Source organism: Harpia harpyja, chromosome 3, assembly GCF_026419915.1.
Source record: "Harpia harpyja isolate bHarHar1 chromosome 3, bHarHar1 primary haplotype, whole genome shotgun sequence".
NCBI classification, from domain to species: Eukaryota; Metazoa; Chordata; class Aves; order Accipitriformes; family Accipitridae; genus Harpia; species Harpia harpyja.
The window spans coordinates 9119239-9695954 of NC_068942.1; the positions used below are offsets into that span (position 1 = coordinate 9119239).

At 40.1% G+C, this 576716-nt stretch overlaps 15 protein-coding genes and 1 long non-coding RNA gene across 26 annotated transcripts; 8 read left to right on the top strand and 8 right to left on the bottom strand.

Annotated features, from left to right (window-relative positions):
• Positions 1 to 49973: 49973 nt before the first annotated feature.
• FRK (fyn related Src family tyrosine kinase) lies at positions 49974 to 104759 on the bottom strand. Its single transcript, XM_052781320.1, has 8 exons — positions 103681 to 104759; positions 81105 to 81226; positions 73244 to 73407; positions 72434 to 72602; positions 61002 to 61160; positions 55775 to 55956; positions 53345 to 53510; positions 49974 to 51501 (listed from the first exon to the last, which is right to left on the bottom strand). The coding sequence occupies exons 1-8, from the start codon at positions 104109 to 104111 to the stop codon at positions 51287 to 51289; spliced, it is 1608 nt and encodes a 535-aa protein (XP_052637280.1). The 5' UTR covers positions 104112 to 104759; the 3' UTR covers positions 49974 to 51286.
• Positions 104760 to 119614: 14855 nt separating this feature from the next.
• On the top strand, positions 119615 to 270899 carry NT5DC1 (5'-nucleotidase domain containing 1). Its single transcript, XM_052781323.1, has 12 exons — positions 119615 to 119752; positions 121894 to 121985; positions 123677 to 123748; positions 125272 to 125378; positions 126776 to 126855; positions 130524 to 130605; positions 219485 to 219659; positions 224703 to 224800; positions 250445 to 250563; positions 251418 to 251576; positions 257466 to 257634; positions 270650 to 270899. The coding sequence occupies exons 1-12, from the start codon at positions 119660 to 119662 to the stop codon at positions 270766 to 270768; spliced, it is 1365 nt and encodes a 454-aa protein (XP_052637283.1). The 5' UTR covers positions 119615 to 119659; the 3' UTR covers positions 270769 to 270899.
• Positions 136978 to 179075, bottom strand: COL10A1 (collagen type X alpha 1 chain). 2 transcript variants are annotated; one of them, XM_052781321.1, is made up of 3 exons: positions 178193 to 179075; positions 144541 to 144694; positions 136978 to 139100 (listed from the first exon to the last, which is right to left on the bottom strand). In XM_052781321.1, exons 2-3 carry the CDS (start codon positions 144677 to 144679, stop codon positions 137206 to 137208), a joined length of 2034 nt encoding a protein of 677 aa, XP_052637281.1. In that variant the 5' UTR covers positions 144680 to 144694; positions 178193 to 179075; the 3' UTR covers positions 136978 to 137205. The 2 variants fall into 2 exon arrangements, with proteins under 2 accessions (XP_052637281.1, XP_052637282.1); XM_052781322.1 differs by lacking the exon at positions 178193 to 179075 and adding an exon at positions 145361 to 145438.
• A 14666-nt stretch (positions 270900 to 285565) lies between the features above and the next one.
• Positions 285566 to 323958, top strand: DSE (dermatan sulfate epimerase). 6 transcript variants are annotated; one of them, XM_052781325.1, is made up of 7 exons: positions 285566 to 285655; positions 286273 to 286342; positions 299109 to 299577; positions 310926 to 311179; positions 314949 to 315188; positions 316701 to 316908; positions 320919 to 323958. In XM_052781325.1, exons 3-7 carry the CDS (start codon positions 299162 to 299164, stop codon positions 322678 to 322680), a joined length of 2880 nt encoding a protein of 959 aa, XP_052637285.1. In that variant the 5' UTR covers positions 285566 to 285655; positions 286273 to 286342; positions 299109 to 299161; the 3' UTR covers positions 322681 to 323958. The 6 variants fall into 6 exon arrangements, with proteins under 6 accessions (XP_052637285.1, XP_052637287.1, XP_052637286.1 ...); XM_052781327.1 differs by lacking the exon at positions 286273 to 286342 and having other exon boundaries at positions 285577 to 285655; XM_052781326.1 differs by lacking the exon at positions 286273 to 286342 and having other exon boundaries at positions 285624 to 285670.
• Positions 323959 to 334889: 10931 nt separating this feature from the next.
• LOC128140202 (calcium homeostasis modulator protein 6-like) lies at positions 334890 to 338957 on the top strand. The gene is given in 4 exon segments (XM_052783737.1): positions 334890 to 336236; positions 336239 to 336519; positions 338354 to 338666; positions 338669 to 338957. Coding segments are annotated over 4 exon segments (948 nt in total). The 5' UTR covers positions 334890 to 335980; the 3' UTR covers positions 338767 to 338957.
• Positions 338958 to 342187: 3230 nt separating this feature from the next.
• On the bottom strand, positions 342188 to 363707 carry TRAPPC3L (trafficking protein particle complex subunit 3L). Of its 2 annotated transcripts, none has more exons than XM_052781335.1 (5): positions 363377 to 363707; positions 360098 to 360190; positions 357038 to 357137; positions 344202 to 344387; positions 342188 to 343149 (listed from the first exon to the last, which is right to left on the bottom strand). In XM_052781335.1, coding segments are annotated over exons 2-5 (408 nt in total). In that variant the 5' UTR covers positions 360100 to 360190; positions 363377 to 363707; the 3' UTR covers positions 342188 to 343029. The 2 variants fall into 2 exon arrangements, with proteins under 2 accessions (XP_052637295.1, XP_052637294.1); XM_052781334.1 differs by having other exon boundaries at positions 360098 to 360195; positions 363377 to 363701.
• CALHM5 (calcium homeostasis modulator family member 5) lies at positions 344740 to 351713 on the top strand. Of its 2 annotated transcripts, XM_052781333.1 has the most exons (3): positions 344742 to 345124; positions 345257 to 345677; positions 348574 to 351713. In XM_052781333.1, exons 2-3 carry the CDS (start codon positions 345474 to 345476, stop codon positions 348961 to 348963), a joined length of 594 nt encoding a protein of 197 aa, XP_052637293.1. In that variant the 5' UTR covers positions 344742 to 345124; positions 345257 to 345473; the 3' UTR covers positions 348964 to 351713. The 2 variants fall into 2 exon arrangements, with proteins under 2 accessions (XP_052637292.1, XP_052637293.1); XM_052781332.1 differs by having other exon boundaries at positions 344740 to 345677.
• A 1329-nt stretch (positions 363708 to 365036) lies between the features above and the next one.
• LOC128139228 (uncharacterized) lies at positions 365037 to 376136 on the bottom strand. The gene is made up of 2 exons (XR_008234282.1): positions 375853 to 376136; positions 365037 to 365423 (listed from the first exon to the last, which is right to left on the bottom strand). It is a non-coding gene; the product is annotated as an uncharacterized LOC128139228 (long non-coding RNA).
• CALHM4 (calcium homeostasis modulator family member 4) lies at positions 370279 to 372677 on the top strand. The gene is made up of 2 exons (XM_052781331.1): positions 370279 to 370836; positions 371581 to 372677. Exons 1-2 carry the CDS (start codon positions 370279 to 370281, stop codon positions 371983 to 371985), a joined length of 963 nt encoding a protein of 320 aa, XP_052637291.1. The 3' UTR covers positions 371986 to 372677.
• Positions 376137 to 376242: 106 nt separating the features above from the next.
• Positions 376243 to 387980, top strand: RWDD1 (RWD domain containing 1). The gene is made up of 7 exons (XM_052781336.1): positions 376243 to 376406; positions 378252 to 378317; positions 379554 to 379684; positions 380685 to 380828; positions 381852 to 381984; positions 383760 to 383822; positions 385481 to 387980. The coding sequence occupies exons 1-7, from the start codon at positions 376334 to 376336 to the stop codon at positions 385591 to 385593; spliced, it is 723 nt and encodes a 240-aa protein (XP_052637296.1). The 5' UTR covers positions 376243 to 376333; the 3' UTR covers positions 385594 to 387980.
• A 2183-nt stretch (positions 387981 to 390163) lies between these two features.
• Positions 390164 to 400966, bottom strand: LOC128139230 (amine sulfotransferase-like). 2 transcript variants are annotated; one of them, XM_052781338.1, is made up of 8 exons: positions 400851 to 400923; positions 399952 to 400040; positions 397850 to 398022; positions 395172 to 395380; positions 393338 to 393464; positions 392666 to 392760; positions 391569 to 391749; positions 390164 to 390773 (listed from the first exon to the last, which is right to left on the bottom strand). In XM_052781338.1, exons 2-8 carry the CDS (start codon positions 399975 to 399977, stop codon positions 390649 to 390651), a joined length of 936 nt encoding a protein of 311 aa, XP_052637298.1. In that variant the 5' UTR covers positions 399978 to 400040; positions 400851 to 400923; the 3' UTR covers positions 390164 to 390648. The 2 variants fall into 2 exon arrangements, with proteins under 2 accessions (XP_052637298.1, XP_052637299.1); XM_052781339.1 differs by lacking the exon at positions 399952 to 400040 and having other exon boundaries at positions 400851 to 400966.
• Positions 400967 to 414263: 13297 nt separating this feature from the next.
• ZUP1 (zinc finger containing ubiquitin peptidase 1) lies at positions 414264 to 425541 on the bottom strand. Its single transcript, XM_052781343.1, has 9 exons — positions 425191 to 425541; positions 422362 to 422478; positions 421294 to 421403; positions 420410 to 420578; positions 418183 to 418371; positions 417693 to 417861; positions 416842 to 416993; positions 416284 to 416504; positions 414264 to 415041 (listed from the first exon to the last, which is right to left on the bottom strand). The coding sequence occupies exons 1-9, from the start codon at positions 425507 to 425509 to the stop codon at positions 414994 to 414996; spliced, it is 1494 nt and encodes a 497-aa protein (XP_052637303.1). The 5' UTR covers positions 425510 to 425541; the 3' UTR covers positions 414264 to 414993.
• A 116-nt stretch (positions 425542 to 425657) lies between these two features.
• KPNA5 (karyopherin subunit alpha 5) lies at positions 425658 to 448563 on the top strand. Of its 2 annotated transcripts, none has more exons than XM_052781340.1 (14): positions 425658 to 425809; positions 428068 to 428201; positions 430539 to 430640; positions 430723 to 430822; positions 431628 to 431722; positions 432543 to 432674; positions 433569 to 433657; positions 434848 to 434947; positions 436592 to 436755; positions 437870 to 437948; positions 438864 to 438989; positions 440077 to 440204; positions 443021 to 443199; positions 444915 to 448563. In XM_052781340.1, the coding sequence occupies exons 1-14, from the start codon at positions 425806 to 425808 to the stop codon at positions 445100 to 445102; spliced, it is 1620 nt and encodes a 539-aa protein (XP_052637300.1). In that variant the 5' UTR covers positions 425658 to 425805; the 3' UTR covers positions 445103 to 448563. The 2 variants fall into 2 exon arrangements, with proteins under 2 accessions (XP_052637300.1, XP_052637301.1); XM_052781341.1 differs by lacking the exon at positions 425658 to 425809 and adding an exon at positions 428854 to 428967 and having other exon boundaries at positions 428067 to 428201.
• A 220-nt stretch (positions 448564 to 448783) lies between these two features.
• On the bottom strand, positions 448784 to 453930 carry FAM162B (family with sequence similarity 162 member B). The gene is made up of 4 exons (XM_052781344.1): positions 453727 to 453930; positions 453210 to 453321; positions 449358 to 449466; positions 448784 to 449128 (listed from the first exon to the last, which is right to left on the bottom strand). Exons 1-4 carry the CDS (start codon positions 453845 to 453847, stop codon positions 449030 to 449032), a joined length of 441 nt encoding a protein of 146 aa, XP_052637304.1. The 5' UTR covers positions 453848 to 453930; the 3' UTR covers positions 448784 to 449029.
• A 4062-nt stretch (positions 453931 to 457992) lies between these two features.
• GPRC6A (G protein-coupled receptor class C group 6 member A) lies at positions 457993 to 469997 on the bottom strand. The gene is made up of 6 exons (XM_052783743.1): positions 469804 to 469997; positions 467877 to 468180; positions 465147 to 465974; positions 462071 to 462283; positions 460480 to 460603; positions 457993 to 459113 (listed from the first exon to the last, which is right to left on the bottom strand). Exons 1-6 carry the CDS (start codon positions 469995 to 469997, stop codon positions 457993 to 457995), a joined length of 2784 nt encoding a protein of 927 aa, XP_052639703.1.
• Positions 469998 to 491677: 21680 nt separating this feature from the next.
• On the top strand, positions 491678 to 530707 carry RFX6 (regulatory factor X6). The gene is made up of 19 exons (XM_052781345.1): positions 491678 to 492641; positions 492960 to 493116; positions 494747 to 494870; positions 496421 to 496482; positions 504271 to 504348; positions 507496 to 507523; positions 511966 to 512073; positions 514452 to 514529; positions 514624 to 514737; positions 516793 to 516842; positions 517629 to 517788; positions 519284 to 519428; positions 520707 to 520816; positions 522855 to 522972; positions 524068 to 524190; positions 525561 to 525770; positions 526307 to 526816; positions 527819 to 528037; positions 529214 to 530707. The coding sequence occupies exons 1-19, from the start codon at positions 492443 to 492445 to the stop codon at positions 529378 to 529380; spliced, it is 2760 nt and encodes a 919-aa protein (XP_052637305.1). The 5' UTR covers positions 491678 to 492442; the 3' UTR covers positions 529381 to 530707.
• Positions 530708 to 576716: the final 46009 nt, after the last annotated feature.

Here is a 576716-nt window from a genome sequence, read left to right on the forward strand (position 1 = left end):
CTGAACTCAAAACATAGCACTGTACCAGCTACTAGGAAGACAGTTAACTCTATCCCAGCTGAAACCAGGACAATCAGTCTACAGATTAGGCAAATAGGAACAGTGAATAGTTGTCCTGACCCACAGTGATTTTGACAGATTTTTTCAACAACAACAAAAAAATAATCAATTTTAGCAAAGAGATTCAATGAGCCTATGAATTTTTAATTTGACGCACACCTGCTCTCCCACACACTGATGTAAAAATACAATCCAGTAACTAATACTGGCAGTACTAAGCACAGAACAAGACCCAGTCTGTATACACAGGCTACATCTATGCTAGTGAATTGAAAACACAAAGATGAGTTCCATCCTGTAGTTTTCCACACTGTTAAATGATTAGTGCAGTTTTGGCCTGAGTCAATCAGTACTCTCCCTAGCAATGCCCAGGGTATTTCTAGAGTTGATCAGACTGGGAACCATTGCTAACAAACCTGTCCACTGTGGAAAGGGGCAGGAGAGTTTAGCCATGTGAATGCAAACTCTGCCATGGCAGGCAGCCTCTGGGCCAGAGAACAATCTCTGGCTCATTTGATTTTTTTTCTGAATGTAAATGTTACTACAGAATTGCACCAGTAGTACACACCTCTTAATAAATAGAATTTTTCAGGAATTTCCAGTAAAATAATTCATTTTTTTCTTTAGAAAGCTCTGGTTCATTAAAACTGAGACCTTTTGCAGGAATGATCATATCAGTTTCAGCAAAGACAGAATAGCTAATCAAAGTTAGAGACAAGAATGACATTAGCAACCAGAAAGGTCAACAGATGATAGGATATTTACCTGGCATGTGAGATAATGAAGTTCAAGTCCCTGTTTTGAATCAGCTAGAACAAAGACTTGTGTTGTCTTCTGATTCAACCTACACAACTATTTTGAACTAATAGCTACTCTGAGACGAAGTACAGTTATTTTTTCATTCTCTATTTTTTACCTGGTAAAGTTTAGGTTTCAATCCATGGGGAAAGAATTTTTTAACTATTTCCCACAAGGTTCTAGCCACAAATTATATCTCCATCTTTGCCCATTCTTTTATTTGACATCAACTCAAACCATCTGTATGTTCTTTTATAAATACTTGAGGGTTAAGCACATAATTTTGATCTTTTATCTGATCCTGCAGTGGGATCTGAGTATAGCTCATAATCAGAAGTGATTGACAAGAATGGTATGTTAAAAAAAGGAAAAAAAACCACCTAAAGCAAACGTAAACTATATCCAGTTTCTTAAGGACATCAATCAATTTATTTTAACTTAGAAAAGATGCACAAAAAAGGGTGTGATTCTGATCACAGGAGTTACACAAGGACTTTATGGGAGGTCATTGGTAAAAATCTTTGAGGTATGGACATGGATACTCTGCTTCAAAAACACACTGTTTCAGTTGTCTTGGGAGCCAGGGAACAGGATGACTTCAGCATTTCAGGTGTAGCCAATATTATATCACTGAGCAGACACAAAAATAGATAGCACAGTTGAAATGATGCATATGATTCAGTAAGGTTGTACAATGATTTGTACTACAACATAGCTAACTTTCCTATACTTATGATATAGTAAACAGTGCTGAAAAAATGGTAAAATGCACAAGACAGGTTATATTACAGAGTGTTATTATTAAAGTGTTAGCTTGCTTATTATATGCTATTAGACTCTGTTTACTACCAGAATTTATAGTAACCTAATTTTTCCTTGATTAGATGTAGGCTTTTATATTTATGCCGGCTCAGTTGAACTGCATTGGCAGCAGAGATCATGCTATAGCTTTGTCCCAAAAAACTAATGTCTTCGAACTCATTCTGGACTGATGATATCTGTTGATAATCACAACACCTCTTAGTCATACCTGTACAATTGCCTCATCCTTCTGCTGTACAGCAGATTTAAGCAGTTTCTTCACAGTAGGTCACAGTTTCACAACACCTCAACCCTCTCCAGTTTTCCTTGACAAAATGTCAGAAGGTTCCTGCTCCACTTGCCAGCGTATGAGGCCATGAGATGTGAATGAAGGCAGCCCTCTTTATTCCTTTGCATGTGCATGTGTCTTTCTTCTCTGTGCAGTTTTTTCCTTTCTTATTTTTTTTCTTCTTTTTACTTTTTTCCTTTTTTAGGCACAAAAGAAGAAGCTTACATCTGTTCTTTTTGTTCTCATGGTTTCATGCTCTCAACAAAAAAAAAAGAAAAAGACTGAATTTAATGCTTCTGTAATAGAAGATTTAGCATGCTTTTCAGCTTGTCACTGAACTGATGAAAGGCAGCACAACTACACACTTTTCCCAACTGAGCTCAGATAGGTTTGTTCACTAGAGTTCAAGTCTCCTGCCAACAACTCACTGCAGTTTCAAATTATTCTCCTTCCATATTCAATCTCTACGAGTGGATCAGCCCATGCCCCTTCTTCCAGGCTGTAAATTTGCCAGTTTTAAAGATTTAATAGTGGGGTTGCAGCAGTGACAGCTCTATTTGTGGCACACCTCCTTTCCCACAGTTGATAGAGGTCTGCTGCTCAGCCGTGAAGTTCAACTCTCCAACACCTTATCAATCAGCTTCCCTGTGTGACCCACTTCAGGAAAGATTTAAATGAGGTAGTGCAGATTCTTCACAGTGAATATAATAATTGGAGGGAAGAGCAAGCTTTACATTGTTCCTCTAATACATCAACTCTTTCAATGGATTGTTTGGCTTTGATATTAACTCACAAATGGTACAGAAGTTGGAATCTGCAGAAAGGTGCAAAAAAAGTCTTAAAGAAAATAAAACAAGTTCTTTTTTGAGAATCCTAATGGCTTCTCCCAGCCTTAAAAATGTCATCTTCATGCCAAGAAGCAAATATCAATCTCTGTCCCTTTCACTTCAAACCAGGCCATCATGGTTCCCACCATGAAATTCAAAAACATTGGACTTCTCTCCCAGTCTTGGCTTATGTCTGCTATTCCAGAAAATAGGGGTGGGAAGGGATAGAGAAAGACTACAGACTTGCTGAGAACTGGATTTCTTTCTCAAGAGCAAAGGAATTTATCTGGCTTAACCATTTATCATATAGATTTCCTTTCTGTCCACATTGGTGCAGACATGGCATGTTTAATGTAACTTACTAGCCAGGGCTGCCTGGGATCTGTTCTGAAATAACTTGTTGAATAAATGAAATTCTAGAGTCAGAGAGTGGTAAAAAAGAGGACACTCAGTCTCCAAAAACGGAGGCAAGGGACAGGGGAAGCACAAGCTGCAAATCTCTCCTCTCCTATGCCTTCATAATAAAGAGAAGACTGAACTGAACTGTTTGGAAAAGGAAGCAAGGTTGCCTTCCATAGTAGCTACTTTTGGACCTACCAACTACTGAGCAGTTACTACTGCTAAAGAATACATGACCATCTATTGTAATAAAGGATATGACAAAGCTGTTAGTGTTAGGAAGCAGCACTCATAAACCAAGTTGTAGTCAGAAGAAACACACAGAATTTCAATCAAAACTTATTGCTTTACTGACTGTTCTACCTATTTTTGTGTCTTTCACAATCATTTTTGTGAAAATCCTTATAATCAAGAGTACGTCGCTCCTGGTTTAAGGGTAGTAAAACAATCTATTTTGCAAATAAAACTACTGAGAGGAAACAAAAAGTCAGGGAAGAAAACTAGAAAATAAAGCAAACCAGAGCATAAACCAAAAGATTCTTACATAACACACTAAACTCATCTATTTTACCTCCACCTCTTGCCTATTTCACATTCTTGCCTAACCTACTCCATTACAGTTACAACTTTTGGTCAAGTCCCTGTACAGTGTCATGCACTCTTCTCCAAATCAGTCAACATGTTAAATCTTTTTTTTTTTTTTTTCTTTTTTAGATACAGTTGCTTTAATACCATTAATCAAACAACATCTTTTGGAAAAGTCTAAATTTCTTTTCTTGTGAATAAGTGTCCACTTTGCAAACAGACAGGGGCACAAAGTCAGGTCCCAAAGCCAGGTCCAGGTACAAGGGTATAATTTCAAAAGAAGAATCTAGACAATCTAGATGGAGACATGAAACAGAATTTGAGGGCAGCTAAGTTATGTATTGACCATTTGTCTGAATAGCCACAATAATTTGAGACCTCACAGATTCAGCCCCTGCTTCAAAGCAGGGCACTCGTTTCCCAGGTTTTTGAACCAACTATTGTGCTCCTGCAGTAAGGTTTCTCCAGTTTCCAGTGAGAAACAGAGAACTGATCTTGAATAATTAACTTTAGAATGTGAAAGACTAAAGATCCCAGACACAGTGACACCCCAAGGAGAAATCCTTGGCACATCTTGTTCAGTAAATTGGGCAAGTTGATGAATGCCTTTTTCTGGGAATATCAGCCCAACAAATCTCATAAGTTTGAGTTCACCGGCGGTTATTTTATGTGTATGTTTTCAATTTTTCTTATACAATAAAAGACAGGTGACTTGTGTCTTGTGTACATGTCTGTGTAGACATTCCCAGCACTGTGGAGCTGTGGTGCAGAAAGATATATGACCCGTTAGTAATCTTAGTTGCATCTTCCTTGTTGACCTGTTCCTTATGGGGAATTAACACTTCTCCGTTCCATTCTGATTGTCTCAGTTGCAAGTCTAACCCATGCATCTGAAACTTCAAATCTGGATTTTTTTTTTTATATGTGTGAGAGAAAAACATGTAAGTTAGTGTAAGAATGATGGAACAGCAAGTTTTTATATAGTGAGAAACATACAATGAAGTTTTACATAACACTTAGTGTCAATTCATTAATTTCTACATTAAAATTGGTTATGCTTGTATCTATCTGCTTTATTTTCTGTGGGTTTAGTGTTCTTCCTGCTCCGCGTTGATAAAGTCATCCTCCCTACCATTCCCTACCTGCTACTGGCAGAAGAAAGGTTCATAAACAGAAAGCACAGCTTATTTGCAGACTCATGCTTGGAGCTGGCAGAGACACTGCCCAAACCACAACAGATGTTTTGCTTTTCCTTTTAACACCACCCCAAGCGAGACCTCACATCAACAACTCAGGCAAAAGGAAGACAAAGTCTGAGCTCTGGCTGGTGCTGATGCTGAGAACTGGCTCTTTTGAATAGAGGGTCACTAAAAATGAGCAATTAACCAGTGTTCTGCTCATTGTCATGCACTTTGTGTTAATGAACTGTTAAGTCCTACGTCAACTCAGAGATACTGATTGTATTAATAATCAATCATCGGAAGTCCCTCATCTCTGTTTGTAGTTCTCCTTGAATACACCCTGACACCATCACCTTGTTTCCCTGCCTCCATGAATCAATTCTGGCAGCAGTCTTCAGATCTCACCCAAGTGACACAGCTGCTTGAGGTGCTGAGCAGAATGGAAAAGAAATGTTTAGAAAAAGAAGCAAATTAAGAATGACCACGCTGAAAGGTCTGGGTTTTATTAAAAGGAATGAAAAGTCCAAAAAAAGCAGAGTTGTTCCAGCTGCTTTCCAAACAGAATAATTCTGCACAGGAGACCCAGTTCTTCCTGGTAGGACCACAGAGGAGAAACAAGCTTCTGGAAGAAAAATGCATTCCATGAAGCTCAAAGCATCTTTTCATCTTTTCTTCACTTGAACCCAGCAGCAATAGTTCTTCCTAGCTACTTATTTATGTTTCTTTTACACAATGACCCTCATTTCTTCTCTTTTATTGTCATACTTTGCTCTATTTTGAATCAAACACATGTTCAATGTGTTAATGTTGGAAAATCTCTTTTCATGTATTTCACTTTCCTTTAGTTTCTCTGGCTAGCTTTGTTATAGAATAGAAACACACAATAGAAAGCTCCCTTGAGCAGGAGCCTTTGACTTGGTTTTCAGAGATGCTAAATACTCACACTTCACCATCTCTGAATATCATGGCATTTATTATATTTCAGGTCCTGCCACAGTTCTGCAAGATGCTCATTCTCCCTGTTTCTCTACATCACATCTATTCCTTCCTATTCGTTTTTTTGTTTTGCTTTTTTTTCCTTATTCCTTGCTGTTTACTCTGTTTACATATACTCTATCCATTTAACACAGCCTTTTCTTTTGGTGTATTCAATAAAGAAATACTGATGTTTTTATCATTCTTTCAACACCTCTCACCATAGTCCTTTCTATTCCCTTCAGGCTGAACATAACCACTTTTGATCTGCTGTCATTCATCCACATTAGGACGAAGTCACCTGCTGCAAGTATGATGTGCTCTGTAGTATGTGCTACAGCTCCAAGTTTGCGCTGCAGTGTGGAGGGTATGATTTGCTGCTCCTGCTACAAAGCCTTAGGGATTAGTTAACAGCTTGTATTTTTAGTTCAGAAGGCCATTCTGTAGACCCAAATGAAAGATAGCACCATACTCCAGAGCAGCCAATGGTCTCTTGCCCAAGGCATGAATTCAACAGTTATCAACCTGAGTTGCAAAGCAAGAGTATCACTATAGCATATATGGTTCAGTACTCTTCCAAAGAGGTTTATATCTTCTTGTAGTATTCTCTTACTTTCTCCAGAAAATTTCTGTAACATTTTGACTGCATGTTCCATTCTGAACCTGAGGAACTTTTCCAGGAGGATGCCCACAAATGGGTAAAACTAATGCAAAAGTGTAAGTCACTATAACTGGCATATTCTTAGAGCATATTCTGGTTCAGTCCCATGCCATCAGCCAAGAAGGCAACTATCACACACACCTTTTCACAAGTCCTGTAAACAGTAGCAGGCAAAACAGTCTCAACTCAGAGAATTTTTACTTAATTTAATTTATTCCCAATAAACACAGACTTGTAATCACTGATTCAGTATTAAGAAAAAGAAAGCATAAAAAAAATAAACACTTAGGCAAACACCTTCTCAAGGCTTAATTTAAGCCAATCACCTCTTCTTGCACCTTCCTAGTCTCAACAGCCATTGTTTTGGCCACAATTTACAGTCAGTCCTCCCCAATTGCTTCAGTAAGGCGACAGGCAGCACAGGAGATTGGAGTGGAGTGTAATGGTTTCTTTCTGCTGCCTTTCATTTTCTAGTGGATTTCCTCTGCTTCTCCATGCTTCTTCCTGGGTTTCCGCCACTCCTCTGTGCTTTTTAGTATCACTCCATGGGCAACAGTCCTTTGGGGGTGTACCTGTCCTGGTTTGGGTGCACCAGTCATCCACCAGCAGGCCAAAGCCCCTTCAGGCTGGAGTGCTGTCATGTTTTAATCCCAGCCAGCAACTAAGCACCATGCAGCTGCTCACTCACTTCCCCCCCTACCCCAAAGTGGGATGGGGGAGAGAATCAGGAAAGAAAAAAAGTAAAACTCCTGGGTTGAAATAAGAACAGTTTAATAAGACAGAAAGGGGGGAAATAATAATGATAATAATAACAATAATAAAAAGGCAATAATAATAATAAAAGGATTGGAATATACAAAACAAGTGATGTACAATGCAATTGCTCACTACTCGCCGACCAATGCCCAGTTAGTTCCTGAGCAGCAATCCGCCCCCAGGCCAACTCCCCCCAATTTATGTACTGGGCATGACATCACATGGTATGGAATATCCCTTTGGCCAGTTTGGGTCAGCTGCCCTGGCTGTGTCCCCTCCCAACTTCTTGTGCCCCTCCAGCCTTCTTGCTGGCTGGGCATGAGAAGCTGAAAAATCCTTGACTTGGTCTAAACACTACTGAGCAACAACTGAAAACATCAGTGTGTTCTCAACATTATTCTGTTACTGAATCCAAAACATAACACTATACCAGCTACAAGAAAGAAAATTGACTCTATCTCAACTGAAACCAGGACATGTGCCTCCTTCCAAGAGTGCACCCCTGGCTGCATGTTTCCTCAGCAGTCCCCCCTCTCTGTGTGTGTCCAAGAGTGTCTCTTCACATTTCTCCCAATGTATCTCTTCATCTACCTCCTCATATGCTTCCTCCCTTTGTGGCTGCTGCCCATTCTTAAGTATGCTTGAGCAGATGCCCCATGTGCTCTCCTGGTTGGCTGAGTTTCTGGCACATGATGGGTTGGGCATGTGATTGTTTTATTTCTAAAATAAATAATATCATAGACATGCTTCACATCCCTTTTCTAAAATTTGCTGAGATAAAAAATGCAGAAAGTCTCCAGTGATATTAAAATTATCCTATGAGTTACCCATCAGAGTTTGCTCAAAGAATGATGCTGAACATATCCTTTTGTTTCCAAATTACAGGCCATAACATTAATTTCAGGGATGTCTTATCTCCCTGCCTGCCTATGAAGTCTACATTTAGATCACTCCTATGAATCAACCTTTTCTGTGAAGATAACAATGTTTTGGTGTGAATAAGTGTTTCCTTAGTTCTTTGTACATTTAAGCTTTCATTATTTAAACTTCTCACATGCAAAAATATTACAGCAAAAAAACCCTGAAATAAATGCCCTAATTAAAATCGAATAAAATATGCAAGGAAAAAAATGAGGTAAAGATGAAGCTTCTCTTCTAAATTCTGTCTCTAATAGTCACTGTCAGCTCTTTCCATAAAGACTTCTCAGAATGAAGCCCAAATCACATTGCATGGCATTGGCTCTTACAGCAGCAGGTCTGCTATCCATCACTACAGCACCCAGAGTTGTAAACTCAGGAATGGGCATCAGCTTGTCAAATTCTCACAAAATATATCCTGCATCTCTCATCAGTCACAGACTTTGAAGGACAAATGCAACAGCAACTGCCTGGTTAAAGCAGTTGAGATGCAGAGGCAATAAAATTAGTTCAGTTTCCTCCTTTTCACCTTCTCAACTAGGAGAGATTTGCATGTTTGCAAGATAAGCTCTCTGTATGTTGTATTGACTTTCAGAAGTAAGGATCAAAGGGATCTCCATATTCAAATATCCTTTACTCTTTTGCTAATAATGTCTTAAAGGGAAAGGAGGGAGGCAGCAAATCAGCTCTTTCTCCTAATGTCTCTGAGTAACTAGGTGGAAATCTATACTGAGAAAACCCTCAGACAATTGCTACTGTACATTAGTAAAAATACTATTAATCTGTAATCCTTTATCATACTTGGATGATCATTAAGCCAAGCAGGCAAGCTGTCAATGTTTACAATATCTGATATTCCCCAACAATATACACAGACTAATAAGAGGAAAACAACTCTAATCCTGCCCTATTGCCAATTGGGATTAATTTCATTCAAATAGACATGTTTATGAAAATAAAGAAAAATTCCTCCTGCAAACAGCTGGTTAAATTTGACTTTTTTTTTTCAGTTCATCCAAAAAGACCGATTAGACTGGGTGCAGTAATTTTCTTCTCCCACTGCTGATGCTTTACTAATTGCTGATGTTGGTGTGTGTAAATACCAATTAAATCTGTTCCGATTTACTCTTTTTAACTGGTGTTTAGATTTTAAGGGGGAAAATGGCTTTTTAAATTTATATAGACAGTGTGTGTCCTTTGTGATTTTCACAGCCTGTTGCAGTTAACAACAAATGAAGATAAATACCGAGCACAATCTGTTTGGGCCTTCTATAGAACAAACAGCCCTAGTAACAAGGTGTTACCAAATACCTGGTATTTTATTATCCTTTATTTATTTATTTATTGGCCATTAAATTCTAATCACCTAGCCCATTTGGTCACTCACTTGTGATTTCCTATGTATCAACCACAGAATAACGACAATGACATGGTAAATATTATCTCACCATTTTACCTCGGTGTTAATTGCCAGTGATTTGTCGGTGAAGGGTGACAGTAATGACAAAGGAGGTGACAAAGAGCAATGTAATTCAAGTGGAGCTGAAGAAAATATGAAAATACCTCCTTGGGTTTTATGTGTTTTACTTGACCCAAGTAAGCATCCTTCTTTTAAATCATCATTTCAGATTGCTTTCTTCTGACATTTGGAGCATAATTTAGCAAGCTGGTTTGGTAAGGAAGATTGACTACAGATGCAATAGTGGGTAGACCAAACCAGAGGTGAAATGAAAGGAATAAACAGTAGAAAAAAAACATTATTACATTAAATTCACGGAGATTAAATGCTAGATTACAAATAAAAACTGCATATGACACATTTAGACTTAACTACAATTAAATGGTGAAAGCTAGAAGGAATCTGAAAACGAAGTTTCCTCTGTGGTGATTGTTTTATTAGGTTTAAAGCAGTGAAGCTCCATCACAGAGTTTTTTGTGTTCAGCAGTCCCATCAGTGCACCTCACTCCTGACCTGTGGAGCTCAGCCTACAGCAAAGCATGCCAGAAGCCCTGCAGTGATTGCAGATTCAGCCAGCTCGGAGGTAACCTGCTGCTGAGGGCAACACCGGGAATTGGTGGGCAGCAGCAGAGTGCAGTGAGGAAATCAAAGGAGCTTGTTTCACAGTGGATCCCTCACGGCTATCTGACTGAAGTCTTGTCTTTTTTTTGGCATCTTAGGTCAGGGTTTTTTTCAACCTCTGGTCATTCATTGGGATTGCAACTGTGCAAGCTGGGTCTATGCGTTAGAGCTGTGCTCACTGCACCTGTTTAAACCAGAACAGAAGATGGAGACAGCAAAAAGATGCATTAAATTCTTCTGCTCACAGAAGGAAGAGCAGAACTCTCTGGTTTCAGTCAGGGACTAAGACGAAAAAGTCTCATTTAACAACTATATGGCTGGTTATATTGTTGTGACTGGTTTCTGGTAAGCAGAGCATTTGCTCCAACTCGTAGTTTTAGTGCACTTCTAATGCAGCCCTCTTGATTTGCCTTTTCCTAACATTATAATAAATCAAGAATAACCCCACTGAAGTCATCATTTTCAGATTGGTTAGCCCTGTAAAATATTTCTAGTGGAAGTGGAGATCTTCTACAGTGTCCCTACAGCTACTGATAGCAGGCTTGCTTTTTTTTTGTTATCTTCAATGAATCCTTTAAGAAGGATTTAGAGGATACCTTTTAAAGCAGAACCTGAGATCCCTTCTTCACGGATTGGATGTCAAAATAAAAAGGTTGTTAATATCCAAACCAGGATGCCCATATATAATAATACCTCTATACTGCCACTAGTTATGTAGTAATTCCCAGCCTAGGTCAAAATGAATGCTGGTTTCTGTGGTGGGAGTTTGTAAGGCTCTTCCTCAGGGGTTGGGCTATATCATACTGAAGCTTTTCCCAGTATTTGGTCAAATCCTAGGTTAGCAGCACAAAAGATACAGCATCTTGAGACTGTTCCCATTTACAGTCTGGTCCGAACTAGATAGTAATCAGTATCTGAATGAGGAAACCCTAGTTAGAATAAACATCCCACACCACTTCTCATGTCATATAAGCAGAGACAAAGTTGTAGCAATGGTGAGGTACAAGGGATGTGTCAAATGAACAAAGCGGGAACCTTCTGAAGACTTCAGAGTGTGATTGTTACTTACTGTCTTCAGTGCCCTAAAACTGACTTCAGCTTGGAGTGAGACTGCTCACCAGTGGAAATAAGGGGTAAAAGCATGGTCCAAACTGATATACTGCCCTAGGACATCAAAATACCTTAGAGAACAGCCTAGAAAAATCTCCTCATCAAGGTCTGTATTTTCTTCTTTTCAGGCTTTTCATGTTTCTTCATGCTAGCAATGTGTGTCTGTATTCCATTTCTTCGGGCTTTTAAATAAGAAAGGAAAGATAATTTAGCCAATCCTAAACCAAGGACTTCAATGCTCCCTCAAAATCATATTCATAAAGGTATAAATACTGCTATGTATATTTATTAGATTGTAGTCTTTCTGCCTGTATTTGTGTGTCTGTCTCTCTCCTGTCTTGCTTTCTCCAGCTGGGCTTCCATTTGCAGGACGTGAGGGATATAACACAAATCCTCAGGATTATTTTTTCTTCTTTGTGCCTTGCACCATCACAAACAATTCTGTACTGAATAAAGCTATGTGTTTTCTGCCACTGTGTAGCTGCTTCTTCTCCTCACATAATTTTATATCTTTCTTAGTATAATGCTTTCTTAAGCTGTATAGTGTATTTCCAGGATAACCCTATGTCTTAGAGGACTTGACTCTGTTACAACCTCATTTTATATTTCACCTTCACAAACGCAACAGAGGACATTCTGTGGACATCACAGCCCAGAATTGTCTTGGTTCAAACGTGATGTGTAGCACACAGCAAAACATGCAATAACAAATAAATGCATTGGTGGTTTAGAGGAACAGCATGTGTGGTAATGGGAACTATGTCACTTGTTAACCTTGATCCTTTGTTTATGAATTTAATCCCAATCTGTACAAAAGGTTCCATTTATTTCTCAGTCATCCCTCCAGCAAGCCTGCAGCCCATGTCTACTAGATAATAACTTGCAGAAGCTGTATATGAAATAAATTTTTAAATAAGGGAAATCAACATCATATCATATCCCTGTTTTCTTCCTTCCATTTTCACAATCTTCTTCACTCACAGATGAGGAAGGTTAATATTAAACATTATGTTAATGGTTGTCAAATCAATCATGGTTTTCACTGAGTTATGCTAGAAAGAAGCAACACACTTTATAAGAAATCAGAGAAGGGCTGAATGAGATAATGTAAAATCACTTATACAGGCACTCTGGAGATGGAACCCCGTTTAATACTTAATGTAGTCATTAACCTGAGAGTGGAAGGAAGAGGGTAATGGATGGCCTATTGCTTTTACCTACAGGACAAGTTTCTGAAGCGAACTGTCTCCCCTGGGGCAAGTATCACACACGCTGAAAATCTATAAGGAGGGTCATGGATGAAAGGAGTTTGAGCAGCCTCAAAATTCCCATGTGAGCATCATGAAAACTGCAGGCAGACCAGGTGGTGAAACTTGCCACACTATGCACAGCCGTGGGCCATTGCCATCCAAATGCTCAATTATGGCAACAGACTCACCATGCTGGTCAAATAACCAACACATCTGCAGAAACTACAGAAAATAATCAATTATTGAAGAAAACTATCTGCAAGTAACATTACTCTCACCCTTTCTTGTTCTTCTCTTTTTTTTTTTCATTCTGCCTAGATGCCCAGCTGTTAGAGATTACCCCTGAGAGCCAGAAATCCATGAACTAAATTTAACGACGAGAAACATGGCCGTGGGGGTGGGGGGTGTAGTGTTTGTTTTGGTTGATTGGCTAGTTGTGTTTTGGGTTAGGTTTTGCGGGTTTTTTAATAAAAACACTCAAAAGCACATTAAACATTTCCAGGTGACCTTCTAACTACCATAAATAATTCCTGTGTGGCAACAGCACAGCATAAAGTCTGTTTTTATGCAGTGTAGCCAAGTTACCTAGTAACCATTGCAGTAACAGTCAGGGCACGTGCCCCACTGTCACAAGGACATTGTGCACAGCTATGAATTTACCCCAAAGGCTCAATGGGTTGTAGTGCAATGGTTTCCTCACCAGCACCACTTAGCATGGCACCCATCCTCCCAATCATATGGATCACTCAACCCCTTTGCCCAGTAAGAACTGGTCAGCATCCAGCCTTGAATTGCATTTCCCTGCCTCCGTACTAACTAGAGAAGTTATCAGGTTCTCCCACCTCCCTTGAAGCATACTGATGAAGCAGGGAACTGCTGTCATGCTGGTCCATCTATTTTCACAGGTACAGAGAGCCACCATTGCATGTTCTCCTACAAAGAGAGGGTGTGGAGGCAGACATGCTCCTATACATGAATGGTCTTCCTCAGCAAAGGGGATATGGTGGATGTTGTTCTTCACTGCTGCTCTGACTAATAGTCGTGCCGTTGGTAAATCTGTAGGTCAGTATAGACAAAACATACATCTGACCTAGAGGAGAGTGGAAAGATTGACATTTCTCAGCAACAGGAGTGACAAATCTTTAAAAAATGCAAAAATACAGGTTTGGGGTTTTTTTTCTGTCTGATCCCTAACTTATAGTATAGCACAGTCCAGGGCATACATTGGGCTACAAGGTAAATATCATGTGATATCAAAGACAGAGAAATTACTAAGTGCTAGCATTTTATTAACTTTTGCCACAATACCTTTTACTGAGCTAAACTCCATGTAGTAGAGCCAGTTCCTTCCCTGAGGAACTTACTGCTATAGAGAACAAACACACAAAAGTGAAGATCATCCTTTGTCGCATCCTATTCACTATTTTTTGATGAATGGGTTAGTTTGGTAAATAATTAAAAAACCAACGATAATTAATGTTGCAAGAGAAAGAGTAGTTTTCTGAAGAATGGTCTCTTCCTAAAGAAGTTTCTCTTCCACAGAATCAAAGACCAAGGTCTTGTATTTTGAAATTTCATTTTTTAAAAAGTCTAGTTTAAAGAGGATTTTTTTTTTATATTTTATTTCCAGAAATGAGCAGAATCTTACTGCATCATTAAGCTTTCAGGATAAGTGGTAAATCAATTTCTGATATGCCTGAGAATCTACACAAAGGAAAATGCTAAGGTTGGCTCTACCCATGCTTTCACATCTGAAATCTAGCCTGTAGGTAACTCTGAGATGTTCCTATGACTTTGCTTCACAAAGATTCTGGTACAACTGGTCATCCACAAATCACATTGGATTCATGTGAAGAAAGAGAAAAGAAAAATCACACTAGTAAGAGCACAGTGATGTAGGATCATAAATAAAGCACCTTTGTCTTGTTATGAAAGGAGCTGCATCATCTTATCCTTAGTGTTGCATCATTATTTATCACATGTGTAGTATCATTGCTACAACACTTTCCAGGTAAACAAAAAGGCAAGATACTTGCTACAGGGAAATTACAGTCTAAATTAGACCCATGAATGACAATCAGCTGTGAAGTGCAGAGACAGAAAGAAGTAAAAGACAAGCAGCAATATTACTCTCCAGGGACAGTGCATTATTAATAATGAGTAAATCAGTACTGCATGCTTACTCTTAGCTCAATTAATTTATGATTATTAATATAACAACAATATTATGGGTACTGTAGCAAGTTAGGTGACAGAGCACAAATACACATAGACAAGAGAAAACAGCTGAAAGTAGACACATGCTTTTAGTTCTTGATTTTGTTTAGCAATTACCCTAGTACCTATGAAATTCTGTCTTTGCTGGTATGGTGATTCGAATGGGTTGTTATCCTGTGCCTCTGACTGTAAGCATTGTTTTCATGGCTGAGCCTTTGTGAAGGCACTGACTGTATACTGAAGCACCCACCCATTCAAGTGTACAATGCTTATGGACAATTTAAGGCAGGGATCCACAGGGTCTACCCTGCTTGAGCTGGGGGTTTGGACAAGGTGACCTGCAGAGGTCCCTTCCAACTTCAACCATTCTGTGATTCTGTCTAGAGCTATAGCCTTAACAGTGAGTGCCTCAGACAATTTGGTCATGCATTTGTGCATGAGTGTAGAGTCCTTTGGAAGCTGTGGCTACTGGACTGATTAGCATCGAGAGTATGTTTCTGGTGGCTCTACCTCCATTGGACCCAAATGTCTGCAGGAGAGCGAGCTGATGAGTTCACAGCCAATATTCATCCATCTCACTGTTTGAGGACAGGGATCTAAGTGAGTTCATCACACAGCTGCTTTGCTCTCCTGATGTTACGCAAGGGAGTCACCTATTAGACCTGATGATTCTGTCTTTTTAATAATTGACATTTTTCTCTCTGATCTTTCAGCTTTTGTGATTGCCAGACTACACTGTTTACTGTATTGGGTAATAAGAACGGCGTGTTGAGCCACAGCAATAGAAAAACTATAAATCATTTGATAACATTAAGAGATTGTGGTTGAACTCAGACATTTTTATAATGGTATAGTGAATCTAAAGTGGAAAATAGCTATATTTCTGTACCTGTAATTTTTGCCCACATATGAAAAATGCTAAAAGAGGCAGAGTTCAGAGCTAGAGGGAAAGTGGCCTTTACCATGAAAGATTTTTGTATAGTAATAATTAAAAATATATTTAATCACTAAAACAGGCTGATGAATCACAACATTACCTTCTTGTAAGGTCAACTGCATTATCCATACTTATGGTAAGCAATGGGGACATTAAGATGAAATACTAAACTCTTAGTAGATGGGGGAAGGGTAAGGAGGATATTTTAAAGCATGACAACCAAAGCAGACTGCTTTATATGTCTTTTTTTGAAGTTGCACTTGAAATTGGTAGTAGCTTCTAATGCTGATAAAGCAGCAGAACTTTATAGTTTACACTGCTCTCACTATGTTTCTCAACTCATGGTGAGCTTTGGTGTGTGTGAACATACAATGTAGTGCCAGGAAGCTTTTATGGTTTTGGGATAGAGACAATAACATAGGTGTTCAAAATAAAACAGTGATACAAGACGGTTAATTTTACATTTCATTTTAAAACTAAAAGGAGATGATAGACAGACAGATAGGTAAATAATATTTGTAGCTTATTTTAAGATCCCTGAATGCTATGCAATACCATGGGCCCTGATAGGATGCACCAATGAGTGCTGAGGCAGCTGTCTGATGTCACTGTGACACCACTCTCAATAATCTTTGATCAAATCGATCGTGGCAATTGGGAGAGGTGCCTGAGGACTGGACGAAAGAAAATGTCACTCCTATCTTCAAGAAGGGCAAGAAAGAGGACCCAGGGAAGTACAGGCTGGTCAGCCTCACCTCCAATTGGAGGCCAGCAACAAGCCGTGCACCCCAGCTGCCAATACTGGGTTCAGTACCATTCAACATCTTTATTCATGATCTGGATGATGGCAGAGTGTATGCTCAGCAAGTCTGCTGATGTTACAAAACTGGGAAGAGTGGCTGATGTGCCAGAGTGTCTTGCTGCCATCCAGAAGAAGCTCAATTGTTTGAAGAAATGGGCTGATAGGAACCTCATACAGTTCAACAAGGAGAAGCACAAAGTCCTGCAGCTGGGGACAAAGAGCCCCAGGCACCAGTATATGCTGGGCATCACCCTGCTGGAAAGCAGCTTGGCAGAAAACGACCTGGGGATCCTGGCAGACACCAAGCTGACCATGAGCCATCAAATTGTCCTTGCTGCAAAAAGAGATAATGATATCCTGGCTTGCATTAGACAAAGTATTACCAACAGTTTGAGGGACGTGACCCTTCCCCTCTATTCAGTGCTGGTGAGGCCACACCCAGAGTGCTGGGTCCAGTTCTGGGCTGCCCAGCACAAAAGAGATATGGAGCTACTGGAGAGAGTCCAGCAAAGGGCCATGAAGATGTTGAAAGGTCTGGAGCATCTCACATATGAGGACAGGCTGAAAGAGCTGGAACCGTTCAGCCTGGAGAAGAGGAGGCTCGGACAGGACCTTATCAATGTATACAAATACCTGAAGGGAGGGTGCAAATTGGACAGAGCCAGGCTCTTTTCAGTGGTGCCCAGTGACAGGACCAGAGGCAATGGGCACAAACTGAAACACAAGAGGTTCCGTCTGAACATCAGGAAACACTTTTTTATTATGAGGATGACTGAGCACTGGCACAAGTTGCCCACAGAGTTTGTGGCCTTCCTTGGAGATATTCAAAAGCTGGACGTAGTCCTGGGCAACCAGCTCTAAGTGGCCATACTTGAGCAGGTGGGTTGGACCAGATAAACTCCAGAGGTCCCTCCCAACCTCAACCTTTCTGTGATTCTGTGAACAACCACTTTTGGTCTCTATCAGAAAAGGATGCAGGACTTTTGCTCTGACGTCTCTAAAATCATGCTTATGTTCTTTGAATGGGTAACATCTTACCCAACTATATAAAACATACGCTGGATTTGGTTCTTTATCAGGAATGCAAAGAAAAAGAACTGTAGGAGGTGAGTATTCTCATTCACTTGGGATACTATCAGCAAGGAATGAAACACCCACTGGGATTGACCATCCATAAACAATGGACCCCAGTCACTTCAGGGAGGACAGCTGTATGTACAAATGCTGAAAGTCGTGTGTGCAGTGAGTCATCTATGTCAGTGGACACAAAAGCAGAGGTTACTTCAGCAGTTGGTCACCAGTGGCTAGGCTGAGAATGTATTCCACCCAGGCTTGAAGTAGCCTTTATCATTTTTCCAGCCCAAGGACAGCTGAGTATAGCTGCCTTTAAAAAGCTGTCCTGGTTTCAGCTGGGATAGAGTTAACTGTCTTCCTAGTAGCTGGTACAGTGCTATGTTTTGAGTTCAGAGCGAAGAATGTTGATAACACTGATGTTTTCAGTTGTTGCTCAGTAGTGTTTAGACTAATGTCAAGGATTTTTCAGCTTCTCATGCCCAGCCAGTGAGAAAGCTGGAGGGGCACAAGAAGTTGGCACAGGACACAGCCAGGGCACCTGACCCAAACTGGCCAACGGTGTATTCCATACCATGTGACGTCCCATCCAGTACAGAAACGGGGAAGTGGGGGGCAGGGATTCGCCGCTCGGGGGACTGGCTGGGTGTCGGTCGGCGGGTGGTGAGCAATTGCACTGCGTATCATTTGTACATTCCAATCCTTTCATTATTGCTGTTGTCATTTTATTAGTGTTATCATTATCATTATTAGTTTCTTCTTTTCTGTTCTATTAAACCGTTCTTATCTCAACCCACGGGTTTTGCTTCTTCTCCCGATTTTCTCCCCCATCCCACTGGGTGGGGGGGAGTGAGTGAGCGGCTGCGTGGTGTTTAGTTGCTGGCTGGGGTTAAACCACGACAAAAGCTTAAGTATAATCAGTAGCTTTACCAAGAAAGGGATCTAGTTTTCTTACCATACTTTTCAAGGCTAGCAGTCCTGGTGCTTAAAATCCAACACTGCAAATGGATTTCCTTTTTCATTACAACAAAGTTTATTAGATGGTATTGATGAAGCTTTCATTAAAGGCATTTATTTACATTTTCAGAGATGCGTAAGAAACTGGAATGTCTCAGTGTCATGAATTGCAGCTCATATTGCATATCCCAAAGACAAAAGCAGCCACAGTAATTAAAAATATCAAGTTTAAGTAAGGATTATGTTAATAGCAACTCTTTTCTTCTGTTTATAATTAAGAGAATATAATACTACCAATATTTTCTCCAGAGGAAAAAGCAAATAGTTTAAATAAAATCAATCTTTATTTTATCATCAACCAACAAGTGAATAAAAATTGATCATTTTTAATAACAGCATAGGTTCACTCGTATTGGTTTTATCGACAGCAACATATGTCATTATCACTCTTACATACAAGCAAAGAATGACTCTGATGATCTCATGTTAGGATATGAATATTAACCATTTTAATTGCTTGCATTGCTACAACAATAGGTTTTCCACAGATAATTCAAGTAAATAACAACACATTCTCCTTCCCAAGTAAAACCTGATATTTAGATAAAAAATACTGCATCCTTCTTTTGGCCAGTACCAGTATTAAATTAGGATGTGATGCATTCAATATAGGAAATGAAGGTATTGGTAGAGGGGATGTTAAGTGATCCATATGTGCAAAAATAAAAATTATGAAAAAAAGCACATAAGCCTTATACTATTATCTGATCTTTATTTTTCCAAGGGAATAGTTTAGCAATATTTCCAATAAATTATATTAACTCTATAATGTAAATATGTATGATATACATAAAAGCATGTCAAAACTAGAGTAAGTACTTACTTTTTATTTTTAATAAAACACCTTTAAACAGGTTCTGACAACCTAAATAAATTGTGATTAAGCACAAGAAAGGCATAATTGAAATGTCCTCACTGATGCTTAAAAAAAAGAAATCCAATGGTGCAATGAAAAGAGATGAGAAGGAAGGATATTAAACACTGAGCTAAGGGTAATCTTGGTAAATTCACTTTTGAATTTACGTTTTATGAGCTGTAAGAAAGAGCTTAAGGTTCTGATTATACTAAGTGCTTAAGCACCTGTCTAATTCCTTTGACGCCAATGGGAGTTGAACATGTGCTTCTCTAAGGTGAAACAGGCACACACATGCACTTTTAACAAGTTAGAGCCTGTATGGACATATTCCTGTTGATCTTTTAGAGCACTCCTGAGATAGCAGTGTGATGGAGACTTAGTTTGGAGCAGTTGTCTGCATTCACAGTGTAGCTCTAGGATACTCCATGCATAACCCCATTGTGGGATTTGCATACACAGATGAGAGATTTCAGGTATAACACTAGTCTCCCAAGCTCAGGTACATGACAGACATCTAACATTTAAGCCCTTCCAATAATTACGTACATCTGGCCTCATCTATGTCATGCTGTACTTTGCAACATCCTTCATTGTCTAAGGAGCCCACTGCACCCCGTCGTCCACCCTGACACGGATGCATCAGCCCGTCTAGCCTAGCAATATTAGCAACACAGGGGAAAGATACGAGATGGAGTAGGAGAAATAAGAAAGAAGCTAGTTCCCACACAACCACATGGCACTGTGCAGATAACCGTGTAGTTATATCTGATCACTTCATTTCTTAAGTGCAAGCACCAGCCTTGCACCATGTCCTAGGCACACTAATCTGTATTCCTGCACAACAGCACCCTTGTAGGAAATCACAACATCTAGGGATATTGTATCTTGACAAATCCAGACTCACAGCTGCAGCAGGCTACAAATGTCCAGAGACAAAAAGCCACTTTCACTGTCTTCTGAAACAAAGGGGGATTTATCACAGCAGTCCTATTTCTAGATATAAACTCAGTCCAGAAATGATCAGGCACTAGCTTTTGGAAGATAGCTATACCAGATATGAACAGAACCTGTGGAGCAACAGTTGTATCAGCAAGTCCATTGCTGTGGAGTGTACAAAACCATTTGCTGCTTGGTCTACTTCTGTTTGTCATCTGTGACATCCTAAACACCAGCACAGCTCTCAAGCAGGAAAGTAAATTGCACCAGAGTACTGCTAAGCTATTCTGATCCAGTATCTGCTGGGGAGGTTTGAAAGTATTCTTCAATTGTATTCTGACCCTAAAAAAATCACATTACAAGTCCTTTATGCATGGTTAGACCAGCTTTAGAGGCCAGGGGCAAGGGCAGAACACCCTCATATTTCAGAGTTCTGGTATATCTTTCCCTGCACTACACTTGCATTACACTGCATGGATACTGATAATGTGAGGAAGACCACATGCTTCATCTTGTTGACTAGAGGAAAGGCTTGCTTGACCCTGGAAGATAATTGCTTTCTCCTGGCACCCACACAGAGAAAACTTGTTACCACAACACACAGAGCACTCTAATGTGTCCAAAAGACGTGAGGATCTAACAACTGTACCAGAAAAAGGTATTTTCTCTTCACATTCTACCTCCACCTTCCAGCAATTTCTACCCAAGACACAGTTCTGCCTCACCCTGATGGAAGCTGACTCTCTTCATAATGGGAATGGGGAAGGACCTCTCCAAGGTCTTAATAATACTTCTTCTGCCATCTGTTTGCCACTCTGCTATCACCTCATAGTACACAAAATAATTGTGCCATGACCAATGCCTGCCTAGCGATTTTCATGTATCACTTCCCTTCCTGCTCCCCTGCTGAGTCAAGCGTTACTGCCCTGTCCTACCTCCTTCTTCCATTCTCTTCCAGCATGTGAACCCTACCTTCTACTCCCACAAGAAGCTGCAGCTGGGTCCATCTAATGGTGCTGTTGGGAGAATGTAATTTCTGCAGGTTTTCACAGGTATCGATTTAAGCTAATAGATACATATTATCCACTGTAAAAGAAAATTATTATTTTCATTACTAAGAAAACACTTTCCTGTTGTCAAGAGAAAGCAGAAATGGTGTCCTCACATTAAAAGGCTTTTAGGAAGGAATAGGCATTGAAGTCCTGTCTGCAGCCTATTTCTTATAAGACTTTTTTTTCTCTTGAGAATGAAAAAGGCCATATTTCCTTCATGCCTACTGAGATTAATTGGAGCCTACATCTGGAGAATACATTCATGTAATAAGGCCACCTTACTTTAATAGGGCAAACTCAATTTAGCCACAGTCCTTTCAAAGGCACGAGATGGGCCTCCATTCCCATGACCATCTAAAATCATATACATACAGGCTTTCTTGTGGCTTCTCTGGAAGAGGAAGGCAAGAAACATAAAAACAGGGATTACCCTCCCTTAGCCCTCAAAATAGCAGAGAGTTGCAATTATACCAGTATTGCAAAGAAGAATCTGCCATCATTAGAATCTCTTTTTTATGTTGGCGAACCACTTCTGCCATCTTCATGTTCAAGGTATGTTAAGTCACCTATGCCTTGTCCCTGAAATGTGTTCTTAAATTCAAGTCCCAGGGAAGATAGAGAGGATATTAATATGGATTTGAGGATGAGGCACGGCCCTAGGACTGTGTCACATTTCTGCCTCCCCTCATCTGGGCAGTGCTCAAGAGCTGCGGTGCGTTGTGGGCCCTTCCAGGCTTTCTTTTCACCATCTGCAGGATAAGACAGCCGTGCTTCTCAGGAGGTACTGAACTGTCTCCAGCAATGATATATAGTGTTGTCTTGCAGGCTGAGCGGTGGCAAATATTCCGCCAGTTCCACTCTTTTAGGAGATGGGCCTGTAAGTCAATACAGGCTACTTCAGAAAGTATCTCAGTGGGAGCTCGCTGGCTCACGAGAGGGACTGGCAGCCTGCAAGGGGCCACCATGAGGGAAGGAAACCTGGCTGCTCTATGACATGTGGGTGGGGACAGAGGCTTACCTGTAGGTGATGGCTGACTATAATGTAGGTGCACTTAGTGGTAGGTGGTCTGGGGTGTCCTTTCTGATTATCCTGGCTAGACTAGCAAACTGTTTATAACTGATATAGAGTCCAGGGAACTGGAGATCTCAGTGAATGAAAGGCCTACTGATACGCAGAGGTTTCACTTTGCCATTTACATACTTCCCAAGTGGAAGTTTCTGCCATTGAGTAGCTGAAAGTGTTTTTCAGTCTTTTTCACCTTCTTTCAACTTTGCTCCTAGATCCAAAGGTAATCTTGCTGATCTTCCAGTGCAGCCCTATAGATGCAAGGTGTGCCTATGTTAAGAAAAAAGAAAGAAAAAAGAAACAACCAAAAAGCAAAATACATTAAAAACCCAAAACTGTATCCATAGCAATAATAATATGGAAGAAAAGCTTTGTGTTCTCCAGTACCAGATTATTTTGTACAGCTGAAGCACAGTTGCAAGTTCCCTCTTAAACATTGTACTATGGGAGGTGGGGATGGTGACATCCAGCTAAAGTTATCTATTAGTATCCTGACCCCTAGATTTATCCCATTCAACTTTAGGTAACTTCACATTACAAGCCAAACCTAGCTTAGGTGTCCAGGCTGCCTCAGTAATCAGCGTTCAGCGAAATAACCCCTTCCTCCAGGCTATTAATCTCTGGCACCTAACTTGGAATAGTCTCTAACTTTTAGGTACCAAAAGTTAAAGATGAAGGAAGCCCTCAGTGCTCTGTTCAGAATTTTCTGACAAAAGCCTTACTAGCTGAAACATAGGTCTAGAGAATTGTACTACTTTAATATTACACAGAGTACTCTGGAGCATTGCATTGGTGTACCAAAACTAGAATAAAACCTGCAGTCAAATGAAAGGACAAGGGATCCTTCAAACCCACCTCAATTTGAACTGAACTATTAACTTTCATTCCTTCTGGGGCCTGATCTGAATTGCCCCAGTTCTTCCATTTACACCAACCTCTGCTGGGATTTTATCACTCATTGACAGTGCTGTATCTGCCGAGACGTATGGTTTAAGGATACCACAAATTATATAGTAATCTTCCTTACATCCTTGCAAAACAGTGATGTGATAGCAGCCTCAAAGAACCAATTCTAATATAAATCTCCAGACAAATGTTCCTCAACAATGTAAATTACGGAATGCAGCCCACATTCAAAAGCATTACGGAAAACAACAGAGCTATAGTGTGTGTCAAAAAAGCACACTTTGGAGATTAAAAATTCTGCAATTTTAACAACATTTTTGTCATTACACCAAAAGGGTTAATCTGGTTATTAAGAGCTTGAAAAAAAAATCCATTCTTTTTAATATAATCTTTTGTTAGAGAAGTTAATTAAGGTAAAGAAATGCAAACCAGCAATTATGTTCTTCCCTTCTTAAACAGTATAACAGAAAAACTGCTGAACTTACATAAATCAAATTCATTTTAGCAGACACACATACACACAAAGACTAAAGTTAAGCCTAGTCTGACAAATCCTACATCATGTTGAAGTACAACGAAAATAAGTAGGAAGGAGATTGCAAGCACACCACTGATGCTCTTCAGAATGGATATGCAGACCATGCTATATAGCAAATCAATCTAACATGTTAGAACAGTAGGATAATTAACTACAAATTAATGGCCAGTAAAGAATTAGGCACACAATAAGCCAGCTTCTCAGTTATGCAAATTGGCACGAATGTAGGACCTGGTCTGCTCTATGCCTCATAAATCATTGCAATTGTAGACAGCAAGACTAGAAAGCAACATCCAAAGGTTGTTTCATTTACCCCCTGCCCAAAGGTGGGATCAGCTGTACAGATGTCATTCCTCACAAAAGCTTGTCCTGTCTGTTTTCAAAAACATCCAGGAATGTGAACTCCTCAATTTCTCAGCAGCCTGCTCCCATTCTTAACCGTTAGAATTTTTTTTTCTCAATGGTTAATCTAAGTCTTCCCTGCTGTAATGAAACCCTCCTTGTCCTACAAGCATGAGTCAAGGAAGAAACTATTGCCTTCTATGTCATAGCCATCTTTTACATATCCTTCTGGTTTTTCATCCATCCCAGATATTCCTGTCTTTCTGCATCAGCCATGGTTTATCTACTCTTTTTGCTCTGACCTCCAATCTCTCTCACTGAATTCTTAATCACAGAGAAGAATTACAACTACAGAATACACAGAAACCTCTGCAGAGCTAAGTCTGAGCTCTATAAAGGTATAGGTCTTTGATTTGCTAGATCAACCTCTTTGACTCAGAAGGTTCTCATACATTTTGATCAGAAATTAGTGAATAAATTAATATGAGTATCTGGACTTCAGCATCTTCTGATAGCAAGTATCATTGGATCTAATCCTGCCGTGTTTGAAGATTGAAAGTCATCCAAGAATGCCAACTCAGTCTCACTATGAGTGGGAGTTTAAACACAGGAATGTGCATAAAAGGACATCATTCTATTTTTTCCCCAAATAGGATAGAAGTGCTATTATGTTCATACTATATTCTGATCTGCTTTGATACTCTGCTTCTTCTGGAAGGGTTAGTTTCCTTATTATAGACTTTAAAATTCTTTCAGATAACACGTCATCGCCTGCTGACCCTGATGATTAATTTCACCAGGGTGAATTTCATCTTGGAAAAACACACATTTGAATTCTGACCCTTGCTATGCGATAGGAATGTATATTGTCTCATAATCTCAGTCTGTCATAGTGCAGGAACAAGGAAATTAACAGAACTTGTTAATTATACTTATTAATAGGGCAGTGCTAAACCTTTGCCTTTGCAGTATTACTGCAGTATCACCTCAATCACTCCTTTCCCTCAAAACCTGAATTTATTAATTGAGCAACTGAATTCTCATGTTGCTAGATGTAACTAATTTTTCTCTGTCTGTTTTTGGTTTTAATTTTGCTGCACTTCCAACTGATGAAGTAATTCCTTGCTGCTTTAAACAAAGTGATCAAGAGGACTGCTCTGTTCACATCATTGATCTCAGAAATATACCTTGATAGTAAAGTCCTGCTTTGATAACCAGGCCCCTGTGGAGTATTCGGGGGGGGGGGGGGGGGGGTTGAATGGTTTTTGTGGCTTAACCCCAGCCGGCAACTCAGCCCCACGCAGCCTCTCACTCACTCCCCTCCAGCGGGATGGGGAAGAGAATCAGAAGAGTAAAAATGAGAAAACTTGTGGGTTGAGCTAAAGACAGTTTAATAGGTAAAGCAAAAGCTGCGCACACAAGCAAAGCAAAACAAGGAATTCCTTCAGCACTTCCCATGGGCAGGCAGGCGTTCAGCCACCTCCAGGAAAGCAGGGCTCCATCACGCCTAATGGTGACTTGGGAAGACAAACGCCATCACTCTGAACATCCCCCCTTTCTCCTTCTTCTCCCAGCTTTATACGCTAAGCCTGACGTCATATGGTCTGGAATATCCCTTGGGTCAGTTGGGGTCAGCTGTCCCGGCTGTGTCCCCTCCCAACTCCTTGTGCTCCCCCCCAGGCTCCTCCCTGGTGGGGTGGGGTGAGAAGCAGCAAAGCCCTTGGCTCTGTGTAAGCACTGCTCAGCAGGAATGAAAACATCCCTGGCATTCAGCACAAATCCAAAACACAGCCCCATACCAGCTACTGTGGAAAAAATTAACTCTGTCCCAGCCAAAACCAGCACACTGGTCTAGCAGTGGCTCCCCTGAAATCTCTTCTTCACAAACGCTATTTTTTGGCAAAGTTTGTTAGGCCTGATCATTTTGTTCTAACTTCTTGCTATTGTTCATTTTATTGCTAACTTTCCACCTCAGTTATCACACAGCTGTACATATCTTCAGATACCTTTAATAACTCCCATCAATCTCCCTGTATTGACTCAAGTAACTTACAACATCATCCTAACCTCCAGCAGCTAAAGCCAGGGTGAATACTTCAAAAGCAACATTTTTCTCCTGGTCCCTCAGCTAGCTCTGACTGTGTTGATCTTTCAACAGAGCACGGCAGAGTGCCATGCTCACAGCAATATTAGCTCAGATCCTGAAAACGGTGAACATTTACTCAGGTTCAGCGCTGTGCTTATTCAATTCACAGTTCAGAGTGAGCCTGTGCAGTACCAGCTCTGCATCAAGCATTATGAAGAGATGCAGATACACTCTGGTTTATTTCTCTTTAGCCAGAGGAGTATCCCCCAGCTCCAGATTCTGTTAATGTACCACTACACATCTAAATTGTCTTTTTGCAGCTCACAGATTCTGATGGAACAGGGTCCCAACACAATCCTTTCTATGTTCATGCCCTGATTCCCTTGGGAAAGAAAACTGGGAGGGGTTCCTGCTGGGAAAGAAAGTGCACAGGTTAGAAGTCAACCAGTACATGCTTTTAGGTTTTCCAGGCTGAACAGCGAAGTACTAGGACTGCGGGAGAAATTATCTCATAAGCATAATTTATTCCTATGCTCTTTTGGATACTTGCACATTCCACATGACTCTTAATTAAGAATGTCCCTCACTGCAAACACCTCAGCACTATCTGCATATGCCAGTGCATTCTTTTGCTATCTTTGCTTGAAACACTCTTTGTATATTCATCTTATCAAGAATAGCTGTTGCAGACACACACACACCCCCCCCCAAAAAAAAAAAGAAAAAGAAAAAAACCTCCTATTGCCCAGGCTCCTAGCCTTCTGCTTTTGTCTTTTTTTTTTTCTGCTTTTTCCCTTCTTTTCACAGCTTTTGAGGAAGAAGGAACCGTAGCAATAGGGTTGTCTGACCTGCTGCCCGTACAGGGTTCCACTGGTTGGATAACCTTGGCATGCAACACATAGCTTTATTTAAGCTTTAGTGTTTTGTTCCAAATATATGTTCTTAACTTGAAGATTACAAATGAGAGCAAGCCATTATCTTCTTAAATCATTCAAAAGGGTTTTGAACCTTCCAAGGGTTTAGATCATCCACTGCAGGTGAGGGCTGCAGGACTGGAACTATCTTACTGGTTAGAGTTGAATCTGCCCCTGTGAAACAATTTGGCTAACGGGGCAATAGAAATAAAAGGAACCAGTTCACTTTCTCTGAAAATCTTGCACCTGCAAAGACCTTCTGGGGAAAAAAAATGAAGATTTTTTTTTTTTAGTGTGGAAGTTCAGAACTGACTCTGAATATACCCAGACAGACCTTGAACACAGGCAGGTATTTCAGGAGCCACTTTTAAGATGCAGTGATATTTAACTTGTCAGATCAAGATTCAAGTTAAAAACTGAAACCTCCTCAGAAGGATCACGCAATTCCAAAAATTATAGGTGAAAAAAAGTGTGTTAAGACAACTTGTTACAATTTCTACCAACTCAGACGTGTTCTCTGCAAAGCATTGCTGGCTGCAGTGTCCCATCTACTTTCCAGACCAGTTGCTTGAATTTCCACACTTTGTGGATTGGAGGTGAAGAAGAAAGGGAGAGTGGAAGTTTTATTCTATAGCTCAAGGGGCATTTTTTGTGTAAACATATTTCAAACTTTTTTTGGTCATTTCATGGCAAATACAGAATGCTATTATAGATTCACTGCAGTGTAAACTTGAAAGGGAAAGTTACACCCAAGTTTGTGAAAAAGTGAGAACTGACCCGGGCAAACGCAGCAGTGCTTAACCACTTGTACTGATTGTGTAAGTCAGTAGCTTGAGGGGAGTAGAGGCAAGGGTTAAAGATCTGTTTTGCAGATTTGCTGCTTTGCTTCTGCATCTGCCATACAAGTTGCTGTAAGCATGAAGAAGCCCAAGGGCTGAGAAGGAGAGAAGAAAAGTTTCTTAACTTCTCCAGGACATTCTTACTATTACAGACTCATAGAGAAACAATCCCAGTTTTTGTCTCCTCCCTTGACAACCCTGAATTTACCCAGCATCGTTACATCTTCAAATTTTCCCCATGAAAACCTCATGAAGAAGGTATTTCAAAGCTTCAAAACATATATCTAACAGAAGCCTATGCTTTGAGGACATAGGGTCAAATCCACCTTCGTTGAAGCTGGGTCTCCCCAAAGTGAGAATAATGGAGGAACCAGGGAAAGGCTATGATCTTGCAAGTGTAGGTACTTCTGCCAAAGATATGCACTGAAACATTAGACTCCGTCTGATACTCTTCAGGTGCGAGTTGCTTGTGTTTGCTGTGTGAGCTTGTGGAGATTCATTAATGGCCACTGGTGACAAAGCACTTTGACACCTCTGTCCCTGGACACACTTCAGAGAAGCCAGCATCCGTTATCTGGTTTCACTGCAGATCCTCTGCAGAAAGAAACTAATATTTGTGAACTTGCTGGCTCCATCATGTGTCCTCCCGAGAACACTGCAAGGGGGAAAACGCTCCTCAGATTTTTCACGTTTCTAAGCTTAGAAATGAAAACACGTCTGTTTTAAAACAAACACTCTGAGTTACAAAAGACTGTGTAATGCCTCTAATGAATACACCTGCACTCCCTGGCTGTGAATGAAAAGGCACACCTGTTCTTTATGATAAGAAAATCAACCAGAGTAAACAGACTATCTTTTGTTTTGTTTTATGTTGTCAAATCTGAACTAGAATTTTTTTAACTTGCCAGTGTTTTAGAATAATGATTATTGTAGTTAACAAATTGAAACGTGGCTGCTAGATTCAGCATCAAGCCTGACTCTGGTTCTTTTTCATTAGCTTGCTATGGTTTTGTGCATCACATAATTTTCTGCCTTGGTTTATCTGCTGTTAGCACTTTGTTACATGAAAATCAAGTCTGAAGGTATATTCATGCAGGTCGTGATAGAGATTCGGAAGCTTTGGAAGGAAATCGCTACATGTCTTGTCACAATGCTCCCCAATAAAACCTCTGAATAATGTCAATAATAAATAGAGAGTATCATTAAAATATCATGTACTCAATTAAACATTAATTAATATTTCTTGCAGGTTTTTATGCAAGAGAAGTAGAATCACGGATTCTTTTTGTGAGACATCCTTCAGCACTATGTACTTTGATGAAAGTACAGGAGGCAATTATGGTACTTGGAAAATGTTGTTCAGAAGGTATATTAGCTGTCATTTCTGCTTGGCATAACATGGTTAACGTAGCATCCTACAGGCAGCACATTTAGTAATTAATGTGCGGATGCAATTAATTAAGTGTGGGATTCATCTGAATAAATGCAGATGTCAACAAATGTAGGTGTATACATCCAGGTTAGTCCTCCAAGGCTCTGTCTGTAGTCATAGGGAAGAAAGCCTCTTTAGGGAGCGGTCCATCCTATTTTGAGACAACCAACCAAACTGTATCACACAAAGTACAGTCTAAAACTTCTTTCCCATTTCTCTCCAATAACTACAAAAGGAGCTGCAATGACTAGTCAAAGTGCAGACATTGAGACTGTAGTTATCTAAAGACAGGTGAACTGCAACCTCCATACATTGGAGTATATACACATAGAAACTTAATTCACAGTTTTACTGGAAAAGTATCAGGTGAACTTTAATAATTCACTCTGTTGTGCTCCCATTTCTACATTTGCATGAAGGTGATCATGAGATTTATTCATTATGAAGGCCTTTGCAGTACTCAAGTGAGGGGAAATATTTAATCTCAAGTAATAATGTTATTATTATTATTGCAGGTGACTCACCAAGGGGAGTGCCATTTTCATTTCTCCTCTGAAAATGTCTGGTTTGGTCTCAGCCAGTTGCCAAAGACGAAATACTCACTGCACTCACTTCTTACCAGGTTAACTTTCGTCACTGAACATTTCCAGTCCAATCATACCAAATACACTTCCTTTGAAAATATTAAAAATCATTACCCACATAATGTGGTATTAATCATCAAAATTACTTATTTTGGTTTGGCATCACTACATTTCTGTACCAGGTAGGTATTGCTTTTCCATAGCATGCCTCCTTTCAGTGTAACACAGGCATAATGAATAAAAGGCTGGATCTGAAGGCAGTCTATAAATGTTAATGGAGGTTTTTATCCATTTTCATCCCCTTCCATCAAAACCTCCTAATTATATATTCACTGAGTAACACAATGAAGTACAGCAAGAATGGGAGAAAGGGAGGTAGAGCTTCCTACCTGGCCTTGAGCCAGGCCTACAGGTATCCTGTGATCTGAGTGTGGAAATCAAAGCATGAACTTTAGAATACGTAGTAATCGGAGCACTATGTGATTTGAATGTCAGTAATTAGTTTGTCATTGCTTAACATAAGTACAAGAGAATACTTAAATAGGTATAATAGATTTTTTACTTCATAGAGATTTTTTTATAACTCTATTATAATCCATTATGATCCCAGTAACATGTATTCCTGCTTCTGACAATACAGTTTCTATGGCTGCTCACAGTAAACAGCATTACTCATTTCAGATGGTATAAGCTACCACCAAAAATCTAGGACTGGCTGTATCTAAAAGGTGGCAGACTCTAGAATATTCTCTGTTTTGGCAACAGGACTGTCTCAGAAGACACATTATACAAACATTGCACTGAAGAGCAACAGCATCATTCTTAAGACAACACAAAGGTTTGGTTGCTAATAAATTACATAACCCGGGAGCAGCCAGTTATCACTCCCAAACTTCAAGAGAAGATTATCTGGGTTTCATCTAATCAATGAGCCTGTGGAAGGAACATCAGGGGAGGAAAGAAGAAAAAAAAAGTTGCAATGGCTTGAGGAGATGGATTAGTGTGCAAGGAAGAAAAAAAATCATACTGAGCTGAGAGCTGATCCAGATTGAACCTACACTGAGTAGAAAAGTCCAGACTGCAGTGGATAGGAAATTTCCAATTTTGTTTTTTTAATTGGAAAACATCTACTTTGTAAATAAAAACTTCCAATAGAAATATATCACTTTTACTTTAGTTCTTGATAGGACAGGTTTTTGCATGATGTAATTCTGGTCAAAAGCAGAGGGAGGGAAGGAAGAAGAGAATCTAGCAGAAAGATAGTTACTGGTGAACTAAGGCATTTCCTTTAAATATGCAAGACTCAAATCTCCCATACTACTCTTTTTGAAGAAAAATGAATTTTCTTCAATACAGTTAGATGACCTGACCGCTTGAGTTTTATGGGTTTTTTGACTGAGGGGAAGGTAGCTGTGAAAAATAGGGACAGTCTCAGTAATCTGTAGGAAAAGCATTTCTGACTCTTTTTTCACCAAGCAACAATAATTCTACCATGACAAGACAGCAAGATCAAGTCTTCACTGAGTCCACTGCATGCACAAACTTTCATAAATAAGTCAAAACCTCTGCTCTTTCCCATGTCAGGACTACCAGCACACTCACTTATTTGGGCTAAAAAATATTAATCCTGATAGATCCTGGGACATGGAGGCATTGCATTGAGGTGGGGAACGTGTATGTGTGTCTCTTTCAGAATCGGATCATCCCATTAGTATTATTTTCTATCATAGATTGTTTAGTCCTAGGGTAATTTCCACCCTTTCCCCAGACGTAAGGAACAGTTAAAGAACTGCCACCTTTTTGCATCCTATGGGATCCCCAACCTCACAAGTTCTCAACTTTTATATGGACACTTTCACCTCCTCATCTTGTAATTAATATAATTTGGAAGGATATTAATTAAATTGTGTTGCATCTTGACAAAAAATTGTGTTTAATCCTCTTAATTCAGTTTGATTGTTAACAGACCTCACTGTGATTTATTTCTTGCCTTTAGTAATTGGGTGCAATTCTCCCTTTTTGCATAGAACTAAAATTACATATCGAGCAATTAGTGAAACTTTTTAAGAAAAAAAACCTGTCTGACAAGTGTAACAGATGAAAACCAGCCTTCATTCTTTATGTGTCCTAATGGGCAAATCTTTTTTGGGGTGTATCAGCCTCACTTCATTAGAGTAAACGGTAAGTCTGTCCCAAGTTCCTTTGTTTCCACAGTTACCTTTTTAAACGTGTTTTGAAGAGTGGCTAAATAATAGGGAGACTTATGCAAATCTGTGGTTTATTATCATTATTATTATTATTGCTGAATAGATTTTCTCTGCACTCACAATAGAAATAAAATTAGAACTCCCCCACCAAGGGAAAAATACAGAAGAATGAAGCAGGAAAACAGCCACATTTTATCCAGGCATGCAAACAGTAAACCACATTCCATTTTCACAATACACTCCTCTGAGAGCCCTTCATCATGTCTGTGCTTACATAGACTGGTTTCTATTAGATGTTTCAGGAGATGCGCAGCACTTAACATCCATACATAAAAGGCCATTAAAGCATTAAGAGCAATAAGAGGCTAACCAGGCAGTTGCAGAACACAAATATCACAGCTTGTGTATCACAGAAATGAAATGGTGAGCATGGCCTAAGTACATGCATTGGGACCTCAGCATTTATTTTTCTGCCTCTCATGAATTTTGTGACTTTTATATAGTAAGTCCAGGCCAAATTATTTCACCTGGTAATGAGAGCTGGGCAGTGACTATAGAACAATCTGCAGGAATTCACATTTCTTCCATAAAGAGCAGCTCTGTACCTCATTGTTAAAGATGTATTAAGGGATGAGCCAGTCCCCAAAGAAGGCAATGACATTCTTCCTGCAGTTTTTAAGGCAAATTGGACAGTTTTCAATATACAGACAGTAGAAAGATTGCCACTGACTTCAGCCTGGACAGCCTGGTCCTTTGGAAAGGGAATGGGGGAGACAAGCCTTTTCATCGCTTGCCTCTTCACCACCTTCTTTTGCATACCTTTTCCTTGGTAAGAAAACTTGAATTGGCAAAACTACGCACACACTGTGTGTTCAGCCAGGATCTGAACTCCATGCTTTGGCCTGGTGGATTGCAAGCATAGTTAGGCACTGTCGTGGTTTAACCAGGACAGGCACGGAGCCCAGCTGGGGAAGGGTGGCTCAGCTGCCCAGCTGTGGTTTGGAGCTGACAGAAGGGTTCATCTCCGCTCCAGGCTCTGGGGCCAACTGATTAGCAATAGCTGGCCAAACCTGAGCTCCTTTCTACTCATCCAAAAGGGACCAAGAGATGCGAAAGCCTAGGATAGGTTTGAAACAAGTAAGTGAGAAGTTATCTAATGTTTAAACCCAGGGTTTAAGTCTGGAGGTGACATGCAATGTAAATGCGGCTATAATGTTGTGTATCACAAGATTTGGGGTTGTTTAGTGCTAGTCCAGCTGTGGTGGGTTTCAACCACTTTGGAACAAACAGTGTTTAGACATACACAAATAAAGGTTTATCGATGGAGTAATTAGAATTACTACAGCTGTAGAAAAATAAACCAAACAAACACAGAAGCCCTTTCTCAAGCCATTACAAGGTCTCTAAATCCAAACTCTGTCTAACTTTTCACAGTATTTTAGCTGGCATAATAAAAAGCATTGTCTGCATCCACAGATTTTTATCCCACTCTGCATATGCACTTTGATCTACATCTAATAACAAAACCCTAAACCAAACTGTAGGTGCATCTTTATATCCTTGTAAAACTGCTTGAAAAGGTTCCCACAGTATTTCAAAGCCAAACAGTTAAGGAGGTACCAAATTCACTACTTTGGGTACATTGTTGCCAAAACACCCACAGAGGCTGGACAAAATAATTTTAGTTTCCAACATGATACATTGAAAGTATGACTACAAACAACTTATAAACAGTGAATTCTCCTTCCAAACTAGATGACTAACTAACGATGTGGTTAAATCCAAGTGATATCTTGACTTGTTCATAAGTATTCCTGGCTGAGAAGTAAGGAGCGAATTATAAATACGTGTTCAGCAACATATTTTCTAAATGTGTGCCCATTTCAGTTAATTGCTTGATTTGGGTTTTTTTTTTCAAATAGAAAACAAATTATGGTAAAAAGTCAATACATTTCACACTTTCTGTCAAAAATCATATTTTTCTTTTTTATGTTGCACAACACTTCATTTCAACATTGATTTCAGTATATTTCTTTTACAGTCTTTAAAAGTTGACAAATAAGACATATCTTGTTTGGGGATAAGTGAGACACAACACTCAGTTTCTTTTTTGTTTTACTTAAATGAAAGCTTCAACAGGTTTTCACTGCAAGTTAATGTGGAATTTATCTGTTATTGTTGCTGTATTTTCATGTTAACTATCCAGTTTCGTTGAGCAATTTCTAAATCTTTACTTGTAGTTCTAATGGCATTACTTTTTAAAAAGATAATTAATTGGAATGCCATCTTAGGTTCCATAAACCCAGAGATTATTCATGGATCTAAAATAATATAATATTTGGTCATTCAGGGTTTGTATAGGTTAGAGTTAATTCATTTGACTGCAATATCAAACAGTGTTGGGATCCAACTAATACAAAAATGTAATTTTTAGGTGTCTAAACATGCTCTTCACTGTTCTAGTTTCTTTAGGGGAGTCAGAAAATCTCTTAGAGACCAGCTGTGTGAATCAAGTTGTTTAAAGGAAAATGGTATTCTCTTTCTATAGAGATTTTAAGATTTTCTAGTTGGCTTATAATTAAAATGAAAAGCAGAAGTGCTCTCTTTGCTCAGAGCAAATTCCAAAATCGTTAGCATAAAAAGAAGTGAAAGATGTTTCTATTTCTAGTGAAAAAAAGCTTTATAACATCTGAAGAGAATTTAGACTCAGTATTTCACTATATAGTTAACAAATCATATTGACATTTTAAGACAAAATCTTTTATTTGGATGCACATTTTTAAAATTCCTCTGATTAATAAAAAATTGGAAAAATATCAGAACTGACATTTTCTTGTGTCTTTTTTCACAGTAACATATATTTCAAATTTGTGTGTGTGTGTGAACAAATTTTGACTAGCTCTGTTACCTAAGTATTAGGTACAAAGAGCATCTAACATCATCTTTTTACACTGGACAAGGGCAAACACTGCTTTGCATAGATAGTCTTTTCAGTGGTGATAGCTTTTCTACCTTAACCATTTGGAGCAGAAGGATGTTTAGAATTCCTCTTTACCCTAATATATCTGTTAAAAAATTGCACAGCTCTCTTCTTCAGATTGTACAGAAAATGTCTTCAAAGTTTAACACAGGGTAATTAAAATATTTAAAATCCTATTGGTGTTACAGGTTTGCCAGCCCAGTAGCTGCAACTGGAGGAAGGAAGAAGCCACTTGAAAGATTCTCAACTTGAGAAGCCTACCAAACTCTTCAGGTTTATCTACAACCTGCTCAGCAAACTGGTGCCTACCAGAGATGAGAAAATGTCATTTATGCTTATTCAAGGGCACCATGAAGGACAGAATACTGCACAGCCAGTTGAGGAATTCCAACAACATTAAAGAGACGAGAAATGAGCAGCAATCATTTCCCTCAGCATGTTTCTTCTCTGTATGCTAGGCACTTAGCTTTGAATGCAGAAGAGCTTAGAGGTGGGACTTCTGGATAGATACCAAAGGTTATAAACCTTTCAATTAGAGGAGATTTCAGTTAAGCACTTCCGTTGCCTCCAATATGTGGCCTTCCCTTTATTTTTATTTTTAAGGGCCATTCTATTCTATGAAATGAAAATTAGTTACAGTGCAAGTGTTTTTTCAGGAAGATATCTTTTCTTCACAAAAAGGTAACAACTCATACAAAATGTTACAAAGAAAATTAGATACACAAAGGGTGAACTTGCATGTTATTTTTCTGGTCTGAATGACTACATACAATTACATATTTAAACCATATTCTAAATTATAGGTAAAAAAAAAAGAAAAAAATCATAGGCAGTAAAATGAGAGTTTTAAATTAAAGATTGAGTAAAAAAGAAGAAATAATTAAAGGTTTATAGAAAGTTTAAAAAGGTACCTATTGAACCCATTGAACAGTAAAAGCAATCATTACAGAAAGCGAAATTTCTTTAGCACATAGAAAACCTTGTGAAAATTGTTATTCTTTCAGCCATTTGTTTGTAGGTTACGAAGTAAAAAAAAAACTAAACACACCCCCCCCAATCAAAACAAACCCCCACAAACAAACCAACAAACCCCACCTTTGGCTAAAATAACCAAAACCAGGCATTGAATTATTTTTCTCTTTTAGTATTATATGGATGAATAATTTGCTCAGAACTGAAGCAACTGAACAGCTATCATCGTCTGACCTCGCATCCCCAGCGGTCTGCCTGTGGGGATATGTCTCTGTGAATAGAGTTAAAAGATTATTTTTCTCCATTTTTCTACCCAGGACTGCAGTAGAAATTCTGTACATAGACCAGTTTCAGTATATTTTAAGCATAAAGGTGCCATGCTCTGGGCAACTCTCCTAGTATTTTCTTCAATATTATGATTCGGAAACACCTTTTTTCTCACTATAGTTAGAAAGCCATAGAAACTGAATGGTGTTTTCCAAATACTTTGCAACATGCGTATTTGCCCCAGATATCACCCCTCAGTTGTGATTCTTGGCATGTGATATCCCTTTTTATTGTACCATATAGCACGATTTATGTCTATACTTTCTTTTCTCCTGAATTCTCTTGTGAGCTTTATGTTTTTCCTGAGCTACAAAAAATGAAGCAAGTTATTAATATTACACCTGCTGCAGATAAAGAAACACGACTTTATACCCATTAACAAATGCTGTTTAAAGAATTTCATGTTTAGATAGCAGCACATCTCCATTTGTCTTACACGTTCTGTTGCAGTGACCCATTTGGTTCAGAACATTAGTCAGGCACAGGACACGGCTCAAGTAAAGGCAAGATAGTCTCTGGCTGTAATTTAAAGTCTGGCAGCTGGCCCCCCCTTACATGCTAAATTAAAGCACTTTACAGTGATGCATCAAGCAGCAGATCCAAGGGCAGAATATGGCCCTGAGGAAGCAACAGTTTTGAGAGATGGAAGACGCCATCTGCAATTGTTTCCTTGTCTTAAAGACAGAGAGACACTCTGTTTTCCCTTTACTCTCCACAATTTCCCAGCACTTTGTGTTTTTATGAAAGCTATCAGCATTCGATACATCAAACTCCATTCACTCCAAGCACCCCTGGATTACTTGCTTATTTCCCCAGCCTCCAGTCTCACTTGCCGGAGAAGGTCTGCCAGCCCAGCCTGTTCCATAGCCATCTCCGTGAGTCATAACACAGCAGCTCCAGATGGAAGACAGGGCAAACATCTCCCTCCAGAGTTATCACCAATTCAGTTCCCATCAATCAACCAGCAGCTGGGAGTGAAGAATCATTCGCTGCTATGCCTGGCTCGCTCGTGCCAAAGACTCAGCACATTAGGGCTGCACTTGCCTTCTCATCCAGTCCTTGGGGAAGGAAAAGCCTGAAGCCTCTCACGGATTTCCCACATGGCTACTCAGCCTGCCACCTCCCAGCGTCATGCCAAACTTAGTGTACGAAGGGGATTTTGTCTTAGCACTTTGACTTGGTGTTTTTAATTCAGGGAACGAAGCTTTCTGGCTTGTCAAGCCAAGCATGTGGTTTACAGGTGAGATGTAGTCAGTCTCGCCTCCATCCAAAAGACAGAGGAGCGTTACATGTATTATTCTAATGGCACAGGAGCAAGTGATTGGCAAGCCAAAGGCACGTCTGGGTTAACATGTGGGAAGCAAGGACACTGAATAAATGTGATTGCTCATGCCCGTTCTGCAGTTGGTAGAAGTAGTAGGAGTTGGCTGGTGAACTGTGATAATGGTGAGAATCCAGTTTCTGCTCTGTAGTAGCTCTGTAGTAGCAGACGTGGCAGGAGGTGGCTGTTCCTTGAGCCAAGACAAAAATGGAGAGTGAACAGTTGGAGCACTCTGGCAGCAGAGTTTTGGCATGAAGCTGCACAGCAAATGCTACATCGTGCCAGTGTGACCTGCTGAGCGGTGCTCTCAGCCGTCACCTGCATGTGTGGATGGCTGCAGAAGCCGATACCTTCGGAGGATATGAACGAAACAAAACTGCGTGGAAAACAAACACATAGCCTGAGTAGCATCTTCTAATCTGTTACAAACACAAGCAGTAAACACCAGAGAATACTCCTCTGCTCAGAATTACGTAGGCTGGCAGATATAGCCCTTGGTTTCCTTTGAACTAATGACCCCCCCACCCCCGAACAAGGATGTTGGCTTTTACAGCAGATCACGGCCCTGCCTAAGTGGGCACGGGGACCTGTCTGCAGGGGAACGCCTGACTGCCGCTCTCAGGAATGACATTCAGTGCCCCAGATTTGCCCCTTCATACTGTGAGCAGGCCTGGAAGTCAAAAGTCTCCTTTTGGGGGATTTATTTAAAGCATTAACCCAGGCCTTTCTGCCACGCATTCAATAACAAGAGGGAGATGAAACAGATTACACCACACACGGTATTTCCATTTTAGGGGCCTCTATTTGATGAAAACTCAATCAAAGACATAGTTCTGATTCTTACCTTTGGCTAACTATGCAGTGGTGTCCTGTGCCGCCTGGGCAAAAGTCACAGGATCAGTTTGCGTAATTTCAAATGTATTTATCTGTTAAAAATTTGACTCAAATATTATTGGCATTGTATATCTGGGGAAAAAGGAACAGTGAGCAGACAAAAAGAAAATCATACACTGCAGGACAGAGAGGAGCAAAAAAATCATCCCAGGGGGGAAAAAAAACAGTAAAGAAAGAAATTCAGCTGGGAAATGAAATAGTACCATATACAAATTATATATAGAAAGAAAAAGAGAAGAAGGAAATCTACTTCTGTAGGCTAGGCTTTTGTAAGCATCACTTTTATCCCTAGTTTCTATACAGGTAGCAGGCCTTGCTTTTGCAGAGAACTGTGCATTAGGAAAAGAATACTTGAATCACCTATGGGGAAAAAGAAAAAGGCCATAGGGCTAAATCATAAGAGTCAAAGATTTGAAACATTGAACTAAAGGTACAAAACCAAAAAATACAGTGACAAATTCATAAATTCTACATAGTTGTTCCATTCAACATAAGATATTGTTCACCATCTCTAGTCCCAGGAGCTATTTTATTCACCTAGAAACTTGTCTTCGGTCTGTCCAAAATAGTATTTTTGTTCTAAGATACAGGGATGTCATTAAATAGAGGGCATCTGACATTGCCGTAGGGTTTCCCAATTGAAAAAATGCTCTATCACATGAGGGAATTTGGCATCCTTCTATTGTTACTATCTACTGAAGTCAAATAAAAAATTATACCTTCATTGCACCTTTTGTACTTCGGAGTCTCCAGGGAAATCAGGCAGATCACAACTGAGTTAAGATTCCAAACTGTCAATCGGAAGGAAAAAGGGTTTTCAACATTTTAAGTAGGGCAAGTGGATCGCTCCCCAGTTTTAACCAAAGGAGTGGAATAGCAAGGAAACCCAGCTGGACTCTTCTGATTTCCAATAGCAGCACTGAACAGATCTTTTGCAACCTATTGACAAGACTCTCTAAGATTTTAATATCCCCTCCTCCACCCCATCTCCCTTTTTCCCAAACTCATAGGAAAGCCCGCATGCAACTTGGTGATAAAGCAGGCTTGTCTGTAGTTTAAAAAAATGTCTCTCTTTCCTTAGAACAGTGTTCTGCTCATTTTTAAGCTTTCTTCTCCCAACCCTCCCATCACAATTCAAAAATGTCATGTTAATGTTTTATAGGCAGAATCCTCCTGGCTTCTTCTTAGAAACAGCTGCATCCTTGAATAATTTATACCAGTGTGTTTCTGCTCTACTTTTTTCCTGGACTTCAGTAAGCTTCCATGAAGGAGAGGGAGGAGGAATCAAATAAGCAAATGCTAGGAAGTATCTGCCTCTACATTCAGCATTTGTCCTCCATCATCCCCCTCAGATGGGAAGGGAAATTCTTCCCTCAGAAATGTTAAAGGTTGAATTCAAGTTCAAGACTAGCAGGACTCTCCATAACAGCTACAAGGATCACAGTAGGTAAAATCAGGTTGAGCAAACACCTGCTTGTCAATGATGTGATATGTGAATGATGTGATAGTGAAATATGGGGTAAAGAGGGAGTTTGACCATGCAGGGGTCTCCCCCCGGGGTCTTACATTGCCTCCCAAGCTGTTCTGTAGCTTAAACCATTTATGCCTTTGCTGAAGCAAATTTAAAAACAAAACAAAATAAAGCAAAGCAAAACCATACATACAAAAACCACACGCCTCCCCCCGCCCCACCCCAAAAAGAAGAAAAAAAGATTGATATAACCTGCAAAGGCTGCAGGACTGCTGGAGTATCCCTTCTTTAAGCTGAACGACAGAGCATGAGGAAGGGGCGGGAGAAGCCCGGGGGTGGGGGTCAGGCTGGAAACCCCCTCGTAGCAGCCACTGATGGGGCAACCGTGTCCTCCTCCAGCTACCAGCCCTCCCTAGAAAGCAAATGCCCCCCTCGGCCAGGAGGGAGAGATGGGTGACGCTTGAGAGCAGCCCAGACCTGCCAGGCAGGGCTGTACCACCGCCAGCCCGCTGCCTGCCTGATGCAAAGCCGGCATCCAGGGCGCTCTCCCGGCCAGGGCTAGTGTTTGCCCGCTGCCTCTTCCCTTAAGCCCCGGTGTGTGACCCTCAGTGCAAAGGCCACAGTTCGCTGTAACTGTCCTGCTTCTGCCAGGCGTTTCTGCAAGGCTGTCGTCTGGGTGTGCAGAGGACAAGCCGTCCGATCTTGGCATTTGGGGATTTACGATCAACTACTCCGACGAAATGAGCTTCTCAGTCCCATCTAAATATAGGTATGAAACCTTGAACCGTATGAATTTGTAGCTTCCTATTTGTTACGGTAGAAACCAAGTGGTTAATGTAAGCTGTTGGGTGCCTAGAGATGGGGGTCTGCCCCCCCACTCTGCCCTGCGCCAAAGAGCCCGGTTGTTCAAAACAGGGGGAGAGAGGTGGCTGTTTCTAATGCCACACAGGGCACACCACTGCGTTCGCTACAGACACTGGTGTGTCTAAGCCTTACTGACCTCATGCACCATGTAAAGTTTGAAATAGCCTTTTGTAAAGTTTATACCAGCACTACTACCTCCTGTGCCACACAAGGAAAAGTAGTCAAATGGCCAAAGAATTTGTGTCTTTGAAAAAAGCTTGATGGGGTTTTTTGAATAATTTTTTTCTAGCCAAAATCAACCAACGACATCTAAATCCTACTGGACTCATGTGGTGTCACAAGGAGACCCAGGCTTTTAGCCTCATTACCTTGGAAACATCCAGAGGAGGACTCCAGGTATTTAGCTGTCATACATTCGTGACTGCAGTGCTGCTCTGTAGACCAAAACACTTTATCCCCATAGGCATTCTCCCTCTCTGCCTTTTTTCATCTCACCTTCATCCACTTAAGGCAGATATAAATTATTTTCAGTGGTTTACACTGCAAATCAAAAGTAAGTTGGCAGTTTGTACAGGCCATTCCTAATCTATTAACTGAACCCGGTAACAGCACATCTGCAGTAAGACAAGGTAAAAGCTTTCAGCTGAACATTTGCCATGTACTGAACTCTGAGTTACCTATGATGGGTAAGAAACAATGGCATTTTAAAAGCTAGCCCAAAATGCTGCTCAGGAGACTATTTATTAAACTGTCACTTTTGAAACCAAAATACTGAATTTGGATGACTGGGTGGTTTAGCCTTCTCCTTATCAATTTCTCAAAAGTACCAGGAATATATATATATCTTCATTGCAGTTGTTGAATCTTATGCTAGCCTACCCGATATATCTTTACGAGCTAGTGCAGGGGTTGCTAACAGTGAGGCCGAAACATCACAAAACTGCAGAGACTAACTCCGTGATACATTTCTCCAGCTCGCTCTGTGAGGCTGGTAATAGATTCTAGTTTCCTACAACTATTTGGTAGTAGTACCCGAGTCATCTTGTACTGTAAAGCTTTCTCTGTTACATCCACACAGAATGAAGTCACACCTTTGCCTGAAGCATGGAAATACTGTAAAGAAAATTGCTATTTTCTAATTTCAAAAGCCTATTTGAAGCACCAGAAGGTTTCTTAACTGCCTTCATAGCCACAGAAATGTATTCATGTTGAGAGTATGCAACTGTAAATTTTAATTTTAGAAGGACGGAAGTTTAATTTTGCTCATAAAATATAAAAGATAATAAAGTAAGGGGTCAGATGGTTTTAGCCTTAAGAAACAGAACCATTATGATTTAGATATCAGTCATAAGTTAACTCCAAATCAATATTTGACACTTGCACTATATTTAAATTATATTGCTGTAAAGTACATTAAGAATTCACTGTTGAGAATACAGTTATTCCACAGATGAGGCTAAAGAAGGGCCAATGTAATAAACAATTTATAACTGTAAGTATGTTTCCCTCAATAAAGTTCCAAAATTCATCCTAAATAAATCTTGTATAGTATCTCATTATAGCTCATAATTTAGTTATATGAAGAATTAAAGAAATAAATTATGGTTATTCTCTAATACTCTGGATGTTTTATCTCTGCCCTTAAGAATCATTTCACATGATAATTGATTGCTGGAGCCACATCTCTTATCACAAGGGTGAATAAGAAAAACTTCGCAAAATTATTTTAGAGCTTTGGGACCTATAAGAGGATGTGATATGCACTTATCAGACCTCCAGAAACCACAAGTATAGTGAAATCTCTTATCACTGTATGAGGCAGGGATTAGCAAATACACTTCCTTTATTAGTGTGACAATTGATTAGAGGAAAATCATAGCTACACTGCATGCTCCTGAAGTGGAGCGGGTAAGTGTTTTCAGGAGTCAGACATGCAGTAATACGACCATGTACCACCATGGTGCCAGGATGGGGAGAGCTGTCGGGTCACTCTGAAGCTGTTTCATCCTACCGCTGACCCTATTTAGCCATTTGTGGCATTACTGGGCTATACAGGGCTAAAGCTACGAGCACGATGGGAAATGAGCTTGGCATAGGAATGCTTCCAACTTTCAGCTAATTCAGTCAGTTCGACACTAAAAGTTACCCTTGCCAAGCTAAATTAAAATTAGCTAGAATGTTTCAGACATTAGTAATGGCTTTGGTTAGGACTAGGTTTTCCCGTGAGGCCAAAAAAAGCTTAATAAACTTCAAAGTGGAAAGGGTAAAATGAAACATCCATACAAACTTAAAGATGTAAGTGGATAACTGATCCAAAACCAAATTCATTTATTGCTCTGAATTCTCTGCTTCCTTCCTCATCTCTTTTAGTTATACTCTCCTGGGAAATTGTGTTAACTTATCCAAGTCCTTCATCTACTGCTAATACAGAAATTCAATGGCACTAGAAATGGGCCTTCTGCTCCTGCAACCTGGAGTCTTGTAAAATCTCTCAAAGATCATGGGAAAGGAGCTGAGCAGGGTATAAACACTTGCCAAAACAAAGCCTTTCCCTGCAGAATTTCCACGCGAGAACATTGTCTCGGTTGTGTGTGAGCGCCAATGCGCACCAGTGCCATTTCAGAAATCAGAGGTCTCATCCACATCAAAAGCCAGACCAATGCCAATCAGGAACTGGTGTTTTCAAATGGCCATTGCCAGATGACAGCAGCTGCCCCAGCTGGACAGCCTGAAGCTGGCTGGAGTATTCCTACACACATCCACAGCGTACAAACAAATACTTAAATTTCATCACCACTGTTTGCTTTATGGGATTGTAAGCAAAGGCAGACGCTTTCTTAAAGGCAACTGACAGTGATGAAATTTCCTCGCAGTTTTGGTCTCTGATGTGTGTTTGCTTTTTGAGGCAGACTGCCCGGGAGCCAGACCCTCATGTAGTCACAGTACGGGTAGAAAAAGAGCATACCAGCCTGCCATGGTTGCAGATTTATTCTTTGCTAACACCTTAGACTATAGTCATGCCCTATATCACTGATTTTTTCTCTACTAAAAGTCTAGTCCATTTTCTATTTCTAGTCTCACAGGAAAATGCCAGATCAATATTAAAGACCCTGATGTCAGGAATTTAGGGAACCATCACAATCTCTTGTGCCCTACCACCAATGAATTTCTCTCGCCACCACCCCTTCCTGCAGAAACAGGCCTGTGTTTCTCTTTCAGGGCAGGCTGTTGTAAAGTTTGTGATGTAGCAGCTCTCATACCTCATTTCTTCCAAATTCCAGTACCTTATTAGTCTGACTATAGTAATATTATTCATTCATAGTTGAGGGGTCCCAAAGATTTGTATTGAGTCATTTCTCATTTACCCTAAAGGCAGTCTGTCAACTGCGATAGGAGCCTATCTTATTATCTTAATTCAATGTATATGTGTGTGGCAGAGCAACAATTAAATAAATCAGAGAAGACCTGTGGGCTTCTAACTTGTTACTGTATGTCTCTCTTTCCATAACTGATCTGGTATCTGTCAGGGATGAGAGTATGGATGAGAGCCACTTGTCAAGGAGACAGGCAATGCTGATGGTGAAACAACTGGAAGAGGAGAGACAGTTATTATCAAAGTGTTGTGATAAGAGTGTAGCTTCAGGTGACATTGCTGACTTTGGAGAACTGGTGCCTACATTTAGAAGATGAGGTAAAGGGAACAGTGATATATACATTTTTGAAACTTGATTTTGGTGCAAAGTAACCCAAAACCAAGGAGTTCTAGAAGGGCATGCAAGATAAGTTTTCATTCTTCTGGCTTCTGAGAAGGATGTGGAACTGAGATGCTGGTGATGGCACAGAGTGGACAGGTATTTGTTTATAAGAAGCTGCCTCATAGAAAAAAAACACTGAATGCATTGTGTTCTATTTTTGGTCATTTTAGATATTTGGCAGAGTAATGGAGCACCTTGGAATATGAAGAGGTTTTGCTGTTTGCAAATGTAAATAAACTAATCATAGTATAAAAACATCTGAGTAAATTTTTTAAAATATCAAGAACAGAAAAAAATTAGTGAGAGAAGAAACAATGCTGAAAACCATACATGACCAACAACAAAAACTTTAGCATGTTTAGGTATTCTTCTAAGCAGAGAGATGTAACTATCCAGCTAGAGAGAGAGACAGGAAATAAAAATAAAACTATTTTGATATTGCTATATATATTTGAATTCTTTAGTATATTAAACTACAGAAGTCAAATCAGTATACTCAAATATTTATATCAAAGTAATTAGAGAAAAGAATGCAGTGCAATATGCTTTTCTTTTCTGTAATAGTGTAAATAGCACAACCAGCTTATCCAAAGACTGGTTTTTACAAATTCAGCAGCAACTTTCTGTTTGCTCTGAAATGTTTTACCATTGTCCTTTCTAAAGACAGGAACAATTATAAAAGTATGATAAACACTTCCTACATTTCTTCTTTTTTTTTTTTTTTTCTTTTTGAAAGGTAGTTTGGGGAATAATCTTCAAGGCATAGCTTTTTTTTTTTTTTACTTCAGAAAAAGAACAGAAAAAACTATTATCTCTCAGCATAACTAAAAAGTCTTTTTACTCTGTGGGAGTTCTAATCCTCCTGTAATAATACTGGTAAAGAACTGGGGGGAGGGGGAAGAAATAAAGAGGTTGTTGTATACCTGTCTTCTCATGTATCTACCTAATTTTAGCAGAATTTATTTTGTTGAAAATAGTGGTGGGAACCAAGGTACAATTTCTATCACATTTTTCAATTCTAGTGATACTTAGATCCAGGAATTGGCTAAAATTCATTTCTAAGATACTGAATGCTTCAAATGTACATTTTAATTTTCTCTATACCAAAATAGGGAAGGACTGAATTCTTCAACACAATGTAGCTGTGAAGATTAAAATGCCAAAGTACTTTTCAGTGATTTCCCCAGCTTGCTTATACATGTCATTTATTTTTTTCTTTTGTATTAGTCATTCCTGAGAAGACTGAAAAAATAAATTACATGGACCTGCTAATAGTAAGCGTGGATAGAATGAAGGCTTTTTCATAGACCCCAGTTCAGTATGTTGTCCGAGCATATGCAGAGTTCTTCCAGGCAAACTTTTGCAGCAGGTGACTGAGGCAGGGGTCTGTCACGCACTGGAGAGCACATCTGGCCCAGATGTTGTTGGAACAGAATGGAAGCCACACAGCCTTCCATAAAAATATACCACACAGTGGCACAACTCTTACTTGCAGCATTTTTACTGCTCCAAGATCCATACACTACAAGTAGCGGACCAAGTGAGTCACAGTGACCATGGGCGCACTGAGTGAACGTGATACTACAGTACTTTTCAAAGGAGTGAAACAGAAGCACGTGGGAGAGCACAAGGAGCGATCACTTGAATGAGTCATGTGCTCCAGTTCTATGCACTGATAGTTTGAGTCTGAACCACAATAAACTAATGCACTCTGCTGGTTCAGTTCCTTGCATGCTATAAGTTACAAATCCACACAAAGAAAATTGCTGCTCATAGTCAAGTCATTCAGAGAGCAAGTATGAGATACAATGGACAAAAAAAAGAAAGCAGTACAAGTGATAGAAGGTTCCCTGTTGCCCTATCACATTTTGTATCCCTGCATATGTTCCTGAACGCAGATTAGGTGAGCAAAAGTTCTCCAATAGGAATCAAAAATAAACGCTAGGGACTCCCTAATACTTAAGAGTTCAAGACAATTGCATTGCTCCATAACTTCCTGAAGAATGGAGAGTTTAAGAAAAATAGAGGTTCTTTCTTTCTGCTTAGATATTTTTACATTATCTTTTGTAAGACCACATAAAATGATTTAGTTCTCAAAGAATAACTGAATTACATAAATAAAACATCACATAAAAGATGTCTCTACAATTTATGTGAAGTCAGTTTCACAAGGACTGGTCTATTGTAGAAAATTCCACTTATGTCTTCCTGATCCTTTTATTCTATCTAAACATAGAAATTTATGTCAGTTCAAAAATATCTATTACAGTTTCTCATAACTGAATCCATTAGTTTCCCTCCATGATCCATCAGGTAAAAACAAGTGCAATAGATAGCTCTAGCAGAACCTTGAACATAAAAGGCCTCAAGAACAGAGTGAGTTAAGTTAAACCCATCTCACTGTGCACTGTAACTGGAAATGATAACCTTGATGTTTAATTTAAATCAAGTCATAGCAAAGACTTCCGACTATAATTGTTATCTGTCATATAAATAAAATTATTATAAAACGGAATTGGACTTGGAAAGGTATAGTTTTGCATGTTGCATTGCCTGCAAGCAAATTGAACTCTGTGAAGGTTTATCACCCTTTGCTGCGTTCTTCCTCCAGTCTTTCTCGGTAATGGATCCATTTGACTGCAAAAATATGGAGAGAAAGAGCTGAGAACGAATGATTAATTTTCCACATTACTCTCTATTTCCAGAGCTTTGCTGATTCCATTGCATTGCTGATTTTTCTCTCCTTTGTTCCCCTGCCAGCCCAGGGAAAAAGAGACCCCAAAGTTAGAGCTCAAATGAGCGTGGCAGCGTTTCACTGGTATAACAGCAGTTTAGGGACAGGCAAAATAAGGAATTGCAAGGAATTCCAGAAAGAGGAACAACTGGATCTCATAGCAGCATCTGTGGTTTCCAAGCTTGGCCTCAGCTGGATTGTTGATAGTGGCAAAGGGGCTCTACCAGGCACCAGACTTTCTCGGAGCATCTCGGTGCAAGAGAAGGATGAATGTCCTGGCCCCATCACCTACCTGTCTTTCTGCCTTTCCTTGCTTTCCACTTCTAGTAAGAAAAGAGGGTGCACTGGTGGCAGGACACACACCAATGGGGTGGAGGTGGTGTTCAGGCATGGAAGACAAAGCCTGACTGCGCATCTTCACCTACAGTATGTCGCCTTGGGGAGGCCATATATGCACATGCTGCCTCAAAGATGAAGACAAATAAACTTATTTATTTAATGCAGTGCCTAAATGAGACACACCAAAGTGAACCTACCTCCTGCTTTCAGCCAGTGCTGCTGCTTGTCTCCCGCTCTGGGCCAGCACTTGCTAGAGGCAGCTGGCAGATCCAAACTCCATTAACTAGCTGCGGCTGTGCAAGCATGCAAAGAGAAAGCACAAAAGATAAAATGGCAGGATGCAGCAGCAGGGGAACATGCTTGCCGGCAGCAGCACGGTGTGCCAGGCCGTGTCACCTGGAGGCCATCACATGTGGGTGCCCGTTCCTCACGCACGTCTGCAGGGTGCAGCTCACTTGCAGCTTCTGCTCCTTTCAGCTAAAGGTGGTTCATGAGGCCAAACTTGGTAAAGGGAGCTTGAAACAGCTAATTTCAGTTTGCAACATGTGGGTTAGTACATCCACCCCTCAGCAGAGTCTCATCTCTACTGGATACCTTTATAGCAGCAAACAGAAAGAAGGCCACCAGGGGTTCTTCAGAGGAGAAATGCAATTTTAATGCACTGATTCACCATCTCAGGAAGCCTCTCTCTCTGACTGTGGGAGAAATTAAGGAGACAAAGTATTCAACTTAGCTGGACGAACAGACTTTCTATTCCCTACGTGCTAGTTTAGGAAGATACTTACTGTACAGGTGTGCTTTCTTCAGAATTACTGGTGTCACTTCAGTGGAGTCCTGCAAGATCCTGCTGACTTCCATCCGAGGGCAGAGGCCAGCACAGAACAGCTTGGACCAGTTGGTATAATCTGGAATTCTGAGAACTTTGCTATTTCCCTGCTGTCAATTTTTTTTTTTTTTTTTTCCTGGCAACTCATCTCCTGTCAACTGCACACGTCTGTACTTTTTAAGATTATATTTCTTTTATCAACAGTTTTTTTGAGTTGGGCAAACTCAACTTTTATTTGCAACTTTCTTAATGTTTTAAGTCTGAAAAATCATGCTAGAAATAGTGCTTGAACATCAAGACTGCAAGTTTGACACAGAGATCTTTCCAAATAACAGCATACCTATTCTGATTACATAAACCTACTCTGTGGGATTTGCTAACCTCATACTGTAACAGTGTTAAACACAGCTCCCAGCCAGATGAGAGACACATGGATTGATGGAGGTTTGATAATCATAAATAAGATCTTGTTGGGGCCATGAGCTGGTAGCTAGTCTCAAAACAAACATGGACGGAGGACAGCAGGAGACTTTGCCTGGGAGTCTCCCAGTTCCTTCCACGCCAATTCTTATTAGGATGGGTTTGGCAAAGCCATTTAACCTCTTCTTTCAGAGTGGATGATTACTTTCCAAAATTGCATGGATACTATGACAGCTAATTAATTATCACTGTATTGTGCTTTACAAACGTAATTAGTATAAAGAGGGTTAGTAGGGAGAAACACTGTACAGAAAATGAAGGTGAACAGAGACAGAATGCTAGAAAGACTCTAGAAGTAGTAAGATAGAAAGAGGAGAAAAACAATAAATAATGAAAGGAGTTTTGAATAGCAAGTACATAAGAGATGTGTATGAAAGAAAAAAATGGTGTGCTGCCTTCCAAAAGTAGAGGAGGGGAAAAGGAAATTAAAAATTAGAACCAAGGCACTGAGATGAATGGATTTGAAGTATAAAGAGAAGAAAAGAAAATGAAAAATACGTAATAAAAGCTGCTCAGCCTTTAAGGTAATGAATCTTTTCATTTATTTATACCCTTTTTTGATATGAGAGGAAAATGGTAGCACACTTATAGTGAGCTCACACTATGTTGACACAGTACAGCTCTTAATTCCTGGATTATGTTGTTAAATAATTAACTGATGAATCATAAGTAAATAATTAAAACTTGGTTCTCTAAGCCTCACAACTGAGAACATAAAACTGTCACTGATATCAGATTTTAGCAGAACTGATACTGTAGTTAATTAGAAAAACTGCAAAAAAATTCTAAAATCTGTAGCTGTAAAGACTGCTAGCAGAAGCACCTGGGTTCCATTTCCCCATGGAACAAAATAAAATGGATCATCTCTTATTTAAATCTCCCGTATTAAAGTTACATCTGGTGAAGATGGAAGCATGGATTGCTAGTTCCTCTGCAAAATACCTAGACCTGCCTTGGGCCTTGTCCCCTGTTGGAGAGGCTCCATGATTTGGGCAGCAGGATAGGAAAGGGTGTCACTCTAAAAGGCTAAGGCAGTCTTGAGCTCTTGTTAAGATATCTTTTCCGCCAATATCCCTAAAATGAAGAACTATTAAAACAAATCCTTACACTTCAATGCACAATAACTCATCGGTTCCGTGGCACTATTTAACAACATTAAGAAGAAACAGCTTCAAGAAACTAATAATAATTGTGTTTATTCTTGTAAAAGAGGAAGAGTAGACAAACTAAAAAAGATCACTCTTTGCATCCACAAAGCAAAACAATTCCTTTTCTCCCATGAACATCTGTGTTATTTTCTGATATAGCAAAAGCACATGTACTTCAAGTCTAAGCAAGGCAATTAATCTGGATTCTGCCATCATCACAGTCACGGGATTATTTTATTTTTTTTTTACAATGAGAGGACTCTGGAAGCACAGATCCTGCTGTGCAGAGCCATCACATTCCTTCATGAGAGCAACCCGGTAGGAACAAAAAATCTAAGGAACAGCAAATAATTATTCCGATAAAGAAATGACAAAACGCTACAATGGTTATTGAGCAACACTCATTTCATTTGTTCATTCTTGCAATCTCTCATTTAAAAATAAATAGAAGACATTTTATTTTTGAGAAGCCCCCGCCCCTCCAGCTTCCTGACGCTTAGTCTTGCCGAACGCTTGCCAGCAGCAAAAACGTTAAGTGCCTCCGAGTAGCGGTGCGGGGATGAAAACGTACCAGATTTCCTCCGCACCCCCTAATAACCTCCACGCCTGAGGTCAGGCTGATTTCGCAGCCCCTCCTTCGGCCACGTCGGCTAGCGTCTGTCCCTCGGCCCCCGCCCGGGGGTTCATTTCACCACGGCCTGGGCGCGGGCGTAGGAAGAGCAGTCGGTCTCGAAGTAGCTCTCCAGCTGCCCGCAGAGGGCCTCGAAGGTGGGCCGCCCGCCCGCCTCCGCGCTCCAGCACTGCAGCATCAGCTGGTAGAGCGGCGCCGGGCAGGTCGCCGGCTGAGGAAGCCTGTACCCCTTGTCCAGCATCTGGATCACCTGGTGTCCCGGCATACCTGCAAGCCGAAAGGAGCTCGTCAGACCACTCGCGGTCTTACTTAGTGACGCCGCCTGTCCCTGTCCCTTCCCGAGACGAGGCAACGGGATGCCCGCCCCGTGAGGTACAGGCGCACGCTGAGGGCAGGGCTAGCCTCCGCAGCCCCCTTCAACGGCGACAGCAGTCACTGGAGGGTCCCAAACCAGCAGTTAAAAACCACCTCCGGCAGTTCCCAGCCCCCTCACCCCCACTGCGCCACCCGAGAGGCACAGCAGATGGGTTCGTCTGGGTGTGAGGCTTTCCTCCGCCACCCGGGTTTGCCGAAATTTTTCTGACATCTGTTTCGCTTAAATTGTTCCTAAATCCCTCTAGTCTCAGTGACTCCAAAATCTCCCGAGAAAATACGTCCTGCTGCTGAATCTTCCTCACACTTCGAAAGTTTTCCCTGACGTCAGCCCTAAGTTTTCTCTGGTGCAGTTATGCGATGGCATCCTGCTGCTCTGTCACCGCGAGTCACGGAGAAGAACCCATTCCCCTACTTTTGCTATACCTTTATATATTAAGGCTATTGTCCTGTTCCCTTTCAATTTTGTACTCTTTAAATTAAATCTTGACTTGCATAATCTTTACTTCTTTTCCCTAGATCTCTGAATGGTGTTCCCTCTGTACATTACCCACTGCCACCATGGATCGACATAACCTCTTCTCCTAACTGATTACTGAGGACAAACTCCTGAAAGTAGTATCAAGGAAGCAAATAGCCATGGCAAAAGGACGTTTTCTACTGTAAAATTACAGGTAAACTATGCCTTTGCAAAGGGATAACGCTGAACAAATTTTCAGACAATACCGAGAATCACGGTGTTACATGTCATTTATACTTGAATAGTTTATTTATGTGCATGTGTGCATATGCACACACCTATCGTTTATAGAAGAAAGAGTTGAGGGGTTTTGGCTTTGGTTTTCTTCTTTTTTTTTTTTTTTCAGAATGGTTTCAGAGGAGGTGAGGGTGGGAATCAAAAAGCAAAATCAATTTTTCCTTTTACAGGAAATACCAGTTTGTGACCCTGTGAAATGTAGTTTATGGTGAACGCACCACCCCTCAGGCCTGTGCAGATGCAGCATAACTTTTTTTTGGTTTAGTCCTTCCCTTGTGTTCTCCTCACCAGCACAAAATGAGTCACAGTCAATCATCTCACTGATATCTTCTGTTATTGGAGCCACAGTTCCTTGACCATTTCTCAAGGTGCTAGGAATAATAGCTGCTCTCATACCATTAAATCTACTTTTGAGGTTAGTGTCATTTTATTCCTAATTCTTGTGATCCTTCTCTCTATGAAGACTTTCCACTGCAATAGTCAAATACGAGGGAAGGGGGTAAAAACACCCTGATTCATTTTGCAGACACCTTCTTCCTGAAGTGCCTGCACTTCACACATAATAATCTGTTCTGCCATGAGATATCCTCCAAAAAATAAATTAAAACAAAACAAAACAAAACCAAAACCAAGGGCAGGATGGGGGACAGAAAAACCTTCCCTTTTTGCACATTCCAAGAATTCGCATCTTTGAGCTGATGCTAGAGGGAAATAGCCAGTTGGCTTAGGTGCCTGTGCAATGCAGGTTGACTCCAGTGAGAGAAAGCTTGAATGGCTGCTAATCACAGCCTTTGGAAAGCTTCCAGGGAGCCTGGGGCAGCCAGAAGGTCTGACCCACTAAAGGGGCCTCAGCTGAACAGCCTTCTTTCTGTATTTACAGTTTTAACCCTTTAACATGCCCGCAGTACAGGCATTCAACATTTTTGTGTGTTGTTCTTAAAGCAAGAAATCATTAGACATTCTTTAGGTAAAAGCACTTACCAGCGTAAGGCATCTTCCCGTAGGTGATTATTTCAAACAGAAGTATTCCAAATGACCAGACATCTGACTTAACACTGAATTTGTTGTAGCGGATTGCTTCCGGGGCTGTCCATTTCACTGGGAGTTTTGTTTCAGGCCTAGCTTCATATACGTTTTCATTTTCTACCTGTCATGGGTAAAACGAAGCAAGCCTGATGTCATATCTGCTTCAGCAAAGCACTTAAGCACCTGACTAAGCTAAGCATGTGCTTAATCTTACCCTCTTTTAGCCAAGCACTTGCCTTTCACAGTATTAAAGCATGCACTTTCTGAAGTCTATTGTTGAATTGGGCTTCACAGTTGAGAAATGCTACCATTCATTGGAGGCTTTTCTAAAGCATTTTTCATTTCAAGTGAGCACACAGCGCTGGAGTGGCTCGTGATTAATTATGACCTGCTACTGTGAATTCTGGACCTGGCATGCAAGATTTCAGAAGTCTGTCAGGAGTGGCAGTGTAAGCAGACTGCTGACAGTAGAGACCAAATGGCTCTATGTCTGTTCTTCAGTAAACAGAGAAGGCAAAAGAGCAAGAGCTAATGAATTTCGGAAACTTTCTTCTGTGATTTATTGCAGTGTTGAAGGGCCATTGACTTTGATAACAATCGCTTAAGCAGGTTTAAGAGACCAAAGAACAAACTCCAAGTGATTCAAATTAACATATTAGCTTACAGCAGGTCCAATTAATTCATGTAAAGTGAAGATGAAAGACACATAGAAAAAGAAAAATTATTTACTTGCAATTTTGTAGAATCATGTCCTTAAAGTTTTATAGCATAGACATCTAAACTTTGTAAGCATTTATTCTCTCTTTAATTCCTAAGCATAATTTAGTGCACATCAGTCACATCCAAGCCTTGGTCAGGCTTTTCACATGCAAATCCAGGCAAATGTGTACAAGAATTTGTTTGTTTGATTGTTTTAATACAGAACGTACTTTTCCCAGCTGTACTGCCCTATAGTTTTGAAAAGACTGGTTGTTACTGTTTTGTATCTACATACTGATGCAGGTTCTATCTTGACCATAATACTCATTTCTAGAAACGATTTTGTTATGCTAATTAACACATATAGAAATAGAGATTTCATTTCTCACACCTACTCCTTTGGGATCTTTGCATGTGACCATGTTAGTGATTTGGCTTAGGAAAGAATATTCCTAAGAAAGTCTACCAAGATGACTCTATGACAGAGTATTTTAGTAAAGTTCAGTTTTAACAAGAAGTGTCAACAGCTGTAAATTATTACCCTCTCTAGTGAGGACTGAGGAGAAATATCCATTTGAAGAATTGTTCATTTAAAAATATATATTTTTCATGTTAAAAAATGTGCAATCTGAACTTATGCATAACTAGAAGAATCAAAATTAAGCAAAAAGCACTTTCAAAGTCCCTTGATGCCATTGTCAAGCCATTATTCTATACTTCAGTATGTAATAAATCCAACTGTTATGAACTTCAATTTCTGCTGCTTGAATGGAAAAAAAACAAACGAGAAGCAGAGGGCTTTTTTCTCTGTTTTTCCTTCTCAGTGCAAGAACATAAATCAATAAAAACAATAATAAGACCTCAGTAATTATGGATTACATATTGAAATCCATAAAATATGTCAAATCAAATCTTTCCAACTCTGATCAAATCATTTTCAGAGGTAGGAAATCTCATTTCTAAACCACAGCTCTTTCCTAGGGTGATCTTGGTCAGCGTTACTTGGCATTCCACGTCCTCAAGGGCTAGAGAAAAAAAACAGTGCAATGGCAAAGAACTTGAAACTGCATCAGATTTAAAGCTCTGAGAGCTCACTTTATGAACTCTGCTGTTAGTCGTGGAGAGGAATAAGGTCCTTTTATGATTACTACCTGCACTCGCAAGCATCATGGAGGCAGCGGGGAAGTGAACAAGGAGAGAATAGCTGTCAATACATTTTTATATGCCTTCCCTTACAGGCTCAGGAATATAATTTGGCCATCATTCCTGTGATCTCTCTCCATGGGGCAGACACTAGTGATGTGGATAAAGATTGTGCAGGAAAGGGTATTGCTTGCCAGGCTCCTTCCTTGCTGGCTGAGTGGGAAGCAATCACCAGGATGCCATCTTCAGACTGACATAAAGGCACAGGCCAGCTTCTAACCTTGCATGGGATAACACAAGGTAGAGGATACAAATGAACACGTTAGGCGTCCTCTTCTCCCCGGGCATGCCTTTTCCGCTTCTAACCTTGCATGGGATAACGCAGGTAGAGGATACAAGTGAACACATTAGGGTCCTTTTCTCCCTGGGCATGCGTTTTGCCTGAACCCAGCAATTCAGAGGCTACAGTTTGTCCTTTAGTTGACCTCTTCCACCTTGTTCCCCAGTGTTAAAGTAGAGCCAATTCACCTTCTCACAACCCACCTTAAAAACTCTTGCAAGTCCAAAGTCTGCTACTTTGTAAACACTGTGTTCACCAACAAGAACATTCCTGGCTGCCAGATCCCGATGGATATAATTCTGAGATTCAAGGTAAGCCATCCCGGAAGCCACCTGAGCAGCCATGTCTACTTGATGTGGCAGGAATATTTGGGAGCCTGCATCTTCTGTTTAAAAAGAAGATTACAAGGATAACATAATATTTACCGTATTCAGATATAAATAACATAACAGCTGACTGGTTCCAATAGCCAACGCAAATCAACAAAACCATGCAATACAGTAACATAACAGCCTGACCAAATGACAGAGGTTAGTGAATGACACTACTTAGTCATGCAGCTAGTTGCACGATAACTGCATAACAATGCCTGTCCCATCTTCTTTAAAAGAGTACATACTAAATGCAGCAGTTCATCTAGGCCTGGAAGGACCTTTGGACACAGTCCAAAGAAAATGGCGTTTATCTACCGATAGTAATGCAGATGTTTGCCTTTCTGACAAGTGCATAACCCGCTTCAAACTGTGAGTAAGAGTTAATGTCAGTACGCACTGGGTGTAGCCAAAGCTGATTAAAGATGGAAAAGCACAGAATTATGCTGGTTCCCTGTTCTCCAATGATTCTTACTAGGAAATATACCATCTGCTGTCAAGTGTAACTCTCATTTTCACTTTCCAGTCCACTTGACTGCTTCACGCTGTTATATCTGTTGCTGCTACTCAACAGTAGGACTCCTTGAGCTGCTTTCAAGCTGCCTGCTTCTCTTGTAGAACTTTCTGAAGCAATGTGCATGCCATTCCCACCACTGTAAGATCAGCATGTCCCAGAAATAGAGATGTGGCAAAGATCAGCTGTTCAAACCAAGTAGTAAAAGAACTTTGAGCAGAGCAACTTCCCTCCACAAATGAAGTAAAAAGCCTTAGGCCATGAAAAACTGCAGACAAAAATAGTAAGAAAGACAGGTACTCAAAAAAAAAAGTAATTGGAGTATAACACATTAGAATTCAAATTCAGGTCCTTTGTGGCATTTTGGGGACAGCTGACTTCCTCACAGCAAAGAATTCATACCCCAGGGTAACCTAGGTAAGCCAAATCAGTGTTGTATTCAAGCATCACTGCCACCCAAACCCAAACACTGCAGTGCCGAAGCATAAGTGTCTACCTCTGTAGCCTCTAATACTCAAAACAGTTCCAACTTTCTGTTTCAGAATCTTAACAATATCAAAAAGCTAAGTATTTGCTGCTACGTTTATTGGTAGTTCTTTCTCATTGAGGATGGTGACTTTTCCTTACTGCCTCTGTGTAAAAAAAATAAAACATTTGTAGCTGGCAGTTTTCTGTGGCTTATTTTGAATTGATTCCTAGTGAAAGTATGTCTTAGCATTGTTTTGCATAGCCTGCCCCAGTTCTGGCATTTTATCTGACCTAACCTTGCAATCACTCCTTATGAGGAGTGTGAAATTCCATTGTTTACTAATCTATTCTGCAATCTCCAGGCCTTGAATTTCCTGCTCATCTGGATGTTCTGAGATGAATAGGTAAAAGAAATGAATTTTAAATGATTGAATTTTCCCTGTATATCTATTGTCCTACTTCCTTTTTGAGGCTAAAGTCATTGTCATGATAATCCAGCTCTAAGATTATTTACTTCTATTGTTGACTCAGAAAGTCTTTTCCTCTCCCACACATGTGTTTAATAGCTGCCTTGACCTTTAAAAGAGAGAGGGATAAAAATCAGGCTATGTGAAAATCTATGGCTTAACCAACAAGAAAATCCATCATCGGGCCACAGAATAATATAACACTGAAGTTTTGCGGTTCTGATGACTGGCAAGCATCAACATTTATTATTCAGCTTGCTGGACAAAGACATAAATCTGGAAATGATGCTTAAGTTGTACTTAATCAGAAATTAACTAAATATTTACAAGTACCTTGCATGAGTACCTGGGTTTTGGAAACTAGCTTATGTGACTCAGTTTAAAATCCCTCTCTCCATGTTCCCTTTCATGCTGCTCCTTCATTTGCACAGGCTGCGAACTACCTCCTGGTGAAAGCAGACTAGGATGCAGACAGACTTGAGCACAGGTTTGTCATTGCTCTGCTGACACTCCAGGCTGGCCTGACACAAGCTTGCTCCAAGAGGCAGAACACAAGGATGTCACGGAAAAAAGGATGACTCATAAGCCTCGTGTTTAATGACCTGCTTCAGGGCAGAAAAGGAGTTAGAGCTGCTAAACCCTCCCTGTCTTATTCCCTGCAGGACACACAGGTGCACCTTGTTAAAGGACAAGGACCAGATCCATGTCTAATGGTGGAGTTGTAGCTGAAAGACTATTTCTTCCACTGGAGCCTGTTTGGGATCCCAGACCAGGCTGACCTACTGCCTTTAGCAGGTGGGCTGAGGGAAGGGAAGAAGCCACCGTGGCCCTGGCTGCTGCAGTATTTCTTGGAGGGTCTTTCTCTGTGAGCTGGTTCTGCACTGCTCCTGTTCTGGAGCTAAAGAAGGGAAAGCTGTAAGGAGGAGCCTCAGCTGATCAGGAGCTGCAAACTGCGCACATAGAGGATGAAAGCATGGGTCTCTTTGGGATCTGAAGTGCAAATCACGTACAGTCATCTCATAAAGATTTCTGACTATACCTCCAAAATCCCTGGTTGGGCCAGCCAAAGCACACAAGTTCAAGCACAGCACTGCATTAGTACAACTATGGAGGTTTCCAGACCAGAGCCAGATCCCACCTGGCTGGTTCAGAGCAGGTTGGAAGAGTTTACAGCTGTATTCATATGGGTATACACGTGCTCTAGTTTGTTTTAAAGTGTTTTATAGCAGGAAAAACTACAACAAAAACCCAAGGTTAATATAACTTCCACACTCAAAACCAGGCACTACCGGTGAATTTATAAAACCTTCCCATAGTTTATTCTTTATCCTATAAAGAAAATGTAATGCCTCCATGTCCTTTTTTACTAATATTTTTTGACAAAACTATTGCCCTTATATGAAAAATTTATTAGAGAAAAATATTAAAGAAGGCTTAGGATCTGCACCCTGTTCTAAGGAATCAATCACAATATCTCATATAGGAAAGACAGGAAAACATTCTCATTGACAGATGCCCGACAATAAAAAAATAAGTAAATAAGCAGCACTTTCTCCAGTTGAGAGCATTGCCTCCATAATAATTCACCGAGCCTCAAGACTGCGTCCCTGCCAGAACAAGCCCCAGGTCTATCAGAATTGATAAAAACACTCATACATTTATGACACTTGCATTCACATCCAATAACAAAGAAAAGTTTTCAGTTGCATTTTTCTCGTACTGGTGGCAGCTCAATAACTCTGCATAGCAGTGTTCATCAAGAGGTATCTCGAAGTACGTTCACGGGGTGCACAGGGAATTCACATGCCCATCGTTATTAAGTAGCTGTCGTTATGGTGGAATGCGACAGTCACTATGCATGAAATATTAGGGATTTTTAAAGCTGGAAAGACATACCATGCATTTCTAGGAGGGGAAACTTAACCAAAGAATGATCTCTGGACTTTCCCTTCTATTTTAATTTGCCATATTTACCCATAGTGCACACAGAGACAGCAGCCTTCTGGAAATGTTTTCCTGGTTCCTGCAGTGGCTGAGTCTCAAGAAAGCTTATCAGGAGCTGTGCACTGACCGCCAGCCGATATAGATCACTTCCAGTCACAGAGCTCTACGCAAGCTTCAAATCTTTTTATTTATTACTCTCACTGACGGTGACGACTTTTCTCTGACCAATACTATCAAAGGACCTGGATCTCTGTCTCCACCTCTTAGTTCTGTTTATCCCCGTGTGCACAGGCTATCAGACAAGGAGAGGTACTGCTAGGCTGGGTTTCAATTGGCCATTTTTATGGTTATCTTCATGGCTGCCTGGAAAGCAACTGGCTTTTCACAGTCTCTCTGATGCAGGACTACAGGAATGAGTGCTCAGGCAAAGATCAGGCTGCATACATGCGCTGCCCAGAGTAAGGGCAGCTGCTGTGCATATGCTGGCAACTGATCCACACACAGGCTGCAGCGCTGATGTGTCCTGGACAGGTTGTTCTCCATGCACAAACAGGCCAATTTTCACCTCTGCAATAGCTGTGACTCATGCTGGCTTTCTCAGAGCTGTTTCTAAGGTGCAATACGTGTTTTAATGCACAGCAATCATTTCCTGATGTGCCAAGCTCTTTCAATCAGATAAGCAGCGATCTGCACACAAAGGCACCAAAGATGAGAATTTAAAGAAAATTTGTGCCTTGCTACCTCTGGCTGCTAAATGCCTCCAAAACTGTGGATGATCTGGCCCAAGCTCGTCGCAGCCCCTCTCTGTGAAGTTCCTGGTGGGACAGTCCCTCTACCAGAGATTTCTTTAGATGTAATTGGCCCTGGACTAAGCCTCGCTTTAAAAATGGTTCCACAGAGAAGATGGGGGAAGGCATGTGTCATGGTAAATACTGTCTGTGGCATTTCACAGGGCTTTGCCTTATGTGCAGGAGACAGAGAAGAAATTTAGCACGACAATCGCAGCGAACATTTTGTCTTCAGGAGATCATTACAGCTTTAGAGACATTTAGCATCTCATAGACATCTGCTAAACTGAAAATGAGTAACAACACTAGAATCAAGCATTTCTCAATAGCAGGGGTGAACCTAAAGTGCAATAATTATGCTAGTCTGTTCCAGGCTGTACAACTCTATTTTTAATTATTATTTGCCTTCAAAAGAGCACTTTGAAGTGCTGCTGAGATAAAAGCCCTAATGCGATAGGCAAGGGACAAATTCACAGTGAAAGGCTATCCCTGCTTAGTAATAGATTTCAAAGCTGTTAAGTACATTTTGTGGAAGTGCCTCTATTTCATGTCAAATATGATGACCTATCCTTCTGGATGCTTACATTTTTATTCTGTTGGTGTATGTTCCCATGTACTCATAGAACTGGGTGGAAAAATGTGTGTCATTATAAGGCAAGAATCAAACTGTGAATGTGATTCTCTCCTACTTCTCAAATACTTTGGCACTTCAGAAATTCATAAACCTCTTTCTTTCCTCTTTTCTCAACCCCACACACGACAAATAATGTAGCTTTTATATTAAACCAGAGTGTTGTACTTCTATCTTTTCTGTTAGTGTGTTTACTAAACTGACAGCTGTGGCACCCTTTGAAATGAGTTTATAGTCATTTGCTTACTTTGAAGGTATTCTAGAAGACTTCCATATCTCATCAGCTCAGTAATAATATAAATTGGGTCCTCCAAAGTACAGACAGCATAAAGCTGTATAAGCTTTGGATGTCTCAAGTTCTTCATTATTTGTGCTTCCCTCAGAAAGTCCTTTGGATCCATTGAACCTGAAACAACAGCATATAACAAAACATAAGCTGAGGTTATTAAAGGCCTTCCTACCAGCCTGGCAGTCTTAAGGGAATAACAGAGATTGTTTTCTGTCTTTCAAAGAACATTAGCATCTCAAATCTTCACAGTTCCCACAGAAAACAGACAGTGCAGCTGAAATAAACAGTTAATGAGTGAAACATGCCAGTTGTGCAAGGACAGAGAACATATGTGTTCCAGCCACCAGAAATATAAAGGCTAAAATTAACTGTCCCCCAGGCCTCCCTCAAACAGAAAAAAGTGAGGCTAGAATGTTAACTGATATAATTTAAGCAAACAATTATATTACAACTGGTTAACGAAATTACCAGAAACTGAGGTAAGAGTGCCTAGGTAATGAACATAAAATTTCTGACAGAAAAAGAGTGCTGCAATAATAATTTGTTAAACTATTTTTTCACCTTCAGCAATCAAAGTCTGAAAGCATTGAAATCACTTTAGCTTACAAGGAGTAGATGTATGCACTTTATATACATAAATACAAATAACTATTTATAATGTTCACATAACAGCAACCTTATTAGAAATACCAATGTATGCACAGATGTAACAGTAATTTTACACCCCCTTAAATGCAGAAGTATCTTAAAAGCTAATGATCCCAACTTTTTAAGTGTTATATAACATCATAGTATCTCTAGTTCTATTCATATACACAGCGAGCCAATGCATAAACTATGTCAAAGAAACAATTCAGAAATGGCACAGGGAGCTAAAGTCAGTGGCAAATTTAGGATTAAAGCTCATACGTCCTGAACTGGGGATTGATTAGAAAAAACATGCACAAATAAAGAAGCAAAGCTTTCTCTATGAATGATCCAGTAGTGATCAAATATTCTCAGTTGTTTGAGGAAGATGGTAAATAACACCTACTTCACAATACTTGTACAAAAAAATATGACATTATCCAACTACTCAAATGTTTCTTTCCTCCCAAATCAAAATAGTTTCATTAAGAAAAGATTACAGTGAAGGTTGAGGGAAAAAAAAAATCTACCCAAGTCTAGTCTGCTTTATGCCGTGTTTAAAAACAAACTCTTTTCTTAGTGTAAGCAGACTGAGTCATTTGAGAAGCCAAGGAGTCTTTATTTTATGGGGTTTTAATATTAGGTAACCAACAAGGTTTATTTGGGAGTTTGGCTCTGTTCCGAACATGGATGTTTAAATGAAATGAAATGCTGGGAGGATGCTAAATGGCTCAGCAATAAAACTCCACCAGAAAATCTGTTCTACAGAACGAACTGGCAAATCAGCCTGGGCCACCTTCACCCAACACCTACCTTGAATGCCACCTCCTGAAAAGTGCTCCGACCTATTTCCCAAAACATAACAATGATGTGTGATTTCATATTCTTGGATCAATGCAAGAGGAATGACTCAGAAACGCTTCTGACATAGACTTTATGAAAAAAGAGCCATTTGACATTGCAACTTGTGAGAGCAAAGATTATTGCAGGAGACAGGTGCTCCTCTTCCCTGTGTCCTCATACTTTCCTTGGCAATCCCACGGGGTCCAATTTGACAATAGTTTATAGGATGTCATTAGGAGGGATGGTGAAAGTTAATGGATTTCCATGCCATCAATAAATGGATAGCAGCCAATAATACATCTCCTCAACAGGTACAGGCTATACCCATTTCCTTTTGTCACTGTCAGAGGAAAGTGGGGGCCTGCATGAAAAGTAAATGACTCATACTTGGTCTGGATAAAGCAGAGATTGTGACAGTCAGGTGGAAAAAAACGCAAATATCTGTAATGCTAACGGCATGTCCTTTTCCTGTTTAGAGCTTTATTTGAACTTTCCACCAATCCTAGATTTAAAAAAAAAAAGCCTAGGGTTGTCGTTATAGGGTTTGGACTCACTTTGATACTGATTTAATATTGTGGTCCATTTGCTTACTCTTTCTAAGATATACGCATTTGTCATGGAAATCATCCTAAAGTCTGCAGAGAAGCTGCAAGGTGTGAAGTATTCTGCCTCCAAAGGTAAATGCATAAGCACGACTAGTGATTTAGCATCAGTGCCAAAATTTGACAAGTTGATCCTAAAAAGGATAAAGTATTTGCTAACTTGGGGTCTACCAAATCACCTGCCCTCTATGGATCATTATACAGGATTTCTTCACACCATAGAAAATGACACTCTGATTTGTTCCCATCATCAAAGTTTGCCTACAAGGAATCTCTCAGTTTAATCAAGCTATAAACTTCTTCCAACAAACTGAAATCAAGCAACATGTTTTTCACATATGACAACTTCCAATAAATTGATCAGGAGGAAGTAATCTATTAGCTGAATAGCAGCAAATCCTTCTTTATGCTGTAAAAGTAATTAATAACGATAACAAACCGGTCACGAAAATCAATAAGTATTTCCTGCATATTTTAAACAGCATCTGTAACCTTTGTTTTTACTTAGTTTATATCTTTAAATAGCACAAGTAGCAGATAGTGCACAAAACCCCCAAGAGCCCTGTAGCTCTTATACTGTAGTTAATAAGTAGATTGGATGCTAACTGAAAAAATTAAGAAGTGCCTTTATTAGTGTCTTGTCTAAGATTAGGTTTTAGCAACTAGATAAGCAAAGCCAAAACTGCCTCTAAAAGCAAGCAAACATGCTTGTTACAAATTCGTTAGATAAAGCCTGTCACAATAGCGGCAAAGAAGTTACAATACATTTCTTTGAGGAAGTTTATATAAATGAAATATATAAAATACATGCCACATTGAGTTTCAAATAACTGGGAGTTTTAGTTTGTAGTTGAATTACATGTGTTTTTAATGAAGTATATGTTTTCAGCTGTAAGTTGTAAACAGCATGAAGAGCAGATTAATAAGTAGAAACCACTTGATCAAAAACCAACTAGTTAACAGAAGCCTTTACTGAAACAACAAGCATCCCTTGTGTAAGACACCAGTTTTAGAGTAGACTGATCAGTACCTGAAGAAAACACGGTTTTGATAATTTGGGTTTTGAATGAAAAATGTTTTTATAAATGACAAAGTCCTTCTTAAGAACAAAATGTTGGAATATGTTTCTTTGATGTGTTCTATGATGTGCTGCTTTGCCAGAAATCACCTCTAATTTAAGCCTACTTAAAGCAGGTATATCAGTTCTGATTACTTTCTGTAAATATTTTGTTCTAGAATTGAGGAAGCTTCACATTATAAGATAAACACTGATAATTTGGAAATGAGTTAGAGAAGTCAGTTATTTTCCAGTTTCCACTGGCATAGATGTAAGTGGTCCTTAAATATTTGATAAGCCCCTCCAGAGACTCTGTGTTTGCAACTTTCAATAAACCTTCCCAAATGACTTCAAAGTAACCTTGTACTACATAGCAACCTTGTCTTCTGAATAAATTTATACAAAATGAACTTACATACAGAGTACTTAGAGCACATGCTGTGATCTTCTGAATAAGTTTATGCACAATAAAGAAATAATATTAAAAAGACAAAGTTTTTGGTAACACAAGAGACTGAGTGTAAACCATTCACATTGACAGGACAATGAGATAGGTGTCTGACAATTCCTCAAGCAGCTTTGTCACTATACAGAAGTGAACTTACAAGTTAGTGTAAGGTTATGTACTGATCTAAATGGAATAAAAGAATTTCTTTGTTCAGGGAAATTGGGAGACTTTCCTGAGTGCAAAGCTTTTTACACTGCATATGCACTGAAGAGATGACATGTTGAAGAACTGAAAATATTATTAAAACCTCCACTGACAGTACCAACCCAGAGACCATTTTGAGAAAGCCTCCTGAAAAAAAAAAATCATGCTTGGGCAGCTTCCATGCAAAGAGAGAAGCTTGGGAGATGCTTTACAACATGATAATGACAAATGCATCTGTCAACTTGAACAGGCATAAGGAACTTTCTCAGATACGATTAAGTGGTGATGATAGATGCCTGCTTTACACCCTGACAGTTGGAGAAGCAAGCTAGCCCAGACAATAGGTTCTAGAGAATCCATCACACTCAGCATAGGACAAAGTGCAAATCCCTGCTGCAATGATTTCCACTTAAATAGAAAAAACAATGTCTCAATGAAGAAATAAAACCAGAAATGTGAAATGACATGTTCAGGGACCTACAGCAAGACAGTGCTGTGCAAAGCCAAGAACAAAAATAGCAATTGCTGGTTTCTAGACCATTTTCCTATCTGCTGATCCCTACCTCTTTGATGATTGTGAGTCAATAACTCAAAACTCAGAGATGTTCCTTAAGGCAAAGATGTTCTTGTGTTTTGTTTTTTCATTCACACATCCATCACTATTTTTTTGGCTGGTAAAATGTCACAGATGTCTCCAGAGCAGAGTGAAACACCAGTGAACAAATAAGAGAATTATCTGAATGAAGGCATCACATTACTACTGCTTTTTTTGTTTATAGTCACAGTGATCAACAGATTGTAATAAGGATAAGGAGAGGTAATGGGCAAAACATGGACTGAACAATGATAGAGAGTGAAAAGCGGAATTATCATGGGGAATTTCAGTTGTAATTCTGGTGAAGGGACGAGGGGTGGATTGTGTGTAAATTGTCTGCTTTTGTTAGGTGTTGTAATGATGCTATTTCGATTTTGGAGTGGGGAATCCTTTTGTTGATGCGAGTGAATCTTGTGTGATGAAAGTGGATTTTAATGATAATTCTTAAATGTGATTTGCAGAGTGGTGGAATATAGTGGGTAAGGTTTTGGTAGCGGGGGGGGCTGCAGGGGTGGCTTCTGTGAGAAGCCGCTAGAAGCTTCCCCCATGTCCGACAGAGCCAATGCCAGCCGGCTCCAAGACGGACCCGCCGCTGGCCAAGGCCGCGCCCATCAGCGATGGTGGTAGTGCCTCTGGGAGAACAGATTTAAGAAGGGGGAAAAAGTTGCTGCACAACAGAAACTGCAGCCAGAAAGAGGAGTGAGAATATGTAAGAGAAACAACTCTGCAGACCTCAAGGTCAGTGAAGAAGGAGGTGGAGGAGGTGCTCCAGTTGCCGGAGCAGAGATTCCCCTGCAGCCCGTGGGGAAGACCATGGTGAGGCAGGCTGTTCCCCTGCAGCCCAGGGAGGTCCGCGGTGGAGCAGATCTCCACCTGCAGCCTGGGGAGGACCCCACGCCGGAGCAGGTGGGTGCCTGAAGGAGGCTGTGACCCCGTGGGAAGCCCACACTGGAGCAAGCTCCTGGCAGGACCTGCAGATTTGTGGAGAGAGAAGCCCACGCTGGAGCAGGTTTGCTGGCAGGACTAGTGACCCCGCAGGGGACCCACGCTGGAGCAGTCTGTGCCTGAAGGACTGCAGCCTGTGGAAGGGATCCACGTTGGAGCAGTCTGTGAAGAACTGCAGTCCATGGGAACGACTCATGTTGGAGAAGTTCATGAAGGACTGTCTCCTGTGGGAGGGACCCCACGCTGGAGCAGGGGAAGAGTGTGAGGTGTCCTGCCCCTGAAGAGGATGAAGCAGCAGAGACAACGTGTGATGAACTGACACCAACCTCCATTCCCCGTCCCCCTGCGCCACTGAAGGGGGAGGAGGTAGAGAAAATCTGGAGTAAAGTTGAGCCTGGGAAGAAGGGAGGGGTGGGGGGAAGGTATTTCAAGATTTGGTTTTATTTCTCATTATCCTACTCTGATTTGATTGGTAAGAAATTAATTAAATCCCCAACTCGAGTCTGTTTTGCCTGTGATGGTAATTGGTGAATGATCTCTCCCTGTCCTTATCTCGACCCAGGAACCTTTCATTATATTTTCTCTCCCCTGTCCAGCTGAGGGGGGGACTAATAGAGTGGCTTTGGTGGGCACCCGGCATCCAGCCAGGGTCAACCCACCACACCAAAAGACTCTAGTTTAATTATGAGTCTTGTGACTTTCCTGCAAGTTAATAGAAATCTTGTATAAATATAAGGATCACAGACTAATCATTCTGACATTTTGAAGGCCTTCATAATCCACAACTGGCTCTGAAAAAAGTCTCCAAAGAGTCTGGGAAAAAAAAAAATGGTTCTGGATCAACAGATTTCATCTTATGATGTCTTTGATAGTGAAGTATTGAACATTCTGTTTAGCGATGGACAACAAACTGCTAGCAGAAACAGGAATTCATTGAAAAAGGATGGTTCATTAAATGTGAAAACATCTCTGGTTGAGTTCTTTTTCCTGCAAAATCTCCCTTACAGTCCATAAGGGCTGTGTCTGGAGCCCTGTTGTCCATAGAGAGTGGACTGCAAACCCCAGACTCTGAAGCTGGTTAAACTAGATACTCCATAATCATAAAAGCAGAGGGTGACACCCCACCAGCTTCATCAGAAGATGGACATTTCCTATGGTCTCCTTAAGAACCCCAATCCTTCTGAATTTCTTGGTCAGAGGGCTCCCAGGCGGACCAATTCAAGATCTCATAGGCTGCACCAGCTTGACATTTTCCTCAGTTTTGTTACTGTTGTAAATTCTGTGGAATTACAGAACACTGCTGGTAGCTGAATTCACCTCCTCCAACTGTAGGCAATTATTCAGGCACTTAGATCTGAGTTAGTTGTCCAGACTTTACAATCAATGGAAAGAAACATGCTTTAGTAGCATGTTATTCTCTCATTGTAATGTACATTTCTAGTCTGTAGTATGATTTATCTGACATGTAAGTGCTTATTTCTTCCCACTAATTATTAAAAAAGTCTGGTATATTGAAGATGTTAGATGCTTAAAAATAGGAAAAATGTAGCTAGTATGCTACGCATCAATGTTTCTAAAAGAAACACTTGTGAAATTTCCAGTTTGTGTGCAATATCTGAAAATTTGGCTCTTGCTTGAAATCAGAGTGGAAACAGATTTCCAAATACCCTAATTACTCACAAGTCAGGAATCACACATTTGCATCAAGTGAGAACTGGCTCTGGGAAAAATCCATCACTGCCATCTCACCAGAACTCTGGGAGTTTAATTTTTCCTACAGGTTAGAAGGTCATGTACCTAGACACGATCATTTTAAGCCTTTTAGCAGCAATAGCTAGAAATTAGTGTAAGTCTAGAAAAACTATTTGAGAAATGAGGAGAGTACCATGTAACAAGAAACTATATTCAGCCTTTCTAAAGACAATTGAAAATTGGTTTAACTTGCTCTGTATGTACCTCCAGAATGGAAAGAAAAAATAATGCATATGAGGAGACTTTTATTTTATTACAAGAAGACATAACAAGAGTTAAAGAGAAGACATCAGATAAATCCAGATAAGAAATCAGGCCCACATTCTTACAGGCATAGTGATACTCCATTGATACAAACTGTCAAAGATAGCAGAGGCAACTTCTCTCTGTGACTCCATCTCAGGACTAGAAGACTTCTAGTTATTATCTAGTCAATAACAAGCTGTATTTTGATTAAATGTAAATACTCTGTCTCAGCAGAGGGTTGAAATGTAATGGCATATAACAGCAAAGTATTCAGACTATAGATGATCTAGGACAGATGTACACTGCAAAATAACACTCAACAGAAAAACTCAAACTGGCAGAAAACCCTTCTGGCCTTCAGGCCTATAGATCTACGACATACTGATTGTATTTTGATCTTCTATATTGTTTGCTGTGTGATCACCTTACTTGATTATCCTGCCCCTGCTTGGAAATGAGAGCATGGTTCCATGTCACAATTTCTCTGGTGGTAAAGCCATTTTAACAGAACCCTCTCCATCTCAATCTCCTATATTTGCCAGATCACTTCCAGTTTATCATACTCTGCTGTTCTGATGACTTTCTTCTCCCATGGGTCTACACTGTAAAGCAGCTTAGCTGGTTTAAAATACGCTCCCTCCTCCCCCAGTGTAAAGAAAACTGATTTAGATCTTTGAGCCAAGCAATAGGAGAAGATCGTTTTAGAGTGTTATACTTGAAGTCTGAAATACCGCCTATGTGAATATTGGAAGCTTCAATCATCAACATATAATATGCTGTTTTTCTTGATTACTCATGGACTACTATGTTTTCCATTCATTTATCATCTTTATATTATGATGAATTAAACTAGCAGACCTAGCCTTTGCTGTAATTTTATTAATACCAAGCTAAGCATTTATTACTCAGATTAGGGTGAGGGTATTGGGGTTTTTCTTTAATTATTGAAATGTTATTCCTCATGAATAATGATGAGAGCAAACTATGGAAAACCAGTGTGCTAACTGATTACAGTATGGCACTCCAAATGGTGAAAAACATTGTGTAGAAGAGGATAATTCCCTAGAGAAGTATACTACGAGGTTAAATGCTTCCATTTGAGACTGAACTGTTTTTGTAGAATGAGATAGTTCACAAAGTACACTGATAAGAGATTAAGTTTTACCTATATAATCTATCAAGATAGCTTTGAGAATCAAAGTCTTCCTTCTGAGCATCACTAAGTGCAATGCACAACTTCCTTATCACAGTATTAGACCAGAAACTCTCTGCTATCCAAGCATCGCATCCCGGTGGGGCTTGTGCCTGCCCTAACTCAATATAACCCACTGTGAAATCAATGAGACTACTACTGTTGACCTTAACAGGAGTCAGACAAGAGTGAAAAAAACAGAGATGGAAAAAGTATTGATTAATCAAGCCTCTTTTCCCAGCCAAACTATGATACTACAAAAAGTATCACAGTTGAAGGGGTTTCTTCCACTATACTGTGATAGTCTGTAAATAACAGCAAGTTTGCAGTGAATATTATGTTTATTCCAGTGTAAAATTTAATTTTTAGCTAACAAACCTATTGAAGAAGTTTATGCGATCATTTTTTATTGTTTTATAGTCTTCTGTAAGTGTGTTCCTAGGATAGCCTATTATTACAAAACTCCCAAAAAACTTCTTTTCCTGTTCACAGTGCTCTAGAAGTATTGTGTTCTCTGTGTGCTTTATCAGCAAGACATTGAAAGGATACTGAATTGAACAACAGTCAAAGAATGGATCTCCACAGATCAGTCTTAAAGACATCAAAATCTGTTTCAGATATAAAATTAACTCACTCCTCCTTTTCTTCAGGTGGAGTATTAGTAGCAGTCATTCAGCTGATCAGCATCAAAAAGAAAAAAAAGAAAAGAAAAAAAAAGAAGGCAAATTGCAGCTCGAACTTGCCACTAGTATTTCACATATTTCTGGGTAGTCTTGTCATTCTAATTCAATCCATTATTAAAATAATAGAATTTTGTTTCACAGAGAACTGATAATATGTATTGTCCCCATTATATGGAAGGAAAAGCTGAATTAGAGTTTTGAAATGAGTTATTAAGAGAAGGAGTTGAAATATGATTAAGATAGCTTCCCATTTTTGCATATGCAATACCAGATAAATGTCAGCTCCACTTTTCCGCTAAAGAAAATAAGTAGAAATGTATGCATTGCAATTTGTTCAAAATCTAATTATTTTGTTTGATGAGAAACAAGTCTTTTCCTAGAGTGCTAATTGCCACATATTTTCTTGAAGGGGAAAGAAAAAGACAATTTCTAAAAGAAAATATCACAAAAATTTAGGATAGCTTAGTCTTGTTCATCATTCCAGCTTCATTTATTTCCTTCTTTAAATATCATTTAAGAGATGTAACACTTTAGTAAGGACCCTTCAGTCTTCTGCAATAAAACAGACTTGTCCAGATGTCGCATTAAATCATTAAAGGAAAGTAAACTCAGATGGACAAATTAGGTTCTTGTCTTATGGAGAAGAAAGGCAAGCATCATATTGGACTGTTTAAACAGAGGTCTAACATGTCAGGAATGTGAAGCAAATCCCTCTCTTTACACATCTAGACTTGTTCTTCCTTTTAGCATCTTATGTGGAAAAAATATGTTTACCACCTCGAAACAGCCTAGTAAAGATCTTCTGAAAACAATGGGATATCTAAAACATCTGAGCTGCATGAAGAATCTGGTTGAGCTGTTTAACCTAAAGCAGAGAAGACCAAAGAGGAACTTGATAATAGTTTTCCAGTACGTGCAACACTGCTGTAAAGAGGAAGAAAACAACAGGTACTCTTTAGTCATGGTGTATAAGACAAGAGGTATCGGGCTTGTACTGCAGAATGAAAAATTCAGGTCAGACACAAGGAGAAAAACACTGGTTTCAGATTTGCGGTTTCAGAATTCAATAAAAATAGGCATACGGATCCCTGTCACAAATGATATAGGCTTAGTGGATACCGTCTTAGGAAAGGGAAACGGACAAAGAGATTTCAAGATGGTTTACTGAGTCACTAGGGAGATGCACCAGTTCACTGAAAAAAGTATGCTGTCTTTCACATGACTTATAGAAGGCCTTCAGTCTGAGCAGTTTTTCTAATTTCAGTTAAGCAGAGAAAAAAAGGTGCTTATTTGCTTTCAATTTGCAAGTCCCAAAACACAAACAATATCCTGATAGAAGATAGCTGTAAAACACACACTTAAATTCCTCCCTGTTCAGGACACCATTGAAGCAGGCCTCAAGCATATTGTTGTTATTCTGAATCAAAGATCTGAATCTCTTCTGCTTCCTGAAACATGATCATTAATGCCCAACACAAGCTTTTTCAATTAAACACAACTCATTATATTGCTATCTCTTTTTAAAAAACACATATATCGTCCAGGCTACCTTTCTTATCTATGTGGTTCTTGCCATCTGCTGGCAGATATTTCGTCAATTTAAAATGCACAAATTACTTCAAGTTAATGAAAAATAATTAAGAAAAATGTTAAAATCTGTATTAGTAACAAGCCTATATTATACGCAAATATTGGGTATTAATGTTGTGTATCAAATCTTTGAGAAATTTTATTCAATCAATATTAAGATTAAAGCACTTCTTAAATACAAACTTAACATTGTACATTTTCTATATTACCAAAGAAATCATTATAATATAGCATCTAATCACTAGAAGAAATTCTACAGATGACAAACCAGTAGTAAACAGATTTCCTCACTTACAGATGAAATTTAGTCATTCAACTCCATACAAGCTGTATTGTACAAAAGAGATGGCTTTGCTGGGGTTGCCTTTTCATGTAATAAAGATGTTGAATGAGTTCAGCTCACATCGAAACAGAAGACTGTATAAAATTCTAATTCAAAATGCCAAATATCTGGACCTTGAGCTTTACTAACCTTTGTGTTTAAGTGCATGGATTTTAAGAATGGTTATACATATGGATAGGCTCTCTTTTCAGTAGCATTTAAAAAATAAAGGAGCACCCTTGCTAACATTTCACATTACTAGCATTTAAGAGTAATTCACATACCTGGTTTTAATGTTTTGATTGCCACCGGAGTGGTATTATTCCACAGTCCTTCCCATACCTCACCAAACTGACCAGATCCTAATTTTTTCAAAAATTTCAGAGATTGTCGGTCTATCTCCCACTGATCGACAGTTTTATAGGACAAATCAAATGTAGTTGGAATTTGTACCTGGTAAAAGAAAAGAAATAATACAGTAATTGAGAATTCTAATGTTTTTTCAACAGCATATACAAGTCATTGTTAACTATGCTATGTAAAGTTGCAACTGAGGTAAATAATGTTTCCTTAGAGTACATATACATGAGAAAGTGAGCTGAGAACATAAAATACAGCCCACATCCTGGGTACTTTTTGTTAGAAATAAGAAATACTCTAAAGAAAATATCCTGCCATTAAAAGTAAAAATTAGAAATCATCCCTCTAGCAACACTAGCATCCCCTTTTTGAACACTAACATATTGCTTGCCTTAACCTTGTGGTTTTGTCTCAGTAATTACTTATGGACAGCTAGAGTTATGAAGCTGGAGATTTCATCTCCATATACATTTATAAAAAGCTATTCATAAATCATGATTTGGCATCTTTTCTCCTCCAGCCACATGCTGATTTGTTCAAAATGGCATGGTATTTTATTACTAACATGTCAGCTTCAAGAACGAAACTGTAGTGCTACCCAGAACTTCCTGAAAATAAGCAGATCATCAACATTTTGAAATGGTAGAAGCAGATATGGGGTTAACACCTTCTGACTGATATCTGATGAGTTAGCTTACAAAAAATACGTTGCACAGTGTAGCATCCACTCTTACCTTCAGGCATGGCTTTCTGAGCACCACGCAGAGGCCATGACTGTTCTTACTGTAATAGTCAACAAACTCATTCAGAGTTTTGAAAGTTTTGCCTCTGCTTAGGAAAAAGCCTCCTTCATCCAGCTTTCTGATCCTGTAGTGCTTCACAGATACACCATCAAAAACTAAGAAAGTTTAAACATATTAAGTTTCCAGGAATTATAGCAGTGGTACAGTGTAGCTTATGGTCAAACCATCATAAGGTTCCTAAATGCATTTATGAGGACCTTAAAATAAATTATTTTAGTTTCAAAGATGACAACTATAAAAAATCTCTTTCAAACCAAAGCCCACTGTTTAGAGAGCTTAACATATCTAGTCTACCAGTCTTCAACCATTCAGGTCCAGAGATTCTTGCTTGCACCATAAGAACTGATGCAAAATACATAAATACTTCTTCTGTGAGGCAGCTCATATTTTCCACCCTTTAGAACACCAAAACCAGCAAGGAGCATCTAATTCACAGTAATTATTTAATCAGTTTTTAATATTTCATTTATCAATGTTAACATTCCAAATAGCAGCTGCTGGGCTGGCAAACATTTTAGAGCAAGCAGATACACCATCAACATGGCCATGATTCTCTGAAAAGCACTCACATCTTCCATGGGTTTTATTGAGTTTTGTGCATGTTTGGAATATGTAAAAATCAGGCCAATAATGCTCTGTTTTGAGTAGCTGATGACTCCCTTTCCATTGAAATGCATTTTATTTTAATCTGTTGTTTCCTAATCAACAAGACTTTTCTCTCCTCACTCCTGCAGGTTATTTACCCATATGTCATGACACCCATAGTGTCCTTCCCTGTGACCACCAGAGCACTCTCTAGAGGTGTGAGAAAGAAGGCTGGGCCACTGCATGCCAGGGCTAGACCTGGACCAGCAGTAGTCCAGAGATGGACAAAAAATGCACTGTCACTCACCTAGTGCATTATTTAAAGGAATATTAGGCTTGTAGTTGCCTTTTCTGATGTCTCTGTCATACCTGGCTTAGTGCGGTGGTCTCCAAAGCAGAGTGCATGCAACCCAGAGAGTGTGCGAGACAATCCACTGGGGTGTGGGGAAAAATTATTTTTTGTACCATTAATAAATAAAATAAAATAAATATTTTAAAAATACAGTTTATTTAATCTTTATCTCATCCTTTTTTAATTTCTTTTTTTGGGGGTGTATGTTCTATAATGTACATAATCTATCAGTACAGTAGCACAAGGATATAATCTACAAATAAATAAATAAATAAACATATCAGGGGTTAATGCTCAAAAACTTTTAACGATAGGGGTACACAATCAAAAAAGTTTGGAGACCACTAGCTTAGAGATCTCCTTTATAAAGGAATATCAGTAGTAGCAAGGTAGGCTGAACGTCAGCAGAGGGGGTAGTTCTGAAGAGCTGGAAAGGGATTTAGTAGCTTATGTAGGGTGTCATTTAGCAGGACACTCCATGACTGAGATATCACTGTCTCTTTCCAATGGGCAATGGGACGTTTATGTTACATGGTGAAGGGTAACTGAGCTCCTATCAATGCCACAGCTGTTTGCTCTAATATTAACAGTGCTCCACAATGAACCTAGCTGGTAATAAGGAATCCTGACCATATAAAGCATAACTTAAGAGGGAAGATGTTTAAGTAGTAGGATAAATTTTCTGCACCTCAAACAGAAGATACATGCACCAGTGGAAGGAGGTTTTCTGATCCTAGGAATTTCAGGTGGAAAAATGATTAGAGCTCAAGGAATGGTACCAAGCTGTAATGAGATTAAGTGAGAGACAAGTATTTTAAAGTGTGGACGGGGGCGGGGGGGGGGGTTGCCACCTGTTAGAACTGGTGTGGAAGCAAGGTGAAGAGACACAGACTGCCCAGTTAGGGTGGGGGCCAGTGAGATTGAGAATTGAGCCAAGAAGGAGAATGGGAATTATCTAGTGAGTCTGGGGAATGTCCAGAAGGAGAAACACTGGAGCAGGACTAAATGTGAAGCACCACATTTTGGAAAAAGACAAGTAGCAATAAGCAAAAAAAGGGGGGAAAAATCAGAAGGGTATCCCACCCTGCATTTAATGACACAACACAGTGCTTTGTGATGATGAGTGGAGAAAGAGCTCTCAAGGGGAGGAGGATGCACCAGTTGCCATCCTGGTCCTCATCACCCAACATCACACCTTCCCAATGGGCCAGGTGGCTCCTTCCACACCCATCAATGTGGGAGATTACCATTGTCCCCTTCTCAGGCCCCACATGCATGACAAAATTCTGAAAAGCAAAAGGGAGGCATAGGGAAAAGGCTTTCTGCTGTTTGACTCCACAGTGCACCTTTTAGTAGCCAAAATTCCAGCAAACATATTCAATTTGGTCATGTGGACTAGTGGGTAGTCTTACTTAAATAATTTAATGGAAATATTTTTCAATCTCAGAAACAGTCTCAGTCTGGTACATTTGGAAATCTAATTATCGAAAAAATCGTTATTGCTCTCCTCTGGAGATATTATAGCTGATAGAATCTTGACACTGTAACACTGCACGAATTTTGGCAATCCCTTTGGTTATAACAGAAGAATACACAGTTACACATTGTATGTAGAAAAAATTATAGCAAATTATTGGTTGCATGCAATTAACAAAGATGATATAAAGTATAATTTCTCTCACCATTTAAGTGATTAAGTTAAAAAGGAAAACTTCTCCTTCCTTAAGTACTAGCATGTAGGATCAAATATTTTTCTACTGTATTGTGCGATTGTCATCCTAGGCCACCAGAGGGCATAGAGGAGCTGTTGAAAATAAGAGGGGCTTTTATATCTGCCACAGGTACTATTTTTAGAGACCTGAGAACTTATAATTCTGCATGAGGACCAGAAATGAGAATATTTGTAAATATAACTCCAGAGTATAAAAGATAATTACATCACACTTTTCAGATGCCATTTCTTTTTAATTTAACACCTGTAATTAGTATTTTTCAATTATAAAATGCATGTATATTTTTGTGATGTGTCATTTGGAAATGGGGTTGAAGCAAAACAAAGGAAAGACTAATTCAATAACAACAGACTGAAAATGCAATGGCTTTTCCAATGGTCACAGGAAAGTGCATCTGGCCAAATGAATTGCTATTTATGATGCATTGAATAAAAGGCCAGCAGGATGACTATGTTAACCCAGTCTTGGTTGTATATCACAAGTGATAGTAGTTTGACTACCTTCTTTATTTATTAGCAGTATTATAATTATTACTTGTGAAGCAGCTAATGTTAATGCAAGAGTCGGTTTGAAGGATGTGCTCTAATTTCTTAAATGAGCCTTGTATGAAGCCTTACGACTGGCAGTATCCAGGTCAGGCAGTGATGTGTGTGGAGAAGCTGGAGAAATTTCTGCACTGATACCATCTCTTCTCATGATAAGCAGCTGAGATTAGTGCAGTATTTGATGGGGGGCTGTTTACTTGTATCCCAGGGCTGAGTCTGGCTGTACAAGTCCTGCACCACACACTGACGGCGCTGCGGCATGTTGCGGCTCCTCTGCCCAACACGACACGGAGCACATGTCACTCAGGGAAGAGCTAGCCGTAACCCCCTCGGTGCTTCCAGTCATCCCTGCGTCCATGCCAGACTGCTAAACAGGACAGGATCACAACTTCAGCTTCATGCAGCTTGACAGCAGCTGGCTTTGAAGACTGCAGTGGTTTTCTCCTCAACTTGCCCCTCCCAAAAGAATCATAGCTCCCCATCAGATCTCGTCATGGTTTCAGTTTAACGGAAGCATTCTCCTCTCCCTGCTTCCCACCTTCATAAGGCTGGGCCATGCAGAAGTAGATTTTGCCACCCCAAGGACGAGAACAAAATAATTTACTGCTCCTTCCAGCAAAATTTATGGTGGCGTCCACAGAGTCAAGACCTTCACCAGATGAATCACGGAGACACCAAGGCACCATTATCGCCAGCGTCCCAGCATCTCTCCTGTCAGCAGTCCTCCCCCAGCGCCGGCAGTGCAGCGCTGCCGGCAGGAGCTGTGCTTGGTCTCCATGCCCAGGGTGCATGTGGGAGGAGAGTGGCTTATGAGATCACCCTCACCAGCACAGAATGGGTGCAGGGGCTGATCCAAAATCGTTCTCCTGCTATGGCCATGATTCTGCCACTCCTATCAGTCTGCTGCCTTAAACAATTACCTATTTTTCCCTATGCTGAAAGTCAAACTGGCCTAGAGGAAACCACACAATCTTTTTTAGGAGCATGGAAAAAAATGGAGGAAAACACAAACCATTTACATTGTCATTTAATGCAATCAGTCTTTCAGATACCGTTATTCAGTGAGGGGGGAAGTAGAGCGCCTCCTGCTATCATTGGCAATGACACTCAATTAAGCTGAGCACATCTAAATTATGGCTTTTAATTAAAAAGAGGCAATGTCTAAGATGGCACCAACATGTTTAAAATTTAATACGTTTCACACCAGATGCTGGAGTCATCAACATAAAAATCTGTCGACAACATGTGCATTTTTAAAATGGGAAAACCTATTTTTAAAATGTCAAACACTTTAAAATGATAACAACACATCTCAGTGGCCTATCTGGTTTGATGAGCTTTCCATTTAACCATTCACAGCTGAAAAAAACCTTCCCAAACATGACTTTTTGGTTTTAATTTAAATAGTCATTTATCATCTAAATCTTACAAATTGTGAGTTTTCCCATCAAGGCAAGTTAGAAGTGAAAAGTGTCATTTAAATGAAAGGTAGGGTTTATTTCTTTTTCTTTTTTTTTTCTAAGGAGATCCATTTGTCTCCCTCATTAACATTAAGTCTCTTATACATTGCCCATTTGAGTATGAAATCAAGCACGAAATTCATAAAATCAGTTTATGGGTGCTTGGGTAAAAATCTCTCCTTCTTTTCTAGTTCTTTTCCTTTTCAGCTTTATTACGCTTAAATGTTAAGCTGGACAGAGAATTACAATATTTTCTTAAAGACCTTAATTTTGAAAGCCAGGTTGTCACTTTTCTAGTCATTATCATCTACTCTGGAATGAAACCAGAACAGCAATAGAAGGCAGAGCAAACCTAACCAGTCCTACAGAAATTAGGGACATATTCCAAAATATCAGGTTGTGACTTCTCCCCTGTCAGTGTATCAGCTACCACGAAGATAGAAGCTATTCCAAACCTTTTAAAAGAAATAGTTCTGAACTACTATTCCTCGAGAAAACACTGCTTTTCTGCCTCAGCTTTGGCTGTCTCATAACTTCTTCTGACGGCACAAAGAGGAGAGAGTCAGAAAAACTAGCTTCTCCCTAGCATCTGGTGGACTAAACAACCTTCCCTCCAGTTAATACTCCCCACAGTAAAATCCACTTCATCCTTTGCTTTAGAATACACTAGCTCTCCCAAAAGTAGGCATAAGTAATGAGATTATGGACATACAATATCTAGACCATTATGTATACTATTAGGTTGGAAGCAAAAAAGCTTGGACAACAGAAATAGTCGCCATTCAGTCAAGCCTATTCAGTAAGCAGCAAATAACATTTAGCTCTTCAGGATGAAGTAGCATGTCGAGGCTAAATTACGTTCAAGTCTGGGAAGCTGCTAAAAGATCTAGCAGCACTGGTAAATCATGTCATTAATACCCACTCTCTACAGACTGCTGGAGAGTTTATTCTCTTTCTTTGCCTAAAAGAGCACAAATGTTTAATAAATCTGAGATGACACGTATATACACGCATATATGCTCAGAGGACAACCCGTGTTTGTGCAAGAAGGAGTGCTGGCTCCTGTAGCTGGAGCCTTGCCTCTGCGTATATTATGTCCTTCAGCACCACTCTTCCTTCATCAAACCAACCAGCATGGAAGAAATTCACACTGATGGTTTCATATCTTGCTGTTATCAGCTGTCATCAAATCTCCTGTTCCCAAATAAGCTTATACAGAAACCTGAAAAATATCTACCACAAGCTTTTATAATTGAATCAAATACACTAAATCAGATATAGTTTCCATCCGTGATTTGTAAGGAAAAAATTAAAAAGCAGCATCAAAGGATGATCTCATCCTACCACAAATGCTGGCCTAATACTTATTTTCATTCTCTTGCATTTTTCTCTGCAGTACTTCATAGCTTAAATAAGGTACTGCTCCCGTCCTGTTAGAGAAGTAGTCAGAATGCAGGGTAAAGAATTAAGATTTCCAATCTCTCCTAGAAGGTTACAGTTGGAGAATAATAAAAAGAAATTGCATTTCCACTCCTAGGTGCACAAGCACAAGATTTTTCATTGATTTTTAGTAAGGTGTCATGTATTCAAGTGCCAGCATTAAGCAGATAATACAGGCCTATCTATCTTTCCCTGCATAACACCATGCTGTTATCGGTCTAGCCCAGTCCTTGGATGAAATCAGTTTACTGATGAAGAACACCTGAAGGAAGCTGAAACCATGTAAGACAGGGATAAGTTGGCATATAGAGGGAAGGCATTTTGAAAGGTCTGCGGCTATAATACAGTCTTTGAATAAAAGGGTGCATGCACGGGTCGGTTCTGCCACAGTTCAGGAGCAGTCTGATTTCTTGCTGATGTTAGCTTTCTTATCAGCGCTTCTTGGCAAGAACAAACTTCCTTGAGGGCAAACTGAAGACTACTGAATGAACTCTCCCAGAACTGTAAATACCATATTTATTTCATAAACTTTCCTGTATTTCACTCCATGGGCAACATATATTTCTTTGTCTTGGCAATAAAAAGCAACCCTCCCATCACCACAAGAGTTGCAGGTATATACCTCTTCCTTATGATTTGGAAAGAGAAACCAAGAATATGTCAGAAGTTCCTTAAGCAGCTTAATGTGTTTCTGTGTAATGCTCAGAAGGTGACTGACACATAAACATCCAGGCAGAAGAGGAGTCAGTATGAAAGAATCTGGTTATGCACAAAGTGCGTCTCATTTTACTGACATAATTCTGCACGTGACAACTTACAGTTTATTCACAAACATCACGAGTCTTTACGGGCATATGGAATTATATAGGTAGAAGACATTAGGAAGTTTGAGCATATAGCCCTGTTGTCTCAGGGACAACAATATATTCTTGACTCACACTTGTATGACAAGTTTGATAGAAAATGTTCATGGAAAACAACCAATGAACCACCATATTTACTATCTAATATGGCAAATATCTATGACATGAAAAAGATGACACATACATATATGTAAATAAGTAAAATTATTATCAAATAAGTGTCCTATTTGATGGTCTTTCGGATTCAAACAAAAGACTTCAAATAAATTTCAAAACCCATCATCATCATAAATCTAACTTTTTATTGATGTTTACAACTACCTTTTCAATGAAATATGACTGATTCTAAACTACAGCTTTGAAGATCTTCCTATCATTTTGCCCCTGAAAACAAATAAATACAAACCTAAGGGTGTGCTCTAGCAGAAATCTCATTTTCTTAAACTCCAGATATCTGCCAACATGGTTTAATTTTTATTTTGTGTACTAATCAGAACAGTAGTGTACAACTGTAATGTATTTTTTGGCATTTTAATCATGAAAATAGTTTCTATTCTAAGGCAGCTGGCCCACTGGAAGTACTAAGCATAACTTCTGTTCTGACCATACTAGTAAACAAAGCCTATAAAATAAATGTTAGTAAAAACTCAAATGACTCTTGCCAAGTTTTCTTTATATATCTCCTGGGAATGAAATATTATTATGAACTTAATTTCATTTTCATGCCTAGAGTTTACCGTTTGCAAAAATGAAAAAGTCCAGATCACCTGAGAAATTTTTAAAACATTGCTTAAGATGGAAAACTAGAATATACCTGAAAGTGAGTATTCGCCTTTTAGACTTTCGCTTTCTCGGATTAGGAAGGCTCCTGCCTCGTTTCCAGGGTATGACAGTTGTCTCTCGGCATCTGCTCGTTTGATTGGGCCAAAAAACCATCTGAACAAATAAAATACATTAATTTTACCAATCAGTGAAACATACCAGGAAGACAATTTAGCTTTTATAAACATGCTGCATATTTGCTAAAAGATAATCTGTGCTATGCTAATTAAATTCCAATAGCACGGGGGAAAAAAAGCCAACAAGAACTACGCAACAAATATATTGCTGGAAAACATTGCTTACACATTTCAGTGAAATCTGGATTTTACTGCTGATGGAGAGTCCTACTGATTTCAAGGGAATGAGAATTCAGAAGTGACAGACTGGTCTTGTCCCAGGAAAAATTCACCAAGAAATTCTGCCAGGGCTACTGTGGCAGAAATTGATGGCAAGTCCATTGATGCCACTTGAACTATGTAGAGGTGCAGGTATGTGCTAACATCCTGACACCTTCAAAGTCAAAAGATCCCCGAAACTGCAGAAGGGCTCTCAGGTTCCAAGATGTAAACCACCCCACAGCCTTCCCCATTCCACTGCCACATCAATATCTCAGATGAGTTACTGGCAATTTTCTCAGCTCTGCTGCTGTTAGACAAACAAAACCAATATGTCCCTCAAGTCACTGCAAACATCTCAATGTTCTGTGAAAATCTACTATTTATGGCTTTTAAAACATATTTTTCCTCTGTCACTAAACCCTGTAGTTTACAAGGACTTGTTCAAGCAATAGTTTTAGTTTGCTCCTCTGAAGGTGCTAGTTAGCATTTTTGCTGCTTTGTGCCAACTGTAAATTAAATGGAAATAAGACTGAGATGAGTCAGCATTTTCAGCTGGGTGGCATTCAGCTTCCATCCAACAAACACAGAAAGCTCTCTCCAAGATTAGCTCCACCCCTTATTTGAAGCAAATGGTGATAAATAGTTATCAGAAATAGGCCATATACTCGTAGGAGAATTCCTTTTAAATTAATCATAGCTAAACCTATCATGCAAACTTTTAAGATAAATTAATGTATCGCACCACACATAAGTTGTCTATTCGGTTAACTACCTGATTTGTCAATTACTAGTGAAAAGTACAGACGGAGTCATCAACAAACTACTCTAGTATCTATAAGGCTTGTAATCATCAAGAAGAATGGAGGAAATAAATGAGAACATTGGGTGACACCTTGGCTGAGTAAGCATGAGGAATGAAAAATGGTTTTGTATGAATAAAGAGGAAATAAAAAGAGGCAAATACAGACGGCGCTAACCCACACTGAATCTGCTTTGTTAACAAAAGAAAATGAAATCCAGATATTCCAGACTGCATTCCTGTCCTCTGATTTGAAGATGATTTGGATAAAATAGGCCTTGATACATATTTGGCAAGGAAAGGAATCTCATTAGAAAGCCGGGATGTGTTAGTAATAATTTTAATTAGTTAAATGTGTTCATTAATTCAACTAATTAATTAAATTAATTCATTAATTAGACTTAGGTAAAAAACTAAGTAATGAATAAATGTTCAAAGCTGTGACTGAGGTTCTTGTCAAAGGAATCAGAGGACTGAGTACAAGTTCAACTCTATTCAAGTCCCAAAGAAAATTTGTTTGCCCTAAAAACTGAATTAGAAGCTTTCTGAAATGTCTAAATACACCTGCTCTGAGAATAACATCTGAAAACTAACAAACTATATGATCTGAAAAAAATCTGTTTTTTTTCTCCTTGAACTATAAGATATCACTTAGTAATGTCCAAAGTGACTGATTCTCATAAGAGTGTATAAGAAGAGGTGTTTAATTTTCTGCCTCCTTTATTCATGGGTTAAGAGGATAGCATCCTTTCAAAAGGATTTTATTTTGTATCAAAGCCAAAAGAGCTTCCAATGCAGTGTTAGCAGGGTTGAATTTTATGATCAGAATAGTAAAAAATATAGTCTTTACATATCCCAGTATTCATACATACACTGCTAGTAACTCAAACTGCTAAAGCTGAAAACATGAGCAGTAATACAAAGTATGCAACAAGAGGAAATTGTTGGTTTATTTGGGAAATACAATTTAAAATAGTATTACACTTGTGTATGTAAAATCATGTCTACAATATAGACCACAATTTTGGAAAAAAATACATAAGTGGATATTGTATTTAGGCATATGTATCTGTTCCTTTGACTTCAAAATATTTCAAATGATATGTTTATTTTTATTAGGTTGGAAAAACTTCATTTAAATCAATATGAATTTACCATTAAAGGCTATATGGAGGATATATAATATGTAGGTTCTGACTCCCAATAAACTTAGCAGTTAAAAAGATCCTGACTTGCAAAATAAGATAATTAGAGCAACAGTATTTGAGAAGGTAACTGTAACTGAAGCAATTATTATGGAGAGTGAAAAGTGGACACATATTGTATATTACCTTATTTGCCTGACTTACACGATCTGATTAAAATGTTTCAGAAAAATATAATGAAAATTACTTTTAATAGCATTTGAATATGGGATTCTTAGTTCAAAGTCATTGGGTTTGCAATAATAATCACATAGTACCAAAAGCAATGCTGGTTGTGAAAAAATAACCCCTTAACCTCAAAGCAAGTAATTTAATTTGTTATTCACTTTTTTTAACAAAAGCACATCTGAATTTAAAGTACTATTTCCATTATAAATGGAAGTTTAAATTCCTTTTATAAAGCATGAAGGGCTTATTTCAATTTCTAGTGATTGAACTTATGCTTCAAAAGGCTTCATATTTTACTTCATCCAAAAGTGTGTATCCTAGAGGAAAAAGTACTCTAAAGAGTAATAATGAATCAAAGTAATTGCTCACCATGAGATATTGTTCTGCGGGATAGGAAGGTCAGACCAAAACAACACCCAATCCTTAGTAAATCTATTTGTGTTTTATAGCTCAAAGATAGATGAAGGTGTTGAAACAGAACGCTTGGAAAAACAGAACTAAAACATCAAGGACTATCCATTGCACAAGTTACTTAACCAGCACTTTCTCTGACTTCAGTGTGCTATATTGGCACTAGGCAGTTCAGGAGAAGGTGGTGGAACATACACAGTTTCACTCTGAGCTTCAGCTAGCAGCCAGATCACTTTGGGTCACAACTGTAAATGTGGGATCAGTAGATTAGGTGTGGCACAAATAAGCACAGTCAGACCTGGGGATAAGTTTCCATTTCTAGCAGGAGCTGTCTGGTCAGCACAGCAATAGTGCTCTTCTGTCAGTGACACCCAGGGACGTGCTTTCTTGGCCAGCACTGCGTCCAACACCCTAACTGATGGATGCCAGATCTGCTTTTGGGGGATTGTTTCTAGCAGCTTCCTCAAAATCCCTTGTTTCCACCATCATTCATAGCTCTCAGGAACCATTTCATTAAAAACTCCAGGCTACTTCCAGGTCACTTCTGGCCACCATATATAGGAGGACTTTGGGGACAGAAAAGATGACCTTGATGTAGGTCCATAACAAATACAGTCCTTACTTGGTCCAGATGCCCAATACTAGAATACCAGTGAGATTTGTTGTGGTTATTCAAAGCATATTAATCCGATCTCTATTGGCCATCAATTCCACTGGCAGGTTTTAGATCACAGAATCATCATTATAGATCATAGCAGGCTTTGTCATGGGATGTTCCCTGACTGTGACAGTATCACTGCTGAGACCCATACTCCTATCCTATGATCCTTTTCTTCCAGCAAAGGACAGGATGAATCTTCATCAAGCTGAATGTTGGTGGTTATACCTGAAGGGCAAATTCTTTAAGAAACAGAGATCATGTCACCTACGCTCACTCCTGCCCCCCCATTCAGTCCAGCCTGAATTAAAATGGAGTCATGAGTTCAACAGAAGTTGATGGTGTTAACTGGCTCCATCACCACCTTTGCTCAGAAGCCCTCTGTCCTCCAGGGTGCAATGCACTGCTGATCTCTGTCTAAATGTCAAAGCTCCATTTACCTGGCTCTGCTTTGTGTCTACCTGTGCTTTGCTACATAGAAATCCACTAAAATAAAAATAGTTACTTCTACTTCTCCACTTTTTTTGTTATAACAGGAAGATATGGCAGGAACTTTTAAGCTGGAAAATGGAAGAGAGGAAGAGTAACATGGGCCAAGGGTTACCAAATGCTGCATAGCTGCTGACAGAACCACTAAAGCAAAGAAAGATAGGGAAGCAAAGTTCTGCAATGCTATACCACTGGTAAAGTTTCCAGTGCCTGGCAACATGCCTAGAAGATGACAAAACCCCAGTGGAAAAACAAAAACCACAAATATCCCCATTGAAAAAAGAGTACGCAAAATTAGTTTTCTTCCCTCTGTTCCCTCCCACTAATGCAATATCCCCTTCTGATCATATCAGTGCAATGCACTCATCCAAGGTAGAGACTGAAGATTTAACAGAAGATCTCAACTAATCTGGGAACTATAGGCTCTTTTTCTCTCCTGAAATTAACTCTATCCAACACTCAAAGTTAAACTCAAACAAAAGGATTCCCAGACATGGTCCAGATGAAAAAGCTCTCAGGGGAAACTTTTTTGGCAGCCTACCATTCCTTGGACAGCCCTTTTACACCACACCCACACCCCCACACCCACACCGCCCTGCCCGTTACACTGGAGCTCCATGCTTGGTCTCCGCTAAATCCCTAACATGCTAACTCTGGACTTTAATGCAAGATGTGTGCTGACCCTTAGCCAAAGCCCCCCAGTCATGGGCCAGACAAAACACTTCTTGGCAGACAAGTTTTTTCCTGGGCAGACCCTTGCAGCTTTATTCAAACTGGAACTCTAGGATTTGTCACTCTCCTAACCCTAAAACTAATCCAAGCCCTAACACTAATTCTAGACCTAGTTTGAGCCTTAGCCTAAAAGCTGCTTTCTGCAGCTTTGATCTGCCTTGGGCAGTCCCTTAGCAGCCATAGTCACACTGGAACTCTGGTATTCATCTCTCTCCCAGTCCTAACCCTAGGCATGGGCTGACCTCTGCCAAAGATCGATCCTCAGTCATGCCAAATGAACAAGCAACAAGGCATGGACCAAGTGCCATGGAAGAGGACCCCTTGGCACGGGCCAGACACAAAAGTTCTAAGGGGACAAACCTTTCTGCAGCCTCAACCTTCCTTGCACAGCCACTGTGCCACCCCCCTCCAGCAGAAGCTCTAATATTTTCCTTTCTCCTAACCCAGCCTCTTGCTTTTGCATTGGAAAAACCACAGCCAAAGAGCCCCAACCATGGTCCAGGTGAAAAATTTGTTACTGAAGAAACTTTTTGACAGCATACCCTTTCCTTGGGCAGCCCCTTTGCAGCCGTACTCCCAACAGAAACTCTAAACTCATGATTAAGGACTCTGTATGCATCCCCCTTTGGGATGTGGGTAAGATCTTCATCACCAAGCCAAACACCACCTCTGAATTAACAGCTACAATCTTTGGCTTTCTTGGAAATTTCAGCAGATCCCTCACTGCTCTTTTGTTATCCACACTGAAGGCCAGCAGAGAAAATGATGTGAAGTTCTGACTATATGTCATCCATTTCCAATAGGGCTTACCAGAGCACAGCTTCACACTTTTATCTTCTACCTTTACTTACATTTAATATGTACAGGGGCAAAGTCAGAATCAGCTCCACAATGTCATATGTGAAGTTACTGAATCTGCTTTAATAACTAGTTGTAGCTGGGATAAGGGCAGATTTTCAGTTTCTCATTCAAGTTGCAGGACACTGGAGGTAAGATAAGGCTAAAGGCAGAGGTCTGTGACATAGTCTGAATTTCGTGAATGTCCAACTAAAAGGGAAAATCCTGAGATCTGAGTCACCATTAAGGTACAGCCACATATAGAAATCATGATCATTACAATAGGAATGAGAGGGGAGGAAGGGAGAGAAAAATTGCTGAGAAGGACTACATGGCAAGGTCATTCAAAGAGCATGGGGGCATAACAGAAGAAATAGCAGGAAATCAGTCACATGAAATTTATTTTCAAAAATACCTCAAGACATTAAAATGGACAGCATGATCCTATCCTGGATCAGCACTTTGTGGCATGAGGGCATCTCAATTATCATTTTTTGTAAGTGCTTGCAACTGGGATTTACCTTCTCATGTTAGGGTAAATCTCATAAGACCGCTAAATTTCAGCAGCTGGAAGAGTTTGTTGTGATACCTGTGGTTCCCAACCAGAAGTCTCCATTACAGAAGAAATGATGACAAACAGGTTAGCTGGCCCTACAGAAGATTAACTGGAGTGTGTTAACTGTGTCTGTTACTAGGGTATGAGAAGAAAAGGTTTCTTAGACTGAGAAGAGCAAAGAATTACTGCAATTAGAGCAAAAGTGTTGGGTTAGGACAATGAAAAATAGATACTATATATATTGAGACCAAATATATCCCAGTTTCTTCTGGAATGCAGAAAGCTCGTGCAATAGCTAAAACAAATAAAGAAAAGCTTTCAACAGTACATAAAGTTTACATTTTAAATGCCTCAAAATCTACAGTCATAGAAAGCTGTAACTGCAAAGTCAAGAACTCCAAAGTTAAGAGATGGCAATAGTAATATGCTTTCATGGCATCAACTCAGCTATTTTCAGGAAAATCCAGTATGATATCATCTTTAATTACATGGCCACATCCAGTGCTTCCTACAATGTTAATATGAATGCTGCTCACTGAATTGTTACCCTCTATTTTGTTTTGTCATTGCATAGATAGAGTTTATTTACTGTACATTGTTTACTCTCTGCTCTCAATACAAGTTATAAAATTACATGAATGGCTAATTTCCTAGCAGCCTCTATTATAGTGTTCATGACTATAACATCCAAACGTTTTATGAACATTCATTAATTCCTTTTTGTGGCACTTCTGCTTGTAAAATATTTTTTACACTGGAGAAACATCACAGACGGGAACTAAGGCAATAAGACATTATTATAAGCATTTTCTACTAATTTTGGATGTCCAATTTGAAATGCCTAGGGCCTACCTTTCACAGAATTTATCATTGTGTAGTATGTAGTAGTTTATTGGGAGAGCAATAGCTGCTAACTTCTGTGTCACAGAAGACAAGGAGAGATGCATAGAAAGCTAAAGAGACCGAGAGACAGAGAGATCCTCCAGGGTCTTATTCAATTACTTACATCATATGACCATCCTGTGATCACTGCCCTTACTCAGCACATGGAAACCTGAACATGCTTGCATGCACCACTCTTCACTGCTGTCATCCATGCAGGACAAAGAGGGCTGCTGAGCCAGCTTTTAATCCATGCCAGGTTTGCAGTCTGCTGTGGGTAAACAGTAGTGCAGAAGCAGGGACAGAAGTTGACCAAGGGCACCACCAGCACGTCCTCTCTGCGCTGAGAGGAAGGCTCCAAGCACTTGCTGGGTTTTCCCAAAATATCAGGAATAGAGAAAGCAGCTGTCAAATTCTAATGAATATGTTCAGTTACCACACATGAAGTGCAATTTTATTTTCAAAGGCTTGGTTAGTTTGAAGCAAAGTTTTCTTAGATAGCAAAAAAGCACATACTTTTCATATAGCAATCTCCCCTACCAAATATCAAGCCCTTCCTCCAAAGTACATGCACAAAGGATTTCTCGTATTGTTCTGAGCCACTTTTTTTGCTTTCAGGGAGAGAAAGAGGCAGCCCGTGCCTGGTATCAACCCTGAAAAATTCACATCCAATCAGATAAAGCCTGGAAAAATTATAAGCAACTGAACAAGCTCTTCTGATAGAAAATATTAGGCTGCCTTAATTATAAGACTAATGAAGTAATACCATTTCTCCAAGAGCTGACATTTCAAGAAATTAGGAAATATCACTGCAAAAATGAAAGCCTTCGAGATACAACATAGTTAAGAAACAGATGTGCTTTACAAATGGTGAACTGCGTGCGTGAAGGAGAGTGTGGGAGATGAGCGCTGGCTGCTTTAATTTTCCCTTTATAGTCTACAGTGAACCCGATGATGGTGTTGGAAAAAAAAACCAAACCAACAGAAAAATCTGTAGTCAGGCTAAACCATGAAGATAAAAACTTGCAAAAGATTCCTTTCATGAGCATTTTCAAAAGCACAAGCCTTCCCAGATATGGTACAAGTATCTACATAGTGAAAGGTCTAGGATTACTCTAGGGCTTGCAGACTTTCACTGTGCAGAGGCTGGAAAAACTAAGATTGGGTTTCAGGTCCTCTGGAAACAGAGCCCTTCCTCCTTACTTTCTTCTACAGGCTTGCCTGGGATTGTTTTTAATGCTGTCTAGCTCACATTGTCATTTATTATGAAATACTGAAGGATGCATGGGACAAGTACAAAATTTAAGAGGAAGGAATTTAAAGCTTATGATAAAGGAATGCATAGGACACTGCAGGAGGGAGGGAGAAAACAGGACAGTAAAAATTCAAAGCAGAGAGGACAGTAGAATTATCAAGCGGATGGAGGGAGAGATGGGAGAAAGTCAGAGCTAACAGGCAATGATGAAGAGAAAATAAAGACAAGACAAAACTGAGGACAGCATTTATTGCCCAAGGGCTATAACCTCTTGTTGCCTGAGCTGCTGCACCTGCTCAGCAAATCCTGGTTTCTAGCTTATCCTGCTCCCGCAGGGCATGTGTCTGGCAGTGATTTCAGTCCTACTTGAGGAAACAATTTCACAGACTAACTCTCACTGTAAGGATTGCTCTCTGCAGATCTTTTCCCTTTCCCTTTCTTAGTTCATCACACCACTCATGTTTGTACTTGCCAAGAGAATACTTTAACATTCATTTTCATCATTTATTGACTAGAGGTCACTGCTAAATGTACTGGTTTAAACCTTACTCACCAAAGCACCATCAGCAACAAGTGAGTCAGACAAGTGTTAGGTAACAACAGCCTTCTGTATCTACATAGGTAATTCCGGTAAAATCTTAACACACTGCAGAAAGTACCTGACTTGAACAATACTTGAAATAAAAAATCTTTTAAAATGTACGTGTATAGTGACACAGCTCAGTTCTGATTACTTATTTACCATAATCAGAAACTAGTTTCCTCCAAGTGAAACTAGAAATTCAGGTTTTCAGGGATAGTTATGTAGGGCAGCACACTTAACCTTTTGTAACCACAATGAATTTGCTTCATACATAAAGATCTGAGTCATGCATATTGCTCAGATCCTTGTTGAATAACTTATCACAAACTAAAATGAAGACTATCTGCATGCAGCATTGTGTGGGCGACCTGAAGTTTCTGAGTCTTTTCACAATGACAGTGGATGGAATATGTGTTTTTCTTTCCACGGGGGAAAACATAGAACATGTGAATAGTTGTGAAAAACTAAAGGCTCATTTCTACACTATGTAAGTGGCAGAGATCTATCAAAATGAGAGCGCAGCACTAGTTTATGTTATGTATGTATGTAGAAGTCTGCCTGTATGTTTGAAAGTGACAGTCTGTCTGTAGCAACACACTGTAAGTTCCACTGTATTTTCCATATTTTGAGATAAACAGTGTGATTTTTCTTTAAATAACCATTACAATGCGAAATACACAGTTTTGGAAAATAACAGATCCCATTTTGCTCTTGGCTTTTGGATAACATTTTGCTAACGTTCTTGTCAACAGATTATAGCTGACTGGTTGGTGTTTTTCCATAAATACTAAATTTATGTTAGACTTGAGATAGTTTTATTGGTGAGATGGCAGAATATAAGACGTGATAATGGAAGAGACATAGAAGAAAAAAAAAGGGAAAGAAAATTAAGTTATACCTTTTCATTTATTTTCTAAACAAAATATTACAGCTTAACTTGTGAAGGTACTCAATTTGAAAAATTTTAAAATTTGAAGGTTTTTTTATTTCTGTTTTCAAATGGAGTTTCCTTCAAAATAGAAGCATGTTTTCTTTTAATTTTGTTGAGAAAGGATTAAGTTATCTGAAAACAAGATACAATCAAGCAATACCCTTCATTTTGTTTCAGGCCATGTTAAATATTTTTATTTGATACAAAACTAAAAAGAAGGACTCGAAAGAAACATCACTGCTTTCTTCCAGGAGAAGGGAGCCATTTTTCCTTTCTCTCTTCCCATACTTATTTGATCATGAACGTAAGCACTAGGACACAAGTGATACATTCATCCACGAAACAGGGGTTCTTTAGTTAAAATGAGGCAATTTAAACGTATGTCTCTAACTGTCATAGTCACTATTTTGCTGGAATATACAATGTGCATAGATGCTTACATACAGTAATTTGGAGAACGTACCACTGTAACAACAGAGGTAATCCTTTGGGGACTGAACATACATGAGCTACCACCAAAATTAGGCAGAACCTTTGCCACCATTCCTTTTTATCAAGATGGGAAATTGCAGGTTATTGCCAGAAAAAAAGCTTTATAGCTTTATAAATCTAGACTCAAGGACCAGATTCACCACACTTATATTGCATAGTGCCTTGAAAAAAAAAAATTGTTTTAATTTTACTCCTCACCAAAAACTTGACTCTAACGCTGAACAGTAGCTTACTCCACACAATCCCAATGACTGCAATATAACCGTAGCAAACGTGTGAAACACTACCCTGGCAGACTGACCTTGTGTATACCTGAGACCCGAAAGGAGCCCCAGGTTGCACTAGCAAATCACTGGGGGAGCCCAGCTGAAGAAACTGGAAGAGATCATTAGCTTGTGAGAAGAGGGCAGCAGATGTGTCAAAAAGGACTCTGAGCCTCTGAAGTCTGTTTTGGTCTAAGAAATGTCTTTGTTTTGTGTTAGTCCATTGTTTTTGTTAGAAATAATAAGCTGTGTCCTAAAGAAAGGGCCTGCCAGGGCTTTAGGGACTTTTACAGTAAGTAACTGCGTGGGATTGTTTGGATAAGGTAACGTTCAACAGTGAGTAAGTGTGGTAAAACCCACCACAGAGGTAGGCACTTCCTCTTACAGTATAGAACAAATTTACTGTCTTGTAAACATAAACATAAAGATTACTTGGGCATTAGTCTAAAAAATCCATGACACGTTGTGTAGAAACCTTTTAGTAAGTACTTCAGTAGGCCATAACAGTACTGTCGTGTGATTCTGTTGTAAGGGATTATGCATAATACTACATTAATTTTTCAATAGTTGATAATAGCAGTTGACTGTGCTGCAAACGTGGAGATTGATTTGCTCTGAGTCTGCTTCAGGATGACAAACCATTGCACCTTTGGCTACTTTTGCACTCCGTAATGACTGGGAAATGACTATTGCTCCTGTAGAGATAGTATTAAAAGGCCAAATGCATGAGCTCTGTAAATTAGCATAGCTCACCCAATACTAGTTTCACTGCAAAATAGGAACAAAAGATAATAAACCAGGAATCAAATCACAATCTGATAGAGTTAATTTGCGGAAATGCCCATAAATAAATCTCATCCTGCGAGTCCCCACTTTGCTATTGTGTAATTAATTTCAACATTTGCATTCATTCTCCACAATATTGGTCATCTGCATGCTGTATTATTTAATCTACTCTGAAGTTCTTCTATATGAGAAAATAAACAGTAGATGAAAGTGGTATCATACTACTTTTTCTGTGGTGTTTTAGTTATATAAGTCCCTGGTATTTCTCCAATTTAAGAGACTAAGGTCAATCATCAAAGTTTGTTTCCAGTAGTGGTTTTGTACCTGTATAAGGACTTCATTGCATTAACAACTTGTCTTTGGAATCAATGAAAGGCTACCATTGACTTCAATGGGCATTGCTTTGGGACACTGGGCATGAAATACAGCCATATAATCACCTCTTCTAAAAAAAACCTTAAAATGTGTTACTCAGACCCTATTTCTGCTGCACAGTCTTCCAAATAGCATTGTAAAATCTTGCATCGGTGCTAGTAGTACCTGTATGCATTTGCTAACGCATACATGAACAGAAGTACTGATATACTGCCATAATATACTCTAAAAGTAGCAATAACTCTGCTATTCATAACAACTGAGGAACAAAGTTGAAACCTTCAGGTAGCCTTAATGTTAACATGGTACAGAGAACACTAATAACATCAATTGATTTAACATTAAGGGAAACTCAAAAGGACAAGAAAATGTTCAATCATACATTCACTTAAACCATTACAGCTTCCAAAAGCACTCAATTGATTTTCTTGAGAAAATCATTCCTGAGAAATTATTTTCTTTTCTCACAGGGAAACTCACCTCAATACAGAAGTAATACAGAAACCCTCGGTAACAAAAAGCCCCTCTTGCCTGCACAGGACACTAGTGGCAGAGCAGATTTCTCCATCCATTCTGTGCAGAGCTCTCTCTTGGACATTCACTTGGGCACATACCTCTTCAGCTTATTGCCAGCAGTCTGAGCAGCCTCGTGCCCCCTCTCAGGTCAACTTTCAGTGGAGAACAACCAGGTCACTGTCCCCAGAGGGACTCGGAAAGGAACTGTGCAGTCTGGCACCCCCAGGTGACCCTGAGCCAAAGGACAGAACAGTTCTTTCACATGGGGACAAATTTCTTAACCAAACGGTCTCCCAGTTTTCAGGGTAACCTTTTCAGGTTGACAGATGGGAAGGGTGACACACTACAGACACCTTTGACTTCCAGAAGTAAAGCTGGAGCACATCAGACTCCATATCAGTGGGTATATTATCATCCCAAGACCCACACACACGGTTTCTTTTGTAGGAGATCACAACACCATGTCAGAAAGGTATGTCAGCATCAAAGGAAGTTTCTGGGTGATTTTTGAAACATTTTAGCTCTGTAGTAAGAACAGGATCTCATTTTCTCTTTTCTTTCCTTGCAGGTATTCAGAAAACCAATAATTATCTTTCCAAGCTAATTGGGTCATCATTCTAGAACAGCAAAAAACGTCACGTGACTTTCTATGGATAAAAATGATACTGATTCACCCATGTCAGCAGCTGAGAATATATACACACTTCTAAACATTCATAAATCTGCAGGAGTTTGGGAAAAGCATACAATAAAAGGAACAGAAAGCCAAGATTCTCTTTTTTGAAGTAGAGGTAAAGGACACTACTAAGGCGATTTAGGAGCAGCCGCCTCCTCCAGCCGCTGTAGGCCAGGGACCTCCTGCTCGGCTGCTGGAGCCCAGCCCAGAGACACAGGGTCTCTGCCCATGCTGAGGGATGTGTCTGCCGCTTTCCCGTTTGCAGGTTCAACCAGCGGTGAAGCTGAGCACGTGTCTCAGAGACACACAGAAACACAGAGAGGACACTGACATGGCGGGTCACACAGACTGCCACAGATGAGGCACTGCCTTCAACAGCACCCATGTACAGGACTCACGTAAAACACGGCACAGTCCCCTCCTTCTCCTCTTCGGCTGGCAGAGCCAGAAGGTCACACTAGTGACAGCGTGGACACACACACACAGAGTCTAGATTCACAAGCACACACGCATTTGCGAATCCCCCCCTCAAATACCAGCACAGCCCATCTCTCCATCCAAGCACCCTGACCTGATCCCAGCCCCTTTCACCCACACTCGCCTCATGCATGCCAGTCCCCCCAGCAGCTGGTTTTGAGACATAGCCCAGTGGCTGGTGGCCAAGACCCCCACCCACTCCAGTATCTGGCACTGAGACCCCACTTACTCCAGCAGCGGACACCACAGGCCAGGGGCACCTACATCCCGGCTCGGACTCCAGCTGCTGGCCCAGTACCCAGTCACACCAGTCCCCCCAGGGAGCTGGCACTTAGTCCTTGCACCAGTCACAGATGGGACAGAGGGTAAGCTTACACATAAAGACAGTCAAGAAAGGATTTAATGAGAAGACAGGACAGTGTGTGGTGACCGGGTACAGGGCTCAGCCAGACAAGTGTACCGACTGGCCCCGTTTTACATGTGAACGGCACCTTTTATACCCCTTTCCGTCTACCCCCTCTTTGTTCCTCCCTGATCCCTTTTCCCTAAACCTTGCTTCATCATTTGACATAGCCCCACAGACCCCCCTCCAACATCCTGGACCCCCAGGTTTGCATCCTTATCAGTTGCAAAGTCCAAGTTTGCCTGCCATTTCTTGATAGCCCATCAATTAGTGCGACTGACCAGGTTTATTTCTAATTATTGCCGTTGTTAACATTAAACGGTCAGGTTTGGTGTCTGTGTGTTTGCCTGCCTCCCTTTCCTTATTGGCAAGGTCCTCAGATAACCTTCCTGAAAAAGAAACATTCCTACACTTCGCATACCCTTATCGGTGAGTGCGACTGAGCAGGCTTGTCCTCGTCACCACCTCCCTTCTCGTGGTTTGTCCCTCAGGTTTGTCCCTCAGGTTTGTCTCTCCATGTTCTTGTGTACGGCTCCTTTCACCACACCCTCAGAGGAGCAGAGACTCCTTCCATACACCCTTACAGAGACTTCCACTAACTGAAAAGATCAGTAGTTTTGAAAGGAAGACTGAGGTTTGTGAGTTCTCATCATTTCTGAAATTCATGGTATATATTCATTCCCACATGTGATTCTCAGATTTCTTTTTTTCTCTTTTGCAGTGAGGTTTGAAAAGGTGTGCTGCAAAATCCTTTGTGCTATGACTACAGAAAAATATTATTAAACTAGCAATATATCTGCTTGAGTGAGAGAAAGCGAAGGGAAAATGTTTACCAATGTTACTGCAGGTAAATTTATATTGTAAAATATTATAGAGTAGTCTGCATAGAAGTAATGAAAATGTCAATTAGTGCAAACCTTTATGGAACCATCACTTACTATTTAATTCACTGCTTTGTTTTTCCAGTTCTCATTGATTAAGATTAGTGTACCAGCATGGAAAAACTGTATGTATTTCTCTTTGTCTTAAGTGATAAAGCAAAGGAATGCATTCATGATCAATATTTTGTTTGATCTTCTGAAAAGCTATTTCCAGATGAATTCTAGGCATGACTGGAGAATTGAAAACTGCAAAGATGTAGATTTCCATTCTAGTTTCTTGTAACACTTATGGGGTTTTTCTACACAGTTTTGAGATGCAAACCTGAATTTCAACATTTAAGGAAACTCCGATGCACAAGCTTTATAACTAAAGAAGTTTAATCTCTTATTTTTAAAGTTCTAACACAAGAAGGATCTTCAAATATGTCCCATATAGTACTATTTAAAAATCACTGAAAATCGTTTTTTCCTCTTACATGTAGTAGTAAATATATAATGATAATTTGTCTTTTTTTAAATATCACCTAATAAATTATATTCTTTCTTTGCTATGCATACTTTTCTTGCTTAACTTGAAAAGGAACAAAACATTTTATTACAGAAAAACATCTGAATCCTGACTAATCATATTTTCTCTACTAATCTGTTTTAAAATTAAAGTGCAGGCAAATATTGTGTTGTCTAAACTAGGCTACTAGAAGGCTGCATCATTATTACAATGTTTGCACAAGGCATCTCTTCCATAGCCTCACATCAGAAGATAGTATCTGTAAGATAATAACAGGACACATCCTGGGTTTAGTTCTGCACCTTTAGTAGGAAGTAAAATGAATTGATGGGTAAATATGTGAGGGTAAAGTCGCTGCCTGGGCTGACTCGGGTGCATTAGGGTAGATGGGGCAGATAGGTGCGGTCTGTAAAGCACTGGTCCCTGAATTTCACAGGGACCTGTGCAGCGCTACCATTTCCTTTTGTGCCTATTTATTTTGACCATGGGTTTTTTGAGTCACTCCTGACTAAGCAATCACCAACCCAGAAAAAAAAGCCAAACACTTGTTTAGGAATACAAAACTTTCTGCAGAGATGAGAGGGGGTTTTGTGGGTTTTGGTTTTTGTTTTTTTTCCTAATAGCTTGGTCTTTGCCCACAGACAGAAATAAAGAATTGTGCAGTGTCAACACCTATGCTTTTGCTAAACAGATTTGACAAAAGGTCCATAATTAGACATGGCAGTGGTGTACCCTCTGACATTGCTTATACAACAGTTCCAGCCTCTGGTGAAGTACAAAGGGAACAGATCAAAGAAAGTGGATGGGCCTGTGCACTTTTTATAAAATCCCCTCTGAAACAGAATAACGAGGCTAGAGGGGCCATTGGTTTGACCTCGTAGGGTCTCTCTTATGTTTTTATGACTTAATCTCTTCAGTACAGATATGATCCTACACAAAGAAAGCCCCAAAATCTTCTATAACCAACAGTGCTTTTTACATGTTACAGAATAATTCTTCACAGAGATACCTGACCTAGTTTGTTTAAAATCAGTCCAGCTTTAGGACTTCTTAGCCTGGCTGAACAGTTGGTTACTATTTTTCAGTTCTAAACCAGCTCAGTGATCACTCAGCTCTGCACAGCTGTGCACAGTGCTGCGCCAAGAGCCATCAAAGATAACTATTGAGGAAACAGTAACCATTGAACAGTACCTGGCGAATGTTTTTGCCAACAACATTGCTCAAAACCAACTAATCTACGCTAGCATGCACAACGCTTATTCCTACTGAGTCTGAAGAAAAAACATCAAACAGAACTATTGAGTTATTCTGACCAATATATGGTCTTTGTTTTTCTAAAAGGCACCGTAAAGGCCACCTGGGTTTCACAGTGCTGTAAGAAAAGTTAACTGGCTACACTTGCAGGTTTTAAGGATATTGTTTCTGGCCTTGACATGATTCATTGTCAAATCTTTCACAACAGGGTAATGGAAACTAGTATATAATGATTATAATGTATAACAGACACCTTAATTTCAAATAAAGACAAGGTAGGAAGAAATTTCTTCATTTCTCAGAACTTGAATAGGCAATGTTGTATATTTAGAAAACCACATTGACAGAAAATAGGTGACCTAAATTAGACAGGTTTGCATGAACTGCTCATCTACAATGTCATAATTCCTTCCACCTTTCTGAGCAGACACACACATTTTCTGGACATGGGTATACACGTGGATGTGTAAATACTGCTGGCACTTGACAAAATCTGACCTTTCAGAGTTCTGTAAACCATCTCCTTTTGTGTTCAGTGTATTTTTGCTTATTTAAGAAATGAGCAGAAATGAAGACAAAGTTTGAGATATGCTTGAAGACAGCACTGGAATGCTCAACCACAACTAAAAAAGTGATTAAATTCATGGTCTTTTTGTAGTATTCAAACATTTAAATTCAAGAGAGGCACTCCAAAACATGGCTCTCCAAAACATTCCAAACTTTGGGTTCTTCCAATGCTATGAACACAAGGTCAAAAAAGGTCAAAAGCATGATTTTCTAGCTTTGCAATACACGCCTTGTCTCACAGGGCTGTTTTGCATGGTCTTAAAAGTATCAGTCTTATGATCTTTCTCTATGTTGTGTGTGTGTACATGTGCACGCACACACGAAAGCATGTACATAAACTACATCAGTTGAATTTCAAATGAGTTCACATACAGCCATTTTGATGATTTATAATAAATACATATTTTGGTGACAAAGAAACCTTTTCTACCAAAAACTGTATGAGAATAGCTTTTGTACTTAATGTAACAGGATCCAATAATGCGAGAACAACCTACTACTACTTTGTGTAGTCGTGTTAGCAGTGAACAGTTTTTACAAGTTCATTTCAGTACAAGGGTTACTGCTGATTCTGGTGGTGTCCTCGGGAGTTTGTACTGTAATAGAGAGAGGAATTATGAGAGCGAGAGAGAGGGAGCACACAGAAGCCACAATGGATTACATTCAGTTTTGCGAGGTGTTCAGCGGAACCTAAGGTTTCACTTTAAAAAGAGCCTCTAGACATTTTGGCTCTAAACACTACTTTGAAAAATGACCCACATGAACCAAAGAAACCCCGTAAGCCTGACTTTGCAGAAAGTCTGAAACAGGTCAGCCCGGGGAACGCTTTATTGTTCATGTATAGTAACTCAGATTCAGTCAATGCAGGAAATAGTTAAAGCTGAGTCAGGTCACAGAAGGTGAAGGAATTATGGAGATTGACAAAAATAACCTACAAGTCACTTCTTCTTTCAAAGGGTTGTTTAAAAAGCTCATTGTGGAATTGACTGGTGAGGTTTCATTGATTAGGTCTGGGGCTCAGTTTCCACCAGCTGGGAAATACATACATAAGAAATCTGTCTGAAATAAGGAATGTTTCGGAAACTGGCGAAAGTTAAAAGTAACTGCTGTGATCTTCTTTGACCTAATCTACTAGGAATTTGTGTAGATTTACTTCCTTCAGCACAGCAGTCTTGTGTCGATAACGCTGGCATGAAGGTATGGAATGAAGTTGACTTTCAATAAACAGCCAACAGGTCTGTCAGGATGGCAGGTGAGAGCCCCCTCTAAGGACACTCTACCTTTCTTCTAGAAAAAAAGAATTCATGTCACTCCAACAGTGAGGGAGTTTTTTAATTTTTTTTTCATTAAAATTAACTGTACAGCTGGGCTATATTTGTTGTCCATAACAATTTGCACTATGTCATTTTCTTGTTTAGTTAAAACAACTGGCAGTAATAAAATAAGGGCAGGTGAATGTGTTACTATGGTTCCTGTTTATAGTGCAGAATAACAGGCACAGAAAGAGCAGAGACAGGAAGGTCATGCTCCTTGCAAAGGAAATTTATATCTTTTAATTCAGATTTTGGTGTCAGTCAAATTGCTTTTCTGATCATCCTTTGCTGGACATGCAAGTTAAATTATGTGACTGTATCTCTAATTGCATCTTTTGCGTTTCTTTTTCTAAATATTACATGTCTAAACACAGAAAGAAGTGCATTCTGAAGTCATGGGATGCAGCAGATACAACCTCACTCAAAATTCCTTAGAAATGAAAAATCTGTCTGGCTCGTGGTTTTGACTGCTACCTGTGATGCAGAGAGAAGAAGAGCACCAAGTGTTCTTACAGTTGCTAATTTATCTTTATCATTAGCATAGTCTGAGTCTGCTTTTAGTCAGACACTAAGTAAAAGAACATTTTTGTCGTAAGAGATTTATTTCCACGTGAAGTGAAAGTTCACTGTGTGACTACAGTTTGCTAGATGAATGCTTCCACTCCTCGGCTGCCTTGTCCCACCTATCCCAGGTAGGGCCAGGAGAACAGCCCTGTCTCCAGAGACACTATGCACAATCCCTTCACATCCCTCCACCTGACAGGTTGTTGTTAGTATAAGGAGTACTGCAGGTGCTAGAAAAGATCAACAATAAGAAGATGCTTTACTGGTAAATATAAAAATGAAGGGCCTTGTTTCCTCAGTCTGTCCAAAACAGCCTTCATGGTAGCAGGTGTGCATTTCTTGGATGTATTTAATCTTATGCAGCACACATTTGGACAGCAATGCTGCAGCAGGCAGAACCCAAGCCACGGATTTACCTTTTTTTCCCCTTCCCCTATTCACACAGGTTGTTAATGACTTCATCTGAGTCATTCACACTGGAAGAGATCACTCAATCCAAAGGAAGGAGGCAAGAGAAACTTATTTTTAACAAGATACCATGCACAAATAGGAAGTGTTTGACTTTTGGCATAAGTTAGTTATATAACATAAATATAAATATATCAGCAAAATATAAATAAAGTCTCCCTTCAGCTTTAGCATACAATTTCTACCAATAAACTTTGGTCTGAGGAAAGCAACACAGTAAAAAAATCTTGTTCCTTCTCAGTTCTGCTTGAACATTCTGATAGCCAAGGATACACAAAAATTCCCTTTCTTTTAAATAGTATTTCATTTTTGTTTTCCCCAGGCTGGAGATATTGCACACCCTTTCTGCCCTTTCATCCAGTTATTGATCTACCTTATCAGTACCACCTCAGTCATATTGTACGGAGTCAAAGAGAATTCCAGGAAGAAAAACTGTTATCTAAATAAGGACAAGGAAGAAAAGTTTCTTACTTTCCTTCATTCTTTTTTTTACCAAGGGAAATTCAAAAAGGCCTTTCTTGCTGCAAAAAATCATGTTTTCTTCCCAAGCTTCCTACAAGTCACACCATGAATTAAGTCTCGTTCCCAGAACAGTTTAGCCAGTTTGTCTTAATCTAGTAAGATGGAGATATAGCCCAGAAATAAGCTAAAATTCCCATCGTCTCTGCAGATACACAGAAGCTAGTTGGAGCTAGGAAATGTGCATTAAACTAGCTCAGAGACTGTTGATCAGCTGTGCCTGGCAAATACTGCAAAGCCTAAACAAGACACTGCAAATATATGGTATATATGCATTTTGGCAGGTGACCATGTGATCTAAGTCTTCCATTCTTTGTCAGTTCTGTGCTGGGACCATAAAGGACTGGTATAAAGGATGCAAGGATGCAATAAAAACTTCTCCTGTTTCCACAAATGTCTATATCAGGGCCATGAGCAACTGGCCAACACCAAAGGGGAGAGATAATTAAAATCAAAATGGAAAGGTGAAAGAAGTTTAAATTTAAAGTTTGGGCAGAGAATATGATTAAAACATTGAATTTTAATTAAAGAGATATTAGAACAACTTTTTTCACCCTCATTCTTTTACTTTAGGGAAAACAAGGGTTAGTTCTTTAAAACATCATTACTGTTGCTCTTATTGTTTCACTAGGATAACAGAGGTGTGAAATGCAGAGGGTGTATGAAAGAGAATTCTTGGAGGAAATTGTAGCAAGGAATATTCCAGTTGGATACAAGGCAAAAAAGTCTTCACCATGAGGGTGAAAAGCTCAACTGGAAATGCTCAACTAAGCAAATGGGTCTAACTTTATTTTGGCCATGACTGAGTTGGGACAACTGCTTCAAATGTCCTTCAGAGGTCCTTTCCAACCTGACTTGGTCTATGGTTATATGTGTGTGGCCCGACAGCAGACAGTCTTGTATACATATGAAGATCACTAAAGCCAAGTGTCTTAGAAGAAAATCTGAGAAAAGACAACATGTTTAGCCAGATTAGTTTTGGTACGAAACTAAAAACTCATTTTGGAGGAATGACTTCATCTGAGAGCTGTAAAAGCTCTCTATTTCCTCCTCTCCAGTGTTCTAACAATCTATAAAGAAAAATCTTTTGCCAAAACTCAGCCTTTATTAATAAAGGGAGAAAGGTATATAAAGAGAGTAAAATAAAATAAAATCGATTCTGTAACAAGAGAAAACCAGAGGTTATGCAACAATGCACTTTGGCAAACTTAACTTTGTATTTGATGATTTGGTATAGAAAGGTAAGAGGGACCTTAAGAGCTAAGACTTTGTTGTATAACTGCAAAATTACTTTCAAAGTATTAACAGCAAGCAGAAATCTTAGACGACTTGTAATAAAACTAGTTCTTGAAAGAGAGCAAAGGCCAAGCTGAGTTGAATTAGAGCCTACCACCATTTCTCAAGTGGTTCAGAAAATGCCTTCCCTGCAGATTAATTTCTGCAATTGGAAGAATTCTTTTGAACATGACCATTGAAAGGGTTGTCTGCCTGAATACAGAAATAGAAACAGCTGGTCAGACTCTGGAAATTAAGGTCTTCAGGTTAGAGAGGAATCTTACAGTTGCCCCAAAATGCCTCTAGCACAAATCCTACAGTTGATAAAAGACTGGCATAATCATATCTGAGCCAATTCTCCTAGCCCTTGGCGGTACAGTGGGCAGATCAGATCGGAGACGATGTTTCAGGTCCAAATGAGATTTAACTGTAAAGCTGCAACATCATCCCTCTAAAGTCAACATTAATTCTGAGACTAATAATGAACGCCATTTCTGCTGTCTCATTCCACACCAGTAATTTTTGCCAAAACATACCTCTGGAACTGCAGTCAGACCTATTTCGGCAAACGCTGCCTCTCACTGCAACACACGTAAGTAACTCTGCATCCCAGGCTGCATCAGACCTTACTCATCCTCACTAGGGAGCCAAGTAACTGATTCTGTGTGATTTCTGCTCTAGTTCAGAATATTAAATAAGACAGGACATGTTTTGAAGGGGCAGAAAAACATGGGCTGCATAATTAAACTCTGTGAAAGTTTAACAAATTCAATTCGTACTCCCTTGCTATATCCACTCTTTTGCCCTTTGCAATACTTACTCCAGTTAAGTTTGTCCTGAGGGTAGAGATTTGCCTCCAAAGAAGAAACAAATAATGTAGAGGAAACCATAAAAAACTTATCTGTTAGAGACTTACGCATCATTTGTAAGAAGACGTAAAGGTGTGAAGGTAGCTTCCTGAAACTCTGATTAATTGATAACTTTGCAGCTGGTTAGGCTGAACACTGTTTGGGGCAGGGGTCATATCTTTTCACTCTCTGGGAAGCATCTGACACACATGTACTGTTATACAAATAAAAATAATAAACAATCACAGTGGTAACCAACCTAATATTCCCAGATGCTTCTTTAACAGGTGATTAGGGTACATCAGAGAGTGAAATGATTTAAACCAAAACCTTCAACACCCTGCCTTTTGTAATTGATTTTCTTGTGACCACAGTGTGTTTTCCTTGCACACACCAGCTAGCACTATCACCAGTAGGACCACTGGAGGCTGAGCATGGCAGGGTACTACTCGGCAAGAGAAGAGTCTATAACCGCCTGTCCCAAACCCATTTAACCTAACAGAAAAGAGACTGCGGTGTGCATTACGTGTGTTACTCACGGTTCAGCTTCGATGCTCTGGTCAGCAGCTATGTAGTTGGCGGGGATGTAGCCCTGGAGCTTGCGGCCAGGACAGACTGACCCTGTAGGCAGGAAGAGCCTAGCGTACCACCAGCCCTCATGGGATGCATCCAGCACTTCAAGCCTGTCCCCGGCTCGGAAGCTCAAGTCCTCCTCAGTACGAGCCTCATAGTCGAAGAGTGCCACAAATCTGCAAATATTCACCAGATGCTGGCCAGGCAGTGGAGGTAAAGGCTTTTCTTTTACCTTACTGTCTCCATCTTTCTGTCCTGCTTGGAAGTCATGCCTTACCACGGCAAGGTTGGCGAAGACTTGGCTGACTTTCTCATCCTGCTCACCATCTCTCCCCGAGAATAAGCATGGGATGTAGGGCTCCAAACAGGCGCAGTGCTTCTGACAAAAGTTTCCCATCCTGTTTCCTTGTGCCTTCCTCTGCTTCTGCTTTTCTTTCTCTTTTCCCAGTCGCGTACCCTTAGACCAATTTTTGCACCATTAACATATTAGCTTTTTGTAGGATTTCTTCTCCCCCTCCTCCTTTGGCACAGAATGAAACAACTCTTGGCACAGCTGGAAACTCCTCTCCGAGCCCCACTGAGAGCTCATTACAGGCAGCTCCTGGATCGGGACTGAAACCTGAGTATTCAAGTGCCGGAGCACATGTGGAAGGAATTTCTCACTTCCTCTTCAGAACAGGAAAGCAACACAACTGCTGTGCTGGGCTGAGCTCTGGGAACAACAGGGAGTGTGGAGCCTCTTCTCCCACAGCAAAACAATAAAGTCAGAACATCTAAGCAAGGGAGGCTTCTCAATTCTTCCTGCTTGGGATGGGTGTTTTCTTATCTCAGAAGAGGTCCTGTCATATGATCAGTGGTGAAGGTCTGTGAAGTCTGCCTTGGTAATGATTAACCAAGCTGACCTGCCTATTTCCTCAGCAGTCTCTGACGTGGACAGCTTGAATATTTCTTTTTGTTTCCTGGTTTGCGCTGGTTTCAGTTCCCAGTGGGAAGCCTTTGCTCGCTGGAGGCCAGCGGACGCCCTCACCTGGAGTGCACCTGCGGCTTCTGCTCTCGCGCACACCCGGGGGCTTTCCCCAGCCAAGCGCCCGCCCTTCAAACCAGTCCTCTGGCTTTTTTTTTTTTATTGAGCTGCGTTTGGCACTTCTTACAAGGAAAATTAAATATATGGGGCTTACAGAAATACAGCAAGAGATTTTAATTCATTCCTTATTCTGCATTTTAAGGAAACAAAGGCATTAGCCAAAAAAATTGCTCTAGGTGGTTGACTAATTATATCAACCACATATAAAAATAATGGCTGTCTTCCAGTCACCACGTAAGCCGATGAAACTACATTGGCCAGTATATTCCCACTTCTAAAGCACCTACAACCTGTCATACAGACCAAGCACGGGTGTCTGGGTACTCCTGTGGCAAAGCAGCCTGGAGAGCCGACTGCCACATCCCAGCAGTGCAGCCCAAGCTTTCTAACAGCTGGAAATCACCACAGCCTGGGGGACACGCAATGCTTGGAGCAGGAGCAGGAAGCACAGGAGATAGCCTGTCTGCACCATGCGGTGGCATTTCAGTAAGAGGCAAACTCTTACAGATAAGAGGTCAATCAAAACCCACACATGGACCTATAGCTTCCTGGTGGTAAAGAAAACTGGCTCCTTTAACTGCTGTTTTCCTAAACCATTCACACATGAGTCACAGCCGGGGCTGGACAGACCAGGGAGGGGTCCTGGTGGGTGCAGAATTCCCTCAGGCTAAATTAAAGTGAAGCGACACCAAATCATCAGTTGAACGTTTTATTTATGGCAGAAGCAGCTTGAACTTGGAAGGTGTAACAGTAGGTGTTGTGGTTTCTCACAAGAATTGGCATGAAACTACGTCAGTAAACTGTATAACACGTGGTAACGACATATATATCAATTCAGGGAATAAGGAGATCCCTCCTGTTGAGTCACGAGGTTCAGAGCGGGCCCCCTTGCTTTCTAGACTCCTTCTCAGAGAAGGGCCCAGGGGTGGCTGGATGCACTGCTAGTCCCAGGCTTGGTCAACGGGTTTGTGTCTAAAGGCATGAAGTGTAGGAGTTGGGGGGTGGGGGAAGAGAAAGAGAGAGAAAAGATAGGAAAAAGAGAAAGATTTCACCAGTCCTGGGTCCAGCGTTGGTCCAGTCAGCCAAGGGGTCCAGTTCTGGAGGGCACGCGCCCATGGGTCTTCAGTTCGTGTCCTTTTATAATCTCCTTGACCCTCCTTCGGGCGGGCACTGGAACTCCTTGGGCTAATTAGGTGTCGTGCGTCGTTTGTGCTTTCAGAAGCTTCAGGAAATGGGTCGGTGGGCTTGGGGGTCGTCTGGGGAGTAACTTCTCCCTCCCTGCAGGCATGACTGTTGTTGGATCTTTGGCCATGCATGGTGAGCTGCCCCGCTCAGCAGTGTCAGAACAGGGAATTGTGCATCCTCCGGCACAGCACGGCACGGCACTGCATGCCCTCCGTGTCCTGTTCCTGATGTCCTGGGCTGATCTGTACTGATCAACTTCTTCAACTGCTGGTTCGTTGTTAGGCAGAACTTGCCCCACCACAATGTTGGAGACATTAACTCTTTCAGTCCCTCACATGTGGTGCTGCTATGCAGCCTTGCAAGCAAGTTCCATTCCTTCCCTCAACCACAAAAGCCAGGCCCCGGTGGTCTCTGCAGGCCCCGGTCTCTCTGTGTCCACCACGATGGGTGTTTGAGGCATTAACTCTGTCCAGTCTCTCACAACATGTCTCTCAGCTCCAAGATGCTGACTTCTGTTGCTTTACTTTACTAGAAAGAAAACCCAACCAAATAACTTAGAAACCAAAGCCACTTGTTTTCGTCATGTCTCAGTCAGCCCTTTGAATGAGGAGACCAGTGGCACAGGCAGAAGCCTACTGATGGACTAGGGACTGTGGGATGACTGAAGGAAGTCTCCACTCAAAATTTATCACTATCAGGTGCACGTCCACTGAAGACGGATGGGGGACTGCTTACTTGCTCCTCTTCTGCAATGCTGCAAAAGAAACTGAATAAAGGAGAAAATACCATGCACATTATGTGATCACTAAACCTCATAATCTGTAGTGAACCCTTTGGGTCCAATCAAATATGGCATACTAATTTTGGAGATTATGAAAATAGTATTTAGTTTCTGAAGCACCCCTGGACATGATTTTTCCCCACAGCAATTATTAATCACTATCCGGATCAATAAGAACACAGATATCTAAGAGATATTTACTTTTCTTAGGTCTGATGGACAATATCCAAAGTCAGGAATAGCCTGTGTTGAAAAAGAAACTATCTTCATCAGTCTTGTTTAAAGAATTATCTACATGTACTAAAACCAGAGAGTATTAGAAAAGTTGTATTAAATAATCTGGGTTTTTTCAGTTTGCATATTTGATTGGCTTTTCCTGTAACGTTTTGTGGTTCTGGCAACTTGGGCTTTAATCCAGCAAAGATTTGCATACACATTTACTGCACAGAAGGGCTTCACCATGACAATGGAGCCACTTGCATCTTACAGAACCAATCTCACGCACAGCTCTTTTCAGGATCAAGACCTATCTTTATACTCAGGTACCAATATACATATACATTAGAAATCACACTGCATTCACTGAGACCACTCAGATAAATATTTATAACTGTAGCTAGAACAGGGTTTAAGCCTGCAAACATTTGTGTATATGCATATCTTATCTCAAATAAACCCAGGCTTTAAATTCATCTTCTTTCCCAATTTATGCCCCTGCTTGGCTTTACAAGACCAGAAAGACTTTTGCTGGAAGTGATCGATAACTAAAAATCAGTTTACTTTCCTCCCAATCAACTCTTCAGGATCAGTTCTATCCATGAAACAAGTACACTTTAACAAATAGCCATGAATTTCATCAGATTTAAAACTCTCTTCTAAAAGAGAGAGGAATGGGGTTGCTGAGAACTGCTGAGCCAGATTCCTGAGCCCATGTGGGGCAGGACTGTGGCTAAGCTGCGGTGGCCACACTGCAGCAGTGCCTCTGCAAGGGTCTTTGTTCCCATCGTGGTGACTTTATTGTGGATTCTCTGCATTTCTGAAAATAAAGCAGTACTCTTTATGTTTTAGAGACTATATAATTTTATTACAGGCAAGAAAAAAATGAACATGTAATAAAAATGTTCTTGCCAGTTTTACTGAAAAAAATAAAATCTGATAAATCCCATAATCCTAATTTCCATGCTCACAGTTTGGAACAAATGAGGATAATCATGTATATAAAGGGGCTTTTCAATATAAACTATTGTCTGAGTCCTCTGCACTTGTATTATGTATAGTTTAATAGGATAATCTCTGCATCGCCTATTTCTGGGCTTAATTTAGTTCTTTTGCCTTACATCCTACTATATTTTCTTTTTGCAAAAGGAGGCCAAGCAGATCTGTATTGCTTACTGGCCTTCTGTATCTTCACTTAATTTGTTTTGGAGGCTGAGTGTCAAACCAGAAAAGTGTCCAAACAAATAAGCTACTGGATGTAATGTGACTGCAAAAGACTTAATCAGATATATTGATGAATTTTATTAGCAAAAATGCTTTGAGAAGGACACAAGAGTCTCACCTCATTCTTACAGCCAGCAATAGCTAGCAAGAAAGATTAATTTATTATGACCAGAATGGCACATTTACAGTACAGATACTGAAATTTAGTATTCTGGTCTCTATATTATTTAAGAAATCATTAATACTGCAAATAGTTTCTTGAAATATGCAATACCTTAAAACAAAGATGGATCATTTACAATCTGTGTCTGACAGGATCATATAAACTTAGATTTTAGAAAAGGAAACAAATCTATTCAATCAAGTAGTACTTTCCTCCTTCAAACTAGGTAATTCCCCATTGCTTTTAAAGTATATTTCCTGGTTCCATGAAGAAAAAACTCCACGCTGATGCTATAGGTTTGAGGATGACAGATATCTGAAGTTACTTTTTATATTCTATATGTTGCTTACAAAGTCCTATACAAGTAAGACTCTTGCAAGGAGCCTTACCCCTGCTTAAAGGATTAATTTGCAGTCCTCTAAATCCATTAAATCAAATTCTAATTAACTTAAAGTCAATATTCTTTAGGCCTTGTTTATTCTACAAAACAATCATGTTTAAACCTGGTGGTGAAACATATTTCTTAGTCTCCTGAATGGACAGAAAAATAATGTTAATATGATATGTTTTAGTAAGCCTAGTACAAACCTAATCTGCAACACTGATATTAACTGAAGTGCTCTTGGAATGAGGTACTGCTCTGCATGAATTAAGGTATCAGACTGAGTCGTATTAAATAAGTACAGATAAGATTTGAATCCATAATATTGCAAAAGTCTTGTTTTGATAGAATTTTTATTTGTGTTTCATGCTTTCAAAAACAATTTTGTATGAGTTTTCATTACAGATATTTCCTATCTTTATTGATTTGTATGTGCTCTGCATGAAACTATTGGTATAATTACATAAAATCTTAGAGTTTTAGAAAAAATGAAACCTCCTCCACCTCATAAATACGCTTCTTTGTATTTCAGAGACAAGGAGTGAATATCACTGAGCATCGGGGTTTGGTAGTGATGATACATGATGTTTGAAACAATTCCCCTATGCCATGCAGAGAAGAATTACAGTCAGAATGGTACTCTGCTGGGGAAAAAAGAATATTCCAAGGCAATATCCACCAACGGTCTTGTTAAGAAATATGAATCATTCCAAAATGGAAATTGATAGAGAGAGTGGTTTTTCTTAATAAGAAGATGAGATCACAATAGAAACAAACATTTTCCTCCACAATTGTTCCAAATTTTGTAAACAGGAAAAAACTCCATGTGGGAACACAAGAAATTAAGGTATAAAATACAAGAATTGTAATTAAATGATGTATGAAACTGCTGCCTGTACAATCACTTTCTATATTGTATAATTTTTTCAAGTCAGTAGTTATACTGCTGTGTTAATATATGCTAATTTAAATATTTGACATAAAATACCTCGCTTCGAAAAACTTCTTAATGCATTATGATACAGCAAGTCGAATGTTCCAGCAAAGTAAAATATTCAAATAATATGATCTTTAAAGAAATTAGAAAAAAAGCAAATGCATACTGCTCTGCATCTGTGCTTGGGAAACAATTTAAATTATTAAATATTCTAAAGTTGTGTTGTTTTTTTAAGGTAACAAATTGAAATGAAGCACAGTGATTTTTTTTATTATAGCTGTCTTTTCAGCTATATTTCTTTCCATTTGCACATTGGAATGGAACACATTACCACCACTTTGTAGCTTTTTTATAATCCTTTTAATCAGCACTTCCATTTTGTTTCTGTAATTTGCAAATTGCCATTCTTTTCAATGAAAATAAATTATGTGCGTAATTTTACTCTTGACAAAATTGTTTATTCTTATTGATTAATCACTTTCCTGGTTTTGTATATTATCTTAAACCATAAATTCACAAAGACATAGAGTTATATTTGATTTGGCATTTTCCAACCTTAAATCTTTTGCATTTGTAATGAGAAAACTCTGGCTATTTATTTTCATAAGGCTGATCCAGTAATCCATCTCTACTCTAGAAAGCATTAAAAGTACATTTTCAAGTGCTTCAGTGATGAGGGTTGCTTATTTATTAGCTGAATTTGGGCCTAAACCAGGCTATGTCTGACAATAAATGAACCCAGAGGAATAAGGCTCTGTCAAGCATTGACAGAATAGAGACTTTCTCTATTTGTTCAAACAATCAGATCTCACTCTGCTTAAATTTAATGTGAGTTTTGCCATTATCTGCAATGGGACCAGACCTTAGCCATTATTTTTCATTTTATTGTACATTATTCTAAATGATATACAGCACACACTGTTAAAAATTGTAAGTTAATTTGCTTTCTATGAAGCAGCCCTTCTGAATAAAACCACGCTGTAGCTCTCTAAGGCATGAAAAATACTTCTAATCAAATCTATCTCTGGGTGGGAAAAAATATGGTAAGTGGATGACAAAGAATTATCCGCGAACATGACTTCACCATCCTTTTAAGAAAATGCCTTCCAAAACTGACCCTGTTATGGATAGTTTTTAAATTTAGGAAGTGTATATATTTATGAAGATTTTATGATGGGTCAAGACCATTTCTCACATAACTCTATCAAAGTCTGCATGCTATGCCATGCATGACTTATGAACATGATTTACCAGCTTTATCTTCAGTAGTTGGAACTGCACCAAGAGAAGCAGAGAAGTCCAGAGGGATGGATGGAAAGCAACAGTGTATCAAAGTACTGTATCACCTGTGAATGCAAGTGGGTTTTTTTTTCCCAAAAATAAAATCAACATTCTCTCCTGACCTGTGCATGTGGGAAAGACAGCATCTGACAAGGATCTAAAACTTACAATTAGAATACATTGATATACCATATAAAGGAACACATTTTTTTAATTACTTTAAATTACTGAAATATTACCTGTAAAAACAGTAGAAAAACACTAGCTATTAATTTTAAATTAGAATTAGAATAGAATAGGACATTTTAGTTGGAAGGGACTTACAACGATCATCTAGTCCAACTGCCTGACCAATTCAGGGCTGACGAAAAGTTAAAGCATGTTATTAAGGGCATTATCCAAATGCCTCTTAAATGCTCACAGGCTTGGGGCATCGACTGCCTCTCTAGGAAGCCCGTTCCAGTGTTTGACCACCCTCTCAGTAAAGAAATGCTTCCTAATGTCCAGTCTGAACCTCCCCTGGCGCAGCTTTGAACCATTCCCACACATCCTATCACTGGATACCAGGGAGAAGACATCAGCACCTCCCGCTCCACTCCATTTTACTTTTAGTCTTCCTGCTAGATAAACCGTATTTATACAAATCACTCCACATTACTGTAAATTGTGCACACACTAGGATTTTATACAGCTAAAATCTCTCGGTAGGAAAAGAGCCGGGTCTATGATCAGTTCCTGTGATTATATGAACCCTGTGTACTGTCCATCCATCTTCCAGACTAGGTCTCCCTCTCTCCTTGTATATTTTCTATATAGTTTCCTACCTCCTGTTTTGTTTCTGCTGTACCTGTCTTTCACAGGTATGCAGTGAGATTCTGTACAAAGAACATTACCCAACATTCAAGACAAGGTCTTTATAAACATAAGGAAAGGGATAGGAAGCAAGCACCTTTAGTGATACTCACTTTCAGTGAGCAATTGTGATACAGATTTTTGTTGTTGTAGACAAAATAATTTACTCTCCTTCTCTGACAAAATTTTCCCAAATTCATATTCCTCTGTCTTTGTTTCTACAGTTTTAAACCTTATAGGAATTCGCCCTCTCCCTGACAAGAGCATGAAGCTCAACACAACAACGTAAGTAAAGACAAACATATCGTTTTCCTAAAAATAGAAGAGGTGGCTCTGACCTTCTTCACAGACTTACACAGAAACAGAGTACAGATCTTTAAAAAGTTAATCACCATGATGGAATCTTCTTGAGGCTTAGTATATACTTAAGAGTTTTAGAATATATTCTTCTAGATCACTTCCTTCTTATCAAAATCCAGCATACATTTTTTTATCCTTTCATCAGATCATTACTAGACACCCTCTAGAGGCCGAAGCAGAACAGTAAATATTAAATGCAATTTATATTCAAAATAAGCTCTTATATTTGAGATTTATAAGCATTACTATTAGCATTTTATTATTGCAGGTCCAAGGAACATCACTCTCAGTGTCCAGTATACTCAGCAATGAACACATACAGAAGAACATATTTCTTAAATAGAAGATCAAGCACTCCTTAAGAAAGATGACTTATTGTTAAAAGAAGAAAAAAAAATTGATATCTCTACTCATCATAGTGATAGGATAGAATTTGATCTTGAAAATCCTAATATGGTGATGATTGTAACGAATTAAGTAACTTGTATGTTACTTTGAAAGCACAATTTGCTGTGTTACATTACTGTGGGTTCACTATTTCTGTACTCAGCCCTAGTAAGGCCAAAACTGTAGCCATGTGTACAGTTTTTGATCCTGTATTCCAGAAAAAAAAAAAAAAAGATATTGACCAATTTGATTATGAATGAGTGATGAATGAATGTCATCCAGATAGAGAATGAAAGATAAGCGGACTCAAAACCCCTCAGCCTTTAAGGAAAGATCTTAAATAATTAAACAAAAAGAGTGTGTGGGAAAATAACACAGTAGCAGCTTTCAAATAGATAGAAGACTGGTGTGCAATGACGTTGTTCTCAAATCTGCTAGGAATAGGACACGACATAAGAAAAAAAGATGCATTAGAGCAACAGAGACTTTGTTTTGACATGGCGGGGCAGGGGGAGAAAACTCAGCACATTCTGTGTGTAAGGGCTGTTAAACACTGGAAGATATTGCCTCAGTGGCTCTTTGGTCCTTTTTAAGAAGCAGTTAGACAACTGACTGCTAGGGATGTTTGTAGTCAGATTGATCCTGCCCCAGGGCAAGAAGATGACTGTCTTTAGGTCTTTCCTAGTTCTGTTATCTTCAAGTCTGTAGTTTTATAGTTGTGGCATTTCCCACCGGCTGTTCGATAGCTCTGTTCTTTCGTGCAGACTGTGTATTGAAATACCTCAGATTTGTCTTTTAGGCAATCATTAGCAAGTGTCAGGCTTGAAATGCCAGCCTGTAACCTACTTGAACAACTCAGAAATCCTCAGAATGTCTGAATTAGACATATTCCAATTTTACTCATGAAGAAATTGAAGCCATAAGCCATTAAGTTACCTGCCCATGAATATACCATGAATGAACGGGAAATGAGCAATGAGAACTTAGGGGTCCTACTCTGGATTTTACACTTAAAATTGTAAAAATAAAATAATGGTATGTTAAAAAAAAAAAAAACATATAAGAAATAAGGCAGAGTCCCATAGATCACAGAAACTGCACAGTTCTCTCGCCATAAAATACATACAGGTCTACTTTGGAAGTATAGCTTCCCAAAAAGTCCATATTTCCAGTACAATTTCTTTTGACTAAATGTAGCATCAATCCAGCTCAAAAAGAAAAATCTTTCAAAGTACCTTTAGACAACTATTCCGAGTTTTAAAATATATACTCACTAAGGGTCCAGCAATCAGTCTTGGCTATTTATCACTCTGACAAAATCATTGATTTTCATTTCCTTCTTTCATGTTGCGTGGGAACAGCCTGAGTTAGATTACAAGATCTGAGAGAGGCGATAAGGACAATAAGCAGGCTTTTGAGAGATTCTGAGCACCTAGTGGATTACTGTCTGTTTAACCTTTTAATGAACTCTTGGGTTTAGTTTTGGGAATCTTGTCTCTTTAGCAGCATTAGTCTCATTTCTATGCTGGTGAGACAGAGAATGTAACCAATATAGTACTGAGGTGCCAGATGTAATCAGATCTCCTACTCCTAGCAGGATGCTATAAATTGTGTGTACGTGATTCTACTGAAAAAGTTAACGTGTCCATATTTTGTGCCATATAAAAAGGCTACTAAACAACCCAATAAACAGTAAAACTTCTGAAATCACTAGATTTTAATCAAATCTTAAATCCTGATCAATAGTCAAGCATGTTCACCGGGCTTCTCGACCTAGTAACAATCACCCTGTGTGTCACAGAGGGATGCCTTGAAGATTACATAATATTTTGCTAAACTTTTAAAGGTCTACTAAAGAAACAGTAAGTGCAAGTGACTTTTTCAAAGCAAATATATTCCTGACAGCTTTCATTCTCTCACACAGAACCAGGTTATCCTTGAAATGAATTAATGTTGTTAGAGCTATGTCTACTAAAGCATCACTTTGTAGTAAGTCAGAGGCCTGCTTCTGTATATTCTTAGCTTATTCCTCTGATGGTTCCTAAATGAAAGTAGTTCCTTCTAAGTGTCTAAACTTAGAAACATAGAACCAAGTCCTGCAATCCTGTTTATCTTTAAACACGTGAAGAATCCCATTGAAAGTACAATTTCACGCAAAATCCCAGAAACACGTGTTGCACCTGTGTGACTACCATCGACTACTAGTGAGTTTTTCTTTCAAGCTGTGATTGAGGGGTCAGCGACAAAGCTAGCTTTACGCTCCCTAGGCACTATGACTTAAATACGTACAGCATCGTTATGCCAAAACAACCGCACTGTATTTGAATCTGATTATTGATCCACGCATAAGAGAGGAAGCAGAAGGGTAGTGATGCATTGTCAGGAACTGACTGTAGGATGGGAGATGTGTGGTGGCTTTTCAGGAATTGTTAAGGGTGGTTGTGTGCTGTGGCAGCACCAAAAGGGCTAATACATGGGGTCTACCTGAGATAGGAAAGAAGTTAGAGCAACCGCAGTGTTTGTCTGGGGGCTACCCCAGACTGTGGGGAGGATAAGGGGAGCTCTCAGGAGACATGTATGCAGAGCCCCCTGAGCTGGGCCAGCTGGGTGAGCCTGAGATGTGGGCTCCATCCTCCTGTCAGTCTGGGATGGAAGAAAGGGTTCTCAGATGGGGAGTGTGCGCTGTGAAGAGCAGGGAGTTATCTCAGCGGGGAATGCAGGCATCATGCTTCAGGAGGGATGAAGGTACTCTGTCCGTGCAGGATGGGGATGCTGTGCTGTGAGGCACTCTTCCACCTGTGCATTGAACAGCTTCATGGGCTAAAAGCTAAATCAACTGCAAACGTGAGGTTCTAGCTCTTAGCAGTGTGCTAAAGTAAAATATTTTAAAAAACCCCAACACTTTTTTGTTTGACTTATTCTACTCCAAAATTATTTTCCTTTGTTTTTAAAAACAAACAGGGAAAAATCTAGAATGTTCTGAGCTAACTTTTGTGTAAGAAGGTGTTACTTGTCTAAAATGAAAATGCTTCATGTTTGTTCAAATTCTTGTTCTGCTTCCAGATATCACTATTGCATAGTCTTCTGTAGCAATACGAGGGGCCTTTTCCTTTTTTTAACTAAACCCTTATAACCTTTGCCTAAATAGGCAAATGGCTGCAACTGCATGGCTGGGACAAAACACAACTGACAAAGTCAACTTACACAGCCTTAGGAAAATAAAACGAAGTTTAAGGAAAGTAAAATAGACTAAGGCGCTGATGATTCAAAGTTAACTCTGAGGGATGCTCCAATGTATCGTAATGCTGCCCTCTTAAGGACAAAGAAAGCGAGGAGCTGGAGCACCTGCCTTGCTCAGAGGCCTACAACTTCTGTGTGACAGCTAAGATTTATTTGAGGTATTTTGACATGGTTCTCCTGCCTTTATGTATGTTACCGCACTCCGTTACGTTCCTTTCGCCCTCCGGGGCATGTTAGTACACCCTCGAGCTCTAAAGCTACACGGTGCTAGGAGCCTCTTCTGTGAGGAAAGCAGGCACGAGGCACGATGAAGACCAAAACGCCCCTGCGCGCGTCTACAAAAGGCTTCGTCGCATCACACCTCGCACGGCGCACGTTTCCTGCGGGTTGCTAAACGCGAGGGCGCAGAGTGCGGGCAGCACCCGCTGCCCGTCCTGCCCGCTCCACGGGGGTCTGCGCGCCCGCGGGCAGCCCCACCACCACGCAGCGCCGGCCGGGGGGGCTGCGGGCTGGGGGCTGCAGGGGGGAGCTCCCTCCGGGCAGCCTTTCGGCCCCGACCTGAGGGGTGCTGCTGCTGCAGGAGGGGAGCCACACCACAAGCAGTTCTATCTCCTTCAGCGTCACCAGTTAGAGATTTCCCCTGCTAGGACGGGATTTACAGTTTTTCCCAATGGATTGTTACCACGTATTTACAACACAAAAGTAATTACCGTGACGCATAAATTAAACATGGGGAAACCTAAAATATTATCAGCTAGGACCTGGTAGCCCAAAAGGTCAACCTCGGTTATGCGGACATCTCTGCGTGGCTCGTGGTGCCATCAAACTCGAAAGACAGAGCTGAAAAAGTAATCCGAAACGATACTGTTAACACATTAAGGCAGTTCAGCTGTTACAGAGGATTTTGATTAAAGGCAGCTCCTTTCTGAGAAAGGCCCTAGAGTGGGATGTCAGTATGTCTAAAGGATTCATCTGGAAGGAAGAAACTGAGAGTCAAAGCAACACTTTTAAGACAAAAGTAAAAGAAATAAAATTTGGGGGTTGTGTGCTGAAAGTAAACTCCCGAGACTTTCCTGTTACCAGGTTTGTGCTGCGAATACTGAAAATGAAGGTGATATTCTGTCGTTTATCTTCTCTTTTCCCAGAACTGAAAACCGATTCTCTTCATCAACATTTTCTATATTTCTTGTTGTCATACTTCCAATTTAATCTTCAGCTTCGTGTACCTGAAATTTAACTTGCTGAATCTCTCCATTGGTGAGTATTGTTCCTCACACAAAGTGGTTTAAGATTAAATATGATTAGTACTTTTGTGTTGTAAATTCTAAGATAGCTTGTCATTACTGCCAATATAATTGTGCAGCATTCACAAAATCTGGATGTTCAAGATTACATTCAGTTGACAGTGAATACAGTGACCAGAGGGTTGTACTAGACGATCTTTAAAGGTCCCTTCCAACACAAACCATCCTATAATTCTATCAATGAATATATACATGATTTTTTTATATCTGTCCAGATGTTTCAATACTAAAGTTGTGTTTGTGGTGAGTTTTTGTATAAAACATTTCACAGGCATAGCAAGCAAAGTTACAAATTTAAAATACACAATTTTGGAACCTACATGAGTCCTTTTGGGAAAAAAAAAAAAAAAAGTCATTCTGGAATAAGAGAGCTGTGCTGATATAATCTGCAAGTCAGATGAACCTTAAGTATGTGAGGATAGTGTGAAACAGCACCTGTGGGTGAAATCTTGGACCTACTTAAGTCAACCAAAATTGTGGCCATTGACTTCAGTGGGGCAGGAGTTTGCTGCATGTTTCCTAAAGTGAGCAGGTTAAGGAAGGTAACTTGTCTTGTGCTCTGAGTTTCCAGGCCACTGCCTCACCTTGATAGTTAAAAACCCTGTTGTGTGTGAGATCCTGGATGTATCTGTCTGTATGCTAAGGTTTCACACCTGTGAATTTGGATATATTTAAGCATATATGCATATATTTATTTATTTACCATATATCTAAACTGTATGTATGTATCATTATGTATATGTAATTTATGGTGTGTGTATATCTAATGTATGGTGTGTATATAATATACAATGTATATATAATGTATGGTGTGCATATATATACATACACAACAGCATTAGAAAGTATGTTAATGTCTGTGCGAGATAGTGAGAACCTTTGAAAGAAGCTGCTATGCAATGGTCTGAGGTAAAACCGTGCAATCCATTTCTTGTTCTGACACCTTAAGTGCTCATCCTGTCCTACTATTAGCATTAGTGAATTTTATTCCTAATTTCCATGTATTTTCTTGTCTAGCCCACTTTCTAATCTGATACTGAACTTCCCTGTGGAATTTTTAAACGTGTGTGATAGGTCATGTTTTTTAAATTTCTCTCATCTGTGTCTACCTGAGCAAAGCAAACTGAATTTTAATAGATAAGTAGATTGTATCTCATTCAACTATTTGAGTGTATTTCCAAAAGCCTTTCACTCTGGAATACCAAATCATCATTGAGCCATCCTGCAAAAATCAAATCATAATTTGATATAATCAAACCACAATTATTTTCATATAATCAAAACTGCTGCTGTGCACTGCTGCTACGGTTATACACCCCAACTTTGCCACCTGCAAAGCACAACACTTACAGCTGTGCACAGGAAGGCAACGCTGGAAAAGATGACTTGCATTAAAAGTTTCATAACAATTGCTCTCAGTTCAAATACTTTTTATATTATTCTATTTATAGCCATATAAGAATTTTAAAAGAAGAGATTTATTTGCAGAGTAATTGAACTAGACTTTTTCATCTTTCATGAATCAAAACGAAGTTTTGATGGTGTCATTGGCCTACAGAAAGAAAAGAATTGCACAGGAATGAGGAGGACCTGCAAACAAGGCTGTCAAGCCCAGCCATTTAAGCATCCTGAATCTGGCCTTAACTAGACACTATATTCAACCACAGAGAACAGAATTAAGTCAATGCAGCTCTCATCTGTTTAGTTTTCTCCAAACACAGTACTTCCTTTCAGACCACACTTTCTTTCTAATCGCACTATGGCGATACTCGATGGGCAGGTACCTATCAAAGTACCCATTTGATTTCGTTATCTGGAGGCAGACTGTACTGTTCTTAACGCTATTCTTTTTTTTGATTACCAAAGCTGTCAAGAAATTAAAAGGTAGTTAGTTACCTCCGGGGTTCGGGGTTTTTAACAGCTATGCACGGACAGCGCTGCTTACTTCCCAGTGTCGCTTATACCCTATGGGGACTTGGATAACGAAGCAGTGGCAGTGTTTGCCTGCCCACAGAAGACGACTCTCCCCAGGAGGGCCCCCTCGGTGGGCACGGACTGGCTGCCCTCACCCGAACCAAGGCCAACTCCTTTCTTTCCCTCCCACCCGCGCCCCGCTCACCGGGTCTCGGCAAAGCACCCTCCGCACGACTTGCACGCCCGATGACCTCCAGCTAGGGCTGGACCCTCCGTTTCCACGCCTGCTCCCAAGCACACAACGCCTCGGCGGGAAACGTATGTTTTAAATCCGAGCGCTTAAGCACGCCGGTTGTACTGCCGGGGGCTCGCCCGCCCGCCCAGCTTCCCTGGAAGCGACGGCCCCTTCGGAGGGGGGGGACACGACACGCACACCCACGAAGTGCTCGCCCCGATCTCCGGGCCCGGGCTCGGGGGCGTTCCCACACCCCGCGCAGGTGAGGGCGGCCCCGCCGGGGCGGGGCGGGCCGGGGGGGCGGCTCCGGTCGCGCCGCAGGAAGCACCGCCCGCGCCCCTTCCTCCTCCTCCTCCTCCTCCTCCTCCTCCGCCCGCCTCCCCGCGGCGGCGGCTTGGCGATGCAGCAGCACTTCTCCCTGGCTGACTGCGACGTGATGGGCTTCGACCTGGACCACACGCTCTGCCGCTACCACCTCCCGCAGAGCGCACGGGTGAGTGCGGGCCGGGGTGGCACGGCACGGCACGGTACGGTACGGTACGGCACGGCACGGTACGGCACGGCACGGCACGGCACGGCACGGCACGGCCTGGGAGTCGCGGGCCGGGGCCCCCCCCGCTCCCCTCCGCTCCGCCCCGCCCCGCTCGCCGCCGGCTGCCCAAGCGAACGGGAAAGTGCCGGGGAGCGGGGCGGCCGGTCCCGGGGGGTACGGGGGCCGGGACCCCCGAGCCTGCCGGCTCAGGTACTCGTGGAGAAACCTAAAAAGCGAAGAGAAACGCAAGTGCCTGTCTCGCCGGCCGCTTCCCCAGCAGGCCTCTGCCCGAGCCAAGGGGACAGCCATGTCTTCGTCTTCCTTGCAAGTGGTGCTTCTTGAGAGCTTTCCGAACTGTAGCGGCGCTGAGAAAAAGGTAGAGCCTTCCTTCCCCCCCTCCCCGCCCCCAGCCAAATCTAGAGATGCCGCGGACAGAGTTAGAAGTCCGCAGCACTTTCGACAGGCGACCTTTGCAAACTTACTGGTGCTTAAAATAAAACGCCGAGCTTAAAGGCGCTCCGCATCTCTGCCCTAGCCCTCCTGTCCCTTACGGCGGGGGACTACTGTCATGTGCTGTGCCTTCCCGCCCTTGGCACTTCTTTTTTATTTTCCGACTGGCGCATTTGAAGCTCCCTGATAATCTTTCATTGACTCGTCCTTCTTTGTCAGGGCTTTGCCGCGGAGCTGTCTTGTGTCACAGATGCTCATGGTGTCCCCCTCTCCCCTTTTATTTGCCTCTGTCCACCTACAGTACGTTTTGCGCTGCGTGGAACTCCTACACTAATTGCAAGATACTTCTGAATTTGGGATAGAAATGAATGTTTATGAGGTGTTCCGTTTATAAATAGGCACGGCTCAGTGCGTCCTGCGTTGAAAAATTACATTGCTTCCTTTAGCTGTGAGTGATTTTCTGTAGAGAGGCATCTTTCTCACAAAAGAGGGTTCCATAGTAGCAAGTTATAAACTGTATGTGCTCTTAAGTTCCTGCTGGAAACTATAGGCTTACCTTCCATGTTCTTTCTGTTATGCCACACACGTTACATCTTACACAGGCACATTCTTCCTGACAAGAATTTTGTCCAATGAAGGCAAACATTAGACAATTGATAACTAGAAGAGTTTAAAAAAAACCCAAAAAACAAACAACAAACCAAAAAATACCCAGTTAAAAAAATGGAGAAAAAAATGAAAACTTTCACTAAACTTAGTTCACTCTTCATCTTCTCACAGCACATAGTCTGACTGACGCACGCCCATTGCATGCCTTCTTGTCTGTAGGAAATAAAAAATACTTTAAAAGGCTGACAGGCACAGCTGAAGAGGCAGTTAGTTCTCGCTCTTTCAGTGTTGGCCTTCATATTAGTCTTTCTCAGACGTTCATATTCATTCCAATAGCAGCTTTTGTAATTAAAAAAAAAAGGCCAGGGAACAGCTTTAATGAAAGAACCATGACAAAAAGGGAGTGATTACTATTTTTGGATGGGCCTTAAGGACCTGGCAGCATCTACGTGGATCTTCTTGTACAACTTTACCAGCACATTACATTAATAATCATTGACTGTTGTACCCGGCTTTAACAGTGCTCTTTCTGAACTTAGAAGTAGTAAAAATTTACTTAGTAGTTGCCTGTTTCCTTCAAAACATGTTCCTTTGAATACTTTTTAAATGGCCCCTGAGGGTGGTTGTTTATTGGTTTGGAAGCTGTTTATTGAGCCTTGGTAACTGTGACATTTAAAAATAAAAAACAAAACAAAAAAAGATTGGGGAGGGGGAAGTAGTGACTAGTCTTAAGTACTTACCACCTTGGTTTCCCAACAGTCATGAAGCACACGGGCAATGAGGTAGAATGCTGTAAACTTGGTTATGCTGGGCACACTGTATCAGAACTGTTGTGTGAGCATCTTGAGCTGTTTTCCAGCCATGACAGAAATAACCTCGGGCACTATTTCCCAGTAGTGGAGACAGTGGGACGGGGCCCTTAGCTCCCTGGTTTCATTTTGCTTAGGAGGTGCTAACAATTGCATCTTGCCACTTGCCAGGGAAGCAGTATCTTTCGTCTCACTTAATCAATATAGTTAACGCATGTATTTTTTCATTTGTAGCTAATATATGATAGTTTTGCCCAGTATCTGGTAACGGAGAAGGGTTATGACAAAGACTTGCTGACTCTAGCTCCAGACAGCTTAGACTTCTGGTGAGTACGTTGAAAATAACAGAAACTTTCTTCATAACTTCCTTTACGCTCTAACTTTTACAAAGCTTGGAAAACAGCTGCTCTTATTAGGCGATTGTTGTTATGATTGTCAAGCCCAATAGTTAAATCCAAAATTGCAGTTTTAAATACTGTTTAAAAACTTGTTCGAACAAGTATTTGTCATGAGATACTTCTAACGTGGTATTTTGAAGAGAGAACTGAGCATCCAAGCTTGCTTCATCTGTGCTTCTAACTGTCTAGATACAAGCCTTTTAGTCTGTACTCTCTTTTTTTACGTATCTCCTTTGTCTTCTACCTTCAATGCAACTGGTAAATCCAGTAACCATCGGAATTTAGTCATTTTTATCTTGACAGATGTGGGTTTGTTTGTGTAAGGCAGAATAATCCCAACAGCCTTCTGAGGAAAGGTGACATGCCAGGAGGTAGCCCTTGGGTGGCAGGTCAGCCACAAACCTGTGATGCAAAAGACTGAAATGCAAGTTCCTGCTCTGAGCTCAGTGGCCTCTGAGCAGGAGCTTGAATGTGAATCTCCGATCTTCCAACTTTAATAGGTTGGCCCTATCTAGGCCACAGGGGTGGGGGCTCAAAGGCCTGGTAATCACTAAATTTTTTAGGAGTAACACAGGGGCTTTTTTTAAGTAATGTATGCATTATTGTGTAATGGTTTTGATCAGTTGTTTTTACAATTCAGTATTTGATTGGACGATTTCCAAAGGGATCAATTTTAACTTTCATGAGATAAGCAATGTATCTGTATTTCTCATATTTTGAGGCCTCTGGTGCATGAAATCCTTTTAAGAACTAGATATCTCTGCCTCGGTCCCTTATTGGAGCCAGAGGTTCATTAACATGGACCTACAAGCCCACAGGGCTGGTAGCTGTGTGTCGGTGCTACTCACCCAGGAGTCATTTGTGAAAGGCTGGGGTCTGCTTGCAGCCTTCACGGCATATCTTCTTTCCTTTGGGTACCTTGTAACAGAGGATGAAGGTGCCATTACTTTTTCAGTCTCGTTTATTCATTATTATTCTAGCCACTGAACTCTGAATTAGTTGAATTTACGTTTGCTTAGGTTGTTTGAAAAATTATCTGAAAGGTACAGATTTACTAGGAGAGTTAGGAACTCTTGTTGGGTGTCTGTCCTACGCTGTCAACTCTTCACCTTTGTAGTGCTGGCTAGCATGGCAATGCTTCTGCTTCACGTGTTGCTTGCATATTGAGTTGCCTCATTTAGAACGATGTTCTACCCCTCTCTCCCTTAATAATTGGTGTTATCAGTCTAGTAACAATAAGTAGGGGAGTTGCCACTAAGAAAAAAATACATTTCTTTAATAAAAGTGGCTTAAATATCACATTTCTTAGTTGTATATGTTTGGACCTTAATCCTCCAACCTTATCTATATGAACAGTGACTGAACTCACTGAACAATGGAACTGGATTTATTTAGTAGGAATTTGCTACGTAAGTGAAATCCGGTCCTCATTGTAGTAATATGTATTTGCATATATAGAGCATTGTTCAAACATGGAAGTATTTGAAGGGTTGCGACTTCGTTGTTTTTGTGTAGCATCATTGTATAGCTTCTGTAACTGCATTTTACTGATATATAACAAGGCATTCCTCTGAAAGCATTAATTGTTTGTTTCTTCCTTAAAATAAAATTATTCTTAGTTGCAAAGGCTTGGTGTTGGACATTGAAGAAGGAGACTTCCTGAAACTTGCAGAAGATGGAACAGTTTTAAGGTAATATTGACAATAAGTTTATATTGTTAAATGAACACCAAAATTTTGACCTCTTTCTGAAAGCCATCTCTCAGTTTTATTAAATATTTAAAATACTAATTTCAGCATACATTCATTAACTGGATGTAAAAGTTTAAATACTCTTTGGTAGTGTGACGCTCAGTTTCTCTTACTGTTACATATGCAGTCTTTTCGTAATATTTCCATGTTAGCTGCTAGTAAAGAACGTATCATTTTTAGTAAACATCTGAGACTCTGAGGGCATACTGATCCTGAAAGTAAATTCACATTTTCAGTAGCTACCAATGCACTCTTTGTCCAGTTCTGCTAGGATCCGGGGTAAGGTTTTTCTTTGGATTATGAGTAACCTGACTCAGAGTCAGTGCTAATGACTAATGCTAATGATGGGAGCACTATTATCTTTGTACCGTACATGTTCAAAATTCTGCAGGCTTACAATGTGTAATTTAAATAGCCTGAGGTAAATTTAACACAGAAACTGACACGTTCTCTTTCAAATTTCTGGGTTTTTTTTCCTCTTAAAAGCTATATTTTGCCTGCAGTCATCATTTCAGTACATTCTTAGTTCCTCTTTCCCTCCTTTTTTTTTTAGACATAGAAGACTGCTATTTTGAATCGCAAATCTGAAAAGTAAATATACCTAAAGTATATCAATCCCAGTCCCATTTCCCATTTATTTTTGTCCAAAATGAAAATCTGTTTGACTTAGTACACAAGATAGACTCTACTGTTTTTTTCTGATAGCATGTGGGAGAAGGAGCTTGAAGATGCTGGGGAAAATCAGATCTCATTGAAAGAAGGGAAGAAATACCTGTGAGTCTCTGCTGTGTATCCCGAAATTCGTTTAGTACCATGAATTTCGGACTACAAAATGCAGAATTCAAGACTAGAGGGTATACCGTATTAAGGGGAGGAGTAGTACAGGATTACTTCTAGCATTACCTGCATTTGCTTCAAAACTGGAGTCTGCGTTCTTTTGGGGCCCAGTTTGGTGATCAAACTAGTTGATTTTTAATTCCTAAAAAGGCTTGTGCATACTTCTGTATTACGCAGCTGCTTGCAGGGCTCAAACTAGCACTTTTCCATAGTTCTGCCCTGCATTCTGTGAATGTTACCAGGTTTCAGAATGATGTATAGGCTTTCTGCACTGTGTTTTATTGTGCAGTGTATATTGATAGTTCAAGTATAGCGAGTGTCCTCACACAATTGAGAACATTCAAGCGATAGAGTGATTGTGTTAGCAGGTGAGGCACAGCAGCTGTGCTCCCAGCCAACCAAACTGTAGTGTAGTAAGGCTTTTATTGAGGACTGTAATGTATATGATAAAAGCTTAGGCCCTGGGAAACTTCTAAGTTATAAAAAGAGTTACTTTTGATCAACTTGCATGCACCTCAGTATTCAGTTGCAATGCATTACTTTGCACAAGGAGTGGTTTGGCTGTCTTCAACCTTTTTTTTTATTTATTTTTTTTTATTTTTTAAAATAACTTAATGCACAAATAGGGCAAGCCATGGTACAAAGAGCATGACATCCGAAGAGATCCTGGAGACATATGGAAGGAGGGAGTGGAAGCATTTTAATACAGTCAGTGGAATGGTTTCCCGCTCAGGTAGCTATAACTTAGCATGTCCTCTTCTTTGAAATTGCTCTGATCCCTTCAGTGCCTCGTACTGTTAGTTCTTACCACAAATATTTAAAAATACTTGAGCTGAGAATTACTGGAATAGGTAAATGTTTTGGGGAAGAGTTGGGTTTTGGTTTTTTTTTTTTTTTTTCAACTTCTAATACTGGAGTTCAACTTAAATTTAGGTCACCAATGAGACAAATGAGCTGACATTATAGGAGTGTTTTGGTTATAGAGATGGGCACATTGTGCCTTGATGAAGTAGACTGAGATTACTAGCCTATCTCATTTAGGATGTATTTGGCAAATCTGAAATTTTTCTTAATTGTTGACTCATTGCCGTCAGTGCTGTTACTAGAGGCCTAGGTGCAGGTGCAAAGAACAGAGTGGGTCTGGAAACAAAACTTCTCCTGCAATTGAAGTTTCTTGCATTTAAAATGGGAGTCGCTTTGAAGGCACTGTGGCTAGGTTTGTGTTCTTGCTCTGTGCTTCCTCTCCATTTGATCTTGGCGATTGTGAGTAATACTCATAAAGTGCTCAGTTAAGTTGCATCATCCTGTGTAATGGAGATATTTTCCTTGAGTTTTGCTGACATAGACTTGTTTGTGATGCTTATTCTAAACTGCAGGTAATCTTTTGCAACAGGGTAGAAGAGAAAGGTTTCCTTTGGTCATACAGCAAATGTGCCTTTCTTATTATTGAAAAATGCACTTGGTCTCTCTTGTGAATGTTGGTCCCTGTTTTGCTGACTTGTTCTTTAATATACCTAAGAGACGGCACAGACAAGATCATGAATACAAAAAAAAAATCACTGGTTAAGTAATTTCACTCGTAGGAAAGAGTTGTTGAACGTGACCTCAGTCTGGGGGGACACTTGCACCCTCCTGACTTAGTTCTGTTTTGTGGGTTCATGTAATAATGTGGGCATGCTTCCCCTTGGGCTAAGGTACTGTCTGCAGCATGTGTGTGCAAAGGACAAGACTATGTGTAAGACCTGTCCAAATATTTCTGAAACAACTTCTCAAACCCTTTCTTTGTGTTTCCACTGCTAGGGAAATAGATATTTTGGAAGAGTTGAATGATACTGTCCCGACTCTTAAAACTCATGGTTCTTCCCCATCTCTTCCACCTTAACTTTTAGAACCTTAAAATGTATTTTCAAAATATTACTGCCTTGATACCGGTGAACAACTTTCAGTTGCCAATTATGTGAATCAGAAGTGGGAATGAAGGCTGACAAAGATTGGGAAGCAGATAATGCTTATTACCAGTAAAATCCAAATAGGAGCTTATATTATTATTTAAATGTATTTTTTATTTGTGATTAAAGCATACAATATGAATTAAAAAAAAGTAGAATTTTTTTTATTATTTTTTTCCAGCTAAATACTATTTGTATGATAATTATTTTGACCTGCCAGGAGCTCTCTTGTGTGCAAGGGTTGTGGACAGCTTAGATCAGGTAAGAACTGGTTTGAAACTAAGTATTGCATTATCTTTCTCTTCCCCCACTACACTTCTTGCATGCATTATTAAAAACATACAAATAGCATATTGAACAACATCAACGTCTTTAGCTTTTTTCTTGTTTGGAATTTTTCATGTTGGACTTTGTGTATTAAAGCTGTCTCTGAAGATAATTGTGAGCTACATGGCATGTTCAAAATAAATGTACTTCCACCAGAGGGCACAAATAACTAGGATACGAATAGAAATGCACTGTTTTCTCAAGTTTACGCCGTGATATGTAGAATATAGCTCTTAAAATCTCCGTTAATTATACTTGATGATACTTGAATTAAATCTAATGCAAGTCTTCTGAGTAACATGGTTTGCTAATTTGCTAGGTGTTAATGAGTTGAAAGCTTCATTCCATCCTTTTTAAAATTTGTTTTTTGTCTTGAATATATTGATCTATGTACACAGATGTAAATACATCTCTAGAATAGTATCCTTTTTTTTTTCTCTGCTAAACAGTAAGTTAAATTCTCAAAGTGGAAAATACAATTGCTTGAACCTTTTTCAGTGATTTTTAGATAGACAGAATGTCCTAAATCCAACCTTTGAAGTTTGATGCTAGTTGATTTGGTTGTGTTAAAGAAGGCTTGAATCTTAACTTGTGTGCAGCTGGGGGAGGGAGAGGGTTCTTCTCATACAGTAAGTATATTGGTGTCAAAAGAGTACTGATGTAATCTTAAAGGTACCAAAGCGCTGCAGCACTGAAAATTGCCAATACTAAACTTTGCAGAGTGAAATTCAGAGCTGTGAGATGGGTATCAGCTGAATTGATGCTTTAGCCTCCACTCCAAAATAGCATGCTGAGTAGATTGCTGGCTAAGTCCAAGTGCTGCATGAAGAGTTAGCTAAAGCTAGCTTATCGGGAGGCACTGAGGACAGGTGCACCATAACACTCTGAATTTCGTGATTAATCTCCTTCCTCTAAGCTGTTCAGGGCTTACAACCCTGTCTCAGATGTAACACCTGTATTGTATTACTTTATTTTATATTTAATTTAGACTTGGCACAAATCACCTGCTTATTGAGAGAGAAAGCATGTCATAGCATGTGTGTAATAAGCTTTCACATTCAGTTACTAGTTCACGAGCTGAAGCACTGACCCTGGATCAGTGCTGTCTTCAGCCAGAGAGAATTAAACCTGTGCCATTTCTCTAGAGAGCTACCAGAAGTGGGTCATGCACCCTCTTTATCAGCTAGCAGTTCTTGAATATTTTACTGGATGTTGGCCCAGTTTCAACAAGAGGGCTACAGTTATTCCCTGGAAGGTCAGCATCAGACAGGTGAGACAGATGCAAGGCAGGAGGTGGTAGGCCTCTCCAGCACTCATGTCTGCAAAATGCTGCATCCTGACGGTTAAAAACAATCACAATTTCTTCTTCCACATTTCTAAAAGGAGGTGGAGGCTTCTTTTTCCTGTTCTGGGAGCCTGTTTAGTAAGGGCTATTTTCTTATCATTTCCAGACAACATTCTAGGATCAGGAAAGTTGCTACTGGAAACAGATGGGAGAACTGCTAGGCTTGGATTCAGAATGGGTTTAGACATGAGTTGAATGCTGGACTGCTCTACACCGTTAAAAATGAATCTGCTTTTGCTGTGTCCAGAGCCAGAACTCTTACGTGTTTTCAGAGAAAGCAGAGGAGCTTCTCAGTGTTTTGGATCTTCACATTGAAAAGCTACACAAAATACTGCTTTGTCTGATAGTTCAGATAACGAAATCACATTTGATAATCACACCAAAATCATGGTGGACTGCATGGGCATGCACACAGTTTTCGCTTTCTGGGAATTGGTCTGTTTTCTTTTAAGTCTCATATGCAACAGCTGTGGATTTGCAAGGAATTAGTTTGACTGAGTTTAGTCTTTCCTGAGGTCAAATGTTGTGAAGGAAATGTACCCATTTTTAAACGAGTACCCATCTGTCCTCAGAACAGCACTCTGAAGAACTGTTAGCTCATTGCACTGATTTTTGAAAAGAAACAAAGGAAAAAAAAAAAAACAAAACAAAACACCAAACTAAGGAGCAAGTCAGCCACGTGGAGTATGAGGGGAGCAGACAGTTGAATCTGTCTGTCTCAAGGTTAAAGCTAGTGTAGGCTAGTGCCATGGCCACTAGACACATAGGTGCTCCCCAGCATCTCCTGAACGTGGCTTTGAATAATGACCTTGCTTAGCAGCTAACTGAAGTTTGACATATATGAAACCTTTTGTCTTTATTAGTTCTTTTATGTAGTTCTGTGGCAGTTTGCTATAGGAATGGATTAAAAAAAAAACTTGAAAGCCACAGCATTGTATCTTTCCTGCTTTTAACCTGCAGAGCTGGTGGGTGATAAGCAGACTGCCGTAGTGCTCGTCAGTCATGCACAAAAGGCCTTGCTTGTGCGACTTGCTAGTTGTGAAATTAAGGGCGGACCATTCCTCTGGAAGCCTCCATGGCAGATTAGGCCTGATGTAACAGTTTACTTCAGTACATATAAACTACATATTTTTGGCTGGCGATGTTAAAGGGTTTTTTGGTTGTTTTGTTTTGGGGTTTGTTTTTTTAGTTTCTGAATGTTTCCCTCTCCATAAAATGCTTTGTGCTTACAAAATGGGTCATCATTCAGGTATCAGTGCAGTGGTCAGGACACACAGGGCAGCAATGCTGTGAAATCTGTTAAACAGTTGCCTTGAAATTTATCCTAAAGTAGGTGTGGAAGGCCTGTAACAACACTACAAAGATACTTTCCAAGGCATACAAACTCAAAGAGACTGTACCACCTGCTTTACTGCAGCTGGGTAACTCTGAGCACCTCTTACAGGCTCCATAGCTGATCCTCTGCTCTGGAATTGCATCTGTTGAATTCAGCATTCCTAAAATTTGTGAAGTTTGAGAGCGCTGTGGGGCTCAGCTGGTTGAGAAGCTTTTCCTCTCCCTTGGCGAGATGCTGAAAGGGCGGTTGAGGTCAGCTGGAGCAGTTCTGTGCCTGGGCAGCTTTCTAGGAACGGCGAGAGACTGTTCACAAGCACAGATCGCCTTCCCCTGTCCTTCTGCCAGAGCTGGGGTTTGGCAGTCTCCAGAGTACAATGCAATGCCGTGCCGCTCAGCCTGGCTTCTGGATGAACGTTTTATACGGTGTTTGGGTGGAGTTGTTGGCAGAAGGGCATTACCTCTAAATTATAGTGAAGGGGTTTGCCAGTTCTGAGGGTGGAAGGTGATATTAGTGCCAGGCTGCAGATAATGTCAACCTGCTAATTAAGGACAGTATCTGTAGCTCTAGGCACTTCTTTTTCCCAAATGCCAGTGGGATGGCTCATTCATTAAGTTGCTGTTCTGTCTAATGCCCTGCTTTGCTGTAACGTTTTGGAGTTCCTCACAAATATGAATTCTTTCTCCTTTCCCTTTCCTCCCCCCACCTCCACCATAACCTCCTGGAGTAGGGAGATAATGTGTTTGCGGTTACCCAAAGTTAAGCTGGGTACTACTGAGTCCTGATGTCCCAAATCCTACTGCCTAGGACCGTTTTACTCCAAATGCTTTTGTTTATTAATGGCATTGCTGTCACTGTTTCAATACAAAAGCTCAAAATAGCTGATACTTGATATAATGACTAGGTTCCTTTTGACACTTACAGCATGATGGTCAGAAAAAATATGACTTCTGGAAGGACATGGTGGCTGCTATCCAGCATAATTATAAAATATCAGCTTTTAAAGGTAAGTGGGTTCACTGAAAACTTACTATAATAGCTGGAAATATTACATGTGCTTCCCAGAGCAAATACATTTCCAAGTACACTGTAGGGTACTCAACACAGCTTTTACTTTTCAAGCTTACAAATAGTTGTATAATAGACACATGCTTATCCTGGAATAGAACATCTTTATCACTACTGTTGCTATTTCATTTAGCTAAAACTGTTTTGCTATCTTCAAAAGCATTTGTGATGTGCTACTTCACTGAATTTAGAAGAAAAATGGTTTCTTACCATGATTGGTATGGTAATGTGGACATTCTTGAACTGTATTTTGATTCTATTCCTTATGTTCTTGTAATCATAAATAAAATCAGAAGTGCACTGGGGGAAAAAAAAAATTACTAACTAATATTTGATAATTTTCTTTAGCTCTCTAGTTTTGATAAAAATTCCTCATGTAGTATTGACAATAGTGAGGTGATTGTTATTTTGTAATAAACTTACTAAAAATTGCAGAGGAATTTTTTTTTTTTAATAATAGCCTTCCTCCACCCAAAGCCAACATTATAATACTGTAACATAAATTAGGGTTGGAAAATATCTTGGATACCCTTCAGCTAGAAATTATTTTCATTCTTTCACAGACTTGACTTCTGAGTTTCTATTAGGCATATAAAATAATTAGTTGATAATAAAAGCTAACCATCTTGTGTGTGCACACAGTTAATTGAATTTATTTTTAACCATGTTTTTTTGTAAGAAGATTATATGCAGCTCAGTTCAGAATTCTGTATCATTTTGCTGACAGTATTTTCCAATAGTTACTTCTGTTAGTGCAACATCCATGAGGCACGGGTGTAGTTTGGACACTCTTAAAACTTACCTTTTGTTCACCAGAGCTGTACTGCTTGCTGTATTCCTTTCAAATATAATTGACAAAATTGTTTCAGAGAAGTTTCAAACAAAAATAGAAGTTGATGTCAGGTTGCATGTTGTAAAAGGCAGCAAGGTAACTCCTAAAATGTTTTGTTTGTTGTTACTGTGTTTCCATTGGAGCTTAGAGTGTGATTGGTAGTTAAGAATTCCTTTACAAACTCATTCAGACATGAAATAAATGTATCCTTTGTTTTCTGCTAATATTAAACCAATCATAATCAGCTGTAACTTTTTTTAGCATTTTTAATTCATTTTTCAAATCATGAAAGCGCTTTGTTTTAAAAGGTGTTGATCATGCAGCATTTGGCAAAAAGAATAATTTTTAAGTGTTCTTTGGAAATTAGATCAAACAAACTCTGATCTTTGAACTCATATAAATAATTGCTTGGGTTTATTTGTATACGAGTGCCTGCTTGTGTGCACATGTGTATGTTTATGCATATACCTTCCTATCAGGTACCTATTTGTATATGTAAGCATGGAATCTGCATACAAACAGATGTGGAATATGCTTTAATCCTTTCTAACTCCTATTGGAATTGGTACCTAATTTAATGCACCTCATTCTCTCTTATAAAAGTCATGAGGTATATGTATAACAATGTCGAAAACATAGTAACTGATAGGCATGAGTTATTTTGGATAAAGCTCTGTAAAATCAGAAGTGAAACAATGCAGATTGTATACACTACTTAAATATGTTAATACATGAAAGTGCTACTCTCTGTCATGCATCACTTTGAAGGGCTTCATAGTGGTCTTATTTTCCTTTTAATAACATGGTCCAGTAGATAAAGCACTGAACAGGGAGTCAGAAGAAGCAGAGATAATTTCCTCCTGTATCACTTACCTGTGATAGTCCCATGGACTATCTCTTTTTGCTTCAGGTCCCTCTCTGAAATGAGGATAATGGTACTAATCTTCTTTCACAAGTTTGCGCCAAAGAGATTTATATTTTTCTCAGTAGCAAGTTTAACATAACTTCCTGAGGAAACTCCTAAACCTGGCTCCAGCCCAATGTCTACATACCAGGAAGCCCCACTGTCTGTCTTAGCCCAGAGCCTGGCCTGAAAACCACAGCCTCTTGACTTAACTCCATTCCCTCAATGTCTTGTAGAGGGTTTAACCCTTTAGACAAAAGCAGTGCTCATTAACAGCTAGTCAAGGTAAAATTTCAAAAGCAAACTTATTAAGTGGTCAGTTGAGGAGACGCAAAGTTCCCAAGTTGAAATGCCATCTTTGTAGTGCCATTGTCAGTGACGGAGCAGAACGACTGTTTTATTTTTTTTAAATCCATTAAGTGTTTGCAGTTCACTTTGGTTTGTTGTCAGTATGCCCTTGTTTCTCTATGTCCCTTCTCTTTTTTGCATGATTTCTTTGATCATAATCAAGTGTCTGGTGGATTTTGCTTTTCATTGTCTTAGCTATGGTAATTGCCTTAGATAATTGCCCTATGATATTTTTTTTGGATGGCTCTTTCAGCTAGGCATGATTGTCCTGACTCAGCCTAATGAAGGGTATTAACCCCCTCTCCTACTTGTAAAGAAGTAAAGAACTGAGGCTTGCAGAGGGAAACTAACAGGGTTCCAAAATAGTCTTGTGTTATTCAGACCTTCCTTTGTGAAGAATAACTCAAAAAAAAAAAAAAAAAAAAAAAAAAAAAAAAAAGGGAGAATCTATTAAACAATACTATCAGAAAAGCATGATGTCAGATGGCAAGGAACACAGATATTCATATTTGTCAAATGGTCATTTCTTACCTAATCATATGTGCAAGAATGCCCTCTGCAACTGATATCCAAGTTGAGCATTAAATCTACTTGAGAATCCTTTTTGTAAATCTTTAACTTATTACTGGAATATTTTGCAATTTTAAGGTGATTAACATTACTTTGTATGTGTTTCATTTAGTGTATGTTCTATAGGCATTAGTAAAGAGCAATTTTAAAGGAAACGTCATGTGGCAATGTATTTTACACTGTATAAATCCGTGGACAGAGGTCCACAACACATTATGGAAACGAGTTTGGTCTTCAGAGGAGTAATGAGGACTTGAAGTACTGTATAATTATCTCCATGTGAAAAATTTCAGATTAGGTGATTTTTTTTGATGGAAAAATCAATAGTTTTTGTAGGAGGAAGTTGCCTAATATAATTTCGTAGAGCAGAATTTTGTAAAATTTCTTCTCTTAAAGGCAGTTTGCTTTCTCTTGCACGATTGTCTTTCCCCATAATTTCCCTGACACTTCTGAAAACCATAGCATCTGTGGTTATATAGGGAAAATTATATACTTGTAATATTTTCAATAAGTTTATAAGTTTATATTTCATTTTGGAAGTAAAGTTCATGGCTAATATGGCAGCAGAGACTTCATAAATTGCCCATGAAAAGGCTTGATGGAATCTGCTCTCAGCTTTCAAGGTTGCAGCTGAGAAATTTGCCACTGACCATCTTTTACAAAAAGGAAAATTATCAGAGAAAGTAAGTGCTAGACTTAAACCCTGGTTTTTAATAACTTCCAGTTTGGTTTTGGTTTTTTGAATGTGATTTGATCAGCATTCTGAAGTGGCATGCTGATATACGGGAAGTGTTACTTTGGGGAGGAAAACTTTGGATCTTTCTAAACTACTCCATCTTTTCCCCCAAAACATGCACACATACACACACAGAGAGGTTTTCGGTCACAAGTTTATGGTATTACCCTGTTTTGGCAAAAGATAATGAATCTAGATGTCTGTGATATGTGTGTGATATCTTTTATATGCGACTTCAAGTACAACAAACAAAAAGCAACGATGCTTTTCTGGCTAATAAGAAAGAATCCTCAAAAAATTCTGCAAAACATCAGAAATTCCTAATGTTGATGTAGTCCCGTGATGAGAGATCTTTATTTGTCTTAATTGTGAAAACTGCAACAAAGATAGAAGCAAGTAAATTTGTTACACTTCTCTGCTGCCCTTTCCGGCTAAATACAGAAGGGATTATTTGGGTGCTTCATGTGTTTGACTACTTAAGGCTCCAAAAATTTTAGTAGTTCTTTGGAAGTGAGTTTTGTACTATTACAGGCTCTTCTGTTTTCATTTTAATCTCATATTGGGTTTTCTTTCCTCTAATGCCCATGATCCAGAAGAGATGGGGTTTCTGGAAGAGCTTTATCTTTAGGCTGCTGATCTTCATGTGGAGAAAATATTAGAAAACAAACTTAAAAATCTTACAGACCTTCTCAAGGTCCCCTCTAAATTGAGAATCCGAAACTAAAATCAAAGTATAAGTTGTGCTCGTGCCACAATTTGGTGTGTAATCTCTAGCTTTTCAATGTTAAGAGTTGCTTATGTAATGTCTGAACAATTATGAAAAGCTTTCAAAAAGATGGGCATGAGGTACTAAGCTGTAGACTTATTTGAAGTCCTATGTGCTCATTCGAGGAACAAAGACATTAAAGGACAAAACCTGGTTTAAAGTGGATGAACGGTGAGGATTAGTGAACTATGCTTTTAAGAATACTGTCTGTGCCCAGTTTCTTGTGCAGAGACTAGTTAATTGAAATCACAGGACAGTAATGTACTGCTGAGCACCAAGCATCTCCAACAATTTTAAACATGTGCTTTGGCATATGTTTCATATGTAAAGCAATTAACCAGAAACTTTACAACTACTGAGCAGTATTTTCCAGCTCCAGTACCCAGTCCCTCTATTTGTTTCCGAAACGAAAGTGCCAGATTGGTTGAATATATGGGCAGCAGCACATGCTATGTTTAAATACTGGAAAGTGCTGCTGAACTAATGCCAGTGACTGCCCAGGAAAACATTTTTAGTGCAAAAAAGATATAATTCTTAGGAGATCTGTAGTTAATACTTGACCTAAAACAGGAAGGTAGAAAAGTGGGGATAAACAATGCAGACTCAAGTGTCTTGAGTTTTATTTTGGCTTGGAAAAAAAAAGTATCGCAAGATTGCTACTTATAAATTGTGGTACTGTCCATATTATTTCCATACAAATATTTGTGTGCAGTGTTTATAATAGTAGTACCAATTTGCTTGCCTAGGTCTACTTGGCTGCTAAAATAAGCAGATCTCACATTACACTCTCTACTTAAGCATTCATTATTTTACTGAAGTATAGCCTAAACCACAGGCTTCCTTATCCAGCAGCACTTAATATGGGGAGAAAAAAACCAATTCTGCAAAGCTACTTTCTTGGTAGCTCTTTACAGTTTCCAAAACATTATATAGTTTTGCTAATGATGGATCAACCTAAAGGTGTCCTCACTTTTTTATTAATCCCAATGTATTATCAAGTACTTGGGGAAACTGCTGATTTCAAACGTATACAATGCAACAAGCCTCAGGTTCTGCTTTCACGAAGAAATGGTAATACCACAAAACTTTTAGACATAGGCCTACATACTTTTAGTGCAAATGATTAAAAATTTCTGTTTTAAAAATCAAAGCTAAAAATAATATTTTGAGTTCATAAGGTTTTGATGTATATGATACTTCTAAAGCACACGAATGGTAACTGTCATTGGAAGACATGTGATCAAACTACTACGGTTTCATAATTTATAAGCGCTAATTTTACTAAGCTAGCTTACTTTATACCATTAACTTTTCATAGTGCCACAACAGATTAATGCAATGTCTAATGTTTGTGAGACATGAGTGTATGTAGGTATGGTAAATATGATTATGTCTACTGACTAATTACTGTCATCGTTTGATAAATTTACCGTAAGAAGTAAATATATTCCCCAGACTATTGGGTGTTAAAGGAATGAACTTATTCAGGGAAAATCGGTGCAAAGATTGTCTCCAATTTTGGGGTGGTAAAGCTGTTCTGATTTTGTGAGTGTCTGCATGCTTCTGAAGATACATTCTTAATGTCTGGACTTGGTGATAGTTGTTTTACAGTACTCTGAATATTGTAGTTTTACAAAATGTTAGGAGCTTAAAAAATATTGAAGTAGTTTGTTGCAGATTACAAAATGTGCGTCAGACAAAGCTAAGTGGATTTCTAGGCTTCAAATCTGGTTGCTTTTTCATATTGTGAAAGTCTTAGATCTTCAGTAACAGGTAAATCTACCTTTCTCCAAGGTAGTTATGCATTAATAAGAAAAGTAGAAGTAAATTAAAACTGTGACCTGGTATGCACTGTATTAGAGTTGTTTTCTTGACTCCTGTTCTGTAGTTTAAAGATGAAGCTGACAGATAGCAGAATGTTCCTCAAGTATATTGTCCAGCTGTTGTGATGACTGTGGTGTATCTGAGACTGTGTACTTTGAATAATACCTTCAGTTAATTCAAGTATAGTGAAGTATGATATAGAGTCCTGGAATGGCTACTTTATGTGTTATAACAAGTGATATTTAGAAATTCTGGTTTTCCTTTTCTTCTGGGGAAAAAAAAAAAAAGACGCTGGTGCATTATATTAACTCATAAAATTTTAATGTTGCATTCAGTCAGACAATTGATCATCATTTGAAAAAAATTTCTTGCGACAATTCTCTAAAAACATACAATGTTATTCTACTAGGTTTGAACCAATCTCTTCCACTTTCTCACTCCCTCCTCCATTTCTGTTGCAAAATTGAAGTTGCATGACCTGCTAATGACGAATCAGATCAGCGCCCAATTAAAACGGTCTGAAGGAGAGAGTGTCAGGAGAGTGTAAGTGGGATGATGTTAGTTATGAGCAAATAGGAAACCTGAGAAAGAAGAGTGAACGTAGTCAGAGGAATAGAGACCATTAGATTCTGAATTGGGCAGTTGGAGCCACACTTGATCGTTCTCCATGAGATCGATGACAGCACTGCCAGAAGCCTGGTCAAGGTATCCTTTCTTGTACTCATCATAGGTGTACATGAGCGGGGAACCATTTTTGTAGAGCGCAACCCAAACATTTGTTCCTTTTGCATGTACGTGGTAGGAGAAATAGTACAGTCCAGGGATCCTGCAGGTGAAGATTCCTGTTCTGGGGTCATAGTGTTGCTGCCTGTTGTACAAGATTTTATCAAATTTGATGGGGACTGTTGCCCCAGGGTAGGCTTTTGAGAGGATGACACTGAAAGCAGACACTGGCATCCCTGTAAGAGCTTGGTTTACTCCTCCTTTCACAAAGGACATTCCTGATAGCTCCCGAGACTCTCCTGCTTTAACATAGCTTTCAGGCATCTGTGGGATTACGGCTTGGCCAGGGGGACCAGGAGGACCTGGCGGGCCTGGCAAGCCAGGCTCTCCATTGTTGCCTTTAGGGCCGGGGGGTCCAGGTGGTCCCATGGGTCCGGTTAAGCCTTTTGTAGAAATACCTGCAGGGCCCGGCAGTCCTGGTGCTCCGGGCTCACCTTTCACTCCAGGGGCTCCTGGCAGGCCAGGGGGGCCAATGGGGCCTCTGATCCCGGGTATTCCCGAAGGCCCTCTGGGGCCCGGCTCGCCATTGATCCCTGGCACTCCCTTAACTCCCTGGGGACCCATTGGACCGGGCAAGCCAGGTAGCCCAGCGTGGCCAGCGTCGCCTTTTGGACCTGGGAAACCTGGGTGTCCCTTAGGACCAGCAAGACCCTGCTCACCTGGGTATCCTCGTTTTCCCTCTAGCCCTGGTAGACCCCGTTCGCCCTTGGCCCCTGGGAAGCCCGGGGGGCCCACAGGGCCCGTGTCGCCTTTGGGCCCGGGCAGGCCGTTCTCACCAGGCAAGCCTTTGAGTCCTTGAGGGCCCATGTTCCCTGGTGGTCCGGCAGGCCCTGGTTCTCCTGGCACACCAGCCGGGCCTTGGTCTCCTTTAGGTCCTGGAAGGCCAGGAGGACCTTCAGGGCCTCTGTGTCCCTTCATCCCCGGCAATCCTGGCTTTCCAAATCCTGGAAGACCCGGGGATCCGGGCAAGCCTGCCGGTCCGGGGTGTCCCTTGGCTCCAGGGATGCCTGCTGCTCCTGGTGGTCCCATTGGCCCAGGCTTGCCAATGCCAGCTTCTCCAGGTTCTCCTGGGGGACCTTGGGGACCGGGGATACCGGCCGCTCCGGGTGCACCTGGTAAGCCTCTGTCACCTTTCATACCTGGCTGACCTGGAAGACCGTTTTCACCAGGCTTCCCTACCCCAGCAGGACCCGGGAGGCCCCGGGGTCCCTGTGGGCCTGGAAGACCCCTGTTACCCGGGCGACCTGGAACGCCGAATCCATTTTCTCCCTTTTGTCCATTTATTCCAGGGATACCTGGCTCTCCCTTCTCGCCGGGGAGGCCCCTCGGCCCTTGAGCTCCCGGAGGGCCTTGTGGTCCTTGCTTGCCAGGAACAGACAGTCCCGCAGGGCCAGGAGTGCCGGGGGGTCCTTGTGGCCCTCTTGCTCCTGGGAGCCCAACAGGTCCAGCTTCTCCTTTCTCACCATTTAGTCCTCTGTCTCCTGGCTTTCCTGGTAGACCTGGCATGCCTGGCTTTCCAACTGCAGAGAATCCAGGTGGTCCTGGGGGACCAGGGGGTCCTTGGGGACCAGGACTTCCAAACCCTGGCTTTCCCACAGGACCTGGTTGTCCTCTTGGTCCAATAGGGCCTGGGGGACCAGGGGGTCCTTGTTCACCCCTTATCTGCATACCTGTGAGAGAGAGGAAACAGGTCAACCAGGGCAGCTGTAACAGATTTGCAGACTTGTAGCATGATGGTGAAATGTGTGAAGGGTTAACTTAACTTGAACCTCATAGAAGTCAAGTTTCTAATACTGTGTTTGGTCACTGAGAACCTGATGTTCAGAGCAAAAGTGTCTCAGAGCTCTTACAAGTAACAAGTGCAAATTTGTTGGAGTTGTGTTGTGAGCTACAAGGCTTCTAGAATTTTTTCTTGGCTTCAATACATTTAGAGTCATCAGAGAGCTTAAAAGGTGCTGTGAAAGTATTAAGAAGGAAAAAGAAAAAACAAAACCAACAGGTAACTGATTTAGCAAGTCATCAGACTTGCGTCTTGATGGTGAACAAAACCAGAGAAAGCTTCCTGTGCAGGTGTAGCTGCTTTTCTGAAACTAGTGCGTGCTACATTTTAGTGAGATATTTGTCCTTTCCCCCCCACGCTTCCAAAAGTGGGCCAAGGCTCTGTTTTTTCGGTAAACATATGAATGTTATATTTTCAAATACTGTCTTAATGATTTTTGTTTGTCATAAAAATTTCACTCGGTGGTGAGGTCACAACTGAGAATTCATCTTACTGCAGTCAGAATTCTGGCATTGTTTTGGTTTTTTAATAATATATTATTTTCCCAGTTATCAAAACAGCAGGTGGAGCCACTTAACCAAATGTCACACAGAGGAATAAACAAACAAGCTCACTGCTTAGTTTTCTGTGCACTTTGGGGGAGCTTGCAGCTTTGTGTTGGAATTAGGTTGCTGATTTGTGGGACATTACAGACAAGATTAACATGGAGGTTGTGAGACTGCTTCAGTAGTTTGCAGCAACTGGCAGCATTATAGAACAAAATACCATACCTATGATGAATGTTAATTAAAGAAGTCATTTTAAAAAAACAAAACTGACGGATATAGGGAGAGCCTGGATTCTGGTTTTTATAATGGCAACATATTCTGTTTGTTGCTTATTTAGAAAAGATTGATAATTGATCAACAATTGGATCAGCTAAAATTTGCATTTCAGCCTCTTACAGAAAGGGCAATGTGTGCGAAAGTTTATGGAATGATGATTCTGCTGTCTCTTAGATAATTAATTCCTTTTTCCAATCGGTGGCTAGTCTTGATGAACCGAAAATGAGTTGAAGGAGGAAGAAAACTATTCTTGTACATATTGTATTTTAAAAAATAATAGAGATGTGTATATGAAATACGTTTGATTTTGGTTTGATATGGGATCTGCAAGGCTGCTTTCTTCCTATATTGCCAGGGAAATTGTTCTTATATACCAAGTGTAGAGAGTGCATTTTCTTTTTTGCTGATGCATAAAATCGGCACAAATGCATGTCACCTTATTTTGCACACCTTCCTATCTCATCCTCCTTAAGGCAGTGAAAAGGAAGATAGTTGTTAAAAACCTACATATAGAAAGAAAGCAATCTGTGTGATTTACTGACAAACTAAAAATGCAAATATGCATCCTCAGCTGCAAAGGAGATTGTGGAATCTGTGAGTACCAGTGACAAGTCTTTGGTTTCTTACTGATACTGTTGGATTTCTTACTACTGATATCCCAGATTCAGCAGGGTGCAATTGCAAGTTGGTTTTCTTGTTATATAGGTGGCATAAGATATGGCAAATTTTAAGAACTACATCATATGAAAAAATAATTTGGAAAAGGCTTAAGCCTGTCAGAATTAGCATGTACCCTGCAGCAGAAGTGGCATGTAAATGTTCTTTACATGTTACGTATTTTTCTCTTCACCACAGATAAGAGAGCTGCCATCAGACAAAACAGCTTACTCAACTGGAGGACTCAGAATTTATTCCATAGGTTCTGTCTATGGATAGAACTTCAAAAACTACCTGTTCACATCAGACAACACAGGCAGGTCAGATCGAAGCCTCAATACAAATACCTAAATGAGTTCCTGAGCTAATGTTGTTTCAGTTGTAAGGCATTAGGGGAAAAATACAAATAGGTTTTTACATCAACTGCATCGAATCCAAACCCAAGCATTTATGTGGGTACTTTGGCAGAAGACAACAGTGACCCCAGCCAGGTCTGCTCTTTCATAACAATAACTCGAGGAACTATGTCCAGGCTTATCAAATGTATTTTTTGTTCTTTAGCAGTCAGAATTTAATTTCTGCAGCCTGGGCAACATTCATTTTATTCAGCTGCATTTAAGTAACATGCAGCTATTGCACTTGATCAAATTATCATTTTGGGGGCAGTGGCAAATTGCATCAGACTTTAGCTTCAGAGTGCTTCTCTTGCTTTTTACCATGTTTTGGATGCAACTTCATATCGGTCCTAGGTTCACAAAGTGGTGGGTACTGCCTTTTTGCATAAGATGCTGAAGGCTTTGTCAGTGTTCATGATGTTATAGAGATTTTCTGTGAGGAGCTATATTGTTTCAAAGTTGTGCTGCTTTTAGATCAAAATGTCTGGTAACTGTGTTCTCTAGAGACAATGGTAAGTCCTCTGAGGAAAGGACAGCTGAACGCATTAATGAAGTAGGATTTTTACCAGGAAAATTGAAGTAGTGGTTGGCTACTCTTTTATATGTCTTGGCACATATCTTGATGCAAAATTGGTTTACGTTCTCTGAGTGCAGTCAAACCCTATTTATGTATTGAATTAAGTATGAAGACTTTAACAAAACCTGTAGTAATGGCTTATTTGAGCATTGCTGAACAGTCAGACTTAATTTAATGATTATTCTCAGCTAGGACTTTTCGAAGATTTCAAGCCAAAGAGCTACTGGTTTAAAAATTGTCCTGCTACATTTAAAAAATGATAACACTAAATACCTACAGAAAAGGAAAGTGTATTCTGACTGGAGAGCTGTCAAGAACAAGATACTTAAAACTGTTAAAACAATTTCACCAAATTAAATGAAGCTTTAATAGGTTTTGATTGCCAACAGAAATTGTATGATCTATTACATGTTGCCCTGAGTCACCAGTCTGGGTCTAGACTGAAATTTTAGTTCCAGGCTGCTTTTTCACAAAGTTATACAAAACAAAAAGATAATTTATTGGTAACTAAATCTCTAGAAGCCAATGTTTGGTGACCAAATAGGAAAAGTAAGCTATAATGAAAAACTTGCCATATGCTACTTGAGCTACTTGCATACGGAAGAACTCGCTAGGCAATAGTTAGATGAATTTGGTTCTGTAGACTCCTGTTTTATTCTTCCATGATCATCTCAGGCTAGAAATCATGATCTCTAACAGTCTGCCCTCTTTAAACTTTTCTAAAAACCCCTCTATAGGATGCTTGTTTTCCAGACTGAAGAATAGCAGTGGTTTTCCAGTCCTCAATTTTGATGCTTGTTCCCTAAATGAAGACTTGCAAGCAATTTTGAATGACTGGACTCCCACATCTGTAAAACTGTAGGCTGTTCCTGCTTTTGAGGTCTAGTATATAGTCTTTATTACCTTTCCTAAATAAACAGCATTTTACACTTCTCATGTTGATATAATCATTCGTATACTAAATATGAAATTTCATGTACATTAGATTCTGTGTTAGCATATAAAATGAAAACTTGGTTCAGGACAATTCATTTCCCTCTTTCACTCTGTTTCCTGTCTACTCTGCTCCTTCCTTAATTTGCTGCTGGTTTCTCCCTTTTCAAATGTTTTCTGGGGGGGGGGGGGGAACCACTATGAGGAGGACAGAAGTGAAATATAGTAGAGCGAGTAAATATTGTATTTCACTTAAAAATCTCAATATGTAAATGATTGTGTATGAAGTCATGGAAAAACAATATGAAAAGTTAATGAGGGGAGAGGGAGGAAATGCAACTTTAACTCAGTGGGAATTCCAATTAGTAAGTCCTCAGAGTGGCTGTTCATGTACATGTTACCTAAATTCAATCTGAGAGTGCTGGTAGGATTCCAGAAAGTCCTCGTGCTGAAAGCAAGGGATGAAACTGTGACAGTATTTTGGTACAGCCCAGAAGAACATTTTGGGGGGTAAGTTTCCCAGTCATGCTGCTTTCACTGGGTTCTTACTACAGAGTGTTCTTGGAGCCTGTGGGCTGGAGCTGGTTGGGGTGAGACCAGGGCTGTGTCTTTGGACTCAATGTGTGCTGCTCATGAGCATCTGTCCATAGGATCAGACTAGAGCTATTCTGAATCAAAACCTCCTAAATGAAGGTAATGTGGATGCAATGTCCTGAGCAGCAACTGTTCTGCTCTCCAGATCTGCTTCTGTTTTGCTACCCTATTTTCTAATGCAGATATAGCCTAAAATGTCCTTTTTCTGGTGAAGAGAAGCTTATTTGCAAATGCTATTTTCTGAGTCCCTCATTCAGTTTCCTCATTTTTGCCCAAGTATGATTGATTATTACAACTAAAAGTAGATGGGATACAGCAAAAGTGAAAGCTATTCTGAATAGCCTGTTGATGTCTGAAAGAAAATGATGTTGTTCTGGGGCGGGGCAGAGAGCAGGATGTTTACAAGGAAGATTCAGTTCTCTTAATTTTAGTGATGATAATTTTGAATATAGTCTACTGATCATACTTTGGGGGACAATTCATGAAATAAATGCGGTACCTAGGAAGTCAGAACTTTTGATTTCAAGTTTTTAAAAAAGGCTTTGGCCTAAGCATGGAAAAATAAAACAGAACTCAAATAGTTTCAAACACTAAGTATAGCCACCCATTTGTCTTATAAGGACAGAGAGGATACCCAGAAATAAGATGTCACAATGTGTAGCATTGCAATTATATATTGCCTTTACAGTCTGTCACAACTGATTTATGAAATGAAGATAACTTTTTATAATAAAGCTAGAATTGTTGTATTACTATGAGATTAGTCTGGTAAAGTATAAGCTTAAATCACTCATGAAAAAACTATGTAGAGGTTTATGTCACATTTTTACAACTATATATCAATTTATTTTGCCTTTCTAGTTGTTAAACAGGTCTTCATTTGGCCATGTATATCAGATATATATTTAAATTCACACCTAAGTTCTGTGACAGAATATGTAAAAGTTCTTTCTGAACATTGTAGATGACAGGTCTATTGTTAGAAACCCCAGTGTTCAATCAAGAAATTTGAGGATAATTAGCATGTTGCACATAATTATGTACACAGTCATGTTGTATTATTCCCACTACTGAAGATCAAATCTGTAGCTGTGATTTTGTTTCTGCTCTATATGCCTTTAGTGATTATTGTGTAAAAAAACTTGTCTGTGGCAAGTGTGCATCTTTGTCAATAAGAGGCAACTGCTAGAGCCACTGCCAGTTCTTTCTGCAGTGATGACATCATTTTAATGAACCTAAACTGTTAGTGAAAGTTGAATACCAATAGTATAAACAAAGAGCTTTTGTTCATGTATTGACCCACTAGGAATGATTGCATTTAGTTTTATTATCAGAAAATAGTAAACTTACCTTGACTCTTTACATTGAATGGTAGAAAATGTGGGCCCTTGATGCTGGATTGTTTCTGATATCGCTCAGAAAAATATCCATCACTACCATGGACAATGTTCAGACAAAACAGCAGCAGTAAGGATATTTGTAAATGCATGTTTCCAAATCTGTTCTGTGTTAGAAAGGGGAGAAAAAGTTTGTTATAAAGAAAAGCTGTTCAAATCTGGTTCTTGTGCATGAATAAGTGAGTTTTCTTTAAGTATTGGTATTGAAAGTAACATTATTTTGTGCTTACTTCCTGCTTTCACTAGTTGTGAAAAATCCTCTAAGAAAAAGGGAATCAGTATTGCTATCACTTTGAATGATACAGCTCTTGTATAGGCAGCTTAGAAGCAATACTCTCACTCTTAGGAAAAGAATGATTTTAAATGGATGCCAGCCTATTTAAAACCACTATCCTCAGGAACAGTGATTATTTTCCTAGTTACACTAGGGCTCCAAAAGTAAGTTCAGGAGTTGCATATATCAAAACTCCTGAAATGAAGAAAAGTTTTCAGTGGAAATGCATAGACACTCCACCATGACCTTACTACCTCTGTCTAATGCTATAGCAAATGAAGCATGAACTCCTGGCTCCCTCAGCATCAATGGCAAAAATCTCACATTGCCTTGCTTGAAATCAGACTTTTATCTGCAGCCTTTCAAATAGCCCCAGTGGCAGTAAGGATGCTGTCACTGGCCCTTAAATATCAGCCCCCTTCCCTTTGAGCCAGAAAACGTGTATCCTGTAAAAGTTACCTTCAAAACCAAATAGAATGAAGTGAAATCATTAACATACCAAGATGTTGTGGAGTTCCAGTGCAGAGTGGTAGAGCAGTGAATCCTCCTCTATTGAGGAGTTCTTCTGCCACTGGTGAGTGAGCAGAAGCTGATGATTTCAAGTGTCACCCTTGAGTATTTATACAATTTTCCCCCAGTTGGGTGACTGCTGGGCATAAGCTCCTCCCCAAAAATCAGTAAGCAGTAATTATCTGTGTGTATATGTGTGTTTTTTAGGGGTGGGCAAATCTATTTTGGGCAGTCATCCTAGATCCTGTTAAGGTTTTTTTGTTGTTGTGGGTTTTTTTTTCCTGCCCCTTGGATTTCTTACTGTTGATGAAATTGTATTGCTCATACCTTGTATTTTCTAAAATTTTACAGCCCCTCTGTTTTTAGAACTGGGAAAGAATTACCAACCTTACTTAAAAGTTCATGATTTTTTCCAATGTTACCCAAGTGCTTCATTTGGATTTCTCTGTAAATGCTTTCAGGAAAGAACTATACATTTTGAATTTTGGTGAGCTGTTACTTTCAGGAGTAACCCCACTAAAGTCTATAGAGACTACTCATGTGAGTAATTGTTCATTGGGATACGAGTGAAGAACTTAAAATCAGTTAAGACGTTAATAAGGGAGTTGTGTGATAACCTGAAGATTACTTTTATTATTTTAGGAGATTGGTATCTTCACATTATATTTCTAGACTTCTGTTTTGATGCCGGAGGTACAGTACTATGTATATGATGTATTCTGCAAGTAATGTTTCTGTATTATGAATTCTTGAAATGCAAGCTTACCTTACACAATGAGAACTTCATTGTGTGTAGTTGTAACAAATGCTTTGAAATCCATACTGCTTAAATTTGCAAGTGTTATACAGGCTGATGTTTGGGGCTGATGGAGCTTTTTTGAGCTTTTCTGCAGTCAGCAATTAACTTTTTTTAAGATTTGTTCAATCAAAGGCAGTTATTGCTGTACTTTTACTAGATGCATGTTTTTCCTATTAAATGGTTTCAGTTTAGTAAATTTAAACTATTGCTGTTTTACTGTTGGTGGATCAAACTTGATTTCAGCTTATTTCTTTTTTTCTTTCTTTTTTCCCTTCAGGTTATAAACTGGTTTTAGCCATTAAGAAAGTTTGTTAAACCAGTCTTGCTTAATAGACTGTATCCACACGTTGTGACTTTTTTTTTTTTAATAAATAATGGAATCTTACAGTGTTTCAGCATCACTTTGATTAGTGTTCAGTACTAAATAGGCAGTAACTTTCAGTCCTTGAATTGTTTGGGACTCTGAAACGTCATTTAAGATCGAAGGCCAAAACAAGAGAGAAGAAACAAACATTTCTCATTTAGAATGAAACTAATAGAACTAAATATATAGTACACTTTGCTTTTATCAAACATTCTTAGCAAAAATACCTACATATAAATTATCTGTGTATTAAAACTCCTTTGCCAATTACAGACTTCTTTGATGTTATTATATGGTATTCAGTCTTGTAGGAGATTTTTGGATGAGTTTGAAATACTTTGTTTCCCTTGTACCGAAAATCAGTGGAAAATCAAAGATAAGTTATATGTGTTGTTACTAAAGGAAGCTGAGCATGTGCTACAAGTTACTGTCCTGATGAAGTAAGCATGTATTTATTTTTCAAGTTAATTTATGCCATTTGTGGAAGCTGTCTGGGGAGCCTTTTGGTGAGGTACAGGCAATATCTATGCAGAAGCACATGCATGCACCCATATCCTACTACCAATAGTAGAAATACTGTAATCAGGCAAGGGTACTAGCATGTTATCTTATAGGAATACTAATAAATAGTATGCGTTACTGTGAGTTCTCATGCATGGTAGGTATAGAAGGGACACCTGTTACTGTGCCAACCAAAGAACTGAGCTGGTGGCCCTGAGCTGTGCAGCTATCGTATGGAATGACAGGTTAACGTGGGCTGAATTTTACCTGCTTTGTGTCTTTGTTTAATTCCACGCTCTTCAGGTGACAACTTTTTTGGCTTTTGTGTATTATGGCAAATATCCTGGAACACAAGTTACTGTACTGAAAGAGACCAATGGACCATCAAGTCTATTCTGCTTACAGTTGTGCTAATACCTTTGCTTACTAGAGGGCTGTATTAATGTTGTGACTTAGACTGCTGCAATAATTTATTTAATGTATTGTTGAACAGTTCTTTTCTTCTATTCTTCTTCCTAAGCCGTCCTCTAAACAACACTATGTTCCATTTTTGTAAATAAGCCCTTTCCGCTGCAGGGGTCTTCAGATTGAAGCCTGCTTTCTCCATTAAGCTTGTGTGCCCAATCTGGTCAGTGGTTTTCAGAGAATGTTTGCCCGACTGAGGTGGCATTTCTACTCCCCATATATGCATTCTGTTCCTTTTAATCTTTTGGAGAAGGAAGCTTTGTCCTCAAGTTGTTTGTGTAACTTCTCAAGGTGCTTCCTTTAAAAATTAGTCTCTACAAATTCAAATGAGAATCCAGTCATCCACTTTTGACAGAGGCAGCAAATATATGGGCATAGACTTTATTTCCTCCTTGAAGAAATGCAACTCCAGCCCCTTTTTTTTGGTTCACATAAACCCAAAAATAGCTTTTGATTTTAAAACATTTAAATATACAGCCCTCAGTGGGAAGTGTGGTTGTTGCTAATTTGACAATATTTGGTTAAGAAAGTTAAGAACAGCAGGCAACAGTTTTATGCACACACAGTTTCATGCTAATTTCTATCCTAATTCATAAATACCCCCAAAGCAGGCGCACTTATGTTAGAGAATCACCAATAATGTACACTGATATTTGCCCAGCAGCCTCACTTCCTGCCGTGGCTCCTTCTGGGCAGGAAGGTGAATAATCTCTGTGTGTGTCTGCGTAAATAGAGATGATTGTGGGGTCAAAAGGTATATACAGGCAAACCTGTTGTCCTTATGTTTAACTTTAGCTCCACCCTATTGTGCTATCTTATGCTACTTCTTTGGTTTGAGGTTTTGTTTTTTGTGGGTGTGGGAAATTGAGGTAGAATTGGAGTTCACTGCTTTTGTATGTTTTCCCTGTTGCTGTGGTTATTTCCTATTGGCAGAGCACTAACACACATCTAGCTCTAAGCATGCATATGAAAGGTAGGCTTTGGTATATATTTGCACGTGCAAAAATACATGCAGTAGACATACTTGTGTATATGCATTTACAGTAACAGCACATTTTAAACAAGAAAGGTTATTTGCATACCTGTTTTCAAAGTATAAACATTTAGATGCTTTTATTTTATAATTATACATTTAGAAAGTTGTCTTTGCTTACAAATGAAGGTGTCTTTGCTCCCTCCTGCTCCCCCGTCCTACTACCATAATAGTCAGGAGTAACGTTTGATCCATTGCACTACTGCAGAACTTGCTTTTTAGTTATGTATTGGCTGCTTCTTCCCATGTAAAGGTAGCCATGGTAGATGTTACAGCGATGTAATAGCTTAAGTCCTAAGCTTGACTGCAATAAAAAGACTCAAAATAGAGTTTCTCTGGACCATAGGAAGTAGGTACTGGAATTGCAGAGTCTTTAATGCTGTTCGCAGCAGTCTGCAGTGTTTCATCAAAATTGCTGACTGAATGTTCAATTTGTTGTTGGAAAGCATGCAGTTGCACAGGCTTTCCAAAACCCCCTGTTGCTTCAGTGTCTTACTCCCACAGAATCAGTGAAAACACATGCATAAGTAACATGGAAGTGACACCATTATTTGGGAACTGGGAACTGACTTTCACCACAATCCTGCAAGTTTCTTGCAAAGTGACTTGAATGAGTCCCACGATAAGCAACTGCTTACGAGGAAGAAGTGTAGAACATCTTAATTAAGCATAAATTGTAATAAACCAAGCAACCACTCCCTGTCACACACCCCATCCCCACCCTAATCCCCCCCCCCCCCCCCCCCAAAAAAAGGAAAGAGGAGAAGCAAAACTCAGAGAAAGGTTGGGTTGGGTCCTTATCGTAGTTGGGAACTGGATAAATATGTTCCTGATGCTGAGGATTTTCAGTGTGAATATGCTTAGATTTATTGTTTTGACCTAGAGTATGTGATCTTGATTTTTGCACCAAGCAGAAACCATGTGCTTAGTTTCAAGGAACTGAGTTCTTTGAAGGTAATAATTCACAACTTTAACTTGGAATTTGTCTTATTTTTAATAATTGCCTTTTAGTCTTAATCCTGCATTTTTTTGTAGTTTATAATTACTATTTATGTTAAAATGTGGTACCCAAGGAACAGGGGGGGGTTTACTCCTTAAGTTTGAGATTACCTAAGGTAATCTCAGCTGTGAAGAAAGAGGCAAGAATGTGTTGGTGGGAGATTTTTCCTGTGGTTTAAAAAGTAGCCTGAAAAATTTGGAGTAACTTTTTATTGATGACATAAAATCTCAACACTGTTAAGTGGACACAATTATTTTGCTGCTTCTGGTGCAGTATGTATGACTAGTGCTTTCTGATGATGCCAGTTCCAATTTTGTTACCTGCCTGAAGTAAACTTCGAAGACTCTACCCTAGTCTGTGACAAGTTTTCCTCTGTTAAAAGTGCTTATACCCAAAACTCATGGTAGCTACCATTTTGCAAAGAACTCTAATACCTTGTAGCACCATCTCTGGTGAAGAAATTCTCCAGTCTCCAATTTTAAGTTCTCAAGGAAAGGTGCTTAGGAATTTTGAAGGAGTTTGAAAGCCTGCCATGGAATTAAAGGAGTAATTGGGTTTCCTAGTTTGTGGTGCACTTTATGACACTCTGGAAACTCCTAAATCATCTCAGCAACATGGTTTAAAATTGTCCTCTCTCCCATTCCGTCACGCAATGCTGAAGAGTGTTTGCACGCTCCCATGATAGCAGCCAGGTAAGCCCGCAATGGCAGTGCAGAGGAACAAAGTGTTCCACTGTACCTTAATGGGGAAAATTAATACGGAGGGTTTTCAGCTTCTTCCTGCTCACAGTCAAATGAACCCAAAGAAATAGGAAGCGGGAAAACTTGTGAGTTCAATAGCTGTGGGAAATCTGGGGTGGGGTGTTCTGGTTTTGTTGTTGTTGTTTGGTTTGGTTTGTAATTATTGTTACTTTGTATTTACATGGAGGGTATTTTCTGTTTCAACTCTAGCCACTTGGACTGCACAGGACTAGAAAACATCTTGGTGAAGAAAGTATTTACCTTGCTAACTGCAAAATAAATAAGATTTCTTTTGAGTTTCGGAATGCATGTTATCTTTTGTAATTAAAGGAGGCTTGTTGAGGTAATTTGCAGGGCTGCGCTGTCCTATCTATATTAGTATTTTGAGATACAGTAAAGAATTCTCTCTTTAAACAAACAAAAGAAACTGTGTTACTCCTGTAGTCCTCTACTAGTCTTTTTATAGATTTAAAGTTCTTATACTTTTAACACTTACACTTGTGGCTGAATAAATGTCCTACTTTCAAGTAGTAATGGAAAGATGTTCTGTATTTATTCTGGCACTGCAAAACTGACTGCTGACCAGTTTGTTCTGTTCAGCTCAGGTAACTTGATCGCAAGAGCTCTATTTAGTATAGCAGTATATTTGAATAGATGACACCCATTTATATATTTACAGTTGTATTCTGATTGAGTTAACTTGCAGAGACACTGACCATTCTGAAACCTCAGGAAAAGACATTTTCCACATAGGCTGTAGAGAAAGCTTTGAGACTGACTTGAATTTCTGATTATATATTCCTCAGAGTCAGACAGTATTATTGATGAATGCTTTCTAACAACTCTACATTGTTTATGGCCCCATTTCATTGTGCTTGTATAAAGATAAGATAATCTTCACCTATCTTAGAGAATTTGCAATACGAGAGTAAAAGATGTCAAACAGAAGTACTGGTGTTAGGAAAGATGTTTTCCAGTACCTTGGGTATGCTGCTGGCCTGACCTTATTCCTCCTTCCCTTGTCTCTGAAAGCAAAAGCAACAAATATTGTTCAAATGAATGCATTAATTTGAAACATATCAGATGTGTGGCTTTAAGTGAAAACTGATCAGTTTTCAAGATACTGAAAACACAAAGCTGGTTTTATATATTGATATTCATCCTTTCTACCACAAATGCTTTTCTGATTAAGTAGCATAAATGTTTATATATTTGAAGTTTTGGATTTGTTTAAAAGTGTAAACATGCAGGTGATGGCAGGACTTGCATCTTCCTGGTGGAGGTGAAGAGAAGAAGTGTCTGGTTAACGTTGTGCACAGTTTAGGAAAAATAATTTTCAAGGGGCCTGATCACTGAACAGCCTAAGCAAATATGAAAATTTGACTTTGGATTTTGACGAGGGGCTTCCACAAAACTGTTTCTGGAGCTGCTTAAACACAACCAGGTAAAGAGGTTTCCAGTTCCTTCTAGCCGAAGATGCTTATTTCCAGCCTTCTGCCTGATGTTGATGGCATTCTCAGTTGTGTCAATACAATGGTTTAGGAAGCTTTTCTGTAAGCTGAGTTAGTAAGAACTTGATTTGGACTAAAATGAAATCAAACTTTCCTGGGAGTGACAGAAGGAGGGATGCTTGTTTTCCATAGGTCCACATCATTTCGCAGGATGTGTTAAATGATTTTTAAACACCTGATATACATAATTGGTCTTTAAAGATTACTGCAGGTGTTTTTTCTTTTTTAGTAAGTTCCTGATGTTCTTGTTTAAAAACCTGATATATAACAGTAAAAAGAGCATTCACATAAAAATGTAAAAATGCTGAATAGTCATATTTTTCTGGGGAGGATTATTTTTGTTTTCTTTAATTCATGCTCTATTTTTCTCTTATTTTTATTAGATTATTTAATATTTTATTCTATCTCTGTGCCTGCTGGACTCAAGGTTTCTGTCAGACTCCCCTGGACCACAGTGAATAAAGTAGAAGCCATGGTAAAAGAAGGGTGGGAACCACTCATACTTTCCCAAAGGTGAAAAAGTTCAAGCAGCTTCCTCGGGTATCCCATAATTAGGGGAATCTTCCAAACAGTTTTTGAAAAATAGGTATAACTGAGCTGCTTTTTCAAGTGTACCCACTGGAGCAGGTAGCCAGTGTGCTGAATAGTCTCATTCATTGACCTTACTACCTGCTGTGGTTTGGACAATTGGCATAGAGTTGTTTTTAAACTTTCTTGTTTAAAAACAGGTGCCAAAGGTGGAGGGGAAAAAAAAAATTCCAGACTTTTACAGCCAGAACAAATAAAAGTTGTCTGAGTTTACTTTAAAAATAAGGGATTTGTTTGGTTTTTTAAGTCTGGCATTTTAAATATTGCTGTTTTCTCTTAACTGATTTAAATTGAAACTTAGGAAAGTTCTGTTGGTGGGTTCATGTAAACTTTCTATACTCTTTCCCTTATGCAAAATAAGCTTGAGTCCATGGAGCCTAATTTTTCCTGATGATTATTAATAGGACTGGTTTTAGTTTCACTTGGTTGAGGCTGGATTTTTACAAGCATTATATTGTCATAAAGGAGAGTCATAATTACCTGCTTGTAATAAAGTGCTAATGAAGTGGCTGCTTTTATTATTACAGAAAATGCTTCAGGGCTACGAAGTTTTATAGGTAACACCATATTACCTGACTCAAATCCACAAGCTTCAATGTCTCCTGCATTTTGTAAGAGAAAAATCACATGAATGTGAAGCATGATTTTTTTTTTAAAGTACTTTAACCAGTAGGGTCTCACACTCAAAGATTTGAGGATTGAAAGATAGTTATATGAAAGTGGTTCATATGTGCAGCAGGTAAATACTTCCCAAACTACTGATACAAAAAATTATCCAGATACCAGGGATATATAGGGACTGCTGAAACTCATGATAGATAACCTGACCAAACTGCCAGCTTGTTTTCAATGGTGATGCTTTCTGGCCTTGCTGTTACTGTGGTAAATGGTGGAAAAATAAAAACAAAAATTGAACTCCTGCTGGAGGTGATGTTAGATGACTTCTGCACCCATTGATGGTGAGATGTAAGCAAGGATCTCCACGGAGTTAATGGATAAGAGCCTGATGTATTTCTGCTGCATACAGAAGTAAAAGTGGGTAACTTTGCAAGCAGAAATTAAGTGCTTTGAGATTTTGAGTCTGTTACTCTTGTATTTAGATGTGCAAGTTCCACTGAAGCCATTAAACCTTTCCAGACATTCACAGAAAATTGACTGTACCTTTCACTTTGTAATTGTCACAGCTTAAGAATATAGCCATAGAAAGGTAATGGCTGCTTGAATTATATGTGGTTAAAGTGCTGTAATGTGAATGTGTTTAAGCCTTAACAGAGTTACTAAAGATCAGAGAAGGTGAGAGGCAGGGAACGGACTCCGCAAATGCCAGGTCCTCATCTGATTTTATTAACAGATGAGCCGTTTTCTTCTGTGTGATCTGTAGCCAATAGCCAGTTTTTGTTCTTGAAACGGTTTCTCTGGCACTAGCTTAGCTAGGAATGTAGATAAAGGTAAAGCTTCTGAGACTTCTTTTGTTAAACAACTCATGGTCCATAAGTGAGGAAGAGGCTGCTCTGCTGTCAGCAACTGCTGCCAATAACATATGCTACAGCAGAAGACTGATACCAGATTTCAAGGAAGATTTTCTGACACGCTGGTATTGCTACAAGTCTGGAGTGGAAGAAGTCTTCCACCAATCTGCAATAACCAAGATAAAGAGTTAGGACTTCAAAATAGGGGTGAGGAAGAGAGTCCTATAGGATAGGAAATGGGATATGGAGGGAAGGAGTCATTGATCTGTGTCACATAGTCCAGATTGTGGTGTGGAGTCTGAATTTTATGTTTATCTCATGCAGCATCTTTCTTGAGGAATTCTTGTAGAACCTGTGGGTTTCTTTAATAACACAAGATATAAAAAAAGAAGAGGGAGGACACTGCAACTCCTGGTGCTCAGCTCATCTGTTTTCTGATCAAACTTTCATGAAATGGGGAAGACCTCTGAGCAGGTCACCATACTAGGTGAATGTAAGCCTGCGTAATAGATAAAATCAAGAGAAATAAATGGTGTTTGGGTACAGCTGAGGTAGAAATTAAACTGCCTTAAATGTAGGTGCCTTAACCTGGGCCTGAACCCAGCCTTTCTGGCTTTATGCAGGCTGTTGGACCTTAGTGCTGAAAAGCTGAAGCAATTTTATTCTACTTAGCAGTCTGGCTGCAACCTGTGTTGAGCTGCTACAAAACCAGAGGGAAGAGCAGGGTAAATGCCTTGTGGTTAGCTTGCACTGTGCTCCAAGCTGTTGTGGGAATGAGCAATCTCCACCTATGACTAGTTTGAGATTGTGTACTGTGTGTTTGCATCTTAGGAATACTGATGGATCTACTCATTTTGCTATATATTATACTGTTGTGACTGAGGTTTGAAACTCGCTACAGTTTGAGTATGAAACTGCTATAGTTTCATGTCATTTTATTCTCACTACTGAATGGATTTGTAGGTCTCTACAGTGCTTGAGAGTCAACTTTAGAAAACCTTTGGCAAAGGAGGTCTGTTGTCCAGATTGCATCAGTTCTATGTTTCTGATTAGAGGTTTAAAATGGTATTTTTTTTTAATGTATTTTGCCTGGCTTGGGAATATATCTAATCACTGCAGCTATAGCATTGAAATCTAAGGGAGTGAAAGCTGATCAAGATCTGTAGTGAACATCTACTCCAAGTATCTTGGATTTCTTCACAGGTTCACCTCAGACAGAAATGAAGAGGGGCGTAACTTCAACAAGTGGCTGTCTTCCCTAACACATATTCCAGACTACTCAAATGGTGCAAAGATTTAGCCACCTGCAAGCTGTAGTTTCCAGTTTGAGAGCTAGTATAACTACTTGTCTGCAGAGGGAAAAAATATCATGTGATAATTAGGAGGGCTTTTTAACATATAGAAAATGAGGGAGGATGTATATAAACCCTGAAGGTTCTGAGACAGCTTGCCATGTTACTCTAAACTATTTTTCAACCAAAAAAAGTGTGGAATCTGGGAAGCTAGGGCTAAAATGAATGCTGTTACTTGATATGGTACCTATGTTTTGCTTGATACATTTCATTCATGCTAGTTTCATCACATCATTTATCATTAAATCTGGTAGAGTCAATTCAACATTGCCTTATTGCCATTGCATGGCTTATCCAATTAGTATCTGGTTATCTGATTCTGTACTAGAAACAAGGCAAAATTCTGTCTTTATATTTGCAATCTCATTCTGCATGCTGGTGTGGTTTTTTTCTAAAGATACTTCACATTTTTTGGATAAGTGAGAAATAGTTTTCAGTATTAGATTTAGATGCAGTAGAATGAAAAAGGATCCTTATGTACAGAAGATCCATCTGCAAATTCAGTAGAAGTTACAGGAATGAGATTTGGAATTTGGTTTTTGGATTGAAACCCTTTCATTTACCAGCTTGAAATATTTTTATATGAAGCTGAGCATCTTTAAACATTCTCCATTTTTCAGGACCTAAACATAACAGTGTTTGTCCGTTGAAATACTAGGTCACCACAAATGCATGTTAGGTCATTCAGAGAGAGCTTATTGTTTCAAAAAATAGACCATCTGTGTCTATAGACCTGTGGTGGGATGTATTTGCTTACCTACATATTAGTAAGTAAAAGTAAAATTAACATTACTAGCATATTTTTCTACCTGGTTCCTTTTTATACCTGTCTAAATCCAGATCTTTTCTGGTATGTCCTGTGTACATAAATTGTATTGGGTTTCAGAGTTGGATTCTACCTTGGGCTGTGCTGGTGACCACAGGATGTTTATGTGAACTATGCTAAGTTTCTGCCAGACTTCTCCCTCTGAGACCTTCATGCAGTACTCTGTCCCTGAGACACTCATGTTATTTAGAACAGGTTTTTTTGTTTGTGCACCAATAGTTTGCAGGTACTTTAAGGGAAAATACATTTAGGCTAGTCATGTAGGTAGTATCAACACTGCTGGGAAACTGAGAGCTGGCAGGAGCATGAGCAGCATTTCTTTGAGATGTGAAATAATCTCTGGACAACCTTAAACTATTTAGTAATAGTATAGGATAATTTTAATACCTTTTCCAGTTTCTAGGGATCAGAAATGCCAAATAAACATAAGACAAACTTTTGCATTGGCAAAGGAAGATGTATTTTACAAACTTAATGGGGGTAATGGACATGGTTTTGTCATGTTCTTTCTAAAACTGCTTTGGACTATTTAAACTTCTACTGGATCATCTTTTAGAAGCAGAGAAAGCCCTTGCTGTAAAGAATCATACTCTCTAAGAAAACAATCTGTAGTTTCTAGAGAATTTGATTAGAAGCTGTCACAGTGATATTGCCTATCAATCTCCCAGTTAGGGCTAAACGGTCTCATGGGAGCTCAGGATCTTGGTCTTTTGAGAATGAAAAGTCAAAAACAATCATAGAGGTAAAGGATCAGAATATCTATTTTGGTTGAGAGTTGACTTCTGCAACATCAAGAGTAGAGAGCAAGTTAACATTCCAATATTTTTAAACTGTCCTTCTCCTGAAACATAGTGCGGGCCACACTACCATCTGGCTGTTCTAATGGAAAACTGCTCAGGCTGTTCATTCAAAGTCCTGGGAGAAACCTCTCTCCTGAGTTGTTAACATGCTGTCCTTGGAGTCCTTCATTCCTAGGTTACCTGAAGGACCAGTATGACACCTCAGATGCATGGATGCGTCTGCTTTTTTGTGTCTAATAGCTGTGGGCAGTTATTTTGAATACTTAAATGCATGCGACTGCAAAAAAAGTGATTGATAGTTAACAAAACTACATTTTGTGTTTGGAGTTACTTTATGGCCTACATCTAAAATGTCTACTGAAGCAAAACATTTTTTTGTCCTCAGTTATGTTAAGGAAAGGACTGTAGGGCTGTCCAAGTCTCAACAAGCAACTTATCACCAGGGACTGATGGCATCTAGTTACATTTAAGATGACTGCACAGTGGCCTGTGAGCTAAAATATGCCCTTTTTTTGGCAGTGGGGTCTACACTGGCTTATGTAAATGTGGATCAGGCCTCTGATGTTTTTAAAGGATGTGTATGGCCCAAATCTGTACTTAGCAGAAAATGAATTTATAAACAGAGTCATAAGAACTTAGTTCTAAGTTTCTGCAGTCAAGCTTATGGCCCATCAAAACTTTACCAGCTCCCTGTACCCCTACAGAGCAGCACTTTCTTCCTCTTGTGCATTTCTGCCATGGCCCTGGAAGGCACATAAGAATCATCTCAATTTTGTGTTCTTGTGCTTGGGGGACAAAGCATATGCAGTGATATTCTGCTACTTGCTCTTCCAAAAGAAATACAGTCTCTTTCTTTTGGAGAGTGGTCTGTTAAGCGGATAAGTAGGTGTGAGGCCTCAGGGGCTGAACATACAGATAGGCTCTTTGGAGCATTTAGGTGCCAAACTCTAATAAGTCTTTATTGTGCAAATGCAATCTGAAATTTGTAATAATTGTACAGAATTTCATGGCAGTGGCAGAATGGATATTTTGCACTTTATACCAATATGTAATTACACCAAAATGTAAATGTTCAGACATTGGAATGGGCTGCCCAGGGAAGTGGTTGAGTCACCATCTCTGGAGGTACTCAAAAAGCGCGTAGATGAGGTACTCCATAATATGGTTTAGTGGGCATGGATGATGGTTGGACTTTATGATCTTGAAGGTCTTTTCCAACCTAAATGATTCTATGATTCTATGTGACAAATTCCAAACCTATGGAAGGAATGACAGACTTAAAGCTGCTTTGCAAGATGGATGTACAGAACTAGGGTAGAGACTTTTTTTTTCCCCTAATATTTTTATTTAAGAATGGACAAACAGTTTTAAACAGATCCTTCTGAAAAAGCAAAAGCCTGAGGTATAAGAAATTGGAGTTGGACTTGTGAAAATTTGGCAAAGTTTTAATTGTCTGAAAACCTAACTTTGAGGAAACCTCACACTTCCTGCTAGAGATGAAGCAAACTGTTATAACATCAGGTAATTATTTTAATGGTTAAGCTCTTTTCTCTTATGCTTTTACAATTCAGGGTACCAGGTTTTTTGTTTTGAGGAAAACTACTTTCACAGTCTTTACTTATTACTATCAAAGACGTAACATTTAATATTATCATTAAAAGCTGTTTAATCTACAAAAACTGGTGTTGAAAGTGCTGTGTATTAAGTCTAGATTACTGTGAATTAAAGTGAAATCTTCACAAGAAAAAAAGCCAAGAATACAAATGTTTCATATGTGTCCTTTATAATTCTATAATTTAAAGCATGATCACTTATCTCTGCATTCTCCCTCCTTACTGATATTTGCCTTCCTCTGAGAACCTCTTGCCAAACGGTTCTAAGAGTAAGAAAATAGTGCTTTGGAAAAGATTGAATTCACAAGTACACCAGCTTCAGGCTTGCCATCTCTTCCCAGTGGGATTTCTTCTCTTCTTCATCCCAGTCATTTATGAAGTTTGCATCTGGAGAACCTTTTAAAGATGAGTATTGCAATGTTCCTGGCTCTTTTTGAAGAACAGTGTTTTTTACTTTTGAAGTATAAAAAACAACGGCAAAATTGGTAAGAACTCGGTTTTTGAATTCTGTTTTCCCAAGGTCTGGCATTTGTTTTCTTTAGTCTAGTACAGAATGTTTGCTCTGAATTTTAGTTATTGTCCTACAATATGAAGACTTAGAAGTGCTTTCTATACTCCATGTTTTGGAGCTGATTGCACTGTTAATGTTGTATCCTCCTATGTATATGTATAACAAAATAATCTGTAGAGGACTATAAATATGGTTAGGAATATCAATATATCTTCTTGGGGCGCATCCCTTTGGGGGGCAGGGATTGTAAGATGCTTTTGGAAACTTTTTGGCCATTACAGCATGCAAGTACAGAGAGAGGATTAGAGTTTGAAAGCTCTGCACATATGCATAGGTGATCACTCTTTGGCTTCACCTCCTAAAGTAATCAGAATATAACTATTAGATAGCCTTTTATCTGTAGTTATTTTGGGGGCTTTTTGTTTCGTAGGTGTGTTTTTTCCCTGCCCTTTGTTTCCTCCTGGATATTGTGGTTAGGCAGGCATTAAGGATTTTCATGATTATACAGACTTCCAGGTTTTCTTAGTGCCCTTATGCCAGGAATCTTGGATGCCAGTGAGGCAGAGATATAGATATAGATGACCACTGCTGTTTCAATGGCAGTAGCTAAAATGGTAAGTAAAAGTACGGATGTTCATATATCAGTGTGCTCGGTTCATACTGTTGTCTCTTAGTTTACTTAGACATAGCCCACAGGTCCAATGCTATCCAAAGAGGTTTGGCCTTGCTGCCTGTGTACTGTGCACCACGAAGTCATGGTGCTCATGTGCAGTAAACAAAACAATTTCAGGAAGTTTTGTTTCATAGGTAAGCTAAAGTGTAGATCCTCTCTCGAAGACCTCAGAATTACTGTGTGCTACAGTCGTCTGGGAAGCCTGCGTTGTCAGACAGGATCTGTAACTCAGAAAATTAGGGATATGTTTTACCTCCCTTTCCAGTCAGGAAGCAGCCGGTGTCAGGGGGCCAGAGTAGAGCAGAATGGGAGTTGCTTCAAGGGCAGGAGTCATGACTGCTCAGCAATAAATGGCAGAAGCAGAAGAGAAATGAGAGAGAAAATTGACTCTAGTTCGGTCAGGTTATGAGAAGGCAAAAAAAGAGGGCATGCTGACAGAAATGTTTAGCCCCATTCTCATAAAAATAAACTCGCTGTGTAGGCCTTCATCAATTTCTCTAAGCATTGAAGTTCTTATTCTGAAAACAAAGTGTGGATTAGTTTCTACTGGAAAATATAACACTGAAAGGGATTTGAGTAGGTGTGCTTATTGCAGAGTGCTATCTCAGATCAGTAAAACTGATCCCTTTAGAAATTGCTGCCTTGTTAGGCACCATACATTTTGACTTAAGTTTTGTAGGTGCTTGAAGTACTCACAAAGTTACCTCCATTTAGGCAGTGAGACACTGAAGCTCATGCCTTAGCCTCAATCCTAAGTGTTGAAGGCAGTTTCACTGAATACCACTTTTATAGAGGCAACTAATTGCTGTCCTCAGATGAGGCTGGAGATAAGATTTCAGATGCATGCCTTTCTCCAGGTGGCTGGTGGAAGTAGGTATAAATGGAGAAGACAGTTAGCTTTTAACTAGAAATGTGAACACTGCACATTTCGTACATAAAACATGCAACCAATAGATTTTAGAAATGAAGGCTTATCTCTGTCTTTCAGTGATTCTTTGTATGCATTTCTTTCCATCTTCCATACCTTTAGCTTTGCTGTCTGCTTCTCTGTGTACCTGATGCTTTCTTGTACTATTTACTGTGTTCTATCTATGCCATTCAGTATGGCATGGGTGGAAGAATTTGTTGCTGCTCCTTATATCAGCTCTTGATACTCATGCATTATCAAGCAGGGGTTCCTTGGAGCCAAGCAGCATGAGTAGGGTGAGAGTCCTTTTTTGAAAAATGAGGCCCAGACAGAGGTGGAAATACATTTTTGGCTAGAATAGAGGCTTTAGATAGCAAGAAACTGCTGCATTGTACACTATATTCTTGCTGCAAATTGTCTGACCATATTGACATAGAATCACTGCTTTTAAATAGAGTAATTTAACTAGCTCATAGTTTAGGTCATACTTTACATCTGTTCAAAAACGCTATATCCAAAACTCAATATTTAACATTAGACCACCAAAGATGCTGGTCTGTCCATTGACTCACTTTAAAATGTGTTCCTATGAAAATGCAACCTGAGACAAAAGCCAGCAATCCTGAAACTTCAGAAGGAATCTACGCTAGGTGAAAGCTTTGAATTTTCTAATTTTATTATTATAGTTTCTGTCATGCTGTCTGAGAGCAGAATTTTCAGTCTGTCTTGTCTTAAATAACATCTTTCCCATTCAGCAGCACTGAAGATCATCTGAGTTTGAGTACTAGTCTGGATGTACTGGATAAAAAATAAGTTTTAAATTTCTCATTTATTTTGCTTGTACACACACAAAAAAGAACAACCTGCTTCTTGGCTCTTAGCTCTGAGAAGCTGCAGAGTGACTCAGGCTTGTGATGAAATCTTTCTGCTGTGATGACAGCCCGAGAATGCTGTCTGCTCGGTCAGGTCAGCTTTGGAATTCAGGGCACTTTTCTTTTGTTTATGTCCGTAAACTTGACAGGAGCTTCTTCCAGCAGGAAACAAATACAGATATTTTTATGATATGCCACTCGTTTCAGGTTTCTTCTTGCAGTTGCTCAGTCACTTGTTTTCTTCAATTTTATTTAAACTCAGTGAGACTGAAGAGCCTTCTTGCTGTCTGAGAAATCACTACCAGGTTTCCCAATAATTCTCTGGAGTCTTGACATGTGTCTCCAGCTTATTATCCTTTGAGCAAAACATAATTTTAAATATTTTCAGTGGCTAAAGCCAGACGGGGTTGTTACAATAAGTCATTCCGACTGTCATAACACAAGCCAAAGAAGCTTGCCCAGTAGCTTCTGTTTCTGTCCAAAGCATATCTTTAAGGACACAACATCCTAGCCTTTATTTAGCTGTGGGTTACTCTGGTTGCTTCACACACTGCTCCTGATTCTCAGGAGAACTCCTACTTCACACCACTTAGGGGAGCTCCCTTTAGATGATTTGTTATCACATCTTTCGAATGTTTGGCAGGAAAGAAACTGAACTTTGTAAAACTATATGGCCTCTTTTTGATTTGGGAGAATCTAAGCATCAGGAATTATCATAGATGGCTACTTCAGACACAGAATCTGTCCTGTATCTCCAAAGGAACTTGATTTTTCGTAGTTTAGTATTTCAAGAACACTTTTTCTCTCTCTCTCAAATACTGCTTTAAAAATTATTTCGATGGTTCCATTTTCATATCTTTCTTTTTGTTTTGATCAGATTTTTATCCTGTCTTTTTGCTGCTTGTTTGAATATGATATTTATTCTGTCTTTTGGATACAGCACATGTGTTGCTATTAATATATACATGTATATATCTGCATATACTGTATATAAGTATACAAATTGGATAATAGACTTGTACAAATAAACTTTACAAATATGCTTTTATATAACAGACTTCCTTTGTGTATACAGAGTTGAAAAGTTATCTCACATCACCTAATTTTCAGTATTTGTTTCCAACACCGTTTTCAGGCCATATATAAAAATAATAAATTCAGTTTTTACTATAAAATATTCATTCATTTTGGAAAAGTGATGTAAAAAATTAATCCAGACAAAATTATGAAATTACATAGAATATATAAAAACATTTATTTCTAAACTGTGAATACAACTAGTTCCTGAATTTAAAAATTGACTTTTATACTAATTGACATCAAGAGATATCTATCAGTGCTAGGTAAGCTATAGCAAAACTTTGCAAAAATTCTATTTAATATGTTTATCTGCAAATTCAAAAGGAAGAGGAGCATTTTTTCCTTATCAAAGGAGGGACATTCCTTGAACTGTTCTTGAGACTTCACCCTTAGGTGCATCCAAATCTTTGCTTTTTCAAGTATCTTCTTTTTTCTTTTCTCTTTTCCAAAACAGTTTTAAACAATGTAATCGTCTTTTGAGAATTATTAATTAATGCTTTTATGTATACAGCTCGGCTAACTTATTTGTTATGCTTCAGAACAGGGTTGTTCCCAAAAGCGAAATTACAAGTAGTTTCAAAATTATTTCAGGCTCTGTACACGAAAACTCATCCCCTTTGCAAATGATGGGGAGCAGAATGACAGACTGTACTGTTCACCAGAGCAAATGTCTAGTCTGGCCCCCTGCGTCTGTAAGTGGAGTCTGTTGGATCCTGACTTTGTCCATATTGACAAAAGTACTGCCCTAGTCAAAGGTTTTCTATTAGGATAGTCTGCTAAATTAGTCTGAAGTGTATCTTTCAAGCTGGAAAATGAGTTTAAACAGGAAAGGCTAAGGTAGAACTAAGGCTGTGGCAGCAAATACAAGTCAACAAAGGAATGCTGTCAAGCCTGGCAGGCCCAAAGCCTACATGACCTACATGAAGCATTTCACAGTGTTTCTATTGACAGATGCATGACTGAACTTGCATCTGGCAAGTTCTGCTGAGAGACACCAAAACAGCTCCTTTTTTTTTTTTTTTTTTTTTTTTTTTTGGCCAGAAGAGTGGATATAAAACCCTTTCTGTGACTTGCCAAATGCACATAAATAAATTTGGGATGCTGATTTCTATTTGAGACTGTGGTAGCAGGTTGTACTTTTCCTCTGACTGTCATTATTAACTCTTCGCAAGTGCTACATCACATCTTCCATTGCTAATGTCTAGCTGACCCCGTTAGATTTGTTGTACTTCAGTTATTGGGAGCTTGCCTCTTCTCTAGCAGCTGCAGCTTTACAAGAGGATGCTCCTCAGCATATTTCATGCCTCTGGCCAGCTACACAAAGCAAATTCTGCTTTTAGATATTTGGGCCTCTGAGCACATTGGACATGTCTATACAGCTGGCACCAGGCTCTTGCACTTCTGCAGAAGCCGGCTGGATGTGAAGCAGGCCTTGACTGGAAGTTACGTGATCGTCCTAGAGTGGTGCAGCACCTGAGCACTGATACATGTATTGGCAAGGGGACATCCATACTAATGCAGCTGCTTCCAGGCCAGCACTGCTTTGTATGCAGCCAGCCCAGGGTGTAAGCAGAGTCTGGTTGCACCTGCCTGTGTAGATATCTCTGCTGTGTCCAACAGATTGTGTAGAACTGCCAGTTCTGGTCACCTAAAAATAATCAAATTACAGCAAAAAGAAATAGTTGTACCATTACAGAATATGAGAAGAGTGGAAGAAGAATGCTGCTGGAAAGGGAAGAGAACTTTTTCTTTTACACCAAACTATTTCCATCAAAATGCCAGAGCATAGAAAACTGGGAATTGGCAGGAGCCTCCTCCACACAGCAGTTCTCTGTTGTGAGCTTAGGGGAAAGCAACTTTGGAGCTGGATGAGTAGGGAGGCTGGAAATCCTATTGTGTGTGCTTATGATTTTGAACAGAAGAACTTCATTCTGAACGGCAAAATATGGTGGTTGGTATGTGGCAAATGGTAAGGTTTGTAACAAAGATGCATAATGGTTTATGGAGTATGCTATGAAGCAGTGAATCCAGAGAGAACAGCTTTGGTGTCTGTTACACAGTGTTCCTAGAACTTGGTGATTGAGCGATTTTAAAGAAAGTGAAAGATAAATACTCCCACACCCATTGGAAAAGCAGATATTTTTCCTTTTAGCAGAGAACATCTGTTGTAGTTAAACTTATATATGAAATACTTTTTTCTGAGAAATCGGAGCTACTGCAGTTTTTACAAAGAGTAAAGACTGAAAAGAGGACATGAGTCCATTTGAATTAAAGGTCCCCTTCTATATAGAAAATAAATGCTTCCTTTGTATCAAGAGAGATTTTACCATAGCCTCCATGACTCACATAGATTTAAAAAAAAAAAAATTAAAAAAAAAACCAAAAAAACAAAAACCAAAACCCAAACCAAAACCAACCAAAAAAACCAAACAAACAATGAAAAAAACCAAAAACCACCTCAGTGTGGCACCCCCAAGAAGAACTCTAGAGCTGTTGTCTTTCCTCATTTTAAATAGATGTAGTTTGTGTTAGTATTCTGGAAAGGTAGATATATCAAAAGCCCTGCTTTACACCCTAGACAATGTGAACAGCTAAATATTTGTGTAAGTGACATTAGGTAGCATTAGTCTTTGTCTCCTAAAAAGGCTAGTCCAGATAATAGTATAAGAGCCATCTTCTTTAGCTCAAAAGTTGACTCATGCTTTTAGTTACTGATTCAGCTGAACAAGTTCTGCTTACAGCACACGAACAGCCCCCATATAATTGCACAAACTACTCACATGATTCAGAGAACAATTATCTTTTTGGTTAGTATGATGGTGCTTTTTTTCCCTCCATAAAGAAGTTCAAGAGTCACAGAAGACAGTTTAATTTATCTTTTAAAAATACGTTTGATGCTCTACTGATAGAAGCAATATTTGGGGGCTGATTTATGGTAGGAGGAGCCTCCAAACATGGGTTGGGAGAAGTAGTATCTACTATTACATAAGCAGCGCTATTATAAAAGACAAATTTTGGGACTTAGAAGAGAATTTGATGAGAATTAAAAAAAAATATATCCATATGTATCCAAGCTAATCAGTCCTGAAAGCTTTTTTACTTTTTCTAGCTGTTGCAGTTAGATAAATAGGTATAGTTATACATCAAAAAATGTGGAGGAACAGAAAGCACTATAAATATGCCTTGTTTCAGGACCAACCACAGCTTTGATACTTGCAACATTGGTTACAACTAGGTGTTTTATAATACCCTGACTTAATTCAGTGGAGTATGTATTTGCCCAAAGTAGGTATTGACTTTAAAAAAAAAAAAAAAAAAAGGAAGTGTCTAAATTGTTTAGTGCTGCTACAACTTAAAACCTAGTTCAATCTATGAATTTGCAGTTCATCTATGCATAGTTTTCACCCTGTCATGGTTTAGTTAAAGCTTCCTAAATAGCCTAAGGGAAACATAGAACTACTTAGCAGTAGTGCATTAATTTATAGTGCTTCTAATGCAATGTTAGAAATGAGCTGTTATGCCTTGAAAGAGCAGTGGAAGCAGTTATATGCAAGATGTGATTGTTTTTATGTGAATGGAGATAAAATGACATGGTTGGAAAATGTCATTATATTCCTCAGTAACTAAATTCCCTCTGTCCCCCACAAATGGCAAGAAATCTCAATAATGTTTTAAAATCTGGGTTTCTTTTTAAAAGGCACTTTTCATTCAAAAAATCTTTTGTTGGGAAAACTTTGTAATATGATTTTTCCCTGAAACCCTTTTTCTTCTAAATATTATCGTGAAAGGCTGGCAAGTTTGTGGCTCAGTTTTGTTATTTCATATGATCTTCATTTTCTGTTACTAAAAGCAAATCAAATTTTATATTTATGTATGTGTGTGTATGTGTATTTATAGTGAGAGAGAGAAAGGAGGGTAACCTTCAACCTGGAAAAGGTGACAGAAGACTAAGAAATATTTTCCCATCGCTAATTTAGCCATTCCGACTTAGTTATATATGGTCAGCTAGTAAATTTCTCTTCCCAAACTGGCCTTTGCTCATGAAGCACAACATGTTTACTTTGGCTGCAGGAGCTTTAAGCAGACGTGGCGGGAGAGGTGGACATTGCCAAGTTAGTCGAAAGGTCTATTAAAATGTTGTAAAGTGGGCAAGGAGGAACAGTGCTACTTATTTATTTGAACTCAAAGCATTAAAATATGGAACTGCTTTCTGTAGTAGTAAAGAAAGCATATTTTTTCCTAGTTGAGAATGTAAGATACCATTGGCAGATGGCTGTTGATTATTTGTAGATGTACAGGAAATCATTATCTTCTAAGTATAGCTATTTGAGCTTATCTTCTTTTATAGACATGTTTTGTTTACTTAGCAGTTCATGAAAGGAGTAAAATTCATATTAACACTGAGGATGGAGAAAATACTTAGATTATTAACAGTGGTTTGAGTTTAGCCTGGGGTGATACAGTTTTTTCCGAAGCTGGAATGCAGTTGTTTTTCTTTTGTTTGCCTGAGGGCTGAAGTCCACAAATTATGGTGGGTCAACTGGTCTGCGAATAGCTTTTAATTTGTAATGCTTAATGCATACATTGGTATTTTTTTCATTGTGTTTTGAGTTTCAACTTAGATTTTAAAAAATGATGTGATGAAATACAAAAATATATGATTTCCACAAAACACCTTGTAAAAAGGAACAAGGTATATGTCTGTGTCTAAAACTGAGTAACACAGTTTGCCCTTTCTATTTCTCCTTCTTTTGCACATCTTTGTCACTGTTACGTACCTTCCACCTTTTGTTAGTCTTTTTCTTTTGGTTTTCCTAACTTTGTTCCCATTGTAACTTTTTATTGTCAGCAAAATATTTTATTATAGCCTTTTTAAAAAATCTGCATTTATTTTTCTCATTTCCTATATGTAATAATATTTCTATATGGTAACACATAATTACATATGTAATTATTGCATTGTCTGTTCATATATGCTTAAGGATAAAATGGAAACAAGCCATATCTCGTGTAATCCATTTGGCTACATAGAACTAAATGAAAATAGCACTTTGTTGGAATTGTTTGTTGAGCACTTTTATGTCATTGTTATAAACACAGGATGTCTGCTACTGTCTTCCATTGGTTTTAATTGTCAAAGGTTTATGTGTAATGGACAAGAGACACCATATTTTGATGAAAGCAGAAGGATTAACCCTTTTCCAGAACTGGAAGAGCAATGTGGTTGTGAGATATAATAACTGATATGAAATTTAGCTTTAAGCTGGCTCATCATAACAATAAAATTTCTCTGCATGACCTTTTGAACAACCTTACATCCAATTCCTTATTTCAGTAAGACAGAGAAACTTCACGAAGGTATGTAGCGCGCTGAGAACTTCATGGTTGAAAAGAATTTTTGCTTATCGCAGCATACCCCAGCCATCCTATCAAAGCAGCTTTAGCACCCTCCAGTAGCATTCATGTATTCATATTCAACATACAAATTATTCCTTATGTTCCTTTGCATTATGTTTTCTCATTACAGTAAGATAAGTGAACAGAGAAAACCTGTTCATACAGAGGTCACCACAGGTGACAAACATGTCAGGTTTATCTTCCTGCCTCCAGACTAGAAATCTCTCTTAAAGGAAAAAGTATTTGTAAAGAACAGAAAGAATATATACCTGAGTGCTAAAAGTATTCTTACATTTCTATTTAAAACTAAAGGTGTCTCTGAGTAATTCCCACAGATACAACGTTATGGTTACCTTTAATAACTCAGCCTACAATTTCATATGTGTTTTACTACAAGAGTTTAAGTGTTCAGTCTAGCACAGAAAATGTCATCTGCATGGGACTGGAGAGACTGTATTTAGAAAATTTACCCCTTGACTACTGGAGTACCAGATTCTTGCCCTTTGATTTCCCAGTAGTGCCTGTTCTTATGAGTAGTACTAGTTAGATTTAGATGCAAGGATGGCAAAAAGGGGCTCTCAGCTTACATTGTAATAATGTAATTTGTTTCACAAAAAAAAAATCTCTTTACTTATTAAAACCAGAAGCCAAATGTGTATTTCCAGAGGTAGGTAGTTGGAGGTTCACATTTTATGAGTAATATGTGCTACTGTGGTCTGTTAATTCAAAGGAATTTGGAGGCAGAAGGATGAAGCCACGAGCATGTGGATAGAGTCCAAAGCACAATGCTGTCATCCCTTTATTTCTGTGCTTTAACTCTGGGACATGCCATGTAAGGAATTACCTTGCATCAAAACAGCAATATTTGAATATGTGCTTAGTAACCTGTGGTAAATGTGAAATTATGAGACTAATTCTTTATAGTCTTTATGGGCTAAGCCAAAGTTTCACAGCTGAGCCCATCTAGTGGGTTGCCGCCACCAAAAGGTCAGCTTCTCTGCCCTAGCTTTGTCGTCTTCTCCCCATCCTGGGCTGTCCTCATTTCCTTACACCATGTGTGGCGATTGTCAGGTTCTTCTGGGACCTGCTTTAGCTGAGATAGCTAAAATTGATCAACTTTATTTGCTGGTTTAGTTTTTTCCCATTTTAGAAAATTAAAGAGCATTACAGAGATGTTTCATCATCATTGGATTGAAGGAGTAAGCGGAAGAAAAACATGTCCATAAATTGTTTAGCATGTTTCATAGCCTGTATTTTTTGTTCAGGTCTTCAGCTCTGGCCATGAGCACAATAGTTACTACAGTTTAGCCGAGTTGTTTGATTTTTGGTTTTTTTTTTTAAACCTGCATCTTGTATATGAAACGGAGCCATTTGCCCTTAAATGGTTAGAAGTAAACTTAAGTCCTGAAAATGAGCTATGTTGAAATTTATCTTCTATAACTTTAAAAGGTTGATTATAACAGTGCACTGTAGATATTTTAAATCCTTTTGGATTACTTAGTAGTTTGGGGCATCTTGAGTTAAGACATGATGTTCTGCAGGAAATCAAACCAGTCTGGGTTCAGATCTATGATGGCCAGTAATTTCAAACTCCTTCATACTGGAAAACAAGACTGGAGAGAAATGTATGTTGGAGGAAAGGGTTCAGTGCTTGGTCGGTCCAGCTCCTCTTTTCCCCTGTACATCCATGACTACCTACGGCCACCACAGCAGTATCTGAACAAATCAGGTAGCCAGTCCTCCAGCGCAGACGTGGAGGAGTCCGGGATGTGGCCACCCTCCTGCCCATGCCCACAGCTTGGTCAGAGCTAGTTGCAGGCAGCTGCAGGTGAATCACGCTGGTGGGCTCCACTGGATGCGGCAGCACAGCGGCTGAGCGCTGCAGCTGGACTCCTCTTGTGTGTGGCTCGTGCCACAGCAGGGGAGTAGGACAAGCTGCGAGCTTATCCTGCGCTAGAGACTGCAGAAGTTGCAGACTTCGTAAATATTAAGGAGAGCTGTTTCTTAGGTAGATCACTTTTCTAAACCCATAGCAAGAATCTATTAATCTAAATAGAGTGCGAATGAAATCAAGAAACTCCATTAGTACAAAAGCAACTGCACAGACGTTTATATAAAACTTGGATGCAAAAGAAAACATATGTACTATTTTACATCACTCTGAACTCTAGGTCACGTGTTGAAACAGTTCTGAAAGGTATAGGCAAAAGATTAGCATATAATCTAATCTATTATATTCTAATCGGCATTTGGTTTGGTAAATAACAAATATAGTTGTACCTCTTGCTACTATTTGGTATATTCTGCATGGTTTTTAAGATCTATGTCTTACATAATTCAAATATAAAAGTAGACTCCCTGAAGTTAAATTAATTATCCTGAATCCCTCAACTTTTCAGTATTTTAATTAATTTTTAGTTCCTGCCTTTAAACTCATGACATTTGCTTTACGGCAAAATTGTTACCATTTTCCATGCCTGTCCTCGACAAGGATGGACTGTGCTGTTCCAAGGGAAATGGAATAAGGTCACCTTATGGAAATGTTTGTCATATAATAAACATCATAGCAGGAGAGAGTAAAATAGGAGCATAAAAGTGACAGAAAAAAAATTGTCATCATTTGGCAACAGCTGAGAGGAGTAGAAGGAAGCATGTGGCATCAGGAGAGTGGTGCAAGAGGAAAAGGAGAGAACAGTGCGAAAGGAGGTGGAGTGGAAAGCTGGAAAAGAGTTCCCATTGTTCAAAAAGGACAGCATGTCAGCTTTGCATACCCCAGCAACAGGGGAAGGTCAACATCTATGTATTCACTGAAAGACAGACAACATGTTTAAGTCTGTATTTAAAACTGAATGTTGGCTGTAGATGATCCTACAAAGAAACTGTCAGAATGCAATGACGTACTTTTTCAAGCAAATGTCCCTGCAGCCCAGTGTGCTGACTTACAGTAGTCCTAACAGATGCTTGGGGAAGAGGAGGAACAGGGTGGGCATCCTAAAAGATTAAAAGATCAGAAGGCTGTTCAATCTGGTTTTAATTTCACGTTTCTTGGGATTTCAGTCACAGTTTTTGAATACTTGGACATGACGATGCTTCTGTGTCTAAGTACACCTATCATGCTCTCTCCTTTTTATTTCCTGATAAAAATTCAGTTTCTTGGTATGTTTTGCTTTTGTTAGAAAAAAAATTAAAGATATTATTTAGATAATAAGTGGTATCTCCTCTGAAAAGTTTTCATGTCTTAGATTTTGAAAATGGGGACACTTTCACTTTTTCTACCAGAGAAAAAAAAGAAGCTAACCAGCTTAACTTCAGCAAAGTATTGTGTCTTTTCATTCACAGCTTTTGGAAAGGAACCTGATACTTGGGTAACAGTAGTGCTAATGTGCTAATAAGGATTTAATATTCTAATTTCAGTTACATAGATTATATTTAGCCAACCTTGACCCAATGGATTGTGGTTTTCCTCTGTTTCATAAAATAGGGTATGATTCTTACGTACAACTCATTTTGAAAACAGAGTAAGCTATTGATCACTGTATTCATCCAGAGCTCAATGGAAAAGCACCTGCCAGTTGCTGTGTATTGTATATGCATATACACTGCCATCTGCAGAGTGGCCTAATGGAGGATTATGATGTTCCTTACGCCACCCATCTGGTGTATATCTAAAAATAATAAGACAATTATCTAAAATTATCTAATCTAAAAATAATCAGATAATGTTACTCAAGGTAATGCCTCAAGCACATTGACTACAACCACTGCCTACTGTGCTTCCTTATAAACATCAAGCTATCATTTAAAATACAGATGAGTCACATTATGCTCATTTTGGTTCTGTCTGCTTTAGAGGTGATCACGGCATGCAGTTTTGTTCTCCACGGCCTATTCTGTCATTAAAGACTCTAACATGTACAGTCTTTTTCCTTTCACCTATTTGCCATATTGTTGGGGAAGACAACCTCTATTATTCAAAGGATCCATCTATTGTTTGATGCTTGGGTAGGGAGCTGTGAGCAGTGGCGCTTGTGAAACATTACCACCCAAAATTACGACCTAATTGTATCCTGAGACTTAAACAGATTCTGTCCTAATGGATCACTTAGTACAGGCCCAAAGCTTGTCTTTGCAAAAGGCAGATGTCCTTAGTTAAAGACTTAGATGTTTCCCCCAACTTTATCACTATTCTACTTTTTTCCTTTGTGTGAATTGCTGAGTAGAGTTCTTTGGGTTTGATTTTTTTCGATACTATTTTCTTCTGAATCAATAATCAGTGGTAGTTTCTATTAAGTATTAGAGAAAGATAAATACTGAGCTAAAAGATAGCCTTAGTATGATTTAGCCAAATTCTTGTTCCTCTTTTTCATTTTCAGAAGTTATTTTCAATAGATTTATTTTTTATCCGAATTGTGTGCTATTTGTCTCTTCCTATGTTTCACAAAAAATATTTGGTGACCATATCCTGGAATTGTTGTTAGGGTTGAGTTGTCTCCCAGACAATCTACATGGCTGATTTTTCCATGAAAGACCTTAAGTGTGATTTCATATTTATTCTTGACCAAACTCTGTTGACTGATTTATTTCTTTCTTTAATGTGAAGTGAAACTTGACAGCATCACCATTGCTAGGCCATTGCGTGTTGGGGGGGGGTACCCACGTTCATCCTGTCCAGAGACAGGAGTCACCTGTGACAGTGCTTTGGCTCTCTGGGGGGAGGGTGGAGGACCGTATCATGGCTGATGTGGGCCAGCCATGCCACCCAGAGCGTAGGGAAGCAGATAATACTGGAAGTTGTAAATATAAGGTACTACTGGAGTATTTGCAAGTGAAATTATTTTTGCTTTCTCTAAAAATTTTCCAGGCTATGATCAGTTTTTCAGTAATGTCACTTCTCATACCCCCTACAGTCAAGGCACACAAAAAGTACTCTGGTGAAAGGAATGTTTAAAATGACATTTTATTGTTCAAGAGGAATAGTATTTATAAAAGGTTGGCAAGTAAACTTTCTCTGAACTGTGTAACGAATTGATATGACAGTGGACTTTTTCAAATGAAAATGAAATGTTTGAGAAGAGTAATTAAACTGTTCCAAGCGATGGGGAGGGTAAGGGAGTGAGTGCTTTCAGGGTATTAAAAGTTGAAGAAAAATCGCTGATAGGTCAGTGAGGAAAGCAATCATAGAATCATTTAGGTTATCTGAATTGGTTTAGTAAGCAGCTAACCCTTTTCTCATCCCCCAAATAATTAACAACCAATTCCATCCTTAATCTAATTTAAATTTGACAAAGTAAGACTAATTTATCAAACCTTTAATAATCTTGGGGCAGAATTATGAAATATACATATGCTTTGAACTTGATCCAGAAAATGACTTAATGCAAAAATAAATAGCTCTAATGCTGTTTCTTGGAAAGTATTAAAAATGAAAATTCAGCACTTGGAACTACTGATGTGATTGGTAATAAATAATATACCGTCTTGTGAGAAACTGTGCATGGGGCATTGATAAGTGATTTATAACTGAAAGATCAGGCTGAGTCCACTGGAAAATGGTCATAATGAGAAAAAGGCTGGTGATCTGCAATCTCCCATACGCTTGCAGAAAGTCACTGAGCTTGAAGAGAAGCTGAAAAGCAATTCTGACACTGGAGGAGCCATGAATAAGATTTTTTGCTGTTAGACTTACTCAGACTTCTTATATTCTGTTTAAGTTCAGGTTGTCCCTGGTGCAAGATTTGCTTGCCAGGTTAGACAATCCAGAGCAGAGTATTTACATGAGCTATATTGATAGTTTCATTGCTTTCAGTGAAGCAGCTATGTTAGTTTGATCTTGCTAATTCCTTTATGCTATAAGCTTTCCGCTAATCTGTTGGTAGCCTTTTGAAATGTCATTGATTTGGTAATCTTAGGCTACACCCGTATTGGTAAACTAGGCTGTGCCAGGGCCCAGGCCCAGGCCCCGCAGGCAAATTGTTAAACTCTCCGTGTCCTCCCTGTGGCCCAAAGCAGCTGCCATGCTCCCAGACAATCCTCAGGCACGCTTCAGGAGTTAGGGACTTGGCCAGCCTAGCTAATGATCCCACTAGGCGTTTGGATGGAGCCTTTTTTATTCTTTGTTTTTGATGTTTTACTTGTGTATGACCAGACTGTGCCAGTTGTGCTCAGGGCCAGAGAGCAGCCAGCAATGGCCCTCTTCAGCTCCCTGGCCTGAGAGGTAGCGAGCGAACTACCAAAACACACCAAAATGTTCTGCAACCTGTAAAAAATCCGTTGACAGCAAGTAGCAAGTCCTTTAATGAAAAACGTTGTCATGTAAAAAAGATGTCCAAAGCCAAACAATATTTGATAGAATGATATTAATTTGCTGATTCCTAAATGCAGCTCCATATAAGGTAAATTTTATTATGTCAATTCATTCCATAAATATATTAGAAGACATTATTCATTATATCCTCAGATAATAGCTTGAAGTAAGTTGAGATAATAGCTCAAAGTTGTAGTGCACAGCAAATAAGTCAAGTCCTGGCGGAATAGAAAGATAAATCAAAATCTGAAGTTTTAACTGATGTGTGCACTCATACACTTTGGAGATCCTTTAGGCTACCAATGGAAGATATGCTGAATCTTTAAAAATTGCATTCAGTAACTGACTATTATGGGAAAATAAAGCTCAGTCAGCAACAGCTGTGTATAGGAGAAACAATATTGTCTGGTACATTTCTCTCTCACTCCATCTTACATTATTAAGGATATTCTCCTTTGGTTTATACCACAAAGTAATTTAGGCCACAGTTATTAAAATGCACATTTTTCTTTCTCCAAGCTGCTTTTAAAAGGCAGAATTATCAATTTGCATGGCAAGCCATGCTAACATGTTTTACCAACCACAATGTCTTAAGTCTTTAATTTTAGGAAAGCTGCATGCTGTATCATAGAGGGTACTGGCACATCCATTTTAAAATGAAGGAAGAGCATTCTGCTCTTTGTAACAGGCTGTTTAGGCACAAATAAGAATGATGATGTTACATTTTAAAATATATTTGGCTGCTTTATATGCAATACTGTGTTTAAAAGTAAGTGCTTTTAAATTCTTAATGCTATTGGAAGACAATACCAATTTAGGCATAAAGGAAGGACATTTTCTTTGAGGTGCTCTCGAGCTTTCTCTGATTTTAATACTGCTCCTGTTGGTAAGGTGTGCGAGGATAAGCATGGGGGTAGGTCTCACGGTCAGTGCCCAGATCTTTGCAGGTGATGACTACCTGCAGCAGACCTCCTGGATCCTCCACCTCACACTTGAGGAGTCCCTAAGAACATGCTAAGATGTAGGATGACCGAACTGAACAGACCTCCTTAAAGAGGTGGTGAGCCATTACAGAGCTTGTATTATCAATATAACTGCAACGGTGTGGAATGAAAGACTATTAATTAGCTTTTCTGAAGCACAGATGTTAATATTCAGTCTTGAGCCCCGAATCAGCCCAACTAAGGTTAGGGACGTGCCTAACTTTAGAAGTGCTGATCACTTTCTAAGTGTCTTCAGTGGTTTTATTTTGTTATACAGAAGTGGAAACACAAAAAGTATTGAGCACATTTAGCGTATTGAGCAATACTGAGTAATTCCAGTATCAGGAGCTACAGGGCTAGACAGGGGAAAGGGAGGTTTTGTTATGACCAGATTTTGGGTGCAGTGTGGAGCTGGAAGGAGTGGATCAAGAAAATAATAATTTTGGGAGGGTACTTGGATGACACAAGCTTCAGTGGGAGAGAATTTGACAGTAAAACCTCAGGGGAGGTGCAGACTTGACATTAGGAAACACTTCTTTACCAAGAAGCTAGTCAAACACTGGAACAGGCTTCCTATAGAGAGGTGGTTGATGCCCCAAGCCTGTCAGTGTTTAAGAGGCATTTGGATAATGCCCTTAATAACATGCTTTAACTTTTGGTCAGCCCTGAAGTGGTCAGGCAGTTGGACTAGATGATCATTTTAAGTCCATTCCAGCTGAACTATTCTATTCTGTTCTATTCCAAAAGAATTGGAAAGGAATTGGAAGTAGAGGGGGAAAAGCAAGAGGTTTTGGGGGAGCATTGTGGGAAAAGGAGATCGAGTTTGGTTGGAAGTGGCAGTGGGTGACATGGCCAGAGTTTTAGGAGAGGGAAACTTTGGGAGGCAAAGCATTGGCACTCTGGGATAGGGAGGATTAGATTTGGGAGGAATTGGGACAAAATAAGTAAAGCCAGGGGCTTTAGGGGAGAGGAGTTTTGGGGAGGAAGACTGGAGAGATGGAGGTTCTATGGCAAAATGGACCCTGAGTCGAGATCAGCTGCCAGGGGCCCTTTCCCTCTCCCAGATATATGCATGGTTTTGAAGTATATTTGCCCTGACTTTTTGCCTTCATAAAGCCCTATGTTTCAAATTTTGGGGACCTATTTTCTTAAAACAAACGCCAAACAGCTTTAAGATTCTGATTTTCCTTCAATTCCAAAGTTAACTAACAATCACAGCACTCATATTCCGTCCTTGATTCTCTGTTTCCCCACTCCTCCTACATAGAAAGGCTTTGGAGCTTAATTGAGAGCTGTAGCTGTGACAGCTTTTATGCTTTCCTTTTACAGACTCATTTTGGGGCACATTGGTTTGTGTGTCCCGCTGTGTAAGTTCCCACACCAGGCTAAGATACATCTGGGAACCTGTTATAACAAAAGCTCTAGTAGAACTGGGTCAAATGCGTTTAAGTAAATACACTAGAGATATAACACAGTAAAAGAGATAATAATTTAAAATAATGTAATACTAAAAATCTAATAGTCTGCAAGACAATTAGGTGTGAAGTCCTCTTGTTAATATTGAGCAACTAATGAGTTCTTTTGAGTTATCCCCATGCATTATTTGATGTCAGGTATGAAGGAAGTGTGTGGGCAAAGATAAGCCCATACTTGCACTTTACAATATGAGCTGTAAGATAAGGAAGAAGTTGTGTTGATGGCTTCCTGTGCCAAATTTGGGCCCTCCTGTATTAGTGTATAACACAGTAACTCTCTGATAACATGATTTTTCACTTTATTGAGATTGGTACTTTGAAAATGTTGCAGCTTAGTCTAATTGTATCCATAGAGTGGGGCTGTAACAGTTGGCACAGTGAGGGTCGTCTGAAATCTGCATTGAAAGTTACTTTTTGTCCCTTCAAAAGCCAGTTTTCAGGTCTTAAACTTCTAAGTAAAATAAGACTAACACCACAACTGGTTGCTGAGGACCCTAAAGTTGAAAGTAGGATTATGGGGTAAAATTTATTCATTAAACGTTACTGAGTAGACTGAAAAATACCTGAAGCATTTCCCCCACTTTAGCCTAAAAATAGCCAAATCAGTTTAGAGGAAATCTTGAGAGGTAGCCAAAAAAAAAAAAAAAAGAAAAAAAAGAAAAAGAAGCTTGTATGCCAGGTATCTGTTCAAATCTTTGTTAAAGTAAAAATATTAGAGGCAGTTTTCAATGCAGCCTCAGTTTTATAGCTATGATAGGCTGCTTCCCAAAAAAAGATGGTCATTTTTGTAACCCTATTTTTACACTTTTTCATATAGATACATTTCCAATGTGTTTAAACAATAAGAGCAGGCATCAAAAACAGATGAAAGAAAATGAAGTATTTGTTTTCAGTCTAATTTTTCAGCACTTTTGTGCAACTCTTTTTTTAAGCTCAAGCAGTTTTGCCTACTGCTATTCTAAGTGTTACAAGGCTGCTCTGGAATATTTTAAATAACTCTTTTGAACACACAGGAAATATTTGTTGTTAGTAATTTGTTGAATGATCAGGCTAGTAAAAATATAACATATGATTAATCTGGGAGACAAGTAGTATTTCTTTCAGCTGGCTTAACAAGTAGGACAAAATCCCCATTCCAAATGCATGCCCTTGTAAATGTGAGTGAATTACAGCAGAAATAGTTTTCTGATTGTGTACATTGCATGAAGGGATATTAAAAGTATTTGAAGGCACAGCTAAATCATTCTGCAATTCAAGCACTGAATTTAACATGAGTGGAATACTTAGTGCTATTTTAACATTTTGTATCGTTTCCCGAGACTTGAATGGAATGTCTTTTTCCGACTTGCAATAGTGTTTATTACTCAATTATTCAATGCTTGCGAGTATAATCATAAAATATAAGCAAAAATCAGCATATTTTTCTTTTTAGAAAACACTATATTGGATTTTTTCTTTAAAAACACTATGGTTGGGGAAGGGCTGTAATTGCTATGTATTTTAATCATCGATCTAGTACCTTTCAGTGTCCAGCTACAGGAATTCGTGTTTGTCCTACCTTTTAGTTGAATGAAAGCTGTCCCTCAATAGAGGGAGTGTCTGCTTGCCAGCTGTCACCAAAAGTCCCTGCTTTCTTAACTCAGAGGTGCTTCTTTTGCAGCAGGCATGATTCACAGGAGTGCTCAGCAGGCATTTCAGAAGAGTTCGAAGTAGGCAGCCCTCTCATTCATAAACCCTTTTTTGGTGGCTTTTGGACTTTTTAACATACTGAAAAGCTGAGTTGAATCATATGTTGGCTACTGACTGATGGATCTGCCTTCTGATTCAGTTCCAGGAGAGAATAATTTTTTGTTTCCCAGCAGAAAATGGCTCTGTATGAGAGGTGGAAGGGGATTGGGGATTCTCACTTGTTTAACCCTTGTGTTCTTATTTATCTGTGTAAAAGAGGAGCATGAAATTTATTTGACATGTCTCTCTAATGGGATGAGCTTTTCTGGAGGGTAGAAAACAAATTCCTTTATGTTCTGTAACCAGTAAAAATTGCTTCTTAGGAGAAAAAGTTACAGCATTTTCCCATGTTCATTATTCATATTCTTATAGCAAAACTCAGATTTCAGAACAGGGAGACAAGCTTCCTAGAAGATCTTGCAAATGCCTTCATATCTGTTACCTGTTTTTCTACTTCTGTGAATGTACGGGTCAGATATTGTATCTGTGAATTTTTTCCAAATTAAGGAATGATAAGTAAGTCCAAAGTATTAGTGTTTCCTGGAATCCAAGAGAATAATCACAAATCAAGACCTTTTCTTTCTTTCTGTTACCACTTCTGAATCTATTAATTCAAGTGTTGGATTTGGATGATTTGAAAATTCTATCTTTTAAACACTGGTTCCATGCCTGTGATAGTCCCATACCAGACTTTCAAAGATGACTCTGCAGTGCTTTATTGAATCCATATTTTATCTCTTGTTTTTATCTTGTTGATATAATTTATCTCTTATGCTGATAGTTATTTCAGCATAAACAGTTCTTTGTTATCAAAGGAAGAAAACCTTGCTTTTGGAGTATATTCAGTCACTGCTATAGCCCTTGGGAGAAAGGGAAAAAAAAAAAAAAAAGATAAAATTAAGTATCAATCCTGAAGATGACAGTGCAGGGTGTAAATTATCATCATATCCCTTGGTTGAGGCAGATTCATCTTTTTTACAGTCACTGTTTCGTTTTGACATTTCTCTGATGTGAGACTTGTAACTACATCTTAAGAGTGCTTCTTAAACACCATTAGAGAGTTACATTATTGTGCTATCTCAAAATGCAATATCAGAAAAGTTATATACTTCCATTAATTTATATAGACAACTCTAATTGTCATGTTCCCTGCACCCTAGTTTCAGAGATATTTCAAACCATTTTTCAAAATTTAATGCAAAATACTTCAGAATTTAGATATCAAAGCTATAATTGGCTCCGTGGCCTTGAATTTTATTTGCTACGATATGGGAAATACTTTTTACTTCTGATTCTTTTCTGCATGTAGCCAAAATCTTATGAGACTAGTTTGTCTACAGCTTTTGATCCTGCTACATGGAATGTATTCTTTGAGAGCTGCTTCTCTGCCTGATTTATTTCAGTTTAATATGAGTCTGTCAACTCTAAGGATGAGCAAGTTTCTGAGATAATATTAACTTCATTCAAATTCCAAGTCAGTCATGGCTCTAAACCTGAAATGAAAATCATTTGGCTGAAAATTTTAGTTTAGTGCCATAGAGAAAGCTAAGTGGGAATGCCAATGTTAGGGCATTGCTGCTCTGGAGGCAGTGATCCCATTCATTTCTATAGCATTTTTGACAATGACTTCAGGAGAGACAAGCTTTTCACTGAACTGCGGAACTTCTCTACGTTTAGAGGCACAAACTGTCACAAGGCACATCTCTTTCCAGGTGATTGTTCATTTTTTGCTGTACCCTTTATCATCCTTCAGGGACTGAGGGCTTGACATGCAGAAGGGCAGAACAGAAGGGCGTAGTACAAGTGAATGGGATTTCTGTTTATAAATAAGTTTAGAAGAAAGAAAAAATGTCAAGGAAAGGGGCACCCAGAATTAGTGGATATACGTGCCACAATCTCTTTTCAGGGAACTGGGGATTCTTGTAGGATGGGGATAACAAAATACCAGTATCTAATAAGAATCTGATGAATGTTCATGAATGTAAAACTCTCAGATGCTTTGATGGGTGGTAATCCGGACAGTCATAAGCCAATATTAATAGATGTGTGTGCAAAGTATATGCAAGCATGTAAAAAGCATACATAAATAGAGTAGTGAGCCTGACATATTAAGTGGAAAAAAATGAAACTGCATAAGCTGCATCATTATAAAGTACAAGGATTATAAAATTATTTTTCTGGAACTTCAGTCTCAGCTGTTTGCTTCACATAATGGATGCATGACTTGATTTTTATGATAGATCTTATAATGAAAGTGGTATTTCCTGTCCTGTATTTATTGGGCTGGCCCTTTAAAATGTATCTGAACTTCCTTAATGCATCCTTTTAAATTCACAGTTTAGGACTGCAGTATCTATAGACCAGAGTGGTAAGCGCTGCAGGAGTGTTGAAGAAGCTGGGAATTGGCAGCAGGTCAGCTATTGCTCTCCATAAAATAGTATCTTTATATGTGCACCTGAATTCAATCCTTGTCAGTTCTGAATTTTTTTTAAGTTGAGTGCACTTGTACTTGGCCTTTCACCCATCACTGCTGGGTATTTAACATGGCTGGGATGAGGACAGGATAAACCATCATTCCTTTGTAGTAGATCATTGCTTCTTCCCCTCTCCCTTCATATTTTCCTAGTCCCACTTTCCAATGTCTATTTCTTAAAAATTTTCACCCTAGTTCTGTTCAAGATTTGTCATTTCTTGGGAGACTCTTTTGTTCCTCTCCACAATACTGAGGTAGCTGAGAACCAAGAAGCTCATTGCTCTCAGCTGTGGCTGCTTCTCCACTGGGGGAAGGAGTTTCAGGCAAGGTCCTGCTCGTGCTAAGGAGACTTGGAACAGGGTGCGTTGAGTTTCTAGGCAAGAATAATGAATTATGTAATCCTGCTGGCACGGCAGTGCTACGTGGGAATAGAAAATGCATAGGAAAGATGGAATCTTTGGAGAATTTTACTGCCTAAATCCATAATGCAAATTTCAGAAGTGTATATTTTAGATTGCTGCTGAAATGTAAAAACAGAGCACTTTTAACACCAGGAGACAGCCTGTGCCATTACATAAATTTCAAGGACCTATATTATAAAAAGTAAGAGTTTCTTACTAATATGATTTTTAGGTGGTTGTTGTTATCCTTTTCATTGTTGTTGTTGTTTATTATTATTATTATTAGCGAGTAAAATAACTTTTTCTTGTTCTTTGCATTCCTGGCAGTGGCCAAACCATTTTCCTGAAACTCTCTAGAAATAAAATTTTTTCAAAAGGTAAAGAAATTGATCATGATGCAGCCATCTGTTGTGGAAAATCCTGACTGACTGGATTAGAAGTTTAGCAGTCACTCAGTTTAGGAATGGAAATGGCGGCCCACCCTAGCTGTAGGTATGGTGCTTTATCTACAGATTCATTATTTTCATGCCTTTTTCACAGCAAAAGAAATCTTTGAAGGACAAATATTTTTAATCCTGTTTACAAATCTTGTTCTGAATGTAAACCAGACCTGGGTTCTTGTCTTAAATTACTTGTCATTGCAATACCTGTAATACTAGGAAAGACTTCCAAAATCAAATCACTGATACAAGCTGACTTCATTGCAGTAAATCCTGCACGCAGCAAAGTGTATTTTAGCAATCACAGCTTTATAACTTTTTAATAGGCTTTTATTTATCTTAAATCGTGTTGTCGTGAACACTGTAGTCGCATATTTTTTTCTCAATTCATATTCTACTTGACATTTAACCACGCATTTTCTTTGCTGTTTTAATTTAAATATATCATTAGAACTTTTGATCAGTGTGAAATCCTTGCCATAAAACAAACACACAAACACACAGAGAATCACTGTTCAATTGAACATTGCTTCTTTAATCTGAATACCTAGTTACTAACCCTGTTATAATGAGCGTAATGGCTGTTAGTTTTGTTTCCATTAGAGCTGTGGAGAGGCTGGACTCTGGGTATTGTCTGAGTCCTGTTGGTCTGCTTTGGACAATGAACTTTGCATTCAAAGTGAAATTTTTATTTGATTTGTTGGCACATTGATACATACTTTTGTACATCTTCAAACTTGATTTCTGTAATTCATTCTTTCAGACAGGAATCATAATACAAATTTCAATATGTAAATTATATATCAGTATAAAATACTTCAACTGACTTTTGAGATGTTTCGTTACTAGGTACATTGTTTATTATTCTTTGTTAATGGCATTAAATCACATGCGACTGTATCCCAGTTTTCAATAACATGAATATATCTAGTGTTAAGTTGGGGTTTTTTCCCCAACTAAGCATGAGTACATAGGATCCAATTCTGCTGTAATGGAACAAACAAACAAATAATCATAATCCATTAGATTTTAGTTGCTAAGGAGGAAGAACCTGAGGCCAGATGCTTAACTGAAATTGAGATGATGTAGAGCTATAGCTTTCTTTAGCCATCAAGTGTGCAATTCGGAGACAGAGAAGTGATCACTAAAGTTCTTACTCTGTTTAAACATAGTCTTTTTTGTTTCATGGTCCCCAGCTCTTAGGTCGTTTTCTGTGAAGCTTTCTGCACTGTTTCTGGAGGCAGAAAAAGAGCTGTTAAAACCAGATCATCATGGAAAACAAGCAGATAGTGGCCAAAAAACTGTGAGGCTGGGTACCATTGATCTAAAAGGCTTTTTTTAGATTGAATAGGTAAACATTGCATTTGTAAGAAGAGTTTTTTCACGTTTTCTGAATTAAGGCTTCTGCATTTTCTTTTTCCTGTCTCTTGATTAAAGCCTTCTCCATTTTCTTTTTTTTTTTTTTTTACTACATTGATTAATTATGATGATAAATGTATTTCATCCAAAAGATGTTATTTTGGGAAATTTGAACATGTACAAATTCTCTTTCATCATTTAGTTTTCATCTTTCTTTAGAGATCACTCTGCTTACCTTAAGATCTGCCTAAGAAAGCTTTGAATACATTTCTACTTGGAAAGGAGAAACTGGGTAGTATTTCAGTTTTTACTTTGAATTTTCCCTAGCCCGGAGTACCAATAAATATTATGAAAAGTAAGAACAAAAAAACAGGAAATAAAAACAGGAACTGGCAGAGTTCCTCACAGTTTTGGCATCTCAGTGTTTAACTACTCTCTTTCGTTTAGAAAGGCATTTGATCATTATAATTTGCTTTTAAAAAATATTTAAATACAGATTTCAAAAGATGTATAAATGGGATTTGTGATTACTTTTTTAATACTGAAAATTAAAAGATAGCTCAAGCAAAGGATGAAAATTATATACCGTAATCTGTGACAAACTGGATCATTTAGGAGACTGGTCATGAGCTAACATCTGAGGATTATAATTTCTAATTTGAATTCATCTCTCAGGTAGTCACTGAAAACAAGTATCATATGACAACAATAACTTTTCATTAATCCATGAGTCTTATTTCAAGTTGTTATTGGAGGTCTTGACCTTACAATAGATACAGCCTGATAGATGGAAGCACTTTCCTTTTATTACTGTCAGAGTGTCTTGGTGGGAGAGTTTCCATTTTTCAGTGGTTGTGTTGCCAATGGTGCAGAGCTGCTGCCAGAAGACAGTGGTGTGCCTATTGCTGTGTCATGAAAGTCATAACCAATAGTCATGCACGTGAAATTGCATAACTGTACAGGAATACATATGGGTTTATCATGATAGTCCTCAGTCCTGATGACTTCATAAGTTGCTGTAGGCTAGGACAGACTACCTGTAACTAAGCATTAATGCACATAATAACCTTGTTCACAATACAAAGGGAAAACATCTTCCAGAAAATTTTGTTCATGCAACAGCTTAGCTTTAAAGTGTAAGGATACAATTTTAACACGTACATACAACAAAGTTCAGAATTAGATTCAAAATAGTATCTGTTCTTGCTTTTCTTCCCAGAAATTGTTGCACACATTCTACATCTTGCTTCATTTGGGGATTGATTTTCAACCTCAAATTTGGAATTTCCTGCTTTTGGTTTATATTGGATCCTTTATGTTGCCTAGTCTTAGGTATTTTTCCAGTTGCAGGTTTTTTTAAAAACAAATTGGACAAAGATTTGTTGGTTTCTGATTTTTACAGTTTTTAAAAGCTCATTGAGTTTTAATAGATGTTGATGTTACAAAACTTAAGAATTGTCGATGTCTTATAAAACCAGAAAAATGATGTTTCTTGCAAACAGTAAATCTAAATATATGTTTGAATCATCATTTTGAAGTTCAAATCATGTTATGTTACTGCGCTTGAAACTCATCTAAATAGTGCAAGTAGCAAGGTTTGGGTTGTAGGTAAGTTTTGAACTAGGTTGGGAAGGAGAGTTTGGTTGGTTGGTTTTAATTTTCGTATGGTGCAAAATCTTGAACTTTCCTAAGGACAATACATATTTAGAGTTTACAATCTGAAAGGTAGCAACATTGCCTTGAGTCTTTAAAATGGTACGGCAAGGGCATATTTTTAATGTTAGCTGCAGTTTATTGGTTTCATTTCATTAGAGCTACATTTGTGGAACTTTATGAATAGACTTCTGTCCTATGTACAATGTGTTGCCCTAAGAATTCTTTCTGCAACCAAGTGTGAGTGGAAAGCCTTTCTGTAATTTATAAATCCACTTTTTAAATATTTAATTGCTTTCTCAGTTGATGATTATTGTAGTTTTGATGCTGATTAACCTTTGCTTATAGGTTATCTCTCTCATCTCATCTTACAGGCCCATATTTAATTTAAACTGTTCATGAGTTTTCTGTAATGTCTGTCATTTAGAGTGTCTAAGTGATTCCCAGGGAGACTATAATGTAGCAAAAGAAGACATTAATAGCCATGTCTTCTGCAGATACCAGAATTCATTCTTCTCCTTTGTCTGTTACATTGCTCTTGCTTAAGAACTCATTTTTCCTTTAATTTTTTTCTTTTGTTTCAAGTTTGCTTCATTAATTAGATTTTGCATCATACCTATTTACACCATCATATGATAGATCAGCCACACTACCTCTAGAAGTTTTTTCACAAATGAATGTTCTTGAGGTATATGGATTTCCCTTTCAGCCATGCCATCAGCTGTATTTATTTTAACTTGGTGTGGTAGTCTTAAGTAGTATTTACTGATGGCCTATTCCTTCATCACAGTTTATTTTCTTTATACCATTCAGAAAGGCAACGGAAGGCATGTTGAACCCATATGGGGCATGGATGCCACATAATATTAATTATGTCACATGGGTTTCATGAGTATCTGTTGTATTCCACTGAACACAAGTAGGGACGCTGCTGTTGATCCTGTGGAATATCAGTCTTGATTAGTAACTTCAAATACTATTAACATATAAACTGCATGTTCTTTTCTGTGTACATCTATGTGACTTTCTCTGTGTTGCCTCTGCTAGTACCGATGGATGATTCATATCCTATCAGTTACGAATGCCCTGTTCCAAGTCAGAACACACCAAGGCAAGCCTTGCACTGTAGCAGAAGCCAAGTAGATTGGGTTATATCTTCAGCCTGGCTTATATCCTTTTTGTACAGGCCAGATCCTCTAAGCAATTTCTAAGCACCTCAGATAATTTGCTGAGGATTCCTACTTCCTTGCTTTCCTTTCCTCAGCTTTCTCTTCACCTAAACAGAACATAAATCTTGTGCCATTGTACCAAATCTTGCTAGATTTTCATATGTGGTCCATATGGTAGTTCTTCTGTTGAATAACATAATTCACTGTTATTCATTCAATTTCAATTACAATACTGGTATAAATAAAATATGAGCAAAAAATCTGCTTTTACTCCAAAAAGACTGATCATTTTTCTGTTGCCAAACTAGTTATTGGAATAAAATCTGATGTCCACTATCTTAACTCAACTTTAGGTAATTATTTCAAATAGATGGTATTTCATTCAAATACTTAAATATTTTTCAGTAGACTAACTTAAATAGAGATTTGATCTTTCTTAGAAGTTACCTTATGTATAATTTCAAGAATGTCTTCTGTACCTCCTTCTAGAAAACAAAGAAAAAAATATTTTGTTTTATATAAAATCATTAAAATAATGATCTTTGTCCTGTGCTTTATTCAGTAAATCATTTCAGATTAACTTTTATAGTTAGTCTGAAAAAATAATATTTACAACTGCTTACTTTTTTTTCCCGAAGAACAAAAATTAGTGCATGAGCTGTTTTGCAGTAACTTTATCCCAAAGTTAACATTTATTTCTAACATCTCAGAAAGCCATGAAAGAAATGCCATATTGATTTGCTAAACTTTTAAATCATGACACATATATTCTTGGTTTTGTATACTCTTTGTTTCAGTGGAGAGAGAATCTTTATTTTTACATGAAAGTTAAAATGACATCTTAATAAAGAAGAGATTCTTTAATGTTCTGTGGGAAAGAGAACAGGGTGTTTCTTAAACAGTGGAAAAACTTGTGGTCTCTCAAAACCTCTGGCTGCAATTTTGTCCTCAACTTCACTTTCCTATGCTTAACTGACACTTCTTTCATCCATGCGCTTGAAGACTACAATCCCATTCATCCATCAGAATATGGTCCTCCCTTATCTATGTTCTTATTTCCTTCACATACAGCCATCTCTCTTCAAGCAAGCACCAAGCTATAAATGCATAAGTCTACCTTGCAAAAATATTTTAGGTCCTTAGACGCTCCTAGATCTTCTTAAAATGATTTGGCCTGATCCCAGGCTTTAGCCTGGCCTAAGCAGCTTTTTAAGGTTTTGTGCCATATAAAAATGCAAACTAATTCTGAAAAGATAAAGAAAGCTGGGGGAGGACAGTGTTGTGTTTAGGAATGAAAGAATATACAACACATATCTGCAACATGTACCTGAAATGAGCAAAATAAAAGAAATACACTATTAGCTTGGTGTGAGCATTACTTTTCAGCATTTTCAGTTGCAAAATGATAGGAATTACATGTAAGTAAGTGTGTTAAGAGGGAATGGTACTGCAAAATGTTTCTGACTGTCTGCTTTGCTTAAAAAAACCTTCCATCTTGAAAAGTATAGTACTGACATGGGAAACTTTTCACCCATTAAAAGATACCTGCCTGGAGCTTGCCCTGCTGTTAATGAGCCAGAGTTTGTTTCAGCATCACAGCTGCTGCTGCTGCTCTTGAAAAGAAAAAAAAAGAAAAAGAAAGAAAAAAAGAAAAAACAATGTATTTAAAGCTCATTAGGAAAAGCTTTGTGATGAATACTACTCTGCATGCCAGGTGACATATTACCGGTGTGAAGTGGGGATGTCATTAGAGCTCTGGAGCGGGAAGGCATGCTTGCCATCTGGCCTTCCTTCACGTTATGCGAATCAGTTATCTCTGGACCTTAGTCCCATGGGCATAAAATGGCTCCTACTGTACCCTACATAGCAATTGGTTAATGCAAATATTGGGCTGGAACTTGTAAGTATGATAAGCCTTTAACAGAGGCAAAGGTACAAAAGCTGGAAGAGCAAGCTTGTCATTTCGGGAGAAGGATCTGTGCATTCTTGATCAGGCTGCAGAGCATCTTCTAACCACGGCAACAAGTACCGCCAGCCTGAGGGTCCCAGTGCCTGTTACCAGCTGGATGTCCATAGAGCCCTTGGCATGTTTGGAAAATTAATGCATTAACATTCATAAGAAACCTAGAAATTTCAGTGAGACTCTTCATAGAAATACACAGACAGATAAGCAGGAGGAAAAAAAAGCACTTGGAGCTTGAAGCTGACTTTGTCAATAGTAAAGAGATTTAAAGCTAAGGCTTCTTTCTTGTTCCCTTAAGTTACCACATGATATTAAAGTATTATAAAACTAACTAGAAAATATAGATAGATACATAGACAGAAATAAGATAGTAATGGCATATATAGTTCAGTCAGTTCCTTATTTTTCTATACATTTCTGTTAAAAATATGGAAACTATATTTTGTTCTGAATGTATATGAAATTTGAAGACACCAACACTTGCAGTGATTTTCTGCTCTCCTAGAAAGTGTACAGCTTTGCTTCAAAAATTAACCATAAAACCATATTCTCGTAGCCTGTTACAACTAGGCTTCAACTTACACCGTTAGTTCGGGTACAGTTTCACATGGGCTCTATTTTAAAATAATTTATCTATGCAAGATATATGTATTCAGTAGTTAATATATCTAGTTACAAATAGAGACCCAATAGTGAAGACTGACCATCTAAATAGATTTGTATGTCTGTTTTGGATAAGATTGCCCCTAACGTAATATCCTTATGTCTTCAACGTGAAAAAAAGACACTGTAGCTTCCTGTAAAGGAACAGAGCAAGTTCATGCTAAAATTGGTCATTACCTCTTTAATCATTACCATGTTCACATGATATTTTTTTTTATTTATATATAGCTGGCAAGACAATGTGTAGTGTGGAAAGACAGTCAAGTTACTAAACATTAAATTAATGTTTAGTGATCTCTGAAAGTGCATTCTTTCTACACACCAATTTTTGAGGGAACCTCTACCTGCTGTTCTGCCCTGCTTTGCAGTGTTTACTTGTTTTTATCATCATATGCAGATGTCACATTTCTATACAATTTTGGCTTTAGGTCACAATTTCACTATTATACTGATCCTTATCTTGGCACCTTTTGAGATTGACAAAGCAATCCTGGATGACACTATTTGAGACCTGTTCTATCTTTAAATGTTTAGCTTGACTTTCTCAGAAAACATACATGGAGTCTATGTGAACACAAAAGGGTAGCTTGTGTGGGTGTCACATGGTAAATTGAACACCTTTGGGAAATTTCAAAGGAGTTTTACAAGTTCAAATATCACTAAATTCCTAAAAAGCTTCATAAGAATTGGTAACCAGATGAAAGAAAGAAATCTGGTTTAGTACCTTTTATGGAAGCTCATTTGCTAACAAGCTCTAGGAAATCCAGTGGGGGACGGACCATATGAGCTTCAGCTAAAATACAGTCAGCCTATGCAACAGAAACCCATAGGGTCATCAGATGCCCTTGTTTTGATTATGCAAGCAAAATTCCACCATATATATATATATGTAGCAGGGTAGGGATAAGCATGTAAGGGATACACGGCCACAGTCCTCTGAGTATGGAGAAAGCTTTCTTGTATAAAAGCAATACTTCAGACTGTAGCTAGAGCTAATAGGGCATGTGCCTACTGCTGCCATATAGCTCTGACTACATAATATTAGTGCATCTCAGCACAGTGCAAGCAAGATCCCTGATAAAGACAGAATTTAAATTAACAGATTTATTTTTTTATGACCAGATTGAAACAGTTTGTAGAACAATACAGCTAAAATAATTAATTTTAAGATGTACATATGCTTGAGAATAAAGTAATTGGTATTGCTGAGATTGCTGGGCATTTTTGTTTGTTAAGACAGCACAGAAAAATCAAGACATATCTTGATTTTACCTGTATTTTTTCATTTTGCAGAAGGCTTGTTGTGTGATTTTGGGTAAGCCACTTAAACTTAATTTTTTCCATTTCCCTGTAAAATCAAGATAATGTATGTTTGCTCCAAAGGACTTTTCAAAGATGTATGAAAGAAAAGGGGATACATCAAGTGTAATATATTATTTATATTTTTTTCATTAACTACCTCCTTTTTCTTGGATGAGGTAATGTAATGCAAGGTCAGGAATTGAAGACTAACAATTTTCTTTTTTATTATACATTTATTTTACAATTCCAATATTTTTGTCATAAAGTGCTTGTTTCAGCACGCACTACCCAAGATCTATACTACAAGAAGATGTGTTTAAAAGAGAAAGGTAGATTCAGTTCATAGCTATTTGATGCTGCTGCAACTATGACTGGCATATGACAGAGTGAGATTTGAAGTCCTAGGGGAAGAAATAAAATCTGATTATTCACAGTGGTTGACTCTTTACTTACACTGAGCTGATTTAAACTGCATATGCTACAAAACCATCTGGTGGCTATGTTGTAGGCTTTGTAAATTCAATTTTTTGCTGAAACTCTTGAAGCTCTCTTTCAAATTTAGATAAGGACATCAGAATTTAAGTAGATTTATCTTATAATGAATTTTAAACCTATTTCATATGAAATTGCAAAAAGATAGTTACTGAAACAAATTTAAGTTATAATATTTATTTTAATTATGATATATATTATTTCACTAATTATTTAATTTGCTTAACAATGTGTATATACCAAAAAAGCTCAAGGGGAAAAAAAAAGTGAACAAAAGCTTTTCAAGAAAAAGTTAATGTGCTTTATCTGTCCAAATGAAAAAAAAATTTGTAAAGAAATTGTGCATTTGAACATATTTCAAGGGAAGGCTCATTTATATATTTCAGATCACTCTCTTTGTTTCCTTCTAAAAAAAACCCACCAAAAACATATAACCAAAAAGCAAATGTTTGATATGATTAGATTAACATGCCCCCATAAAGAAAAACATTAGCTCTGGATTCAGACATTTGTTCTGTCACTGTCATCAGAATTGACAAATCTGTTATTTCCCTCTGAAAACTTCTATAAATATACTAAGGTACACTGGCATAATATTTTAAGAGCTTGGGAGATGGTTGGGGGGGGTTAAAGTTTAAAATAAACATTTTCCAGAGCATTTCAGCCCATTTCCAAATTACAGTTAGGAATTTAGCTTCTTGAGTCTTCTTTCAAGTGAACATAAAGCTAGCAACATCCTCCCAGCGCACCAAGTACAAACTCTTCTTTTCAGGCCCTGCATCATATAACCTATTTCATAAAATGGTTCAGCTCACTTTTAAAACTCTTCAGGTTTCTAGCCTTCAGTAGCTCCTCTGGAAGGCTGTCCCACAACCTCACTCTTCTGATGGTTAAGAAAGTTTCCAGCCTAAATCTGTTTGTGGCAAATTTATAGCCTGTTGCTCTTGTGCTTTTTTAAGATTAAATTTTCCTTCTCCCTTGCAGGGGAGGTCTAATGATATGATGTATTTAACTATGCACACGATTCTTGCTCATGCAGTGATTTTTTGCAAGACAGGCTGTCTATGTTTTGACAGACTCTTGCAGAATGTGGACAGCCAGATATTTACTCAGATGAGATCTCACTAGTGTTTTTTACACTTGTATTAACTTTTTGCTATTTCAATTTAATTTACCTTGTGTACTATGTCTGAAGAAGTCCTGGGTCATGCAAAAAATACATGTTTTCCTCCTGTCTGATTTCTGGCTGATGAGCTACTCCAATGAAAATTTGTAATACTCCTTGGGAAGATTTTCCTCATCAAATGTAGAACTTTAAAAGTTAGGCACCTAAACGTTCTCTATGAATGACTACAGAAAGAAGGAATAATCTCCAAAGAATCTCCATTCATTCCATTTAGATGTGTCTAAACTAGATAATATAAAATTACCAGCAGACTTGTTCACATCTTTCTAGTGGTTATACAAGGAGATTGCACAGCTGTGAAGGTGCAAAGGTTTTGGATGGATTGAATGAAATTAATCCCATTTTGACTGCAGGATACTGTACTTTGTACTATTACATTTCATCCCACGTTTACTATTCCAGTCCATTTTTCCCTTCACATGGTGTTCTTCCTCCTTCACACTGGCAGTGCTTCTCATTTTTTGTGGACTTCTTGCATTCATTCCTATTTTAGGGGTGAAATCACAAAGTAAAATAGTAAACAAAATGAATGCCAAGACTAATCCAGGAGGAGCACTACTGGAGTAATCTGATTTCAGCCCAGAGGTTCCCCTTTCAGCACAGTTCATTGGCATTTCCTCTGTAACAGTCACTTTAGTCAGCACCTTCATAGTCTTTCTCTAATGTTCCTTTTTTCTAGTTTACCTAGTAATCTCCATTGTGACACCTTACCAAATGTTCTGCTGAAGTTCAGATAAAATCAAATCTCTCTGTGCAGTTCTTTTGTCTGGAAAATCAGGTATCCTATCAAAGGAAAAAATCAGGCTACTCTGACATGACCTACCTTTACTAAAGCCATGTTACATTTTATTCTATTGTCCATTTACCTTCAAGCCATTAATTATTCTTTCCTTCAAATTTTATCCTAAGATTAACATAGAGCCTGAGGTGTGAAAAGATAAAGAGTTTTGAGTCACTTTTTATTCTCTGGTGTTGGCACAAATCCTGTTAAGAATTGAGCATATTTTGTAGCTCTACCTAAGTAACATCTTCATTAAAAATCTTTCCTATTGGATCTGGTATTATATGGCCATTTTTCAGAGTTCTGAGATGAAAGTGGGCTTGTCAGTAGATCAAGTGCATTAAGCTGTTTAAGCTTTGCTTGTGCCTTGACTATGATTATGGACATACACTTACCACATTGTCTTCACTGAAGACTTCCTTTTAATTTGGGGATCACATGTTGATTTCTACTATGGTATTTCCACTTCTTCCCTAGAGCTACCTTTTTTTTTTCCCCCACTAAATAAAGGAGTTGTAGGCATTTCCTTGAGCATCTTTTTTTCAAGGAGTAATTAATTTTGCCATTTTGGCAGTTCTTTCTTTTCCCAGTCATTTTAGGCTCCCTGCTTTTTCAAATATCATTATTTGTCCATTTGGATCTGGTAACATTCTATAAAAGGATTTCCCTTTCCTTGAGATGCAAGTTCCAATTAAAATGTGAAAGTTTGATATAAAGAAATTCAGGTGTCCTTCATCAATGTGTTGATCTTTTTAGCAGTTTTTTGTCCAAGAGGACTGGTATTTTCAAATACATCTCAAGGGATCTCTTGAAAAGGTGCTTTAAATTATTTCTTCTCTGCTAAGCAGTTTATTCGACAGGTAAAATAAATAGCTATGCATGTTTAATAGTAAAATTATGCTTATATTGCTTGCACACTTTTAAGAGGGTTTCTGGTTAATCAAAGCTTGTTTTCAGTGACTGTATCATTGCTTAAGTAGAAAGAAAAAGGCTTTGATATTAGTGACCAAATAACTTTTACAAAACATTTTGACTAAGATATAAACACACTATTTTAAGTCATTAAAAGGTAGTAGACTAGAAGACATTTTGCAAACGAAACTTAAGAAGGTAATGCAGTGGCATTACATTGCTCAGTAACAATTACAGAATTATTGTGCTGTAAGTTTGCCAGACGGATGTGGAAAGGAAAAAAAGACCAAATGCCTGTAGACACGTGCCCCACACAGTGGATGTGGCTCTCGCATGACAGTATGGGGCCTTTTGCTCTCTAGATTTAGAAGTGCTTTGAGAGGCCAATGTGTTGAGCTGTTTGCTTTACAACAAAGGAGAAATACAATTGATTAATGCCATTTTGGACCATAGCTGCTTTGTTTGCTCCTCATTTGTTTCTCTGAACTAACTGGACCATGATCCTAGCAACCTAGTTCAATAAACAAGGGAGTACAGTTACAAAGAATATCACAACTGAGTATTTTCTTATGAAATCAAAACACCTCGCCATCAATGACACTTGGCTGCATATTTTTTCTTCTGTCTTAAGTGGAGAGAAGTAGGATTATTTAGCTCAGAGAAAGAGGATTATTTAGCTAGTTTGTTCAAATGTTTAGTCAATGAGGCTTTGGAAAGTTGCTAATGAAGTACAGAGGCCAATATTCTCTTTTGCAAATGTGAAAGGAGGCTGTTACGTGCCCCACTGGGAATACTCTGTACTATTTGCTGTATGCAAAAGGCTTTGCATGACAATCAGAGGTCGCTGGGAGACCCTTTTTCAAAAGTCTCCATATTACTAGTTTCTTCATCCAGGTTACAGAATGAAGCAGAAACACCTGTTGTTACCCACTGTAGTATCCTGATGTTTAGGATTGGGGTCTGCTAGTTACCCTGGAATTTTTTCATTCAGCTTAGCCTAATCTAAGATGAAATACAGATAAATAATTGCAGAATTTGCAATAAAGAGCATAGCTGCAAAGTTTTATGAGAAAAGTGAATGCACGTAAAAGGATTAAACCCACCTAACTTTGCTTAGTGTAAATATTAGTTTAAAGGTTTTTTTTCATCTCCATGCCCTCTGACACTGGCTGTATTCAAGCTAAGACATCTCATTTTCCCCAAATTATGGGTACTTGCAGAAAACAGTCAAGATTTGGGACGTGTCCTTTTTATCTGCATGTCCTTTTTATCTGCATGGTCAACATTCATCTTTCACGAAGGAGAGGAGGAAGAGGATGGAAAAGGAGATAATTCATATTCAGACAGTCTTATGCCTCCAGTCATTTGGTGTTCATTAATCCAGTTCATTCTTGCCTAACCATTGTTTGCTATCTCCTGGTTTAGAGATGTTCATATTTAACTGGCCCAGCTGAACAAATCTTATCCTTCCAGCCAGACTGGGTTTCATGTGACTGAACATTGGACATCAACAATTAGGCATCTGTTGTCTAGATTCCTTTTTAAGCAAAGGAAAGAAACAGGCATTTGTAGCGTGTGACTCAGATGATCTATTTTAGACGTGTGTACACTAGGATGGGAGGAGCAGCATGCTAGAGACACCCGTTTGTCTCCGCCAACTATAAAAGAAGCCTTGCCATCCTGCACAGATTTAGGGATTGTCAGCCTTAGGTGGGGTGATTCCCATCTTAAGGACAGTTCTTGTACTAGGCTAGGTTTTTACCAAAGCAGTGATTCATGAGGAAGTCCTCTCCTCTTCTTGCAGAGCCAGGAAATTTCCATGTCCCAGAGAGAAACTTCTCATTCTCCCTCTTTGCTCACTCACAGTGTAGCTGTACATTACGTAGCTGGGACTGTATGTGTGTCTCAGGAGAGAGCTCTTGTTTAGGACCGGTCCCAGAAGTGACCCATCAGTGCTGGCATTGACTGCTTTGGAAGCTTCTGGCTCTTCTTCATGACGCTGTGATGAAGACAATGAAAATCTGCCTTGGAAGACCTGGGGGTCAGACAGGAGTTCCCAGCGCTGCTCTTCTCTGTGAGCTCATGTCCTCAGTTTCAGGACTTTGCCAAGCATTCTGCTTGCACCTGCAAATGTTCCTGCAGCAAAGGGAAACAGATTAGGGTAATCAATATGGAAACTCAAACAAAGCAAAGCCTTCACAGAAACAGTGTTTGCAGGAAGTAGAAACTATTGTACGTGTTCTAAAACTGGCATAATTGTCAACAACTGTAAAAGGGTGCGTTTAGAAACATCCTTAGTGTCCGAGTATGAGCATCTTTAAACACTTTTGAGTTGAACCTGAATGAGTGTGCTCTTAGGTTCAACAATGAACTGAAGCTGGCTTAAGGCTCCTAATGCCTGATCCAGAACACTGCATGACATAAAGCACTAGTGTAGGGTAAAATCACTTTGCTGATTAGATTACTCTCCAGAAATATCATCAGGTTAACTTTGTCCCAGCTGGCTTTCTTTGAGGCCTCCACCACTCAAACTTTACAAAGGATCAGGTATTTGATCTGCGTTTAGCATAAAACCAGCACAAAGTCATCATGTCAGCATAAAGAGCTTATTATAGTGTGCTTTGGGAAATGTGAAAATAATGTGATCATGTCCACACCTGACCTGGTGCAAAATTGGGTGATCTGCTAGAGCACAGATCTGATACAAATGTCTGTGGAGCTTAGGTTTTATCCTGTTACACTTCTGTGAACTTACCTGCCTATTCTAAGGAGAGTAAAGAGAGAGTGGTAAAAGAAAAGAGAAACCACCTGGTGAAGATATTAAGATGACAAAGGTGCTTGTATTGCAACTGCTTTAGTATTCCCTCCCCTAAGGAGAAGTGAATATTGTTCTAGTTCCTGGGAGGAATGACAACAAGGGGACATTCTTATCCCAATTTAAAAAAAAGAGGAAAGAAAGCACATTTTAATAAGACAACACTGTCGGTGCTTGATTTATTCATTTTGAGTTCTAGATTTCTTAGTAGAAAAAAAAGACAAAAAGAGTAAAGAGAAGTAGAGATACTGAGCCTTTAGTACCTCTTTGTGATTCAAACAATATTCCAAACTTTTGCTGGTGTAGATTTCATTAATTAAAAAAGCAGTAATATTCTCAATATCTTTGCTGTTCCTCTACATTACAAAGCACAGTAGGGCTTTGGTTTTGAAAGCTAAAATATAGCAAGCTGTTAATGGAATTTTATATTTGTGCTCCCAAGAGATTTAAATGAAGTCTTGAGGGTAACCACAATCCCTGGCAAGAATCCTCTTTCCTATTAAAACTGACCTGGACAGGAGTTGCTTTCATGCCACTTTTAAATTGTCCAGAGAAAATAATCTCTCTGGGAGACATCACACATTCTTCTTGCCTCCCTGCCTCTGACCAGCCTAGCAGAGCCACTGTGTCTTAGTCATTAGCAGGGGAGAGAAGGAAACCAATACTTCCCAGTTCTGGAAAAGAAAACTGTTCAAGAAAAAAATACTTACTAGATCCCACAAACTAATAATGAAAGGTCTGTTTGATCACCAACAGCTTACTCCTGACCTCATGAACTGGAAAATATTTTCTGTTCTCCTTGGGTAAGTCTTGTCAGTGAATTGTTTCAGGATTTCTTGGGGTGGATGAAGTAACTTAAAAGGTGACTTGTTTAGGGTTTTTAAATATTTTTTTTTTATTTATTCAGTACACTTCAGTTTGCTAATTATTTAGCTTGAGCAGAAGCAATTAGCTGCCAGTAGAACATCAGCAGTGAGCTTTCTGTGATGTTCCCTCTACAGAGTTAGCACCTGCATTAAACTCTTGTTCTAAGTCACCACCTGGACCTGCCTCAGTCTCTGCATTAATAAATCAGGAAAAGTGGTTTGGAAAAGTTAGACAATATAAACAACTCCTCTCCTAAAAAAAAAAAAAAATTAATATGTTATTTGCATACATTTTTATATCAAATAGATACTTTAAAGTACATTTATTTTTGCATTTATATAGTTTGAAGTTATTGAAACTGTTTTATAAGTCCAAAGTAGAGATTTGCTAAATATAAACTTGCTTGCTAAATATAAACCTGGAGTGAATTCTTATGGTCAAATGTATAAAGTTCTTTGAAACTGGATGTATAGTGTTGTTGTTATAGTACTTTTTAATGAGGTTAAAAACAAAAGAAGGAATACTGATGGGATATGGGATCTAACTCTGTATGGGATCTGACTCTGTGTGCAGTGCCAGCTACTTTATAACTGCTATCAAACTTTAGGAAAAAGAGATTGACTTCTTTTTAAAAAGAAAAAAATTGGAAGACTTAGAAAAGGATGGGAGAGGGAAAGGAACCAGAAGTTATGTGTGCAGTTTAAGTAGGCTGAAAAAAAATTTTAAATCATTTTCCATGAAAAACAGATAAGTGTCTGCTAAATATTGATACTGGTTATAACTGATTTTCTGACAAAGCTAAAACCAAAAAATGATACATGATCATGTGCTATTTTTGAAGAATTGTAAGTGTCAAAGAAATCTGTCAGGAAGCCAGATAACTACTTTAACACAAAGTTATCACTCTGGTAACTTACATCAATCTTAGAAGGTGACTCGAACTGTCTTGCTGGTAAATTTGAAAACAGTGTGAAATATGTCCAGTCACTGGGGATATGGCATGCATCCACCTTCCAGCATGAAAGCCAGTATGTGGCATTAATGTGTATTTCAGAGGGAAACTAACTTCCAAACGGCCGGAGGATACCAGCCAGCTGCCTGCACAGAGAACAAGAGAAACGAAAACCCAGGGGGAGAACGCCACTGCTGAAATCCTTTAAGTCTCCTATGCTTTTGCACCAACTATTTGCCGTATAGAGCTCTGAGCAAAACCAAACAGGAAAGATCTTAGACCTGTTGCACTGCCAAATATTTTGTGGTCTCTGGGAGCTTGAGAGTTGAACTATGAGACCTGTGTGGTATGTGAGAGGGCTGGAAAGGATTGTTTCAAGTAGGGAGGCAGTGACGGCGCTGCTGGGTCTCACTCACTAGCCTGCGTAGGTGCCAGACAGCCTCTTCCTTGGAGTTCAAAAAGGACGAGCGAAGTGATCTGACAGCTAGTAAGTTTATCCAGTAAGGTCAGGTGAAGTACAAACTCCCTAATTGCAGTGACCTGTCTACTTACCACAAGGAGGAAAAAACGCTCTGTGGAGTTTATGAACTCAGTTATATTTCTTTCATTCAAATATACCCTCCAGTCTTTAAAAGCTCACTGTTCTTCCATAGACCTGGAATACCAATTTCGTGATGGAGTTGTACTAGTTGCAAACTATAGTCACAATATCATTCCTCTGAGAAAAGGATGCGTTAGAAAAAGCTGTGTTGCAAGGCTGTCCCACCCAGAGGTGGCTGTCATGGTATGAATGGCCTTTCTTTGGATGAGGGTTGCTAACAGCACTGGCCTGGAGCCCTCTCACCGCAAGCTGCCACTGTGTCAGATCCGTGAGCAAACGTAAGAGCTTGGATAAGGTAAATATCAATGATCTAAAGAAAAAGAGAACTCAAGTGGCTTCTCATAGAAACTTTAAGCTCACGTAACTGCACTGAATTCCTGGAAACGCAAGAGCTTGGTACTTTATGTGAAAAGGTATGTCCGGAGTGAAGGGCTACCATGCCATTTGTGGGAGCTGAAACATTGTGGTCGCTGGGCTACAAGAGCCATATACTCTTTTTACATGCTGTGAAGTAAAACTCAGCACTTCAAGCTGGTTATGAAGGCAACTCTGTCAGAAAAAGTTCAACACAGTGCTTCACAGCATAATATTACCTTAACAACAGGCCTTCAAGTCACAAAATAATGGGAAGGAGATAGGAGGGTGTAGTTTGTGGGCAGAGCCCAAGAAGCCATGACTTGTGTTCACTTTGGGTTCCTTAAAACCCCATGTCAGGACCTCCCTAATTTCTAAACAGCCATGTGCATGGTGTAGTGGTGATGTACCCTGAGCAGAGGAATGATGCGGCCATGAGGCCATGGGGCATCCCCATGCTGGGATGAGCTTCTGAAGATCTCTGTCACAGAGGGCAGGCCTGGCAGGGTGTGACCTTCTCCACGTATGCGTCTGTCTCCTGTACTGCCCCAGTCAGGAGGCTGTGCTTGCACCCCAGCAGCCCTCACGTTGTCAGATACCGTGACAGTTTTCCTTTTTTCAACCTGTACTTTAGAAGCAGGAAAACACTTTGGGTCTAGGCATTAGAAATCATCCTAATGCTGCCCAAAGGTGGCTAGGAGCAATAAGGCATTCTCTGATACTTTTTCTGTTTCTCAGACTTTTAACTGATTTAAATACAGCTACAGGGCATGTTGCAAAGTATTGTCTTTTAGTCATTCTTTTTGCTTGCTCATTGCACCCAGATCTTTGCTTCTTGCAATAATTGTGATGATCACATCCCTGGGATGATCAGTGCCTTTCTGCCATGTGATCATAAAGTGTTTGCAGTGAATGTTATATGAGCCATTTTGCTCCTACAATATCAATCAGATCAGCTCCAAAAAAACCTGTCGTGAATTCTGCTTTCTGCTGCTGTTACTGGTCCCTGACCAGAAACACCAACTCACTCGAGGCAGATCTTTTTCCCTTCTCCCTCCCCTTCCCAGGCTTGGCCCTATGACTTCCTCTGCTCCTCCTCCCTCTTTTCTGAAACTCATTGTTCTTAGATTGAAAGCAGACTCCAAAAACACCACAAACTGTTTTCTTCTGTTTGGAACAGCCCTTCCTGTGCATATTGTATATATGGTGTGACTTGCTGACAGTGTGCATCAGGCACCATTCGCTGGAGAGAGCAGGAAGGAATAAGATGATGTGCATGGACAGCAATCCCTCAGTCCCACTGGAGTGTAAAAGCACCAGAGGACATTTTCTTCAAATATCTTTGGTTCACTTAAAACTGACAAACCAGATAAAAGTTTTACTTCTAATTTGGCAAAACTTGGGTGGATAATCTTTAAGAATTTGAACGTAACCGTGGTCAACAGTGGAATGATTAGTTTAACAAAACTACGTTATTTTCCCTTAGAGTCACTGAGCTGCTAACACCATAAGGGTTGGTTTTGACACTTAGCCACTAAATACATTGCTCATATAAAGTTTTATCTGCTGCGCATGAAACTTTAGAATTATTTACAACTTTCTTTCTAATCCTTCTATTTATTGGGTCAGGCCAACAGCTAGACGTAAAGCTTCATAATACAGGTATGAGGATTTTAACAAATTTGTGATCATTAAAGATGTCCCAGTCTGCTGCAGTGTGAAACATTTGTTTTCTTGTATTACATTATTTAGCTTCTCAATCATTTAATTTCAGTACCCCACACTATTAGATGCCATTTGATTGCTCAAAAGTATATATTAATTCAAGCCTGGTTTTTTGTGTGAACTATGGGGATGCTTCTGAAGGATTTTCACTGTATGTCAGTATTTCTAAGGGAAGTGCCACTAGAAGACATGAGAGGCTATATAAAATATTATCAAGTTTTAATTTTCAGGCATGTGTATGACAGTCAATGAAGCAAATGAATAATCTTTTTTGTATAGCAACAATTACATCTGCCCCCTGTGGATACTACAAACTCGAGCAAAAAGCTCTTGGCCACCCAGTCCCAGCAAACAAAGATTATTTTCTGCATTACATATGAAACTGTTACTCAGTGCCTATAAATTAATTTTGATGGAGATGGAACATATCCTGACATAATTTTTTAATAAATGTGGATTGGGATTAAATTATTATGGTTTGGCAAAGAGAAGCTGCAGGTTAGAATCTATAATAAATTTCAGGAGGGAAAGGGAATTAAAATGAAAAAGCTCTATTTTAAACTAAAATGGAAGACCATCAGTAATCTGAACAATTAAGCTGAAAAATATTCCACAAGGTAAAATTGCACTAATGGTAATGGAAAGACTACTCCTAACTTTAGAGCTCCCTCTGGAGCAGGGCATGACCAGCCACAGGACAGCAGTCGTGATGAGAATCCCTTGGGGTCTCACCATGTGGTGGGCGGCAATGTCTTCTGGCCAAATCTGGACCCAGTGTAATGACATAGAAGGGTTTTTATCATTGCTAAATTTTAAACAGTATTAACGATGCAGGCATACAGTGTCACTTGGTCAATCCTTAAGAGCAGCTGAACCATTTCAGTTCCTGGTTAGGACTCAGCAGCAAGGTCACTTCGGATTCAGGTCTAGGTTTTTCAGATGTGCATCATCAGAGAGAAAACTGATTTGGAGGGATTTTTCTTTTGAGCCTTGCCTAGGTTTAATCCCTAATGGAGGACAAGAGAATGTGAGAGTTCCAAGTAATTCAGTTCATTGCATAGGTGGGTTTGACTTCAATCATTTCTATGGCTTTTTTTTAAATCTTCTTTTAGAGGAGGTGTGACTCACAACTGAATCTGTGACTTTGTGCTGTGAGGAGAAGTGTGAGTCGCTTTTTAAAAACCTCTCTGTAGTGAAATAATCTTTATTAGATAAAGATGGCAAGACTGTGAGTTTTTTACCCCGTAGTCAGTATTTTTAAACTTTGTGTATAAAAACCTGCAGCTGTCCAAATGAAGCACATCCTCACTTTTTCTGCTGTTTCGTGGCTCCCTGTTACATATTTCATCACAAGTTGAAGGGCTTTGTTCACTGGCATATCCCCAGCCATTGCAGGTAACCTGACTAAATTCTTTTGCATCCTACTAAATGATGAAATACTGTTAGTAGCTGGGAGAGTCTCAATGAAAGCATTCACTCCTCTGTGAAACTTGCTCCCTCTGGTGTTTCAGCAGAGCCAGTGCATAGTGACATTTGAATCCAGGCTTATAATTTAATTACATCATAGTAATGAGGAAATTTTTTTCTTCACAAGATCTGTAAAATTATTTTTAAAACTTCTTACTGTATTTTACTGTAAGATTTTGTTCCATCAGTGTTTTCGTAGAGACACTCAGGTGTCATTGCAATGAATACAAAGAGCAATACACATACCTTCCCATACTGCTCTGAATGCCATCTTCCCTATAAATAATCCTTCCATTTTATTATATTATTTCATTGTATTCCCAGGTTTTATGCTTACAGAATTAAAGAAAAATAATTTATCAGTCTCATTTTGGAAACTTTGAGTAGAAACATAGCTTGTTTGGGTTTGGGGTTTTGTTTATAATGTAAAACTATTTGTATCTGTCAAGCTAGAAAAAAAATGGCATGTAAGCATGCTTCTAATTTAAATTGTTCCCTGTTTTGGGAACATAAATTATACTTGATAGTGAACTGCAATTATATTTAAGAATACCAAATTGTGGAGAGAAGGTAACTTTCTGTATCCATCTGGCACAAGGTATTTCAAGGGTTTAATCCTGCTCCCAGTGAAATTGATACTACAAATCCCTTTTACTCCTTGATGGGTCAGGACCAGGCCATCATGAACAGGTCATGTGGCTAGCAATAGCAGTGACAGAAAATACTTGAAAAAGCAGGAGGTTGACTGATGCCTGGAAAAGGCAGATTAAAGATAATGACAGAGATATTACAAGCTCCCTCGCAACTATCCAAAATATTTCTCTTGTATCAATTTTAGTGGATTATTACATACTTTAATTGCTCTCTTGCTGTGGTCAGAAAGGTGTCCTTACTAAAAATATTATTGGTGAACAACCAAGTTGAAATTTCTCTTGAACTTGAATGAACAGTTTCTGTAGAAATGAACTCCTGCTTCAATTGATCAGTGTAAGACATCTTATGGTCCTTCAGTTCTCATCTACTACACAAGAACTTGATATTTCATATCATGGCATTATTTGGGGGGAAAAAAAAGTCTCTACCTTAACATGGTAGAAAACTTTGAATAAGCCAGTGTTCTTTTCTGTTTTTTCATTTGGAGCGATGTAGTTCTGCTACTTTAGGATTTGGATACATGCTTACACTCAAATAAGGTTGACTGAGTAACATATGAGACACATATTGTGTAGATGAACTTTGTGTGTAGCAATGGAAATGTTTCTTGCATGCCTAAGATTGTAAGTCACTCAAACAAGCTTCTTACTGCACTGTGGGGAAATACTGTCACCTGTTTGGTTTAGTTCTCTGTGCTTAATAAACCAGAGTGCTTTACCCAGTCTTGGACTCCTGCAATCATCTCTATATCCATTTTGTTTGGCTCACGTAAAGGACATTTTAAAGAAGCTGGAAAGGAAGAGTTTAAACTTCCCAGGTGAGCACTGTGAAAGGTGTTAGATTGGCATTTTACATGGGGCATGGTCCTGAGCTTGCAAATGGCATAAAAAGTTACTGCCTGCCAGGTGAGATGGAGTGACTGATTGTATATGCGCACATTAAACCTGTCCCCACAGTGAAATAAAACGTTTGCCTGAATGAGGGAGAAAAGGAAGCAGGTGTGCAGATACAAGTTCTCAGCTGCCAGCTGGCAACTACTTAGATTTGCTTGTTTGATCACTTGCAATCATCTGCAACACAGAAATTATAATGAGAGCAGGAGTAGGAGCAAAATCAGCTTGTGTCTTTTGAGTGTATAAAATTTTGGTAACATGCTCAGTCTGTCTCTTGTCATATTTAGGAGGATAAAATCCTTAAAGACACTTAGCCCATTGAAGTAGGTAAGAATTTTGTCATGGTAATATGAACAAATCCGTAAGAGGCATGCTTCTATCAATCTATAAAATATCTCTTAGTAGTACACAGTCACCTGTGTTCAAGTACCAACAGATACACACATATCAAAGTATATATAGCTAGAAAGAACCAGATAAAGTTATTTAGACAGCCTGTGGCATGTTACCTTTTGTTTCTATATAGGATTCCCATTCTTTGGGCAAAAATATTTGTGCAAGAATGCAACCGTAGATCCAGGATAAACCCAGAAAGACTTTTATTAACACAATGATTGTGGTGAGCTAATCATGAAAGAGCACAAGGTTCATAAATAAAAATTCCAAGAAAATTTGTATTATAGCCTTTCTATATGTTTCCATTCATAACAGTGTGTGCTGCCGTCCTCATATTTTCTAACAACGCATTTCTGTAAATGAATGGTTATATTCTATAAATGCAGTCACGTTACTGATTTCATGAAGAGCAGCCAGTCATACTGTAATCACACACCGGGCATTCATCTTTGACATCTGAATAGCTGCCACATCAAGGCACATCACAGCTGACTGATTTTTCCAGTCATATTGCAGCTTACCTAAATATTGACTTTTGTTCCACTCCTGCCTGCACCCAATCTGTCCACAGCAGACTATTCTTGGGTGGATTTCTGTTGTTCTCACTTATGAGGATATATTTCATTCTTCTAGACTATTGCATATTTTTCCACTTGATTATCTTGTAATTGCTAACTGTCTTATATGCTCCTCTGTTTTACTTTCTAGTAAAGTTTTTATTGTACGCTTAGTCATTCTAGCCAGCAGTAAAATTGTGTTGCCACAGTTTGAATGTCTGCAAAAGGCAGGTTTAAGTTGTAACACCTGGATGCAGGCATTGTGTGTCCATCCTTGCTTTGACACCTTCTATTTGATTATGTAAATACAGAAAACATACTACTGGCAAAACCTCCTATATCTTTGATCTGTTAGAGACCTTATTTCTTGTATGCAGTGAGTGAAGGGAGTAAATACTAACAGCATTACATTGGATTCCCTGGCTTGTCCTGGGATCCTGACATAAACCATAGGCCAAAAGTTCTGCATTTTCAGAGAAAACCAGCATCACATCACCTTTTACTGTCACAGAGACTTTGGCTGTCTAACCATGGGAAGAGTATGAAGGCAAAAAGAGAAATCCAAAGACAATTTTATGTATTTTTTTATACTTTTTCATTATAAGAGAATGTGCCAAGCGTATGCCTACATTTCACAAAAAATACATTTCTATAAGCAATAATATCAAAGATTTCATATTATCAAGTAAATACTATGATTGCCACTTGTACATGCAGCTTTGGCAATTAGGTAATTTATACTACTGAAGCACCGCACAATTTCATAGAATCATAGAATGTTTTGGGTAGGAAGAGACCTTTAAAGGTCATCCAGTTACTCTTTTTGGTTTTCTAATGTATTTATGGCATTCTAAAATGCTTATCTTATCTAGTGGTCTGACTCTATTCATACTGCTGTCCATCTCATGGCAGGATGTTCTCGAATGGATTTCATATGTTCTTACACAGATGTGCTTCCGTGCTTTCCATTACATTAGCTCTTCAGTGCCTACAGAGACTTGGAATTTCCTGCAGCTGAACTTCTATATGAAAATTATCTCTATTTACAACTAAAGATATTTTTGTCTCCGAGTTTTTCCTACATCATTTTTGATGTTACTGTATTTTGTATTCCTTTTTCCATTAGTGGTAAAAATACAATTTTTTAGAAATCTTACATGTGGAAAAGCCATAAGTAATCCAAATGTCTAACAATTATATGAGCACATAAGAAATTACAGTCCTTTCTTTAAAGGTTCTTAAAGTCTTTATGTATACACAGACCTGTAAATTTAAAAGTTCTTTAAGTACAGTAACTGATTTATTCTATCCACTAGCCCATAAATTTGTAATTATAATGGTATGATGGCATTTTCCATAGAAGTATATCTGTCTCTCTGTACAAGTACATCTTACACTTACATATGTAATATGTGCACATAAAGATTTTGTTTTATAGCAGCCTTTACCAATGAATACAGATACAGCCAATTTCCTGAAAGATGTGCATATATCTGGTATAGTGTTATCAGACAGAGTTATGTCTTTGATACTCATGTGGTTTCTGATGCCTGACAATTTCCATTTAAAAAGGAAAAAGAAAACCTTATTTCTACTTCTTTTTGCTTGAGTCCTTATACAGCAGGGAAATTCCTTTTAAAAAGCAATTTTGACATAGCTACTATTGCTAATATATTTTAAGATTGATCCTGATAGGAGCATTTTAATGATAAAATAGAGAGTTCTACTTTGTGTCCTATATCACTATAAATAGTCTGAGACAAGCATTAATTATAGATACATTTTCCAAACTCAGTTCATACCTTCTAGTAGAAATGAGGTAATAAAAGAAAGCCCATACAGCACAATATTAACAGAAGAATCTGACATTAATGTTTAGATGTCAGTCCAAAAAATAAGTGAACGAGGTTTAAAATGTTAAGTCTCGTTGCAGAATGCATAGAGCTATATGCAAACATGCGGTATATGTCATTGCCTTTGACATGAATGGTAATTTAAAGCCTAAAGCTGAAGCAGGACTCCTTACATGTCTGTTTTCTTGGGACTTAATAACCAGTCCTGCAGTCTGGAAAACAAAAGAGCTGTTTGTGTGGCATCTGGTTTCTCCATAAATATTCAGAGAAGAGTTTTGTTGCTCTGTGGAAGCTGCCTCTACAAAGATTTTAAATGTACCATACTTACAAATACAAATTGTTCATGCAGTATTTACTTTCATAAATACTCTGTCCTGTTTGGCTTAGCCCCATGTAAGTGGGATTTGAGTGGCAGGACTTTCTTCCTTGCAGCCTAATGAGGGTTCAAATGGTAACCAGGCTCTTGCCTTCTGTTTATTCTCATCAAAGAAGTGTTTAGTTAAGGGTGTAGTAGCCAGGGAAGAGAATTGGAGCAGGGCTGTCAGTGGTGGAGTGGAGGTCCACAGAAACCCTCCTGCTCCACAGCTCACCCACCCAGGAGAGTAGCGGGAGGATGCCCAGGAGTGCCCACTGCTGTAACGAGTGGTGTGGGTTCCCAGCCACCCTCTGCCAGGCTGCCAGCCACTGCACAGTAGGGCAGGGGCTCAGCCGCATCCTCTGGCCTCTGCTGTTATCCCTGCAGTTTGGGGTGCTGTGATAGTGGCATTGTTCCTGGCTTCTGCCCCAGGATGTCAGTGAGGCAGAGGCTCCTTCTCAGCAGCAGAAATGAGCCCTGAGCTTTACAGCACTGTCACCATGTAGAGGAGAGTCCTGAGATCAACCAGCTGCTGTTTTCTGATCAGGGGACATCATGCATTTCTTAGTAGTTTTATAGCTCTTCAATTAATATAGGTATTTTCAAAATATGTACCTTAGTCCACATCCTTTGTAATTGGGGGTTTTTATGTAAGCAGGTTTGGATTGTTAGCTAGCAAGAGAGAGAATAATTTCCAACAGTAAAATGGATGTATTGTATACTGTTGTAGTTGATGAACTGCAAGCAGATGAGTTACAGAGGAATAAAGAAATGTTTTTTTTCAAATATTATGCTCAATAAAAAGGTATTATATGACTTCAATAGACCTGAGAGATTGAGCCCTGTAAAGTTTGCATCAACAGAAACAGCAACAGCATTTCAACAGTGCTGTAAATATATTCATCGAGTGTATAAATTGCCTTAAATTTCCAGAATTTCCTGCTAGTAGCTGCAGACATCCATAAGAAAAAATGGCCTCAGAAAGCCAAGAGTTCTCACCTGACAGAGCCTATAGACGACCTGAAATGGCAAAGTGGTCTGTCCAAATACATACAATCTATCTGGAGTATGTTACCATCCCCTTGCTGCGAAGGGTCTCTTTTAAAGCCAGAGCACACCAGGTCGTGTACCCAAATGTATCTTCAAAAAAGTTTCGACTCGACTGTCCTAATTGTAGATGTAGCTGCTGTAGCTGCTTTAACATCCAAGTTTCTTCAAGCTTGTATGCTAGGTTGCTATCAACTTGGATTGCCCGTGCTCACATCTCTGCAGCTCCTTCATAGAAACAAAATCTGACAAAAAGTTGAGATATTTCTTAGAAGAAAATGGCAGTGGAACCAGCCATGAGAGTACACAATCTCCCATTAACAGTTAATTAATTTCTGATCAGAATGAGAAAAAAGGAGAGATCAAGCATAGCAGGTATCCTTAATCAGACATTTATGTGGCATGTAAGAGGGCGTGTGTTCATGTCATTCCTTTTCTGCCAGATTTAGGTTAGAATTTTGGACTAACTGAGATTTCTAAAGGATGAGCTTGGAATACAGAGCCAGAGACTAATTCCAGGTTTGATGATTAGGACACCCACACGCAGAGAGGTATTGTAAAGTTTGGGTCCCTGTTGCCAGATGAAGTGGAGAGGGTCAGATAAGTGAGATTAAATCACAAAAACAAAATCACGTCAGCACCAGGATTCAGCATACTGGAACCATGTTCCAGCAAGGCAGAAACAGTACTTCTGCCTGGCTTGCAAAATGGACTTGTGCGCAGTAAGAGAGTGCCAGTCCATGTGCACGTGTGTTTCTCCCTTCTTTTTTTTTTTTAAGGGCTTTTGTTTAATCCTGATGCAGAACAGGGGAAAATATGGAATCCCAGAGAAATTTGTGAGCTAAAAATAATTGCTTCTTGCACAATTCTGCTTACAGACACCCTTTTTCCTCCTCATGCTCACTCCTGGAATTAATCTGGGCTAGCCACTCTTCATTTGGGATCTATTTTACATTAAGTGATATTTACAAGTTTACTTTTCATCTGTTTGCCCTTGTTTGGATAATGTTAAAACAGATGAAGAATCAAACCAGGAGAGAAAAGAATGCAGAATCAAAAATAGAGCACTTGGAAGATTTTTCTTCATAACTTTTAAATAGATTTCCCTGGGCTATAAACTCCAAAATTCTTGCAGACAGACTGACGAGCAAGGACCTTTCCAACAGTGCTTTAGGTATAATTTTAAATATTTTCTTCTTTTCCATTCTCCATAAGAGAGTGATGAACTCAACACACAGGCTTTGCACAAAATTAGTTAATTTAGTTTTGCAATTTTTTAAACATTCTTAATGGAGACTGTACATCTTGTTAAATTTCCAGAAAGCAGCTTTTTTTCCTTTGTTCTCAAGCTGATAGCACTACAACAGAATAAACAGGTCTTTGTGCTCAAAAGAACGGCATTAGAAATTGAATGTTCCTCTCTCAGCATTCCTATGGCAGGTTAGCTGGTACAAGTGGGAGAGGGATGGTCTGCAATGAAAGTAGCATGAAGTCAGCAGGCTGTGTCTCTTTCTTTTGTTTTGATGAAGTTGTCAGACCTCTAGGTTGTGTATTGTTCAGATTGGCAAAAACCGTGTTATTAATAGCAAGAAGTCGAAAGCTGCGCTGCGGCTCCTTGCTAAATTCATTCTTTTACTGCCTACAAGGAAATTTTGTTTCTGACGTGATCACAGGCATCATTATCCATAGGTGAGGTAGATAAATATGAACACTAGCATCACTCATTAAAGCAATGGGCGCAGATGGGGGATTTCCCAAGGCCCTCCTGCCTCCATGGAGGCCAATAAACAGAGAAAAGGGGGGGTGGAGGCGGGGGGGGTCGGTCCCTGCTCGCTAGATGGCACCACCCGCACGTTGTACCGGGGAGAGGATGCCTTTCCAGCCGGGGAAGTTGCTCTCCCTCTTTCCAGTACCGTATGGCTGAACTATTGATATGGCAAACAACTATGCATACAGGTAGGTTTTGTTTCCTCCAGCTGTGCTGGCTTCTTAGAGGCAGATGAATGCCTTTACACGACGTCTCGCTGTGGTGTCCAAATGTAACCTGACTCTTTTCTCAGCATTTAAACTCTTTGGGTCTTATCCCGATGGCCCTTCTTGGTACGTCTTCCTATTAATGTTTCTTTAATACCTGGACACTGGGAATACACTGCTGCAGTCTCATCCAGGAAGTGGTTTATGAAGCTCCGTAGGCCAGAACCATGAAAAGTACTTGGTATATATGTGATTTGAAAGCTGTATTAACAGGATAGCTGGTGTGAGATCCCGGGCAAGAGTAAGACTTTCATTATATGTAGTAAAATATGATGATAAGCTTAACAGAAGGTGTTACATCACCTACAGTGGAAGTAGTTATTATTGAACACTACTTGTAAGTTAGAAAAATCATGAGATTGCAGAAAGCACACAACGCATAACTTGAATTTTCTAGACATATGGGTTAATCATAAAGATGAAAAGTGAATAACCTGTTACAAATCTCCCTTATTGTCACATTCTTCTGTTGTCTTATTTTCTGATATGTTTTTCTGATACAATTTAAAATGCCTCATTTTACACATAGTTCTTCCCCCTACCCCATTCGTGTGGTGATTATTGCTTGCAGTTTCCCGTTGTCCATCATGTTGTTGTTGAAGTGTGGATGTGGCATCTGTACAGGAGTGTCAAGTAGCAAGCAAAACTGGAGTCTACATACAGCTCTTGGTCCGTCTGTACCCATCTGGAAAGTTTGCAACTGTAGACCCAGAGGCTGGAATTAACACCATTTGTTATTCTTAGTGCGCAGTTCCTGTAACAAATGCCTCAAAGTAGCTGGTGCATTCAAAGCTTCAAAAAGAGTTTCAGTTCCTCTCCGGAGCTATTTTAATTTGAGATCTACAGAAAAGGGGATTACCTGCAATGTCTTCTTGGTGGAGCAGTACAGATGAGTATGACTTTTAGTTTATCAGCAACCTGTAGTCTGGGTGTCATCATAATATATCTATGGACTGTATTTTATTTTTTCATTATGCATTTCATTTCCGCACCAAACATAACCGCATGTTTCATGCAAGCCAATGGACTCAATTAAGCCTCATCAGATGTATAAATAAAAATGTACTCCAATATTTGACTTCCTTTCAAATTAGGTGCCAGTATTTCTTTTAGACCACAGCAGCATCCTGAACAGATCCCATTTCCCACCTTCTTAGCTATATTCAGTTCAACAAAACAATTTCCTCCATCGTAAATTGTTTTGCAGTTTTTTTATGATGTGTTTACCAGGGGATGTATTTTAGAGGTGTGTGAGTTGACCCCAGGTATTGTTTAACAGGCATTTGAGTATGCAAAGTTTGTTGGGAAAAGAAGGTGTTCAGTGCAAATAGTTATAATGTATATAGAATAATCACAAATATACTTCGATGGCAAAGAGCAAGCTTTTATGACAAATGAATGTGTAAGAGTCAGTAGCTTCAGCAATCTGAGTACAGGTGAAGATGGAGATTTCCAGAAAATTTATGATAATTTCCCACTGATGGGTTGTCTCCTTGTAAATATTAACACCATGGCAATACTTATATAACAAATGATCCATGTAAATCTTTAACAGGAGGAAAAAATGTGGATTTTGTTGCTTTGAGTAATCACTATACCACCTTTCTGTCTTTTACTTGCAAGCATAGGTAAGTGTGTTGCATGAATCCTATAAGAAGATATTCTTGACCATGGAACAAAACAGATTTTTCCACCTGTGGAATATTCACTTTAGATGTTCACACATTGCAGTAGGGATTATGAAGTTCTGAAGAATCAGACTGATTTAACTGAGTATGTTTTCCCAACAAATGGTAGTTACCTCTGCATGGGTTTAGTGCTCAGCCCGTGGGCTGCAAAAGTGTCATCACAAATTAATTGCTCTCATACGGTTTGATAAATCTGGTCTGTTACACTGCAAACTAGCATGGTAATGTAAAGCAAGGAAGTGAATTATTTTGAGAAAGAAATAATTTCCTCTAAAATGTAGCAATAGATCCTGTCCTACCTTCAAAGTACATCCTTCCTGCTTTGTAGTGTACTGTGGAAACATTGCTGTGTTGATGTAAATATTAACATAAAACCAGAAGGAAAAGAAAAAACAAGGAAAGAAAGAAATGCTGTTTCCAAGTTTTGCATGTACAAAACTATGGAAGGTCATTCAAACTACCCTCATCTAGACACCTTTCTAACAAATGTCATGTGTTAGCAGTCCTCATGAAATCAGGCTGCAAACTTTGCCACGTACCATGTGCTTCTCATTTTTTTTGTGTTGTTACCCTTTACTAAAGGAAGGGATCTGCAAGCATGGGATGAGACAGGGCAAGGACTGCAGAGTGGGGCTAACTCTGGCAGTGGGAGCGGTTGTACCAGCAAGGTAGAAGTGGTCTGGGCTGGTCTCAGCCATTTGGGAACACTAATAAGAACAAATAACGTTAAAATAGCCTGGCTTTCTCTTCCAGTGTCCGTGGACCTCAACAAGAAGCAAGAATAACTCTACATGCAAAAAAACACGCAAGCATCTGGCTGTGGCATTGCCCTCCTAGGAGCCTTGGCTGTTCTCCAGCCAGGACACTGCAGTGGGAGATGAGGCAGGACTAGGAAGCAAGAGGGTGAAGATTAGGGACAGACTGAATGGGGTTGTTCTTTCAGAAGGGGGTAGGGGGAGTGTCAGGAAATGGTAGTTTTTAAGCTCACTTAAAAGGCTTTTGGGAAAAAGTAGTTAACAAGTTATGTTTTCAAGAAAAGATACAGCCTCACCTTGAAGCTGACTTTAGTTAGTCAGCCCTGAAACCTGCAGCCTTGAGGTTCTGGGTTGGCCATCGTAGGTCTTCGGTCCACTGTGAAACACAGATAGCGGGGTGGCTGGGTGATGTTCAGCTAAGAGGTGGCAGAGGAGCAATAGCCTCTAATTTTGAAATTATAACTTCCTTTTAAATATAGCTAAAGGTCCTGTGCTGTTCCTGACAGCCTTTGGCATGGGAATCTCACCTCAGAAATGCGAGGGTGGGAGGGAGCGTGGTGGTTCCTGCCTCGTTATATCAGACCAGAAGAAACAACAGCCACTCTTGGCTTCCTTAGAAGAATCTCTAGTCGTTCAGCCGCCTTTTAGTTTGAGACCTATCTTTAGCTACCAAATCATTTTAATTTTTTGCAGTAAGCTTCTCATAGGCCACAGGAATAGAAAACAAGTAGAAGAGGAAGTGACCCATGAAATATTTGCAGAGGTGATGTTTTGTGTGTGTTCTGCTGAAGTGTTTCGTTCAGTATATTAAATATTTATATAGCCCTGCAGTCACTATTAATCTAAGGAGTCATGTTTTCCCTAGCCCACCACGGATCCTTACCTTATGGTCACCCCCTTGAAATTAATCAAGGTGAACATAGAGTTGTCATCACTGGTAAATAGTTTATTATTTTAGAAAATACCATCTATTTCTGCCTGACCAGAGCTGGACATTGCTAAAAATATTGAGAAGGTTAATGTTACATGAGCTGTAAACATTTTCTTTAACAGATACACATGCAAAAGACACATATGTTCCTGTATTTCCATTGGTAACATGTGATTTGTTCAAAACTGAAGTGCCACATGCAGAGTGTTTACTCTGTGATAATAAAAATCCTTACTTTTCTGAGAACATAGGAGGAAAAGTTTCCTCTTTAATTTGATCTGACATACTAATACATGTTCCCTATCTATGGGTATGCATTATTAATAGAATACAACTTATCCTTAATACTGGTCTATTTTTCATTATTCTTCATATTTCCTAGCTCCTCTCATCTGTCTGATTTCTGTCATTTCTTCCATTTTTTTTCCCATTCCGTTCTACTTGCACATACAAGAGTAGCTTGAAAGATACTCTGCTTTGTAAGCAGCCACTCATATATCTGAGCACACAAGCTAATTCTTAGCTACGACAAGCAGAGGTTCATCATGCTGCCAAGTTCAGCCTCATGATGGGCAGCGACTCACTGAGGTGTCATTCTGAATTCCTGGTCTCCACTGGCCAACTCACCCATACTCCTTTTTTTCCCTTCTTTCCTCCCACAAATGCTGCTTCTCTCTTTTTTTTTCAGGTGAGAACGAGAGATTTGGTACCATAATACTAACATCTCCTTTGTCTTCAAACTCAGTATCCTCTTTTCATGTCTGCTCCTAGTTAACTAAGAGGTGTAAATAGCTAGTATTCTTCCTGCCTGAACTAGATCAGGATCCTTAACCCTTTGGTCTGTTAAGAAACTGCACAGTAAGGAGTTGAGACAATTGCAGAAAACATAAAAATACAGAATATTTTACATCCATCACACTTCTTTTTTTGCTCTTATGACATTTGCCTCTTCCTAACCTCCTATCTTCCTGGACTCTCATCCTTTTATTCTGTTTATAAACATCTTTATCTCCTGGGAGAAGGAGAGGGATGATTTATCTCTTCCTGCTGCTCCCTGTTCCTGATATCTGCCTGAAGCCAGGCCTCCAGAATGTAACCATATTTTGCCCAGTCATCCCTGCTTAATGCTTCACTCTCCTTTCTTATCTTGCTTTATGTTAACATTTCCTTCCCTCTGTCTCTCGTTTTGCTTCTGCTGCTCCTACTAGAATACACACTTGAGCTTAAATGAAAGGAAGTGAAAGACAACTTGTCTAATATAATTTTAACCATCACCCCCCTTTCTCCTCTACTTGCTTTCATGAAATGAAACTTAAATTCTTTTGCAAAATCTTCTGTAATGAAAGTATTTTTCTTGTGTTTCTGTTGAACGCACATGTTAGTTGTTGGATATGTTTATTTAGACAAGAGAAGAAGACAAAAACAATGGTCAAAGAAGTGTCTCTGTTCACTCTAAAAACCCAAAGTGCTGTAAGACTACAGTGGAAAGCAATATACAATGAATCTAAGTTGTCTGCACCATTGTTGATAGTAACACCTTATTTCAGCTCTACTCTGTTCATCAAATTAAGAACTGTTACCTACAAGCCTGCATTCAGACAAAAATTAGGGAGGAGGTGTAAGTTCTTACTCACATCAGAGCTGCAGGGAATCTGGCTATGGGCATTAATAGCTAAACTAACAAATTGCCTTTCCATTTAAAAGAGAGAAAAGTCACATTCCCAAATACTACTTTCATTGTAAGAGATCATTAGTTGTTAAAGCCACTAAATACAAGCTACAAATTGGCAGCTGAAAGTTTATTTTTCTTTGCTGAATTCTAGGGATTTTTTTAGCCTCATACCTCTCTGCTTAGCTAAATCATATAAATAGCGGATAAATTCTTTCTAATTTAATCAAGTAGGTGCCCCTTAGAAGCAGTGACAATACTAAAAAATACACTGTGTTCCTGTGTTTTAGTTCTGGACTGAAACCTTGCCAGAAACATGCCTCTTGAACATTTGCCTTTTTTATAATGCAAGTAATAGTTAAGGGATGAAAACTGCGGTGTCCTGGTAGTGGGGATTTACAGACATTGAGTCCAAAGGAGTCCAGAGCCAGTGGGGTGTAAACTGACCTTGCCAAAGAGAAGTGGTGTAATAAAGAGCACAAGAGAAATCCACAATTATTTTTTCCCCAAATAGAGGTGTTGTATTAGCACATCAAACTGCATACTTCAATAAAGTAATTTTGCGACTGTAGTAGAGGAGGGCGGTTGGAATAAAGACTGGATTATTGTCTGTGCTGGAGGACTTCTGCCAGTCATTGCAAGCATTGTACAGGCTCTTTCTGAGTTTGGTCTGGGGGTTCTGCATTTCCAGCTATACATAATTCCCATCACACTTGCTATCACAGCCGTATTAGAAGCAATTAAACTGTAAGGCAAGACGATGCAAAGAACATCTTGATCAAATTACAATGTCAGATGAGACAAGAAAAAAACAAACCCCAAACTGGACACTAAGGCAGCCTCTGATAATATACACAGAGAAAATTATATTGCTTTGAAAATACAACAGGACGTAGATCTGATAAGAGGTTCTGGCAGGACTTTAATATGTGGCAGTTCTAGACAACTCATTTTAATTGCTTATATTTCTGTCTTCTGCTTAAAAAGGAAATGTGTTTTTCTGAAAGGATACTTAATGGACTGCAAAGGCAATCATTTTTGGAAGTGTATTTGGAAGATGATTAGAAATCCCTACAGAGGCTAGTTGCTAATTTGCTATCCCAGACTATATTTCAGAGATTTCAGATAAACTCTAAGTTGTTTAGTAACAAGAATGGAAACTGAAAAACTGCATTCGCTCCATGGCAACATATATGTAATAAATAACAATGTTGAGCATAAAATGCTTAGACATTTGCTTTCCTGCTCCACATCATTGGATTAAGTTTTCTCATACAGTCACAGGGGTAAATATGTTGATTGTTGTGTTGATTGTCACGGTCTTCTTGTTTCCATTTTTTTGATGACATGCTTTCTTGTATTTTGAGAAAGTGTTCACACTGCCAAAGAGCCAGAGGTTACTAGTGTAGGCTTTGGCATGCATACAGATAACTGACACCAATAAAGAGATACATCTGAGGCGAAAGTTGGGACATTTGTTTTGTTATTGTTGTTTTGCTTTCGCTGATTTGTGGGTACACATTAATACATGTCAATATCCATATAGGCACATGCTAAGTGATATTCATAAAACAGGGAGATGAGAATGTAGAGATTTTATTTTAGGCAGTGTACACATAGCAAACTGTCAGTTGTAGATATGGTGGTGACCACAAGTCCCCCATTTTGATACAGTGAATTTGTGGACCAACAAAGCATCTCTAAAGCGTGCTTATAGTTCCATTTTTAAGAGTATTTTGAAACTTGGATGGTCCATAAGCATTATCAGGAAGGTACTGCAGGCTAGAGACATTTCTTACTTCTCAAGAATGGTGTTTATCTGAAGAATTCCTTTTTTGTTTTTCAAGAACAGAGCTCTATGACAGTTGCATAAAATCACTCTTATTACCATTAACACACTTTCTCCTTTCTTCTGTTGGCTCTGGTAAAATTAGTTCTTTTCTGATTTCTCACTGACTCTTTGGTCAATAGAGTTTTCTTATTATTTTTATGGTTTTTCTGCTTTAGAAAAACAAAGCGCAGCATATGGCATAGTGGTAATATATACCCTGGGAAAAAGTGCTTTCATTTCTCGCTGTCAAATCATTCCATTTGTTTGTGAAGGCTTGACATGATGCTATTTCTCCATCACATGTTAGTACTTCCACAATTCTTTTTGCCAACAAGGTGCCTATGGTTCTGCTGTCCTCCTCAAAACTGGCTATTGGCCTGGGATAACGAGCGAGGTTTTCAGCTTTTATTTTATTTGGCTTTCAATAAAATCTTGCAAGCTTTGGTGGTTAAACTCCTTTACAGGTATGAGTATATATTCAACCAAATTGTCTTCACCAGATGCAATAGCCTGTTAGGAATTAAGTTAAACTCTACTTTCCTGGGCCATGTTGGCCTAATTAGAGTAGAGTATGCTTTAATGAGGGTTTTTCTAAGGTATCTCTGCCTGATATGGCAAAGAGCCCAGAGGCAAACTTCAGATCCCAGTGTCAAGAACTGATTCATTGCTTGTCTGCAGTTAACAGTTGGGCTTCAGGGTCTGGATAGAAAACTAGAATAAGACTCTCTTTCAGTTCATATGTTGAATCCAGAGTTGTTGACCTTTTCCAATACAGATGTAACTCAAAGACCAAATATCATACATTTATCACATAGCAGATACTGCACAGAGTATGGATAAAGAAGACAGTGTTGATTAAATTTACTGAAAGTCTTTAAATTAGTTGCACATCAAAGAATGGTCAACAGAGGGTGGGAAGCATTTGATAAGGAAAGAAAAACAAAGAGTGTCCAACAGTAAAGTTCATAGAAAATAGATCTTTTTACCTTAGGGTAAAAAGAGTGATAGATCACTGTATATATAAGTGAACTTTGCCATCTTTCTTTTAAATTGTTTGAACCTGTGAGAGCTAATGCCAAGCCTGCTTTGTTTGTGTCCCCCTTCATTCTCATATAATGTTGTGTGCTTTCCAAAACAACAAAGAAGAAAAATTGTCATAACATAGCATATGAAATATAATTACTAATGATAATACCGAAAAAAATAATGCAGCTTCAGCTTCTGAAAACTATATTGCTCATCCCAAACAATATTCACGCCCCAGGAAAGAGTGAGGGGAAACACTACAGGAAACTTGCTTTCATAAATCTGCTTTGTTTAATCAAAAAAATCATTGGTCTTGGCTAGCTCTCAAGGCAAATGTCGTGGCATCCCATAATGCTGGCTGCAGGAACAGGCTCATATTCCTCTGGTACATGCTGTTATACAGCCTAACCTAAATACTATGAAGAACAGGAATAGTGACCTGGTTATGAGTTGGGAGATTTTGTTTGAGAGACTTTTCTCAGATATAGTAGTCCACTCTGTAGCTTTAGGGAAGAAATCTGTCAAGTAACAGTACAGAATAAGACATTTTTGCCTCCTGTCTAGTTAGAGTGATAACAGCCGATTCAAAACTTCTTTTGGAAGACTTTTTTTCCTGCCATCTGTAGAAGTTTGAATGTGTAATTTATGAAATAGTGTTATGTTTAGCACCCAGCATCTTTCAGTCTTTCTTCGATACCACTGTTTCAAACATACATGTTCTCTTTCATTAAATAGCTAAAGTTCAAGTGGTTTAAATCTTATTTTTTCAAACTAGAGGATAGCATTACTCACATACCAGAAGGCTAAGTAATGTCTGGGATTTATTAAATCATTCAGCAAAGTTGACCACAGACAGTTGCATATAGAACAAATGCTGGAAGAAAAATAATCTTCTATGATGATGTTCATTATACTATAACACACGCAGACTGAGAGCCAGATACTTGGTATCATTTCTGTCTCTACAATTATTATATTTCTTTTTAGACCTTCAATTAGCTTGACATTTTTGGTTACAGAGAGTTTGAGCACAGAGGAAATTTGTAGTCTTAGGGATGATAAAAAAAGGTAAGTTCAATGTTAATTTGATGTCTTAGTAAAGCAGCTATGGGTTATAACAAGGTAAATATTTACTGGTGACTTTAATGAATAGGTAACCTTTACTGCCAACTTAGTGTTACTGCACACTTAAAATCTTACATTCCAGGTGTATTTGCAAAATTCTATTGCTGTTATATTCTGCAAAAAGAGCATTATTGAATCTGGAATTGGAATTGGGGGGTTTTTTACATCTGTTCCTAGTATTCCACATACCTGTGAGTCTTTGCCAGTTTGTTTATCAATCTTTCATAGATAAAGTACTAGTTGTAAAAAATGCAAAAATATTAAAATGGATGTTATTGATCAGACTATGCTAACCTAAAGTGTCAGAAGTAACTGAACTGATGTTCTTGGGATTTTCAGGTCCTTATCATTTTCTAAACATTAAACTCATTTTAAAATCACAAATTCAGTATCCAGAAATTGAGCAAAGGCAACAGGAAGTAATTACTTGCTGTGTAAGACTATAATCTGTAATTTATGTATTATTTACTCTTATGAGCAAAAGAACATCGAAGAAAATAACTATGGAAATTCCATAATAAAAGAGCAAAGTCATACAAACTTCTTTCTGCTACAGTGTATCCTCTTGGTTTGATTGGGTTTTGGTTTATATTGAGTTACAACCCAGGGAAAATTTTAAACTTTGCTTCGCCTTTTTACAATTGTATTGTTTGCACATAAAAGGGTATTTTGTGTGGATTAAGTGGTTTGTGAGCAGGATTGGATAATACATAATTATGTTTTAATTTTTCAGAAGACTGTGGGACATACTTCCCAGAAGTGAAAAATCATCCAGACAAATATTTACAAACATGTCCTGAGTCTGTAAAAAAGTGGCTGAAACAACTGAAGAGTGCTGGGAAGATTCTGCTATTAATTACTAGTTCTCACAGTGACTATTGCAGGCTCCTGTGTGAACATATTCTTGGGTAAGTGCAATGTCCATTTCAAATTATATCTGACAGACAGCAACTGGAGATAAGCCCGAGCTATAGGGAAGTTAATTTGAGTTTCTTGATGTGTTGTGAATTATTTGGATCTGAGGTTTCTGGTGGGCCTCTCTCTACTGGAGTGTTACAGGGTACTCGAGGCAAGGTAGTCCATCTGTGAGCCTGTGAGCTGTATCTGACCCACAGCTCACTTATATCCTGCATCTTTTCCGGGCATCATGATGGGATTGAAGATGACAGGGAATATTTTCAGGCCAACACTCAATACATCATCTGAATCCCAATTTTATCATAAGTTTTTGCTAGACTCTCTTACACAAGCCACTTCCTTTCTGTGCTTCTCCAGTGGTGAGCGCAAGTAGTAGTAATATTTCATTTCCTTGCAGTAAATCTGCATGGAAAAGCTTACAAATACTTCTTCCCAATGGTGTTTTCCAAGAGGTGGTTGTGCATGAGAAATGTGCATTTACAGATCACAACAGAAAAGATAAAACAGGTAGTTTGTTGCACTTAGTAATTGGTTGAGATTGTAGTTGCTCATCACAACAGCTATTTTTAGCTGTAATGTTAAGAACATGACCAGTCAAGTCAAATTCAGTGAAATTCAGCAGAACCATCACTTACACCCCTAGAAACAAATTAATCAGTGATGCAAATAGCTAGGTGGGTGACACGGTGAGGCTATTTAGTAAAAGAATCAAAGAAACAAAGTAGGGCAATGCGAGCCGACCTTGGCTATCTGGATATGCAAGGGAACAGCAGAGTGAATACAGCGATGCAGTAAGAAAACCACAGGTAAGGTGAAAAACAGAGCTACCTTCCAAAACCAGTCCTGCCAGTATCACTTCTCTTTTGTACTTGCTTGACTAAATGCTAAATGGAGCATCAGCTGTGCCAGTTCCCACTGCCTTGCATGAACATTATACTTGCTCATTTGAGGGGAAAATCTACCTCCTCACAAAATGCAACTCTCCTTATGAGTAAGATGCCTGTGATTAACTCTTTTGTGTAGTTCTGTCTAGTTGTTTGCTGACTGAAAATTTGGTATAAAACTAAATTCTTGGCCACATATAATGATTTTGGCTTTCTTTTTCCTCGGTGAATAATGTTTCAGCTGTTTAAGGCAGCTGTAGAGATCCTGCTGGAAGATAGTAAGCAATGTAGCAGAGAGAGTCGGTTGCCTTTCAAAAGACAGAAAAGAGATGTTCTGCTAGAAGGATACTGGATCACCCTCTTTCCACATAAGTTTAGGATGTTCTACAGTGTTTATTACAATCATGTTTTCCAGTGACTCATGCAATGTGGCTTCCAAGACATCTTCTGGAGAACTGACTACTCCACTGTCCATTAGACATTACTGAAGTCTTTTTTTCCTGAAAATAATTCTAAACATTTTATTGCTTTTGTTTGTTGCATACCTCTTATATCAGACAATAATACTCTACACACCAATGCTGCTTTTTGCAGTACTGGAATATAGTCTAGGTTCACACGTATTATCTCTACCCTTAACTTTAATTTGACCAGGCTATCTGCATTTTATTCTTGACATCAACACTTATGAATTATGTCTATGTAGTCCTTCATTAATTTATTTCCCTACTTCTTTCAGTTAATCAATATGATACTGAGAAGTTCAGAACTGTGTAGTATTACATCAAAAAACCCCAAGGATAAAGATGAACAGTGGAGATGTGTGTGAAGTTTTAGCCTCTTACTCCTAATATTATTACCTTGTAACTGTTAACTTTTTTGCACTTTATTTAAGAGTTCCTTTTTGGCTAAGAAATTATTGTCCACATAAAATCAGCTCTGGGAAATTCATGCTTAAGTGTACAATTTACCATTTCATGAGCAAACTATCCCAGTTGTGTTCATCTGACCAAGCAGTCCTTAACTGAAAGACATTTTGGTAAGGACAGAGGAAGGCTAAGAGAAAATCTCATTTGGAAATAAAATGAGAACAGTTTCCCAGCCAGAGCACACACATATTGCTGGGATCAGTGTATAAGGCGTGCAAACCTATAGAAGCAAGTGCGAGTTCATTCACACAAGTAGCAACATCATGGTGTGACTTTTCAGGCTTACCTACCATGAGAATGCATGTCCAGTTAACTGAATGTTTAAGTGTTGGGAGGAGCACACCTAAAGATCAGTCAGTCATCACCTAGTCACTGAAGCCGAGTGTCATTTCACCTTTTCATGAATGTTAGCCATCAAAAAGCTAGGAAGTTTTTGAAGCTAGTCATTTTGGTTCCCTCTGTGGTTACTGGAGAGAAGACACTGGGCATCATCCTTGGCAATTCATTCTGTACCATAGAATTATGTCTGAAATAAGTGGGATGAATTGCCTTCTAAGAATGTGGATGTTTCTCCCTTGGCTCTGTCTGTGGTGTAGATCACTAGCTGTGAATTCAGCATACAATTTTTAGATGGCTAAAGTTATGTGAGATACATCCTATCCTTTGTCTTAGCCATTTACTGTAACCACAGGCCACTATACTAAGCACAAGCAGTAACTGGAATGGATTTTATCATGTATAATGTTACGTAGTAATGTAACACAAGGTACAGGCTCTCATAAAATCAGTAGCTTTTTACAGAAGATTTAGTATGATTCAAAAAAGACCACAGATAACACCTCTCTTCACACAAAACAGATTTTTCTTCAACAAATCAATAAAAAGTTAACCAAATGTTGTGAAAACTGTTCTGTTTCAAATTTTTTACACAAAGTACTCACAACTGTTCCCACAAGTCTTCGTTGTGCTCCTGAAGTGTTGGCTTTATTTGGAAAGTTCAAGCTTAACTTACCCATGGAAGCATTATTTGCGCTGTATGCTAATTTGAAAAGTTTACCTCTATCGATACTTTTCACCTAAGGATGGAAGAGCCATGCCTGTTTGCTCAGCTTCTGGAATCTTCCACACACAAGCTAATTTTAAAAACACATCATTGCCATATTTGATACTGGTTCTTTTAAAAAGGTAGAGGTTTATGTATGGTCACAAGTGGAGTGAAGCAGACAAAGTAGACAAAGCTAAAATGTCGTTAGAGGAAGGAAATTTAAAGACATTCTGTGTTAAGGCTGGAATGTAATTTAGAGCACAAAATAAAAGCTTGAAGATAAGCTCATAAGGAGAGCATTCAGTTATTTGTTAAGATATCTCTGTCTCATGGGAGATTGTAGATTATCTGAAAATTACACAGTTAGCTAGTTTAGTTCCAGTAAACTTCCTCTACTGTTGATAGCATTTTAGTGCCTGTACCCATCCTGGGCTTGCCATCTGTTACATCTTTATTCCATGCAAGAGTATCCATCATTTTTTGGATGCTATAGGCAGTAAAATCACCTAAGCAATGAAACATTTATAATAACATAAAATATGTCATAGATGGGGAATGTTTACATTTTCCAATAATTAAAAAAAACGCACTTTTTAAGCAACATTTGTCTAATTTTATATTTTAGTAACTTCAAAACTTGTAGGTAGGCATTATTGTTATTATTTCTTGCTCTGGTTCCCAGTTTGATGATGTAATAATCATAGAATCACAGAATGGTTTGATTTGGAAGCGACCTTAAAGATCACCTAGTTCCAACCCCCCTGCCATGGGCAGGGACACCTTCCACTAGACCAGGTTGCTCAAAGCCCCATCCAACCTGGCCTTGAACACTGCCAGGGATGGGGCATCCACAGCCTCTAGGCAACCTGTTCCAGTGCCTCACCACCCTCACAGTGAAGAACTTCTGCCTTACATCTGATCTAAATCGATCCTCTCTCAGTGTAAAGCCATTACCCCTTGTCCTATCACTACATGCCCTTGCAAAAAGTCCCTCTCTACCTTTCCTGTAGCCCCCCTTTAGGTACTGGAAGGCTGCTATAAGGTGTCCCCGGAGCCTTCTCTTCTCCAGGCTGAACAATCCCAACTCTCTCAGCCTGTCTTCATAGGAGAGGTGCTCCAGCCCTCTGATCATCTTCATGGCCCTCCTCTGGACTTGCTCAAATAAGTGAGGTTAGATTACTTAAAATAAAGACCCTTGCTAGAACTGGCATCTCCAGAAATAGTCCATCTCATGGTAAGACAGGTGGCATGAGTGTTCCCCAGGATTCCCTATTTTTCCTATTGGCTTTGAATGTTACTGACTTGTATACAGGTCTCTAAAAATACCTAAATATAAATATGTCCCACTTATATACCATGCTGAAACATTCAATCCCATTTAAATTGGTGGGATTTCCACAGTTCAGATATCAATCTGTATTCTTATGGACCTAATGGTCTTTGAAAAATCTGAATTTAGTGGTGGGATTCAGCTGGCAGATTAAGACTCGTACTTGGTAGGTGTTTATTTGTGAGCCACGTGTCTAACCTCCCTGTAGCCAGCAGGGATTTAGTCAGAGCAGCTAGTGGAGGCTGAAGGAAGAGTTCAGCTAACATAATGGCATTTCAACTTCAGGGTATGTGAAACCACCCTTTAGACTTAATTGGCTGTGTTAATTAGATCTCTGTTGACTATGGTGGCATCTTAGACCCCCATTAGGCCTGTGCGTACATACAGCATTGATACCAACAATATAAGCACCTGTGTTTAAGTCTCTTCAGTCTTCAGTTACTTCATACCCCATCACTTGACTTCATATATTCTGCTTTATAAGGAAAATCACTCATTTACACCTTTCTATACTTGTCTATGCATATGTTGTCACCTGAGATTAAAATATATCATGTTACATGTTCTCCTGAGATTTAAAAACTCCCTGGACCAAGGAACATCTTTTTACAAATAATAAGTGATCCTGAAGGTACAGCACTGTGGGTTATCAGCCATCTGTCTTCTCACTTTTGACAACCTCAGAAAAAGGGCAGCAGTGACACTGAACAAGCATCGGAAAAAAAACCAACAGAAGAAAGTCCCTTAAATAAGTGGTTTGCTATTTTCTTAAGTCTTAAAGAGTATTTAGTGGCATCTTAAGCTAATGCATTAGTTTAATTAATTCAATTTCCTTTACTTTCTAGGAACGATTTTGAAGAGTATTTTGACATTGTGATCACAAATGCTTTGAAACCTGGTTTCTTCTCCCATACACCAAACCAAAGACCCTTCCGAACTCTTGGTAAGTTGCAGTCATGAGTACCTTCTCATCTGCTTACCTCTATCCAAAAAAAAAAAAAGAGAGAAATAAAAGTAAGAGGACTGGACAACTGGACAGCATATTTTGAAAATCTAGCACTGGGGGGAAACATGAGCTCTACACAAGAATCTTCCAGAGATATAAGTAAAAATTTCTCTTAAGACTGAGGAGCACTGAGATATTAAGAATTACGGTACTGAGGACAATGAACAGGCAGAGCTGCGACAGTAATTCAAAATGGCATCAGGGCTCAGATATTGTATCATTAATGAAAAAGTAAGAATCCTTTTCTTTATTGTGCTGACAAGGTCATACACAGAAAATGAAATTTAGTTCTGGGAAAAAACATAGCAGAAATATTTCAAGAATTTAAAGAAAATTCAAAGAACAGTACAAATAAAATTGCAAGGCTGAAGGAAATGATTTATGGTGGAAATCTAACAGTATTAAATGTGTGTACTTTGGCTAAATAATGACAGAGTAGGTGAAAAGGAAGTGCCTCTGTACCCACTTAATTTAATTAAAACAATCTGAAACATTTGGCAATGTTGTCCATTAGGTAATTAAGGTTGTAACAAAAGAGGTTTATAGGAGCAGTGTTCATTGAACTACAAATAACAACAGTAATATGGCTGAAGACGCTTCATTTTTCCATATTTTGGTAAATACCTTTATGATTAAGTGTTACCTGAAAATTAATCTTATATCCAAAATAGCATAAGTCAGCATATATTGAACTATATTTTAGCATTTTATGACAGGAAAGTCAGCTGTTCCAGCCCAAAAGAAATTTTGCCTGTGGAACTTTTACAGTAAAACTAAAATGAGCAGTGGAAATGTATATTGAAACTGCATTTTAATGTTTCACATATTTATATAGGAAAGTAAGTAAGAAATATCTTAAATGTGATTTTTAAAGGATTAGTTCAAATAGGAAACTGCCAAGTTGACAATTTGAGAAAAAATAAGCTCAGAAGGGAAACTGAAACTATTTATATGAAATGGGAGGGCGGGAGGGGGCAAAAACTTAAAGGGTGAAACAGGCACAGTTCTGCAAGCATTTCATTTAGATTCATATAATGCAAATTGAAAATAAAATGTAATTCACTTTGGATATTTTTTTAAACAATCTGATTAGCCTGACTTCCTAAGGAAATCCTGCTGTGTCCCTCTGTCAGTAATCCAGCCAGCAACTTTGGAACCTATTGGCCAGTTTCAGTAAATTTAATAGACAGCCAAAAAGCTCAAAGATATTTTGACAAGGTTTTTTTGTGCAAACAAGGGCAGAACAGAGGGACAAGACTTGAAATTACTGTCTGTATTGAGAAATAGCATAGCATTAGCTTAATCACCTTATAGATTGTAAGTACCAATTTCCATGAAGCTTATTTCTTTCTCATGTGTTCAAACAGGAACAGCATTCCCTGGAGTCCTCTTACTGACTTAACTGGTTTTCATTCATTTTATATTTTGGCATTGCAAAGAGGCTCAAGTGAGGGTTGATCACTCATTACATTAATACCTTATTAATGCAGAATACAATGTAATTTCTGTTCTGGAGCCCTCACTATCTAAATAGATAAAGGACACAAAGGTAACTAAAGCAATCATCAGATAAATAATTTGCTGAAACCGCTAACATGTGAATGGATTTTTTTTTATATATATATATATATATTTCTATTCAATTGACAGTAACTGGTTTCTTCTGAAAGACCAACCAGAACATTCAAAGCAAAGAATTATACATTTAGGACAGGTTTTGAGAGACATGTTTTGAAGTAGTGAAGAGCTTGTTTAAGAGTACGTGAAGTTTAAACCATCAAAATAGGAGCAATTATATGAGAAAATGTCTGAAATAATAATATATTTTTATAACGTATCTTTTGCTGCCCTCCCTCTGTGTTCCTCCCAATAAATGTATAGCTTCAGGGTAGGCACTGATAGTTTCAAACAGTCACCGCAGATACCAAGGAACACAGCTCATTTCTGAAACTGCATATGGTGGAGCTTCTAATACATTGCGGGGAGGTGGGGGGCAGTTTTCCAGTTTCCAGAATTTTTTTAAGGCTTTCTTTCATAGCACAACCACTGAAATTTCAGAATTTCAGTTTCTAGTTTCTATCTTCCTTTTGCCACTATAGACCAGGCAGAAGAAGAGTTTAGCCACTGTGCTTCAGACCCTCTCTTCTCTGAGACCACTGGACATAATGTATCAGGGAGACAAAATTTCCTTATTTTTGCTTTGAAATAGGAAAAAAAGTAGAGGTGAACATCACAGTAAATATTTTCTTAAATTACAAAGAGTAAACTTTTGTTAGTGTAATTTAGGGAAAAAAGATACAGTAAGTGATACAAATCTGGTTCCGTGAAGAAATTTGTTGCAGAAAATGAACTGAAGTAACTCCTTATCAATCCTACCCATTTCTCCAGGGCTGAGTTTCAGCCATGTTCTTCCACCCATCAATGGGTCCAAATTACAATAAATTCCCAATAATACCATATTCCCTTTTATTCCAAAGGAATTGTGTTATAAATGGACTTAAGGCACAAAATATGGAATGTGTTCTTAATTTCAAACACCCCAAGTGTTGCATTGTGTACTGGAGCTAAATTTTAGTTACATGTAACAGGATTTTTGCTGCAGATTTACTAAGGGAAAGGTTTCGAAGTTTGCTAAAGAGAAGGATAAATTCTTTTCAGTGAATAATTTCAAAAAGGCGTGTGGTGGGTTGACCCTGGCTGGATGGCAGGTGCCCGCCAAAGCCGCTCTATCACTCCCCTCCCCAGCTGGACAGGGGAGAGAAAATATAATGAAAGGCTCATGGGTTGAGATAAGGACAGGGAGAGATCACTCACCAATTACTGTCACAGGCAAAACAGATTCAACCTGGGAAAAAAAATTAATTTATTACCAATCAAATCAGAGTAGGGTAATGAGAAAAAAACCAAATCTTAAAATACCTTCCCCCCACCCCTCCCTTCTTCCCGGGCACAGCTTCCCTCCCAAATTCTCTACCTCCTCCCCCGCAGCAGCACAGGGGGACAGGGAATGGGGGTTGCCATCAGTTCATCACATGTTGTCTCTGCTGCTCCTTCCTCCTCAGGGGGAGGACTCCTCACACTCTTCCCCTGCTCCAGCGTGGGGTCCCTCCCACGGGAGACAGTCCTCCATGAACTTCTCCAACGTGGGTCCTTCCCACGGGCTGCAGTTCTTCATGAACTGCTCCAGCATGGGACACTTCCACGGGCTGCAGTCCTTCAGGCACAGACTGCTCCAGCGTGGGTCCCCCAGGGGGATCACTAGTCCTGCCAGCAAACCTGCTCCAGCGTGGGCTCCTCTCTCCATGGGGCCACAGTTCCTGCCAGGAGCCTGTTCCAGCGCGGGCTTCCCACGGGGTCACAGCCTCCGTCGGGCACCCACCTGCTCCGGCGTGGGGTCCTCCCCGGGCTGCAGGTGGAGATCTGCTCCACCGTGGACCTCCCTGGGCTGCAGGGGGACAGCCTGCCTCACCATGGTCTTCCCCACGGGCTGCAGGGGAATCTCTGCTCCGGCACCTGGAACACCTCCTTCTGCACTGACCTGGGGGTCTGCAGGGCTGTTGCTCTCACATGTTCTCACTCCTCTCTGCGGCTTCAATTGCACAGGGGTTTTTTTCTCCCCTTTTTAAATCTGTTCTCCCAGAGGCACTACCACCATCGCTGATGGGCTCGGCCTTGGCCATCGGCAGGTCTGTCTTGGAGCCAGCTGGCATTGGCTCTGTCGGACATGGGGGAAGCTTCCAGCAGCTTCTCACAGAAGCCACCCCTGTAGCCCCCCTGCTACCAAAACCTTGCCACACAAACCCAATACAAGGCGACTACATTCAGTAAACATTTGAAGGAGCATAAGAAATAGGACAAGATGACAAAGGAGGCATTGTCTAGAAATGTGATATTGGATAACTGCTCTGCAGAAATGTTTTTTCAGTAAAGTAATTTTAGAACTAATCCATTTAGAAACCATGAAAAATTATTTTAATTGCACAATTAAAAGTTCATCACTGCTTCATTTGAGTTTCAAGACATGCATCATTTAAAGCAACCAAAACAGTGTTTGAAATCTTAAAAGATTCATGTGACTGCTTTTTATTGAATGGGGGTACTGAAAAGCACAATAATTAATTATTTAATTTGCATAATTTTCTTTCAAAGTACCATTCTGTCGAATGGAGGAACACTTTATATGTATCTTTCCAGGTTTTAGAACAGCTACATTTATTTTTACCTGGCAAAACTGTTTTTCTGTTTAGGTGTAGCTTATGTAGCAAAGCACATAGTTTATCAGTACAGTGCTATACAAAAAAAACTTTACTCCCATAATATGAATACCCCATATTTACTTGTTACTGACAAGGTTACATTTTCTTTTACACAGGGAAATTCTTTAAATGGTTCTTGAAAGTACTAGTAGTATCTTGAGCTATTGGATCTAAGGATCAAGTTGAAAATGTTTGTATAAATCCTATGTTGAAAATGTAGGATTTTCTTTGCTTTCAACAGCTACATCCAGCTTAAAATAATATATCATTCCATGAAGGACTTGAAGGAATACAAATAACAAATATCGTTGTGACTCATCTGATAATCTGCAGTACACCCAAGATTTCTGTAACATTTGACAACAGAGATTTCCCTTTATCACATCACTCATTAATGTTTGTCAAATTACTAGCCTGACTGCCAGTTCTGATCATTGTTGAACGTATTTTTTAGAATGCAAAATTAAAATAGAAATGCTAAAGGCAGCCCTAAATTCCCTGAGAGCCTTCTATGTCTCTGTATGCACAGGGAATTCTCACTTGGTCGGTCCTAAATAAGACTTTTGTATCTTTTGTTTCCAGCTCAGGAACAGTGACTGTCTTTTTTGATCTGTTTTTTTGATAAACTGAAAATGTGTTGCTGACTGTTCAGTGTCTGAATGTACAATGCATATTTAAGAGTGTATGTATATCTTCATATATGTGTGTACATATATGTACAGGCCGAAGACAACCCTATGTATGGAGTGCCAGTGGATGCCATATTTCTGTGAGATCGTGTGCCCTTATCCAATGTCCAGAGAAACAAACCCGCTCTCCTTCTCCCGCAGAGAGTCTCAGGTTTTCAAAGCCCACTTTCAATTGCACTTCCAGGCTGTCTGCCTTACTCCTGCACTTGAATTTCTGTCCAGCTTATGGTGCCTCTGCTACATGATGTAGCCCCCAATTTAGGAAACTCTTTCAGTTCTCCAATTTTTTACAATTCTCTGGAAACTGCCACTTTAACAACTCACTGCAGAAGCTTTTTTCCTCCCTCAGTCATTCTTCTCTAGCCTTCTAAAATACAGGAAAATGCTATAAACTGAAAGAACCAATTAGAAAAGAAAATAAGGGGACAGGATATAAAATGACATACTTCTAGACTGAAGACTGTCTTTGATTATTAAGGGCTGTGAGTCTTCAGAAGGCGGCGGTGATCCCATGTCTGCTGTTTAAGTTTTCTTCTGCCATCTTCGGCGACATCTGGGCTTGACTGTTGCCAGAGATGGGATACAGAACTGGGTGGAGAACCAGGGCTGATCCTATATAGCTATTTTTATGCTTTTATACTCTGAAGGCCTTCTAGGCCTGAGGAGTGGGATCAGGATGGGAGTGCCTTCTTTTTCCTGGAAGTTAAATGTGTAAGCTGTATAACTTCTTTTTAGGTCATTCTTTTTATTAGAGACTTCGGCCTTTACCGCCAGAAGAATACCAAAATACTACCCAGTAAATATTTTAAGGACCTTTAGTAAAACTGTAGAATATCTATTAAAAAGATGGACATTTTGAAACGGATCATATTGCACCATTACAAGGGAATATATCATTTAAGTACTCTTACATTATTCAGTTAGTTGAAGAACATAAATGCCACCTCTAGAAAATTCTGATTAAATTTTCAACCAAAACACATTGAATTGAGTCTACAATATAGTTCAGTTGCTATAATTGCTATATAATAGGTATCTCAGTTGCTACCTCTACAGTGAAGGCTGCTTTGTTAAGAAAAAAACATGGTGGGTTTTTTTCTTTTACATGAGCCTGAGAGGTTAAAACTCAAGAAAGCTTGTCTACTCTTTTTGGCTATTTTAGTTGTTCCAATCACCTCTCTTTACCAATCTTGTCTTGCTTTACTTCATCAGAACTTCATATTTAAATGTAGATTCAAATTTAAATTTAAATTTAAAAATAGTTTTAGATTTAGCCTTTAGCTCATGACAGATATGACAGCACAAGTGTTGGTGGTTTTATGCAGAGATTTGATATTTGGCAGAGAGCTCACTCTCCTGATAGGAACCTGGTCTTTTGCTGCACATGTGAATCCTTACCCAAATGTAGGGGTTGTGGTCCTCAGTCTGCAAAGACTGTCACGTTTTCCGCAGATCTGCTCTGTACTGAACTCCTCCAGCCACAAGTCATTGCTGGGATTAAATAGGACTTTTTCTTCCATTGTTTGACATGGATCCCTGGTACATCCTTACCACTGAGTGCTGAAGCTCAGAGGTCCACTGCTCCCCCCATGAGCATAAGAGGAGATGGGGGTAAGGAAAATCTGACGTAAATGCAGAGGCATGTGTGTGAGACCAAGATGAATCAGAGAGGGGCTGGGGGAGCCAGGTGATGGGAAAGGAGAGCACGGGAGGAGGCAGAGTAAGAGCAGAGCAGCACATGTAAACACACAGAGGAGAGGGATTTCACTCTGATGGGGTTTTCTGAATTTCAAGTCTTTGCCTTTTGACTTCTACCACTGCCTTAAGGAGGACTTTTGAAATAAATCCAATGCGTCAGATAGCTTAAAATGATTTACCCGTGTACTGCATGGATTGGCCCTCCCAGCTTGCCCCCAGCCACAGCAGGGGATGCAGCGCTGCCCTCCCGGAGGCTGTCTGAGCTCAGGAAGCATTCTGGGGGGAGACCACAAAGGGCCTCTTTTCCCGCTTCTCAGAAGACACAAGCAGAATAACAACACCGTCAGCAAAGGACACCTGTGTAATCTATTCTTCCAATGACTCGGGGTGTTTCTTTATTTAATGCAGCTGTGCTTTCTGCCTTTCTTCTGGAGATGGTGCCTCTTCATATCGGCCTGTCTGGAAGTAATCTATAACGTGAGGCCACATAATAATGCATATTTGCTGAGAGCTTGTGACAGAGTGGCATGTAAAGGTTGCACTGGCTGAGGACTGCATTATTCAGGAGGAATAAAGTCCATAAATGTTTCCCATATGTCTTCTAAAGTGACTGCCTTTATATTGTTATAACATCCCACAGTGCCACATGGTCTGTGAAAGCAATGCCATTCTTTTCAAGGAAATCTTGTTTAGCAATTCTTTATAGTGTATTGACACTTTTTTCCATGTATTTTCTGGCTATTTAGGAGAGAAAAAGAAGGGTTATAACTAATAAATAATCATCGTTTGTACTGTAGTTTTCAAAACTAGATCTTTTTGTATCTCATGAGATCATGATGTTAAGATCAAGAGTCACCTAACTCTTTAATATCAGAAACAGGTTCTGTATGTAGCTGGTAGTAAGAGGTCCACTGTTTTAAGGGATAAAGTATCTGATTCTATACCCAAGCCACCAGTGAGAAATAATTCTTTACTCTTATCTCGGCTAGAGATTTTAATTTTATCCGTCATTTCTGGAGAAAGAGGAGTTTCTTTTTAAGCAACTAATTGGTATGGATGATGATACAGAAAGATCTTCATATTCAGTAATAGAACCTGACCGTTTTTATTTTTTATTATGAAAATGCATAAGGATTATGGAAGTGCCTTATAAAGATGATTCAAGTGCCGGGTCCTGCACTTTGGTCACGGCAACCCCATGCAGCGCTACAGGCTTGGGGAAGAGTGGCTGGAAAGCTGCCCGGCAGAGAAAGACCTGGGCGTGCTGGTTGACAGCCGGCTGAATATGAGCCAGCAGTGTGCCCAGGTGGCCAAGAAGGCCAATGGCATCCTGGCCTGTATCAGGAACAGTGTGGCCAGCAGGAGCAGGGAGGTGGTTGTTCCCCTGTACTGGGCACTGGTGAGGCCGCACCTCGAGTGCTGTGTTCACTTTTGGGCCCCTCGCTACAGGAAAGACATTGAGCTGCTTGAGCGTGTCCAGAGAAGGGCAACCAAGCTGGTGAGGGGCCTGGAGCACAAGTCTTATGAGGAGCGGCTGAAGGATCTGGGGTTGTTCAGTCTAGAAAAGAGGAGGCTGAGGGGAGACCTTATCGCTCTCTACAACTACCTGAAAGGGGGTTGTAGTGAGGTGGGTGTTGGTCTCTTCTGTCAGGTGGCTGGAGATAGGACAAGAGGAAATGGCCTCAAGTTGAGGCAAGGGAGATTTAGGTTAGATATTAGGAAAAATTTTTTTACTGAGAGGGTTGTCAAACATTGGAATGGGCTGCCCAGGGAAGTGGTTGAGTCACCATCCCTGGAGGTATTCAAAAAGCGAGTGGACAGGGTACTCCAGGGCATGGTTTAGGGGGCATGGTTAATGGTTGGACTTGATGATCTTGAAGGTCTTTTCCAACCGAAATGATTCTATGATTCTATGATTCCTTCAGCTGACACCCTCTGCAGCAGCATGGTCAATGCCTGATTTCACTTTCTGAAAAGCAGCCTAGGGTGGGCCAGCAGGGCTGACAGTGAGACACACACACAAACAAATTTAATCTCATATAACAGGGTTTGTTTTCATAGAGATATTCATCATCTACTGAAGAAGCTCAGACAGTATTTCCCAAAATCTACAATGTCAGGCTTCTTGGCCGACTGTTGCACCTCCCATTCTTGTTTACATGATCTTAGTCTAAAAATATTCCACTTTGTGGACCACATTTGCACACATATCAGCCACCCAACAGATTTTTTTCTGACAGTGTAAACAGCTGTCTCAGGGCCTTCTGGTTTCCCAATATGATTTATGCACTGTAGACAAACATTTAAAAAATCAGCATATGTTACCTTTTAATCAAATGGATTTACCAATTAATCTTTTTAAAGTTTGCTAGATAGTACCTGTGTATAGTTTGGGAATCATTTGAGAATAGAGGTGATTATTTCCTATCATGTCATCAACGTTTGCAATTAAGCCATGGGATAGGTAAGATGGGAGACCTCTTTTAGGTAGTTAAGGACCTTTTTTCTAACAGTTAAATTTTATTTCATGTTTGATAAACATAGTCTTAGTTGACAATAACAGTCTGGATTTTGTTTTTTACATGTTCAGTACAGTAGGTTTATGTGAAAGCATTTAAAACAGATGCAAAAAGCAAAATAAAGTTGGGCCAGTGCACGCCCTCATCCTTTTGCAGGCACAGACAGACACAATACATTTTTAACAGATGATAGCAAAATGTTGGCATAAAGCTTCATTTTTTCTGATAGTTTTCAAAGTCCTTGGCTACCATATTTGACAGTCATTGCCTCATAAAAACAAGTGTTTTGAAATTGAGAAAGTACTTTCTTATTACTAATTGGCAGTGTATCATTTATAACCCTTTTGTAAAATTATGCAAGGGGCCACTCTGCAGTTTGCACTGATGGTACATGTATCCACTCGTACAATGACATAGTTAAGCTGCTGTAATTTGCCACTCTGTAGTAGTTAGGCTGTGTGGTAGCCAAAGAACAAGCAAGCCAAACTTTCCCTTACGGTACATCCGTTTAGGCTATCTGAGCAGAGAGGCCATTCCTTTCTCCTAGGGAGAGGAACGGAGTGGTTTTGTTTTGTTCTGTTTTTCTTGGAATGGGCTTTACTGGTATTTGTTTCAGAAGTGTTGGGAGACCAGATTTTCATTGCATCATTTAGACATACTCTCAACAACAACTGGTCTCACTCAGGCATTTTACAGAGCATCAGAAGCTAGAGGTTGAGTGGCCAAGTTTGGTTTCTGTTTCTACCAGGAGGGCACAGTGCTGGCCTGACCACAGCAATTCACTGTAAAACTGGAGCATGGGTGAAACACTGGGATTTCAGCTGATGGCCCCTCCTAACTGTCATGGGAGATACCTGTTATCAGCCTAGACGGCTGTTGGAAATTGAGTTGGGTTGCTGCCTCTTGAGCTTCTTTGGCCAATGCCTCAACCATATTAGCCAGAGGAGCTACCAGGACACAGGCTAATTCTTTAAAATTTAGTCTGTTTTCCTAAACATTTCGGCTTATGCAGTCACATGGCTTGTATGAGTAGGAACTTATGCCCATCCCCTACTGCAAACCTCTATCAGTAATGCAATTTCAGCCACATTTGAGTGTGGGCTAGTATTGTCAGAGATATTACAGCCTCTACAGGTTGGAGAGGAAAAAATGGGTCTGCCCCTGCCAGCTCAGAGAAAGGCTGCAGTGTAAAATTACCTCTTGTTAGATACCTGCATATCCATGCGGCAGAGCCTGGCCACAAATGACCCAGCTACTGGAAGATCCATGAGACTTTGCAGCCTATTAGACATTCAGTGAATCCAAGTGCAAGACACAACTTCATAGAAAGATAGGCCCCATTATTTCTACTGTTGTTCATAAACAACTCCTTGTTTATTAAGAAAAAAAAAAAGAAAAAGATTACATAGTCTTTGAAGTATGGCATCTCTTTGTTTCTGAGTATCGAGATGAATGCTGAACTGTGGGTGTGTTCTCCAATGCCTATCCTTCTTTAAAAGAAAAAACTAATGTGTTGAGCCAAGTTCTTTATATGTTTGCCTAGTGTTCAAAGTACCTTAGAGGATAAAAGGAATAAGAAGTTATTTATCCAAAAATGAAAACAGTGAAAAAGCGCAATGTGCTTCTGCATAAAGACAGCAGGGGTTGCTTCAGCTGATTACCTTTGATATTAAATACTGTGTTTGGCACAAAGCTGATAAGAATATTACAGAAAGCTAGTTCAAAGAAAGCTGAAGCTACTGCTTTCAAAAGCTGGATATCAACAATATTCTTTTTGTTAAAACTGGAAAACATGTTTAGCATAATTGCCAGGAATTCTAAAACCAGAATTCTTTGTGTATGGAAAGTGTATTTTCATTTTCTAAAGGAGTTGCAGTAATTAACACTACTGCAAAATCCTAGTTATTGATTATATTACGTTATATTCCGGGCCTGGATAAAACTCAAAACCCAATTCTTTAAGGTATTGTGCAAGCACGTGATAAGAGTCAGTCTGTGTCTACAAGGAGCCTGCAGGCAGACCAGATAAACAAATGGTGAAATAACAAAGGCGGTGGCTTTTCTGTTAGAGCCAAGGAACTAAAACACCAAGAGATTTAATGTCTTACCCATAATCGTATCTCTGGCAGATTTGCGTATTTAACTAAGATTTCTAATGTCCTAATCCAGAAGCAGTGAAGAACTGTAAACTGTGTTTGCATAAGGACTCCATGAGAGTCTTGATTGTGAAAATCCTTTTAGCCCTTTCCAAAGATTTATCATAATGTGGAAATTAAGATAACATAATTGCAATTAATTCTGCTGGATTTACTTTTTATGGTTCTGTGATATATCCTTTATAAGTTTAAGGAACTGGACCTCCTAACTTGATGTGTTCTACACTGAAATTATTCATGTTATTCAATAATTATTTCAAATTATTGAAAGCAATAAGCTAGAGTAGTTGTTTGTTTTGGAAGACAGTTCCGTACTAATGATTTCTTAAAATTGGTTATTGGTTATCAGGTCATATTTATGTTTAATTTTAATGGAAGAAGCTTTCTCCATAGAGAAGCATGTCAAATGCCTTCTTAATATGGTGAATTATTTTAAGCTTTCCAAGCCTGTGTACTTAGAAGCAGTCTATCAAAGAACCTATTTCTGTGAAATAGGTTGCAAAATCTGTAAGTCACGATGATGCTTTAAACGTGGCTGCCAAAGAGGTGACATCAGGATTTAAAAGTAGCATTTGTTTTAACAACAACATTTAGTAACTATATAAACTGCAGATAAAGAGAGTTCACTACAGTTTCTCTATATAATTCCATTTAAACACATAGACCATGTGATAGAGAGGTCGTTAAAAGTCAGGATGTATAGAAAATCCTCAATCATAGTTTTGTGACCACCTTCTGGTGTTGCTATTTTCTCTTCTTTTATTTCAGGATATTAGCAGAGAATGGAACCGTGACACAGTCTGATCTGGATTGTACCTGCAGTACCAGAGAGATAAGGCATGAAAGCTCCCACAGTTAGGAAGCCCGATTCATCCCAAAAATGCTGCTTGTTTTTACAGCAGAATGAGCTGCTAAGGGCCTGTCAACCCCATCCTCTCTCTGTAGTGAGTCCCCACAGAAATTGAATTGCCATATCCTAGTCTGTGTTTTCAAACCCAAAGCCAAAATACCTAAATGACCAGTTTGTATTCCAGACAAAACTGTGTTCAGCAAACAGACTTCTCTGGCTTAAGGGAATTCTCCTCCAACACATGAAAAGATTATTAAGAGGAGGTGATTTTTTTCCTCCATAGTCCCTGAGAAAACACAGCCAAATGGTGTGCAAGATTTAGAAGCAAAGAGGTCAGCACTCAATATAGATCACATTTATAGTGTGGTAATACTATAACAATGTGTGATGCTGAAAAAGACTTGGGATTTAGGGAAGATTTCTTACTGACATGAAGACCAATTCTGTGTGGAAGACAAAAGCAAATGAACATCTTCCATACATGAGCAAGACTTGCAACCCTAACTCTTGTTGCAGCATTACTAGGACCCTTTCTGAAATAGTACCTTCAGTTCTCATGTTCCTTCAGTTGTCTTCCATAGAAATGCTTAAAGTTTGAAATGGTTGGCTAAGCAATTGTGTCTGAGGGACATGTAAGCTCACTTAATTTAATTTACTGAAGAGAACATTAAGATGTAGTCTTAATGAAGAAGTAGTTTGTGGCTCCTTTACATTGGACACATGGGAGCTCAGATTAGTTTAATGTAATACCTGAAGAATGTCTAGCAATTATTTATACAGATGATTCAATATACAGAATTCTAGACTAGAAGGGGTTTTTTTAATATTGCTTCTGGTTATATGAAATATTTCTTTTCACCTTCATTCTATTTCCCAGCACACATAAGTGTCTGCCCATGACTGAGGAGGAAGAGCTAAACTGGAAATACCAAAAGACTGAAAGGAAAACTAGGGAAACAAACCATGTGCAAGTCAGCAGCTGTTTTGGCATAAAGAGAATGCATATTTCCTTTTGATCTGTCTCGTGCATTTTAATATAAGATGGTTAAACAAATACATGTTATTTCATCCATGGAATAAAGGTCCCCCTGGAAAGCTTATTAACTCATACAGATCATTACCAGACTCTACGGCTGTTTACAAGTAGGATGTTACACCCTTGATAGCTTAGTTCAAAAGCTTCTTTTCTTGCCAAACCTGTATCATAAAGATGAATAGTTTTCAGAAGCTTTTTTTTGCCATTTAGTTGCAAGCCCCTCCCTTAAACAAGAATTAACTCATGACTACGTTGTAAGGGTGATGCTGTATGTCAGAAGTCACAGAGGTCTATCTTGAAATAAATAAGTAAGTACCAGGAATAGATATAGAAACAACAGTGTATAGAGACTCTCTGGCTACCTATCATTTGGTATTCCTCAGCCAACTCCCATTGTAGGCAATGAAGAACTAGCCAACACGGTCAGTGGAGGGCTGTACAACTGCCCAAACAGCAGTGCCTGTGCTGTACTCTGCAGAATACATTGGCCCTATCGAAGTAGTGCTGCAACCTGCAGTGGCTGTGCTTCCTATCATAGAACCTTTACATTATATTTCTGCATCTGGAGCTGAATCCCAGCCATGATGCATTTGTTGCCTAATCATAGGCCTCCAGTGCTAATGAAAAGCCCCAGGGAATCCAAACACAGGTCTTGCAGAAATGGCACAGGACCTATGGAAGACCCGTGCCTTCCCAATTTGGACTAATGTGCTGGAGGACCTTAGGGCATCTCAGATGTCTCTAGGCACCAGTATATTAGCAACTGGATAGGCTACCTGCTGATCAGAAAGCTGTGATCTGTGCAGGTCTACTCCTGTGCCTATAAGCAGCCAAGGTCTGGCTGCCTGCAGGATAGATGAATACAAGTTCATAAACTTTACCAGTCAGATTCAGTGCAAACCTGTGTGAATTAGGTTGGTGGACATTTAGTTAAACTTCATGTTATAGTTCTTAAACAGCTGTCAAAATCCACAAGGAATTTCTGGAAGAAAGAAAGATTACCTACGTCACAGGAGTGACTTATCAGTATGACTTTGCAGGGAAAACTCATTTTTTTGGCATAGATCACATATGTGTAAGCAAAAGTGATAGGATTGGGGGGGGGGGGGTAGCATTTATATTTGTTCTCCATGTAATTGTTTTCTTCTGTAGGATTCAAAAATAACTGGATTATTAGACAGAGAACCCCATAAAAAGTTACCTTGTGATTTGATTTTTAATTAATTTGGAAATTGGGGTTGAGATAGTTTGTAGTAGAGCAAATATAGAGGTTTGTGTATGATACATTCCTGGCAAAATGAGGGCTGGCAACCACTGCAGAAAGCTTCCCTTCAGCATAGTTTCCATGAATCTGTATGTGCTGGTTTTCATTAAGAAGCTTTAGAGTTCTCTTGTGTGTTCTTCCAAAATGTCAAGCTTTTATAAGGTTAGTCTGCAGAATTGTTTTTCACAGAAAGCACATGTTGATTTTTGTACTGCAGGCATCAGATCTGCTATTGGAAGCAAGTAGTGAAAGGAGCTAGTTAGGAAGCCCTAGAAATGAGCTGGGAACACGAGGAGGAATTGTGACCAAAGCCTGGGCTGAGATCTGGTTCACTTTGATATGACACTGAATCTCTGCCTCAGTTTACCGGTTTCTAAAGACCAAGGCTTGCCTAATGCTTACGAAGCACCCAGGAGCGCTGCAAAGCAGTTAGTGGCAGAGGACAGCTGCAATAGATAGCAGGTGTGGACTTATCCTGCATGGAGGAAATCCTAGGTGGCTAGATAGTTACTTAGTTCAGCAGCAGCTCTGCCTCTCCCACTCAACAAAGGTCAGAGAACACAAAACTGGACATTTCTTGGATGGCAAGTGATCGTGGGACACTGCATTGTTTAGATGAGTAGGAAGTCCTCTGCAGCTGATGTTCAGAAGGGAATTACTTCTTGCAAGCTGAAAGCTCAGGAAAAGGTAAAAGTGATGTGCCATCTTCTTCCTCGCTCTCTTTGTACTTCAGTTTTTCTTTATTTTTCACATAGGAGTCCAAATGTCTTAAAATTCAATATGTCTGTTGCATGTTGTTCTAGGTAGAGTTGGCGACCCCAGGACTTATTCTCTTCATTAGTAAACACGTTCATTCTAACCTGATTCTTATCTGCTGTGAAACCACTTTATATATTATTACTGTCCACAGATCCCAGGTGTCTCTGTGATACTGCCAGACTAAGGCTGAGCCTTCCAAGATGATTATTTTTTCTGGAATAACAGTAGCGAGAGATTTTATCTGTGAAATTCCTGCATACAGAGATCTGGCACAATGCTCTTGGTTCTGAGAAACAAAGCGCATTTTCATATAGACACTAAGTGGTTTTGCAAACCACGCAAAGTGCACAGGTAAGGAACTGGAAAAGCATTATAGGAAGCGTCACAGGAATCCTTTCTCTTTTACTTCTTCAAAAAACTCATTACTACAAAACTTTCAGGTCAGTCTTCCCATCAAAGAGTAACTAAATGTACTTATGCCAGAAAGGAATAGTTTCCATTTTTCCTTGCCATCTCCAACCTGGTTACATTGTTCTGAGATTTTCAGTGACTCTTTCACACATAAAAACTTTTCCTCTTTGTTAGAACATTAATTTCCTAACATGTTTCATTTTGTTTATTAAATATGAAGTTCTACTATATCTCAACAGATCTAATAGGAATAGGATTTCTTGGTCTTTTTCATTCTGGTGTTCCCTGACAGACCTGGCCCCATAGCAGACCTTAAAAAGCATCTGAAATATCTGCCAGTTGTTCTAACCCTGTCACGTTCTTTGTCCCTCCTTTGAATTCATCCATGACTGTGGTCTACAGGGCCATGGAATTTTCCCCAGACCTCAAGACTGAACTTGCCGTCACCCCTCTATCTTCTGTCACATGCACACAAGGACATGTCTTGTCCTTCCCTTCTGCTCCCCATCTGCCACAGGTTGTAAGGCTCAACGGGAAGCTGGGTGTTCACGCCCTACGTACACAGGAGCTGCTAAGGGGCAGGAGAGGCACAGAGCGATGCAAAGAAGGTGAAAATATTTCTGCTTTTCTCTGGCCCCCAGGAGAAGTTTTCCCGCTGTCCCTCATCTCGGCATTCATGGCCTGAGCAACATCATAGCACAGTTATTTCTTCTTTTATCCAGAGTCTACATAAATCCAGTTCTACCTCTCCCATCTGCATCTCACTTCTCCCTCCTAAGCCACTTAAATGGCTATTGTTGCCACTGTACCAAAATACTTCATGAACCTTAATATATGTACACTCATAGGACTTCTGCTATGGGGGAGCTTTTAATGCTTCTGTTTACACACAAAGTGCTTGAGGTCAGGTGGGAAATGTGGCAGAACAGGTGACTCCCTGTCCCAAAAGCCAGACTAACCCAGACCAAACCATGGGTGCAGCGTCTTCCCCGTATGCAGCTGACCACCATTCCCCAAGGACAAGCACCCTTGCCAAAGACAAGCACCCTTCCCAAAGGCATCCTCCGTCACGGCTCCCCCACGCCTCTTGGCAAGGCACGCACCCAAGGAGCCGGTCGCAGCTTGGCCATCCTGCTCCCCAGCTGGCCCACCCTCCATCACACCCATGGTCTGGGGAGGTTTCCTAGTTTATGTACTCCTTTTTCTCCTGTTTAGCTGTAACTTGGCGTAGTGCCACCAAATTACTCACCAGCGCAACTCCAAATGATTTTCTTTCTATAGCACTTTCTGGTAAAGGCTTTTTGTGATGGACCTTAATGTGCGCATTGCTCGTGGCAAGGGTGCACTGCACAACCCCAAATTTTTAAAGGTTTGGGGTTTTTTTAATCTAGAAGGGATAGTAATAATATCAAATACAGCAGAGAATACGGTAAAAGCATCTAAGGGTCCTGCTTATTATAGTAAGATTGCAGAGTCCACATTGGGATTCATTGATGATACATGAACAGAGATATATCTCCAAGGGCAGATACTCTGAAGCTAAAATCAGTGTTAGGTCCTGAACTGTCTTTTGGTGCTTCTTGAACATTTTCTTAAGCAAAGGGAAAGAAAATATAAGGCAGAAAATGTATTAGGAAAAAAAAAGTCTTATTTGCTACTGAACATGACTGCCCACTGTGATTGTTTTGATATTTTATTCTTTTCTGGTATGTTTGATATTCTGTCATATCTATGATTCTGAACCAGTTTCTATATTTTCTAATAGAAAATGGTCCTTAACTATTTAATGCCATCATATTCTGATTATAATTAAAGATTTTTTCTTTTACTATTACTTGAAGTGCTAAGTATTATTAATAAACTATAAAAATACTCACAATTTAGTACATATATGAAGCAATGCCAAGGTAGTTTCCTCCCTGACAGCCATATTCAAATGCTTTTAATATCAGTATGATTTTTAAGTGTGCAATGTAATGATTCTCTTCTGCCATGTGATAAAAAGAAGTCTTGGGTCAAGATGAGCCAGAACCCCTCTCTCAGTAGTTTCAGGTGTTAGCTTTTATTTCCATAAAAAATTGATTATTCTAAGCCATCCAGTTTTGTTTAGAAATATTGGGAATGAGCATACTTCACAACTTCTAAATAGCAAGATAGCTGTGAAGCACTGAGAAAATAAGCTATTTTCAAGTTGTCTCTTTTTTTTTTTTTTGGAGAATTCTCCCTTTTTCAGACAGAAAAAAAAACATGTCTGAGTTTTTAACATCCACACAGCAGTGGGGAGATACCCAGGCTCCAGCGGCAGGCCCCTGCACTCTCCAGGAATGCTCTCGCCGCCGCTTGCTGAGCTTGCCGGGCTCGGCAGCAGAACCGTGCTAAGGAAACTGTTGTGGGTTAGGGTGGGGTTCTTCTTTTTTAATTACTGAGTCAGAGGGACAGTCTGAGCAAGGTTTTAATAACCGCTATGTGCAGCTACGGAACGCTTGTATGGTAATTAACAGGCAGGAGCCTGGGTGGATTTTATTTTTTTAATTCCCAAATTTCATTTTTTACCTCTGAAAGTTTGAAACTTAAGTTAGTCTTTAAAGGTTGATGTAAAACTGCCCCTTTCAGAGGCAGCTGCTGTTTGAAGAGCTGGAACTTCAGACAGAACTAATCAATAAACTTAAAGTAGGGATTTTCGATAGTGTAATAAGTTAGGAAAAAAGAATGGAGCTTTCTTATAAACCATAACTCAACTTGGCTGTATAAATAGTTTTCATATAAAAGTTAATGAAAATGTCTGTTGTGTATTCCAGGCAAATGAGTAAGTGCAATAACTCTGCATGCTTATGTCTACTTCACAATTATTATGCCCTTTGAAATAACGTATTTTAGGGAACTGAAGAAATAAAAAAGGCCTTTTGCAGCAGGGTCCATATATTGCTTTGTGGAGATATGGTTGTTCAGAATCAAATGGTCTATTCTAGTTTATGTAATTTATTTTATACCTGAAGTATTAAGATGTAGGGGGGAAAAAAGTTCTTAGTCTTTCTGTAACTGAGGATTAAAGAGCTTTTGTTCTTTTGTTGTTGGTGGTGGGTTTTTTTAATGTCTGAGGCCAAAGTAAATGAACAGCAGGAAGTTTTTCTCCACCACACTGCAGTGTCGATTTTCAGTGCGGAAGAGTATGGTCCAAGAGCAAATTCCAATAAGCTTTATTTCGGTAGGTATTGCTAGAGACACTTAGAGGGTTAGGATAAGCTGAGAGATTACAGTCTGCACAGTGCAAAGAAGATGCTTTGTGTGTCTTAGTTTTATTTTAATTATTGAAATTAATTGAGACATTTTTCTGAAGTGACAGGTTAGGTCAGAACTGACTGGTGGCCCTCATCTCATCTTCTGTGCTTCCCTCCATCTTCTGCTTCCATCCACTCTTCAAATTTTTGTACAGCAGTGAAGCACACCCTAGTAAGAAAGGTTATATACAGTTGCTTGAACTGAACTGCATGTTCCTGAAATGATTACATCTTTTTTTTTTGCTCAATTACCATACCTCTCCTAGCTTACTTGAATTTAACATGCTTTCTGGAAAAGCCTGTCTCTCTCCATAATTATATAGGGATCTGTAGGATGACTATGATATTAATATTGATAGGGTTATTTGGGGACATTTGTCTGTATATTGGGAGCTCCTCATTTATAAGGCTCTGGAGACTTCTTACAAAACAAATGAGGTCCAGAATAAAACTGTTCTGGGGAAGGAATTTATTTCTTATCTGGCCATTTTGTACTTCTCCAAAGATCCCGATTAAAAAAAAAAAAAAGAAGAAGAAGAAGAAGAAGAAGAAATTAAATTCTGTATTTATGTCCCTCTTACCCTTCCAAAATAGAAGTTCTCTGAGTTATAAATACAATTAAATAAAATTACAGAAAACGCTTCACCAAATCTGTGCATGAACTACATTTAAAAATGAACTTGCAGATGAATCATTCTCAAAAAAAACCTGATTTTCCTTTTCCAAGGAAAAAAGGCCTTGCTTGTATTTCATCATACCAATTTTTTAAACAGAAACACTTTGTTCATTAGCCAGACTGTTCCTGGGAAGTCATAAAGTTAATGCTTTGACAGATTTGAAAACAAATTACTAAATCTGTAATGAGCTATTATTTTCAGTTCCTGTAACACAGTAATCTAAACTTCCTAAAGAAACTTCCTTGCTGACTTCTCTAAAGGAAATACTGATTTTCCTACAAACAAGTAAAGCTTCAATCTTGTCTCTACGTAGGCTGTTGCTTGGCACAATTAAGCACTAAGGCAGATTTTAATAAAAAATAAAAAGGTTTTAGTAAAACTAAAAATCTAAAACTATTTATTTATTTGTTTGTTTGTTTGTTTCTCTTCTCTAAGGAGTCTGTGGTTCTTCTATGCCATGGGCAATTTGAAAATACACTATCTTGTACTTTGGTCTTACCAGGCCTTATAAATGAGCAAAAGAACAGAAGTCCATCGTGAGAAAAGGGATTGTTAGTAATCGGATAAGTAGCACTTATGAATTATTATGAAATAGTTTATTTTTTTCACAGGATGGTGTCTGTATTTTTCTCTCAGCTTTACCTATGGTGTTCTTTCAGAGTGTTTCCAGCTTTTAGTAGTACTGTTATTTAGTCCTCCATATGAATGAGCACATATATGTTGGGATTGCTAAGCATAAGAAAGATGTATCACTGCCTGTGTAAAATTAAAAATCATGTTCCAGTTTTCAGAACTGAATTTTTACTTTGATTAGTTTCACCTTTGTCTCACCAACCATAAGCCACCCAAAAGAAGGCAGAATGATGCAAGGGCAGGAAGGGGAACTGATCTTCAGGCTTTTTCTGAAAAAAATCAGATTGGACAGCCAAAAATGGAGATGGCCAAAGTCACTTTGGGAAGCCTTAACCTTTTATTTCAGCACATCATGCTAAGGGAATAATTTGTTCTTTATCACTTCCCTGCAGTCATCCAGTCAGACAGGAGACTGGCAAGCGCTGGTGCACGTGTCGGGCAGATGGTTTTCCCAGCTGCTTCCAGGGCACAGAAGTAATTCAGGGATGGTAAAACACACAATAATATCTGCATGGATCCTGGACACCACCCAGCAAAAGTGGTTGATCTATACATAGGAATTTGGGGTGCTGCCCTACAGAAGGGTGCCCGTAGGGTATGAAGTTTTACCCCCAGCAAGCTTGTAAGTACTTGCTTTCTTCATGGAGAGCATGCCCCCAGAGGAACTCTACAGCTTATGTCATCCCATCTCATCCTCTTTACAACTGGAAGAAGCCACCAGAAGGATTTTACTTATGCAGGTCCCTTTGTCTTGACTGTAAAATGACGTGCTTTCCTGCCCTGCGTCCCCTTCTGGAAAAGAGAGTTTGTGTTTCTTAAGTGAGCTCAAAATGCCATCTAGGATCAGACCGGGCTTGCAAGCTGGGCTGGAACATAACCTGGCTTTTATATTAATGTCCTCAGGGCCTGAAATGACATTATTTTAAATTACAGAGAGGCATATCGGTATGATAGTTGTGGATCATAAAACGTACTTGTTTTACAAAAGCCCCCTGAGGCAGTCACCAGGGCTTCGGTGTGCTAAAGACATACACCCATCCGCGCCAAGCGCCTGCCCGCGGTGAGAGCCCGCAGGAGCTGCCCGTGGGGAGGAGGAGGAAGAGGCAGGAGCAGGTACGGGCACGAGCAGCGACAGGGTCACCGCGTGTTTTTATTCTATGGTGCAGTTCAAAGGAGCAAAAAGTATCAGTAACCCTAATAGCCGCTCTAACTAGATTTGTATGGCAACGAGGAAAAGGCTGTCAGGAGACAGAGAGGAAGGCAGGAGAAGGGGCTGCCGGGGACCTGCGCACACACTGCAGTTAAACCTCGCACAGCTTCTGCTGGCATGGCCCCCTGGGCACTCGGAGTCGCTTTCTTACCCCCGTCTCTGCCCAGCCAAGTGGGTGCGAGGTGTCCTCGGGCTCGCGGGTCCTCCCCTCGCCCCGGCGCGTAACCAACTCTCGGCCGTAGGGCACCCAGCCAGAGGAGCAACGCAGGGTGGTGGCCTCAGGGCTGGTGAGCTGATGAAAATTAACCTCGGTGTAGGTGTGGCTGAAGAGAGGTGAGTAACTGCCGAAGCGTAAGTTCACCCTCACCTCTTAGCTTCTCTCTTAACCCCGGGCTTCCCAAACGAGAGCCCCATCCCATGGGCTGGGGTTTAACGGTGTAAACGCCAGCCAGGTTAAGGATAGAGCTCCATGTTCAGACCCGGGGCTGAACATTTAGTGTGGACACAACCTCAGCGCTGCACGTGTTCAGGTTTCCATCTGGGCAAGCATAACCCATAAACGGATAGCAAAGCAGACGGCAGTAAGCAAGCGTGTGCAAAGAATTTCCCAAGGAGCGATTCTGTGCCAAAGTAAATTACCATCACTTGTCATTTAAATGGGAATAAGCTTCACTGATTACTTTTTGCATATTCATTCAGAATGAAACCAGATGTTCCTCAGCCTGTGTTATAAACCTGCAACTCGCATTTAAAAGCAGGCAAGAAAATTCTCACAAGAAAAAGGATATTGAGTGTTGTTAGTGAATTGGTTTATCTGAAAAAACATATCTGCTAACGGTGATGGGAGTACATTTCTGAATCAGAAAACATTTCCCAAGCTGTTAGACACAGCAATATGCAAATCACCATTCCAGCGATATTAATATTGCCCCAGCATGCGTCAAGTTTTTGTTGTTATTTTTAAAAAGGAAGAGTAGCTTCCCCTCAGGAAAATTGCTCTGAATCACTGTTGAGGTTTGGGTGAGTGTTTTAATAGAACGATTTTGGGGGTTTAATTATTTTAATTTTACTTGCTTGCTACCTTTACGTTTCTTGTCGTGGCATGTTTTCAGTCTACAGCCAGGAGTCTGGGTTGCAGTGATATATTAGACTTCAGAAGGAAGCAAGTTGCTCTGTCTAAATCATCTGAGAAATTCTTTTTGGTTATGCAGTCTGTTTAAAATTGTCGGGACGTCTCCTTTTCCTCCCAGCTTATAAGACCTGAAGCATTAGCATCCCCACCTATATATGTGTTGCTTCCTGCTGAAGGAGTATTTATAGCATTTCTGACCTTTGAGTGAACTTTTATGAATCAATAACAGCAAATTGGAAGGAAGGTCAGCAGCAGTTTTCCTCTTGTCTGAGTGTAGCCAATGTTAGGCTTGGCATATCTAAAATATGGTAGGAACTATCATAACTACATTTATGCAGCATTTTTGCAGGAAATTTGCAGATTTCTTCTGTGCTGTTATGTAGCTGCTATCTGAAAGATATATTACAAGGCCAGAGCCAATGGTGTCATTAATGGGTTTTAAGTTGTGTATCAATTTTTACATGGCAGAACTACTACAAGAGGTCTTAACAGCCAGAGCTGAAGAATAATTTTCTTGACTATACTTTGCCACAGGGAAAATGTAAGTGGATTAGAAACCCTTCTTTTTAATGACTTACTGCAACTGAAACACCATTAATTTCCTCCCACCTCAGATTACAGAAATAAAATTGATACAGTCACCCCTAGATGTGTGAGCACAAGCAGCCAATACGAGATGGTTCGAGGCAAGGTTTGCCAGTTCAGATTCATTATCCCCATAGCCCTACAACTCAAATATTATAAAGGACCTTTCCTAATTCCTCAGGTTTCTGAAGCTCCTTCCAAAATCAAGGTGCTCCCATAATGAATTAGACATCTGAATGCTGTTTACTGCCTCCAAGCATAGAGGAGGAAACCAGGCTTTGAAATTTCCCTTCATTTCATTGCCTAAAAGCAAAGTTCCTAACTTAATTAAATCCTTTCCTTCTCCAGAGCTGGCACCTCTAGAAAGTGCTTCTTGTGCTCTCTGCCTACTGAGGGAGCCTGGCCAACTAGTTCAGATTGTAACTGTAAATTAGAACCTAAATTCCGGATGCATCGAGTTAAGTAAGATGAATCCCATTGCTAGGGGTGACAGTAATAGATCTCACAGAGTGAGAGATCTTCTACCCTGTAATTAGAGTGAATTTTTTCAGTCAGGACTGCCCCTCATGCCTTTCCATAGAGGTAGCAAAGCAGGGTCTTGCTCTTTGCCAGAGCCTTCTGGTACTGCTGTAATACATAGGGCTCCTATTCGCAAATGCGATGTGGTTATTCTGAAAATCCCTCTCATAATAGCTCCATTTTTCTCTAGTATTTTCCTGACTGAATGGAGAGACAATGATAGCTGTACAAACCTTCACAAATTTCAAGAAACTTTTGATAGCAGCTCAAAAGAGTTGTTTTCATAAGTTTCATTTTCTATGTCCGTATCGTTTGAAGATTGTGTCTACTTGTTCAGCCAGCCTTACAAATATGTCTAAAAATACAGGGAAAATAAAATAAATTTGCTGAAGCTTGACAACTTCTGTTTGATCAAAAGTCGTTTGGTCAAATGTATTTTAAAAGTCAGGAAATTAAGATTTTTTAATGGATGCTATCATACTTATTATTATTATTATCGCTAGGTTTCTGAAGAAGAACAAAGGAAAAGACATTTCCACACAAGTTCTGCGTGAATTGTTAGTGTCAACTTTGAATTTCCTTGGTTTTCCCTAGTTTATAAAACATCCTTAATATAGAATCGTTTTGTCTGAGAATAAATCCTGCGTTTATTCAAATTCTTAGGTTCATAATATTAAAGAATGATTTACTGCCTCTCTCCACATACCTATTTCCCTGGTTTTGCTTCTTTTTTTTATTTCTTTTAAGGACCAATGTACACCATGTACATCTTCAGTGCTCTTAAACATAAAGCTGTCTTTTCATTTCACTGTTCTCCAAAATTTGCATTCCAGCTTTCAGCAATCTCTAACCAAATGAAGTTTGCTCTTAGTCTTCTTCCTAATGCATTTTAAGTACTTTTTTGAAAAATTCTATAAAGCAGCAGAAAAACTGAAGTCCTGATGTTATACCTAAGTCAGATCAAAATACTCTGTTGGCTTCTAACCCGTCTGTCTCTAGCATAAAAAATAAGACATGTTTGACTGAGACTGAATAACAAAATCACCCTTCTGTTTAACCACTTCAATAGGCAGAAGACATTAATATTTATGTTGAAATTCTAGTTTATCGGTTCACTAAGGCTAGTGTTTTGGCTCCAGCAAGAAGCTAAGAGTTCATCTGGCAATAGCACATGGATCTGACTGAGCAGTAAGGTTACACGGACACCAGGACATGCTTTGGGACCAGCTAGAAACGAAGCCTATGGCACAGTTTGGTGATGACTGGGGAGTTTCAGCTTCTACTGATTTTTCCAGTTCACTGACAGCTGCCAGTGTAGCTATATGCCAATGTGGATTACACCACCAACAGCAATATTGTCCACTCATCATTTCTTCTGAACTGGGTGTTAACTGGAACTGCTCATTGTTTGCGCTGATCTAAGGCTGGCGAATGCCCGTAAGAGCTACCTCAGCCTGTTTTGTTGTATTTATGCCAGCGTTCAAAAGCAGTAGGTAATTCCTCTGTGGGGAAAGGTACATGCTGTCTCTTACAGTCTCTCTAATCTCATGGTTTCACCTTAGATCTGTAGCAGCTCCTCCATCCGTCTGGTCCGCGTGGCTTCCTGCCTTCACTGCTGCAGCGTCTGGGAGGCAAAGCCTATGACTTTGATTCCTCAACTCTTCTGTAGCCCTTGCAGATGAGGCTCGGCTGCATCTTTTCTCACAAATGTTTGCCTACCCCCAGCTGCCAAACACCTTGACTGAACCCGCAGTCAGTACCAGGACTTGAGCCAGACACTGGAGCTGGTTTAATGTCAAAATAGACCACGATCTCCAAGCTGTGCACAGGCAGCTTCTCGCGCGTCTCACAAATACAGGAGCATGGGCTGCTCTCACTAACAGCAGGTGATTTTGCTTGGTGATTTCAGAGAATGACGAGGAGCAGGAGGCTCTGCTATCACTGGACAAGCCCGGCTGGTATTCCCAAGGTAATGCTATCCAGCTTTATGAACTACTGAAGAAGATGACTGGCAAGTTGGATCCTAAGGTATGTTATAAGTGAGAGTAAATCTTCTGAAAATACCCTGTTTCAGTCTAAAATTCACCAGACAAGGTTTCATTAAAGTTATTGATGTGATCGGTCACAAATTTTTATTCTGGTTATGCTTGCTGTTGTCTAACAGACTGCAGTCCAGAACTGGAAGTAGCATATTAGTCTTCTTATCTGAAGAATATGTAAACTTTCTAGATGTTTTATTCTGTGTGCATGGTCATGCATTTTGGCAGCTTTGGGGAGAATCAGACTGTAATCAGGAAATAAACAATCTCTGTGATGAAACAGATCAAATAGATTAAAAGGTGGCATCAGTGAAAATTAGGATCATGTTATTCTAATTACAGGTCTGGATGGGTGAAAATGCCACTCAAGGTGATGGGACCACATTTTCCCTAGGGGGTAAACTACCCCCTGGGCACAGAAGAGTTCTGAGTCACCAAGAGATGCTGTGTTCTCCCTTGTTTCCAAAGTTGTCCAAAATTCATTCCTGTTGTTTAGTGTATTTTCTTGGTAGTCTTTTCCACTGCTTCCTGGCAGGCTATTTCTGTCAGTCAAAAATCTCAGCGGTGGCCCCTGTGCCGGTCCCAGCCAGGCATCTCCGTCCAATGCCCCTGGAGGGTGAGAGCGAGGAGGGTGTGCAGGGCCAGCCTTTTCCTTATGGAGCTGGTTGAAGATAAAACCCCAAACTGTGATATTAATAAGATCTGTGTGTGTCACGGCCAACTGTAAACACGGAGGAATTTTTATTAGGTTGTTTTAAAGCTCTTTTTCTCTCTCTGTGAAATACAGTTTGCTTGTGTTTTCCTCATATACAACGAACTTTTAATTTGCTGCTTCCCTTGTAGGTTGTTTATTTTGGTGACAGCATGCACTCAGATATTTTCCCAGCTCGTCACTATAGCAACTGGGAAACCGTCTTCATCTTAGAGGAGCTTCTAGGGGACAAAGTTACGCTGCCTGCGGAGACTGAATCTGAGCCCTTGGAGAAGAAAGGAAAATATGAGGTAAGGGTTCCTTGCAGATGTTTCCTGGAACAGAATAAAGCAAGTTACAATAAAGCCTCATGCCACCTGCGCTGAGAATGAGCCTGCTTATCATACCAGGCTACTAGCAGCATCAGCATCCCTCACAGACGTACTGTCCTTGCCGCACCGGGAGGTGCCATCCTGTCCCAGCTTGGCATTGCTTGGGTGACACAGAGCTTCTACCCGGAGCTAAATCGCAGACCTCAGAAAAAGAGCTGTATGTGCAGTCCCTTAACCAAAAAACGTAGTCTTCTTTTCAGTAACAAGAACCTGCCTTGCATCCTACAAGGAGAAATTTCATGGCCGCTTATCACAAGTCCAGCACCTGAACTCTGCCGAGTTCATGATGTTTCCCTGCATGTCATGGCCAACTGTAAACAGGGAGGAATTTTTATTAGGTTGTTTTAAAGCTGTCTTTCTCTCTCTGTGAAATACAGTTTGCTTGTGCTTTCCTTATATACAAAGAACTTTTAATTTGCTGCTTCCCTCGTAGGTTGTTTATTTTGGTGATGGCTGCACTCAGATAAGAGGCACTGTTTCGAAGTCTGGTCCAATGCAGACTACTGAGTTACCTCAGATAAATAATGTGATTTTCAGGTTGATCGCAGCTGGGAAGTGGGGCCTTAGCACAACTGCCACACTTTAATTCTCCCAGAGAAGCTGGAAGGTTACTGTGGTTTATTCTTCTCTCCGCTGCCGAAAAACACAGTAGATAGGGAACAGCTCTCAGGCAGCCGACGTGGCAGCGTTGTACCTCCAATGTGTTCTGTGTAGGAGCTACAGTGCAGCTTCACTCTCCATTTGGAGTGTTTCTTTTCTTATGTTCCAAATAAATAGGTCATTTTCTTCTAATTGCAGAGAGATATATATGCTTTTTGCACTTTGCTTTGAAAAGCACTTAACTTTTTTTTTCTTCTTAAATAATTAGTCTTTGTGATTTAAAAGTTAACTTACTGATAGGAAGATTTTTATGGGGTGCTTTTACACTTGAGATGTTTTTAACGTGACTAAGAAGCATTTTAAAAGCCCCTGGGTTTTATGGAGAAAAGGATGACTTCAATGTGACTAAAACAATATAGATGTGACATCTATTTCTCTACTTTTTTAATAGACATATCTAATATTGTCCCCCACTATCCTGATTTCTAAACTAAGGTCAGACAAGGACATATCAGTCACTGAAATAAGGAAATGTAATCATTAAGGTTTAGGCTTTTTCCTGGGTTGTAGAAAAACAAAAATTAAGACAAACAAACTTAAGTCTCCTATCAAGAAAAATGTGTTTCCCAGTAAGAAAGCAGGGGGGGAGAGGGGAAGAGTGAGTCGTAGTGCTACATAGGTTAATACAATTTAATTTAATTAATTAATTCTATAAAAATAACTCATTCTCCTCCATAAACTTATTCATTCTCTGACTGGAGACTCTGCTGCATTGCAGCATAGGACTTACATCTCTGTAAGGTTTGGGGGGGGGTTTGTTCAACCATGGTTTCTTAAGCATGTTCAATATATGCTTTTGAAGCACACATATTTAAACAGACAGCCAGAACAGGTTTCTTTTCCTGGAAGTACAAAGAAGGAGTTATTTAGTGATGTGTTTCTAAGCCCTCGATGATGATTTATTTGGTTTTCTCTTGCTGCAGTACCTCTGGTCAACTGCTCACAAGATCCATCTTCTCTATCGCTGCAGTTATCAAGCAGAAAATTGAGACTTTTAGACAGGTGCTTGACATTTCACTAACACTGTAATATTCCTGATAAGAGATTGCAGTATCTCGGGGAGACACCACCCCTGCCACCCACAACCCCTGTTCAGTTTACATCCGCTACCAGTGACAGCAAGCAAGCAAGGGAGAAATGAATTGCGTTGATTAAAGGAATCTGAACCAGGGGGGCCATGGCAGGTCAGTGGTGTTATTTCATTACCATGCTGCTCACTGGAGTCTGAACAACAGGTCACATCCATATCTCTGCAGTTGGCTGGACACCACTGACTTAACAGGACTAGTTCAAAGGGACTCCCTTTACAAGCCTATGAAAGTTTTATTTTCATTCCCCTAATCAACTTCTCCCATTAGCCCTTTGGTTAAGAGGGGAGAAAATCCAACTCAAAGGATTGTACAAAGTCAGGTGTTTTTGAAAATTAGGCACTAACAAATTAGATTTAGTCTTATTTATCAGCCTTCTCATTCATTGGCAATAAAAAAAATACACTATTATTGCAGACTTTCCATGCCATGCTGTGTGTGCAGAGAGGGACTGAATATTTAATACAAGATGCAGTCTTCCCTTCTATGAATCTTTACAAAATATTATTGAAGAAATACAGTATTACTTCTAATTTGCAATTGCATCTTTCAGAAAGAAATTACAAAAAACTGCTTTCAGTTGTTTGACTGGTATTTCATCACTAACAGAGAGGAGAAGAAAACAACCTCCTCGCACACAAACTGGGAGGCTAGTAATTTCCATTTTCATTGGCAGTTTTTGTCTTTTCCCTTCAATTAAATGCATGATCTAAGCCAGATACACATAACTGTGAAATTATGGTAACAACTGCAGTTCTTTCAAGTGCATGAGTCATAACCAAATGAGCAGGAGAATAGCAAACTAAAAACTATTCATGCAATTACTCGGCTCCTAAGTGAATTGCAGCATGCAGGGGAAAAATAAAATACCAAGCATTGTGTTGAAACGAGATTCCCCCCAGATTTGGGGGTTTGTTTGCTTGGCTGGAGGCTTTGTTTTTGCCTTCTGTTCTTTAAATGTGTGATCAATTCCATCAATGAAAACTCGAAGAAAAGATGGAATTCATCCCAGGATTTCGAGGGAAGCGATTACAGAGGAGCTAGTCAGCGTGTAAAAACCTTGGGCTATAGGAATGAATGGAGTAGAAATTGAAGAAGTTATTGGCAGATATAGATGATATTTTTGCAGTTAGAAGGGAAAACTAATTTTTGCAGTATTGCCTAGTGGCTGGTTGGTTGGGGGGATCAGGGCCCTTAACCCCCTGAATTTCCCTGATTCCCTCAGCATGACCTTAGACAAGGGCTAATTCCTCTGTGCCTTTTGGCTCTGTCTCTTTATTCTGGTTTAACACAAATCTAACAGTATATTCAAGACCAACCTGATGGTCTGTTGTGAAGCCTGGCAAGTTAAAGCCATATCCTTAAAGCAATATCCTGAAGTGAAATGCATTTTATTTTAAAGGAAGTCTGCTTATAGTGATCCATGTTGGAAGTTTAGCTGTAATGATCATGGGTGAAATGTTTTATATTTGCACATGACTTGTGGAGGGCAGGTTCTGTGCAAAAGTTAGACCAGTGGCAGGTTTGCACACCCAGCATGGCTGTGTTACTTGGGAACATCTGGTTGTTGTGACCAGCACAGCTGTGCTGGCAGAAACACCTCAAATACTTGCCATTCTGCTGGCAAAACTGTATTTTGAGCGTTGTTTTTTCTGGCAGTAAGGGTGCTGTTATTACCTTGGCACAAAGCATACAGCCATCAGTACCATCCATTCTTGTCTGCTCTATTAACAGGCCCTATTTGTCTGCAGTTAATAAAGCAAAGGTGATAGGAAGTATTCCAGGTGGTTTAACTTAGTGGAGAGCATTGGGACTTGGGGAATGCTCGTACCTTCATTATTTCTCTGAAGTCTAGACGTAGTCTTTGAGGCTTCGTACCCTCAACTGACACAATCAACATCTGACCTGCTACTGTCTGACCAGTATACCGAGAGCAAAGCCACACACTTGGGGGTTTTGCATAGGAAAGAGGAATTGCTCAGCACTTCCCAGGACCTACTGTCCTGCTGCAAGAGCAAGCCCTGTGTCTGGGGACTACAGGAGTGGCTGGTGCACCTTCCAGAGCTCCTTGGCCCCACTGCTGAACGTCTGTCTCCAGGCGTGTGAGGAGTAGCGATGTTACCAGGGGACTTTTGCCTCATTTCACAGGTGTATAGGCTTCATGGTATGTGATCTTTCCTTCCTTGCAGGCTGCATATGCTGCAGGTGAGATATGGACATCGTGTAGGCAGCAGTTAGGGATGGCAGGGAGAGCGATGTCAGACGTTTCCAAAGGACAGGGGCAAGGTTTTGACAGCTCTTTTCAGATTTGAGATGAAGATTTAGCATCACTACCAAACCACCCTTGTCAATGTGGAGATAAGCCAGTAGCAAAATGATGGGAGTTCTTTACCAGCTGACTTGAAGACAACTCTCATATCTAACCGGGTTTGGTTTTATTAAGGGCTTGGGCTGTAAATCCAAAATGTAACTCCCTCCTCCTTAACAAGGAAGAAATTCCCACTCTGAGAATCAGACCTCTGAAAAAATCAATTCATTTCCTCAGATTGCAATTTTAATTGCCTATTGAACCAATCATACATTTCAAAAAGCAGAAGCCTCAAATTTTTTCTCCTGTCAATAAATGAGGCCCTCTCTTTTGTGCAAACGCTTGTGTGGGCCAATACTGGGGTTGTTTTCATTAATCACCTGAACAGCTGGAATGGCCTTAAGAGTTTTCTGCATGTGTCATCCAGCAGGCAAACAGATTTTAATTCAGCATAGCATCTACATTTAATTATAACTGATGTGAAGTCCTGGGAATTGCATGGAAAGATAAGATTTGGCCAAAAAAAAGTGTAAGATGCTGTCCCTGTGTGTGAGGGGGGAAAAAAAAAAAAAACACAAAAGAGCCCAGCTCTTAAGTTAACTGCTGGTTTTGAAACAAAAGATGGGGGGGCAGGGTGGTGGTTCCAACCTATTTACATCAGAAGATAGATAGAAACCAATATCTATATTTGTCCAAATCAATACTTCCTCCCCACCCCCAGCTACGCTCAGAGAAAAAACTGTTACACAGAATAACAAAAAGAATGGCTTTGTGTTTACTGACATGGTCTGTTTGGCTGGATCAACAGCTTTCTTGTGATCAAAAGCCATGGACTTCTGTCATACACACAAATTATTTCAGCAGATTCTCAAAACTATTAAGAAAGGGGTTAAATGAAAAATAAAGTACAAAAGTTCAAGAATCTGAAGGCACACACTAAGATATCTGTTCTTTTATGCTTTGCTGGTCTGAAAAGTTACTTTGCACTCAAATGACTTCAACAGATTTTCTGTATTGTATGTAGCTCACAGTTTTGTCTTCCATTTTTTCATCTTTCTGTAGAGGCCTCCTGGAGCTTTTTCTGGCTGCTCATGGCAATATTTAGCAGGTTTCAAGATGAACTGCTAAAAAATTCAGTTTTCCCAATGCTGCTTTAATGCTTTCTTTAAAACATGAGTCTACATGTTGTTGTCTGAAAATATACATGAAAAAAATCAATTTTTCACAATTTGCTAGGCAACTGAATGGCTCTCCATTGATCCTGCGGCTCTGTTCTCAGTCATTCCTCAGCTCAGGAACAGATAACATGACACAGGTGGCATGATGCGTTCTTCACAGTTACTCCATCCAGCACCAGGAGACTCCTTTCTCCCGGGAGGAGGTCCGGGCTGGATTACAGTCTGTGTCCCAGTTACCCAGCTTCTCCAGCAGAGAAAGGGAGCAGGCTATTCACACTACTGAAAATAGGAAAACAGGGAAAAGAGAAGATTTTTTAAGGGAAATATATTTAAAGCCAACTTTTTATGTCCTAGGGAATCCATAAATTGTGTAAACATGAGCTTGGGGACTTATGGGGGGAAGATAGTTATTGTTTTTCTTTACAATATTTTAAAGTCACATTGGTTCTGAGATACAATACAGTTTTCTCAGAAAATCAGAGAAACACTGGAGTTTCTTAAATTAATGCTCGTGGTTGGAACGAGAAAGATTTCCCTTTTTTTAAGATTACATATTTATTTCTTTTTCTTTCAGGGAGATCAGCTCAAAGCTCCTTACTTTGTATCTAAACAGTGGGGCTCTTTCTTCGTGGACAGATTGCCAGGCCTGGAAAATGCAGAGGAAACCTTAGTTCGCACGTGGTCCTGTAAATGTATTAGCACTTACAGCACTATTGCAATCCCTAGTCTTGAAGCAATAGCAGGTAAGGAAGATGGCTTTTTTTTTTTTTTTAATGAACATGTAGTATTCATAGTAACTTTTTAATACTGTAGATCTATTTTTGAGATTACATATATCCAAAATACATTCAAAAATACTCTGTTCATATCGCACAACAATTAATGCTAGTGGCTATTAATTACTTCAATGTTTGTGCTTTTAATAGTTGTCTGATACATCAGTTGTTTGTTTGTCTCTGCAAATATTAGAGGTTTAATTTATCCTACGTTAGAAATAGGATGCAACATTTAACAGACTGTAGATGAGTTCCTGAACTTGGTCAGGACTTCACCACAGTGCTTTGCTGTTTCTGCTTTCAATGATGAGTTACATTAGGAAACAAACACATGCAAAGTTACTTGGGGTTTTTACACTTCCACATATGTTTCTCTCTGATCTGGCTTGTTATCCTTCCTCCATCAGCTCATTTATTCCTTACAGTTGAAATGGAGATGAACAAACACAAGAATGTAATGAAGCCAAGAATGCTTAGGACTGTGCTTCTCTCTTTTTTTTTTTTTTATTTTAAATGTGTGTATTGCTTTTGAAATTGCATCATTATGGATGGAGCTGGAGCCTAAAACATTCTCCTTATCTGGAAAACAAGGCCATCACAAGCAATGTCTTGTTCTCCAAAAATTCACCTAATTGAGAAACCAGCTCAGGCTTTCTACCTTCTTATATCAAAGCTGCGTCAAAGGTACAATTATGGCTGATCTTCTGATTTCCACTAATGTTTATCCCCAGAGGGACCATACATTATTTTGGATGGTTTGTAGCAATAGTTGTAGCAGTAATACTGCAATAAGTTTGCAACTGCAGTACATATTGGTTGATTACGAAGCAGTGGTGAAGACCCTCTATCTATCCTTAGTCTGTCATTTTGCATTACTGAACTTTATTGATATACCATATCTAAAGGAATAAACAAATTATTAAATGAATGAGGTGCTTAGCTTTGTGAACACAGCAACCATTTAGTTTACTAATCACTTTGTCCAGCATCTGTTCCCTACTTCATGCTTAAGACCAAGGAATAAAAAGTTGTTATGAGAGAGCATTTCAGATTTGCCCAGCAGTTATTTCTACACCAGAACACGTGATAGACCTGTTCTTTGCAACCATATTCTACACATGTACATACATTGTGAGGATATCTCAAAACAGAAAACTCATACGGTGCCACAATTTATTGATGCTTCTGATATTTGCCGTGTTGCACTATGTATTTCAGCCTAAAGGCACAAAGCCCAAGTATACCAAGGGAAGTTGCCAAGAGAAAGGTAACTTCTGTAAAACTCCCTTCTAATACCTTTTCCAGAGTCATTCTGTGGCTTGCTTTGGAAGTGTTGGTCTAGAGGAAGCATGTCGGTCAGCCACACTCTGTGAAACTCTGCCTCCCAGCCAGCTCCCCCCAACCACAGCGCACTTTGCAGGGCTAGCAAAGGCTTTAGTCCGCAAACGTACCACCGAGTTTCCAGCTACAGGTGAAGGGGTGAGAACCAGAAAGGCATATCTGTGTAAATTAGCAAGTAGTATAGCTGCCCATCATCGGCGGTGGAGCCCCTACCAAGTCTGTTCCTCCATTACGAGGGACACTGTGTGCCGTCCCTCGCCGCCTTGGACCGGTGCTGGGGCAGGGGCTGGTCTCTTTGAAACTTGTACCCCAGAGCTAAAGGACAGGGGAAAAATAACATTTTTAACTTGCAGCTGTGCGCCTGAGAGCAGACTCAAAGCTAAAGGTACAAGACCATCTCTGGTTTCTTAGAGAGAGAGGTATTTCTTGTTTGTTTGTGTGGAAGAGCAGATGTTCATTATTATGGATGTTGAGGAATTCCTGACTCCTCTCGAATACCTTGTTTGACTCCTGTCACAGCAAGCTGTGAGAGCCCCTGCTTTGCCAAGCCCTGAAGTTTTTGGCTGCAGTTATAAGTCATAGCTTAGCTGCAGCTATTTGGGAATAACTAGCCAGAAGAGATTCAAACGGGTTATGCGAGTTTGATGCACTCCAGCTTTTCCTTTTCTATTCATCTGCTTTAACTACCAGCAGAGGACTTTCCACTGCCAAGCTGCAAAAACACAGGCCTTTCTTCAAGATCCCCCGAGCCCAAACGTGGAGCCAGGCTGCCGGTGTGCCGACCGTACGAGCCCAGCTCCCGGCACCAGCGGGCATGGCCCCAGCGGCACCCGGCTCAACCTGACCCAGCCGAACGAGCTGCCGCCTCCCTGGAGGTGTGCTCCAGCCTCCCGTGAGTTGGGGGCTCACCAGGGCTTCGCTATCAGCGATGTGTGACCCGGCCTTTGTTACGTCTATGGGAGCAATAGTAAGTGCCACGTACAAGTAAATATCCCAACAGCTTGCAATCTGCAAAAATATTTGGTAAAAGGCAGACAATTGCTGATGTGCTGACTTCAAAATCGATTGTTTGGATGCAACATATATCTGTGCATAAAGAACAGCTTGGTTTACTTCTCAAGACACATTTTTCATTGAAAAAGATTATTCCAAAAATTATTCCACATTATTCAATAATAGTGGTGTTTTACAAAAATAACTCAGTTTGCATCAAAATTCATATGAGAATTCCTTTGAGAGAGTTATCAGAAATTCATTTTGCGTAATAAAACCCTTCAAGCCTGTTTTCTTTTTTCTTAAATAGAGGAAATGTGTTAAAAAGTTAAAAATAAGCTATAGATCTGGATTGAGAAGTTGGAATAGAAACAACTTTGACAGTTCTCTTTTTTCGCCAACATGTTGTAAGTTTGGTGCAGATGCCTTCTGATAGTTTCACCTGAAGAATTTATACATGTAACTAAAGGGAACGATATGGCGCTTACCAAAGAGCATTGCAGGGAAAGGGTTTCACAGGGAATGCTGCTGTTGCAGGTTTTGGCAATTCAAACTATAAAATAACAGAACATGTAAACAAATTGTATGTGTAATTAGTAAAATGACAGTTTGGACAAAAGATAACCCAATCCATTCTTCATTAGCTTTCTGTGCTAATCAAATGTAGTCATTCTTCTACGCTTCTGTCCCTGTCTTTACTTGAAAATTCAGTATCTGACTCAAAAGGGCCTTGCATTCAAAGATGTGTTAGAAATTCTGAAATTTAATCTTGCCTCTGGCGAGCAAAGTATTAGTGGGATTGCAGATTACTGCGTCACAGTTTGTCATCTAAACTCCCCTGATAGTCCCTGAAGAGAAATTGGCTTTTTCCTTGTGCATAAAGAATGACATTTTGTTTGTTGTTAAAATTGCCCAAAGGACAGAAAGGATCTTCTATAATACCTCCTGTGTACTTTCCTCAGTTTGGAGTGGAAATCAGATAAAGCTCAAATAAAACTCTTCATTTAAGACATTATCACCTTGACATTAAGACGACATTAAAAAGGTTTAACTGAAGAGCAGCATTATGGTTATATCTTTGTAATATTAAGAGATGAGTTAAGTTGAAAGTTTTCTAAACATTTCGTAGGTCTTTTATGAGCTAATTCTCCTTACCCACTTCCAGTAAGCAGGGCAGTTCTCAAGTACTGGAAAGCTGATGAGCTCATGATTATATTGACAGTACATGGTTAATAAAATGGTAGAAGCCAATGCCCCTACTCCTATTCTACATGCCTCATTCACAAATCCATCTGTTTCTTCAATTTTCTGCTGTTGAACCTCTCCTCATTTAAAGCTCCCTTACAGATTTTGAGCACTTTCAAGCACAATGATATTGTAAGCCAAATTTTTCAAACCAGGATCCGTTACCATGGGAATGTTATGTTTGAGCTCACACATGGAAATTAAAAGGTATAGGGGTCTGTCTGAAAAATGGCATTTTGCATAAACCACAGTTTCTAATACATCCTCCTCCACTTCAGAAAGTTTGGTATGAGCCAAGTAGAGGCGGGTACTCTTATCTATCATACCTGAATAATCTGAACTTTACATTCAAGGAGCAGGCAACCACTACTCTGTGGCTGTTTGATCAAATTTGCGGATATGCATATAAATAATTATATGTCCTGCATCACATAGGTATTCCAACAATAATTACAGAAGATCTCTCTGATTTACAAAGAAGATCAAATATAAATAATATCTTATTTTCTAAGCAAGTTTTTGTAGGAAAAAGTCACTAAAATAACGAGCCAGTGCTACCATTTCAGATGGATATTTGATTAACAATTCTTTGATCCCCAAAATGATATGCATATTTCAAGCTAATTCTTCTCCTTTGAATCTCATTATGGTTGGTATTTTTATGAAAGTCCGACTTCAAAAAATTCAATGATAAGCAACTGTGCAGTTTTAGAGCTTATGGGGGAATTGTGGTATGTTTGTTTTGTTCTTCGTTGCAAAGAAAAGCTTAAGAAAGTGAGCTCTATATCCTAATAAGGAGAACTCAAAAAAAGCTTTTTATAAATTTCATGATTGTTAATGTAATCTCTTCAACTTGTCTCGTAACCTCTGAATGGTGAGGTTTGTCATAGAATTAAAAATTACTGCAGGCAAGAACAGGAGTTTGAGCAATGTTGCAGCTGAAGAGAGTTGCATTTCAGAGAAGAATTTGTGCAAATGTTTTATGGAGGCAGAGTTCATTTCACGCTTTGGAGCTTTGATAACTAAGCTTGTGTCATGCATGAGGATAATGCATTTTTTTTAAATCCTGCATGCTATACAAAATCTTATCATGCTTTGCCCATATGTGTGCATAAGTTTTTCTTTATGCCTTATTGTTATTTCAATTAGCTAGTACAAGAGAAAAATCTCCGTTATAAATTACCAAAGCTGTCTCTTTAAAGACGCCTACGGATCTGTACCCTGCCACTTTCTGCAGGAGTTTGAGTCGTCAGCCTGCTTGCTGTATAAATATAATGATAAAATTGCCAGTGAACCATGGCAAAGAAGTTCATGTTTCTGCTTAGATTTGCAAATTATCTGCACAATGGAAAGCCCAAGGCAGCTGTGGCTGGGGCGCCAGAACTGGCAAAGCGTGGGTCGCAGATACATGGGTCTGCCCGTCACAGATCAACTACAAATTGCAAACCTCACACTCTTTCTTCAACATGTATTTTAAAGGTGAATGCCCTTGAAGAATCAACTATTACCATGGAAGTCATGAATTTCACTAAGCATGTAGCCATATACTCCCTTCTATATCCTGAACAGTATCGTTCATAATTATTGCTGAAATGAAACAAAAAATCCCCAATATTTTAATATATTAGTTCTATGTCTTTTCATTGATATTACATCATTTAAAGTCAAATCCAGCTCCTATTAAAATTAGATTAGTCTTTCCTGTAACTAGAGTGATAATTATGTGCTCTTATTCAAATAATACAATAATAGCATATAATTTCCTTAAACATATAGAACTATCTATATTATACATTACTTGTTAATTAGCAGTAATCTTTTATATTTAATGCCTTACCTTACAACCATGCTTTTACTTAACAGCTTCAGTGTAAGACTATCTACACAATACCATCTAAAGACTTAAGTTTATAAAAATGCTTTGAGGATTTAAACTGCTTCGGGGCTTAGCTGCTATAAATGGTAGTTGCTACTAAAAGGCCAAAGAGGTCATTTTTATAATGAAACTTTTTATGCAAGAAAGGTATTTTTATGTTTGGTGAAAAATTGGTATACATATACAACGGCAACATTTCTGAGGTTTTCTGGTTCTGACGTTTTGATGCAAGTAAAAAACCAGGTAGTAAAGATAATTGACTAGAGAGAAGATACGTGTTCTGAATGTATTAACAGCATCTTGCTCTATATGTAAATTGAAAAGCATCAGATAATGTAAATCTGATTCATCTGTTCCAGAAAACTAGTTTAAGGTTTAAGTGTTCTTCATTTAAAAGAAAGAAAAACATGCTCAACACAACAGACAAATATAATCCATTTATTTTTTCAGCTGCAAAATACAACTGAAACCGACAATAAACTGCATTTCAATCATAACAAATTATTATTCAATAGATCAGAACTAGCTTGCAAAAAGTCTTCAGGACCCAGTTATTTCCCAGAGGGTCTGAGACCCCAGCTTTCCCAAAGTATTTGACTACTTGATGGTAATTTTCAACATAAAAGGACAGCTTTCAGCGTATTACAATTTGTTCAGCCTTTCCTTCCTCCTCCAGAAAGGTGTATTGACTTGTGTCCCTGAAGGCCGTGTCAAATCATGCAGAACCCAAAAGATTACTTCCTAGCCAATAACTGACAGAAATGTTCCTGCCATCGTTATTCTGCTCTGTGAGATGTCAAAGTACAGCCACCTCTAAAAGATTAAAGGGAGAACTCATGAGCAACTCATTAAGAAAGGGGGAACCACTCAGTAATTTCTGCTTTAAAGTTATCCTTCAAGTCAGGCAGCATAATTTCATTTGCAGGCTATAATTAAAGCTATAATTGGGTTTTGACTAGATCGCAGACTTACGGGGTGGGTTTAGATTGCTTCATTAAAAACACTGGTGGTAATACAAAGTGTTGATAGTTTTTGAGTGTGAAAAACAGTGAAAATAGGCAAGTCACCAAGTACAGGAAATATTTCTTTGACCAGTTTGGAATTTTACATAACCTGCAAGCTCACATGTACAAGAAAAAGTTGCTGGAAGCATTTATGTACTCTGGATTGGTGCCTAACATATTCCCTCTGGATTAAGATGGTAACACACACACACAAAACAATGTAGGCTTTGTCTTCACTGCTTAAAAAGCTTAATGTGTGTCTGTGTGTGGCTTTTTACCTTAAGGTAAGCAATGTTTGTCACCCATCCGGAGGAAAAAATAGGGAAAAGGAAAGAAAACATTTGTTTAACAAGAGAGGGGAACATGACAACATTAACCCAAGTTTGAAGAGTAAGGTTGATCTTGGTGAGTTTACCTCAAAATGAAAGTAAAGGGGCATATTATCACTGCATGGATCTTAATATAGCTCCTTTGCAGTCTCAAAATGCAACTTATTTCTTTTTCTTAATCAATCAGAAATGCCTGTCATCTCACACAATTGCTTGTGTGAAAACACAATTTGCAGGCTAACTTCTTCAACTTACCTCAGAAGCCCTTCCCACTGCCCTTAGAACCAGGATGAGTCATTCAGACAGAAATTAATTAACAGATCCCTGAAAGACTTAACACCTGCTAGTAGGATCTTGGCATTCTCTTAGGATTTTTTTTAGATTAAGTCTTCATCTAAATATTTAAAAATATTGTAGTCCAATATTTTCTTTTGATTGATTCCAGATCAAGCAAAGAACCACACAGGGCTATTTTCTCAAAGGATCTCCAAAAATCACCATTTAAACTTAAACAAAAATGAGAGAATTTTCCCTCGCATACAAATAATGAGTTTTCTTATATAAACACAAAACAGTAACGGAATTTCTAAGGCTTTTCTTCACTGCAGACTCTATCAGTCTCAGATGTGAGTTTAGTGCATGCCTTGTGCACAGCTGTTTTGTTCAAGCCAGGGTCAGCAGTTCCTTGGCCGTAGGGTGGACCCAAAGTAATGTGAATTGTTACTCCCAAGATAATTGTGGTGAAACTGCACGCCGCGGGCAATGGCAACAGCCACGATGGGATGGTCTTTCCCTGTCCCGGGCACTCATCCCTCTGCAAAACTCTGAGAGCAAGGCTCCTGCTCCACATCTCCCCAGTTTGTCACTTGGGTTTTCTCCAATGTCACCCCCTTCTATGTTAGATACAGCAGCCGAAGAGTAACCAGTGATAAACCCCAGTGGCAGTGAAGCTCTTCCTCAGGCCAGGCTCATGCCGCAGATGTCTACTGGCAGAGCCGCAGGCATGATCTCCGACCAATACACCTGTGTTAGCAAAAGCTCTTAAGTAGGTGCAGTTGAAGCAGCAAACCTGCATTTTAACTGAGGCTAGTTTTAGTCTTTTTTCTTGGCTGCCCAGGAATAAACTGCACTGGCTCATATAGCACACTGCAAGTGCCAGCTACATCCAAACTCAGAAGTTTTCGTAACTTCCTTCTATAGAGCATACCTGTACTGAGGAGTACCCCCTTTCCCGTACCACCCCGCACAGATACCCTCCCTTCTCCTCCCCCTCCTCCTCTAACTTTTGAGTCACAGAGTATGCAGACAGCAGCAATGACTTTCATGCAATTGACAGAAGGAACACTTTCCTCATGCTGACTTCAGTATTTCGGGAGCTTTGTTTTGGTACAGCAAACATCTGACCTCCTGTTTAGGAAAATCAGCCTTAGAAGTTTTGCTAAAAATAACTGCTATCAGATAAATCTACTTGTGACCTTGAGGTTTTTTTTCTTTTTGCCACTAGCACGCTCCTTCACATTCTGAGCTCTTGCTGCAAGCGCTGCTTTGACTGTTATAAAATAGAAACGGGTCAGGAGATAAAAACATTTAGTATTTTAAAAAAACAGCACCTGTTATAGTTCACCTGTAGGTTGGCAAGTCAGGTAGTAGATCCCTTGACAGCCCAGCCAAACTGGTGAGCTCTCCTGCAGCAGTTGTGCTTACTCCACTGTTAAGAAATTATTATTAGAAATTGTTACCATTAAGAAATTAATATTTTAAATGAATAATTTTCTTCAACAGCAGCTTTGAAATATAAGCAAAGTTTTGTGGCAAAGCTTCTAAGCCAGTGTAAATTACTGGAATTCTTGTAAAAGCAAAAGAATTAATACCGGCTGACAGTCTGCCCCTATAGTTATACCACCTAGATGCTGAGCCATAAGATAGAGCTCTGTCTGTGTCTTCTGAGATTTGCCACAGTTAAGCAGTTTAAAGATTTGTCAAGTTAAAACTTGGGTATCGCTGATGAGGTTTTAGTTTTCCTCCCTGTGCCTTTTCCTTGGTGACAATCAGGAGGATATGTTTGGATTCACTTAAGAACGCAATCCTGCTGTTTACTAGGAGGTTTCTACAGCGTATGGCTCCAGCCCTGCTGACTGCCAGGGAGCAGACCTCAGAGAGGGGACGGGAGTTCTGCTTTCTGTAGGGCTTCTTACTCGTCATGGGGATGCTGCTGTGGTGTCATGATTAAAAAATGTTGGCTTTGCTTTTGTTGGTCAATACTGCAAAATGATTCCTGACATTTCTGCTGTGTATTTGGGGAGAAATCTGTTTCAGTCTTGGACTGTGCTTTTAATTGAAAAAAATGCTTTCCATCTAAAGAGCTTAGTTAGGATTATATTTGTTTAATGTATTGGTTTGTTCAGGGAAATCTCAAAAAAAGATTAGACGTTAGTATTGAGTTTATCAAGCAGGCCTGTGTCTGGATTAGATTATAATTGTCTTCCATTCAGTTACTCAAATATTTTCCTGATCACTCATCGAGAATATTACGTTTTCCGTTCTTCTTGTGGTTTCCTTTTCTTTCCTTGTGGCTGGAACTCTAATTTTTCTTCTGATAAAAGCTTGCGGCTTTCATTTAGTTGGCTTACACTAACTGGACAGCACACAGACACTGAGATGTTTGCAGCTTAATAACTATGAAATAAATCCATCCGTAACACTTAAATACATGAATGGATATGGGTATACATGAGCATCATAGCACAATGTTGTAATTAATGTCACTTAATACCTGGATCTGGATAACTGGAACACAGCAGCTGGAACACAGTAACTGTCAGTGGTTACTGTTCAAACGTCATCATTGCCATTTTATTTATACCAGGGCTGCTGGAGTCTTGCAAGCGACGTAGGGCAGGGCAGGAGTCCTGCTTCTGAGCTCAGGCTAAGGGATATAACTCATGAGGGCTGCCCAAGCCGTTGGGAAACGCTAGAATGCTGAATGGTCACTGCAAAGGAGACTGGTTTTCATCACTCACTTGCACTCAAGCATTGGTGTAGGAGCAAAGAAAGGAGTGGGACAGAAATTCAGGGTGATGCATCTAATAACTAACATTTCTGTAGATCTAGAAAGGGTCTAGAAAGACCTTGAGACCCTCCGTGTCTGACTACTAGGAGTCTTTGACTCTAAAAGCGAATATCCTATGTGTCGTGGGAACAAAATGAGTCTGGGTGGAATTACCTAAGTAGGATAGAAAAATTCTGGGATTGTGGTCCTCAAGCAATCGGGTAGAGCCAGCTAGTTCATTCTTATAGCCTCAAGCTGTTTAGTTTGTTCAGGGTTTGGTGGGGTTTTTAGGGTAGTGGCAATATTGGATGACTTTTGTGCTGAATTCATTATCAGTGTAGGTTAGGACTGATTAGAGCCTCGCTGTCAAATTATATCTCAGAGAGGGCTGGGTATCTGCCCCCTGCCTAATTTATGACTCTCCATCAGGGTTAGATGAGAAGTGGGTGCCAAGATGCAAAGGTCTGCCATGACAGCAGCAGTTTGGAGCATGCATAGTAGCAAAACCTGGAGAAATTTACTGGCAAAAACACTAGGAAAACGATCAACTTGGAAATAAGCAACTATTTTTTTCCTGAGACTGGCTTTATTGTCAAATACTGTATCTTATTTTTTACATGCTTTTGCATCAAGCTGTGGCCTGTGCGAACATTTCAGTTTAGCAAAATAGAGCTGCTTATTTCTTCTCTATGTCATCAGTGATAATATGGAATAAGACCAGATACGAAATGAATTGCTGCTATGTCCAGGAGGCAGACTCCAGACTTGTATCGTGGTTCTTTGTTGATGAGCCAGTATTGCTGGATCTAGTGATGCCATTGCCATTTACACCAAAAGAAGTTGGATTGAGCTTTGCTGTACAATTCACATGATCCTTTTGCAATCCAGGGCAATGGTGATTCATTTTAGGTTGTAAAGATTTCAAAGACCTTAGTTTAAATGAACTTAGAGCTGTCTTCATCTATGACATTTTCTGGGTTTTCATTTTTTCATAAATTTTGCATTGCCCAGGAAAAAAAAATGTTCATTTCTCTTTCCCTGTATACTTGCCCTTCTTCCTCACCATGTGTTTATTTATAGCCACTAAGATTCCAAGTATGCCTTTCTGGATCAGTCCAGAGCTTTCTCATAAATACATCACACAAATAAAGCAGTAATATAAAATGTTGCATATGCCAGGCAAAGCAGACGCTGCAAATGCAACCATTGATAAAAAGGAGGAAAACTGGAAATACAAGAAGATTCTTCCTGTTTGTGATACATAAAACAAGCTTCATGAGTGAAGAACAGTATCTGCTTCATGCTGCATGCAACTTTCAGTGTTGCCATATTTTTAAATATGGATACCTTCTGATCATCTTCCAAAGGCAGCTTGCTCAGACAAAAGCAAAATTTAAATGGATAGATTGGGGTTTGAATATGTAAAAAAGGGATTATTCTTTTTTGGAGTCTTGTGCGTAGAATGGGTTTGTTGTTTAAGCTGATTGTATAAAGCTAGTTTACCAGGAAATATGAACAAAATTACCATTTTGATCCAACTGTTTCTTTTCTTCAGCATAAGCAACTCTGCAGTAAGTCTGCCTCATTTGTGCTGCTCTTCGGTTAAACCACTCTTGGGAGACTCCTGACTGCTAGGCTAAAAAGCTAGTGAAAGCTTTTATATAAAAGTAACTGTATGGTATTTGTTTTTTATAGCTTATAAAGATATTCAGAAATATTTGCTTTCTTTTTTCTTATTATTTGTTATTTTGGAAACCTTTGTTTTAAACATGGCTGTCATAAATAGACTCAGCAGCCAGTAAATCCATTGGGCCCTCCGCAGACTAGAAAAACATCTGCCTGTTCTGCAGTGCTCAGAGTGGGCTCCAGAGATTCCCCTGACTCAGACAAATGAGAAAATGTACTTCTTTGACAAGCTAAAGTAACCCACTTCATAAAGCGTAATTTGCTTCCAATCAAGTCTCCTCCCATTCCTACTTTATTCCATCCTCTATCTGATTTTTCAGCTGGCTCTAAATACTAATTTGCTTGCTTTTGTTACGTTTAATATGGTTCTAAAGCTGCAGACCTGGATGCAGTCCTGGTGCCTGCGTATGAATGGCTTGTGAGACAGACCTGAACTTCCTGTTGTTTGTGCCGAAACTGCCAAGATTGTGTTTTTCTGTTTCACAAAAGCTGCTGAGCACCAAAAAATTTGTAGTGTATAGGGAGAGGATATCATCACCCCAAATTTACTCCAAACAACAACATCAAAAAGTTGTCATTAATAACTTACTGTTCAGATGAGCTGAGTAATAGTTTTTATGTTTTGCTTTGGTTCTAAACAGACAACTTGGGAAGGAGCTAGCCCTTGTTTTTGTTGGGTTTTCTTTTCCATTTCTTGGAAGGGTAATTGTTTCTTGAATAAAGTTTTATTTGTATGGTTTTTTAATTCAGTTTCTTGAACTTTGAATAAGAGGTGAGCATGGGAAGTATCAGTTTTCTGGCTGTGAGGGTGGGCGGGTCACTGCTGGCAGCAAAGACTTTTTTTAAAAGCTACAGAAAAGAAAGCTTTGACTGTTCAGAGCTATTTTAATGCATTCAGTGTTCATTACAGATTGGAAGTGATGAGTACACCAAGTTACAAGTGCAGATTTCTAAGAATGCTTGGTACAAAATTACGTTGTTAACACTGGACTGCAAGAAGGTCTAAGAGTGGGTGCGTTTGGGGAATCTTGCTATAATAGCCATAAAAAAAAAAAAGGGACTTCTTTGTTTTAGACATAGCCCTCTTATGAGATAAAAGAGAAAGGTGACAAATTGAAGAATGAACTTGAAAGGGTTCTAGTGGGGAAATTCCATCTAGGCTCAATGAATATTTTTGTTTAGTTTTTAAGCATTAGTTAAATAATTTTCAATGACTAGCATTATTTCAGCAATCAGGGAACTGAATATCCTTTACTGCAGTTGAGTAAACTCTGAAAGTCAATCCCTTGGACAGCTGAAGATGTCAGATAAATATGTGATCACGCAATCTGATTGAGTTCTAATGCTGGTGAGCAAACAGCTCAAGGCCTTAAGAAGTACTGCTATTCATGGCAGGTTTATTTTTTTATGTGATACGGGCTGTGTTGCTAATCAGATATGGTATGTTTCTGTCTTTCAGATTTACCACTGGATTATAGATTTACACGATTTTCCTCAAATAGCTCAGCAACTGCTGGGTACTACCCAAGCCCTCCAAGAGCACTGCTGCCAAATGAGGAGTCAGTGACTATGAAATAGGTTGTCGGCTTTTTCCTTAGATAACCCTGTGGCCCTTACTTAAACTGCTATCAAATGCTAATTGGTGAAAATGCTGTGTGGTGAAAATGCTTCATAAAGTAGAATGATGGATTAAAGCAGACTCCTGTGTAGACTTGTGTTTCACTTGTTTCTCTTGTCCAGCCGGAACAGGTGAGCAATGCATCCTTCTCTCTAAATCTTCTGACCACCACTACCTTTTGCAAAGTGCTATTGGCTTTTTCCATGTGTTTCCCAAAGCCTTCAAGAGAAATGTAATAGTAACAACTCATCCCAAGTTACATTCTACATTTTCAAGAACATTTTTGGTACTATCCCTATGTAAGGTGATGCTGTTGCTACTGTAAGCCCCAGGAAAGACATCAACCAGACCCTCAGCCATATTTCATTAAGAGTTACCTTGGACAGCCCAGGTTATCACCATAGATCAGTGTTTTGCAGGCTCTGAGGAATTTATTCTCTCACTGTAACTGTTCTTGGATATACAGAAAGACTGAGGCCCAAAGAGAAAGATGCATCATACCCAAAAAGAGACTTGCATGGGATTTAGGCAACTAAATGCGGACTGCTAGTCCTGAAAGCCTTTGTCACATGCTTCGTATTCCTGAAAGTGCCTAACCACTATTCAACAGTAAGGTTCCCTACATGCCTTTTCTTCCTTTAGTCTTCAATACCTCAAGAGTCAGAGCTCTTCTGCAGAAGGAGGGAAACCTGTGTGCAGTTCCCTTCTCAGCTTGAGTGGATTCAAACCCTCATTCTTCACCTCCCTGGGAAATCCTTCCAAGAGTAGGAAGGATATAGTACCCAGCTGTATAGAGCCATCTTTACTAAGTACAGCCTCAGCCCAGAAGGGAAGCAAGACTGAAGATATAAACTGAGTATGTGCTTTCTTATCGACTAATTTAGGCAAACAGGCATCCTGTTCTCGTGGATTCAGTTCCAAAGACCCGTTCTCCACTGCTTTGGACAGGGAGCCTTCAGTCACTAATGCAGTGTCAAAGATATTTCTTTAGTCAGCAGTTTTGTCACACTAGGATGGCAGAATTTTGGATAAATTTCCCTCAAAGTTCAAAGAACAATAAACAGAAACTTTGTTTTCAAGAAAAAGAATTTACTTTCTAAGGCCTAGATAATTATCAGAACAGATTTAACTCGTGCTAACACTTATCTTGTGTCACCACAGCTCACTCTATATTTTTGCAGCTTCACCAGTTAAAATATTTTCTGCCAGAATCAGACACAAACACCATTCCACCTCATTTCAGAGATACCAGCTTTTGTTGCCATACTTTTTTCCTACCTTTACATAGGATGTTATTTTTACATTCCTGTGGTCCAGTATACTCACAAGTAATATGCAGCATTTCCAGTTCAACATTAAGCATTGTTTTTTTGAAAGGGAAGCATAAAACAAATAAGGAAAAAACTGAGAAAAATTTTCTTACAACAAGGTGGGTGAGGAAGGAAAATTAAAGTGCCGTTCTCTTCCTCATAAACTGTAGGCTGAAAATACTTGACATAAGGTAACAATAAGTAATACTTCAGTTTATTTTGAAATTTTAAAATTAGCATCAATGTCTTGGGCAGCAAATCTGGCCCACGATAAGGGTATGATTTGTATTAAGCAGAGAGATACCCAGATTAAAATCTCAGATCCCTGATTACAACATCATTTGAAATTCTAACCTGAATCCAGTAATCCTCTGCAAATAATTTCTAACTAGGTTATGGTCCAAACCAATATTGTGTACCCTCATGCTTTTGTTGTTCTGCATTTGGAACTGATTTTTGTGGGTTGGGGATTTTTTTCTTGTTTTTTAAAGAAAATTAATTAAAATTGAATTGTTAAGGAAAATGAGAGTGAAAATCATCTGAGTAAGTCCTTGGTTCCTGGCGTCTCAGTGGAGAAGCAGTATTTTTCTTAATGGAAAGGTGACAGATTCTAAGAACAGCCTGGACACAAAGCTCACCAGAAGAAATACATATACGGACTTGCTCAATTGGGAGGTGATAGTACCCATTTCTGACGGAGGCTGTCACCAGCCATTTGCGCTCGCTGCCAGAAGGAGCACACAGCAGCAGAGAAAGAAGTGGATAACAGAAAGCTACTGGAAGCATGACTCCATGTGCCACCACAGTCTGTGGCTGCAGGAAGACTTAGGAAAAATAATTGAAGCGTTTGCCCAAAAGCCAGAGTTCCTATGAAATCAGGACTTAACAGCTCTTACTAAAGACTCTTCTTATTCAAGAATCTCTGAAAATTATACAGGTCCTGTTACAAAGTGGAGGTCGGCAATGGAGGAACTTTAGGAAGGCAATCAGTGCTGTGGCGGTGGGAGAGCTGTTGGAAATGGAGGTGGCGTGGAGACCAGGGAGGAGAAATGCACATGGCAGAAAATTGGTAGGGAGCTGGCCACATTTAACATGACACTGTAAAGATACCATCTTTGCTTCTTCCTTCTTTCTCTTTTTTTTTTTTTTTTTAACCCCTGGAAATCTCTGACATTTCTTGGATTCTGTTGTGAGAGGCCATTGACAGAAAGATTGCTGAAGTGCCTGCAAAACTATCTTGAGTATCGGCAGGGAGGCGTAAAGTTGTAAAGATTCATTAAAATCACTGTATCTGGTTATATAGCCCTGAAAGCCACAGTTTTGCTTAAAACCAGGGATGAATACCAAGTCTCTCTGGCGTCTGTTTTGGTATAAAGCACGTGTCTGAATTTTAAAATAAAGAGAATTTATTTCTGAAGAAAATATGTTCTCTGAATTTATAGCTGGGCAGCAAAAAGAAAAAAGGGAGACAAGATCATCACAGAGCACTGCAAGGAGATGTTTGTGCTACAGCCTCGAACAAAGCTAAACTTGACCCACTCAGAATAAAAGATTTATAAACCAACCAAAAACTAGTATAAATTAATACCTTTAATAAATTAATACCATTAATGCCTATAGGGAAGTCAGCTTTGATGCAAAGCAGAGCTCACTGCAAGTGTTTCCTGAATAGGGTTTGTTCCTGGAAACTAAAGGCTTCTTAATCCCCGGTGAGTAAAAGTTAAATAAACAAATGCAGATAGCTTATCTGTGGTAGATATGGGGCACTGCTGGACACAGGCCTTTCTGAGGCTGGTGCTTCCCCAGGCTGCTGGGGCTCTTCAGCTCATCTGAGTCCCAGGTGTGCGATAGTGCAACAGTTCCTGGGAATTCCCAGGAAAATTTGTCTGATGATAGGCACCAGGACCCAGCACGCCCCAAACTGGTTTAAATCTGTGCAAGTAGCAAGCAGCCATTGTCCGGCCCGGCGTGACAGCCTACTGAGGGAAAAAACATAAAAAACAGGGATGCAGTATCACGAAAACGCAGGTTCGTACTCCGATGTGTGACTGGCAGATCTTTTGGGATGCAGGAGGGCTCCTGGGCTCCAGGCAGGGTGGCTGGACTGGCCCTCCAGTGTCCTAGGGCTTGAGACACTGTGTAACCACTGATCTCACCCATCCCCTGCAATGACCCATAATGCTCCAAACGTTATCTGCATTCAAATAAATAACCTTTAGCCCTGCCCACGTTGCCTAGTGTGATGTTTTATAGCAGCAGTTGGCTTTAACAATTGAAAACAATATGACCGTTTCACTACGACAAATGAAAACCGTGCCTGCCATGTCCCCCCAGGTCACGTCCTGCCAGCAGCTGTACAGGTTTTAGGGGTTTTAACAACGTTTTTGACAGATACTTTAGAAACTGAAGAAATGTAACATACCTCACTGGTGAGTTGGAGACTACTTATCAGTTGCTGCATTGTAAAATAGGATGCAGAAAATCATCTACCACACGCAATACACAACACTGATCTTTGTTTGAGGGAAAATAAATACAAACTCTGGCCCAGCTCCAAGTCATTGGCATTAGCACACTCTGGATCAGATCTGGCTGCAACCAGGTTGCAAACCATGTATCCCTCAGTAAAAGCTGGCATATTGTGAGATTGCTCTAATTCAAAACTGCTCACTTGTGTTTTCCTGAGAAACAGTCATTCTCCTGTAGAAACCTCAGGTTTTTTCCTAATCCAGCCTGAGAGAGGAGTGGGGTATGGCCAACAGCTATTGCCCTGGCAAAATGAATGGTTTCCAACCTGGTCTTGGAGTGCGCTTCTCTTTCCTATAGATGCATAGTCATATTTTCTAGCTAAGTAGAACAACATACAGTTTGTAATCGTCTTTCTTACCACGAGTAGAGATGTGATTTTACATTTCTCACAGTGGCCTTGTTTGAAGTGTTTGGCCATGACTTGTCCAACCACATACCAAATAAATATTGTGGCTTCACCTTTCAGTCTTTCCTCCTGGGGCCAAGTATGCATTAAATCATGCCAAGGCAAATGACAGCAGAGTGTAAGAGTATATAAATCAGCAGAGAGATGCCAGCAGTGAGAAGGCAGTGTCAGAGCTTCCATGTCAGCCTTCCTTTGCCACCACAGGGAACGATGCAGTAAGCGTAAAACACGCTTTTGCACACAACCTAGATGTTTTACAGTACAGTTTCTGAGCCAGCCAGGTTTAGAAATAAAGTCACTTCTGTGCAAAAAGGTAAAAGTCTCACGCTACAGCGAGGGATCTGGTAGGATATTGCTTGTGACTTCCCTGGCAAGGGGGCATGGCATGGGGCAGCCTGCTGCCCCTCAGCATCTTGGAGGGAGCAAGTTTTCTGGTACACTTAAGCTCCTGACTTTTAAAACAAAATATGCTTCTTTCCGTACACATGCTTGGAGGCAGATACTATTTCAGCTGAAGCATGGCATCAGATTTAGGAGGGAAAGCATGCAGCTAAGATACATAAGCTAAGATGCTTATCTCTGCAGAGAGTGCCAGCTATAATGGTAAAATGACTATAATGGTGTAGCCGCAGACACCTATTGTTAACAACTGCCCACGAAACAGCCCTTCCAGCAGGCACGTAGCCGATCCAGAACCCCCCAGGGGAAAGGCTCAACCCCATTATAAATCCAGTTGCCTATAATTTTGTTTTCTGCCATTCTGAATAAGTGGAACATCAAACGCCCTTGGTGACTCACAGGAGAGAAAAAAAAATATTAAAAAACAGAGGTTTTCTTCTGAATGCTTTCGGTGCAAGAAACAAATCCTGCTTTTCCTTAAGCATTATAAATAGAAATGCTTAACTTGAAAACAGAGCCTGGATTAGGGCCAAAATAAGATGGAATCCAGGAAGTTAAACAGACTGGGAGATTTCCAGCTCGAAAAGCTTGCCAGCATCTTTACAGGGCGAACTGGATATTCCTATCTACAGGTCAATGGACTAGTACTGTGGCCAGCATGACTGATCACTTTCTTGAATATAGGACAAAGGTGTAAGGGAAATCTTTCCAGTGTGAGGTGGGTACCCACAGCAGTTCTCTGGTGAGCATGGCAAGACTGCAGAGGTTTTGCAGCTGACCAGATGTCACAGTTCACAGAAGGGCAAACATCTGAAGCGCCGCATCTAACTTCTGCCCCTGCTGCAGCAAAACTGATTTAATCAGAACTGTAGTAAAAATCCCTCATGCTTCCCACTCACACTGCCGGAGTGCATACGTAGTTCTCTCACACATGGTCATAGCAACTTTTAAGTACTTGCATGGGGGTGAGAAACTATCGCAGCCACTTCAAAACGTTATGGCTTCCAGCCCCTTTTGCAAGTTAGAGGGTGCAAGACACAAAATGGCAGCAGCACAAATAGAATAGCAGTCTGCACAGCACCCACTGCAGCTCCCGTGGCCCAGGCAAAGCAGATTCTGCCAGCCAGAAAGGTATTTCTATTTTCCATTGACTACTAAATGTTGAGCACAAGCACTTAAACACTCAGTTTCATTTCCTCTTACAAGGTTGAAGAACTTACATTCCTTTTAAGAGTGAAGGAAATCATAAACTATCTTGCACTGTATACAGGAGGAAAAAAATAGATGTGCTTGTCCAAAATTTATGCAAGTAGTATTTTCAGGGTATATTTTTAGGAAAACAAGTCCATTCACTTTCAATAGACCTTGTTCTGTCACAACACTAAAGCAACTCTGACAATTGTGACTCCATGCGCTTAATAAATTTACATTTAAAAGATTAATTTTTAAAGCCTCCACCATCTCTGAGGAATAAAAGTACAGGATATAGCAACTCTTTTCTTGCCTTATTTCAAAATAATACCTGAGAACTGCAGTTTTCTTTCTACATCATCCCCCAGAGACCTCAGCCCACACTGAGAATTTAAATGGATACTCCCAGGTGCTGAGCAGCCTGCAAATTATATGAAACCAGAGAAAGAAGATCCCATTGTAAATTTTGTGAAAAGAAATATGAAATTAGAATTATGAAATTGAGAGATAAAAAATCCTTTATCTTATACTGACAAAAGGCCTCAAAGATATCTACTGGAGGGCTGCTGTTCAAGAGCTGCAGCGGTGTTGGAGGCAGATAGCAGCAGTGAACTTCTATCTCTGTTCTCTCCCTCAGAGCTGCCCAGAAAAAAGGGCATGAGTGCCCATACATACATATATATACACGAACAGGCAGCAATTAAGGGCTAGGGTCCCATGACATGGGAACCCAGAGACTAAGGGAATGAGGGGATTATCGGCATTTCATAGGAGGTGTGGGGTTTTAGGTCAATTAAATAAACTAAGCACTCTTAGACAGTACGCAGGGAGATCTCTACATCAGTAGTAGACAGGTGATGGAAAACGGAGTATAGATGAAGCTCAAGGAGGATAAGGCTGAGGGTCAGCATGAGCTGACATTAATAGCTCAACAGGGCAGTAGATGGCTAGAGGGTATCAGGGAACAGAGTTTACCTATATTACAGTAAATAATTACCAAAATATATCTATTGTGTGGGGTTTTCTTCTTTCCTCTAACCTTTGTCCTGTTATTGCACTGGACTTGGAGGTACCCGATACATTACTGATATTAAGCCATACACAAAACTAGAAAAAAAAAAAAGATGTTGTAACCTGAAGACAATTACATGACTTTAAGAATATAGATTTAACAACCATTAATATGACCATTATTAGATAGATATTATTAAAAGTAACTGTAAAAGTATTTGTATGTATGTGTACCTATATGTGTACACATTTAGAAACCATTGCTGTGTAGAGTGCACCGCCAGTGACTCACAAATATGGATGTGCGTATGAGGGAACGATCACGAGGCGCTTACAGGGGCCCCTGAAATACTCAACAGCAGAGCCCCAAAAGCCCCAGAAAAATACACACAATAACCAATTATTGATGCAGACTAGTGCAACCTCATGAAGCCCCTAAAACTAAGAGCAGAGACAGAGCTGTCTTTAGGGAGTATATATGACCACGACAAGAGCAACCAGTTGGTGAGCACCATTGCTTCAGAATCAAGTGTGCAGAACTGATCGCTATGGTATCGTCTAGTGCTCCATAGGTAAGTATTACCTTTAAGTGGAATTTAATTTTTCATGCCTGTGTTTGTGTTTGATCTAATATCCCACCTTTGAGTCTTGGCTGCAACTAGGATGCAGCAAATCAGAGCGAGATTGTTACAAAGAGAAATGGAGAGTCAGCAAGTTCAAATACAGTTTCTAAGATGTACCTTTTTCATTTACACATCTCTGTTGTAAGGAAGAAGAGACACAGGAGTATGAAACACAAGAATTGGGGGCGGGGATAAGTAAGCCACTTGTAAATATTTTCATGAATTCCAGCAGTTGTTTAGTTGTCTGCTTGGCGCTCCACATATCAAGTGCCTCCATAAAATAGGTGGATTCAAGCCTTACAAATGCCATTCACTGAAAACAGTGTGTTACAAATGGAAAACATTATTGCAACATATCTGGCATCCAGAGAGGGAGACTGTGGCAATCAGCTCTAAGGGAGCACTGATAAAGTCCATCTTTAGAAGGTTTCTCTCAGTATGAGCATTAATGGTTTGTGCTCCCCAGGGGATACTGCTCAGTTTATAACATTGCAGAAATTTGGAAGGAAAGAAGTTGAGATTTTGAGAAACGTCACACATTTGAGTACATAAAGTAACAACCAATTCAGCTGAATGAAAAGCCACATGCTGCTGGGTGTCCCCTCACTCCAACCTGTTCCAGTCAGCATCAGAGAAAAGAAAGGGTAAGTGCTAAAGAAGGAGCAAGCCAGTTAGGCAACATGACAGCTGCTAGAAGGAGATAAACCTAAACCCACTTGCTGTCTACAGTAATAAAAGGCAATAAAAATGATACTGTCCTACTGCTATCGTAATGGATTCTGCTGTTGAAAGGCACAGATCAGTTGACATGCGTAATTTTTTATTGGATCCAGGTCTTTTTTGGTGTTTCACAATAAGTACCTAAGTACCTGTGTGGTGGGTTGACGCTGGCTGGCGGCCAGGTGCCCACCAAAGCCGCTCTATCACTCCCCTCCTCAGCTGGACAGGGGAGAGAAAATATAACAAAGGGCTCATGGGTCGAGATAAGGACAGAGGGAGATCACTCAACCAATCACCATCACGGGCAAAACAGACTCGACTTAGGGAAAATTAACTTAATTTATTGCCAATCAACCAGAGTAGGATAATGAGAAATAAAACCAAATCTCAAAACACCTTCCCCCCACCCCTCCCTTCTTCCCGGGCACAGCTTCCCTCCCAAATTCTCTACCTCCTCCCCCGCAGCAGCGCAGGGGGACAGGGAATGGGGGTTGCCATCAGTTCATCACACGCTGTCTCTGCTGCTCCTTCACCTCAGGGGAGGAATCCTCACACTCTTCCCCTGCTCCAGCGTGGGTCCCTTCCACGGGCTGCAGTCCTTCAGGCACAGACTGCTGCAGCGTGGTCCCCTGCGGGGTCACAAGTCCTGCCAGCAAACCTGCTCCAGCGTGGGCTCCTCTCTCCACAGGGCCACAGGTCCTGCCAGGAGCCTGCTCCAGCGCGGGCTTCCCACGGGGTCACCGCCTCCTTCAGGCACCCACCTGCTCCGGCGTGGGGTCCTCCCCGGGCTGCAGGTGGAGATCTGCTCCACCGTGGACCTCCCTGGGCTGCAGGGGGACAGCCTGCCTCACCATGGTCTTCCCCACGGGCTGCAGGGGAATCTCTGCTCCGGCACCTGGAACACCTCCTTCTGCACTGACCTGGGGGTCTGCAGGGCTGTTGCTCTCACATGTTCTCACTCCTCTCTGCGGCTTCAATTGCACAGGGGTTTTTTTCTCCCCTTTTTAAATCTGTTCTCCCAGAGGCACTACCACCATCGCTGATGGGCTCGGCCTTGGCCATCGGCAGGTCTGTCTTGGAGCCGGCTGGCATTGGCTCTGTCGGACATGGGGGAAGCTTCCAGCAGCTTCTCACAGAAGCCACCCCTGTAGCCTCCCCACTACCAAAACCTTGCCATATAAATGCAATACAACCTGCTTTATGTCTGCTGTCTTCCTGACGTGAATATGGACCGTGATTCTGTCTCCACTCACCACTGTTCTACCTCTCCTTGCTGAGGTTATTGATGCTGCAGCTTCCCATTCACTAAGAAATCTGCAGGAATTCTTTCTCATCTGACTATCTGTCTGCTGGCCTCGGGCTAAACCCGGCTGAACACATGGTGAGAGCAAGAAAGAGGGGAAGAAAGGAAATGTAAAGCAGAGAAAGATGTTCCATTTACATACAAAGAAGAGCTGTTTAGGAAACGGGTCTAGTGCTTTCCCCTTCCAGCTACCCAGCTGATACTTTGGCTACCACAATGCAGAAGAGTAAAACGCTGTGTCTGTGGGGAAGAGAGAAGCGTTCCCAGCCCATAGATATGGAAGCAAAGGGAGGCAGAAGCATTTGTTGCACTAACGCATCCTTCCAGTCCCATAAATGTACCTGGCACCTGACAGACCCATAGGAAAGAACTGGCTAGATCTTCGAGAGAAATTGCTTTGCACCACACTAAATGTGTGCCCCAGCCAGAAAGGTATCCTAACGAGCTTAGACAAGATTTCCAACTGTTTCTGATTCTCAGGACTGATTTCAGGCCACTCCTTTTCATTACCTAGTTTTGGAGCTGCGACTGTTTCTGCCTATTGCCTGCACAGTGAGCCAGAGCCCCAAATCCCTGAGTAGTAAATGGTATGAATCATGCAACATTCTCATAAACTTGAAGGACGTAGTCGGAACAACAACCAAGTTAGGACACTGTCTGGTCCACACCCTGGCTGGAAAAGAGGAGATAGCCAACATTCCCCCATATGAGGCTGGAATTGGGACAACTTTTGAAAATTAGAGCTGCCTTCATATGGCACTAATAAAGTCCAGGGGGAAGAGTTGGGCAGAGCAGCCCAGATCGAGGAGGGCAGGGTGAGCATTATGCAAGTATCCAGATTTGCAGTCCCGCAGTTCAGCTCCAAGAAGAGACTGGCCTAATGCTCTTGTCCTAAAGATTTCAGCTCACAGTGCTAAGATCAGAAATCATCACAGCTGGACACAAAAGACAAAGGGAACACAAGGGTTACAGTCATAAGAAAATCAATTGTTGTGGAGAATTAGTGAAAGAATCCAGACAATTTTGTATTTTTCTCTCTTTTCATTTGAAAAGTTTTGTCACATCATGACAAAAGTAGAAGTGCCTCTTACGTGGCAATTAGAGACCAAACAGATCACACAGAGAATAGGATATTGGTGATAGGGAGGTACTTTAAAAAAAAATAATAAAAACACACAGAGGAAAAATAAAAGAAGAAAAAAATGCTGTTGCATAGGCTAAGCAGGAAGAAAGAAAAGAATGGCCAAGGCTGTGTATGTGGAACAGACTGAATGACATACAGCTTCCCTCTTTAGGCTAGCATCTTCAGTCACAAAGAAAGAGAAAGGAACCACCCCCCCCCCATTTTCATGACTAAATGAGAACCAAAGTCTTTAAAATGTGTGAAGCATCAGCAGACACTTGGTGCCTCCTCCAGAAAGGGTGAGCCCTACATCACTGGCTTCATGCAGCCCTGCTGCCTTCCTTTCCCACCGCCCAAGCACAGCAGTGGGGGCTTGCTCCCTCTTCATGTCCTCATGACCCAGCTCATCAATGCAGCAAGAAAATAAAGTGCATTTCCCTACCCTGAAAACCAGATAACCACAGGGCCTTCTTGGAAGCTTTCACTTCTCAATCATCATTTACCGTAAGGGTGGGGGGGAAAGATAGATATTATCAAGACCTCATAACCAAGAGCTGGCTGCTCACAGTGTCTCTGAGGCAGCGGGCATTTTCAAGGCGTGCACTGTATACTTTGGTGTCTATGACAGTGACTTCTATGTGTGTGACCTAAAAAAATTGCCATTGTTGGAAAAGGGCAACATTTCCCACATACATTTGGCTCAGTCACACAGAGACCAGACATTTCATGTTCCTGGTAATGTGGCTTGCCATAAAGGCCAAGGAAAAATAAAGAGCATGTGACGTATGAGTAGAACAGTTTCTGACCTGAACAGTTTTCAACTAATTTCCATGGAACATGCTTTGCACAACCTGGCCAAGTCATTGGTCTTCAGCTCCAAAAGGTAAATTGAGCTCCTCTCCTAAATCCATTCTGGAGCAATGCCACCTGAAAGGTCAGTTTGCTGTATGTTTCAGTGTCGCATGATGTAATCGAAGGGAATGACAGCTACAAAAATTATTAATCTCAGTGGGACCTTTCCAATAAAAAAGAAGAAAGGAACATATAAACTGGGGTTCTGATACTTGGGAGCAAAGAGGGAGTGAGAGATTTCAGGGACAGAAGCACCAAGGGAGTGGAAATTGTATGATGGTATGTTACTGAGTCAGTCATTTAAACCAACTTTATGGTTGGTGGCAAGAATAGGTAGCTTGGGGACATGATTCGTCATGTCCTAAAGAAGACGTCTAAAACAGGTCAGATGAATTCTGCCCTGAAAGTACTTACTTTTCTCTGTGGTTATAAAGAGAGTCTAACATGACTAGATCAGAGGTAGTTATCGGCCAAGTATAGAACAAAAGTGCATGAGATGTTCAGAGGTTAGATGGATCCCACCAACAATTTCTGCTCCAGACTGACATTGTTTTATTGTTTAATTTTTTTCTTCTTGTCATCATCAGCAACAAATTCACTGGCGTGCAGCAAGCCTAGCAAACCACTGAGAGAAACTCAGCCTTAGCAAGGGAGGTTATACCCATTGCTGAAGAAGTGAAGGGCAGAGGAAGATCAAAGAAGAGCCATAATCTTGCCTGTGCAGGTAGCATTTTGAACATAATCATACAAAACAGGACTGGAAAGGACCTTGACAGGTCATTTGGTCCACCCCTTCCTCTAAGGCAAGATCCATCAGCCTTTCTAGACCTGAACTGTTCTTGTCAAATATATGTCCAACTTCAACTTAAAAAGCCTCCAGGGACAGAGATGCCGTTCACTCCTGCTTTATTTACCCTTACAGATACTTTCTTTTTTTCCTATTCAGCCTACGTTTCTCTTACTGCAACTCACACACTGTTCTCAGAGGATGGGGATACGAGATTATTATCTTCTTTTCAGCAGCTTTTGCGTAGCTGAAGGCTGTTATCACATCTTCCTCCAATCTTCTCATACTTAGGCTAATTTTTTCAGTCTTTTGATACACAATGCTTGCTAAACCTGGGGTCATTCTCATTTCAAAATTATTAGTGGCAATGCTGAGTTTAATCTAGAATGGACAGGTCTTGCCTCTCTTAGATATCTCTGAATCATCCTGTAAATTGTATTTTATTTATTTAGCCTGACAAGCACCCATGAGTTATTGGGAAGTAAAATGAGCCCCATTTTACACAAAAGGACATAAGGCAGAGAGGATTTGTGGCTCTCCACTCTGTGTATGTATCTCCACCACAGTCTAACTGCACACCAGAGCAAGACCCAAGCACAGCCTAGGTCACCCTCTATGAGGCAGAAACCCAGGTACACATGCCATAGGGGAGCCACAGCGCGCTTTGCCCGGGTACTCAGTCATGACAAGGCAGCAGAGTGCAGTTTCTCTACAATATAGAGAGATACAAGGACAGACTAAGGTCAGCATTTCAAAAGCGGTTCGGGCATTATGCTGTTCAGAATTCTAAGGGCTAATTCCATTTAACTTAGAGTCGGATACTTAATACGTTTAAATACCTAATGATGCAGACATGTGACTAGTACTTAAACACCTCCCTCCACTTGAGGCATCCTGACGATTTTAGAAATAACTCCAGTAGAATTGTTCTGTTAGCCACATCTGGTCTGACTGGGGGAGTCTGTAGCTCTTCTCGTGCTCATTCGTGTCACAACATTAATATTTTACAACTCTGCTATCAATGCAGTATAGCATAATACCATTCAAATAGGCGTTTAGAACCATATCTTCTAATGATTAATCTAGTGTTTGCATGACTGAAACTGAAGCACTTAGTGCTTTTAGGCATGTTGTTACTGGTAAAAAAGCAAGGCTTCATTCCAGGCTCTGGCATTGCTCTCGGAGTTCGCAGCAGCAGCTTGTGGATCCCTATTCATTACGCTGAGACTGTCAATAAGGTATCGCTGGGAAATACAAGGGGTGAAGGGAAATGTATAGTTTCTAGTTTTGTCTAGTTTCCACAAGTTTATTAATCTTGATAGAACAGCAGGAAATCACACTGTAAACCACAAAGAGCCTGTTTAAAACCATCCTCAGAAAACACAGCTTTTACATTTTAAAGCCAGGGAGCCGAGCCCACTGGTTGATTCAGTAACATCAGCAAACACATTACTAAAATGAAGAATGAGCTTTGTGAAATGTAAACTTCAGGTAGCTGGACACCATCGTGATCTATCACGTGTTTTTATTTTTATTTTCATTTCAGTAGAGTAGGCTGAAGATGACAAAACGTGCTCAGCTTTTGGAACCCAACAAAGAATTGGAATTCTTCACTTCATACATTTTCTTGGTTATAGTGACTGAGAAAGCAAAGAGAACTGTTCCAAAGGATCATTTATTTTATCCTCTTTTATATTACTTTCCTAAGTATCTTCAATCGAGTGGCTGCAAAAACTCTCAGGGTGATTGCTTGAATGGTCACGGCGTTTCACGTTTTTGTTTCACATGGGAAACATTTATGTAAGTAGTCACACCGTACTTAAAAGAGCAGATTTGACAAATTGGCTTTTTGTTTCTTTGCTGGCTTGAGGGAACTTTTGCACGGGAGGTCCTGTTACTCTCCAGCAGTACGGCGGCAGCACTAGGGGTGGATATTGCATGTGAACGGGTCACCCTGGATGCTTTAGCCTCCGCAGCCCCCCCTTACCCCAACCGTGGTGCCGCTGCCATACGTTCCAGGTGCGGAAAGCCAAACTGCCGACACCCCGGTGCCGGGGCCAGCACATTCCCGGCAGAGAAACGAGTCCTCCCGCTCGAAGGGGAGAACGAGGGTATTTCCGTGAAGTACGAGCCGGGCAGAAAAGGCCGCGCGTTCGCCAGGAATAAACAAACACATGAGCGCACGCAGAACTAGGCGAGGGCTGCGGGCCGGACCGGCAGGCTGCGGGGCCCGTGTGCCCGGCGGCGGGGCCGTGAGGGCCGGGCGGGCCGCCCCGCCGCTCCGCGCCCGGCCGTGCGCTTCCCCCGGCGGGCGGAGCGGTGCCGCGGGGCTGCCCGCCGCCGCCATGGCGTGAGGGGCCGGCGGGGCCGGGGCTGGGGTGGGGGGGAGAGGAGGAGGAGGACCGGGGAGAGGTAAGGAAGGAGGGCGGAGGGCGGGGAGGCGGGAGGTGGAGCGGGAGCGGGGGGGAGTCACTTTCTTCCTGAGTTGAAAAACGCCCCCCCCCCCCCGCTCCGTCCCCCGGGGCTGCGGAGGAGAAACTTTCTGGCTGCCGAGCGGCGGGTCCGCGCCGAGCCCAGGCAGGGGCCGCCGGCGGTGAGTGCCCGTGCGGTGCGGTGCTGGGCAGCGCTCCGCGCCCGGCCCGGCCCGTCCCGGCCCGTCCCTTACCCTCCGCTCCGCCGGGCGGACGCCCCCGGCCCCGCCTGCCCGCGGCGGGCCCTGGGGCGGCTGACGGCCGGGCGGGCCCCGGGCGCTCCCCTCCGCCCGCGCGGGGCTGGGGGCGCCGGTTACCGGCGGATTTGGGAGGGAGGAGGTCGGACCCAGCGCTCCCCCGACCCCCATTCCCCCCCCCGCCATAGGTGTCCCCGTCGCCAAGGGCGCGCCGCGGGAGCTGCCGGCGGCCGGCGGCGTTGGCCGGGCACCAGGGAGCGGCGGGCAGAGCCCGGGGAGCGGCGGCCGGGTCGAGCCGGTGCGGGGGTGGGCGCGGGGTGTTGGCCGGGGGCGTCCCGCGGGGAGCAGCCGCCGGGCACCGGCCGTTCCGCGCTGTCCCCGGCGGGTCGGGGCACCCCCGCTTGGACAGCCGCAGCCTTCCGGAGGTGAGGGGGGGGCCCCGCGTGTCCGTGGGAGGGAGGTGCGTGGCGGGAGACACGGCTTTTTCCGCTGAAAGCTTTACCTCGGGGCGCCGTGTGTAACAGCTTTCTGCTCTTCCGCAGCACCGTTACCGCAGGAGCCGCCGAGCCTTTCGCTAACGAGTCAAGCCCCCCAAACATGCGCGTGTGAAAGGTAAGCGGCAGCATCCTTGTCTGGCACGCAGGGAAGCCGAGAGACAGGAAAAGAGCGGTTTGCCCCATGCAACTTCCTGCCGCTTTTCCTTTTTTATTTTTTTGGTTGGAAAAGTGACCTGGGACCGCAGCTGTTAGCTCGGGAAGCTCGGGTCTCCTCAGCCCCAGGACGGCAAGTCGCGATTCCTTTAGCTCGCATTGCATGAAAGCGATGCATCGTCGCTTGCTGCGTCTCGTGCCAGCTCTTACAGTTCGGTTTGGTATGAATGAAAGTAGCCATTCTCTCTGCTTTTCTGTCATTCCCTCTTGAAACAATATAAAGGCTGCGATGTTTTCCTGCGTTTTCAAGCTGGAGTGGCTTCCTTTTTGGACGTAAGCGATGGCAATATAAGAAATAGATACAATTGTGAATGAAATACAGGAAGTATTGCTCAACTAGTTGGAGATTTTGGGTCATCCTAAGAAGATCAATTGCAATTTAAATAACACTAAAGTTTTAATGTAGTCTAAACAAAGACAAAGAAAATCTCGGCTAAATATTGCCACATTATGTTTATCATGCCAACAATTATTATAACTCATTGCAGTATTTCAAAAAAGGAACAATTCAGCTGAAGGGCAACAGTGGGAATCAATAATTCAGATGCTGTTTATTACTCTGAAAGACTCTTGCTGGGTAGCCTCGGGCAAGTCACTCCACCTCTCCATGGCTCTGCTTCCTTCCTCATAAAACAGATAAATGTGCCTGCTTGCTTCACAGGGGTGTTGAGAAGTTTAATTAATTAATTTGTTTCATAACTACTTGGAGATCCTTGGGTGCATTTTTCTACAGAAGCGCTAAATATTATTTCAACCATGAGTTCTTTTACTATGTGTCATTGCTTATGTGTGTTTCTTCAGTGACCTAAATTAGCTCAGTTTTTAGCGGAAGTCAACAAAGTAGCAGTTCTGCACTGCCATTTTCTTTACTATCTGTAAATTTCACTAGGGCATGAAACCAAAATACACTAATAACAGCGTATTTTACTGGGACAGAACTACTGGTACTTTAAGAAAATGTCATTTTCTTTTCTTGTTATTCAAAATGAGAGCTTCCTTTTGTTGTTTTGTTTGAAGCATTGTGGTACTTTGCATAATTTTGAATTGGCATGAAAAAAACTGAGTGGTGTTACTTAATACAAGAGCAAGAGATGAGAATAGTTTATGAACATATCTGTAACCTCTGCTGTGGAGACTCACCTCAGAAGACACTTGGTGCTGGTTTTCCACTGCGTATTCATATACAATCTCTTCTAAAACCTGTTCTTTGGTCACAGAGGATATGGGTTGCAAAGGAAGAAATACATGACCTGAACAAATTGATTGCCTATGGTAAAAGTTGATAGATTCTGGTTGCCTAAGCGAGGTCGGTTTTTTTACAGTGTGTATTAGTTATTGTAACTAGATATTTAGTAAATGTCCGCACCACAATGGAGAGGAAAATGTGTTTAATTACCTGGCTAAATGTTAGAAGTGATTTTCATAGGTTGCAAACAGTTATAAGTAAAAAGGAGTAGCCAGAAGCTAGTTTTAGAGTGCTGTCTCAGTTTTGGTACTTTCTAAAGGCATGAGCCTTTAGAAACACTGTGCTCATGAGGTCTGTGTGTACCACTTCTTTTCCTCAGGTACAATGACAGCAAGCACATAAGCCTTTTCAAAACTGAATTCAAATAACGCCTAGATCAGTGGTGATAGAAAGTAATTCCCATCACCAGGCAGCTGTTGGCTTGTGAATGAACATAGTGAGTTTATATGCTGGTGGAGAAATGGTCACATCCATCAGTACCCAGCAGTCTGAGCAGTGAGAACTAGGGTTAAATGAGGCTGTAAATGACTCTGTAAAAACCGAAGTGTCCCTTCTCTCAGAAGTGATTGCATTTAGCTAAAACTGAGTCACTTCTTTGGCTTGTGTGTGGAAACTTGCACATCTGGCACCCACAACATACTCTAGCAATGAGCAGAAAGAAATTTAGTTACTACTGCTATTGTTCCTGGACATTTTGCAAGAAATAAAGCCCGTCTTCCCTGTTGTTTTGGGGTTTTTTTTTTTCTGAAGGGATTAAAAAAATAAAGAAACAAACAACTTTCCGTAACCATTGTTTCCTGGTTTAGACTTGGTAATCCAAGTGTCTGGCGAGTGAAAGAGAATAAGACTTTTGCTTAGCAAGTTCTGTTTAATTAGTAAATATGGTATCTCAGCAGCAAGTTTGTCCTGGCTGCTTACACCTTCTTTGCTGTCTCCATTCAGCTGGGGTAGATAAAAGAACATAGTTACAGTAGTGTAGTCTCCTAAAGCTGTTAAACCATGGTGCCAGTTTGTGTTCAGGACTGTAGCCACGTATTTATAAATAGACTCACTATTTGGCAGAAAGACTTTCCTTTGAGCTACTCTTCTGTTCACATGAGTAAGCTTTGTACCAATGTCTGTTAGCCCAGCTAAGCCCAGCTGGGATATGATGAGGTGAGACAGAGCTGCAGTAGCAAAAACCCCAAACCCTTGTGCTCTGCACTTCGTCTGGACTCGGTTACCTGCTCAGGATGGGAACGGAGCAGAGGAGGGGATTAAAGCCTGCTAGGAAAAAGGAAATTTAGCTGATGTCACCTGGGACCTTTCTCATGAATGCTTTGTCAGTAGAAGTTTAGGAGAAGTGAAGTGTTGGTAGCGGAGAGCTGACCGAAAGGGTCTGGACGTGTTGGGAATCACGTGAAGGACAGAGCGCTGGAAATGGTTTCTCCCATCAGCTGCTGACATCAGCTTTCATCCGCTCTTGGGACATGGTCAGGTGTGAAAGCCCGGGCACAATGCGGCCATTATGTACACGGTCTGAAATTACCTTTGTTTGGTCTGTCTTTCCGTTTTTCCCCTTGCTTAGACTCACAGAGCATACGGTAGGAATCGGCAATAGCGTTGTTCAGAGCAGGCGCTGGATTGTAGGGACCCTGCTCACTTGACTCGGGCAGGTATCGCATCTCACTACCAGATAAACGTAATTTTAACATAAGAGTTCTTTCACCACAGTTGTCCTAGTCTGTGTTCTTATTTTGTTTGGTTTGGGGTTTTGTAATGAGAAATATTAAAAATACTGAATATTTTATATAAACCCGGTATGCCCTCTTAAGTGTTCAAATCATATGGCTGCCTAGAGTTGTTAAAGTATTTTCAAAAGTTGTTTGAAAGTATTTCTTTGGATATCACATCATTTTAAAGCCTTTTAATCATACCCTTGCAACCATGGTGCATCACACCTCTTGCCAAAATGATCTGTCAGGTTTCAGCTCTGCTGTGAGAGCCATGCCTGCACAACTCAAATCAGAAATGAGATTACACGATTCTAAATTTTAAAATTAACCTGTAATTTAATGGTTGTGTTGACACCTACTCACACAGATTGCTCATGCCAACTGTGAGTAGCTAAATTGTGCAGGAGTAATGTAGCCTTTTAACTCCATCTGCAGTTGAAGCTTCTGTCCCTGAAAATGTAACTGTCACTTTTTATTAAGGGTATCCTGCTTTTCTCAAAGGTATTCTGGGCAGCAGTGAGGACAGTAATAACCCTGAAGGAACTACAGGACAATGCATTTTATTGTCTCTCCAAGTTTGTACCTTGAAAAAATCAGCTGCATCTGGGTACATCTATCTATAGGGAAAGAGAGAGGTACTATATGCTATATCTAGATATATAGAGAGAAACCATAGATAATGAAATAACAGATGAAAGCAGCAGAGCTAACAACAGAATTGTACCAATAATAATAAACAGCATATTGATCTGCAGAGAGATGTAACTACCAGGTAGGGTGGTGCAATTTAGGTCTACAAACACAGAGGCTGCTATCCCATAGCAAGCTAAAGAGTAGTTCTTCTATGTGAATACACATTTGGGGTCTGCATACACACGTCATAAGATTATATGTAGATAATATAAAGGCAAGTGTTGATTTAAATTGCTTAGATTGCAGTCTTTACGTTCGTAAATTGACTAGCGTAGGTGCCTTTGGACACGCTTTGCTGGTGCTTCTATACGCTGTCACAATACTTTCTCATAAATAATAGATAAAATCTTAATATAGTTTTGTATGCAAGGCCGAGTCATAAACAGGATATGAAAACATAGTTAAAATGGGTTTTGATCCCATAGCAACTGAAGGATGTGATGTGTTTTAGAATTCCTGTCTATTAATATGATGTACTGTGGAAATGCTTTACAAATAAAAATATTTATTTGGTATCTTCAGCTACTAAAGTCTGTAGATAGATATAGATATACACGGAGTGAGGACTGGTTTTGTAAAACTCCAGCAGAAACACTTCATTCATTTCCAACATCTTGGAGGCAACTGAATGAAGGACAATTAAAACAAAAGGCAGGAAGGATGAAAACTGTTAATTATACGTAGTAGAGGAGAACAAGTAGCCAGGGGACTTAAAACATTTAAAGTATTTGGAAGAGTAAAGGTCAAGGCTAACAGAGAAGTACTAGTTGGAAAAGAGGATAGAAATTAAAGTCAGAAATGGAAACACTAGTCTCAGTATCAGAAGTTTCTGGTGCTGTAATTGGCCTCCTAAAAAGTGAGGGAAGCTGCATGGCGTGCGGCAGTCTGAGTGGGCTGGATTAGGCACGAGGAGGAATCCAGTTTTGACAGCAGTAAAATTGGCTTTCCTCTTTTGCACGCATGACTGTTTTTTTCTGTCCTTTATTTGCGCCTCCTGGGCGTTGCAATTGCCCTCCAAAGGTTTTCTAGCTCTTCCTGCGCACCGTGGTTGGACCGCTCGATCCACGCAGAGACCACGCTCGTGGCTACCTCGGATGATCTCTTCCTTCGCTCCCCGCGAGGCGCAGCCGTAGGCTGCTGTCGGAGGGAGCCCCGAGCGTGGTTTCTGACACCCCGCACCGACGGGTTCACAGCCTTACGGAACCCCTCAATGGCTCTACGTGCGTGGGCCGGGAAGATGCGTTACTACTTAGCAGCTGCCAAACGAATACCGTTTTCACCACCCAAATTGTGTTTCTGCGGTGTCTGTTACCGTCAGAGTCCCAGGCCCCAAAAGTGCCCTGTGTGCTGTAACAATATAATAGATGGATGAGTGGTTTGATTGACTTCTGGGACATTAATGGGGCGGACAAATGTAGTTAATATATCCTTTTGGCCTATGTGAAAATTCTCAAACTGTCTTCCATCAGTGTTAGCGTCTGTGAAAAGAGTTCTGCAAAAAACCCCTATATTTTAAATTATGGAAATGGCCTTTTAAAAGTACTTTAGCTCAGGATAAAATGCTGGTGCTCGAAAGGAAATCTTTCTGTGGTAGCTTATAGTTTTATGCCTTTGATGGTAAAAGTGACTAAGCTTTCATTCACTGAACGTGGATGCCTTAACAGGCATGTCTGTACTGGTTGGGAATGATCGCCTTCAGGATTCTGGATATCAAAATGACTTTCTTACTCTTTCTATACAGTGAAGTATGGAATAAAAGATCCCAGTAAAGGTTAGGAATAGTAATGCTAGAGCAACCCAAAAATTACTGACAAAGCATATACAGTAGGATAAATTGTAAAATAGAAGAAAATTCCAAATTCCCAGATTATGGTTTGGGCATGCAGACAATTTAAATCTTGTTTTTGCTTGAGGCAGAGAAGGTTATGCGTTCAGTGTGCACACATCTGTGCGCTGTTAATTTATATACACAGTGGTAAAATAGACAAATAAGCTTTTAAATGAAAGGAATAAACAGGTGAAACTTCCATCGCAGATACCTTACACATCCTGCTGTAAACTTATAAAAGTGCTTTGCAGTTGCTGTTGTATCTGTAGCATGGTGGAGAATGAGTGCAACCCTCCGTTCTCCCAGAATGATGGTCTCACATGGCTGTGTACTGCTCTAAATATATCCATTGAATTTTGTGCGTAGATCAAAGGACAGACACAAGTTTAAATCTTGACTGCTGACATGATGTCATATACTGCTAATTCCTATAGGAACTGGTTGTTTCTGGTTGCCTTTATGATTTTCATAGCACAGCTGTAATTCAGGCATTTAAGTTGATACAAAACTTCTTTCTAGGTATTTCAGATCACTTCAGAACAAGTGCAATACTAACACCTGGGTACCTGAGCTATACTTTATTTATTGTAGATTTGATTCTGAATTATATTTGGGATTTCAGTATTTAAGCTTTTAAATACCTTTGACGTTATATAATTGTGACATAGCATATTTCTCATAGTGAAAAAATCAGAGGAAGAAATGAAGTAATGTCCCCTGGTGGTTAAGGTCGTAATAGGTATTTTTCAAGTTGTAAGCAGTGATTTTACACCTTTCCAGCATTTTTATTGGAGAGACAGATGGTCACTGGTTTTATCTCACTGACCAAAAGGGGGACGGAGGAAGGACTCCCGATTGCTCTTACGCTGGGACATGGGAGTTTCCTGCACTGGTGTCCAGCCCGCAGCTTTGAGAGGGACTCAGCAGTACTACTTGCTGATGTGGGAACTATACAGCTTCGGACCTTGGTCAGTAGATTTATTGTGATTGTTACAGTACAAAGATAAGTTTATAGTTTTCTTGGTCCCACTCCGTCTGCCGCCTAATTTTGCTCTATCGGATATGTTTCTGTGAGTCGGTAGGAAGCAAATGGCAATATATATGGGAATTAGTCTCTGTTGACCCTTTCACCTCTCTGTTTTCGTGGACTTACCCTGCATTTTTTAGTACTTAAATGTTATTGGATTCAGTTAGAGGACTTAATTGCTCTCCTATTTTTAAATGTGCTTGCAAAATATTTAGATCAGTGGTAAAACTGACATTGTTGGACAAAATAGCTCTCCAGCTGATGTAAGTGTTGTGATTTTAAACCACTACCATTTCCAACTGATTAATTCAGTTTTATAGATGCTGTTTCTCTTATCAGCAACAAAGTCAATTGCAATGTGTGCGAAAAGATCTACTAATTACTTGAGGTATTTGGACAAAGTGCCAAAAAAAGAGTTCCTACAGAAGTTTGCTTTTCTCCACTGTGATCTAACCTAGCACTCCTCGTGGCAAGCAGTTATATTTTAGCTGCTGTTAGCATCGGTACAAAAAGATGCACACCCATCTCCATTTAATGGGACAACATCCCACGCACATCTCCTTGCAACGTTACCTATTGGTTTCATGATACTGGTATGGCAGCAGCTGTTGCTGGTGGTTGACCATTTCTTTTTAAAATATCTATGACTCTCTTACCTGTTTTAGCATTGGGTGCTAAAATTACTTACTGTCGATTTAGTACTAGTACTTTTGAGTGGCTTAACAAGGTGATCTTATCATGTAACTTAAGTTGTGACAAAAGTGTAGTGACGCTGTTGTTCAACATGAAATTGAGTATTACAATTACAAGCATCTCAAAAAATTGAGTGGAAGAAGTTTGCTTTCACTTTCAGTATTTTATCAAGAAGTGATGCAAAAAAATTATGAAAGTTAAGTCCTTGCTGATCCAGAGGTCATTGTCTAAGGTAAAAGTTTGCAGGCTGAACCTGAAGATTTGCTTTTTGTCAGTATGGTGGAACAGATTTTCCATTAAATATTTGAACACAATTCTTACCCAAACACTTGTGGGGGTAATTCAGGCAGCAATAATGAGAACTGTAGCCTTTGTGGAAAATAGGAGCTGCCCAAAAGAAGACGAAATTTGTAAAATCTGCAGAGCTAAGTCATTAAATGGTAATTTTGAGTTTTAAACTAGTTAAAATATTTGTTTTTTCTTACAGGCATAGAGGTTGGCTACTCGAGCTGAGTGTCAGGGCTTCTCTGACCTTCTCTGGAGGCACGTAGGCACTTTGCAGGGAGGGTCAGAGGAAAGCCAGCATATCCGTAGCAGAGACGCCAGGAGTTTGCCTGCAGCATCTCCTGAGCAATCTAGAAGGAGAAGACAGCACAGGAGTGGGAAACCCAGCTCTCAGCGAGGGTGTGACTCCATCCACCTTCTCCTGGCTGGAGACTCCTGTTCCTGTTTGAGCGTTAGCCTTCCCCAGGGTGCACGGTGAGGTAGAGGAAGGCCTATGACTTACAGTGGGTCATGCAGTGAAGTGGAGGAGGGCCCACGGCCTCGGTGGGTCCCACAGTGAGGTGGCTGAGGGCCCACGTGTGACCGAGCGGGCAGGTCTGACTTGTTCGTGTCTCGGCCCTGGGCTCTGGGGAGCTCCTTCATTCAGAAACCTGAGTAATCTGTGGTGTTGCAATGCTTCCAGTTCGTGGAAGTCTTAGGCACCAGAAATCCCACCTTTCTGTTCCTGTAAATGTTGAGGTACCCGTGTCGGAGGCGAGTCATGGACTAGTGTTGGAGACGCTAGCGGACACCCCTGCAATTTCTGCTTTTTAAGAAGTGACGCAAGTGTTGTCCCAGCAAAAAGCATCCGCAAAGCATAGTGGCCCTTCAGAACTGATACTGCAGAAAGCCACGATTCTTGACATGTTTTTATTTCTGTAATGATCCACAAGAAGGTCAGATTGCATCAAGGATAGCTGTGCCAGCTGATGGTGCTAACAGTGCTGTCCTTCCCTCGCCCCCCCTCCGCTGGCCCTCTCCCACTCCTCGGCTCTCTCTGCCGGAGCGGCCTTTCTGGGCACAAGTGGCAGGAGTAAACAGGGCCTCTCTTTTCCTTTAAATAGTATATCAAGCCAAGTTTATTTGGCAAACTTATTTGTATAAACCAATGTTCAGTTCAGTTACTGGCATGAGCTTTACAATCTTTTTTGTGCTGCAGTTGAACATCTACTCATTGATGCAGATGGGGAGAACTGAAATAGTTAAGATTTAGTCTGTTTTTTCTAGAATAATTGATGTTCTTTACTGTTTTTTTCTGCTGGCAATAGAGTGAAAATCATGGCAAATGCTCTTTCGGTCTAGGACTAAGCGACAACCTTTTCAAAGCACTTTGTATATTAGCATTTTGTTCCATGGGCAAGCATCCTTCACTCTCCTTTTAATTTTTAATACTTTATCAGGTCATGGTTTCCAAACTGAATAAAACCCCCTCATTTTCAGAAAAGGTTGAGTTGCTTGGTAAAGTTTTTCTTGGAAGATGTGGCTGGTAATGATGTAGTGTAATACGAGAGTAAGAAATTCTTTTAACTTTAAAAAAATTGGTATTGTGAGTGCAATTTAAGCTATCAGAAGGCCCAAACTCCTATTCTTTTGAGCCCTGTGTATCAGACAAACTTGTAGCAGGTCCGCTCACAACTGGTAAGTTGGATCTTATGCGGCCTGTTATCTGTGCATGTCTGGCTTCACCTAAGCTATGCAGATAATCAAGGTTCATATGTGTGGCTCTGAACAGTGCTATGTGTTTCTTTAGCTTTCAGTGTGCAAGTTAACTAAGGAAACCTCAAAGTATAGAGTTCAACACAGTTGAATATGCGTTCTTCTTCAGTGTTTTTGGCTTGGTGGTCCCGTCGTCCCCCCCCGCCCCAGGCACATTTATACCATTGTAATGAATTCTAAATAGTCCCTAAATGTTACTGGGTTTGGTCACATTCTCCTTCAGAAGGTGCTTTGGTTCTTTTGCAACCACCTGATAATTTTGGAAGTGGTTTCATATATATCTTACCAATCAGTGTAGTTTCTAAACAGCTACCGCGATGAGGAATGGCGATCCCACCCACTAGCCCTGCAGAGTTCCCTGGACGAGTCAGCAAGGCAACGAAGTGTGTGCTCAGGTCTGGTCCTCGTCACTGAAGTGCTTGGTGGTGTGCGTGGCTGAAGGCAGTTCCGCCGTTTGAAATCCCTGCAGGGGTGGTTCGTCATGGCCGTATCCAGAACCAGCCAGTTTGTATATCCTCACTATCTGGGTGATAGTTTTTATTGCAAATCCACAGGTTTATTCTGTTTGGAGCTTTGCGATTGTTTTCGTTATTACTTCTGCTGGCCCTGCTTTTAAGGACATCACAGATGAGAAAACGTGGAATGTCTGCCTCTCTCCTCGCTCTCTGTAGCGCAGTTTGAGCCATAGTCGTGCTATCCTGGGGTCTCGCATGGGCGATGGTCTCCACGTGGTTGTGGCTGGTGCCTCCACAGAGGTTTGCGTGGAAAGGAAGGTGGACTGCTTTCTAGCTGCCGCCTCCCATCCACCAGTCACACCAGGCTGAGCCCTGCAAAGTTATGGGGCAGGGCTCACCGGCCTCACTGAATCGTGGCTGCCATGGGTTATTGTCTTCATATCATAGGATTTAACCAAGAATAAATGACTTTGTAGTCCTGCTTTTGTCACTGCCTATTGACTTTCTTCCAGATCTTGACTCTGAATATGCTGCCTATGAATATACCCATGAAAAAAAACTATGCTCAGTTTTCCAGTTACACTGTTCTTAGTCTGAACAATGTGGTACGGTGGTTGCTTCTCATGTACAAGGTAAAAACCCAAAGGGTTTACCTTCTCTATTAAATGCACACATGCATGAGGGGGGAAAATGAGGGGGGTTATTGAATTCTTAAAATATGGGCTATGAATTTTAGACAACGCTGGAGGTGTTTGATGATGGTGAAATGCTGGGAAATGTGTGTCCAGATTTACAAAGAAGGAGTTCTGGGAAACCTTACTGTATATTCCCTAATCTCTGGTCAGAAAGACCCTAATTTAGGGAACTCTTAAAACCATCCCTAAATATATGTATGTGCTTAATTCTTATTGATGTGCAGAAGCACTTACAGAAATCAAACCAAGGAAAAGAATGCATGAAGTCCTCACTGCTAGCTGGGATTTTTTTCTGATTCCGTAAGCCAGGAAACTTCTTCCAATGTATGATCATCACAGAATAAGATACAGGCATTTTTTGCTTTTTTCAGATTTTTTTTTTTAGGTTCTTTCCTCTGTCCCCAGTTCTAAAGGATCATAGAGGCTTTGAAAAAAACTATGGGGTTTTTTTCAAATATGAAAAAGCAGTTCTTTTCAACAGTTAAAAAAAATGACATCATGTTTCAAACATAATGTACTGGTTTGGCTGGTTTTTACCTCCTTCCTTTCAAAATATACTGTTGTATGGTTTCCTTATTTATAGATGAGAATACGAGTAGACTTGAGTATGTTTGGATAAACTACGGTGCGTGTTTCTTTGTATGTGTGTATGTGGTGAGAGACTATGTACATATAGTAAAAGTATTACCAAATAAACCACCCTGTGATCTGCGTAATGTGTCCTGTAATGATTGGTTTACATCCAAAAAAGGGCAAAACTTACTTGCAAAATGCATTAAAATACTATGAAAATGTCATCTTCCATTACTCTCTGTTAAAGCAATTATGTTATGTACTGTAATATATAAATGTAGGCAGTTACAGGGTGCAGTATTATTTTTACCCTAGGCAGGAATGCACAAGAAAAGATGTACTTCTTGGCCAAAGATGCTTGCTCCCAAATTAATTTTAGGAGCTGAACACAAGCACCTAGAGGGTCCACGTACCCAGTAGTCATGGAGGGACCCAGCCTATCAAGGTTGTCTCATTGTCTATGCACATATTAATGACATTGTTGAATCAGGATGTGGGTCTCTAAATAAGGTTTTAGCAGCCTAAGTTTCTGTTAGAAAATTTTGGCATCCATAGGTAGGGAGCTGTGGGGAGAAATAAAAGGTTGCTTTGTACTTCAGCTTCGTACAAGTTTTATGACTGAATCCTATGCAACAGGTTTTCCATGGAAAAAAACATTTCATATTTGTGTTTAGGTTTTCTTTCCTTCTGTCTGTTTCTCCTTTTAATAATTGAAAACTACTGTTCATTATTTACATAAAACTGTCTCTCTTGGGTCTGCTTTCTGTAACCTTTCCCCTCAGAAGAATTCTAGGAATTTGCTGGCTTTCCTCAGGGGGATCCTGGCCATGTTTTATCTGAGACTAGATAGTTGGTGATTTTTACGAAGTAACTTACTATGTTTAAATACTTGCATTTAACCTCTGCATAGATTTGCCATTTGAGCACATTTTAAGAAGTCATGTACGTAGGAGAATACGCGCTTTAATTCAACGTTCAGCCTTCTTGGTAGCTGGCAGTAAATCTCCACATGCAAAATGGAGAGCCCCTAATAATAATAATAATAATAATAATAATAAATGCAAAAACCCTAAATGCCCCAAAGGCAAGGTATTTCAGCTGTTTTTCTAAGGCTCTGCCGCTTTCTCTTTTTTCTTTCTGACTTTTTCTTTTTTTTCTTTTTTTTTTTTTTTGAAAACGAGGACGTGTCAGAACCGGAGGCCTCAAGCGCAGTATAAAATGACCCCAGCGCAAACCTCCAGCATTCTCCATCCTTCCCTCTCCAGCTGCTAATATCAGCCAAGGCAGCACGCAGGCTTGGCTGCCGCCAGCACAAGCTCCCCAGCTCTCCCCCATCCTCCTCCCCTCCCGCCCTTCTCCGCTTGCCAGTACAGTCAGCACTGCCTCATATTAGGCACCATTGCAATTATATGAAATCTCAAGTACAAGAGCTGGCAGTGTGTTCCTTCGCCTCGTATCAGCTACTAGAGAGAAAGAGGTGGGAGGGAGGGTGTCTCTTCAAAGTGTACAGTTTTTTCTTTAGGATGAATTGCTCAGTAGGTATTTTGTCTGAAGTATTCATATAGAAATGATTTGAAAGCCACCTGGACGATACGTGGGGTTCTTTAAGTCTAGATGGAATCGTATTTCCTAGAGAGCATCCTGAATTTTAGTGTCTCACGGATTCATTTTCTAACTCTCTCTTTCACGTCCATCTGCCATAGGATATTTCAAAGATGGTTTGGCTGCCATTGAGACTTGGAGATCTGATGCCACAATGAGGACTCACACACGGGGAGCCCCAAGTGTGTTTTTCATACACGCGGTTTGCTTCGCCTTTGCCTGCGGCGCCAGGGAGGACCCAGACACGATGGTTCCTTTTGTCAACGCCAACTATGACAGCTACCCCATGCTCTACTTCTCCAAAGGGGACGTGGAGGTTCTGCGTCTCCAGGCCACCACCACGCACCAGCACATTGCAGCTCGTCTGATTGAGGCAGTGCAAACGATGCTGTCGAATCCCCTGGAGTACCTTCCTCCCTGGGACCCGAAGGAGTTCAGCGCTCGGTGGAATGAAATTTACGGCAACAACCTTGGGGCCCTGGCGATGTTCTGTGTGCTCTACCCTGAAAACATCGAGGCTATCAACATGGCCAAGGATTACATGGAGAGGATGGCGGCTCAGCCTAGTTGGTAGATTTTTGTCTTTTTTTTTTTTTTAAGTTGTTCTTACTGTATAAACTGCTTGCAGTTGGAGGAGTGAGTGGATGAGTAAATTGCTTAAATTATTTCAGTTGTTCTAACATTCACTGTAACAGTGACTAACTTGCTGAATGCATTTACCCTCATCTGGACCAGCAGTGACACGCAGATTCTCACCTTCACTGGACTTACCCTGTTGCAAATTAATGCTGAAAAAAGGAGCATGACCCTTTGTCTACCATTCTAATTGCTGTAAAGTTAAAAAAAAAAAAAAAAAAAAATCCAAACCCACTCCCAATCAGAAGGCAGGGTTTCCCATCTGATTTGTGTCAAGAAGTGCTAAAAGTGTTATTTTTTAATCTCTTTTTTTCCAGACTTGTACATATCTTTTAGGTAATTCTTCCTTTGGAAGAATTCAGAAAAAGGTATAATTAGGTATAGGTAAAAATGACACTCTTGAATTTCTGCAGTCTGCTCTAACATCTGTCTGAGCTTCAGTTCAGACTTGCAGCTCCACTTGGCTATGCAGTTCTTGGGCCTCCCCTTAAGACGTACTAGGACATGATAGAGATTGTTGTCCATCTGATTACTTTACTGGAACTGCCTGAGTAACTGGCATTTTGATGTCGACCTCCTGGATTAACCTCACCTGGATGTGAGTTGTCATCCACAAGTTACTCTGTCCTCGCTGTGCCACACTCTTTCTGTGGGGACAGAAGTTGATGTTCTCACTGTACGAGCGAGTCCAGCAATTGGGACCCCAAGGTCTCTCTCCTTCTCCTCATCTCCCTCTTTCATACCTCCTAGCAGACCCATTTCCCCTACCCCCTGCAGCAGCTGCCGCTCAGTACACCTTCCAGACTGTGGCCCAGGGTTGCTGCCACTGAGAGGAGGTCGGAGGATGGAAACACGGGCTTTGCCAGGACGGTGGCTTCTGGCCAGGGCAGCGAGCTGGAGCTGCGATGGGGCACTGCTCCCTCTGCCACAGCTGCTGTCCTACAGCTCCGTGGTGGAAGCAGCTCAGCAGAAGTCTGAGTCAGGTTTCAAGTCAGCACAGGAAGAAGCATTAGCTGTTCAAGCAGTATTCATTGCTCAGACTACTACTGTTCCTTACCTTCTTTGCATTGAGACCAACTAGTAGTGTCCTATAAATGGTATCCATCCATGGACCGTCATTGCAATTATGCTGGATTTGGGCTAGCATAACTTGGGATCCATTTTCTCCTGGTGGGCATGATTTAAAAGTCATTACAGTGTTGGGATTCCCCTATACCAAGTATTAAAGTGGTGAATGCCACAGAAATACAGAACTAGAACAAAAGAAGTGGTAGGAGAGAGAAGGGACACACTGGGCTTAAGTTGCTTACATGTCACAGAAGAGAGGACATCCAAGGACATGTAACTATCTCCAACAGGACCTACGGACTGCTCCAAAGTCAACACCTTCCTCCCTAGTTTCATTGTTCGCACTCTTTCTTAACTTGATTTGGGTAGTGTAAACACATAGTTACATGGCCATCTGTTTTAATGGAATAAGAAAGAGGAGCAAGCAATATTTTGAGTAGTGGAACTTAATTGTGTCTTCCTTCTCAGTTTCCTATGTCTCACTCACTGTCTCAATAACCTCATTTCAGTTCCTTGTGTCCTGCAATTCCTGCCCTAGATTAATTGTGGTTCCTCTGTCCCTTGCCATAATGCTCTCCTTTGTCCCAGCTGACCAGATACCCATCAGAACTGAGCAGATATCCTACTTCCACTTGACTTTGATGATATTTACCTCCCCCAAACTACTGTTTTTCTCAAGCAAGTATCTTGCATTACCTCGATGAAAGAGAAGCCATGCTTCTCCCATCTTTCCCTTCTGATGTAGATATGTCATTCAGCAAACATCAAGGTTTAGTCAAGGTCCTCCGCTTTGCAAAAGAAGCAGGTGCAATGCACTTAGTAGGGGAAGTACAGGAGGAGGAAATCAGAAACGTAGGCAACAGGGATGGGGTAAGCTGCCCTTTGTATAACGACCAACTGGCCAGCTTTTCAAATGCTGTGACAGAAACATGGATCTGGTTTCCATTTTTGTGTTTCCCCTGAAGACTTATGGCTGAATGCTGTCAACATAGAATTCACACTATAGTACCGTCAGTGATGGCAGTAATATAGATCCCTCTCCCTTGTCCAGCAATGGTTTTCAGGAAACTGTAGGAATGTAAGATCTCTGAGGCATGTACTACTCTGTCTGGCTTTGCTCAAATAGGTCAGCAGGTTCAGAAGCTGAAGGAGCAGACAGGCAGATTACATAAATCTGTTTTTTCTAAGAAACTCAACTAAAAAGTACCAGAAAACATGTTACTGCACACAATTCTCCACTTAGAGTAAGACCAGGAGAACAAACATGGCAAGTCGGAAAGTTGTGGCCTGAGCACTACTAGTAAGCATTTAGATGTTTTGGCATCTAAAACACTGTGTAAGACTCTACGTGAACTGTTCTGGCAATATGACAGTAACGGAATTAAAAAAATAAAAAGCTGTCTAGTCTATTTAGGTATGTTTAGTTTCCCTCAGACTTTGGGGAAAATACCATTCTGGGTGATATATTATGAATGTTATCCTTATTAAATAATTTGAGGGCACACGTGTTCTGATCACAAGGGTGGAAAGAAGGAGCAGTTTTGATGTTGCCCAAGTTTGGAGCCTTGAATGTTAGAAGACTCACCTGCAAAAACTCTGTATGTTGTCAGTAAAGAGGGCTTGTCCAGAGAGGTATCAGTAAGATAAATAAATCAGAGGAACTTTTCTCTCCCTAGACCTGCTCTATAATGTAGGTGCCTAGACTGCCATGTGAATTGCCTGAAAAACATCTTTTTGTCACTGACAGATTCATCAACGTGTGTTGGAAAGTTAAACCTGGCGGTCCTATAGATTCCTTGTTGGCAGCTCGATTCTTTCAATAGTATAATTTGGGTTTCTTTTGACTTCTGCTGACATGGCATTGACTCTAAAATAGCTCTAGAATTTAAAAAAAAAATTCCAGTTGGATGAGTTTCCTCTAATTTTTGTGGCGATAGTAAATAAAATTCAAGCCTTACCAGAAAACAGTGTATTTTCGTAGTGTGTGCAGTAGTTGGGTAAAATAAATATGGTTTAAAATGTCACTGGTTATTTGTCCCAGAATGACAGGAGATTAAGGAGACTGACATTTTAAATTTCATCTTTACATTAGCGAGAATCCTCAATAGTCCAAGTATGGTTCAATATCTCAGGATACAATTATGAGAAAGTCTACCGGTAATTGATACATGCGTGGAAGGGGCTGTAATTAAGCACTTTTGTCTTTTCTCATCTATTACAATAGTCATTTTATATCACATAATAAAGTACCCCCTTAATTGAGTTCCCATTCATGTAGGCTGATGGAGCTTGAGCCGTTTGTCATAACAACCAACGTTGATAAGCATGCTGCTCATAACAGAGCATCCGTAATTGCTACATCCTGGAGTAGGTTTACATTTTAAAATAAACAAAGGGGCAATGGTTAATAGCTAACTATAACAATCACCCAAAATAATATGGGAACAGACAATGTTTTGGAGACTAGCAAGAGCAGGGAAATGTAGTGCGTTAATATTTCAATAAAAATAGATGAACTTTAATGGTTTTGCCTGTAAAAATTAAAAGCTGGTGTTAAATAACTCTCTTGGTTTTCCTGGGATTTGATATCTAGATGCTGCCTAGAATCTTACGGAAAGTTTGTCCTTATATTTAAGTCGTATTATCTTATTTTACAGAGAAAGAGGATAAAGATGCGTTTTCTGGCATTTTATCTCTGACTGGCCCCTAGAGCACTCCCCACCAGAAGCGTGTTTTTGGCCAAGGAGATCTGTACTCGTGATTCTTTCCATATGCCGCCTCGGCCTGTTCCCGCACTGAGCGGAGTGATGTAATCGGAGTCACACATCATGCAGAAATAAGAGTCCAGTCAGATTCTGTGTTTTGGACAAAGTAGTGAAAAACCCTCTTCTTTAGTAAGCCCGCCTTATAAAAAAATGCCTTAGAAGTTCACAAATTCTGCGCCCTTACAGCAGAAGAGGCTTCCCCATTTGCAGTTGCCAGACGAGATTTCTATACTACCTTTTTTTTTTTTTTTTTGCACATAGTTGATGCACTGTTTTTAAAGACAAGTATGTTACCAATGTGCAGTAAGGTGTGGGATTTGACAGTAAGCCTGGCTCTGTGGGTTTCATAGGGGAGATAATTGCTGTCAAGCACATGTGAACATTCCAAGGAAATAGCAGCGAGTAAGGAGAAGCTAACGGGAGGCTTCGGCATAACAAATCTGTGACCTTTCTGCTATTTCATATTAACCAGCAAACCTACAGCCTTCTGTTAGTCTCTGTTTATTAAAAGTGTTAGAGCATGCTGTAGGACTGTTGCTGTTAGTATCCAGATAGTGCTCGGTGTTGAACAATATGGTTTATAAAGTAAAAATACATAAATATAAATAATTAAATGTGTAGATAAATGTATAACTAAAATAAATTCACATGTGCCGAGTTGAAATAAAGCAAGTCTCTGTGCTGACACCACAAATTTAGACCATCTGTTTGACTCCCAATAATCAACCAGCAGTCACATTCAAAGAAAACATGGGAGGGTTTTATAAGACTGTGGCACAGAAGTTAGTATAAAAGAAGCTTGGGGGATGCTGAGATAGTCTTCTCCAGGCAGAAAGAAAAAGAAAAGGAAGGGTAGCAGGATGAATTTGGTATCTGGAATATATATTATGCTAGTAAGTGAAATGTCAAACCCTCATGCTGTTTTTATCTTTTTCATATGTAACATTTAAAAATAGAAATTGTGCATGACTGTGAAATTAAATGGCTAGCTGGATTTTGAAGAGTTTCTTTTATACCTTCTTTTTTAATTGATAGGTTCTCTAGGAGATAAATTGGTGCTGAAGTTCTGTGGTAGCTACAGGGAGCTCACTTTGTGGCATGCCTGGTATAAAAATTTACTACAACAAGAGCTGGAGGTAATCCGTTGAAATAATAACATAAGTAAAATTCTGTGTCTGCTTAGTATGGCACTGGGAACTACTAAAACAGACTCAGTTCTTGTTTATTAATATGTCAACACAGAAGGATTGTGATTGATACTAAGAGCGAGCCCAGTGTGAAAAGGACTCTCTTGTGATCAAAGCCAAAAATGAGAGAAGAGGACCTGAAAGAAGCTTTAGAAACAGCAGAATGATGATTATAGACCTATGGGGAAACAGAGAAAGGAGGATCGAAAGTAGATGAAGGGTTCCAAAGGAGTAAAGTTTTAGTTGCCTTCTCAGCACCTAAGCAGTGCGACTCTACTTTTATAGTAAGCTCTTAAAACTTCTGAAAAATGTTGTCTATATGTTGCCTTTTTTTCACATATTGATATGAATGTGGCCGTTTTACATTTAACCACTCCTTTGCCTGTCTCCCTGTGAACTGAGCTGCAATGAACACGAGCATGTCAGAGTGGCTGCTGCTGAAATACAACTGGTAAAGAGATAGGGACAAACTTGTCATGTTTTACCTTAGACACTGGAAATATAAATCATCAGTTTTTCAAGGATGTTTTTTATTCTTAACATTTTTGTTGTTGCAACTGACCAAGCACTTAGATTGTGCAGATAATAGAGTTTTTGTTTTGGCAGCCAACCAGAAAAATGTGGCAAGGGTGAAAGCTGAGAGGTTGTTTTGGATGGAACAGGTTTTTTCAAGGATTTTTCTTTTTTCTTTCCAAAATAAAAATTGGAAGATGTTGTTCCATTAGTGAAGAAAATATTCAATTTGAGCACAAGAAAATATTTTGGTTTGGAGGCTTTGTAAGAAAAATACTGAAAATTGAGTCTACTTTATAAAATACATGTTGGTGGTCTCATTCCCCTTGGTAGGTATACTCCCTCTTGGTATGTATACTCCCTCTGGCCACAGAAGAGTATTTCTCTCCTTTGCCTGATGGGAAGTTTAAAGCTGTCTCTCCTTCCCCCAGAAGTGGGTCAGAACAATAGCAAGGGTCAGCGGAGTGCCAGGACATTGCCATTGGCATTGGGAAGACTGTAGAATGATGCAATCGACTGAAGGATCAAGAGGTCAGTTGGCCCCATTACACACCACATTTGCATCCACACTTGACATTTAATGTGCATTAAACTCAACCATGCCGTTAGCTAGCTACCATGTCTAAGACAGATTGCATTGAAAGGCACTAGAGGGCTGTCCTTGAATTAATTTTCACCTGTAAGCCTTTAGAAAAGAGCCTTGACTCATTTCCTTTGCATCCACCTAGTGAGAATGAGAGGTTCAGTACTGAGGAGGGAGTACTGGCATGCTTCCTTCTGTCATTAGCTTAATCTGCCCTCGACCTCCGAGAGTTATTCTGCACTAAGTAGTTTGTCATGGGAAAGTTTGGAGCATTAAACTTAAGGATGTGGATTACTTGTGTAATATATGTGTCAGGATGTGCTTAATGCTTCATTTTGCATGCAGTGATGCCATATTACTTACTGACATAGAGGCTAGAAATCAGACCTTATACCGCCTGGAAGGGTATTCTATTTCTCAAGTTAGAGAGTGTTATTTTCTGATTTACTTCTATTTGTCTGGATACAAAGTGAAGGAAAGGCGATTCTAAACATCCCACAGGCTGTGATCAGGGAACTCACTTAAGCAGGGAAGTTTGATTTAAATCCTGCCTTGAACTGGGCAGACGGTGGTTTTTCCCTCTTGGCTTACATTTCTTAGAGAAATGCTAATACTTCTGGTTTCAGTGAGGAAGTAGTTATTAGTAGAGAGAAATGAGGGAAAAATACAGAAAACCATTTCTTCTGAGAGAAGAGACATTAGTTGCATTAGGAATGTTGCCAAGAAATGGAGATAATGTGGTAATTTTACCACAGTTTTTCGTGTTGTTTTTGTTGCTGTTGATACTGATTTTTACTTCTCATCCAAAATTGTATACAATTGGTATACTTATTTAGAGCACGGAATCACATTTAGTGAAGGTGGTAAGTACACTCTTAGCCTTGGATAATGCAGTGCACGCGTGGTGATGGTTCTTGACATCATAAATTGGTGACTGAAGAACTGGGTCCGAACCCCCTCTCCAGAATCATTGTTCATTGTAGAAGGTGGCAAATCTAAAACAGATAACCAACAGCCTTGCACCATGCTAAAATTCTCAACACATGTAGGAAAACCATACTGCTTATCCATAATACCAACCTTATCCAGGATCTCTTTATTTCTCCAGTTGCTTCACGGAGGATTTATATCAAACTCTAAATGTTTAAAATCAAGTAACAAAAATAGTTTATAAGACACAGATGAGAACTTAAAAGAACACCTCAGGCATGTATTTGTCCTGTGCCATTCACAGAGTTTGTCCAGACAGCAGTTCTTTGTGCAGAACGATGCATATAGCTTTGGATGTTTATGGCATTTGATCATTAGGCAGCAAACTCGTTCAGCACTTTTTGCTCTTTTATAAACCTTCTCAAGTTTCCAGATAGGTACCTCTTCCAAACACAGGTATAGGTATATAAGTGTAAAAAAAAAATTTTTTTTTTGGTACTGTCTGTAGGGATAGATTTATGGTTTAGCTGTTATTTCAAAATATGTTTTAGAATTTTTGGAACGGTTGCCTTTGCTGAAAGTGCTTATGTTTGCAACTAAGTAGTTGCTCTGTACTAAAGAATCCATCATGGATATTTTTATTTACTTTGGATTCTTTTTTTGTAATATCTGATACCTTTAAAAGACTAAAGAGTCTAATAAAGCATTCAGGTAAAGGTTACTTGCTGTCTTCAGACACAGTTAATTGCTAAGCTGAGGTTCATACTATCTGCTGTTAAGTTTTACTCCTGAGAGGCTTAGAAAATAGCTGTTTTCCAGTGCAAAGCATTGACATGTTTTTACCTATCTTTATTTGTATAAATACACACAACTTTTCTTTCTTATTTCAGAGCAGAGTAGTTAATAGATAGCCCTGAAAACTCTTTTTTCACATAATATGTTCAGTGCAGGCCTATGGTACCGTGCTTTCCCACAGTTTATCAGCCCGCCTGTTTACCAAATCTGACACTGGAGATCCATTTGAAAAATGAGAGCGTAATTTAGATACAAAAAGCATTTAATGCTTGCTACTTGACCATTCTTCTTGTGAATCATGTTCCACATTGTTTGGTGTACATTGCTTGGTTCCATTGAAATTCAGTTAATGGAGGTGCACTGATTTATATCAGCTAAAGAGTTATTACTTCAGGAGAGCTTCATTTTAAGAACAGATGTTGACTGTGGTTTTGTATGTTTAGAAATAAGGGTCTTTAAATCATCCATCTTTAATTTTCTCTATTACTTATGTGCATCTTTGTTAAATTCTACACAAGACTTGTACAGAATTGCAATTTTGAGGGAAATTATGGCAAAATTACTGTCTAACCTGAGGTGGGTAACTATGCCAGTATGTAGGCTTAGGATGCCTAACATAAGGTTTTTTACACTGAAGCGTTTGGAGTTTTTTTCTGAAGAAATCAACAACCTAAATGTAGTTATAACTGATCGATTTAGCACTTCCCATGTAGAAGTGTGCTTTCTGTCTTATCAGAAGTGGTGCCACAGAGACTAATATACGCTCTTATACTATAGAATTTGATGCAGTATTGCATTCGAAACCAAACATAAAGTTAGCATACATCTTAACAATGAAAGTTACAATAAATCAGTTCCACTGTCAAATCCCATTTAAGATTTAGTTAGGTAAAGATCATTAAATAGCTTTAAGCACATTCTAATTAGCAATTTGTATGTTGTTATAAGGATACTGAACTTTGAATTAAACTTTTAAGTTAACTCAAAATCTTTCACTGTTCTTTTCTCCCCCCCTAACGTATAGCTTAGCCTCAATCACTTTGTAATTGTTCGAGGCAGAGGCCTTTAAAGTGATATTTCCTCTACTCATTTGAACGCTGATTTCTAAATGTGCAAAAGTTTGGTGAAAAGCAAAACTAAAAATACTTTGGAAATTAGGATTCATGATATAGTTGGTCAAAGGTATATTCATGTGTCAAAGGATTTCTGACAGCAATCATGGTGCTGGAGTGTTGAAAGTAACCAGCATAGAATGCAGCTTTACTTTTACGTCTAGGACTAACAACATTTTAAGAGCTTTTTCAATGATAAGCAAAGATAAAAAAGGAGAAATAGAGATGCAGAGAATTAATTGAGATTGACAAATAAGCAGTTAACTCGGATTTTCAATTTTTGTGCCTCAGTGACACAGTATAAATAAATCTGGAGAGTCGGAAGAGTTTCTTGCCCAGTTCAGCTACGTTTTCTTCCAGTTTATCTGGAAATACAGAAAGAACAAGCGTCGAGGAAAAGCATGTAAATGTTTTGGCATACAGGTCAATAATTTTTTGCACAATAATTAAGTGAAAACATAAGTAAGAAATTTTACTATACCTGGCTGGAAGTCTTCACTGATATATTTAGAGTTTGAACCAGGAAAAAAAAAGACAGAGAAATGTTCCTGACATTGACCACAGAGAATAGCATGAGGATGTGGAGAAGATGAGTAGTAAATTTCTAGAACTTTTTTCCCTGATGCTTTGACAGTTATTTGTTACCACACTTAGAGCTGGCTGTCTTCGTATTGTTCACAACCATTTTCTGTCAATGCCTGTCTGTTAACCAAGAAACAAAATTGTGCAAACGAAATAATCTAGTCCAATGAAAACTCTGGTTTTAAAAAAAAGGTCAAATCCTGCTGCTAAATGCTGAATGTATTCATGTATTTAATTTTAAATCTGAGAGATAAAGATTTCATTTAAAAAAAAGGAAAAATGAATGTATAACTTCACTCAGCAGATGGGATTGAAGCTGAGAGAAGGCGAACACTTAAAACTGTTGGAAATTCCATTAATCAAAAAGCCTACAGAGGCTTTCCTTACATACAGGTATGAATGTGCCAAGTTCATCTGAGTTCTTCCAATGATGTTAGGTATACTGAAATAAAAATTAAAGGTCATTTTTCTCACTTGTATATGTTGTGTTTTACCATAGTTGCAGTGCCCTAGGGTGATGATCATAATTTCTACATGGTTCATTCATGCATTTTGAATGCAAATAAATGCTCCTATAGCAGAATGAGGATTTTTTAAAAACTTTGCTCTTTTGGTATTTTTTCTCATTTGTTTGTTCACACTACTGCTTACACAAATTAAGATGAAATCATATTTATAGATTCATGAACAGTTGAAGCTGGAAGGTGCATGTCTTCAGGAGCACAACACCATTTCCATGATTGCAGTAGGACACTCTCATCTTAACAATTTAAAATTTACTTCTGTAATAAAAAATATATTGTGCAGATAGTGAAAGAAGAGAACAACCATGAAAGCAACTAATGATTGTTCAGTTTATCAAAGATTTTTTTTTCAGTGTGTATTCCTTCACATTTCCTTTTCTGTAGAAGAACTGTGGCCTGAAAGTACTGTCAGCACCGCAAAACTAAAGTCTTTGCTACACAATGTATGCTTGATTTAAGAGAAGTATTTGTTCTACACTACCTCCACCTCTGTTATGAATTTTCTTGGTACAAATTTACTATTTTGCTAAGTTCAATGTAATTATTGGATACAAGCAGGTAGTTCCTAGAAAATAATTTTGAGTAGTGGCATAATTTTGCATCTGTTTTATGTTAAACACTGGGGGGGTTAATGCTAATAAGCATGTTAATTTGAACTGTAGTCACGAAAGTAAATTTCATCATCTCTACTTTTACCCTTGAATGCATTTGGGAAATGAAGAAACAGCATAGTGAGTTATTTTATTATACTTGCTTTAAAGACAACTTCAGTCCCATAGCCACCATTCAGGAATTTATCAACATTTGGCTCCTTTGGAAAAGAAAAGGGTTGTTGTTAGAGATTTTTGGAGGAGTATAAACTATGGGATGTTACTTTCTCACAAAAATGATGTGAATATTGCTTCAGATAAATAGATTCTGTTTCTGTACAACCAATATTCTGCATATCTGTTTCTCCTAGCAAAACCCAGAATATTGCAAGCACTGTTTTAATATTTAACAACTTAATCTTTCTAAGAAAATTAATGAACTTTGAAGGTTAACATCTGTACTTAGGAAAGAAAAAATGGTCTCAGAGACTTGGTAAGTAGCTTACTACTGTGTTAAAATTCAACATGGAATTGCCTAACTTCAGAGACATTGTCATACACGCCTCACAGTATGGTAATGGAGAAAAATAAGTAGGTGAAACTCAATTAATTGGCACCTTTCTTTATTGACAGGCTAGTGAAGGATGCTCCGTGGGATGAGGTCCCTCTTGCTCACTCCTTAGTTGGTTTTGCCACCGCGTATGACTTCTTGTACAGCTATCTTAGCAAGACTCAACAAGAGAGATTTCTTGAGGTAATTGCCAATGCCTCGGGATATATGTACGAAACATCATACAGACGTGGATGGGGCTTCCAGTACCTCCACAACCACCAGCCTACCAACTGTGTGGCCCTGCTGGCTGGAAGCCTGGTTCTGATGAATCAAGGTATGTGCTAAAACACAGGAACGTTTTTCTGAAGTGTATCAACTCAATCAGCCATTTATGCAGCAAAGTTCAGGAACTGATAGAAATGCTTCTGAGAGTACAGCAGTGTTGGGTTTGCTCTTTGCTGCTTAGAAAAATTTGATTTGCTGAATAGAACAAAAGTGTGTGGGCAGATGTACAAGGTATAATATATATGCATATATACCTGTGTATATAAATTCAGTTATCTAAGTGATTCTGAAATTCTTACCTCACTGTTTGTAAGAATCAAAAATCGCCTTGTGTATAGTCTGTCCAGTCCAGATTTACAGACAGGGTCTTTCAGGGTAGATGATCAGTAAAGAGCGATGTCCTTGCTCTCCTTACACAACGCACTGAGAAGGTCAGCAGTCAGAAACACCCCACACTCTGAGCTGGGAGCTAGATAAGAGGATAACCAGGAATTTCATCCAAGACTTCTGTCCTGTCTCCCTGAGAGAGCTGCAAAGGTATAACTTTATCCACCCAAAGGCCACAGCTCAGGACCTTTCTTTCCAGCATCCTTTTCTATGGAGATGAGCAGGGCTTTACCTTTTTCCCTCTGAACTAAGCCCTTGCACCCCAAAACCGTCATCCAAGAGGTGTCTGTGCCAGGTGTCATCTCCTTCTTTGCTTCCAGGACTTAAACTCGTCCTTCCCAGTTCCCAGGTAAATAGCCTCACCGCTTGCTTTTGGCTGCTCTGCCTGGGGGCTATCCCTCTCCTCCTGTCTAAGTGATACACAGCGTAAACGAGAATGCAAGTCACGGAGTCAGAGGGAGAGAGCAGATTAGAAATCCTGACTTTAAACCCCAGTGGTTTGGGGTCTGAGAGGTGGAAGTCATGGAGCCAGCTCCTGCTTTTATAAAAATGCGTCAGTATTTTATCAAGTGATTCTTTAATATGTACTAGGAGTATTTTGAAAACATGATGCCCAATGGAATTACTTACTTGCTGCAAGTCAAAGAAAATCAGTTTTTGGATGCTGATGGCATTGCCAAGCTGTACAGCCCTGCCAAGCAAAGGCACATCTGCCCATTGTTGGAGCTTTTAGATGCCCAAAGAAGTGTGACAAAAAACTGTGGCACCTACTGTGTTTGGGGGGATCATCTTTTTGTGAAGCGTTTGTCTCAACAAGCACATTCACTGATGTGCATACACTGAAAAGCAGCAAGAGTGTGTGTGGAAGTTATTCCCTTTCCTCCTATCTTGCCTTCCACAAATTGAAGACTCAGATCATGTTTATTCAGTGGGTTTTGCTAAATTCCTCATAATTCCATCCTTCCCCAAGCCTCCGTTGTTGCAGAAAGCTGGCAGTTTGCAAGATGACTCTGCTTTTCATTAGACTATAGACCATAAGTATGCTTTGTGCCAAACAATGGTAAAGATGGGCAATATTTCTTTCACCAAAGGTTAGTGGGGTTTTTGGGGGGTGGAGGAGAAGCAAATTCAGCAACACTTGAGCAATTTGAAAATTGTGATGATATTTCAAACAAAAGTAGGTCAAAACAGACTGTATATTTCTAAATGAAAATTCAGTTGTTTTCAATATAGAGCAACTTTATTTTTAAAAAATGACAATTTAAATGAAGTTTTTCTGCTGGTCTAAAATTAAAAAAAAAAAAGTTTTTTTAAAAAATTGTCATTCCAAGATGAAAGACTTTTTCTGAAGGACAAAAAAAAAAGGAAGGGAGAAAGGGAGCAAACATACTATTCTTCCTGTATCAGATGCATAGCAATTGCAAATAGTGTATCCTAGTGTAGAGCTTTCTCCCAAAAGGTTTAAATTCCAACTAATAATTTTAAACACAATTCAGCTATTGAAGCATGCAGAGACTAAATAGCCAGCTTTAAAACATGTAAACATTGTCATAGGACTGAAAAATGAAACTAATTGAAATGAATTCTAGGCACACACATATATTGAAGTCTTTGTAGTTAAAGTAAACACTCAGATACTCAAAAAAGAAACTTGAATAAGGCCTACCTTGGTATAGATACTGCTAATTTTAGGTGAGATTTGTTCTGGTTTGTTGTGTAGCCTGAGAAGGTGTTGAGTGTCTTACTTTTTTCATTCTAATGTATTATCATTCTTTTAATATACTACAGGTATAGGGTTATAGCATAGATATACACTAAATAAACGGAACATACATGCATTACAATGGTAAATGTACTGTGCTGAACCATGGAAAATACCATTCTCGCTAGTGCAGTAGTCAAAAGCTAGCTATTGTGGCTGTGATGTCACGAGGGAAAACAAGGGTGGAAGCATTTGGGATTTTATTCGGACAGACCGCTGTGCTGCTAACTCCATCAGAGTAATGAAATAGTGTCAAGATAGCTGTGAGTAGAGTAAGTGGAAGTTAGTGCCACCTGCCCCTGTTGCTCAGGCCTTCCCCATCATAGTTATCTTTTCAGCCAGTAGATAAAAATACCGTGTTAGATTCAGGTTGTCTGTTTAACTTAGACATTGCAATTTTTTATCTGATAACTGAGCAGGATTTGGCAGCCTTGACTCGTAGGATGTCCGAATTGCTCATCACTCTGCTGAGCATAAATACTGTAATTGTGGCAATGAAATGAAACAGTCTTAGTAGTGGGTTTGAATGTAGCTCATACTGCCTTAGCCTGGCACCTGCGTTTCATTCAGCAGGCACCGCTTCACCACATAATGGGGTGTAATATATGCCAGCTGAGTTCTGCTCTATGGTGGAAATAAGTCTGGTTAAATCTGTGTCCAGACACTTTGAGTTTGGTAGACACGAAGTTGTCATATAGAAGTGCAAGGCGGTTGGTCTCTGTTTAATCCTACCTCTCTTGCCAGTGAATCCAAAAGAAAATAAGTGGATTCCTCTGCTGGGATCCACGTGCTGACTTCTGCAATATGTAAATGCAGTGCTGAGGCTCTCGTGTGTGTGCTTGTTCCTTAGTGAAGGCAGACAAGCCCTGACAAGGTCTTCTCGCAACCTCTTTCCAGCTCTTGATTTGGGTAGAGCAGACCAAAATAGTAAGGTCTCCGAAAGTCTTCAGAAGAAATGTAACTATTTAGGGCTTGTATACATGGAGGCTGCAACTTAACCTGGTTGGAAGATTAATTTTATTCTGGAACTGAGGAATCTGCCTTTGGAATTAACCTTGCAAAACTTTTCCAAAATAACTTCTATTTGGATAGCTCTTTAGGTTGTACAATAAAGTGAAAAAATAAGTAGAACGGAGCGTGTCTTAAAATAGAGCATGTATTAGTAGAATATCAGTTAACTGCAGCTCAAATGTAAACTTCTTTGTATTTTTAAACTCTGAGGATCTCTTTACCACGCTGGTGATCCTGCCAGTGAAAAATGACCATTAGAATATTTGCGTTATTGGAGCCCTCTAGTGGGGACCATCAGCCTGTTTTCATAAGGCTTTAATTTGAAATACAATAAATAGTCTTGGTGTGGCTCTTCCCTTTTTGCATGTCCTGAACGCATTAAGGAAATTTTCCTTTTAAGATAGAAAGCATAATCCCACATTATTAGCAAAAGGTGTTTGATAGATTTTCCCTGCTCATGTGACCTTGCTTTGCTGTGTTTAAATACAGTGGTTTATTTTTCACCCTAGAACTACAGGGATGCTGCAGCGCTAGGTTGTATTTTAGAGCTCTGGATTGCAGATTCCTTGCTGTAAAGGATCCCGCTGTGGAAGTAGAGATGACATAATCCATGATCTATGGTGGTGTAATCAGATTTGCCAACAACTTTTTCTTTCAGGCTACCTTCAGGAAGCTTACTTGTGGACCAAGCAAGTGTTGGCAATCATGGAGAAGTCAGTAGTCCTGCTGCAGGAGGTCACAGATGGCTCCCTCTATGAAGGGGTGGCCTATGGCAGCTACACGACCAGGTCGCTGTTTCAGTACATGTTTCTTGTCCAAAGGCACTTCGATATCAATCACTTCAGCCACCCCTGGCTCAAGCAGCACTTTGCATTTATGTACAGGACTGTCCTGCCAGGTAGGTCATCTGAGTGAATGAAGATGAGTCTTCTAATTCTTGAAGCAGCAGGAAATTTCATACTTGAAGTAGGCCATTTTTAAATAACATCGGACTTGGGGTTTTTTTAAATAACCTTTTCCTTGGATTTTACCTTCATCATCCATCAAAACAGTGACATCCTTGTTTATCACTGCTTACTAAAGATCATTATTTATTAAACTCTGGCTTTTCAAACCAGTTCCAGATAGGAACATCACTTGGCAGAAAAAGCAATGGTTCAGAATTTGATTTCTGGTTTTCAGAGTTTGAAACAGTCCTGTTTCTAGGGTTCTCCATTTGAAAAATAATATTACTCAAGATTCTTACTGATTTTTTCCTTTGCCAAAAATCATCACGCTAAAATACTAGGTGAAAGGAATAGAAAATGACAAAGCCAGAGTAAAGTATCAATAAAGTATAGGTAAGTTTTACATGATCACCAGTTTTTCACAAAACATTGAAATAGATTTTTATACCATTTTTATTAAAATATTTTTCATATGGAAAATGTAATTGACTCAAATGATAGGTTTCTCTGTGCAGGGGTACATGAACCTTTTTTTTTTCAATGTGGGCATTAAACAGAAATATCTGACGTCACTAATGGGTCAATTTTGCAGACTTTTTAGTATTTCTTTTCTTTTGCTGAATCTTTTGCAGACTCTCTGGTCTCTCACAGTGTGTTTTAGCATCTCTGATTTGAAGTCCTAGTTGTGACTGAAAGATGGAGATGTACAAACACAAAAACAGTTATAAGTTAATAAATATTGCTGACACCTTCTAGCTTTCAGAAGAGATTACGTTTCAGGCAGCCTTGCAAGTTTTCAGGGATGGATTTCTGTTGCTTATTTGCAGGGACACTTCATTAGGAACTTATATTGTTCAAATTCATGGTTGAAAAGACAGCGATAACTTTATTGGCTATAAGAACTCCAGATCTAGCCATGTATGTAAGGGGGGCTGAGCACAGCTTTGGCTTGCCAGCGTAGGCATGTAAAGAATTGCGCTGACTCCACGTGAGACCTCGGGCATCTACCAGGGGGAGGTTCCTAAGAGCAAAGTGAACTCGTGCTAGCTGTTTCAGGGTGAAGCTGACTTTTTCTTTTCCTTGTGGGAACCTCTGTTTTCTTGCTTTAGAGAGTTTGGATTGACATAGGGAAAGTGAAAGCTGTGAAAAGAAAGCTACCTTTGCCAGATTTGAGCGAGGAGAGGAAGTGGATGGGACATTGCTTCTTACATTTTTTGTAGTACTTTGACTGTCTGTAGCTCATAGCCAAAGAAGAAAGGTGAGTATTCAAGTTACCTACAGCAGAAGGAAACAGCTCCTGTGTAACCTGTTTATGGCTCATTTACAAGTGGGTCTATAAACATCTGAAAGGGCTGTTTCTGTTTGTATCTGTTCGTACTGCTTGGCTTCACCTTCACGCTCTACAAGCGCATCTTTGTACATTTATTTGTTCTTTCTCACATTCCTTTTGACTTTTTCCCAAGGGTTTCAGAGAACTGTGGCCATCGCGGATTCCAACTATAACTGGTTCTACGGGCCGGAGAGCCAGCTGGTGTTTCTTGACAAGTTTGTCATGCGCAACGGCAGCGGGAACTGGTTGGCAGAGCAGATCAGAAGGAACCGAGTGGTGGAGGGCCCGGGGACACCATCCAAAGGGCAGAGGTGGTGCACTCTCCACACTGAATTTCTCTGGTATGAAAGGGAATGAGTGGGCTCAAAGGGAACCTGACAGCTGTTTGCTATTAGTGATAATTCGTTATCTTTAGATTTGTACTGTAGAAGCAGAGATCAGGCTGGCCATGCGCGACCCAGAGAGTCATTAGGCTCAGAAGAACTTCGCTTGGCATAGATGCACAGTATGTGTTGCTACAGTTTCAAGCAGTTCCAAAAGGACTGAAAATTTGCCTGCATGTATTCATTGGTTTATTTGGTCTACTCTAATGGGTTTTAATCCCGCTGTGTTCTTTAATAATTAATTAGGTGAATATTTAAAGCATAGTTTTCTTTTAAAAGCTGTAAATAATAATATAAGCTTTCTTTTAAAAGCTAAAGTAATGTAGGCAGTAAGGCTACTATTAGTTGTTTTTGCACACTAATTTGCAAGTCATGCTTAGAAAAAATGTCATGATAGATGACTAGATCCATATTTTCCATGTAATTTACAACTCTGCTAACTTGTATGTCAATCTTCTAAAGGTAAGAAATTAAAAGACCCAGGAGGCTTTAGATATACGTATAAATTCCCTCAGTCTGTGGAGAGAACAAGTACATTTTCGAGGGGTCAGTTTAGCTCTATTTCTCTCCCTTACAAAAAAAATATTATTGAATATATATTGTTTTGCATTTATGATATGCACATTAGAATGCATGTTTATTAGGCTCCAAGCACCCTTCATCTTGTTATTTGCAAAATACAGAATCTCTCCTCTACAACCCCATTCCATCATTCTTTTCTCCTGCGTCTCCATGGAAGTCTTGGGAATTTATACCTAGAAAATTCTTTTTGGTGTCAAAGGGAAAGAAATTTTTTAAGAGCACCGGAGTAAAAAAAAACCAAAAATTATCTGAATATTCCAACAATTGCCTTTTCCCTGTGCTGCAGTGTTGCTCCTCTGATGAGCATGTCCGCTTGCATTAAAGTCTCAGGAAAGAGGTCTGCTTTTAGGGAAATCTCCATCAAGGACCATATAGAGCAGGCTTCCGGAGCTGGTTGGAATTACCCAAAGCCATATGCAGGACATGAGCTGTGATTGTCTAGGGCTTGACAGAGGCTCCTGGTTAGCTGTAGAGAATAAATCTGACGAGGAACCATCTAACAGAAATATTACTGGGCTTATTGGTGGTTTTGTTTACTTTGGTTGCTTAAAAACAATGCCAGAAGATTAGGTTTTGTTTTCTGTGGTTGGTTGTGGGGTATTTTTTGTTTTAATTCCTGTAGATCAGATAAAACAAAAATTGTAAGCAATGTAACCTTTTCTGGAATTAAGACCTCTTTTTAAACCGAATGTCTTATATCTTACAGTTTATAAAAGAAAGCCATGCAAATTTTTCTTCAAACTAGTTGGAGAAGGAAACTAACATACACTAAGCAATATAAATCATAAAAATTTATCCTCTAAAATGCCTTTTCATTAATTTTTAGTTTATTGCTAATTCTGTTTGGAGACTACAGACTTCTATTACCATTGGTTTGGGGAAACAGATACACTGCTTCTCTTGGTTAAGTAGTCAGTAAACAGGTGCAAATGTTGATGTCTAGTGCAAAATAGACGGTATTTACAGCCTGGTCCTAATGTGCCTTTTTTAAAGATTTTTATTGCAGTCAATAAAAATTGCATAGAATCAATCATAAAATGGTTTGGGTTGGAAAGGATCTTCAAAGATCATCTAGTCCAATCCCTCTGCCATGGGCAGGGACACCTTCCACTAGACCAGGTTGCTCAAAGCCCCATCCAACCTGGCCTTGAACACTTCCAGGGATGGGGCATCCACAGCCTCTCTGGGCAACCTGTTCCAGTGCCTCACCACCCTCACAGTGAAGAACTTCTGCCTTACATCTCATCTAAATCTTCCCTCTTTCAGTTTAAAGCCATTACTCCTTGTACTATCACTACATGCCCTTGTAAAAAGTCCCTTCTCCAGCTTTCCTGCAGGCCCCCTTTAGGTACTGGAAGGCTGCTATAAGGTCTCCCCGGAGCCTTCTCTTCTCCAGGCTGAACAATCCCAACTCTCTCAGCCTGTCTTTATAGGAGAGGTGCTCCAGCCCTCTGATCATCTTCATGGCCCTCCTCTGGACTTGCTCCAACAGGTCCATGTCCTTCTGATGTTGGGGGCCCCAGAGCTGAATGCAGTACTACAAGTAGGGTCTCACGAGAGCAGAGTAAAGGGGGAGAATCACCTCCCTTGACCTGCTGGTCACGTTTCTTTTGATACAGCCCAAGATACGGTTGGCTTTCTGGGCTGCGAGAGCACATTGCTGGGTCATGTTGATCTTCTCGTCAACCAACACCCCCAACTACTTCTCCACAGGGCTGCTTTTAATCCACTCGTCGCCCACCCTGTATTTGTGCTTGGGATTGCCCCAGCCCATATGCAGGACCTTGCACTTGGCTTTGTTGAACTTCATGAAGTTTGCACAGGCCCACCTCTCAAGCCTGTCAAGGTCCCTCTGGATGGCATCCCTTCCCTCCAGCATGTCGACCGCACCACACAACTTGGTGTCATCAGCAAACTTGCTGAGGGTGCGCTCAATCCCACTATCCATGTCACTGACAAAGATGTTGAACGCTGCCGGTCCCAATACCAACCCCTGAGGAACACCACTCGTCACTACTCTCCACTCGGACATCGAGCCGTTGACCACAACTCTTTGAGGGCGACCATCCGGCCAATTCCTTATCCACCGAGTGGTCCATTCGTCAAATCCGTGTCTCCAATTTAGAGACAAGGATGTCATGCGGGACATTGTCAAATGCTTTATACAAGTCCAGGTAGATGACATCCATTGCTCTTCCCTCATCCACCAATGCTGTAACCCCATTGCAGAAGGCCACCAGATTTGTCAGGCACGATCTGCCCTTAGTGAAGCCATGTTGGCTGTCACCAATCACCTCCTTATTTTCCATGTGCCTTAGCATAGTTTCCAGGAGGATCCGCTCCATGATCTTGCTGGGCAGAGAGGTGAGACTGATTGGCCTGTAGTTCCCCAAGTCTTCCTTTTTTCCCTCTTTAAAAATGGGGTTTATGCTTCTCCTTTTCCAATCAGTGGGAACTTCACCGGACTGCCACAATTTCTCAAATACGATGGATAGTGGCTTAGGCCACTTCATCCACCAGTTCCCTCAGGATCTGCAGATGCATCTCATCAGGTCCCATGGACTTGTGCACTTTCAGGTTCCTTAGATGGTCTTGAACCTGATCTTCTCCTATGGTGGGCGGTTCTTCATTCTCCCAGTCCCTGCCTTTGCCTTCTGCGACTTGGGCAGTGTAGCTGGAGCACTTGCCGGTGAAGACTGAGGCAAAAATCCATCGAGTACCACAGCCTTCTCCATGTCCTGGGTAACCAGGTCTCCCATTTCCTTCCGGAGAGGGCCTGCATTTTCCCTAGTCTTCCTTTTATCACCGATGTACCTATAGAAGCTTTTCTTGTTGTCCTTGACGTCCCTGGCCAGATTTAATTCTATCAGGGTTTTAGCTTTTCTCACCTGATCCCTGGCTGCTCGGACAATTTCTCTATATTCCTCCCAGGCTACCTGTCCTTGTTTCCACCCTCTGTAGGCTTCCTTTTTGTGTTTGAGTTTGTCCAGGAGCTCCTTGTTCATCCCTGCAGGCCCCCTGGCATTTTTGCCTGACTTCCTCTTCTTTGGGATGCAGTAGCTTTATGATATAAGACAAAATGTGGCTAGTTTGAAACTAGTGGTACCTTATTTTTGGACTGTGGAAGGATTGCTTGTTTTAAATGTAGAGCAGATGCTTTCAGCTATTATTCTGTAAAAAGCACACAAGAAATTTGTGTAGGCATTAGTATGATAAATATCACTACAACTATATGATTAGTTCACTCAGGAAGCATACATGTGGGCTTTATATTGTTAGCTTGCTCCTTGACGTAAATAATGAATTGGTTTTTGAGTTTTGTGCAGGTGCTGATAATGGAATCAGTCAAGTGATTTTTAAACCCATTTTCCTCGTCTTTTTGGCAGGTATGATGCAAGTTTGCGCTCTGTACCTCCTCCAGACTACGGGGTTCCTAAGCTGCATTATTTTGAGGACTGGGGAGTAGTAACCTATGGAAGTGCTTTGCCAGCTGAAATCAACAGGCCTTTCCTTTCCTTCAAGTCAGGAAAGCTGGGAGGACGTGCAATATATGATATTGTTCATAAGAACAAGTACAAAGAGTGGATCAAGGGGTGGAGGAACTTTAATGCTGGCCATGAACACCCGGACCAGAACTCCTTTACTTTTGCTCCCAACGGTGTACCTTTCATAACAGAAGCTCTGTATGGGCCAAAATATACTTTTTTTAATAATGTGTTGATGTTTTCCCCTGCCGTGTCCAAGAGCTGCTTCTCCCCATGGGAAGGGCAGATTACAGAAGACTGTTCCTCAAAGTGGCTTAAATATAAACATGACTTGGCTGGTGACTGTCAGGGACGAGTGGTTGCCGCCATGGAGAGAAGCGGGGTGGTTTTTATCAGGGGAGAAGGAGTGGGTGCATACAATCCTAAACTGAAGCTGAGAAAATTGCAAAGAAACCTCATACTTCTCCATCCCCAGCTTCTCTTGCTAGTGGACCAAATCCATCTAGAAGATGACAGTCCCCTGGAGGCAGCAACCAGTTTCTTCCACAATGTGGATGTGCCTTTTGAAGAAACGGTTGTTGATGATGTCCATGGGGCCTTTATTAGGCACCGTGATGGGATATATAAGATGTACTGGATGGACGACACTGGCCACAGCGAGAAAGCTACCATCGCCTCAAGGATGTATCCCCGGGGCTACCCGTACAATGGAACGAACTACGTGAATGTAACGACCCTCTTGAGGCACCCCGTCACGAGGGCCATTTACCTTTTCATTGGGCCTTCAGTTGACGTGCAGAGCTTCACCGTCCGTGGAGATTCTCCGCAGCTGGATGTTTTTGTTACCACCAGTGAGCATGCCTACGCGGTGTACCTGTGGCTCGTTGAGGATGGGTCCCGCTCTGCCTTTGCACAGGTTATTGCAGACCGCCAGAAAATTGTCTTTGACCGAGCCTCTGCCATCAGGAGCTCTGCAGTGCCAGAAGTGAAGGACTATGTAGGGATTGTGGAGAGGAACCTGCAGCATTTTAAGCCTGTTTTCCAGCAGCTCGAGAAGCAGATCTTGTCTCGTGTACGCAACACAGCCAGCTTTAGGAAGACCGCTGAGCGCCTGCTGAGGTTTTCAGATAAGAGACAGACAGAGGAGGCCATTGACAGGATATTTGCAATCTCACAGAGGCAGCAGCAGCAGCATGGCAGAGCAAAGAAAAACAGAAAGGTAGCCAAAGGCTACAAATTTGTCGATGCCGTTCCTGACATTTTTGCACAAATTGAGGTGAATGAAAGAAAAGTGCGACAAAAGGCACAGACTCAAGCACAAAAAGAGTTGCCTGTAGATGAAGACGAGGAAATGAAAGATCTTCTGGATTTTGCAGATATCACTTATGTGAAGCACAAAACTGGGGTGTCAGTCAAAGGCCGATCAGGGCTGGCACAGATGGTGACAACTGCTCGAAGTAGTGCCCCATCAATCTCAGCTTCTTATACCCGCCTCTTTCTAATTCTCAACATTGCTATTTTTTTTGTCATGTTAGCAATGCAGCTCACATATTTTCAGAAGGCTAAGAGACTGCATGGCCAAAGATGTCTGTATGCAATACTTTTAGTAGACAGCTGTATATTATTGTGGCTGTATTCTTCCTGTTCTCAGTCACAATGTTAGCAGACGACCTCTACTAGTCGACCAGTTTATGGTCATATACGTCTATGCAAAAGCATTAACCCTAATAGGGCCAAAGTTTTTCTTCTTTTTTCTGAAACATTCCAAAAACAGCTGGGGAAAGATTGTTTTCAGACCAGAAGGGATGGAAGAATAGGGCAAGCAATGAATATCTCAGAAAACTAAGTACTTAATAAGTACTCCTCCTTTGTGTTTTGAGTTGGGCCTCACATCTGAGGGAATGTTATGCTTTGTTCATCAGAGTTCAGTAATATAAAGTTGTAATTAATTTTTTGGTGAGAAGAGCCCTCTTAATAGATTTGTTTCTAAGGGCTTCTTTTTTATACAGAACTGGGTTTGCATTTAGTGAGTTTTCATTTCAGGCTGCTATGGATGTCTCTGGACATTCTCTTAAGAAAAAGACATTCAAACACAAGTATGCAAAGCAGATCTTAGCAGTAGACTTCATTTCTCTCTGCCAAACCAAAGAATGCTTCAATATGGGACACTCCTGTATAATTATTGCAGACCCTTACATCATGTCATCTCTTCCATGCTTTACAGTCTGGCACAGTGGAAATGGCAATCATGTCGGTACTTGCCACGTGAGAGGCACAGCACCTAGTAGGCGGTAGCAGAAGGCAAATATGGGGCTAACTCAAAGTATAAAGGAACACAATTCTCAGGAAAAAAACCCTTTATCTTTCAGTCAAGTGTAGACTGTAGAAGGATGAATGCTGTAGGGTCTGTTCTCAATTTTACAAGGCAAGGTTTCACAAAAGTTTTCTATAGTTTAAAGCACATCTTAGTAGGGAAATAATGTTCTAGATCACTGCCCTTCCTTATGCAATTGTAAAAATACAAACAAAAAAACCAAAGCGATCCTGTGGTAACCTCAGCAACTGCCAGTATGGAAAAAGAGGTATTAAGGAAGTACTTAATGTCTTTTTTCTGTTCACATGGCTAGAAACAGAGGACAGTTAAAATTGTGTGAAAGCCTGTTCTCTATAAAGCACCAGCAAGGGTTCTGCAAGCTCTTGGTGGCCCCGGGTCAATTATTTGGGGATTAGTGGTAAATGGAATCATGTGGTTTATGACAAAAATAAGTTTGACGTCTCCACGTATATCCCCTTCTGTTAATTAAACTGATTTCAAAAAATCATAGCTATTTGAGAGAATGGAAGCTCTGTGGAATTGGGCCATATCTGTATGTCTTTACAGAAAAACAATTCTTCCAGTACATTTGCTAAATAAAAACATTGTAATTGTCTCTGTGGAAAAGTTGTTTTTCTTTGATTACTGCAATTATCGGCAAAAATATTTTAATGATGTTCATCAGCACTTTGTTCAAACCACAAACCTTTGTTTCCTCTTCCTTACACCCATTAAGGTATCTGTTACCTACATTGCTGCTTTTAAGCCTTCTGCGAGTCTGTGTGTTGAAATGTGATGAGCTTCCTTGTCTAAATATCTCCAGTGAACAGATCAGAATATTTTCACTAGGTTCCAGCTACTGAGCCAGTTCTGAGCACTGTATTCACATACATAAGCCCTACTGCAGTCTCCAGTGCCTGCATTTATCCAGTGAAATGTGGTACATTTAGTCTGAGCAAAGATTTAAGACTCCAGTTAATTTCTGATTCATGTATAGTCAGTGGAGAAAGAGAGCCTTCAGATAACTACTCGGTCCACCTAAGACCTTGAAACACCTTCAAGACATAACTTTTCCTTTTCCCTAATTGCAAAAGGCAATGTAGGGTGGTTAATCACCTATTTCAAATCACCCACTTAATTGTTTAAGGTGAAGAGAGCTGAGCCTGGGGAGTGTCACCCAGTATAGCTCCATGTTTGTAGTGGTGCCTGCTGGAAGCATGACTAGATTGTGACAGGCTGTGTAATCACTGGAAAATTCCTTATTTCTGCCTTAGTAATGTGTTAACATGAAGACAGGCAGAAATAGCTGTTGGGTTATGTTCAGCTTCAAAGACACTGTTGGTTAGTTCTCCAATATTAGGCAATACTGTTGTTGGCCATGAAACACTGAAAAATCAAGATGCAGGTGCTGTTGCAGTTTAGTTGTATAGCCTGGCACATCCCTCCACTGGGAGCCAGTGCCATAAAATTGCCCCAGGGTAATTCAGGGAGTCATTATGCATTATAAGCAAATAACCTGTGCTTGTGTCTCCATTTCCTCTTTGCAGCCACGTGAGCCTTCAGGAAAATACAGAGCTGTGGTAGCTTTTAGCCTTTATCAGGCTAATGTCACCAGTGGAGTTTGTACAAATATTTCACTTTATTTCATGTTTATGCACATTTACCTGGTGCCAATTTGCTATTGCTTTGAACAATTAGCTATAGAAAGCCAACCTATAGTCTAGAAGGCTTTTGAGAAATACCTGCATTTCTTGGTTTGCTTTGTAGTGTGCCATCTGAATTCTAGCATGGGATTTGTGTAGCTGTCAAGTGAAGCTGCAGAATTACAGAGATTAGAAAGTAAGGTATGGTCCTGGACGTTAGCTCTCATTTACACTACACTTCTCTGCACCATTCTAGCAATACAAAGGGAAAGAGGAGGTTGCAAGAGCTGCCCATGCTCACAGCCAAGTCTTAAAGTAGCTTTTAAAGCAGCCCAGCATTCAAATGAATAGTGTACATGCAATGATGGAGTGAAGGGAAATTAAATGTACCAGGCTGTCCTCCTGAATGGGAGACCAGCCCAATTTCAGCATAAAGTGGGAATCCAATTGTTTTCCAGCCTGTGCTTGGTTTGCATCTGATACCTTTCTGTTAAAGATTTATGTTACCTGCATATGACTGTCATTACTGGACACTCTGAACTCCACTTACACAGATGTAACTTTGATTCAGATAGGGCAACGAAAGTTTGCTTCAACTAGTGATGAAGCCGTAATTGTGCTGAGTATAGTTCGGATACGAAAAGAATCTTGTGTACTTTCTTACTTATTCTTTTCCAGGCCAGAGCCTTTGAAAAGTCCCTCTCCAACATTCATGTAAGTTTTGTTTCCATTCTTTACTTCCATTCTTCTTGTCCCTCTCATTCCTTATCAAAGATCATAATTTTTTAATGGAATTTGAAGCAAATGGAAGAACAGATGGTTCCATGCCATCGGCAACCAGCAACACAGGCTGTTGGGTAGAAGTGTCTGTGTCACAATGAAGAAACAGTTCAAGCCCCGAAAAATCTGGGCTGCCCTTGCTTTACTAGGAAGTGCGGTGAGGAAGAGCAGGTAGACGGCATCAGCGCAGATAGCCCTACTGGGTGGTGGGAGGGCTGGAGAAGGTTGGTGTTCCTCAATGCTTGCTGACACAAGAGAGGATGCTGGCCTCGCCTTTGAATCCGTTGTCTGAAATGCAAGAGAGAAGCAGTGTCAGTGAGTTCTGTCTATGGCAGAGGCACTTAGCACTAGTTTCATCTGGATTGGGTATACTGAACAACTTTTGAATTGTCACTGTATGGTACCCAGTAGCAAAGGTATCTTTCACTCCCTATTTTAAATGGAGTCACAACAGTGAAGTGTTTCTGGCACGTGCCTCTGCTCACATTCTTATTCTGCTTCTTTTTGGTTTCTAAAAATGTTAAATTTCTGCATCTCTGACCACAGGAAAAGATGGCTATCCTACAACTGGGTGTATGTGGGTGAGTTCCTGTATTCATCTGAGACCCCGCTGACTTCACTCAACTTCTCTTCAATAGCTGATGTTCAGTCATGCATGCTTCATTTCAGGGCTGCAGTCTAAATTAGTCTAAAGTTAGTTCAGTGTATTCTGAACAAAGTGAATGGGGATTCAGCCCACAGGTAACAGTGTGTATGTTTGAGGGTGGAATCTGGTTTTTAGATTTTTTAATGACTTTTTGAGTCCAGCTAAAAATTGGCTATGTATGTTATATACATCATTGTGACTAAAGGAAGCAAAGGGAATGGAGCATATTACCTCATTTCTTAAAACTTGTAAGATCAAAGCTTATTCTGAAGGATTATATGTCTGAAATAAATACATCAAATTCTTCTGTTGGCCTATGTATTTTCCACTGATGAAAAGTTTTTTCTTAGTGTTTGAAAGCATATAGTGTTTGGAAAATAGCTGTATTTCTGCACTGGGGCATTAAATTCACATTTATTTGCTCTGCAAAAGTCTTAGCTGGGATCAAACATACTTTTGTCTAACTTTAATCCCTTTGCTCTGGCTACTCTGTTAAAATTCAGTAAGGTAACTTCAAGCTGCTAAGTCAGACAGAGCTAATGAAGCCAAGATGTTATTTTCTGTCCTGTCTTGGCAGTTGACTCCAGGAGTGCTCTGCAGCAGGAGGCCTATGCAATCCAGTGCTGGATATGTCCATACTGTCATCAGTACACAGACTTATCTAAACAAGTTCAACTTTGAAACAAATAATGTCAGAGCACTTAAAAGCAAGAGCCCAGAACCTTTTCAAGGAAGGAATATAGCTGTTGTCTGCTTGAGGCAGGCAGGAGAACTGGACCCAACTACACAGGTGCATTCTGAAAAATACTCTGAAAACCAGGATTACTGTTGGGTCTTCCTCAAAGCTCGCATCAGTTTTTCTACTGATAATAACTAACACAGGTCAGTGACTAATTTAAATTTGTGCTTGCCTTGGTTGCTGTTCTACACTGCATAGTGGCTGCAGCCATTTAGGTCAACAGGAAAACTAATACTTTCAGGAGAATTTAGATTTCATCTTGCAGTTTTCGGTGAACATGACTGCAGTGGCCGTGATATACTAAGGAGCACATGAATCCATATATACAAGGCCATATCCTCTCTGCTTTAATTCGTATTAATAAAAATAGCAAGAGAACAATGTAAATAATGCATTGTGGTAGTGATGTTCTTGTGGTAATGGAATTATGCAGTTAAATCCCACAGACTTGTTCTCAGTCAAATTCCAAAAGGCAGAAAAAAGCAGGAGGAGAGATGCTGTTGGCATGCCTTTATATATCCACAAGAATGCCTGCAACACTACCAGAGTTACTGTGGGAATCCTCATTATACTGAAAGACAAACGGTGGGATCCTAATAGTCCCCCCGGGCCTCAGTGATGCTGTGAAAGCAGTGTTCTTCTCATCTGTTCTCAGGTTAGCTTTAACTTGTACGTGTAATGTGAGCTGGAACTTCAGAGCTCTTTAGCTCAGCATCTAATTTGGGTCTTCCCAACATACAGCCCCATCCATCTGGGCTGCAGGCATTCACCAGTCACAGAAAGGAAAAGCACTGTGGGGTCCCCTGGGAAAGATAGCCATGAGGAATGGGCTGTGATCACCATTTCTCACTGGTAGCCTGCTCTGTGTAGGGAAGACGTCAGTCCCGCAGGGTCCCCGTGACTTGTCACAGTGGTGACAGCCCACTCCCAGCTTCCCTCTTTTCTAAGAACCTCTGACACGTGGGCAGGCAGCAGCGTACTGATGTTCACATGCACACAGAAAGGTTGGCGTGTGTCAAGCCTACTATGCACGAGTTGTATCACATTCAGTCATTTGACAGGACAGGGTCCAGTACCTATGTCCTCCATGACATACATAGTGTATCCCCCTGCAATAGTAAAGTTGGGCATTGCCACCTAAGCAAGGGGCACTTGCTTTTTGCTCATACGTAAGCCTGCTGTACGCAATGAGCTGTGGTACAGGCATATGACTCTATGAGCAAAGAAGCTCCCCATCTTTTTATCCTATTTGCCATTTTATCCCAGTGTTTCTAGCCATTCCTTCAGCTAAATGCACATGTAGCATTTCCCCCAGATGCTGCCTCTCCTGCCAGATTCCCCAGGCTGATAAAAGAAAACAGCATTCATAGCATTTATGATGATGTTCCAGAAGTTTAGGGACTCAGAGAAAAATTGCTTAGCATTTGAAATGCATTTTTGTGTAAGATATTTAGCATGATATTGTGGCCTTTTTCCCCTCTGACTTGTGCCCAAAACCTCCTGTGATTTTACTGGTTTCACTCCTAACTGGCCCTGGGACAACCAAGAGCAAAGCTGTCCCCCTCCAACTCCCAGGGCTGTGCTACCATGAACAATAATCCATAGCAAAAGGATATTATGAATATATGACTTTCCCCAAAACATTAACATACCTTTTTTTCACCAGTAAGCACTTTCACTCCAAAGGTTACACACTCAGTGTAGCTATGTACCTACCACCAATTGGAAGGCAATCTTCAAGGAGGTGGAATGATTCTAAAATCACGAGTATAAAAATCCCTGGTTTTCCACTTTGTCTTCATAAAGGTTGTAACACAGGAAGCTAGGAATGCCAGGAAAGATGGGCCCGTTGGATCTGCCCACAGGAAATGCCAATGAAGAAATCTTGAGGAGGATGGGGCGCGGAAACTTCCCTAGACTGCCACAGTGCTGTGAGACTAAGCTAGATGAATTCAGCCTGTGGCAAGAGAGAGTAAGTGATCAGCATATGCAATTTTTTTTCTCCCTAAAGAATAGCACTAGCCTTAAGATGAGGAGCTGAACTCTTCAGGACATGCTAAGGAAGGCCAAGTTGCTGCATGACCTAGTAAAGATGCTAAAGCACTTACAGTAGATATTAACTGATAACGATAGTCTAGAACTATATTCACTTCCCTCATGCTTGTCTTTTTTTTATATGGCATAACTCTTTTTTTCATCAAGTCAAGTAATTGTATTCTTTCATTTATTAAGTTTGCCAGGTAACAAAGGTGACTGTGATATTGACCCATTGTCAATGATGAGATCCCACTTCCCCAGTGAGTGGTGAACAGTATGCAATGGATTTGCCTTAAAATGTCATATATCTTACTCTGCCTCAGAGGCCCCAAGGCTCCATAGGATGTTCCTCCAATAAGCTGCATGGAGGATCTGTTTCTGACAGCAGAACTGGTAAACTCTGGTAAAACACAATCTTGTATGCCTCATGAAGTTCCTTCTGGTGGACGCAACTGCAGGTCGCTAGCAATGGGAAAATGGGCAGAGGACCAGAGTGCCTGGGAGGGTACTTAAATAACTCTGCCTTTACGTAAGGTAGAGGAATATAGAAGATGTTCAATAATGCGATGAAATACTTACAGCTGCAAATGCCTTGCAAATAAAATGACAATGATGATGGAGTAATTGAGCATTACAGAATAAATGAAAGCAGACCCAGACACTTGGAAAGTTACTGCTAACATAAGATATAGGCAACTGGGAATGCTTTCTCCTTATGTCCCATCTATCATTCTTTCCTTTTGAATCATATCTTCCTATCAAAAAAGAAAAAAAAGATTTTTCTCTGCCAGTTACAATGTTGTAGATTCTCCCAGGACAGGCTGACAGCAGGACTAGCTGCTTATAAAAGGCAGGTACCAAAAGTGCTTTTGAGTGTAATAGAATTCAGCCTTTACTACAAGCCAGACATACCTACTATAGAGTCTGACACAGCTCATACATTTGTGGTAAGCTGAAACAGCTTGGGTATTCTGCAGGTAAGGAATGAGATTGATTAGGAAAACTATATGAGCAAGTGACGCTGAGGACCAGAAACTTTCCAATTCTGTAAGAACAAAACTCAGTTACAGGAGACTGAGACCGTTTCTAGACCTCCCTCGAGGTCATCATTGCTGAATGAAGAGTGGAATGAATGTTCATTCTGCAGAGAGAAATGTATGCTAAATTTTAATTATATGCTAAATCTAGTATATCATGTAGGCTGTTTGGTGGGAGAGGGATTGAAAAATCTGCGGTGAAGTCTAGTCACCCACCATTTCCTTTGCGAAAGTAGTGCTTCCTGGTGAAGTTATCTTCCTCCAGGGGTACGTTAGAAGTAGTAGCTGTGGCTACTACTGTGAAATTTCTTTTCACTGGTAAAAGTGTATTAATGTTTTTGAGCACTTTCTTCCATATGGACGATTGGTTTGCCTGTCTTCTAAACTTACTAAGAAGAAATGACTGGCATCCCTTCACAGGAAGATTCATTAGGGGTTTTTTTTTTTTCATTCTTAACTTGCTCACCTGATTTTACCCAGAGAAGGCTGTGAACTTATTGGCATAACTAAGATAGCTGAATGTGGACGGCTTTGAAAGGGATAGGGTCTCAGCTCTTGCACTGCCTTACTGTTTGTTAGAAAAAAAATTCTTGAAGTAACAAAATTTGGGCAGCAAAGGAGCCCAGGATGGGAAACTGGAAATGGGGGAAAGGGGCATACTACCATGAACTGAAGAACTAGTTAATTAGTTAAAGTTTAAAAAGAGGAAGAAGGATTAATTGAATGAAAAAGTACAGAACATATTTTGTAGCATATGATCAGACAGAATCAGGCTGCACACACGCACACACACGCAGAAGGAGTGGAACAGAATCAAATCTCAGCTATTCAGCAATTCCAAGACAGCAAGATGTGATGGCATAACCTGAAGAAAGCAAGGACGCATGGAATACAAAACATTTATAATAAGATTATAGAAGTATTTTGGGTTTAATGTGCTTACACTTGCAAAGTAATTTTATGGCATTTCATTTTTCATAGTAAATTAAAAAGACTGAGCTTTGTTTTCTTATAACTGACTAGTTGACTACTGAGGGTGATTTACCTGATTACAGATGAATTAACTCTATAATCTGCCTCACTAAGGCTCCTTAATTTCATCATAAAACCTGACAACTTCTACCTTTCTAATCCTATGAAAATATCATATGTTTTCTTATAAACTCAGCAAATATTTTTCACTTAACCCACAGCCAACACTTAAAGAATCGCACAGACTTATTTATGGCACTTATAGATTGTAGATTAGTGTAGATTGAACAGTAAAGCCCTCACACTGCTGGTTGCTGTAGGACACTCGGACTGGGTTACAGGACCCTCCCCATCCAGAAATGAGACCTGTAGTGTTAAAAGAGCAGCAGTTAATAATAGCAAGAGAAAATTAGTGCAATGGCCTGTGTGACTGTACCAGAGCTCACCCATCAGAGCCTCCTTCAGAGCTACACTTGGTTTTGCAGATGTGGTTCCTTCCTACCCACTAAAATTCATTTTCAGCCAAAAACTTCTAATAAATGTAATGCCTTAAAATAGCAGTATAATGTACACAAATACTTGTAAGCTGTACATGCCCAGTCACAGTGCTACTTCTCAGGCTGCTCTCTACTAAGTATTAGTACTATTAATGATTTATGTGGTGCCACTGAGCTGTGTGACACTTCACAAACATATAAGAAGGCTGGTTCAACTGTAAAGTCAGAATAACTTCCTCGGTTTCACAAACTGAGGTAATGGGCCCCCGGGGGAGGTCAGTCCACCTGGAGGGTAGGTGCAGATCTGCTTGTGGACAAGACCCCCACTAGTTAAGCATTAATTTCACCTGGAACGAGACATAAGGCGTTACAAGAATTTTCCTAGAATAAGAAGACTTTTCCATATGTCCTTCTGAAGTGGGCACTGAGAAATGCAGCTTACAACTCTCTCACTTGAAGAAGCAAGTCCAGTTGTTATAAAAAGAAAACCAGTGCTGATGTGCTCTTTTCCATTGCATCCATGGATGTACAATGTACATTAGAGTAATAATGTGAAGAGGAAGTTGAGCTTGATAAGACTAATGACAGGAATCTGGGACAGGATGGGCCTTGGTCGGAGCAGCTAGAAAGAGAATGATTTGTAGAAAAACAAAACCAGTCTTTTGCTATTCCAAACAAATAGCAAATGTCCCAGCAAAAAAATAAATAACCTATTGTAAGGACTTACTAACATGACTAAAACAAGATCTACTCAATACACGCGCACGCACACATACACGCTACATTTAAGACCAGTATTATGCATTTGATACAACCACAGAACTAGTTAGGCTACAGATTTTTCCACCTAGAAAATGTCTGAGATTCATTCAGCTGCAAATGCAAGGACAGAAATTAGAACGTCAGGGAGAAACTTGATAAAATATTAAACAAGTCAATTTGTTTTCAATTGACTGACCCCTTCATTTTAATAAAGTATATTTCAAAAAGAAAACATGTTTCAAATAATAAAAATAATCATTTTGTTCTAAAAATATCTGTCTTTCGCATTCTGGCATTGTTTCCATCCCCCTTGGAAGGCATGAAATTTAATGCAAATCAATGCAAAAACAACCATTACATTGGAATTCTGTGTTCTTTAGCAGAAAACTATTTTTTTAAACACTTTGCAGTTAATGCTTTACAGCTGTTGCAGCGAGACAAGTGTTAATTTAGAGGGCAAGAAAGAACTGCCCTGGGAGAACAATGCTCTGAGGACGCCGAAAGCAGCCGGCCGCAGGGCTCCGTGCTCCCCTCCCGCCCGGGACCCTCTCCAGCCCCCCCAGGTGGGGCTTGCCCCGGCCATCGCTGCTTCCCATTTGACTCCTAGCACAGCTACACCCTCGCTTTCCAACCAGGGTGGTCTCTCCTCCCTCTCCCACCTCTTTCTGGAGTATTTACTGGAAACATGTTTGCTTGGAGGGGAGGGTTAATCCTTTTTCATGCAGAGCTCCCTGCCCTTTTCCCAGGAAGCTTGTTCCTGAAATCGTATTTTATTACAGATAAATAAAACACTGCTAAAATTAGGCTCAGAAAGTAAAGTAGCAGCACTTCTTGGCTGTACTCTTTCTCCTGTGTGGTCATTGTCTGCTCCAGAGGACTGCCGCTGGTCGTTGGGATCCCTTGTTAAACCAGTGGCGCTGAGAGGCAGCCCACGTCCCTGTCTCTGTAATGAGGTGCCTTTGCAGTGATTTCACCTTGCTTCTGTTGTTTCTGCCATCCCGACATCTGCTACGACTTTTTCAGACATGGTGAATTCTGGTTTCAAGGTATGCTAACTATTGCCTCTGGGTAAAAATCAAGGCAACAATATTTGCCGATAATACGAAGTTATTCTGGATAGTTAAACTTCTGCTTTAAAGAATTGCAGATATACTTTACTGGACTGCCTGACCAGAAAGCAAAATGGCAGGTCAAATTCAGTGGAGGGGAAGTGGTGTTCAAAGTGAAACCAAATCCTACCTTCATATATACACTGATAGACTCTAAACTGACTGAGATTATCCCTCAGGACTGAGATTTTTTATTATAATACATAAATCGCTAAAATATCAACTCAGTGCTTCATGGATGATCCAAAAGCAGTTAAAATTCTAGAAATTATTACAAGGAAATAGAAAAAAAAAACGTGTCAGTATGCTGTTGTAGCAAACTGTCATTCAGCTGCACCTTCAATGCACTGTAAATCTGGTATACCCACCATTTCCCACTATGTAAAAAATGATACCTGAATCCTGGAGAGTGGTTCAGGTGGCAACCTGCCTAAAAAAAAAAAAATAAACAAATATTACATCAGACAAGGAACAACTAAATCTATTAGGGGCTCCTCAGCCTGGAAAAGAGGGGGCTATGATGAAGATGTGCAAGATCAAGAGCGGATGGAGAGACCAGGTAGGGAACCACTGTTTTCTTTCTTCCCCTGCCAGAACTTGGCGGCATCGAATGGGGGGGTGTCAGGTTTGAATGAAGGTTAAGCACACTTGCTATACAATGTCTCGGATGTTAAAAAAGTCTGCATGGTTTAAAACTGAAACCGGACAAATTTACAGAAGAAATACATCAATAGGTGGTAGATACAAAGGAAATTCCTGAAATGCAAATTGTTGGGGTGTGAGTGCGTTCCTGAGCTTGCTTTCCCTGTCCTCGTGCTCCTTCCCCAGCTTTCCGCTGTAACCGAGCGGTGACCAGACTAACTCAGTCTTCAGTCTGATTCACTCTGGCTGGTTTTACATCTCTATATTACCCTGCCGCGCAATAACAAAGCGAAGCCTCCTCCGGACTGACGCAGGCGTTTGGGTCAGTGGCACGGTTTCTCTGCAGCAGCTCAGCACGGAGCACGGCTCGCCGGGCGCGAGCCCAGCGGCCGCCCGCGCCAGCTTTCCAGCCGCTGGGTTCCTGCGGCCCCGGGTACGGCATGGAGCGATGCAGGCAGCATCACGCCTTGCCGTCTTGTCAGCACCCACACCGGGCTGGCCTAGCTGGAGGCAGCGTTTGCCTGAGCCTGGGGTGAGGCTCTGGCTTTGTGGTAAACTGTGCCGTGATAACGCCCAGGAAGAATCAGTGCCGTGTAAATTACAGCATTTGAAATCGGATCAGGATGAAGTCATGCTGCTGATGCACCCAGTGAGGCCCCACAGCTCATGCAAGGGGCAGGTGATTTTGACTCTCGCACCCCAGGTAAGTGGTTGTGGCAGAGAAAATGACAGTGACCACCAGCTCTCCGGCTGGCTGCACATCTGGCTGTCACCAAGCACGTAACAACAGCAAACTACCGCACTGCCTACATTGCCTCAGAGAGCTTCAGCTACATGGCTACGAGCAAGCAATGAAGCTTCAGCTTCCTTAATTCTGAATGCCAGTTCACCTCATCTAGATTTAGAAGAGACAAACCTTAGCTAGGAGCCTGGTCGAGCTCCCTCAGGGAATGAATAAAACCTATGGACTCTGGGAGCAAATGTTTTCATAGGCAGCTCAGTCTTCCAAGCCCAGGAATCCCTTCCAGATATTTTTCTTCATTATGCAAGCCTTTTCCATCATTTTTCCACGTCATGCCATCTGCTTAGTTTCTGCTCGTTTAGGGGTGGATTTTTTTCTGGGCTACAAAGCTGCCACTACGTGCTACAGAGGAGGGAGTCCAAAGTCTAGTTCCTGGCAAATGGTACTCTGGTAGCTGGAGCTTCAGTGGAAACCACTTACTGGGTCATTGCTATGTGTGCACTGGCTAATTTGCTCTAACTATAACTAATTTTAAAAGATTAGTTGATTAGCTTGAATAATTAACATCTTTGTAGCTGAATTGTCTGCCAGAAGAGAACAAGCCATATTGTGTTGCTCATAGTAAGGCAGGATAAAAAAATGTACACAGTTCTGGGTGGTCTTCTCACATTTTATTCACACTTTGAACCTGCTGCCTCACTGAGAAGCTTCACTGAAAAGATTATGAGGTTTAAGGCGTTGCTAGTTACAATGCATGTGTGGACAAATACAAACTATTTTTATAGAAACAAAGATCTTTGCTGTTTTGACGTTGATTACTGGGGTGGGTTTCCACTGTGGTCTCCACTTGACCTTGACACGGTGCAGTGAGCCGGTGCTTGCTGTCTCCTCTGAGAGCTGCTTCTGTGCCTCAGTGCATCACCACCACCGCTAGAAGGTGAAAGCTCTGCAAGCTTCTCTAAGCTGTGGGAGCTTCAGGATACTTGTCTTTTTTCCTTTTCTGACTAAGATTTCACTCTCCTCAAAGTAAGGGGAGGCAGAAAATGGGCAAGTTACGCGGGGCACTGGAGTTCTGCCTCCGCCACCAGACCGTTCTGGGTCACAGCATTGTGTCCCTGCTGACGGCTGCCAGCGAGCACACCTTCTCCTTTGTGGTGTTCAAGCATCCCGGCAATCCTGGGAACATGCTGTACGGCTCCGTCTCCCTCACGGTGCCTGCCTTCGTCCTCTTTCTGCTTGGCTGAAACATGGTGAACGCCAGGACGTGGTGCCTGGGGACAGGCAGCTGCCCTCCGAAGAAGCGCTGAGCTGCAGCCCCTGGGGAACCTGCTCCCACTACTGCCTCGTGCTGCTGTCGGTGACAGCCAGGGCTTTGGTGGACCCAGGCTTCACCTGGACCACGGTAGCCCTGCTCAGAGCCAGCTTCTACAAGTGCACGGCCAGTGGGAACAGCCTGATAATGAACCTCGACTGTAAAGATAAAGGATGAGAGTGCCACAAGCTGCTGCTCAAAACACCCTGCAATGAGAAGTTATTGGAGGAGATAGCAGGCGAATTCCTCAGCCTTCAGGCACAGTCCCAGGTAAAGCCTCACCGCTCTTCTCTTCACCCTATGGGCTTCAACGCTGGCTGCTCAATGCATGGCTGTGCCTGCTGGGGACTAAACAGTCCTCTCTCACACTATATAATCTACCAAATGTACACCATCAGCAAAAATTCATTAGCAAAAAAAAAACTTAACAGAAAGGTAGCAAGTGTATATTTGTGCTATTTTCTGATTTTGCATGGCAATTGTTTGGCACTGCCATTTACAAAACCTCTCTCAAAGCTGGGCAGGGAACCAGCCTAGAGACAAGAACTTTCCACAGCAAGTTTTCTTCTCGTTTAACTTAGGCATGGTGTGAGTTCTTATCTTTTTCCACTTTCACCCCTTTAAATACCTCAAACTTCTGTAAGTACACATTAGGTGATGGGAAGCTGAAGTCACGAATAGAGAGGAAGCTGAAGCCTCTTTGCAACAGAGAGCTGGCAAGTGAAATAAATAAGGACAGCTTGTTTGACTACAAATCTCAGCGCTTGGACCTATTAATAATTTCACACTTGTATTCTATAAGAATAGTTAAAATATGTATCTGTCTTGTTAGAGTGTTCTCGTGATGAAGGCAAACTGCATGATCAAAAAAATAGCACTTGTGTGGGGATTTTTTTTTTTTTTGAGTGAAATGAAACCCCCAAATTTTGGCAACACTCCAGTTTTGTTTCTAGGTTTGTTTGGTCATCATCTTAACTCCAGTAAAAAAAATCAGGTTTTATCACTTTTTCTCAGGAAAACATTAAGGCTGGTTAATGGAGTTAACTTTATAAGAGACTATAATTACTTGGATTTTTGTAAGTTCCTGTTTAGTACAAATGCTTATTAAAACCAAAAAAGTGTTTATATTTGTTAAATATTTAGCATGCTGCTCTGCCAAGAAAAAGGCTGAAAAGGGGCAACTCTATACCACTGAATTCAGATAGGGTAAGAAATGAGCAAAATCAAGGAAGACTGACTGTTACTGATATTGCAGTGAAATCTAAAAAAACCCAAATCAGTCAAACAAGAACAGAAAAAGTGTGAGAGCATTTTTGTTACTGGCCATTATTTTTAATATCTGATCTACTTTCAACAAAATTAAGTATGAAAAAGAATACAAACTCATTTTTCTTTAGCACTCAATGTTTTTCTCTTGAAAAAAAATCAGCCTGAGGTGAAAGGGAATGCTGCGAGATGTCTGCCTGGACCTTCCAGCTAGGTACCACTGAGTACTGAAGGGACCAGCATCTACCTGTTTTATGTGGGGCCTTTTGAGACTTATCCAGGAATGTTAAAATCATGTATAAAACAAGAATAAATTCCCACATTTAATAGTCAAATCTGTGTCCGACCTACAAAACATACAGGACACAACTTTTCCTGTGTGCTGCGGCAAGTGGCTATTTTTTGCAGCCTCAGACATCAGGGAGGGAAGGTACTTCCCAAGAGCAGATGAAAAACAGGAGGTCTAATTCACAGAATCAGAGGCGGACAGGGTGATTCTGCACCCTCTGTACCGTAAATCTAACCACAACTGCAGAAACCTCTGGTCAGTATCTTGCCTTTAAAGTTAAGAAAGCAGGATATAACTGAGGAAAGAACTTCACCTTCTCTTTTTTTGGTATTCATCCTCAATCCAACCAGATCAGCTCAGGAGTGCAGAAGTTCTGTAAGGCTGGCTGAATCGTATGCACGGGATCCTCTCTTTCTGCAGCGAGCAGACTGTTACAGGCACTCCAGGGTATCTTTGCTTACAGTTTTCATGTCTGCTTCAATGTTAAGTTCTATACTCCTACATATGACCATGCAAAACCACCGTTAACCCATCTATCTCTTTTCCAAGCTGATAGGACGGCTCCTGATAGTCAGCATCATGACTGTGGCACTGATTGTAACACGTGTCATCCACTGTCACTCCCCGGTTAGCTATCTTCAACTCAAGTTCTGGAAAATTTGCTCGAAAAAGGAATGGGAGCTCTTTGGGACCAAGGCTAAAGAGCCTGCAACCAGGCTGGCAGAAATAAATACAGATTGCTTTTTTGAAGCCACTAACCCAGCACCATTTCAGACTTCCAGCAATGAAGACTGGTGGAAGATTTCATTCTTGTAGACCTTAAATTCGCAGGAGCAGTATTACAGCATGATACACAAGTACATTAACACAGAGGCAACAGCATCAGATTCGGGGAAGGAGATCAGAAACCCCCTGTTTTAGGATTTGTGGATGAAGAAAGCGCAAGTGAATCACGGTTTTAATGAAACAAATCCTTTGCAACCCTGGCAGTCTTTTAACCCTACTGATATAATAAGAGTCTTATTCTGCGCTCTTATTGAAATCTATGCAAATTGTATGTAGAAGCTGATAGTCGTAACCCTCAGCAGATTTGTTTTTAAATACACTTTATTACTTTTGCTTAAGTACATTTAAATAAATAGATCTGTCATGATGGGAGTTTTCATATGTTGTTGTTCATTAAGAAGAGCCACGCTTGTAAAATAATCAGCATCCACAAAGATGTCAGCACATACTATGTCAAATTATTACCAAACACCTTAAAGGCATTTGACAGCTGGAGCAACAATACCAAACCTTCACACCTGGCAGTATCAAAGAGGCAAAAAGGAATGGAAGTTTTGATCAGAAATTCAGCTTAGTTTATTAGCTCTTACTTGACAATGCATCTTTCAGTGGAGCTTAGAGCAAGCTTTAGACTAAAATACTTACTTTCAGGCCGTATCTTTTAAAATCTGGGAAGCAATTAGCGTTTTGGAGCTACCTGTGCATAACAAAGGCGTCCATCAGAATGACTTCAGCTGCTTATCAGTTTGAATAGATGAGCAAAAATATTCCAACCAATTTAACCCTACATGCTCAGCAGCTTTAGATAATAACAGTGAAACTAAAAACTTCTGTGGTGGTGAATTTTCTTTACCACTGCCTGATCTTGATCACCTTCTGCAGCAGGCCTTCTTAATTAGCTCTACTGCTCATTTCCTGTAGTTGTAAAACTCTTTAATGGAAAAAAATAGGCACTTGAATGCTGCAGGGAAAACACACCAACATTAAACTTCCTGTTTATATTCCATTTATATTTTTTCTATTTTCTTCCGTCAAATACATAATTATTATGGGTTTTTTAAAAATATATAATATTGCATATAGGGTTTTGGCCCTGGCATCAGTACCTAAGCTACACCTGGGTGTCCCTGCCAAATACACTGTTTAACTTGATCCGGAATGAAGTCTAAGTGCAAATTAGCATGTCTCGATGGGTTAGGCTTATGCATAACATGGCAGTATAGGTGAAGCTTATGTTAACAAACATTTACAGCACAGCTACACACTTAAGGACATTATAAATCCACAATCCATGTTAGCAAATAATGTTCTTAGCAAAGAACATTGAATAAGAAACAAAGATATCAGTTTTGAGTGAAGAATGATGAAGTTCAGTTTTTCTCTGAGAAGCTTTTTTTAGAGAGGGTGAGTCATATTGTCTGGGCTGGGCTGTCCTTTCACTCCTCCCAGAAATCTTCTCTTTCTAGACAGTAAACTCTAACTTGGAAACTATTCAGACAGAGAGGAATCCTATGAAGTTGTTCGTTACAGTCATTTTCCAAGGAAGAAGTAAGGGAAGAGCCTATTATAACTAGCTGAATATAACTAGCTTGGAAGCTTCATTCTTATTATAAAACAAAAATATAACTCATGAAGGGAAAACAAGATTTAATTCTGTATGTAGAAAAGAATTTTTAAAAGTATTCATTTTGTCACAGAGTCACTGACTTGCTCGGTGCTGTTTTCCTTCCAAGTAACTTGATGATAATACAGTAACAAGTGTCTGATTTGTTACTTGTGCCTCCAGGAATCACAGTTCAGTTAAAAATGTTCCATTTTACCTCTCATATTGAAGAGTTCATTTGTTCATTGACATTTAGAGAAAGATAAATCTACTCTGGAATGTCATAAATGGGAAGGATATAATGTCTCGGCCCCACTGCGATCAGTGCCAAAACATTCCTTGGCGCAGTGGGGCCAGGCTTTCTTTACCTTAAAGATATAATAAAATACTTCAGGATAGATGGAAAGTCTCCACGAACAAGCCATGCCTTATTTCATTTCCCGATGAGAAGCTGCAGTGAAAACACCCTCAGAATTCGTGTTAATCCTCTCAGCTGCATCTGGGTGGGCTTTTGCCACTTCCCACTCACGGTCGCAACTGCTAGGGTCTCATTACCAAAGCTGCCTTGGCTTTCCAGGGAAGACACAGAGCCAGCACTTCTAATTAAAATCAATGAGCAAAGGCTTCAAATGGGACTGCAATACATATCTTCATGTTTGCTGGCAGTGATGGCAGTCTGTTTTTCACAGATAAAGTGACTTCTAGGGGAAGGAAAAAATTTGTATCTATCTATGTATAAGGATAGAAGCAGATATTTATATATTGGTTTTGTATGCAGTCATGTTTGAATTTTGATTTTTCCTCACCTTTATGTAACACTCATATCTTCTGTACGTAAATACATTTATAACAAAAGAAATTTCAAAGAAAGAGAAGCTTCAGCACACTTGTGAGTGCTCCATTAGAGGCCTTCAAAAGAAGGGCCTACAGTAAAATGAAACACTGAGGAACACTTCTGTGAATATGTTACCAAGTGAGACAAGCAAAAGACTGTATGTGCATAGGGTAGCTAACGTCAGCAACTAATGGTAACGTAGTGTGGGTCACTGTTTTTTCTATTGTTTATTACTGTTTTTCTATCACCTAACATCTACTTACTCCATCTTTAGAATACAATGGACGAGGTGATCCAGTGTAGGAAGAATGCTGGAAAAAGGAAAAATGGCCATTGCCTTGTAAAAAACCTTCTTGTGGTCAGCCAAAGTCACCACATGTCCATCTCAGCCAGCTGGGCAGAACCAGCAAAAACCCCACTGAGGGCTCCTGCACAGGCAGTGAAATCGGGCAAACTCCACAAGACCTTTCAGCCCTGATTAAAAAAAAAAGAAAAAAAAAAGTAGGGAAACTCATTATGGGTTGTAACACGTTTTTACATGTTGTACCTCGTTATTCATAGCAGGTAACGGCATACTGGGCTGAGCCCAAGGCTGGGTAATGAATAGCTTTTTTTTTGTTCTGTATAACATTCTGTTAAAGCACCATTATATTACACCACCACTGTACGACACTGTTAAGACAAACAAAGGGAGAAAGATTATTGTAAGGATTGTACAGATCTGGTGGGAATGAACCCCGCTGTCCCCAAGGTATGAGGTGTCCCTTACTTAGCAGGATTAAGAGGTAAACAGACTGAGGGAATAACAGGAGATGAAGGTACAAATCACAGCAATAAAATCACAGTTAACTCTGGGCTTCACTGAACTGAATTGCGGGTTTGTATTTCAGTTTAAAACAAGAGCTTTGGTGAGAAGAAGGTGAGCTGGCTTCATGGGTAGGGTACTGTGCTAGGACTTGGGGTTTTGTCCAACCCTTACCCAGACATCTTGCATTACACCGGACAACACTAAACCTTTCCTATGACTCAGTTCTCTGTGAGGCTGCTATTTCTCTACTTCCCAGTCATATTGTGGTAACAAGTCCACTGCCAAGGGGAAGATGTTCAACAGCTGGTGATGAAGGTCAGGTAAGAACAGACACAACGACCAGCAAACCAGTTGTGTGGCAATCTCTGAATTTTTATTCGAGTTTCTTTAGGTGAGTACAGATCCACAGTGACTACACATTAAATACGCCATGCTTTGTTCAGTTTGGTCATAAGATCAGTGCTCCTGAAGAGAAGACTGACATGAAAAGGCCCATGGCTTGAAGCAACACAAGCATCGGTGCGGTTGTCAGTGCTGCAGCCTGACGTGTGCACGGGCTGAACAGGCAACGCCAGCAAAACTGCATGTGGTGCCTGAAAGAGCCGTAATGAACTGAAGCAGCTCCTGACGTCAGTGAAGCCGCATCCCTCTCTGGTTTCAAAGGGAGCAGGATGTCTGGTGTGGAGGACAGTGAATGGCAAACCATTACGCATCAAAACAGGCACCTGACAGGGAGACACTGCATACAGCAGTCACAGCGGATGAATTCATTATTCCTAACCACAAACAGCCAGGGAAATAAAGCACCGCTTAGCAAGCATGCTTTGAAACATTACCAACAAACAAAACGGGAAAAGGTGTCCATGTTTATCCAAAAACATTTGGCGTCCGAATGAATATTTTGCATCCAGTGTGTACTAAATACTGAGATAAAACTTTCATTGAGCTCAAGAGCATGGTTATGCAAGAAGGAAGGGCAGGCCATTTTGATCTTTTACACTGGTATCTATGTCATGACAATTAACATTGCTCTCCCCCTGCTCTGCCCCTCCTGCTCGCCGCCCGGCTCTCTTCACCCTTCACGTGTACAACTGGTGCAGCTGGCTCAGCGAAGCCATTTTTACCCTGCATGTCTTCTTCAGAAACAAAAGATGCAAAATATCCCTCAGCAAGGGTTTCTCCCAATATTTCTTTCATTTATTTCTTTTGTGCTTTCTGTCTTCAGCCTTCCTTAAAAATGTAATTCCTATTTCTGTCACAGCATCGCCCTTCAGCCTGTCCTGAAGGAAGGTAACTTCTGCTGCTAAGTGAACCTAGAAAGAATCAGGTCTGATCAGTTAAGCAAAGAAATGCCCCGTTTTTTCCCCTCCTCCAGTATAACAAGCTGCTTCTCTCTTACCACAAGGGGACCCCCTTTCTCAGGTTTCATAAGAAACAGATTTCTGAATTGTTTTAAAATATCTTTCCCAACTGAGTTAATAAAAAGGAAGTTTATATACACTGGAATTTGTATAATACCTTACCCTTCATTCCAGTGCTTTGCTTTCTTCCGAGAACCTAAATTGTGTACTTGGTTTTGTGATCACAAAATTTTCTGGTCACGTACTAATACTTATGATAGAATTCTTTTGTTAATTAGTCTTAGATACTACAATACTGAGACTGACGTACATACATAATACTTGCACAGCTTTTGTTTTCTTGAAACATAAGATACATGAGAAATTACATATTGACAGAAACATAAAGCAGACCAAAAGCTATGTTCCAGAAAATGCCACAGAAGCTCTACGCCTCAGTGACTTTCAAATGATGCCCTTCGTTTACTCTTTTGTAAAAGTCTTAAATTTAAGAACAAAATTTGGACTCCATCTCATACACTTCTGGTGCTTTGGCTTTAATGTTATACTCATCCACACTTTGTTCTCCCTTTCAGCAGGCGCTGCGGTAACCTGACAATATTATTTATCTTCATGTATTTGGAAAGAATCAGGGATGGCTATTACCAGTTACACCTATGCAGGAAAATGAGGTAGGCTGAAGGAGCAGCAGCGGCGTCACCCAGCATGCCCCCGGGGCTCTCCGCAGTACGTGTTAGCTGGCTCCCCGCTCCCACTGGCTTTCGCACCCAAGCCAGCCACGGAAGAGCCACGCAGGGACAGTGTGGAGGTGAGCCAACCTGCGTGCTTCTCTACCTCAGGATCCAGGATCAGCCTGGCCCTCTTTTACTTAGGTATAGACATTTAATCCGAGAGAGAGACTAAACACTGCTAAACCTCCTTCATTTATCTGAGCACGTGCTTTTGCTTTCCTGTGCCTCTGCATATTAACAAAGAATGGAGAAAACAGACGTGCCCTTCCTTACCATTTCCAAGGCACCTCGAATCACCCCGCAGAGGAGGTTACAGTAGCAAAGTGATGCTCGTTCTGGTGGCAGCTCCTCCACAAAGTCCACTAGTGGGTTTTTGTCCAGGATTAAGGAGAATTCATTTCCTGCGGCACTACTGCAGCTCACGCTAGGGGTGACCCCAAGGTACATCTTGAAAGCAACCTGCAAAAGGATGAAACTCTGCTGCTTGAACTTGTTGTGTGCAAACCAGAGGTGAAACTTTAGGATGCAGCATTCTGTAGACCAGCTTTACCCCAGGAAAACAGGGGGAAGGGCCAGACAGGCTGGAAAGCAAACTAGATTTGTCTCTTCTGTGATCAGCTTGAGCCAGAGATGCAAATCTGGAGCGATGTGATACTCCAGGGAAGTACAGCAGAAGGCTGCTTATTCTGTCTTTGATGTTCCTACATTTACAACCCATATGAAGTGGGTTTACTGTTATCACTTGTCTGCTTTCAGTCATGTCACACTCCCCTGGGACCATTAGCATCTATATTAGGTCCTTCACTACGTTGCCGGCAACTTTGATAAACACAGCTCAAGAACTCCTGCAACTGGTGAGTGTGTGTTTTTACTCCGATCTCCATCTGCAGTCACAAAAAACCAACCCACCAAGAATGAGACTGCCAAGACTGCAAATTTATTTTATTATATAGACCATTGCTTGCTTTCCTTCTACTACTGATGAATGTTACTGTAAATGTGCAACATCTGCTCTGCTAGCAGAGAGGTCCCCTGTGAGCACGCTTCTCCAGACAGTGACATCACGGCGTTATCTAGCCAGCGTGTATGCAGGCAGGCTAGCAGCAGGCTGTTCTTCCTCTGGAGAGCTCTCCCCTGCTACACCACTACAGACTGCTACAACCGAAGATAAGAGTGTCTTGATTTTTACCTCTTTAGTGAGTACCAAACATGGATAGTTTCCAAACAATCCTGAAATTCTTTATGAACAGGAAAACCGCTATAGGTTACAGCTTTATGGCACTGCTGACAATGGGAGGTGAACGTGTGTTTTCTCTTGTTGCTTTCAGATGCCCCTGCAGCAATGAGAACTTCAGGTACGGTTTGGTATTTCTCTTCTCCCCAGCTTTTGTTTTGCTAGTTATTGGATATTTCTTGAACAGCAAGACCTGGAAACTCTTTACAGGCTGCTGGGTGAATCCCAGAAAAATATTCCCCAGAGGCAATATCTGCCATTGCTTTTACATCTTTGGACAAATCACTTTAAACGCTCTGGTAGCCCCAGTGATGTGGCTTTCGGTGGCTTTGCTCAACGGGACTTTTTACGAATGTGCCATGAGTGGCTTGAAAAATCCTGCCTACTTACATGCAGTTTGCGACAGCAAATCTGCGAAGTGCTTTGAAGAGCTACACAAGGTAGTCTGTGACAAAAGCTCCATGCCCTTTTCAGAGAGCGACGAACTGAAACGAACTCTTCAAGCACAGTCCCAGGTAAGAAAAATAAAGAGCATTATGCAGTTTGTACTGCCACTGTGATTTATCTGTTGAAGATCCTGATGTCAGATGTTAAGATAAAACCTTTGGTTTCACATAAACAAAATTTTGACATGATGCAGCCTTGCAAAATACAATCAATCCATCTTTTAGTTCAGTTTGAGCTGTGGCGTACTTCCTGGGGAGCCCCACTGACGGCAGGATCAGTAAGACCAGATAACTTAAAGCTTTCTTCCTGAATGAAGACTGCTCTAAAGAGAAAAAAATACTGGATTGTTTAGGAGGCTGAATTAACAGATGTCACCCTATTAAAGGGGTCTGTCCTATTAAAAATCCCATACCACACTCTCCTATTTTATACCATCACGACAACTGTAATGAAATCTTAGGTCAGTAACAGTAGAAAAATACTGGAAAACAAGATTTGTGACAGCTTACATAATATGTTTCTGTTTGTGTACATGATGCCAGATGAGAGCACATTTTTGTCCTGCTTGGAGGAAGGAAGAAACACTAAAATAAAACAAGCAGAACATGCAAAGCTGAGATCATATTATATTTTACTATATTCTTGTGATACAGTTCTGCTCACTGCCTTGTAATGTAAATAAATTCAGAGACAAAAAAAAAAGGGAAAAAAAAAGAAAAAAAGGCTACAGAAAAAGATTGAAAGATGATTGTCAGCAGGAAGGAAAAACACTCTGTGCAGCCAGCAAGTTTTTGTCAGGCAATTGTATCCATCTGGAACCATTTCCTCCCCAAAAGCCAGTTTTATTTTCAAGTCCTCATGCAAATAGGACTGGAATGCAGACAAAGCCTGCACTGCAGACAAAGCAATTTATCTGAGAGTTTTAGAAGGAAATAACAAATAGTACTTAAGACTTTAAGTTGTATGTATAGGAAAAAGTGAAAGACCAGTGACTCAGTTTATAGCATGAGAATACATGGGTTCATTCTCCCAGCCGCAAAAAAAGTTAAAAGCTGCTAAAAAGAGCAGTTTCTCAAATACCCATAGAAATCATCAGTCAGTACAAAGTGACTGGAAAAAGAAAAGAAAGCAAAGCTATTCTCCCATATCAGGCCCTAAGAATAATTGTTTGTCAAGCTTCTCTATTTCACATATTTCCCTGAGGAAAGTTTCTATATTCCCTCAGCTAAATACAGATTTTTTACTGGCATTTATTTTTTTAACATCAGTGCAAGAGTTCACAAGAGAAAGGTTGCAGCTCTCCATATCAACACCATTAAAGCATGGGAAATCAGTTCCAGTTCATATGGGTCTCTGAAACCTAAAAGATTTTTTCCATAGTGGAATTTGTTCCACTGTTTGAAAACAAGTTGGTTTTATTTTTTGCAAATGTTACACGTTGCAGTGGAGTAGGTGGGTAAAACTATCGGCTAGGCCAGCAGCACTAGGCATGAAAAAATAGTGTTCACAATCTGCTCTCCTTAGAGGAGAACATCCCACAATAACAATTTCAAGCACATTTTCCCACCCTCGGCCATTGCTCTAATCCTGGAAGTAGCTCTTTATTTTAAAATGTTCTTAACAGAATTTTGTCAAACACTGAAGTTGCTACAAAAAAAAGTTTAGTGATGTTGGAAAAGCATATTCCAGCAAAAACAAAGTTCTCTGAAAATACAGCAACTATTTCTAATCAGTATGTAGACGAACTGGGCTCTATTCCAGTGCCAACACAGACCTGCCAATGCACATGCTATTTCTTCTTTCTCATGCCCTCTCCTCCCAGCATTCTCACAGGATTGGTCAAGAAGGTAATTTTAAACCAGTTCTGGCATAAAAATAATTTTCCACTACAAAGGGCTGATTCATAAAAAAAAAAAAGTTCACAAGAATAGCATAGATTTCAATGAATCTCCTGGTAGAAGAATGGGGGAACGCTTTTTAAATTTAAGACCATCTTTTACATTCCTGTTAGCGAATTAATGCAGGTGTTGGTTTGCGGGGGTTTTGTGTTTTTTTTTTTTAATTAAAAAGAAGTCTGAAAAGAACACATCTAAAAATTGTCACAGTTTAAAAGGTTGAGTGATTTGGGACAAAATTTACTTACCCTTTTTGGTTTTGTAGTTTGTCACAATTCAGAATTGTGTCTTAATCCTAATTCTTGCTGGGTAATTTTATTTAATGCTTTCAGGAGATAGCAAACCATTTACCATCTAGTGATTGTGAGATTTTATTCTCTCTGTGCACTTTTCCCTTTGCGTGACAGAATTCAGTAAGCAATTCCAATACACTGCATGCCAGATGGTTATAGTTTTGCAATGAACTCTCATCAATATCCTCTCTAAATTAGCCAGACGCTACTTCTGCTCTCAGGTCCGCTCTGTATAGCTCTGTATAGCTCTATTCAGCCATAACATTATTTGATTGATCATTTAGACCTCTGTTAGATTTTTCTTCATACACAGTCTTGTAGTTGAGGTCTGATTCAAGATCATCTGTCCCTGAACCTGCCATTGCCGTTGTGCTGGACATGTCGCTTCAGCTGCTGTTATCCAAGTTCCCTTCGTTATAAAAAGGGACACGGGGACAGCCAGACTCTAGTATGAGCCAACTTTTCTTGAGCATTGTACCTTCCACTGTAAAAATCAACCAGCTTTTGCCTTCCTGAGAAAGAGATGTCAAACCGAGCGCTATTGAGAAGCCTCAACCCTGACGTCTTCTGCTTCCCTTTGGTCCCCATACGGACGCCCCATTAACACTAATGCTGGGCACTGAATGCAAACTGGGACGAGACACCCACAGTAGGGTACCAAGAGGAGCGGCAGGTCCTCCGTACAAAGTGTGGTCGCTCTGTTGGACACTCTTGATTTAAGTAGCATTTTCACTTGGGCCTTTTTAACCTGAAACTAATTTCTTTGGTTTTCCCAGATTTTAGGCTGGTGTGTGATCGTTACCACAGCTCTTCTCTCCCTGCTCACCACTTGCTGTGCCAGCTGCCAGTCGAAAGTCAGCCACCTCCAGCTGATGTTCTGGAGGGTGTACACGGAGAAGGAGAAGGAGCAACTGGAGCAGATTTTCCAGCTGTATGCCACCAAGCTGAGTGAGCGAAACCTGAAGTGCTTTTTTGAGAACAAGGAACCAGAAGCAATTTCCCTGCCGGCTTTTCAGGCATGGGAGGATGCTTCCCAGCTCTACTCTTTCAGCAGTAGCAAACAGCATTATAGCACAATTCATAGGCTAGTTGAAGAAGGCCAGAAAGAAATCAATGAGGAAAGAGAGACAATGCTGGACTTTGCAGACAGAAGGGAGATACCATAGATAGAATATATTTTCAGCTTTTTTCTATCATCTTGCTAATACAGCGTACTTCTAGCTGGTTTCATCTCTGTATTTTTTCACAGTGGCCTCTTTCTTCTTCATCATGTTCCCTCCCAGTTACAAACTTGCTCCAAAAGGATGGAATGAAATTATTTCCCTACATCAGTGAAAAGGCTGCAGTCCTCCATGGCACCTAGGGTTCATGGTGTACTAATGTTGCTGGGTCTGAATCAAGAGCTGACAGCAAAAAGAGAAGAATAATGACTTCTACAAGAGGGTTTTAACAATATCCTATGTAAAAGGTGTTATATATACTCGTCCTATGTAAATCAAGAGACTATCATAAAGTAATACCATTTAATAGGTGTGAAAATAATAATAGAAGATGTGTGTGGCTTTCTGACAGCCCATAGAAAGCAGAGGTTTTGCTTCCAGGCCATTTCCAGGCCATTTGCAGGTACAGCATTGTTTTGAGGCACCAGTGGTCACTCACAGCATCTCAGTGTCTTTGGACTCCTGTTGCACCTAGAACACCACAGATGGTCACAGTGATCAGCCCTGGTCTTCTAGTCCCTGAGACATGGGGCAGCAACCTCCACTGACCGTGGGGTGCCAGGTAAATTTTTAGACAAATCTTAGAACCAAAGTGTACCAAGAACTTGAAATTACCAAATGGTTTGGCATTTTCATGTTTTTGTTAACATGCTATTTCAAAAGATAATTAGTCATTGTTAGTGCTTTGTTACAACAACGAAAATGCATCACTGATATTTTGCCTCCGTAGAGTTCTTGGTATTATCTCCTCCCACTGAAAATTTCTCTTTTTACCTGTATAAAGCTCCTGTTTTGAGTGGGTTTTGGGCACTGGGTGCAGCCTATAGAGCTATGTATTATTGTTTGTACCAGGCCCACAGCCAGTGCACAACAGAGGGCCTGGAAGGAAATTCCACATTTTAAGACAAGAAAATATTTTTGCAACAGGCTGGTTTTCATTTTCTGAATAGCTTAGGAATCTTAGTGTCTGGAGCAAGAGGAACCGGCAGGCAACGCAGGTGAGGTGACTGCACAGTCAGTGCTTCTGACAAATGCATTTCACCCCAGAGCCCTGGGCTCTACCTCAATTACTTGGAATTCACCACGTGGCTCTCACACAGGGTGTTCAGAGTCTTTGCAGCCACTGTATAAAAGGAGAACAAAGCTTCTGCCAAGTTTCTTTCCCTGGGGTGACTGGGCAGGCTTTTATGCAACATTTTACTGCCAGTCTCCCTGAGTCTGCAAAGAATCATATTTTTGCTCTGCTTGAATCAGGCTCTTATCAACAAGCCAGGGTACTCTGCCCAGCTGTTCTCATACTCACTACGCTTCTTCAGCAGAAAAAACCATCTAGCTGCATTTATAGACCATTACTCCTTTTAAAAATAAAATCCAAGAGCTAATTCCACTGTCTGCTTAGAATCTTCTCTGTGTGGTTTGAAGAATTTGTGGTCTTTGAGCAAATGCTTTAAATTTTTTTATCCCAGCTGACCCACTTCGTAGCAGACTTAGAACATGTTATATGCTTAAATGTACCTGCTGCAGCTGAAAGCACAGAAGCAACACTGCCAAAATGAAAGTCACAACAGCAGGCGTGTCTGACGCCATGTCTGGCACCTACGCATTTTTCTCCCCAGGCTCCTCTCCAGGTATAGCAACTATCTATCTAATTCCAGGGTACATGTCCCTTCCCATTTGTCTGCTTTTCTCTTTCTTATGAGAGATGCCCCAACATCTACTGCCCAGTCCCCATCTCACCGCCTCCCTACATGCGAGGGGAGAGGAGACACCATCTAACAGAATGTCCCCCCTGCCTGGACCAAACTTCCCTTCCCAGAGCTGCCTTTCCACTTCCTTTCTCACTGATACCACAGAAAACCAAAGCAAGTAGGGATGCAAAGTAGGTTAATGAGCCGATCAAGGTATACGGGAAACAAGTGAGTTAGTTGGTGTAAGGATGAGGTCTCCACTGTGATACAAGAGCTGGGACACAGAGGCAAAAGCATAGTTGGCAGAGGGAAAGGTAGGAGGACAGAGGGATCCCACGTCGGGCTTTTGGCACCCTCTTTTCCTCAGGAGAAGGCTCAAAGCTCTGCACCTGAGTAGCCAGGTCCATGTGAAACAGGAGTGTTTCCCAGCCTGGCCTTCTCCTTTATCGTGGAGGGGGAAAACCAAGGTGCATTCTCCTCTCCTCATCCTTACCCTGCTTCGTGTTCACAGGTGAACACACGGTGAGAGCATCTCCACCTCCAAGAGCAGCGGCTGAACACTTAGTGCTGTAACATGTGCCTGGTAGGACCCTAAGTCTCTCGCTGACCCTCGTTCCCAGGGCTGCGCTACTCTTAACTGTGTCATCTCACCAAAATGCCTGTGACTTAACGCAATTGCCACGAGGATATAAAAACAGACAGAAATAAAAGCCAGTTTGACCCTATGTTTTCAGCTGGAGGCTGGTTTTGGCAAACTTAACCCTGTCCTTCAAGCAGTTATCGCAAAAGATGTTTTGTATCAACATTGTCCTTGAATTGAAGTTCAGCAGCTACCATGGCAGCTCAGAAAGAGGCAAAGGCTATTATCAACACTATCCAAAACAAATTAACTGGGAAAAAAACCCCGAAGAGTAGAATCAACATTTTCTCTTGGAAATTTAGATTTTGCATTAACTCTGATGTCTGTCAAAATATGAGTGCACAAATAAACAGGAAACTTCTTCTCGATTCTGTGTGCTTTGTCCCTCAGTTTACTATTTCTTCTCCCCTGGGGGAACCCAATTTTCTCATTTAATTCTCTTAACTCTTCTTCTGCTATACAATTGCTGCTCCGTCAAACTTCAAGTCTTTGTTACAAGAACAAAAACTAGTTAACCGTGCTAGGCCCTCATATGCTTTCAATTTATTTTCAGCTGTACTTTGCATTACGGTATGACGAATCTGTCCAAATTCTATTTTTAAAATTTCCTGTGTAAAAGAGAACTTGCATGGAAACTATGCAAAACCAGTAGCTGGTTTGCAATGGGGCAACAAATTAAGGCAAAATTGCAAAGCTATAAAGTGAAAATTGTAAAAAAGTCTTAGCAGAAAAAAATAATTTAAGTACATAGATAAGTCATTCAATGAATAGATATGAACATTTTTTTTTAAACCAGGCTGTGACTGGACAGAAATTCCTTTAAAACTACCGTACACAACTTCTCAGAGGGTAAACCAAAGGCCTTTTCAGTCTTTCTTTGTGACTCCAAAAGACAGGGAAGTAAAATGAATGAGCAGTTTTGAAAGTTGCATCCATAAATCTCTCTCATTTTTATCTATATAAAATGGAAGAAAAAAAGAATATGTATTCAGACATGTACATAGACTCACCATTAAAAAGACACCCATATAAAGCAAAAATCTCTCTTTTGAAAACGTTACTTGCAACTCTATGGGATTATATATTGCTTAATGTCAAACAAGAAATCTATGCAGTCAGAATTAAAAAGGTACCACTGCTCTTTTTCAAAGTCTCAACCAGCATCCCATATCTCTCAAGCAGCGAGAATAAAATGCATTAACATTTTGATGGTGCTCAAATACAGTCTAGAATTACTGAAATATTTAGGAGGCCGCTAACTTATCAGTCCCTTTATATACTACTGGGAACTTCTCACTACAAAACATTGTATGCGGAAGTAATGTTGCAAAGTAAGTGATTATGCGGAAGTAATGTTGCAAAGTAAGTGATAATACAGACTGTTAAAAAAATTGAAACCATAATTTCAGATGACATAATAACAAGATTAATGAAGGACCAGAATTAATCTGCTTAGAAGGGGAAAGGCAGCCAAAATAACATTTTTGGTAGCATACTTTTCATCCTTAGTACTTTTCCACAGTCAGTGTTTGGGAAGAGCAAGATGCTTTAAAGGTCTTGCCATCTGTTGCTGATTCCATGTACTCACAAACTTTTCTTTGCTCTTTACAGTGCAGCACTTCTTCATTTTTCATTTTACCGTCTACCACTTAGCACAGCAACCTGCTGTATGCATTTCCCTCTCACTGCTGAGATCTGAAAAGCAACATTTACCAGCTTTGTAAATTCTGCCAGCTTGTGTCAGACTTTCAAACTGGCCATATGTCAATATACAGGGACCTCGTGTGGCAGACCTCCCATGGGAAGGGGAATCTCATCTCTTACCCTAACTCTGGGCTTGGGGGTGACGTGGTTGGATTACCCCAGCCCTGGTTGTCCCCAGGGACCTCTCTACAAGCAGCTGCAGAGACGTACAGTTGCTGCATTCATGGGGTACCGAGCTCCCACCATAAAGCTCACCACTCCAGCCACTGCTTTTCAGGAAGGGATATATTCTTAGGCTGTATTAGCACAGCTATGGAGCCTATGAGCCAGCACTAGCTCGCTGTGGACCAGAGGGCGTGGGCCGGCTGCTCCCACCTGTAGCACACACAGACACCTCCTGGGGCACGGTGACATTGAGCTGTAAAGGTAACACTGTTCTAGGATTAGATCTAAAACCAGAAACTGTTTATATTTCGCATCTCTTTCGATCAGATCAATGATGCTAGAGGTCTTACGAGGAGGAATTGAAGTAAAAATTTGATTTTGTAGGATTATAGAGCAAAATTATTACCCTCATTTCAAAAGTAATCCTCAGTTATACTCAGATCCAAATTCTGAATCCAGTCTTGGACATTACTTCTTCAGCTGAGCTTTGTTCTTAATACCAGTCCTCAACTGGTTTCCATTTTCTTATCCCAATTTGCCAGTGAGCAGAAAGCCTACTTTTACATGGCCTGTTTTATCTTTTTTTATTCTACCCCAACTGTAACCATGCAAAGTCACAGCACCAACACGAGAAGTCAGTGAGCACCATGGGAACTCAGTGCAGAAGGGCTCACTTTGGCTTATCATCAAACTTGTTGGCCCTTTGCCAGTCCAGTATAAGCTAGCAGTAAATTCCAGGCTTTGCAGCCTGAACCAGTGGTTGAAGTTTTAAGCCCTCAGTCACTGCCTTAGGTGCACCTTTCCTCCAGTATTTATTTCTTAATATGGCAAGCTGGCTTTGTACTCCTTATTTTATGTTTTTTCCTTTGCTTCATCTCTTTCCATTTCTGCAGGGAACACCCACAGCCTGATCTTGCAGACTTCCTTTTGCTTTCCAAAGGACTGCAAGATAACAGCTATGTTTACAGAAAGTTCGGCTGTAACTACTTGAACTGCCTAACTGCCTTAATTACTTTAACTTTGAACTGGTTTTACTCTACACACTCATCCTCAAACAGATTTCAACCTCAGAAGAGTTAGTGCAGTTAAGTATTTAAGCGCTTTGTCCTGGCTGAGAACACTACTGCCGAAGAGTTAAAGAGATCATGTAAACAGCTGTGTAATTCTGAACAGGTCACTTTAACAGCATTATTTGCAGTTACTTGCTGGGTCATTTTACATATGTTTTATTGGTATGTGCCTCAGAAAAATGTGCTTGAAGACTATTTAAAAAATGTTTTGCCAAAGAAATGTGAAAATGCTTCCCATATCACATTTTGCCTTGGAAAGGTTATACTCCCACTACAGAACTCCTTTTAGTTTGCTAAAAATAGTCTTTTCAAGAGACTGCGTGCTTTAAAGTTTGTTCCAATCTTTCCAAGTATTTTTATTTCTCTCAGTAAGTCTCTTTTGAAGTACAACCTGCAGAGAAATAGTGTCTTTTTCCTTACTTTGATGTTTAATTTCTCACTCTATATTGTTGTTGAATCCCCTGCACTTAACAATGATGGTTCAACTGTTCTAAAGCATTTGTAAATAAGGGAATCATGAGGAACAAGACCCAGAAAACCAGATATCTGGCACATACATGAAAATCCAGAGAAAATAAAGTACAAATACCACCTGAAGAAGAACATAAAAGTGAACAAAAATGTGATTTTGCAACCTGGTCTCATTCTTTTAACAAGAGTGCATTTTAATAGAGAGATTGAAATGCTGCTTGTCTCGTGGTTTTCTTTCAGCTGCCCTCACTATCTCCAATGGATCCTCTACCCCAGCTCACCTCCTCCAAAGAAGGAGCTTTGTTGTACATCATCCTGATGTGAGACTCCAAAATACACTTTACTTCAGGAAGAAATTTAGTTTCCACTCTTTTATGAGCTAATGGGATCTGGCTGGCTTTTAGTAATGTCACCTGCTTCTGCTTTAAACTTTGGCAGATCATGGTGTAGTGTGTATTGTGCACATGTGCACTTTATAGCCCTACCAGCAGCAGCAAATGCAGAGACGTCCTCTCTCTATTTCTGTGACAGCCATCAGTTCCTCTGTGACAAGCATTTCAGAATGATAACATAACTTCTGTCCCTCCATTTCAGCCAGATGTAACGTAGGTATTTTTGACATGGTTAATGTGAGCAGGATCACAGCTCACCTGGTAACAGCCACGTACACTTTGAACTAAGATACTCCTGTATAACCAGCATATACTGGTGCCTTAGTTCACTGTATAGAAAGCCTGCTGTTTCCCAGTTCTGCAGTCAGTGGTTAAACATAATGCTCACATTTAGCTGATGCTGCTGGTAATTCTCAAGCAATCAGAAAGTATGCCAGGCATATTTTTGTCTCCTAAAATGAGCCAATGGAAATGAATCTCAGTTCAATTAGTTGATAGCCTGATCTCTCCTCTTAAAACAAATGACTACGTAGCAAACAGTTCTTTGTTATGAAGTGTGGTTAATTTTTGCCATTGGGCAAGGCCAAGCATATCTTCACTGGCAACACTTCATAGCTGAAAATCACAAAGGATAAAAGGGATCATTCACCATGACCTGAGCAGGTATTAGTCTGAGCTAACTCAGTATCTATGTACTGCCACCTCCTTTACAGTGACTCAGCAGGCTGGACGTCCTATGGATTTCTCTTTGAGTTTCTCCAGGAAATCTGACTTGCCCATGGGGGCAAAAATACATCTTTAGAAACCCGTGTATTGCCACTAAATTTCCTCCTAGATCTTTCTTGTCTGACAGTAGTGTGAATGACTACTCAATAAAAGGGAAATTTCCATCAAAACAGGCAAAAGTACCCACTCTGATTTTATCTTTTTTTGTTTTATTATTAGATCTGTGGGTAGTCAGGAAAATGTTCCTCTCATTTTCCTTTCTTACAGTTCTTCTCTGCTACCACTGAGTCTTCCTTTTGCAGAAAATCCTGCAGCTTATCCCTACTATTACCATTTTAAGGTTAAAAATATCTAAGATAATTATGGAGATGATGAGGAGATTCAGATGGCAGAAGTAAGAATATCAAAGTTTAAGATCTGTATGAGATGGTTAAGGCTTATGCTCCCAGAAAAAAGAAAAAAAGGTGAGGGAATATATGATTTGAAGTTTGTTAAAACTGGATCATTTTTTGTTGTTTGCTGCATTCTCTGGCAAGAGTAGAAGACATCAGCTTAAGCTGCAGCAAACAAAAAGAAACTTTTAAATTATTCTAATGGCAAAACGCCTCATAGGCTACTAGGAATAGAGGAATTTTAATTTCAGCTTAGCAACTGACTTTAAGGTCAGTTTAGGTCAGGGGTGGCAGCCTCTTACAGGTGGTATCCCATTTTGTGTTCTCTGTCCTCAGCTCAGATACAAAACTAATACCCATGTGAATTAATTCTGTAGTTCTGATGACCCTTTGTGGTAAACTTATCACTGTGGGTTTATCAAGGCCATTGGCAAAATTCTTATCTCACTGAATATCACATTTTTTGTATTCTGTTGAATGTGGGGTTTTTCCCAGCCTGATGTAGCACTATGCTACAGAGGTAGAAACTGATGTCTCCTCTCAAGGCCAACCTCTGTGAGCTACTAGTTGATATGAAGTTGTAGGTAAGGAAAAGGCGGTATTTCACCCAAAGGAAGCATGGGTGTGATTGTAGAGATGAGTGGGTTTTGATAAGACAATCATGATATAGCAGAAATGTAGGTAATCGTTCTGGAGCAAACTGATAGAGGAGGAGGGAAAAGGTAAGACCATTGAAGCTGATGAAGCTCTAGAGAATGTAAACCTTATTTACCTGTGCAATCATGTCTGCTGTTTCAGAATAACTGCGGCACTTTTTCACAGCTGAACGAGCTAAAAAATCATCAATCAGCCTTATGCCAATGCCATATCCCCTAAGGAGAGAACAAAGAATGTTAACATTCAAAATGGGGAACTTCTTTCCACCTACCATCTTCCTAATCTGTCTCTTGTGCTTTCTCAGCAAAACAGCTGCATGCTCTTAAATGAATGGCTTTGAGGACAACAGATTTTGCTGGTCTAGATTCTTCTTTCTATCACACTTTGCAGCACAGTGGAATTGCTGTTCATGTAGTCATTTAAGGAATCACACTCCTTTAAGCATGATACCCCTGGCAAAGATGATATGAATGTTGTTTATATACACATTGTCTATACATACATTTATATTTACATATATGAATAAATATTAGATGTTAGATATATGAGTATAATATATAAACAATATACAAATAATACACCTGGTTAATACTACTTTGTCACTAAAAATAGGATAGGATAGGATAGGATAGGATAGGATAGGATAGGATAGGATAGGATAGGATAGCACAGGATTTTCTCCATTCCTCTGTCATCCCCAGAGTTCATCTCACACCGTCTCTGTCAAGGAGAACAAAGCAACTGCCCCTTCAGGTCAGAGCATTCCCCTCTGGACTGGTATGGAGTTCAGCAAATCCTGGGCACCCTCATTGCAGCATTCAGATGCCAGGAAACCCCATAGGAAATGGACTTACACCTGATCTCTTTCACTTTATTCTCTTATCTCTTCACCTCATTTTTTGCTCTCCCTCCACAAATCCCTCTTTGTCTTTTTTCTAACATGTTCTCTTCCTTCATCTACTAGTTGCAGAAAAAATCCAAAAGTTGCTAGTTAATATACAGTTTCAGTACACCACCACCTTCATTTTGTACTTATAACACTACAATTTCAGAGAAATGAAATAAAAAAGGATGAAAGTTAATAGATATTTTACAAAACAAATATTCATGCCTAGCTCACACACATTAACAAAGGTCAGTAACTACATAGTGTGCAAAATAGCTATGTCTCCAAGCGTTTTTTGAAAAAGGGAAAGAGATTGACACAAATGTTATGAAAGAATGTGAACTCAACTCAGAAATGTTTTTAGGGAATTTTTCATTTGCATTTCTGTGGATGTTGGCAGTCTCTGCCTGTTTGTCAGAGGCCCTATACCCTCCGTGAAGCAGCCTGAACTCGATGGAGTTTCTTACTGATTTTGTACCACATCTTTGACAAGAAGCCAAAAAGTGATCTGATGTCTAATGTGATAACAAGACCAAAAAGTGGTTTTGGCAGCACGAAGTTTAAAATTGCAGTATGTCATGCATCAGAAAACAATGAAATATTTATTTATTTATTTATTGCCTCAGTATCAATATCAATAATGTTGGTAAATTCGTCATCAGCAGTTAGCAAGGTATTTATTGGTGATGTACATGACTACTTAGATCCTTTTCAACTTTTATGCCTTAGATTTGCAAAGTCAAATGAATAATAAATTGACAAGCAGCTATTTGGCAACTGCACAGTGAAAAACACCCCTCTCACTACAGATTATATATATACACATATAGAAAGAGAGACCTAAGAATACTGTTCCCAACTGTCACAGGTTTGCTGATCTATAAGGTTGCTTCCTCCAGCTGAGCTGTTTTCATCTCCACAGAAGTAAAGATGGCCATATTGCTTTAATGAAACCTGTCACTATTTTATCAAGTCTTTATCAAGAGAAAACCAAAAAGATTTTATAAAAACAGCTATAATAATAAAAACGCAAGAGGCAAAGCATGTCTCCACATCTTCCAAAACTACCCGTTAGTAATTTCTACCATAGCATCAGAAAGACGTCTGTATACTTTTTAGATGTATGATTTTCATCAGAGCTGAATGAGGGATTAATATCAAGTAAACACCCGAGGAATGTTGTCCCTTCTTAGTTAGTGAACAAATTATTTTTCTTTTTTATCATCAAGGATATTTTTACTCACTTCCATTGATGGCTATTGAACTATAGCTTGTTTGCAAGCTTTCAGATTAATAGTAAAGTGGTTAGGTATTCTGTCCGCTGTGACTGTTGTAAATTCGTTTTGCATGTCTGTTTTGCCTGAAAACACAAGACTTACTTACTCTTCTGCTGAAGATCTTGGTATATCTTCTTGTTAACCAGCTCAAAAGTAGTTTCTTGCTGATTTTCTGTGATATTATTATTTTTACTGTGATAATGCCTAGGAATCTCAGTCAGGACAACAGGATCCCATAAACATCGAAGCTTCATTTTCCAAAGAGGTCATCCATGTAACAATCAGTTCCTCGTTGACCATTTGTGCTACCTCACTCGTTGCTGTATGGTCTTTTAAAGGTGAGAGGCCCATCTGCCCCAAGCCCCGCGGAGGTGGAGGGGTGTCGGGGAAGAGAGCCACCCCACAGGGGACAATTCAGAGACACCCGAATTACACCCTCGGGGAAGGTGATTGGTTACAAAAGGAGTCTGCCTATTGACTTAGTCACCGAAGCCAAATCCCTACAGCCTAGAATTGTGACTACTTCTTAGCTGTCCAAGTCACAAACCCGGGGTGTAGCTAGAGGAGGGGGAGCCACGGGAAGGCCACAGAAATGCGTGTTCACTAGAAAACACCCGCAAGAAACAAAAAGCTTGTCTACTTTGAAATGACATGGGTATGAAGAAATAGAAGAGGAGAGTTAACACGGAAGTTGAAAATTAATACATGGAAAGAGGAGCGAAATTTAGAAGCTTGTATTACTAATTAGCTTAACAAAGGACCAACTAGGAACAAGCGTAAGCTGTCAAAACAGCCCTGACACTTTTCTTCTGAGAATTCAAAAGCTGATTGTTGACCTTCATTCGCAAATTAGTGTTATTTCTGTTGACAGAATATTGAACCTTTTCCCCATGATCTCTGAAATCCTAGACAGTGCTTGAACTCATAAGATAACAGACATAAAGCTGAAAGGTAACATACAGGTGGACAAACAGCATTATCAATAAAGTTGAACATTTAAAGCGGTACTTACATTCTATCTAAACAGGTGTTGACATCTTCATCTTTTTCATAGTCCTTGCACAGCTGGGCTACCAAAGCCCCATACGTGAGTACAAAAAGTTCTCTGCTCTGCCAGAAAAGGTGGAAATCAAAAATGAAGCAAACTAGAATCAAACTTTTTCACACTTCTGAGCTGCTACTGTATTAAAAGCAAGCAAAACCAACATTTACATTAATCAAGAAACTTTTGTCCATGGACATGTAATCACTGAAATCCACAATTCAAGCGTGACAGAGTCTGACTTGATCATCACTTGAGTCTCTGCGCAGGGATTTTGCTTGTCAGAAATACCATTTCTTGGGATACAGCTACTTTCATCAAGTACATTATTGCATCCTATAACAGCACATATGTATGTTGGATTGATAAATGCTGTCAAATGCCATCCAAGATTTATGACAAGTGTTTAGCTGCAGGAAGAATAATTGAAGCAATTAGCTGTTAGCCCTTTTACAATAGGAACAACAGTGTATATACTGAAATTCCAGTTCCTTCACAAAGGTACGGTTGATCTGATTCAGATCATAAGCTGCTTCTCACCCACCCACTCCCACCCCCAAATAAAAGAAGATTAAAAAAAAATTAGCTCAGAATAATGAAAAAAATACTATCATTCAGCACAAGTGTAAAGAATAACAAGCAAAGTAGAAAAGAATCAGTCCCATTGACGTTTCCCCTTCTTTATCAGACTTTACAAGTAACTTGAATCACTATCAACACTAGCTCTCCAAATGCCTAGGCAATCTCACTGTGACATTATTTCTGTATCTTAATACAGAAGATGTGGCTGGTATGGCTCCACCGCACGAGCAAGATGAAGGAGATGGGTGAGGATTACAGCCACCTGCCCAAGGAGCATGGAGAGCAACTGAGGAGATAAAAGGCATATCATGCACAGATCCTGTCACAAGTACCAATCTGGGATGGATCTTCAGCTGTGCACCAACCCGGAGGAAAGTTTTCTCCCCTCCCTGCCCTCCCAGATCACCTCCGTGGCATGGCAGAATTGACTCTATTTAGTCAGAGGAGCAGCTGGCCTTTAGGGGAGAGACTAGGTTGACTCTCACTAAACTTCTCGGATAGGAATTAATTAAAGGAAGTGCCACAGGCCTGTGGCATGTGGGCAGACTAGAGGTGATTTTGTTTACAGCCTGTGGAAAAATGATAGTGGATACCAATGAAAACAATAGAAAAAATCACACAAGGAAAGGAAGAACAGCTTGGTGGAAAGACCTCTTCTTGATCCCATTGCATCAAAAGCTTGGAGTTTAATCAATGTTCCCATTTTAACAAGTCATTGTTCAAAATCTTAAGTAGTATGGAACCATTTCTTAAACTCATCTTGGTGATGAGTCCTGTTTACAATAATATTGCACACTTTGCCAAACACTCTAATGGAGTATACAGATGTCATACAGGTTCTGTATTCTAGTGTCAGCAAAAAGTCTGTGTTGTAATAAGAAAAATACTTTAGAGAAACTTAATCATACTATATCAACATAATTGTATTTACCAGCCACTCCTGCAATCCATTGGAGTATTTTTTCCCATAAACTTATGTATATTAACTTTAATTATATTATAGTCATCTTTTTTTTTTTTTTTAAGTGGAGATCTCTGTCCCCTTTTCAGAAATTGGCACAACATTGTCCTAAAGCTTTCTGGAACTTCTCCACTGCCCCAACTCCTAGCAAAAACCACCATTAACCATCCAGACAGCCCTAAGGCTCTAAGTTCCTGAAGAAAGACTTCTGTGGGATTGAACCATCCAAACAAAGAACAGAGATCTCTTTCTCTCTGTGTTTCATTTAATGACTATCTAACCACAGAGGCACATAAACTTACCTGGCATTTCTGTCTTTGACCACAAATCTCTCTAAGCACTTAGACCTCTGCTTCTGAACAGACCCCAGTCTCAGAAACTTTGTACCCATATTTCCTAAGCCTGTTGAGAATCTTAGTCCTAGGGATAAATTAAAAAAATGCAGTTAAGGGCCCAGTGAGCGAGACAGTCACTTTATTTTTGTTATCAGTCTTCTACAGTTGGTTATGTTCTATTTTCCTTACTAGCAACTTCCTCTCTCTTCAATTTGTTATACATATGTATACTTATATACGTGTGTCATAGTTATACTTTTAGATACAAGCACATTCTCTTCAAGGCACAATACTATTATTGGGGTTTTTTTAAACCACTGTGGCCTTATTTCCACATTATGGCACTTTGGTTTTTTGGACTTGTCGCATAACATTCCTAAATGGTTAGAAATTTTCAACCACAGATAGAGATTCTGAGGAAACTTGCTATCTGAATTTTTCGTATTTAGACACACCACTGCGAGAGAACAAGAAGGAGAATAACTGGTATCTTTAATGGCACAAAATACTGTTTTTGTGACCATGCAGTTTAAGAAGGCCTCTTGGGAAAATCTTGCATGCAGTATATTTAAAACAACTGCTGGAGCTTTACGAGAATATTAACATGAAGTGCAGAAAAAGAAGGAAGTTTTGGTCTAAGTAACTTCTACTTGGTAGAATTCTGTGCTATGTGATCAATGGTCAAAGCCAACACTCAAAGACAATGGTTACAGTTTTACCATTGTTTCCTCAAGAACCAGATTTTGGCCTTAAAGCCAGATGTTGAGATCCTGTGATGGTGCACTCCCCGTGCATAGAAAAAATGCAACATTAGGAGGATGAAGAAGGACCCCTGCTCATGCAACATAACCCCCAAAAGAAGACGTGGTCTGGTATGCAGGAGGCACACAGTGGGTACCAGGTACACTGCAGCCTCAGATGAACCCTCTCTTCCTGTAATGATTCATGGGGTAGAGATGTGGCTGGTACAGCTTCTTTCCTCCAACACCAGAACAGAGTTTTGGCCTCAGGATTCATGTTGAAGGCAGGACTGTCTGAAAATCATTTCATGTCATAGGCAAGGTAGCTGGAGAGATATGAATGCTCCTAGAGCAGTGTTACTGCTCAGAGTCAAACAAACTCCAAGTCCTATGGGCAAGGCTTTTTTATGTCACTGCTTAATAGCTGGCAGCTTGTTGGCAGCTCACAAGGGGGTCCCACTGTAGCCATAAATGCTGCCAGCGCCTCTGTTCTCATACTGGCAGATTCATCCCCATCCTTTCAGTACTTTCAGGCTATTTGGAAATATGACTGTACAGAACACATCAATACAATAATAGCTTATTCCTACTCCATGCACAATTTTAATGACACATTACAAAAATATCTTACTATTTTGTGGTTCTCCTGCTTTCTTCCTGGTGGCCGAGACATGTTGCTTGTGTAATGCTTGACGTACTTGATGGTCAGTTTATGTCTTTTCTTCTTCAAGCAGCATGGTTTTCTCTCAATCACTGTATTTCATCTTTCCCTTCTCTAAAGTTTTCTCCTTTCTGCTCTTCTGCCTTTTGCATGAGATGTGTTTGCTGCAGTCTGTAATGCTGCTGATGCTCCTCCTATTCTCTACGTCTACCGAGCCCTTTGGGAGGAATTTGACTGGCAACAGATCTGCCCCTGTACACAACATAAATAACCGCTTCATCCATAAGAATGATTCATAATCAAATACACAGCAAACAGCCATGGGAAGTCAAACTGGGCAGCCCCAAGAGAGTCAAAGGTCTTACGTTTTTAGGGACAGCAAATTCATTCTGTTGTTCGTGTCAGGTTTTGGTGTTTGGAGAGTTAACAGAAGCTCCCTCTCTGAAGAATAAAAACACAATTGCAAGACACTGCTGCACAAGGTAATTAAAAATTGATCACTTTCAACTTAAAGGAGCTATAAACTTCTGTCCGCCCTGACTGCTTTAGTCCAGTGAGTTAATGTCTGCCTGGGCAGGAGCAGTATGGGTTACAAGGCACTACTACCACCACGTTCCTGCGAAGCTGGCAGGACACATCTGGAGCGCCCAGATTCCCAGAGGAATAAACTGTGTATCTGCTACAGCTGCCAGCTTGTGCAAATGCCACTTTCATTAATGATGTTTCTAGAGGATATTCTATCATTCTTAATCTATTATAACCCCTTTTTGTAAACATCCCTGCTATGAACATCCAGAAAGGTTCGGCTTACTTTTTCAGTTTTCCCCCAAGGCAAATTTGGCCTATTCTGTTAGTTTAGATTCACAATAAATTTAGACTATGGTCACTAGTGAATTTAGAATTGAATCAGGTAGCTGTCTTTACTCATAGGACTTATCTCCACATATATTCCCACTGAGTCCTCTCAGGAAAGGAAGTAAAAATACATGGCCTCATCTGATTGCCCTGCTGTTATTAAATTTCAATTAATTAATAGATTCGGTGCCAGAGTAAAATTACAGGTATTTTCTGCTCCAGGTACACAGAAAGCAGGACATGTGATTCATTTGGGATACAAAGGATTAATTTGCTTTGAAAAATGGTAATTTAAAGTTATGACACAATTCAACAACAAAAAAGAGGACAGATAAAAGGATTTTCAGCTTTTTCTGTGGGAAACATAGTCACCCTAACAGCTTTCATTTTACAAAGAACAAGCTGGTGTTGACAACTTTACAACATAATAAGCCTCTTCCATTTTCTTCTAGGCACTTTTCTGGCCCTGTAAAATCCAACTCCATTTTATAAGTGAAATTATTGTAGGTATTTCCCATATCTAAATTTAAATAAATTATAAAAGCCAGGCATTATAATTCTCTAGATAGTTACTTGCATTTCTAAATTCAGTCTGAGATGGGTTTGTTTCTCAGATTGTCTCCAACTAGTGACAAGCACCAAATATGTCTCTCATTGCAAGAGACATCCCATATTCCATAAGAAAGTCTACTGCATTGCATTTTAAAAAACAGCTCTAAAAGATTACCATTAGCATAATTTAACTGCAGTGAAACCATCACAAAGCACTTAAGGCTACCCAGAAATGAGCACCATTTTATTTATCCAGTTCTGAATATAAGGATGAATTACTTCAGCCTGCATTATTAATACTACCATCATGAAGGAACACGGTGGACCAAATAGTGCAATGCTTGGTGAGAACACATCAGCATTGTTTGGAAAATACATGCATGCACACATATATACATGTAAATTCATGCATATAATATGATGTATTAGGTAGAATGTAGTACATTTTGAAAGGTTTGCACATGATTGAGAAAATGAAGCTGAAATGGTGTATCCAAATAAACTGGGGATTCAGTGGCTCCAGTGAGGGAAACAAGTCAACGGTGGACTGCATCCACATCTTCAGGAACAGAACAAAACCACCTTCTTAACTGTCGTCTGACTTGCAGCCCTGTGGAAAGAGTAGAGGTTGGCACGTATCTGGCACCTGTTTTAAGCCTTAACGTATACTTCTCGGAAATAATACAAGGCAACTTGAATAGTGAGGAAGTTAGCATTGCCCTCCATCTCCCTTTCTGTCATGTTTGTCAGTGTCCGGGTTTTGGCTGGGATATAGTTAATTTTCTTTCTAGTAGCTGGTATAGTGTTATGTTTTGGATTCAGTATGAGAAGAATGTTGATAACACACTGATGGTTTTGGTTGTTGCTAAGTAGCGCTTAGACTAAGTCAAGGAATTTTCAGCTTCTCACAGCCAGCCAGCAAGAAGGCTGGAGGGGCACAAGAAGTTGGGAGGGGACACAGCCAGGGCAGCTGACCCAAACTGGCCAAAGGAATATTCCATACCATATGGTGTCATGCCTAGTATATAACTGGGGGGAGTTGGCCTGGGTGGAGGGATTGCTGCTCGGGAACTAACTGGGCATTGGTCAGCGAGTGGTGAGCAATTGCATTGTGCATCACTTGTTTTGTATATTCCAATCCTTTTACTATTATTAGTATTGTCATTCTATTATTGTTATTATCATCATTATTATTTTCTTCCTTTCTGTTCTATTAAACTGTTCTTATCTCAACCCGTGAGTTTTACTTTTTTTTCCCCAATTCTCTCCCCCATCCCACTGGGTGGGGGGAAGTGACTGAGCAGCTGTGTGGTGCTTAGTAGCTGTCTGGGGTTAAACCACGACAGTCAGGAGAGGATTTTAGCCTTCAGCCCCAAGAAGGTTGGTCTGGCACACTGTTTGAGCATTAGACTACACCAGTTCTCTTCATTTCCATTAAACTGAAAAAAAAATACATAAAATAACTCCTGTAGAGCTCAGTACATGATCTTTTTAGTAGTCTAGTATCTAAGGATTCTCCCAAACTTGAATATCCCAGAGCAGAAGGCAGTATAAAGGCCACTAATGAATTAGGTGTCAAATGCCCCCCAAAATATCTAAAAAAGTTCTTTGAGCAAAACCAAGAATACACTTGCCACAAAAGATGGGTGTCCAAATTAGTACAATACAGGATCAGGCTTTTGTTTCCTCTCTGTCTGCAGCTGAATAGATCTTGTGTTAAATATTTAACTCACAGAAAATTGAATTCTTTCAAATCACAGGAAGGTAGATGATTGGGGTTTGAAGCTACATGGAAAAAAGTACTTGAACACAGGTTTCCCACATCAAAAATGAGTGCTTTTACTCAAAGCCCAGTGTGGCTGCTGCTTTGGCCATGTTTCAGAATAAAGCAGTGACATTGCTACTACCTTGCCTGTAGTGCCCTTCCTGGGAAGCATTGCCAGCGTGACCTGCTGAAACTTCCTTGGTTAGGTTAGGCATCTCAGGAACTGTTTTCAAAAGGGTGGGTTTGGATTCAGGTGCCTACTTTCTGCTGAAACTCACTGCAAGCACCTAAAATCTCAGATACATTTGCCTATAAAGTACAGCTGAATTCTGAAGCAAAAGATGTAAGTTTAAAAGAATCATTAACAGGTTTTTATTCTTGCTTTAACATAAAGTTTATTGATAATTGTCTCATCAGTGCTTGTTCTGGTTAAGGGGAGAGGAACTTCACCCTTAACCAGGCCACAGAGACCATGAAAATGACTTGGCAGCCCGAAGCCAACCTGGGACCAGGCAGAACACAGGACATTGGCAGTGCTCCCCTGGGCTCCCACACGAAATCTGTCCTGCGGGTATTTTCATAGCACGCTTTCTAACATGCACAGGCAGGCTTGACATCCATGCAAAATATAACTCAAAATGCAGCTAGAGGAGGCACAGAATGTCAGCCTTTTGACTGCTAACTCAGTGATGAAAACATTTGGGCAGGACCGGAGAGACCAGGATTCAGTCTCCTCCTCCAAACTTTACAGGAAGCAACTTTCAGATGGAAAATAGAAGAACACTTCCTTCTTTCTCTCTACCTTTTCCTGGACATTAGATAACAAAATCCTAATCTTTTTCTGATCCAATAAATATCAAAATCCTCTCTGTGGGGGAACTAAGTGCAACTGGTAGAACTATGGCAGGAAAGCTGGAGAATACAGCTTCTTCCTACCACAGTCACACCACATCACTAATGATAACTAACTGAGCTCTTGGAAGAAAGAGATGAGTGAGCAAGTTTTGACTAGATCAGGTGGAGAAGGGAACTGAAACCCATCTCCCCCTTCTGCCATGGCTGCTTCATTTCAATAAAAAGCAAAGAGAATAAAAACTGTTTGCTTATGTATGGGAGGATAGGAAGGTGCAATATGTCTTCCAATAAATGACAAACCATTCTCAGTTCTTAAAAAAAATCAGTTATTCTCATAAGTGAGGTTCCTGGCAGTGAATTCAAGCTGACAAGTTCTGCAAAATGACAAGCAAAATCATGGCTAAGGTTTGCCCATGTATCTTATTTGCCTCAGAGGCAAGCTGGCTGTCACCTCAGGTAGGGGTATTTTGGATTGCATTCAGTCCTAACTCTTCCTGGGCATTGGATAAAGAGCCTAAATGTCTACCTCAGGACTCCAGGTTCTTCTGCAAAGGTGACTACTTAAAGGTTTGACATGCCACCCAAGCTTTTAATTGGATCCAACCCTGTAATTTGTTCCATAATAGGATGACCCAGCAAGATTATTTACAGCACAGAATGAAAGCAAATGCCAAAGTGACAATGCAGCAGTACAAAGTTGTTGTATTGATTGTATAAATTGCCTCATTCAACAGCCTTAGGCTGACTATGAATATTTCAGTGCTGTGCATCTCTTCAGTTTCACATCTAATGTGTTTCTTGAGTAAACAAGTGATGCTTGGAAAAGACTTCCTCCGTTATAAACAAATAAGACATGGATTTCCAAAGAAAGCTCAGCAGCAATCAGAGATTTTAAAATTAACTGAGGCATAAAACACATCTTCAAAATAATTCTGTAATACCTGATCTGTTTATTCCACTGAATTTAAAGGAGGTAAATTTTCTCAAAATATAATGCCACTAGTACAAAAAAAAAAAAAGTTATTGAAAATCCTGTGATACTGAAAGAAAATGAAGCTTCAAAATGGCAGCGTTCAGACAGCACTGGGATCTTGTTGTGCTACTACTCTGCCCAAATGACCAAGAACATAACAACAGGTTCCAGAAAACATGTGGAAGAGTGCTGCTGGATGTTTCAGCATGTTACTCTGTCGCTTTTAATCTTGTGTAATGGTGTCACATAGTTTTGAGAGCCAATTACCAGCAAGGACCTCATTCACAGGTTGTGACTGGGGATGAGACAAGCAGGTGTCCACCCTAACAGCGCACTGGAGGAACAAGGTCTTGCCTAGTAAACAGTCAAGACATGTATAACATGACACCTATGTGTATAACAGCTGTGAGAGTGTCTCTGCCATCCAAGCAGATACCATGGGTGCTGAAACTACTTTTTGAGCTGAAGGTTCAACCGTCTGTGCAAGGGGAGAGAAGAGGCTGTGCAGTTAGACACTGTTATATCGTGCCACCAAGTACACACATGCTGGAGACAGCCATCTGTAATGGGAAGACAATTTTCCTCATAGACTCTCTGGCTAATTTTTTTCTGTTCTTGGTAAAAATGTTTATACAGGCAGTTAGACCTCTCAGAACTTAAACACAAGTATTTGCATATTCAGATCAGCCTGGGGTATGCAATGTACAGAACTACTGGATAGCATGACCCTAGACAAAGAGTGACCCAGAGAAAATCATCAGGAGTAAAACATTTTAAAGTAACTTCTGTTTAAGTCTTGATTTGTGAGAGATGCAGAGAGCTCAGATCATACATCCCAATACTCAGAAACCAGCTCTGGAAATGTTTAACTGAAAGATTTCTATCTACCTCTATCCACAGAATAGGACTGACGATGCCTACAGAAAACCTTAAAACTTTGGATCACAAGCATGCTATATAAATGCCAGCTTTTATCATGAGCACGTCTGAAGCTGGCTTGACACTGTGTGAATAGCAGATTACGCGTTACCAAAAAAAAAACCCCTTACAAAGGAAACATTCAACACGGTCAGGAAAAGAAACATGCTAGCTTCTTGCCACCTACAGGTGAAACACTAAAATCCTCGTGGTCCAGCAGCTAACTACATCTCAGACTTTGGAGAGCAGATTGCCTCAGAACCAGAACTGACATTAAACATGAACAGAATTGGGATTCCAAACTTTGTGCAACTTATGGAATCTTTTCCGGGTTTGTTTTAATGTTGAAGCATTTTAAATTTTAAATGCTTCATTTTTTATAATCAGTCCACTTGACAAGGCTTTGTTTGGTTGGTGGTTGGGTTTTTTATGAATAATAGCTGAAAGCTCTCCTTTTTTTTTTTTCCTAGTCCCACACCATGCTTCTGCTAATTACCATTGATTAGGAAACAGCTTGCCAATTAACCCTGACAGGGTAATCATCAGTTTGATAGCATTGCATGTCATCCAAAAGGTAGGGAGAATTTATTGTTAGTTTCAGACAATTAGCAAGGGGCTGGCAGAGTTCACAATTGGCTAAAAGCTAAATCTTCCAGAACTGCTGAGATAAATTATTGAATCAATTAAAACACATAATTGGATGTTTGTAAGTATATTTAAAGCTAGCAAACAAGCTTTTAGCTGTCATGGAGTAGAATAAAAAATTAGCAGGGGGAGAAAGACTAACAGGCTTTTTTGGGGGTTGTGTTTGGGTTGGGGGTTTGTTTGGTGTTAGGTTTTTGTTAAGCTGTTGGGAGTTTGTTCTCTTCTAGTCTGCCATTAACATTAGTTAAATATAACTAAAAGCTAGTATTGACTTAAAGCAAAAGCATCTGGTAAAGAGTAAGACCTAAAATGACTTTCCTTCCGAAGTGGTTAACTTTTCTAAAAGGCAAAGAGGTTGTTGTTGCTAATGCTATAATTGCAATATTGACAATTGGTGGGCAGCAACTTTTTTCCTTTTTTACATTCAGCTGTCCCTGTCATGTTGGGCAGAACCTTATCTATGGGCTGGCTTTCCTAGGAGTTCCTGCACTGATCCTTCTGCTTGTTGGTTATGCCCTGAATAACCAGACTTGGAGGCTGGTCACAGGCAAAATTTCTCCTCTTCAGGAAAGGACTACGCCAAACCAGTTACTGCAATGCAAACTGACCTGCTTTGTCTTGTGCAGTATCACTGGGAGAGCTCTGGTTGCTCCAGTAACATGGCTAGCGGTCACCCTGATAAATGGCTCATATTATGTCTGTGCTATGAGCGAGTATGTCTCTGTGCATTATTATGGAGCTAATCCTAATGTTACTGCTAGTGAACGCAGAAGGATATTGGCTGAATTTCCATGCAGTCAGTTAGTTCCTCTGGAGCTGACCCGGGCAAGAGATGAAGTGATTCTCCTACTCCGATACCAGTCACAAGTGAGTAACTCATGTTGCTTATGTTGCCTGTGGATCTAATGATAACTGGAGTTAATTCAGTAGGCAAAGTGTTAGGATAAAACAGGATCAATATCTTCTGCCTTGAGTGTGAAATCTCTGTGAGTTCTGAAGCCTACTTTGTTCTTGTTTGTAAGTGGAACTGAACTCTAGGTATGTAAATTACCGTGTCTAGTTGTCCCATTTGTTACCTGCTACTGGAGGATATATTCTTCCTTGAATGGTATCTTGAAAAGTGCTATCAAGTAAGACAAGTTCAAGAGCCAGGGAGGGTATGAAGTTTCTTCATTCAAGCATAGAAACGTGTGACTAAGGGGCCCGTGCTGTGAGCTCCCCATGAACCAAATTGAAATCTTGGGTTTAGATCAGACTCAACTCTAAAAGCTTACATACTGAGTTAAACAGGCTATAAGCTAATATAGGCTAGGAATTAGATGGCTTCTCTTCTCACACTAACAGCTGTGGAGGCAAAATCCTTAACAAGTTATACAACAGAACTTCCTTAAATTTGACAGAAGCAACTTTACTACGTGGCTACCTCCAGTAGACAGGGAGTAGGTTTGATGGCAACAGACCCTTACCAGGCTTATACCTTGTTAAACTTATTATTCAGGAAAAGCAAGTAAAGATCATCTTACAGATTTTCTGATGCTCGGACATTACCACTGTGAATATTTTCAGCTGTAACAGTTTGTTTTTTTTTTTTCTTTTCTTTTTCTTTGTAAGGTGGCTGGCTGGCTTCTGATTGCTGTGGTAGTCATCACTGTCTTCCTGTCTTACTGCCTGGCAAGCTGTTTCTCCCCACTCAGCTTTCTACATTTCAGATACTGGAGCAGCTATGTCCATAATGAGCAGGAGCTCTTTGATGAAGCAACAGACCAGCACTCCAGGCTCTATGCCATGCAGCACGTAAAGAAGTTCTTTGGCTTTGTCCCAGGGAGTGAAAATGTAAAGGAAATCCGTATCCCATCTCTCAGAGAGTGGCAAGCCATTTCTGGACTGGCCTTTCTAAAACGGGTGGATGAGGAGCACTATGACTACAGCCTCCTCCATGACTGGGCACTTAGGGAGTCTGAAAATAGAAAATACCTGAAGATTGATGAAGACCCTGTGATCAGAACCCAGCTCTGAGGGTCCAAGCCCCCACCAACACCTTGTACAAAAGCAGGAATGTGTCTAGCTCCACATCAGACCTGAGCTGCTCTGGAACTTTCTGATGCCTTATGACATTGATATATAAAGTATGCAAGCAAGTATATCTTGTTAATGTAGTCTTTTAGCACATGCTTATAGACGCCTTTCCTGACAGTGCCTGACTCCTGTGGGATGTCTAGATTAGGGTGGGCTGTTTCAAGCTGCAGCTCTCTGCTTTCTAATACTTGTGTTAAAAGGATGAGTATGTACTGGGAGAAAAAGTTATTCCCAAATGCTTCTTCTTTCCTCCCATTAAAAAATCTTTAAAAATTTATAGCTAGACTTTGATTGGATCCTATATGTTGCTCCATTCTGTACAGAGCAAAAGCAGATATCCAGCTTTGTCTTAGTGACTCCTAGCAGAAATGCCTTATTTCTCCCCTTCCACATCTTTTTTGTATTATGTGAATAAAATGTACTGAGCTAACAACAACCTAAGTCTGTGGCTACAGCAGCACAGAAGAAACATATGGGGAAACTTCAGCAAGAAAGGCTGTACCTAGATCCAGTGATGAGAGAACTTTCAATTCTGGTATGGAGACAAAATGCCCACTGAGAGGCACAGGATGGAGGGGGGCAACATGTAGCAACTGTATGAACAAACACCTTCATGTGGAAAACAGTTCAAATGTATTCTGGCTGAAAGCAATAGCAAGGTATTTAGATATAGACTTCAAAATCTCTCAGGTGTTTGTGTGCTTGCCTACTGCACCAATAGCAAATCAGGATGGGAAACAAATCTCACTCTGTGCAGTAAGGTTTGTTTTGCCTGTGAAAAACTTACAATTTAGTCATACTAATGTGCCCATAAATATTACTGTGATTAAAAACTAATTAATTTAGTGAAAGAAGGCTTAATGATTTTTTTTTGTGTTAATTCAGTGTGGTATGATGTGATGTTACTGCATCTCATCTCTCTAACTCCCCGTGCAGATGTTTCTAACTCTTAAGGGGGGAAAAATGTGTACTGTAGCTTCTCCTAATGCTTCCTGTGTTGCCTTGCCATGTACATATGTACATGTGTGTGCTACAAAGCCATATGCTAGATTATAGGATGCTATCTGCTGTTAATAAATGACCCCAGACTGTTGAAGTGGAAAAATAGAATTATTTAGTACATTTTACTAGAAAATGCAGGAGCCAGAAGTAAGCACAATTGCAGATCTTAGTAAATGTGTTTGGTCTTGGAAGGTTTAAACTTCTAAACAAAAGCAAGCACTTCAGCAAATGGAAACAATGTATGTGCTGAAAAACTGGAGAATGATGCATATTTTACATCACTAAACAAATTCTTACAAATTCCCACATATGTATTTCATCTGAATCCTACACTTTCAGGTATGTGGTGGGTTGACCCTGGCTGGAGGCCAGGTGCCCACCAAAGCTGCTCTGTCACTCCTCAGCTGAACAGGGGAGAGAAAATAAAATGTTCATGGGTCAAAATAAGGACAGGGAGAGATCACTCAACCAATTACTGGCACAGGCAAAACAGACTCAACTTGGGGAAAATTAGTTTAATTTATTACCAATCAAATCAGAGTAGGATAATGAGAAATAAAACTAAATCTTAAAATACCTTCCCCCCACCTCTCCCTTTTTCCCAGGTTCAACTCCCGTCCCAAATTCTCTACCTCCTCCCCTCCAGCAGTACAGGGGCATGAGGAATGGGGCTTGGGGTCAGTCCATTGCATGTTGTCTCTGCTGCTCCTTCCTCCTCAGGGGAGGGCTCCTCACACTCCTCTTCTGCTCCAGCATGGGGTCCCTCCCACGGGAGACAGTCCTCCACAAACTTCTCCAACATGGGTCCTTCCCACAGGCTGCAGTTCTTCACGAACTGCTCCAGCGTGGGACACTTCCACAGGCTGCAGTCCTTCAGGCACAGACTGCTCTGGTGTGGGTCCCCTGCGGGGTCTCAAGTCCTACCAGAAAACCTGCTCCAGTGTGGGCTCCATGGGGCCACAGGTCCTTCCAGGAGCCTGGTCCAGCGTGGGCTTCCCACGGGGTCACAGCCTCCTTCAGGCACCCACCTGCTCTGGCGTGGGGTCCTCCCCGGGCTGCAGGTGGATATCTGCTCCACCGTGGACCTCCCTGGGCTGCAGGGGAACAGCCTGCCTCACCATGGTCTTCCCCACGGGCTGCAGGGGAATCTCTGCTTTGGCACCTCCTTCCCCTCCTTCTTCACTGACCTGGGTGTCTACAGAGTTGTTTCTCATATATTGTCACTCCTCTCTCTGGCTGCAGTTCCTGGGGTTTTTCCCCCTTCTGAAATCCGCTATCCCAGAGGCACTACCAGGTCGCTGATGGGCTCAGCCTTGGCCATTAGGGGGTCCATCTCAGAGCCAGCTGGTATTGGCTCTGTCAGACACACGGAAAGCTCCTAGCAGCTTCTTACAGAAGCCACCCCTGTAGCTCCCCTGCTACCAAAACCTTGCTGTGCAAACCCAGTAGAAGTTAATATAACTGCATTGTTTATATGAACTCCTTAGGAAGCAAAGTACCTCTGTTAGTAAACACAATCTCTAATTTAACTTTAAAAATCTTTGTGGGTTTTTTATTTAAGTGAGATGGAACACTATGTGTAATCTGGAATACATGCAACTGATTTGTGTATCAAACTTTTAGCAAAAAAATCCTATGCTGATGTCTGGATCCAAATGACAAAAAACTAACTGCTGTCTTTATTCTATGTGGGTTCTTTCCAATTCTTCCCTTGTTTTACAGTACCACTATAAAATGACGCAATATTTGCAGCTAAGAGAAAGAGTGAGCTGCCAAATTCTTTTAACTTCTTGCTAAACTGATTTTTAAATTAAACCTCATGTTTTCCCTTTTTTTGGAAGTACTATTTGCCCTGTATTTTTTTTATTGTTTATGATTTAAAATACTGAGTGGAAGTACTAGCTGTATCTGTCATTGTGAAGTCAGCCTGCCAATACACAAACAGGCTATCACCCTGTTAGCATATATTAATCCGTAGTACTAAATACAGCTGTAGTACTATAAGTGATTTGGTGCATTTCCCTTCACTCCTCTGCTCCCTGAAACATTTCATGGATTGGTAGTGAAGGCACAGCTTTCAAAAGAATTCATGATTACAGAAAAATCAATGAGTTGGTACTGAACAGCCTAACTGTGCCTGCTAAAACCTGAGTCATCTTACCCAAAATCAATTTAGAACCGCAGTTTGCTTACTTGAAGTGAAAATTATTCTCTTTATGTCCATGGTAAAAGTTTTCTGGCAACTCTGGGCTTGTAAAATGCACCTGTGGGAAAAGTGCTGGCCATATGCTCAGGAAACAGACGCACCTTCAAACTACCCTGTGTACAAAATATGTATCAGGGTCTGCTGTTGTTTAACCCTCAACAGTTTTAAATTCTTCCTTGCAGGTAGCCCTCAAGTACGGCAGCTCCCAGTATTGCAACCCTTGACGACTCCTGTTCTGCACTTACAAGATGATGATGCTTATGCAGTGCGACTTCTGAAATCACTGTGAATGCTTCCTGTAAAGTTTGCAGGACCTTTTTAACTCCAAGCTGTACCACCAATGGATTTTTCCAGCTGCATCAAATGAACTTCCAATTTCAGGCTGAAACAGCATTCGGCTGCCTCCACGGCACCCTTATGCTATTCCTAGAGCAACAGTTTTGAACCCGTTTGCTGACCCCTGTATATTTTCAAGGCAAGAATGCCTAACAGTGAATACCTGCCTACCAGCGATGCACTTTCTACTGGGACTCCGAAGCCTGCCTCTTCAGCTGGGAGCCCGCATACCTTCCCAAGCCCAAGTAACGGAGCCCGAGTACCTCAGCTATTCAAAACACCGCCACTCCCGGCAGGGCTGGTGAGGCCAGGGCAGGTGTGGCGCCGGTGACGAAGACAGGATTTTTTCTAGCGCGTCAGGTACAGGTGGGTAAACACGTCGAGTCCCTTCTGCCCAGAGCTGAACGCCACGCACCGAGTACTAGAATTAACCGACCAGAGGGCGCCGCGCTCGCTCGCTCTTTGCGAAGGCAGCCGAAAATCATTAGGGTTAATTAGCTGTTCCCTCACAACCGCCCCTCAGCTCTAAGCGCGGCCGGCCGCCTCTGCGACGGGCGCGCGGCCTTGCCCCGCCCTCCCCTCCAGCCCAAAGCCATCCACCGCCGATAGAGCGCCGACCGGCGCCAGGCATGCTTAGCCGATGCCGGAGGGGAGCGCGCATGCGCGGGCCGGCGGCGAGCGGCGTGGGGCGGGGGTCGCTTCGCGGTGCGGGCGGCCTATGGCCGTTGGCGGCGGCGCGCGACGATGACCGACTACAGCGAGGAGCAGCGCAACGAGCTGGAGGCCCTGGAGTCCATCTACCCGGACTCGTTCACGGGTGAGACCGCGGCGGGGCCCGCGCCAAGCTCCGCCGCAGGGCTGCGGCCAGCCGGTCTGAGGGAGGAGCGGGAGGCCCCGCCGGGCGAGAGCCGCCCCCCTGCGCCGTGCCTGCCCGGGCTCCCTCGCGTGTCTCCTCGCTTTTAGCTGCGGGGGCTGGGTTGGCTGGGTTTTTCGTCTTTTACCTTTTTTTTGGTGTTCCCTAGGCGGGAAAACCAAAGCGCTTGAGGGCGCTTCTCGGCAGCCGGGGGCGGGCGATGCCCCCCCCTCGGCGGCGGCTGGCGCCCTGGGGCTGCAGACCGACGCGGGCACCCCGTTCCTGTACCCCAGCCCGAGCCGTGGGTGGTGGGAGGGTGCCCTGGGGAGAAACCTGTCCAAAGGTGCGGCCCGGGGCGGGCATGGGGGAACTGGCTTGTGGGCCGACCGGTTTTCCCTTCTGGTAACGGCCGCTCGCAGCGCGGGATGTTTTGGGGTACTTGGAGATGCTGGTTCCTCTGCGAGTGCGTTGCCAGTGTCCGCCTTATTCCGTTGCGGCACCATTTGTGGTGGAGCAAAAGCAAGCTTTAATTTTCAGGTGCAGTCCGTCGTATTGCTAAAACTTTCATGTGATGGGTACATTGGTTCATCAGATTTTCAGGACTTCCTAGTTACCGTCAAACAGTTACGAGTACCTACCATGCTAGCTAATCCAACGTGTTTTATGGTGCTTGGTGTCCAAAGAATCTTAACGGTGAAAAAAACTGTGCATTTTCTGTTTCCTTCCTGCACAGTATCTACCCTGCCCAAAGTCTCACAGTAACTTGATCAGTACTTGGCAGTAACTTCATCACGCTGACATTTGGCGATTGCTTTAATCTGAAAATCTTTTAGGTTCTTCACTGTTATGTTAAAGATAAATGAATTGATCTCTGGTAGCTGGGCATGCTGAATCACTGATACTGATACAGAAGTAATATACTTTGATATAGCCTCTACTCTGATGCTTACTCTGAGTTATTGTTCATTCATGTAATGCTCATATGCCCGAAAGAAGAGGGAGGAAAAAAGATGGTAGTAGTAGTTCTAGTACATTAGCAGTTAGGCAAATTTCACTTAATACTGTGAGAGCATATATACTAGATTGGGCATAGGTTATAACAGTGATACAGAGCAGCCCTTATTTGAGGATATGGTCTGCAACCCACAGCTGTGCAGTGAGGTTTCTAGTCTGTGAAATTTTAGATCACAGGGCTTGCCTTTTGTGCGACTCTATAGAGCCACTTGTTGTCTGTCTTCTAGCTGCCTCATTCATGCAATTTCATTCTCTTACATTACTTGGGTAGCATGTTCTTGAAGGAAAGCACTATGTACTCCTTTTCTGTTTCAAGAAGCATTTGTTACATTAAGCTGTCCTAAATATAGAAATAGGTGCAGATAGACTGTAAAAATAGTCCAGGGTCAAGAGTGCACTGGGTGCTCATCACACATATCTAGTGCAATAAAGCAAATTAGCTTCGGGAGCTTTCTGCACGCATTTAGTGTGCTAACATAAGTCATTTGATGGTAGGTAGACTTGCACTTTTTGGAAAAGTGAAACTTCCAAAGGGAAAACTTTACAAAAGAGAAACTTTTTTGTATTGTTGATGTTATATGCTCTCATTCAAAAAGCACTCCAGACATCACATCGTATGGAAAATAGCTTTTAATTGAAAAGTATTTATTAATAGGGTAAAAAGGCCCTTAACACTGTATCAAGAGCTTCCTTGCTTCATTAGTCCTTGAGAAGTTCAGTTTTAATGATGTGAAGAAATAGTTGTCTGATTTAAGGAATCTCTCTGTCCCTTTGTTGTTTGTTTGTTTTGAACAGTATTGTCAGAAAAGCCAACGACTTTCACAATCACTGTGACATCTGAAGCAGGAGAAAATGATGAAAGTAAGTTGATCATGTCTTATAAATAGGAGGAGTTTCTGTGTAAGCCTAATTCTGTTGCCAATAGCTAGGTATACCTCCACTTAAGTCCTCTTAAGAGCCTGATCCAGCAAGCATTCCTCAGAAAATGTAGTTCAAGGATTCTGGTGATCTGTGTTTAGTTTACAGAAATGTTGCACTGTCTCACTAGGGCTACTTTCTGACATACTGAATCTCAAATGCTTTGTAGCATAGCTTCAAAAAGTATGGGTTGTCATCATCCTCATAGGAGCTTACAGCCATATTGTGAGGTGATTATTTTATTTTTCCTAGCAACTGTATGTATACCAGCTACACAGGAGAGGTGAGTCTGTGTGTTGTGAATATGCAGCCCATAAGGAACAGTTCCAGAGCAATGAGCTGTGGGTCCCAAGTCTCTATGTATTTGTTGGGATTCAGTGGTTGCATGGGCTTGTTGTAAGCAATCCTTGCTCCATGTAAGTTTGAGAGCTGCTGTTCTGGGTTACTGTATCAGAAGGAGGAAACTGGTGCTGTCTCCTTCAGTTTTAAAGGGGTGAGTCTTGCTCGGAGCAGGTGTCTGTGTTGAAGAGACTGCTGGGCTGCCAGAACTGTGAGTCTGGAACTGAAGGAAGTCTTCTCCCTGGTATTCTGGCAGGATGCGTGAAAGGAACTTGATTCTCTTTTGCGTTCTTTCTGTCTTATGCTAGCTCTGGGTGGCTTCAGGTTGAATGCATTCTCCTTAGGCAGTTCTCTGCTTAGTGACTTCTATGGGACATTGTGTACTTGTCATATGATTTATGTGGAGCCCTGGTACCCAACACAGAGGTTGATAATCCAGCCGGGCACACAAAATTTAAAGCATTAATATGCTGAGATTCTCTCTAGATCTGTTGTTAGGACTATTCCTCGTTCTCTCCAGCTTTAAGTGGAATATGAGGGGGGAAAAAAAGATTACTGCTCTAGTACCCACTGTACCACAGAAGGTTTTCCAGTCTTTCTAAAGACCCTTCAGACATTAGTAGCCTGTAATAGTTTACGTAAGGGTAGGCTTCGTCATCTTAATTTCTCTTGCATTATATTTAAGTCTGTATAGTTTTAACATCTGTGTAAGATGACTGTTCCTTTAAGACAAGAATACTCTATATTTTAAAATCTTTAGGCTGCTGATGCAATAGAAAAATATACAATTAAAGTTATATAGAGTTATCACCATAAGAATACATGGTTTTTATCTTGTAGCTGTCCAAACAACCCTTAAATTTACCTACAGAGAAAAATATCCTGATGAAACTCCACTTTATGAAATTGTCTCGCAGGAGAATCTTGACGATAATGATGTCACGGACATAATAAAACTACTAGAACAACAGGTAAGGAAAATGGAATATCTGAATTCAACTTGATATCACTTCACACTTTAGCCAGAATTTCTCTCTCTGAAGAGAGAGGTACCTACTACTGATTTGAAACCTTTTCCATACAGTAGGGACTGACTTTGAGGTTTGAGTTTGGTAAACGACATTGAGGTAAATTATATTAACGAGGTAAAATACAGGGCCAATTCAGTGTGCACAGGTATGGTAATGAAATGGAAGTGCTCTAGGGCTTCTGCTCTTTTGCAGTTCTAGCGTAAGGTGAATTTGTTTAACTGTATATATAGTATTTGTGGAAATAAGCCACTTTAATTTTATTTGGAAAGATTAAAAAATGCTACATTGATTCTTGATTCTTTTTAATAACATAACTACTGGGGGAAGGGGGTCGGATCTCATCAACACTTGGGATCGGTGAGAGTGCATTGTGAAAGAATGAGAAGGAAACACTTCTTTGGTTTCAGGAATTCTTGACAAGTCCTCCCTGTCTTAAAATTGCCATAATATGTTCACTGGGCATTCTTTCTTTTCAGTTTACTTCATGTAACCTTCCTTCCGTTGACTGGTGTTTTTTCTTTTTTCTGGGAAGCTGTCCCACTTCAAAGGGGCATGTAATAGGATTAAGGAATAAGCCATTTCAGGAGAGGAGAGGTTCGGAGTGACTGTTGTCTCTTATGATATTCAAACCTTGGAGTTGTATTCCTACTACAGGTTTTGTTTTATTGATGAAAAAGCCTTCCAGATGTCTAGAATATGTTGATAACCTGAACACAGGTGTTCATCATTGGTGTTTTGCTGTGTACCCATTTAGGGGTAACTTAACTGGATTAACTGGCCAATTGACTTGAATGTTACAGTGAGCTTTTGAGACTGGTGCAGAATGCCTCAGCTGTGTTACCTGCATTTGCACAGCATACTGCTTTCTAAACATATTTATGCATTCAGCTGCTGAAGGTTTGAGGTTCTCCTGTTTGAAGTTGCATTCTTTGTGTTGTAGGCAGAAGAAAATTTAGGAATGGTAATGATCTTCACTCTAGTCTCAGCAGTACAGGAGAAATTAAATGAAATAGTGGATCAAATAAAAACACGAAGAGAAGAGGAAAAGAAACAGAAAGAAAGAGAAGCAGAAGAAGAAGAGAAAGTATGTAAAATAATGTTTTCAACTAAAAATTTCCCGCTTTTTTTAAATGTGTGGGTTTGACGCAGGAGCAATTCTCATTTGCAGTAGGAGAGGAACATCTATCCCGAAGCTGATGTAATTAAAGCTTAAGAACTAGAAGATTGTTTAGTGCACTTAAGTGATTTCCACCCCCCCATTTTCTAAAGTAGTCTTTTCAGATAAGTATTGCATGTTCACAGTCCCTTCTAGCATTACTTTCTAGGCAGGGGCAGGGATTTTTCCCAAATGGAATCAAAGTTGCTGTAGCCAGTTTTTTGCTTGAAGAGGCAAGAGGGGATGGGGAGTAAAAAAGGCTAGAATATGGCATGCTGCACACAGACTGCATGGTCTGAGGAAGTCTCTCTTCCTTGGTAGACTGAGTGAGTAGGGTGGAAGCAGCAGGACCAGTCTTCAAGACTGGTTTGTCCTCCCTGCACGTGTCCTTTCTACCAGCCACTGTGGAATAGTTTTTCCATTCATGGAATGTGCTGTGGTAAGTCCAACTACTGAGTCTTCACTTTCTGCCTCAGAAATAGCTAGAGGGTGATAGGACGTGGAAGGTTCAGTATTTCTGAAAATGGCAGAAAGATAGCTGGAAGAAAGAATCCTTTTTTCTGTCTCAACAAGGTAGAAGGGTTAATGTATCTTAATGGAAAATATTTCAGTGTAGATTGCACTTAAGAGTTGATAAGGAGTGCTGCCTACTTATGGATAACCTGTATTAGGAGTGTGTTGCTAACTATTGCACCTTAGGTCCAAAAGTAGTAGGCAGGGTTTTTCCGTAAGAATTTCCACCTCAGTACAGCTATCTGAAGGGAGAGTCCCATGACAAAAAACATTCAAGAATGTGTTCTTCATATATTCTCAGGGTAAGGATTAATTTCTCAGAATACTTCACAGCAAGCAGCGCTTCTGGAGTGTGGTAATTTAAATAATTAAGAGAATGTGCATCTTCACTCATAGCTTTGCAAGTTGTGTTTGCAGCCTCGTTTTCTGTTCTTTCAGCAACGTTTTCATGGCACTCCTGTTACCATTGAGAATTTCCTAAATTGGAAAGCGAAGTTTGATGCAGAACTCCTAGAAATAAAAAGGAAAAAAATGAAAGAAGAAGAACAAGCGGGCAAAAATAAATTAAGCGGTATGATTTAAAACTGGTCCTGAAGCTTTTGCAATGTTACCAGACTATAACTATAAGCCTAAAAGTAATTTTAACACTGAATGAAGATGGTAGTAAATAAACTCTTATTGCAGTATTTGATTGTCCTCCTTGTCGCATGAAGTCTTTCTGAGTGCTGATTTGGGGCTAAATACAAAGCTAATAGATTCAGGTTTTCTGCTGAAGTCATTAAGGTTCCCAAACTGTGTGTTTAAGCTTCTTTGGTTTTGTGCCAGACAGTATACCACTTGGAGCTGCTACTGACAAGTGTTGTTCTGGCAGAAGTAGTTGGGGTTTGTTAAGCAATAGAAAGAATCTACATCAGACAGTTTATTGATTTGGCCTTTATTGTACTGGATAGTACAGTGACTTCAGATTATTCAAGCGCACGTAGGAGTCTGGGATGCTGTTGCTGGACTGAAGCAACACAGAGGCTGGCTGCTGCATATGACAAGCTTACAATGACTAGTGAGAATGGCTCTGATATTTTGGGGGAGAGCTTGTCATAGCAGTGGTTTCGGTCTCTGTGTTTTGCAGATTGTAGTTTGTCCAGCAGAAAGCAAACTCTGTATCCAGTGGTCAAAATGTGTAGGAAATTACTTTTCTTCTGAGAACCTGGAGGTAAGAGTTAAATTGTGGGCATCCTCTTCCACACTCTCCATGGCTTAGCTTTGGGCTGGTTCTCCTGTGATGTTGGATCTACTTTTTGACCAGATTGCCTGAGAAAACGTGACCAATGTGATCATGCTGTATCACTCTTATAATTTCTCCTCCCTTCTGAAGGCTTTTGAAACTTTTGGCTAGTTTTGATGAAATTTGACAGAGAGATGGAAATTTTAATGGTAGTAAGTTTCATGAAAAGCTGTACAGGGCAGGGAGCATGCTTGATTCCCCTCTGAAGGGAATGCGTTTGGAAATCTGCAAAGATGACGTAGTAGAAATCAGGCTTCTTCTAGTTTTCATGTTCTTAAAATTATTGTTAGCATGCTGTGTCTATTTTCCTTTATACAAGTCTAGTTTATAGAAGTTTATTTACAAAACTAAAAACAGGCTTATTCTCAGGTGTCCTGAGTGAAACCCCGTTAGAAGTAAAAGGTGTCTTAAATGTTTTACCATGAACACCAACCAGTCTTGTTGGCGGAAGCTTGCATAAGCAGTGCAAATATACATGGAAGATGGGTAGTTTATGTGGAAAGAGACCCAAGCTTTTCTTCCCCTACCTCCCAATTAGAAAGGCTTTACTTTGCCTTGTGTGATGTTTCCTTCACAGATGTGTGTGTGTAGGAGCTGGTGATTTGTGTGTAGATCCAAGTTGCTTTTCAAATGGGGAGGATATATGGAAAGAGGTGGAGGAGGCAGCTAATTTTCTTTCCAGTTCCCGCAGAGGACTTCTTGTGGAATGCAAGATAAGGACTAAAGCAATAAGGACTGAGCAAAGGCTGTGGGACAGTATGGTGTAAATTTTCCCACCCCCCATTATTAAAGCTGTAGTAACATTAAAGTGACTATAAGAAACAGTGACCCATTTCGTTTGTAAGAGGACAAAGCCTGTTGGTGTGGAGGAATCCTGGATGAATAATCAAAAAATCAGAATGGGGAACTTAGAAAAATGAGCAGCTTAAAAAAAAAAAAAAAAAGACAGCTCAAATTGGTTAATTTGAAAAGCCTAAAATACATGTGCTAACTATTGTTGCCTTAGGTTGATAGCTATTTCAGAATTCTACTTGCTTATATATTATTTTTTATTTTATTTCTAGGTAAACAGCTGTTTGAAATGGATCACAACCTTGACACCTCTGACATCCAGTTCTTGGAGGAAGGTAAACTTCTGTTTGTTTCCACAACTGAAAGACAGTGGCTTAAAATAGGTCAAAATTCCTAAGCAAATTCTGTATTATATTTCTGACTTAACACCTTGCCTCAGTATCACTTTTACATTGGAAGAATTTTCTAAGAAGTACTGTTTTGCAGATTGAACAGAAGTGATTTTAACAAAAAAAACCACAACCAAACCCTGGTTTTTGTCTTTTTAATAATAGCCAGCCTTCTTACCCCCAATTTTAAGCACAGATCTTGAAGTTCTGTCTCATTCTCTTTGAATCTCAACACCAATAGTCATCTTGCAGGTCAAATTAAATGCTATTTGCCTCTGTGCAACCCAGTTCTTCGTGGTTTTGTGCAGATTTGTCTATTATGTTACCGAAAATACCTGACCTGGTGCCAGCTGAAAATTTTGTAAGTCTGTGCCAAAAGATGCTAAACTTGGAAAATCTGCTGGAGATAAATCAAATAAATCTACTCAGTCACATATCTATTTAATTTTCTGTACTGCCTCTTGGTATCCTAGTCTAAAAGACTGAATTTTGAATTAAGACAATTCTTTAATGTAGCCGCATTATCTACTGGTGTTGCAAAACACACATGCAGAAGAGTCAAGAATTTTCTCTGCAAGTAACAATTTAAAAAAAAAAAAGTTGTTTTTGAACATCAGTGAGTATAAACTTGAAATGGCAGTAATGGGGGAGTTGAGTTTCTTTTAGTTAGAGGCCATAATTTAATCTTGTCTTCCTCCAAAATGCCTAAAGTGAAGATGGGTTGTTGATGGAACGTTTGGCTGCCTCAAGGGAGGAACAGACCTCTGTATTTGGGCTCTGTGCCGAAATGACTTGGGATTAATGTATTAACTTTTAATCCTGTTGCTGTCGGTCATTAAAAACTCCTATTCTTATTGCTGTTCGCATTCTATCATAAATGCAACAGGTTACTAACTGCAATTTAATATTACAATACTGTGTAATAAGTAATACTAGTTTTCACAGCTTAAGCAGGATAATGGCGTTATCTTTTAGATGGAAACGGTAGTAAAGGCTCTTTCAAATCCAGTGAAAGCGTAGAACCTTACTCAGTGGCCAGAAGATGCCGCTGTTGATGCACACAAATAAAATAGCAGTAGTCCTCGAGTTTTATCCTTAGGTCAGCATCATGTCTTTCAGAAGAAAATGTGAAAGCATTCAAAGCTTCATCTTGCTTTTAAAATTTAAATCTGAAGGCAAATGTGTGTATGTAGACATATAAATGGTGTGTAAGGGGTTTTTTTTATAAACCTTATGTGTTTCTGTGACTGATAGTTGTAACTGTTCCAGCTGTGAAGTCCTGAGCTCCTACTTTGACAGTACCTGAGAGAAAGAATCTCTGCTTCTGGGAACTATAAATGTTAATTTCATTCTCCCAATGGATTCTGAGGTCCTGTGTAACATTTCTCTTGACTGGGTTTTGGTATGAGGAAAAAAGCTTCACTTTAGTTGTAAAAAGATAAAATGTGGCGTTTCCTTTTCCGTATCATTTGATATATAAAAAGCCAAGTGGGTTAACAGCTACCTACATTGAAGCATGAATATGAAAAAGTGTTGTGTATTTTGTTGTTCAGGTACTGTTTTCCTACTTGCATGAAAATAAATTATTTTTCTGTTCTTTGCAGCTGGAAACAGCGTGGAGGTTGATGAATCTTTATTCCAAGAAATGGATGATTTAGAGTTGGATGATGAAGAAGATGACCCTGACTACAACCCTGTTAATTTGGACAGTGATTAGACTTTTTTGAACTGGCTCTGTCATCAGTATGGACATATGTAAGGAGAGAGGGGCAGGCAGGAAAGCCACAGCATCTGTGGTTTTAGTAATGTGTATTGTTTTTTTCTTTCTTCTTTTTTTCCAAAGAAAAAAAACCAAAATATTTTAAATCCAGGAGAATGGTCTTCTGATGACTTTCATCGTAAATAAATTTACTTTAATATTTCAAATGAAAAATTTGAGGAATATTGATCTGTCTGAAAATGGTGTTCTATTTTCTCTTATTTTTTTCCTTTCCCACTTCTGTAATTATCCTTTGAAGAGATATGACAACATGCAAGATGGAAAGATGTTATAGCAAGCGCTAAACACACCTGCATCTGAAGGCTGAGCAGCTGTTCTGCTGTCTTCCACCTGGGATATACATGGGCAGCTTTGGTGACTAAAAGGGATCACATACTATGCAGGGTTTTTTTGGTTTTTTGTTTTTTTTTTCTTCTGTGGAATTTTGTAACACTTCAGGTCAGTTCTGGTGCCCCAACCTATCAGCTGTACATAGGCAGCACTAGTCACCTTTTAGTAAGGCTTAGCCTTATTAATGTTTAATGGAAACCATTTCCAAACTACTAGAGTGAAATCTTTTGCCATAGTTGAGGACAATAGTTTCAAAATGACTAGTTCAAGTCTGTAGGAAAAAAATTAGAATGAGATAAAGTCCTCTTAAAACGTTTGGTTGATTTGTCAGAGAGGGTTTTGTATGTCTGTTTTTTGAACTTGTGCATCAATGAACTTCGGGGGGGGGGGGGGGAAGAAACCACCCTAGGAAAATTAGTTTGCTTTTGGCACCAGGCTATTCTGAAACACTGTCAGTGGAGTGCAGGTTACAGTACCAGGATTTATAGGGTTCTTATAGGTTTGAATGTAATGGGTGTTGTTTTAGAAGCATCTTGTTGGCAGGCTATAAAGATTAGGTACAACGTACAGTAAGGCTACGCATCAACTCGCGGAGGTTAACCATCCTGCAGAGTTGGTTATGGAGCTAACAGCTTGATGTTAGATTCTTTCTCCCTTCCCACCTCCAAAAAAAACCCCAAAACACTGCAAGAACTGTGCTGTTTAAACATGCTGTGTTTGAGACTGCATCAGCTAGAAGGATGATGGTATGGATGAAGGTTTCAAAAGACAGCTTTCCAAATAGAGAACCACCAGGCACCTCAATGATTAAACACTGTGTGCTGAATTTTAAAATACTGTTAGTAGACTGCCTTAACTGCGTCAGCTTCAACCTTTGAAGAGGATTGCAGTGAAGTGTCACAGTGCTTAGAGGAATAATAAATTTATGAACTTTAATATTCAGAAATTCTGTATTCAAAATGAGAAATTTCATTCCAGAAATAATTTAATGGTGTATAAGATTCTCTGCTCATATCACTCGAGAACATCTGTTTAGGGTGATCTCCTCTATCATGTTTCAGTAGTCTTTTCTTTTTGTATTCAAGATGAATGAGTTTCTAGTAGATAGAAATAAATGTTCAAGTACCCTGTAAATACTTTTATAAATTAACCATGTGCCTTTGTTCCTACTGTCCTCTGTTTGATCTTTTTAATTTTGGCTACTAAGAACTCTAGATGAGCGTCTAGGTTTCGATGATAATGTATATTTCAAAGCAATAAGCAGGATCTGTGTTCCAGCAGAGTTACCAAATGTATTAAAAAATTGTGAGCTAGTGTGATATTAAACCTGACTTTTCCAAAGATATGGTTGGATTGAAAGCTTCATAGTGACTACATCTAGCTTCCTGTGTAATTGCTAGGATGCTTTAAAATGCCCTTCAGTACTGAACTTAGTTTACTTTTGGTATGTCTCAGTTCAGCTGCATAAGAAACATTTAACTCCGAAGGCTGCTTTCCATTTTCAGCTATGTATGTTTAAAACCTGCATTTTTTCATAAAAGGAGTGAATTAGTTCTCTCAGTCTGGACTGAATGCAAGAATGCTGTGTAGTCTGACTGCAAAATGTGGTAATCTGAGAAGTTTTTCCAAGTGGGTCACTAGCAAGAATCATCTATGTATGAAAAAAAGTTTCTCGTTAACAGTATTTCTAGATCAATGAGATTTTCTAGTCTGTTTTCACACTAACATATTTGTTGGTTTTCATGCAGAGGATGTATAACTTAAAAATGTTAAAATGATGTCAACAAGTTAAAATGTGAAAATATGATTTCACTGTTACACCTTATATTTCAAAGCAGAGGAAATAATAAGGGTTGAAGTGATAAAAAATTGTGTAAAGTCCGTTCCTCCAAGTCTTTGGAACAAGTTTCAGTGATGCTATCTGAACTTCAGATTTGTTTAGCTTTTTTAGCAGTTAACATCAGTGAAATAAAAGGGAATTTGACTAAGAGTAAGCTTGGCTATGTTTGCGTGATTTAGTTTGCTGAAATGGACTGAGAGAAGGGGATTTTGGTGCAAGAAGTTTAGGTGAGATATTTAAAGTTTACTCATACACTTTGGATTAGATTGAAGTCTAATTCGTATTAATCTAATAAAATTCCATTGATAAACTTTGATGGAATTCTAGTCATTCAAAATCATGGTGCTGACAACCTTGCTTTTATCTTACTTTTAACTCTTAAGTCCAAAGCGTACACTGTAATGCATGTAGAGAGATTATTATGAGTTGCAACACTGCACTATGACCAGAGCTAATTTAATTTTGATTGTGCTGAACTTTTTGAATAGTTGGTGCCTGAGCTGTATTAAAATTCAGAGGATGGTGCCCACCACATTGAGATGCTGTAGGAGTACAATCTTGGGCATGCTGCAAAGCCTAGGATTTTGCATCCAAATTATGATTGCATTGTGATCTGTTTAAGGCAAGCAAAACCTAACGGTGTTATATGTCTCTTTTTGCCTTCTGTCTTGCCTGCCTTCCTATTTTGGCCAAAAATGGGGAGCTTGAAGTACACTTCCTGTGGGGAGAATAAACTTCAGTCTTTCTTCTAAGAGACTTCTAACCATCAGGCTGCCTCCAGTTTTTAAACTGTGTGGTTGCTGAAATAAATTCAAAGCTTGTTGGACCAGGCAGCAGACTGTGCCTGGATCCAGGATGCTGATACCCCAGATCCTGAGCAAAGAAGCGACTGTCAAGTGAGTGGTCTCTCTCGTGTTGCAGAATCTGACAGGGCTTGAAATACGTGTTTTGCCCTTTTTTTTTTTTTTTTTAATCGGCCTCTCAGTGCCTTGCTACTTGGCTCAGAGTAGGAGGGAGAGGGCAGAGGCTTTTCGAGTTCAATTATTTGACATAACTGCATTTATTGCCATTAACTCAGTTTTACTTTCTGCACTGCATGTTCACAAAATCTGCAACTGACAGAGTGAGCTGATGCCATTGGGCTGTGGCATACAGTGTAGCATGAGGTTTATGTGGCTTTTATTACTGTGCTGGGACTTCCCATCATTGGAAAAAGAGTAAAGATCAAGGTCCTACTTGTAATCGGGAATTCTGTTTGTACTTATGGCAAACTCAGCAAAAGGCCTGCATTAGGCTTCTGACTTTGAACTAGTTTTACCTTTTCTGTGGCCAGGGTAAATATGTACAGGTGGAAAAGGTCATCGGTCCCCTTGTGGGAAGTTCAAACTCAAAGGTCAGGGGATGTAGTTGTTACATGAGTCAGGTAAGGGTTTGTGTTTAACTTATTTTCTTGCTATTAGGGATACAAAGTTCCAGAAGGAAGGATGATCTGCCTGTACAGTTGAAGGACATGAAAACATTCTTCTTGTAGGCTAATTATATGAGGTCACCTTTGCCTACAGAAGGAGCTAACTATGCAGTGCATGAACTAATTCTGCCCAGGAAAAAGCAGGTAAAATGTATTAGAATGCTAAAAATATGTGGATTGAAAAAGAGAAGGAGCTGGTCCCTTGGGACCAGTGAAAGAAACAAACAAACAAAAGCCATTATGTGAACTAAAAGGGTATTTTACATTTTTGAAACAATTTATGGGAAAGCCAAGGTTAGATGCTCTTTGTCAAATCAAAATGATTATTTGGAATGGTTTTGAAATTAGAAGTTGTATCCTGCTGTGGCTGGTTGTTAAGACATTGATTCAGTAGCAACCAAAAGCAGTCACTATAGTTTGATCATGTAGACGATAAAAAAGGTATAACTGTCTACGAAGGTGAATATATTGTAGACCAGATCCATGTAAGGAGTGGATTTGCTGAATTAGCAAATTTTTTTTTTTTTAGTTCATAGAAAACAAAAATCTTGAGATATGTCTCAGGCTTCCCCTGGGAAGGTAAGTACAATGGGCAAGCTGCTGCATGGAGTTGAATCGTGGACAGGTTAAACCGTGATAGTGAGTCAATGAATGTATGAGGAAGGATTTAGTCATAGACAGCTGGTAGTTTTTTACATCAGTAGCTCCAGCAGATCATCAGGTGTGACAGAGTGGATGTTCACTTAAAAACTGCTATGACTATGGCTAGTGTTTTGTCTCAATACTTCAAGTAGCAAATTGTGAGACCTGACCTCAAGAACCGTAACAGACAATGCAATGAAGTGTTTCAGTCAATAGGCAACACCAGCTAAGGCAACATAAAGGTCACTTTAATAGCAAACGCTTGAGTATTGGTGTTTACCAAGGAAATAGGAACTCAAACATACCAAAGCATAACCATACATAAGCTGGTCAATCTTACTTCCAGTCTGGACATTGAAGTTTCTACAAAATAAGCCTCACAAAATACATAAGTGAAACATTTTTCAGAAAGTTTTTAGCAACACCAATCTATCCTCACTTGGTTGTCTACAACTCTGGTATTATTAAAGCCAATGAAAGAAAAAGCAAACATGAAGAAAGGAAGTCAGTTTACTCAGAAAGTTAATTAAAATACCTTGTAAAATTACAAAAAAGAAGCTAGTGGAATTGAATAGCTTCCTCAGACAACACATGTTCGTGTGTTGTTATCGTTTCTATAACATAGCTGAAAATTGATGTATTTTCTTCTTCCAGAACTTCACATATGTCCATCCAGTATAAACACAAAAGGATGCTGAAACTCAAAACCAGCCTACATTTCATCATTAATATCCCAGATGAATTTGATGGGCAGGGTCTTCATTTTCTCTTTAAGAACTTTGTCAAACCTTTCACTCTGTGCCACTGTCATGATGTTTTTCCAGTCTCCAACAGTGCCTGAGGGAAGAGGCAGCAAAGGGAGGTGAGAAGCAGAACATGCACCTCTCTGAAGCCTGCTGCAAACAGTGAATGCGAGTCTTGGGAAGCACCTGGCTTCCTCAGCATCTCCCCATTGCTGGCCTGCCAAGCGAGGCTCTGTGCGTTCCTTTGAGGACATGCTTCCAAATCTAGGTGCTGTGAATAAAACACAGCGTAGACCTGTAATCCTGACTCCTCATAGAATTTACTCAACTCATTTGTTTTGCTGTTTTACTGATTCCTTTGAGATCAAAGAGGAAATTATTAAAAGCAACACCTCTCATTTTTCTCTCAGTGTACCACTCTCTTTAATCCCTGGAGGTCTCCTCCTACACTGAGCATTAGGACATCTTAGCAATGCCCAGGAGCCCAGGGATGCCATGTATGGACTTGGAGGGTAGTTAGTCAAGATGGTCTGTGCTCACACAATTAAGGTGACTTGTGCCTTGAAAAGTAAGAAATAGTAAAAAAAAAAAAAGTATTATCTTACCCCTGGCTTGGTACAACCCTTAAATCCTTTCCTATATCTGATGGGCCTGTTACAACTGATGTTACAATCAGTAAAAATTACCTTTTCATTATCCTTAGGAAAATAGGTAAAATCACTGATGCCACAGCAATAAAACTCCTCCTCTTATAAATTTAATTTGCCACTAACCTGAACTCTCCCTCTGAAAAATGGGGCATTCCAGCTGAGACCAGAAATCCTAGGTTCATCTCACACCAAGAAGTGTGGGATTAAACAGTTGTTGCATCAGACTGCTTCCACTTTACCTTTTCGTAGAAAACTGCCCTTGTCTTTCGCTACCATGTCATCTGGCAGGTTCTCATAGTTTGCCCTGGGATCTTTTCTCATGTTCTCAAATGCAGCTTGTCTCACAACACTGTCCACGTCCTCTTCGCTCAGCTTCTTGCCTAGGAAGTTGCAGATCTTCAGCACAGCGCTTCTGAGATCCTGCAATAATGTTACTTTGAAGAGTCTTGATGATGCAAAGAACTAAATGCATACAGTAGTGGAATACAGGATAATAAAGGACATACGTACATTTGTGTGCAAAACTGACCATTTTTATGTAAGCATGGTCTCACTTGCATCAGTTGAATACTGGAGAGCAGTGATGCTGTAGGTCACTGCAGCAGCGTGCCCTTGGAGATGGGGAATTCTGTGTTCTGCTCCCCATGCTGCAAACCCAGTCTGCACCTCGTGCTAGGTGCCCTGTCAAAGTCACCCCTGGAATCGCACCTGTCACTGTGAAGGCACTCAACCCGCGGGGGTTTTGTCGGTCTTGTCCTAGCAAGGGACTCGACCTGAGCAACCCCAGGCTCCAGTCCGAGGGACCAGTGCAGTGGCACGTGCCGTGGGCTGCGCTGCTGTGGCTAGGGCGCTCCAGGGCTTGCCCACAAGGAGAAGGGCAGCCACCTTGGAGAAAGAAGAAGTCGCACAAAGGCATGGGCAGCCACCAAGCAGGAAACTTCTGGTCAGCAATTTGAGAGCTCCTCAAGTACTTTAAAGCCTGCCTCTTAAGCACTTCTTTCCTTTAGTGGAACTGTCCTTAGGAGCACAACATTCCTGTTGAAGATAACTTGCGAAAGTCTTGTTCTGTACTGTTTCAGAAAGGGGTTTTTGGGGGTGGCAGTGAAGATGACTTCTGTCATACTGGAAAGTATTTTACCTAGTAATTGTCTAGCAATTTATAAGACCTTGAACCGACGCAACGAATGACTTCATCCTCTCAGAAGTCTCAATTTGAATCTAATCCACAATGGATTAAGCACGTTCCAGTATGAAGTGTAATTATAAAGAGCTGTCTGAAAATGTACTCAATATAGGAAGAGAATATCTTGAATACAGTGATACTAACTGACCTCACCTTTTTCATTTCTTCATAGGTAAGGAAGAGTATATTGAAATCCTCTGCATGACTGTACCAGCCTGCAACGTGATCCAGCCACGAACTGGCAAGTACTTAACAAGGGAAATTATTCAAAAAAATAAAGAGAAATACTATTAAAAGCTAGCAGTAAAACAGTAAAATCATTAGCCATTTAGGTCTTTAAAAGGTTTTTTTAAAATAATATTTTTTGATAATTTGAGGGACGCATGCTCACAGTCTTTGTGACAATTCTCTGAGCTAATGTGACAAACCCCCTTTTGTTTCTAGTAATCTGAACTAATACTGGCAGAAGCAAAAAACTTCTCTGTTTTTGCTGCACAGTGTCTATTCTTACGGTTTCAGCTCCACTAACCAAGTGCAGAAAGAGATTTTCAGTCATAATGGTTATATTCTGAATCATCATCCAATTCAGATAAAATAAGCAGCTTGCATGTTGTTGGGGAGCAACAAAGCCATGACTATGCTACTCCCTTTGGACTCACTTTCATCAGAAAAATGATGTCAAGCTCAGACAGCCACTGCAGCTTTGGATTCAGGTTACAGCATAGCTGAAGATTCTCTAATTTATATTTATTGTTATAATTAATCTCCATTCAATCTGCGGTCATGCAACAGGATTTGGGCTCCTTAGTAAAAAAGATATCCTACCTTTGCCAGCTAAAAATCTCTCCATAAAAACGTTAAAATCTGGTACTTCCTCTAGTGTGGTGATGTATTTGGAGAAGTGGTAGTAAGAAACCATAACATCCTTAGGGTTCCTGGTGACATAAATAATCTGCAAAACAATAAGAAGACTAGTCTCAGAGATATTAAAGGACTCCATTACCCTGACCATCAGTGCATTTTTCCATACAGGTCCCGCTAAAAATGCATGAAGACTGTTTGAAGGTGACAATCATTAGGTAAATTCTGGATAACATAGTGCTGTCAATTTGTTTATAGGTGGTGGTATTTCTGTACTTGCAGTTGTTCAGTGCCTGCAGCTAACTCTCTTCACGGGATCAGTGTTACAGGCTTCAGTGATACTGTTCACTTGTGCAAGGCAGCCAGGACTAGAAAATCACTATGTTGATTCAGCTTCACATTTCTGTGTACAGTCATGATGAAACGAAGAATTTCTTGTAAATACAAGTTTTGGTAGTGTTGACAGCATCAGTGCTCTGCGATGCTGGCCTGTGGTGCTGGTGCCAGAGGCAGCACACAGGCAGATTTTGAATGACATGTAAGAGGGAGCCCTGGCATCTTAAGAGAAGGAGCTGTTACGGGCAAGGGTTATTTTGGCCCCTGCTGACTCCTGACAACACGAGAGCTGCTGCCTCAGGCACAGACCAGGCACCACCAGTGAGGTGGGGAGCCTTCTGCTACTCGACTAGCAGCATGTGCCAGCTTCTACTAAGTTTCTGCTCCTTAACACTTAGTGTCTAATTAGGGAGAGAAAATAGAGCCTGGCATGTCGCCCTTATGAGGTTACAAATATTTGCAGGGAGAGACAGAAGAATCATGCTCTCGGACTGCCTTTCTAACTGAGTAAAATGACTACTTTTGATTCCTGCTTAATTGAAAATTTATCTGATTATCTTTAGTAAAATCAAACCCATTATTTCCATGGTATATAAAATAAGGGTTCCTAAATGCATTGCAGGAAAACCCAATAAACACCTAGGTCAAAAGCTCTGACCTGAAATCACAGAAAAAGTTATTCTATGGTTTGATACAAAATACGAACAACCTGAGTGACATATTCAAGCAGAGGTGGAAAAGTTCCCCCCCCCCCAAGCAATATTTTTCTGAAGTCACAACAATTTCTGTATTTTCTGACATGCGTGCTCTCTGTGATTTTGGGGCAATTTTCTCATTCTTTGTCGGGCATCATTTGGATTTCAGATCTTCTGCATGTGAGCTTTCTCTTCTGAACTTCACTGGTACTGTGAAGAAAATGGTGAGCACATTGCAGTTTCCCATTACACCTGTATCTCTGAAGAAGGTACCAGCAGCACTAAGAGCTTGCCTCTAAGGAGGCATTTTCGATGGGAGACAGGCCCTGAGCTATGGCACAGTTCATGATGGAGAGTCCTATTCAGAAACTCACAGCACTGAGGAGCAAGAAAAGGCAGTTCTCAAATTCCCTCTCAACATACTATAGTCCCGTCCTACTCATATTTTCAGTGGGAGACTTTTTTTCACACTTCACTGAATTGGACATTTTCACAAGAGGAAAATCAGTGCTGGTCTTTGACCCTGGCAGATCCTCCTGAGATGCACCACCCCTCTCTCTAACAGTGTTGGGGACAAGAAATTTGGCAAAAGGAAACAGGTGAAAGGGGCTTTAGAATGTCCCTTGCCTCCCCACATATACGAAGCAGGTTATATTTATGCTGAGACACGGGGAACTGAACGAGGAAAAAGGTAGGATTTGGACCAATTCACTGAGGCAAATTGGCATGATTGGTTTTAAGGAAATTGTAAAAATAACATCACTTACACATGCTCTTTTGTTTCGCAGGTCTCTTGGAACTAAGTAGTAAGGCAGGTGGGTGGCAAAAATACGAGGCAAAGGAAGAGCTGCATAATCCGTATTTTCTGTCCTGTATTCCAGCCATGGGATTCTGTCCATGGTCGCCACATTTTCTGTTCCATTACGGTGGCCTTCATGAATTATTAAGCTCAAAATGTTCTGAGTCCACACAGTTCCTAAGAAGGAAATCTTTTTATTTGAACGTTGCTTGATTTTTTTTTTAATTAAAGATAGTATATTGTCATAAACAGAGACCCTGCACAGCTATAATGAGTTTCACTTTGTGAATACAAATACAACTTCACATACTGAAGAAAGCAAACATTGTCTTGGTGACTGCTGAGTGCAGAAGAAAGCATATTGTTGTTTCATCCTTGCAGAAAAGCCATGGCCAGTAACTAAACCTTCAGTTCCTTCACCCCGTATACTCAACTTCCACACAAATTATGTCTGTCCTCACCCTCTTGTGGCAACATGAATTGCTGCATTTCTGTGGGCCATGCACCTAAAAAGATCTCATACTGAGTGGATCTGGAAGAGCCCTTTGCTTCCAGAACTCCTGCAAAGTGTTGTGAGATGTCATGAAACAAACAGCTGATAACACCATGCTTGTAAAGCACAAGCAAATGCTTGTGGCAACAGGCTCTCTAAAGTTCCTTGCGGAAGGTCTGACACCTGGGACACAGCTGCTGGCAAGGATGACCTAAAGAGGCAGAACCCTGAAGGTGGCTGACTGCTGTGCCAGTATGTGTTCATGTGCCAGCTGGTAATGGTGGGAGGCAAATCCTGAATGATTAGTCCGCTTGGGCAATGAGCAGAACGGTTTAGCTCCAGGTCCTCTGGCCTTCTCAGCATTTTACTAGTGCTGGTTCCTTTCCCCTTTTATACCATAGACCAGTAAAGGTGGACACATGAGAGAATTCAAATCAATGCAGAAAAGCATTGAATTATTGCTGCAGGTTACCCTGAACAAGCACAGAGAAAGGAAGGTATCTGAAACTGAAGCCTAGTTGTTAAGACCTCACCCGGGAAGGAAGCTCTTGGTCCTGGAAATTAGACAGTGTGCATGTTGTAGACTTAAAGTCACTGGGCAAGAAAAAGAAATAGCCCTAGGATTCAGAGGAACAATACCCAGTGATTTCACAGCTGTGTTGACCGTCTTGCTCTGCTCAGCATAACCAACCTTGACAATTTTTCTGCACAGTGGTAGAGATTCAACAGAAGGATTGGGGGGTACCTTAGATTGATAACTGGTGAGGAAGAATGAGGATGGTGGGACAGGATAGAGGAAAAGGTGTGAATGACAGAAAGATGACATTCTGTGCAATTCATAACTCAAAATCATCTTCCAACTCCTTCCCGTCCCAGGGTAGCCTATCACTTTGCAACATGAAACTCCTACTTCCAAAGATGTGCTCACCTCACTGCCATAGCATCTTTACCCCTTAAATACTGCCTTCTCATCCTCCCTTTCTGCGTTACTTGGACAGCTCACACCAGTGCTGCCTGATGATGAGACAGCATCACCTGGGCTCCCTGTCCCCTCACTCTGTCACCCACAACCCCTCTACGGGCTTCTCGTATCACATCTACCTTCACCACAACCACACCTGGTGCTCCCTGCCACTCCTTCTGGGCTTTGCTCAAGAATGTCTTTCTGCCTCAGGTATTTTGCTGAATACCTGAGGGAATAGTGAACTCCAGCAAGATGTTCAGTGATCCTAGGAAAAGGACGTATGCTAACAAAACACCAGTTATGTTATCCAAAGGCTGCATCTTGGAGGCTGCTGAAGAAAACCAAAGGATAGATAGGATCTGCCAGGATAGTGGCAGAGGTTCCCAAGAGCATGAACAGAAGAGCATAGCAGAGGCCTTGAAACTACAAGCACAGATTGGTACCAGAGATGTCAAGGCTTCAGTCATAAATCACTGCTTAATGCATGATCAAGTCATTAATTACTAATCACTAAACAAATACAGTCTTGAAAAACAGGTAGACAGGTTTTAGAGCGTAAAGTGAGCCTGTATGGAAACATACAGGTCTAGGCATGTCAAGGCTTTAGATTCCATGTAAGATGCCAGTGAAGCCAGGTGGTTGCTCAGTTGCATTTTCTTCAGAAATAGGAATGCAGAATTCATCACACTGGTGTCCTGTATTGCTATGTAGGTAAATAGTACTTCTTTATCCTTGAAAGGAGGTATATATCATTGACTCACATTTGCTCTGATCTTCTGCTTGGTTGTAATTTGGATGCAGCAACCCCCAAACCATCTTCCACATGAGCCCACAAATCATTCCAGATATCCCACGATCACCTCCAACAGTCGTGCACCCAACCCTACCAAAACTATATATGTGTTTTGTGAGGCAAAGAAGGTCAGTTTGGTTTGTGTGGAGCTTGCTCTGAGTACACCTACAAGACTGAGTCCAAGAACAAGGTCGACCAATTCAGTTGGACATGAGCAGGAACCTTGTGTCTGGCTGTTCAGGCCATGGCTACACAGGGTTTGTACTTAATGCTACACTGCATATACTCAGAGATGATACAGGTCTAAAAGCAAACTAACAACCCGAGGTAATTCTGCAGTTAGATGGCTGAATAAAGGCAGACATTTTCCCCCTTTAGAAGCAATTCCATTCTTACCTGATTTTGGGTAAGTAGCTAAAAATATGTCACTATCTTTGATTTCAAAATCCTCCAGGGAAGCTACATACTCAAGTGAAGTATTTTTTACAGCAAAATAAAACCCTTTGTATTTGAATAGATATTCTTTTGATGGTTCCATTGTTAATCTGTTGTCCTTATAGGCAAATAACCTGCAGTAAGAAAATACAAAGTTATCTCCTTTTCTTTGCTTGTCATCTCACAGAAACAAACAAACAAGTAATTCCAACAAAGAATCCAATACTGGTAAATTTTATCAAAATGCATTTCAGCAAAATTCTGGAAACAATACACTGAAATTTAGCTTTCAGGTTTTCACAAGAACATCACTCAGGATACATTTCTAATAAAAAAAAAGAAAGGTGTACAGCAATACCCTTTACTCATATACAAGTGTATGCTACACGCACGTAAAAACTAATGTAACTGAAGGCAACCTATGTAAAAATCGTTTGTCAGGATTCCTCTAGAATCTGCGTGACTGTAGAGTTTTCTTTGGGATGTCAGTAGCTCTTGAACAGATCTAGCTTAACTACCAAGCTCTCTTTCTGAATTTTGTGACTGATACTGTGTTCAGAAAGTCTTAGTACAATTTCTGCCTCCTTCTACTTATTCTCTGTCTCATTACTAATGTTTTTGCCATAGGAAGCATAATTTCTGCAAACTAGGATGGGTAATCCTGAACACGTGTTATTTTCTTAAACACGGCTACTCGTTTTATGAGATTGTTATCTTGTGTCTCATTAACTCCATTGCCATATATTTGCCAGGAAAAGACATTAATCATTGTTGTGGTGACTAGGGAAGGGCAAACACTTGGGGAAGAGTAACAGAGAGACTGAAGAGAGAGACTGACACTTGTAGCTGAGCCAGCTACAAATGGAGCATCTAGGTTTGAAGGTTTTGGTCTGTGTCTGCTCTGCAGTCTTTGAGCCGAACGATACTTCCATGGATTTCAGTGAGCTTAACATGCCGGTCTCTCCCTCCCTGCTCTGTAGATGAACTATTTATCAATACCATTAGACAATGTACCAGCCTTGGCAGGAATGACATAAGCAAGTTCACTTCCAGACTTGGATATCACAAGCATTATCTTACGTGGGTTAAAATATATTTGGAAAGAGAGACTTTCCTATCTGGAATTTTGTCGGGGTTTCTGTCCCCTGCCTTCCCCTTGCAATGTGACCGTTCCCATGCCCTCTTGGACTGCTGCGTTCGCTATTGCTTCACTGTCAGGATATCACCGCTGGTCCACCGTCGGGGTATCACCCTTGCCCAGACTTGTCGAGTGAGCCGATCGCGCAAGACGTACCAGCCAAGCGATCCGAATTACCACGACAGGCACTCCTTGGAAACGAGGCCGCCGATCCCGCTTGTTATCACGAGCTTCTCTCCAGCTCGTGCTCTGCTTCCCCTTTGCCTTCCCGCTCTGTGAACCACCCTGGCCGGGCGCTTGCTGCCCGCCTGGCCCCGCACCGCACCAGCAGCGAGCGCTGCCCTCGGACCCCCGCCGCCAAGGACGTGCCCTCCCGCTCAGATGCCTCGGAAAGCACCTGGGGATCGCTGCCAGCTGGCAGGGCAGGGGAAGGGCCACAGTGGCCGCTGCCACGACCGGGGACGCCCGCTGCCCACCCTGCCCCGGGCAGACGGGGCCGGGTTACCTCCAGCGGCCGCAGGAGGACACACGGGCGTCCCTCAGGTGCCGCAAAGGCTGTGGCAGGCCCCAGTCTAAACCACTCCTTGGGCATGCAGTGCTACCAAGCTTTAAGACAAACATATGCCTTTGTTCTAGGAGGTTAACCAAATTTAGCTTCTATTAACACACGCGCTTGGTGTCATCAGACAACAAAAAAATCCTCTGCTCTGGGGGATGCGCAAGCTCAGTTCTACTGCCACAGACCTGCGGGCGAAGAAATGTGGCTGGATGTCTCCTCCCTGCGGGTACCGACCCCCGTGCTTGCGCTGTCCTCCCTCCACCCGTGCCGGCGGCGTGGGCCACGGCAGGGCAGCCAGGGGAGCGAGGGGAGCGAGGGGAGCGAGGGGAGACGCCGCTGCGTGTGGTGAGGGGCTGCCTGCCTCACCTCACGGCGACAGGCGCTGCCCGCATCAAAGCCTGTGAGGTGCTTCACTGCGTTTCACTGACTGAAACAACCCCCAACGAATCGCAGCTCTAAATGGAGAAAAAGCCACGTTTAGAAACCAAGGGATTGGTACGCTTTTAAATTCAAGTTGTGGTAATGAAGCTGGGGAAGTCTTAAGGATGCAAAGATATGAAGAACAAGTGAAAAATGTTGCTGGTACAGGAGAAAGAGCAAGGAATTTGTGGGAAACAAAAAGGGGACACATTCAATGCACAGTATACAGAAACCTTGATCTTGTTCTGTCAAAACCATGATTTTTTATATCAATTTGGGACAAAGGTTGTTGCACTGCTTGTTTCTTACCGATGTATGAATAAACCATGAAAAAATACACCATGGACAAAAAGCCTTGCCCTGTTTCCTGGAAAGCCTATTCATGATCTAGTGTATATGACAGGAGGAAAAAAAAAGAAACATTCAGGCGTGCTTATACCAGCCAGCTACGCATCTCAAAAACACATCTCAAAAATCTCTCCAAATGCAGACACAAAGGTATCTGCCAGTTAATCTCCTACATCCACAGTGACCGCACACTTTTACTCTGCTTAGTTAATTATCTCACAGCTACGACTCCAATTTCTTTGTTGAGTGATACAGAAAAGCCCATGTGATACTTTGGTTTCCACACCAGCACTGAGATAACCCTGCTCTGGGCAGCCGTCCTCCTCTCAAGCACAGACCAGCTCTAGCCCCTAGTTCTCTGCAACTCTTTCTGCCAGTACATGCCAAAATGGTCTACAAAAGAGGTCTATGTACAATTATTATTATTTTACTGAGAGGGTAATAGAGCATAATTTAACTCACAGATCTACTGTTCTAATAATTTCAGGCATACTTACCTCCTCTGCTCTCCGTTTGGTGCCACGGAGACTACTTCCCAGCTCAGTGAACGTGAGTAATTCTAGAGATCTGTGAGCCGTCACATTTCCTTTTTAACTGAGATGTGAACCTGTGGACACCGTGCTGGTTGGCTTGCTTTCAATATTTGCTTATCTTGAACGCAGACAGAGATTAGAGAACTAATAAAACTCAAGAAAAAGTGAAAGCAGTCCAGGCAGGTTTTTGAAATTATTTAAATGCTCATTTTGATTTCTGTTCCTTCTTTTTTTGTCAACAGCATTACTGAGGAAGATTGGAGAGGAGCAGAAGTAAGTAAAATCTTTTGCTTTTTGCTAGATTGGGGGGGGGTTTCCTCAGCTTTCATTGAACTTTTGCCCAAATTGTTTTTTATCTCCAAGCTAAGTGTGACAGTAGCCCCAAAGAATAGCCTGAATCCACTACTCCACCAAAGTGGTTGATCAGACTGGTCCAACCTGGTCTCAGAAATGAGCCTGGAATGAGCTACTTGGGTTAATCACATTTATGTGTTCATGTTAAATTTTTCTGTGAGGTATTTTATAAGTGAAATAAAATAATGTCTGAGACATTTCTCACTGAAACCTGCACTCCAAAAACATCACAAAGAAGAACATTTTGTTCCCCAGTTCTGTGTTGTGTTTTGTATAGGATTACTTTTTAACCTGGATCAATTGCCCAGGTAGTCCCCAAACTTGCACAACCGATCAGTCAGGTTGGTCAGCAAGTGAATGAGCCAGAAAGAGGAGTAGGGCTGAGGTTTTTTCCACCACAGAAGAAACCCTTACAGTGACAGATTAAACCTGTTCTGCTTTGTTTTCTGCTCCAATCAGGCACGTCCCTAGTATTTTGTAACTGCAATTTCTATTCAAAGTGCTTAATAATAATGAAAGACAACAACTATTGATCCCCACACTGGAGGCGCTTAACCAGATGTTCCAGCCCCTGGCACATCGCTCTGAAGAATCTAAAGAGTAACAGCTATGGTCCCACATCAGCTTCGTGAACTAGCTGGAAAACCAACAAGGTGTGGTTAGGGCAAGAAGCGATATTTTTCCAGTGAAAAGAAATAGTGTGTAAAGCCATTTGGCCTTTGGACAGATAGTGAGTGGGGAAAGCATATGAATCCTAAGAATATTATAAAACATCAGCATCCTAAAGTTAGGATTTGTCCCTGCTTGTCAGTAACACTGAATTACAACCCATCTGCAGTTAATTGAACATGTTTCATGTATATTATCTTTTTTCAGGATAAATAGTCCACTGCAATATTAATAATTAACTTTGGGATCCAAATACCTAACATATACTTATATTGTAGGTGCAGCTGCACAAAGTTCAGTGGGAGACTGGTAAAGGGAATGTATGGTTTATTGTGTAATTTAAACAAACCCAGTGTTCTTGGTGCTTTTAACATCTTATATCCTCCTCTGGTTGTTTCCTCTGGTATTTCGCACCAATACATTTCTGTACATACTAATCATAGTTCTTTCACAAGCATCTACAGTGACAGCAAACTGGTTGTCCTGGTTTCAGCTGGGATAGAGTTAACTGTCTTCCTAGTAGCTGGTACAGTGCTATGTTTTGAGTTCAGTATGCGAAGAATGTTGATAACACACTGATGTTTTCAGTTGTTGCTCAGTAGTGTTTAGACTAAAGTCAAGGATTTTTCAGCTTCTCATGCCCAGCCAGCAAGAAAGCTGGAGGGGCACAAGAAGTTGGCACAGGACACAGCCAGGGCACCTGACCCAAACTGGCCAACGGTGTATTCCATACCATGGGACGTCCCATCCAGTATAGGAACGGGGAAGTGGGGGCAGGGAATCGCTGCTCGGGGGACTGGCTGGGTGTTGGTCGGCGGGTGGTGAGCAATTGCACTGCGCGTCATTTGTACATTCCAATCCTTTCATTATTGCTGTTGTCATTTTATTAGTGTTATCATTATCATTATTAGTTTCTTCTTTTCTGTCCTATTAAACCGTTCTTATCTCAACCCATGGGTTTTGCTTCTTTTCCCGATTTTCTCCCCCATCCCACTGGGTGGGGGGGAGTGAGTGAGCAGCTGCGTGGTGTTTAGTTGCTGGCTGGGGTTAAACCACGACACTGGTGTAGCTCTGAAGTTCCCTATACAGACAATAGACAGGTCTCCTGCCTACCTATACTGTAAAATTAAAGTATAAAGTAAATACCTAAACTAGGCACATGGAATCCCATAATAAGTTTCATATAAGTTACTGCAAAATACATTCAAAATGTCATAGCAAAAAGGGGCAAACTAAATTAAACCACTTCAACTCTCATTTTAGGAATCCGCATAGGAACAGATTGTTGCCCACCAACTGGGGGGGAGGGGGGGGGAAGGTTTGTAAGGTATTCCTTTATTTTAGACATGCCTCAGGTACTATTACATACCAATAACATCTAGTATTGACCCTTATTGCACAAATCCATGCCGAAGATACATGATGCCTGAGTTACTAGAGAAGCTTCTCAGAAGTTAGCATTACCTAAGGGCCACAGTCAGTGTAGAAGGCTAAATGTAGCCATTTTTCATGAACACTGTCTGCTCTCTCCTACAGGATTTCTGTCACGGGCATTCTCTGTCTCCCTCTTTCTTTCAGTCCTGTAATTTACAACTGAGTGTGTTTTACCTGTGTGTCTTGTATCCAAGTTCAGCAAAGTGGCAGGGGCATTTTAGGTTGCCACAACAATTCTAAAGCACCATGAAAAGGACTTTTCTTTGGAAGATGAGGTGTTTGGGCAGTTTTGTTTGTGTATCCCCATTAATGCACCAGAGCAGGATTCCAGCAGAGATTCTTTAAAAAGTGCTGTTAATTTGAGGGTACATTTTTTCTTTCTTTGAGAGACAGTTTACTCTCTGATAGCCATTAATTTGTGTTTTGTCCCCAGAGTTTTCTAGCTAGAAAGACGGAAGAGTTCGGTGCATTTTACACTGCAGAAAAATGAACAGGGTGAAACTGAGGCATGAGAAGTTTTGGAAAGAGTTATAGGGACAAAGTCAAAGCTAAACAAATGTGTACGCTGCACAGTGGGAATCACACACTTTCACATAACATGAGTGGCATGTGAAAAGGAGATGTTGCCAGGGCAAAATGTGTAGGCAGCGACAAGGAGGATTGGGCTAATTTTCCTTGGCAAAGGATATGGAATGGTGAACCAAATAGGTTTACCATTTGGTGAAACAAATTCTGAATTTTCTACTATTATGTGTATTATTTGTGCATTTTAACTTGCATTTATGTGTTACTTTTCTTCTGGGAAAGCAAAGTAATTGACATAAATTTCAGTGACTTAGCTGTGGGCTAGCTGCAAGTGCTTGCTTCTTGACTCATGCACTCCAGAGGGTATGTATGTCAGTAAATATGAATTTCCATGCTGTTTTCAAATGGATCAAAAAAACCTAGAAAACAAGCTAGCCCAGCTAAAAAAAATGTGCTTGATCACCCTAATATTTTTCAGTCTTTAGATACAAAGTCATTTTACAAAGTTAAGCTCATTGGGAATGGGATGAACCTACGGTAACACCTTCGTAAGGGAAGTGTGAGAACCAAGACAGGAGGTAGTCTAGAAAAGATCATTTTTGTTAAATTTTTTGCTTAATTTTTTACTAGACCCTGACCCCCTCCTTCAGTACATTACTAGTTGATGAAGGTCGGAGTTCTCAAAATACATAAAATGAAGAATAATATCAGCTATTTAAGCAAAGCAAGCTAACAGTCTGAGCATGGGATTCCTTTGTTCTAGTTTCAAAGATAATGTCTTCTTTTTGAGTATGAGGATTTAACTAGTGCTGCATTATAACCCATTTTTCATAGGTTCTGCTTTTACTGGGAGATCAAAGTCATAACCAAACTGAAAGATGAATGATTTACAAGAGTGCGCTAAATTTTGAATGGAGAATCTGAGAACACCATGCCCATGAAAGCAACCGTCAACTGGAAAACAGCTTTTTAAAAACTATAATGACTTTTTTTCAATAATTTAAAATACTAAAATCTACTAGGGTAAGAGGAAACTGAGAGGAATGTTAAAAATTATAAGCATTAAATGTTGTAAAATATGTCTGACCTAAGAAATGTGACAAAACCAATGATGTGACAGTAAGATAACCTTTGAATTAGGCCTAAAACTCTCTCTTTTAACAAAGTCTAGCCACTTACTTTGGCTAGAGCTGAGCATTGAACTCTCCATTTCACACGACACTGTGGAGCCATCTCCTTGCACTTCCTGCCTTCCAGTAAAATATGCCTGTGGTCACAGTTATCCATGTATTTAGTTCATATTTGTGTGTGTGTGTACATGTTTTAACAGAAATAAAAAAAAAAAAACTTGAAAAGGCCAGGGATTGAAGAACATGATCTTCTTTTCTCTCAGTTGGAGTAAAGACCTCAAATCCTTCCAATTGCTTTACATGACCAGTAGCTGAAAAGCATTACACCATCTACACAGTTTTTCTGTATGCACAGCAAAAATTAACAACTAGATATCTTATTACTTCTGTCTTGGCTGTTCCCCTCTAAAATTTCTGTATCTTCTCCACAAGCCTCCACCTCCTCAAGAAGTAATTCAAGTGTTGCTGGTTTACACTGTTGTAATGTTGTTTGCTTAACCCTGTTACACTTTCTCATATTCAAGGTATTTACAAGCACTGGTCTTTTACAGCTCTAATTTTCTCCCTTTAGCCTGATTCAACTTCCAATATATCAGCTTGACACTCTCGTTTGCCATTTGAATAAAAACATTTCTTCTTCAATCTGTTTGGAAAGACCTCAGAGTTTGCCATGGGATCATTTTTCATATCTTTGGATGTAACCTGTTCCTGCCACAGTCTCTGGTTCGCCTTTTATTCAGATTTTTTTCTTCAGAAAAGCTGTAGATTTTCAACACAGCATCTCTCAGATCCTGCAAAGGAAGAAGTAGATGGGGGCTGGAGGAGCATACCATTAAATATCCCATTATAGTCCATTCAAGACCGGGTTTATCAAGACACTTTGACGTTTTGCCTCTCAGTACCACTTTGAACAAGGTCAAGTGTCAAAAGCTGTATTCTGGAAAGAGGAACTCTTGATGTCTCTGGATTAGAACCAATTACTGGAAAAATCCTTATTTGCTTAGTCTGTCTACTTTGAGACTATTCTTCTCCAAGTGAGGTGATGGGCTAACGCTGATTTTGGTCTTTAAAATCTTCACTTTTTTTTGTCAGAATTCTACAGACTCTCCAGTTTGTTAAACCACTGCAAAGGACACAGACTTTTTTCTGTGGAAAGCACACAGGCTTTTTTCTGTGGAATTTAAGGTAGGATGCCACAAACTATATTATAGGTGACATAACACACAAACACCAGAGCTGTAATCTTGAGGCCACTACTAGCTGGGAGGAATGAAAAATATTACCCCATGTAAACTGCTGAACATCTAAGAATGAGGACAAGACTCCGCATGTTTTTCACTGATAAGTCTTGCACACTGTGATCCCACTTAGAATATGATTTGTCCTATGTTATCACGTAGCCAACAGTCCAGTTAAAGTTGCAGCTCATTGCCTACGTTGCCCTGTAAGTTTGAGGTGAAAGGTAAATGAGAAAAAAGATGAAGTGATAGGAAATTATATCCCTGTGAGGAAAATTATTGCCTGAAAATTGCACACAAAAGAAAATAGCAAACTGCAGAGGATAGAATTCACTCCATAGCCCTACTTCTGAGGATAGCAAGGGAAGAGATTAGAAGGTGACAAAAATCCTTGCTTGTTTGCTTGTTTGTTTGTGTCACTATCATGCAATTATTTTTATCAATTATAGCTTATTTAATTATTTTTCTGTTACAAATGATTCACATCTTTTAACAAATATATTCCCCTTGTCAATACTGCCCAGTTCATGGATGGATCATATCATGGATCTGACGCTGATAGAGCCATAGATATGACTTCAAATATCCTCTTCCTTACCCACAAGGAAATTAAGAAGGGGAAGGCAATGAATATCATTGCACTTGTATATTATTTTTAATTTGCTCACATAACATAGCTACAAGAGACTGAAATATATGAAACTCAAGTAAGTAAGAGCTATTGATCTGATTTGCATAAAGTCTCGGTTTTTCAAAGTTTGTGGGAAAAAAGAAAGATGAGTAACAGTACCAAATAAAGAACCAGGTAGTGACATTTGCAGAAAAAATTTCTGTTGGATTTAGATGCGGACTCCTCCTTGCACTCTAACACTTCCACAAGAAGGAGGATGCAAGATCATTCCTCACCACATCTGTCACCCCACAACCCTCCTTTCTTGTCAGTGCAAAACTGTAGGCATGATGCACCCAATATGTAGGTAGCTTTGTACATTTACATAGCTATACGAGCTGCAAATCTGAACCCACTGTGATTTATAGTATACAGATACACGAGTAAACCCTCTGGCAAAAACAGCTTCTTTATCAGACCACATCCAAAAGAACAGTACCTTGAGCTGAAACTTTTATTTGTCGATTTTGGTTTGGGGTTTTTTTGCTTTCTTTCTTCTGTTGTCAGGCTCTGGAGGTGGAGAAGGGAAGGGGAAGAAGCAAGGTTTCAAAAGCTCCTACATCCACCATTCACATGGAGGAGGAGGAGTTTATGCTGGGAACATGTGTTAAGTACAAGGGCTGATAATGCATTATCTCTAAACAAGTTGCAGAAATAACATTCTCTCCTACCCCTCTGCTCTCTCCTTTCCTGGAGCTAAATGGTAAAGCAAGTGCATAGCAAACAAATGAGGTGATGGTCCATGTTATTTAAAATAAATCCCTGCCATAGATTCTTAGCCCTTATTTCCATGCCTTCTCTTCTTCAGAAAATATTAAACTCAAAATATTCTGAGCCCACATAGTCTCCTGAAAGAAAATAAAGGCCCCTGAAGGCTATTTTATGATCATATTATTTATTTAGGTGCAATAATACCTCACAAACACATCGTTTAACAGCTACCTTTGGTTTCAGATTATCTAAATCAAAGTACACATTTAAAGGTAAAAAAGTAATAAATTCTTGGAATTCATCTGTGCAGCTGGAAAGCATTATCTTTTGGCGAACTACGATAGCACTGCACATTAGCCATGGCCTCACCTATCATCTGACAAGCAATATGTTGCCAGCCTCCATGACAGGGCAAGAGTGACAAAGAACTGAGTTTTCTCCCCAGTTCCTCTGTATGCAGAGGTATCTCTCTACATAGTACACGGAATGGGTCACTGTTGGACATGGACATGCTGCATGAAAAGCAGGAAACTTGATCAGGGAGTGGTTGCATACCAATGTTGTGTTCCTTCCTCAAGCAAGAGCTTTACGATATTTCCTCTTCTATTTATTTGGGAGAAACTTAGTATTTTACACAATAGTAACTGCTTTGCTTAAGTGACAGTGGATAAACCCTTGTCTTTTCTCTCTTCAGGAAATCCTCCAGATTTGATTTCTCTAACCTGATTATGCTTTTGAAGGAATGAATAAAGATGACTAACCTATCCTTAAATTTTCTATAGACACAGATAGTCTGCAAGAATTTTTTTCTTTTAAACTCAGGGAAGATATATTACCTCAAAACATTAATTAGATGTGATTTAGAAACAGGCACAAATTCTCCATGAGGGTGAATTTATCACCCAAGATGCTAGAATAGGCAGAGATGAATGCTGACTTTGTGCTGACACTACAGAGTAATGAAGCACTGATGTATGACACCTGACAGCTTTTAGGAAACAAATGCTTCCCAGCTGGAACCTGAGCCCTCTCAGCACTTGCTGCTTAGCAATACATATGGTATGAAGAATACTGCTTTTATAATTAGGGCTCAAATGGCAGTGGTTCTTCATAGTAACACCCTTCTCTAAACTCTTCATCTCTAGAATCTGACTGCTGTTAAAAAAATACAAAAAACCTTTATTTGCTGTGCTTGCATGGAAAACACAGTGTAACCCATGTAGCGTTGTCTGAACATTCTCTGTGTATGAAAACTATTATGAAATAACCATGAGACGGAATTAAAACTTATCACTTCTCTGCAGTCTACAGATGCCTCCTGCACAACTCCCTGGGATTTCCCCATGCTACCTGCAGAAAGGAAAGGAATGGTACTGAAATAAAATGCTCGAAAACACCCCGTACAGGTGAGCTCTTGTCTACACAGAGGAAATCATCACTTTCAGGGCTGGAGGGTGCAATGTTCACTGCCAGATAGCCTAAGAGAATAATTAGAATACGTTAAAATTGTTTCTGTGAGAAAAACCTAGGGGTCACCAAAATCCACATTTTTCACTGGAACCTTCAATTCGGAACACGTAATCTGAAAATGCTTATCTATAAAGCAATGTGAATTAGAATTAAACACTAGAATTAGCAGAATATTACTAGCATACTAGAATTAGATGACTTGATTTTCAAAATAATGTTCACATTAAAGTCTCTATAACTTCCTAGTATTATAGTATATAAAAAGTACTTGGACAAGTCATATATAAGATAAATTGAGTATAAATAGACAAAAAAGAATGAAACATTTTGCCCCCAAAATTTTGAATTTACAAAGAGTTTTGACATTGTTCCCAAGGAGAAATGAACACATTTTCAAAATCATGGTAAAACAGTTACAGCTTCTGACAAACCCGAGTGGCGATTATCACAATAATCACCTGAAGCTTTTCCGAGAGTTAGTTTACTCCAGGTAAAGAATAAACTGCTTCAGCACTCGCTGTACAGCAGACTCAGGAGGCCTTTCAGTAATCAGTTTATGCTCAGTCTTGCATATGTTCGCAGATGCTCCTTCACTGCTTTTTTCAGAGAACACAATTTGCAGCTGAACATGAGCAGCTAGGACCCCCAGCAATGACAAGTCTCTGTGATTTACTTCTGATTACAAAAGTGTACTGCTCCTTCTGTTGCCCTGCTGCCTGGGAAAAGCAGATCAAAGTCCTTCTTGGAATTTCAGGAACACGTCATCAGTTTCTTCACCCAAGTGGTTAACCAAATACTTAGGGTGTTGCAAATAGATCCAAACAGGATCCTGTTGTTTCTCTGAGGCAACTATTTGCAAAGAAGATAAAAAGTTCAGCCTCTGTGAACCTAGGGGAGCCTGGTGATAAGAGGCAACATCCCTTAAGCAGTTATTTTAGTTAGCATTGAGCCCAAATGCACTCGTTCTCTCTCAGGGCAAACTTCTGGTAGTGATTCAGGCTGTAAGTCCTGGGTCTCATTAGGGTTGTTTTAATGTTTTGTTACCCCCCAGTCTTCTTTCCAGTGGTGTCTAGCTAATATTTGAAAGTTACCCCATTACCCTGCCCCAGCTGCAATTCCCTGAAAAGGCTATTGTTTGTTCTACCATGATTACCTTGGTTGGTCAGACCTTCACATGGCATTCCTGGGGTCAAGCTGAAACAAGTGACACCAGGAACTTGACCTTAATAAATCTGTAATTAGGCCTGTGTTGCTCTGACAATACCAGAGTGCTTGTTAAAAAAAAAGAACGAACAAACACAAAAACAACCCAACCAAACAAACAAATAAAAAAAACCACAATAAACCAAATCAAAACACAACAAAATTTTGGAGGACCTTGGCATAAGTTCGTGCTTACACAAGGAATCAAGTATCTCAAATTGTTGGATACTGTCCAGGTGGTGCCAGGAATTGCCACTGGAAGAGTCCTTGCAGAGGCATCTTCAGCTGGATCAAGTGAGCCTCCCACTCTTCTGCTCACTTATAATCTAGCTGCCCCATGGCAATTACGGAGGAATCAAACAGCATGTACAAGCCATTACAAAGAGGTATTTCACATGTGCAAGCCATTACAAAGAGATATTTCAAATTTGCATGTTAAAGCATTTCACTGAAACACCAGCTTAGTCCCAATGGCAGTTTGAACACTTAAGTGAAGAGCTGGGGCTGAGCTGCAATTCCTGCTTCTTACACTTACGCATCGGGGTACAACGTCAGACGGGTGAAGAACATGCTCGGTCTGGAATTAGCAGAGGCTTAGCCAGGAATAGACTCAGCCCCAGTCACAGGGCAGGTGAGGGAACAGTGCAGAAGATATTGAAGTGTATCCGTGAGAAGTTAAATGATCGCATGGCTGCAGAACTTCACATGGTGTAAGAACATGTGCCACACAGACCGGGGCTAATAGGTGAGCTGATGGTCCCCCAATTCCCAGGAACTCTGTCCCTAGTCTTAGCCCCTCCAGTGTCCTAAATATTTAAGCCCTTCACAGGTTACAGGCCACTTCTACATACCTACTGAAATTAATATATTTTAATAAGTAAAGTGTTTTACTTTCATGCATGTTTCAGAAATTTTTTTTATTTATGGGATCGTAATATCTTTACATATTCATGTGTTTCACTACTTCCAAAAATTACTAGTTCTTATTGCCAGAGCATATTAAACATGACAGAAACAGGTTAATGGTAAGACACCTACATCTAGATGTCAACATGGAAGAGAGAGTAAATGAAAGGGAAGCATCTAAGCTCTAGCTACAGTAAACAGATGCTACGGGATGATTCAGTTGCTTAAGCAAAGGCAGGTTGAAGCCTGACCAGGTTGAAGAGACGGGTGAATCGTTCTACAAGCGGCTGGCAGTAGTCTCAGAATCGTGTGCCCTTGTCCTTGGGGGGGGACTTTAACTTTCCAGACATCTGCTGGAAATACAACACAGCAGTGAGTAAACAATCTAGGAGGTTCCTGGAGTGTGTGGAAGATAACTTCTTGACACAGCTGGTGGGTGAGCCAACCAGGGGAGGAGCCTTGCTAGACCTGTTGTTTACAAACAGGGAAGGACTGGTGGGAGGTGTGATGGTTGGAGGCTGTCTTGGCCTTAGTGACCATGAAATGGTAGAATTTTCAATTCTTGGTGAAGCAAAGAAGGTGGTCAGCAAAACCACCACTATGGACTTCTGGAGGGCTAACTTTGGCCTCTTCAAGGCACTGGTTGAGAGAGTCCCTTGGGAGACGGTCCTGAAGGGCAAAGGGGTCCAGGAGAGATGGACATTCCTTAAAAAGGAAATCTTAATGGCTCAGGACCAGATTAGTCCCATGTGCCGCAAGTCAAACCGCCGAGGAAAACAACCGGCCTGGCTGAATGGGGAGCTTTTGCTAGGACTTAAGAAAAAAAGGAGAGTTTATCATCTCTGGAGGAAAGGGCGGGCAACTTGGGAGGAGTACAGGGATCTTGTTAGATCATACAGAGAGAAAATTAGAAAGGCGAAAGCTCAGCTAGAACTAAATCTGGCCACTATCGTAAGGGACAACAAAATATGTTTTTACAAATATGTTAACAGTAAAAAGAATCCCAAGAAGAATATCTATCCTTTAATGGATACAGAAGGGAACGTAGCAACCAGTGATGAGGAAAAGGCCGAGGTACTTAATGCCTTCTTTGCCTCAGTCTTTAATAGTGAGTCCAGTCATCCTCAGGGTACTCCACCTCATGAGCTGGAAGGTAAGGATGAAGAGCATAACATACCCCCCTTAATCCAGGAGGAATTAGTTAGGGACCTGTTACGCCATCTGGACACTCACAAATCTATGGGACCTGATGGGATCCATCCAAGAGTACTGAGGAAACTGGCTGAGGTCCTTGCCAGGCCACTCTCCATCATCTATCGGTGATCCTGGTCAACAGGGGAGGTCCCAGAGGACTGGAGGCTTGCCAATGTGACTCCCATTTATAAGAAGGGTTGGAGGGAGGATCCGGGGAACTACAGGCCTGTCAGCCTGACCTCGGTACCGGGAAAGATTATGGAATGGTTTGTTTTGAAAGCACTCACATGGCAAGTCCAGGATAAGAGGGGGATCAGGCCCAGTCAGCATGGGTTTACAAAAGGCAGGTCCTGCTTGACCAACCTGATCTCCTTCTATGACCGGGTGACCCGCCTAGTGGATGAGGGAAAGGCTGTCGATGTTATTTTCCTAGACTTCAGCAAGGCCTTTGACACTGTCTCTCATGGCATGCTCCTTGAGAAACTGGCGTCTCGTGGCCTGGATAAGTGCACTGTTCACTGGGTGAAAAACTGGCTGGATGGCCGAGCCCAGAGGGTCGTGGTGAATGGGGTGAAATCCAGTTGGCGGCGGGTCACGAGTGGTGTTCCCCAGGGCTCGGTGTTGGGCCCTGTTCTGTTTAATATCTTTATCGATGATTTGGATGAGGGGATCGAGTGCACCCTCAGCAAGTTTGCAGACGACACCAAGTTGGGAGGCAGGGTCGATCTGCTTGAGGGTAGGGAGGCTCTACAGAGAGATCTGGACAGGCCGGATCGATGGGCTGAGGCCAATCGTATGAAGTTTAACACGGCCAAGTGCCGGGTCCTGCACTTCGGTCACGGCAACCCCATGCAGCGCTACAGGCTTGGGGAGGAGTGGCTGGAAAGCTGCCCGGCAGAGAAAGACCTGGGGGTGCTGGTTGACAGCCGGCTGAATATGAGCCAGCAGTGTGCCCAGGTGGCCAAGAAGGCCAACCGCATCCTGGCCTGTATCAGGAACAGTGTGGCCAGCAGGAACAGGGAGGTGGTTGTTCCCCTGTACTCGGCCCTGGTGAGGCCGCACCTCGAGTATTGTGTTCAGTTTTGGGCCCCTCACTACAGGAAAGACATTGAGCTGCTTGAGCGTGTCCAGAGAAGGGCAACCAAGCTGGTGAGGGGCCTGGAGCACAAGTCTTATGAGGAGCGGCTGAAGGATCTGGGGTTGTTCAGTCTAGAAAAGAGGAGGCTGAGGGGAGACCTTATCGCTCTCTACAACTACCTGAAAGGGGGTTGTAGTGAGGTGGGTGTTGGTCTCTTCTGTCAGGTGGCTGGAGATAGGACAAGAGGAAATGGCCTCAAGTTGAGGCAAGGGAGATTTAGGTTAGATATTAGGAAAAATTTTTTTACTGAGAGGGTTGTCAAACATTGGAATGGGCTGCCCAGGGAAGTGGTTAATTCACCATCCCTGGAGGTATTCAAGAAGCGAGTGGACAGGGTACTCCAGGGCATGGTTTAGGGGGCATGGTTAATGGTTGGACTCGATGATCTTGAAGGTCTTTTCCAACTGAAATGATTCTATGATTCTATGATCTAGTGCTATTTGCAACACACTCGACCATCCCTCCCAGCCTCCCGCTGCGCTGCTGGAGAGGCATGACTCTTACATTCAGCCAGAGCAGGACATCTCACATACAGCAGGGTGCCTCAGACACCCAAGATACGTGTTTCAGCAGCTAGCTCCAGTCTCTTAAATGGCGCTAACCCTGCACAATAAAGCCTCTAGTCAACAGTCAGTTCAAATGTCCTTTTGAGATGACTCCGAGACCCAGGGGATATACCTTATAAAACACACACAAAAATAGAAATTAAAGAAGGATGAAATAAAGATGAAATACTTTTATTTTTTAAAATATTTTTTATTTTTTCATGGTACAAAATAAGTATTTTCTTTCTATACCCAATGGATTCTCTTGCACAGCCCCTAAAGCACATACACCCCACTTTGGACACCACTATCTTAGACCTCACAGCCAATGCTAACACTGAACGACCTCGTAAGCACACATGTTCATGTTTACAAGTTCAGTAGTAAACTAATCCCTGGTGGAACAGACGGTATTGTGAAATCACTGAACTGTCTCTGTACTTTGCAAATAGTTGCAGGAGAATTTGCTGAGGCATAATAGATATTTGTTGATCAAATTTGGTAAGAAATAGGGCACTGGCCACAGAGGCAGCATAAACATATTTACAGAGGTAAACCATGACCAGGTACTCCAATAAAGTAGTTCCATAGTATCTTTATCCACTGCTTACTGACAGTTAACTACAGTGCATAGTTTGCTACGGATGGTAGGTGTTGCTTGGTAATTTGAGCAACTAAGAAAATACCAAATTTTCTAGTAAGACAAGGACTGTAATACTTCAGTTACAGATTCAACAGGAGGGCAGAGTTTTGATTGAAGATCAAAACTACAGGTTCACTCCAGTGTTGTGCTTCTCCAGAGCCCCCAGCTATTTATGGAGACATAGTTTAAGTCTAGGAATTGTTGAGTTAGGGTCACAGTCTGGAAGTTTAATGTTTTGCATCCAGCAAATTCCAGAAAGAGGTAATAAAGACATCCTTTAAGGAATCTTCTCTGATGTTAAGACCTGAGAATCATGGCAGCGAGCCTAAAAATAGGTGGGGAGAGGGGAAAGAAAATAGTTTAATGAACAAAAATACCACTTTAAAGACCATTTTCCAAATTAGTAGTTTAGTAAGCTTAACAAGTATAAGGGGTCATATTTCATCTTAATTACATAGGAGCTTTCAAGACAAAATTCTAAATAACTGATATTTTTAAATATAAATCAAATCTTTGAAAAGAGGAAACAAAAAACGAAACCAAACAAAATCCCACGCACAAATCCCATACAACACTCTTCTTTTTACTGTGTCCTGAATTTTAAAGCTTTTGCCAGTAGGAGGAAGACAGGATGGCTGTGTTTCACTGGTATTTCTGACATGTTTGGGGCCAGAAAACACTTAAGACAATACCTCATTTCAATATACAGATGTTAAATACAGTTGAGCGGGTGACTCAGTCACCAGTTATTTCCTCGTTTACATAGAATTCTGTCCTGAAGCTTGAACACACTGAATGGTGCTGATAAGACACCACAGAATTGGAACATGGGTCCTCAGAATCAATTTGTTAGTGTAGGAAAGAGAAAGCTTAAGAAACAAAACTTACATCTGACATTCAGCTGAAAACTTCTAAGGTCTTAAAAAGTTACAATGCCCAAAGTGAAACATGTGGATCGGATTCATAAAAATGCCAACAGCTCAAACATACAAGCTGCTCAGAGCTGTGTTTTGAATATATGAAGTTCTAAGTACTTCCAGAAAGCAGAATGCACTAGTTCTAATGTCGAAGCTGAGGAGACATGGGATGGTTAGGCCTCATTATCTGCACGCCTTGTTCTTCAACTATCAAAGGCTGATAGACACCACACAGCTTTACAAAGTTGCAGTAAAAACCCCTGAAGATAATTTTGGAATACGAATGGTTTACAAGTACCTTATATGCCCCAAATAAGCTATTTAGGATAAAACATTGTAAGAAAACAAAAAGGAAAAAAAAAGCCTAATTTACATGTGCAAACAGCTGCAAGCTTCATGAAAGATTTAGACGTTGTCAGTTACATCAAGGTGGCATGCACTTATATGCAAAACTTCCTTGGTCTTGGTATCCTGTGATTACTCAATTCACAGAGAATAAGCAAATAGTAACAGGGAAGAAGAACGAGGAAAGAGAAGAGGTGAAAAAAATTCACCACACAACCACATATGCATGTGCATTTGAGTATTAGAGAAGAGATGCAGATTCTCTTAAATTTTCTTAGACAGAAACTATTTTCCAAAATACTTACAGCTTTCTCTTCCAATGAGAGTACACCATCTATAGCCACTATCTGATATTGCTTTTCTTTTAAGCTACCCACAAATTTCCGAAGGAGTTTGAGACTAGTACCATCACTGTTTTGTTTTAGCAGTTTCTGCATTTCTTGTGAAGGGCATCCCGGGTCAAAGAGTAGCAAACATAAGGTTTTGTTCTTCCTCTCTTCTATTCCAACAACTGTACGACTATGACCTAATTTCAAAATAGAGTTTCAGTTTTTTAAAACCACATAAATCCCATTCCTTGTAGCATACTACTTATTTTCAGATGAAGGAAGATATTACTTGAAATTGAATAAGGTAGTTATAAGTAAAGAGCAGATGTCAAAAAGTTGAGATCCCAGTCACACCCAGCTCTTCCATCCAATAAAAATACAAACTTTAATGTTGCTCTTACTAAATAAAAAATAACAGGAAATAAAGCCATGCCTTCATTTAAATGAAGAAGGAACATAAAATGCTCCTCTGAATTGCAGCACATATAAAGAAAGATAGAGAAGAGAAAGAAACCAGCATATTGTGATACTGACCTTGATGTTGCAAGTAGATAGGTGGTTTGGAAGTACATGCTACCTTTGCACCACCTTCATTATCGGTAGAATAGTAACGCAAAATCCACTCAAATAAATGAGGATGTGTACCCATAGGGCCAGTTGGTTTGTGAAAGTCAATGATTTGACACCTACAGAACATTTAGAATGAAAACAACAATAAAATTTCAAGAGGTTGTTTGTTAAAACAACTTTTTCACCTCTCAGTCCTTTCCTCCTGCAATTGTAAACACAGCAATTCCAGGCGTCAAGCGGTCATTACCACTGTTTTGGTTTTTTTTAAATACAGGAGTATGGGACACAATTACAAAGCAATGCAATATATACTGTTCAAAACTGGAAGATTTATTCTGTAACAAAGAAACACTCTGTTCAGTCTAACAAGAACTTGTAAAGCTTGCAAAAATTAAAATGTTTGATTTTTTTGTGTGATACATGTACACTAGAGAATCCAATTAACAGCTTTCAGAATTATGCAAGTTAATAGTTGACATTCAGATTCTTCTTGAGAATAAACTTCTAAAAGAAATTAAGTTTTTAATCAATGTCTGATTTTATGCTTATATGGCATCATTTTTCATCAAGTCCCAATGATCTAAGCAGTTATTCAATTTATGTACCTGCATAAGTAGTTACACAGGTTTATACTGCGCTAAATCAGATCTGTTATAGGTTGATTAAATTTAAAGCCACTAAGGTGGCTTTGTCATCACACCATTGGCAATTCTGACCTTTAAAGTTACAGCACTTAAATCAGCACTTAAAAACAACAACAACAACAACAAGAAGCAGCAATATTTACAACAACAACAACAAGAAGCAATATTTACTTTATCCTGAGACTGGTTAACAGTGAATAAATTTCACATGCTCCTATCCATGCTTTGGAACCGTGTAACCTGTTGTTGAAGTGAGATGCCCCATGAGGATCAAAGCCTTCTCTCCAGGCATCTTCAATCATGGACTGAATCTTTGGTATACTAGGAATTAGTGTAGTATCTGGAACAGAAAAAGCTTTTAAATTGTGGTTACAGTTACTGAAATAGTGTATTAATTAAAAATATTTGGCTTCTTTTACTAGAGGCAGTTGATGATACAAAGATGCACCAAAAAACCCTAAAGCTAAAACTTCAACCACATCATGCCTTGCCAGTATTCACCCCTCTGATTCTTTCCACAGCAAGTTCCAGTGGTATAACAAGCACTTAATAGGTAACATTGACCTAATAAGCCTTGCTGTGTAAATGAAAAGGTAAAACATCAGTCAGTAGGTTGTCATCCGAGGTACGGGAAACAAACAGGCAGCTTTTTGCTTAATACCTCTCAAGCAGTCATTATACAAGCTGTTTTGCAACAGTGAGGAAAGGAGCATTTGGAAATTCCTGTAACCGCAACCCCAGCCTCTGTCGCCCAAAGATGAGTGGAAGTGATCTACTCCTGTTGAAAGCCATACATGCCTCACATCTTTGTTTTCGTTCTGATAGTACTTGCACAATGCTTCAATGACTCCTAAAAGAAGACCAAATATAAAGTTTATCTGTAAAATGAACTACTAAATCTGCCAGAAAAAGATTCTTTCCCCAGCTTGGAACAGATACAGATTAAGACAATTTATTTTAAAACTTCTAAGTGATCCTACATTACATCTGGAAACCAAATCACAAAACCAGTGGACACTGCACCTATTTCATTTTGATGGTCTTTACTTTGATGAATTTATGTACTATGAAGCTTTCAGAATTCAATCTATTTTTTCCACTGCTGCTACACAATGACAATTCTAAACTAAACAGCTTGGGCTACGTTATAAACTGTGATAAGCACAGGAACTATTACAATGAAACAGGAAAAGTAATGTCACCAATAAAGCATTTCTATGCCACTGCCACCTCCAGTACAACATCCCCATAAAAACATGGAAATACTGATGCATACTATGTAATCCTTTTATTCCCCCCAAATTATTTGCCCTGGAGAAACTAAGACAAGAAAAGGAATGGCACAGAATTTGAGAATTACTGTAAGTATGTTAAAAAAAAAAAATCTACTGGCAGGATATTCCAAATCCTCCTTTGTTACATAAAAGAACATGCTTGGGAATGCTCTCTCCAATTTGTATATGTAAATTCTCAAAGGCCCTTTATTGCCATGCTATTGTGAAGACAATCATTCCATAGCCATCATTTTCTGAATTCCTCTCTGAAGTCTAAATCATTACCAAGAACGAAAACTCTAAATGTATTATTTCCACTCAATACATTTTATAGAAGAAATTTTCTTTTACCTGTCAAGAACCAAATGAATATTTTGTAAGCTAGAACCACTAGCAACAAGCTAAAAGACTTTTGAACTGTGGTCTTGGCAAGTAAAGACAAGGAAGGCTTTTGAAAGGGACATAGAAATGCATTGGCACTGTATTTTTGTACCAATTATAAAACATTTCAAAGAATATGTATCAAGTAGATGTCTACTCCTCCCAGTCCTCTCTTGGACTTTGTAATCAGGTGAACACTGTGCTTACCTGGGACCAGCTTACATGATACTACAACTAACTGAAACACAAGATAAATAGCTGCTCTAAATTTTAACAACTACACTAGCTTAGGAACCAATAAGTACTAAGTAATAAACAAGCATACACTCAAGGACAACCAACTTGTAATAAGACATTTGCATCTTTTGATACATATGGTAATTGCTTTAAACTGAAAGAGGGTAGATTTAGATTAGATGTAAGGAAGAAGGTCTTCACTGTGAGAGTGGTGAGACATTGGAACAGGTTGCCCAGAGAGGTTGTGGATGCCCCATCCCTGGCAGTGTTCAAGGCCAGGCTGGATTGGGCTTTGAGCAACCTGGTCTAGTGGAAGGTGTCCCTGCCCATGGCAGGGGGGTTGGAACTAGATGATCTTTAAGGTCCCTTCCAACCCAAACCATTCTATGAGTCTATGATATTGTATTTGGGCCCTTAACCAGACAACTTGGTTCCAAGGTTCCATAGAAAAGAAAGAAAAGAAAGAAAAGAAAGAAAAGAAAGAAAAGAAAGAAAAGAAAGAAAAGAAAGAAAAGAAAGAAAAGAAAGAAAAGAAAGAAAAGAAAGAAAAGAAAGAAAAGAAAGAAAAGAGAAAAAGGAAAAAAGAAAAAGAAAAAAGAAAAAAGAAAAAAGAAAAAGAAAAAGAAAAAAGAAAAAGAAAAAGAAAAAGAAAAAGAAAAAAGAAAAAAAAAGAAAAAAGAAAAAAGAAAAAAAGAAAAAAGAGAAAAAAGAAAAAAGAAAAGAAGAAAAAAGAAAAAAGAAAAAAAAAGAAAAAAAAAGAAAAAAAAAAAGAAAAAAAAGTCTTCAGGTTAGAATAAAGATTAGAAACATACCAAGCTCTAATTTGCTTATTAGTTTAGGACTAAAATGATATAGATTGATCTAGAAAATAAGGATTAGAATTAGGATGCAACTAATATTAAACATCCAATTATATGCTTTGTTAAAGACAGGTTTGGTCACTACAACCTAGGTCTAAAAAGTAGTCTTAGTTGTATACGATTTCAGCATTTTTACCTGAGGTCTTTGTCTTCCCATCATCTATACCAAAAGCCAAACATTCCATCATGTCAGCTTTTCTCTTGTGATATTCAAAAGGCTGCATCCTTCCTCTATCAACTTCCCTTTCCATATTCTTTAGAAATTGCTGCTTGTAGCCTCCAGAATTATCCAAGCCATACTGTCTCTGTTAGGGATGGAATGTACATGATTTAAATCACATTTTTTAAAAATTCACATCTAGTGATTTCGAGAAGCTGCATGTACAACCAGCAACTTTGAAAAATAGTGAACTGTGAGATAAAAACTTCAGATTTACGATATTTTAGAGCTGAAGGCCAAGCTTCACTCCTCAGTAGGAACGTGGGACTAGGAAAGCCACACCTGGAAGAGCAGGCACGTCCCTATGCTCCCTCTTGGGCAGAGAGCCATTGGCACAGAGACAGTCAATGGCCAGGAGGTAGTGAGAGTGGGAAATGAGCTATCGGGGCTGTCAGGTGGGAGGGAGAGGGGAGCAGGACCTAGCAGGGCAGTGGTCACTGGAGCAGGTGATGGTATCCAGGAAGAGGATAGCCAGAATGCTCAGGGCCTCAGGCACTCTCCCAGGGAATATGCTCCAGGCTGCACTGCAAGGCAGAGCACTAGAGCAGAGCACAGTAGGAGGTGAGGCAGCAGGCGTGCTGGGGCCCCCAGTGAGAGCAGTATGGCATGCACAGGGAGCACCCAGCCCCAACCTGAGTCAGGTTGCCTGCAACCCACTCCTGCGCTACTACCTCAACACAGCCTGTCTGACTGCACAGGTCTGACCTGGTATGGCCATTCCAGGTCATTACAGTTCCAAGATACTCAGCTTCTAATGGCACAACCGTTCAAAATTTTACCATTTAGAAATATTACTGTACCTGCAGCTTTTTAAATTCTTCCCTCTCTCGCTTCTCCTCTTCTGATCTCTGCTGTTTATCTTCTTCAGTTTGGAGCCATTGAGCCAGTTCTAGATCTCTTATGTTTCCACCTACCCAGGAATAACATTCCAAAGACAGAGGACTTGATCAGGAGGTTAACAATGCTTTGATGGATCATTTATTTAATTTTTAAAGATTCTTTTCTAAGCAGACATACATAAACACAACTGGGCATTAATTTTAGGGGATGCATTCCACATTATTTTGAGCTATTAGCAACAAACACTAAACAGAACTGACTGCATTCAATCTCCCAAGACTCAGACTCTTGACTCGGACAAAGTTTATGCAGTTGCAGGAGCAATTACTTGGTAAATAATGCATGTACCTCTACTACTTAGAAAACAGCTTTTGTTACTATGTTTCACTTCACTGTTAGCAAGAAGTCCCAGTTTCTTGAATACCACACACTTATTAGCTTCTAGGATCACTGCCAGCAGTCTCATAACAAAGTGACAAAACCAAATTTAGGATCAGTGAACTGGATAGGGAATCTCTAGGATTTTATTAGCCATGCTAATAAATAAAATTAATCTTGATTCCTTTACTTTACTTTATCGCTATGACTAATGAATCAGCACAAGCATTTAGAGAAAAGAACTGAGAAAAAAATTGAAGTTTTCATAAGCTATAGATTTTCAGCTCATCAGACTGGAATGTGCCACTCTAAATTCCATGTATGTAAACCTTTTTTAGAGCTAGAAAAAAAATATATAATATGGCTGTGTTTTAAACATATTTCATTGGAAGTTTTAGTTTTGGCTAACATACAGTGCATTTACTTAACAAGCATGCATAGACAAATGTTTCTTTTAGCATGTGCAATTAAGTAGAGCACTTGGGCAAGTGACAGAACTTGCTATTAACTGTTACCTTCATTATGTGTGTCCAGTTCTCTTTTTAAATAAGGACATATTTAGTTTAAATTTTGTCTGAGATTCTATACTGCAACATGCAAATACTTGTAAATGCTTTCAAGTATTATCAAGCCTGTATCCTTTCATGTACCTTCCGAAAAGCTATGTTCCTCTAAGTGTAAATCCACATGTTCTTCAAGAATCTGAATGTTTGTACAGGTAAGACTGCACATTGGACATTCATACAGCTGTTCGCCATTTCCTGTGTCTGAAAAAGAAATGCAGTTTCTCAATCAATGCAGTTCCTGGATTTTGTGAGAATCAACCCCCCAACTGATACACAGTCAAAGATAAATACACAGGAATAAAATTTGTGTTGCCATTGATATTCCCCAGTGAAAGGCAGTAAATTCTAAACAGCTGTTACTCTCTTAACCATTTAAGAATTTGTATCTAAATACCTGACAATTTTAAGACGTATTTTCCTTCTTTCTATTAATCAAGTTTTGCCCCATTTAATTTATAGATCACAATTTTCTGTGATAATATCTGTATTAAGAAATGCTTAGTCTGAAATATCAAACCGGTAATGAAAAGATCTGTCCTGCTAACAGAAGAACACTTGGTTACAAAACTTTAATATTCGTGTGATAACACAGCAGTTGGCGGGCAGAAAGAATAAAGTAAAACATGTTGTCATTCTTACTTTGTTGGTCTTTCTGCATCTCCTCAAATAAATATTCTTTCTGCAGTTTTAGTATTATTGTTGAAGAGTACCATATAGAGTAGATAAGGTTCAAAACAACTTCTGGAGATCACCTTGACCCTCAAAGCAGGGTCAAATTAAACAGGTTAAGTTACATAGGGCCTTTTCCAGTCAGTTTTTTTAATAACTCCAAGGATAGACACCCCACAGACTCCCCAGAAAACTTATTCCAGTGTTTGACCACTCTCACAGTAAAAAAAAAAAAAGTTCTTGCATTTAAATGGCATTTCCTGTATTTCAGCTTGTGCCTACTGCCTGTTGTCCTGTCACTGGGCACCACACAGAAGAGCCTGACTCCATCTTTACTGCCCTCCTTTTGAGTCCCTAGATTTTACTTGCACTTTCCTAGGTTCATAAAATACAGGCATTAATATGGTATGTTAGCTGTTTCTGGAAAGCGTTTGCCCAAGCTAAAAGTTCATGACTGGCCGGAAGAAAACTTGATGGTATAATAATCTAAATTCACCAGCAACATTTTGTATAACACTGCAAACATATAGTTTCCTGAAATACACTACATACATAAAAAAAAAAACAAAACAAAACACCCTTAATGCAACTATTTTTAAAATAGAAATTGACATGCAGGCAAGCAAGCAAGTTATTTATTCAAGCTCTGCATTACTGGCACCCATAGAAGTAAGATATTCAATGCTGAGATCTCTTTTGGTTGCTGTCCTGGTTTCAGCTGGGATAGAGTTAATTTTCTTCCTAGTGGCTGGTACAGTGCTGTGTTTTGGGTTCAGTATGAGAAGAATGTTGATAACACACTGATGTTTTCAGTTTTTGCTCAGTAGTGTTTAGATTAAGTCAAGGATTTTTCAGCTTCTCATGCCCAGCCAGCAAGAAGGCTGGAGGGGCACAAGAAGTTGAGAGGGGACACAGCCAGGGCAGCTGACCCAAACTGGCCAAAGGGGTATTCCATACCATGTCATTCCATATTCCATGACCATGTCATGCCCAGTATATAAACTGGGGGGAGTGGGCCTGGGGGGATCGCTGCTCAGGAACTAACTGGGCATCAGTCAGCAAGTGGTGAGCAATTGCATTGTGCATCACTTGTTTTGTATATTCCAATCCTTTTACTATTATTAGTATTGTCATTTTTTTATTATTATTATTATTATTATTATCATTATTAGTTTCTTCCTTTCTGTTCTATTAAACTGTTCTTATCTCAGACCACGAGTTCTACTTCCCCTCTCCCCCCCGATTCTCTCCCCCATCCCACTGGACAGGGAGGAGTGAGCGAGCAGCTGTGTGGTGCTTAGTTGCTGGCTGGGATTAAACCATGACAGTTGGGGGTTTTTTGTTTGTTCTGTTTTTTTAAGAAAAACATATTTTTAATCACAGACTATGCAGTGGGGTTGATTATACTGCCACATTCTGCATCCTCATCCTTGTTTGTTTTTCTTGTCAGTATATATAGCTTGTTACATCAAGAATGCTCGTCTTCTAAGAGAATTACCCACTAGCAGAGATGCCATTACTAAGTTTCTGAAACAGCTACCAGCAACTTTGGACAGTTAGTCAGAATAAAACTCTGACCGAGCTTAAAATAAAATACAGTATTCAAACAAATAACTATTTTCCTTACTCCAACTCTGTCCTCCAAAACATCCTTGTGGTCTCCAAACCAACGTTTAGTACTTCAGAGTGCTTTGGTGCTGGATTTTTCCTAGGTCTCTACTTCTAACTGAAAATTACCTTTCCATAATGCATACTGCAACTGCTCTATGGGATCCTGTCAAAGACGAGACTTCAGGAAGCCAGTCAAACCTTCGTGACCAAACATACGTCAAGTAGGTAAAAACCATGTCCCTATCACACAAAAGCTTTACGATTTGCTTTCATTGATACGGACGGTGTATTTTGGGCACGCAAAACACTGCGGGTTCGTCTGCCTTGGCGTTTGTAGCCCTGCTCTGGAGCAGATTTTTCCAGTGACGCCCCCACGGCCTTCGCTCACTGTTTCCTCTCTCAGCGACTCCTCTCCACCGCCTTCAGCCACGGCCCCCCCCCCGTACAGCTCTCCAGCTGCCCCCGCCGGCATGAAAACGCAGCCCAAGAGGCGCTCCGGCTGCGGCCCCGACGCGGTGCACTCGCCCCCGGCCCTGGGTTCTCCGCTCCCCGCCCGGGCGAGCACGGCCAGCCCCAACCTCCGCGGGGCCCAGCCGCGACGACCTCCCCGCGTCCCCCGCCGCCGCCGCTCACCTGCCCCCGGGGCGCCCAGCAGGAGCCCGTGCCGCGCCCTGACGTGCGCCTCCAGCTCCCGCCCCGCCGCCTCCCCACAGAAAGGGCACTCGGGCAGCCCCTCGGCGAGATCGGGGGGGGAGCGGCGGCGGCGGGCGCCCGGCGGCCCCGGCTGCGGGTGAGCCGCCTCGGTGCGCCGGCGGAGCTCGTCACAGCCCGGAGCGGCGGCGGCGCCGCAGAGCGGGCAGCGGGGCTGGAGGCCCAGGTGCGCCCGCCGCCGGTGCCGCCGCACCGCCGCCTCCGGGGCCAGCGCCTGCCCGCAGAGATCGCACGCCAGCATCGCCCCGCCGCCGCCTCCCCCGGGGCAGCGAAACCGTCGCGCTCCTGACGTCACATCCTGCCCCGCCCCGCCGCTGCCTGCCGGGAAGCGTCGTTTCCCCGCCCGGGGCGGGTGCCTGCGCTGGCGCGGAGTCTGCTGGGAACGGAGGGGCCCGCCCCCCCTCGGCCAGTGCGGCGCGCGGCGGGGCGGCGTCCGCCATCTTGAATTGCGAACCGCTGCCGGTGCCGCGCTCCGGAGCGGAGCGGTGCGGGGCTTTCTCGCTTGGAGGGCGGCGGGCGCCGTGCGTCCTCGCTTCGATGGGTAAGAGCGCTAAGAGCTGGCGGGCAGGGGCAGGAGGGGCCGCGGTCCCCTCCGGGGCACCCTCGCTGTAAGGCTCCCCGGCGCAGGCCGGTCTCCTGCCTGCTCGGGGGCGGCCGGCAGCAGCGGGGCGTTGCCGCGCACGGCAGCTCGGTCCCCGCCAGGCGCGGCGGTCGGTGCTGGGACGGGCTCTTCCTGCGCTGTTCGCCGCCGTTTCCTCAGTCGAGAGGGCTGCCGTCCTCCCTTCCCTGCCGTGCCCTGCTGCTGATGGAGGGGGCTTTTCCGCCCCCCTCGTCAAGGGACGCGGGTGAGGGGCTTCGCTAGTCGCTCCCTGTGGCCGGGGCGGGTGTCCTCTCGGCCGAGCAGCCGGCGAGGGTCTCACCCGGCCCTGCGCCGGGTTCTTGGCCGGTGCGAAGCCTGCGGGCAGCGTCTGGCCTCCCCCCGCGCTGTCGGTCGGGGAGGGGGCGGTGGTACAGCAAGGCGCGGTATTTAGGGAGCCTGCTGGAGGCAGGGAGGGAGAAAAAATCCTACAAAAAAATCTATCAGTAGGCTAGGTCTTAGCCTAGGCACAACAGGTGGGCGAGATGCAGGATGTGGAGGGATTTAGTGTTGAAACGAGTGTGGTTTTGCAGAGCAGAAGCCCGAGCTTCCTTGGATCTAGATGCAGAAGTTGTGAAGCCTGAATAGATCAGGGACTGCTAGTCTTTTTGCCCTTATGATGTCTATACCAAAACCCTTGTGCGGGGAACGAAGCTATAAATTCATAAGCTTTTCTTTTTGAAAACAGTCTTGATGAGAGCTTCCTTCCAGTTGAGCTTCTGTAATGCTATAGAGCCAGTGACCTAAACTGGGCTACTTTGTATGCACGCTTCTCTTGTTTGGTTCATTGCTTGGTCTGACAGTTTATTGGTGCAACTAAATTAGCAAGGCATGAATGATTAAGGAACTGGTGATGTTCCAGGACTAGTTAAGCCAGTAGTGTTGTTGGAAAAATGATGTTCTTAAATTGTGCCTCAAAAGTTAACATGACAATTACTAGAAAATTGCCTTAGACGGTGGCACGCTTAGCATTGCAGTCCAGAGATGGCAGTAGTTTACTACGGTTCTTGTGAAGCAAATGCATTTGGGTGAAACAGGCTGCTGAGTCCTTGGAGTGTCTCATTGATGTCAGCCTAAGTCTGCAGACTGTTTTCCTCTCATAGTTTGTGTTTATTGCTCAGCAGTCCTTGGTACTACTGATATTTAAATAAATAAATAGTCCCACCATGGAGGTTGAGAGAGAACTGTGCACAGCTCAAGAGCTGTAATTCAGTTGTTTTCTTGTTGTGGAAGAATTCCAGACAAGTGAGAGTTGGTGTAGAGCCTTAATTCATATTTTTGACAGTTATTTCTCAGATGAAGGCTATGGTTTTAGCTTTCAAACCTAGCATCATGCTATTAACAACCTTACCAGTCAGTCAGTTTGATCATTTCAGTGACAGAATTATGTTTTATCACTTTTATCTTTTCACAACTGATATGCCTGAAATGACAGTCAAATTATAATCCCCTAATCCATCAAAAGAGCTGTTAATTAGAATGAGTCAATCATTTTGTTAGTTTAAAATGGAAAAGAGTATGCCTGTCTGGGTGCTACTGACCCTTAATTTGTTTTTCTGCATACAGTTTAGGAGGAAACACAGCATAATCTTTAGGTCCTGTGTTATGTTTGCAAGATAGGCATCTTAAAAAAAAAAAAAAAACAAAAACAAAAAAAACCACACCCCCCCACCCCCCACAGAAACCCAACAACAACAAAAGAAACAATGCAGCAAGATTTTAAATGAAGCAGTAATTACTGCAGGTTTTCTTCTTGGATTTGTCCTTACTTTTTAATACATTTAATGTCTCTTTTATGAGAGGAGAAAGCAAATTCCTTTACTTGCTGACAGAATCAAAATTTAGCAATGTAATGTATTTGCTTTTTGTTTCTCAGTTTGTTCATAAGACCCGTAATTTCTTTTTGCAGTAGCTTATGCCCTTTAATGAAGTATCTGATCCTCAAGATGAACTGTAGTTTAATCTGCAGTTCAGAAATGCCTATCTAGGCAAAGGTTTTTCTCTGTTTTCTACCTTAGAGATTTTTGTTGATGAACTGGGTATTGCAAGCAACTACAGGAATAGATGTAGATACTGCTGCTGTAGATACTTTTGTAGTGCAAGAGATGGCAGGTTTGCCTTGCAAGGTTTGGCCTTTTGCATTAATTTTTCTCTTTTAATAGACAACATGGCAAGCCCAGGTAAAGATAACTTCCGAATGAAAAGCTACAAGAATAATGCACTGAATCCCCAAGAAATGCGCAGGCGAAGAGAGGAGGAAGGAATCCAGCTTCGGAAACAGAAAAGGGAAGAACAGGTAAGTATCTTGGTGAGCTGTTAACTGTTAAGTGCTTGTGAAGCTAAATTCAGATATGTGGAAGGACTTGAGCAGTCTCCTCCTGTGGAGCAGAATCCAGAGTGCCAGGCTGAATGTCTGGGTTTTGTGCAATCTTGGGGAGCACCAGGTGGCTCTTGATAGGATCATAAAACAAAAAAGTGAACAGAAGCCCTCTTAAGTCAGTAGGGCACACAGAGGAAAGACCCACATCTTAAGTTTAATCCTTAGTCTAGGTTTAAGCATGTAAGACTGGGCTGAAAGGATAGTCTTATTTCCAGTAAGGATTAGAAACCTTGCATTCTCTTCCAGAGTTTGGGCCAAAATTGTACTGTTAGAAGGGAGAGGGTTATTTTCATCTTTGAAGCCATACTTTAAATTGCCCAAATAGCTTTTCTACAGTAACTTAGTAAAGTAGCTACCGATTAGTGATCCCTTAACTATTACATATAACATTTGCAGTTGTCCTCAGTGAATTTTTAGTGATTGGAGTACATGGAGCATTGTATAATTTAATGGTTTGTGGCAGTTCCTTTTTCCCAAAATGTTTAGTAGTTTCTTGCCAGGAAAGTAAGGAATGTAGTTTGTTTTTCTCCTTGGTCTAAAGTGGCTGAATTTGTCTCCCACAACCTAGAGAGTGTCCCAGGCACTGATCTACAGTCTTCTCTGAGGTGGGAATGCTTACTCTTCTCCTGGGAAAGTGGTGCTACTGCATGGAAAAAGAATTTAAATTAGTTGGGCCAGAGAGGTAAGAGTAAGAAGTAGTGTGATACTGGAGCATTTACCTGTGAATGGGTAACTGCATTGCAGTTCCTGCTGAAAGTTTTGTTTTTGTATTTTCTAGTAGATAGTCCTGAGATAAATTATGAAAATAATGGGTGTTTCCTCTCCCATGCTGACTGTTGTAACAATGAGAATACTCTTATGTTCTCCTTGATCTTAATCTGGTGGACTGGTATTTTTCAGCTCTTCTTGAACTGGGGAGAACAAGTTTATGCAGGGAGATGAGACTGCTTTTGCTCCAGAAAAAATTATAAGTGGTAGATAGACCATGATCCTAAACAAAAAGAGTTTATACTTTTCAACCAAGAGTGTCTGTGTCCTTGTTAAGTGCTAGAAAGAATGGCTGGTCTTCCAAAAGAAGAATGTTGTTTCTTCCTTTGTAGGTTTAAATGGAATTAAACCTTGTTTATGTCAAGGATTCTGCAGTTGTTTTGTGTCCAGGATTGTGCCCAATCCAGAAGTGTGTTGAACATTGAGAGAATGCCTTGGTTTAGGTTCCTGTTTGAAATATGGGTAGATGTAAAACGTGGAGTTGCTTCTGCAGTTTTGGGCATGTACAATAGCAGAAATCTAGGTTTCTATAGACACCTAGAGGACAAAACCATCAGGATTTAGTAGGAGGTTTCATTATTATGCTTACAGGTAAAATCTTAGTCAGTGGACTGAGATTCTAACATTTATTTTTAAAGATGCCAACATAATATTCTTAGAATTGTTAATTACAGTAGTTCTAAGTGTAGTACTGGATTAAAGATTAAAATTTAGGTTTGGTTTCTAGAAGAAAACAGGCTAATGTGAATGTTCTGCTTGTATGCCAGAAAATGAAGAGGCACTCATTAAACATACCTTATTAAATACTACAGTGCAGGTATGTATTTTGAGCATAGGCAGTGCATGCAGCCAATTGTAAAGTGATTTTTGGACATAGAGAATGTTTAATGTTACATAATTTGGAAGTTCACCTTGAAGCTATGCTATTTTTTTCTCCAACTATATTAAAATAATGTTAATGTTTTAATCTTTCCGCAACTGTATAACAAATATAGGTGCTGTTTAATTGTTATGCAAAGACAGTACATAGATCTTGGACCTTCTGTTGAAGGAAGGAATGCAGAGTGCTGAAACACAAACTTTGGCTCTGTGTTGATGATTTTAGCCTATAAACTAAAAAAGGAGGAAGTAGCTTGTAGAATACTGTTTCCTGCTTAAAAATAAATGCTAATTATGAGGTATAAAAGACTAAAAGTAGAGAGATCTGTGTGGAAAAACTTATGGATCTTTGCTAATTAAAAAGAACTTCAGTTTTTAAGTGTCTCTCTGAAGTGTTGCAGTGCAGTTTATCGAAGTACAGATATAGTAGTGTTTTTCTTCTTTATGTTCTTTAAACTTTCATGTAGAATTCCATTTGCATGGATGAGTAGGAAAGTGAATAGTTGAAATACTTTGACTGGTGAAAGCATTTCTTCCAAGTGTATGTCATCAGTACCCACTCTATGGTAAATTCTAATGTCTCCCAAATATTTCTTCTTTGTTTAGCTGTTTAAACGCCGAAACGTTTCTCTCCCGGGAAATGAAGAATCTATGGTAGAAAGTCCAATTCAGGATCCTGATGTCAGCTCTACTGTACCTGTTCCAGAGGTAATTACTTTAGAGTGTGTTTAGAATGTTATCTGTTAATGTGCATAGTACTAGACATAAGAAATCCTCTTTTAATTTTTAGGAAGAAGTTATTACAGTAGATATGGTGCAGATGATTTTCTCGGATGATCCTGATCAGCAACTCACAGCGACTCAGAAATTCAGAAAATTGCTATCTAAAGGTACATAAATGTTGCCTGATTTTTTTTCATTCCTTCTGTGTTGTTACTACAATTTTTAGTCAGAGAGAGTCAGTTAACCTTTAGTTTTGTTTTACTTTAAAATAGAGCTTGCTGAAACTTCCAGTTCTGTTTGTAGAGAAACTGTGCCTAATCTCTTCCGACCTAATGGCTAAATACAGAAAGCTTCATTATTCTAATGTTAAGTCTTTCAGACAAAGTAACAAAAGCAAGGATATTTTGATTGAAGTGTTCAGGGCAGTAACTAACGCACACTAACATTACTTAGAGTACTTGTTGCAGTACTTCAGTTTCTGATTCGCGTTCTGTAATTGAGGGGAGAAAAATTTTCTGGCTGCCAAAGAACAGTTGTAACTTGTTTTTGTTGAGACTGTAAGACATGCAGACTTGAATCAATGCCAGCATTTGTATAGCATGATAGGTAAAAGTATGCTTGGTCATTTAAAATAGTGGAAGAGAAATTATGATTAGGTACTGATCTGAGCTACTGATTGAGGGAACAGTGTTTTGTAATGTGTTACTAATATGCCAATGGATAGTACTATGTGTTACTATTATTATACGTAGTAGGGTGTTTAGTAAATTATAGCACTTTACGGAGATGATCCTGCCATCTTCTAAAGTCAAAAGTTTAGCTCCTTCATTTGAGATTAAAATGATTGAATGCTAAAAATTATGTTAAGAACTGAGAATTGTATTTGTGTTTTGTGTCATACTGAAAAAGTAATTTACTTGGTCTTTTTTTGTTAGACTTAAACAGATATGGGTTTTTTTTTTTATTCCCTAGAGCCTAATCCACCTATAGATGAAGTCATACAAAAACCAGGAGTAGTACAGAGATTTGTGAAATTTCTAGAGAGGAATGAGAATTACACTCTGCAGGTGAGTTTGGCTGGTACTGATTGGGGGTTTGCAAAGGGATTAGAAACCCTCCAAAAGAGCTTTGGAAAGCATGCATTTTTTGGTTTTGTTTGTTTGTTTTTTTAATAGTAAAATTTAGCTATTTTTAACCACTGAAGCTGTAAATTTTAGTTGTCTAAAATGTCAGTTGTTGCCACTGAACTTGTGACTTTACTCTTGCGAATTTCATAGTAGTCTTTAGGGTTATGTATTCAGCTGGTAAATACTTGGGTGTTGAAAGCAGAATGTGTTCAAGAGGGTTTCCAGAGTGGTATATTAAGATCATCAGCCCTTATGTGTAAGCAGAATCTGTTTTGTTTGTGTTGAATATATTGTAGTATTTTTCAGTTGAAATTGTAGAAAAGGAGAAAAAAATACAGGAAACTGAAAGGCTTGTATGAAACCCTTTTAGAAAATCTTTGAAAAATATATAATCAATGATAGGAGTAACTAGTTCTATCTATTCGTGGTAGCTCATGGAATGGCACTTAGGCCTTGTGTACATTCATACTGGAAGAATTAACTTAAACTTAATACAGAGTAAACAGAAGGGATTTGTACTAGTTAATAGAGATTTTAAATCTTCCTTACAGTTAGTGCTGCAAGCTTACTAAAATAGAGATTTTGCCAATGCCAATTATTTTGTTGTATAGAAAGTACAATAATAGTAATAATTGCATTTCAGTGGAAAGGAAAAAAAGTTACAAAATTAACCTCTGCAACTCTCATGTCAAGCTGTTTTCATGAGTTTAAGTTTTACTGTGAAGTGGTTTAACATGGTCGTCTTTGTGCTCCTCAACAGTTTGAAGCAGCTTGGGCTTTGACAAACATAGCATCTGGAACTTTTCTACACACCAAAGTTGTAATTGAAACTGGAGCTGTTCCAATTTTTATTAAGTTGCTTAGTTCAGAGCATGAAGATGTACAGGAGCAGGTAACTCTTTTCTTGAGGTGTTTTATAACTACTTAAAATTCATTTATGAGTGTGTTTTTTGGGATGTGTATGGTTAGAGAGTTTTTGAGCCTCATTTGCTCATTGGCTGAAGGAGGATAAAAATTTACCTTCAGTATATTTTTTCCCTCGTGGTTTTTTTTTCCTCTGATTCTTTCAGGTTTCTTTGATTCTGTTTTTTATTTCATGTTATTGAGTAATTTGAAGAAAGCACTTCATTTCTATTGTGGCATTTACAGGTGGACAGGATCTAAAACACTGTAATAGAAATAATAGAGTAGAAAACAATGTGGATTTTTTTTCCCTAAGTTATTTGCAGCTTTATTTCCTATATCCTTCTGCTCTTCCATCTTACTATGTTACAGTCTTCATTAACATCTTCCTGAACTTTGGGGGTTTTTTTGTTTGGTTTGGTTTTGGGGGTTTTCTGTTTATGTTTGAGAGAGGCTGTAATTTGCTAGCTTTTATTTAGCATGTTTGTAAGTTTGTATGGTGAAAGTTCATGATTTAACTTTTTTATTCCTCATACATTGTTTGCAACTTTGAGTCAGTTTTATTGAATCTATTACACATAGTGAGCAAATGTTAATATTTAAAAGAGTGTGTGCATCCTTTTTATTGAAAAGCACACAAATCAACATATTTTTGTATCAGAAGACTCTTTCCTTGAAAGGATGACTTCAAGTGTAGGTAATTGACTTTGTCTGAATTCACAAAAAAATGCAATCTAGAAATCAGTAGTCTTCTGAAATTTTATATTTGGAATGATACCGCGCTTTTTTTGTTCTATAATATTTGCTGTAAAAATGTATAGACGATCTGTAAAAGTCGATTGGCAAGCATGTATAAATTCATTTGGATGCTTTGCTTTTTAAGGCAGTGTGGGCTCTTGGTAACATTGCTGGTGATAATGCAGAATGCAGAGACTTTGTTTTGAACTGTGGAATATTACCACCCCTCTTGGAGTAAGTATTGTCAATTAGTTCTATAACTATAGTGTACGGGTATACATAACTGTAAACTTCAACTTTAAAATTTATTTGAAAAGAGTATAAGCTTTTTGCTAAATTGAGAATGTTTCTTTTTTTATTATATTGCTACGAATCTAATGTTTTGGATTACCACAGCTTCATGCGTATCTTTAATTAGTCCATGACTGGAAGCTTTCCAATGTTTGCAAAAGCACAGAAGTGTTGTTTCACAGGTATGAAATTTCTATACTGTGCAGAACTCTGTGTTGCCAGAGTCCTGGATCTATAGGGTGAGAGATATGATTCAATTCACACTTGCATTTGTGGGATTCCAACTGGCTGGGCAATAGGCTGGTTTTCTCACCTTTGTCCAGTAGCTCCAAGCTCTGGTATTGCTATCTATCCATTTGCTTGTTGAAATGAGCTGGCAGAGTAGTTGTTACATGAGCTGTGTTCCACCAGAAGTTTTCTCTTCACTAGGAATATCATTCCAGCATTTACTATACGCCTACAATAGGATGTAAGGTAGCTTCATCACAGGGAAAAAATTTACACAACACAAATTTTGTTCAATTTATTATTGCTTAAAATAATAAATGTCTTAAAAACATTTGTAAAATAGCTTAAAATAATAGAGGAGACTGATTACCTTCCTCAGGGATTTAACAGGTTAACAGTTTTAGGTATTTGGTATGTATCTGAAACATGAACCTGATTTTTCAGGTGTTGAATCTTTCACATTCTATTCAAAAACAGTAAAGTGTTAATTTTTTTAGAAGATCTTTTAAGTTCTAACTTTTTATGGAACTGTTTTTATTATTATTAATTTCATTCTCTGAATGAAAACGTCAAAGTTAATTCAAGGGAGGGTTGTATCTCTTAGCCCCTTCTCAAGACCCTCAGAAAAGATTATTGAATGATTTTTCATATGAGCAATGGTTTACTTTATACGTGTATACTTGGTTTGGGAATGAGATGTCCACACAAAATAATCTATTCAGATTCAGTTGATTCTAAGAAGATTTTGCAGCATGTGAACTATGAAGAGAAATAAATTGAAACTAATGCCCAATAATAGGATAACTTTTCCTGATTTGAGGTACTGTTGGTAATAATAGACATAAAAAGACTTACATTTTCAATAAGAAATGATTATTTTTATTATTGCTGTTTCTCTTGGACAGACTGTTAACAAATTCAAATCGTCTTACAACAACTAGAAATGCGGTCTGGGCTCTCTCAAATCTCTGTAGAGGAAAGAACCCACCTCCGGACTTCAGTAAGGTATAATAAAATATTCATTTTGAGAAATCAGAAGGCTGAAGATGACTTATGTTTGTAACATGTCATAACACACAGAGTTTTTGAATCTGGAGATAGACTCGATTTTATCTTTTTAATGTAATCACACAGTCTTGTCATCTGTTGTATCTGCAAAAAATCATCTACTTTGACACGTATCAGCAATAAAATTAAATTACTTAAAAACTTGAGATTGTAGTTAGTCAGATGCAAATAGTCATTCACTGGTATGAAATGATGGACAAATAATACATTCAGCACTAAACCTCTTGGGGCTGTATTTTCTCCAGATCTGTTTTAGAGGATGTGAGTTATGATTGAAGCTTTTTTAATTTTGTTTGTTTGTTTTATGATTGAGAGTGCATGCTGCAGGAATAAAATTTTGAGTTTTCTGCTCTGTCAGATGCAGTTAAATCAGACTATGATGACAGAGGTGATTTGCCTGTATGTTCTCCCCTTCACTTCCTCCTCTCTCCAGTATGTGGTTATAAAGAGAGGAAGACTGTAGAGGCTAATAGGAGTATTAGTTCCTTATTTTCAGTATGAAATTAATTTCTGGTAAGGTTAATGACATTAAAAGATTAAAAGAACTGAACATTGGATATTCTAGTACAAGAGTCTGAGGTTAAATGATCATTAATGATAATCTGGAGAGAATTTACGTGTCTTGAAGCTTACCTCATGGGGTAGTAATTACTGTCATTGCTACTTAATAATTCTTGGAGAGATATTAACAAAAAGGGGTGATTTCTGATGTCAATTGATCACCTCGCAATTGCTCTGCCTAAGCTATATCCTTCAGTAGTGTCTTGTTCTGGTAGTAAAAAAAACAAGATTTCTTGCTGCTTAAACACAACTTCAGTGGAAAAGGATGCCCTGTAAGCAGCTGCTAAGAAGAATAGCTCCTTTGCTTTTTGCCCTTTGCAGTAGCACTGGTTGGACACATAAAGGAGGCTGAATTGCATAACTTATGTAAGATAAAGAATTAAGTTCTACAAAGACTATGAAATTCCCAAACTGTACAGCTGAAACCTGTCAGGTTCCAAGTGGTGTTAAGATGGTCTAATTCATCTGGCTCTGTCTGTGTGGAGCTTGTAGGAGGTTAAGGCCAGAGACTACAGTTGCAGCGAGACCTGAAGTCAGCCGTTGCTTGTTTGATTTGATGCAGTGAACGTTGAGTCTTCTGTGAATTACTCTGAGTTTCTTTGTGGTAAAGCAATTGTAAATTGGTTATTACAAATAACCTCCAGTACTCCTACAAAGACAGCAATATCACTTTGAAATTCTGTTCCCTGAGTGATTCAAGAAAGCATCAGTAATTCCTGATCATAATTCCTGATCATCTGGTTATCTGTAAATTAGATGGTATTTGTTCAAGCTGATCAATTATATAGCTAATATAGTATCTCTAAATAAATAGGCTGTGGATCAGAATTTATCCAATTTACCAGTTTGAATTGGGTGTCTAGTTTAATCAGGAAGTGTTCCACCTAGGTCCTGATTGATTAATGACCTCATGTGCTTTGGCAGTAAATAGTTTTGCATCTTTATGCCTTTGCAGAATGTTCTCTGAAAGTTGAAAAATACAAAACATCTAATTTTATGCAATATTTTTCTTCAACCTAGGTTGCTCCTTGCTTAAATGTTTTATCAAGACTGTTGTTTAGCAGTGACCCGGATGTATTAGCAGATGCTTGCTGGGCCCTCTCTTACCTTTCAGATGGTCCCAATGATAAAATTCAAGCTGTTATTGATTCTGGAGTGTGTCGAAGATTGGTAGAGCTGCTTATGTAAGTCTTCTCTTCACCAAATAAATGTCTTACAGTACTGTTAATATTAATGAATTAAAATTTAGTTGTTTTTTCTCGCCTCAAGTGTAAATTTATTTTGTGAGAAGTGATGAATGTGAATTCAGTCTGAAACCTTTTAAGTTGCTTGCTAAGAGTTGCTTGGCTCCTGGGATTTTTCCTGAGATTGACAGTGGGGAAAAAAGTTTTCTCCAAAGTATTTCTTTATATTCTTTAAAATTTAATGTAGGATTTCATTTACATGAGGGAATAGAAAGGTGAAGACTGAAGACCAAGCTTGAATTGTAAACTAATTTCTCAGCTTTTTTTTTTTTAATTTATTTCATTGTTGCATTTTGTTTTCTTACCTTTCTAGGAGATGCAGTTGCAATACAGACAGTTCTCGGACTCACGAAGTCCAGAGGCAGGCTTATGCCACTTTTGAACTGTTCCAGTATATTTGGTTTATGGTTCATTATTTTCCTAGAAAGGGAGACTAAATCCCTGTGTTCACATGGGGACTGCAGAGTAGGTCGGGGTAGTAGTTCCCAGCACTGACAGCACAGCACAGTTCCCTGTGAAAAGCTCATCTGTATAGCTATCAGGAGAGGGTGAGGTTGCTTTCTCTTCTGTAGAAGCTTTAGGACAACTGAGTAGATTTCCTTCCCCTGCATCTCAGACAGTTGAATATGGGAATGCAGGCTTCATGTACTGGCTTCTAGGGTTTTTGACTGACAAAAGGGGGGAGTTCATTTACAAAGGGGGGCTGCTAAGTTTTAGTATACAGATAACACCATCCCTTTTGTTTCTGTGGCTATTGAATGATGCAGGTTCCAGTATTGTATTCAATAATACTTGAGCTGGGTGAAGTGAATCTGCTGGACAGATGGATTAATCTAAGTTGTGTTGTTCCATAGAGATGCCCTTTCCTTGAATCAGCAATTCAGTTGTGGGCTTGCAGTTGTCAAATTTGGCTAAATAAGGAGAAAGTACAAGAAGTAATGCAGTGTTTTCTATAACTAAAAATTTAGCACCTGAAGTAAACCATTGTTCACTGAAAATGCAAAATTATACTTTAACACTTGGTAATATCAAGCGATTTAATATTTGTCTCCAGGCATAATGATTACAAGGTGGTATCCCCTGCATTAAGAGCAGTTGGAAATATTGTTACTGGGGATGATATCCAAACACAGGTAAGACTAGTTGATTGAAGAAAAATGAATTGGCAGGACAGAACTTTGTAAAATTTGTGACAAAATACATGTCCAGTAGAGGTACCTGCCTACGTTAGTGAAAGATCTATATTGTTAATTTGACAATTTAGGCTGCTATTTTAAACGTTAAATTACTGCAAGAAAGAACACTTTTTTTTTTACAGCATTGTATGTAGTTGATTGCTTCGTTCCTATATGGTACTTTGACTGTTGCTTCCCATTTTTTATTTTTATTTTTTCTCCTTAGTGGGGGTTCAATTATTTATTATAGTTCCCTTTTTAAAGTCTTCAAATACAGTCAAAGTTTTCACTTGTAAGCATCGGTCATACTTGATTTGTCCATGAATTTGCATGTGATAGTCTTACTGATGCAATTTGTTCTAAAGATTTATTTTTTAATTTCAGGCAATGGAATTGAGTTTGAAGCAATGCAGGAAATACTAAGACAGGTCTTGCTTTAAAGAAAACTGTGTCTAAAAGGCTGACAGAACTAGTGTAAAGGGAAAATAAGGCAATAAGTTAATTACATAATTTGTGAGCTCTATAGGAGAGGATTTTGTCAAGGAATTAAATAGAAAACATCTGTCTCAAAAAACAAATGAACAACTAACTATACAAATTAGATTTACACTTCTCAGTTATTCTCAGTTGTTCATGTTCTAGCCTTAAGCAGCCTTATTGAGTCTTGCTGTTGTCAGTCTTCTGGTCTGAACTTAATTGAGGGCAGATTGCTGGATTTTCTATTCGCACACTAAAGCATTGAACACTTCAATTTTGCAGGATGTTATCTATGATACTTCGTAAAATATAAATGTGTTGCAAAATCTGAAGTCATCTCTAAAGTGCTTATATATATATAGTACAACCCAATTTTCAATTCTCAAATTATTTTAGGTGATTCTAAACTGCTCTGCATTACCCTGTCTCTTGCACTTGCTTAGTAGTCCCAAGGAATCTATTCGAAAAGAAGCATGCTGGACTGTTTCTAATATTACTGCAGGAAACAGAGCTCAGATTCAGGTAAAGCCTGTATACTTGTTACTTGGTTGGTTTTGTTTTCATTTTACTAGTTCACTTGGTTTTTCTTCACAAGGAGAAATAACTAGATACTACATTGATTCTGCATTATTTGTTTTAATCCTGTCTATAATTTTACCTAATTTAAATGTTTTCTTCTAAATTTTGAAGATTATTATAAATAACTTCATAAAATAATACTTTAAAAACAGCTGTCATGATTTGTACTAGAGAAATGGATTGGTTTCTCTCATGGGGATTTAGTTGATGCTTATAAAACAAATGAAAGGATACTTCTCTTAGATCTGATGTCAACAGTTGTTATTTTTCCCTGTGGGAGCATCATCTACTGGTATACTCTCTTTAATTTTGTTCTGCATTGTAATATGCATGTTAAAGTAATAAGCAATTCCCCTTTCTTAAAAGTGGACAATTCTACCAATTTGGAAATGCTGGAACATTTTGCTTGGATAAAAAACCTGCATGATGCCATCAATACTGAGTTGTATTCTTGTGGAAACTATTAAATCCCAACTATTGCTCCAGGTGTCTGGAGTTACCTGAAAAAAGGTTCTGGTCGATAAAAATGAGAATTCTGAATCAGAGTACATGTTTCAATATGATTTTTTTTTCCCCCTCTACTTCAATCAGAGATGAAAATGTTACTTCTTGATGTCATTTAAAATACATAATACAGTCATTAAGTATAGACATAGTCTTTCTATGGAGGCTGCAAACCTGAATAAATGGACAAAGTGAAGTTTTGTTCTGAGGCTTGATCTCCAGTTCAAAAACTCAGGTTTAGTGCTTATGTCATATGATTTTTAAATGGGCCTATCCAGTAAGCAGTATTCTGTCCACCAGAGACAGAGAAATCAAAAAAGAAGATATTCTGATGGCTGCTGCAGTGCAATGTTGGAATAGTTCTGAATTTCAGTTTAGCATTTCTAGTTTGTCTGCCTTCTAACAAAACTTTGTTTGCTTTGGTATCAACAGGCATCACTGACTCTTGTATTGAAGGATATTAATGTTTTTTGTGTATAATAAATCTTTGTTAATTGTCATAAAATACTACAATTTCATCTCTTAGGCTGTTATAGATGCAAATATTTTTCCAATATTGATTGAAATTCTTCAAAAAGCTGAATTTCGCACCAGAAAAGAAGCAGCATGGGCCATAACTAATGCAACATCAGGAGGAACCCCTGAACAGATCAGGTAAGTTTGTATATGTTACTATTTTCTCTGCCTAAGTATCTGTCCTGGTTTTAGCTGGGATAGAGTTAACTGTCTTCCTAGTAGCTGGTACGGTGCTATGTTTTGAGTTCAGTATGAGAAGAATGTTGATAACACACTGATGTTTTCAGTTGTTGCTCAGTAGTGTTTAGACTAAAGTCAAGGATTTTTCAGCTTCTCATGCCCAGCCAGTGAGAAAGCTGGAGGGGCCCAAGAAGTTGGCACAGGACACAGCCAGGGCACCTGACCCAAACTGGCTGAAGGGGTATTCCGTACCATGGGACGTCCCATCTAGTATAGGAACTGGGAAGGGGGAGCGGGGGAATCGCCGCTCGGGGACTAGCTGGGTGTTGATCGGTGGGTGGTGAGCAATTGCACTGCGCGTCATTTGTACATTCCAATCCTTTCATTATTACTGTTGTCATTTTATTAGTGTTATCATTATCATTATTAGTTTCTTCTTTTCTGTTCTATTAAACTGTTCTTATCTCAACCCATGGGTTTTGCTTCTTTTCCCAATTTTCTCCCCCATCCCACTGGGTGGGGGGGAGTGAGTGAGCGGCTGCGTGGTGTTTAGTTGCTGGCTGGGGTTAAACCATGACAGTATCTTCTCTGAGGCATTTTTATTTCTGCATTTGAGTCTTGACAAACACAGCAATAAAATCCTAAACACAACTCTAATTCCTTGAAACTCTGTACAGGGACTAAATGTAGAAATTCAAAAAAATGAGTGAAATACATGCAGTAGACTTAATAATAAATTGACCGACACTGCTTTGTTTTGGTGGTATTACACCTAAAGCTTTCACAGGGTTATCTTCCAGAGCTGATACTATATTGGCAAAGACAATTGGAACAGTTAATGAACAGTTTCAGTGTTTGAAAATGGAAAACTTTGGGAGAGTTGTTTTGAAAACTTGCACAATGGGATTGTATCTTTGTGGAGAGACTTCAGGAATCTTAGTAGTTTCTTCATGTATTTTTGTCGTGGTTTAACCCCAGCCAGCAACTAAACACCACGCAGCCGCTCACTCACTCCCCCCCCCACCCAGTGGGATGGGGGAGAAAATTGGGAAAAGAAGCAAAACCCGTGGGTTGAGATAAGAACGGTTTAATAGAACAGAAAAGAAGAAACTAATAATGATAATGATAACACTAATAAAATGACAACAGCAATAATGAAAGGATTGGAATGTACAAATGATACGCAGTGCAATTGCTCACCACCCGCCGACCGACACCCAGCCAGTCCCCCGAGCGGCGAATCCCTGCCCCCCACTTCCCCGTTTCTGTACTGGATGGGACGTCACATGGTATGGAATACACCGTTGGCCAGTTTGGGTCAGGTGCCCTGGCTGTGTCCTGTGCCAACTCCTTGTGCCCCTCTAGCTTTCTCACTGGCTGGGCATGAGAAGCTGAAAAATCCTTGACATTAGTCTAAACACTACTGAGCAACAACTGAAAACATCAGTGTTATCAACATTCTTCGCTCTGAACTCAAAACATAGCACTGTACCAGCTACTAGGAAGACAGTTAACTCTATCCCAGCTGAAACCAGGACAATTTTATACTTACTATCAGTATTATTTTAAAGCAGATATCTAAACTCCTTTTTCAAAATTGAGTTTGATTAAAATTTTACTGTCAGCAGCTATTTATGTGATGCAAAGATTGGACTTCTTGAATGACTAGACGATACTCTCTGGTTTCTCTGAATACTGTCAGCATAGTGATCAGTTTGAATCAGTAGTTGATAAATGGATTTATAAATGACAGTGTATTATTTGGAAGCTAGAACTGAAAGTGATGTGATAACTCTTCCAGTGCATTTGGGATATCTGTTGCAATAAGTGCATGCTTATTTATTTAAAATGTAAACAATCCTCGTTTTCTTATAATGACTGTTAACAGAGGTAAGGAAAGTTTGTTCCTGTTTTTTTGGTATTATTTTGATTGCTTGCATAATGTAACATCTTAAAATTTAGTTTATTTTAAATAAATTTTAGTTCAGGATCTTCACATAGTAAATGTGAATGTAATACCATACAGGTAGCTTCTCATCACGAAATACAGATATATTATCTGTGTCATGAAGTTTTAGCCCTTTTAATGTCCTCACAGTACTACTGTCTAACTGCAGGATAATTTAAAACCACTAAATAAACTATATTTAAGCAACCTTTTGATGCAGGCAAACATTACTGTCTTCATTTTACTTACACACTAGAAACAAGGACACAGATTCTGATTTTCAAAAGTTCGTACACAATTTTGTGCAAAATTGGAAAAAGGAATAGGATACTAAGAATCCCAATATTTTTTCATATTTACAGTGTTGTCCTTCCCTTTATAGTAGGTAATATTAATACCTTAATGGACTCCTAGTGTGGACTACATTAGCACAGAGCACTCTAACGTATTTACTCAATGGTTTTGCCACTACAGAGTTTCAGCTGCCTGAGAAAAGAACTTATTGCTAAAGCTAACTTTTTCTCTTACATTCAGTTAAACCCATCTGAAGATCGCAAGTGAGAAGGAGTTGAAAAGACTACAAATTCCACACTCCAGTTAGGAATATGCACATTAAATTTTCTCATTAGGATAAATTAGAGTATTTATTCAATTTCAGACTAAGCTTGTCTTTGTGTTGTTGCATGTTTTAGAAATTTGTTTCAGCCACTTTTTTTAGCAAAATTAAGGACCAATAGTGATAGACTGGTATGTCAGAATAAATGTGCTGGATTATCAGTCCTTCTTTTTCCCCCCACCCCCTCTCTGTTCTTCTGCTGTTATAAAGGTATTTGGTAGCACTAGGTTGTACCAAGCCTCTTTGTGACCTCCTGACTGTGATGGATTCAAAAATAGTACAGGTGGCTTTAAATGGACTTGAAAATATTCTGCGTCTTGGAGAACAAGAGTCTAAGCAAAATGGAATGGGCATTAATCCTTATTGTGCCCTTATAGAGGAAGCATATGGTAAGAAATTACTTCTTGTAAAACTACATACCCGAACTTCCTTATTTCAGGCTGTAAAAACAAAACCATTGTGAACCATTTTGAAATTTGTAGGTAAGTTTAATATAAGAACTACTTCAAGCATAAGTGGACATTAAAGTATCATAAATTAAGCAATGTAACATGGTGGGAGAAGTGGTTAAATGCAGAAAACCTGTGAGCATTTGTCTGTGGTCAGTTTATTAAATGTCCCTCTAGAGAAACATTCTCAGAAAAATTTAACACACAGGTGTCCTAGTCTATTGGAGCCATGGTTTGCATAAGTTTATCAGTCAATCCTAAATATAGTTTTATTACTTTAATATATAGTCCTGTCTGGTATGGTTTCATTACCAACAGGGATGCAAGATCAGAGTTTGTTTTACTTATTCCCAAAGTCGGATCACTTTTTAGCATAGTAAATATCAGTAATAGCAAAATCAACTTCAGATCATAAAATTAAATAAGTTTGTACTTAATTTGTGAAAGTATTTTGTTCTGTTTCTTCTTTTAAGAGTTGTTGAATTAAACCACCTTTTAAAGGCAGGGTATCAAAACTAAAATGACTATTTGTGGAATTTCACGACTAGATGCTTTTGATTTAACAAAACTAATGTTAAAAGTGGCTTTTAATGAATCTGGCATTATTTATGGAGGGTTATCTTTTTATAGCTCTGACAAAACAAAATGGGCAGACGTTTGTGTTTCAGAACCTGCTAGTAACAATTCTAGTTGACCCCGTTACATCTGATTAGATGGTACTAACTTTTCTGTAAAGAAGCCTTTAAATCTGAATTCCCTGATAGAGTTTCATTGCTAAAACCAAGTGCATACTTAGACTTACTTTGCAATCTAATGTGTAAGAGGAATAAGTATTGAATACTTTAATGGAATTTATTCTGTTCCAGATTTTGAGTCCGTTCATAATTTCAACTATTGAATGCCTAGGTTCTTTTTTGCCTTTACCAGTTAAGTGTAGGCTGCTGAAGCTGTAGAGTGTAAGTTCAAGTAGGGGAAACAGCTAATTATATCACCCTCATTGCTTTGGCCTCTATAGTGACCAGAAGGGTTTGTATGAGCTCTTCCTAATCTAACTTAAGTGAAAACTGAATTATCTTAAATAGCTAAAAAGGAGTTTTGAATCAACGTTACTGACCGCCAAGCACTTAATTCTGCCAGCAGAGCAGAGGTTATGTTCTCTAGCTTGCAAATGATAAGCTTTTGGAAAGATAGTATCTTCAATCTTAAAATTAAATTTGAGTAAGATACCAGACTGTGCCCAGTGATGACTCCATGATAGGGGATGGAATTTAGATTTGGGGAAGACTGAAAGAGTAAAAGAAAAGAAATGGGGATATTGGAAACTGCTATCCTAATTCTATACAGATTCAGTTTCTTTGTAGGCATGGCATATTTCTTTGTAGATACTACAGCCTCCTCCTTAGTTTAATTAATAGTCTTTTAGCATAGTTTTAAAATTAGTTTGGACAGCAGAAAGTGCTGCAGAAAATGAAGACTAAGAAATACATAGGTCGGGAAATTAAGCATCAGTGATATTGAATGAATTGAAATGATTTGGGATTGCATTTTTTTATCTAAGTACCACTATACTATAAGCTATAGTATAAGCTGTTTCCCTTTGAATACATCATTCATTTAAGCAACTTGATTTTGAAAATGTTTTGTTTTGAATTTAGGACTTGATAAAATTGAATTTCTTCAGAGGCATGAAAACCAAGAGATCTACCAAAAGGCTTTTGAACTCATAGAACATTACTTTGGTGTCGAAGAAGAGGACTCCAGTATTGCACCTCAGGTGGATGAAAGTCAGCAGCAGTTTGTGTTTCAACAGCAGGAGGCTCCAATGGAGGGGTTTCAGCTGTAAACTACTGAAGACAAGCATAAAATGTAAACACTTGTAGGGTTTTGGGTTTGGGTTTTTTTTCCCCCAGAGGTCTTTTCTTTATGGCCAAAGTTAGAGGAAAAGTTGAATATGTTTTGCAGAAATAGATGAAGAAGCAGCTCATGCACTTTTATATATTGTGTTAGATACAACTGTTCTTTGTTTTGTATTTGTGTTTTTCATTATCTCTTATGTACAGAAAACAACTGTGAGTAATCATGTCTAAAGCATTAAATGTGATTTAACAAGAACTGTTAAGCTAAGACTTGGTAGGATTTTAGGTAGTGGTTCTGAATTTTTCATGTAGTCTCAAACTGCGTATCAGCAATACAGTTACTGACAGTTGCATTTTTGGCAGTAGGCTTGACTTGCCCAGTCTCTATCAAATCTACCTCTTGTATTGAAGCAAAACCATTGCTTCAGAACTAAGGCATGAAATAAAGATGAGCTTGTAAGAAGCTGAATTGGAATGTGAAAAATATTTATTTAAATTGTGAAACTTTTATGCATTACTTACTTTATAACACACTGGAATTTATTTATAAAATGTATTTAAAGACATAACACATATAATGCTAATTACCTAATATAATATTGAATATATGAAAAAGCTTTTTCTGAATTATGTGGGAAGAGGACTATTTCAGAGGTTTTCAGATTGGAATCAGCAGAGAGCTTGCAGGTCATTTGATGCTGGCTCTGTAATTAAAGCTGCTAAATGGCATTAAAAGTCAGCCACAAATACAGTACTTTGCAGTGGAAGCAGTTGCTGTAGTTACCACAAGAATGCTGGTGATTATGAATGACAGAGATGGTGATTTGCACAAATTGCCAAGCAGATGGTCTGCAGCTGTCTCCTGTCAAAATGTGGTAACACCATTTTAGTTTGAGAAACATTGCAATGTTTGCCTTTCTAGTACAGTAGCTTCTTAAAAGTTTTGACAGTAGGTGTTATTTTTTTGACTAAATACGCTACTGCCACTTGAATTGTTGTTTAAGTTAACTAACTCGGTTTTCTTTTGGTAAGACAATAGAAATACTGCAGTGAAGAATGAATAGTGAATCACTCCTTTCCAGTTGAAGGAAAAGTTTGTTGTACTGTAAATAGCATTAAGTATGTGGACACCAAAACTAACTAGAAGTTATTGTCATCTAAATATTTAGGCTCTACAATATACAGTGTTTGCTGTTAAACACTAAAAGAATTCTAATATTTACATTAACAGTTTTGAATACAGAAAAACATATGCTCTGCTTTGACTTGCATATAAGTAGTGTTTCTGGTGTATTAGTAGTATATCTCATTTGGAGAAATTAATACTTTGGGTTAACTCTGAAGTATGATTATTTTTTATTACCTGTAATTAATGTATTAACATCAAACTCCTGGGTTAAGTGAAATCTTTGACATATGAGAGCATTTCATGCTTCATAAAAAGCTGCAATTTAAACTTCAAATTACTTACCCATGGCACTGTGCTTGTCACTAAACAGTATTTTAATGCACTGAAAAATACAGGTTAAAGGTGGTATCATTTACAGTACCATTTTATATTTAGAATTTTTTTTACATGCAGGTTAAGATTCTAAGATGTTTCACTTTGATGTTACAGCAATATATACTATATTGTAATTGAATGTGGGACTTGAAGTGGATTTTCTAAGATTACTGGTCACTTTTGACTAAGATGTAACTGGGAGGGAAGAAACCTTTTTGAAGTCTTTTTAGTGGAAGATAGAAGCGTAAGATGTATATAGGAGTGCTGTTACTTTATGAACTCTGAATAATGAGATATTTTAGCAAATGACACTTTAAACCTAGATTTGTACAGCATACAACAGTTTTGAGTAGTGTGATAATGAGTACAGCTGCCAAATTTTCATATGATGTTAGATGATTGTATTTGTGCCCTTTCTACTCTCATAGTTTTAGGTTTTCATATACTGACCTTCCTTCTTCCCTGCTCCCCCCCGCCCCATCTGTTCAAAGTACAGGGTAACGATCATGGAAATCTACCAGGATTACTAGTACATGCTGAATTTCAATGTTCTTCTAGTGTAAGAAAATTATTCAGGTAACAGGGTATTCCATGGTTTCTAACAACCTTGTTTTGATAACATAACCAGCTGTGCCTGCTTTTATTTGGAGAACCCTGTAACAACTGCATTTATAATATAAGCCTCTCTAAACCAAATCTGAACTATAAAAATCTTGATTAAAAGACTTGAAGAAAAGAGGGGACGTTTAAAGTATTATATTTGTTTTGAAAGAACGTCTTCAGTTTTGTGGATATATTATTCTATATGTGTGAATGGTTAGTGACTGCACTTTACGCATTTAGATAAACTATATTTCATGCCTGATACACTTAAATGTAACAGTTTAAAAGGGAACTAAATTGATGGACTTTGGTTAATGAAAACCATTACTTAAACTCAACATTTGGTTTACCCTACAATTGTTAAAAAATAATAATGAAAATTCTTCTTCAAAGGATATTTTATCACTGGGTTTACATCATACTTTGTTAAAAGCACATAAATGAACACTATAAAACTATAGAGGTGATGACTTAAGGTCAGCTCTGGTATAGTCATTAGGGCATAATATGATGATGCTTACACAGATGAAACCAATGTGGAAAAAAAAAAAAACCCAAAACTGAGAGAAGAAAATCTCTTTAAGTTTGGTATTTTATATGGAATCTGAAGTGCCCTATCAGTTACAAAGTCTGTTTCAAAATACAGGGGTTTGGTTTTTGTGGGTTTGGTTTTAATTAAAAGGGTACCATTTGTTCTGCTTAAATGTGAATGCTAATCTATGCAACTATGCAAAGCATAAGATTATTTTTTTTTTAGTTCCCTATTCTTGATACACTGAATCATATCTAATTTTTTCATTGTTGCACTTTTGTCTGAGGACTGGTTCATACAGCTTTTTAATTTTCTAGTATTTGCTTTAAACACTGTTGCTAGCAGCAATCAGAAAATAGTAATAATGTTGGCACAGAAATAAGTTAGCTGTAGAACAAGTTTGCAACTGGAAAATATTTATTGTCGGGTCTGTCTTTAAAAAAAAAAATAAAAAATAGAAAAGATGCACTATTGTCTTTCCTCCACGGTTGATTCTCAGTTGGTTTAAATTTATTAAATTGTACAACTGAGGATTTTTTTTAATAGGTCTGTCGATATATGAAGTTTAACTGTGACCTCAAGAGTTCACTGAAATCTGGAATGAGAAATTTCAGTTAGTTATGGCACAATATCTTCATACAATGTGTGGAAACTAAAATACCTATACTAACTTCAGATAGTAATAGTGCATCTTTAAATCCAGGCCAAAGGCCCATTACTGTAACAGAACACATATGAGTAGTATGCAATATTATGGAATGTTAAATCTCCAAATACCATACAGAAACCAATAAAACTTATTTTACAGACGTTTATTGTATTTATTTAGTGCTTCAATAACTGTGGCTGCTTAAACTAGAAAACGCAAATGCCATTTTGAGTACAGCATTGAGGCAAATGAATTCAAACTGGCTGATTTGTGTGCTGTAAAACTGCATTGTCACCAGACAGAAAACTTTTTGGTTTTAAATATGTTTTGTAAATACCTATCCAAACATACCTGACATTCTTAGGAAACTACCTCATCTCCTTTGAAATTAATTACTGGTTTTAATCATACGCAGAACATTCTAACTAATTTTAATTGTATGCAACAAGTACATCAAGTATCTCTTTTATTAGAGACCCTCTGTTTCTTTTTGCGATGCTGTAACTACCCTTACTGGCTCCAGCATGTGCAATACCACAGTTGTCCATTTACTGATGAAATTCACTAATCGCTCTCACCAACAGTTAATTTTGCTCCTATGAGGACATTTGGCATTTCATACAAAGTTACTTTGTCTTCGACTCCGCTGCTAGCGCAGCCTCTTGCCGCCACTTAGCCTTCTTTGCCAAGTTCCAGCTTGTTAAGGACTCGTGACGTGCAGCAGCCTGTGGAAGTAAAACATGGAGTAGCGTCATAGGAGGAACGATGTGCCTCAGGGAAAGCTACCCAACCTCGGGAACAGCCAGCAACTACTTACATGGCAGGGGTGACAGGAACATAGGTTAGCTAAAACTAGGGTAGGTGTAAGCTGCTGCTGTTTGGTTAGGTTTGTCTACTTTTCACAGAATTCATTTTTAAGTATGCTATATAATAATGAGCTAGTGCTGTACTCACCTTTTTAGCTGAGGCAATCACTGCAAAACAGGCAACAACTGAGAGTCCAATCATGATGTAACAAGCTTTAACTCGAGCTTTGTTTCTTGCCCTGTCCAGCATCTCTGGCCTGCAATTAAAGTTACTGAATTGAATCATTACAAAACTGTGAAGTATCTCTTCTTCAAAGCATCACAGATGTAACATCACAATTGAAAAATGAAAATAGAATTGGCTTCTAAAACAAGCATCTTCAGCTTGCTATGATTGGTTACATACCACCCAAGAGCTTTGCATTTTCTGACCCTAATCCATTTCCAGTGGAAAAACAACATTTAATGGATTTGAGATGATCTTTTTTAAGCTTAAAAAAAAACAAAACAAAACTGCTTATGCAATAAATATTTGCATTTAAATACTTGGGGTAAATACACCAGAAAGCATACTTTATGCTCATTCAAACAGTGAAAATTAAGGGGTTTTGTCTATTTTAAATAGATGGAGAAGTATATGTGGTGTCACCCAGATGTGGTGAAAGCAAGTTCCTTTTATTCAAAATTAACTTTGGAAATTAATTACTGTCATATCTAACCTGTTCAGGTAGCGTCCTGTATACTGTAGGCTAGGGACTTTACCTATTTGGATAGGTGATTAAAACAGAGCTTGTACTGCTACAAGTTTTTAGTTCTTTAGAAAAGCAGCAGCTTTATTTAGAGTGGGCAGCTGATGTCAGCCTTCTCACTGTTACAGGAACACACACCTAAACAAGAACAGTACGTGATTATTTTTACTGGTCATCAAAGGCAAAAGGAATGAAAACTTCTGCCCTGTGTTTGGCAGTAGTTGCTGCACGAGAGGCATTGTACGGCCCAGCAAGCTGCGTTGGTACAGCTCCCGTTTCCACCCTTCTCCATTGTGAGCAGGCTGCATGCCCCTGAGAACCAGCAGTATGGGAAATCTCCATTACCACTAGAACTGTCTCAAAACTTTCAGCCAAGTCATTTTCCGAGTCAGACATTATACTTGGGATTACAGTTTTTAAGATGTTCATTATAATGCTGGCTGCGCACTATTTTCCTTTCATAAATCACCTGGGAATGCTTTATCTATATATATATACTCATAAAATATAAATATACATAATATATAGTTATGGTTTTATACATATATATGTAAAAAGGATAGTTGCATAAAGAATTGATTTTACGCTGTGAGTAAAGATCTTGTAATGATCTCTTTCCCCCAAAACACCTTTAGCTTTACTTTAAAGAGGATGAGTGGTGGGACAGGGCAAAGCTGGGGTTTTTATAGTGGAAGTTCTGCCTGTGGAAGCCTGTACCGAGGCTGAGGGCTGCAGTGCTTCTCTCGAAGGCTTAATGCAGCAGAAGAGGGCAAGTGTGAGGAGCGACTGTGCCATTGTAGGAGTCGGTCAGAAAATCAGCATTGTCTCAACACCGTCATCAGGAACATGAACAGTACAGACAGAAAATCAGCATTGTCTCAACACCGTCATCAGGAACATGAACAGTACATTATCTGACAACGGCCTGTTTGGGAGTGCAGTGGCCGATCCCAAGAACAGAACGCGCGGTACAAGGCTCTGTTAAAGATAACCGCACAGCTACTGTCCAAAAAGGATGGATTGCAATTGTTACCATAACATCGATGAAGAAATCATGAACTTTAGATGAACTTTGCTTCATTATAATACCAAAACACACCTCCAAGTCTTACCACGCCTCGGACACTGACCCTGTGCCTGCGTGATAGCCTTGCTCGAGAAGGGCGGAGACTCCTGAAGCAGAGGTGGAGCAAGGTGTGTTACTAAGCATAAAAGATGACTTCTGAACAACGGAAATTTGAAGCTTCCCCACCAAGGACCACGACGATCGACAACGCAGCATTAGCTGGACCCGGGACCGTTAGGACGTCTTGAGATCAGTGGTGGTAGCTATAACTTCTCTTTCTCCTCTCTCTAAACTTAACTTTACTCTTTTCTCCTTTCTTTCACCCATCTCTAACTATCGCGTGCCTCTTCACAGGCAATACAATAAAGTTTTACTGTGTGATTATTGCTATCCCCTTTGGTGTTGGTCACCTTAATTTTGCACTTTTGAGATTGTAGCAAACAAACCATCACGAGTCCACCGAGTGGACTGTGACAGCCATACTAGCCCCTTCCCTGCCAACGCACACGCAAGCACGTGTTCTGCGTGCCACCTTCCTTGCAGGTGGCTGACAATGCCTGCAGTTCTATGTAACTGCTTTTGTTTTGTACAATGGTAAACATCATCGTTAAAACAAACCACACACTGGACAAGCACATGAAATCATTAATCCGCTAATCCATTTGTAGCGACAAAAGCAAAACCAGAAGTGTTATTAGTCTGGCTTATTAGCCTAATCATATTTCACAATGCACTAATTGAAACTCTTCTGAAGCAGATTTTCACTTTCTCCCTGCTTTCTGCCTCTGCTTTAAGGAAAACAGACCTGATTATGTTCTTCCCTAATTGCACATTAGAGCCTTTACTGCTCAATCAAGACGGGGTAAACCTCTACTGAATTCAGTAACAGCTGTTTTTAAAAAGAAACAAACCACAACAACCTTGAATAAAGACTGCAGATTTGACTCTAGTATAAACTATCTATCTTCAACAGCTAGATTGTGTTCACAGGTAATGATATCCCACAAATTTTTTTGTTAATAGTTAAAGCAGTGACACAGTTCAGCTTCAACGTCTCACAATTTTCTTCTAGTATATTACTATTTATGATCTTACAGTTCTAAAAAGACTTTGCTCACCCAGAAAGCTCAAAATGGTGACACTCACTTGCCAGGCCAGCTACTGCTCAGAAATGAGCGATTTGTATGCATGTACGTGTACGGACTGGCAAATGCATGTGGCTTTATAAATGCCTCCTGACGATTTGAATAGCTTTCAGAGCTTCTGAGACCTGTCTGAACCCTTCTCTAGGGAAAGGTGGTGAGTCTAACACAGCACAAGAGAGGTTAGACCCTTTAGAAAGCCACCGTCCAGCTTGGCAAACACCAGTGAAACTGTCAGGAACCAACAAGAACAGGCAGAGGATACACCCGTTGCTTGACACAGCTCGGCACGCTGCTTATGCTTAACATACTGCCCAAGACAGGGACGTACTGTGATGATAAAAGGTATTGTCCTGGAGAGGGACGTCTAACACACTATCTAACATCCTACGAAAGAGGCAGCAATTGGCATTAGAGGGGTTTCATGTGTTCAGTGACTGACTCCCTTGGGGGATGCTAACTTTCAGCGAGTCAGAGAGCCACCAAATCAGTGTGGTTTGGGTGGAAAGGGACCTTTGAAGATCATCTGGTCCAGTGGGTCAACAAGAATGGGAGGCTAAGGCTATGTCAAGCACTTGGTTTTCCTTGGTGGGGGATGTTTCTCTCATAACCTCCTTCTCTATTTTTCCTCAAATTCTATAATAAATTGTGATTTGCTGAATGTAATCATCCAGAGACAGTCAGCTCCCTTAGAGCCATTTATGGGAGCTATAAACAGAAAATATTGTTTACCAATAACATCCTTCTCTAATTGCACATTAGGAATAAGCAAAATAAACAAGCCAGTACATAAACGTAACCAAGGCTATCTCCTCAGATGGATCCAGTTCTTAATCCCAGGCTCTGGGGACCCCAGAAACGAACATTTTTTCATCTTAACCTCTAACCAGGACAGGAAATTCTTTTGCCCTCTAGCTTGTTTCCAAGTTTTCAGCGTTGAAAAACCGACTGGTTCAAACTCTGTGGAAAAGCTTTAGATCAGGATCAGACCACCGCCTTCCCTTCAGCTCCACGTTCCCCTTGGACAAGGGCAGCGCACTTACGGGATCCTCGGAGGAATCTCTTCTTCTGTCTTGAAACGTCCGGTCCAGAGGAGGATTTTTTTGTCAAACTTCGAAGGTTTGTAACTTGCAACCACCTTGTGAGCCTGCTCAGCTTGAAGATAGGAAAAAAACACTTCGTCAAACCGCACGCTAAGAGCGAATGACGGGCGGTAGTAACGGCGGAAGGGGAGAAGACCCCTGCCCCGTCCCGGTCGTCGGCAGAGTAACTCCGGCACTGAACTTCCCCGCCTCCGCCCCGCAGAGTTCCCTCCAGGCGGTCTCCCGAACACCCCCCCGCTTGCCGTGAGGCTCTCCGCGGCTCTGCTCCGACCTCCCCGCGGCCTGCCGGTGCGGGTCCCCGGGCCGGCAGGAGGACGCCCGGGACCACCCGAGCCGCAGGTGCCTCCCGCCGGCCGCCGGGCGGACCCAGCCCCGCTCCACCGCGGACCCGAGCCGCCCTCCCGCCGCCAAACCTCCCGCCGAGCCAGCGGCCCGTCCCCGTCCCAGCGGCCCTTACCGCGGGTGGTGCCCGGGCTCCGGGCGGGCTCCCCGCCGGCGGCGGCGGCTCCCCGCGGCGGGGGCAGGCGGAGCGGCGCGGCGGACAGCAGCCGCCCGGGGCGGAGGCGCGCCGGCAGCATGGCGAGGAGCGGCGCGGGCGGACCCTCTGCTGCGGCGGGAGCGGTCCCGGTCGCGGTCCCGGTCCCGCCCCGCGGACCCCCTCCAGCCGCGCCCGGGGGCGGGGCGGGGCAGGGCGGGGCAGGGCGGGGCCGCCGGCGGCAAGCGGGGCCGGTCCTTCTGGGAAAGCATCCTGCTCACCTAAGGCGGGGATGTGCTACCTCTCCAGCGTCGAAACTTGACCGCTGAAGTCAAAACGCGGTTAAAGAAACAGCCGCGGTGCTCCAGCTTCAAGTGTTAGAGGAAGGTGGAATCGAGTTCCCGTAACACAGACCTGCCCACGGCACTTCTTCTGTCGTTTTACTACTTTCAGAAGGTCCAGACGTACTGATTCTCCTCACACGACTTTCTGTTTACTTCAGCTGAAAAGCGCTTTTTTTTTTTTCCTTTCACGTCCTGGACAAATTAAACCTTTATTAAAAATAAAATAAAATAAAAAAATCAGTACAAACATATCCTTGGAAAAAAAAAATCAGTAAGGTCAGGACAGAACACGTATTTAGTGAGCAACAGCCCGTGTCAGCACAATACCAGTGACAGTGTCTCAACAGAAGCGTGTCCCATGCACCAAACAGTGGAAGATTTTACATCCATCAACCAGTACGCCTGCGGGTGAACAGAGGAAGCCCCGCTCCCCAGGGATGGATCACTGCCCGGCAGCAGCTAAAGTCCTGCGCACGAATGAGGATTCTTGAACCGTTTGTGGCCAAAACCTCCAGTTATCTATTTTCAGGAGCAGAGCCAGAAGCAAGAAGCTTTTTCGGAAAGCAAATTGTTGAGTAGGGGAACTCAGAAATTTGCCACCAAAGTGAGTTCTGGCATCCTTGATATTAAAACTTTTTTTAAAATGCTGTTTGGACAACATTTTATTCTGGAAAGATATTCAAAAAAGCACTTTCTTTCCAGTAAGTAGTCCCATGTTGATGTTTTCTTATCCACACATGTGCAGTTTCAATTCCAAAATCATTAAAGAGATAAAATGTCCTTATTATTGGTAAAACATCAAAGCCATTCCAATCCATTTAACTCATACCAACGCTGTTTGCAAATGAGCCATTCTCTATATAGAAGAACCCAGGTCCCTGAATCAAAGCTCCACACCGTCCTTCTAAAAATAGCAAAAAGGAAGACTATGCACCTCTTTGCACAACCCTCCCCACCCCGAGCAACTCTGTCCTATTTCAGAACGTTGTTGGGGAGATGAAGACACATCAATAGAAATGACCTCGAGGGTGATACTGGGGTTATAGTCTGCCCGTAGCCCCTTTGCCTTCGCCTTCTTCCTGCTCAAAGAGAGTGGCGTAGTGTCAATCAGTGCTCCTTGTCTCTGGAGACACACACAGCTGGGAAGGGGATGAAGAGTCAGCACATCTGGGCTGGGCTGCTCAGCATCATACGTTACGGGCAGCATCCCAGACACTGCTGTTAGTGGCTACTCATGCTGGTAACTCACACATTTAGAGTCATTGTAGTTCCAATGGCGGTCTGCAGAGCTGCTGGGAGGAAGCCTGGAGCTCACATTAATAGTTCCCAGTGCTCACCAAAGAACTGCTCTAAAGATTATGGGCAGCTGAAAGGCGTCTGCACAGCTAGAGCTACTGAAAGGAATTATGCCCTGGAGGAGAAGACTTGAAAAACTTGGTGACTTTCATAGTCTTTATTCTCTCCAAAGATACCGTACACTGTGTGATAGTGGCTGCAGAACACAGCTTGGTATAGCGTGTCTTTTTTCTGCCCAGTCTAGCTAGCAAATCTGTTACATCCTCTCAGCTCCACCGTTGACTCTGTTTTATGCAGAAGACCTGAGTAGCTGGAGAGGCAGATGTAGCATGTAGGACTCCTTGGAAATTCTGCCATTTGTGAGGTCTTTAATCCTTAAGGATACCTCCGCAGAGATCCTCACATTGCTGTCACCACGCCCTGTTCCTCAAGACACTTTCCTCATTGTCCTGTAGAGGGGATTGCCCTACCATACTTAGCTTTCAACCTAAAGGACGTTTCTAAGAAGCAGACTGAGATCTGCAGTGGAAACACTGCACAGGTGTGTGTACTGCTGCCCTTCAAGGCTAAATCGAAGTTCACGGGTAGAGGTAAGGAAATTAAGTACGCAAGCTCAATTTTAAATAACAATATGGCTTTAATCATTCCCTTTCATATATCTTCAAGACATGATACACCCAACATTTTTGAAAACAATAAATACAGGTACAACATTCGAGCCAAATTAACTTTTCTAACCAGCTGAGTGCTGACAGTCATTGTGCAATGTAAGCTTTGCTTCTCTCTTTTAGGGAGAGACTTCTTGCTGTATTGGTAGCCAAATTGCAGGAATTTTAACCTTATCGTACATAACTTCATATTCAAAACAGTATTCGCAACAACTGATGTATGAACAGCATTCATCATATAAATATATGTCCATAAACCTTCATTCTTCCAATCAGCTACAGAACTTACATAATTACTTAAATATGTATGTAAATTGCACCCTTGCCATTTAAATTACTTTTAAAATGTCTTCACAGATACATAGTACGTATATGGCCTACATGTCATGGTAATTTCATTGCCTGTGTCCATTGTTGAAATGTGATTTATAGCTATTTTTAACAAAATATGAGTAGAAAAATCATATTGATAAGGGTTACAACATATAAATAGCAATGGCAGAAAAATAGACATATTGTACATAGTAATACAATATGCCCATGTAACACCAAATCTACTAAACTTTATTTTGGCCTGCCACAACATCCAGTTATTCCAGATCTAAACAGAAGCATGGACAAAACTCAGGGAATTTAGTATTATTTCACAGTAACATGGCACAGAAGTTAAAATAGCAAAGTTTCTATGGTCTGGGCTTTATGAACATGGAGAATTATTTTTCACGGTCATGGATTGGCAACATAGCTCAGCTGTTTAGGGTTTCAAAAAGCTCTGTGGCACCATTGTCCAGACAGAAAAATTCCTCCTCCTCTGAACATGCCTTTTGCCTCTCGTACAGAAGGCACAGCATAGCTGTACTGATGGAGCTGCAGAGCAGAGACTCATCCCGTGCAACTCATGTCAGTTAATTCTTGTGCTATTTCTATGTATCAGAATGGTGCATTGTCATTTTCTTGTTGAAAATCAGATTTTTAAAATACGTATCAAAAAAGCTAAAATTCCCAGGATGCACTCATGCTGATCCTGGTCATTACATTATTTATGCTAACGAGAGGAATCAATTAGCGTTTATCATTTTTGACATTACGCATTGACATTACATGCTCAACTAAAAGGACACCTGGGGACAAACGCAGTGGGTCCTCTCTCCTCATGCACCAGAGGAGGTGCATGAGGTGAATCAGTGTATTTTCTCTGAGTATGGGGAAAAAAAGTAGATGAACATACAGATAACTACAGAGCTCCAGAGAAATTCTTTAATTTTTAGATAGACCTGTCTCTACTTCATTATCATCCTGGTAAAGACAAGGAACTTTAAAAGTTACTGCAGCACTCCTCTGGAATAAGATGTGCAATTTTGGGGAGAAAAAAAAAAAAGGATTCACTGATACAAGGTGAAAAGGGTTACTTTTGGATGTTCAGGAGAATGGAAAGCCTATCTTAAAAGTGGAGACTAAAGGACTGGGCTTGTTTATCCTAGCAAACAAAGGCTGGGAGAGGGTTCTGTTTGATCTGTAAAACAGACCCAGGTGGGAAGAAGAGCTCATTAAACAATTGGGCATCAAAGATGCAAAAAAAGTGGGCTAAACCCATATGTTCCTGCCTACGTGTCTGTGAGAAATAATAATTTCCTGATGCTTCTGCCTCACTCGGGGGAGTGAGAGTGCAGAAGAGGTTCGCGCCGGTCTACATGAGCGGGCCAGGGAAGGGAGGGAGCTGCTGAAGGGGACTGCACCTCGTGGTGCCCACAGGAGCAGGGGCTGGACTCTGTGAGCAAGGCAAACCTTGCAAATCTGGTAATGGATAACTGCTTAAGTACTGGAGGAGAAGGCATTTTGTGTGGCCTGCTCGCCTCGGGGATGCCAAAAGGAAAAAGACCTGAAAGAGAAATGGCTCCCTAAGATGGCTTTTCATCTTCTAGTACTTTAACGCTGGCCAGTCATATGCTGGAGAGTCTTTTCCTGGCCACAGTCCTTGTGGTATTTTTAGGAAGAACTTTCCCTTTTCTTAGTGTCTGCCCAGGCACTTGGAAATGGCAGTTTCCATTCACAGAGTTTTTCTCAGATTTACATGACTCTGAGATAGTGGCTCGGGAGCTGGAAGACTTTGAATCCAAAGAAATCTGACTAACAGCAACGCTGCCTGCGCTCTTGGAGGAATATGTGTAAATCATTTTGAGAAAGGCAGATTTTGTGTTTGTTTCTTGCTTGTAAATGATGATATAGCACTTTGGAAGAAAAGTACAGCAGAGAATTCCATAATTGGATATTAAAACGACAATGATTTCCACTGCTGGCAGGTATTTGCCAAATGTAGTTGCATAGACAGGGATAAATACAATCCACGCTATAAAGTAAATTAGCATGCCAAAGGTGATGAATTTAGCTTCATTGTAGTTCTCTGGCAACTTCCTACCTTTAAAGGCAAATATGAAGCAAATGAAGGCTAGGGCAGCGATGTAGCTCAACATAATCCCAAAAGCCACAATAGAGCCCTCATTGCACTCCAGAATTATTGCTCTTGGGATGGAGAAATTTTGCTTTACAAAAGGTGTCCTGAATATTAGCCAGAAGGTGCAAATGATAACTTGAATTCCAGTGCAGGTGACCACAGTGGGAATAGGTTTATACACGCATTTCAGGAAATTCTGCAGCTTGGGATCGAAGCTGAAGGCTAGTAAAATTTTTAGTGACTTTATTAAAATACATGAAATGCAGAGTGCAAAACTTATGCCAAAGAGGGCTTGCCTAGTTTTACACTTGAATTCTGTGGGTTCATCTATGAAGAAGACGGTGCTTAAAAAAATTAAGAAGTGACTGAAGAGAATAATATAGCAGACAGTTAGACCTCCAGACGCCTTTACAACTGGCGTGTTCAAGTTTTTAGTAAATATTACACTAATTGACAAAACCAATACAACCCCAAAAGCGGAGAGGAGGAGGAGGAAAATAGCAAACCAGTTGGTCCAGGCGAGGAAATGGATTGTCTTTCTGTAGCATGTGGTGCTGTTGACAGGAGCCCAGTAGGTTTTGTTGTTACATCGGTAGCAGTAATCCATATCTGAAAGCACAAGACGGGAAGATAACTTAGAAACCCGAAGTAAATAAACTGCAAAGTGGATTATCGAGGCTTGAGATACAGGAGCCATGTGGGAAGGGATGCTAAGGGGAATAGACAGGGCTGGTTCCTTCCCACTATTGCTGTCGCCGTCCAGGCGGAGGAGCTGCAGGGCAGCGGTGGCAGCGGTGGCAGAGGCAGAAGGAGCAAAGGACGAATGGCTGCCAGCTGGGAGCAGGGGCTGCCAGCAGCCGGGGCAGGGGGGGGACAGGGAGAATGACCAGGGTCCTGAAAACTGCCTTGGTCATCGCTGACCGGTGATACATGTCCTGGCCAGAGCTCTGGACAGGCAAACCTTAACTGAACAATGGCTTGAGATTAAATCAATTATCTTACAGAAATTTGAACTGTTTCTTTCATCTACCTATACCAGCAAGAAAAAAACCCAACTTTCTCTTTACAGACAGCTTTTGAAATGCAACAGCAAGAATAAACATTCCTTTAGATCACGCTTTGAAAGGTTACTTTTGCTTTAAAATTCCTATCCTCTGATATGGAGAAAATTCACAATTATTTGAATTAAAAAGATAAAATTCAATTTCCTTCTGCTCTCAGGATATTAGAAGTACATTGTACCTCAAATTTCTTAATTCCATCTCTCTCCTCCATATTTAATTTCCCCCTTTAAAAAACTTTGCTCAAGCCTATAAATGAACCAGTGGTAAAGCACACATCAGATTTGATATTAGAAAATATTACCGTACAGTCATATCAAACTTTGCAGCATTCCCTGGCAAGCTAAAAAATATACTGGTAAGCAAAATACATAACCCTTGAACTTCATAGACTCATAGAATGGTTTGGGTTGGAAGGGACCTTAAAGATCACCTAGTTCCAACCCCCCTGCCATGGGCAGGGACACCTTCCACAGACCAGGTTGCTCAAAGCCCCATCCAGCCTGGCCTTGAACACTGCCAGGGATGGGGCATCCGCAGCCTCTGGGCAACCTGTGCCAGTGCCTCACCACCCTCATTGTAAAAAATTTCTTCCTTATTGAACTGGGTGTACTGCAGAAAGACAGGGAAGCAAGGCTCTATTTTAATGAGAGTCAGTCTCACTGATAAATCAGCCAGACTTTCCATCCTAACAAAGAATAATGCTAGTCAACTGGAAAATCTAATTGCTTTACATTTGGTCTTCTAAAAAGCATTTAAGTTTTATAGGCTGAACACTCGTATTTGGGAAACTGAGCATAAATATTTCAATCCTATTCCAAAGTTATACCCAAGGTTACCAAGGCACGTTATACCCAAACAAAACAATTGTATTGATGTCTAAATAAACCTTTATTTGGATGACAATTCCTTACCTGTTTGATTGCTGTAATGGTTTTCTGGGCAGTAAACACACTCGTAGCAGCATGTGTGTGGACTTTCTGTAACCTTCTTCATCTGTCCTGGCCTGCAGTGCTGGGAGCATGTCGACTGAACCTTCTGCAGTGTGCAGAGAGCAAAAAAAAAAATCAGCTCGGGCACAACTAACTACTAAGAAATATTAAAATAAACCTCCAGTAATTCTGCAATTTTCACTCTCTTTTTGTATCATCTAACACGTTTTAAGGAAATCTGAAAACAATGCTGAAAAAAGACTTTGTAGGCTCCATGTTTCTTGTATTTTCTTCACCCAGTCAGCAAGTGACAGGATGGGGCATTATCTACTTGATGATTTTATTTTTTGGCCCTGAATGCCGATCAGTGGAATTGTCTGTACCTTTAAAATGCAGATCAAAGCGTCTCATCCAGCTTTGAACCTGGAATTTAGACTGCTGAGGCTCAGCTCCAAAGAAAGCCCAGAAGCATCTGATGGGGGAATGTGAGCGGACTACTTCACAAGTGAGATCCTGAAACCCTGCTTGGCTGCTCCGAGCCTGGAGCAGACACCTCGGCTCGGGGGAGACACCTTGGCGGGTGCTCTGCACTGCAGCTCCGACGTTCCTGACCCTCGGCAGCTCATTCCTGGGTCATGAAGCACGACTCCGGGGTGTGCGATCAGGGCCTTCTCCCGAGGTCTGAGTTCAGGTCCTCTTGCCAAAGACAATTTTTTGTAAAATGGAGAAGCGGTCCTGAGGGACACTGCTATTTCTTCTCCCTCCAAGATGGTGCTCACAAGGAGATGGAAGCATGTCCTTGCCACCCTGGGCAGTGCCACAAAGAGTAACAAGATCTGAGGTTTTCTTCTGTCCTCAGCCTTTTCTAGCAGCTGAGTCCATGTGCTGCGACTCGAATTCAACCCACCTAGTAAGCAGCCTTTCCCTGTCCCATTAGTGGTGAATACTCTGCAGCACAGAATTGCACAATGAACGAAGACCTCCACCCATGCACAGATGACAGATTGTCCACCTGGAACTGGCCAAGGCCACCCACTAGTCCTGCCAACACCAATGCCGGGGCTCCGGGTGGTACCACCTGCCTCAGACTCCAGTAGTCATGCTGAGCCCAGCTCTAACAGGAGCAAATAATCAACAAAATTTTTTCTTTCTTTTTTTTTTTTTGTTTTAAACAGTAAAGTCAACAGATATGAGTCTTCATGTACAAAATAAGTGGTGGTGGTACATAAGACGGGGGGCTTTTTTACATGGTCATTTTTTATTTTAAAACCCCTTTTCAAGATTCTGGAGTAGCATCCTTAGCACAGACATAACTTCTTATTTCAGGAAACCTCCTAGGAGCATTCTGAAGAAATAACTCAATTTCAAATCACTGAGCTTGCTTATAGGCTAACATGCTTTTCAGGATGCATGAAAGCGGTTGAGTATACCCAGAGAGGGTTCTTTGTTCTAAAAGGAGAACATGAAACCACAAGAGAAATTTCTAGCTGGCACATACTTCAGTTGCAAATGCTGGAGGGAGAAAAAAACATGAAACAAATTTCACATATTATGTCAACAAATTAAAAGTTACCTTTAAATCCAGAAATTCTTTTTTTTTCTCTTCATCCTTGAAGATAAAGTGACCTTTCTCTGGGTCATATTCTGCCATAGTGGTGATTTCCACGTGGCCATCAATTTCTTTCCAAAGTAGTACATCGTAACTGGTGCTCATATCTCCATTGGAGTCAAACTTGATTTCTTTACCATCGTCAATGACTGTAACTTTTTTAAGTTCTTCAAGGAGCTGAACATAAGTATAAGGAGCGATAACATACATCAGTATCATGTCAGTGTGATAAAATCAATAGTTTAACGTCTGTATGATAACATCAAGATAAAAAGTAATGTTGCTTTTTAGGAGTAAAAGAAAACTTAAAATTAAAAGTCATCTTTATAACTGTTTAATTTGATGTCCAACACAGAATTACATTATTCAGACAATCCTGTTGACCTTAAAAATCTATTAATAAAAAAAAAATCATCATTTTTTAACTCTATGCAATGTGTACAAATACTTATGTTAGTATTTTTTTCCAGCCTTGGAAATTTTGGCATGATGATAGGAAAGAAAAGATTTTTGCTTGCAAGAACTAATGGCCTTTTGGAACTCCCCTTCTTGTAAAGAACAACCGTGAGTGATGCTCCTGTTGTTAATTTACTCTCACCAGAGCTGATCTGGGCAAGGTTTGCTTCCAGAGTAACCTCCTGCAGCGTGTCTGGAAATATCTAATATTGTTTTCAGCTGTGACTCAGACTGATGTTGTGTGTTGCGAGGTGAGACTCAGAACTGTTAAACGAACAATGCATGCCAGTTTGCTCAGATGAAGTGATCAACAGCACAATGGCAATAAACAGCAAGGCCGTATTTGACAGATCGTAGGAAATATCAAGACAAGCATGCTTTGATAAGGCAACTATCCAGCTTCATATTGCAACCCATTCTGTTCAACAGGGAGAAATTTCTGTCTCCCTCATCATAAACAGCCAGATCAAAAAGTTCTGTGTGAATCTAGAAAAGGACAGGTTAAGGCACATATAACCCACTCCCAATTCATGGGGAAACTATAGAAGGACTTTCATTAGCTACCATGATTCTTAACCGAGGCAAAGGCTTTATCCTTTTGCAGGCCTAACGATTTTTGGCAACAGGGATTAATTAACAATAAAAAACCCCAAGGTTTTGGTGAAAGACTGAATTTAACTGCCCTTTGAAAAGCACACTCTTAAATGGATCCATTTGTGATATTTGTAGCATTTCACGAACACACTGATAAATACGTTACTTCAATAGGCTTTGGAAAATATATGTATATAACACATCTGGTGTCTATAACATGTCATTTTTTCATGTATAACATGTAATTTTTTTGAGAGTTCATATACCCTCACTGCATCTCTACCAATTTATGAAGAACCAGAGTGTGCTTCTAACCAATATTGCATGTGAGTTGGATGGTGCATAGTTGTGTGGGACTGAATAGGAATTTTTTAATTGTATATATTCAGGCTAGTCATTTAATCTTTCTCTTCTCCACTTCTCCAGTTTCTCTAACAATAAGGGAACAACAGAGCTTTTTGAATACATCTTGAGATTCAGATAGAAGGGGCTAATAATTAGCAACATTTTGATGTAACTGATGGTTATTTTTGCAAAGTCTGTAACACCAATGACTATCGTTTCTCTGTATGTGGAGATCTGTGATATGGATTAGTTGCATCCTAAGCTTTGTATATATATATATCTATTTCTAGAGGGTTTAAACTTACTATAGAGGAAATGTATTATGAAAACAGCACAGGGGGAATAACTATCTCTTTCAGTTTTTTTCATGAGTTCTTAGCATCTTAACAGGACTTTTAATTTGGGTGGTTTGGGATTTAATTCAGCAATGATGTAAATGCAGCTCCATAAAGCTGCATTCCCTGTAGAGCAGTCCTGCATTTGTCCCATTTGCATTTACAAATTCACATAAGAGTCTGATTGTTACTGGTTTGGTTTTTTTCAAATCCCCTATCTTGGTTTGACCTGCCCTGACCTAGGATAAGAGGTCAGAGCAAGTCAGAGTACTTCAGTGGTTGTTTGACTTTTAAATGAACTTTTGTTTAATCCTCTGAGTAAAAGTGTGTAAAAGTGAATACTCCTGAGCAGGTTCTTAGGTAAAAGGTCAGGTCAGGTTTACTTGTCTGATTTTTCCCTCTTCTTTTCCCACCCAGTAGAGTTTGATAACAAGTACCTCACCCATCTTAAAGATTGTGTCTAATTTTTCTACCAGTCATTTTGGTATAAATCAAGATCAGGCAGAGGAATAGCCTGTTGCTTTTTAACTTTCAAGTAAAGATTCATTATAGAGGAAAATACCTGAATTCAGACAAAGCAGAGACAATGGTGAGAGAGAGAGGAAAACTGAAACACTTTGGTGAATGTTCCTATCCTGCAATATCCCCATCTCTCAAGAGCACTCATCGCTGTGTATCACGGTGGTTTGCAGCAACAGGACCAACCACTAGTAGCTGAATAGCTGGTAAGTCAACTGTAGATTGACCGTAAATTTTATTCTATCCCATGAGTAGCTAGCAAGATGTTCCAGCAAGCAGCCAACAGACTGGAGCCTTCATCCAAGCTGGTGCCTACTCTGTGTGCTCTTTGAAGGTGATGGGGGAAGTGATAAGGTCGCTAATGAAGCCCAGCAGCTAAAGAGCCCTTCTGCACCTGTGGAGTCAAGCATTTACAGCCATTGCTATTGTACCCATGAAGGAGGAGATGGTGGGTATGTAGTTACTCACCATCAGTTAGCTATCTGTATGTGAAATGTAATGATCTTTCTCTATCTACAGCAGAACACAGCCATGGCTTAGCACCGGGAACTTCTGCAACTGCATGTGCCAAAAAAAGGGAGACAAAACTGGAGTCTAGTTCTCATTGCTGCAGCAGTTAGATACTGCTGCTCTAGCACATAGTCTGTGATTTCAATTGGTGAAGAAAAGCAGGAACAGGAATAAAAAGTCATTTAGTAAAAGGACTAATCTAGTAAATTCAGGAATGGGGGAGGAAAAATGAGATGAAAATTATGCGGAGAGAATAAGACCTGAAAGAATTAACATCATACCTCCCAGGGAGTGAAAGCAGAGGGATCCTTGCAGTTTCTGTCTTTGCACTGCCCTTTAATGGCGTGAGCAATGGCATAGATTGCAAGTATAGTACTATGGATAAATCCCGATTCAATGTTAGCATTCAAAAAACCGTCTCTCCAGATCTGATGTTTATTCTCAACATTTTGCAATAGATCACCCTGGGACTGGTTTGAAATGCACATTTGAAAATCATGATATTCCAGGTGTGCACAGACTGACAAAAGCATAATATATTCACGTAAAAACTTGTTGTTGTCAGTGGGCTTTTCATGAAGGTTTCTCAGAAAGTCTTGAAATGTGGAGATGTCTCCGCTTTTAAATCCAAATCCCACAATGGTTCCCAGCTGTCTGATATTGGGAATTGTACTGATTTTGACTGCAGCTGACCAGTTATCACTTGCAATCCAGATTTTATTTACGTTCCTCTCAATTGCCTTCTTAAAGAGTTTGAGCACGTGGAACTGTCTCATAAAGACAACAATAACATTTACTCTGGTTTCCTTGACAATCTTCTCAACTGCATGATCAACTTTTGTGTGAAAGCTGTTGTCAGAGAGATAGGCAGGCAGCATTTCTTTAAAAGCTATGCAAACGTTGTTTGCCATGGCCTGAACCCCAAAGCTCTCCAGAGCGAACCGCCCGTTGTCATCATCAGTGGCTATTACTCCAATCCAATTCCACCCAGACTCACAGATCAAGTGGGCCATTGCTCTTGTCTGATGAAAATCACTGGGGATAGTCCTGAAGAAAGAAGGAAACCGGATTTTGTCACTGAGGATTTCAGCTGATGATGCAGGACTGACCTAGGAAGAGCGAACACTTCAGTTACGGAGGCAGTCTCCTCCAAAGGACACCAAGAGATCCAAAGCTGCCACGATTGCTCTTCCATCCCGCCTGACCCAGGCTCCCTTCTCCTGTGAGTGAGAATCAACAAGGTGCAGCCAAATGGGGCAGGTTCTCTCACCCTGCTCTTAGGATGCAGGCTCATGCCCAGTACCAGTTCCACTATTTTCATCCTCATCCATATAATTACTTCAGTGAAGGTAGAGTATAAAATCTTTCAAAATGGATATGGCAGTTATGCTGGTATAAGGATTTTGTTTTACTCTGTTCAGATACCATTAACACGCTATTGAAAACAATATTTAAAACATTGGTAGCATCAACTATTGTTTGTGGAGTTATTCAAATTGCTAGTACTCTTACATTTTGCAGTATGTTTCTATCACTGACTATGTTAGCATGGCTCACCCACATATATATTTTCTCTCCAAGATTTAAGTATTATATTTTAAAAGGATCATTAAGTCTGTTAGAGGAACCTCCCAGAAAAACAAACAGTAACCAATATTACAGAATGCTATAATTCTTTCATATAAAAGATTTATTGCCTTTTTACTGTGAATGAGCCAGAAAAAATGTAAATGGAACATTGTTATTTAAATCTCTCTATTTTTAATCCTTTTCTATTTGTTTGTAGGAGCTTTTTTCCCTACACTCATATTTACTACATTGCTTGACAGTTCTTAAAAAATAAATCTAAGCTTTCCAAAATGAGAGTCACCTGTCTGGAGGGGATACCAAATTTTACTGGTATCAGAAGATTCCAGATGTTATTGTTGAGAAAAATCTGCTGGGTCACCTTTTCCATCTCTACATCCCAATGCAGATCTGTTTCATCACTTGCCTTTTGATTACATTCAAGTGTGGTGTTTTAATTTTCATACTTACTATCACTCCTGTGGTAGAGCTGGAGGTCATAATTACTTCCTATCATTGCAGAGGAAAAGATCCAGTTAGTAGTTATGTTTAGTTCAGATTTTATGTCTCTTCCACATGTTTGGTTACTATGTTGCTACTTTGCAGTGAGGTAATTTATGTCAAATTGCCAAACCCAAGGTGCAACACAGGATGGTGTGGAAGTGGATCTCCTTTATCCATGTTGGTCCCAGCCTTGACCCCAACTCTCTTGCAACGGCAAAAGTAGAAATGCAAGCACTGGCCTAAGTGCGAGTGTGGGACTGTACTAGTCCTAGAGAGGTCGGAAATAGAGAAGGGTGTTTTGGGAAGGACCAGTGTGGATCTAGACAGTTGTATTCTTTCTCTTCTATAACTGCTTGAAGAGTAACAGGAGTAAAACTCTGTTTTAGAGCAATATTCCTCACTTCCCTGTCCATAGTTATAACAGACTCCAACATCTCATCTCTCTCAGGCAGGAGAAAATTTCCAAATTTCTGGCCAATTTTTATTTGGGTTTTGGGGGGTTTTGTTTTGTTTTTTTTTTTTTTCAACTTGAGATTGGGTATTGTCATATTCACCACCAGCCAGGCGAGCGGGTGTGATTTTGTTGCCTGAACAAAGTCCTTGAGTGTCATCCAAGGCATGCTGGACCAACTGGCACAGCCGTGCAGCAGTGACTAATGGCACTGCTAGGCTGACAAGAGCCCAGCATCATCCTGAAATAGCACTCAGAGGCATGTGCCTCGGGCATATAAAATAGCCCTTACTGCCTTTGTTTAGGCAAGTGAGTCAAGCAGTCCATTTGGAGCTCAATCCCACCCCTCCTGATGTCCTTAGGGTGAGCCAAATCCTGCCCTGTAGCAAACAGGTGGCTTTTGCAATCCCTATGATCAGTGTTACACCTTTATTCTAGGCACGGTAAATTTGACCCTCTGTCCAAAATGAAATAATTCCCTCAAACCTACCTGTGGGATTAGTTGCAAAGCCAACAGCCTTGAAACTGCCATTGACACCTCTGAGTAGCTGGCTCCAGTGACTGCCTTAACTCTTGGGACATAGTCTGAGTAGTTACACTTGAACTCTACAACATCCTCAGAAGAATTGAATTTAGCCAGGAACCTCAGAGCAGACGCCATGGCTTTTGTAACTTCTGCACACGTGTCATAGATTTCGTAGCCCAGAGTAACTCCAGATAAGAGCGTTGAATTGTTGATCATTTCAATAGCATGTATCATTGCAAGTGTCTGAAGAAAAATTTGAATTTCGAAGCTGTCAGAAACACAGAAGTTTTGTTTTAGAAAAAACATTGCTGGGAACAAGGCTGAAGCAAAGTCCGTTTTGAACATATCCCTTAGAATTTGACAACTACTGAAAAGAAGTGATGGATAGTATGTTTTGTGTGATTTGTTTGGGGTTTAGTGTACAAAAGATTAGAAAAAGTATATTTTTGTCTCACCTAAATGGGAGATTAAGCAAAATAAACACAAAACTTAAAATATACCTGAATAAAAGTGTTTTTCTGAAAAAAAAAAAAAAAAACCAACAAAACAGGTACTAAAAAATTAATTTTCATGTTACATGAAAATTTGCAAGTGATATCTTCAGGAAGCATCTGTCAAAGTCAGGGAAGCTATTCCAATTTACATCATCTGCTCAGTAAGCTTTTTAAAAAAATGTATTTACTTTCATCAAAAGCATGAAACAAAAAAAAGACTAAATATTTCAGAATAGAAGAAAATATTTCAGTGGTTGAGGTCTTCTAGTGGTTGCATCGACATTCCTAAAATCTTCTCTAAACCTGATGAAGTTAATACAGCTATTCCCCTTATCTCCAGTGGATATTATAACAGATGCTTAACCAGAAGCTAGCACAAAATGTCTGCTATACAACCAACCCTCCTCTCAGGCAAGCTTCTCTGAATTTTACAACTCTTGCTAACTAAATTAAATTTCAAAGGGACCTGAGACAACTTATGACTCCATAGAAAAATAATGGAAGACTGACAAAATTACGACTTCAACATAATTTTGAAATAAATCCAGATGGATACCTGCATGTCCAGCTGATTATTAGATTCAGGGATTAAGTTGCATGTAAAATTCAAATAAAATTTGAGGATTTGCACCTGTATTAAAGAAAATGCATATTTGGAATTCCTGGGCTTAGGAAAGCTTTATTATGCTTAAAATGAAGTTCTTCACCAGGTTTCCTTTGCATTCTTTCCAGAAAAATGGATGTTTCAAGCACAGCAGGATTTGGAGCCAACAAAATAAATATTCTGATGCACAGTCTGAAATTGAATGCATACATGACATGGTGTTTATATATAGTCTATCCTGTAACATAATGCCACAATTATAATACAAAGTGTAATAATTACAGTAACTATAACAATAATTACAATCTAGTCAGCAAAGGTACTGTTCTAGATTAGAACTGAGCTGCCCTGTGAGGTGGGGGACATACTTTAGTATGTGCTTAGGTAAAATGGAACAGTCTGCCTGTGTTCAAATGATATAGGTGCAACTTCATAACAAATAATGAACAACTGCACAGCAGAGTACTTCAGACATAGAGCAACAAATTAGCATTTACATGGAAATCAAATTATTTTTCAGCACAAACCTCCAGGGCTATTTTATTATATATGAAGATTGAAATAGGATCAAATGCTCGTTCCCTTCCTCAGGCAGCCACAGTATTTTTTACTGTAACTTTGCCATACTTCATCATCCTGTTTTAATTTATGTGCAATTTATGTGATGTCCAAGGTCTTTTTAAAGACTACGAAATGCAAGAGAACCAGATTTTGTTGATCTTAATATAAGAGGTACACGCCCAATGTTAGTGATCTCTTCTTTGCTATGTATGTAATTTCCAGTATTACTCACCCAGCACAATTCTGAATTACTGGCTTGATGGGATATTCTTCTGGAGGCAGCATTTCGCTATGAACTGCAAACAAGCCTCCAATAACAATGTCCCCCGGAGAACTGGCACCCACAAAGTCGTCAGTATTCTGGCAAGAAAAAGCGATATCAGTGCCGATCACAAAGCAGGGGATCAAAAAGCTAACGAATGCCATGTTTCTGTTTCACTTGCTCACTACCAGCTTTAAGTCAATTAAGCGAGCTGCAGGGCCAACAAGGGCTCCTATGTCACCTATAAACAGCAGCAAAGGAAAAACGCTGCACTCAAAAGTTAGTCACACCTCATAAGGTGCTTGTATTTGCTTCACTGGCTGAGGCTATTTTACTGAAGATACTAAAGCAACGCTGTCACATAAAATGTAAGGGTGCAGGGGTGTGAGAGTGAAGAGGGAGGGAGAAACATAAATGAGTTTAAAAGGAAATGTTGGACATAAAATCTGTTCTGCTGTGTTCAAAGTTTATTACACCTTATCTGAAAGACATGGCAAATATTTTGGTATAAATTTGGGCTTGTCTTGAATACCTTCCAACTGAGTGCAGGGTGCGAAGAAGCAATCATGTTATATGGTAATGATATTGCTGTGACCATATTTTAAGGGTCTGGTCCAAAGAGTACTGAAAAAAGACCTCCCCTGCCACAGTGTGCTTTAGATCAGAATCTGGTCCAAAAAAACCCAACCCAAAACTATCAAAAGACTGCTTTTCTCTCAACCCTTTTCTTATAAGTTTTAAAAGCCCTGTATAAAAATGGTTTGGATAAGCTAATATTTACGGTTCTGATGCACACGCAGCTCCTAGGAACTTCAGTGGGCTTTGGATCACATTCTGTATTTACAAGCCAGGCCATGTCTGCTGCTGGTTGATCTGATAAACACAGAACAGTGGGAAAACATAGTACTAGTGCTATTTTTTTGGCAGGAGGGAAGCACGCTCTCTTCCCCCTCTGACTGAAGGCACCAGCACACGAGCAGCAGCTCCTGTGCTGGGGAGGACCGGGAAGCAGCTGCTCTCGGAGCCACTGTTCCCCTCAGATTCGCAGGAATCAGATGCTGCGCCAGAAGGGAACTGGGGGAAAAGAGAAGCAGAGGCTGGACTCTCAGCTTTCATAAACTCCAACCATAAACACCTCTTTAGGACAGAACGTGACTGATGCTACTAAACAAGACCAATTTACATAAGAGACACAGATCTGACAATAATCCCTTTCTGTTCTTGACATTGGTTTATTTCTCTATTTTCTTATAATGGCTTCTTCAGATTTTGCTGCTTTTAGTAGTATGCCAAAGCACTCTCAGAGCATGGGGTCAGTCATAGTGTTTGTCTATGATTATACTATAAAAAAAGCTGGGTTTTACACAGAAAATTTGAATCAAGCAAAAAAGAGAAATGGGATGTTTGTTACACATTCTTTCTGATAAGCATAATGCACACCATATAAATTATTTGAATTATTATAGTTTGCTTTTTTTTGTCACTAGTCTCTTCATAGAGTATCCATTTACAACAGAGAACTTTCTTGCAAATGCAAATGTTAATCCCCAGTTAAGTCACCATTCAGCCTCCTCTTTGTTATAATATAACAGCTTGTGTTCCTTTCATCTGCCTTCTTTCTTTCCATGTGGTTTTCTCACTGCTGGGTCAGGGCACACAGTAAACAGCTGCCTGCATTTTCTTTAATGTATCTGATCACATGCACTTCTGGGCAAACGATGACACCAGTTTATTCTGCTTCTGCACTAACTTCCAGTTATTCCAAAGGTTTTCCTCTTGATTTATAGCAATGTATGGGCAGCCAGACTCTGGCCCTGAGTTATAAGACATTCACTTGCAAATATTCATGTACCCATCCCTTTCCATCCAGGTAATGCACCTTAAAGCCTGGCTCCATGGACTCTGGTGTTTCTTTTTCCCTGACTCTGCATATAACTTTGCATATAAACCTCCCGCCAAATGATACTTTATCTCCTTAAAGAGTAAGATTGGAGCTAGTCATTTCCTTAAGAAAGCCACAAGAATATTCAGTCAGCCATAGGCTTCTAGTATAAAATGTAACTTTTAAGGACCTAACACTAAGTATTGCATTGAGGAGTCAATGGAAATACAGTGCTGATAATTTGAAACTGTAAATTGTTATAATTTATGATTAGAAGCAGAAAAGAAACTCTACTCTGGCCAGTCTCTAAAAAGCTATAAGTTTCTATAGAAGAGGATTTTACCTACAAACAAAAATCCTTACTTGGTCACTTCGGAAAGTGGAAGTTGACAAAATAAACATCACATATAATTGGTGCATAATTTCATGTTACTTATAAAAACACCATGAAATGAGGTATGCTTCAAATTCAACTACACTGAATTTACATCAGTGTAGAGTATTTTCACAGGGAAGGGTTTTTATTGTTTGTTTTCAAGACCTATATCTCATAATTATTGCTAGTGATAAGAAGTACTTAGAAGTGTTACTGAGATAGCTCAGCCTAATCTAGTACTGCAGAATTAACTGGAAGTGTTTGCAAATACCCTTTTTCATTGACACTTATGTACCAATAGAAATAAGTGTATAGTACAAAACGTTCTTTGCTTAAAATTTAGTGACGTATTATTGTAACATCGCTAGACTTTCACAGTTGTCTGCACAGGAGTATTTCCTGGCAGGTAGAATCATGCATAAGATTCAGGGGAAGTCCTGAAGTACCATCATCTCTAGAAAGCAGCCTTTAATGGACTGTGCAAAGGCAGCAAACAGGAACCTACCAAACCTGGAGCTATTCCGAGAGCCACAGATGAATTCCAAGAGGCTTTGGAGGATCTGGTGGGAGACAAGAGATACTCTGGTAGTATCTCTGTATGCTGCAAAGTTACCTGCTGCCGTGCCAAAATAGCTACTTCTTCCACCTGAGCTTCAGCTTCTCTTTGAGAAGAACCAGAATAGGGGTTTTGGAAGACGGTCCTGTCAAGCTCAGCGCTAATCTTGCAGGTGAGTTCTTGTAAATTTACAGCTAATAAATTTTTGGCAACACTGCCACACTTATTGAAAGGGTCCACAATCCAAAATGTGTGAAAAGCCAAGGGAACTTTGGATATTCTCACTGTTATTCAAAGGAGTGAGATAAGCCCTCCTCATTCAGGACAGGACCTACCCTGACACAAGGGAGATTGCCCTGTTTGGAGAACCCAGCAGCATTCAAACAAAATCCTGTCTTTTGTAGGGATGCTGATGCTTGTGTAGGTTAAGAGTGACCATCCCTTCTTGGATTGTTCCTGGGGAAGACACGAGCCACAAAGAAAGGAACATGAGCCATAATTTTAAAGCCCTGAACTGAGTGGTTTGTTCCCAGTTCTAGCACTGACCTCTTATGCCAGATCTGTACAGACTTCTGCCGTGACTTCCCAACCCTAGTCAGTTGTTCACAGTCAGGTTTCTGAAAGGCTTCTTCTCACTCTCAAATGAAGTAGTGCCAAAACTCCTTGGAACTCTACATGTAACCTTCTTCTGATTCCTGTAATATCTGCAAAATAGAGAATAACACTACCTTTCCATCCAGATCATAAACTCTTTAGAATAACTACTGTCCTTCACTCATGGCGAACCCCCAGTTTGTATAGGGTATTTTGATACGAGTAATTAACAACGTAACAGCAACAAGGCAGAAGAAAACAAGCTAAACTAAGCCAAATCCAAGTATAAATCAGTGCTGCAATAGAGGAACATGCCTTATTCTTGTTTTACTGTAAAGCTGTGCGTTTTCCCATCAGCCTTCATGTTTTGCCTTGTATGAGGTGTCTATTTTTAAAAAGTATTGCTTTTCACATAATGGCCTGGCAGTCCTGTAAAATGCTGTGGTTACAGAAGCCTTAACCCACCAGGGAGCTGTTCAGTAGAAATGCCTGTGACTGCTGCCACCCCCCTTCTGCCCAAGAGCAGATAGGGTATCCCATCGCTTTGGCCAGCAAGCCACCTCTCGGTTTGCCTTTGCGTTGGGGCAGTAACCAGCACACTTGAAAGGCTCCCAGGTAGCCCAGCTGCTCCCTCATGGTCTTACTGAAGTCCGTGGGAGCTGCTGTGCCTCACGACCAGGGTTGAACGGCCAGCTGAAGGCTGATCTACTGAAAAGAAAACCAGAGTCAAAGTGTGAAGCTCAGTATATATTGACTATTAGCAGAGTTTAGGAACGCTTCAAAAAACTGAAATACCAGGGAAAACACATGTGGAACTGCTCTCTAAAATCACCACTTAGAAACCCTCTGCAATTGGAAGCAACCATTGTTTCCACCAGGGAAGCCATTACGCTAACATATTCCAGGCCAGTAGGAAGGAATTGTCCCTTGTGAAATCACTTTATTTTCCATGCAATCAGTTTATGGAGCCATTTCCTTTCCACAAGATAGACTGCATCTATACTAATAAAGACAGTAGATAGTGCTGAGGTCAAAACATTAAGAAGAGTAAATATTGGTTAGGATTGCCAGCTTTCTAGACCAATAGAACTATTGTATTTAACCCAATGATTTTGGATTATTCAGTTTCTTTTAAGGAAGTTTAAACAATGGAGGAAAAAAAAAAAAAGAGAAGCAGGTATTGCATTACTTAATTTTAATTATCTTTTTAAAAATTCTTCTATTTACTGGGACCCTACATAACTTAATATTAAATATTAAAATTAAAGAATGGGAAGGATATTACCCATTATTTTGATTTGTGGTCTGTTAAAAAAAAAAAACTTAAAAATTAAGAAAACATCAACAGTGAAATGGAATTTGGATGGAAGCCAAGTGGTCACATTAATTTCTGAGAAACAAACTAACTCAATTTTCAAGTTCATTGGGTTTGTCCTCTAGAGCGTGTCAGCTGAGCTGCATGATGGGGAGGACAAGTTCTGTTTTTCTTTATCAGGTCACAATATTATAAATTGTCTCCTGATGTTCTCTGAAAGTTGAATTTTCCCCTGATGTAAATAGCCTTGTTGGAGTACTTCTGATAGAAAAGTGATATGCTGTAACATCTGCCTAGAGGAGGGCTGTGACAGTGCGTTCATCCTCCTGCCTGGACTGTCAGGGCAGTCCTGGGCAGCCCCACAGCAATTTCTTTTTCAGAAACTGTTTCAGTCAATAGTCAGTGTGCATGTTCAGTGCACCTCTGCTGTTTATGCTACAATAGAGCTCTAAGAAATCAAAGCAGAATTGTGAAGGGGGGAATACAACTAATTTCTACTTTTTTTTTTTTAGTTCAGAGCAGAGATTTTTGTTTCATTTATCTTCTCTAGTATTTTAACATACTTAGATTAAACTTCAAGTCAAATATAATTTTGAAATGAAAGACCAAATGGATTTGACTTTTCAAATGTTGAGGACAAGTATTTTTAGCCATTCCAAAATTGAATCTCTCTATAAATGAACTGTTTGGGTTTGTTTTTTGGTTTTGGGGTTTTTTTTTCCCCAAATAGTCTAGCAAAGCTCCTCCTATCCCACACAGCCAAGATGATAGTCAGCTATCAGGATGGAGTCAGGATGGATGCAGGACAATTTTTCATAAAAGCCAGCATGGCAGGCATGACCCAGTTGACTGAGGTGCTATTTTCAGAATTCTTCATCAGGTTTTATTTCTTTCCTTTGTTCCATCTCCTCTTCTCTTTATTGGAAAACAAGTGAGCAAAAATGTCATTCATCTATTGACTGTGCAAACATTTGGGCCCAACCTGTAGTAAAAGGGCCACCCAGAGGAAAAGAAAACCTCTAGCCTAGATATTTGGGCTTTCTCCCAAGAGGCTGGAGGTCCAGCCCTTCTGCCGATGACTGCTCACAATCCTATAGGGAGACCTTTGCTACATAAAAGAGGCGACTCAAGTCTTTCTGCTCCCAGTGCCCTCTACTCATTGGAATGTCATTGACGATCTGTTTGAGAAAGCCCTTCTAGCCTGGGCATTAGGAACCCTCCTCAGAGAGACAGTGTATTCAGAAACTGCCGGGGGTGTATTGCCTTGTATATTATTTGGCACGTTCTGGAAATGCCTGTCTGCAAGAAAGTCAGGCTGGAAATCATCTCGCATGAAAATACCGATGGCAAGCAGGTATGAAGTTGATGCCAAACCTCTCAGCATTATTAACACCGAACACACCTTAAAATAAAGTTAGGCTTACAGGGATTTTGAGTTTAAAAATACATGTGGTTACAGCTTTTAGACATCCCCAGTTGACTGTGGGTGATCTGAGGGTCTTGGTTTTGGATATAGACTGTTAAAGGACAGCTAGCCTCCAAACAGCCATCTTGGTGACCTTGTGCTTATTCTCATGGAATCACTTTTGTAAATAGTACTTTGTGATCTTTTAACTCTTACAGTACTTGTCCCACATAAACTCCTTTAAAAATATGAGCACATTGCTTCAGTCATTTTGGAGCTGAAATAGAAATGATAATATTAAATAGTAATTAGAATAAGAGAAACGAAAAAAGGTTCAGTTTTGGGAGCAGGGACTGAAAGTCAGGTGGACCCTACTTTTAAGGGAATGCCTTCATCACTAAAAGATTATAACGGAAATGCTTGCTTTCTCCCTGGCCCAAGCCTTCAATTACTCTGTGCAAATATCAGTATAGGAAAGAATGAGAACTCATTTGCTTCCCTTCCTCAGCATACTTTATCAAGAACACTTTTGGAAAACATGGGTCTAAACCTCTTCAGATAGAAGAAAAAAAAAAAAATCACATCCATGTCTCCCAAATGTGCTGGCTGACAGGATCTAGAACAGGACATCAGGGAAAGGGCTGGTTTTCAATTGCCCTGATTTTGTATGAGTCCCCATCTTGCCACTGTCCTGAAACCACATATCTGAGCAAGTACATATGTGTTTACCTTCTCCCTGAACACTGAGTAATCGGACAGATAATTTGGGGCTGGACTAGATGCTCTCCAGACGTCCCTTCCAACCTCAACTATCATGTGATTCTGTGACGATACTACTTCCAGGGGTGTTTTGTGGGAAGGGCTGGTGCCCATAGGTGCCAAACTGTAGAAGATCTGAGTGGGATTAGAGGCTCCTCTCAGCACTGGCTAGGCAGTCCTGAGCTCAGCCAGCTGGTCTTGGGGGGACCCTGGTTTTGGGAACCTAAATCTCCTTCAGTTCATACAGGAGGTAAGCTGTTAGGACCTCCTTACTCAGCTGTGAGGAGCTCTTCAGGCAAGGGCCAAGATTCCTCAAGGTAGATATAGGTTTTATGCCTTAGTTAACTCAGTTTGGGTTTGATGCTTAAATACATTTAACATTGACTCCAAAACTTTTTCAACCCTAGGACTGCAACTCTCAACTTATTTTGTCTTATTTTTGAGAATTGATTCAAGGTTGTCATTGTCACCCTTATTCTGGACTTTTATTTATTTTGGTTTTCTTTTGAGATCTTAAAAGATCTCAGTTCACCTTACAAGCTTTAACTGATTGTGTTATAAAAGTAAACATACATCTGTGAAGAGAGTACAGGCAGAACAGGTGACGCTCATAAAAATTCCTTTCAGATAAGAAAAAGAACCCCAAACAGCAAATCTGCAGGAGTCACTCTGGAGACTGGATTCAATCTTCAGAGTTAAAGACTGAGGGGGGGAGGGGGGGGGGAAATTTCCACAAATTAAAACCATTGGGAATGGTTCCTGCTAAAAAGTTCACTCTTAAAAATCTTGCAGAAGAGCATATCACTCGAAACACTTCCTACAGAATATTGTGCACTGTTGATTAAGGAGAGCTTACATATAACAAAATACTGCACTTTGGCTAATGAGAAAATCAGAAACAAGACTTTGCTTTAAGTCATTTGTGCTCCCTGACAAAAAATTTTCTTTGAAGACATACCACAAGAATGGATAAAATCATTAATCTGCAGTTACATTGCCAAGCATTCTGCTTATCCACATCTTTTAGAAATACAATACAAAGTAGTTAACAGTACATAAAACCATGATTGATCTTAAGTTTGGTATTAAGTCTCTGCAATCACCCAGGCTTTAAAGCTGAGAGTGGTAGAACAACTATCATTACTTTCATTAATTGGAAGAAGAAACAAGTTATGTCAGCAGCTATCCAAAAGACAGCAAGAACTGACTAGAATCAATGAGGGACAGAAAGAAAAAGGCATTAGCCTGGTGAATTTTTCAGCTTTATATTTTACATCTCTCCAGAGTAGATTTTCAGGCATTCAGTTTCCTGCAATTTTCAGGTACTCCCATTGTGATCTGTGTTAATGAAATGGTTATTGCCACACTGCAAGACAGAAATTGTGTGATTTCATAGAAAAGTAATGAAGTTTTATTTGAAAAAGAAAAAAAAGTTAGCATTTTCCTAGAGGTATATTTAAATATTTGTATTTTCAAAAGGTTACTTCTTTTACCAGTGTTTTCTGTTAGGTGGACCCACTTTAAGATCTGAAAGGATAAGCATAACACCTTGTACTACAAATTAATCTGAAGATTTCCCTTGCTTCAACAGCAAAAGGGTTTTATATAAGCTTTATAATCCAGAGGGACAGAGGGGAAAAAAAAAAAAAAAAAAAAAAAAGAGCTTCAGGAGTCTGAGGCCAGTGCATGTTGTGTTTTCCCATCTGGTTTGTTTTTTTTTTTTTTTTTTTTTTTAAATCAGTATGGTTTCCTTCTTTTCACACATCAACTTGTTTACATAGATTTCCATCACTCACTAGGGAAGTCCTGTTTTCACTTTATTCCTAGTGATAAGAAAAATCGTATTTGTGAGGCACCTCAGAAAACCAAATCATAAACTTAAAAAAGTCTTGATTTAAAGGGAACTACAGCTCTGATTTCGCAACCAATGGTTACCAAAGTTGTAGTATGAACTAATAACAACTTTAATATCCAAACTCATTAAAATCGTTCATCTACCTTGAACACATTGAAATGCAGATATTGCTTTCTGTAAACCTATAGAATAAATGTTCTTGTTTACATGGATTCACAATTCTTTAACATTTATGTATCTAAGAAGTTGTATGTGGGCAGCAGATTCTTATACTCATAGAATGGTTTGGGCTGGAAGGGACCTTTAAAGATCATCTAGTTCCAACCCCCCCGCCGTGGGCAGGGACACCTTCCACTAGACCAGGTTGCTCAAAGCCCCATCCAGCCTGGCCTTGAACACTGCCAGGGATGGGGCATCCACAGCCTCTGGGCAACCTGTTCCAGTGCCTCACCACCCTCATTGTAAAAAATTTCTTCCATATATCCAATCTCAACCTACCGTCTTTCAATTTAAAACCATTGCCCGTTGTCCTGTCACTACAGGCCTTGGTAAAAAGCCTTTCTCTGTCTTTCTTGTAAGCCCCCTTTATATATGGAAAGGCCGCAAAAACGTTCTCATTGTTCTTGAGACAATGTTTTGTTTTTAAAAGGTAATGTCATTATTTCCACATACAAGCATTCATAAATCATCAACCAGGCACAATAACAATATGATGATGATGATAATGATGATGATGGTAGGTAGCATTTCCATTAATTCTCATTAGAGTCTGTGAATATATCTATAGGTTAATGAAGGTGATTCATAATTACATGATTCTAAGAAGTGAGGCAGTAAGAAACATCTCTGCACAGGTACCACATCTAGTCCTATCTCATTAGTGAGAAATGAGAAAACAGAAAACTAAATTATTTTCTGAATTACACCAGAGTAATGCACAGCTTAATTCTGAAGAGGTGTTTTGGCTATACTAGACTGATCCGTACTCTCCAGGATTGAACGATGGTAGATCTCCAGGTTAATGGTGAGACTATCCCATTTAGGAATGCACTGACATACCTTCAAATTCAAAACACAGTGCAACCTGTTACCTACCAAGGTCTTTGAAGACAGTATTTTTAATATATGGCAATATAACATATGCATTGCATTATTAAGATATAAATGTTAATGGAAGAATGAAAGAAAAGAAATGGAAATAAGTCATCTGCAAGAAATACTAGCTTTGTATATGTATTCAAGTAGCAAGCAAAAGCAAGCAGCTGGAACAAGGAAAACAATTACAGAATTATTTTGTCATGAGTATGACTGTCTATTATGTTATAATATTCCTGACACACCATTCAGTATATGTATGTCAAACAGTTCCTCACCCCTCCAATTCTCTGTCCTTGCACAGATCATGCATTTTGATCACAGACTAATGTTCAGTGCTCACTCACAGACTAATTTAAAACAAAGTAGTAGAGCAGTAGACAGTGAGATGTCAAGTTTGAATGCCAGTAAAAGACTACCGTGTTGTATTTAAATATTCCAAGACTACAATGGCATCATTATTGTTTCTCATGCACAAAAAACCCAAATCCAAATGAACAACAAAAAAACCTCAACCATAATCACAAGGGAATCTTCTCAGTAGTAATTATTATACAGCCTTTATTTTGATACCTAAATGACTAGTCCACAGTTAAACGACAGGCAAAACAAATCCCCTTCCCTACCAGTACTGACAAGAAGTGCTTTAAGAATTAAATGGACTTGTTAATGACAGAACTCTCTTAAATAGTGCAGTCTCTGAAGGGAGGCAGAATGAAGAGATGGATGAACATATGAACTTGATCTAATTTTTTCCTAGTAGCCCAACATGACACTAGATACCACTGAGCCAGAAAATTATTGTTGTATCTCCTACCCTACCCCTTATCAACAACAGAAAAACTCCTTTATAACAGGAAAAGAAAAAGGAGCACTCATCCTGGGCCTGTTCACCTCTGGACAGTGATCTACGCTAAGTAGAATGAAGTCCTCTATAGCAGTTTTGCACAGAAAATCCCAAATTCTAGCCCCTGGAGGTTGCCTGTAGTTATGCTTCTCTAGGCTTGAAGTCATCCTGCATGTTCTGGCATAGTAACCACATAGGAATCAGAAAATACAAACTGAAGAGACATTAAAAATTTAAGTAGGGGGGATCTATTCAAACAAATATTCACTTTAAAAATAATTTTATTGTGTGAGATAAGTAAATAAATAAAAGGAAAACATCCCTGGTCCATGTTCACTAATTGGAAAATTATGTTTCAGAGGATTTAACACAGATGCACTGTCACTGACAATCTCTCTCCTAACCCCTTTCGCACATAAATACACAACTTCCTCTATGCTCACATTACAGATAATATCCTTGTTTGAAGACTAACTTAGGCACAGAAATTTTAAAAGTACTTCTTCAAACTGCCTTCCCAGGACTACATTAATAGAGGACTTGAGGAAGTTGCTGCTGTTTCAGTAGCCATTAATGTGCCTATTGTGAGCTATATAAAATATCAGAGAAAAAAAAAAAAAATCATTCTTAAATGCATATGTAGGTGTTCAACAAAAGTTTCATATGTGAATTTTAGGGTCAGAATTGTTTAATCCCATCGGTCCAACACAAAACGTTTTGAAGAAACATTATCTCCAGAGTTTCTCATCATGAATTTCATTCCCATGAGAGCTTTCCTGTTCTCACCAGGTCTAGCCCTTAATCAGTCTGTTTTATTTATGTTATTTCCCATTTGTAAACAGTGCATGTCCAAGTGCCTTGTTTTTAATGAAGTGTAGCAGTAGCATTTGATTGGAATTTAGATAAATGAGCAGATAAATCCATGTCTGTTTTCTGCAAGTTTGTACACATATATAAGAAAAATTAAAAACGTAGCTAGATAAAGACCAAAGGCTGGTCTTCGTTACCACATCTTATAATTTTTTACCCCAAAATAGAAAGTATTATGAGATCAACAAAGTTCTTTGTGGGATTCCCCTTACTGTTGAAATAGAAGTATTATGGGAGAATCTTTTGTGGAGTCCTTAGAAAGAATAATAGGAGAGTTGCATGCACTCAGAAAAAAAACTATGCCTATACAAAATTAAGAACTTCTCTGTCATGTGCAATATAATTGTAATGGCCCTTTTCATAAATATCAGCATATACTATTACTTGTAATACTTCTGTAGTTAGAGACTATAAGCATCTATAGCGTACCAGGCACTATGCACAATAAGAAACAGTTCTTTCCCCAAAAGATTTACAGGCTAACTGAACCCAAGGAACCATTTAACTTTATTTTACAGACAGAGCAGGTGACTTTTCCAAGGGCAAATCAGACGTGCTAGAAGCAAGTAATAAGACCGGTCTCTTACAGCACCCTTTACTGAGTACCATCATAATAACCCACCCATCACTTCAGTACGCCATTAACTCGAGCACACATTAGTTCAGACTGCAGTGGGATGTACTGCGAAATCCCGCACAAATGTTCTGTTCGCTTCATCTGTTGATAAGAGACACAGCAAAGACCTTTCTGCTGTTTTCAAAACATGTAGCAGGTTGAACAGGTGGTGTTGAAGGTGTTCTGGGAGAAGAAAAGGACTAGCTGAGGCTGGCTGGGGCTGAGGAGATACTCAGCCTCCTTTGGCTTGGTCTGTTAAACACAGTAGGAAATAAGCAAGCTTGCTTATTTAACACCAGCGGTTTGGAAAGCACCCTGCCCGCCAGGAACCTGACCATTACTGAGCATATCTACTATCCCTTTACCAAGCAACCCGTATCAATGCAGATCTCTCAGTCCTCTCTGGCATGTGAAGCTTCACCCTGTGCCCTCCCCACAGCATGGTTGGGTTTCTGTCCACTACCCCAGCTACCCCAGGGATCTTATCTTCAGCCAGTATTCATGCTCAGAAGCTCTGAAAACAGCATGACCACTTTGTGGCTGAAGATAAGAGATCTTTGACAGTAAGCAACATCACTTCTCTGACACAGATATCAGAGTTCATTTTCCTCCTGAGCAGGTTCCAGAATCTGTTACCGGCAAGAACTTATGGTTTTACTTAGAGCACAATACTTCTGTGATTGTGTACATGCGACAAACTGAACCTGTATCTATTGTTTACTTAGCAAATAAGGACCTAATCAAGAGCCCATTAAAGGCAGCGGGCAGAATACTATTGCCTCTGGATCAGGCATTGAATTGCTCTGACATTGTCTGTCATTAAGTATAATATATATAAAAAAATGTTTTAAAAAATATTGTCCAAATACTTCATGCAGAAAAACATCATAATTTTTTCTTCTGTCCCAGAATTTAAAAATAATTGGCTATAATATATTAATTTCTGGCAAGCGCCATTTTGTCAGTGACAATCAGGGACAGGTGACTGCAAACACTTCGTTCCTAACCCTAGAAAACACTTGCTGGTATTATTAGAACTCAGAGACTAGCGAGTGAATGAATCTCTGTCCAGGAAACTGAAATTCAAAGCCTCACCCCTGCATCTCAATACAGAGCATATGCTACAGAATGGGAATACACAAAAGGACAAGCACTGCTCTTGTTTCCAGGTTAATTGAGGGCCTGAGCAACTTCTAAGTGAAGGCCCCGTCTGTCCCTGAGGCTTTCTGTAGACTGTGGCTAATCAATCGCAAGGAAAAAAAGTTTTTCTGGAGCGAAAAACAGAATTACCCAAAGCAACAGAACACCAGACTCAGATACACCCAGTTATAGCACATATTAAAAAAGGAAGAGGTTAGTTATACATTACAGAACTATAAATTTGCACAGTAACTGTGTGAAATCATTTGTTCAAAGAAGGCTGCACATATATTAAAAAAAGCACCTTTTACCAGATGTACATCACCCATGATGACTATGAATAGGTCTGTGGTTCTACAGGCAGTTCAGCAGATTTTACTGCTGCAGCAGTGAAGAAATGCTCCCCTCCACTCTCACATACCCTCTCCCTCCTTTATCCTACCCCATCCTCCTTCTATTTCCCTCAGTCCCAGCTGTACTGTCCCACCCATACTCTGGCTCTCATCAACACTCCCTGGCTCATTTAACTCATTGAAATGTCAGAAAGCTCTTAATTGCTTTTTCCTGATTGTGTTTTCTGTTATTTCAGTGAATTAAACTGACACAGAAGTGTCTGACAAGTGTTGAAGCTGGCAAAAGGTTAGCAGGGTGAGTGTGTGGCCAGGAATAGTGTGGACAGAGAGACACAGAAGGGGAAAACAAACTGTTTTCAGCAGTGGTGAGCTGTCTGTGAACACAGCACTTTAGGGAGCTGTACCCAACTGGTGGTAGAGCCTTTAGGACTCAGCTTTACATAAAGAGAATGGTCCCTTGACTTTAGTGGTTTGCTTCTGTTAGCACCTATTTAGCAGTTATTTGCAGATAGTCTGGATATACAAGAACAAGTGTTGCTAATAGAGCTGTTTGGAGTATCTGTAGAAACTCTCAAAACCACTTCTTCAAAGGTGAACATATCCTCTAACCTCAGCTCTATTCTTGGATCATTTGCAGGGAAACTGGAGATGTTTGTATAGCTGCCCAGTGAAAAACTCAGCTGGCTTCCTTACTTTTCTTTTCCTGGATGCTGCCCACCAAAGCACAGTGCAAATACACGAATAGTGAAGTGGCTGGTCAGCCTGCAAGCTTGCAGGAGCATGCACTTATATGAATACAAACATTTTCTTCCAGTTTGGCAAAGGAAAAAAGAATACGTACTGAAAAACAGTGTTTTAAAACCAAGATAAGTAACCTGAGATAACTGTCTAACATCAACTCAAGAGAGAGGTAAGTATGGGAAATTTTTACTTCCATGTAGCTACATAAGGTCAGACTGTGAAGTCCCCACCTGCCGCTGACCTCGACTACCTACAGAGTGTAGAGTCTCCCTGTGTTTGCAGAGGATAGAGACGTGAACTGTGAAGGGATTAGTGTAATACAAACATATACCAATAGTTTATTTATTTTGAAGTTTGCTCTTTGGGGAGAAAAACAGAAGTGTCCACTTCTATACAAAACAGAATGGGTTTTCCTCTAAAGATCATAAGAAAGGGAAGCAAGTAAAATACTGGAAGGTAAAGACAGACAGACATGTCTGGCTTTATCAGCTGGAGATGGAGCAGGAAATACATTATTAAACATCACCATCTACTGGATACCAGCATTTGTTCCTTACAAAGGGAACCCTAAGCTTCTATGCTGAAATAACTTGTCAGACAAGCCTCTGCTTTCACAGATCTGACACTGCTAATATAGTTATTGGCAGGCCAAGGTTTGTGGACCCTTTCAGCACCAGGTTGGGAAAAGATTTTCAGCATTATGAAAACAAACTCAAAAGCTCAGGGTGATATAATACAGGCTGTGAAATTGTTAATAAGACACAATGGGAACTTAAAAAAAGAAGGTGGGGGTAGTCAGGCGTGGGGGCAATAGCATCCTTTGGGTAATCAGTTTGTTGACGTGTGGTATGTTTGAGTAGACACACATGCACATGTGCATAGCGTGGAGCTGCACCGCTGTCCCCCTGGGTAGCGCACGATGACTACAGTTCCATAATTTTGAACATTATCTCTTGGCTGCACAGATAATATTCAACCATATCTGTGTGATTTTATGCCATTGGGACTAGCAGCGGGGCTCACAGAGCTTGCTGAGGGCAAAGGCACCCGTGCAGGTTGTACTCCCCGGCTGCAGGTGCTGGGCTGGCCCCGCTGGGCAGTGAAGGATGCTCCTTCCCTTCCCCACTGAGAGCAGAAGTCCCTGGCCCCACAGTTAAGGATGGCCATTTCTTTGCCTGATGCCCACCCCTTTGCAACTCTCCCCACCTCCTTTTTTCTTCACTCCAGAGAAGTCACAGTGCTGTGTGGCAGCAACATCCTCCTCCGCCACCAGAACTAAATAAAATGTTTAGAAAAATTATTTCAAAAACATTGCTGAGGTATAAACACCTTGGGAAGGGCTCAGGAAAAAGCTGCAATAAACGCGCAAAGGCAAAGAAATTTTTCTTATAGTGAGTGATGATCTAAAGCCATCATTACAATTAGTTTATCAAAAGGAATGACTGGATAACTATTGGAAACAATAAACCTAAGATTATGGAGGATGCTTCAATGCTTTGACCCTTTAATTCATAGATAGATATTTCCCTACATAAATTTGTGTGATTAAAAAACTTCTTCCTGGCTATATCCTTTCAAAAGGCATTGGCAGTTACAGGGCTAAATGCACAGGGGCTTTTAGCTTAGTGCACTGATTTTTTTTTCTCAAGAGCAAAATACTCACAAAAAGTAAACACTGGAATGTGGCAAGGACCAAAAAAAAACTCAATGGGAAAGCTGTATTGTTTGAAGTGTTGGTAGTTAAAACTGTTCCTTGTAATGAGTCGCAGGAAATGAGAAATGGAGCTTTGGAAAGACCTAGATTCATGCTATGTCAAGGCAGAGAGAATGACAAAGTCTGATGATAATGAGAAATTACTTTATTATTTCCTTGTGGAATACTGGTATGTACCGTACTGTACTGTTATTGTCCTGTCAGCATATTTGGAAAGAAATAGGTGTTAGGGTCTACCAAACAGTCCTGACATTAACACCATATCAGAGCTTCTAGGTAGTTCATTCGTCTGGGGAAGATATGAAGTGAAACAGTTTCCAACACTTGCGTAAACATCATGAAATTACACAGGAACAAATCAATAACAAATTGTCTTTCTATTGCTGCATTTATCTTCCAAACCTTTTTCAGTTCAACACACAGAATCCCTCAAGTAAATTGTTGTTTACTGACAAGTCACACTGATCTAAGTAAAGTTGAAAGCATTTTGTTTCAATGTGCTGTGTTGGCAACAAGAAAAAGGAACATTGCAGCAAGACGACATTGTCCAATACCTGAGTGTCAATATAAAAGATATTTCACACATAAATTATGAACAATAATTCTACTGAGCTGCAGAGCACCTGTATCTGAGCATTTATTTACTCCAGGATGTATAACAGAATCTGTTGAATTTTGGTGGGATTACACCATTACAAAATTCACCTAAAACTAAGCAAAATTTCTAGGCTCACAGTGCAGACAAGGAAGAGAAACAGATTTGCATGAGGATGATTTGTTTCAGTGGGTAATGTGCCTGGTGTGAATTATCCCTGGGAGACAGCTTTTCTTCTCCGCTGACTGTAAAGGGAGACTGAGGTGACCAGATTAGACTCAGAAAACTAACTCTGAGAAAAAGTTAAGCAAGACGTATCCTATACTTCATGTCCAGGGACAAATACCATGATTGCAACTAACAGATATATATAAAAGTGCAATTTTTGAAGAGGAAAATAATAACAGATATATGTGGATATATGTTTTAACAGTTCTACTTCATAGTTTAGGTTTCACTCAGTAATAAGCAATATCGATAGGATCCCAATTCTCAATGGACGTACCACCAAATGATAATAAAAATTCCTAGGCACTAGCAGTGCTGCAATGTCCATGGTACTTACGGCTCCAGCTAGCTCAGCTCTGCATCTGCCCCCTCCCTTCTGTCTCCCAAAGGCTGAGATCAGACATCTTGGGTGGACTGTCCACTCCAGCAGCAGGGGGTTCAAACGGTGGGTAAGATGGATTGTCCACCTGCCTTAGCTTTTTGTGTCCCTCCTTTCCTCCAGAAAAGAGCTGAAGTATGCAGAACTGCCAGTCAGGAAGGGTGTGTGGATCTCCAAAGAGGATTGAGCTAGGGAGAGGTTGTGTGCTGGAATAGTCAGTCTCTTAATCCCAGGAACAGGAGAAGAGGACAAGGAGGTCCCAGTGCCCTCTGGCTCACTTTCCTCTGCAGCCTGTACCAAACAATAAATTGTCACCAAGAGCTCAAATCTGGAGCTAACGATGAGAAAAAGGAAATTATATCCTAGGCCAACACAAACCACCCCGAGCCTCCCTGGCCTCATCTCCAAGCAGTTCAGCACTGCACAATACTGTTTGATTCTAGTGTCAGGAAATGTTGAAATAGTGTTCCCCATCCCCACCTCTAAGGCACTGCTTAGCAGAAACCAACCTCCTGACTAACACAGGATGGGAGCCGTGTTCCCAGCTTCCTGGGAAACTTGAAACCTACCTCTTCTCAGCTGTGACAGCAAGTGTTCACAACAAAGATGAGAATCAGATTTAGCCTTTGGGAAAGGCTTTTCTTTCTTATGGCATTACTAGCTTAAATACCTATTTTTTAGGCAAAATATGAAGTATCTTGCTCTAAAATTATGCTGCTTTGACCCCTAAGACACCTACAGAACATCTACCTGTAATCAGTTCAAGTACGGGGATATTCTCCCCATCTACTGCATTATTTATTAGGTGCTGCTGTGCTGATTTGCACACAATGCAGGGAGAAAAGCAGTCCCTGCTGCTGGAGGGTTAGTCCTAAAGTCCATTCTTCTAAGCACATTGAGGCTATAGATGGACAACAGCTTAAAACTTGAGTTAGATCCTGAAGATTTGTTCCTAGCATGGAACCCATTTTGAAAATTCTGGGTTTGCAGCTCAGAGATGTTTGCTAAAAAGGACTCAGAGCACTTTTCTAGCCATGATGCTAGCCTTGGAAGAGAGTACAAGGATAAGAATGTTAACTGATAATGAAAGCAGAATGTTTTGTTTATAAGAAGTATGACCTTTCCATCAGGATGAATGCTTCTGAGATTACATCAAACAACAGAAAACTCAGAATTAATTCCTTGAGGTAAAAGAGTAGTTCACAGTGTGCTAGTTATTTTGTAAGGGACTTTTTCAGTTGCCTCAAATCAACACCTTCCATAGGCAGGTGTGACAACTTCTTACATCTGAGGTCCAGTAAACAAAAGATAGACTTGTGATGGTTTGCTTACGCTGGAATAGGTACTTCAGAATGCATTAGTGAGACAAAGGCTCTAGGGAAGTCAGGCAAATAAACAAAAATAATAGCAAAGGTGTCACTGAAGGCAGAGCTGAAGTCTGGCTCAACAGACTAGTAAATGGACTTGAAAATGGAAGCAACATGGTACAAAGAGAACGGTAGGAACTGGATGGAAGCAAGAATGGTCTGAAAGAAGGTAATGAGGGATGAAATAAGACAGAAGATGAAGACCAAAGCTAGGGCAATTGTTGTAGTTCCAAAAGTCTGAAGGTATCATGATTTTTAAGGAAGTTAGAAAGAAAATTGCAAACCGGCGAAGAAAATTACTTGAGTCTGCAAGCCTGTGGACAACTCCCTGGGTTTTTTGGCTGGGTTTGGCTGTCCATGTTGGGAGCGGTGCTGGTAAAATGCCACAGATGTACCATGCAGGTACCAGAAATGTGACAATTAAAACTACTCCAAGAAATCCCTGACAGCAAAGCATGACATGGTGACTGCTGAGTAGGTATACTCTGAGGAATGGAAAAGAAATCTTCCATGGTGATAAAAAAAGGCAAAAATAAGTTCAAGTAAAGAGAAAAAACTAAGTTGAAAAAAGTTGGGAGGCAGGCGCAACACTGGAAGACACAAGGAGATGCAAGGAACTGGTACAGTCAATTTAATCATACTGGGGTTTTTTTAGTAATGAAATGACAGGAGCGTTGGAGAGGAGACAGGACAACAGTCCTCAAATACTGAAAATGTGATGAAAATAGAAAAAGAGTAATCATGTTCTTAGGCAGAAAAAAGAAGCAATGGACACAAGCTGAAGGAAGATTGTTTGACACTAAGAAACATTTTTCATTGACAGATGATCTGGGAATGATGTGACCTTCCATCACCGGAGATCTTTAAGAACAAGTGAGACAAACAATTTGGGGAATCATAGAGGTATGGCATATACCTGTCTGTAATCCTGCCTTGTTTCCACTGGAAGGGATGGGATGGACAAGATGATCTCTATCAGTCCATTAAGTCTTTCAGCACTATGGTTCATGACTGTGAAAATGAGGCTGAATGAGAGAATGAGAGAATAAGCAAAAATTTCAAGAACATCGTCAGGAATAAGTGGCAGAGGATAAGATACTGAACTTGAAGACTGTATGTCCATATTGCCAAACACACCTACAGCATTAGTATCAATAGGAGGGACAGGCCCATAAGGACAAGAGTCATAGGCTGGCTTAGCTGAGCAGCAGTCCCTGTGACTCTGTAAACAGACACAGCACCAACCTCCAACTATAGAAAAATATTTTCCATAAAGCAAAAGAATTTGGCTGTTTTATTGCTACATGAGCAAACAGTTCAACCACCACAATTCCCCTTTGCTTGCTAGGATTAATCTTTCTGTCCTATAAACTACTTTAATGGCCAATGATTTCATATAGAACCTTTTTAAAACAACTTGAGTTTATTAAAGAGCACTGTCTGTCCCCTGTCAGAGGGAAATATTTTATATTTCATTTATTGTATGTTACTTATTAAAAAAAAATTCCTTATTTCCATTAATTATAGAGTAGATATGTTTGCTCGCATATTGGCACTGGATGATGTACCTGTTCTTGTGCATGCTTTAAACATTATGTGTTTACTTAGGAGCACTGGCCTATCCACTTTTCTTTCTTTACTACGGCAAACATAAGCTTAGTTTTATACAAAGCTGGTAACACCACACAACAATCTTTCACTGGCTTTGAAAGAACAAGTAGGAGACGGTTTGTATGAGCCAGAAAAGGTTACTAGGTCCAAGGAGAACTTCTGTTTACTGAAAAAGCTCTTAAAATCATCATCAGTTTTAGGTAAAGCTAATTAAATGAGTGCCTGGCCCTCAGAAGGGACAGGAAGGGACTACAAATGGTTGTTGCCCCAGGACGGAAACTAGCTGGTCCCTGGACCGGACCCCTCACTCAGTTAATCCCTGTGTTGATGATGGCTAGAATTCATTAGTGTCACTGAGGATATTCTGACATCATAGCAAAGGAGAACCCTGATCTTATGCAACAAATAACTACATTTAGCTGTATATTACCAAAAAGACAATGACACATTGGATTTTGCTCACAAAAGATTCAACACAACAATTAGTAGCTGGGAGGTTCTCTTATACCGTAGAAATACTGATCCTCATGGGCCAAATTCTGAAGTACTTGGGTCAGCCTAAAGTCACAGAGAAGTCAGAGGGACAAATGCACTTTTACCATAACCTCAAAAACAAAGCTATTGAAACCTGAAGCTGAACTATCTCAGCGAGTTACGCTAAGAACTGATGCACTGACAAAGTCATGTATGGACATAGGCATATGGACAAAGTCATGTACAGGGTCACATATGAAGTAAGAAGGGGACATGGGAACAGTGAAGAAATGTTTGAACGGAGTAACCGGTAAGGAAGGAAATGTATTTTACACAGTTAAGGGAAGAGGTGTAAGTAGAAGCAGCAGAAAGTTCAGGCTAAATGCCATTTTTGACTCTGGGACTCTCTCACAGGTCGTCTTAATTTCTGAAGCCTGTCATTCATACGTACGATGTGTTTTGGGGCCTTTTGGCAGATATGGGCACACCTGGGGCTTTGTTAAATACGGCTGTGACAGCTGATAGCTGGTCTGATAATGCATCTGTGCAGGAGTGGAAGTGGTAATATTCTGCTGCTTTGTACTGCCGGTGGGATCAATGACTTGAGGCGCAACAGAAGACTGGAAGAGAGCAGAAGGAAGAACAGGTCTTCACAAGGTTGTGTCTGTGACAGCCCAATGCTACTTGATGGCTAGAAAAATGCCTCTAACATTCATCTGATACAGCACTTCAGGGCTGCTTGCCACCACAAGCCATACTACGATTTCCCAGCCCTTTTCTGGGAGGAGCACAATGCCCAGGATTTTGCTTTAACAAGGATGTATTAGAACAGTGGATGTTGCAGTGATCGCGCTAATTTTCCATCCTACTGACAACTTTGGTCTCTGGAAAAAGCAGGGGCCATCTTTCTGTGATCATCCCCCACCATCCCTCTCAGTCAGCACACTGAAATAGAGCGAAAAGCAAAGACAACGTCTGCCAGATCAGTGTGATTTATTTATCCGTACAAAATCAAGATGTTCTGCTCCAACACCCACCAAATTACGCTAGGAAACAACTGAAAACTGACGGTAAGAGACGGTGCCCAGGGGCCTGCCGGCCACGGCCGCTGCCCCTCTTGGCCTTGTGGCTGCCAAGCGGCTGCTGCGAGGAGCAGGGGGCCCGTCGGCCACCCCTCGCCCTCACCCGGAGGGGGCGAGCAGAGCCCCCGCGGCCGCCCCCTTGCCTTCGCCGCGCTGGGGCCGGCGGGCCGAGAGCTACTCCCTCACACAAGCGAGAGCCACCGCCGGCGGGAGTTAATCATTAAGCCCCCAGCAGATCCGCTCCGGGCCGGCTCCCCTGAACGTCCCCGGGCCTTCAGCCATGCCCCGTCCCCTCCCGGCCAGGCGGGACCGGCCTGACTGAGCACCGCGGAGGGCGCGCGGTAGGGGCCGGCAGACCTCCCCGCTGCCGCCCCACAGCGACCTCCGGGACCCCATCCGAGGCGGGGCCCCCTCCGCGGGCGCGGGGGAGCTGCCGTGAGGAGGGAGTGGCGCCCGCGGGCCCGGCCGCCTCTGCCCGCACGGGAGCCATGCAGCCTCCCTGGAAGGCGCCGTAGGGCAACACCTGTCCCCCGCCGCCTCCCCCGCGTCGCCTCCCCTCCCCTCACGCCGCCGGCGCTCGGCTGACACCGTCTCCCGCCGAGGTGCCAGAGCTCCGCGCAAACGGCCGGCGCGGCCCATGCCCCAGCCGCCGCCCTCCGCGCCCTAAGGCCGCCGCCGCCGCGCCCGCCCCGTCCCGTCCCGTCCCGTCGCCTGCCGCCGCCCATGGCGGGTCAGGGGAGGCGCCGGTGAGGAGCATGGCCAGGGGACCCGAGCAAGAGGACGCCTTCCTGCACCTCCCGGCCGCGCAGGCGGTGTCCCCCGCCGCGCAGGAGGATCGCTACGCGGGCTCGGTGGGGCGAGGCTTGCTGCCGTACGCCGAGGAGGGGCTGTGCGGCGCGGCGGGCGCCGAGAGGCGGCTCCCGGAGCCGGCGCTGCCCGCCGGCATCAAGGCAGGTAAGAGGTGGGGAGCCGGCAGCGTTCCCTTTTCAGCCCGCGGTCAGGGCAGGTGCGGGCAGGCAGGGCGAGGCGCGGCAGGCGCCCGAACCGTCGCTGCTGCGCGGAATCCGGCGGGGACGCGAGGTAAGGCGGCTGCGGCTGCCGGGCCTCGGGGCGGCCCGGCCCGGCCCGGCCCGGCCCCTCAGGCAGCGGCGGGCAGGGCGGCCGGTTAAACGGGCGCCTGCGGGGCCGCAGTCGCGTCGGGAGGAGGCGGCGTGCTGCCTGACCGTAACGATGCCCTTGGGTATCTCTTCTTGTTCCCCCCTCGGCGCTCAGAAACACACTTCACCAGCGAAGCCCTCTCCTCGGAAGAAGAGGATGCAGGTGCTGGCGACGGCGCACTAAAAGCCGCGGACCAGAGCCCGTCTGCGAAGAAGAGCATCACGCAGATCATGAAGGACAAGAAGAAGCAGACGCAGCTCACCCTGCAATGGTAGGGCTCCGGCGCCGGCGGCGAGCCCCCGCTGCCCGCCCCCGCCCCGGGGCGGCCGCGCTGCGGGGCCGGCGGTGGCGGAGCCCCCCGGGCTCCGGGGCCGCGGGCCCGGTCCCTCGGCGGGGGGACCCCGGGTCCTCCCTGCGCGGCCGGCGGCAGGAGCTCGCCGGTGTGGCCGTCAGGCCCAAAAGGACGTTTCTTAAAAAGCTGAGCCGGCTAGGAGGGTTGCATCTCACGGTTCTTTTAGAAATACCTGTCATTTGTGGGATGTTTGGTTAGTTGGGTTGGGGTTTTTTTTTCGGATAAGCCTCGTCAAAAACCAAGGACATCCATCCCCAAATTTCTGATTTTTTAAATTGGCAGAGGTTTATCATTTAACAGAAGTCTCTGTCAGGTTCTCACAGTACATGGCTATCGATGAAATATATCGAAAAAATGTAGAAATGAAACATTATTTAAGAATTACATTTGTGAATGGATGTTTTAGTTATCCTTTAAGGCTATGACTGTTAGATTTTCACTGCCTTACGATGTATTTTTTTACATTATATTCTAGCATCCTTGGAAGCCCTAACTTTACTTCATTTTATCTGGGCAAAAAATTAACCAAATAAGAGGTCAAATTCTGCAGACATTAACTGATAAGTGTTTCTATAAAGGCACACTTGAAATTAGGGAGGAGCGCTGTTGCATTGAATGGGAACTTAGTTACCGAATGCAGACTGAAAAATGAGAATAATCCAAATTATCCAGTTTCTTAGTCTAGTTTACATCTGACTTCTGAGTGTAAATTGTAAGGATTTGAGTCTGGTGAGTCAGTGCAAAATTATTCAGTATGCAGCATTTACCACACAGTATTTTCTTACAGATTTGTGTAATTTGAGAAATAAATTTATTGCCCATCATCCCAGGAGTAGCAAATAATGTAAACTGGTAAAGAAAAGAAACAGGGCAACAGTGAAATACCCAGCTGTTTCCAAGAGTTCAGTTCAAGTGAAGACAGCCAGTTTTTTACTTCAGTTTTTAAATTTTTACTTTAATGACCATCACTAGGCACTTGTATCCTGTAAACTGATTGGGAAGCTACATAAAAATGCACCTGCTTCAGAAAAAGACAGTTCTTTGCTTTCAGTATGGTTTGGTCAATAAACAGCTTCAGGTCCAGTGTGGAAATCAAAAAGCAAAAGTAGGAAGAGATGAGTCATTACCTCGGTATTAAAGATACAATGGGACAGAAGATGCAAGTTCAAGCCCCTGCTCTGTTCAAAGGACAGACTTAAACCCAAGTCTTTCATAGTCTAGTTCGTGCTCTTATTTTCAAAGCAAGGCTGCCTCTTAGGTGATGACCATTTAATTATTTATATAAAGCAAAAAAGTCCAGACATTGAAAAAGACTAGTTAAGAAAAGGGACCTGGCCCCAGGTTTTCCATATTCTGCAGCTAACCTAAGCACCAAGTGTGCAGTCAGTCTCTAGTGTCTCTCTTGTTCAGGACAAACTCATCTGTGTGCTCTCGTGGAATTCTTCAGTAAAATTAAAAAAAAGAGGGCAGTACCAAAAACCAGAAGGAAAACAAAATCGGGAGGCATGGCATGTTGCTTCTGACTCTAGCAGTTTCTTTCTCTATACAGGCTGGAAGAAAACTACATTGTCTGTGAAGGAGTTTGTTTACCAAGATGCATCCTTTATGCACATTATTTAGACTTCTGCAGGAAAGAGAAGCTTGAACCTGCATGTGCTGCAACTTTTGGGAAGGTAAAAAATAAATGCCTTCATAATTTGTTAGATTAATTCTTTGACAGAATCACAATTTAGTACACCTGTGTCAAAATTCGACTCAAATTCACATGTTTTCTACTGCTCATGTACATGGAACCAGACTAACTACACTGTTCCATATGAAGGGATTTTATGACAGCTTTAGGAGAATGAAACTGAAATTCCCTTTGATTTATTGTTATTTCACACAAAAAAAAGGCATTCTCTTTGAGAGCTTTTTTTTTTCGTCTTTGATGATGACATTAATAGGGTTCTTTCCACAAAACCACATCTGACATGGAAGACACTTTTAATTATACTAAAGGCAGTGTAAAGTGAGATGTGACGCAAGAAGCAATACAAGAAGGGGAATAAAAATTAATAACACAAATTGCTCCTGAATGAAAAATTGTTGATTCATCCTCTTTTGTACCCTTCCCTACAATTAATCCTGAAATCATTTAATGAAAGGGAGATGTGAACTCTCCACATTAAATCCTGAGTAGTTAGTGAAACAGGAAACCAAAAATGCTTCAAGGATCATCTTTTTTTAAACATCACTGATCTAGTCATTGTTCATACATAGCCAAATGCATTAATTTAATTAAATAATAATAATGGATTTAAAATCCAGTTCACAAAATCTTCACTTACTAATTTTTTTCTCTTGAATTGGATATACTGAGAAAGTATATGCCTAATTTTCATTACACAGTTTCAGTATAAATGAGGAAGACAATAGCTTTCCGTTTAAATATTGTTTTGACAGTGATCTGTCTATTAGATGTATCTATTAGATCTACCTCTATTGCTGAATTACTTTTTTACTTAATAAACCTTTTGCCTTAAGCATCATTCTTTACAGGAAGAGTAGAATGTTTTTAGGGCACTAATCTCAATCTAAGGAGTCCAGTGACAGAATCTTCTGCTTGACTTGGATTAAATCACATAACATGAATTCTTTATGTGCAGCATAGAGCTAACAGAAACTTTCATAGGGTTTCGGTGAGCATAAGTAAGTTTAAGACTATACAGCACTTTGATAGTGGACGACACACAAGTACCTGTGAGGCAAATATTTGCTTGCTTTAACCTTCAGATCACACTTTTCAAATCAAAAATCAATTTGTTTTTAGTTGTTTGACTTTGAAAACAGAATAGCTAGAGGGCAGATCTTTCCCTGGTTCTGTTTAGATCTCTGAAGCCAAAGATACAGTTGTAATTTAGGGACCTGAATGAAACAGGACCCTTGTGAAGAAAACTAGATTTTAAATTGTAGAAGTGAAAATGGAAAGGAAGAACAGGTGGGAAGGGTGGGAAGGAGTTTATGGGTGGGAAGACTGGAGATACACAGCAAGATGGACGGGGATGGAAGGACCGCTGCAGTGTAAAACATGCTTAATTGTTTATGTTGCAACACAAGTGTCACAAATATTTATGCATGGACTACATTATTAGACCATATATTTACACTATGATTTTTCTATGAACAGATTGCTAAGAAAGTATACCAGTGTTAGAAATTAATACATTTATTTTCTCTTTAGACCATTCGCCAGAAATTCCCTCTCCTTACCACAAGGCGGCTTGGAACAAGGGGCCATTCAAAGTAAGGCACAATTATCTGTGTATCGACTTATAGAATACATTCTAGGAATGACATGTATTTCCATGTCTCCACAATATATACTAATTGTCAGGGAGGTTTATTCAGATGACAAGCTGCAAGTGATAACTTTCATGAAACTGATACAGAGTTTGAGTTTGAAAACATTACTGCAGGCATAATTTCTAAAATTAAACTGATTGAGCTTGTAAAACTTGTCATGATATTTATAGAGCCATGCATTTGTTGCAAATAAATGTCAAAATGTTATATATAAAAAATTATGTAATACATCTGTCTTTGTTACAGCTGCTCATCTTTCTATAAATAATATGCAATTTAACTACAATTTTATTTGCCTTTTGCAAACCTAACAACTTTCATTGTGTTCTCTACATAACAATATGGATTAATTTAAAGACACTAGAGAAAAGCATTGTCTTAAATTGAGAAGAAGGTATGCATCTGCTCTTGTTGTGGGTAATTTAAAAGTACACAACCTGTAGTACAGTCATTTCATGAATAATGTATCTGATTAATTTGTATATTTGAGCTGTGGAATATTAGGCTGTAGGATTAGATCACAGATAATTAAATATCGCCTATGGTGAAATTTTTATTAGTTCTGGTTCTGGCATCATGCTTTTGGGCATGATAAAGTTAGTGTAAAACTGTGGTGAACAGTGGTAACATCATATTCCCTTACACCCACCCTTGCTCCTATGTCCTGATATCAAGACTGCTGAGGAAGGACTGATGAATTGTCCCCAGTCTGATTTTGTTTTTTAATAGCGGAATGCTACTTCTTAACGAAATTAAAAACTGTGTGGTGTATTGATGTAATGAATGTAAAGAAGTCAAAATAATGCTCTAGGGTATTGCTAGTGTCAAGCTATGAGTTAGGTAATTCTAGGAAACTTCTATCCCTGTTTGGGGAGTCACAAATACAACAGTTTTCTGTATTTCTTGAAACCAAGACTGGCTCTGAGCTTTTCTGAGTGTTGTGCTTTAAACTGTTATTTCAGTGTTTATCTATATGTGGTTTAAAAAAAAAAATTAAACCTAAATAGTGTGCCCATATCATTCAACATAAAACAGAACTAGTTAAATAATTTTGTTCTTTTAAAGTAACTCTCCCCAAACCTAATGGTTTTCAATCTCAAATCAAATTTAGACCAGATACTTATCTGTATATTTCTATTGATTTCAGAATATGTTCTCCTAAAAATAAGGCATTGCTACGAGGAGCAAATTAGGATAGATATTGTGTCCACCTTTCTCTGTTTATGCAGAAATTAAACATTTATCCTTAATGCCTATATTTTAGGTGATGCATGCCTTTAAGTACATGAGTAGCCCTAGCATTTTTCTCCTGCTTAAAATTACAAATGTGTTTATGTACTTACTGAATAAGATTCATGAAACTATCCTTGACTTATAGAAGAAAGCACAAAGAGTTGATGGTTAACTGAAACAAAACTAAAACCCAGAAAATTAGCAAAGAAACATTTTGCTAATGAATAAGATAGAAAACCAGAATACTGGTAGTAATAGAAGAAACTCAAACATTCTGTTTGTTTGGGAAGACTCTTTATTTTGAACCGCTTAGCCTTGAAAGACAAAGTTACTCTTGTCTTTCAGTAATTTATAAGCAAAACTCAAAATAAAAGGAGACTGAAAAGGAAAAAAACCTACAAGACCCTGGTTTTCCTATGTGCTTTGCAGTATACTACCAATCTCTGAGAGATACATTGTTTACTTTTATAATTTTGGGGGGTTGTTTCATGTTGTTATGCTTGATTTTCTTCCTGCCTTAGAAATGTAAGAAATAGACAGTTGATTACACCTTAGTTTTGCTGAAGAATGCATAGGAGATGTCATTTGTGAATTTCAGGTTTTTTGCAGTATAAATGAAGGTGGAGAAGAATTTAAATTCCAAATTTTTACAAAGATGTTCTATTTCTTGAGTATGTCTCAAGTATTTATTTTAAATAATCATTAATAAGAATAAAATCCAAAGGAAATAAAGCCTGCATAGAATATTTTTCCTTTTTTAACACAGGACAGTTCTTGCATAGTTTCTGTCACAGTCTTACAAACTTGTAATCCATTGATTTTTGTCAGGAGAGAGTACACAATCTGCATTGTGTAGAGGAAAACTGGAACTGAAGTTCATTTCTCTTTTTGTAGATGACCTATAGATGCTGAATAGAGGGGTTTTGAGGGGAGTCACTATTAGAAAGGTTATTTATAGGGGAAAAGAGGGATTTCATGTATTGTCTGTTGTAGCGAAGTTCAGCTATGGTTACAGGCATAAGCTGATGTAGACTTAGCTTTGCAGATGGACGTTTGCTGCTGGTATTGTGTTTAAAATTTTAGGAGAACTGGCATTCACAATCTGTGCAGGAATATTTGACAACCTACTAATTCATCGATGCCTTGGTTAAGTCTTAGTAAGGTTCATAACCCAACGTATTTGGAGAACCACTTTCAAGTTATAATGAATGAGATAATACAAGGGGAAAAGTCTCCCAAATGCTCATTGTATTTTTGTTCTGACATATCTAATGAATTGATAAACAAGGTCCAATTAGGATCCAAACTTCCAAAACATATCATGTGTCTGCATAATTTAAAGCACAGTAAGTCAACCTCTGTTAAGTGAAGGAGTATGTTTCAAATGTAGTTTCTGACATGGGAATTTAGCTATAAAATTAACCGTGTTGGGACTTGTGCCACTATATTCCCCTTTTCTCTAAGACATTTAACAGTATTAACACAGAGATACCTCATGCCCAACATTTCTTCGGCAGATCCCATATCTCTACTGACCTTGGTGGTATTATGTGCCATATTTTCATATGGATTAACTGTTCTTGAACAATTTCCTCAAAGGGATGAGGCACCAGGAGGTTTTGTTTAAACATCTGGCATTTGTTTCTCCTTATTTTTTTTCATTGGAGTTTTCCTCAGAGACTTTTCCTCTGCAATTCTCATTTCCACTGAGATACATTTACATTGTTCTTGCTGTGCAAAAAAAGACGTCACAAAAGGCACAAGTGACAATATCTTCAGTTCAGAGACTGAATACAGCAGCAAGTACTTACAGAGAAATGACAGTATAAATAATGATCTTTGATTATCTATTTATCGATCTCTGATGTTGTGGACTATATTCCCCTCAGAACCACAGGCTCACTGAGAAGCAAATTAATTTCTGCTTTCACCAGGTAGCAGTTAGTTACACAAATGCAATTTAAAGAAGTATTTCCATTAAATTAATAAGCAAATTAAGGGGCTGTTCCTCAGTTTTGGTAAATGACTAGTCACCCTCTGCTTTTATGTCAGCATGGACTCTAAATGTTGTAAGCTGTTTCTGTGTGGAACAAAGCTGGGATACTGGGACTGGTAAGAGACACTTCTTACTAGCAATTAAATCCTATTTTTTTAAGCATGGTAGTGTAGTGACATGTTTTATTTTTGTTGTTGCTATCATTATTTTGATATAATATTAGTAGGAGCAGTAATAGTACTAACTGTTCCTAACAGTGATGTTTCATATGGCAGTATTGCCTAGGAGCTCTCATCATTGTCCAGGGCTCTAGTGAGCCATATGCTGTGAAAGCATGAAAGGAAAATGACAATTCCTCTCCAATGGAATCGTTGTTCTTTTATCGCAAAGAAAAGCTAACTCCCCACTAGTAAAGTGCCTTAATGGACACTGCATGCATACACAGTAACATGTCGATAGAGCCTGGCTGTGGTCAGAAGAAAGCAAAGAAAATCAGTTACCTTTTCCATCATCTTCAAGGTGACAGAATTGTTTTTCTCCTGCACTGAAACAAGGCCAAGCTCTTCCTAGCATTCTCACGAGCATGAATTGGATTTGAGAAAGAACTCCTGCTCTAAGGTGTGGGATACAGGTGCTGTTTTAAGGTGTGAGATACACAAATGTTAGTTCCTTCTCTGATTCCAAGTTGTCATCTCCAGTTCCGGGTGAAGGAGAGACTTAAAAACAGATCTAATAAATCCTAGAACTTCAAGTCAGAGCCTCTCTGTGTTCACATCCAACAACCCATTTGTACAAAAGTATCAATACTAAAACACTCATTTAAACATTTGACCAAGAAGGTACAATACATTGGACACAATTTTGTTAACAGAGTTCATTCATCTCTGATGCCCATGCTAATCACTCCAGATTGCTTAATGTAGGGGAAATTTTCTATATTCCTGCTGAGTGGAAGAAGACCCAGCACAATAAATACTGCAAACTGCTCTCTTCTTAGATTAGTATTTCATAAGCAACAGTTGTCTGTGCAGCAGGTTCTGAATCTGCCTTTTTGCATAGGTAATGTTGAACGTACTCTGGTCACTGCTAGAATTCAGTTATAACCTTCACAGTACATGTATTACCTGGAGCAGCTATTTGGGAAAACGTACATACTGCTCAATCCGTAGACACAGAAGACTGTTTGAGCTCAAGTTACAATTTAATTTCTTTGTAGACTTTGATCAATGATGAATCTTAGCTTTTATCCATCATGTCTGAAAACTATTATCTTATTTATTAGGAGTGATTTAGTGGGTTAATAAAACTGATATGGCAGCTGGCCCCGTGATAACAAGTTATTGCAAGTCCCTGAACAGCTTAAGCCTATCATTTCCTTATCAGCTATCATTTGTGTCAGTGTATGCTAAAATCAGGGCTGCTAGTTGCGTAGGAACATATGTTACAACAAACCACTAAAATTAAAAGAGGAAAGCAGTTAATCTGTTTTTTAAAAGGTTTGTTACACAAATTGAGAATAAGTTCCTTATGATAACTGTTTTCATTTTATTGATTATACAATAGTCATATAAATAGTAAAATACTTATATACTGTACTTTCACATAGACATATACATATAAAGAGACAGAAAGAAGGTACTTGAAGTAGTAGGTTAAAGATGTTATCAGTGTGTCTGGGATGGGTATACTACTCTCAACAGGGAGCCCAAAATAAGCTATTCAGCTAATGACTTCGGCTTGTGAGAGAATAAAAATCTTCATACCTTATTACTGTATGAAGTATGCCAGACAGAGCTTGAAAAGTACAGATTATTTTTTCATTGCTTCTGCGTCATGACTAGAAAGCTGTATTTTTTAGTACTAAAAATTCAACTACACAAATTGCCGAAGGAAATCAGAATGGTAACTGCTATGCCTTTAATACACACAGAATAGGTACTGAAAATATCTATTCTCTACATAACAAAATGTCACAATGGTAAGTTCTGATATCTTGGGGCATTCCAGAGCAGGAACAAGTATATTGCCTACCACTGGAAACCTGAGAATCCAAAATATACAACAGTTCCTGTTTCTAGCCCAAATATGTTAATATTGAATTGGATGTTGAATAATTTAGATATTGAATCCTATCTATGTAAAGAAGTAATGCTTTTCCTTGCCTCTGGCCCACTCCAACTTTAGCAGGAGGGAATTCCAAATTTGTGGTGAAAGTGTGAAGTTTTATTTTTAGAATTTAAAAAATGGCATGTGATTCAAACTGGGAGGTTTAGGGTGTTGGAATGAGATGTAGGCAACTGCTTGCTTACATGGCCAGTGACAAATGTGCAGATAACATTGTTAAAGAAGCGGTCACAGCTCTATTTTGTTTTTCATCCTGTTCAACGCACAACCTTTGCAATGTCAAGACTAAGTAAATGCTGTTATTTCAAAGAATCCATACATGTATATTTTCAATACCTCTTGTGTCACATCTAAAATTACTTCATTTTCATGAAAGAAGAAAAAATGTCCATGCCTTTAGCATTTGTGTCAGAACTCTGTCAAACATTAGGAGTTTCCACATCCAGGTCTTTGGCCCAAGTCTATCTGTTTAATACTCCTAAACCAAAAGTAGTAGCTGAAAAAACTTTAGGACTTTAACTCACAACATAGGTGACACAGTGCTGCATGTGAACTGGAGGACAACAGTCTAGCATTATGGCATTTAATGAAAGGTCCCATTGGTATCCTAAACCACCCTGAGGTGTCACTTTGCTTTGATCAGCCAACTCTGACTTTAATGGATAAAAAGGGAACTGTTAGGAACAGATGGTCTTATATCTGAGCTTCTGAGTTTTAACAGGCATTTAAAAATGGTCAGTTCACCACATCACCATCCCTCAGAAAAATACACCTAGGGGGCAAGAAAACTAACAATAAAGAAATAGGGGAGAAACTTTTGGCCTTCCCTACAGGTCACCAGGTACAAGTGCGATCTAGTGGTATTATGTAGACTCATCAGTTTCAGGCAAACAGTAAAAGCCATGATGTTTAACAGCAGCCACTTTCTGTTACATTTCTTGGCTGTAAAATCCTGAATGCATACAACAGACTGTCCAGAAACAGAATGACTATTTCAGCTGAGATTTTCAAAGCTACCTGGGCTAAGCAAATGTATCACCCTAATGAACATTTTCTTAAACATCATTTGTATCTAATGCCTTTAGTCAGCTTTGTCAATATAAAGCATTTGAGGGTTTTGTTCTTATCTGTCACTGTCTCATACAAGAGCAAACACTTAAGATTGTGATTTTTTTCAATGGGCATCACCAGGAACAGCAGAGATGAGCTGAAAAGTTTTGTTTATGTGTTCTATGAACTATTTGCTGGGGGCTTTGTGTCTTAAGAGTGCATTTCTTCAAGCTTTTGAGAAGTTTCAGTGAAGTTGGTCAATACGTTGCAAAGTGTTACCTCTGTGTTAAGTCTTGGTTTACATGCAATGTACTTGAACTACTAGTGTTAACTTTGAAGCAGTTCAGTTAAAACAGCTGCCATGGTGTTTTCAAGCTAATTTTAGTAAAAAACAAATGAACGTGAGTATACCGTCCATAACATTCTTAGACAGATTTGGTTTAACACAATCAGTTTTTAAATCTATTGAGTGGAATTTATAAGACACGGCCTATCACCTTTGACAGATGAACTCAAGCAAACTTTGCTATGACTGGTAAAGAAAGAGCTGCCCCCAGCTTGCTCTCCTGCCCTTCTCCTGAAGGTCACTTCTTTTGTAGCAAAATCAATGGAAAGCAGTAAGTATCTACTGCATAGCCAGTTTTCTTAGCACCAACATACCCTCTTTAGTGTCTTTGGTTGAGGTGTTGGGCTTAGCACTGCAGAGCCTGAGCAACAGGCTTGTGTTCCTTCTTCCAGCTCTATTTGGGAGCAGTAATCTCCAGGACAGCAGTAAGGGAGACAAATGTGGATGAGAACTGCTTAAGCTGCTAAATAGTTCAGAGTCAGTCAGCCTACCACCTGAGAGAAGAATGAATGAATGACATGTTAGTATTTTTAGTCATAGGAGGCTGAACGCTAGTTTATAGGGTACACTGGCAAGTTATTTTCAACTGAGAAGTCCTTTGTGGGACTTCCTAAATGTAACACTGGTAAGCCTGATAAAATAAACCTGGTAGATCAAACCCAGCACCCTTTCAACAAATGAAGTAAAATGAAAGAGAATGCACATTAGGGAAAAGAGATGTAACATGTTTCTAGGAGATTTGCTGTTCCAGCTACATTCTTGTAAGAGAGAAAGTGTTTTAAACTTAAAGATCCTATCCTTGAATTTTGGATCAAATAATGACAATACTGTTTTCTATGAGACCAGATTTTGTTCCATGTCAGTGAAAGGATTTGGTAGACACTGTTAAGAAAAGTTTTCAGAAAGCATTGAAAATCAATTTGACAGTTTGCTTTACTTGAGACATCACTCATAAACACTCCTCTGTTTTTTTCCACAGGTATCACTATTATGGAATTGGCATTAAAGAAAGCAGTGCATACTACCACTCTGTGTATTCTGGAAAAGGCTTAACCAGGTACAATAACATAACTTCTGAGACTTAGTCAGTGAAGGTCTAACTTTAACCTTCCCTTAGGAAGGTATTTGTAGGACACTAATTTTTATTGATACCAGAACTAGTAATGCTGTATATCTCAATGTCTGGCATTCCCAGATTTAAGTAGCAGCTTGCTCCCTGAAGACATTGATTTTGTTTTAAGAGGTTGATCTAGATCTTTTGCTAGTGTCTTCCAGTATGGCCCCACCACAGTCAGTATAGAGCTGTGTCGACTTACAACAGCAGAGGATTTGTTCAAGTTCGTGTGAGGTAGCAAAACACCATTTCCAGAACACTTGTCTCATTTTGTTTGCTTGTGTGTCGCCCTCTGAGTTCTTTCCCCAGGACAGCTTCCCATTATGAAACGTCTGGAGAATGGTGTGAAGCTGGCACCTGTGGGCAGGAGGGAGGGGTCAGTGTAGATTAATATTTACAGGTCCTTTGACTGGCTAATATCAGTTTAAACCTAACCCAGGAAGCTCTAATTATATTTATTTAAGGGACAGCTAGCAGGATCAATACGTTACGATAGCTGCCTGTTGGTTTGCCAAAGATTAATAGTTCGTAAAACAAATGTGTCCGTTCACATATGGCTTGAATGACGGCTTTCATTGTCTACGGCAGTATACCTGTATAAATGGGGACTCCGAGAAAGGAAAGGAATAAATGAGTTTATAATCACATATACGAAATTCAGCTGCTGGTAGATTTAGGTTATATCCAAAGAGACTTTTTCCAAACAATAGTACAAGTGTAAAAATTGAGGGTAATGTTGCCAATGATGCTTAAAAGGACGGATCTCTCCACTGCAGGACTTAAGGTTTCATAGACTGGAATATGCTATTTCCTTATCCAGTATTTATCCAGAGCTGCAGAGGTGTTACTGGTACACAGAAAGATGAGGTTCCTCATAATACAGAATTATCTTGAACAAATTGCTCATTTAATTAACTAAAACACAGTTATTTTCATTTAAGGGAATATAATCACTCTTATAGTCATCAGCTTTATGTCAGTCAGTGCCCTTTTCATGTAAAGCTCTGTCCTTGCACAATCTAGCAGCAATGAATGCAAAGAAAGTGGAGGTTCTGCAAAATTCCCCATGGCTGGATTTCTGACAGTATACGCTCACATAAAGATAGCATAGATACTCTCTAAGATTTTCAGGAGTGCTCACTAGATTCACTGGATTCACTAGATTCACTAGTTAGGAACCTTTTCTTTGTGTTAGGACTTGTGCTCTCATGTATGAGATGTTGAATTTTCAGGGTCCAGCAGTCAAATTGCCTCCCTAGCTGATTTAGAGCAGAAGTTCAAATGCTCATTTTGCACAGTCTGGGCCATCATTGTGGTTGGATTTGTCTGTGTAAAGAGAATGACACAGTAGCCTGGGGTTAAGAACAAGATTCTAGGTAAGGAAAGAGTCGGGCAGTGTAGGGATTCAAAACTGAGAGTGAATCTCCCAGTTGCTTGCTGCTGCATATGATGATCCATCATAAAATCTGTCCTTCGTCTGATGTCTGTTCTGGTAGGTGAGCTATAAAAATAGTTCCTGGCTCAAGCCTGGGGGAGAAATAGGCAGGGAAAATATACGGGTTGATAATGGTATCAGATCACACCATGCCCATGCACAAATGTAGGCATATGGAGGCCTTTACCAGCAGGCTTGCATGTTAGATGGCAGCTTGTCAAAAGATTAGAAGGGGCAATGGGCCTCAGTTTAGTTGCCTAAATATATGCCTCTACTGCCATTTCAAACTTAATTGGCATTCATGCATTAATATTTAGGTAATTGAGCTGAGTACAGTAGTCCTTAAATGCAGGGTTGCAGATGCCTGAATCCTTAAATTGCACTGTAAATTTGACCTCCTGGTTCCTTTAAATATCAAGCCTTGCACTGTGAAAGGAGCATACCTAACACCAGAAATCATTAGCATCCACAGCACTGTGTGAAGGGTAGCTTTAGCTAGCAATTAAGGCTCCGGAGGAGAAATGCTAGCAGATGCTGCCTCGTGTTTTTGCTGTACATTCTGTGTACATTTTGCTGCACATTCTGTGTACATTTTGCTGCACATGTGGAAATCCACAGTCTGTAACAAATACATCCAGCTATGAAGCTAATTAACTCCAGGTTGTAATCAGCTGAGTGATGCCTTCTTTCATACTCATCTATCAACAACCAAGGGAACTCTGTAGGTAACATACGCTGGATCATCACGTGATGGGAACTGACAGGCACTTGGCCTGGGCAGGAGGAATTCCACAACCGCTCAGCCTCTGTTTTTCTGTCCTGCCAGCAGAGCATCTCAACAGCATGAAATCACAATATTGCCGCTATTAATTATAAGACCTCATGTTGCCCACAGTATCTTATCAGTTGGCAGCTAGCAGAACAGGAAATAACAATAATCAAACAACATTTATCATTATACTGATCCATTAGAATCTCTATCATTACACATCCTCTACTTTAGTAGTTATAATTTAAATGTGCTTTCTAATTTCTGCACTGAAGAGTTGCCTGATAGTCCAATGACTTCATTGGGAATCTCTCAACTGGACTCTTAATAGGACATTTGCTATACTGCAACACATTTTTGCCAGTTAATGAATCTTTGATCTCAGAAACGCATTTCATCTGCATTAAAATAATACTGTGGTGAAAAAGAATGGAAAATCACAATGATTTCTTCATTTTCCTGAGAAGTGTAAATTCTAGATATATTTTTTCTACTCTGAATTTAATCAGCTATATTGAAAACTTTATGTATTTCCTCGTAAAGACCTTATGGACTTGCAGCTGTGCTGGCCTTTTGCTATTTGTGAAGTTGCAAAGATCCAGAGAAAAACCTGAAACTGAGTTTTATACTCTACTGTTTGGTTAATGATCTGAATCTTCATGTTTCAGAAGACATCAGTAGGTTTCCTTATATCCTCAGGCACTTGCAAATCAATGGAAGAAGTTAAGAAAAAAGCATGTTTTTTTATTATAATTACATTTGGAAAAGTGTGATCATTTTTCTAATTGATCTATTTTATATATCTATTTTATATGTGTGTATATATGTACAAACTCTAAAAATATTCTGCTTATCAAAAAATAATCAAATGTGTTTATTTTCAAAGGTTCTCTGGAAGCAAGTTAAAGAATGAGGTAAGTGCTATAGTCTGTTTCCTTTCACTTCTGATATAATCCAAATAATATGTGACCTGTGGTTTTCTTCACATTCATTTCTTTGAAAATTACAGCAATATTTTTCATTAAAACCTGCATAACCTTTTTTCATGAAGCTGAGTATTTGCTCCTCTAAATATTCAAAGAAAACTAAGATTGGAAGGCACCTTCTGGGGTTCCTGTTCCAATCCAGTTCCCATAACTGCAGAGGTTCATAGTAGATCCTCTTAAGCAAAGGATCAAGCTCTAGCTTAATTTTTTGCATCCATTACTTTTGCAGGAGGGCTTTTTCAGAATCTCATTTGTCTGACTGGAAGCCAAAAGATTTTTTTTTAATAAACTGAATTTTATACCTCCTGGTCTGGATTGTCTTTCTCTATTTTTTGCTCTTCGTGACATTTTCCTGTGATACGTCTTTTTGCTGCTTTTGCTTGCTAGATGGAACAAGCAGCAGCTTTTAGTCACTTCTGATCAGCCTTATAGCCTTTCACTGTACTTGTTCCTATTTGAATATCTTTATAGAAAAAAAATCATAAAGTCTTCTAAATGGCATGTCTCCAGTTTCTATTGGAAATATCCTTTCTGGTGAACCCTAGAACTGCATTTGCTTTTTTATTCTTTTTGTTTGTGGCTTTTTTTCCACAAGTAGCCTACATTTTCACTACTGTATACTATGGTATAGTCACTGTCATTCTGGTCATATTATACTAGAAATACTCTCATCATATTATACTAGAAAATTATGGATTATTGTACCCTAAGGGTTAAGGATTGCTCCCAGGATTGTTCTTTGACACTAAGTTCAACTGGCATGGAATAGCCTGCATTCATATTATTAAACTCCTGAACCTACACAACAACATAGGCACATCTCAGCCACATTGCCATGGAGAAGAGTCCCTAGCATGCAGTAACTGTTGAAGCATGACTAGGAATTGTTTGGGAGACTAACTGGCATGGGCCAAAAGAATGCCAGGGGTCATTCTGAATAATACTGTTCCAGTATTGCCTGGGAATGTTTTCTGACACCATTTAATTTACTAGACTAAATATACCCTCTGTGACCAACTGATACACAACAAGTCTTTCTCCTTTTTCATTTCCAGATAAGCAACTCCTAGCTGATAGCAGGAATTCTTATTGGTCCCTGAGAGTGTAGCTTTGCTCTATTGATTTTCATCCCCTTTATTGCCGTTATCTCAAAGCCATCCAGGTCTTTCTACGTGACCTCTTGGTCTTCCTCTTTATTGATGATTTCATTAGTTCATGTCAGCCAATTTAATCTATGAAATGTTCAATGAGATCAGCCCCAAGTCTGATCTTTGAAAATCTTCACATCAATCCCTTTTCAACCCAGTAGTTTCTCTGTCAACAGAACTTCTTAGCATTTCAGCTGAAGTCAGTTTCTTAAACATTTTACATTCTTGTACTAATCCCCATTCTCACCAGCATAACTGATCATTTCCCATGGTGACACCATGTCAAGTATTTTAGTGAGGTTCAGATAGATTAGATCTGCTGCATTTTCCCTGTTCAGATAATCAGCTATCTTGTAAAAAAAAGATAGTGCTGTGCCACGGGATATCCCGAACATACTCAACAATTCATGAGCACTACTACAGCATTCATTCTTTCAGAGTTTTGGGATGGAAAATGTCTGGTTCCCTTGGCATAAATGAACGCACATTTACTTCCATCTCTGATGTGGCATTCCCAGTCTGTTTGGGAATTGACAGTTCCATAAACCTGTCTTGTTTCTGCCCCAAAGTTCAATACCTTCATCCTCCCAGAAAAAGAATTACAGAGAAGTCGGTGGAAATAAGTGAGAAAGGGCACATCAGTATAAGTTTTTGATTGTCTAGCTCTGTGTTGTCTGAAATTATTTAGGCAGGTCTTAAAAGAAAAAAAGTCTTTCATGGTCAAAACTGAATTTTAACAATCTCAGCGTACTGAAAATTTGGCATCATACTTTCCGTTAAAGTGAACAGGTGATATATCCTTATTCATTTGCTTGAAAGTACATGCAGTTAGGTATTACAGAAAGATTTACAATGATTGCATAAGGTGTAATTCTCAGTAGGAACATAAAGACATTGAAAAGATGTTAAAGCACTGATTGTCTAAATATACTGAGTAAATGGCATTTGAATGAACACTTATTGAGTGCCAGGGACACTGTTTACTTCTGGTATGTTTTATCACATTTTCTAGTATTCTTTCTGTAGGGGGAGATATCAGCAAATTCTTTTATCTAAACCAGTTAGTACACCATTAGAGTCTGCATGGTTAATTAGGCAGATAATATTACTGTCATTATCTTAATGTTAAATGGCCATTAGAAACAGATGGCATTAAATTGAAAGGGCAAGTGGCAGTGGGTTAAAATATTAAGCCTAGAACTGAGGCACAGTAATATAAGTCCATTAGCAAGGTAAAAAACATTGCAGATTATCATCTCTTAAACCTCCCACCACCATCACTGCCTTCTTATAAATGAACTAATCCCTTTTAATCAGAGCTTTTAATATATTTAATGGGTAATTGCATAATAAAATCATTAAGATTACTCCCATTATTAAAAAAAACAAACCTCCTGATACTGATAGGCAGTTACAACATTGCAAAAGTATTGACACAGAAGAAGTATTAATGTTTCTAAATTTCTACAATTTCTTTGACTTAGAGCTTTATATGTATTTGAGTAGTAGATAGCACAGGCAAAGTGTGTTTACATAATGTATGCTTTTGTTCCTTGCTGTCTGTTTTGGCAGACATATCACCCTATAAAAGTAGCGATATATAAATGGTGAATAAGTCAGTTACAGCTATAGTTTTCTGAATTCAGTATTTGATAGAATTTCACTTGAAACTGGCCTCCAATTCATGAGTCAACATGTACAGGAAAATACTCCCCTTTGCACACTTTTACACTGTATGTTACATTTTATACCTACTATTCCCACTTCAGTGAAATCTGACTGTATGCAAAGGGGTAGGAAGAGAGCAGTTCAGGTACTGTTCAAATGCCTCGTGCCAGGTCATAAATTCCATCCGTTAGTACAAAGGGAATCTGCACAGAAGTATTCTGCAGGAATATGCAGAAGGCCTGCTCAAGGCTCTGTACACTGCCTTGACATAAGGACTGGGTGGGCTAAAATTTAACAAAGGGTTTCAGCCAAATAGTCTTCTTTAGGTTTGAATGCAATCCTATGAGAATAAGTACAATTCAGTCAGTAAGGACAGAATCATAATACAGATTTTATTGCTTCTCTTGAGGGTGAAGGTTTCATCTTAATTATATCATTTGAGAGCTTAATAAGCTTAATGTGGTGTGCATTATAAATATAAGCATAGTAACACTATCACTAGAGGATGTTACTGCTCAGCTTTACTGAGAAGTAGACTAATTCAGATTTTGTGAGAGTATTAGGTTAGGAGTCAAGGGTTGATTTACCGAATATTGCTTCATGGTCAGTATCCACACATACAAGGCTGCTTGTTGTTTCATCCTTCAATCCCATCTCTCCAAAGGCTAGCATCTAATAATTATTCAAGATCTTTTCTCAGTCTGTAACTAGTACAAGATGCGTCTACGATATTTCAGATGGATGTCACAAGCTAAACAGGCTTAGGAGGTGAACTCCAAGAACTGAAAGAATCTCTCAGTTCAGCAGAATTTAGCATAATTCAGGAGGAATTTATCTTGTCTCCGGGTCAGCATTGACCATGCCTCAACAAAGTAACTGAAGAACACTAAATGGCTGGGAATATCATTCTTACTGAGATATGAAACTGGTGCTTCATGTCAAGTCTGCCACGATCACAGAGAGCAATATAATAAATACTTAGTTCAGAAGTGTCTGTAGACCCTACATACCATCACATCCATAACACCATAAAATGTTCTCAAACTTTATGATAAACTAAAATAATGGTTACCATAGTAAAACAGCAGAAATCACTACTGCAGTGCTATCAGAGCAGGAAGTTTGCAGGGGAGAACAATAATATCTCCAGTACTGTACATCCTTGCACTAGAAAGATATATATTAAATAAAACTTAGAGTCTCCCTGAGGATGTCACAGTCCTTACTGTAGAGGAGAGTAGTATTCTACTTCAGTTTTTAAACATAGATTAAATCTAAGCTTGCAGGATTCCATGAATTAATATGGCTCAAAGGCTGCATCACTCTAAAAACTGTATTTGGTGGAGTTTAGATCTAGGCACATATTTAATTACCTTCCTGAGCTGGAATCCAGATCTGGATAAGCATCAATATTTTTGAAGGATTATCTGAATGTAAATATTCTAGAACATTGGGAGACTCATGAGATAATATACAAGTTTAGCATGAATTATTGGTTTCAGTTGAATCTATATTAGCTATTTCAATGTTCCTGTTTTTTCTCTTCCATTTCAGGGTGGTTTCACTCGTAAATATTCTCTGAGTTCCAAAACTGGAACTCTCCTCCCAGAGTTTCCAAGTGCTCAACACCTTTTGCTTCAAGGGTGCATTTCTAAAGACAAGGTAAAATGTGAGCTACTTCTCTTCTGACTTACAGATCAAAAATTGCCCCAGAATGTTTCTTCATGTCTTAGCCTTTGAGGTATTGACATGAAAGAGCCAGAAATGTCCATAATCAAACAGAGGTGACTGATTTATAGAGGGGGCAAACCTTTACTAACACCGATTAACCGGCTGTCCACTGGAAAGGTGGTTGAATTATTTACCTATTAACTGACCTAGTATTTTACAAACTGATGGTATGTAAGACGGGGAGAGCAAACCAAACAAATAACTGAGAGTTGTATTCATTCCAAATGCCTTTGGATTTAAGGTAAATGTTGTTCTGATTAGATCAGAACAAATAATTCACAACAAATAATTATATGAACTTTACTCTCATTAATTTTTTGAAAAGAGACTATGAAAATCTGAGCATATATTTTCTTTTTAAATTAGTAAATTCGTATTCTTCAAATCAATACTCAGTATTGCTCGTCCTAAGGGTAACTGTTCAGTTAGAGGTATTGCTGACGTGTTTTATGTCTTTGACTCCTTGCCTCTGTGTTACGTCTGTGTTGTTTCTGGTCACATTACAGGCTGCTACATCCCTGAACTGTGCTAGAAACCTTTTGATACACGTTGTGAACTCTCCAATTTAGCCGCTAATACAGGTCATGATGGTGGCTGTCTTGAGATATTTTGCTTTAAAGCTTTTTGTTTTATGAGCCCTTTCTCTTAAGTTTGTTCTGTGAAAGTAGTGAAGCCTAGGATTCCTGTTGTGAGGAGCTAAACAAAAGGAGCCATCTGTAGTACAGAGATCTTAGCTGGAAATCTTACAGTTCCTAAAGAAAACCCAAGAACTGGTGTACTCAGCAGTGTGCATCACCTGCTATAGTCTCCATCAGTGAATTGACATCTCTCATATATACAGCATTCTCGTAACATTTAAATCTGAAGAGCATTTGAGGTTCCTTGCAGACCCAACACAGCAGTGTAAGCAAAACTGAATTTTACCACTCCAACAATGAAGAAAAAGATGCGTTTTCTCTTCATTTTGGGGTCAGCAGCATGTAATTGCTCTGATGTTGGAACCAGATGATGGGAGGGCCCAGCAGGTCTTTGCGAGTGACTCTGGGGACAGACTCATGATGTTATGAGGAGACTGTGGGAAGAGAGGTGAATTTCTGTGTATCTCTTGCTCACTCTTTCCTGCTGCTCCTTCCTCATCCCTTGTTCTCTTATTTCCTGTTTTCTTTCCTTACTGTCTTTCCCCTCCTTCAGCTTATCTGACCAAGGGTTATTGAACCTAAGATATCTATGTACTCTGTTCAAGAGAGCCCGTACGTGAAGTCTGACTGCTGCATTAAACTCCTAAGAAATTGCATGTAGCTGAAATCTCTGGAGAGTCCATAAATGTAGCAGTCTGCATTAAAATAGATTGATAATTTCTGCATTTTATGTTTCTGAAGAAAACTTACCCAAACTTTAAACTTCCATCAACCCTTTCCAAAAAAAATCTTTAAAATGTTCTTGAATCTCACACTTTGCCATTGTTTATCAAAGATATGTAGTTATAGAAGCAGCCCTGAAAGTCAGCAAGGTCCATTTTCAAATAAATCTGCATGCTAAATGTATTGAAATAAGGTGGTACTAGGTTCATGCAAAACGTATATTGGTCTGCTGGAGAAGTTCATAAGCTGTGACAAACTTTCTGTGATTCTGGTCTATAAGAATGGTTTTGCTAGCATTTTTCTTTCCTTAAAATACTTTACAAATTTCTTGTTTTATAATTTGCTACAAATTTTAAGATTTACTACCATTTTTTACAAAATCTTGTAATACCTCTGCACAGTTATTAAAATCAGGGAACACTCCAGTCATATAAATTAGCCTGATGACATGAAAGGGAGTTCTGCTTTTTAAAGTTCAGTTCATGTAAGGCAGTGATTAAACTTTGACCAAATGACTGGCAGCTATTTTCTCATTTGTCCAACTAGATGATGTTTCAGAACACTCATAGACGCCTATAGTAGCCTAATGATTAACTTGCACTACCCTTTGGGATTAATCTTAGCTTCAGAAAGGTGAATTTACTTTACCATCTGACTGGCTAATCTAGCTATTGCTTTACTTTGATATCCACATTTTCCCTTGTATACAGATTCAGATGCTACATTTCTGACAACAGCATTGAGACTTAAAGATGTCAATAAAAACTATAGATAAGTGACCTCTTCATCACTTCTGGATATACAGACTGCCTATTTGTAACTATGCATTGTAATACAGTTTATATTCTACATTTAAATACTAGCTGCAGAAAGCAGAAACCTAGATCACTATAGCAGTAGAGGAGAGAGCTAAGAAACTCTGTTTAATCTTTCTTTCTTCCAAAATAGGTAGATACTCTTATCATGATGTACAAAACACACTGTCAGTGTGTCCTTGACAATGCAATTAATGGGAACTTTGAAGAGGTAAGGTTGTTTCAACACACATTCTTGGTATATATTGCACAGGGAGCCAAGAAAGGATTATTTATGTGCATGAATCTGATTCCTACTCCTTTAGATTCAGCATTTCTTATTGCATTTTTGGCAAGGAATGCCTGACCATCTTCTTCCCCTGCTTGAAAATCCTATCATCGTTGACATCTTCTGTGTTTGTGACTCAATACTGTATAAGGTAAGTTAAGCATTTAGCTATATGGATAATCATCTCAACCACGTTACAGCTTTTACTTTTGTAAAAACAGCATTGAAGTTAGAGTAACAGGATGCCATGACTGCTTTCTGCCTCTTACCTGTGTAAATCTGCAAGGATTCCATTGAAATCGAGAACATAAAGCTGGCACATGTAAGAGCTGAACTCCAGTCTCAGCTCTGCTGCACACTTGATGAGTGACTACAGGCAGCACACTAATAGTGAAATCCTGACCTACTTGCTTGAATGTAGCTGAAAGAAATGCTTGTGTGCTTCACTGACAAGGCTAAATTAAACCTGGATGAAAACTGAAGCCTTGTTTTTACTTAAAACATCATTGCCATTTCTACCAGCAAAGAGTCTGTGGCAGATCAGCGAGGTGATTCCACAGGTGAATCTGCTACTCACAGGTTATGTCAGGCCATGGTTTCATGTTACAAAGCTGGAACAATACTGGGTTAAGATATTCTTGCCTCTCCTGCCTGCTACACTTCATTTCTGTTGCTATGCTGTTAGATGTACCAGCAAAACTGCTGTACTCTGAACTGGTTTGGGTTTAAAAAAAAGTCTAAGGAACATTTGTTTTGTTTTGCACAGTTTATGTGCCATATGAGTTCTTCAATCTAGTTCACAGCTTGATCACACAAATAGTTGAAACTAAGTGAAACTACGGAGTATTGCAAGGTCAGGATTAAGCGATAGAGCACTGGGGGGAGGGGGGGAAGTAATGTCACCAAAGTTTCCTGAGTTTTTAATTTGGAAAATCAGATCAGATCATTAATTAATAGCTGCAAAGTACTTTAAGTTCCTCTGATAGGACATGCCATATAAATAGAAAAGGATTGTCATCCTCTCTCTAACACATTTCACAACCACATATTGATGGGAAGAAATAACTATTGGCATAACAGTAAACACCAAGCAGTCAAAACAAGAAGAGACTTGGGGCTGTTTAGCAGTGCCTTATTGTCATCTGTTTGTCATTCTTTACTGTACAAAAATATGGGGAAAAAATCCAGAAAAGAGGAAAATACATATTTCTTAGAAGCATATCAAGCTATAAAGTAAGAAGAGGTGTCTTAGCAGAGTGAGGTAAAGGTGATTAGCATCAAATAGCATAATTACTACCCTGGAGATAAGTCATTAAGCCTCGTTTACTTGTAGAGGTTATATTGTACCTTGAGTTTATGAGTTTTTTCCTGCTCTAAACATGCTGTCCCAATAGACCCGATATTAGCTTTATTTGTAATAAATATGTGACAGAAGAAGAAATACTACAGGAGCACTAAATTATAAATTGAATAAGACAGAATTTCTGAAAAGTTAGTAAATTTACTATTGTGCCTCTTCTTTGTCTCTCATTATTTCTTACTTGTAATCAAGGTAGATATTCTTGACAGCACAGCTGCCAGAAAGAAGGAGGAATTTTATTGTGTTGTTATCAAACCATTTACATTAGTAGTGGAAACAGATTTTGGGGATATAAGCTAACAACTTTGCCCTCCTTAATAGCATTCCCCAGAAAGCATGCCAGATGGCACAGTTTTTTGCCAAAACAGTTCCACACCACACTTAGCTATAGGGATTTCTCCTAACCTCTGAACACCTTCAGTGCCACATCCAGTATGGCAGAAAGAAGAGTCAAGTGGCTAATAGCACTCAAAGACTTGGGAGATGTTTGAGTATCTGCTATACTGAGACTCACAGTGATGCTAGAAAAGACAAAGTGTTTATGCATCTCATTTCTACTGATTTCCCTACTGTAAGACATGAATGATAGCACATTCTTGTTTTACTGGCATGCTGTCATACATTAAGAATGGGAGCTATCTAGGTATATAAATATCTCATATGTTCCTATCTAATAGTGATAGGAGAAATCTAGGTATATAAATATCTGGACAATAGGTTGAATGGTTTTACTCTGTATAAATTTCCTGTCCTTATCAATCACTTTGCAATCTAAGTGAACAAGACAGACATGAATGAATAAATGGCCAGTGGAAGCTCGATATAATTTTCTGTTACTTTTTAAAGGTCCTTACAGATGTACTCATCCCTGCAACAATGCAAGAAATGCCAGAAAGGTAGGTATTTGACAATAATAATGCTACATTCTGTTTGTTAGGCATATTCCAGGTAAATAGTAGAAATTCTATATCCTAGAGAAATTTTCTCACAATATTTATGCTCATTTTTAGAACAGTGGAGTATGTATGGCAAAATGCTGTCAGCTCTGAGGACAGCTATAGAACAGCCCTAAAATACTACACAGTATTTTAATGTTCCATTTTACTGGCTTGTTGGGTATTTTGAGATAGGTTTCTTCTACACTAAAGCCCTAGAAGATCAAAAAGGAAACAAATGTACTCATGTTGTTTAAGGAAAAATAATTGTTACCTTTTTTTCAGAGTACTTTTGAGGTTTGTATCCTATGCATCGCCATAATATCTAAACATTTTTTCAACAAGACATTAATAAGAGGATTACTGTAAATTGTCTCTGAATCTTTTTAACTTTCCTTTCCCTTGAAGGGCATCTTGTTTGGGGTTTTATGTCTGACTAAGGCCTTTAGCTTCAGGTACCTCTAATGGTTCTTGGATTTCTTATGGTTTATTCTTAAAGCTAGTGTTTTTCAACCTATTTTAATTGGCAGATGGCTTACAGTTTTTCTCAGAGGAGGTACAGACCAATATGTAGTCAATTTTAGCACTTTGATGATTGGTCATTTCCTGTTTCTTTTTGGTGACACCTGAGGAGTAATTCACAGATATGTCCAGGAGTCTGTTAATCATAGGTTGAAACCCAATTATTTAAACTAATGCAAGACAATTTTTATTGATGCTTCTCTAAACCGCATTATTTTCCTATAGTTTACTGGCAGATATAAGAAATTTTGCAAAAAACTGGGAACAGTGGGTTGTTTCCTCTTTGGAAAATCTACCAGAAAACCTGACGGAAAAGAAACTGCCTATTGCACGAAGATTTATTTCCTCCCTGAAACGACAGACGTCATTCCTACACCTAGCCCAGGTAAACAGAATAACACTATACATCAAAAAAATTGTCAGTTACATTCAGTGCACCTTGCTGGCTATGAAATATAATGAATTATTTTTTTAAGGTTCAACATCAGCCATGGAAGACTTACATCTTGTACTTTTAACCATCAAGAAGGAAGCAGCCATAAATAGATCTGACCAAAACTTAAAACTTTTGTAGTAGGAAAGAGAGAAAAGACAATGGTTATAATGAACTACTATCATGGGAACTTTTGGCAATCACGTGATGAAGTGAAATATATGGGTATTTGGTTTAGTTCCAAATTGGAAAATAACAGATAATCCTTCTTGCCTAGCAAAGGTTCACTGTCTTGTCCATTATGTCCTTTAGTAGGCTTATTTCTTTTTGAGTTTTGACTGAAAGGAGAGCATATGAGTGACAGGTAGCTGAGGCTCCAAGCCTGTGTTAGCCGGGTACAGGTATCTGCAATTAGGAGGCACCATCATGTGATGGTTTGGTAGATTATACAAAAGGACACAATGCCTTTCAGATAACTTAAGTGCTAACAGCTTGGGCTTTGAGGTCATAGTCCTCATGAATAACTGTAGATGCACCATATAGCCATCTTGACTTAGTTTTCTCTTTCATAAATATTAAGACAGAAGTAGCACATGGCTGACATTGTGAAGATTATCTGATAGGAAGGCACATTAGAAGAGCGTTAGAAGAAGTCTAATGGAAGGGAAACATTATCTCACCTGATCTACGGAAAGCCCAGCCATGATAAGAAAATTAAACGGAATATGATTCTTCTCTGAGGAGTTAACTCAGATGACCCCCAGGTGTGGGTCTGTGCTGGTTTTGGCTGGGATAGAATTAATTTTCTTCATAGTAGCTAGTATGGGGCTATGTTTTGCATTTGTGCTGAAAACAGTGTTGATAATACGGGGATGTTTTAGTTATTGCTGAGCAGTGCTTACACAGAGTCAAGGCCTTTTCTGCTTCTCACACTACCCTGCCAGCAAGTAGGTTGGATGTGCATAAAAAGTTGGTGAGGGACAGAGTTGGGACAGCTGACCCCAACTGACTAAAGGGATATTCCATACCATATGACTGACTGCAGGGATATTCCATACCATATGACGTCATGCTCAGCAATAAAACTAGGGTGAAGGTTGGCAGGGGGGCTGCTGCTTGGGGACTGGCTGGGCATCAGTTGTTGGTGATGAGCAGTTGTTTTCGTTTACATAATTTTTCTTTCTTGGGTTGTATTTTTCTCTCTTATTTTTTTCCCTTTTCCTTATTATTATTATTATCATCATCATCATCATAATTTCTCTTTTTTAATTATTAAACTGTTTTTATCTCAACCCATGAGTTTTCTTACTTTTACATTTCCAGTTCTCTCCCCCATGCCACGGGGCGGGGGGGCGCAGGAGTGAATGAACAGCTGTGTGGTGCTCAGTTGCCGGCTGGGGATAAACCACGACAGGGTCTCAGCATTTTACCTTGCCTTCTCTTACAGATTGCTCGGCCAGCCCTTTTTGATCAGCATGTGGTAAATTCCATGGTGTCGGATATTGAAAAAGTTGATTTGAATAGTATTGGCTCTCAGGCACTCCTTGCAGTCTCAGGGAGCACAGACTCTGATGGGGAGGTCTACAGTGAATGTAAGTCCATGGTGATATATTTGTATCCTTAAAAGTAATTCACTCATTCCATGCCACACTAGTCTACTTGGAGATGGACTGAGAAAAGGCACATGTAGGCACTGCATTCTCTAGCCTAGCTCAATGTTAATTTCAGTAGCTTAAGAAAACCAGTTGTTTGCCTTAGCATGTCCTACAAGAACAGAAGCTTGTGCTGGGAAGTCATCCCAGCTAGATGACTTTAAATGGTTGATGAAAAAATCATTTACATGTCAGTTGCTAAGTGTAATAAAATCTCTTTTGAAGTTTTGTCCTAATAATATGGGGATACTAGCACAGATAAATTCTTGAAAGATGTCTCAAAAATTCTGTATTATTATGGCTTAATTTAATGGCTATTTGAGCTAATTTACTTTTTTTTGTGGTGTGAATAGATTTTTTTTTTGCTGAAAGTTGATCTTTAAAAAAATACATAATTTTCTACAAAGGGTAACAGCTGTTTTCCTACATAGAATAGAGTGGAGTCACGCACAAATTTTGAGGGTGTTAATTTTCATATACATACCTGTTGTTGAAAAAAAAAGATATAGCCATTTTCTCTATTAAAAAAGTAACTTTTGTCATAGGAATCATGTTGATCAGAGTTTGGAGAGCTGGAAAGAACAGCAATGTGTCGTCCTCTAAATATTGTTACTTTGATCATAAAACTTTGTTCTCTTTAATGGTTCACAATCCTATTCACATTTTCATTTGAGTTGCCCATTTCCTACTTTTTGTGTACCTGTTTTCCATATTGTTCTTTGTCTTCTTTCATACTAGTTAAAAAAAGAAAAGGAGAAGAGAAATAACTGGTCATTCAGGCACTTTTTTTGAAAATGGGAATTGAGGAAGTTAGCTTTATGTTATATTGTGAGAAACTTGTAAAATATAAGGGAAACCTAAGACAGTATACAAATCTGCCACATTACAGATAAACCTTTACTACTAAACTTATTAATAGAAAGGTTTTCAAGGCTGAATCTTAAAAGGAATGAAAAAGATCAGAAATTTTTTTTGCTTTTATTTTCTTGTAAAACTTCATTGTCTTATAACCTGTGTCATTGTAATGCTTAAGTAATTAAAATATATATGTGTGATGGATGTGTGTCTGCTTGCTTTGCTGGGGAATTGCTTGTTTCTTCACTGCTCTAATTCTTTGCTTTTCCTTTCCATGCTACAATATTGTCATATGGCTGGTGAGTGGCTTTTTCTCACATTCAGAATAGCATGCAATGATATGTTCTCCTTTTTACATGGTAGATGACTCTATTACAGTGTTCCAAGAACTGAAGGACCTTCTAAAGAAGAATGCCACTGTGGAATCATTTATTGAATGGTTGGATACTGTGGTTGAGCAAAGGGTTATCAAGGTACCTTTCAAATGTTCTGCCTGATTCAAGACCAAACCCTATTCCCCTTACTCCTTACACAGTCCCTTACTTATGCAGTCCCATTGGTTTCCCACATGGGATTCATCTCTGCTTCCATCTGCTTATTGTAACAGGGGAGTTCTTCATTTGGTATGAAAGGTTCCAGTGCCGTTAATTCTAATTAATCATGCTGAGTGCTGTTGAACAATCTTATGTGTGTGACAAACTTACAAAGTATCTTAACTAAAACATTAGTCAGCACTGTCATAAACAGTACATGAAAGAAACCCATCCACCTTATCTGTGCATGCAGAATCACAGGGGTATTGCTCAGTGAGTAAGGTGAGCAAAAGTTGTTCCTTAGAGAAGCAATTCTTTCTTCCATAGTATTCGGATGGTACTCTCTGTGGTATAAGTTAATGTAGCAGATGGATTCAGAAGTAGCTAACCTGTAGAAGGATTTCTATAGAGCAGGATGGAAGATACAGAGATACAGTTTTGTAGCTTTATAAGGTGCTTAACGCAGTAATTGATTGTTTTGATGGGATCCCCTCCTATTTACAAGATGCTTTATAATCACAAGTATTTTATATACATGTAGTTATACAGGAATGATTACGCTATAGCTCAGAACAAAATAATTGAGTTCTGAGTTATAGCTCCAGTAAGAGATATTTACCCAATTAGTGACTCTAATGAGTGTAAACTGGCAGAATAAAATGTTGCATGTTGCTTGCTAGTAGCTCAACACTGGTCTTCTCATCAGGTCTTGTTCTATCTGGAAATGCAATATCTTATCCATCATTTTAGGGAGCATCTTGATATGAATGGATGCAAGAAGAGGAGACAGTGCAGTTAGCTTTCACTGGCTTGCAGAATAGTGACTCTGCCACTTACAGAATAACCATGGGCATGTCGTTTTTCCTTTCTTTACCTGTTTTCCCAAATTTCAATGGAGACAGTGATAATTTCTTTTTTTTTAAAGCACTCTGAGTTTCCTAACATGTGCTGTCATATGTGAGCAGCACAGTGAGGAGTTTGGATGATTCAGGGCAACAGAGCCAAAGCAAGTCCTCATACACACTTACCTAGACACAAAACTCCCACTGAAGCAGTCACAACTTATTTTAGAACCAAATGATTATGGTCTAAAATTGATTCCACAATTTCAGAAGACAGTTCCTCATAAACAAGCCAGGCAAAAAGGGTGAAGCACTCTCCCATTCAGCATCTACTATGTGATACTGTATTATTAAAGTTCACAGGTATGGTTCCTAGCATTGTTTTCCTGTAGTTAAGGGTAAGAAATACCAACAAGTCCTGATATGAGGCTGGGTCAACTAAGCAGAAGCTAATAATTTACAGAACATGTAATCCTTCCATTGCTGTCTGCCTTCTGTTCATGCTAAAGTGTGGTTACTGTCAAACTCACACAACAGCTTCTTTCTGCTTGCCATTTGAGAAAGCAACAGGGCATACGTTACCACACAAAAATCACTGCCAGAGCAAAGTGACAGTATGAAATGAGCAGCATTAAAAGTGTCAATGTTACAATAGTAAACATACTATTTTGTAAGAGAAAGTCTGGCCAGTATTATACAGATTACATTAAAGTACAAAGATTAATTTCTGTTCCCTGTTTATGTGGATTAACATAGTGCCAGAAGGTGGGGTTTTTTTCTTTCTGCCCTGTACACCTGTATATTTACAGAACAATTTGGCACCTCTAATACTAGAATATGAGGTAATTTATATACCTTCAGGGCACAGCAGAGCCCAAGCAGTAAGCAGTTTGCTTCATCTAACATTGACAGAGCTCTAGTCTGGTTGCACTGAAAAAAGTGAATGCTGCTCTTCTTTATCACTTTAGGACACACATTATGAAGACAGTTTGAATCAGGCAGCTCAATCCACCCTGCCACATCAGCTTGAGTCAAGGACTCCTTGAACTCTCAAGCATATTCAGTTCTCCTTTCTTCTCTCCTGTGTGCAGAAAGCAAGTTAGCATACTTAACAGTATTTTACTATTCTCTTTCAGGCAAGCAAGCAAAATGGGAGGTCATTAAAGAAGAGAGCTCAAGACTTCCTTCTCAAATGGAGTTTTTTCGGTGCTCGAGTGATGCATAACCTAACTCTAAACAATGCGTCAAGTTTTGGTACCTGGGCTTTGTAAAAACACTAATATTTTCTACATATGTGCTAGCACTTACCAGCTTTCCACCATTTTCTGAGCAGAGGAACCTGTCCTAGTCTAAAGATTCTTTGATCAAAGCCCTGAATGCTGTGTAACATGTTTTTCAAACTAACATTTCACATTAAATGCTAGCAATATTTTGTTGGTGACCTGTGTCACATGTTCATTTTTAAAAGGTATTTTTCTTTCGAATTGCTGTTTGATACTGCTTTGCCATTTAAGACCGAGAAGCTCTGTTTATTTTGGTATAGCAATGGAAGTGTAACTCTATATCTCAGTATAGGAGACAAGATTTAAATTATTAGTTTTACATGTGGATCGGTTTGGTAAAAAATTACTGCTGTATAGAAGTTCTTGTGCATGGTATCTTTTCATAACAGCAAAAGGAATTAGGCAGATCACAACTCATTTAATTCTGGGATCAGCAGACAGTCAATTCAACAGTGTTTATGGTTTTTAAAAATTAAGGTTCATGTGTCCATCTTTAGAAAGGTTTACATTTTGGGGGATTCTCAGGAAACCTTTTATAAAAAAGAAGATGGTAGAGCAAGTGAAACTCATTTTAAGTCTAGTACATATTTTCCTAATTTTAGTCATAGGTACATTGTTATCTAAAATTCAGAGGGTATTTGAAATGGCTGTAAGGAGAGACACATTTTTAATGTGATATATCTTTGAAATAAGGTCAAAGACTTCACCAGTTATTGTCTGGTTATTTAGCACAAGGCAAACAGAAATAGAGCAGAGGCATTCTAGCAGACTTCAGCCTTATCTAGCTCCACTGTGTGCCCTCTTTAAGTATAAAGCATGTCTCACTTTCATCACTATTTTTCTTTGATGTAATTAGTGGTCAAATAGCCTACAGGACAGTAAACAATTGAGCTAGGTGGGCCAGTGCAAAGAGAGATTAGAGCTAGAAGTTAGGCACTATTCCTTGTTGGTCTTGCCAGGTCATTTAAAGTCCACAATTATTTATTTGTTTCACTCGCTTCTTGTAGAGTGGTGAGAGATGGTCACAAAGATAACTCAGCTACTCTCTCTCTTTCTCCTCCAAAAGGTTCTTTTCATTTGATCCGCATGCTACTAGATGAGTACATCCTGCTCGCCATGGAGACACAGTTCAACAATGACAAAGAACAAGAACTCCAGAATCTACTGGACAAATACATGAAGAATTTAGGTAACTAGAGCTTGGTTCTTTTGAATGTACTCTTGTATTTTTAGAAATTGATGTACTTGTTTAAACAGAAGCAGCTTACTGTCTTCTCTTGAAGGTGTACTTATATGCAACATTGTCAAATTCAACTGAAAAGCTTGTGACCATTCACACAGCAATTCATTCCTACCTTCCTACCATAGTTCACTTAATAACGTTTTGTGGGAATGTGAGTACACTGGATCACTGAAATGATCTTGGATGCAACAAACACTTGTAGGTACATCTGAAGGGCCACAAGCTGAAGTGTGAAAAGAGGTGTAAGTAGCAGAAGGGCAGGAATTCCTAATCCAGTTTTTCTGCCAAAGCTTAAATAGGTAATTACACCTTGAACTAGGAATGTATTAAATGTTACCAAAATGCAAATATCCCTGCAAGGTTGGAACACAAGTTTGGAGCCCTATTTATCATCTGGCTGAAGTATTACTACGTGGAAGAGAAACAAAATTAATTTAAAACAGTATCCTTAACATTTTCCATCTACTAGGCTTCTTCAGGGTTAGACAGTTTGAAGTCATATGCTCCAGGTTCTTTGCTATAAAATGAATGAAAATTGATTTGGATTAAATTCTGGTCCAAATTAATCCCTAAAAATCCAGTGAAACTTGACTGGGTTCTGCTGAATTATTTTTTATTAACATTAGCACCAGCAATCAATCTTTAACTTTTGGGTTGTTGTTACTCTAAATCTGCACTTTGCTGCAAGAAACTTGCATGGAATTTGTCTGACAGTAGATGCTGTGCTTTTTCTTTTAATTTAGCCTTCAGGAAAAAACTTGTCCTATGTAGCAGTTGCCTTATCCTTGGATACTTAGGTGAAGTACTTGAAACCGTAAGGTAGTCGTGGTTTCCACTGAAGAATAGCAAAACTTCACTGACTTTATCAGTAGTCTGCAGAAAACTGAAGAACTATTGAGTATAACAAATGCTTTTCTCTAGATATCAGTATGAAAATAGCGTTCAAGCATTCTAAAATTCCCATTGTTAATTCTTTAAGATGAAGTGTCATGAGCCTCATTCACTCTTAGTGCAATTTATTTGACTTCATTGCTGACATTTACTTCAAGGGAATAAATCTGATTCATACCTTCACTATGATGACTTCAGTAAGGAGCTGATACTCTGTAGATCTGTGATGAGGGAATATGATACAAACAGTTCCACTGGGAAGATTAAGACTATAACAATATTTGTATTCATTGGCTACATGCAAAATACGGAGGCTTCACAAATAAGCAACCAAAGATGCTCATATGCTGTCTATATACTAGTGGCGAATTTATGTGCAATGAGCATACATAACAGCCACCAAGAGTTTTCACTTACTCTTCCAGATGCAAGCAAAGCCACCTTTACTGCATCACCAAGCTCTTGCTTCCTAGCAAATCGTAACAAAGCTGCTCCTCTGCCCAGTGACACTTCAGTCAAAAATGAGTGTCTAGCAGAGCAAACCTACGTGTCCTTGTCAGCTAGCCAGCCCAGCAGTGTACCTTCTGGCCTGAACACCTTTGCCACAGGAGATGGTGACAATATGCAGCTGACAGGTATGTATCAGTTCTAGTTTCTCTTTCTCTTATTTGCTTGTTAGTCTTTCAGTCCACAGTAACACATTGCTGTAGGAGGAGCAATGACCATATATGCATTTATAAAGACCTCTAGTAAGTAACATTTCATGAGCTCACCCTCTGGGCTGATTTACGGAAGGTGGCAATTGTAGAGCCCTGCCAGTAATAGATCCTCTTGGAACAATGGTAAAACTGGCCTATACCTCTTGGCTTGGTGAGGTTCTTGTGAGGAGAGAAAGAACGGTAGCACCTGGAGCACATGAAGCTTGTAACTGCTGGAATTTCCCAGTGAATGTGGCAGCCTCCAAGGTGGAGAATGAAAGTGGGAAGCTTTATAGCCCGAAGCCATGGATTAAAGAAGGTGTGTTGCATAGGTAGGGGCCAATGCGTATCCTTTGTAAAGGTTTCAAATGGTAATGTACACTTTGCTAGAGGGTTAGTGTCTTAAGAGATCCTCTCTATTCAGCAGTACTGCAGGATGAACGCTAATCACAGCTAATGCTTATTTATTCCAGGTCAGATGGAGCTGTCTCAAAGCACTGGTCACCTGATGACTCCACCCATTTCACCAGCCATGGTCAGCCGAGGAAGTGTTATCAACCAGGGGCCAATGGCTGTGAGACCTCCAAGTGTAGGTCCAGTGTTATCCACGCATTCACAGTGCTCTTCCTACTCAGAACCCCTATATCAGACTTTGTCACAAACTAATCAGAATTACTATGGAAACAATTCCAATTACCAGGCTATGTTCAGAACTCAGGCCCATTCCACTTCAGGAGTATACCACCACAGAGCAGAGCACAGCCGATTCAATGCCTTGAGTGAACAGCAGTTCTCCAGGGACTACTTCAGCAACAGTTGTGCTGTGTCTCCATACAATGCCAGATCCCCTTCCAGCTATGGTCCCTCATCCATGTCTCAGGACACACACAATATGCAGTTTCTGAATACTGGGAGTTTCAATTTCTTGAGCAACTCAGTGTCTACGTGCCCAGGAGCAGCATATCCTGCTAATGCTTCCAATGGTATTAATATATATTTTCTTTTCCCATTCTGTTTCTCTTTCCTTGCTGGAGTAGACTGCTTTTTCTGTGCTTTTTTCCATGGAAGATGTTTTTCAGCTCTTACTTATACCTTCCTGTTTTCCACTTCTCTGATGACACACAGAGATTGTGAAGCAGCTTAACAAGCTACTTAAGGATTTATTTTCCTCTGATGAATCCTCAGTTGACCTCAAATGCATCTGCTGCACCTGTGCTAATCTTCCTTTGGCACCATTGCCATGTCTTGCACAAAGGAAGGAAAACCAGGATGACCTTGTGATTTAACAATCTCTTGAAAAACCCCCAAAACATGTGCTATGAAATACAGCAGGCATAAGGTAGCTTACCTCTGGGATCAGCATAATGGACCATTCTAGTCACAGGGTCAGGATGGTGAAACGAATTATAAAAATGTGCATTAGCATTAGTTTGAGACTTCGAGACTTAATATTTCTCGTACTTTGAACGTAAAGTTATTGCCACAGTCTGCTTTAGAGATATAGTCAGCAAACCCACCTCCCTGTTCTGGAGGAGACAGTGGAAATGTTGCTTTTATATGGATTTGTATATGCAGTATATATTATCATGCAGATTTTCTTTCCACATATACTTTCCCTGATTGTGTGCTTCAGAAGGGAGGACTGAACTGTGGATAGGAGTCCCCATGGTGTCTCTTACGGTCACTGATTGCAGGCTACTGTTTGATTCTGAACTTAGAATGGAAGGGCAATTCTGTACTGAAGCCATGACTGCACTCTTAGGATCTTTTTGCTCCCTCGTTACCACCCCTCTTCTGGGTCTGTCACTGCATATGTTACTAATGTTACTAATGTTACTAGGCTGTATGTGTACATAAATGATCTTATTCTTAAGCGACTCAGCTGGTAACAATTACCTTTTGTCCCAGGTTATCACAAGCTCCTACCCTACCCTTTCTCTTCAACAGTAGTTTCACTCTGCTTTTTTCCAATCTCTTGTCAATAGGATATTATGGAAACAATATAAATTATCCAGAATCTCACAGACTTGGAACAATGGTGGATCAACATGTTTCTGTAATCAGCAGTGTAAGCAGCATTCGATCATTACCATCGTACAATGATATACATGATCCACTGAATATCTTGGATGACAGTGGAAGAAAACAAACAGGCTCATACTACACAGAGTCCTCACCTTCAATTGTCTGTCGGACTCCTATGCGTAAGTATAGCCAATGACTGAGGAAAAGCTATGAACTTTTTAGCATCCTAACAAGCGCTGAGTATTAAACTGTAGCTCACATATGTAGTATATGAGATGCAATGTAGAGATAAAACAGCTCAGTACCTAGGATGTATCATAAGATGTGTTTTCCTTAAAGTTGCAGGACAGTGGGTTTAATAACTCTTCACCCCCTTAAGGAAGTCTATGATCCATTGTCCATGAGCAGTGGAATGACTGGCCTGAACTGCAGAAAAATCTGTATTAGGAAACACTTTCTAACTATTAAGTGAGCTAATAACGAACTGGGCTCTTCTAAGGGCTCTTAAGGATCCTCACTGTCAAGCAGATTAAACGAACCCTGGGGTCAGGGTTGTCTAGATATATACTTCCTGTGGTATAGTCCCTTCCTGTCCTGTGCTTCAACAACTGTGTGTATTAGGCAAAGCTCCCACTGACAGTGAATTTTAGGTGAAATTACCTAACCCCAAAGAGTTTGCTTTGGTATATGCATTAAACAAATGGCAGCAGCGTTTAGTCTCGGATTCCAGAAAGGGTTGCATGGAAGATATAAACCAGGGCACCATTTGTTTCTTCACAATATTACCTCTTCCTACTACTTACCTGTTAACCTTGCACAGAAGATCAGACATTACTTGCCCCATTAAGGCTCTGCAAGAATTCAGTGCTCCTTTCTTTAAAGGACGCTAAAGAGGGGGAAAAAAACCCAGTACCACCATGCAGGGACTGTACCCATCAAGTATCTTCTGTATTCTATGTTGATACGTGCCAGGTGGTGGCAGTGGTACCACCAGTGAATATGGACCCGAATGGTGCAAGATAGGGGAAGGCAAACACAGCGCACGTAAATAGCTTTGCACAATTTTCATAGAAGATGGCTCATATGCAAGCTGTAAACTTCAGGCCCATAGTTGGATTTTTAGCAGAGTTCACTTATATATGGGTTTTGACCTATTCCCTGATGGCGTGAGGAGCCACTGAAGAAAAATTATACAAGTATAGGTAAATTGAGTGAATTATAGAAGTGTTGACATTTCAGTCCTTCAGATGGTGTGCCTGGTAGGTAAGGGTTTCCATCAGATGAAATTAGATTGTGGTTTTTGTTAAATTCAATAGATAGAAAACTTCAATGATGGTAACCTTTTTTTCCCACAGCTTCAAACATGCAAACCACATCTTCTTCCCAGTGTATGTATGGAACATCTAGTCAGTTCCCTTCTCAGGAAAATCTGGAGTCCCATGGCCCGCCAAGCAGAGAGATGGTGTCATCTTTACCACCAATCAACACTGTCTTCATGGGAGCAGCTGCTGGAGGAACCTAACTGGGAGAGACATGTCAGTGCCTTAAGCTTACTTTCCAAATCCAGACATTAAGGCTATGATGACACCCCCCTTCAAGTTGGTGGAATAAAAAAATATTACATATAGGTGTTAAAGGAGCCGTTTTAGAGATATTAGCAGCCCTCCACACACAAAAAATAGCTACATTCAGATTGGGTCCTGCTTGTGAATCACTCAGGATTGTTCTCACCATTACAGCTTTTCAGTCAGAAATTCAAGGTGAGCAGAAAGAGCCAGTGATTCTTGCAAGCAAGATTAAGTTGTAAAGAAATTATTACATCTATTCCTAATTTATTAAAAATGCTATTTTAGTCTTTCACTTACATCGTTTTGTATAAAAATGTTTATTTAATGCCTGTGTTGCTCATTATTTATTAGGACCACAGAGTAACTGTTTACTTTCTCTTATTTGACAGATTGTCAAATGTATGTATCCTACCTCCTATGGAAATGTTTACAAGGTCAATTTTTACTGTTTGAAATGAAACTAAGCCAAATTCTTAAGTTTTTTACTTTTGTGCTCTGGAAAGTCAATTTCAAATGTTTAGTGCCTACTTATGTAAGTTAAAGTCCTCAGGAAATAAATAAAACATATTGTGGGGAATTTTTTTTCTTTTGAAATAAACCACCTTCTCTTGAAATAAAACCAACAAAACATGCAAATATCATAAGCTAACTAACTGCAGTAGTCTGCTACTGTAGCTGGATAAATGAAACAAATGAAACTATGCCACAAAATGTCATGGGATTTCAAAATTACTTTTGGTATGAGCCCAAAATTTCTACTGGTGAAAATCCACAAAAAGATGTCCATCAACTCTCTTGGGGCAACTGTGTATACTGAGACCAAAAGTAGTAAAGATGATTTAAAAATATTGTAACCAGATCAGCTATTTTAATAAAAAAGTATTTTACAAGTGCCATGATACTCTGTGTACAGACATGCATTTATGTATGTTTCTGGAGAAGCCAGGTGAAGAATATCCACTAATGATATTAAAGAGGACAGAGAAGAGAGCACACTTACAAAACAAGCTTCTTGCTACACATTCATGAAATAACAGGTATTATTTTATAATCAGATTGTCCCAACATCTGATTCAGATGTTATTTGAGGTCCATATTCCCACTCAATCCGTTGAATATATGCTGGGTATTGTGGAATTAGATAGTAGGGTATTTTTGGTGGAAGAAAATGGATGATACCATGATGAAGTTTTTGTTTCTAATCCTTTAGTGTTTTCTATCATGAGAAGTCTGACTGCAGCAGAAAAGTAATAAGGAACATTGACTGGGCTAGGTCATGAATAATTCCTGATATGAAATACTTGATGCAGAAATGAGACACCATAGTTCAGTAATTCAGGTGTAGAAGGCTTCAGCTCAATTGCTTCCTAATTCAGGGTGAAGTCTTACGCTGTCACCAAAAATGCCAAAATGCTGCAAGAAAGTTTTGGTTTCCGTAAGAATTCCCAATGACATGTAGTGGTAATACAGGCTGTTCAAACAAATATTTATTGGGTAAGGCTTTACAGCACGCGAAGTAAGTACTGCAAAAAAGTTCTTTCTTCATGATTATTCAGAACAGGATATATTTTCTGCTAAAATTAGTCCTATAAAAGTCAGGTTCCCTATCTAAGCAGAAGTGGGTCACCTCTGTAGTCAGTGAAGAGTGATAGATCCCTCCCATTCCAAGTGAGATAAGATGGGGAAGGGGAGTACAAAGGTAAGGGATAGGCCACTATGGAAGGGGATATGTCGCTGTCCTGAAATGCTTGGCTCCCTCTGCTGACAAATGGCATGGCATAAATAATTCCTTTAAGCTGGAAACTTCCGGATTGTTGAATTTACGTGAGAGCAATATGTAGAATTTAGAGGAAGTAGGCAGCCACTAGCAGACAGGGTCTTAGTCCGTCAGGCCCTACATAAAAAGCACAGTTCGTGGTACATAGTGACTCATATGTGATTTATATGCATGATTTCCAGTCATTTTCTGGTTTTTCATTTGAACCATTTTGCATTGTGAGTTGGTTTTTTGGTGTAAATTACTTTTTATCTGTACTTTATCTGAGATGAGAAACAATATTAAATGTGCAGATTCTTGTTATGGGTACAAAACAGAGTAGCATGAAGTATCACACTGTTGTAAATTGCAGTTCATTATTGACAGCAAAGGACAGTAAAAACATATTCTAATATTCAAATAGCCAGTTAAGAGAGCTCTCTCATAGTGTTGCAGAACAAACCAAACCCGTAATAATTGTAACTAGCAAAACCAAATGAGAAATTTCCATTTTATGACCAATTAGTTCGGTCAAATATGTGGTTTGATGAATTCAGTCAGTTTTGTCTGTGGGAAATGAAATAATTTGTAAGTTTTGTGGAGACGCCGTGGGAAAATTTTTACCTTTGGTAGTATAGCAGCATTACAGTAAATATGAAGAATCAAAGGAGTTGCCACTTGATGGTCTTGTATTACTCAGCTCCATTTTGCTCAGTTGCATTTTTGTGGATGCATTACTATGTTGGTTTTAATGTATACATGCCAGAAAATCTGTGATAAAAAATTGTACATATTGAGTACAATCAGTGTCAAATGAATATTGCCTAAAGGGAAAAAAAAGAAGCTTTTTTTTTTTTTTTCTGAGAAGGAAAGACTAGAAATGAAATCCTTTTGATCTATTTGCCAATATCAGTGAATTTGAACTGGTGCTAGAAAAGGCAAAAGAAATGGATGAACAGGTCAAATCTGCTTCCAATTCTAAAGTAAAACTGATGCTAATACAAATTACATGAACTAAGACAAAGCAATATTGAAGAACCAATTGTCCTGTGTGCCATGAGCCCGTGTCTAGCAGCGCAGAATTCGTCTGGAAGAGAAGTGCAGTTTTTCGACACTGAAGGCAACTAGGACCATGGGAATTTTGCTTCAGACTCAAAATTAGCAAAAGAAAGTTTGCCTTTGCCTTTAAATGTGTAGTGAAAACAGTGAAATTACTTGTAAAAAGTAAACCTGTGTATCATACTGTCATCCCACAAGCCAAATGCATCTTACTGGTCGGACCGGCATCCTGCTAGCTATCTCTGTCTAGTACGTGAGTGACCAGTGGTCACAGAAAGCAAGGGAGCCTGCTGTGCAGCGGGTAGAGATTAGCCATTTAGCAGAACCTTATATTTAAGGCAGACTATTAGAAGGTCACAGATATGGTGGAATAGGAACAGATGCTTTATGTGGTGCAGCACAGTGCTGTTTCCCTCGGTGTGGGATCAGGACTGAGTGGACTTTAAGCTTATGAAGCAAGTGGTCCAGAGAAGAAACAATGACAAAAAACCCCCACTCTTAGAGCACTTCTTAAAGAAAAACTGTAGAGATGTTATCACTCTTGGAAAAGCAGATATTTGACACTAAAGAAACTAAATAAGTTAGGAACAGAGCCAAAGGTCAACCAGAGAAATGCAAGAAAATGTAGAAGCAAGAAAGTAACAATATATGTCATTAATGCCATACCTCAGGACAAAGAGGTACAGCTGGGAGTCCCACAGCAGCCGATACTACTGTGCTAAAATGAAAGGGGCCATCAAGCTACACTTAAAATTGTGGAGGCTGCTTGCTAGTGATTAGATCTAGGTAATGCAGGATGCCTTAACTGGTTTTGATAACTGGGAAGAGATAGATTAGTGTTAGTTTTAGGGCTGATATGCCCCAGGTTGTAAGTAACAGACTTTTGTATGACTAGTTTTGGGCTGCGGTTTAATTGGAATCACTAATCTATCTTTAGGGATTGGATTAAATTCGATATTGGCCTTGGGGATGGAGTCTGTGCAAAGGTGGGCTGGTTAGTATGGGCCTTATGACTGTTGCAAATAAGGGCCTGTAAAGCTATACTAAATCACTTGTCTGAAATAGGTCATGGGTCTTGTTTTTATGATGAACTCTGTTTGTAGGATTTGGGAATAGCTATAACTGTGTTTATGGGCTTGGATTCAGGCTACTGTGTTGGCCTGCATAATGCCTGAGCTTGGCTTATGGCTCTTGCCAGTAAGGCCTGCATGGTATGTTTAACTTAACATAGTTAATTCAAGAAAGTTTGCTGCTTTCTTCTTAGTGATGTACTCAGGGTGGAGCTTAAATCTGAGTTAGCTTTGGCATTAGGGTTAACTTCAGGGGTTGGGTCAACATGAAGCTGAGACCATGAGTCAATACTGGATTTAGAAGCGGCCATCAAGCTCGGCTTAATGCTGCTGCTTAGAGGGACCCACAAACTATGCTGAGTTCTAGATAAAACAGAATGTAGGGAGACCAATATAGATTAATATTATAGTCAGAATTAAAATGACGATTTACTTGGGCAGGAACTGGTGAAGGTGGGTTGTTTCTGCATTTAGCAGGGGGTTGTTGAGCTTATATGAAACCTACTGCCAGACCAGGTGATCTAGTTATGATTCCTTCAAAGTCTAGTCTTAAGAGCAGACTTAAAGTTGATCTGAAATTTACATTTGGAAATGAAAGAAGATGAGCCATTTAGGTTAAAGCCCGGTCTAGAAGAAACGAGTGAGGCTAATTTGAGGGTTTAGGTGATGGAGACTACATTGTCAATCATACTTCTAAGGCTGGCGTTGGGGAATCTAAAGTCATGGTTGGGGTTCAGGCCAACATGAAGCAATGAATTATGGATTTAAGGCCTGCAAGGATCTATGCTCATTATTGAAATTAGTAACAGTCACTGACATAGTCGTTAGCTTCAGTTAAGAGTTGGAATAAAAGGCTAGGACTAGGTCAGTAACTGTAAGCCAGGATCAATGCACGTCTAAGTAATCATTAGCTGAAACCTCTCTGATGGAAAAGAGGTGCATCTTTCACAGCCTAAGATGAGAATGATAGCCTTAATGGAAAGGACTGTAGGATCTGTAGCCTCTAGAGGGATGCTGCATCATCGCTAATGGTTAGACCTCAAGTAATCAACATTACTGGGATGGTGAAAGATCAGGAAAGCAGGAGATCCTACCACAAACTATGCTGCTTCCATGGTCAACAGACATTTGCAGCAATAACAAGGCTCAGCAGAATTACTTCTCACCAGGACCTTTGCCTGCCAACGGAGGCATGAGCAGGTAAAACAGGAGAAAAGCTAGACTGGGATCTGAAATGCAGGGAAGCAAAGTATCATGCCCATTGCATAATTAGTGACACCAAATACCGTTTTTCTACATTTTGGATTCTTTGTTATTTGCAGTTTTCCCCCATTTAACAATGGCTGCATGTTACAATGCTGCATGGAGTAATGGTTACACAATTCAAAACATGTAAAAGGTTATATTACCAGCTGAACTAGGAAAATCTACTTCCCTTCCTTTTGGCTTAGTTGATTATTATCCTTGATCAAATAAAGGGCCACATGTTCATGCTGCCCTTGTGCCCTGGTTGCTACAGTTAAAAGAGACATACAGTAAAATAGTATATTTAGAGTTTGATATTATATGCCTTTTTAATTCTTGTCATATTTAATTTTCTTATACCATTCAGTTTTGTTCAGAAGCTGACTTTATTGATTAGTTACCTGTTTCACATCAAGTTACGTAGAGATCACTCAAAATTTAATTAAAATGACATGTTTTAGAAAATCTCCACTACAGTAAAAATAGCAAATGTATGCAATACAGAAGTGGACAATAAACAGCCCTTCCTTTCTCTCTAATACAGTCTTTACCAAGCTTCATCTTCAAAGTATGATCAACCTTCAAAAACTAGCCCAGATGTACAGCATCCTCTAACAGCATCTTTACTTTGTCTCTACGCGTTTTTTCCTACGGAAGCATGCCATCCACTGACTGATACACTGGATCTGTCCTCTGCACCCAATCCACAGCGGCTGTGATTTTCTGGCAGCCCCCATCTTTCAGTTCTTGGTAAGTACTTTAATTTTAGAGATCACATGGCCAAACACCAGGCATGCTTAAGCTAGCAGTTATCCAGCTTCTGGGTCCAGAAAAATAGCTGATGAACTGCCATCAGTGCCCTACATGTAACAGTTCTCTTTCAGTTCCATTTTTGAAACTACCAAAATGCTCCTCATTTTATAATTGATAGTATGGATAATTTTTAAAGAATTTTAGAAAATAATATAAAAAGTTACCTACACTATTAGGTTCCTTCTAAAATTGAAAGGTGAATTGCATTCTAAATGAAGGGTATGTGGAAATTCTAGGGAAATTAATTCTTAAAAGAGTAAAATATTGAGGATGAGACTGAAATGGACTCTGTCCATTGTACTGGGGATGTAACACTTCGCTTAAATAAATAAATATGAACCGAGCCATAGATTAAGTTTGATTTTGAGCTATTCCAGCTGATCATGGTGTTTGCTCATTTGGAAGAAAATCAGATCTCTGATCCTGCTCCAAATTTTACATGAAGCAGAGCAGTGCCATGAGAAGAAGCTAAAGACATATCTGTATAGTCAGCTTGGTTTGCTCCTGTGCTTTGCAGAGTGGTCTTTGTCTCCTGATTATGCAGTCCATCCTGTTTAACTGCTGGAGTACAACCTGGCTTCACCCCAAACAGTTCCCTCTGCAGGAAAACAGTAAAAAAAAAAAGTTTGTCCACTTCAGGGTCCACGTCTACTCTACATCATTGATGTGAACCAGATTTTCTTCCAGAGCCTTTTCATAGTCTTCCAAGAGTAGCCTTGCATGTCTCCTGCTCTCTTCAAGGAGCTGGGAATGAGGTTCATGCTACTTCTGCCAGTAGTCGAGGCATGAGCTATCACTGGTATGTGATATGCCCCTGAGTCCTGGACAAGTCAGACACAAGCAAAGCTGAACTATTTAAGCCTGTAACTGCGTCCCTCTCTTGTCTACTTCCAGGCAAAATAGAGTTTGGCAGGTGGCTGTCCCTGAGGGATGCTTTTGCGCAGCAAATCCCTTTGCTTAGCACCTGTTGCTCACACAGATTCTTAGAGTTGTGGCTTGCATGATTTCCCTGTGAAACATGACCCTCTCCACACATCCTATGGGGATCCTAGACACCTCCGTTGAGGCTGAGGAGTCTGGCTGGCAACAGGACACGCGGTAGTTATGCCGTAGAGTACATGACAAGCTTTAAGTCCCTTCATGGCTGTTGGCCCTGGAAAGTCTCAGTGCAGTCTGCGAGGTCAGGGTGAGATGTTTGCCCACCTGCTCAGGCTTACTCTGTGAGCCCCTGCCCCAGGCTGGCTGCAGCCCTGCAACAACGCAACCAATGAGAGTTAACACCAACCTCCAAGAAATACTAGTCACTTACTAAGCAGAGCAGATTGAACCGGGCATCACACAGCATCTCAGCTGAAATTGGATGATATCCAGAGAGTGTGCAGTGGAGAAGGTGTGTTTAATCAACACCCAGCTATGTGTTACATGTCCCGGCGGCCAAGCTGAGAGGTGACTAGGGAGATAAGCTAACAAGTGCCCAAGCATTTTTAAAAATGGAGTTTGGAGTTCAGCTTTATTAACACTGGTGGGTGCAGAGAGGCTTTGATACATAGGAGGATCTGATCCTTAATCCCGTAAGTAATAGAAGATACCTTCTAAAAATATCCAGGCACCTAATTTATAGGAAACTTACTTCTATAGCAATACTTACCTCTCTATCTTTAAAGAAACAGATCTTCACCCTTGCAATACTGAGCAGAACACCACATGAAAACATGTACAAAACCCCTTGCAGCTGGGGGTCCAGCGCCTGAAGATGCTAGCCTCCATTCTTTCAGCTTATTGACAATCAGAAAGGTAAGGTAAGGCTTCCATATCTGCCTTTAGTTTCTCAAGTAAGCAAACAGTTCTTCTGAAGTGTTGTGCACTCAGCAGTTCCTGCTGACTGGCATTAACGAAATGGCCTTGCCAGGCAAGTGCATGCTGAAGAGCCACAGAGATATAAACAAAATTCACAGAGTGGGGGTGGGCGGGGGGGGGGGTGTCTTTCTTCATGTCACTGGCCTATGGTAGCACCAGGTGACATGCTACACTTTTTCACAACTACAGCATGGTACAAGGGTCCTTGTTTAGCAGGGGAAGTAAATAGAAACATGCTGTTTCTTTTACAAAGGGGATAGAAATTAGTGAAACCCAGTGTCATTGATAACAGTGGTTATTGCTGTCAGACAGGATTGAATTAAATGGAATTTCTCAACCACCTACAATCACGTTGCATTGACCAATTTTCTTTCAGCCTCCAGGAATTTTGAAGAAATTGTCATTTTCCTGAGACAGGTTCATGAAACGAGTCAGTGGGGCAGGCCATGTGGGACACACCAAAGGGTGGCCAGCCCTCAATCTACACGCACAAATACAGCCTCAGGAGTCCTGGTGTGCTTGCACTGCTTAACAGCAAAAATCTGCCTCCCTCAAGCACTGCTTTATCTGCTGTCCCCAAAAAGAGCTTCAGAAGCTATAATGCCAAACAAACTTGGGCTGCAATCAAAGCGTAGGTCTACACAATGTGTGTGATGGGCATGATTCATGGGAGAACAATTGGATCTGATATTTAGGTATATAGAACATTGCTGTCTGATTTAGCACTTTCATCTGTTCTGAAAGAAAAATCTTCTTTGGCAAACTAGAACAAGAGGGAAAAAGTGAATTCTGCTCAGTACAACTGGGAAGATTCCCTGCCACTTGTACCTCTCTTTTTTTCAGTACCTCAGGTTTATGTGACAGGATGTGAGAGTGCATTCCTCTCATGCACTGTCAAAAGAGCTCTGCTGAGCTGACTGCCTGTAAGAAAATGTAGGTGAACACAGAAAACTGAGGCAAGATGAAGCAAAATTAAAAGACATTTTTAACTAAGGGGTGCACAAAGATGTCTGACCTAGTGATTTAAATTCAGAGCAGCAAACCAGGAATCAAAAATCTAGACTTCTGATTAACTTTGTACATGTAAAATAGGAAACCCCCTACTTTATCTCAGCACACATTCAGCATGCATTTGGATCTGCTGAAACTGCAAACCAAACCAACCTGGTGAAACGAAACAAAACAAAACAAAAGAATCCCACACAAGTGGGAGAAAGGAAAAGATGCTGACAATTTGTTTTACCAATGCAGAGAAAGACAGTCCAGATTTTAATACCTAGCAGTATTACTATCATAGCTGTTTTGGCTAAGGTCATCTTTTTTGCATTGACTTAGTTACATTGGTGAAAAGTCCAGAATTTGGTGTTGCCAAGCGCTAATGCTCATTTCACTGGGAATGCCGGATCGTTATACTCCTGGAATGGTTTGCTATGGCTTTCTCCATACTGACTTAGTGCAGCTTGCAGGAGTAGGCAAATCCTGAGGGATTTGTCTAAGATTACACAGGCAGGGGTGCTACTGTTTGAGCAGCATGGAGGACTTCAGATACAAGGTGTTGGATATCTTGGTCAGCCAGGGAGATACACAGGTAGGTCAACAGACACAAAGAGCTTCGCAAAAATCTACTGCTCTGTCTTCTACCTTAACCTTTTCTTCTGTTTTCTTTCCCTAACCACAAAGAGCTGTCCCCATGCAAGCAACCCCGGCAGACCTGAGGCTCCATCCCCTTTCCTCACTTCTCCCAGTGGAATTCCCTGGCGAGGGGGGAGCAGTCGGCCAGGAAAGGGAGATGGCCTGCTAAGAAGCCCTCTGCTTTGCTCCTGGGACCAGGGGACAGGAGGAGCCAGGAGTGGAAGTCCTACATGCACCTCCCCTCGCAAGGAGCGAAAGCTCCGTGAGCTTTTGCACATTGCCTTAGAAAAAGGAAATTATCCTCATTTTCCCTTTCTACCCGCATCGTAAGAGGGGCTTTGCAATTAAAAACATGATGGCGTTTTGCTCCTGGAAAGGAGGGGTGGAGCGGGGGGTGGGGAAATCGCCCATGTACCATAACAGATGGTTTAAGTACGGTGATTACAAAATCCTGAAGTTAAAATAGTTTAATTACAAAGTCAATACTGCCTCCAACCTCTGCTAAGCCTTTAGTGTAAAAACAACAGACGGTATAGTGCAAACGGTAGGACAATATTTAACCAGAACTTTGCATTAGCTACTGCAGTACAGCTCTCCATCAGGCCTTCAGCAAACGGAAGATCAACTGATTTTCCCAGCTTGTATTTGTTGACCATCTCTGCTTCAGTATCAATGGATGGCTGTGAGAGAGCCACAAACAACCTTAAGGAAACAAACTGCAATACTATACTGCAAGCTGAGGCTCAGCAAGTTTGTATGTAAAGTCCAATATTGCAAGTGTACAACTGAGACAATTACTAGCACCTTACCAGGAATGAATACAGAGGTAAAAAAGATGAGGAGGTGAAATATGCAACATTTTAGACTATGGATTTTATAGAAAAAAATAACAGGACATGGGAAGGCACAGGGAAAGGAAAATTCAGGGATGATTTCAAGTGACACAGATTTGATCTTTCACATGCAGGTAAAGCAGCAAGTCTATACAGCTGTTGTAGGAAAGTCTCACTAAGCTGTGCTCTTGTAGCTGAGGGCCTTGGTCTTGGTCTTTGCTGAGTGTGTACGTATTCTACATATTCTTTAACAGTGACAAACCCTCCCTCTGTTGGCTCGTACCCCTTATAAACATCAACTCAAACACGGAGCCGGAAGAGTCAGAGGAAGTCCGGCTCTGCTTTATTAGCAATATGCTAAAATCCAGTCCCATCTGCTTCCATCATGACACTGCGTAAGATACCCACCATCCATGCTACATACGAAGCACTGTGAGGCACTGCTCTGTTACCAAGCTAGATGGGTAAAAGCAGGGTCTGGCAAGCTGGTGACAAGAGAGACGGGCTCGTGAAAGTAAAAGCAAAAATAGACAAACAGGAGATCATCTTCAACACCTCTTTCTCATCCCTGATCCTCACTGACCCCCTAAGCAAAATCAGAACCTAGAGCAAGAGGGAAAACGGGCTCCAACAGTGACACTACAACACAGAGGAGTTCTTGCAATTGTGTTACCCCTTTAAAATTTTTTTTACAGAGTTTGAGAGATGAAGAGTAACTTTGGGTGTCTGAGATCATATTTGCTAAGTCAAATAAGAGTTTCTAGTAGCTGATCTGTTTCCCTGGTGTTCTTAATAAATAACAGCATTCAGGACAAAGAGCTGCACTGGCTAAAATGGGGGGGGAAAGGGACACCCTAGTGAATCTAAAGGAAAATCCTCCTTAATCATTAAGAGGAAACATTCCTAGGGCCTGATCCTGCAGGTTGCTGTATATTCCAGTCCTGCTTTTATTGAATTAGCTTTACATATATGAGTAGATTCATTGACTTTCAATTAAGACTAAGTGCAGGCTGAAGTGTTTCATTTCATTAGTGTGGCACTGATCCTCTGTAATAACGGAAAAAACCATAAACTAATGTTCAGTTGGAAATCATAACATGACTCTGGCATAGCACTGACAACACAAAAGCAATTTGAATTATTTCTTTATATGAATAGAAGATATTTGTATTTTTTCCTAGAATATGATAATGAATGGTTTTGTTACTATCTATAACAACAATCTATAACAGCCCTTTAGAGCACATTGTAGAGGCCTTCTGAATTTCTAGTGATTTCTTTTATTCTCCTGCTTGCTTCCCTTTTTTACCCTAAGCATGTACCTGTAACTAGGAAATCAATCCAAAGAAATGAGGCACAGTCACAGCATTTTAAAAAGCCCAGGGCAGAACCCACAGGTTTGTATCAGATCTCAGCCTCTCCCCATAGTGCACATGGGACACAATTACCATGTCTGGCCCCTGGAAAGGGCCTTGTATCCTGAGCAGGGTACGAGAAAATAGGTCCATTCGAGTGATTTCAGCGCAGACTAGATACTGCTAATCAGAGGCATGCTATGAATACTACAGTATATGAATATACAGCTGGGAATTTTGGCTGTCACCATTGCTAGATAAGCACATCACCAGGAAAAGCATGCTAACACAGCACTTACAATGTTTTTCAAGAAACACAACTCTTTGGAAGAAAATGCTCCGGGTGATCAGGTATAATAGTGCTATTAAGCCAGGCTGCCTGACAGCAGCTGTTTCACACGATGCACGTTCAGGATAATCTCTGTGGGCCAGCTAGAAACTATGGCATCCAAATTCTGCCTTTCTCTGCCACACTAAATGTTGATTTCAGTAGGGATTTCATGACTAGATCAGGCAGAATTTGGTCCTAACGACCGGAGTCTTGACTTCACACACTCACAGGAGACTATTCCTGCAGCAATAATTCTTTGTGGGAGCTCTGCACTCTGAAGATGGCTGATTTCACTCTGAAGTCATCGGCAAGGCTTTGGATACGTACTGCCAGCACAGGACGATCAGTGCCCTCATCGCTGTTATCAGTGCTCTCAAAACACTTGGTGACATTGCCGGGGATTACGGCCCTGCTGTGCTGGTGGCTCCTCGGGGGCAGGGAGGAGGCGGAAGGCAAGTTGTCACCACCCAAATCTCACCCTCAGAAAGTTTGGAGGTGAAATGGCAGCGCAGGCTTGTTCAAAGCCTCACTGAAAAGCAGGGAATCTGAATTCAGCCTGAAATATACCTGCGCATTAGAAAACAAAACACATTTTTAATAGAGGAAGGTATGTTTTAAAAAGCTAAGTGATGGAACACCCGTTGTTGTAGACCTGACCATTTTTTTCTCCCAACAAACGTTTACCCAGGGTTGTCTCATGACCGGTCGACTTTTGTGATCCATTAGAAAGTGATGCTGTTGCATGACATGATCAAACACCAAATGCAGCAGAAAGGCCGTAACTATATCTAAAAAGCCTTTGCTTTGTCAAAGGTTTTCACTAATGCTGGCAACAAAATTATCGAGGTCTATAATAAGCTGATCTCTTGTCAAATAAGCCTTCTTATGAGCAGTGTTATACTTTATATCGGCTTTTAAATTAAACACTTTGGGTTTATTAATGTTTCCTTTCCCCTCCAAATTTCTTTGTTGAGAAGAGGTGCCAGAGGAAATGTACTAGCAACAGTAGGATGTGAAGCATAGTTTAGAATACATTAAACATATGTTGATGGGGCCATTAACAGAGTTTATAGATACCACCACCTGTCTCTTATTCCACTTGCCATTACTTTAGTAACAGAAAACATACTGTAAGAGAGGTGGTGTGCTACCATTAAATCTTTACTCCTGTATTAGAAGGAACATAGTAGCAAATTCACGCCTTATTGCTAAAAAGATTTTCCAATAATGGCTCACTTATGGAGACAAACAAACCTGAATAAATAAGGGAGGTAGGAGCTAAAGAATAAATATCGCTCTGGTTTTGGTTGCAGGAGAGCCACTGAACATCTGAGAGGGAAACATTTTGCCATTATAAATGTACGGCAGAGCAGACAACGTTTTACTTGTTCCTTTCAAGCTAGCAAGCGTATCCCTTCAATCATTGCTGCAAAACGTGCTCGTAGACCTACCAAGTGTAGGGGTGTGTGTGTGGGGGGGTGCCTTCAGGCAAAACAGTTAAAATAAAATAAAATAAAATAAAATAAAATAAAAAATATAAAATAAAATTAAATAAAATTAAATAAAATTAAATGAAAAAATGAAATTAAATAAGATGAAATGAAATGAAATAAAATAAAATGATATAAGATGAAAAGAAATAATGAAATGAAATGAAATAAAATAAATAAAAATTAAAGGTAGATAAGCGCGGCCACGGCAGCGGCCGGGGCAGGCGATACCGCCTCGGCCCTGGGGCGCCCCCTGGCGGGCGCGGTGCGGCGCTGGCGGCCCCCGGCGGGGCGCGGGGCGCGGGGCGCGGGGCGGGACGCGGTGCGGAGGGGGAGAAAGGGAGGCAGCAGCGCGGCGGCTCCACGCGAGGGAGAGGAGGAGGCCGGGCGGCGGGGAGGCGGCTGGTGCAGCATCGTGCTGCCGCGGGGAAAGAGAAAGCTGAAAGTCGCGGTAGCGAGGTGGGGAGGGGGGAGGAGATGGGGCAAAGACCCGCAGGCCTCAGAGTCGTACCTGGGAGGTGGGCAAATAGCGAGCGCATCAAAAAAAGGTGGGTTTGGACGTGTCGAAAAAAAAAGCCTTCCTAAAAATCTAGGCTGAATTTCCCGAAAACTTAAATTCAGCAAAGGTGCCTCATCTTCCCAGAATGGGCACGGCCTTTGGCCAAGCCTCTCCTGCCCCTGGCGGGGAGAGCCCTGAGGAGGAAGATCTGCTCCTCCTCCTCCTCATCCTCCAGCCCCGGTGCCTGCTGCTCACGGGCGTCCTCTGCACGGACATTCGTGCCAGACCGAGCAGGCGGGAGGCAGGGGATGCCGTCCCTTGCAGAGCGGGTAGCGGCATAGCCGGAGGTCAAAGGCCTTTTGCTGTCCTTTCTGGAAAGGGAAGGAAAAAGGTTGCTGGGCTTCGTCCCGAGCAGGGGAAGCCTCAGGTTTGATCAGGAGATGGCAGCACAGTCCTGGAAAGCTGGAAAAACTCCCCCACCGACTCTCCGTGTCAGCAAAATTGCAGGAGGCGCGGGGAAGCGAAGCGGCCTTGCACCCGCTGGAAGAAGAATTTAAAAGGCAAAAGCACACAGGTGTCCAGTAAGTATTTGAACTGAATTGCTGTCCTGGTTTCGGCTGGGATAGAGTTGATCGTTAAACCACGACAATTGCAAAGAAGTCGGTGAAAGGTCAAACCTGAAATTGCTGCTGTGCATCACAGGAGTCCTTAAGCATGATGCTGGCAGCACACCCTTCTCCAAAATGTTGTGACCTGTCACAAAAGAAAAAAAAAAAAAAATCCCTCAAGAGAAGAAGGGCCAGAGATACCACGGGAGACTTCATTGTTTCAGTGCTGCTACCAGTTTATATGGAGATGTGCACATATCACCGACAGAACCACAAAACTTCATAATAGAAAGATAAAACTGTGACATTTCTCTTCCCTGTTTTCCAGTATTTGCTTTAAATGGGTGAAAAAGGTGTATTTTAAAATCTGCCAATGTGATACGCAGGGCCTTATGTCAGATTTGCAAAGAATCTTCTGCTTCACACACACAGAGCTGATGCAGTTTTGCTATAATATTTGCTTAGTTCATTCCAAAAGAAAAAAACAAAAAAACCCAAAAGAAACAAAACCTGTAGAAAACATAAAGTACCTGTAGTGAGCCTGTTGCTAAGTCAAACAAACCTGAGCAAAACTAAAGTCACTACAAATGGGTTGGTTTTGACTTACTCCTTGATGAGCATTCAGTCGGAAGCTGCAGGCAGAGGTATTATTTTCAAGCTACATATTTTGCTTCTCTCTTGCCCCAGACTCTAGGCTCTCTCCGCCTGTGATTGACGAATTCCCACAGACCTGCAGGTGTTGCCAGGAAAAAACCTCGCAATTCATTAAGTGGTGCTGAAAGACTTTGCTGGAAGTGCCGTCGTGTTGACCCTGTCAGCATTTTCTAGAGCTGAGTCGACCTGAGACCTTAATGAGGGGAGATGCTATTGGAAAAGCTGTTTGGAGTTAGTTTGGCACCAACTCTGGCACCCTAGCCAGATTTGAGACCTTTTGGTATTCACTGAATATACAGATCAGTGCATGTAACCCCTTTTTTTGCTCTCCAGCATATTCATGGATCCATGTCATTCTTTGACACGTTATTTAGTATTGGAAACATTCAAAGAGCGTAACAAATGGAAATTTAGGGTTTAGCCAGATTGTATCAGTTGTTGGTATTGGAACATCAATTGAGCTCAAACAAGTTTCACTTGGCAGGACAACTACACAAAAGCATTTGATGTTGAATCACAAGCTATTTTCAAGGTTCATACACACAAAAGGGTTCAAATGTAAGCAAATTAAAGCCCCAGTATTAATGAAATATGTTCTCGTTTCCTTTCCACTTGCCAACTATTTAACCTGGTCAGGAGACAAATTCACGTGGGATTAATTCTATGGAGCCAACCTCAGATTCCTCCTGGGTTTCCTTGAAATGAGGTATCCTTCGCTTCCTATCCTGCACAGTTTTGTAATGCAGCTGCACATTGTTGAAAAATTGCCACAATTCATGGCGGGTGGCTGCACTTCAGCAATGAGAGAAGTTATTTGGAATACATATATCTATATTTGCATGCTTGTGAAGCTTACGTGTCTGGCTTGTTAAGCCCTAGGAAGCTTCTTGATGGACAATGCCACGACATACAGTGGATGGCAATTAAGCCATGAACCTGAGTACAGAGAGGCTGATTCTCAGCACTGTGAACTCCAAAGGAACTCGGGAGTATTTTTGTAATTCAAAAGGGTAAAGGCTCCTGTAGAGTGGAAAAACGTGTAGAAGATGAAGAAGAGGTGAAAAAACCTCTCGGCAGCCAGTGACCCTTGTGTGCCGTGTGGCGTGGGGATCGCCCCTTAGAGCCAGGTGGCCTCGGGGTTCTCCTCTCTTTGCACGGTGCACCAGCGAGAGAGATGACGGCGAGGAGCCGACCGGAGGCAGCTCCTGCCACCGCTCCTGCTCCGTGCCTGTGGGTCTGCCCAGGCCAGGCCTGGCGATATAAACACCTTCTGTTTTGGAGCAGGATGGAAAAGGGAAGGAGAAGCAGAGATTTTGGCTGCAATCTCAGTGCTCCAGTCTTTCCTGGGAACGAAAGCACGTGCCTGCACGGGTACAACAGGAGGAAGATACTTGGTGACTGCAAAAGGCTCAACAGAGCCTGAAGGACATTTGCTCCTGCATATAAAGGTGTGATGACTAGGAGAGGGAAGAGCCGGGGCTCATTCAGATCCACAGTGGATTAACTAAACATCTGCAAACCAAACTCACAGCCTGTGGAGGCTACAACCCAGGAACACAAGCAACAGGTTTACTCAGCAGCCAGCTAATTGGGAACTGAAAAAAATCTCTCCTTGCGACATGCAGTGGCTGGCACAGTAAGATGTGCTCGTCTGTGCTCGTTTGGTCCTTAAAGAAATGTCTCGCCTCCCAGATGCGCCTATTTTGTAAGCACTTTTGGTGCCTTTATGCCTACACAGGTCCTGATAAAATCATGGAGCAGAAGCCCATGCTTCTTCCATCTTTTTACCGACACCTGAAAAGTGTGTCCAGGAGCATTTCTAAGCCAATGTGATGAAGGTCTCCTCCAAGGGGCCAGAGGGAGGTGGGCACAAAAAGTCTGACAACATTCCTGACCGTACACCGTCCCCACAGTGCTGGGTTGGTCCTCAGGCCAGCGGAGTGGCTGCATTGCCCTGCTAGCCATCGGCACGAAAGCTGGGAATGGAAAACAATTTTGACATTGGCAGCCTGGAGTCCTGCCCTTTGCAAACACATTTGATGTTCATACATGGTCTCTTGGCTGCTGCTGCTGGGGACCATCTGTTGGGATGGCTTTGTGCCTGATCAAATGGTGGTATGCCATTTTCACTGGGACATGAAATAGATGCCAAACAAAACGTGTCTGGTTTTACTTCTATTACTCTGAATTCAAAGCACATGCTAATACTAATCCCCTTTTTAACACTGTTGTGGTGCCAGTTAAACCTTCATTTTTTCCCACTCTCTGCCAGATTTCTACCACGTACTTAGGCGCTTAACAAAATCCAGCAGAAATTGGCACCGTTGATTTCACACAAACAGGGTACTGTTTACAGGGGTTTGGTGAGAGGTGTTAGTGCTAACGACAGAGGTGAATGTGTGAGAGTTTCCTATACATGTAACACAGGATCCTTGAAGGAGTTGGACTAGAAGATTTCTTTAAAAATTGCTCCTGAAACCACATCCAACTACCATAAAGTTTTCTGCTCAATGGAAACGTGACTTACCAATTTAAAAATGCTATGGTAAACTAGGCATAGTATAAAAAAAAGCCTCTACCAAATGTGCAAAGGCTTCGACCATTATGTGAGTACTAATCTGAGATGCTCTACAGACATTTTCTTTCAAATGCGCTATGGGTTCACCATAGCTCCAATCCTGATCTGTCGTAAAATCTTCCATGCTGTGACTGGCTTTGCCATCTGGGTTTATATGACTAACTCCCTGTGAATGTTCCACATTCAGAGAAGTGTGTTCCTGACCTCAGCCAAGATGAATATTATTGTCAAAACTGCCATCATTACAGCTACTGTGAGTTTTCAGATTCCTCTAGTGTTTGTGGGGAAAATCTATCTGCTACGGATGTTGTCTTGGGTGATAGATTTTCTCCGCTAGTCCCACAGTGGGTCAGGAAAGCCTAAGGGAGCATCCCCTGACAGGCTTCCCTTTGCTCTTCATCCTTCTTCTGCTGTGCAATGCTAAGAGGCTGGACATCTTGGACACCTCCTGCCATGTCCTCCTCCTCCCTCTGCCCCCAAGTCGGGAGATGACAAAGCCCTGGGGCTGGCCTCCCCGGGCCGGATCCCCGCTCTGTGCAGGGTGGGCAGGATCCAGATGTGCCAGCTGAGGTTCCCGATTTTCGGAATGGCTGGGACTTGACTACTTGGTCAAGTGTTTAATTCCTCAGTTCCTGGATTAATAATGATTTAAAGCACTTCATTTTGTTCATGATGCAACAGATTCCTGTGTTATTATCATTTAATAACCTTAATTAACTTTTTAACCACCTTGCTTACATTGCTTTCTTGTATATTCCTAAAGTAAAAGTTACTATGGAAAGCTGAAAAAATTACCATTAATGGTTAAAGAAAGTTGGGGAATGTGGAAGTCACTTTCTGTTTGGTTTAGCATTGCACTACAAAAAAAAAAAAAAAATTTGAATCTCCCAAGTTAATATGGCAGGGCCAGAAGCATAGGCCAACTGGTGGCATGTGGACCGGCCGTAAAATTAAAAATAAACTTAAGAGTAAATGTGCAGCTAAATGCAGACTGTGGGGATAGGATGTGAACTTCAGCTATTTCCTGGAGCTAGTGTGGTTCCAAAGTTTAACAGCTTTAGCCTTTGGAGACCCGGAGGCGTGCACACTTGTTTTCAGTTTCTCCTCCTTTCATCTCCCCCCGCTCGGAGCCCTACCACCTCCCAGCTGCCCCGCTCGCTCCGTCTCTCCCTGCAGAAGGACACTCCTCTCACCCTCTCACGAACGTCCCACATGGCTCTCGGCGCAGAGCATCACCGCGCAGCAGCGGTGCCTCCCTTACCGCCCTTGCGTCCTCCAGCCTGCTCCGGCAGGATGGGGGCCCGGATTCCCGTTTTGACCGCAAGGCTCGCCGGTCTGCAAAGGATTGACTGCTACCTGCCGAGTACCATCCAGGGAGATGAGCAACTGCCAGCTGCTCGCTGGGCATGCTGGCTCCTGCCTAACAATTAAGCTTTTCATGATGACTTTCAGCCTTGAACTTTCTTATTTTTATGAGGGTTTTTTTGGTTAAAACAACCATAGAGGTAATGGGGAAGGGTTAATGGAATAGCTAACACATCCTTATCTCACAGGGGCTGTATGATAGCAAAGAGAGATTTTCAGGCATAAATTTGTTATTAGGGGATGTACTACAAAGCTCAAAAGTATCTCACTAAGCCTAGCTTGAGCTTTGTGTTCTTTTTTCTTGTGACCCTCGTGCCTGCGTAGACTCAAGGCCAAATTCAATTTATGACTGTGTTTCTAAAGTGTGTCTTGATGTCTCTCTCATTTATGGCAGAAATTTAATTTCATGCTCATTTCTCCTAATACGGTATGATAGTTTGTTAATATAGAAATGCATGTAAAAACAAATTCTAGTGTAACTCCTTGAACACCTTGAAAAATCATCATGAACTATTTTTTATCATTCAAATTACATTGTTCCAGTAGTGCCAATCTCCTAACCCAAATCTCCAAGATATGTACATCCCCCACTTCTTCCCGGTTGTCAGCAGCACTCAGCAAGGTCCTTTCCGTTAAAACCATTTCTCCCTTTGTCATGTGCTGAAATCCTCAAATTTTACGGTAACAGACAAAATAGCAGAATAGGTAAACAGCAGGAGAAAACTGAAGCACATTTTCATGAACTTTCAATAAATTTTTTTACACTTTTGAAAGGTATAGTAGGAGGATGAGCAAAGATGTGTTGCGCATAAACCTTGTTCATTCTAGTTCTTGATTTTGCCTAGAAGAAAATGTGTTGAATAGAGTCAAAGAATAGAAGAACAATGTAAACTGCAAACACAGCAGTGGAGGCTTTCTTATAGGAGGCAGAGATAAAAAAAAAACCACACCGTTGGAGGTAATAGAATTAAGGACTTTGGATTTCTACATGCAAATACCTGTGCTTTGATTATCTGTGCTACAACCACAAGTGTCATGAGATGCACATTATTTTTACTGCCTTTCAAGGTGAATTCAACACATGCTTTCACCTAGGAGTATCCCTAATTGACAACACAGTTAAATTTATCATAATGCAAAATCCATAGTAACATATGTTCTTTCCCTAGTCCTTTGTATCACTCTTCCTCCTGCACCAAAAAGAAACTTATTATCAAGAAAGGAATGATAACAGAAAATAAACATTTAACCCTAATCCCTCTTCAGAAAATGTTCATAGCATTCTCACCTCCTTAACATCTTCCCTGAAGTGAATCATAAGAAAGCCTGTTATGCATCCCTGCATGAACCAAAATTAAGAATTAGGTCTGCATCATACAGTAGCTATTAAACTGTAGGTTAAAGTTCTCATGGCATAGCAGGGTGAGTTGAAGACGCTATGGCAACCTTAATATACAACATTTTCTATTAGAGTATTTATAATTAGTTCCCTATTAATTTACAGGTGAACAAACTTATACTATGTTTATGTATACGTATACATATATGTATATTCACATCGCCCACGTGATGTTTGTGCTTTCTTCTTTCACACATAAATTGTTAACAAAGTGCTGTTTTACCTAAACAAGTATGTCTCTGTATGTCGTCTTCTTCTCAGAGAAGACAGAGAAGTCAGAGGCTCACACAAGGAACTTGGGAGAGGAAAGCGCCAGATTTCGGTTTCTCCTTTTCTTTTTCTCTGGCAATGAAGCCTTAATTACAGACAGATTTTTCTATATGATGCCTTTATGTTTGCATACCTTTAGCATGCAGCTACGCTACCACTGACCCCTTCAGGTCCACCACTGCTTTGAGGCTTTGAGCTTACAAAACTATCAATCCTGCAAAAGATCTACCAAACCGACGCCTGCGAGGGGAAAATCCCTCAGCGTGCTTAAGCCCATGTGGTAGTAAGTGAAGCAGTTCTCAAAACAAAGGGGCTAGAAGTAATCCTATATTTGGACTACTGATCAGAGTTCCATCACGTGAAGTAACCCCTCACCAGTACAATCAGTCTTCAAAATGTTTCAACAGCTGGGGCTAGTTGTCACTTCCAGAAGAACATTATCACCTGTTAAGGAAATAGGACATTTGGGGACACGCTTCACTAGCAATTTAGGGAGACCTTTCTTCCCAGAACTGAAGGGGGAGGGAAAAACCAGAGTGAGATGTTTTGAGCTATATCATCCAGTGTGCAAAACCTAGAAGAAAAAGTATTTTCTAAGTAAGTGAATTGTTTGAGGAAGCATTCCTCTGAAGCGACCTTTTCTGTTACAGTGCTTTCATGAGCTGTCTGTGAAAACAGCAGCTTTGCCGAGCGTGTTAATAACACTGATTTGTACACCGCAAACTGTTTCATGGGTCACCAGTGAAGATGGAGTTCATTAAAAGATAATTTAAGTTCTTCTACAGTCAGAGTTATACTGGGGGAAATCCAATAAAAGCCAATGACTCCATGTTATCAATTAAAACACAAAATTGCCTGAACAATCTTAACTCGGCTTCATTGTACATTCACATTGTGACACAGCTTTGAAGTACATCATCGTGTGCTGCTTCACCCCTGCCCCAACATGTGTTTCAGCTGATTCTGATGGGATGATGAAGGGACGTTTAAAATACTCAATTTTGTACGTAGCCTTCAATGCATGGCCTGTTTCACAGTGTACTGCAAGCTACAGTTCCCCAGCAAACGATTCATTTCATTAACTTTAAAAGTCAGAAACCCTAATTATTTAGCCTCTGTAGGCATCCTGCACTCCTTCCTCCATAGGTCAATCCATCTGACCTACTTTAGACAACCACTCAGGGTGAGATGCGTCTCTTGATTGAGAGAGCTGCATTTCATGTGAAATGATTGAGGCAATACCCTCAGCTTCAGATCAAACACTGATGTGGTCTAGGATGATCAAATAATTTATTTGTTTTTCCAAGATCTTCCAAATTCTGTGTCTAAAAAACCAAAGTCTCCTGAACATTATTATATGTGAGAGTTTAGGGCTATCTCTAAAGTTATTAGGTTCAGTGAAGAAGGTAGGTGCGTGTAAAGAAGATATCGGACTTTAACAAGAGAGCTGATGAAACGATCCAGTGAGGTCTTCTGAACACTAGTACTTGCTGTCATTTCTCCAATCTGAATCACTTGCCATAGCTTACATCTTCAGTAAAAACGGTACTCAGTTCTTTGGGCCAATATTAAAATTCCTGATTAAAACATCTGCAAATGCAGGATGGGATCAGGCCTCACCCCCAGATCTAGGTCCAAGTGCACTATGTAAGGCCTCACACACCAAAAATGAACTGAATCAACCCCCTCCAAAAAGACTGCAAATTTCTGAGTTCCTTCAACTGAAGTCACTCCAGAGTTTGTTCACTTCTTCTTTAACTGAGTTAAAACAAAATTTTAGTCTGACTATTGATTGACATTCCTTTTTTTTTTCCTCCTTAATTGTCTAACCATTGAACTGTGGTAATACAACAACTGTATGACAAGTTTTGTTTAATCACACACATTTTTCAGGCACTATTCAGGGAAAGAGGAAGAATGTCTTTTGTTGTGCTACATGAATTTTGGGTGCGTAGCACCTACTCCTCGCTCTGCCAGAGGCTTCCCAGGGAGACTGTCTGAAGCTCCTCAGAGTCATCTGTACCGAACTGGGGTCCCCAGTTGGGACTTTGTCTCCTCTGTTCTTCCTTGGTCCCAGGAAAGGGACAGGCACATCCCCGGGGACGAGCCCAGCCTGCGGCAGGCTGACTCTCCCTTGGAGGATGCCCCTCTCTCAATCTCTGCACGACTCATCTTCCCATGTATAAATATGAATAGGGAGCCTCCTCTTCCAGTTAGCCTGGAAATTCACAGTTGCAAAGACTGTGTTTTACTGACAGTCTTATTCTTTGCATCTATAATGGGTGTCTGTTCTTGGTACGTGTGTTTTATAGTACTTGTTACTTCTGTATTATACAGAGTTATCGACATTGTCTATCAGCACTTGCATGAAAATATTTGTGCAATATTTCGCCTTTCCACTCACTTATCTTTTACACCCAGAGGTAAATATCATCTCTTTATTTCACATATTCATCCTTCACCTAATCTATTTACTGAGCGATATGAGGTAGAAAATGTGGAGAAGTAACATGTGATTCAGCAGTGAAAGTATATTCTGATCTCTACGGTGGCTGATGGATCATAAACCCACTTGCCTCCAGCACATGCCTCCCAACCTGAGTGGAGCCGCTGGAGCTGGAGCGGTGCACACCAACTCTGCCATCAGGCATTACAGGCATTTCTCTCATTGGTGGTAAATATCTGGGAAATCTCTCTGCATTTTTGGCACTGTAAATCTTATGCTCAGCTATAACTTAGAGGTAAATTACGGTACATTCAGCTGCCATTAGTTTCCAATTAGCAGTGTCATTTAGATTTCTTTTCGTATAAATATTATTGAAGCTACAGATTCCAAAAGTTAGGACCTATATTAACAGAGTGTCCTCACTAATCCTGGGAAGATCATGCCTCCTGTTCCATGGGATTTAGGCTTGTCTCCGATTCAAACAGATATGTGGTGTGAAATGTTAAACAGTGCTGCTGGTGACTAGTTATTCACAAAGGCCAGCACTGATACCTCGTTTTTCTTGTCCTCGCACACTCACAATTGCACTGGAAACTGCTCCTTTGAAAACAAAGCAACAAGTGAAAAAAGCCACAGTGTTTTCTTCCATGGTTAGTTGCCAGTAGTTGGCAAAATAAAAGCCTGGACTAAGAAATGAGGGCTTTTTCTGGTCTTATCCCTTGCTGTACCAAAGGGGACTCATGACCTGCAGTACGCAGGGGTGGATTCAGACGTAATCCAGCTATCTGTGCCCTTCACCCTGAGCTGCTTACTGCAGCCTGTGAGGCTGGGCTAGAGCAGAGCCAAGTGGCAGGATGCTGACACTGCTTTCTGGTGGCCACCATCAAAAAAACATTTAATTTATATGCTTTGCCATATGCATACAGCAAGTTCCCTTGGCCCCCGTCAAGAGTCTGGAAGGGAGAGCCAAGTCATGTCCCTTGGCTTGGCTCATCCTTGGCAGACGTTCAAGCTTTCAGCTTGCCTTGGTGTAGATGACATTCACTTACAGCTATCCTTCGTAAGTGGTCGGCCTTCAGAAGATAGTTGGTGGTCTCTGCTACTTTATATTGGTCCCATTTGAGGCCTGAGCACTTTCCGTCCTTACAGAGAGTATCACGTGGTAACTGGGGACGTCTACGCATTCTGCGGCACATCAGATGATTGAATGAAAACATTTTTCTCATAATAAGACTTTTCTAAATTACTTTTTTATTTTCTTAAGAACGAGGGAGACAACCCAATGCTTTAGAAAAGAATTAATAATGGTGATTTGTGCTGGATAAAATCTGCCTTCAAGATGTAAACAATCAGACGTTGACAGTCATTTATCTCAGGTACCAAGCCAGCCAGATATAAGTCAGCAGATGTATCCCTGTTAGCGCTAAACTGAGACGGAGGCAACAGATGCTACCTCTCAGCAGGGCTTATTAGACCATGCTCAAAGGCATGTTGACATAGTTACACGGTATCCCAGCTTCTTCTGGCCTGCAACTGCTTAGCTCATCGCAAAGGCAAAGGAGCAGGCAACTGCACAAAACCTGGCAGACATGCCTTCACTCTAAGACACTGGCTTTGTGGAAGACTTTTAAAAGCTTCAGGGGCTGCTGAAAGCTCTGCTGTCCTTTGCACTTTTGAAAAGTCTCCCTACGCTGTGTCTCTTGAGCCAGCTGTGTAGCAGACCATTTATTTGTGCTGTAGACAGGCTCTTGCGGTTGCACATGTGCACTGGCTATGGACTGACTATGTGCACTGGACATCAGGAGATCTCTTACATAGAGAGGTAGTCACACTATACAACTAGCAAAAAATAGCTATCGGAAGTAAGTTGAACGAAAGCTGCACTTTTATCCACCTTCTCCCTTCTTGCTCCCCCCCTCAGTGCCCCAGGCTTGTTGCGTGCCACTTTATGTTGGTGCTTACACTAACAGTGCTTTTCATGTGTAGGCAGCATATAGTGTCTTGTGGGTACCTGCTGTGGCTTTCAATGCACAAATGATAAATTATTGTTTTGATTTTTAATTCAAAATGATTTTTTAAATTTATTATTTTAACCAGGTCTCATCTTGCAGCAGTGACTGCCCAAAGAGCTGTCTTGCATCAAACTGTTCAATAATATTATGACACACATAGTCTGAAACTAAAATAAGGATGTTGCGTATTTTTTACCTGGTAATGATCGATAATTTTAGTTAATGTCTTCAGTATTTTATGGAAGGGCAGTTTAAGTAATTCAGAATACAAAGAAGGTAGTTCCAGTACTCTTTTGGAGACTTGATCATATTCAGCAATTTGTACATTTCATTTTTTAAAAAAGTCTAGGTTTTATGGTTTCAGAACAAATCTGCTAAACACATATCTGTGTTGCTTTCTTTAAAATTATAGCTAGCAGGCTGAAAATACACGTTCCAACTGACCAGTCTTATGGGAAACTAACTCTGAGATCCAAGTGCTAGCAATGCAATGGTGACTGTCATTGCAACTACCTCAGGTGACACCAGCCTGTAAACAGGGCTAGAGAAGATGAAAAAAAATCTCTTAAAATTATCTATCTTCTTCCAACCATTTCTGGACTGTTCTTGGCCAGTGACTGGTTCTGTTTGGAATACGCCATTTGCAGAGTCTGACTGTGAAGACTATTCCAGAGACTAACAGATGCACTTTTCCATAAACTTTATTTTTTCCAGTCTAGTCTTTCCCCTGTATTAATTTTTTCAGTTACTCCAAGGCTCTAGTAAGCTGCCAGAGAAAATAACAGCAGAAGTTCTGCAAGATGGAGAATAGAGAACTAAAGAAAAGGGCACAGGGAGAGCTACTGCTTGTAGAAGGACTAAGTAAAGGAAAGATTTTTTGGTGAAGGCAGCAGCCAAATGTGCCATACATACCATTCTAACACTTTTTGTCTATGAGTCATGAGTTGTTTTCTTTCTAGAGCTTCATTTCATTTACCTCAACAGTGAGAACAAGCAGAAGGTCTGGGAGAATTTGACTTACAGAGCAATAAGATATTTTCATACAGGATTTCCCTGTGCCAGCAGGCATCAAGGCAATCAATGCCCAGCTGCAGTTAGCTACCAAGTCAAGATTTTGGACAGAAATGACCACTCAGCTCTACCAGTGGTTGTGGCTACAGGGACAAGTAGCAGCCATGACTTGACCCCCTTATCATGACTTGGTTGCCTGAACACCAGTCCCAGAAAACAGCTTATTTCTTTCCTGGGTGCATGTAATTTCAAAATACTTTGTTTATTTTTGAGTCTTTGAACTTTTACAAGACTAATACAATAGTTATGAGGAAAGGCGGGAAAAGCGGTTTCTTTATATACTACAATATCACAAACCACCTGAATGAACTTGATGCACAACAAGAGGTTAGACTGGCTGTGCTTCCTCCTATAGGTCAGGTGCAACCATTTAAAGGCACATCCTTATAGACCCAGTCTTTTGTTTTACCCCATCCACCAAATCCCGTCTGTTCGATATACGTTTATGACACACGTGAAGATTTCCAAAATGAGCAGGCAGGGCAAAAGCCTAACTGTTGAAACAGTGAATGTAGCATTCCTCAAAGTTATGAAAATGTAGCATCTAAAGGCAGATGAAATGACAGTGACCTGAAATAACAGGAAGCTGGCCTCAGTTATGTGCCTGGCAGGGGCTGAGGATGATGGAAGTTTGTGGGTTGTATCCAAACCCATGAAATATGGCCCTGCCCCTGAATGAACTGGAAGGCATGTTTCAGCCTACAGCAAGTCAGAGTTCAAGCACCACTGGCCTTCGGGACCTCTGTTCAGTCCTTGTTCAGATCCAGATACAGAAGCTTCGGAGTGATCTTTTGACTCTACTGCTGAATTTCACCGGCACCTAAGTCTTCCCATCTATTCAGCTCTGGGCTTTCCCCAACGCATTCACCAGCATTCATATTTCCCTTGTGAAAAATGGGAATGAGAGAGAAAAGTAAACTCTTGTGTTAACTCAAACCCTCTCCTGGGAGTCTGGAAGGGAGTGCTGGAGCACCCAAACTTTTGCAACCCTTTTTTATTTGCCTTGGAACATGCAATGTTTTGTGAAATCTGTTCTGCAAAATGGTTAGCAAGAGGTGAAAGGAAATGTCTAGGAAAAAAAGAAAGGTGCAAAGTAAAAACAGAGCCAGATAAGAAAAAAATTTTCTAGAATCTAGGAATCTGAATTATTCCATCAGAGAGGGAAAAAGCAAATTAATGCTCTGTATGGAAAAATTGCACGTCCTAATGCTTTATGGGGCATGAACATTTCAGAGATTCACAGGGTATACCTGCAGATCTCAGCATCCAGTTCAGACACAGTGGCAGCAGTAATGGGGCTTAGTCTGCCTCTGCCCAGCACATGCTCCCAGTGTCCTTAGTGGGGAATGATGTCTTTCCAGAAGGATCATCAAGGGAGACAGTATGCAATAAAGGTCCGCTCATTTTCATAAGCATTGTAATTTCCTTATTAAAAACTGTGCATAAGGAAGCTTGATGGGAAAAATGCTAATAGACAAATACAGTCTGACAGGCACATTGAGTCAAAATGTCTCTGCTCAAATTTAACCACAATTCTTCTAACTGAACACTTATGTAAACTTCTGGCTGGGCCCTTCTGCCTTCAGACACATCACATATACCTCAAATGCATGGATTCCTGATGTGCTGAGGCCAATCTAGGTGCTGGCTCTCCCCAGGAAGGACAGTTTTGTTGTCCTTGATCCCCTGTCTGTGTATCCTGCGCCATCCCGTGTATCAGTTCAGCAGGGCACATCACTTCATCCATCGACGGCTTTGCTCTCCTTCACTGCCAGCTTCCAGCCAGAGCAGCCAGCAGAGGCGGCTCAGCCTGGCCATGCAGCACCTGGGTACTGGCGACTGGGGAGAGGACATGTAACCTGGACCAGAGAGGAGGAGAGCTGGCCTCTTTCTCCATCAGCGGCTCATAGCATCAGTTGATAGTGAAACTGCACCCCAGAGCTACCCGTTATAACATGATATGGGGAATTGATCACTTTGTGCTTGGAAATAGAAGACTCTTAATGGGGCTGAGCTGTTGCTGCTCACAACAGTGGTGTTCATGCCAGGGTCTCCAGTTAAAATTGCTAATGATCATTGCTTTTGGTATGATTTAGAGGATTGCTAGTGCTAACCAGCTTTCTTAAAATCTTCTTTGCTTTGGTGGGCCAGCACTGGATCCCCAATCTTTTGAGGGTGGTCCAAAGCGATTTTAGAGTTCATGCTCAAAAAGTTTCATCATGCCCTGATTGTTCATTGTGGAGGTACATTGGCACTGGCAAAGGGGGGAGGTTTCACTGCCCTTCCCACCTTGCTGCTTAAGTCCTTTTGGTTTTTGTGGTGATGCACAACATTTGGGTAGGAAATAGGTTATGGAACACCACAGAACAGCCAACCAGAAAGGGCACGGGCATCCTGCTATGTAAGGAGTATTTCTAGTCCTGCCTCCTACAGCTCTGCTTAGAGGGGAGGACAGAGATTTTTTTCATGGGCAATTATGAAGATTTCTGCCACGGCCATTGGTAGGGAGTCAACAGTGTCCCAAGATCACTGCTGCCAAACCTGATAGGTTTGTTGGCTCCCTCAGTTTATGGGCAAAAAGTGCCTAATTCACCCCTTGTAGGACTACAGGACAGAAGGAGGAATTTGCTCTTCCAAGCACCAGAGGCCTCAGCCCCATACAGGACCATGGTAGAAACTGCTTCCTTTCAGCAGCTGTGTGCTTTTGGCTAGTACCTGCTGGTGGCACAGCTGTAGGTGGGTACCATATGAACACCCAAGAGGTCGGGGTGAGACACCAAGGTGGCTGTGACTGTGCCTTCTGGAAAGCATTCTCAACAGGACTGCCATATTTTCACGTTTGCATTTGAAAGATCTTGTGCACGCTCACATTTTAAGCATAACCAGAGTCAGTGCATTAAGGCGTGAGGGATTTAGAGACCACGTTCAAAATTTTAGCTTGCACACTTTTTAAAATGGAAAGTGGTGGTTGCATAAGCACTATAACCATATATTACAAAAAAAACTGATGTTTGAGATAGATAGCCCGAGTATAGTTTGGCTAGGTATTGTGCTTTAAGAAAGCACAAAAGGTCTTTCAAGTCTTTCATTATTTAAAGATTATTCCAATTTATGAAAGTGGGGCTGTATTGTTAATTACATGTATTTTGTGTGTGTGCAGATATGGAATTACATGCAATTTCTGTCTGACTGTGTTTTGCTATACGAAGCACAGATTGAACTTTCAGCCTTCAACTTGCAATCTTTCCTAACAGTCATCTGAAAAATGTAAAAGCATTGAACCTGGCCACCTTTGAACCACCAATGTTATTGTGATGATTCAGATTTTCCTTTGAAAATGCTGAAAGAAGATCATACTCCAGCAGGAGAAAGGTAACACTCAGTATTTTTCCTGTCAGTCTTCACAGCACTCACATATTTGTTTCTGTATTGGTAGTGATTCATATCACAAATGCCTTTGTCCATTTCTCTCTTTCTGCTACAATAGCCCAAGTAATTAACTAAGTGAAGAGGCTGTCAATTAAACACTGATACTAATCTTGGCATAAAAGCTCCCTTAAGAAACACTGAGTTGGAACATATTTTACAGCGTCACCACTGCCTTCATTCAGCTCACTTCTTGGACAATTAAGTGCTCCAAATGTTTGTATGTCATCCAGGCAACATTAGTAGCATGAACGACCTCTGCTATAGATACACTCCCTGCAAAGAATGCCTGGGGAATACAATGCCTATTGTGCCAGCAAGGCTGATTTTATCAAACAAGGGACATTATATAGTTAATTAATGGCAAGATCTTTAATGATAAGATTGTCAAGGACAATTAAGAAGATGATTATAAGTGTCCTTGGCAACAAGAATGCAATACTGATTTTAGCTTACTTTCACTAAGTGTGGCTTAAAGGTCAGTTTCTCTGAAGTGTGAATACTTAAGCATTCTTTGGATAGATGTTATTATACATTAATCTCAGGAGGAAAACACATTTTTCTAATCTATCTGTGCAGCAAATGAAAATTAATGTGAATCTCTTGCTAAGAAATTAAGGTAACATATTTCAACGAGAAACATCTAGCCAGTGTCGCATCCTCAGCAACAGCTCTGGGTCCACGCTCTGAGATGGCAAGACTCGCTCCAACTTCAGCCCATCTGCTTCAGGACCATGACCAAGCAGTTGGTAGATGAACAGGCCCTCCTCGGTCAGCCCAAGCATGCTCAGTAAGCTTCTCCTGTTTCTCACCTGCCCAATATTGGATCCAGCTTTACTGCGTCTCACTTGTGCACCAAAACCAAGCTCAAATGGCACTTGACATAAAATCTCTCTGTTAACTGAATAAGCTCACAGACGAGAAGTGATGGGTACTGGTAGCACAGACTACACCTTGAATGTTGAAATGAAGAGATGAAGTTGTCTGTTAGAACTGGACAAGAGTGTGCTGCAAGAGGTTGTTTCGGCCTTCTACAAAGGCATCGTCAATGCAAGGCACTTTATGATTTAATGTTTTAAGCAATTACATTAAAGATGGATCTAGTCCTGCATGTATGTTTAGGGGTGAACAAATCCTACTGTATCTGTCCGTAATCCCCCCAACTTCTAATGGACATTTTACAAAGCTCATAATGAAGTTCTTATAGCTTTTTTAAAAGGAATAAGAAAGAGAGGTTTCTTACCACACTATCCCTTACAGGTTAATTCAGTATTTGGCTTCTCTCTGATTGGCAAAGTATTAATCACTGACTTAAAAATAAAATATAAAGAAAACACATTTGCCAAGGTGAGAATATTGTGATCTAATGTTCTTTTATGTGGTGGGAGCAGACTAGAGCAGAGATTGGAATACCTGCAACTTGAATGTTCCAAAGTTTTTTAGCAGTTGCGAGCACACTTGGAAATCAATTTTAAGTAGGAATTGCTTGAGGAACAGATGACAAGTAGATAAAATTCCACTGATATTAAAAAAAAAAAAATTGCTTAGAAAAATCTGTCCTAAGTAAAAATAGACATGAACATTTGACATAATTTTTTTAAATGACAATAGTTATAAGGAGGGAAGAAAAGGAAAGCTTTCCACTATAAAATGTAATACACAATTTCCATTCAGAGAAATGAAAGGAATATCTAAAATATCAGTGGCCATTTCATTAACACTAAAGATAAGGCATTAAAAAAACATATACAATAGAGAAATCCACACCAGGCATCAGGTCAATATAGGGACAGATAGTATAATTAGAAATAGGGTACAGAAATAATAAAGAGATTTAAGAGAGACTGCTGTGCCACCTTTAGAACAAATAATTCTATATGGAGCTATAAATGGAAGAGGAAGCTTATTGTTTGGGGTAAAAAAGAACATGAGGAAAACATTTGTTAAAATTACTTATTTTCAAACCAATAGGTTCAAACTTGCATGCATAATCCTGAAGGATAAGCTAAGGAGCTCTTCAGATCAGAATTTGTATTTAAGCGCTCAGTAATAAACTAAGAAGATAACAAAGGGTAGAAAACTGACCTTTTTTTGTTTTAAAGAAAGAGCAAATGACTACAGAAGTTGACCTAGGGAAACTTGTGCCAGTTACCTGGTGTCAATCCTGAGCAAAATAATGAAAGTCTGTTCAAGATTACCAAGAAAGAAGTATGTTCAAGTCTACCAAGATTAAGAAACTACAAGCTACAAAAATATGGTTAAAGGTAACCAGCACGTTTTGTGGGACGTCGGTCTTCTTGAACATAAGAAGCACTAAGACTACATGTTTGGTCAATAAATGCAAGTATTTTCTGATAGTATAACTTGAATTTATCTGATATAGTACCAAATGCCATATTGGTTTTAAAACCCCAGTTCACTCTGAACCAGGGACACGTTCTGTTTGCCAGTACCTGGTTTAATGGGTTGGGAAGCCTGGCCACTGCCGTAACACAGAACAGAATATGGCAATAGCACGTGGCCTTGAAAGCTGCTTACATACAGCCTTGCTCAGTCACCCCGGAGAAAGCAGTCTTTTGTTTTTTAAGGGTTTTCCAGAGGAATCAAGACCTGGCCCTTCCTTTTAGCACAAAAATGCATTTCAAACAGCGTAGAAGACTGCAGTTCTGCAATGTCATCAGATCACAGAAGATATCTTTTCTTTTCACTTATTTTATAGTTAATTATCTCCACTTCAGCTGAGACAATTGCTTTCCAGATATTAGCCCCTACAACATAAACGCATTCACTGGGTCATGCCCGTCAGTCTCTAAGCTGCTACGTGCCGTGATGTTGTTTCTGCACCTATTTTTATTTTAGAGAGGCGATGCCCAGTCATGCATTCTGAGCGTTGTGGAAGCTGAGAGCTCACCCCGTTCTCCCCAGGCGTTTACCAAACACGTGGCTGCACACAACCTCCTCACAGCTGCATCCCACCATCAGAAGACTCCTGCTTTGCATAAGGATGAGAAAAGCTGGAAGCCACCAAAGGGCTCGGTACACAAGCATGTCACATCCCTGGTTTGACAGCCTCCTTTTCCCATTTTTGCCTTTCGTTCTCTCATATGGCGGATTCACTTCATCTCTCTCTGTCGGGTCCTAAGCTGGAGGGCAGGAAGACCTGATATAAAAATGTGGTTTAGGTGAACCGAGCACCACACCTGGGGGCAGGAATGGAGCTAGGAGGTGTCCGGGAGTATAATATTGATAAATATCCATTCCAGTTGCCTCTACTTTTTGTTTCCTTCTCTCCCATCCCCTCCCCAATCATTATTTCCATTTGCTTCTGATCTTTCGTCTGCTCATCTCCACACTGAATGCTCTGAAGACTACTTAGGGCTTTCTGTGAAAAAGTTGATTCATAATCTAATTTTCAAGGGGGCAAATGTTTGTGTTACTACATGTACCAGCACAGCTGTCAGAGAGCATCCCCTTTGCAGCCGTACCACAACATGCACCACTGAGAAGAGACTCAAAGAGATAAAATAAGTAATATTGCAGCTCACTGGCCGGTGACACCCACCACCACAAGGGCCAAATTCTCTGCTGTTTTACTTCCACACTCGAGCATGTTTCTGAGTAGAGGTGGGACTTAGTGAGCAAAAGGCTGAGCCTGGAAGCATATCCACTTACCCCTCCCACCAGAAGCTGTGTATATACTAGCAGCTTCAAAGCCCACCCTTCAATTTACTCTGCACACTTGGAAAACTGAGAGGTTTGTTTGCATGTGAGAAATATACAGAAATTTTGAAGCACTAGCAGTAGAAAAAAAAATACACTGATGCTTTTTTGCCACACAGAAATAAATCTGTTTGCAGGAATGTGGAAAAAGAGTAGTGAATAAAGTCAGAAGTGCTAGGTTTTTGCACAACACTTCATGTTTGGCATCAAAGCTATTTTGCCATTAAGGATGTACTGATATAAGCAGCAGCTGCTGCTCAGCGAGTCTGTTTTTCTTAACTACCTTATCATTTCTTTGTTATTAATCAATCACATTGCAGCTAAATTACAAAGAAATTGCAGTTCTGATTGTCCATTAACACATGACAGTTTTATTCAACAGGCTGCCTTCCTGGCAAACCAGTGGATTGCTTTTGCTGGCTCAGAAACTTGAACAAGCAGCCTTTCTGATGCTGACAGATTCCATCTGCTCCCCTTTAATTAACATCTAATATGTAAACAATCTAATACATGTAACACTGCATAACAACGGATTAAGGAATAGAAGGTAACCCGTCATCATAAAGCTGTGTCATCTCTTAGGATCTCATTACGAAGGGTAAATGGTACCAAAACGAAATGGGAACTACGGCAGAAACTACTAGCCAAAACAGCAGCATGTAAGTACTCTCACTGCAACAAGTAGAAACATATAGGAACACAGAGACAAAGTGGAAGGTGTAGCAGCTTTCATAAAAGGATTCACATAGGTACGGCTCCAGCTCAGACATCAGCTGATTTAATGCAATTACAAGGAAGAATGGGATCTACTAATTTGTGTTCCCAATTATTGCTAGCTAGATAAGAAGCATTGTTTTTATAAGACTCTGGTGCAATCCATTAAACCCATTAAACCCATTAAAAGTGCTAATTAGCTCATGTTCTACAAATGAAAGTGTCCAGGCTGCATTCTGCTAATACCTGCCAGCAGCGAAAAGCTGGAGATGAAAATACACAAAGAACACCTTCTAGGAAAGCCCTGTAACCAAATTAAGATGTCAAAAGTAAGGGAGATAAAATGCTCTTCAGCATCACAGCAGCTGATGAACAGGCATGAAATTTATGTGGCTGGGGGACAGAGCTTGCCACCATTCATGGCTGGCTAAGTTATGTGAAAGGTCAAGGCTGCTATGTTTTCACGATAACATCTAAGCAGAACACAAGCATTTGGAGAGTCTCATCCACACATCTATCTAGTGAGTTAGATTAAACTCATGCAGAACAGCTGCAACAAGGCTCGCAATGCTCAACAAAGGGCAGGAAGATTAGACACCTCGATAATAAGACATGAAAGACCCTAATGGCAAGAGGAGAAGGGGAACTGTGCTCACTAACCCGCAGCAATGACAAAATCATTATTTGAAGCCTCTTAGAAACAACTGAAAGAGAGGGGGAGGGAGGAACAGGGGGACAGTGTGAGATCAGCACCTCCTGGCAGGGTTGGCCTTTGGTTTTCTGCAGAACGTGAGCTACAATCTTGTGGTACGAGCTCTTGAGCTAATACTACTGTTTTAAGTTGTACCAGTTGTTCTCCATTTGCTCAAAATGGATCTGGGAGGCCAGTCCCCGAAAGCATGCTCACATGAAACTGCTCTACGCAGCAGGCTGAGCAGGTCTCTGAGAGGAGAGAGGAAAAGAACTGCTCACGTGTCATTAAGGTATATACATATTTATTTGCATTTCCCTCTTCCCTGCTTCCAGTTTCAGGAGGTGTGTAAACAAATGTCTCACTCCAACCCTACACGAGATGGCACAGGAGCCCATCATTCGCAGTATCTTCAGTGGCAGCTGGTCAAAACGTCGAGGTGAGGAACGACGTTCACAGTGGGATGCGTCCCATCTGGGACTGATTTTTCAGTCACTGACTGTTGTCATCGAAGTGGGAAAAAAGGGATTGCATTGGAGTCAGCGTAAATCCACATGAGCATACGTTAGCATGTGCCCCACATCTCTGTTTCTTAAAGCGTGGGTACCTGATAGTATGCATATTTAAGAAGTGATGAAAATAAGTAAAGTTCATGAAGACCACAGACAGATGGCAATGAAGTGCCTCACAAGAAATGTGCCAACGCTACCAACTACCCCAAAGTGCAGAGATCCAAACTTACTGCTAACAAAAGGCACTGGAGTTTTAGCATGTCAGAGGTGCTTGACAAATAGTTCCAAAAAGTGATCTTTGCTTTGTCTTCTGTCCACCTTTCTCAACTTATCTGTTTACACCACTAATGTTTTTGAATGCTGGAAAGGTGTGTCTTTGTCAGATGATGCCAGATGAGCTGTCTGTTCATGGCACACTTGTACTGTCCTCTTCACTCCAGTTAATGGTCATGTTCACACTGTTGCAAAAGCAGTGTCCGAGTGCTCCTTAATAAAACACTGATATCAACATTGTGACAAGGTACAAGTTCCCTTGCCCTATGTACTGTTTAGGCATTGCATACTCTGTGCTATCTGCAATTTAGTACTGTCTTGAGAAAAGACCTAAAGGGGAAGCCAAAAAAATCCCAAGTCCTGGTCTTTATTCAGTTCTTCCTAAAATAGGTGTTTTTTTCCAGTTATTATGTTAATTTGCTAAACATACAGATAAATTGTTTTCCAAACCTATTGTTTTCTCTGAATGTTTTTGGAGAGAATGAACCTTCTACTCAGTTATTTATGTGCTGAGGTTTGCTTCACAGTAGTTTTAAGATCAGTCCTGGATTTCCTAACCCTTTTCTTTTTCTCTTTTCCCAGCCACAGGCTAAATGCATTAGACAGATACACTATCATTCAGAAGCCATTAAATCTTCCTTTTGAGAAGAGACTCTCTAGCTAGAGTTTCACTCTTATCTCTGTTTCCGATCGGAGGAGGAAGTCCTGCTACAGTGATCCTGCCTTGAAGCCTTCCACCAGCATCCCACTCCGCAGGAGAACAAGCATCCTTCTCTCCACACCCCTGTGGCATCCAAAGACCCCGCTAAAGCAAGCGTTGATTATCTACCTGATCCCTGTGTTTGCTCTCTTGGCAGGGGTCTCCCTGCACCAAGCAAGCTGATCTGCAGAGTTGCTGTAGCAGAGCCTTGCTCCAGACAACATCCCGGACAGCACAGGGCAATTGCTGGGTTTGAAGCCATGCTCTTTAGGGGAGGAACCTTACACTCGCACTGGCTAATGGAGGGTACACTTCCGTAAGGTTGGGGAGTAGAAGCTAAAAGAGGGCTTTCATACTGAAGAAACAAAGTAATCAGAATGATACCCTAGACTAGGTAGCCACAACAGACACGTTTGTGAGTGTCAATCTGTAGGTTATAGAGCTGTCATGGTTTAACCCCAGCCAGCAACTAAGCACTATGCAGCCGCTCACTCACTCCCCCCCAGCCTAGTGGGGAATCGAAAAAAAGTAAAACTCATGGGTTGAGATAGACAGTTTAATAGGAGAGAAAGGAAAAAAAGTAATAATAGTAATAAAATGACAATAATAATAATAAAAAGATTGGAATATACAAAACAAGTGATGCACAGTGCAATTGCTCACCACTTGCCGACCGATGCCCAGCTAGTTCGCGAGCAGTGATCCCCCCAGGCCAACTCCCCCCAGTTTAGGTACTGGGCATGATGTCACATGGTATGGAATACTCCTTTGGCCAGTTTGGGTCAGCTGCCCTGGCTGTGTCCCCTCCTAACTTCTTGTGCCCCTCCAGCCTTCTTGCTGCCTGGGCATGAGAAGCTGAAAAATCCTTGACTTAGTCTAAACACTACTCAGCACCAACTGAAAACATCAGTGTGTTATCAACATTCTTCTCCCACTGAATCCAAAACATAACACTATGCCAGCTACTGGACAGAAAATTAACTCTATCCCAGCCGAAACCAGGACACGAGCCCTCACTTGCTCTCTGATCAGCTGCTACATTCGTAACTGCTGCAGCCAGAGCAGCTCTTCCATGCGGGTCCCAGGGGCTGGGGGGGAGAGGAAGGGAAAGAGCTGGTCAGAAAGTAACACCTGCAGTGGGAGTAGAGGCTGGTGGAGATGGCCAACCCAACCCTACCAGCAGGACCAGATGAGGAATTTAAGCGGGTAATGCCATGAGCAGCAGAAGTCACGCAGAGAGGTTTTCTATGGCTGCCTTGCATGGATTTTCTTCTCCCTAGTAATCTGGTTGAGCTCCAATTACAACACTTCCGTTTGGGGAAAGTACTAATCTTGGTGTGTTTCCTACACTCTATCTGATAGCTTTCTCAAGACAGGAGTTCAATATCATGGAGATCTCTGTTCTTCATTCAGATGTTTTTGAAATGGACAACAGCATGCGAACAGCCACACCTACAGACTAGGCAGAGTTTACTTACAGAAAGCCTATGTTTTAGCAAAACAGGGTAAAAGTGGTTTGACAGCGTGCACTTGAAATCTGGCAAGTTTCATGAAAGACTGGAATATAGCTTTGGGGAAAGATCTCACTCAACCCTAAATTTTGACTACTTATTTTCACATTGATTTAGCCACGTTTTTTTTTCGTCCCAATAGAACTTGACAGTTTTGACATGACAGTTAATAGCTCTCCACAAACAGAGAGTGCCAAACACCAACAGGAGCCGAAGTCAAGTTTATATCTCCAAGTAATTGAACTCAGTCAAAGCATATGCTTTGTACACCTTGGTAATATCATGCCAATGGGAGGGGAAAAGCTATGGTCATATGTCAGTGAAGTTTTAAAAATTGTTAAACAAAACTGAAGAGCTATTTTCCAGGCTAGGAAATGGTTTTTTAAGAAAAAAACAACTTTTGCATTTGAGCAAAGAGTGCAAGCAAGTTGAACTCATACAGAACAAGTAGCAGAGAAGTTGTCAGCTCCTGTTTCAGACAGGATCGCTAGCGGATTTCAGGCATTTCTGTCTTATTTAATCACCGTTAACTGCAGCATGGAATGCTGACACAATGTGTAGTGAAAGCAAAGAGTGTAAATTGGGCATGATAGAGGTTTCTTGGTGCAGGAAGGAAGTAACATAACACTGAACGCAGCTCAAGTTGCACTGTGAGAACAGAATGAACGAGCAAACCAGGTCTCTGTCACAAGACAACAGAGAGAAAAAAAAAATAATTAAAAAGAGGTTTAGAAGGGAGAGAGTAATGAAATGTTTCCATTTTACTTTACTTCCCAAACTGATCTTTTGAAATACAGGAAGAATGGGCATAGCTTTAAAAGCATGTTATGCTTTAGTTAAAATAGTAATTTAAACAATTACTCATGTTGATTTTAGTAAGAAAAATCTTATGCTTAAGTGCCAAAGTCTTTTTTCCAAAAGTTTTCAGCTCTCAGGGACACTCACATTCAGAACTTCAGAGGGGGATCTTCAAATGCGCCTGCCATTTTGCTGAGACCCCAACACACCCACATGAGTAAGAGTTCACAATGTGGGCCCTGCTGAGAAATCAGATGCCTAAACCCTGCTGGCTTAAAGTTCCTGCAGTATATTTTAATATGGGAAAAGCTTTTTGAAGCTTTGTCTTTAGATTTATGATGTTATTGGTTGCTGAGGTTTGAGCAATATTCTTGGAAGTGTACTTCTCCAAAAACCCATGTATCGTTATCTACCTTGTAGATAACCTTGCCTCCCCCGTGTCCCGCATACAGAGAGGTAACAAGTGACTTTGCATGGGCCCTGGTAATGATCAGCTGCTGTTCCTTTATGTCCCAGCAGACCAGCCCTTCTCCCAGCCTAGCTTGCCTTAGGAAGTTTTTCCCCACCCTTATGCCCTTGTTCTCAGACTTTGTCTTTCACTCTGGTGGTCTTGGTAGCCCAGTGGGTCTGACGCTTACTGGGAGTCTCATAGGAGGCCAGGGTCCTGGACTTGCCCAGAGCTAGTGGCTCTCTGTGGTCACTGCCCATCAGCTGCATGGCCTTCACCCTCCAGATGTCACTGGGGGCTTTCTCCTTTGTGCCAGCTGTAGGCAGTGGACACTGGTTCCTGCAGGCAAGATCAACAACGGTGTATTTAAACGATGGAAGAGACCCCAGGCACACTGGCAGGTGTCCACCTCCACTGCAAGGTAGAGCTCCAGGAGTCTGAACCCAGTAGCTTCATGCCTGGGAGCATGGGGGAACCCATCCAGCACCCCTGGGGCTGCTGCCTGCCATGGAGAAACCGCTGGGGGCTGGTGGGAACAGTCTCCTGGGCTACCTTTAGTAAGACCAGCACACGTGAGTGCTGTCCCATGAAGTGAGGACACTCACTACAGATCAAGAATGTCAAACGTTGAATAGCTAGTATCAAACCGTACAGGTTACAGGTTGCCCAGAGATATTGTGGACCCTCCATCCTTGAAGATATTCAAAACCTGACTGGGGACAGTCCTGGACAACCTGCTGTAGGTTACCTAGAGCAAGGAGGGTGGATTGGATGATCTCCAGAGAGGCCTTACTACCTCAGCTATTCTGTGAAACCCAGGTAGGTTACTGCAGAGTAGAGCTTGCAGCCCTGCTCCCTACTGGCACCCCACACATCTTCACCAGCAGTAAGAGCAGCGTGTGGACAACCTGCACAGGCGCCAGCTTGTGGCTTCGAAAGGCCTGGTGGTACATCCCTCCAACCACACAGGGGCTGGGAGAGGAACGGATGGTCCCATGAATGCAGGTCATTAGTGCAGTGAGCCTTGAGGTCCAGCACACCCTGAAATCTCTGCGGAGCTTAGGAGAAGCCCCATGGTGGCACTTTAAGCTTCTGTTAGAAGAATGGACACAGGGAGACTCAGACACCAGGGGAGAGGGGACAAGAAGCAGCCTGGCACTTCCCCCAGTTCCCTGTGATTGTGCTTCTGTCCCTACACCCAAAACACTGAACCTTCTCCTCGGAAAAAGTCTTTGGAATCTTATTGTCTGCATGGATTTTATAATTAACCCTGTTTTAACAATCAGGCTCACCCTCAGTGGAACCAAGGGAGTTACAGAAAAAGATTAATTTCATTGTACGCAGCTAAACTCTTGCTGCCCTAGCAAATAATTTTTCTCTGAAGCCAGCAAAAAACTCCCCAGGCTGAGCAAGCCCAGCTCCTTTGCAAGCAGCCAACTCAGAATTACCCTGACTTAAAATCATGAAGAGGTACTGACCAAATTTACAAATCATTCTTTAGTCTCATCCACTCTTTTCAGAACAAAAAGTACTGTTTAGCTGCTCTGAGATTGACAGCCTTGCTCAGATATTCAGCACCATATGAAGAATACTCCAGAGAAAACTGCCATCAAAGTCCATAGTGTATTTCTTAGAGCTGTTATATTATAGACTCCACATTGTTTGTGGTATCTAGTTACACTACGCTACAAAAAAACCCTCTTCTTTTTGTTATATGCCATCTCATTTTACCTTCACAAAGAAATGTTTAGGTTTCTATCCTTTTGGATATGGACTGAATAATGTCACTTTTTGTTTATGAACATATATTTTGAATTTCAACGATAGAACACAAGGACAGACCCAATGAACAGCTCTATTATACTTAAGAAATTGAGTTTCTATTCATAAAGAGCCGAGTAGCTCCTATTAGATGGTTTCCCATACAAAAAACACTGAATACCTCCAAATGAGGCTGACTATATCAAAACACTAAAACATGAATAGGATTTCTTCTCAAAGGAAAGACTGAATCAAAGTACAGCTATACTGATATATCTTCTAATACAGCTATTTACAATATAAGAAGTACCTTTACCTTGGCTTAGAATCACTCTGATTTCTGCTACAATGTTTTTGTCATAAATATCCACCTTATTATACAGAGGAAGGGCGGGCTTCTGTGAACAGCATAAAGGGCACATTTACACACTAATTCTCCTGAACAGCATATGATGTTAGCCATGAAATAAAATACTTGCCATTCTTCAGCTTTAGAACATCTTAACTTTGAGTTCATATTTTTAAATGTCTGCTAGTACTTTTAAAAAATAGGTACATGAACAGAAGTTACTGTAATAATCTTTGCTAATAATTTTTCAAGAGTTATTCAGGAAAAGAGGACTTAATTCCCTGGTTCAGTGACAAAAACATTCTCTCAAGTGGCAAGTCTTAACAAAAACAATGGAAAATTTAAGGGAAAAAATATTTCACTTTGTATAGAAGCCACACGCAACCTTATCAAATTGTGCATCAGGTAACAAAATACAGTCTTCGTAGAAATTTTCAGAGATAGAAATTTTTCAGAGATGCAAGAACATATTCCAGACAATACATATAATTGTCTGTTTTCCCAAGGAGAATTTTATCATTTGCAAGGGATTTGCAAAATATTACTATTGATCCATTAGTGCTTAATATCCTTTATGTTTATTTTGAAGTATAAGACAGTGTGCAGACTAATGGAAAGACTGGCTCAGCAGTTGTAGCAAACCTTTGCTGAGGATGAAGACGGTGAAGCACAGGCATCTCTGATTCAGCTCTGTGCTGCCTGAGAGTCTCCCTATGCCCAAAAAAGCAGAAAGCAACATCCACGGCTGGCAGCAACATAGACGGTGGCTATTCTGCTGGATTTTCCAAAAATAAGGCCACAATAACCCATTTACTTACTAATAACTGATAGAGCACATATCAGTGAACAGGTTCCCTACTTCAGTTTTAAGTGTAAATGAAGAATGGATACTTCATTGCAAAGTGAATATAAGCCCAGAGGAAGGACCAGAAGTGTTTTTCATCCCCAGCCTAAAGCTTAAAAGGCAAAGCTCAGTCATTTGGTGATGCCACAAACTTTTTTTGAAAGTTTCTGTCTAAAATGTTTAAGTTCAAGAAGATTTTTGGCTTAAAAGGGGTTATTGTTGTTGTTGTTGCTTTAAAAGATCTAAAACTCTTAAGCACAGTGGCCATGTGCTTCAACAGCAAAGCCACTTAGAAACATCAGTATTTCTGCTAATGGAAGCACTGTTCAAAGGAATAACACTACACCTTGGTTTTCCTCCATAGCCAGCTTTTGCTGGAAGGGAAGAGGCATTGACCTTGGGCTTGTAGCGGGTAAATGTTAGATTACATTTAGCAAGCGAAAGTCAAAAGTGCTTTCTATGTTGCTTTTTAGTTAATGGCATCTGCTCTGTTATGACAGAGGCTGTTTGTTGTTCCTTCTACTCTAAAATATATATTTTGGTCACAAAGCCGATTCTACTATGTTACTCACAGTGGGAGCATCTCACAGTGAATATCTGTGTCCACCTGTTTCACTTAATATCTGGACATTAATGAGAGTTACCCTTATTTATGAAAATTACATAGAATAATTTATTTGTGATGGAGGTTTATGAGCCACAGCATGGCTGTGATCACTTCAGACAGCTATTACCTGCTGTTGATAAGTTTGCCAGTGACCACTAAACCCTTGCTATGTCCTGCAGAGATTTTGCTCAATGCCCCTGTAGATTACCCATTACCTTGCAGGACAATTTTTTTCCTGTGTTTCCCCTCCTTGGATGCAAGGGCAGAACAGGACTGGAGAACTAGCTTTTGACTGCAGGAGACCTTATTTCATGCCCTTTATGTGCCACAGATTTTCTGTGCATTCTCACAGAAGTTACATGAAGTCAGCCCTACAGCAGGGTCGCAGCCCTTGGAAGTAGATTTCGTGAGACCCAGGGAGGCTGATGCTAGAGGACAGGAACAAGTCACACTGATGAGCAAATCTGTCTCTGAATTTCTGCTGCCTCACGCAGCTTAAGTCCTTCGCGCAGCCCAGAGTTTCATAGCCCTATATCTTGTCCCAGAAGGTGCATCTTCTTGGGTGGGAGCTGCCAATTTTCTCTCCTAAATAACAGTGCAGAGCATTGAGTCAGGGAGTGGGAGGCCCTTGAGAAGGTTCAAACCCTCAGTGTCTAGCCTCCAGGCTCTGCAGGAGTGCATCTAGCCTTCACTGTCCCTGAGGGGCTCAGCCAGCAACTCAAAGGGTCAGCAAGACCAAGATCATGCAAGCAGGAGCATGACTCTATAACCATGTAAGTGCATTCACTTGAGATCAAAGTAGGAGAGGAGAGAGATCTGCTCTGACCTCTGATTCCTACCGACAACACTCTCGATGAAAAATGGATATGCATTTCAAGGCCAAGGGCAAGAGCACAGTACTTCTCTCTCTGTGAAGGGACTGCCTCAACCAGGCTGCAAAGCAAGAGCTTATTTTCTCTCTGACTGACCCCATTAACCTGGTAGTCCTTGCTGAACAGTGGCAGAACCTCAGTGCAGATATGGAGAGTTCCTCTGACCATTTGGTCTCACCAAGGTGAGGTTTAATGGCTTACTCTTTCTTCTTTCTAGGTGCTCTTGTGTACCTGCGCTTGAATGTTCTTGTGCCTCAGATCTCACTCTCATGTTGCAAAAATAAGCATGTTAACGTTATGAGCTGCACCACGGGAATCACAAAAATAGCAGGTTAGTTATAACATATCCCCTCAGCACAGAAAGCAGCTGTCGATGCACTTCAGCTGAGTACGTATCAGGTCAAAATATCTTTAAAAAGAAAAAAAGCTGGCTCCAACAAGAACCTTGCAAAATTATTGCAACACAGACCAAAATTTTCACAGAAAGGCAGATTTGCAATATCAGAATTTTTAACAACCTCAAGTTTCACAAAGTACAGTAAACCAGAACCATCAGAATGTATTATTTGTTTTAGCACATTCTAATTTTTCAATTCATAGTGATATTGTCAGTGTTGATTATTTTTTATTTGAAGAGTGTTTGATCAAAACAAAAAAAAACAAAACAAAACAAAACAAAAACCATCTTGAATAAAACATTTAGTTTTGGTTCGTTGATAATTTCATTTCAGATCAACCCAAGATGAATGTAAAGACGGCTTTTAGTTATCTGAACCAAAGTCAAATAACTTTAAACTCTAGGTTTATGGGTTGATAGTCCATTATGTGAGGGAGACAATTCCATCTAGTCTTAATGTGTTGTCCTAATATTAGACTATGCTGAAACATCCAGACAATTGCAGGCTTCAGGTGCATTTTGGATGAAGTAAACACTGCTTATTACACACTACCCAATGTGAAGTAGCATTTTCATGCATGGATTTTACAGGCCCAGGTGCAGCCATCACCACGACTGGTAGATTTGGGTTCTTCTCAGGATTCCCTAAGTCAGCATCAGCAAGCAATTCCAAAGGTGGTTTCACTCATAGTTAGACCGATGCCATGATTGCTTCAGAGGACAGCCTAGCAAATCTGTAATTCACCCACCTAAAAATAAAGGTGCGTTCCAAGAGTTTAATAAAATAGTGGTGATCTGCCTTTCAGTCTCTTCCTACTAAACCCACAGATTATTTAATAAACTCTGAAGAAACTATTTGCCAACAGAAGTTCCGTGACAGGTAATGTAACATAGGTTAGGTAAAAAACATCTACTGCGTCCCTCCCTGCTTCTGTACTTTTGTGGCCAAGGTGAGACCCAAGCTAGTGCCGCACTTGCTCTCTTGTTCCTCAGCTGGTTCCAAAGTCACATAAACCATCCTGAGCCATAAACAGCATTTGTCCCACATCACTATTTGTAACTGTTTCAAAGCAGCCATGCTCTCAATAGCTATCCCACAGACATCTCAACATTTTTAAGAATGGTCTGTTTCAGAGGATGACAAAAATCCACCAACGTGCTACAGACCAGAAGTGGTGGGATTCAAGAGTTTTCTACAAGGCTACATCCATCCTGGTACTACACAGCTTTAGTCTACTGCTTCCACTATGTCAGAGATGCTGTTTAGTTCAGTGTGCTGGTTTGGGCTCGGATAGAGTTAATTTTCTTCATAGTAGCTAGTATGGGGCTATGGTTTGGATTTGTGCTGAAAACAGTGTTGATAACACAGGGATGTTTTCATTCCTGCTGAGCAGTGCTTACACAGAGCCAAGGGCTTTGCTGCTTCTCACCCCACCCCACCAGCGAGCAGGCTGGGGGGGCACAAGGAGCTGGGAGGGGACAGAGCTGGGACAGCTGACCCCAACTGACCCAAGGGATATTCCAGATCATATGACATCAGGCTCAGCGTATAGAGCTGGGGGAAGAAGAAGGAAGGGGGGATGTTCAGAGTGATGGCGTTTGTCTTCCCAAGTCACCGTTAGATGTGACGGAGCCCTGCTTTCCTGGAGATGGCTGAACACCTGCCCGCCCAGGGGAAGTGGGGAAGGAATTCCTTGTTTTGCTTTGCTTGTGCGTGTGGCTTTTGCTTTACCTATTAAATTGTCTTTATCTCAGCCCATGAGTTTTCTCATTTTTACCTTTCCGATTCTCTCCCCCATCCCACTGTGAGGGAGGTGAGTGAGTGGCTGCATGGTGCTTAGTTGCTGGCTTGGGTTAAACCACAAGAGTTCAGTCTGCTGAAATTCAGTAGCAGGCTGATTATAAGTGAATTGAGAACATTTATTTGAACAGTTTAGAAAGATAAACCTGTATGGACAGCCTAGTGTCACAGGACTACTCAGCTAAATTAACTTTAAAAGAAAACAGAAGGAGCTGCTCGAGACATGCTCCTGAATGTGTGTTGAATTCAATTCTGCTCTATACTAATTTTACTTGAAACATTTCAGAACTTTGGCATATAAATTAACAATGGCAGGCTGACAGTAACCAGGTCCTGATTACTTCCATGTTCAGCTATGTGGTTAATTCACAGAAGCGTTACATATAAGCTCTTTGCCGCTCAGGGACAAGATGTACACTCCCGGTGTATATTGGGTTAAATAGACTTGGGAGGAAGTAGAGTCATGAATTTTTTCCTTTGTTTACCACCATCTCACCGTCTGGCATAGAACCTGGTACCCCAAGTTCTGCATCCGCAACCCTTCCCAATCTGGGAAGGGGTCTCCCTCTTCCTACCCACTCCCCGGCACAGGATCCAAGTCATTTTCTTACCATGGAGTAATCCTATGAACAGGGGGATTTTGGCATTAACCTGTTTACTTCTTTCTTACTCAACACCACATTGGAAGGATTAGTGTGAATTTAAACTGCAAGTGCAAAGTGACAAAATGAGTCTCAGGCCTGCAGGTTCATAGCTCAGGCTCAGCACAGACAATGCAGTCCCTTGGGTTTGTTTTTGTTTTCTTTTTCTTTTTTTTCTTCATTTACAGACAGCACAAGAATTTTAAGAATATGTAGAATGTCAAAATTGGCACCTCTAATCCTTCCCATACAAGGGAAATGGTGTTTCTGCAGCTCCCCTTCCTCCTACACCTGGATTAGCCACGGACCAACAAAAGCAGTGGATTTTCATTTAAGTTGCTTGCCTAAAACAGGGCTGGGTGACATAAAAGACAGGCCAGGTGAGTTTAATGCTTTGTCTATTGATGCCATGCCAGTGATACCACCATATCTTCAAAGGCACCATGTCACTCAGCTGCCCCTCAGAGGGCTCAGTGCTCTGAAGCTGTATGAATAGTTTTAAGTTAAAATAAGTTCATGTTGACAAAGACACTATGCATTTCACCACAGCCTTATGCACCCCTCTCCTCCTGTAGGAGCGTATGCAAGAATTTCATACCCACATAGACATTTTCAAGGAAGTGCCCAACTCGAGCAGGACCCTTGGGAGCCTTGTTGTGTCCAAACTCCAGTCACCTTTCACTGCAGAAACCCATAATCACAGTTAGAAACCATTTTTCCCTACTGCAACTTGTGCTTAGCCAGGAATTGGACAATATCAGCGGATGCAGCAGCAAACGCCACTTATGGCCACCATGACCAACAAGAGCCAGTCATGAATTTTCGTTTCTCCTCTACGTTACGTGGAGCTGACCACCCCTTGCGTTCTCATATAAATAACAT

What these genes read in the sequence shown, in the direction of transcription:
- DSE (XM_052781325.1), top strand. Translation starts at nt 299,162, where the DNA reads ATGAGGACTCACACACGGGGAGCCCCAAGTGTGTTTTTCATACACGCG. An exon ending in CCTGGTTCTGATGAATCAAG is followed by an intron (nt 311,180 to 314,948) that starts GTATGTGCTAAA and finishes TTTTTCTTTCAG; the next exon opens with GCTACCTTCAGGAAGCTTAC. An exon ending in GTACAGGACTGTCCTGCCAG is followed by an intron (nt 315,189 to 316,700) that starts GTAGGTCATCTG and finishes CTTTTTCCCAAG; the next exon opens with GGTTTCAGAGAACTGTGGCC.
- RFX6 (XM_052781345.1), top strand. Translation starts at nt 492,443, where the DNA reads ATGGCCAGGGGACCCGAGCAAGAGGACGCCTTCCTGCACCTCCCGGCC. An exon ending in CATTCCTACACCTAGCCCAG is followed by an intron (nt 517,789 to 519,283) that starts GTAAACAGAATA and finishes CTTCTCTTACAG; the next exon opens with ATTGCTCGGCCAGCCCTTTT. An exon ending in CAAATACATGAAGAATTTAG is followed by an intron (nt 524,191 to 525,560) that starts GTAACTAGAGCT and finishes TTACTCTTCCAG; the next exon opens with ATGCAAGCAAAGCCACCTTT.
- NT5DC1 (XM_052781323.1), top strand. Translation starts at nt 119,660, where the DNA reads ATGCAGCAGCACTTCTCCCTGGCTGACTGCGACGTGATGGGCTTCGAC. An exon ending in CCAGACAGCTTAGACTTCTG is followed by an intron (nt 121,986 to 123,676) that starts GTGAGTACGTTG and finishes AATTATTCTTAG; the next exon opens with TTGCAAAGGCTTGGTGTTGG. An exon ending in GAAGATGGAACAGTTTTAAG is followed by an intron (nt 123,749 to 125,271) that starts GTAATATTGACA and finishes ATGCACAAATAG; the next exon opens with GGCAAGCCATGGTACAAAGA.
- RWDD1 (XM_052781336.1), top strand. Translation starts at nt 376,334, where the DNA reads ATGACCGACTACAGCGAGGAGCAGCGCAACGAGCTGGAGGCCCTGGAG. An exon ending in TAAAACTACTAGAACAACAG is followed by an intron (nt 379,685 to 380,684) that starts GTAAGGAAAATG and finishes TTTGTGTTGTAG; the next exon opens with GCAGAAGAAAATTTAGGAAT. An exon ending in CATCCAGTTCTTGGAGGAAG is followed by an intron (nt 383,823 to 385,480) that starts GTAAACTTCTGT and finishes TGTTCTTTGCAG; the next exon opens with CTGGAAACAGCGTGGAGGTT.
- FRK (XM_052781320.1), bottom strand. Translation starts at nt 104,111, where the DNA reads ATGGGAAACTTTTGTCAGAAGCACTGCGCCTGTTTGGAGCCCTACATC. An exon ending in CAGAGCATCGAAGCTGAACC is followed by an intron (nt 81,227 to 103,680) that starts GTGAGTAACACA and finishes TTATTTGTTCAG; the next exon opens with ATGGTTTTTTGGCCCAATCA. An exon ending in AGGCGAATACTCACTTTCAG is followed by an intron (nt 73,408 to 81,104) that starts GTATATTCTAGT and finishes AAACTTTCTTAG; the next exon opens with TTTTTGATGGTGTATCTGTG.
- KPNA5 (XM_052781340.1), top strand. An exon ending in CTACTGTACCTGTTCCAGAG is followed by an intron (nt 430,641 to 430,722) that starts GTAATTACTTTA and finishes TTTAATTTTTAG; the next exon opens with GAAGAAGTTATTACAGTAGA. An exon ending in AGATTGGTAGAGCTGCTTAT is followed by an intron (nt 436,756 to 437,869) that starts GTAAGTCTTCTC and finishes ATTTGTCTCCAG; the next exon opens with GCATAATGATTACAAGGTGG.
- CALHM5 (XM_052781332.1), top strand. Translation starts at nt 345,138, where the DNA reads ATGGATAGTTTCCAAACAATCCTGAAATTCTTTATGAACAGGAAAACC. An exon ending in CTCTTCAAGCACAGTCCCAG is followed by an intron (nt 345,678 to 348,573) that starts GTAAGAAAAATA and finishes TGGTTTTCCCAG; the next exon opens with ATTTTAGGCTGGTGTGTGAT.
- COL10A1 (XM_052781321.1), bottom strand. Translation starts at nt 144,679, where the DNA reads ATGCATTTACAAATATCCTTACTGCTGCTGTTTTGTCTGAACATTGTC. An exon ending in ATTCAATGTAAAGAGTCAAG is followed by an intron (nt 139,101 to 144,540) that starts GTAAGTTTACTA and finishes TCTCTCTCACAG; the next exon opens with GTATGCAGATAAGGGGTGAA.
- ZUP1 (XM_052781343.1), bottom strand. Translation starts at nt 425,509, where the DNA reads ATGCTGGCGTGCGATCTCTGCGGGCAGGCGCTGGCCCCGGAGGCGGCG. An exon ending in TGGGAAGACAAAGACCTCAG is followed by an intron (nt 418,372 to 420,409) that starts GTAAAAATGCTG and finishes GTCTTCTTTTAG; the next exon opens with GAGTCATTGAAGCATTGTGC. An exon ending in GTATAATGACTGCTTGAGAG is followed by an intron (nt 417,862 to 418,182) that starts GTATTAAGCAAA and finishes TTTCTGTTCCAG; the next exon opens with ATACTACACTAATTCCTAGT.
- FAM162B (XM_052781344.1), bottom strand. Translation starts at nt 453,847, where the DNA reads ATGCTGCCGGCGCGCCTCCGCCCCGGGCGGCTGCTGTCCGCCGCGCCG. An exon ending in GAGCCCGGGCACCACCCGCG is followed by an intron (nt 453,322 to 453,726) that starts GTAAGGGCCGCT and finishes CCTATCTTCAAG; the next exon opens with CTGAGCAGGCTCACAAGGTG. An exon ending in GAGATTCCTCCGAGGATCCC is followed by an intron (nt 449,467 to 453,209) that starts GTAAGTGCGCTG and finishes CTTTAATTGCAG; the next exon opens with GCCAGAGATGCTGGACAGGG.
- CALHM4 (XM_052781331.1), top strand. Translation starts at nt 370,279, where the DNA reads ATGACTTTCCTTCCGAAGTGGTTAACTTTTCTAAAAGGCAAAGAGGTT. An exon ending in TACTCCGATACCAGTCACAA is followed by an intron (nt 370,837 to 371,580) that starts GTGAGTAACTCA and finishes TTTCTTTGTAAG; the next exon opens with GTGGCTGGCTGGCTTCTGAT.
- GPRC6A (XM_052783743.1), bottom strand. Translation starts at nt 469,997, where the DNA reads ATGGCATTCGTTAGCTTTTTGATCCCCTGCTTTGTGATCGGCACTGAT. An exon ending in CTTTGCAACTAATCCCACAG is followed by an intron (nt 465,975 to 467,876) that starts GTAGGTTTGAGG and finishes CGCTCTTCCTAG; the next exon opens with GTCAGTCCTGCATCATCAGC. An exon ending in AAGAATTTCTGGATTTAAAG is followed by an intron (nt 460,604 to 462,070) that starts GTAACTTTTAAT and finishes TGCACACTGCAG; the next exon opens with AAGGTTCAGTCGACATGCTC.
- LOC128139230 (XM_052781338.1), bottom strand. Translation starts at nt 399,977, where the DNA reads ATGCGGGCAGCGCCTGTCGCCGTGAG. An exon ending in AGCTACTTACCCAAAATCAG is followed by an intron (nt 395,381 to 397,849) that starts GTAAGAATGGAA and finishes TTTCCTTCTTAG; the next exon opens with GAACTGTGTGGACTCAGAAC. An exon ending in GAGATTTTTAGCTGGCAAAG is followed by an intron (nt 392,761 to 393,337) that starts GTAGGATATCTT and finishes TCCCTTGTTAAG; the next exon opens with TACTTGCCAGTTCGTGGCTG.
- TRAPPC3L (XM_052781334.1), bottom strand. Translation starts at nt 363,418, where the DNA reads ATGTCTCGGCCACCAGGAAGAAAGCAGGAGAACCACAAAATA. An exon ending in AGCAGGAGAACCACAAAATA is followed by an intron (nt 360,196 to 363,376) that starts GTAAGATATTTT and finishes CTTTTCTGGCAG; the next exon opens with AGCAGAGAACTTTTTGTACT. An exon ending in CAGCAGACATGATTGCACAG is followed by an intron (nt 344,388 to 357,037) that starts GTAAATAAGGTT and finishes ATCCTTTTGCAG; the next exon opens with GTTGCTTTCAAGATGTACCT.